A 576716-nucleotide genomic window follows, 5' to 3' on the forward strand; every position below is an offset into this window, starting at 1 on the left:
TTTGTTTCTTGTACCCTACCTACTCCCTTTGTTAGTTTCCTCAGCCTCAGGAGAAATGGTTATCATTTGCATATTCTTTCTTTTGCATGTGGTCCCTGTTGGTGTAACATACTCTTCCATTTTACCCTTATCATCCTCCCATTTGGTGATGTTCCTCGCCTCCCCAGAAAAAGAGCGGATTCCACTTGTGCCCTCCTAACCCTCCTTTCTGTAACTTCCATCAAAAATGCCCTTTTTGGCCAGGCGCGGTGGCTCACGCCTGTAATCCCAGCACTTTGGGAGGCCGAGGCGGGTGGATCACGAGGTCAGAGATCGAGACCATCCTGGCTATCATGGTGAAACCCCGTCTCTACTAAAAATACAAAAAATTAGCCGGGCGTGATAGTGGGCACCTGTAGTCTCAGCTACTCGGGAGGCTGAGGCGGGAGGATGGCGTGAACCCGGGAGGCGGAGCTTGCAGTGAGCCGAGATCGTGCCACTGCACTCCAGCCTGGGCGACAGAGCCAGACACGGTCAAAAAAAAAAAAAAAAATGCCCCTTTTCCGGGCGCGATGGCTCACGCCTGTAATCCCAACACTTTGGGAGACCGAGGGGTGCCGATCACTTGAGGCCAGGAATTCCAGACAAACCTGGGCAACATGGTGAAACCCTGCTTCTACTAAAAAAAAAAAAAAAAAATTAGCCAGGCGTCGTGGTGCGTGCCTGAAATTTCAGATGCTCTAGAGGCTGAGGTATGAGAATTGCTTGGACTTGGGAGGCAGAAGTTGCAGTGAGCCAAGATTGCACCACTGCACTCCAGCCTGGACAGAGCAAGACTGTCTCAAAAAAAAAAAAAAAAAAAAGTCCCTTTTCCCTTCCCTAGTAGCTCAGGGGCACAGTCACTCTTTTGCACAGCCTGGGGGGCAGGGGATGGGGTGGGGGTGGCTGGGCTGGGGTTGCCATGGGAAGAGGCTATCAGAACAATAATGCTTGACTGCCCTACCAACCTAACCACCTCATAGCCACTCAGGACTCCAGTCCAGTGAGGGACACTGTTAAGGGCTGAAATGTGTTCAAAATTTATATGCGAGTCAAAACTGCGAGTACCTCAGAATGTGACTGTATTTGAAGAAAGGGCCTTTATAAAGAGGTAATTGAGGTCACATGGGTGGGCCTTAATCCAATCTGCTTAGTGTCCTTTGAAGAAAAGGAAATTTAGACACACAGAGGATTTGTGCATGCAGAGAAATGACATGGCGAGAGGGAGGCCATCCGCAAGCCAACCAGAGAAGCCTCGAGAGAAATGGAACCTGCTGGCACCTTAGCCACCCAGCCCATGATATTTTATTATGACACACGAATACAGGTACTAAGGAGGTCTGTCCAGAAGTCAGTCCTGGAGTCCTCCCTGCTCCTCCATGACCTGGGAACTCTCCCTCAGGATGGCACTGGCCTGGCACAACTTTTTGTTATATTCCATGTGATCTTGTTCTTTGAGACGGTTATACCCAGTGAAATTTCCCTGTTGCTGAGCCTTTATTTCTACTCCTATTTGCTTTTTCAGTTTTGTCCTGTGTAAGATTCCCAGATAAAATAGAAAACACCCATTTAAATTTGAATTTCAGATAATAGTAAATAGTTTTTTTTTAGTATGAGTACAACCCAAATATTGCACGGGACATACATTTAAAAATTTCTTTATCTGAAATTCAAATCCAAGTAGACGTCCTGTATCTTTTGTCTGATAAGTCTGCCAACATTACTTTAGAGGTGTGTCCTTAATATCTTTACACAGTGGTTCTCACCTTAGAATCACCTAGAAAACTTTTTTTTTTTGAGATGGAGTTTCACTCTTGTTGCCCAGGTTGGAGTGCAGTGGTGTGATCTCAGCTCACTGCAATCTCCACCTCCTGGGTTCAAGTGATTCTCCTGCTTCAGCCTCCCAAGTAGCTGGGATTACAGGCATGTGCCACCACACCTGGCTAATTTTGTATTTTTAGTAGAGCTGGGGTTTCTCCATGTTGGTCAGGCTGGTCTCGAACGCCTGACCTCAGGTGATCCGCTCACCTTGGCCTCCCAAAATGCTGGGATTACAGGCATGAGCCACCGCGCCTGGCCAAAACATTCAAAAGATACTGATGATTGGGTCCCTCCCTGGGGGATTCTGATTTAATTGGTCTGAGATCTGACCTGGTAGACAGGGTTTTATTTAATGCTCCCAGGTGATGTTGACGAGCTACAGAAGCACTGCAGGAAGGGACAGGTATTAACTAAACGTTCACAGCTATTTCATTGTTAGATTTAAGCTCCCTTAAGCTTAAATTCTTTGGGTTTTGTTCCTTTGTTCTGCTAAAAATGTCATTTTATCACTCTTCTTATTGCTGAGCCCAGAGGCAAAGGTCAAACAGATCATCGAAAAATGCCCTGTTAGTATGTGAAATGGCCATTTTATTTCAGGTCAACTGAGCCCACAGAGAGAGATGTCAAGAGCTGTAATATTGATACCACTACAGCAAATGACTTTCCATCCAGACACTTTGGGTTTTATAACAAATAGTGCAACTGGGCAGCCTGGTAAAAGATTTACCTTTTACCATTACTTCTATTACAGACCACTGATCAAGAATGTAGGATCTGTTTTAAGCATACTTCTAGTTCAAGAGGATTTGAACATAATTTTTTGTCAATTCTTCCAGACCCTGACTATCTGTTCTTTTTGACTATTAGTTGGCATTTATAAAGAGCCAAATCTTACCTGCTCCTCACTATTTACTGAAAAGTTAGAAGATTCAGGTACTATGGTTAAAACCCGTGGGGTAACACACCATTCATTCTGCTTGTGTAAGGGCCTTATAATGGGGTCTGGTACTCCATGTCACCATGAAGACAAGCCTTGCCAACATACACCTTCATAGTGCATGCTAAGGAGCTGTTGGCAGAGCTACAGCTGAGCAAGAGTCAAAACTAGATGAGAGGAAAATAAGATGCCTGTGACAAAAACACATTTTACAGAAAAAGGTGCTGGTGGGTCAGCAGATGACATTGATTAGTTAGTATGTCTCAGTGCAAAGTTCCCGGATGGGGATTCGATGTGAAAGGGCTTTGTTAAAAATGCCATCCAAATAAGGGTGTACACACTGGAGGTTTTGCGACTACCCCTTCTTATCTAATGAGAAGTTACAGAAAACTGGAGTGGTAATTGGCAGTTGGGTGTTGACTACATATAAGCTTTGGATTTGAAATCTTGGCTTTGGTGATGCTTGGCACTGTGTCCATGGGCAACTGCTTTACCTACCTGAACTTTTATCTTTTTCATCTGGAAAAGGGCTTTCAGAATGGCAGAATAAAAACCTCTTGAAATCTACTCCTCCATACAGAGAAAATTCTGGCAAAAATTGCCAGAACCAACTTTTTCAGACCTCTGGAAATTAACCAAAGGACTGCAACAATCTGAGGAATGTGTATTCAAGAAAAATGGCTGAATCTCGTAAAAATAGGGAGCTTTGTGACATTTTATTTTAAAGAGACAAGGTCTCTGTCACCCAGGCTGGAGTGCAGTGGTGCAGTCATAGCTCACTGCAGCCTCAAACGGGATCCCCCCACCTCAGTCTTCTGAGTAGGTGGGACTACAGGTGCGTGCCACCATGCCCAGCTAATTTTTATTTTTACTTTTAGAAGCAGTCTTGCTATGTTGCTCAGGCTGGTCTCAAACTCCTGGGCTCAAGCGATCCTCTCACCTCAGCATCTTGAGTAGTTGGAATTATAGGCACGTGACACCTCACCTGTATGTAACATTTTTACTTGACCAGTCTCCTTACCCCTCTTTCCAGATCTGTGGTAGGCTTGAACACTAACAGCTTCTCAACCATGACAGCTCTGAGTACCAGCAGACTAGCAGCCAACAGTGAGGCAGAATAGGTTTGCAGCCCTAGCAGATCTGTTTACAAGAAATGCTTTTTTTTTTGAGACAGAGTCTCACTCTGCTGCCCAGGCTGGAGCACAGTGGTGTGATCATGGCTCACTGCAGCCTCAAACTCTTGGGTTTAGTGAGCCTCCTACTTCACCCTCCCAAGCAGCCAGGACTACAGGTGCACACCCGGTGTATTTTTAAACTTTTCTTTTTTTTTTTTTTTTTGAGACAGGGTCTCATTCTATCACACCGGCTGAAGTGCAGGCACGATCTCTGCTCACTGCAACCTCCGTCTCCCTGGCTCAAGCAATCCTCCCATCTCAGCCTCCCAAGTACCTGGGACTAGTAGTGCATGACACCACATCTGGCTAATTTTTGTATTTTTTGGTAGAGATGGGGTTTTGATATGTTGCCCAGGCTGGTCTTGAACTCCGGAGCTCAAGTGATCCACCCACCTCGGCCTCCCCAAGTGCTGGGATTACAGGCGTGAGCCACCACACTGGCTAAGTTTTTTGTACAGATGGGGTTTCACTATGTTGACCAGGTTGGTCTTGAACTCCTGGCCTCAAGTGATCCTCCCACCTTGGCCTCCCAAAATGTTGGGATTACAGGCATGAGCCACATACCTGGCCTACAAGAAATACTAAGGGGAGTCCTTCAGGCTAAAATGAAGGGACACTAGGGAGTAACTTGAATCCATATGAAGAAATAAAGAACGCTTCTAGGGGTAAATACACAGAAACCATAAAAGGCAGTAGAAATGTATTTTGTTTGTAATTCTTTTCTTCTCCCACATAATTTAACTACATAAAACAACAATTACTAAACTTATTAGTAATAAGTACAGGCTTATACTGTAGAGAGATGTAGTTTGTATGACAAATAGCACAGAAGAGAGGGAAGGAAATGGAAGTGTATATTGCAGCTAAGTTTTTATTTACTATTGAAATTAAGTTTGTATTAATCCAAACTATATTGTTTTAAGACGTTACTGTAATCTTCAGGACAACCATTAAGAAAATAACTGTCAGGAGAGCAGTGGGGTCCTCGGTAACGGTTCCTTTAGGCAGCTCTGCTGACCCCACCCTTTCCTGAAGTGCCCTTCTGTCCCAGAGGAGTCACCCTGACCACGCCCATCTTGCTGCTGGGCTTTGGACCCCAGTCCGGAAAAGGCCCAGCCATGCTGGCTCTGCCCCTCAAAGAGGCTGTGAGCAAGGTAGGAGGGAGCTGGTCTCCTTTCTTGGGGCCCCACCCAGGACCCGGGCACCACCTCCCCCTGTGAAGGCTCCAGGCCTTAAGTCCCTGGCGAGGGCAATGGGTTTGTGACACCAGCAGAACAGGGGAACAAGGCACTAGAAGTGAGCTCAGCATGTGATTCCGTGACGGACCAGGTTTGGAAGGGCCAATGTAGTTTTCGATGTTGTCGTTGGTTTGTTGTTGCACATTCCAGGATATCAGTATTTTAACAGGTTCTAAGTGCCTTTCTATTGTAACTTATGTTTTTCCTCCTATTGGCTCCACTGCTGTTAGCATAGAATTTTTAAAAAAGAGATAAGCTAATCACTATAACAATATATTCCTCCATGGGAGAGAAAGTTTATAAAGAAACAATAAAAGTGAGTTGCAAAAAAAAAAAAAAGAAAAGAAACAAGAGGAAGTGGTATACTAGAAATTATTTCACACAGAAGAAGGCAGTAATGGAAAAATAAAGGAGTAAACAGACAGACACATAGAAAACAAATAGCAAAATGGCAGATGTAGTTCCTATTTTATCGTTAATCACGTTAAGTGTATATGGACTGAGATTTCAATCAAAAGGCAGAGATTGGAGGCCGGGCGCGGTGGCTCACGCCTGTAATCCCAGCACTTTGGGAGGCCGAGGCGGGCGGATGATGAGGTCAGGAGATCGAGACCATCCTGGCTAACACGGTGAAACCCCGTCTCTACTAAAAATGCAAAAAATTAGCTGGCAGTGATGGCGGGCGCCTGTAGTCCCAGCTACTCGGGAAACTGAGGTAGGAGAACAGCGTGAACCCGGGAGACGGAGCTTGCAGTAAGCCGAGATCGCGCCATTGCGCTCCAGCCTGGGCGCAGAGCAAGACTCCCTCTCAAAAAAAAAAAAAAAAAAAAGGTAGAGATTGGCATAATGAATTTAAAAAAATGACCCAACTATATTTCTTTATAAAATGCATTTTAGATTCAAAAATGCAAATAGATTGAGTGTGAAAGGATTGGAAAAGATGTACTGTGCAAAAAGTAACCAAATAAGGGTAGGAGTGGCCGTACAAATATGTAACAAAATAAACTTTAAGACAAAAATTGCTGCCAGAGACAAAGGATACTTTATAAAAAGGCCAATCCATCAGGAAAACATAAACACAGATGCCCTAACAACAGAGCCCCCACTCTAAAATACATGAAGCAAAGACAGAATTGAAGAAACAGCCAACTCAACAGTAACAGTTGGAGACTTTCATACCCTACTTTCAGTAATTGATAGAAAAATTAGGTAGAAGATCACTAAGAAAACAGAAGACTTGGACAGTATGATGAACTAACTAGGTCTAACACGCATCTACAGAACAGCCAACAACAGCAGAATACACGTTCTTCTCATGTGCACATGGCACCTTCTCCAGAATGGATTCTATGTTAAGCCACAAAACAAACTTCATACGTTAAAAGGATTGAAATCATACAAAGCATGTTCTCGGATCACAATTTATTTCCTCATCTGCAAAAAATGATAACATCTACCTGAGCAGGGGATAAAAGAATTAATCCCAAGTAGCCAGCATGGGGCATAATAAACTTTTTTATTATGAGATACTTTTATTATTGTAAGAACAGAGTACATGTATGCTTTCCTTTGCCTCATGACTAGAGTGTGGCAAATGATGGGTTAACTTCCTCCTTTTAAATTAGAAAAAAATATTAACCATTTTCAATTTGTGGCAGATTATAAAATTGATAGTGTTATAGTTTTGAGAAAATACAGTATCACAACCCCGATGCATCTACCACCAATATGACTAAAAGCTGAATGTAGGACTACCTTAGAATACAAACTGGCAAATTTATAAATTGCCCTCTGTTTATAAAACAAGATAAATGATTATGGATCTACCTGAATTTTCCTTAGCAATAGGCCGTGAATGTTCATTCATGTGTTTGACTCTCTTCATTTCACACCAGAAAGGCAAGATCAGGCCACATTCTTATGAGTTAATTCTTCTAGTCAAGTAATAAAGCTTGACCTTATACTGTCTTAAAACAGATCTTAGTTCAGATTATCTATGGCTGCATTCGTGCAACAATAGCTGGTTTGAGTAGCTGTAACAGAGTCCAAATGGCTCATAAAGCCTAAAATATTTACAATTGGGATCTTTACAGAAAAAGTTTGCAGAACCATAACCTAAGAACTAAATAAATAATCCTTGGGTGGCACTGGCAGATGATATTCCAGGAAAGGCACTGAAAAAAAACATGCAGTCATCCTTTTATTTCCAAGTTTGCACAACTTTCTTCAACATGGCCAATCTTGTTTCATCTGTAAACCCGTCCACTCCCTTCCCTTTATTACTTTGAAGCAAATCCAAGACATACATTGGTAATATTTCATCTACAAATATTTGAGTCTATTTGCATTGCATTTTAAGGCATGTAATACTTATGATACCATTTATCTTTTTTGCAAATATGAGAACAACCACACTGTTAATTTTCCTCCAAAGTCTATGGTGCAATTGGTAGATTGGCCAAATATTCTCTGACTTGTATTTAAAAATTACAAGAATGAGCTAGGTGCGGTGGCTTATACCTATAACCCCAGCACTTTGGAAGGCTGAGGTGGAAGCCCAGGAGTTTGAGGCCAGCCTGGGCAACATAGCGTGACCCTGTCTCTACAGGCATGGTGGCACATGCTTGTAGTCCCAGCTACTTAGGAAGCTGAGGCAGGAGGATCGCTTGAGTCTAGGAATTTGTGGTTGCAGTGAGCCATGTTTGCACTGCTGTACTCCAGCCTGGGCCACAGATCAAGACTCTTTCTCAAAAAAAAAAAAAAAAAAAAAAAAAAAATTCCCAAAATAAGAAATTTAATGTTTTCACCTAAGACAGTAATAGTGGAGACTTCACAGTTCTCCAGAACTCTTTTTTTTCACTGACCAAACTCAATAGGGAGGTAATATCTAATTCAGAACTGCTAAGACCACCATTTTCAGGTTTTACAGTTATTTACTTTAAATCAAAGATGTTTTTTCACTAAGCCTACACTTCCTGCAGTGTTTAAAGGATGTGAGGTGGCTCAGCTTGGGACATTTTGCTGCTGTAACTTCACATTTCTCTCACTTTCATGTCAACCATTCCTACACCCCCACCCACAATTCTGAATGAGCTCACCTACTTTTACTTTATAGTGACTAAATTTGCAAATATCAAATTTTAAAAAGAGGATTAAAGAAAAAAGCTCAGATTTGTATGCCCCTTTCAGGGAAGAGCTGTCCTTTAGGTCTGCGTTCAGACCTTCCAAAGCCCTGTCCACGGCCCCACTTGCACAAACAAACTGATCCGACCCAGTCCCTGGAAGACAACCGAGGTGCACCCTGCCCCCACCTTGTGCTCAGTCATACTTGGAACGTCTCTCAGGCAGCCTAATTGGAATCAATAAAGCAAAAAGGGCTAGCTAGCTGGAGGATCTTGTCAGAAGTGAAAGACAAGAGACTGAAAATGTAGGGAATGTACTGAGTGAGCAGCAGTCTTTTCAGGGTTCTAATGATAGAGAACACAGTTAAAAAGGCAGACCAATTGCTAGGAAATGTAATTCATTCTTTGGCTTGTCATTTAAAGGAAACAACTGGGGTGGCAACAAGTGTGAAGTATTTTGTAGATAGGGATTTTTTTTTGAGACAGGATCTTGCTCTCTCGCCCAGATTGGAGTGCAGTGATGCGATCGTGGCTCATTGCAGGCTTGATGTCTCGGGTTCAAATGATCCTTCCACCTCAGTCTCCTGAGTAGCTGGGACTACAGGTGTGCACCACCAGGTTTGGCTAAGTTTTGTATTTTTTTGTAGGGTCTGGGTTTCATCATGTTGCCCAGGCTGGTCTCAAACTCCTGAGCTCAAGTGATCTGCCCACCTCGCCCTCACAGAGGTTGGGGTTACAGGCATGAGCCACCATGTCCAGCTGAGATTTTTATTTTTTTTATTTTTTTGAGACAGAGTCTGGCTCTGTCACCCAGGCTGGAGTGCAGTGGCCGCATCTCAGCTCACTGCAAGCTCCGCCTCCCAGGTTCCCGCCATTCTCCTGCCTCAGCCTCCCGAGTAGCTGGGGCTACAGGCGCCCGTCACCTCGCCCGGCTAGTTTTTTTTTTGTATTTTTAGTAGAGACGGGGTTTCACCGTGTTAGCCAGGATGGTCTCGATCTCCTGACCTCGTGATCCGCCCGTCTCGGCCTCCCAAAGTGCTGGGATTACAGGCTTGAGCCACCGCGCCCGGCCCAGCTGAGATTTTTAAACGAGAATTTTTAAATATACACACACAATTTTAAAATGGTCTGATTTTCCCTAACACTGTTAAGTTCTTTGGAATCAAAGAACCACTTGACTGTACCAAAGGTCATAAGTAGTATAACATGGGATGGTCTTATCATAAATGTGTGGTTAAATTAGTGTTCTCCCCTTCTAGGCTCATAGCCTCCAAATGGCCATCATTTTCCTGGCTTAGTAAGGCTCATTATCAGCTGCAAGCAGCAGCAAAAGCATACACGTGAATGCAGGGATTATGTTCGTCTCTGCATGATTGCTAAAAAACTGGTTTTCCCATTTCAGTCACCCTACCACATTCCATATGGAAGGTTATTTCCCACGTCAGAAGTGTATTTTCTCAATGCCATTTTCTCTTTAAACATTTTACATTTTTAACCATTTTACTCCCAAACCCCGAGAGCCAGGTTCTCTGTACCTTATTATTTGTTCATGGGTCTGTGGGCCAGGAATTTAAGCAGGGCTAAGTGGGGATGGTTCTCTGCTCTATAATGTTTGTGACTTCAAGCGGAATGACCCAAATAGCTGAGAGCTGGCTAGGCCTCTCTCCCCTCATGTTATCACCTGGAGGGACTCATTTGGGGCACCACTCCCAATGTCTGGGCACTGTGGTTCTCTCCCACGTGGCCTCTACTCACTCACTAATCTAGTCTGACATTCACAGGGTGACTGGCTTCCAAGAGTGAAAGCAGGTACTAGGAGACCTCCAGAGATCTCAGCTTGGAAGTCTCAGAATGTCACTTCCACATTCTATTAAAGCAAGTCACAAGCCAGACCAGACTCAAGGAGTGGGGAAACAAACTCCACCTCTTGATGGGAAAAGGAAACTTGCACACAGACCTAGGAAGCATTGTTGGCAGCCATTTTGGGAGACAACTGCCACACCTTTCAAGAGCTAATCATGACAGGATGTTAAAAACTCCTCCATCTTCCATGGAGAAGAAACATCCCAATCTCCTGGTATCTAATCCAAGCATTGATTTTTTCCATTGTTTTCCACTACTGAGTGGGGGAGAAGGAGGCAGCATCAGCATTAGGGTGCAAGTGAAGGTGAACAGAGCTGGGATGTTTCACAATAATCGCATTCTAATATGACTTGTCTTCCATTCTCTCCTTCCCAAGCTTCCACTTTTAGCTTGCTTTTGTGAATCAAGACCATGGATCATTCAAAATAGTTTTTTCTTTTTTTTTCTTGAGACAGCATCTCCCTCTGTCCCCCAGGCTGGAGTGTAGTGGCACAATCACAGCTCACCGCAGCCCCAGCCTGGGTGCAAGTGATCCTTCCACTTCAGCCTCCTGAGTAGCTGGGACTATAGGCAGAGCTCCAGTCACCACCACACCTGACTAATTTTTATAGAGATGGGGTCTTGGTATGTTGCCCATGCTGGTCTTGAACTCTTGGGATCAAACAATCCTCCCCACTTGACCTCCCAAAGTGCTGGGATTACAGGCATGAGCCACCCTGCCTGGTCATTTAAAATATTTTGTTGGTATTTTATAGATTACTTTTAACTTCCTGGATTTTAGAACTAAGCAGAATTAGCATACTCTGATGCCTTATCCCACCTGTTATGGTAACTTTTCTCTATAAGATGGTACATTTTACTGACCCTTTGTCGTACTTAAAATGCTTAAGCAATGAAGGGAAGTCTTGATTCTTACTGTCTTTAGCAAGATGAGGCTCTAGGCCTCTCACTTAAGAATACCTCTTGGGAGTAATTCTTTTTTTTTTTTTTTTTTTTTGAGACGGAGTCTCGCTCTGTCGCCCAGGCTGGAGTGCAGTGGCCGGATCTCAGCTCACTGCAAGCTCCGCCTCCCGGGTTTACGCCATTCTCCTGCCTCAGCCTCCCGAGTAGCTGGGACTACAGGCGCCCGCCACCTTGCCCGGCTAGTTTTTTGTATTTTTAGTAGAGACGGGGTTTCACCGTGTTAGCCAGGATGGTCTCGATCTCCTGACCTCGTGATCCACCCGTCTCGGCCTCCCAAAGTGCTGGGATTACAGGCTTGAGCCACCGCGCCTGGCCGGGAGTAATTCTTTTCTCTGAATTCTTCATGTGTTTACTGATGGTATCCATGGTAGTTCCTCTAGAGGCATAGTTGAAATGTATTAGTCTTTACTGTTATTCCTGTGAAGGCTTACAGTGTTGGCATCCATTCCCTTTGGATTTCGAGTCTGTGTTCACAGTTGATAACCTCACATTGAGCCATGATACTCTTTGTATCATTATCATTACCTGATATAAAGAAACCAGACCATTACCTGACCATGACCTGATATAAAGAAACTTCACATTGAATTCATACAAAAGACAGAAAAAAGTTTTGCTGAATATGTCCTATATACATATATATAATATTTTATTTTAAAATGTCATTGAACATATACATTTCTTTAGCTTTTTCCAGGGGACATTGCACCTAAGTTTCAAAACACACAAAATAGATCCCCTTTACTAAACAGTTTTCATTTTTGGGTTACAAAAAAGTCAATGTTTCACAATCACAAAGCATAAAGGTACATGGTTCTGAAACCATTTCCAGGCAGATTTCTCTCATTCACTGTACGTAGGGTAGTTTCGGAAACCCAGACCATGATCCATTCCTTACAAATGATCTCCACCATGGGCCTCCCTGGGTCTCCAGAAAAAACAAACAAACAAACAAAGAAAACTGGGGGCAAAACAGGAGTGAAATAATAACCTCAGGACTCAGGAAACAAACACAAAATACTTGAGGGAGATCAGAAAAGTAGAGGACACAGGTTCTCCTTCAAGTACATCACAGTAGAAAACTACAGCACATTTACAGCCTTATTTGGTCACTCTACCTGATTGCTACATGAACAAAACTTCACACCTAAGACACAGAGGAAAAATCAAAGCTATTTACACAGATAACACTGTGGATTCGAAAGAGCAGTCCTCTGCAGAGTGGCACTCCATCTGATAAAGGCCACAGTCCTCACAGAAGAGGCAGGTCAGGCTGCTCGCATAGCATCATTTGAAAAATCCCAGTGTACAAACATGCGCCACATCACCACACAGAACCAAAGTCTGCTCAGAGAGGTGGGCTACGGTGTGCAGGCTGCAACCTTTCTCTGCAATTATAAGTCCTCAAAAATCTGAGTTCCTCACATAAAATTCTGTGCTGTGGCCAGACCTTGTTTTACCATTTTCTTAGATTGGATAACTTTTAGGATCAGCCTGGTTGTTCTTTGCATAGACAATGACTCTCACAGCTTTCTCCAAGTGTCCCAGAAGCACTGACTTACTGAAAATAGAATCTCATCAAAGCTTAGCATATTCACTCTGACAACAGCGGAGCTGCTGGGTCACTTAAGGAAAGCTGAGAACCTCAAACCTGTGGAAGGGAAACCAGTGACCACTTGTGGCCTGATAAAGTTGATTGGCAGGTGAGGAAGGGGATATCAAGAGAAGAATCAGAATTTTAAAGACATGGGAGATTTGTCCCTAACATTTTCATACGAGTGGTCTTGTTAAATGGAAAACCCTGCCTGCATGGGGAAGATCTGAGGCTAAATCTGGATCCTGGGACTGTCATTCTTCCCCACCACCGTCTCCCTGTGGCTGTCATTCTTCCCTGGAAGTGAATGAATACTGAGAACACAGTAAGAGGAGGGTGGTCACCGCTGACTTCACAAAGCCTCATGGAAGTTAAGTTGTTTAAGAATTTAAAAAGTAAACACCCCAAATCCTCCAAAATGGAATACTGTGGAAAATAACTGAAATTTCCACTGCTTAAGGCTTTGTCCTATTAAGACAGCTGAGTACTTGGCCTAGTCCGATTTTCACCTTTCTTTTCCACCTCAAGAACAGTTGATAGGCATGCGCAACCGCAGCAGAACACACCCTCTACCTCTCTGACTGCTGACACTGGCTACAGGAACAAGGCTTTGGTTATCATCTAGCAAAATGCCACAGAGTCTGGACGGACTGAGTTTGTTCTAAGGAAAGGAGTTTCACCAGATAGTCTGAAGAGGCCCAGCCCAGCAAAGAGATTTAGAGCAGAAAAGCCTTTCATTAAAGTAGCCACACACCCCTCAAGACAACCATAAAGACTTGACTAGGACATCAAAAGCTTTTTATGAAACAAGACTTCCTCTGAGGCTATTCGAGCAAGCAAATTTGGCTATAAGTCAGATACGCAAGATTTCAGAACCGTGTATAAATACATTCTGCAGAGTGTCGAAGTGTGCGTCCTTTGACTTTTCCAGGAACACACCAAGGGCCAACCCATTATGTAGACACAGTTACTGTTTCAGGACTGGGTGACATGGGGCCTGGGTAAAAAATAAGGCCAAAATTGAGTAAGCTCAATTTATAGAGCGATATCAGTGCTGGGCAGATCTGCCATGCTTCATTGACATCATGTTTCCCACTTTTGATTTCTTCACCTCATTTATAGTCTTCCTCCCATCCCCCAAACACAAATATGACTTTATCTTGTAACTAAGATCTTTCCACCCTAGGGGGCTTATGGAAACACTTCCGGATGCCTTTCTAACTAAAACCAGCAGGACTAAATGCTCAAGATTTTATAGAGGATTTAGAGACGTAGAGGTTTCTAGAGTTTTTCCTGAGATGTGCCATAGCAGTAAATGAATTGGTGAATTGAGTAGAAGGTAGTTGTGACATCTACACCCAAATTCTTACTCTGGTGGCTTGAATAAAACTGGAGAAGCTCAAGGTAGGGCCCAGATAGAGGCCCAGGAAAGCAAGTAAATGAAAGGCAGTGGGGACACAGGAAGAATCCCAAAGACGGCAGCTCAGGGTCCTCTATGGAAGACTTGCTCAGGTTTCCTCTTACACATGACTCTGAGCACCAGGACAGAACAGGGAGTGGACCACACTGCTGTCGCATGCCTGAAGGTTTTCCCACAGCATCAGACTGCCAGGAAGCAAAGCATTTTCCACAAACTTCTCTCCACAGAGATATCTGGGGTAGCTAAGATCTACTGCACGGGGAGGAAACGTGCCGTCAGATGAAGACAACTCCTGACAAGGCGGAAGTCCCATTCTTCCCAGGCCAACACTTCCACAAACACCGGGTGGCGTGAATTCCCACAGGGCTTCACCTGCCAGACAGGGCGCGGTCTCCACACCGTGGAATGAGTTCATGCCTGAGTAGGAGGGGCTCCAGGCCTTTTCAAATACGATATCGACAACTCCAGAAATGCAGGTGATTTACTGCCCTGGAGGAGAAGTTTCTCTCCTCTCCTCTGGGGAAGAAATTCAAACAAATGTGAGAACTGGAATTAGCTGTCTAGCATTCTGGGGGGGTCACATCAGTGACCTTTTTCCTTCTTGGGTCAGAAGAGTGTTTTAATTACTCAAAGTTGTCAAAATGGTGGCAATACCTCAGGAGCTCAGCAGGAAGACTAGGTAATTTTGTGGCTGTACAAGTCTGCCTAAGAGCCAGAAGTTTTACAGTCTACTTGGCCATTCCTCCCAGCGGAGAAGTAGCAGGTAGATACGGTGCGCGCTGTGCCTGCGGCTGCTGCTCTTGTGGTGAACACTCAGATGTGGGACCTGGAAGAGCTGGGACATGATTCTCTAGAGAAAAGGAGCACAGCATGGGAATGGCCAGTCAACCCATTTCAAATGCTTTTATTAAAGTGCCCTCCATCCCCTGCCCCGAGGGGCCTTGCACAACGATGATGGGGAGAACAGAACTGCTGCTCCTTGACAGAACTCTGATCCTTACACTTTGTTTGGAGTGGGCTTGGGGACAGTCACAAGCCATGAAACCTGAATCCAAAATGGTCCCCAGACGAGCTATGGTGAACCAACAGATGCAAAGAACTTCTTAAACTGCTCTATTAAACACTGCTTTATATGTGTCCCCATGACACAGAAAAGTGGGATGGGGCCAGCCATTCCAGAAATGAAAATCCATACTCTCACAGAGAACCCTTGAGACACACAGGGAGACCACTGAAGACAACAGAGGAACTGCTGGTCCACAGAAACACTCATAGTTTCATGAAAACACACTGATTTGGTGAGAAAATGCAACTTGGGAACAAACGTTACACAACAAAGATCCTCTGTCATGCAGGGCACCGGCCCAGATGCTGCCTGGGTTGTGTGGGCTGGAGGATGTGGGGACAACCCAGCCTGGCTGGGACTTTGACGCAGAACTTCCTCAGCAGGGTGTTGGAAAGTCCCAGGCCTGTTCTATGGAAGGGGAAAAAAAAAAAAACAGATTCAAGGAATGTCAAAAACTGAAAAAATATAAAGTAAAACAAATCCCTGGCTCACTCCACCACTGCCACAAAAGAATAGAAACAGAGAAGAAAAAGAATAGGAAAGAGAAGAACAGAAGAATAGAAAAGAGAAGGGGGCAGGGGTCAGACAGCAATCCCTGAAATAAATCTCAGGCTTCCTAGAAGGTGGGCACTTACATTTTGAGGCATGACCCCTACTTTCCAATGCAGCACTTTTTAACCCGTAGAGAAGTTGGCAGCTTGACAGGCTGAAGAGTCCTCTGCCATTTACACCTGAAAATGGCTGCCCCAGCTACTCAAGATATAATAAATATGACATATATACCCCAAATAGGCAATGGCCACCTCGGAGGCCTACGAAAGGAACTGAAATACAACACTTGGTAGCAGCCTTTGTGTTTTGCTCTTGTTGAGTTGACCTGTTACTAAAGAAGAAATGGAAACCAAAGGGTCATCTTGAAGCATAGCCTTTTGGCCGCGAACTCCAAACCTGGGCTGGGAAGAGACTGCGTCACTTGGAACTCAGCTGGGGCACTTCCCAGTTCTGTCCTGCCAAGAGGCATCCCAGCTTTCTTCCCCTCTGTCCTCCCAATCCCCTGGGCCTTTTTCATGACAGCTTGTTTCCATGTATTAAAGGAATGACATATACAGAAATGTCATCTCCTGAGCCCAGTCGGTCATTAGATATCCGCCATCCTCTGTCCTTCAGCACACCCCGGGCACGCATCACCAGGTCCTGAGCTGCCAGTGTGTACCTGTGCAGGAGAGGCAGGAACGAGACAGTCAGTAGAGCATCAGGCAGAAGCCAGGGTTAAGTGAGGCTGGGAAAGGGGAAGCATCACTATAGTTGTATAAATAAGTTTCAAATACACTTACAATAAGAAAAAGTCAAGGTCTTCTTTTCCCAAAATGTAGGACACCTAATGTGATATTATTGTTTACATGGTAGTGGGATAAGGCACTAAATATAAATACATTAGATAATGTCTTACATTATTCACCTGCTCAGTCCTCTTTTGATGTTTTGATTATATTGAGGGCAGTCTCAGTTTGCTGCTAGTGTATCTCAAAGAGCTGCTCAAGCTCAGAGCTTTCCATGATAAATGGTATCTAGCTAAAAAAGTACATGGGAAAAATAAGAACTTTTGTTTTCAATATATTTAGTTTTAGAGTTATATTGCTTTTGTGACAAAGAATAGTCATTTTCTATTGTAAAAATCATTTAAATTTTTTAAAATGAGTTAAAGAAAAATATTAAAAATAATACAACATGGCAGAAGCATATAGCAAGAATGTGAAGAGTTTTTTTGGTAAATGATAAGTCTTGGTGTGAGTGAGCTGCTTACTTGTCAATGTCACCTTCTCCTCTTGAACAATGTAAGTTCAGCAAGGGATCTCTTAAGAATTTGAAAATAAGATTGCTGAGATTTAAACTGTAAGCTTAAGGAGAAAGAATGACACTATAAGCTGATGGGAAGTATTAACATCTAGGAGAAAGACTAACTTGGGAGGTGATTTGGGTGGGTATGGGCCTGGGTTAGCCTTGAGGCATAAAAAAATGAGACAAAACATTGGCAGGTGTCTATCCAAACACTGACCAGAGCAGACGGAGTCATAGTTGACAGCCTTCAAAGGAACTTAGTTCTACTGGCAGGGTCATATTTGGTGTGGGATGGACTACTCTCTTAGCCTATACCATTAAGCATATGATTCAGCTTTATTCTGATTTCGTGTTCACCAAAGAACCTCCTGATTATGATCTGCTTCCCTGCATAGGCCTGCCTACAGGAAAGAATGAGCTAGTCATTTGTACTTTAAGAATATCCATCAGTTATATTTCTCTGTGTAAATGTCAAGTGGCATTTTGGTTTACAGATCAATCTTGTGAGCTTGGTTAAGGTGAGACCAACTCTGATAATGAATCTCTTTTTTGTATCTTGATTAAATCAGTTTCTGAACCTGAAAAGCTAAGAGCCGGACTGGTAAATCATCAAGATAATAAATGTCACCGTGTAAGTCCTCTTGGAAGCCAGCCTGTAGGCCTTTTACAAGGGACCACCCTGATATTGCTAGTGACCTTTCTCTACTTGAAATGTCTCAGTAGTCTCGCCTTCAGAACTGTGAGTTATGGAATTCAGAAAACCAGAAGCCTCTCCATTTCTTTTGCTAAAATTCACAGACTTTCATGTTGAGAACTGCATCATCATTACATTATTTAGGAACAAGTGCTCTAGCAAATGATCCCAGGACTGTGAAGATTCCAAGTTGTACAGTATTTGAAGATCAAGTCTATTTGTACAGCCCAGATAGCAGACAGAAGTGTAACATACACCACAGCAGAAAGGATACTATAGTCAATAGAAATAAATACCTTTCCTTCTAGAGGATGGGGTAGTAGGTGAATAATTTTTTCTATCTGTATTGAGAGAATTATCTTTGAAGCAGAAATCTTTAAGTTGTTCTTGAGGGAAGATGCAACCAGTTTGTCCTGAGGTTTTCCTCCTCTTGAGATCAGGAAATAAAGGCCTCCAAAGAGGTCTTTGGCTGAAGAGCCAAGTAAATATCTCAAAATCAACATATTGCAGTTCATACACTATAGTCAGAAGAGCCTCTCAGCTGCTCACCTCATGTATTAGTTCGTTCTCACACTGCAATAAAGAACTACCTGACACTGGGTAATTTATAAGCAAAAGAGGTTTAATTGTCTCACAGTTCTGCATGGCTGGGGAAGTCTTAGGAAACTTACAATCATGCTGGATGGCGAAGGTGAAGCAAGGCATGTCTTACTTACATGGCAGCAGGAGACAGCAAGTGAAGGGGGGAAATGCCACACTTTTAAACCGTCAGATCTCATGAGAACTCACTCTCACAAAAACGGCATGGGGGAACTCTGTCTCCATGATCCAATCACCTCCCACTAGGTCCCTCTCCTGACATGCGGGGATTACAATTTGACGTGAGATTTGGGTGGGGACACAGAGCCAAACCATATCACCCCAGCTTACTCTTAGTTTTATATTAAATTGTATATGAGACATAAACACATGGGGAAAGGCCACCAGCCACCAGAGTGACGTTTATTATCCTGGTGATTGACCAGTCTGCACCTGAGCTTTTTAGGTTCAGAAACCTGGCTAAGTTTATTTGCCTATCAGGCCTGAACTTACCTTAACCCAGCTATGAGCTGACTAGACATAGAAAATTATGGTATGCTATGAGAAAATATGCCTGACAATAAAAGATACTCAATCCTTTTGTAGTTCATAAGCGTGTTTGAGTTTTCACACGTGTGAGAGATGCCTCCCTCAAACCTTGTTACTACATTAGCACATTAACCATGAGACGTGGAAAAAAAGATAGACACTCAAAAATGTCAAAAAACAGATACAAGAACTCAAAACACAACTCTGTATGGTTATTTTAAGCTCCAGACAGGCCTCAACAAGTCCTGCAGTCATGGAGAAATGACTGGCTTTATTAGATTCATGAAAGATGAACAAGAGACCACCCTGATGCTGCTAGTACTAGTGACTCTGCATATTTTTTAAATGGTCAAAATTAGGTTGGTATTTTTAAAAAGCAAGCATTAGGTCACCTAGAAAAGATGGCTACCCAGGAAACTCATTTCCCTGAGGGCTGTAGATAATTAAGGTTTCATTCTTCTATATGGTTATTGCCTATTCCAAGATAACTTCCTTTGAGATTGCTTCTCTCTTCACCATCCACTGTTTTCCCTTAGGTGCTGAACTTCCTGAGGGAAAATACACTCTTGCTTTCCCAATTTATTACTTCCCATTGTCTTCCTTTGTCTCTTACCAGTAGGCCCAATACCCTGCTACTCTGTCCTCTTAAAGCTTGATCCAAGGGCGGCTTCTCAATACTTATTCTGGTTAACCCCTTGTGTTCAGCAGAAATACTGCTGACTATTTTATCCTTAAAAATCTCTGTTCTTCTTGAATTCTCCTTTCTTTCTGGGGCTCCCGTGCTATAACCCACTCCAAGTTCTCCTGTGACTGGGCTTCCATGACACACAGCACAAGTCCTTCTCTCTGATGCTCCTTCTTAATTTCCTTTGTAGGCCCTAACTAAGACATAGGAAGAACTCAATGAACACTAATTTCTTTTTACTTCCAAAGTGGAACATCCCCAGCTATCATCCTTAGTTAATGATATCCTAGTCTCTTAGGCAAGAAATCAGTGTTTTTCAATGCCACTTTCACACCCTGATATTGTTCAATTATGAAATCCACAGGGCAGGGTGGGGCTTCTAAACTTTGCATTATTATTATTATTATTTAGAGACAGGGCCTTGCTCTGTCATCCAGACTGGAATGCAGTGGCATACTCATAGCCCACTGTAACTTCGAATTCTTGGGGCCAAATGATCCTCTCGCCTCAGCCTCCCAAGTAGTGAGGACTAACGCATATTCCACCATGCCCAGCTAACAAACTTTGCATTATTTTTAGTGTATTTTATTAGTAGCACATGGCTAATTAAAACAATCTATATAGTCACTAAGATAATTTTGTTTATTGCAAAAACTGGTAGATCTGAACCTATATTTTGCAGTCATATATACATATACACACATATGAAAACTTATTTTGTGTTTTTAATTTATTATGTGCTTCTTTCTTTCTTGTTTTCTGTCAGGTTGATAGCTTTAATATTCCCCTCCCCCAGCTGGTTTGGAAGTGTTATTTCTATTATCGGTTATGCTTAAGTTTTTAATATACAAGTTAATCATATTTCTGTCCTCCTCCTGAAAATAAAAGGACCTTAGAATGTGTTCTTTCATCTTCCATGTTACTGCCTATTATTTTAATTCACCTTTTTTTGAGCCTGCCTTAATCATTATCATTTACAATCTACACTTACATAAATAAACCAACATACTCACTTCTTTGCTTTTTTTCTAACTATTCCTTGCTTCTGGATTTAATTTCCTTCTATTGAAGTACATTTTTAGTGATTTTTTTTAACAATGGTCTGTGAGTGATAAGCTCACCTAGTCTTTAGATTAAGAAAATCTTTATTTTTACATTTGATTTTGGCTATAGATTTATTGTTATGCAATTCTAGATTGTCTGCTATTTTCCCTCAGCAGTTTGGAGACATTATTCTGCCTACTTCTGACTTCTACTTTTTTTGAGAAGTCTGTCTTTTATCATTCCTTTATAGGTAAATGACTTTTGTCATTGATAGCTTTCCAAGTTTTTGGTTTTTTGTTGCTGATATGAAGTATCACTAAGACATAACAAAAAGGAGCTTTTTATTTATCACGGTAAGAAATTAGTTTTGCTTCTTCAAACCGAAAACTCCTGAAAAATTCTCAGCCATCAATTTTTTGGATATTGCCTCTCCTCTATTTTGTAGATATTCTCCATAAACTCTTAATAGATTTTATTTTACCTTGCAAATTTCAACTTCTCTGTGGTATCTTTTTTTTGTTTTGTTTTTTTTGAGACGGAGTCTCACTCTGTCGCCCTGGCTGGAGTACAGTGGCGCGATCTCAGCTCACTGCAATCTCCACCCTCCGAGTTCAAGCAGTTCTCCAGCCTCAGTTTCCCGAGTAGCTGGGATTACAGGCACATGCCATCGCGCCCAGCTTATTTTCAGTAGAGATGGGGTTTCACCATCTTGGCCAGGCTGGCCTTGAACTCCTGACCTTGTGATCCACCCACATCGGCCTCCCAAAGTGCTGGGATTACAGGCGTGAGCCACCACACCCAGCCTTATGATATCTTTCAATTCACTAACTCCCTTTAGCAGTTTACTATGCATTTAGTGAATTACTTTATTTCAATGACAGTGTTTCACCATTGTGAATTTCTATTTGGTTCTTGTCCAGATTGACCTCTTCTTACCTTATAGGTTCTATTTGCACACGTTTAACTCTCTTCTAAATTTGTTCTGTTACACCCAGGTTTTCTTCGAGGGCCTGGAGGGAAGGCTCTATTGTATTTGGTTATTCTTTCTCATGGTGGGTGTAAAGGGAAGACATAAGCGCCTCTTCAGAAGGGGTTGTTCACTATGTGCCCTGGGTTATCCACAGAGATTTAAAATTTGCCTTTACTGAGGGGCGGTATGAGTTTCTGTAGTGCTAGAACATGTTCATTTTAGCTTTTTGTCTTAGGATCCCCATACCACAGGAGTAGTATTGTTAGAGTAGGCAGTTAGGTAGACATGAGCAGGACAGGGGAGGGCCCTGCCACAGGAATGTCTGGCGACCATCAGGTGATGGTCAGGCAGTTGTTAAACCCTCTAAAATAACAACTGGTCACAGCCGGCACCAGGGAAATGCAGTCTCCCAATAGAAAACACCTGGCCAGGTGCAGTGGCTTAGGCTTGTAATCCTAGCACTCTGGGAGGTCAAGGCAGGCGGATTAACTTGGGCCCAGGAGTTAGACACCAGCCTAGGCAATGTGGTGAATCCCGTGTCTATAAAAAAACCACAAAAATTAGCTGGGCATGTGCCTGTCATCCCAGCTACTCGGGAGGCTGAGGTGGGAAGATCTCTAGAGCCTGGAAAGTGAGGCTGTGCCACTGCACTCCAATCTGGGTGACAGAGAGACTCTTTCTCAAAAAAAAAAAAAAAAAAAAAAAAAAAAAAAAAAAAAAGGCACCTGAGGCAGGTGATCAGCAGCTTCCTGGTAAGATCTCAGGAGACAGGAGAGTGTGCTCAAGCACATGCACCAGGAGGCAAAATGGCGGAGTTTAACTGTCATATGACCTTCCTCCAGAAACATTCAACAGATAAGGGAAAAACGAATGAGCATGCGTACTTCAATAAGCACACTGTGTATGCAGCCCCTCCCAAGTGTTGGCAGGCCACTGTGCATGCAGACAGCCCACCCCGAGGGAAGAATCAGGGGAGAAGAAACGCAAACCATGCCAATGTATAAAACCCCAAGTCAAAGGCGGATGAGGTACTTGGATCTCTCAAGTTGGCCGCTTGGTCCTCTTCCAAGTGTACTTTACTTCCCTTCGTTCCTCCTCTAAAACTTGCCTCAGTCTCTCACTCTGCCTTTTGTCCCTGGGCTGAATTCTTTCCTCCAAGGCAGCAAGAACTGAGTTGCTGCAGACCTGTGTGGGTTCGCCGCTGCTAACCACATGAGGTCTAACGTCACATTTTTCCTGTGTGGTAAACCTACCCAGACATTTCCTCCTCCTCATAAAACCTCAATCTTGTGAGGCAGCTGCCCTCATCCATGTACCCGTGTGCTTCAGAAGGGTAAGGACAGCCCCGCCTGAGGGAGAAGTTTAGGGAAGATTCCCAGGATGACTTCTTCCTACCCTGTTCCCAGGAGCTCAGATTCCTTCACATGGCTTCCCTCCGCCGGCTTCACCAGTGCATGTCTATCCCTCCTTGTCCAAGAGCAGTGTGCGTGGACAACTGAGCCGTTAGATGCTGCACTCCATAGGTGACAGTGCAAATGCTCTAGGACCAGCTTCCTGACATTCCCTTCATGCCACAGGAGACCCGGCATTGCAATGAAACTCAGCAACAGCATTCGGGGAAGATGAAGTCACTTGCAGGAGCTTTCATAGATTCATCAACTCAACACAAGCCCGGGGACCCAGCTCTTGGGAGAAAGCTTTTCGTGTCACCCCCATATTGGGCCAGGCTGGTGGCCATTTCAGAGCTCATTTGCATCCATCTTCAGAGCCACCCTGCCATATGAAATGCATGAAATCCTTTGCAAGGCTGCTTTAGGTCACGACTGGGGCAAGAACAAACAACTTTCTCGGAAGAGAAAGAACTGCTTCTCCTGCCCCCATTGTATTCTCCAATTTCTACCCTATGGCAGGGCTCCCTGAGTTGGTGACAGTGAAAGTGCTTAAGGTGGTACTAAAACAGAGGAGGGCTTTATTGGTTTTGTTACTGAGGCTGAACACAAGGGCATTTATGTGCCATCAAAGGAGAATTGTAGAAAGTGGTAGGAGAAAATTTGAGTCAAAACATACTGTATAACCAAAAAAATATCCAGAGCAGCCAAGAAGAATATGGTACAGCTGAAGACAGTGAATGGGAGGTGGATTCTGTTACACACCAACTGGGACTATGTGGCAGCCGGAGCCTAGCACTTCTGGAAGCTGAGTGTGGAGCAGCCCTAGTACCATCACTGAATGCTGGGCCAGGCTGCATTAGACAACTGTGGAGGAGTTTGAAATGCCCACTCCTAATGAAGCGTCTCCCCAGGAGACATGTTTTGAATTTGGGGAACATTTTTCTTCTCTAGCTGAAGCTTTCAATATTGATCAGCAAAGCTCTGCTGAAAGCAATGGCTGCTGGGCAGGGATCAGACTTGGCAAACTTCACAGGGCTCGGGCTCCGAGGAGGAGGGAGCCGAGAAAGGACAGCAGGGGAGGCATGGAAAACAAAAAGGAAGAGGGGCTGAAGAGCGATGGGAAGGCCAAAGCTCTTTTCATAACCACTGACTCTTAAAGTCAGGCGGAAGGAGGCCATAAATCCTCGATTGTCCCCTTGTCCTTGCAGATTCTGTTGCAGTCCTTAGTTCTTTTCCCTCCTAGTGGATCAGAAAAGGGCTCTGGGTGTCAGCGTGACTTGCCCAGGTTCCAATCCTGGCTTTCCCACCATCCAGATGGGTGGCTCTGGAAAAAGTCCTTAGCCTCTTGGAGCCCCTCTTTCCTTACTTAATAATAGTGCAGACCTCCAAGGCTCCTGTAACAGCTAAATGTGATCTTTCCATAAACATTCAGCATGGTGCCTGGCACACAATCAGAGGTCAATAAATGTTAGTTACGTTCCTCATTAGATATTAAATGCCTTTCTCCTCCCCAGGATTTTGTCTTCAGTCATCTACGTCTTATAGTCTGTTTTTTGAATCTTTAGTGTCTGAATCAGCACAAGAATGTCAAAAATAAGTCAATTTCAGGCTGCAGGCTATCACCATACCCTAAAGTTCTTAATAGTTCTTGTTGGGTGGGAACTTCAATTTGCCATTTGGATGGTACAGACAGGGTCTTATAAGAGGGTGAGTAGTGGCAGGAACTGGGGAATTAATAGCTTCCAAATATTTGCATATAAAAGGCAGCCTCCATCTGCTGACACCCGCAGTAATACAGTGTGATGGGAACAGGAGGAGGAATCCCCTTTGCATTCTGAGCAGGCCTTAGAAATTTAAGAGGTAGAAAAAGCTCTCCCAGCTTTGGAATGTTGGCAGGGGTCTATGGCAGTGGCGTCTTGGTGGGTGGAGGGTCAGGGGTGACTTGGAAATGGTCTTTGTTGTGCCCAGAACTAGCCAATTCATCCCAGGAGGAGGCACACCTCTTAGATTCACTGCTGGGAGCTGGTCCACAGATGCCCCTTGTGTAGCTCTGGAACCAAGTTCTGAAGCAGGTGAAGCTGCTCATGCCAGCTTCTATCCCCCATCAGGTTATGGCGATGCCATTCAGGCAGAATACCCTGAGACACCAGAATAATGATGACTGTTGTCTGCAGTGCTGTCACTGGGCTCACTGGGAGTTTGTGTGCTGCCAGCAGACACAAAGCTGCAGACTGGAGGGAGTTTCCCACCCCCGTGAGAGAGGGTGAGAAGCCCTGCCAGGCCTCATCCACCTCTATGCACCCTGGCACCGGTTCCCTGGTTTCTTAGGTGATAGGTTTTTAGTTCCAATTCCAAATAGTGACATTTCAATACGAGTGGGCATAATAGACTATTTCCTTCTCAATCCTCCCTGGCAAGCCCTGTGAAATATCCTGATGTGGCCACACAGCTCTGCCACATAAACACCCTAAACAGGATGGGATGGTGGCTGTTTGTGTGCTGTTAGAGGCTGCCACAGCCAGGACCTCAGGCTGACTTCTGAATTCCCACAGATCTGAGTGTGCTAAACATTGCAAAAGAAAGAAAATTGCGGATTTTATCTAGTCTTCAAACACCAGATCAAACACTCATGAAACTGAGATGGTGAAAAGTGGAGGAAACCCTTCCTTTTTGCATTTAAGGCATAGTTTTTGAAAACCTTATGGCATGCTAGAAATTAGTTCCGCTAACTCATGGAAAGCTTTCATAAAAAGAATCTTTGTATTTTCCCAAAATAAATTTCATATTATCAGGGTAATGCAAACTAGCATTTAATACTTGCATTCATGCCTGTTGTCAGTGTTGGAGTTTTACTATTAACCTTTCACGGATTAATCTCTTCCTTCCAAGGCACACAGCCATCTGAGCCAAGGAGAGTGTGGATGTGAAGACTGACAAGTGTGGACATCAGGAAGGCGTTTTTCATTAGAGACATTCTCCGTAGGGTTTATGGTATACTGGTACTTACAGATTTAATACCGCATAAAAAGTCCCTCAAGGGTCATAACAGGGAGACGGAGGGTCATTAAGTCCAGGATAAAAAAAAAAAAAAAAATGAGGTGGGGCCAGGCATGATGGCTCACACCCGCAATCCCAGCACTTTGGAAGGCCAAGGCAGAGGCAGGAGGATTGCTTGAGACCAGCCTGGGTAACACAGTGAATTTCTTTCTCTTCTCTTTTTTTTAAATAAAAAAGAAGTTTCCACAGACAGGTTTGGGGAAATGAAAAACTAGAGCAAAGCCTGCACAGTTTTGCCTGGGCACTAGGAATGTGAAACCACGTGCATTTCCAAGTTTGGTTAGCTATTCCCTGGCCCATTACTCTTGATTTTGCCCACTCCCTTCCCCTTCAGTAATATTAACAATTTATTCCTTTCTGACAAAATGGTAAGCGTCGTTGTCTTTGAGCGTTTACATATTTGCCTCCGTTTTGAATATTCTTCCCAGGAGACCCCCTCCACTGAACCTCCAGCCTTACAGAGGGGACGGTCAGTTGCAGATATTTTGCGTCAGAAAACACTTTCCAGGTTTGAGTGCCTTCTCCAAATCATGTAGGATCTTTAGGGCTTAAAAGAGAACCTTATTGGAATTATAAGGAACCAGAGGGCTGTGCAGCCCAACCGCCATGACCTGCAGCAACCCCACTCCAGAACGTTAGCGCAATGCATTTCCTAGAACAGTTTATTTCATGACCCCACAAGAGTAAAAGAACTCCAGTACCCTAGAACTTAAAGTATAATAATAAAAAAAAATTTTTTTAAAAAGGCAAATTTGAAAAATATGAAGTTACTTAAAATGATAAATAATGTTATTTTTTAAATATTAAAATATCTTGAATAAATATGTCACAAAAAAAAAAAGAAGAACTCCCAGCTTCCCTACAGTTCAGGGCAAACTCTAATAAAAAGAAAAAGAGGTGCCATCTCCTTCTTGGCATCATGGCCACCCTCAGACCTCTTGTAGAGCCCAAGATTGTCAAAAAAAGAACCAAGAATTTTATCAGCACCGTGTGACCAATATGTCAAAATTAAGCGTAACTGGTGGAAACCCAGAGGTATTGACAACAGGGCTTGTAGAAGGTTCAAAGGCCAGATCTTGATGCCCAACACTGGTTATGGGAGCAACAGAAAAACAGCACATGCTGCCAGCTTCCAGAAGTTCCTGATCCACAGCGTCAAGGAGCTGGAAGTGCTGCTGACATGCAACAAATCTTACTGTGCTGAGATCACTCACAATGTTTCCTCCAAGAACTGCAAAGCCGTTATGGAAAGAGCTGCCCAGCTAGCCATCAGAGTCACCAACCCCAAAGCCAGGCTGCGCAGCAAAGAAAATGGGTAGACAGCTCATGTGCACGTTTTGTGTTCTAAAATACTGTAAAAACTGCAAAAAAAAAAAAAAAAAGAGAGAGAGAGAGAGAGAAACTTACTGCACTCATATTCTGGCTCGTCCATAAAGCTGCCATTTAATTTTCTGCTTCCTTTGTTGAGACAGTTCAAAAGAGCAAAAGGACTTCAGATACACCAGGATCAGAAAGATCATACAGCTCATTTTTACTCCCATGTCTGCCTGAGAGGATGGTGTGAGGGTCAGAACACATCTTTATGCTAATCACCTCTTCCCTCACAGCACATTCTGGAGGGGGAGATGCTATTTTAAATTCCTTGCTGGGAAGGATGTCAACAGAGGAAGACAATGCTGGCAATTTGTTTAGAATGGCTGTCACTAGGAGGCAAAAGAAAAATAAAAAGAAAAGGAACCTACAGGCAACATAAACAAAAGCCTAACAATCAAACAGCAAAAGCCCCTAGTCTTGCCTGTCTCAGGCTTCATTCCCTGCCTCTTTTTGTCCTGCTTCCTTTCTAGACAAAACTGGGAGATCCTGGTAAGACTCAAAGTAAAACAGGCCCACTCAAAACCTCAGATGCAGAAGCACCTTGCCCTTTTCACTGGCTCTGTTCCATTCCCCTTCCCTCAGCCTTCCCACCCTGGGGAGAACTTTTCCCTTCTATTTTGTGTCCACAAATAGGCTGACCTCCTTTGGTCAGTTCCCTCAGGCTTGAACCCAGCAACTCTCCACTGAAAATTAAATAGGCAAACTTGTAGTCCCAGGCTACATATGGAGAGATAGGAACTCTCTGGCCAATGAAGGGCTAATAGAGCCTCTGGAATTATAGTGGGCCTTTTCTTATCACAGAAATTATGACTTGGCAACTTCCACTCATTTCCATTTGGCATGACAAGATTCGAACAGCTCCCAGCTGGGAGGGCACTGGCTCTTGGGACTGAGCTCTCTTTGTCCATGGGCCTCCCAAGGAGACATCCTAAACTGGTGTGTGAGTGTGGTACCCTCCTACCAAACTACACACAGATATGTACAAAGATGTCAGACACATGAAAGAGAACACCATTTCACATATTCCTAAATTATGAGTTTGACAACAGAAATAGAAAAAACAACCCTAAAAGTTGTATGAAACTACAAAAGACCCAGAATAGCCAAAGCAAACCTGAACAGAAAGAACAAAGCTGGAGACATATTTCCTGACTTTAAAATACACTACAAAGCTATATTAACTCAAATAGCATGGTACTGGCATAAAAACAGACACATAGACCAATGGGACAGAATAGAGAACCCAGAAGTAAATCCATGCATTTACAGCCAAATCATGTTCAACAGAGGTGCCAAGAACATACACTGGGGAAAGGACAGTCTCTTCAATAAATGGTGCTGGGAATATTGGATATCCACACGCAGAAAAGAGAAACTAGACCCCTATCTCTCATCATATACAAAAATCAAATAAAAACTAATTGAAGAGTTAAATATAAGACCTGAAACTACGAAACTACTAGAAGAAAACATTGGAGAAATGCGTTAGGACATTGGTCTGAGCAAAGGTTTCTTGGCTAAGACCTAAATTGTCAGTCTGAAACAAATTAAGTTTCTCTGAAGTCCCAATATGGTGTAATTACTAAGGAACACACAGGGGTAGGAAAACAATCCTCATCTTGTTTCTCACCATCAGATTTTGCAGAATACTTCCTGGTTGTCAATCATAATGAACAAATTACATAAATTCCATATCGTTACCACAGACTTCCTTTAACACAAATAATTTTCACATTCATGATCTCATGAGATCATGGGCCCCTGCTGACCCCTCACACCTCATCTGTTGGCATTCTGCTCCCCACCTCCAAGGCCAGCAGCCACACTGACTGTTGGGTTCCAGAATGTGCCATATTTTTTCTCCCCAACTCCTGACCCCTGCCTCGCTCCTGTTTGTTTATTCTTCAGGTTTAAGTGTAGACATCCTTTGCTTTAGGTTGATGCTGCTGTAATCCCTCCAGACTTTAAACTCAAAAAGCAGAGCTGAGGTCTGTGTTCTTCACAAGTGTCTAGCAGGCCTTGGCTCACAAAATAGGTCCTTAGTGGTATTTCCCAAATGAATGAATCAGAATGGGAGTTATTCGTTAAGAAGAAAACCTTGACTCTTCCGTTCCTTTTCTATTTTTTGAGACGGTCTCACTCTGTCGCCCAGGCTGGAATGCAGTGGCGCCATCTCGGCTCACTGCAACCCCTACTTCCCAGCTTCAAGGGATTCTCGTGCCTCAGTGTCCCGAATAGCTGGGATTACAGGAGCCACCATGCCCAGCTAATTTTTGTACTTTTAGTATAGATGGGGTTTTACCATATTGGCCAGGCTGGTCTTGAACTCTTGGCATCAAGTGATCTGCCTGCCTTGGTCTCCCAAAGTGCTGGGATTACAGGTGTGAGGCACTGCGCTCAGGCCAGTTCTGTCTTTTAAAACACCTTTTTTTTTCCTTATTTTTAGAGAGGAAGTCTAGCTGTGTTGTCCAGGCTGGTCTTGAACTCAAGCTTAAGCCATCTTCCTGCCTCAGCCTCCAGAGTCACTCAGATTACAGGCACGCACCATTGCACCTGTCTTTACAACCATAATTGTCTAGTCTGCAGTCTGAGAGTTTATTTCTTGCTGATAAACTGTGCTCCCCTCACAATTTTCCATTTTATTCATTCATCTATCCGATACAGGATTCTTTCTATTGCTTAGGTTTGCCATCTTCCCCGAAAGACATACTGAAAACATTTTTCTTTCCCATCCTGTTTGTTCCAAAGAGATCCTTGTGAACCCTGCCTCCCTAGGCAACAGTTCTTGTGGACCCCAGGAGTCTGCTCTGACCTGGCATGTGCACACTGCCCACAGTTTACCACTCCTTGGCATACAGATTTATCACCCTGGAAAAAGACGGGCTGGTAAGAAAGACCAAGCCAGCTTAGACACAGAAAAAAAGTGCTGAGTGCCTTTTAATGCACAACTGGCAGCTGGCTGTGCAAAGCTTTATAAAAATAATCATAGTAGAGAAAAATCAACATGAGAATGTTGCTAACAAGTGGGATACATAACTTGAAACTTGAAAGGCGAAAAACACATTCATATTCAAATAAAAGAATATTTAATTATAGTGCCATCAATTCCTCTGCACCTGAGCTAAATTATATCAAACAATTCTAGGAGGAGACAGATGGTCTACCTTCACATTTCCTGAATTTCTGTTGTGAAATATATGAGACATAATGACAACAAACATGTCTGTAAGTGCTTATTATCTATTAGGCCCTTCACCTAATAATATATACGTATGAGGTTAATACTACTGGAATCTCCATTTTACACATGAAGAATCAAAGTCATAGAAGAGTTAAGAAATTTTCCCAAGGTCCTAAGTCTAGAAGGGGAAGAGCCAAAATTCAACTCGGGAAGTAATTATAGATTACAGGCTCTTAACCACTAGACTACCCTGCCTCTCATATTTTACATACAAACAGATGTATATAACATTTATAGTTTAAAAATAACACAACAATAACCTGCCATCTACTTGAAGGAACAGAATATTATCAAGTAAATATCATAGAAACCCAACAGGCCTCAAGCATATATTCCCCTTGGTACCTGCCTCTTCTCTTCTCAAAGTAACCATTATCTTGAATTTTGGGCCAATTCTCTTGGTTTTTATTATAGTTTTAATGTCTATATCCCTAAATAATATATTGGTAGTTTTCACTTCATGTAAATAGAATCCTAATGTATGTATTCCTCTATGGCTTATTAAACTCAACATTATGTTTTTGAGATTCTTCCCTGTTAATGAGCACAGCTTTGGCTCATCTTGGGGGTAGGGGAGGTTCCATAAAGTATCCCATTTTTTGTTTACCCATCCCACCACTGGACATGCAAATTACTTCCAGTTTCTGTATTAAAAACAATTCTGTGAATATCTTTTTGCATGAATGACAATGCAAGAGTTTTTCCAGGGGTGTAGGTTCTCGAATGTTAGTGGCATCAGAATCACCTGGATGGTTTGTTAAAACACAAATGGTTGGTCCTGCCATTGGAGTTTTGATTTCAGGTGGGCCCTGAAAATCTGCAATTCTCTCTTTTAAAAAAAATTTTTATAAAATATATATATAAGTAGAGACAGGGTCTCACTATGTTGCCCAGGCTGGTCTTGAACTCCCAGGTTCAGGTGATCCTCCTGCTTCAGCCTCCCAAAGTGTTAGGATTACAGGCATGACCCACCATGCCCAGCCAAAATTTGCATTTCTAACAAGTTCTCAGGTGCTGCAGATGCCACGTAGCTCAAAGGACCATGCTTTTCAGAACCACCGCTCCAGGGTACAGACCTAAGAATGGAACTGCTGGGCTCCATAAAAACACTATTGATATTTTGGTTATAATTGTACTGATTCTGTGGATCAACTTAGGTAGACAGCTTCACTCCTTTGGCTCCTTAGAGCCTTTAAGTTATAAGAATTCTTGCCGGGCATGGTGGCTCATGCCTGTAATCCCAGCACTTTGGGAGGCCAAGGCGGGTGGATCACCTGAGGTCGGGAGTTTGAGACCAGACTGACCAACATGGAGAAACCCCGTCTCTACTAAAAATACAAAATTAGCCGGGCATGGTGGCTCATGCCTGTAATCCCAGCTACTAAGGAGGCTGAGACAGAAGATTCGCTTGAACCTGGGAGGTGGAGGTGGAGGTTGCGGTGAGCCGAGATCATGCCATTGCACTCCAGCCTGGGCAACAAGAGCGAAACTACGTCTCAAAAAAAAAAAAAAAAAAAAAAAGAATTCTTTTGTGTACATTTATGCAAAGAATATAGACTAAACTAGCCAAGTAACACAAGTCAGCCCTTAGGGCCTCACTCTGAGAAATATCTTTCTCTGTGGTTAAGGGTTTCTTTCTTTTCTTCTCTGTTTTCAGAAATCAGGATCTTGTGGCCAGAGGTTCCCGGTGACACAGGGGGATGCTTTGGATAAAGTTAGCTCATGGCATAGAGGGATAATAGTCAATTCTGGCAGGTCAGAGGTGAGTGGGGTCTTTATCTATGCTTAGTTTATTAAATTAGAAAAAAAAGCTAAAAAATTCAGCCTTTACAGTTTTGATATATATTATTATTCAGGCCCAGGTACTTCTTAATTTTCATTATAATTTTTTCCTTTGATTCATAAGTTATTTAGAAGTTTGGTTTTTACTCCATGTGAGTTTCTTCTCCTTTACTAGTTTAGAAGTTACCCTTTCTATTATTTTAACAGTTTTCTTAGCTATTTAAACTTGTTTACTTAAAGCCTAAAGTTAAACACCATTAACTTCTCAAAAGAAGCACAGCATGTGAGCTGAGTAACACCCCCTCGTTGACAATTTGTACACTATTTTTATGCAATATTTTAGTTCTATCATTTTTAACCCCACACATTAGACATTCTTATTACTGTTTTACATAGTCAATGTATATTTAAATATACCCACGTTTACTAATATTTTAGCTTAATAATCCATTTTATTTCTCAGATATTTCCTCTGGGATCATTTCCTTTTCTTATCTGAGCACACCCTGTAGAAGTTTCTTCAGAAGAGGTTAGTTGGCAGTAATATGTATCAGTTTAAGTTTTGCCTGAAAATTTGTTTACTTCATCCTTATTATTGATAGTTTTACTACATCTAAAATTTCTAGATTAACAGTTATTTTTTTCTTAGCCAGCTGAAGATATAATCCCATCATTGGCACCGTTTGCTTTTGAAAGTTGGCTGTCAGTCCAAATGTCTTTTTTTTTTTTTCCTGGCTGCTTTTAGTATCTTTTTGGGAGGCAAAGAGGTTAAAGTTCTTCAGTTTTCTCTTTTTTTTTTTTTTTTTTTTTGAGAGAGAGTCTCTCTGTCACCCAGCCTGTAGTGCAGTGGCGTGATCTCAACTCACTGCAACTTCCACCTCCTGGGTTCAAGCAATTCTCATGCCTCAGCCTCTTGAGTAGCTGGAATTACACCAATGCACCACCATGCCTGGCTAATTTTTGTATTTTTAGTAGAGATGGGAGTTTCACCATGTTGGCTAGGCTGGTCTTGAACTCCTGACCCCGGGTGATCTGCCCACCTCCACCTCCCAAAGTGCTGGGATTACATGGATGAGCCACTGCACTCAGCTGTTCTTCAGTTTCACTATTTTATTTCTCCTTCCAGAGATTTGTCAGGCTTTCTGAATCTTACGTTTAGTATTGTCAAAAAATTCCAGAACTTCTTCCCATCTTCTATAGTTTATCCTTTTGGAATTCTTTTAGAGCACCTTAGGCCATCTTTTTAGTCTCTTAGTCTCATTTCACATTTTCTTTTCTCTTTGTCTAAGCCATAGACTGGATTATTAAGATCAATTTTTTAGTTCACCAGTGTTCTCTTCAACTAGCTCTAATCTGTTTAATTCAGTGAATTTTTAATCCCTGTTTTTATATTTTTCATCTCTAGAATTCCATTTTCTTAAAAATTGTTTAGTCATTTTTTTAGTCTCTTTTAAGGCTCATATTTTAAATGCTTTAAATTTTTTTGTTTGTTTTGAGACAGAGTCTTGCTCTGCTGCCTAGGCTGGAGTGCAGTGGTGCGATTTATCTTGGCTCACTGCAACCTCTGCCTCTTGGGCTCAAGCAGTCCCACCTCAGCCTCCCGCAGTTGGAACTACAGGCATTGCACCACCATGCTCAGCTAATTTTTGTAAAGATGGGGTTTCACCATGTTTCCCAGGCTTGTCTTAAACTCCTGTGGCTCAAGTGATCCTCCTGCATCATCTCCCAAAGTGTTGGGATTACGGGTGCGAGCCACCATGCTTGGCTAAAAAAAATCTGCTGAAGCATGTTAAAATATTTATATTTTTGTTGGCTTACTTTTGTTTGTGTTTTGAGACTAAGCCTTGCTCTGTCACCGAGGGTGGAGTGCAGTGGCGCGATCTTGGCTCACTGCAACCTCTGCCTCCCAGGTTCAAGCAATTCTCGTGCCTCAGCCTCCCAAGTAGCTGAGACTACAGGCGTGTGTCACCTTTCTCACCTAAAAATATTTATATTTTTGACTGCTAAATCCAATAAAGAAGTATTTACGGGTCCAATTCTGATTTCTCTGTTATTCCTGCTGGCTTTTACTCATGGTGACTTGTGTTCTAGTTAAAGCTGCCTTTCTCGAGAGGTAGTTTCTGTTTATTTCTGAGAGTCTTCTGAGGATGTTTAGGTAATTTACACTGCCGCTAGACTGTAAGAAGTACTTAACTTGGATCTTTCTCTCGTTACCAAATATTTCTCAAAAGAAACAATTCTCCAATGGATGACCATCAATGCTGGGATGCATTTGCCATCACTCTCATCAACAGGATCAAAAATGGGATTATTTCTACTTTAGAGGATAGTTTAGAGGAAATAAAAATGTGAGAAAGGTATGTTGCTGAAATGCCTAAATACTCAAATTCTTTACCACCTGTATCTAGGTTCAACTTAAGGAGAATTTTTATTTGGCAGAGAAAGTACCTCTTTTTTTTGTTTTGTTTTGTTTTGAGACACAGGGTCACCCTGTCGCCTAGGCTAGAGTGCAGTGGCGCGGTCTCAGCTCACTGCAACCTCTACCTCCCAGGTTCAAGCAATTCTCCTGCCTTAGCCTCCCAAGTAACTGGGATTACAGGTGCCCACCACCATGCCCAGCTAATTTTTGTATTTTTAGTAGACACAGAGTTTCACCATGTTGGCCAGGCTGGTCTAGAACTCCTGACCTCGTGATTCACCCGCCTGGGCCTCCCAAAGTGCTGGGATTATAGGCATGAGCTGTCATGCCCGGTCAGAAAGTACCTCTTACAAGAAAGATAATCCCTTCTGCAGTTTGGTTACTGTACCATCCATATCAGCCTCTAAGTCATGAATTATGAAAACTGCATGATTATTATTTATTTCAGGCATGTCATGGAAGAATGCTTGAGGAAAAACCCTACAATTGTAGAAATGCACAAACCTGTGAGGATCATCTGGATCACAGTTAGGAAGAAACTGAGTGATTGCTTCTGCTACTTCTTCATTTGATAAAACATCCCAGAGTCCATCAGTGGCCAAGATCAGCACATCATCTGCTCCATGATCATATTTTGAAAGATCGTAGATTCTTACCTGAAAAAACCAGGAATGCCACCACTTAAGAAATTGGAAGCGTATTATTCTCCCTAACAAATTGACTTGTGATTCCCCTTCCCTTTTCCTGCCAGCCTAGTGGTTTTCATTGTAGGGTACTTCATTATACAGCAAGCTTTGTGGCCAGGGATAGTCTCCCTTGGAGACTTGCTATATAGACACATGGAGCCTAATACACATTTGTGAATGAGCCTAAGAGGTGGGCTTAGTACTTGTGGGCTAGGCCACAATTCTATGTTCATCCTACTTCAATGTGGGTGGGGAGGGATAAGAATGTGTGGAGAGGGGTTTGGGGTTTCACTGCTCCTCGCTCCTAGTTTGGCAGAATCAACCCCTGCCTACACCATCTCATGAACTGAGAACAAAAGCAAGTCAATTTAGTCAATCTCCTTCGGCCTCCCTCATTACTCTATTTTCTTTCTTTCTTTCTTAAATTGAGATGGAGTCTCTCACTCTGTCACCTAGGCTAGAGTACAATGGCATGATCTCAGCTCACTGCAACCTCCACCTCCAGGGTTCAAGTGATTCTCCCGCCTCAGCCTCCCAAGTAGCTGGGATTACAGGCGTGTGCCACTACACCCAGCTAATTTTTGTATTTTTAGTAGAGACGGGCTTTTACTATGTTGGCCAGGCTGGTCTGGAACCCCTGGCTTCAAGTGATCCGCCTGCCTCAGCCTCCCAAAGTGCTGGGGTTACAGGTGTGAGCCACCACGCCCAGCCCATTCCTGTATTTTCTAAATGCAAGTCTGAGTGAAAGCGACGGGTCAGGGCACGTGTCTCACGGCACAGCCATTGTTATGTCATCTGAGATCTAGAGACAATCATATCACCTCAGCCTAGAGACTGAATGTGTTGAGGTCTTTGAAAGCCAAGCCTCCTATGTTTTAGAAAGGTTTGTCCAGGCTAGTGATGCCCTGCCGTGGGGCTGGTCCTGTGGGCTGACAGCCTGTTCCCAGCAGCAGAACACAACAAAATGTCTATCCACAGGGCCCTGGGTGAATGAGTTCAAATGAAAAGCAGCCGCCAGGCGCCAGGCCTCTGTGGACTGTGAACAAGAAGGTAACAATTAGCTAATGGCCCGGCACATGAGCCATGCTCAAGGGAAGAACACTCAGGAGTACACTGCACTGGCGTTTAACATCTTCTTTTCAAAAGGCATGCTCACTTAAGGCTAAACTTATGTTCCGCAGAAGGCACTAGCCTTTTAAGCCAAATTAAAGAAAACAGGAAAGCTTCAGTTTCCAGCAGACCAGAAAGTCCCAAATGTCAGAATTCTGTCCTCAGGTCACTGACGAATGTGGTCCAATTTTCACTCTGTCAGAAACAAGCAACCCTCCTATGCTTTATTTTCTATGATTCTTGGGTGTGTCAGAGTTTAACTTCTCAAATATTAATGTGCACAGAAATCAGTTAGGGATCCTGCTAAAATCCAGATTACAATTCAGCTCTGGGTGGGCTTGAGAGCTGTGGTTCAGCTTCCTCCCAGGTGATGCCAATGCTGCAGGTTCACAGACTGAGCCCTGAGTAGCAAGGTCAGAGAGGATTCCTACTGGGCCAGATTTGTACACAAGGGAATCAATGGCTCAGTGGACTTTATGACGACTGTGGAGACTGTTCCTTAGAGTGGGCTCTAGACAGACTGTAAATGTCACCTCCGGGCTCCTAGCTTCAAGTACTGGTTCACTGTGTTGTTACTTTCAGTATACAATAACTTTGCTTGAGAGACACTGATAGGAGGCCAAGGCAGGGGGATAACTTGAGGCCAGGAGTTCGTGACCAGCCTCGGCAACATAGTGAGACCCTGTCTCTACAAAAATTAAAACAGTGAGACCCTGGGCATGGTGGTGCATGCCTGTGGTCCCAGCTACTTGGGAGGCTGAGGCAGGAGAATTGCTTGAACCCAGGAGTTTGAGGCTGTGGTGAGCCATAACTGTGCCATTGCACTCCAGCCTGGGTGACAGAGTGAGACCCAGTCTTTTAAAAACAAAAATAGTGTTTGGGGGATTGATTCCTAGCTTCTTATTGGGTTATATCTACAATAAATTTTTGGGATAATTTGAACTCCATCTGATAGACAATATTGAGTCATAAGAGGTGGTGAGATGTGGATGTCCCAGTCTTATGTTGGTAGTAAACAGGAGATTCCATCTGCCTTGCAGCTTCTTCTAAAAGAGAGGGTTCAGGTCTACAGATAACATCCATTTAATTTCAGAGTCTGCTCTATGAGTAGGGTGCCAAACCTTCTTTAAAGTGTTTCCTGCTGACCCAAGAAATGTGACAGGTTGTGTTATTCAAGCTGAAGTTGTCTTGTCCACACTCAAATGGAAATCTGGCCAACAGAATGGATGTGGGTTGATACATACACACGTTATAAAATGCTACTCTTCAATTCCATCAATAAATGTAATCTTTCCCTAATTCTACCGTTTCCATTTCTATGCTCGGCTCCCTAATGTAGTTTATTTAGCTAACAAGAAAATCCTTGTCAAGACCATTCTTCATGTAATTTTTATGAAAATAATAAAAAGCTGATCACAACCCTGGTCCATGAAGCACTCCCCAATTAACATCTTTTGAGGTTTTTACAACCACCCTGTTTCCTGCCCTTTAGCCAATTTCCAAAAATCTTTGCTAACTTTCCACTTACAACTCGTGTCTTATACAATAACCTGTGATGCAGAACATTTTGCAAAAATGTTTTCAGAAGAATTGGACTGCCGTGCAAGTCATCCCACTGTGTGCTCATCCTCCCCAGCAGCAAAGGCTTCAAAGGATTCCACTGGGCTCTGGAGTCCTGACCTTCCCTCCCTGAAGCTGTTGTTGGCCTTACTCAATCGGACCATACTCACATCCTCAAAGTTCCCCTGTTCAATTCCTTAAATAGCTTCTTAACGTTCCTGGAAGCCTCACATCAAACTAATGGGCTCTGAAGCTCCCCAGGACTCAGACATCTGGAAGAGTCTTTGCAGCCCTGGAGGGGACAGGTGTGCTACAGAAAAGCCTTTGAAGTGGGACTGGGGAACATGGTCAGACCTTCTAATGGCTCCTTCCTGGGTTCCCATCTGCCAAGAAAGGGAGAGAAAAGCCAGACGAATCCTTGAGATTCTTGCAGTTTTTCGGAGCAATATAATCTGAGCAGCTGAAAAATGGGACCTGTGTGGACCTGCCTTTCTGCTGCCTTCAGTACACTTTTATTGCATACTTGCTGTGTGCCAACTTGTTTTCCAGGCACTGGGGACACAGTGAACAAAACTGACAAAGCCTCTCACAACTTCTAAACTAGTAGACAAGATAGACACACAAATAAATTACAATGTCAGAAGATGACAGATGCTCTGAAGAAAAATCCAGCATGGTAAGGAGAACAACCGTGTCATTTTAGAAGATGAGGTCATGGTGGGCCTCTCTGAGAAGATACCATCTGAGCAAGTCAATTTCCCATGGGTCCCTTCTTGCACCTCCCCAACCTTCCTTTGAGTTTCTGTTACTCAGTGTTAGACTGGTGGTGAACAAGGGGGGCTGAGAAAGGTGGCTGCCACTCTCTCCTGCCAAAGCAATCCTGAGGAGGACCAAAGAGAGGCCATCTTTCTTTTCCCTGGTCCTCTGCAGGCACAATCCTTTCACACCCACTAATGTAACATTTACCTATGTGTTTCACTGTGGGTAAACCTTTGTCTATCAGTTTTGTATGAAACTGTAATCATCGATTTATGGCCCTGTCCTGACACTAGGCTGTAAACACCATGAGGGTTGGGACTGTTTTTTCCTCTTTGTATCTTCAATGCCCAACTTGACACCTGGTTCACTGAATGAATAGTAGTTGAAACTGATTGTCCCACAGAGATGAAGCTCTGTGCCTTGTCCTTTAGGTACAGAGAGAGGTACATAGCATCTGATCTACCCTGGAAGACTGACAAGGCTGATCCTATCTCAGCAGAATCTGAATCTGGAATATGGCAGAATATTATTGCTTTTGCCAGAGCAACCAGGTGAAGAACAAAAAGTGAATGTGCTCCATCCCCTCATGAGGCTTCTGAAGCTTTCCTTATGATCTGATCACAACAAAGGAGACAGGCAACTGACAAATAGCACGCTGGTCCTGAAACACCGCTGGCATCTTTGTTATCAGCCTTTCAGGGCCCACTTTTCTGTCTCTTCTAAAAGATTAGATATTCTCAAACCTAAATGTGTTTAGAATCACCTGGAGTGCTACCTTAACCAAATTAAGATTCAGAGATCCTACCTTTAAGAGTCTGATTGTACAGATCTGAGCTGCATACTTCAACAAGGACCCAGGGAATTCTGATGCAAGTGGTGGGGGGAATCTCACCTTGAAAAACTGTAACAGATGAGAAACTCATTTAGGGGTAAGGTCCATTTTATCCTATCTGTTTTTGTGCCCAGAACAGAGCATTGTGCCTAGCACTCAATTCACAACCAAGGAAAGCATTTCCTTATTGGGTATTTACCCCTGTCCAGCTTACAATGAACACCCAGGGAGTTAGTCATCTTACTGTCCCACCAAAATTCAACTTCTGAAGGCCCAGAAATCCCAATTTGTATTTCCTCTGTGGGTCTAGCAGTATCTTCTATAGTGTAAACCACAGTAGGTCTTCAGGACATACTTGCTGAGACAAAGCATAAACAGGGGAAGGAGAGAGGAAGAAACAAATTAAACATACAAGATACTTTCAGAAGACCCCCTCATTTCATGGTGATCCAACAGATTTAGTTTGTTAATTGTGACACTTCCAAATCATCAAGAAAACGTAATGTGCTGATATATAACAGAAGTGGCAAACTCTTTCCTTTTCTTCCTTTGTTTTCAGGGGAGCTGCCAATAAACATTCAGTGTGGGGGAGCAGGAATAAGTCTGGGGGCAAACAAGAACATTGACTAATGTGCTCTGAATAAGCCAAATGCTGACTGCTCTCACAGAGCCCTCGGTTTCAGAGCACTTAGAGATGTCCTTAATGTCAACATTGGGCACTTATTTTACACAGGAGCCTGTGACAAGCAACTCTTTAATACAGCACCTCCACTTAGTGCTCGGCTGCAGGCTGCTGTTTCAGCGTTTGTGTAATACTTGCTCCCATCTTTGCCTTATTATTGATAATATTTCAGTGGCATGTTAGGAGGGCTCATACCACTATAAGCTGACGCTGGCTTCTTAAAGCTACTTTTAAAAAGAATCCATCAATTCTTCCATTTGCCAAATCTCTGCTGCTTACGGTTTTTACATCTTGATCAGTTCAGCAGATTCTCCAAACTGGTTTTTCCCTTTTAAGTACTCAATGTAGGACAATGAGCTCCTGCAGCTCAGGACTGGCTTTGTGGAAGAGAAGGAGGCTTGCCCTTCTTATCAGAAGCCTTGCTTCAGGTCTCTGCTTCTAACAAGCCTTGTGACTTGAGAAGATCCACCTTTCTTATTTTTTTTTTTTTTTTGAGACAGGGTCTTGCTGTGTCGCCCAGGCTAGAGTACAGTGGCACAATTCTGGCTCACTGCAGCCTCAGCCTCCCACACTCAAGCAACCCTCCCAGCCTCCTAAGTAGCTGGGACTATAGGTGCACACCACCTATACTTTTTTACTTTTTGTAGAAACAAATTTCCTGTTTCTCAGACTGGCCTCAAACTCCTGAGCTCAAGAGATCTGCCCACCTTGGCCTCCCAAAGTGCTGGAATTACACATACGCACCACCACACCTGGCCTAGTGCTCAATTTTCCTATCTCTGAAATCATTTTTTAAAAACTGAAAAACACAAGAAAAAGGAAATATTATAACAACTGCTCTACTTCTCTCACAAAGCTGTAATTAAGATCAAATAATGTGGAAGGGAACTGCCAATTTTAATTCTTTTATGGTGCTGACCTCAGGGCAACCACATCTGAATATCGTCTAGTTGGTAGAAGGAAAGGATTAAGAGTGGGCTCAGGGGAACAGGGATTCAATTCCCAAAGTCTCATTTAAAATAGCAGTGATTGGAGCTCTCAATAGTGTTTCCTGGCAGAAATAGCCAAAGGTGGTTCCCAAGGTAAAGGTTGCCAATAGTTGGTGGGAAACAAAGAGATGAAATCTTATCCCTTCTACTTCATATGTCCAACCCAACAGCTGAACCTATAGATCCTTGAAAATGACACTTATAACAAGAAGAAAATAAAACACCAACATACTTCCTGCAGTCCTATAAAACAAGTTGATCATTTCAAGACTGGCATTCCAGCAGGCTACCAAGACTACACCCTAATTCTCTGTAGTATTCTATATACGCTACTTGATGTCATGAAACAAACACTGAATCTGGTGGCAGAAGACTTGGGTTTGAAACCCACCTCTGCTTATTAGGCAAAATCACTTTATTCATTCAGTTTCAAAGCTTACAGACCATTTGCTGGGAATACCAAAGGTAAGGGGAGTACCAATTCCTTGGATGGACGAGCTGGACATTGTATGCCTTACGTGAAGAGGAAGCTGCAGGGGCCAAAGCCTGGGGATGTGAGAAAGGGCTGGTGTGTTTGGGCAGCCTTACCTTGCTTGGTTTGGCCACAGTACTGGATGTCCCCTGGGGAGTGGGGAGGGTGAGGCTAGACTTCTCAAATCTGCCCTCTGTTTGTGAAATGAGAAGTTAGACCTAGGTGGCCACTGCTCATGGCTCCAACATCCTCCGACTCTCATCACAGCATCAGGCTTTGATGTGACTGACCACAGGACTTTAGAACATTGGGCTGCAAGTGAATCCAGTGACACCGAAGTGTTACAAATATATTGGCTGCTCATACTATGCAAAAGGAGCTGTTTTGGCTGCAGGTATACGTTTATACTTGCAATATGCCATAGATATTCTTGAGAGTTTGTTTTTTGGAGTCTACAGACCAAACATTTGAATTTGGAGGGTAGATACAATATAATAGCTCAAAAAGTTTCTTTCTAAACCAGCTAAAATATGAGATATTGTGCAGAGAGCCTGAAGATATAACCAATGCCTGGCTGCTATTGCATAAAGTTTCCACTTTCTATACACAAGGCCTGGCACGTTACAAGTCTCTGGGTTTCCAATGGTTTGTTCACCAGTAAATCCAAAGGACCATTGAATGAATTAGTGAATGAATGGGTTTCAATATAGCTCAATAATTATTTGAGGAATAAGTCTATCTTCACAAAAATGCCCATTTGCAAAGATAAGCATCAGAAGAAATCCTAACCTGTGAATGCAAACATGAGGGTGCAGAACAGATGAACCGAGTTGCCTCAAGTCCATCCAGGAGGTAGGTGAGGCAGAGAGTGACCACATATCCCTGTTTGCTCCAATAGTTTTGGTTTGCACCTGTTTTCCCAGCATAATTATTAATAATGTCCCCTTTGATTCTTGAAAATTCCTGGTTGAGGGGTTAAGTAAGATGGTCACCTGACATATAAATAATAAAATGACTGCTGCTTCTGGCCATTGGGACTGAAAGAATCAGTGTCACTACTTTACAGGACTCTTCACCACAGAAGGTTTTCAGAGATCTCAAGAGCCAGTGAGCAAGGTATTATGCATGCTGCCTTAGAAGGGGAGATATAATCACCACAGGTGAACTGTGGGATACCTGCTGTGTGACAAAGTCAATCCCACTGATTGCAGTTGTTCTGGTAGCAAGAAGCCCAAGACATAGCTTGTTCAAGTGCAGAATGAGGTATATCATATCCTTAACCCACCAGCCTGGCATGAGCCACATGCATTGTAGGAGTGAATCACACAATCTGGGACTACAATATGGATGCATCACAAACCCATTTTAGGATTGTAAAGCAAGTTCCTGCAGCACAGTGAAGAACAGCTTACTGATGGCAGTAGCAGTCTGTCTGGAGCAGCCGCTGCAAAGATGCTGGCTGTAGCAGGGGTGGCACAACTGGGTTGTGTGCTCCATGGAGCTGGTGGGAGCCCCCAAGTTGGTGGGGCAGGAGCCCTCTCCTTCCAGGTGCAGGTGCAGCCACCCAACCATGGCTACAGACCCAGGCATCCCTATGCTCTTGGGTGCCTTGGAAGTACCCCTGCCCCTGCAGGCTCAGAAGTGCCTGCTCCTGCTGCCTGGCCTCTCTCAGCTCCCAGTGCCCACTCCAGTGTGGAGCAAAGTTGTGACTGAGCCTGGGCACTGTCATGACCTGGCTGGGTGTGTGGGGGCTTGGGGCAGCACTGATGTGCCAGCCCCCTGCCACCTCAGCCACCTCTGGGCTTTGGTCACCACCAAGCATGAGAGGGAGGCCAAGGGGAAGGGCTGAGGGTGGCTCAAGGTGGGCCTGCAGGCACCTCTTGATGCAGACAGCCAGGGTGTCATGGATGACATGTTGATGGCAGCAGGAGGCAGACATGTTACTGGGTAGAAAGGGGCAGGTCCCTGGTGAAGCAGCACCTTCAAGCCAGGGATAGCTTGAAGCATGGGAGTCAGGCTGTCAGTTCCAGGTGGGGCTCACGACCTGGAGTGAGAACTTATGGTGCTTTTTCTGGCCCACTCATGGCCACCCATGAACCAATCAGCATGCACTTCCTCCCTTCTGAAGCCTGTAAAAACCCTGGACTCAGCCAGACTCACAGAAACAATGGCACAACCTGCCTGCAGATAGGAGCTACTCACTCTGGGTCTCCTCTCCACTGAGGGCTGCACTCATCAAGACGACCTGCCTGTGGAAAGAAGCTACCCACTTCAGGTCTCCTGGGTGAGCAATAGCTCAATAAAGCACCTCTTGGCCTTGCTCATCCTCCAGTTGCCCATGTACCTCATTCTTCCTGGACGTGGGACAAGAACTCAGGACCCACTGTTGTAACATAAACAGGGCTGAAACGCCTCACTCTTGCCACACTGCAGGCAATGAGGAGGAGAGAAAAGAGGAGGAAAGAGCCATGGCCCTTTGGGGAACCTAGACTTAGGAGCTCCCTGAGCCAGGGCTGTAACACCCTCTTTGGGGCTCTACAGTTCCTGGTACCTCCAAGCTTTCAGGTACCACCGCATTCCCTGGTGCCCACAATGGAAGCTGCTTGTGGTATGCCTGGTTCAGCCACGGCAGGGAACTGGCACCTGTGCTGGTGCCACAGGTGGTATGTCTGGATGTGTGTAGTGGCCGAACCCCATACTTGCTTACTCGCTCACACACCCCTCACTGCTCTGTGCCTGGCTCGCTCTTGGCAGGCATGGGCTCTGAGCTGGTAGCAAAAGCTGAGTGCAGCCTGCCAGGCTGAGTGGGCAGAACTGGCCCAGTGGGCCTGAGCAAAACTTGGGCAAAGACACCACCAGCCATAGAGGTTTCCGGCTGGTGAAGCAACACCCTAAGGATCCTGTGACATTATCTGTTTCTCAAAGAGTGGTCTTTAGATCACTTACTACAGAATTATCCAAAATGTAAAAATGTTTAGAACTCATCCTAGATCAATGATTCAGATTTTCAGGAAGTGGATTCCAGGGATTTGCATTTTTTTCTTTTTCAAAGACAGGGTCTTCCCCTGTGGCCCAGGCTGTAGTGCACTGGTGCAATGTCTCGCCACAGCCTTCACCTCCTGGGCTCAAGCGATGAATCCTCCCACCTCAGCCTCCCAAGTAGCTGGTACTATAGGTGCACATACCATGCCTGGCTAAGTTTTGTGTTGTTTTCAGAGACAGGGTCTCACTGTGTTGCCTAGGCTGGCTTGAAATCCTGAGCTGAAGCCAACCTCCTACCTTGGTCTCCTAAAGTGCTAGAATTACAAGCATGAGTCACCAGGCCCGGGATTTGCTTTTTTTAAACCAACTTCTAAACATTCTTATATGCATTAATGCAATAAATATAAAAAAGATACAGCATATTTAACTGAAACATCCAAATGAAATTATTATTTTTCAGGAGGGGATCAGAGGGCAACAATCTCCAATGACAGGAAATGTTTGACACATACAGGTTGGTTTCTGTTGTGTGACCATGAATTTTGTGAGTTGCTAAGTTAGTTTTTTGGTGTGTGTCAGAGTAAATCTCAAGTTTTATTCCGACAGCTGGTTGGCAAATCTCAAGTCATTGGCCAAATGAGAACCAGCCATGTAAATGACACACAGATGCACACAACTGATTTTTATAGCCAGACCTGAGATTAGAGATGGAGATGCACAGGCCACATCATGAAGTCTCTCCCATGTAAGATGAGAAGTAGCTTCTGCATACTTTTTTTTTTTTTTTTTTTTCTTTCTGAGACAGAGTCTTACTCCATTGCTCAGGCTGGAGTGCAATGGCGTAATCTCAGCTCACTACAGCCTCTGCCTCCTGGGTTCAAGCGATTCTTGCGCCTCAGCCTTCTAAGCAGCTGGGATTACAGGCATGCATCACCATGCTTAGTTTTTGTATTTTTAGTAGAGACAGGGTTTCACCATGTTGGCCAGGCTACCCTTGATCTCCTGGCCTCATGTGATTCACCTGCCTCAGCCTCCCAAAGTTCTGTGATTACAGGCAGGAGCTACCACACCCAGCCTGTATACTCTTTGTTTTTTGAGACAGAGTCTTGCTCTGTTGCCAGGCTGGAGTGCAGTGGTGAGATCTCGGCTCACTGCAACCTCCGCCTCCTGGGTTCAAGTGATTCTCCTGCCTCAGCCTCCCAAATAACTGGGACTACAGGCACCCGCCACCATGCTCAGCTAATTCTTGTATTTTTAATAGAGACGGGGTTTCACCATATTGGCCAGTATGGTCTCGATCTCTTGACCTCGGGACCTACCTGCCGCAGCCTCCCAAAGTGCTGGGATTACAGGTGTGAGTCACCACGCCTGGCCACCTGTACACTTAATGTGATTTTATCCCCCAAAATATTCAAAGTGGTGGCGGTGGTGGGAGGGGGCAAATTGCTCCCAAGGGTGTGCCATGCTAATTGAGAACACAGAAGTATGAGATATTACAGATATGCAGGGCTGGAGAGTGGCTCAAGAAAGCTGTCAAATATGAATGCTTAAGACTAACAAAGTATCCTTAGAACTCCTCATTTTCCCTTTTTGCAGGGGGATACATGTTTTGTGAGGTCTGAGGTTTATGAAATTTTGGGGGCTCTGTTTAAGAATACAAAAGTAATTATGAATACAAATTTAGATACTAATGTGAATGTTTATTAAGAATGAGAAAAAAAAAATCACAACATGTTACTGGAACCCTGGAAGCTGAGGTCCCTTTCCTTTGAGAAATGTTTACATAAATGTTTCCTGATTGCAACCTGGCTCCTCCTCATCTGGAACAGCCTGTCTACAGTTTCCGGCAACAATCAGAACTCACAGGGGCTGATCTGAGCGAAGGTCCCCAATACTTAAGTTTAATTAGCTTCTTTGTAAATCTGCCTTTACACTGCTAGATTTCCTTTCTTAATTAGCTAAACAGCTAACTCATCAACTTATATTACTTAGTCCTGGAAAGACAGATGATTATTACTTTTCACCCTCAAGATTTCACAGTGGGGAGGGCATTTCTGCAGGAAGGCTGTGACAGAGTGTCTGTCTCCAGGATGACTGCCATCAGTTCCTTCCCTTCCTGTACAAGCATGTTATTCCTCACATTAAGAGGTGGATCCAATTCCCCTATCCTCAAACATGGACTAGCCTTAGTGATGTCCTGGACCAACAGAATGTGGCAGTGCTGATGTTCTGGGATTTCTTAGGCTAGGTTTTAAGAAGCCTTGCTGATTCTGCCTCGGACTATTTTCTTTTCTCCCTTTCTCCCTTTCTCTTTTCCCTTTCTCCCTTTCTCTCTCTGTCTCTCTCTCTCCCCCCTCCCCTCCCTCCCTACCCCTCCCTCCCTTTCTCTCTCTCTCTCTTTCTTTCAAGATGGGTTATCACTATGTTGCTCAGGCTGACCTTGAGCTCCTGGGCTCAGGCAATCTTCCTACCTCAGCCTCCGAGTAGCTGAGACTATAGCTACATGCCACCACGCCTATCTGGGATTCTTGAACCACCCACTCTTAGATATTTCCTCTCAGAATCCAGCTGCCATGCTCTGGGAAGTCAAAACCACATGGAGAGGCCATGTACTGCTGCCTCAGCTAAACTCCCAGTTGACAGCCAACAATTAATATGTGAGAAAGCCATCTTGGACTTCTAGCCGCAACAAGTCTTCAGAACAACCCCAGCCCCAACTCACATCTGACTGTGGCTATGTGAGAGGTCCTAAGGGAGAGCCACCTAGCTGAGCCTAGTCAACCAATGGAACTATGAAAGAGAAACAGAAATTGTTCTGCAAAACCTTTAAGTTTTGGAGGAGGTTTGTTTTATAGTCAAAAAGGGCACAGAGGAATTGTGTTGGGATATAACTCTTCCATGCCCTCTATCCCAATAAGACTGGAAAGACGAAACATGGGACATTGAACTCCCTGGATTATTTCTGTGGTCTCTATTTGTCTGTAAGTGGTGCCTGTTCCCTCTGCTCCTGTCCTCCAGCAGGTAAATACTAGGAAGACCTTCCCGCTCTGGGATTGGGAGATGAGAGCCCACAGCTGTTCCATGGGTTTGATTTGGGGGCTAGAGGAGACGAATGAGAACTCCATTTTGGTCTCAAATCCAAACCATTTTAACCAAACCAATCTAACTTTACACTAGTTATTAAAGTTATTTTGACCCCAGACTCCAGTGTCTATTTTTTTAATTGGTTCAGAAAACTTACAACAAAAAAAGGCATATTTTTTCCTCTTCAGACCCCAACAAGTACTACCATTCTTCCTTTCATGTAGGCTGGAAAGCGAAGTCTTGTTTTTTAAATTTTACTCGGCTTCATCCTCTAAATCCAGTCTGCCTCACTGTGCCACCTTTTAGTTTCCACGGTCCCTTCACCAGTTCAGCTCCTCACTGCCACAGTCTCAGTCCTGCAATGACTGCCCTGTCTGCAGCTCCCCCATCTCCCACAGTTACAGCCAAGATACTCCTCTTGCTGAAGACCTTATCTACCGCCTTAGGTCCGGTTCAAGGATCTCTGTGGTAATTAGCTTTATTAGAGCTAACAGCCCTTAGAGCTAATCTTTCAAACTCAAACGGCCCCATAAGGCAAATTTTATTTCACACTAGACTATTTCTTCCTTTCTTTTAAAACAAATTGTCCTATTCTCTTCTTCTTTAGATTATATAGTTCTCCTTCCTATATCCAAATCCTCTAGTCCCTTAGAAAGCAAGAAACACATGCTTTATGGCTCATTATTCCTTGGCTAGTCTAACCATCTAACTAGCCACAAATTTGAATTCCTTGAAGATATGTTCCCCAGCGCTTTACTCAGTAAACACCACCGGACTCATGATATCTAAGGAAAGAACCAGTGAAATTTTGTTGTTGTAATGGATTAGGAAGAGGCGCTAGGAAGTAATATTTATTATGCTAGGAATTAATATTTATTTGTGCGGAGTACTTTATATGTCATTTAGTTTTTTTCCTTGGATTCCTTAGTATAACAACTCTATTGGCCTCTTTTTCACCAAACAGGAAGTTGAGATCCAGGGAAGTAACTTTTTCAAGGTCACTTAGTAAGTGCGGCAATAGAGCTTGAAGCCAAGATTGATTACCAGTCTAAGTTTTTTAACCACCATATCATATGGCCTCCAGGCTTTTTTGAGGCGCCCAGGGAATTCTTTAAAACAAATTTGTCTTCCTCTTCCAAATAGAATTACTGTTACCATTTATTAAAACTTCAAGACTTTCAGCTATGCATATATGCTTTTCTCTGTATATCATCACACTCTTTGTATGAACAATCATGTTCTGCTTCACTTCAGATGGCACAGCCATTTTCCCATGTCAATATGCACCAATATTGTTTCTCATGAATGGGCCAGACTGCGGAAAGCACAAAATATAACAAAATATGATCTTTTCCCAAATGGGATTTTGGCTTGGGCACAAAATGTCACCCAGAATCGGAAGACTATAAATGTTAAGATGTAAACATGTTAAATATTATTCATGTTTTCATGGGAGAAAATGGGGAAACCCAAACAAAGCAGGAATTCTGAGAGTCAAGGTCTCACTCTATCACCAAGGCTTGAGAGCAGTGGTGCGATCATAGCCCAAGGCAGCCTCGAACTCCTGGACTCAAGTGATTCTCTAGCCTCAGTCTCCCGAGTAGCTGAGACTACAGGTGTGCACCACTATGCCCTGATAATTTTTAAACTTTCTGTAGAGACAGGGTTTCGTTATATTGTCCAAGCTGGTCTTGAACTTCTAGGCTCAGGTGATCCTCCCACTTCAGCCTCCCAAAGCATTGAGATTATAGGCGTGAGTCGCTGTGCCTGGCCTTCATTCTCTCTCTTTTTTGTGGGGAGGGGTGGTGGGAAACAGGGTCTTTCTCTGTCGCCCAGGCTGGGGTGCAGTGGCACAATCATGGCTCACTGCAGCCTCAACCTTCCAAGGCTCAAGTGATCCTCCCACCTCAGCATCCCCTGTAGCTGAGACTACAGGCACGTACCTGTAGTCTAATTTATTATTTATAAATTCATTATTTATAAATAATATGTTTGGGAGGATTTATTATTTATTTATTTATTTTTTGTAGAGACAAGGTTTTCCTTATGTTGCCCAGGCTGGTTTTGAACTCCTGGGTTCAAATGATTCTCTTGCCTTGGCCTCCCAAAGCGTTGGGATTACAGGTGTGATCCACTGTGCCTGGCCCATTCTCTATTAATACGAAAGTGAATACAAGGAATCTTTAAGTGTGAAGCCTTCCAGAAGCCGGTGGGGAAGGAAGACTAATATTTACCATCTCTGACCACGTACCACATCTTGCGCCATGCAATTGCACTGATGTTCTCATTTGCTTTTCCTAACAACATGTCAACATAGGGATTTTTACCCCACCTTAAGGAAGAGAAAAGACAGGCTGTGATTGCTTGTGCAGTCCTCTGGTAACACTGGTGCTGGGTTGGAATTCAGATACTACAGTCTAAGGTCTTTGTTCTTTTAAAGAAGGCTGTTTCAGATAAAAGAAAAAAAAACCTAGATTTTAGAAAATTGAGAGTGAGCTAAATAAGTGATCTGGAGTTATAAAAAATAGCTGACAGGAATCTTGATAAACAAAGAAAGGAAAAATGAAGCAGAAATAAAATTGGGACCCTGTGGTTCAGTCTAGCAGGGGCGGGAAGGGGGCTTGCTGAGCTGAGGAGGGAGCTGGCTCCACAAACTGGCCCCAAATAGAGGAAGGCCTTGTTTCTCCAAGAGCCCAAAATGGGGTAAAGGCAACAGCACGGTCTTTGAGTGGAGGCTGGAAAGAAGGGTGAAATTAAGAAGAATCCTAGCTCTATGGAGGGCCTGTCACTGGCCAAAAAGGGGCGTGGCACAGAGAACATCTGGAGGTTTGGGCTGCCGGCCTGTGCTGGGCTGTTCTGAGTTACAGGACATGAGATGTGTGCTGGACTGGGAGTGGGAGAATTTCTGGGAAAGAAGAATGTGGGGAGAGCCTGGGCTCAAGTGCCTTTGAGTTAACAAATCCTTCCTTGTCCACTGAACTCTTTCAGGGCAGTATTAAAAAGTTTAAAGGCGAACTTCACTAAGCAAGAGGATGGGGGACCTGGCTGGGGACATTTTCCTTATGCTGGGGGAGAGGCTGCACCCTATGCTGTTAGGCAGGAAAAACCAGGTACCGCAGGCTAGAGGGGAGTCAAAACATCCCCTACACTCAACCCACACCTCCAGAGAACAGGCCTGCGCTCGACTGGTGGTGAGGGCCTCTCTTGGAATTCAGTTCTTGGCCAGAAATCCCTGCCTTAGACTGGGGAAGGTTTGAGGGAAGCTCAGCAAACCTGGCGGCTGCTCTTTGGGTTTGGCAAACTCGAGATTTTTCCAGCGCCTTGTGTTCAGCGAAACTGAAAACGTGTTTGGCTAGAAACCCTTCACTAATTTTTAAACCCCTGTGAGTTTTTTTTTTTCCAACATAAATTTGATCCACATGTTTTTGATTTATTTATATTTAACTCATCAAATCGAATTAGGAGCCACAATGATGAATGGGAACAATGCTGATTTCCAAGAAGATTTTTGAGCCCTTTTTCTTAGAATTCAAACACATTCCACCCCCAGCCCCCCACAACTGTTAAAACTACCAGACTGAGCTGGGTTTGAAATTTAGAACCCAAATGTGAAATAAAGATCCATGCCTGGCAAAGACAGAGGACAGCAGGGGAATGTTCTTAGGGAGTCACAGAAAGAAGGTGGGCTCGGGATGGGGGAATAAGAGAGGAAGTGGGTCGGTTATTCTCCCTTAGGTGGTTTCAATACGTTAATCAAGCTTTGGAGGCCCCCAACAGAGGTCAATTCTCTTGGGAATGATTTTATCACTACCACCCAGGGAAAAGGGGTTCCTGCTCCAAAAATTGGGAACAGGGGGTTCCTTGTACCTATTTTTTTTTCTTGTGTTCTCCGTAGTAGCCAATTCAAGCTGCTCTTCCGCTTCCCTTCTAACAGTTCCACCCCCTGCCACCCCTTCCTGGCTCTGGTGAAGGCCTCTCCATCTGGAAACATTTAACATGTACAACAATTTTAATCTTGTGCAAGAGAATCTTAGATGCACTACATACCCATTAAGTTAAATTATAGGTGTACAGTGTTACTTTGCACAATTCTGTCTGGTCTGGGTTTGCACACACAACAAAGGCCATTACTGTCTTTCCCAATTACCCTTTCTACTATACCATCATTTTCCACAACTTCAATCTGAGGCCAGTAGTATTTCTCTGGGAAACTCTGGCCCCCAAGGTCCCCAAAGTTGCTGTCTTAGGTTTAAGACAAAGGCACCCTCTTCAGAGCGCCTTGAATCACTACTTGGTAGGTCCCTAAACACTGACCAAATACATTTCCTTGAATTTGGCTTCTCTCCCCTACAGACTCTGATCTAATTACATAGGCCTGGGTACAAGTATCAGCTTGCTACTTAATAACTGTGTAACTTCGGGGGTTATTTTACTCTCCTTGGTTCCAATTTCCCAATCTGTAAATTGGGTATAATAACTTGACTTACCTCACAGCGTTATTGTAAAGAGTAAATGAGATGTGTCCTGTAAAAACCTTCATTTGTTGCATGGAGATAGGGAGGTGTTAGTCGAGGGATACCAAGGTTCAGTTAGACAGGAGGAATAAGTTTTAGAGATCTACTGCATGGCATCATGACCACAGTTAATAATAATGTGTATTTTTTCATTATTAAGAGTAGATTTTAAAAGTTCTTACCACAAAAAAATGATAAGTATATGAAGTGATGAATATGTTAATTAGCTTAATTTAGTCATTCCATAATGTAAACATATATCAAAACGTTACACTATATCCCATCAATATACATAATTATTTATCAATTAAAAATAAACTTGGTAGGTTGTCTCACCCAGACTAAGTAGTAAATAACAATTAGTTTTATTATTATTGAAACTGCCACACTTTATTCAACTCTAGAACTTTTCTAAGAGCATTTACATTTTTGCAGAGGTTGACAGTTTCCTTCTAAATCCTCTCCTCTCCCATCAATGCTGAAGTGACCAACTCAGTGCCCTACAAACGAGTACCATTCAGCGAGGTGACACAAGGTTTCTCACCAACTGCCTGGGATTCTTACTCAGTTCTCAGGGAGTCTTCCATGCAGGCCCAAGTTTTAAGCCTACAGTCCCTTCCTGAGATCCGCAGTAGCAGAGAGATTGGAAGATCTAAAATCTAATGCATAGCGAGCACTCTGCTTCAAGCCAAGTGGAGCTGCTGCTTCTCATTTTATATAAAAAGTATATGTGAGAAAGGGAGGTGGAGAAGGAGGTTTTTACTTTGCTTTAAGGAGCAAAATCGAGACCTTTACGGATGCTTTTTGGAAAGTAGAAAGGTGAAGGCAACATTTAAGTTATCTGACAAACGCCTCTCTCGTAAGGGGGAAAATAGAAAAGTCTATGAGTCCAGTTATAAGCCCTGTGCTCAATGGCATTCAAAGAAAAGAGAGTTGAAGGTCCGACATTTATTGCTCTTCTCTGGAGAGAAGTAGTTTTAACGTTAATTCATGGATCCTGATGTTGGCCAGGAATTCACCAGCTTCTAGGGGGCACTTTGGACACCTAATGTAGTCATGGTCTTCATTATGCAGAATCGCTATGAGGACTCATGAGAGAACACTTGCAGAATCTTGAAAAATGGTAATTATTATTTCTACCGAGCTGACCTCACTTGAAATCCTGGGTGATACCAGGAAATGTGTGTATCTTCCACGCCCAACATTTACTAGACATTTCTCTTTCAGTGGCTTCTTAGTCCCTTTTATCTACATGTACTATGGATGCCAGCCCAGCTCTAAAAAACCCTCAGGAAACCACTCCCTGCTCACAACTCGGCCAAACTGGTGGGTCTAGGTGACCGTTTGTGCCCATAGAGGGTGAAGTGGACATACAATCAGAAGGGACAAACACACAGGCTGGGAAATCACTTTGGTCTAATATAAAAGGTGAACTGGCCCAACCAGACTCCTCTCTAGAAATGTGGAATTGGGAGAATGAGAAACTGGGTTGATTGGTAGCAGAGCCATAAAGAATGTGGTTGGCCACCTCAATGGCAGAACTCCATGTGAGGGCTGAGAGCTTTCTGCTGTGGAGGCTTTGCAGGGCTGCCCTGATTTCAAAACCACTCTCCCATAAAGCCTGGCTGTTCAATCGTTCTGCTCATGGACACCATAAATATCTCTTCTAATATTATTACTATTGTTTTTTTTGAGTCAGTGTCTCACTCTGTTGCCCAGGCTGGAGTGTCATGGCACAATTACGGCTCACTGCAACTTTGAGCTCCTGGGCTCAAGCAATCCTCTCACTTCAGCCTTCTGAGTAGCTGGGACAGGCATGTGCCACCACATCCAACTAATTTTTTACTTTTTGTAGGAACGAGGGTCCTGCTACGTTGCCCATGCTGGTCTCAAGCGATCCTCCTGCCTCAGCCTCCCAAAGTGCTGGGATTACAGGTATGAGTGACCACACCCAGCTGGCCTTCTTGCAGTATTATTAAACATATCCTTTTTTTTTTTTTTTTTTTTTTTTTTGAGTTAGCTTGAGTAAGTTTCTGTTTCCTCTGACCAAAATAGTATTTGTTAAAACAGCACCTGCTCTTGGGAAGTACATGCAAATAGAGTTATGTCTAAATGTTCTGAGCATTTCCAGTCCAAGGAATTATTTTAATACTTAATTACAGGCAAGGTGCAGTGGCTCATGCCTGTAATCCCAGCACTTTGGGAGACTGAGGCAAATGGATCACTTGAGCTCAGGAGTTCAAGACCAGCCTGGCCAATATGGTGAAACCCCATCTCCACTAAAAATACAAAACTTAGCCAGGCATGGTGGTGCGTACCTGTAATACCAGCTACTTGGGAGGCTGAGGCAGGAGGATCACTTGAATCTGGGAGGTGGAGGGTGCAGTGAGCCAATGTTGCACCACTGCACTCCAGCCTAGGCAACAGAGTGAGACTCCAACTCAAAAACAACAACAACAACAACAACAACAACAACAAAAAAACAAGAAACAAAAAGCAAAAAACCTTAATTACACATTGTAGTATATGCTATTGGTTCCTGACTTCTGCCTTCCTGATTTCCTTCTACTGTAGAAATTGGGAGAGTTAAAGCTCTTGCTCTCTCAACCTCCCTTGCAGCTAGAAGGTCATGTGACACAGTTCTGGCCAATGAGACGCAAGTGAATATCTGTTGGGACAGAGGCTGTCCCTCCTTTCCATCTTTGCATAGAAATGTGTCAGGCTTGGACCTGCCGCCACCACCTTGTAACCATGAAGGGAAAGTCAAAGAAATGCAGAGATGCTACAGCCCTGACACAATGGAGGTGCTGAACCAATGCCAGCAGCCATCAGATTTCAGCCTTCTTACTGTGTGAGAAAAATTTACCTTTATACTATTAGGTTGTTGAAAAAGTAATTAAAAAATGGCAAAAACTGCAATTACTTTTGCACCAACCTAATACTACCAGTTAGACTTTTCCATAACTTGGAAGAAAAAAATTTCTAAATGCTACATCCTGGAAGTCAACATAGAAATTGATACTGTTTCCTATATGTTAAGACATGTGATTTTTTTAAACCAAATACATGACCAACTTGTTTGTAAATTAACTTCTCTAAACATCAGCTGAATGACAGAAGCTCTCCAGGAAATTAGTCTAACGAGGGGAAAAGGTATACATGAATAACTATGATCAGGCTGAGTGCTCATGCCTATAATCTCAGCACTTAGGGAGGCTGAGACGGGTGGATCACTTGAGGTCAGGAGTTCAACAGTAGCCTAACCAACATGGAGAAACCCTGTCTCTACTGAAAATATAAAAATTAGCTGGGTATGGTGGTGCGCACCTGTAGTCCCAGCTACTAGGGAGGCTGAGACAGGAGAATCACTTGAGCCCAGGAGACAGAAGTTGCAGTTAGCTGAGATCATGCCACTGCACTCTAGCCTGGGAGACAGAGTGAGACTCTGTCTCAAAATACAAAACAAAACAACTGTGACAGAAGGCAGACAGTGAAAACACCCTAAGTGGAAGGTGCTCTATGTATATCCCAAGTAGGGAGACACATTACTTCTGTTTGGGCAAGGAGGAGATCAGGGAAATCTCCATAAAAAAGCATCTAGGCTAAACTCTAGAGAAAAAAAGAATTTGGATGTTTGGAGTTGGGGAGAAAGGACATTCTTGGCAAAAGTAATAGTTTAAGCAAATATGGGAAACTGAAGGTCATGTAAGGGAAACAGCAAGTTCATTTTGGCTGGTGCAGAAGAACAAAGATCAGAGAAGTCCAGACCAAATTATAATAAGCCTTGAACACCAAGTGAATGGGAGTCTGAGCTTTACTCTCCATGCCTAGGCTGCCATTGAAAGTTTCTGAGCAATTAGGAGTCAGTAGTTTTTAAGGAAAATTCACCTGATTGCAATATGTAGCATAGATTGGCAGACTTAGAAAATGTCAGGAGGAGGCCGTGCAGCCATCTGGGTAGGAGGTGATGAGGGTGTGAACCAGAAGAGTCAAAGTGAGGATGGAGTGGGAAAAAGACACAGACGCGAGAGATACAGTGGAAGTACATACAACACAAGTTGGCCACTGTCTGGATATGGGGTTCAGTGACAGGAGGAATAATGCTGAAAATGTTTTATTGTACAAAATAGAAACAAAAACCTCATGTGGTACCTCTGGAGCTGAAGACAGGAATGGTTTAATGTAGATGTTGGAGTCATGCACCTTCAGGTCATGGTCCCCAAGTCCCCTGGTCACTCCAATAGTTGCCATTACCCGGGCCTAGGAGTATAAGCAGAGAGTCATCAGAAACACGCACACAGTGAAAGCATCCTATCCCAGTGCAGCTGCCTGGCCTAGGAACAACCAAAGAATTTTTCAGTTCCTCCTGCCTGTCTTTCCAGGCCGCTTGCTGCTAACGTATGTGGATAGCTCTTACCAAGAAAGGGCTCACCAAAATCACTTCTGTATTTGAGGAGTGTTTTTTCTACCCATTATCTTAAGCTTGACAGGTTGCTGCTGTTTCTTTTCAGCTGTCTTTTTTGGAGACTGGAAGGAAGGATGTCCAATAAACTAACTCCAATGCATGCACGATGTCTACAGCTATGGAAATCAGTTCATATCAAATTCAATAGGATCAATTCATCCATCCATCCATCCGTTCATCCATCCATCCGTTCATCCATCCATCCACCCACCCACCCACCCATCTTTCTGTTACCTATCCACCACACAAGTATTTGCTCTACACCAGCTATGTCCTTAGTCCTGTGATAGGCACTAGTAAAAGATGTAAAAAATGAGAAGTAGCTCTTGCCCTCCCAGAGTTCACCTATTATGTTTTATGGCTGGAAAAAGGAACTTAGCAACTCTATAACCTATCCTGCTAACATCTCCACAAATTCCCTCTGGGTGGAAAGGAACAAAATGTCACCAGTGCTGTGACATAGCTACACAGAGACCTCAGGGCTGAGACCTCATCCTAAACTGTTTTTTGAATGGTGTAAGGAAGCAACACTATTACACAAATGCCTACACAGTCAGCTTAAATATCTCCTGTTATGCTGAAGATTTGATTTACCCAAACATTTATTGGATGCCTACTATGTACTTACATCATGTGGTGGGGGCACAAATATCTAAGGCCTCGTCCTTACTATAAAAAAACTTGGGGCCACGTGTGGTGGCTCATGCCTGTAATCCCAGCACTTTGGGAGGCTGAGGCAGGTGGATCACGTGAGGTCAGGAGTTTGAGACCAGCCTGGCCAATATGGTGAAACCCCATCTCTACGAAAAATACAAAATTTACCTGGGCATGGTGGTGGGCACCTGTAATCCCAGCCGCACGGAGGCTAAGGCATGAGAATTGCTTAAACCTGGGAGGTGGAGGTTGCAGTGAATTGAGATCATGCCACTGCAGTCTAGCCTGGGTGACACAGCGAGACTCAGTTTCAAAAACCAACCAACCAACCAATAAAAACAAAAAGAAATTTGGTAAGGGAGATAAGAGAGATATGTCTAATTAATAACACATAAAATATGGTTAAGTACCAAAAAACAAATAGACAATGTGTTATGCAAGTTTAGAGGAGGTAAAAATTCTACCGAGAAGGCTCCATGGAGGTGGCACTTAGCACAGAAAGGTGGATTGCATCGAACAAGCGACACGGAGGGATGGAGAGAAAGTCATCCTGGGTGGAAGAAAGCAGTGTCCTAACCCTTAATCATAAAAAATATATCCAACACAGTGTCATGGTTCAAAGACCTGAGCGTGAATCCTCACTCTATTACCTGGGTGATAAGAGTAATTACCTCCTTTGAGTGGGGATGAAGTAAATAAACGCTAAGAAACACTGCACTCTAATATATTGTCTTCATCTTCATCCTAGTCTGTCAACAGGGCTGTGAATTTTGAAGCTAGCCTTGGTTCACAAGGTAGGCAGAGCTCACATTAAGCAAGAAATGAAACCATGACACTTTTTTGAGGGCAAGGGTCACAGGGGATAGACACGAGACACAGCCGGACACAGTAGCTCACATGTGTAATCCCAGCACCTTGGGAGGCCAAGGCAGGAGGATCACTTGAGCCCAGGAGTTGGAAACCAGCCAGGACAATGTGGCAAAACCCTCTGTCTACAAAAAATATAAAAATTAGCCAATGTAGTGGCATGCATCTGTAGTCCCAGCTACTCAGGAGGCTGAAGTGGGAGGATCACCTGAACCTGGAAGGTTGAGCCTGCAGTGAGCCGAGATTGTGCCACTGTACTCCAGCCTGATGACATGTCTTAAAAAAAAAAAAAAAAGTGATGCAAAGCAAAGTCTGGGGCTCTCTGCCCCTGCTGGGAGGCTGGACTGGCTCCCTTCTAGCCAAGAAGTGCTCAACTCTAAATGTGAAAAATTCTGAGTCCCTTGTGGCTCTCCTGTTCTCCCCCTAGAAATGGCAGCTTCTCTGTTGCTTTTCCAGTCAAAGAAAGGTGATGTTTCTGCTAGTGACCGACCTTGTTTACAAAGTATCCAGGTGTTACCCACACCAGTCTTTAAAAGCATCTGAAGAAAGGAAATGAGAAGTAATGGCCACAGAAGTACTCTGAAACTTCTGGGTAGGTGTACTCAGAGAAGAAAGAGAAAATCCCGGTCCAGGATCTAGACGGAGCTCCAAGAACTCACGGAGTCCTCAGACAGGGGTGGTGTCTACCAACAAAAGCAAAATGGAGACATGGTGCCTTTTAAATAGGCCAACAGGTACACGGACAGAACTTGCCACCTGCCCATCACAAGACCATCAAGCTTAAATTACCTGAAATGCTTGAGGAACATGATGTTTTGGTGAATTGAACTTTACACTAAAATTAGAAAAGCCTTGCTCCTTCAAATCTTATTGCTGTAAACTTCTAAGAATACATCATTCTACTTTCCTGTTGTACTAAGGAAAGTATACTGAACATAACTAAACAGCTTATTTAATACTTACGCATTTATGTCAGGTACCAGGCTAGACGGGAACTAGAGATACAGGGATAACAGGATGTGCTCCTGAGTTTACTGGAACTCACTGGATATTAAAGGGTAATACAGAGAATCTCAGCCCCACAAAGAAATGGAGCTGCAGGCATAGGTCATTAGGCTGAGTAATACTCATTAATGGTGCCCATTGTACCGAAAGGCACAAATATTTATATCAGAACAGTGCCTATTAGCCCTGACATAATTCTTAACCAGACACGGTGATTTGAAGGGTGTTCATTTTCATGAATGGGGTGTGTTTGTTTAAAAACGATTCCTACATGGATCAGATATTTGTGTTTGGTATTCATCCTTCTGTTGAAATGTATTTTTCCATTGAAATCACTGCTGGCCTACACTGAGCCCAAAACCTAATCATGTTTGTTTTCATGCTTTTGCTCTGACACACACACACACTCACTCTCTCTCTCTCTCTGCCCATGGTAGGCATCCTTGGTTTTCTTGAGAGTCATTTCTTCTTGATAAAACTATCGAATGCTGGAAAAAATATCAGTTGAAGACTCTTCTCAGTGTGACCACATTTTTCACTTGGAACGCTTTACACCGAGCTGAAATGTATTAGCGTTCCGAGGAAGAATGCAATGATTCAGATGTTTGTTCTTACTGGGAAATAGATTCCAAGCTTCTCTCCACTCCAGGATTTCAACCTCCTCCAGGCCTTTGCTCAGAGACCACTTTAGGATCTACAGCCTTTCTTTGGTTCAACAATGTGCTGTTCAGTGCTGGATTCTGACTGGAACCCTGGGAGCTCATGATGGTCTTTGTTACCTTACTCTGGGCTCTGGTTGCTGTGACCCTATAGTCTAATTACCGTGAAGCTTTGGACTCTCTTCCATGGCGCAAGTGGCGAACAGACTTGCAAAGGCTGAACTTCCGTGGTGGAGTCTGAGACCGCGCGAAGCAGATAGAAGCCACGGCGCCACACCCGCGGCTGCCCCTCGCTTGGCTGCGTGATCTGCCTGAGCTGTTTTAACCGCATGGTCCCAGCTGCCTCATCTGCCAGATGGATATAACACAGCCAGCTTGACCTGCCTCCTTGCTTGTTGTCAGATATAAATGAGCTGATGTGTGTGAAAGTGGTCATGTTTAAACACTGTAAAAAGTTATTCAAATGGATTGGGAAGGGGGACATTATTTTCACAAAATTGGCTTAAGTCCGTTGTGCTCACTGCCCACCTCCCACCCCCACCACTCCTTGGACCCTGAAGACCGGAGGCCTGAAGGATGATGGATGGGATATGCTTTCAAGCTGTCAAGGCTATAAAATCACAAGCTGCTGAGTGGAACACACGGACTGCCACGGGCTATGTGGAGCCTCGCGGGCTATGTGGAGCGAAGGCGGGACAGAGCCCTGTCCTCTCCACCCAGGGGAAGCACACATGCCTACCTTCTTGCCTTCTCCATATATAAGGGGGAACTTCAAGTCCTCATCCTCAATGGTTTTGTATGCCCTGTAGGGGGATAAACAACATTTTAAAAAAGGTTTGCACTCAATTAGTGACCTGCTGCCCTGACACCGACTGCTAGGGATTTCATTTTCCCTGAGACCCCAACCACTCACCACACTGACTACCTCTTTCTTTATAGGGAGTTGTTCTCCCTACATAATTGTGTGTGTGTCTTTTACCAAACCAGAAAATACTGTCTTCATATGCTTGAAGAGGGAGGAAATAAGTTGGCATATGCATAATTAGCGAAAAGGGGAGATGGGTTTCTGGCCTTAGGGTCTGTGTAATAATGAAGTGACCCAGCAACAGTATTCTCATCATGAATCCAAAACTGTGAGACACAGCGGTGCTCAGAGATGAATGGAGTGTGAACCGGCTTCAAGAGCCAGCTCTCACCTTCAGGGGTTGTTTATACCAAAACAGCCTTGTACTGCCATGGCTGGGGAAGAAATCTTTAGAGCCTGGTTGTTCTCTATATAATATGCAAGGTTGGTAAAACATTCTTTGTTTCACAATAGCTTTTAAACAGCCACTCAATACACAGAAAGAACCTTCAGCTTATGCCTCAATGGTTTATTCCAGATAGGGTCCTCCAGATGCCACGGCCTACACAACGGAGGTGGGTAAGATGAAAGGGACAGAGCTGATGAAGACCATGTCTTGCAATTTTGCTTATAACCAAGTTAAAAAACAAACAAGTGAACAAACAATTATTAGCCCAGTTACAGCTGTTTATCACCGTGAGCATGTAGCTTGATCTTTTTCAGTCTCAGTTTCCTCATCTGTACAATGAGGCTAATACACAGAATACGAAGAGCTCAGTACAGAACCTGCACTTAGTAAGAGCCCACTTAGTGGCAGTTATTACTAATACTTAGTAGATAATTAACACTTGGCATACCAGTTCCCCTTTTTGCAAAATGGGGATAGCACTGTTCATAACTTCAAATATGTTATTTAAAAGACTAAGTAAAAGATGGTGTAGGTTCTGCTGAGTTAGGTGCTATAAGTAGATGCTTTTCTACAATAACGTCTCCTGAGTGCATTAAAAATCCTGATTTATTAAATGGCCTGCCATTCCTGGATATACCTAGGCTGCCTGGGAGTGAATCTGAAATCAAATTTATGGAAGCTCTTGAGGTACAAAAGAAGGTAACTAAATTTCAAAAGCATGGAACCCCAAAGTTAAAGCAGGTCCATCCTCAGGAAGTTACTTGGATAAGATGTCCTTCCCCTGGGGTGGAGAATCAGTGAGGTTTTGGCACCAGATGCGCCTGGGCTGGAGTTCGGCATTGACTTTGGTACAATCCTGTGCAAGTGGATGTGCTCTCAGGCCCTCAGGATCCTTGTTAATCAATTAGGGCAAAATCTGGGGCTCATTTGTGAGATTATGGCAAAGACTAAAATGGGGAAATGAATGTAGAGAGCTTAGGAGGTACTTAGCGCTGTGCCTGGCACAACAAATGCTGCTGCTGCTGAGTGAGCACAGAGGTATTCTAGGAATTGCATTTTAAAACAAGGAAATATACTGTTTCCTTCCCCCAAATCTACCAAATTAACACAAAGTGCAAATAACCACTTTGATGTTTTTACATACTCACATGAGCTATTTTAAACACTGTGGTATATGAGTTTTGGGGGGAACAAATAAAGCTATTATTAGAAGAATGAGGATTTTTAAAACTTTCCAGGTGATTCCAATGTGCAGCCAAGGTTGAGATCCACTACTGTAGACCAAGCATCAACTAGCTAACATTCAAAATGATTCATTAATTAGCCCCTTATCAGCCTGACCCTTAAGACCACAGACTCTGTGGCTCAAGGGAGAGGAGGAAAATGGCCCAAGAAAGGCCTTGAGATGAGCATGAACAGGGACTGGGGATCCCATGTGGAGAGGGACATGTGGACAGTGAAGAGACAGGCCTGCACAGAGAGGGGGCAGCAGTGGAGACCAGATGTAGAAAGGGGCTGGGCCTCAAGATCCAGGCACAGGAGGAGCCTGGATCTGGTGTAGAAGAGTTGGGTCTATGGCTAGACAGTCACAGGAATTAAACAGAGGCAGAAGGCTGCAGCTCTAGAACCAATGACTGGGTATTACCTACAGCTTAATAGAGACAGGCGAAGAGCACTCTTAACAGGCTTAGAAAAGTAGTAAGAAAACTGCTCTATCACAAGCCAGGTCATTGATTTCTCACATGGCAGAGTGTTGCAGGAGCACGAAGTCCATGTCTCACAACTCTGAAAGACACACACTTAGAGTTGTTACCCACAGGACCAAACCAACTGCAAATTTTAATATTATATGTTAGCTTCTGTTTATCTTCAGGAACAGCAAAACATTATAAATAGAAACAATGGTGGAAAAGGAAGGTTTATTCTGCCCTGCCAGTGTTGGTTTTCAATCAACTATGAGCACTCCCTCTCCCCCAGCAACTAAAGACAAGGGGGAAGAACACCAATGAGGAGGAAAAGTACAACCCCCTTTCCCCCTCCATCTTTCGGAATCCTAAGCGCAGATCATCATATAAAGTTAAGTGGACTTCCATCCATAGTTACAAAGCCTTGAGTAATAAAGTATAAAACATAGTACTCAAGAGTTAAAACTGGCAACTTGATTAGAGTCTGTATAAATTAATAATAGCTAATAGTAATCACAGCAGCTATGATTTACTGAGCATCTTCTACATGCCAGACACCAGGCTCTGCGCTGACTTATAGGATCTAAAATCTCTCAATGGCCTTGCAATGTCCTGTCTTAGAGGAGAGAACTGAGCCCAGAGTGGTTCAGCTACTCCTCCCAGATCAAAAAGGTGGAGTAGCCTTAAAACTAGACTTGGACTTTTCCAGAAAACATGACAAAGAAATGTGATATCAGGACTTAGCTTTGGGAATTTCTCATTGTAGTCCAAGAGTCTGAAACAAGACCATTATTGTCCACTTTCTTTGGGTGACCAGCTGATATCTGATGAAGAAAAGGAGACTTTTGGCAAAAGAGGAAGGGGAATTTTCTGTGTGAGTGGCAAAAGAACAAAAGGGGATCATGTTTGTACAAAACCAGTGGCTACTACAGTACTGGGTCTACAGGAAAGAAGAGAGGAAAGTCAGCAGAAGTGATGGTCCATGCTCTTTTTCTTTCTTTCTTTTTTTTTTTTGAGATGGAGTCTCGCTCTATTGACCAGGCTGGCGTGCAATGGTACAATCTTGGCTTACTGCAACTTCTGCCTCCCAGGTCCAAGCGATTCTCCTGCCTTAGCCTCCCAAGTAGCTGGGATTACAGGCAAGCACCACCATGCCCGGCTAATTTTTGTATTTTTGTAGCGATGGGGTTTCACCATGTTGACCAGGCTGGTCCTGAACTCCTGACCTCAGGTGATCTGCCCATCTCAGCCTCCCAAAATGCTGGGATTGATCCATGTTCTTAGACCTGCAGCTGCTTTTCTGGCCATCTCACCAGAAATGAGTGACCACAGAGTCAACCAAGCCCTCTCCCACAGAGAACAGACCTTCCTCAAACTGCTGTCAGTTTAAGGAGGCCATCCAAGTTCTGGCCCACTTGGAAGGCCTGTCTATTTTATATTCTAGTCCATGTCAAGGCTATCGGCCTGAATTTATGCTTCCAGCTTGTCCTTGGCTTCCTTCTTTCTCATTTGGGGGAAGACAGGAGAATGAAGCTTGAGAGCTCCAAGACATGGAGGTACTTTGAATTTGAGATGAAAAGAGTGTGCCCAGTCATAGAACCAATTCTTCCACACCAGATCCTAAGATTTTTGAAATCCTAATTAAATTTTTAAGAACTAGCCCCCCAAACAAATCACTTACTAGTTTTACAGTAATACGACTGACCAGAGATTATATTATTTGTTACAATATAGCAATACTGAAAGGCTTAGGAAAGATTTTCTAGACAAACTCTTATTAATATTTTGGGCCAATTCCTTAGTGAGTATTTATGAGGCCAACTGAATCATTTTTTTAGATGAGAAAAAAAAATGCAAGGCTTAAAAGGGTTGCTAAATTCTTGGCTTTCCCTAACTGAGAGGCATTATTCTCAGAAGTTTCCATTAAATTCTTTTTTAAAGTAATAGTTTCCTTTGTAATGTTGATTGTGCAAAGCTGTAAAAACAAGCCACTGTTGGTTTGGACCTACTGGAAGGAGTAGTTCAGCATTAAGACTGAAATGCCACCAAGTCAGCTGTACCCCAAGTATAGGAATCCCTTCTACAATACACCTAACCTTGGTTCCTGGCCTCTCCTGAATGGACTGTCACAGATGTCACTGTCCTAGGAGTTTAACGGGACTTAATGTCAGCCCATTCCATTGGAGAACAGCTCTGGGAAATTCTTTCTTAAACTGACCCAAACCCACTGGCCCATCTGGAAAAACATGAAATAAATCCAGACTATTTTCTGCTTGAGAGCTCTTCAATTGTTTAAAGAGAGCTATCTCAAGGTTTCCTTTTCCTTAGTTCTTTCAACTGTTCTTCACAGGACCTGGGGGATCCTAACCACTGTAGTCCCCATGCATCCAACAAACATTAACTGAGCACTGAATACTGGTATGGTAGTGGCCCCTAGGGTCTTTCTGGTTTGCCAGTGTCCTCAACAAACGGTACCTGTAACTGAAAACACTTAAGATGTGGTCCAAATAAAAAAAAAAATTAGTACTTTTTTTTGATTTGCACCTTGCATTTTTTAAAATTAATGAAGCTATTTCCATTATGTGTATTTGTTTTAGGGTTACATATGGAGACTCTGAATGAAAACAAATGAAAAACCCTAGTCCACAAGAAAAAAGACCTGAGAATGTTTTTTTTGGCTCATGGTCTCCTCTAGTTTATAATGACATACACAATAGATATCTTACCCTGAAGGAAGGACTCCATTGCCCTTATTAATTTTATCTTGTTAGTTTCAGTCCATTGGTCCAACCCACTGACAACTTCCTGAATTCAGATCCTTCCATCGAAAATATCAGCTGTCTATGCTATATCATGTTAAATTTGATAAGCAACCCTGACACCTTCATCCAGATCACTGAAAAAATTGCTAAGTGGAATCATTAGAGACCTTCCTCCAGGCCAAGCTAACCACACAAGGGGGGTGGCAACATTTCAGGCATGTGAAGGAAAGCTTGTGCAATTCAAAAAAATCATATTCAGCAGTATTCTTTTTCATGAAATGAAGAACCTATCAATTTCCTTTTTTATTTTTTATTTATATTTATATTTATTTATTTATGTGAGATGGAGTTTCACTCTTGCTGCCCAAGCTTAGGTGCAATGGTGTGATCTCGGCTCACTGCAACCTCCACCTCCCGGGTTCTTGGGATTCTCCTGCCTCAGCCTCCCAAGTAGCTGAGATTATAGGCACATGCCACCACGCCCGGCTTATTTTTTGTATTTTTAGTAGAAATGGGATTTCACCATGTTAGCCAGGCTGGTATCGAACTCCTGACCTCAGGTCATATGCCCGCCTTGGCCTCCCAAAGTGCTGGGATTACAGGCGTAAGCCACCACACCCGGCAATTTCCTTTTTAATACAAACAACAGATGATATAAAGCTCGGCAGAATCTTGTCTGGTGGAGAAGCACAGAAGACAGACTCAACAGTAGAGGGTGGACAATGAGATATTAATATTTAAAGAGGAGGTGTTTAGGATTTAAAAAGCTGTCAACACTGATCCAGATAGACACTGTCCTCATGGATTTCAACTCTCCTGGAATAGCTCTTGGGCTATGAAGCAACTTAACCGAACCATTATCCACTCAGTATTTCTCCATCTTGTCCAAAAGGCTAAGAGAAGAAACAATCAGATTTCTTACAAACTCAGAATGTATCTATGTATACAGTATTCGACCAACCTAGAAACCTTACCCAAAAAGAACAGATTACTAATTGAGCCTGCCTTGTTGACCTAAGCTGGTTCTCCTGCTTATATCACCTCCAGTGGACGCCGTTCCTTCAAATTCCTCTTGCTCCTAAGGCACGTGAGTGATGCTCATAGTTCCAACATCAACCCCACCCTTCTAGGCTGAGGCTCTCTCAATGCCCTTCTGTCAGCCCCTCCATCTGCCTCATATCCCTCTTGCTTACCCACAAGCCTTTCACAACATTCTCCCACCTGCCCCGATGACTTCAGCCTAGGTTCGGATTGCTTTTCCACTCTTTCCAGGATGTCATTCCCAGCATTTTCTTAGAATTTGGTGGTGCTTTTGGATTCCTGACTTTACAACTCCTAGCCTACTTCCTGCTGACCTTTTTCTCTGTTCCCCATCATCACCCTGGTCACGTGGCCTGCAGCAAGAACACCCCACACCTCTGAGATTCCAATTCCAATTCTGAATCATTTTCCCTCTCTCACTCCTTTGTTGAGGCTCTCAGGCCAGTTTCCCTCCTTGGTCCTGCTATTCTTACTACCTTCTGGCTAAACACGTTCCTGATCCTGTCTCCATCTGTGGCAAAGCTTTTTGATACTTTTCTTTGCTAGAACTTGTCACCTTCTCAATTTTCCAGTAACAAAACAAGGATTGAGTATTTTGCCTATTAACATTATGCCAAATACTGTCATCTTTACCTTTCAAACAAATCCAGAATCCTCAGATTTCAACACTTCCCCTGCTGTCAGAGCCCTAGCATCATATTTCTTGCTTACATTATTGGGACAGAACCATCAGGCCTTTGTGCAATGATCTAGACAAGAGGCAATGGTGCTAGGATGATGTTATCAGGCGGATGGCAGTGAGGGTGTTGAAAACTGTTCTGATTTGTCCCTTACTCCTGTTCTCAGAGCAACTGGAATAATTATTTTAGAATGTCAGGTCACATCATTACCCTACTCAAACCCATCAAAGGTTTTCCATTGCACTCTAAATAAAAGCCAAGTAACCAGATGGTCTTCTTTAACATTGTTCCTGTCCCCCAAATGTCCTAGTCCCCTTTCCTGCTTTATTTTTTTCCATAGCATCCACCACCACCAAACATTTAAAGAATTTTACTTCCTTACTATGGTTATTTCTTCTGTTGCTTCTTCATGCTCTTTAAGTTCTATGGGGATAGCTACCTGTGGCATCTCCTATACCTAGAAGAGTCCTCAACATATAATGGGTACCCAATAAATATTTGGTTAAGTGAGCAAATTAATACTACCTTCCCTATGCAGAGGCTTTATTCGTATTTTCTTGTTCCATAATATATTTGCAAAACAAAAGCAAAGAGCCTCCTTGTTCAGCTGCTTTCTAAGTCTGGCTATGCTGTTCCTACTGATGCTCACTCACAAGCACCCCCTTCCCACCTCTGCCCTAGCAGGCTAGGTGCTGTCCTTACAGGCTCAGACATTCTCTATGAATATCTGAACTCAAGATCCCCATGCAGCCACACCCAATGCCCTTTTACTCTAACGAGTGGCAGTTCTCCACCATTAACATACTTTGTCTTTGTGGCAATTTTACACGTCCCTTCAACAAAGCTTTGCTCACACTGTCCCCACGGCTGGGAGGCCTGCTGGCAAATCTCCCACATTTCTCTTTTAATCCACAAGCATCACTCTCCAGCTTAAAGTTCTCCATTGAATTCCCCTCATCTTAAAATAGAATCCAATGATGAGGCCCTCCATGATCTGGCCTTTGCACTCTGACATCTTCGATCACTCCGATGCGCTCTCGTAACACTGGCTTTCTTGTTTTTTATGACATGCCAGGGGGCCTGGTCATTCCTTCTGTCTGGGCCATTCTTCCCTTTGATCCTGCCATGCTGGCTCCTGGGTATCACTCGGAAAGGCCTCACCTGACCACTCATCTAGAAGTCCAGTGTTCTCTGCTCCTGCTCATCCTGCTTCAGTGCTTCAAACACAATCTGAAATGCTCTTAATTTGTTTACCTTCTGTCCCCACATCCTGCACATCAGCTCCATAAAGGCATAGACTTTCTTCCTATGTACCTCTCTATCTGTGTATCTACAATTGTGCAGGCACATGGTAGACACTAGCCAAATGGATGAATGAATGAACGAGGCCTGGCATGTCTCCCTTAGCATGTCAGTTTCTCTCTAAAGATATCCCCCATTCACCCTGCCTTAATAGCTAGCTTTTCTATGGCTAAAATTCATGGCTGCATTCCCATTGGTGATACCTCTGACATATGCTCACCTATTTATATTAAAATTTCAAGTTCCCTTTATTAGTATATATACAAATAGTTATAAAATCATAAAAAATAATATTTATGATTCTCTTGTCTATTCCTTTCTCAGTTCCTTAGTACCACATCAGAATGGCAGTTTTTTTTTGTCACAGATATTCACCAGTGTGTATGGTGTTACCAAGACAATTTTCTAACTTGGTTTAAAGGCAAGTTCCTCACTTAAAGTTCTTCCTAGTATTTGCTGGATTCCTCCATTTCCAGGAAGAGCCCCTACTCTGATTGCTTAACCCACGGGCCAGGAACTTAGAGTTCACACTTGGCATCATCTACATAAATCACTTCCCACGCTCTCCTTTCTAAGTCATGACCTTGAACTACAGAGAGAGAGAGAGAGAGAGAGAGGGAGAGAGAGAGAGATACCACTCTAAGTCTTAATTCCCTTAGCAAGACTTCAAAGTCATTTAAGAGGAACATGATCCCCTCTGGGGGGCATAACAGGACCTTCTCCCTTCGGGGACAGTATAATCTCAACGATTCACTCGTGCAGCTCCAATGACACACACCAGCAAGTCACATTCTTCCACTAACCTCTAGACATTGCCTTGGCTGCCTCTCCTCCCCTGGGGATCTTCCTTCCTGGAGTCTCTCTTCCCTCCTGGCAGAGCCCACTGTGGTATTAAAGCACACCAGGCTTGGAGTCAGAGGTTCTGAAGTCACATCTCAATCCTCATGTGAACTGGCTATATGAACCTGGGAAAATCCCTCAGACCTCACTGAATCTGCCTCTTCAGCTGGATACTTCATAGGACGGTTGCAAGGATTAAGTGCAAACATGTCTGGGAACGTCTTTTGTGAAGGATAAGGTGCTATTTAGCCATCAGTTGTGGCTATTAAGATCTTTGGAGCCTCATTCTTTCTTCAATGCAGAGGTGGAGCTAACAGGCAACTGTAAGCAGGAAGACACAGCACATTCCCATAGGAAAACCACTTCCTGCTGAGCAATCAAGCCACCTAATTCATACTTTTTCTACGGCAAGCATGAAGGAACATACCCGTGCAACTTTATCCAGAACAGTCCATTGTTCTCCTTTAACATGAGGACCCAGATACTCAGACGGATGCCTCAGAGATAACAATCTAAAGAAGGTAGAGTTGGGTTACATTGAAATAGTCATAAAAGGAGGCTTTTTTTTTTCCCCCCCCCTTAGCTGAGAGCTCAGTGCCCCTCCAGGAGGGAGGAAAAAGCCACAGGCAGCCTTGTTTTCTTCTCATTAGAAACCAAGTCCTAGCCCAGCAGAGGTACATTCCATAGGGGCTGGTTGGGTTTGAGTGGAGGCTGGAGCGCAGAAACATTTTGGGTCCCCCTTCTTGCCTTCCTATAACAAAATCTCAGCAGTTGCTTAAATCTCAGGAGGCCTGGGATGAAACACCACCCAGGCCTGGCTGGACAGGAACAGACACATGCCTGGAGCCCAAATGCGACTCCAGGCTTTTAAGAGCTTGGCATGACCCCAGTTAAGCAATTCTGGAATCCACAGAGACTCTCCCTTGACTCCCCTCTCCCCACACCCACTCTCCCGAGACCTTCCTGGAAAAAGCATTGCAGGATTGGCAACCACCTCGTGCTTCCTTTTTTCTGCCAGCCGTCTGTATTTCCAAAGGAATCAGGCCCTAAGCCTAACCACAGTGCTCAGTAAATGGAGGCTGCTTTCTGATTCTTTAAGCGACCTTACAGCAGGCAGCCAGCTCTTCCCCCCTCACTACATGAAAGAGAAAGAAAGAGAGAGAGAGAGTGCGCGCGCGCGTGTGTGTGTGTGTGTGTGTGTGTGTGTTTCCTTTAAGGCAACACAAGAAGAGTTTGATGTTTGGTTAGATCTTACTATTATATTTTAAATGTCATCTTTTAAGAGTCTTTTTTTTTTTTCCTGGTTTCTAAGATTCACTTTGCCTTTGGATGGAAACTGTCTGCTGGAAAGACAGAGCTGCGCTGTGAAGGAGAGTGAAGCTAAGGCACGCTTAACAACGGCAGGCTCAAGTCAGAGTTATGGAGCAAGATCAGTCCCTGGGGTGAGTCTGAAGAGGCTGCGAAACATGCTCTATCCAGCTGGGAGTTTTGGGGCTTAGAATGTTTGGGGATGGACCCAACATCTCGCCCCAGGCTCACCACTGTATAACAGGCTTTAGGTATGCATTAATCTAGTTTTGGGGGTCATATTTTGGCTCATGGGGTTCCCGAATTTCTGTGTTGGAAGGTATTTTCAGTGGGTATCTGAATGATATGATCCCTGGGAAAGTGACCCTGTAGGATGGAGGCTCTCTGAACAAATGCTACCTTGTTTTCTTTCTTTGGTTCTTGGAGTGTCCTTTAAATTAGTTGAAGCCTATAGGCCTTAAGCTGTGAAAGACTTGATAGACTTCTGCTAAGACAGTGCAAGTTAGATTCAGGCACAAATAGTACCTTTCAATTGTGAGTGTGATTAATATTTGGCGATAAACAGAAGAGGGCTGGTAGCAGCCTAGCTTGTGCATACCTGGTTCCCTGTAATGAGAGAAACCACCTACTCATCTCCTTAGCCACATGAAAGGCTGCTGGCTTTTCTTCTCCAGGAAAACGCTCCATAATGGGGCCCAAGCTCTGGTCCCCGACAATGCAAGTGCCCTGGAGGAAGTTGCCTGATTGGTAGGGTTAATCCACAGTCCCTGGGAAAATGCCTACCTCCCCACTACTCCCCATCAGCACGCCTGAGCCAGACCCTGCCTAGAGTTCTGAGAGTGGTAACCATTCCTCTTTTCTGGCCTAAAGACTCTTCTCACCAGGACTATGGAGAATACCAAGAGGCAACGGAGATTGATCTCATTTTACTGGTCAATGTTCTTTGGGAGAGTCTGTTGGGTTACCGCAGAGGTTTCACCAGTGGTAAGAAATATATCAATCCTGTTGACCCAATGTATGCACAAACAGATTGCAAAAAACAATATTTACCCTGAGTATGTGATATACACTGATATTTTCTTTCTATCCTGTGCTATTCAATTGTTTAAAATGCTGCTCTCCATATATTAAACTGATTTCACAATCCTGTGAATGGGTTCCTACCCACAGCTCAAAGTTTGGTAGAAGAACAGAACCTGCTCTAAGTAGCTTCCGAGTTAGGAGCTCAGGCTTTGACCAGATAAAAACAATGGGTTCTATTGGATTCATTTGCAAATATTTCCTGAGCACCTAGTAGGTCCCAGGCACTGGCACAAGTGCTGGGTATATGGAGTAGAATAAAGAAAACAAAGTGAAAGTCACCTTTTGATTCATAGGCAGAGTTCCGCAGCAGAAAAGGATTCACTTGAAAAAAAATTATTCAATCAGTATTTTTTTAAAAAAGGAATCACGTGTATGTATAAAACAGAACTAATAATATTTCAGGATAAAACATTATGAACGACTCTTAAGGAAATTCTGGATTTGGAAATTATTTCTGATTCAGTATCCACTTGATGTGCATTTACACTTGGCCATAACAGCTTCATATTCTAATCAATAACATTTAGCTCTCTCCACGGATATGAATCAGAGACCCTTACTCCATGAACACACAAATGTGGAGTGATTTCAGCTTTCTCAGGGACCATTTATTCTGCAATAAACATGAATTTCATTGACATTCCCTTTATCCTGTATGAGATCAAGTCAATATATACAAATCAGGATATGAACAAAATTGACCCCATAGCTACAAACGGTGGGATGAAAATAGCAAACAGATTATTAATTACAAAGAGGGTTTCTGCTGCACAGGCAGTTCCTCTGTGTCGGCCCTTGCAGCTTTCCCTCACAAAGCTTCTCCCACTCTGGTCAGGCGGATATTTGTATCATGGAGCAGAGTCCTGCAGTGTCCCCTGGGAGAAGCCACATGCAAGGACTTTACCCTATGCTACATCATTTCAAGGCTTTCCACCCAAGTGCCTTTGAACTGATAACATTACACAGTGCAGAGCTCAAGCATCAGTGCTTTGAGTCTTCTGTTTTATCTTTAAAAACCATGAGAGTTTTGCACAAGTCTACACATGAAGTCCTTCTACCTCACTCCCAGAGTTTTCAGGTGAAATACAGGCTTATCTTGTAGCTTCCCATACTCTTCTGAAATCTTCCGCTAACCCCCACATTATTCAGGCCCCCAAGGGAAGAAGCGCAGGCCTGAGTAACAGCTGTCGATATTTACCAATGGGAGGAACACCACACTCTTAGCTCCTGCATCAAGGTGGCCCTGTTGTTTCAGAGGATGGAGAGCAAAGGCAGCTGTTGTTAAATTTTCTGCTCTCACCTCACACCCAGCAGTTAACGGATTTTCACATACCCCAATGTTTATTATACAATCTTTTTGTTCCAGGCACTAAGGATTTATATTTTTTAAAACTTACATAATCCTCACTGTAACACTGTAAGGTAGATAGAAACATTATCCTCATTACACAAATAAGAAAATGGAGGCATAAGAGAGGTCGTACATCTGGGGGGAAATAGGGGTCAAGCTCACTTCAGGTCTGTCCCAACTGGGTTACACTCTTAACCATGCTTCTCTGTCCCTTTGTGAAGAGCTAGGAATCTGCATAAATACCACAAAATGACATGATATGCAAAAGAATGTTTAATTACTAATTCTCTTCCTAAAATTAAATTGTAAAAAAAAATTTTAAAGCTCATCCTCACCTTCTAGGTTTTTATAATGGTAAGTCTCATAGAAGTTAAAACATATCAATACTCCTAGGGTTGAAAACTAGGGTTGTCTCTTAACAATATGGCAATGTACAAGGTCACTATAGAATTAGATTTAACCTGAGCTTTGGCATTCAAAGTGTTCGGGTGCAATAAACTCAGACTCCAAATTTTCATACCTAGGTGCCCAGCTTTCCACAGCGTGATCCAATGGGACCCCTTCGGGATGGGGTGTGTAGCATTTACTGAGGATGAGCAGGAATGAGAAACCAATAAGTTAAATGCCCTGGGCAGCACGGTCTCCTGGCCTATCCCATGTATTTATACTATGCGTGAAGGCTGGAGTATCCAGGTTATGGGCACAAAAAAGGAAAAAGAGGAGGCCTAATCTGACCCTGACCCACTGCTGTACCTGAAGGCTTTGCCATTCCTTATCAGCCACTGCCAGTCCAGTGTACTGGCACCTTATGAACAGTCACTGGCTCACTGCAGGTGGACAAAGACATTCCCAAGCAATAGCCAGGGGGTAACCGGGGCGAAGACCACCAGCAGCCCAGGAGTCCCAATATTTTTACAGCCCAGGCTGCACAGTGCTCTTTAACCAATCACTTCTGCAAACTGTTGTTCATATCCATTGTAACAAAGTCTAGGGCTGCCCAAAGCCAGTGTTTAAGGATATACAGCAATCGCCTGGGGCGCTGATTAAAAAATGCAAAATCCATAGGGATTCTAATGCAGCAGATAAGGTAGACCCTGGAATGTTTTCAGTAATTGCCCCAGATGACAAAGCTTCACTCTAGGTAAACCTTTGTCTATCAGTTTTGTATGAAACTAATCATCCATATATGGCCCTGTCCTGACACTAGACTGTAAACACCATGAGGGTTGGAACTGTTTTTTTCTTCTTTGTATCTTCAATGCCCAACTTGACACCTGGTTCACTGAATGAATAGTAGTTGAAACTGATTGTCTCACAGAGATGAAGCCCTGTGCCTTGTCCTTTAGGTACAGAGAGAGGTACATAGCATCTGATCTACCCTGGAAGACTGACAAGGCTGATCCCATCTCAGCAGAATCTAAATCGAGAATATGGCAGAATATCATTGCTTTTGCCAGAACAACCAGATGAAGAACAAAAAGTGAATGTGCTCCATTCCCTCATGAGGCTTCTGAAGCTTTCCTTATGATCTGATCACAGCAAAGGAGACAGGCAACTGACAAATAGCACGCTGGTCCTGAAACACTGCTGGCATCTTTGTCATCAGCCTTCCTGGCCCTTACAGAGAGATCTGCATTCAGCGCTCCAGCAAGGAACAGACACACAAAACTTCAGCCTCTCTCTTAATAAGTCCTTGATTTACTTGTCTCAAGGTAAGAGGACAGTGGTGGTAGGTTGAGATTTTTCAGAGGTTGGAGTGGTGGCTTTCCAGCTCTTGTGTGTGGATTACTAGGGTAAGCCCAGAAGCAAGGAGTTTTAAACCAGCACCTCAGATGATTTAGATGAAGATGCCCCCAGGCCACCGCAGGTGAGCATCTTCATAGGATTATCAGCTTGAAACCAGCTGTGCCAATTTCCTGCTGGGAAACCTGGGGAGCTGGGAAAAGCAGAAAACTTATCAAGCTCTGGTAAGAGTGAACTAACTATAACTGCTAAAGTGTTGGTTGGACGCAGGAAAATGTTTCCTTGGTGGGCTTGTGAGTACCTGGAAAATTTCACGAGTGGCAGTGTACCTACTTCTCTGGAATTTCCTGAAAAATGGGATCCTAAAAATAGGCTGAGAATTGGTCCATGCGTCCTTTTCTTTTCTTCAATCACCTTTTAAGTCACTGATAAAAATTTTATTTTTATTCATTTATTATGTATTTTGGATTCAGGAGGTACATGTGCAGGCTTGTTACACTGGTATACTGTGTAATGCTAAGGTTTGACGTACAGATGGTCCCATCACCCAAGTGTCAGCATAGTACCCGATAGGTAGTTTTTCAGCTCACGCCCCCTCCCTCTTCTCCTAGGAGTCCCCTATATGTCCTTCATATACATATTGTCAGCTCTGTATTTCTGCCCTGTGTGTAATTTTCATACTTCACATTCCACCCTAAGGTGTGGAGCTCTTAAGGGTGGGAAAATTCTGTTCATTATTGGCATCCTTAGCCTGGTTCCCCATGAGCTGACTCCAATGTACTTACCTAGTTTCATAGTCTGCTTCGCTGCCCACCGCTGCTCTCCACCCTCTCGCTCCCTCCTACATGACACTTATGTGAGCCTCCCAGGACCGTTATCTAGCTATACACCAACATAACTGCACACGAAGGGCTAAAACACTGAAACACTCCATGCTAGTCGGCAAACAATGGCTGTCTCAATCTCCATGAATGCCCCATCTGCTGCTCTGGACTCTCCCCTAGAATCCCCAAGATGTAACAGTAAATAAAGGGTTAATACCTGGCACAGCAGGGAGGCTTCTAGGACCCTGCTGCAGCCCAGCTGGGGTCTACTCGTCCATTTTGATTGTCCAAATATTTTGAATATTATCTCTGGCTTCCAAATTCCCAAAACACACATCACATTTTCACCCCTCTGGGCTTCTGCTGGCACAGTGCCCTTTGCTCAGAATGGCCTTCTCTCCAGCCTTCTTGAAACCCCTCTCATAATCCAGATCTTTGGTTCAAACAATCTTCTCCAAGAAGTCCTCCCCAATCCCAGTCTCCCCTCTCAAAACGACTACTCCCTCCACCACAGCCACGGGCATTTTCTTCAAACCTTTTTGTATAACTCTTATCTTTTGTGTTCCTGTAGTTATTTATACATACATTCTAACAGATCTACTTCCCCCACTGCTGAAATTTGAAGAATAGGTTTCAAGGTGAAATGACATTGTTCAATTAATTTCCAGAAAGGCCGGGCGCAGTGGCTCACAACTGTAATCCCAGCACTTTGGGAGGCTGAGGCGGGCAGATCATCTGAGGTCGGGAGTTCACAACCAGCTTGACCAACATGGAGAAACCCCATCTCTACTAAAAATACAGAATTAGCCAGGCGTGGTGGCACATGCCTGTAATCCCAGCTACTTGGGAGGCTGAGGCAGGAGAATCGCTTAAACCCAGGAAGCGGAGGTTGCAGTGAGCCGGATCACGCCATTGCACTCCAGCCTGGGCAACAAGAGTGAAACTCCATCTCAAAAAAAAAAAAAAAAAAAAAATTCCAGAAAGTCAGTCTTGGGCCACATGGCAATTTCTTTGAAGCTAACATAGTCCTATCTGATGAGATCCTTCCGGTGCAAGGACATGCTTTAACCACAGACAGGTTTGACCCTCCCAGTTTCTTGGGTATGGTTTGGAAGGCCACAGGAGTACATTAAAAGGTCCAGCATCAGCTGGGTGCAGTGTGGCTCACACCTGTAATCCCAGCACTTTGGGAGGCCAAGGTGGTCAGATCACTTGAGCTCAGGAGTTCCAGACCAGCCAGGCCAACATGGTGAAACCCTGTCTCTACTAAAAATACAAAAATTAGCCCGGCATGTTGGTGCACGCCTATAGTCCCAGCTACTCAGGAGGCTGAGGCATCAAAATCATTTGAACCTGAGAGGTGGAGGTTGCAGTGGGCTGAGATCATACCACTGCACTCCAGCCTGGGCGACAGAGTGGAGTGAGACTGTCTCTTTAAAAAAAAAAAAAAAAAAAAAAAAGTCCAGCATCTAGAAGCCAGAGGCAAATATAAGCAAGTCCCCAAACCAAAAAACATCCTATCAAATATAGTGCCTGGGACAGAGGGGCTGGCAACGGGCTTCCTGACTGTACTGATGGTGCCTCTTCTGACAGACAAGAGCTCTACCTTCTCTGTGCCAAACCCATCTTCATCTGCCACGCTGCAGGACAGACCTGCTAGGCAGAGGCAGCCAGCAGACCTGATGTGACTTTAGTTTCTTCTCAAAACTGCCTTCCTTTGTCTTTTTGTTTTCTAGCTTCTCATTACCTTGCAGAGGCAGCATTTCAGCAAATAATAGATTGTAAACATCCTGAGGCCAGCAGCAGCTCTTGCTGACCATTTCACTCTCCATAACAGCTAATGATTATAGTATTAGACGCTCATCGTGCACTATTATATGCCAGGCTTTGTTCAATGCACTCAACCTTACTAACCCATGATATCCCAACTATTATCATGTACTGTTTTGTTTGTTTGTCTGAGATAGGATCTTGTTCTTTTGCCCAGGCTGGAGTGCAGCGGTATGATCACAGCTCCCTGCAGCCTTGACTTCCTGGGCTCAAGTGATCTGCCCACCTCAGCCCCCCAGATAGCTGGGACTATAGGCACATGCCACCACCCCCAGAAAATTTTTGTATTTTTTGTAGAGACAGGGTCTCCCCATGTTGCCCAGGCTGGTCTTGAACTCATGGCCACAAAGGATCCACCCGCTTCAGCCTCCCAAAGTGTTGGGATTACAGGCGTGAGCCACTACACCTGGCCTCAAGTACCATTGTTAGCTTCATTTTACAAATGGGGAAGCCAAGTTGAGAGTGGCAAAATGATCTGAGGTGGGGATTGGCCCAGCTAGGCAGTCTGGCTCCAGCGTCCTTGCTCTTAACTGCTACTCAACATCTACTGTGTAGTAGGTGTACAATACAAGTCTGTCAAATATATGAGAAGTGTCTACAGGGCCTTCTTGGTTAAAAGGACACTACTTTAAGAGATTTTTATAAGCACTTGACATCCCCAAACTTCCCCAGATGACTTGTAGCTATGTTCTCATCATATACATACTGTACAACCCCAAACACCAGTCACAGGGGACGCGCGGTACACACACTCTGCTTAAACGTATGTGGATAATAGAGATAAATGCTGTGAGTATTCGAAGGGTCTGAGTGGGGAAGAAAGGCTTGGAAGTAGTTTGGCCACTTTAGGACAATAAACTTTTACTCATTGAAGCAGAGAGACGTGTGTGAGTGCATTCATGCGTGCATGCGTGTGCAGGGTGAGTGATGATCAATAGGGAGCGAGCTGGTGGGGGCATCTCTTTTCTTTCTCCTCCCTGTGGTCTGACAAAGCCTGTCTGTCTTGGCTTGCAACCATTCGTAAAGACCCCATAGCTTCCACTGGCCTCCTGCGCAGGAGGGCAGGGAGCAGGGAGTCATTCATCACTGTCAGGAGATGTGCTGCACGCAGCAGGGCCCGCTTTCTTCCCTGCTGCTCCTGCAGCTAGAGCTGCAAATCTTGAAAAGATGCAGAACATGCACATAGCAAATAACCATTCATCATCTCAGCTCTGGAAGCCCCGGGAGAGGCCCCTCCCCGTGTGGGGCTGACCCATTCTGACTTGGACTCCAGCCCCACTGGAATTTGGAACACAGGGACTTTTCAGGTGCCTAATCCCTGCCCCAGCCTATCCGCATCCTGGATAATCTATTGAGGTTTGGGGTTAAAATTCTCTGAAATGATCCCCCCTGCCCCTTTCTCTACAAGGTCAGATTTTCAGAGTGCTTTCAGCAATCAGACTGCTGCCAAGGTGGCCCGTAATCATTAAATTATGAAAATACAAGTTGCTGAGAGGAAATGAATACCAGGTTTCACTAGGGAAAGGCCTGCTTTCTTGTGAAGTAATTATAAAATTAAAATATCATATTTCTCTGGTGAGTATAAAAAGTCTCCTCATAAGGTAGGTCTGTGGCATGACAGCAACATCAGGATTTACACTGGGGTGGGACTGAGAGAGCCTTCTGTGCCCCCCAAATGCCAGAGACATCTGTAGGTAAATTTCCAAAGACTGGGTTAAGAGTGATTAAAAGCAGAAAGAGGGAAAAGTACCGAGTTTGAATTTTTCAATTACTCTGTAAAACTCAAGAGTCAAGCTGTTCAAAAATGCAGGGTTTCCAAGGAAGGCTAATAATGCCGAGCTAATTAGACCCACAGGCATGGCCAACATATCAATTTGGGCCCAAAAGAGGGACACTGTCCCTTTAAAAACTGCCTTGGGATCTGTGGAAAAGCTAATGAGGAGTGTCAGTTGGGGCTGCTTTATTAGGTGGTCCTCAAGAGGATAAAGCCTGGGGTTTCTGTAACCGGGCTTCTGTGCTTGATTCAATAAATCAATTTATATTAAATGCGGGTGCAGCTCTGGAGTTGGCTTCATAAAGCATTCTGTGGCGTTTCTCAATCTGCTCATCCACTTCCTTGTCAGCCTGCTTGAATGCACTGTCAGAGGGCATTGAAGACAGCAATAAAGAATAAGATAGTAGCTGTATCTATATTTGTAAAACCCAACCTGGCAGCTCCAGACCATGCGTGGAACTATCTCCAGTGAGTTTCTCTCTCCAGAAAGCATCTGGATTGTTGGTAAGAAGCCTGATGCTGTGGGGCTGCGCCTCCCCTCCCCAAGTCAAGCTCCAGGCTATAGATGGAGAATAAAGGTCACCCCAAACACAATGGAAAGGGTTGGAAACCAAGCTGCTTTTAAATCATATTCTCAGGGCCTGAGATACTCCCCAAGAAATCAAAGGAAAAGCAAGAGGGACAACAGTGCCAACAGCTGGTCCTCATCCAGGAGACAGCTGAGAGAGCTGAAAGAAGGCTGCTGGGCTGCTTGGGGAGGGGAGGTGCACTACTGACTAGGGCCGATGAAACGGGTCTCTCTTTAGTCTGGCCAGCTGGATGCAGCTTCTTGGTGGCCCAAAAGTGACCACTGGCTATGAGGTGAGTTGTTCCTAAGCACAATGACTGATGCCCCCGGGGATCAGAAAAGGGGTGTGAAGCCCACCCGTCTGCAGACTCAAGAGTCCGGCAGCAGAGGCACCAGAGGCTGGTGTGGCTACACCATTCGCTGTCCACACTTATCAGTACCCAGCTTTTAAAAAACTCTTTGCTGCCAGGTTCGGTGGCTCATGCCTGTAATCTCAGCACTTTGGAAGGCTGAGGCAGGAGGACTGCTTGAACCCAGGAGTTCGAGACCAGTCTGGGTAACATGGCAAAACCCTGTCTCTATAAAATACACAAAAATTAGCAGGGTGTGGTGTCACACACCTATAGTACCAGCTACTCAAGAGGCTCGACTCAAGTTTTACAGAGTAATTGAAAAATTCAAACTTGGTACTTTTCCCTCTTTCTCACCTGAGCCTGGGAGGTGGAGGCTGCAGTGAGCTGTGGTCATGCGATCGCCTTCCAGCCTGGGTGGCAGAGTGAGACCCTGTCTTTAAAAAAAAAAAAAAAAAAAAAACTCTTTGCTGTTGGGATGTTGAGTTACAGAGAGCTCCTTGCACCACCCCATTCCCAACTACACCCACGCTCTTCTACAATGTAGACCACAGCACCATCCTGTAGAACTTTCCGTGATGATGGAAACGTTCTATATCCGCATGGTCCAGTTCAGCAGCCACTAGCCACATGTGGTTCCTGAGCAACTGAGATTCGGCTGGGGCAACTTGGGAAATACATTTTTAATTTATGTAATTTTAACTAATTGAAATGGCCACATGTAGCTAGTGGCTACCGTGCTCGAGAGCACAGAGAACGGAAAAGGTTTTCTTTGCCTCAATAAAAGCAGAAAGTGCTGAAAGGAGAAAACGAGCTGACTCCACTCTGCTCCCAGTGGAAAATCCCCTATTTGCTCATAGTTTTAAGGAAAAGAGAGGAGGGAAAATTATCGTGATGTATTATCAAGTTAGAATTATAAAAATTAGGGGCTCTACGGGACAAAATAAAACATTGCCATCTCTGGAATCTTTCTAATGGGATCTGTCTTTTCCAGCAGCTCTAAAAGCAGAGCGAAGCCCACCCCTGCCCCCACCACACTTACAGGTTGGCAGCAATGGTCAGAGGAAGTATTTTACAAGTGGGAGACCTAGGCCAGGATTTACCCAAGGCCCCAGAAGCTTGGCAGAGCAAAGTACGCAAGGTGCCTATCACCAAAACAGGACTCTCTTTACCAAATCAAGCATGTGATCTCAAGTTACCAGTCCAGCCTGCCCCTGAAATAAGACCATCATAGCGTTAGAAAGGCTTTGCTTAAAGGAAGAATTCTGGTATACTTTGCTCATGACCAGAACCATCTGGAAGCAATCTAGCATTCACAAGATGGACTTTTCTTCTTTGGCCCTTGCTCTCTCTACAAATCCCATCAGCCCAGGAACAGCTGCCGGAGAATCTGGCCTGGCGCCATGGGTGAAGTTTCAGCCCCCTCCCACACACATGTCCTTCTGGGTCCCTGGCTTGCTTGCCACCCCATGTGGCTGGACATGGCACAAAGTACGCTGGTCCTACTTGAGAAAGCGAAATAGCTAGCGGTCACAGGAGCAGAGACTTGGTGCCACAAAGCCAGCTGTGAGAAACTGCTGTTTCAACTCGGTAACACAGACACTCGCCAGTAAATTACAGCCTGAGACATCTCAGAGGGCTGCGGGTCGGGATACACTGCTCTCAAGGCAACACAATGCCAGCTACAGTGTGCATCCTGCAACAGCAGCTCAACACAAAGGGATGGGGAGGATGGGCCCCAGTGTGAGGATTCTGGCACCGGGACCAATGACACCATGCACAGGAGGTGAGAGCCAAGGGGGTGATAGGGAGAGCAAGGGAAGACTCCATCAGGAATGAACTCAGCGCTGGGGGCACTGCGAAGAGAGCGGCTTTGTAAATCAAGCCACTGTGCAAACTATCTGAGGAGAGGGGGAAGGGGAGGTGGGGGAGCCAGGGAAGAGGCCAACTGCATTATGAAGGTCCTGGTGACAATAACCTTTTGTCCTCAAAACAATTTGGGCCTGCCAAGCTGCTCCACAGTCTCTGAGAAAGCACGAGGGTGGGAAAAAAAGGATCCCCATAAAGAGGCAACAGACTCATTCTTAATTATGAGACAAGGCTTCCCAGAGCTGACATCCTCTCCCACACTTCCTCCTGCGGCAGACACACCACTGAGTGCCGGCGCGATGCTCCTCTAATTTGAGCAGGCAAGTTTTCTAAGAACTGGTTCTTTTGGGATCTTCCCCCAGAACCCCCACCCCCAAATGACACAGGCTCTTAATGAGAAGTGTGAAGCATCAGTTTAATTTGACCAATGGTCTACAGGGTCAGACTGGGGACTAGAAAAGTGACGGCCTCAGCAGCTCCTAATATGCTTCATTCCATCCTCTTGACCCTATAGGATCGTCAAGACACCGGTCCTGGTCCTGGTGGATAGACAGCCCTTGCTTAAATGTACACCGAAGCTCGAAACGGAATTATCATGTCTAATTATCCTGAAGAAAAGCTGACTGGCACCTTGTGTAAGAACCCCAACAAAGAGTCAGAAACCTGGATTCTAGTCCTTATTCTGACACGTTTGCGTCAGGAGAGACTGCGCAAACCGCCTAATACCTCTAGGCCTCAATGTGCTCACCTGCAAAATGGGAGTCAGGGGCAGTCATTCCACATCTGGCAGTTCAGCACCTTAGTCAGCACCACACACTCTGAAGTTACACTGCCTGGATCCATATCCCACATTCTCCTTTTACGAGTTCTATAACCTTGAGCAACTTAGCTCTGTGCCTCAGTTTCCTCATCTGTAAAATGTACCTAGTTCCTAGGACTGTTTTAAGAGTTAGGTATGAGGAATCAGGTAAAGCTCTCATCATAGTGTCTGGCCCTTAGCTCTTCCAGTAATTGTCGACCCCATTATCATGATGATTAGTGGGGGATGAAGAAGAAAAAAAATTCCACAACTAGGCATTTACTACAAGGATTAAACAGCTTTGCAGTAGTAATCCTTTATTACAAGGATTCTCACAGCTTTTACCTGTGAGAAGGTTTCAGAAAAATGGGTTCCAGGCCCAAGTAATCCTTCCACCTCAGCCTCCTGAGGAGCTGAGACCATAGGCATGTGCCACCATGCCTGGCTAATTTAAAAAATTTGTTATAGAGATGGGGTCTCCTTATGTTGCCCAGGCTGGTCTTGAACTCCTGGGCTCAAGTGATCCTCCCATCTCGGCCTCTCAAAGTGCCAGGATTATAGGCATCTGCCACCATGCCCAGCCTCCCATCTTTAAGTCCTAAAAAATAACTGCTAGATCTAAGGCTTTCTGTTAGAGGGTAAAAACATTTTAAAAAGGAATTCATTAAAGTTGGGTGGGGGTGCTTTATGTAGGCAGTAGTCTAAATTGAATGGATGATTGATTTATTGATTCATTTACTTATTTAGAGATGCGGTTTTGCTCTGTTGCCCAGACTGGAGTGCAGTGGCGTGATTCTGACTCACTGCACCCTCAAATTCCTGGACTCAACTGATCCTACCACCTATGCCTCCCCAAATGCTGGGATTATAGGTGTGAGCCACTGTGCTTGGCCTAAACTGGTTTTCAATTTCTTAGGTTCTTCTAACAAAGATGTAAAGGGCTTTTCTTCACCTTAAGTCCTATTTTCAAATCAAAAGTCAGAACAGGTAGGAAATGCACAAAGATGCACATAAATCTGCTTGTAGCCAAGGTTGCGAGCCAATAGCCGTGTGGGGAATTAGGCTGAAAACAAATCAGCAAATCACGTCTGACTAAAGCCATTCTCAGTTGTGGCTCCTTCATTATTCAGTACCTTCTGTGAAGTTCCATACAATTAAAAACAGCCCATTTGTGGACTGTTTATCTGCTTAGGACCATGCTAATGCAGAGAGAGAGAGAGAGAGAGAAAATGAGAAAGAGAACAAGAGGAAGTGTGCACGCAAGACTGAAAGAAAGTAACTGTGTGCATATAAAGTTGGATATAATCTAGTCCCTGAACTTAGCTACATTTTTTTAAAAAAAATTATAAAACCGGGACAATCTTTAGACATTTGCTAAATATTAAAATGTACAAGCCACTAAAACCAAACCAAACCAAACCAAAACAAGACAAACAAACAAACAAAAAACAGAGCTTCCAGGGTTTGGAGAAAGAAACATAAAAAAACTAACCCCATCACACATTCTACTTACAAAGAGACGTTTGAGTGGAACCTTTACAGCCTTTGAAAGCATCTTGCCTATTAAAGTGAGGATGCCTATTATCTCATTAGGAGTGCTTTTCAAAGTTAGTAACAATAAGCTGTTCTTCTCCCCCTTTGAATCAATACTAAGCATCTGCAACAAAGATACTTTTCCTTATTACAAAATCCTAGGCAGATATTTACCATTTGTTTTGACTACTTTAGATCTAATTTGCCTTTCTGGCATAGAAAGAACATAGGTACAGCCTTGCCTCAAGCTCAATCTGTTTTAAATGTGCACATCGACTGTCTGCAACATTGACCTCCCCACTTGTGTCAATTATACTTCTTTTCTTCCTTTCAGCCAATACGTAATTGCTACCTGTCTACTATGTGTCAGGCACAGGACTAGGCACTGGTGTCCCCCTCAAGGAGACTACAGACTTGTTGAAGAGACACATTTAAATAGGCAACTGGTGTTGTCAAAGACTTACCTTTATCCCTTGGCCTAAATCATTTAGTTTCTTACTCATTTTCGTTCCTTCTGTGTTTTCTGCTTCTATCCCTCTATTTAGTCCTTGAGACCTCACATAAATGTTGCTATGATAGTTTTTCTCTGGGTACCTGAATCTGCTTTCTCTCCTAGTCAATTTCATTCCAACTTCTCTTAGAATGGCCTTCCATAAACATTGCTTTCATTTAATTCTCTTTCTTAGGAATATATAAGAGCACCCCATAGCTTCCCAGTAAATCTAAATTTGTCTGGCATCCCATTTTCCCTATCATGTTCCCTCAGTACCAGCCCCGTCTGTCTCTCACAGTCTCTCCTCTTCTATTTGGTCATATTCCTCGATATCTTTTAGATCTACTCTTTTCATGTGTTTACAACCATGTGGGTTCCTAACCTTCCATCTTTCCAAATTCTACAATTCCCAGACTAAACCCCATGATGCTTTGCTGAATTACACTAGCTCTCACCTTAAACTTTTCCTGTACAAGTGCTGATTTTGCTAACTAAATAAAAATGGATTTACAAGAAAACCTAGTCAGGGTTGGTATGATGACCCTGGGGCATCAAAACCCCAGAACTCAGAGCTGCAAAGGTGAACCCTTTCTGATAAATCCATTCATATTTTAGAGCAGGGGTAAATTCTTAGGCTTGAGAACCAGTCTCTGATGCAACTACTTAACTGCCCTGTTGCAGTGTGAATGAAGGCAGTCACAGATCAAACAAACAAATGGGAATAGCTATATTTTAAAAAATTATTTATAGAAGTAGGTGGGGTAGGCAGAATCTGACTCTTAGGTCATAGTTTGCTAACCTTGTTGTAGAGGAAGAAGAGTGGATACAGGTGAGGAACTTCTATTGGTTTGCAAAGGACAACCAGAAGTCCCTTAGATTGGCCTCTTATCTTCCCTGGGTAGCTCAACTTGTTCCCTGAAGACAGTATATAGCCTGGCAGTAGATCCCTGGCCAAGTCATCACCATGGGAATTTGGGCTGTGACCATCTGCTATTGCTATTTTGGTCAATGGGGAAGAGATAAGAAAATCTACTTCGACTGTGTTGGAGATATGGGGAAGAAAGGGTCCATTGTCTCATTCTCATATGTTCTTCCAGACTGGCAGGAGGCTCGCTTGTTAGGACGCCAGGGCACAAGAGCAAATCTCCACCCACACAGTGCCAGGCACTGCACTCTCATTTAATCCTTATATCAACCATAGAGTGTAAGTACTTATCAACATATCTGTTAGTCAGATAAAAGAAACGATGAGGTCTTAGTCAACTTTAGCCACTGCTCCATTCTAGAAATGGTCTTGATGCTTACACAGTTGTGTTTTTGGAATAAGAGAACCCCCCAGACAAGAGTTCTTATTTCAACTTGAATGTGATATTAATGAGAATAGCTCATTAACTTTAGCCTTGATAATGAACCTTCAAAGGATATATCTTTTTATCACTTTATCCATGGAAAAATGGGCTCTAGAGGTTAAGCAATTTGGCCAACTTTGCTCATTTAGAAAAATCAGAGTCAGGATTTGAACCCAAGTCAGTCTGGCCAATAAACCTTTGGCCATTCTACCTCTTTAATAACCCTGACCTAAACAGATAAAGCTTCATGTGTTTTTAAAGCCCTCAAATGTTTGCTGCATGTGAAGTGAGAAATCAGGTCAGTTTCACGGGGTCCAGTGTCCCCAAGGAGAGCCTCGAAGAAGCAGAGGGGCAAACCAAGGCTTGTGATTTGGTCCTAAGCAAAAATAGCAGAGGCAGGTGTAGCCCCTTGTCCTTCACCACAAACCCAGGTCTCTGGCTGTGCTTCCTGATCCAAACTGTGTAAGTGGCTTTTTATGGTGGTGATGCTTCCTTCACACACACTGTGTGGTGCCGAGGCGGAGGAAGGCATGTTCTTACCAGCCTGTCATGTTAAAGTCCCTGTAGAGCATCTTCTTTCCAAGCTCCTTTCTCTGTACTCTCCTTGGAAACTCCAAATGTGTGAACTCATTTCCCAGCAAGTGAGGCTGCATGAATGCCTAATAGCAAAAAGAAAAAGAAAAAACACATACAGACACATATTTAGAGAAACAAAATAAGAATCAAGGATGCTTTGCAAATTGAGACAGGCCATATTTTAAAAACAAGAAAATTGCCTCATATTTTAAGTAAATAGATTTCAGAGTCTAACCACTAATAGAAGATGAGCACATAAAAATGAACTTACAAAGGAATGCAACTTTTTCATTTGATCTGATACATTGATTGTAACCAAATGCATAGCTGAAGGCATCAGGAAAAAAGACGGAGCTTCTCTCTAAAGCCTGGCTTTTTAGTTTTCCAAATGGTATATTGGTGAGATACGGGGTGAGAAAGCTCCCCTGACATGGCCTTTTCCACACTCATCTCACTTACATTCCTGGTTATCACGGCCTTGCCTTTGAAACCTGCGTGTGAGCTTTCACATAAACACAATAGCTCGAGTGCTGGTTGGGGCTGGATGCAGCAGACGGGAACTTTCTGTTGGACTCCCTCCAGTTTGCTCTGCAGTCATTTGATCGTGTCATTCGAAGACTATTCTGGAGCAGATGGCTTCTCCCCCTCCCCCAAATCTCTGTTCACACTACAAAAGTCTTGAGCAAACAGCCACTTAGGGAATTGCTTTGAAACAACAGTCTCATTGTCACATTCAAAATTCAAATCTAGCATATGCAATGCTCACATATTAACTTCTCTACTCAGAGGCCACACACCGCAAGCAGGCCTGCACTAGAACTTCCCTGCATGAAGCTGTCCACCTGCTTCTGAGCAGCGTGGTGGAATGGATCTTCTCTCTTTTCTGGCAGGGAAAAGAGTGGGCAGAGCAAATCACAGCCTGGCACTGTAGGAAAGCAAGGGATCCCTGCCACCAGGCAGATGGTCAGGTCCTCAGTGTATGGGTCGTAGGCATCTCCTACAGCTACTTTGCCAGGACGCAATGCCAGTGGATCTCCCACTGATTCTCATGAAGGTCTGGAGGTATTAGTTAGATATGAGTCATCCGATGCTAAGTTTTTCAGGAACCAAAGGAAGCAAGCTATATTGTCACCGGGCTGGTCATATATGCCCAGATATGGAACTCTGAGCAAGTAATTCTAGGCAGGCTTGGGGACAGGACAGGACAGGATGGGATGAGACAGGGTGACTAAGGGTGAGCAGGAGAACTGTGCTTCCCGTTTGCTGTAGCCTCAACAGTTTCCAGGTGTGGCAGACATTCTGGATCACTCTGAGGGGTTCTGAAAATCCTGCTGGGAGTAACGCTTGCGGTACCGATGGGTATCAAGTAAGCTTAAATACAAGGTTTTACAGAGAGGTTCTCCTGGGAAGGAATGAAGGCAACTAACACTTAATAGGTCAACAGTGGTGCTTTGGGTGAGACGAATTTGGGTGTGAATCCAAGCTCTGCCTTCATAAGCAATGTGGTTTTAGCAGGTTATTTAATTTCTTGGGCCTCAGTTTATCTGTAAATGAGATTAATTATATACCTCACACTGCTGTTTTCATGTAATGTCTATTAATATACTTATCTTAGTTGTTTCTGCTTACAAAAAATTATTATAGTCACCTAATGATTATTGAGTCCTATTATATCCTGAGTACTACACTCAGTGCTTTGTGAGTTCTCATTTCACTCTAAGATTGCCTTAACAATCTTACAGGCAACACTGGCTACATCATTTGTGGGGCCCAGTGAAAAACAGAAAGAGGAAGCCTGTGTTCAAAATTAAGAATTTCAAGACAGGAACAGCAGAGCATTAAACTAAGCATAGCACCCTGTGCGACCACACAAGTCACAGGCCCATGAAGCTAGTCATGCCTACTGGGTACATACTATTTTATTCCTCTTTTATCTTGGTCCACCCGTGAAAATTAAAGAACAAAGGCATAAGTGATCAATGGACAGCAGCATCTGTTATAAGCCCTTTATGATGTTTCAGAACTTTGAGATTGTATCAGCATGAATACGAACCACTACCCAAGCTGGACTAACATGGGCTTAGGGGTTACCATGTGCCAGCCCCATACCAGACACTTGATACACCTGATCTTACTCCCCAACAATTTCACAAAGCATCAGTCATAGACTTGATTGACGAATAAGAAAACTACATCCTGGAGAGGTTAAGACCCAGCCCAAGGTCATTCACCCAAGACTGGGTGGATCTTGAGCCTGAGCTTAATATCATGGTTATAACCCTCATCCTAACCATATGTTGGACCTTTAACCTACACACACATTTTAACAAAAGATAGTAAAGGGGCCATAAGAGGCCTGTGATCCTTTGCACTTAGACCATGCAGAGGCTGAATCAGTAAACCTTGTTAAAAGAACTCACACACACAGAGCCACACACGGTATGGGCACAAGGATATCTCTGACATTTATAACATTAAATAACTAGAAGAAATCATTGAACGAATAACTCATTAAATAAACTAGCCTAAACCCAAACAAGAGAATTCTATGGTGTCACTTACAATGACACTATAGAGAATATGCAACGACACAGAGTTGCGTTAAGTGTAAAAAAGTAGGTCTTCAAACAATATGTGTGTGTGCATGAACTTGTGAGTGCTGGGTCATATATGCACAGATCTTTGTAGAAGACATACATATGTATACAGATGCTCCTCTGCTTACAGTGGGGTTACATCCCAATAAACCCATCAGAACCTGAAAATATTGTAAGTCAAAATGCATTTCATACAACTAGCCTACTGACCAGAGCTTAGCCTGGCCTACCTTAAATGTGCTCAGAACACTTACATTAGTGTACAGTTGGGCAAAATCATCTGGCAACACAGTCCACTGTAGAGTGGAGGTTGTTTACCCTCATGATTGTGTGGTTGACTAGGAGCTGCTGGCTCACTGCAACTGCGCAGCATCACAAGGGAGTATCATACCACATATCCCTAGCCTGGGAAAATATCAAAATTCAAAATCAATTTGAAGTATGATTTCTACTGAATGCATATTGCTTTCACAACATCAGAAAGACAATAGCAAAGACTTGGAATCAACCCAAATGTCCATCAGTGACAGATTGGATTAAGAAAATGTGGCACATATACACCATGGAATACTATGCAGCCATAAAAAAGGATGAGTTTGCGTCCTTTGTAGGGACATGGATGCAGCTGGAAACCATCATTCTTAGCAAACTATCACAAGAACAGAAAACCAAACACCGCATGTTCTCACTCATAGGTGGGAACTGAACAATGAGATCACTTGGACTCAGGAAGGGGAACATCACACACCGGGGCCTATCATGGGGAGGGGGGAGGGGGGAGGGATTGCATTGGGAGTTATACCTGATGTAAATGACGAGTTGATGGGTGCAGCAGACCAACATGGCACAAGTATACATATGTAACAAACCTGCACGTTATGCACATGTACCCTACAACTTAAAGTATAATAATAATAAATAAATTTAAAAAAAAAAAAAAAGAATAGCTACAAAAAAAAAAAAAAAAAAAAGGTAGCGTCACTTTCATTCTGTTTTGTAAAATGAAGGCTGCCCTGATTTCAAAAAAAAAAAAGTCAGTTGGGAACCATCTGTATACAAATGGACATGTTATGGTCTGAATGTGTCTCCTAAAATTCATGTGTTGGCAATTTAACCCCTAATGCAATAATGTTGGGAGGCAGGCCTTTTGGGAGGTGTTTAGGCCATGAAGGTAGAGCCCTTGTGAATTAATGCTGCTATGAAAAAGGGCTGGTGAGAGGGAGTTCACTCTCTTGCCCTTCCCCCTTCTGCCATGTGAAAACAGAGCAACAAAGCCCTTACCAGATACTGGTGTCTTGATCCTGGGGGCTTCCTAGACCCCAGGACTGTGATAAATTTTGTTCTTTATAAATTACTCAGCCTGTAGTATTGTTATAGCAGCACCAAACAGACTAAGGCTCTCTGTGTGTGTAAATACAGATATGTGGCATTACATATGTATTATTAACAAATAGGTAAGAATCCAAAGGACATTCCTGAGCACATTTCTTAACAAACCCTGTGTCTAAGAAGGTGATGCGTGTTCAGGACACACTACCTCAAATAGTGGTACCTGGGCATTTGAGGAAACTAGAAGCAGGCCATAGAAACTAGGAAGAATTCCCCTTACTCCTCCTCTAAAGCAAGCCATGAGACCTAGCTGACCTTCCCCTGAAAACAGATCATTAAGACCCGATTCCAGAGGGGCACTGCACCATACCCAGAGGAAAGAAATACCACACAGGGATGCCAAGATGACGCTGAACAAACAGGCCTTGATAAATACCCCTACTCTTGAGTTTATTACCATTAGATCACACTCTTTTGTCCTTTGATCAAACTTCTGTATGACTGTCCCTAAAAATACAGTTTACCCTGTCTCCTTGGGGCTTTATTTCTGAAGACATCTGTGTGACATAAGCTTATATTAAATCAATTTGTTTGCTTTTCTCTTGTTAATCTGTCTTTTGTTATAGGGGCATCAGCCATGAATGGGTAAGAAATCTCTTCTCCCCAAACAAGGGTAAGTGTGGAGATTTCAGGCTCTTTGCCTCCTAACAGGAGGATGAGTGGGCCCTTTGATGGTGCTTTAAACCAGGGACACTTGGGCTGTTTTTGGCTGGTATCCATTTGCCTGGGCGGCTGTATCAGAAGATCTGTTGAAGCAGATGTCTGCGGGTTAGTTGGGAACTCCTCAACAGCTTTGATAACTGCAGGGGCCACCTAACCTCTCCCTCTGAGGATGTGCAGGTTTGAAAGGGTCTTAAACATTGTGTCGCTCTGAGGCACCTTCACACACAGAGCCTTTCATGATTTCCACAAACTGCTTGCTTTCTCCCAGGATAACAACAGGCTATGATATTTCATCAAACATATATGCCATGAGGTGCACCATCATTTTATTACTTCTAGGAAACAAAAAAAAGATGCCAATTAAAATATATATAATTCTTTCTTCACATTTCAAATTTTAATTTTATCCTTTTCGTAACAACTGAGACCTAGACACATTTTTATTATCTATTGGACATATTTAATCAGGGATATAGAAGTGAAGTATGTTGGCTAAGGTTTCAAAAACTTTTACATTTAGAATCCAGCTGCTCTCATCATTTTTCAACTCTGAATCATGAATTTTCATAATTTTCCACACAGAAGTGTTGTGTGTTTCATGAGAGCACAGTGATGCAGCATTTTTTAAATAATCCACACAGCACTGGAAGCCTCAAAGCCAGGGGTGCGGAAGTTCTTAAGCCTGCTTTGCAATGATCTAGAGCCAGCTTACTTCTGACTCCCACTTCAGGAATGTGGCTAAACAAGTCTGATTCACACCTCCTCAAACTCCTCCGCACAATTAGTTGGATCCAGTGATGCTTAACAAGCCCTTCACTTTTCTCTGCAGGATTTTCTTCCAAGCTGCTGGACACCCATCCCACAAAAGTTTGGTGTGATGGTACTCAGGTCATTCTACCCCAAAATATGGCACCTTGGCATTTGAGGAAACAGCAGAAACAGGAAAGTCTCTCAACTTCCCCTTGTCCCTCTCCCCTGAAGCAGGTCACAGGATTCTCATTCCAGAGGTGCCCTCCCCATATCCAGAGGAAAGAAACATCTCTAACTCTGAAGACACAGGGATACAGAAGAATCTGAACAAAGAGCCTTGCTAAATTCTCCCCAGTTTGTTCCCATTAGATCATACCCATTTTATCCAACTATATTTCTCCATGACTGTCCAGTCTTCCTCAAACTTAAGCATAAAAATATACAAGTTTACCTATTTCTTTAGGTCTTCAATTTCTCATAAAGTCTCCTGTGTCATGTAAAACTTAAAGAGATTTGTAAGGTTTTCTCTTGTTTATCTTGTCTTTTGTTATGGGGGACCTTGTGATGGGTGAGGAAATCTTTTCCACCCCTGCAGGTGTCTGCCCTTTTGATGTTCACGTATGTCCAGGAGATGACATGTCATGTCTGTCCCCTGGCTGGCAGCAAAAATCAAATATAAAATTCAGATATGTTAAAAAGCAAACAGGTGACTTAGTTCTGAGGAAATACTGTCATACTTGCTCCCCAACTGATACTGATGCCACACTCTTAGATTTCTCCATCCTTCTAATTTTTCTTCCCTCTTGCTAACTGACACAGCACAGGTGGCATGATTCATTTTCTGTCATAATCATGCTTACCATATAATTTATAAGTACACCATGTGTACCTGTGATGTATTTTTGCCACTCTCTCTTTTTTAAAAAATCACCGCCCACCTCCTTACCAGCACATTCAATACTTACTGCTGTTGCATATGTCAAACCCTATGGAGTTAATGGTGTTAAAAGAACTCATCTCAAGAACTTGGTACAAACAGAGCAAACATATGGTTGCTTAATGAAAAATGAGATGCTAAAATACATGGCTGCACACAATTTGTAAAAACCTGTTGATTTTCAGAGGAAAACATTTATGCTTGTTAGTCTATCTTTTTGTGCAATCATAAAAGTCTATATAGTCTTATATGCACACATGTTTACACATGTACAGTCACCAAAATATTAAAAAAGGTTATCTGAGGGTTTTCTTTTTAATGTACCCATAATCATGGATATTTTGACCATTGGACACAGATTACTTTCATTTGAAAAGAAAACCCTCTAAAACTTAGTTTTTTGAGAACCCAGTGTTTAAAGCAAGTTTTAAAAGATTGTTGAGAAAAGCGTTACTGCTTCTTGTTCTAATAATTTTAGGGAAAGTCAAAATCCTGGAGAAGAGGCAACCAGGGCAGGGACCTGGCTCCAACGTGGGGATGTGGAAGCTGCAGATTCCCATCAGGCCAGCACAGATATGTTTTGTCGGCAAAAGCAGAGTGGCCAAACAACTTGGGGATTTGGAAACTTCTTAGGGCCTGCCCAGAATTCAGGTGACCATGACTGGCTAGAATTACTTCATTTGTACTGGTCTGTGCCTCTGGAAGCATTGCTCAAGTCAGCATTCTGGAGACCTGAGTCTTTAAAATGATTTCACTTTGAATTTATCATAAGCAATAAGCCCAAAGTCTGTAAAGTGTTGGGGCAGGAATTTGACAGTTTGCTAATAATTTCCTGACTTTTTTCTTTGAGACAGAGTTTCACTCTTGTCACTCAGGCTGGAGTGCAAGGGCACAATCTTGGCTCACTGAAACCTCTGCCTCCTGGGTTCAAGCGATTCTCCTGCCTCAGCCTCCCGAGTAGTTAGGGTTACAGGTGCACACCACCATGCCCAGCAAATTTTTGTATTTTTAGTAGAGACAGGGTTTCACTATGTTGACCAGGCTGGTCTAGAACTCCCAACCTCAGGTGATTCACCTGCCTCGGCCTCCCAAAGTGCTGGGATTACAGGTGTGAGCCACCATGCCCGGTCGATTTCCTAACTTTAAACTTACAAGATGCATGGACAATTTTGGTATTGTTACTCCCCATTGTCCATAACTGAGCAGTTCATAAATATATATACATGATTAATGCCCCTTCCTAAGCCACATTTCAAAGGGATGTTGGTCTATTAAAATTGTGGACCAAATCCAAGAGGGGCAAACTCACATTAACATCCCACTTCTGTCTGCAAAATAAAAATTCTGGATAGTCTCCTAAACATTCCTTATTTATCTGATATGCTGGATACATTCTGACCTTTTCTCTTTGGTGATGTTATTTGGATTTATTTATGTTAGAAACACCTGCATAGTGACGCAAGTTAGTCATATAAGCCATTGGGTATATGAGAATACCAGCTACACTTAAATGTGTTCATCATTTTAATTTTTTTATTTTTATTTTTTGAGACAGTCTTGCTCTGTTGCCCAGGCTAGAGTGCAGTGGTGTGATCTCAGCTCACCGCAACCTCCGCCTCCTGGGTTCAAGCAATTCTCCTGCCTCAGCCTCCTGAGTAGCTGGGATTACAGGTGCACACCACCATGTCCGGCTGATTTTTGTATTTTAGTAGAGACAGGATTTTGCCGTGTTGACCAGGCTGGTCTCGATCTCCTGGTCTCAGGTGATCTGCCTGCCTCAGCCTCCCAAAGTGCTGGGATTAGAGGCATGAGCCACCATGCCCGGCCATGTGTTCATCATTATTAAAACCTTAGCTACACTCCAGTGCCTAGCATAGCACCCAACATAGTAAAGGTGCTAAGTAAGTATTTGCTAGAAGAATGAATGCAGAACATTCTGACCTGCTCTACACAATCACAACTTAGTGATTATTTAAACTATAAAATAACACAGCCTTCAATCTTTTGAAAAAGTTAAAACTGCGGCCCATATTGTATAAAAACCATCCTGGACCCACGTAGTTTGGATTTAGTTAGCTTCTTATAAATTGATAGATGTCTTCCCATAAAAACACATATGTATGGCTGCATGTGGTTTTTAAAACCCCGTAATGTTATTTTACAAATCCTAAGAATATCTAAATAATAATGCTATGTCTCTTCTTTACTTAATAAGCCTGCAGATGAGAAACCTATAAATTAGCAGTTGATATTAAAATGCAATTATTATTATTATTATTATTTTTTGAGATGGATTCTCACTCTGTTGCCCAGGCTGGAGTGCAGTGATGCAATCCTGGCTTACTGCAATGTCAGCCTCCTGGGTTCAAGTGATTCTCCCACCTCAGCCTCCTGAGTAGCTGGGACTACAGGCATGTGCCACCATGCCTGGCTAATTTTGGTATCTTTAGTAAAGATGGGGTTTCACCATGTTGGCCGGGCTGGTCTTAACCTCCTGACCTCAGGTGATCCACCCGCCTTGGTCTCCCAAAGTGCTGGAATTACAGGCATGAGCCACCACGCCCAACCTTAAAATGCAATTTAAAGTGTACCAGCCCACCCTGCGATAAAAAAGAAAAAAAGGATCTCTTCTTGTACCTCCATTTTAACCCTAAATTTTGAGGTTTTCCTTCAAGGAAACAAAACAGAATGCTACTAAATGAGGGGAGAGGGTGGAGGTATACCCCAAATTCATGTGTGTGCCACAAATATCACCTGGGGGAGAAAGCTTGATAACCTCTGCCCTAGCAAGACCAAAGGCAGGTAACCAAGACTCTTAGGGACTCCAAAGAGCACAGGTTTGTTAAAAAGAGAATAGGACATATCCTTGTCACTTAGTGATCTGAGCAGCTAAAAAAAGGAAACTTACAAACATGGTTATATCTGGCCAGGAACAAGAACACCTCTCAGGAAAGGATGCTGGAATAACCGACTGTGTCAGGGCAGGACACCAGAGTTGGAATAGGGGAATTGGATATCTTTTTATGGCCACTCTCCTCTCTAGTCCTGAGCAGAAACTGGTTTCAAAGGAAGAGAAGGGAGATGAGTTTGCACTGTGGAAAAATACAACAACTCCACCCCAAAGAAAGTCTCTGAGTACCTGACGGATGGAGGCATAACAGCAGGGAACAAGCCTGAAGAAAAGGCACCTTCCAGAACCTTCCAGTAAGCCTCTCACTAGGGAAGATGGAGGCCAGAAGTCTAGAGTAGGTGAGCAACCTGAACCCAAGGCTGTCTCACTCTAGAGCACATGGCCCCCAGCTCCACCTTCCTGGGCTCAGGGAGAGTTTTGAGCACCTCAGCAGGGCAAGGAGAAAAGAGTAGCCGGAAGCAGGGAACTCAGACCCCAGGGAGGGAAACTAGACCTGGTTATGGGAGGAGTCTAAGGTGACCGGGGCTCCAGCGGAGGGCGGAGCACCAGCCTTGCAGTGGACACAAAGATGGGACTTTGAGGTTACTCCAAATTGCAAGCTAGGGAATACAAAATGCTTCCTCATTTTCTTCCTCCTTTTGACCATTTTCATTTTCCTGTTGCTTTGTGGTCAGCTGGCCAGTGAGTAGCGTCAGCCAAGGAGACTGTCCCAGGGCTTTGGGTATCCAGACAAATGGAATTCATGCAACTAACATTTCAGCCCTTACATAGGCTAAGTATCAGGGGCTAAGGGTTTGGGGCTCAAAGAACACAAAAAGAGGCCCCTCTGCTCAGAGCTCACACACACCAGTGAGGGAGGCTGAGGACGGCTTACAGGCAGAAATGGAGCCATTCGCAGGGACTAAGGAACGGAGTGGGTCACACACTGAAGAGGATCAGAGAGAATCTGCAAAAGAGCTTAAGAGTTGGTCAGGCAAGAGCTCTGGGGGCAAGTGTGGCCACAGCAAAGGCAGAGAAGTGGGAGACAGCACGGCACTTGAAGGTACTCCTAGGAGAGAAGAGAGTGGGGCAGAGAGGAGGCAGGAGTGCAGACATCGGCACCAAAGATGGCCCCTCCTGCAAAGGGTAATGTGCAGTTAAAGAAAGGATACATAGAGTTAAATAAAGCGAAACTACTGAAACTTTTCAGTGAATTATGTGTGGTAAAGTGCTCTTCTCATATGCATACAAGCTGATGAAGTTTCACAAATTGAACACACCTGTGTAGCTGGCATCCAGATCAAGAAACAGAACATTACCAGCATCCTGGGACCAGCACCCCATCATCAGGACCCCATCCAATCACTACCACTGCCCCAAAGGGGCACTATTCCGACTTCAAGACTGGTCCTGTCTGTTTCTGTGCTTCATCTGAAATCCCACAGAATGCCCTCTTTGCTAGGTATTAAGTCTGCGAAATTACACATGTTGTGTGTAATTGCAACTTGCTCATTCTCCGTGCTGTACGTTAATTCCATCCTGTGACTATTTCATTATTTATTTACCCATTCTAGTCTCCAAGGGCATTCAGATAGTTTCCCATTTAAGCTATTACAAACAGTGCTGCTATGCACGCTCTGGTCTTTTGGTGAACATTCGTACACATTTCTGTTAGGTACACACTTAGGAGTAACACTGCTGGACCACAGCACTTTCAACTTTAGGGAGACTGCCAAACTCTTTTTCAAAGGAGTTGTTCCAATTTCCACCCCATCAGCAGAATGTGGAAAATAAGAATACTCCTGTTAAATAAGATAAATGAGATGGCAGATTCCATGATAGAAAATAGTTTGTAAAGTTCTCTAAAAACTAGAATCCTCTGCCTAAAACTTATACATTAATTAATTTTTTAAATGTTCAGACTTCACAGCAGTTGAGAGAAAGCAATCGAAATGAGAATTTTCTGTGTATAATACAAATCTTTTTTTTTTTAATTGAGTAATCTCTCCTTTTTCTTGCCCTTAGAGGGGGAAAATCTCATCAGATTATATGAGAAGCAGATTGGAAGCCTTGCAATTCAAGATGATTTATCAAGATAGAAAGTCTAAGGTCAAGAATGAAATGAAATGAATAATGTCAGCCAAGCCACTGGTGATCACTAACGGTCACGCTAACAGTCAAATGAGACAGCTTTTCCAGAGCCAAGGCTGGCTGCCTGATTTACAGTGCAGGAATAGAATAGCTTGGTTTGGGTTTAAAAAAATGAAGAAAAAATGTGAAATGGCTGAGATCCAAATATGTATAGGTTGGATTCTTTCATAAAGAACTCCGGGTCTTAATTTGTTGTCAAAAATCTCAAAGTAACAAGAACCGAGCTTGTATGTATAAACTATTACAGAACTGAATATGAATAAAATTCTGCCTCGTTTATGAAGATTTTAAGAGAAGTTCACATTTAAATTTCTATATGATCCAGGGAACCTACTGTACATAGAAAAAAATGCCACAATAGCTTTTAGTTTGCCATTTTATAATGAGAAAATTTGAACCTCATATGCCGTTTTACTAAAAGGGGTTAAATGAGGAAGGAGGTGGGACTGGAGTGGATTTTTTAAATGACTCAGACATTCTCCTAAGGAGCAAAGCCGAGAGATGGTGAAACTGTCTCTTTTTGAATAAAGCCAGGCTTGCCGGGTTTAGCCACCTGCTCTCAAGGTTAGGTGGGATGACAAGGTGGTGTACCTGTCATTTTGACCCACCAGCACACTTGAACCTCCCCAGTTATAGCCTCCTGTCTTCAGAGCAGGTTCAGGCTTAAGGAATACTTCTCTGGAGATAATTCTTGAGCAGGAAAAATCCCAGAGAGCCAAGCAGCACCAGGGAAACAGTAGACAAACAGAACCCGGCTCGGCGTTGAGAGCTGGGGGTAGTTCCAAGGACATCGCAAGAAATCACCTCGGATAATGTTGCACTTGTGTTCATCAAATGTGTACTTGAAACCCATGTTCATCTCTTCTATACATTGCCCTTGATGAGACACAGCTGCAAACTTGGATTATTCTGCAAGGACAGAAGGACGTTATTTGAAGATATGATGACACCGGCACATCTTAATGTAATCAAATCAGCGTTTATAAATATGTCTCGGCAGAATGGAGGGAAAACTATCACTCTCAAACCTCAGGGCTTTGGAGGTCTCCTGAGGGAAATCCATTTCTGGCTGTGACCTGAAGCAAAGGTAGGGGTGATTTCCTTGGGGTCACAGCATCAGAGCAGTACAATCTGTTGTGAAATGTCCATCACCCAGAGCCTTGACTCTACCAAAACATTCTGTCCTGCTTGGTGAAGCCCCTTAAATATTTTATTTCAACCACCCTGGAAACATTAGAAACAAAACCCAGCAACAGAAGAGAAAAGGTTAGTCACGACTGAGGATCATCAGCTCTCCCTGGCACTGGGGCAGGCGTGCCCATCCCTTGAACTCCTCATCACACACCTGCCACATTCCGTGTGAACACGTCAAACCCTCAAGCCTGCTCAATTAATCACCCTGCCTGGGAATCTATGAAACAAAGTTCACATTACCCAGAGAGCCGCATGAAGGGCCCTCTGAGGTCAGAATGCAAGACCAAACAAAATTAATGTGCCTGCCACATCCATCATCTTGTAATCTGCTTCCAGTTCTATAATCCCCGAATGTCCAGACTGTGCATACCAAGAACACTGAACATTCCTCTTCGATGTGGATCAAAATGCTTCGTGTAGAAAGGACTCTGATCACCTTCTCCACTAGCAAGAAAAGCATTAACCATTTCTACAAGTCAAACAGACCCGGACAGCAGACATCTGCTCAATGCAAGTGGCTAGGGACCCGGAAGTTTAAATGACTCGATCATAGATGTTTCTTCATACACCCTAAAAATAAAATTTGATTTGGCCTAAGAAGAAGGAATACACTGTTTATTTTTCAGTGACTACTAACTGGTGAGGCCCCATAAAGAAGATGATACAACTATCATTGTACTGAACTATTTTGTAATCAGTCAAAGGAATGAATGTTTAAAATAATGAATCAGTAGGATTACATGCATTTAAAATTATAACACAGTATACTGTATTTTATATTACCATGCAATTACTTTTCATTTTAATTTCTGAGCATGCTATGAGTACCTGAAAGGAAGTATTGCTACCCATTTCATTCAGGAAGAAAGGAGATTCAGAGACATAGTGTGAGGGGAAGCTAGAGGTCACATGACTCATGACTGGGCTGGGCTGGGAGAAATCCACATCACACTCCTATTTTCCACTCAAAGTTGATACTATTTTCTCCATCCCTCTCCCCACCAAGGTAGAGTCTTGCTCTGTTGCCCAGGCTGGAGTTGCAGTGGCACGATCTTGGCTTACTGCAACCTCCGCCTCCTGGGTTCAAGCAATTCTCCTGCCTCAGCCTCTTGAGTAGCGGGGATTACAGGTGCATGCCACCACACCCAGCTAAATTTTTTTGGTATTTTTAGTAGAGACGGGGTTTCACCATGTTGGCCAGGCTGGTCTCGAACTCCTGACCTTGTGATCTGCCCACCTTGGCCTCTCAAAGTGCTAGGATTACAGGTGTGAGCCACTGTGCCTGGCCAATACTATTTTCAAGATTTTACACTGTTAATCTCTAATTCCCTCAAATATTTTACCATAAAGATTTCACCATTAGATTATTTTATGCTATGAGTATTCTAACTCAGGGTATTTTATGTTCTGATCATTTAAACTCCTGATGTCTGAGGAGAAATGTTTTTAGTTATAAACTGGAGCAACCCATTTGATTTAGGAGTAAGGATTAAAAAGGATATGGACAGCATTCTCACCTTTTAAAAATTCAGACATTAGATTCGGTTCTGTGAATTAATAGTGTCCACACTGAGTGTTCAAGAGCGACACCAAATTATGCATTAATCTTAGCAATGTTAGAAATGGCTCTTAAATAAAAACAAGAAAAAAATTATCCTGGTTTGCAGGCCAGTGGGATTTTTGCTACAGACTGAATGTATCTCCCTAAAACTCACATGTTGAAGCCAGATCCCCAGTGTGATGGTATTTAGATGTGGGGCCTTTGGGAAGTGATTAGGTCATGAGGGTAGAGCCCTCATAAATGGGATTGGTGCCCTTATAAAATAGGCTCCAAGGCTGGGCATGGTGGCTCACGCCTATAATCCCAGCACTTCGGGAGGCCGAGGTGGGCAGATCAGGAGGTCAGGAGATCGAGATCATCCTGGCTAACGTGGTGAAGCCCCATCTCTACTAAAAATACAAAAAATTAGCCGGGCGTGGTGGTGGGTGCCTGTAGTCCCAGCTACTCGGGAGGCTGACGCAGGAGAATGGCGTGAACCCAGGAGGCAGAGCTTGCAGTGAGCTGAGATCTGGCCACTGCACTCCAGCCTGGGAGACAGAGCGAGACTCCGTCTCAAAAAAAAAAAAAAAGAAAGAGGCTCCAGGGATCATTCTTGTTCCTTCTGCCACGTGAAGTTTTTTGTTTTTTGTTTTTTTTTAAAAAAAAGATGGTCGTCTACAAACCAGGAAGTAGAGCCCTCACCAGACCTTGACTCTACCAGCACCTTGATGTTAGACTTCCCAGCCTCCAAATCTGTGAGAAATTAATTCTGTTGTTTATCAACTACCCAGTGTATGGTACTTTGCTACAGCAGCCCAAACAGATGAAGACAGGTTTGTAGTGGTAAGACTTTAATTCCTCAAACAATAGCTCAATGAGTAGTACTGTGTGTCACAAAACAGTACGGCATGTGTTAGTCCTTACACGGCCTTCTGAAGTTTTCTATCCCATTACTGATGAAGAAATAGGGAGTCATTGAAGTTCCCTGTGGAAATTACATACACTTACGTGACAAAGCTGAGATCTGAAGCCACATGCATCTTATTTCAGCTATCCCAAAATATACTACTGACATTTGGGAATCTGAAAATGTCAGCATTCCTATACTTCCCCCAACCAAGTTAACCTCCCAGGTCCATTCTTGTAACATGAAAAGATGAAATCATTTTAAAACAGAAAGTGCAAAAAGTTAACTTATTATTCATTGCCTGTCATAGGAAAACAGCAACCTGAATAGGGAATGGGTTTCAGTAAAGAGCAGGAGGTGGGCTGTGCATGGTGGCTCACGCTTATAACCCCCAGCAATTTGGGAGGCTGAGGTGAGAGGACTGTTGCAGCCCAGGAGTTTAAGAGCAGCCCTGGCAACATGGTGAGACCCCCATCTCTACAAAAGAAAAAACTAATTAGCCAGGCATGGTGGCGCACCTGTAGTCCTAGCTAAACGGAGGCTGAGGTATGAGGATTGCTTGGGCCTAGAACGTTGAGGCCACAGTAAGCCATGGTTGTGCTACTACAATCTAGACTGAACGACAGAGTGAGACCCTGTCTCAAAACAAGAAACAAAAACACAATGGGAGGTGATGAAGATAGGGGATCATAGAGGCAAGGGAGGCAAAGACTTCATACCCAGCTGTGAAATGTTTGGGTGGAGCACAGAAGAGAAAGGACTGTTTGGTAATAATCTAGAAGGCAATATGAATATTGTTTTTAATATATATATATTTTTTAAAGAGACAAGGTCTCACTCTGTCACCCCGGCTGCCCCAGGAGTGCAGTGGTGCAGTCTCGGTTCACTGCAACCTCTGCCTCCTGGGCTCAAGAGATCCTCCCACTTCAGCCTCCTGAGTAGCTGGGACTACAGGCACACACCACCACGCCTGGCTAATTTTTTTTTTTTTTTGATTTGTTTTGTAGAGACAGCATTTTGCCATGTTGCTCAGACTGGTCTTGAACTCCTGGTCTCAAGCAATCCTCCCACTTCAGCCTTCCAAAGTGCTACAGGCGCGAGCCACTGTGCTCCGCCTGTTTTTAATCTTCTATTCAGTAAACAGATACTGATTCCATATCTCCTCTGTGCCAGGGGCTGTGTTGAATACTGGCAATATGAGGTGACGAAGGTAGGTGGCTTGCCCTCTAGAACTCAGTCTGAAGACAGGGAGAGACCTGAACAAGCAACACCATACACTGAGAGCCACACCACAGGGATGTGCATGCTGTGGTACAAGCACTGGGGACTGACTCCCTAGGAGGATTAGGGGACACTTTGCAGAAGTGACATTTGTGCTGGGGTCTCAAAGAATGAAAAGGAGTTTTCCTGACAGAAAAGAAAGACAAGGCCATCCAGGCAGACCACACTTCCAAAGGCATGGGGGTGAGAGATCAGAGAAATCATGATATGTCCTGGAAATGGAAGGTAGTTCTCTGTGGCTAGAGCATGGGATGCCTGGTGGCAGTGGTGCTGGTAGCAAGATTGAGATAGGACTGGAGATGTGGGCAGAGGCCAGGATTTCAGGACGGCCAAGAAGGGCAGTCTGCATCCTGTAAATTGTGGGGAGCCAAAGGCTTTTAGACAGGGGAGTGACAAGGTGCATAATAAGGTCACTTGGATAGCCTTGTGGAATAGAGTGGACAAAGTCAGACAGGTGGCAGAAAGGCCAGCTGTAATTAATTCTACTTGGAGGGACCCTTGCAGCTCAAAGGCCCTTGGTGACCCTATCATCTAGCTCTCCATTTCACAAGTGATAAACCGAGGTCAGGAAAGGTTAAGAAACTTGTGCAAAACTATCCAGCTGGTAACACAGCTGGGGCCAGAATGAAGATCTGTTGGCTGCGGTGGGGTCCCTTCCACCGGCCTAGACCACCAAAGAAAACAATGAGGTCTGAAGCTTGGATTCCCTAGTAGTGGTTGCAAGTTTATCAGCTTAAGACACCACCACAAAGGTTAGAAAGCAACAGTAGGTGAAAGACTGAAGTACTGTGTTTACAATAATTTTGGATTCCTGCTATCTTATACACCAAATAGGTAGTTAAAGCGACACAGTTCATAGAATAAAACGATCGAAAACACAGACATGGAATGGAGGGAAAGTGCAGAGTTACCTTCTAAATCAACCAAATTAATTAAATCCTGACCACACATACTGAAATGCAGAGACGCGAACAAAGTCCTTTTTGAGTAGCCTGGATCAATTCTTTCCTAAGAGCAGATGGGCACTACTTTAGCTGTGTTGTCTACAAAGAAATCCAGTTGGCAAGAAAATATTTCATCCACAGAACTACGATTCACAGGGTTAGTCCCTAGAGGTATCTGCCCCAAAGTCACCTGGGATGATTACCAGAGTCACTTTAAACCGAGATTCTAAGCCTAATACCCTTGGCCCCTGGAATTTGAAGACAAGGAAGTGAGTCTCTTCTGTTTCCCAGAAAACTGAGTCTGCTCATAATTTCATTCCAAAGAGAATAATCTACATAGAGAACTTACTTTCAGGATAGAAACAGATTTTCTGACACCTGCACCTTTCCCAAAGGGCCTGTAAGACTTCATATCTGAGCATGAAGTAGTGGCGTGTCTGCAGAGACCTTAGAGCTGCCATGTCGGCAGATTCTTCCTCATGATGGGAATCAGACCAAATTCCCTGTTTGAGTTAAAGTGAGTAGCAGGCCATGGAAGAAGGTATCTGTGTTTTTTGAAACTACATCTCACATTGTACATAAGAAGCCATTAGAAAAAAAAACAAACCAGAGCACACCATGTTTTCAATTGGTCACAGATGGGAGAAAATCAGCCACAATAATAAATTCACGGAGGTGGAGTGTGTCGTCACACACGAAGCCAGGATGTGTGATCCAGAAGGTGTGTGGGGGGGAGTTAATACCATATGTCATTTGAATGCGGTGAGCCTGCTCCCATGTCAGTAGCAACGTGTTCCTCCAGAACAGCTCCGATGCCATCCCTGATGCCACTGCCCTCTGCCAAGCCTAGATGACTCTTACCAGGTACTGAAGTCGCTGGCGCTCCGTCTCGGGGGTAAATTCTGAAGACATGGGGATAATTTCTCCATTTCTGACGATTATGGCCCTGAAATGGTGAAAATGCATTGTCAGTAGCCAATCTCATAAATGCTCCGATTCTGTCACAACCATTGCTTGGTTCAGATCACACATGAAATGCCAAGAGATGTTTCTGTTCTCCCACTTGCATGGCAGGGTTCACCGTTCCCAGCTCTGGATCCCTCACCACATGAGAGGCATCTCTCTTTTAAGTGCATTGCATTCTAGTCAGCTTATGTTTACGTTTTCTGCTAGTTGGAAGTGTGCCTCAATGCTTCAGCACCAAGCATACTTCTTGGCACATAACAAATGCTCAGTGAATAAATGGATGGATGGATGAATGAATGAATGATGCAACAGAGTCCTTCTCTAGCCCAGGGTTATCCAACAGCACCTTCTGTGATCATGTTTTTGTCTGTGCAGTCCAATATGGCAGGCACTAGCCACATGTGGGTACTAAGCACTTAAATTGTGGTTAGTGCAGGCAAGGAACTGAATTTTTCATTTTATTGAAGTTTAATGAACGTAGCTTTAAGTTTAAGCAGTGACACATGGCTAGTGTTGAATGTATTTGACAGTGCAGCTCCAGATCCCTGTTACTCAAATGATCCTGTGGGCCAGCAGCATTGACTTCACCTGGGAGCTTGTGAGAAATGCAGAATCTCAGGTTCCACCCAACTTACTGTATCAGAATCTGCATTGTAATAAGATCCCCTGGTGATTCATAAGCACGTCAAAATCTGAGAATGTGTGGCCTAAACTGTTGAGTTTCTAGGGTGATATCCTGGGTCCAGGAAAAAACAACAACAACAACAACAACAAAAAACCACTCATCTCAAGGCTCAGGAAACTCATACACTCCAAAAAAAATGTATCTAAGAGCTATTGCCCAGTCAAGGACTTTTGAGGGAACAGCATTCCCCGAAGCAGATGTCTACAGGAGAGGCTGCAGGATCGATAACCATGAGCAACCTTTCCTGGGCTTATTCCCAGCGGTGCCTCCTGTTCTCAGACCTTCTGATTCCAAAGTGGTTCCTGACAGCCACTTTTCAGCTATCGATCGGTTGTGGCAGAATGTTGTCATTTCTACAACAAATGGAAGTGGCTTGGGGAATTGCATTCTATATGAACCCAACTGCTCCCAGGCATCAGGGAGCTAGAGACCTGAGAGCTGACATGCTTCTCGGTGAGGAGCCACCAACATGGGAAATGCCTTCGATCAGCTCAGCTCTGAGTGGATGCCTTCTTCATTCTAGGGAGGCTGCATTATTTGTGCCAAGAGGCCTCTGGGCATCCCTCCCTCCCAATGCAGAGGCAGTCCCTGACTTGGAAACAATCCCTATAAATGGCTGCAGCTGTCATGACCCCACCCCCAACCCCTCACCACCTGTGCCCTAGTTGCTGCTGTCATAGAAACAGGAAAGGGTAGGGGGTACATCCAGGAAGGGAAAGAATGATGACAAAAATCTTAGGGGCTTTAGAGAACTTATGACTCCAGGCAAAAAAAACAAAAAAAACAAAAAACAAAAAAAACACAACAGTGGAAGCTGTGAGAAAATGGAAAAGTTTAGGGGAACTGACTGTGAGAAGATGAGGCCTCTTCGAATACTCCTTATCACTTTTATTATGCTGTCTGAAATATGACAAGTTTAAAGATCCCTTCTTATAAACAGGAGCCACTTGGAAAATGCGATCACTATTACCCCACCCCCACTAAGGTGTTATCCACCATTCGCGAATCAGCGTGAATTAATTCCAATGGTCTTTGTTCTAATTACCAGGTGAGTATGACTATAATAAGGGAGTAGGAGTTTTGACAGGATGGAGAAACACAGGAGAATTTGAAAGGGGGCGGGGTCAGGAAATTCTAGGTTTGGGCCTAATCTTACAGGATCTAGAGGGCCCCTGAGAATCCGGGGAGCTGGAGTGAAAGTTATTATGTGATAAATTCCAAAGGTAATCTCCTCTTTCAAGATTTTGCCTAAAGCTACTCTTAACTTTTTCCTCTTTTTCTGCACGGCCCCTGAATTGCAGTTGAATTCCCAGGCGTGGACTAGGAAGAGCCAGCATGCCCAATCAGGCCATGAAAGCAGCTCCTCTAGGAACTGAGTGTCAGGAGCTCAGGGGCCTGGTGACTCCAAAGACTTAGGTCATGCCTGTCACAGAGCAGGGGCCCACTGAATGTTTGCTGACTAAAAGAGCAGATGAAAGAACTTAGAAGAAATGTTCCTTGAATTTGAGGCAGGAAGAGAAAAGAACTAAAAGGCAGCAGATGTTCATTTAACCAAGTCACATGGGGTGATTTTACAGAGGAAAGAGGGGCCTTCAGCAAGACATTCACTGCTCCTCAGCTATCTTTTCACCTTCTCTTCCTGACCAGAGTTTGTCTGTCTGTCACTTCCCACACGGGGTTCTCCCAATGTCAGTTCCTCCCACTCCTGTATTTCTGACCTCTCTTTCCACTGGATCTCTGCCCATAGAACAAAACCATGCTAAAGCATTCTGTTTAAAATCAAAGCAAAACCAAAACCAAACAGATGATACTCTCCTAATCCAAACTCCACCTTTGAAAAGTCCATTTTTCTTTCCTAAGAACCTAAGCCTCATAAATTGATAATAATCTACATTCAGGGTCTATCTACTTCCTCACCTCACATGGATCCCTCAAACAGAAGTAAATTAACTTCTTGCCTTCCTCTACACCCAGCTACTGTCACCTGAGTCAACAAACGGCCCTTTTGTTGCTATATCCCTTTGGCATGTCATCGTTCTGATCTCCCAGACAGCATCTGACTGTCTCCTAACCTTGGCACCAAGGATAGAACTTCTCCTGGTTTCCCTCCTAACTCCCAGGACATTCTCTCTTCGACTTCTCCATCCCTTCTTTGGTGTTGTGGACTAGGATTCTGTCTCACTATACTCCCTGGGTGGTCTCATTCCCTAACTCCTCAGCCACCAAGGTTAGGTTAGGTTGGGTTAGATCACTATCCCTCCATAAGTGTTCCCTTAGCCTGGTCCCTCTCTTAATACAGAACTCATCATATTTTATAATTGATTACTTAACTCTCTGCTTTCCATGCTAGCCTGTAAGCTGGACAAGAACCATGCCTGTCTTGATCAACACTGCAGCCCTACTATTGCAACCAGTGCCAGGCCATTGTAGGCAGGGCTATGTAATTTCAGGGTCCAGTGCAAAATAAAAACAAGGGCCCCCCGATAAAAAATGGATAATTTCAAGACAGCCACAGCAGAGCATTACATCAAATGTGAGGTCCTTCTGAGAGCAGGGCCTTGTGTGGTGCGCAGGTTGCATGCTCACAGATAGCCCTGAATGTATACTCTTAATATTTACTGAATGGATAAATAGCTTCAACAACAACATACGCTGGTGAGTCCAGACAACCTATCTAGCCCACGCATCTCTGTTGTGCTCGGCCTGGAACAGCCAACTGCCAACAGATATATCCACTTCAATATATTCACTGGCATTTCATACTTAATAAGATACAAAATTAATGATCCCGTCCCCAGCCCCCTCCCAAATCTGTCTTCTAGTATTCTCTGTCTCCGGGAACAACACAATCTTCCACCCAGTTGCTCATGCCAGAAGACAGACAGCCATTCTAGACTCCTCCCTTTTCTCACCTCACATGTCCAAATAGGCACCCAGGCTTGTAGATTTCACCTCCTCAGCAGCACAAGAATCCCTCTCTTTCTTTGATTCCTGGTAGTGCCTTGGTTCTGGTTTCCATCAGAGCTTATCTACGTGACTCAGGAGCTCTCCACTGCTTCCTCAGCCCCTGTTCTGCCCTCCTCTGCCCCGTGCTTCATAGGGTCACAAAGGTGATGTTAAAGCACTGCTCTCATCGTGCCACATCGCCTACCTAAAGCCCTGTGATGGCTTCCCAGCTTTTCCAGTTTCCTTTGTTATCTGGTTCTTGCTTGTATTTCTCGCTTTAACCTCACTCTTGCTACTCCCTTCACATCTGCTTCTCCCTTCTCATGGCCAGCCCATTTCTCTGAGTCAGCTCAGAATGCCTTCTGTTGTCCTCCTGGCCTACCCTCCATGCCCCTTCTCTGTGACTCTGTGGTGTCATATGCCTAGCTGTACCCTTACCAGTCCTTGCTATGACAGTTGGCTTCCATGGCTGTCTTGAACTACCCGGCGGATATTTTCCAAGCAGAGTCTATGTCGTTGTCTCTGAACCTCCAGTGCTCAGTGCCTAGCACGTGGCAGATGTGCAACAACTGCTTGCTGATGGATAAGTGGCTAAATAGATGAAAAGGGAGCTAGACTTGGGAGGAACAGAAGAATCCAGAAACGATGGCCCTAAGTAAGACTTTCTTTAGTAGCAACATTATATAACTTATAGTCTGAGCCCTTAAAAATCCATACACCTTTTTGTTGGTTTTGCAAAAAGACAGCAGACCTAAGAGGACAATGTTCTGGCTGAGTCACCACCGAGAAGTGCCTTGAAATAGAAGGGGGAACAAGGCAGCGCCTCTCCTTTGTGGGCAAGGGACGGGGAGAGGGCAGCAATGGTAGCAGTCCACCATGTTTACTTTGCTTTTTAATTTCAAATTCACACACAGTGAGGTATCTGCATTCTATTACAATATGACTACCAGGGCAAGCCTAGTTTATTACTTTCTTAAATAGATAATTATATCCAAATCCATCTATGTACAGAACATTTTTTCACTTCCGTTTGAACTACCAAGCTCTTCCTTTAAGAGGCATCCATGGATTAAAGATGACAGCATGTTTGACTGCCAGCCTTCCTAGTGCCTACATCGCGATGCCTCTTCCTATGTGATCCTTGCTTCCTTTTGATCTTTCTCTCTTTCATCCCTCTGATCTTGGGATCAATTTGTCACAGTGCTGGTCTCCAATCTGGAGGAGGGCAATGAGAGGAAAGGGGTTTCAAAGGGAACGAAGTGCATGTGAAAGCTGACAAATCTCATACTAAACAATCAATAAAGTAGAGAAATGCCTTTAAAGCTGCAGTCTCTCATCACAGGACCCCTGTACTTCCTAGCTTCTATTTCATTATTTTACGAGATGTTTTTCCTAAGGAAAATTAAGAAAAAACAAAAACCAAAAGCTGTGGAAGCGAGGGTGCAGGAGAGCTACGTACACACGCTGACCTTCCTTCTGGGGCTTCGGACCTAGACTTGTGGATACCACCATGACCAGAATTTGAGTAACATTCCAGAGGTTAAATGAGAAAGTTGCTGGGGTTGAGGTGGTCTAATCCACTGGCAAACACCTCCCATCTAATACCCCTTCCCATACAGAGGGGATGGTTTTAAACATATTATCCAATGTTAAGATTAGCCTCTCCTTTAAAGACTACAGTTGAAATTTATGTGACATCAATTCCAGTAAAATTGATGGGACGTTATTTGTGATACAATAAACAGTAAGGTTTAGGGTGTTCTTATGAGTCAACTGCAAGAATGGGAGAAAAGGAGGTAAAGCAAGACATTAATACTTTAAAAAACTCAGGCTGGGTGTAGTGTCTCACGTCTGTAATTCCATCACTTTGGGAGGTCAAGAGGAACGGATCACTTGAGATCAGGAGTTTGAGACCAGCTTGGCCAATATGGTGAAACCCCATCTCTACTAAAAATACAAAAATTAGCTGGGTGTGGTGGCAGGCACCTGTAAGCCCAGCTACTTGGGAGTCTGAGGCAGGAGAATTGCTTGAACCTGGGAGGGGGAGGTTGCAGTGAGCCGAGACTGTACCACTGCACTCCAGCCTAGGAAACAGAGTGAGACCCTGTCTCAAAAACAAAAACTCCCTTTGGTTCCTGCCCCAAATATTATCTACATGAGAAGATAAAGGTAATTTATTCCTAACCAATGAGAATTCTGAGTTAGAGACTAATTCCTAGAAAATCCCGCTACTTCTCTCCTCTAATGTGATATTTTGGAGTTAAAAACACATACCTTTATTCCCCTAGTCTAAATATTAAGTGATTAAGAGAAACGGAGGGTAAAACAGGATGCTCACTTCAAATATTAACTTGATTTTACAATTTTTCTTAAAGGGATCATATTAACTCTTGTTAAATCTCAACTCAGTGTGATGTTCTCAGAGCAGGACTGACATGTGCCAACAGGCATTTAACAAACAAGCAGAAGAAAAAAAGCTGATAAAAAATATGATTAGGCAACTGACAGAGGAAAAATACAAATGTTTAATAAAGATATGAAAAGATGCTCAGTCTCACCAGTCCATGAAAATGCACGCTAAAGTAAAAACAATATATAATTTTGCTCATTAGGTTGGGAAACATTGAAAAAATCAACAATATATAGTTTCCATAGAGTAAAACTCACTTTCATAATGGGAATGGGGATTGTTACACCTTTTACATTGATTACAATTATAATTACATATCCAATGGTTCAGTCATTCCACTTTTGGGAATACATTCTAAAGTAATAAAAGACTCAGTACATAGGCTATACATACAATTCAGACTTTTGACGTTATTCATTGGGGCAAAGACTGGAAATAGCCCGAATGTCTGTCAAAAGGGGAACTGTTGAATGGATTGGTTTGTATTCTATAAGCCATTATACAGCCATTAAAAAAAAAAAAAAAAAAAAAAAAGAGGCCAGGAGCTGTGACTCACACCTGTAATCCCAGCACTTTGGGAGGCCAAGGTGAGTGGATCACTAGAGGTCAGGAGTTCGAGACCAGTCTGGCCAACATGGTGAAAACCTGTCTCTACTCAAAGTACAAAAATTAGCTGGACGTGGTGGTGGGTGCCTATAATCCCAGCTACTTGGGAGGCTGGGGCAGGAGAATTGCTTGAACCTGCGAGGCGGAGGTTGTGGTCAGCCGAGATTGCACCACTGCACTCCAGCCTGGGCAACAGAGTGAGACTCTGTCGCGAAAAAAAGAAAAAAAAGTGAAATTCTATTTTGTGACCTGGAGTTATCCATGATATAGTAAGTGAGAAAAGTAAACTGCCGAGTAATGAGTGGTACAATCCCATTTTTGTAAAAACAAAAACTATATATAGATATCCCATCTACGTGAGGAATCTGATTCCATGCCCAAATCCTGTGTGCTATGTTTCAGGCCTGACCACAGGCCATTACAAAGGCTCTGCCCAGCAGGCCTCACGGGGGAAGCTGCCCTCTCCACACCAGATGTGGTGCACAGTCCCTGCACTGCAGCCGCTGAGAGGACTACAGCCCAGGACTCATACCCCCCTAGCCTAAGAGTCTCCACTGAGAAACTTCTCTGCTCTGACTCAGTCTACTCATAGTCCTTCCCCTTCTCTCCCTGGCCCTCCATCCCTCGGTCCACAAAATGGCAAAGCCTTTAGTTCAGAGCTCTGGGCACTGAGGCTCCCTCCTGCTAGCGCTGCATGTCATCTGCCAGACCTTCACATGTTGCCATCCTATGGGGAAAAATGGAACCCTGGGGAGTCAGCACTTCCCTCTTTGCCTCTTGCCAGGACTATTGCAGTAAGAGAAGAAACGATTGGTACTTTCAGTTTGGTTCATTGTCCTAACTGACCACCTCGACACCTGGCAGCTTGATAACATATAATTATGTTTGAATGAGTGGCAAGGAAGTTATGGAAGTGGGAGAGAAAGTTAATTTTTCTTTTTAAAACTTTTTATTATTTTTAATTTTTTAAATTATTATTTTTTTCTTTGTAGAGACGAGGCCTCACTATGTTGCCTAGGCTCGTCGTGAATGCCTGGGTTCAAGCGATCCTCCCACCTCAGTCCCCCAAAGTGCTGGGATTACAGGCATGAGCCACCTCGCCTGGTTAACTTTTCTTTATATATTTTTGTATTATTTGACTGTTACAAGAAATGTGTGCTCCTTTTGTAAATCTGAAGAGGAACTGATTTGCCCAGATTTGGCTATGCAGTCACAGAAGACCTAGAGTCTTCCTGAATGCTGATTCATCTTTGTAATGTTACCACCCTTCATGAACCCCACATGCCTCAAGCACCTCTCCATGAAGTTCTACTAGGTGGCCCAACCACATCTCAGAGGCCGTTATTTGGAGCTCAGGCACAGCAACAAAACTATCCTGCATCTGTTTCAGGAGCCACTAACTGAGAAGCCAGTGACTGAATCTTCTCATAAAAATAAGAACTGGTTAAGCCTAAAGATGCCTGTACTTTTCTACATCACTTGTGCTTTAAGGAAAGGACCCAGAAAAATAGGTTTAGAACTGCCAATCACATTCAAAATAAAAGTATAAGAAGAGGTTCCAAGTGAGGGATTAAATGCATGACTAAAGAATTCATCAGCTCTTCAATTGAAGGTTAGAGCTTGTTAATCTTAGCCATATAAAGAAGTTTAGACCAGGTGTGATGGCTCACATCTATAATCCCAGCACTTGGGGAAGCCAAGGCAGGAAGATCACTTGAACTCACGAGTTGAGACCAGTCTAGGCAACATACTGAGACCCTCATCTCTACAAAAAATAGAAAAAATTAGCCAGGTGTTGTGGTGCATGCCCATAGTCCCAGCTACTCAGAAAGCTGAGATGGGAGGATCACTTGAGCCCAGAAAGTTGAGGCTGTGATGAGCTATGATCATGCCACTGCACTCCAGCCTGGGCAACAGAGCAAGATCCTGTCTCAAAAAAAAAAAAAAAAAGGTTTAAACGGGTGCGATCTCCCCCCGTAGCCTGGGCATTCTGTATCAGTCACATACATATATTTCACTAGGCACCCAAGAACTGACTTGAAACTATGCCCACAGGCTCTACAGTATACATCCAGGTGTGATTTATTCAGTGGTCATAGGGAAATTTTCAATGTGTTCAATCAGTAACACTGATAAAGCAAAACCAAACCAAACCAAACCACCACTCCCAACTCAATTACCGTATTCATTGCCTATGGGCTACCTACCACCATGGACTGCCAGAGTTCCAGGCCCAGACAGCCACCCAGAGGTCTGGAGGTAGCAGTAGGATGGGGAAGCCACCTCCCCTTCATACATCACTACTAGGAGAAGGGGACGTCTTCGTTGTGAGGCACCAAACAGCCAATCACACTTTCTATTGCTTGGGTGATATCTCCCTTGTTCCGTAGCAAGCAAAACTCAACCTATACTGTTGTGTGCTGTGGTTTCATCCTGCAGAATGAGGAACTTTCCTTCTAGATGGTCTCAGAAATGTTCTCCCTCCACAGAGCCCCAACACACAGGTTGCTACTGGGTTTGAAAAGTAGAAGCTCATTTACACCCCCTCACTTCTAAATTTCCTAAAATGAAACGACATTGCCTTAGTACACTGCAGAGCTACTGTGTCATTGGCTACGGCTATAGAGAAAGCTTCAGATTCATGCAAACGAGTAACAAATTATTTCTTTCCTTTTTTCTTTTTTTGAGACAAGGTCTCGTTCTGTTGCCCAGGCTGGAGTGCAGTGGCATAATCGTGGCTCACTGCAGCCCTGGCCTTCTGGGCTCGAGTGATCCTCTCACCTCAGCCTCTTGAGTAGCTGGGACCACAGGCATGTGCCACCATGCCTGGTTAATTAAAAAAAAAAAAATTTTTTTTGAGACAGAGTTTCACTCTTGTTGCCCAGGCGCGAGTACAATGGTACGAGCTCGACTCACCGCAACCTTCACCTCCCAGATTCAAGCGATTCCCCTGCCTCAGCCTCCCAAGTAGCTGGGATTACAGGCACGCACCACCAGGCCTGGCTAATTTTGTATTTTTAGTAGAGACAAGGTTTCTCCATGTTGGTCAGGCTGGTTTCAAACTCCCGACCTCAGGTGATCCGCCCGCCTCGGCCTCACAAAGTACTGAGATTACAGGCATGAGCCACTGTGCCTGGCAATTTTAAAAAATTTTTTAGTACTGGGTTTAAGTGATCCTCACACCTAAGCCTCCCAAAGTGTTGGGATGGCAGGCATGAGCCACCATGCCCAGCATAAATTAAGTTTTAAGGGGAAGACGAAGTTTGGAGAATCAAGTAGTCCAAACACAGGAACACACTGTCAGCACCTTCTTCGTGTCACCCTCAGAAAGCCTAAAAGCCCATGTTCTGGCAGGGTACATTCCAGAGCACACTTCAGCCCTTCTGCCCTCTCAAGGTAAAAACCTTTTGTCTTAAAACCAGACAAAATCCCCAAATTCACAGTCAAATAATAAATAGGTGCCATGTAAACATGGCATGGAGACAATTAATAGGCATAGAGCTTTTCAGCCTCAGTAGAAAGCTTTGCCCATGTGGCAGAACCTCCCAAGCACTCCCTCTGCTCTAGACACACAACAATGACCTATAACATGAGGTGGGAAAGAGAAAGGGAAAAAAATTATACATGCGCACATACACAAATATACAGCCCAACTAAAAAATAAAGGTAGCATCTCTCTGTAGAGTAGAAATGGAAAAGAAATCCAAAATCCCCAAGCTGCTGGACTTGAGAAGCAGGTAATGGTGTTCAGGAGTCCAATTTCTATGGAGCAAAAGGCATTAAAAGTCCTGCAAGTGGCCGGCGCAGTGGCACACGCCTGTAATCCCAGCACTTTGGGAGGCCGAGGCGGGCGGATCATGAGGTCAGGAGATTGAGACCACGGTGAAACCCCGTCTCTACTAAAACTACAAAAAATTAGCCGGGTGCGGTGGCGGGCGCCTGTAGTCCCAGCTACTCAGGAGGCTGAGGCAGGAGAATGGCGTGAACCCAGGAGAAGGAGCTTGCAGTGAGCCGAGATCCGGCCACGCACTCCAGCCTGGGTGACAGAGTGAGACTCCATCTCAAAAAAATAAAATAAATAAAATAAAAATAAATAAAAATAAAATAGTCCTCTAAGTAAGACAAAGGGCAGCGATCAAACTCACATCTGAAGTCCAATTCCAAACCAAGTCATTTTACTTTGTTATATACCCTGGTTTCTTCTCTCCGCAGCAAGAGAACTTGCTGAATGGCAAAGCAAAATGCTTTGAGGCTCTAGTTTAAAAAAGTCCTGGGAGTGCAGAACTTCGTTCCCATCTTTAATTCCTAAGCAATCGGCCAGCCCTGTAGCATGGAATCCACCCACTCATGTAGTTAAATGTGTGCCAACGTAGAACACACACGCGCGCATGAGGAAGGGCCTGCCATCATCTACCCTTTCTGGGTTGTTAGGTTCTGACAGTTAACCTGGAAGGCTATCCTGTGACAGCCAAAGCACGAAATGATGAAGACTGTGGGACAAAGGCTAATTGTCAAGCCCTCCTCCAGCTCAGAAGGTTCATGGCTTTGGAGGAAATTCACACATATGTGAGTAATTGGTGGTAGGAGCCTGTGTGTTGTGGCAGAAACAGCACCGGCCCGGGAAGCACCGGCCCGGGAATCTGAAATTATAGGTGCCAGCTCCACAGTGGGCTACTGTTAATAGTCTTTAACTCTGGGCCCTGGCATCCTTGCTAATAACAAAAAGGGGCACAATCAGGTGATTTCAAGGCAACTTTCAGCATTAGAGTGAAATGCTTCTGAAAAGAAGTCTGATACACACTGGGGTAGGAAAATACTGACAAGGACTCCAGTTACTACTTTTCTTCTCAGGAGGTGATAATCACCACAATTTAGATTCTAAGAAATATAAACCAAACACAGAAGCAACAGGATAGGAGAAGCTGCCCTTACTATTTCTCTTAAATCATCACAGACAAGGAACCTGTTACTGAGCAAGGCCCCCAATGTAATTTCATTGTTGTCATCAGTCCCCTTGGAACACAGAGCTACAAACAAAAAGGCATCTCTGACACTGTTAAGAGTATTCATGGATGCCCTGATTCCATTACACACTCTTTCAGCTGAAAGTGATTCGAAACGCAACATTAAACTGCACATTTCCAGAATGGAGGAGAAAATCTGGTACAAGGTGACAAAGAGAAACCATTCGGAAAACCCTTTTTGACAGTGTATATCAATTTCAAGGCACAGGGAGGAAACATCCATTTTGTTCAAAAGCATCAGACCTTGTGGATTCTGTTTGGATGCAGCAGAAGTGTTGTTCTCTTTCAAAAGTATTAGAAACGCATTGTTGGGAAAGAAAGCAGGACAGCTGAGGGACAAGTCAGGGTTACCTTACCATCGTCAGAGGATGGCTACTCTGCAGATGCTAATTAATGGTATTAAAAAATAGCTGAAGGGAAAAAAGTAAACCTAATAGCCTGGAATCAGTTTGGGTGTATTTCTTGTCATTCAATTTTCAGAATGGAAACTACTAAATAAGTCTGCAAATATGATGATTCATTTAACAAGACCCCAACTATGCAATTAAGCTCCTAGGCAAAAATATTCACAAATGACAGTCAAGGGAAAAATATTTCAGATCTTTAAGTAGCAGCAAAAATAAGTGACCACTCATAGAGCCATAGCTGAGTCCAACGTTCCTTGCTTTCTTCACAACCAGCCCAGTCTGTATTCATACCACCCAGAATAATTTCTCAGTGTCATATTCAGCCACTTTCTGTAGAAACATCTTAGTCTACCATCTTGGCTACCAGCAACACTCATGAAACCCAGCACACCAACACAACATTTTCCAGATCAGGTAAATGCCTTAGTCATTAATGAAAGGTTTTCAAGGTGCATATCATTTCTCAAAAAAAGAGGTCTATGTGTTTGCTTTCTGGTTTTGAATTACAGTCTGCATACCATAAAATTCACCCTCTTAAAGTGATACAAGTCAGTGTTTTTTGGTACATTCTCAGGGTTGTGCGACCATCACCATTATCCAATTCCAGGACATTTTCTCTTTTTCTATTTTTTTTTTTCTATTTTTTTTTTTGAAGACGGAGTCTTGCTCTGTCACCTAGGCTGGAGTGCAGTGGCGCGATCTCGGCTCACTGCAAGCTCTGCCTCCCAGGTTCATGCCATTCTCCTGCCTCAGCCTCCCAAGTAGCTGGGACTACAGGCTACCACGCCTGGCTAGTTTTTTCGTATTTTTTTGAGACGGAGTCTCGCTCTGTCGCCTGGGCTGGAGTGCAGTGGCCGGATCTCAGCTCACTGCAAGCTCCGCCTCCTGGGTTCACGCCATTCTCCTGCCTCAGCCTCCCGAGTAGCTGGGACTACTCGCCACCTCGCCCGGCTAGTTTTTCGTATTTTTAGTAGAGACGGGGTTTCACCGTGTTAGCCAGGATGGTCTCGATCTCCCGACCTCATGATCAGCCTGTCTCAGCCTCCCAAAGTGTTGGGATTAAAGGCGTGAGCCACTGCAACCGGCCCAATTCCAGGATTTTCGAAATCTGAAAAAGGACTCCCTAGCCCCTGTACATTTTAGTAGCCACTCCCCATCTCTCCTTCCTTCTAAGCCCTGGCAAATACTAATGTACTTTGTCTCTATGGATTAATCTATTCTGGACATTTAATATGAATGGCATTATACAATACATGGTCTTTATGACTGGTTTCATTTGCTAAACATATGTTTTCATATGTTCATCCATGTTACAGCATGCATCAGTACTTCATTCCTTCTTGTGACTAAATAATATTCCATCACATGAACACATTTTGTTTATCCATTCATTAGTTGGCAGACATTTGTTTCCATTTTTAAAAAAATAGTGAACAATGCTGCAATGAACATTTGTGTACAACTTTTTGTGTAAATATATGTTTTCAGTTCTCTTGGGCATATACCCAGGAGTGAAATTATTGAGCCATATGGTAACCTTAACTTTCTGAAGAACCACCAGTTAGCTTTCCAAAGTGACTGTACAATTTTACATTCCTAATTGGTGGGTTTTAGAACTTTCTCTTAAAGGACTCGAGTTCAAACTAGATTCAGATCTGAAAATCTCAGTGATTTCTTATTCAGCACCCTTTTAAAGGCATCTTGCTGAAAAAGTTTTGCCTGCATGTTTAGATTTCAATGTGTATATCACACAATGCTTTATTTTTCATTTGCATCAGAGGATATGCATTCTGCTTCTCTCTAGTGCAGGGTCAATATCTAAAATTCACAATATCGCACGGTTCCCTAGCACAAATGTGTACAACCATTTGTTAAGTGCCAAATCAAGCACATTTTCTTCCTCACAGCAAGTAGCCAGAACAGGTGAAGCCACCAAAGGCATTTATTTTTCTCTCTACTGCAGACTATTTATGAGTAGGATGAACTTTTCTCTTCTTTTTAAAGGTGACTGTTGACTACAATGGCTCACTATTTGTGTGCCAAGACAGGTAGGACTTGCAGAGCCCAGGAAATAATTTCTTCACTAATACCCTGGATTGGTCACACCCTTGTTTGATTTGTGTCCGATTCAGGCCTCTTTACTTGAAAAATAGCAATGTGACGGAACAACTGAGCAGGGTCCCAAGAAGAGGAGTAAACACAATTCAAGGGGTGGAAAATAGAAGCTTTGAAGAGGCTAAAGCAAAAGTGGTATTTTAGCCTGAGGGAAAGAATGAGGAACAATCTCATCACACTTGCCTTCATGCATTTAAAATGGGTTTATTCAGAGAACAGTGGGTGACCAGTTCTTCATGCTCAGAGTGAAACAAACAGGAGGAAATCACATCAAATCAGTAAAATTCTATGGTTGGAAAAGGGAAAACAATTTCTTGATCTTCACTTTATACATCTGACCAAAGCTCATGGATCTCCATCCTTGGAATTCTTAAAAAAGATGTAAAGGAGTTTTGTCTGTATTTGCCTGCCAAGAATCTTGAGGCATCCTTCACTGTAGTTTCTTTAGGGTGCTATAAATCAGGAACTACGTCTGCTGCATGAGGGCAAAACCAGACCCATAAACAATGAGATCTAGACTGCATAATGTACTGAGAATGTCTTGCAGTGTGCACTGTGGAAGTAAACAGGACCTCTTCTTTGCCACATGCTCCTGTTCAAAATAAGTTACATTACTTCATCTGGCGAGGCAGGGAGGCTCATCTGTGGTTCATGGTTGGGTTACACAGGCTAGATGCTGCACACCGGCCCTACTTGTAAGGCCTCTCTGGCTCTGCCTGGTTACAGTTACCCAGTGCCAGTTCCTTACACAGCAAAGGCCTGGGAAGCCCATCTCTCATTCATTGAACATAACCCATTAAGTTGGGTTTGGGAGCCGGCTACGGTGAAATGAAAAGTGATCAAAGTTTGCAGTCCAAAGTCAATTTCAAGCTATGAATTAAGTATACTGGGAAAGTGAGTTAGCCACTCTGAGAATCAATTTTCCCCACTTGATAAATACCACTTTCTTCAGACTAAATGAGTGTATGTATGAAGGGACTTTATAGATTATTAGTGATGCTGAATGAATAAATTAAACTCACAAAGAGTCAGTAGGATAGTAGTTTACTTGGAACTTCGTTATTTTTGGGTGATTATAAGTGTCTACAAATGGGATCTTAAGGAATTGTACAAAAGAAAAAAAAATTTTTTGTGACCTCGCTTAGGCTTTAAGAATAAAATGGTTGTCTCACATTTTATTGTTAAATAAAAATTTAACATTTTGAAGATTTCTCATTGTCATTTCCATTCACGTGTTCAGATCCCCCCAACATTCCACAGAAAAGAAGGAAGATTGACAGGGGAGTTGGGGGTATTCTTGAATCCCTTGCTCAATAGCTTTGAAACCTCACTCTGTTCATTAATATTAATGTTAGAGTCTCCTTAACATTTTCCCAAGCATATCCATAATTTTTAATTTTATTGTGACAAAGAGATGTATATAAAGGATTCCCACACCAAATCCCCTTTTCCTGCAAAAATTCTACTCAACCCATAATTTATCCAAGGCTCTTAAACTGTCCAAGTAAAAAATGAGTCTGAACTATGTCTGTGGAAACAGAAAATTCTTAGAGAAAATACATAATTTTAAAAAATTATGTGAGAATTAAAGGAGAAGAAAATGCCTGCAAATCTGCTGAGGTTCCCGGCTTGGGCAATGAAGGACGATGATGCTATTAACACAGGAGAGACAAGCAGAAGAGGTGGTCTGGAGAAGACATTGCATTTTGGGCATCTGAATTTGGGGCATATGCCTGATGTCAGGTGGAGGGGCTAGTGAAGACACAGTTGGAAATGTGGGAGTGGTGCTCAGGAATGAGGTCAGGGCTAAAAAAGATTTGTGAATAGTCATATCTATATGGTAGCTAAATTATAAAACTGAAACAAGTGTTCTAGGGGATGCATATAGAAAAAGGGGAGAAAAACAAAGCCGAGAACTGAACTAACATATTAAGTGAAAACACAGAAAAACAGGTCCGTTCTCTCATCTACCTTCTAACCTCAGCTACCTGTCAAACTCCTCCTCACAGAATAAATCAGTTAATTTAGGTTGGCCTCTACAGCATTTCCCGTGGAATCCGGTGTGAATGAAAACAGGGGACCCCCAAACGAAGACTCCTCGTGCTTGAAAGAGTTCAGGAAACATTCTTCTTTGTCACGGGACTTTTCTGAGTCTTTAATATACTCGTGTGGATTGTTGTTTTCCAAAACCAGGTTCCTTTATAACAATGCCCAAATCTAACTATGGGACGAACATCTAACATCTTTCCACCTTTCTACCATGTGTGGGTAAGATTCAGGGATGGAAGCACTTGACTGACCTATAGCTTAGGGATATGGTGGGCTTCACTCCTGGAGCCTCACCCCCTACTCTTGAAGTCCTGTTGGATGTAAAATCAGAACTGTTCTGTTCCCTCTTGGAAAAAGGCCACAGCAGGCCATCTCTCTCTGCTTCCGTGTTTTTTTTTTTGTTTTTTTGTTTTTTTTGAGAGCACAGGCAGAGGTAAAGAGGCTGAGACTGTGGTGGGGGCTTGTCTGTGAGAACGCCAGGTTCCAGGTTCTCTCCCCCTCTCTCTGGCTTTTTCCATTCTGGTTCTTCTCTTAAATAGTTTTCCAGATAAGGGGGATCAGGGTGGGCTCCCACTAACCTCATTTCCACTAGTTCTGACTTGAAGCTTGGGCTTTCTTGTTCTGATTCTTACTTGATTTTTGTATTTGCTGCTTCTCTGGAATGACCTTCCCTCATCACCAGGATTAGAAGTATTATCTTCCCTCTCACATTGAGAAGGTGGAGAAAAACCACAAGGAAAACTAAGGCTCCAAAACAGATAAAAATATTACAGAGGAGAATCTTGCTGCAATAAAAGGGATCAAATCCTCTGGTTTCAATGGATTATATCTTAGGGTCCCAAAAGTCCTCAAAAATGAGGCTGTCGCAGTACTGTTAGGGATCTAGAACGAAGGGCAGTGAAGAAGAGATGTGGCTGTGAACAAAGATTAGAGATAGGCAAGTCAGGTGTAATTTTTAACATGGGAGACTATGGATTCTGCAATGTGGGAAGGGGAGAGCTGTCTTATCCAGTCTTGATAAGATTCTAGAGTAGGCTGGGGACAGTGGCTCACACCTGTAATCCCAGCACTTTAGGAGGCTGAGATGGGAGGATCACTTGAGTTCAGGAGTTCATGACCAACCTGGACAACATCATGAGACCCCGTCTCTAGCAAAAATACAAAATATTAGCCAGGCTTGGTGGCACATGCCTGTAGTCCCACTTACTCGGGAGGCTGAGGTGGGAGAATGGTTTGAACCTGGGAGGTAGAGGTTGCAGCGAGCCAAGATCAAGCTACCACTGCACTCCAGCCTGGGTGACAGAGACAGACCCTGTCCAAAAACAGATTCTAGAGTAGATTATGAAAGAAAGGCTTGTGAGGGCTAGTGAAAGAAAGCAGCAGTCACTGGTGGTCTACCTGGGTTCCATAAGAGAGTAAGTCAACTCATTCCCAATGCTTCTCTCCCAAACCCCTTCCTCGTCCAGCTAAAAGAAATGGTAAGCCATAGTCTTTACTTGAACTTTAGAAATCAATAGTCTTTCAGGATCTTTTGGTTGACAGTGAAGAGGAAGGGTTAGTACAATTAAAAATAAGCAAGTTAAAAACAGTTGAAATGTAACAAAATGGAAGAGCTTCCATCTATGAGACACTTGTTGTGATTCAGCTCTTTGGCATGGCTGTCAGGAGAGTGAGGGTAGGTTTTAAGGATGTTACAAGGTGGATGGCCTTCAGCTCTCTACCATGCAGGCCAATTCAGCTCTGAGAGGTGCCACATGTGAACAGGGAAATCACACAAGAACAGGACAAGGAGAGACCTGGATGACGAGAGGTACAAGTCAGTCATCATCTTTGGATGGTAAGAATATCATGTCTTTCTTTTCTTAATCTTGTTTATTTGCATATTTAAATTGTACATAAGTAGCTCTCTGCTCCTCCCATTTGACAGACAGCCGCATCTTCTCTGTCATTGCCAGCCGCATCTCTGAGACACTATGGTGAAGGTGAAGGTCAGAGTCAACGGATTTGGTTGTATTGGGTGCCTGGTCACCAGGGCTGCTTTTAACTCTGATAAAGTGGATATTGTTGCCATCAATGACCCCTTCATTAACCTCAACTACATGGTCTGTGTGTTCTAGTATGATTCCACCCATGGCAAATTTCATGGCACCATCAAGGCTGACAATGGGAAGCTTGTTATCAACGAAAATTCCATCACCATCTTCCAGGAGCGAGATCCCTCCAAAATCAAATGGGGCAATGCTGGTGCTGAGTATATAGTGGAATCCACCGGTGTCTTCACCACCATGGAGAAGGCTGGGGCTCACTTGCAGCGGGGAGCCAAAAGGATCATCATCTCTGCTCCCTCTGCTGACGCCCCCATGTTCGTGATGGGCGTGAACCATGAGAAGTAATGACAACAGCCTCAAGATCATCCGCAATGCCTCCTGTATCACCAACTGCTTAGTGCCTCTGGCCAAGGTCATCCATGACAACTTTGGTATCGTGGAAGGACTCATGACCACAGTCCACGCCATCACCCAGAAGACTGTGAATGGCCCCTCCAGGAAACTGTGGTGTGACAGCCACGGCGCTCTCCAGAACATCATCCGGGCCTCTACTGGTGCTGCTGAGGTTGTGGGCAAGGTCATCCCTGAGCTAAACAGGAAGTTCACTGGCATAGCCTTCCGTGTCCCCACTGCCAATGTGTCAGTCGTGGACCTGAACTGCTGTCCGGAAAAACCTGCCAAATATGATGACATCATATTTGAAGCAGGCATCCAAGGCCCTCTCAAGGGCATCCTGGGCTATACTACTGACCACCAGGTTGTCTCCTCTGACTTCAACAGTGACATCCACTTTTCAACCTTCAATGCTGGGGCTGGCATTGGCTTCAACGACCACGTGTCATTGAAGCTCATTTCCTGGTATGACAATGAATTTGTCTACAGCAACAGGGTGGTGGATCTCATGGCCCACATGACCACCAAGGAGTAAGACCCCTGGACCACCAACCCTAGCGAGAGCGAGAGAGGAAGAGAGAGGCCCTCACTGCTGGGGAGTTACTGCCACACTCAGTCCCCAACAACACTGAGAATTTCCCTTTCTCAAGTTCCCATGCAGACCCCCTGAAAAGGGAGGGGTCTAGAGAGCCCCACCTTGTCATGTGCCATTAATAAAGTCCCCTGTGCTCAGCCGGAAAAAAAAAAAATGTACATAAGTAACATACTGCATATGTAATCAGTTTTTTAAAACAAATGTTTCATGAAGGAAACATGTACATGAACACATTTTGTGTATTTATAAATATACAAAATAAATTTCTGATGGAGGAGAGTCATCATCCACAAAGAGGTGGCCCAGGCCAGGGAATACTGAGACGCAGGTGAGCTGGTGACATTTGGGAATGTGGTCCTGAAAAGATGAAGAGTACTTACTGAGAAATACAAGGAAAAAGTAGGGGAGGGGAAAAGAAGGAGGGCGCTGAATCTCGGAGGAGCCAATTGAATGGACAAAGATGGCGGCACATGAAAGGCTAAAGAACTGTGGGAGCAGCCTCTACAGCAAGCTGCAGAGATGAGAAAGAGAGAAAGGAGGATATCTAAGCAGGAACCAGCTGGACCTACGTAAGCTGACTTGAGAGGCACCTGTGATGTCAGCAAAGATTTAACCAGAGCCAAAGACAGCACCTCCACAGGCTCAAAGGGGAAAACTCTCCTTCCAGAGTTCACAAGGGACATTCAATGCTATGACTGGTCCAGTTGGAAAATGAGGCTGGGGAAAGGGTGGATGACCAGAAAATGGCACCCCCAATGGTGAGACTCTGTAGACAGAGACCCATGGCCAAAGAGGCACTGAGAGGCACTGTTTGGTCCTTGTGAGAAGCCTCAGTGGGGTGGCTTTTATCCCCATACTCCCTCATGCTCTCATAGGGCTGGGTTATGAATCTGAATTATTTAAGTGTAGACAGTAGGGAACAAGAAAGGAGGAAGAACATCATGGACAAAATCAGGAGTGTGATTTTTGATAGATAAACTGTTTCCTGTTTTTGCTGGGATTAGTTATGCCAAAAGTGGAAACTCAGCTTCCTGAAAGAAAAGAGATACCTCCCATTTCAACACAAGAAATAGGAGAAATATTTATACCATGGCCTAGTAAGGCTGAAAAAAAATCTTCAGGTGCATAAAAAATATCTTAAGTTCTAGAGAAACTATTATAGTTACTTAGGGTTTAACTTCTTTCTCAAACTATAAAATGAAAGAGACCAGTTCACCCTTAGATATTTCATAGGAATGAATAAAATCAGTGAAGAGATAAATTCACTGGAAGAAAACACACTCTAGTGAATTCACCAGAAATTTGTCATCCTCGATCTACTATTTTCAAGTGTTTTTTCTGGGGGCAAGTTTCAAGTTGTAAGGTTGTCTTTACAACAGCATTACTGAGAGGCACTTCCTACCATAACACCACTCCAGAAAACACTCGGAAGAAGCACCATCCTTTAAGACCCACGTTTCTGTGTCCCAATTTCTATGGACTTATTCAAATTTACAATTTCAAATGTTTAGCATCAGTCAGTAAGTCACACACTCCACAGAACAAGAGGCTCTTAGAACACAATTATTATCTTATTCCCATTGGCTGGTATCATTCACAACCACCTCTCAAAGGAGAAAAGCAGATGGAGGCTTCCCACATGCAACCCTTTATGGCTCCAGTCTGGTGCAATTTAGGAGTGAGGTTTAGAAGGAATTAGAAAGCGCATTAATAGAGACATTCATTGTAATTTGAAACATGAATTTGCTGTTCAAAAGGCTAAACTGGAGTGCTTAAAGCTAAGTGCTTAAAACTACCCCAGAATCCTAAAGTAATGTACCATAATTACAATTACATTCCTTCAATAATAGATTTAAAAAGTTAACACTTTCTTGTGTTTGGCTGGAATCACTCAGTCATCCACTGTAGTTGTGAGGTCTCTTTCTTGGAAATCAACATCTTCATTTGGTTTCCACATGAATAATTCTTGGAAGCTACAAAGTCTTTGAAGGGTATTTATTTTTGTCTTGAGGGCTGGTGGCCTCGAAGTTCACATGAACCTCACAGATGCAAACTATCTCAGCATGATTCATCTGTGCCTATAGCGTTCTCACCAAAGGGAGGTCCCTGCCTGTGTGGGGTTTCTGTATTTATACTGCTTGTGTGTTTATTTGTAGTTAAAATTGTTTTCACAAGTCAAATAAATTCAAAGATGACCTACAATGCACATGCATGAGAAATTAAGCCAAAACTCAGATTCTTGACTGAGTCACTGTTTGTTTTATCTTGGTGATGGGACATGTGCTTCACCTGAACTTCAAACTTCTTATCTTTCTGCCTCCATAATTGCAATCATCCCACTCTCTACACTGGCTACGTTTTATTTAAACCTTCAAATTGTGGAGGAAAAAAAAGAAGCATCTAACCCAAGAGAGGTGTCACCTAGACAGGAATTATCTGACAGCTAAGAGAATTTCTTTTCTCCATGAAATGCTGTGGTGGTTACGCCAATTCCCAGAATGACTAAAGAAAAATAACTTTTCCTATAAAAGATGAGAAAATGACCAAATGACGTAGACTAGCTCTGAAGGGTAAGCACGGAGTCCCAGGTTGAAGACTACATTCTAACCACACACCAGTCATACTCTGCTCTAGGAAAAACCTTAAGTACTTGTGACCTTCTGTCCCTAACTTAGATGTTGTTTACTTTCAGTTTATGTATAGTGCAAACACCAGGGCCTACATGATTTTCAAGTCAAAAAAGATAAGGACTAATCCAGAAAGGAGAAGGAATTCTGTTTCATGCAGACTCATTGACAGCAGCAAGAGATAACAAACCCACAACACAGGAAGCTTTAGAAAAAAACTAAATAAAAAACCGTAATCTCAAAGAAGACTACAGCCAACAATAAATATTAATACTATAAAGTAAGGTCCTAAGGACACCACAGTTTTGGAGGAACAAGGGATTGGAAGTTCATATCCATTATTTGGAAGCATTAAGAAATGTTTAGATTATTTTCCATTACTCTGTGTTTGAGGAGGAAGGGGAAAATCTGTTTTAAACCTGTATGCAGAGTGTAATTTCCCTAGGGGGAAAGTGAGATTATGTATGAAAAAAGGCTGGAAAGATGTACCCGTAATTGGTAACAGTGGTTGGGGAGGGGAGGAGATTACAGGCAATTTTTCCTTTTTGCCTGTTTGTATTTTCTACAAGAAACATGACATATATCTACAGCAAAAACCGCGTAACACATCCTTGAATTTTCCTGCTAAAATTGGTCTATGTGTTTTACTAAGGTAGAGATCTCCACCACAAAACACCAGGCAGACACAGGCCTGTTCAGTGCTTACCATTGCCCCAGCCTTACAGCCCCTCATTTCCCCATAAAAAAGGGCTGGAGAAGGGTACTGAGAATCTCTATACAAGGTACCCACTTATAGGAGCATTTTGCGAGAGTTTAGGGAGTCCACACAGTGGAGCAGGCTGGCTTAGTGGAATAAATAGGCTGCGGTGAGAGTCATTCTAGGCCACAGCACTCATGGGCATGATCCGCCTTCATTTTACCCATGGGGAATGACACAGCAAGGAGCTGGAAGGCTTAGACATGAAGACTGACCTCTGCAGACTGGTGCGAGGGAAATGGACGTGGCTCCCAGCAGCGGCTCTTCCCACTCTCAGGACCTATTGTCTGTGGCCTGAGACCAGAGACCCACAGCCAGGCAGAAGGTCTCCCAGCACAGGCCCAGTTAGCGCCCCGTCTGCAGTTCCTCTCTTGGTAGCATCACCCTGCTATATGCCAACAACTTGGGAGTCACTGTTTTAGAGAATCTGCCAAGCCCCAAGTTTGCCTTCGGGTTAACCCCTAACTATGTGTGGCCCATCTTAGGAGTTCCTTAGCGAGGTTTCTGTCTTGCACAGGTAGTCAGGTGAGTGTGCACAAAGCTCTGTGATCAGACCCTGTGGTGACCACACCTGATGTGTGCTTGTCCAGAGGGGGCTCACTGCCATGGAGTCTGCAGCAGTGCCTGGCCAGATGAGCATCAGAGGCCTCAGCAAAGGCCTTCCTGACCTTCCCCTGGGAACTCCGGATAGCCAAGGAGCAGCACCGTGCTCAGAAAGCCACAGAGCAGGACAGGAAACTTCACAAGCTCACCTTCTTCCAAGGCTTGGATTTTCATTCAATTGCAGACTCTGTTGGAGGCTCAGAAGAGGCATGGTAGATGCACCTGACAGCAGTAACTTACCCATACCCCGAGAATAAGCCTCATAGCAGACACACCTGACAGCAGTTATCTCAAGAAATGAGGGTTGCCACGTGGAGGGTGCTAGGGGGAGGATGCTAAGTGAAGATGCTATACAAACTGCATCCTTTTTTTTTTTGAGATGGAGTCTGGCTCTGTCACCCAGGCTGGAGTGCAGTGGCCAGATCTCAGCTCACTGCAACCTCCGCCTCCCGGGTTCACGCCATTCTCCTGCCTCAGCCTCCCAAGTAGCTGGGACTACAGGTGCCCACCACCACGCCAGGCTAATTTTTTGCATTTTCAGTAGAGACGGGGTTTCACCGTGTTAGCCAGAATGGTCTCGATCTCCTGACCTCGTGATCCACCCGCCTCGGCCTCCCAAAGTGCTGGGATTACAAGCGTGAGCCACTGCACCCAGCCTCAAACTGTGTCCTTTTTACAAGCAGGTGCAGTTCTGTCCAGACTGCCACCCCTGGGCCGTTCCTGTGTGTAAGTTCCCCATAATAAAATCTTGTGTCTTGCTTGTTGGCTTTGGGCCTCTTCTTCAGCTTCTTGAACCTGGTGCCATCCCTACTGAAATTAATAGGGATCTAGCATGGCAAAGGAACATGTGATGAAACACGCTCAAAACAGGGGCCATATCGGTTAAGAACTAAAGAACACCACATTGAGGACCAAGAAGGGAGGGGCTGGCAGAGAAACCTGGAGGAGGCTGAAATGCCTTTGGACCTGAAGAACTCTGCATGATTCAATCCTTCCTCTAATTGAAGGGAAAGAAACTTTTTTTTTTTTTCAAAGCACCTGCCAAGTAGCAGGTACTGTGTCTACGTTCTCTTCAACAACCCAAGGAGGCAGATATTACTCTCACTTTGCAAGAAGGGTTTCTAAGTGATGGTCTTGAAGTCCCCAAGCAGGGACTGGGAAGCAGATTTACCTGGTTCCCAATATGTGCTGCCGCCCAGATCAACCAAATGGTCTTTTCAGGTCTGTGAGTCCATCCAAGGTCATCTCCTGCCTGCCCACATTGGGATGTTTGGGTGGAATCAGGCAGTCCAGGGTTGAGTGCTGGCCTTCCCACTTGTCCCCTGCAACCCTGGACTGGCTGTTAGGCCTCTCCAAGCCTCGGCTTCCTCCCCTCTATAAACCACAGCCGTCTACCACACACCATGCCATGAAGATCATCAGCCAGCACCTGTCAGGGCTGAGCACCAAATCCAGATAGGGTAAATGTGCACGAGTGGGAATGGGCATCAGGAGCAGTGGTCCTGACTTCAGATCACCTGCTTTGCATGCAGCAGTGGTTTTTCAGCTGTGAGACTAATTGTTCACAACTTGACAAAGCAGGTCCAAGTACAACACAAATTGCTACAACCTCTCACCAGTCCTCAGCTCATTGCTTCCTCAGCTCTTCCTCACTTGGTGGGTAATTAGAACACTTGTCAAATACAGAAAGTTGAAATCACTAATGTGACTCTCAAACTTATTGCAGATCATTAAACATTTACTAGAGGTGCATAATGCAGAGATATGGTAAATGACATTTCTTCACAGAAATTGTTGAGCTTAGAAATCTTCAATCATTTCATTTTAGGGGTGAAGCAACCAAAATCTTGAGAGGCTGGTGGTTTGGCCAGATCTAAACCCGAGGGGTTTGTTAATCCATTTGCTGTGCTTGCTACCACTCATGGTGGACTATTAATTCTCACCTCCACTCCTGGTTGCTTTTGAACATGTGGGGTGAGCTTGGAGAGAGCCAACGTCCTAAGATAGAGGAACACTCCCGATGCATTTTGCCCCCTCCAGTGAAGGTCAGGGTGCTTCTCAGTCCTGGATTCCTGCCTTGATCCAGCTGCTGCCTTTTCTTTGTCTGCACTGGTTTCTGCTTCATGCTGGGGGGACCATCCTTTAGCTCCTCTCCTTTGTCAGATCCAATAATACTAAAAATGTTGAACTCTGGTGAATTTCCGTCCAGACAATTGCCAGGGACAAAAATAGTGAAATGAGAACAAATGGGAGTGACCCAGAAGACAGACTGCACCCAGAGAGACCACAGACTCTGGAGCCAGGATGTGGAGGCACCGTCTAGGGACACCAACGTCCCCTGGCTTATGTCCTACATTGCCGGGAGGGAGAAATGTGCGCTGGAAATCTAGGTATGCCCTAAATTAGCGAGTGGAGATCATGGCTGCAAACGCTAGACAGAGCCAAACCACCAGGCTGAAGCAAATCTGTCTCAAATGTTGGGTAACAGCTACACTGAATAAAAACATTCTGTGCATATGGAAGGCTCAGCCTCCAAAGGAGCTTGACATTTTTAACTATAAAAAGGTCTCAAATTAAATCCATGTGACCTTGAGTGTAACAGGAACCCCAGTAACACCACACTTTTACCAATCAAATGAGAACTTCCAAGACCTTTCTTCCTCTCCCCTTCTGTTTTTCTTCTTTCAGCATTTACTCCTCGAGCACCTCCTGCCTTGTGCCAGGCACTGTGCTAGGCACTGGGATCAGATGGGGAAGCAGAAAGGGCAGTTTCTGCTGCACAGAACTCACAATACAGGGAGGACCGTGATCCATCTGTGAAGGTGGGAGATGCCTCAGGGAGGTCCCGCAGGGGACAGCGAGACTGAGGCTGAAAGGACTGGCACGGGGAGGTCATGGAGAAGGATGGAGGGAGAGCAGTTCAGGTAGAAGCAACTGCGTGTGTGAAGGCCGCATGGTGGCAGATGCTCAGCCTGTGTGAGCAGCTAGACAAAGCCATGCGTGCCGCTCAGTGAGGAAAACGACAGGCTCAGGGGAGGCTCGAGGGATGGGCTGGGGCCAGTCAGAAGGACTCTGCAGGTCATCAAAAAAGTTCAGATGAGCTCAACAGTCATCTCTGAAGGGCTTTGAGAGGAGGGCTTATCTTTTACAAAGGTTATCCCTGTTGTGTGTGGAAACTGGACTGGTACAGGACAGAGCTGAGAGGGAACCAGAGCTTGTTGCTGAAGTTCAGTGAGGTGTGTGACAGTACCTGAACAGCAGCAGTGAATGGCGAAAAAGAGAAATGATGCCCACCAGATGTCATCTGGAATCAGAACTGATGTGTGAGGATGGACTGGGAGCCGGGCACAATGGGGTGGAGGCCATGCTTGCTAGGTGCCTGTATGTGCTGGGCATTAGGAGAGTGTTTCCTAAAAGAAGCCATCTCTGTCATTTATATGCCAGGTCCCTGTGCACCTACTGTTAATGGTGTCCTCCCTCGACTGACTGTACCTACTTGTCTTCAAAGAATATGGAAAAGCCTACAATGGTATCAACACTGTCATGGTTTTTTCAAACAACAATACTATATATAATCAATTTTTGAAGTGCCTAAGCAGAGTTGAGCCTCCTTCTAGAAGAGCTTTGAGAGAATACAAAGCTAAGATTTTATTCCTACCATAAATGAGCTCTGGCCTATTAGGGAAGAGAGAGGGACACCCAGTTATACTACAGTGTGAAAAGTGAAGCAAAAGGAATAGAGGGGAGACCCTTGGGCCCCTGGCACACAGAGAGGCATCAGTGAACAGGTGTCTGCCTGGGATGGGATGGAGGAGTCAGGAAAAACCTCAAGGAAGAAGTGATGCTGAAGCTGAAGCTTCTAGAAGACATCCCAGGGCTGTTCTTGACAGAGAAGGAGGGAAGCGTGTTATCAAGGCAAGGGGCAGGAACAACTTAGTTCTGGGAGATGTGAGTACCTGGTCTGGCATTGCCAGAGCTCAGGGTGTGAGGATAAGAAGTGACAGGTGAAGGTAGAAAGAGGGTAGAATCTGGACTTCAGTCTGAAGATATGTCACTGAAGGGCTTTCAACAGGGAAGTGGTGTGGCCACCCCACATTGTAGTAATCTTGGGGACTGCCAGATGGGTGCCAATGCAGTGGCCAGCCCTTGTTAAGGGGCCCAGGTGAGGTTCCTATATGGAGTCTAAAAAAGATGCAGCTGGTGATTAACAGGGATTGATGACAGAAGCGGTGGGGAGGGGGAATGCAGGTCAGGGTAAATTATCCTAGGTTTTTGGTTTAAGTTTAGGCACTTAGTGGCCTAAGAACACAGGAGAGAGGGCTCTATTGGGGAAAAGAAAACTATGCTAGTTCTGGGCATCTTAAGTATGAGATTTGCAGGACATCTTATTTATCCATACTTTACCTTTACCCTTAATTAAAAGGGTGATTACATAAACACACACAAAGTAAAATAAAAATATATGTGGAAGATAAAACTAGAAAGATCAGAGGAAGGTAGGCATTAAGTTAATACAAAGAACATGTACTGTAAGGCCCTTGTGCTTATTAGAAGCGGGTCACAGATGCTTCCGAACAGGCTACACAGACACAAACCAGGATTGGTTTACACAACTCAGGGCCCAAAACGAATTTTAAAAAGCCACAGAAACAAACAAAAAAAAATTACCCTGCTCTCAGTCCCCAGTCTTTTCCTAAATTGCATACGAGAGAAACGTCCTCTGTGGTCCTGAAAAGAGAGGAGGCTGTGTGATAGAATGAGCAAGCTCTTCAGCACGGTCCTTCAGTGAATGCCACAGCACATTTCACACAGCTGTTTCTCACAACCTTCTCCAACGGAGGCACGTGGCCTAAGCAAGCCATTCAGGAAACCATTGAGAAGGGCCACAAGTGTGAGCTTCAGGCTTCATCCAGGGATAGATTTGAGAATTTCTAGAAGGGTGCGAGGAATAGAAATCCTCCCTAAATACTGTTCCTCTCAACAGAATCTTTCAGAAATACCAAAAGGCAGCAAGTTCAAGTTCATGGCCACCCTGCCCAATAAATACCTGAAAAGCAGTTACTCCACCAGCCAGGCAATAGGCTTGCTAAGTTGGTTAGAGTTGTGGGGGAAGCAGAATGATCAAGTGTGAGGGAAGTTCAAGTTCAGCCCTGCCACGTGCCTCATGGAAAGCCCCTGATGCTCTGCAGAAAGGTGGGAGGCTGACAAGAGGGGAGAGATGACTGGAGGAAGGGAGGTCATGGGGCCTGGTGTGTGGGAGGGAAGTGCGGCTTGGGCTTCTGTACTTGGGCAACATTGGGATGTAAGTGGATGCTGAAGGTGCGTAAGATGGCTCAGGTGGGATGTGGAGAAGCTGGCTGAAGACAAACCCTGGGGCAGCCTGCATGTCAGTGGCAGGTGTGAAGAGGTTCCACCAGTGAAGGGGAGGACGGGGGAGAGGAAATCCTGGAAGCTGAGCAGAGAGATTGTTTCAAGAAGAGTTGGTGTGTACTTATAGTAGCTGCCTTTAACCCCTCTGTAAGTGGGTGTTTTTGATAGGGTAATATTAGCTGCTATAACAGATAATCCTAAATATCTCATGGCTTCATACAGTGTGTGTTCATTTCGCACATGAAATACAAGGTCTGATTGGCTTGGGCGTAGTCGCAGGGGTATTCTGCCGGCTTCAGCATGCACTTCCAAAGCCATCCTGGTTTGTCAACTTCTGGTCTGGAGAATAGTGAGGATGGTGTGTATGGCAGTCTCCTAGGATTCGTGTAATATGAGTCACAACAAAGTTGGCAGTTTAAAACAATAGAAAATAACTTCTCTCACAGTTCTGGAGTCTGAAAGCCTGAAATCAAAATTGTAGGGCCATGCTCCTTCTGAAGGCTCTGCAGACTCCTTCCTGGCCTCTTCTCAGCTCCTGGTGATTCCAGGAAAACCTTGGTGTTCCTTAACTTGTGTCTTCTTAACCCCAGTCTCTACCTCCATTTCCTCCATTTTCACTGGTCATCTTCCCTGTGTCTGTCTACACATGCCCTTAAGTCCAGTCGCTGGATTTAGGGTCTGCCCTCCTCCAGTTTGGCCTCATCTTAATGATAACTACAAAGGTCCCATTTCCAAGTGAGGTCCCTTTCACAGGTGCTGGGGGTTAGGACTTCAACATAACTTTTTCCTGGAACATAACAGTTCAAGACAACAGTATGTACGAGGTTTTCGAGGGTCATGTATCACTCTGCCCACACCCCCGTGGTTGAAACTGAGCCATGTAGCTATGCCTACAACACACTGAAGGCTGAGGAAGGTTGTTCCCCGTGCCCAGGAGAAAGGAAAAGGTAGCAGGAGGGCAGCTAGTCAGCTCCACCATACCGCAGGGCAGGGAGTGGGGGGAGCACACTGGGACAGAATCAAGGCTGTCACAAGGGGGAAATGCAGCCAGGGAATGCATGCTCTGAGGGACGATCCTGGATGTGAAGAGAACCAAGTTAAGAGGAAGACACGCCTGTAATCCTAGCACTTTGGGAGACCGAGGCGGGCGGATCACGAGGTCAGGAGTTCAAGACCAATCTGGCCAACATAGTGAAACCCTGTCTCTACTAAAAATACAAAAAATTAGCCAGGCTTGGTGGCGGGCGCCTGTAATCCCCGCAACTCAGGAGGCCGAGGCAGGAGAATCACTTGAACCTGGGAGGCGGAGGTTGCAGTGAGCCAAGATTAGGCCATTGCACTCTAGACTGGGCAACAGAGCGAGACTGTCTCGAAGGAAAAAAAAAAAAGGAGGAAGACGCAGGGGTAAGGGGAAGCTTTTTGTGCAAAATGAGAGAACTTTGAGTATGTTTGCAGGCAGGTAAGAAGCCGGGGGAAGGGAGCAAATCCAGATATGTGGGGTCAGAGAGGACGGGTGGAGACTTTTTAGAGGGGGTGGAACAAAGAACACTGGTGGAAGAAATCAGCACATCCCTGAAGCTAAGTATGGACAGGCACAAATCCTGTGAAATACCAAATGATAAAAGACAAGACAGCTGCGGTTTGCCTGGCTTTTTAAGCCCTTTACCTGATTTCTTCTAGGCCTAACCTGAGACATGTTTGTTTTGCACAGCTTATTGTATATATTCAGTCACCTATACTACACACATTATACACAGATACGTTAGGAACGTCTCTCTTCCAAGCACATTCCCAATGTGCTAATCCTGAAAGCGCTTGCAGAAATGTTGGGTCAACCAGAAGACTGCTTGCTGGCAATGTACTAAAACAGTAATGAATACTTCAGCATCATGTAATTATGTATCTGCTGCAGAAAGAACAGGGGGCTAGTCTAGCTCTTCCTGGTGTGGTACCACTAGCCCTGAGAGGCTCTGATCCACAAACCTGCACCACTTGGGGTAAGGAAGTTGTCTGCGGAGTCCACCCTTAAAAGGGTAAAGCAGAATACTGCTTTACCCTTTTAAGTGGCAGAATCCTGATGGCTGTGACATGTATAGGTGGCCTGTGTGTGAGCAACTGGTCCTCACGCAGAGGGAGAAAGGGCACAATTGCCCAATCACCAACAAAACCAGCCTCGTGGCCTGAACAAAATTAGCCTGTTTGAGAGCCTGCTCATAAGCTAAATAATTAAGTATCCATTCCAGAAAACAATACGAAGATTGGTTTGTTGGTCTTCTGACATTCATTCAATGTCCTCTATGGGCAAAGGCAACTTGTGAAAAGCATGGCATTGAAAGTACCATACTGAACAGCTGTTTTTAACAGCTCCATGGGAAACCCTGGGGGACTGTTGATGAGTGTAAACCAAAAAGTATCCAAGACACGTCTCAATTGATTTAAAAGTTCATTTTGCCAACGTTAAGGAATGCCTGGGAGAGAAAAACATGGAATCACAGAAACAGTCTGCGGTCAGTGCCTTTCTCCAAAGATGAATTAGAGGGCTTCAACATTTAAAGGGGAAAAGTGGGCTGGAGGGGAAAGAGGGAGGGTATGGTAACCCACATGTTACAAGGGAAAAGCAACAGGTAGGGAAATAGTCAATTATCTGTTCATCTGGGGCTCAGTAAATTAGTACTTTCCATAAGATAAGGAGAACCCAGAGTAGCTACCAGTGGAGATATTTAACCTTTTATCTGCAGCTATTTGCTTAGGAACAAAAGGAAAGGCAGTTTCTTGCATGACTCAACTTTCAGCTTTTTTTTTTTTCCTTTTTGGCTTAATAAATTGGGGACCCTAGTTTTTATTTTTTTTTCCACCTGGGGATAATATTACTAATGATAATTATTGTGGTTATTGGTACAGTAATAAAACACTTTTTGAGCATTTATTATATGCCAGAAACTTGTGCTTAACATTTTATACACTTTAAATCATTTAATCCTTCTACTAACCTTATCACAGATAAGGCCTCTTATTATCCCCATTTCCCCATTTTACTGATAAGGAAGGCACAGAAAGGTTGGGTATTTTGTTCAAGGTCCCACAGCGCTATGATAAGTCACAGAAGCCAGGACCCGAATCCAGCTTATGTTTCTCCAGAATCTGCGCCACTAATCAGTATGTAACCTGCTCTACATCACAAGTGTTCCTATCTGTTTTACATACTGGGCCTCTGTTGTAAGGTGTCATTTAAATAAAGGGTCTGGAAAGTATATAATACAGCTTTTTTAAAAAAATTTTTTTAGATGATCTATTAACATTGAGAAATTGGTGCAGTCCATTTGGAAGGACCATGTGTCCTTGAAATGCTGGTGGCAATGATGACCTGCCAGTTCTGAATCACAAAGAACATGACAAGGGTGTGGTGGGGGAACAACTATACAAAAACTTTGACACAGAAAAGCAGCAAAACAGGAGCGAAAAGTGAGCAAAGAGATGAATCAGTGTAAAAATGGATTGCATGAATCCGATTTTTGCAGGCAGGCCTGGTGGCCCACAGTAGGGAAAGAGTTCCCACTCTGTGATTTCAAAAGCCTCTTTATTATTGCCTGGGATACCACTGGAAAAGAAAAGCAAGGGTCCAGGAGCCGGGTGGGGGGAAGCACAGGCCAGCACAGAGGGTCAGGGCAGGCTCCAGGCCCAGCAATGCAGCTCTAGGCTTCTTGTGCAGCTGAGTTCCCTGGGAAGCAGTGACCTTGACTTCACGGCTAAGTCTTGCAAGAAAAAGAAAAAGAAAAAAAACAAAACAAAACAGAACAACAACAACAACAAAAACCCTGCACAACTGTGTTTTTCGGATGCCTGAGAGCCGGGAGGCTTTTTTAAAGGCTTTGTTGAAAAAGGACTTTTTCTGTGTTACTTAGAGACAACCATTGCTTGCCAAAACACTAGGTAAAAAAAAAAAATCGCAAAATTCAAGAGCTGGAGGGAATATTACAGGCTGCCCAGTGTGTCCCAAAGCAACTAAATTATCATTATAAACTTTGTGGAGACACAGACACACACACACACACACACACACACACACACACACACACACACACACACACACACGGGCCTTTGGAGTGTGCTGACTTGAATTCAGCATATTGTCCACATCTAATCTAGAAAGAATACAGTTCTAGGGTCCAGAGCTAATATCTGGCAGCAATATTGGCTAAGATGAATTCTATTACACAGTGGAGTCCTAAAGCAGCTCAGGAACGTTATCAGAAGAGTTCACAACACACGCTTTTACATCAGCCCAAAAGTTCATGTAGCCCTTTCATATGCAAGCCATCTACACTGTAATGCAAATTATATTTTACCGTGCATCATGTATTTATTATAAACTTAAATATATTTACTATCTGCAGTAGTAGCAGCAGCAGGAATAATATATTGATAATCACTGTTGATAACTAGCATTTATTAGGTGCTTTCCATAAGGCAGGCAAATACTTGTATAAACATTTCAAATGCACTCAATTCGCACATAAAGTTTAATGCTTTTGCATGAATTATGTTTTACTTATTTTGCCACCATTCCTCCCCATACCCCATTACAATGTGAGTTCCATAATGGCAGAGGTTCAGGGGTTTTTGTCTTCATTATTAACTAAGCCTTCAGTTCCCAGAACACAGGAGGCATGCAAATATTTTCTGAGTAGAATTAATTCATTTAATCCTCACAATGACTGTAAGGGATAGGGATTGTTAGAATTCCTAACTTACAGATGGGGTAACTGGGGCACAGAATGGTTAAGTAACTGGCTGGAGGTTGCACAGTAAGTGACAGAATTAGGATTCAATCCTGGGCCATCTGACTCCAAACCCTGTACTTTTGGCGAATCCATAGCATTTCTATTTTAATAATGACAATAGCTAACATGTACCAAGTGCTTCCTGTGTGCCAGGTACCACACTGAATGCCTTCTGTGCACCCTCTCATTAATATAACAGTTCTACAAAGGAGGCTATTATTATTTTATTCACACATTTTAGAAGGATCCTCTACCTCGACCAAAGTCATTCTGTTAAGTTGTGTGGCTAGAATTCAAACTCAGGCCCGCGTGAGTTCCAAGCACATGCTCATAACCATTGCCCCGTTCTGTGTCCTGAGCCATCCTTCACGGAGAGAGATACTGTGCACTCTAGCTATGGGTCTCCCTTCGCTACTCTTTAAAAATTTTATTTTAGATTTGTATCTAATTTAAAAATGTTCATACTATTTTTTTTCATAACCCATATAAAGTTTGGGTTACTAAAAAGGACTATCATTAAGTGAAAGAGCAGCACCGCTAGTCTGAGGGGTGAAGGTGAACTGAACCAGGGCCAGCAAAACCGTATCGGGCCATGACAGGAGGAAGTGGTGCCAGTGGCAACTCCAGATCTGTGATGCACTAAAACCCTTAGGAAGGGATTCTGGAAAACCACTTTCCTTTGGGAAGGTACCAGAGGGATGACTCAAAGGGAACCTGCAGGGCTAGGGAGGGTTAGAGACAGGAAACTGATCCCAGTCAGGTTGGTTGGCTCTGCCAGCTGACAGGCAGGCAGTAGTAGTGGGAGGTGCCAAGGGTGGGCAGTATTTAAAACAAAGTCATAGGCTGGGCACGGTGGCTCACGCCTGTAATCCTAGCACTTTGGGAGGCGGAGGTGGGTGAATCACGAGGTCAAGAGATCGAGACCATCCTGGCCAACACGATGAAACCTTGTCTCTACCAAAAATACAAAAATTAGCTGGGCATGGTGGCGCGTGCTTGTAGTTCCAGCTACTCGGGAGGCTGAGGCAGGAGAATCACTTGAACCAGGGAGTTGGAGGTTGCAGTGAGCCGAGATGGTGCCACTGCACCCTGGGCTGGTGACAGAGGGAGACTCTGTCTCAAAAAAACAAAACAAAACAAAACACAAAGGCATGAAGCCTGGGTGCTGAGGCTTACGCCTGTAATCCCAGCACTTTGGAAGGCCGAGGTGGGAGGATTGCTTGAATCCAGCAGCTCAAGAGCAGCCTAAGTGACATAGGGAGACCCATCTCTGTAAAAAATAAAAATAAATTAGCCAGGTGTGGTGGCACATGCCTGTGATCCCAACTACTTGGGAGGCTGAGGTGGAAGGATCACTTGAACTTGGGAGGTCAAGGCTGCAGTGAGCCATGATCATGCCAGTGCACTCCAGCCTGGGTGACAGACTCAAACCCTGTCTCTAAAAAATAAAATAAAAGGATGAAAGAATCCACTTCTCACATTGAAGGGCAGGATGTAATACCAAGGGAAAGGTGGTGGTCACCACTCAGGCCCACACACAGCCACTAAACCATGAGCTGTTAGTTCAACTCATTTCTTGATGGGTTGGGCTTTGAAAAGTGATAGAAGCAATCTTAACACCCAAGTGGCAGACACTGTCTGCAGCCTGCTGACTGGGACCTCTGAGAGCCAGAAGAACTCAAAGGTCAATGCCGTACAGTTCTTCTGAAGCTACAGAGAAGAACATCAGGAGCAGGGTGGGGACTTCCTGGGAAGCTGAGATCTGAGGAAACTGCTGAAGCACAGCTCTCAGGGGGAACCAAGTCTCAATGGAGCTGGCAACTGAAAATTTTCTTTATGCTTTAGGTTTGGAGCATCTTATCTGTCTTCTGCCATCTATGCCTAACCTAACAAGATTGAAGGGAAGAAAATGGAGGAGTCAGGAAGCTGAGCTGACCAGGTCAGTCTTTGGCTGGATACTAATTGAGTGGTTCCCAAATTTCAGAGCTAGAAAACACCATTGAAATCAATTAGTAAGATCTTGTTAACCTCATCTGTTCTTTAAAGCAGGAAACCAGCTCAGCAGGGGAAGTGGGTTTCTAACTGTTATGCAGTTTGCTACAGGACAAGATTGTGATTTATCTCTGGACTCCCAACCCAGTGTTTTTTCCATTGCTGTCTCAATGGGGCAGCTAAGAGCAAAGACACACACCTGTACTCTGGAAAAACTTTCTTTCTTTCTTTCTTTCTCTCTCTCTCTCTCTTTCATTTTATTTTTTTGGAGGTATTTTTGTCAGGCAGGAGTGCAGTGGCATGATCAAGGCTCACTGCAGCCTCAACCTCCTGGGCTCAAACGATCCTTCCACCTTAGCCTCCCGAGTAGCTGGGACTACGTGTGTGTGCCACCACATCTGGCTAGTTTCTAAATTTTTTGTAGACATGGGATTTCATCATATTGCCCAGGCTGGTTTCAAACTCCTGAACTCAAATTACTCTCCTGCTTCAGCCTCCCAAAGTGGTGGGAGTATGGGTGTAAGCCACCATGTCCGGCCAGGAAACATTTGTTTTTATAGTTATACTCCTTTTTTCCCCAATAATGGTTGAAAGTTTTGACCAAGGAGAAAATACATTCTTAGTAATCCCCCAAGATAGCAGAGGCTCAGCAAACTGTTCATGGATAAAGAGTAGGGCCAGAGTATGATTTGATCTTAGAAAGAACTGATGTTGCTACCAGATACCAAGCGAAATCTCGGAAAGGGAGGAGATGGGTCCTCCAAAAACAGGCGATGACCAAGGTTCTGGTACGAGTCCTGCCGCTGGCTATCTCTGGGAACTTGAGACAGACTATTTCTGTGAGCTTCACTTTCCATCAGTAAAAAACGGAATCTGGACTAGATGAGTGGTTCCCACAGTGGCCCCAAGCTCAAGGATTCTGATTCAGTAAGCCTGAGAATAGGGGCCCTGCAATTTTTATTATTATTTTTTTAAAATCCCACAGGTGAATACATGAATGTCTGCCCTGGACTGATAGAGGGATGGGAGGATGGACAGATATATTTGATGAAAATTGCAAATTGCAGGATCTAGGTAGTAGGTATACAAGAATGACTCAACTATTATATACGTTGGCAAAAGTCCCCCAGGTGATTCTGATGTACAGACCAGTCTGGCATCCTCTGGACCAGATGCCAGCCTCAGACTGAGTTCAGGGGGCTTCACTGTCCCTCAGGGCAGCCCCAGGTGCCACCTTGGGAAAAGGGAGCTGGTGTGAACCTCAGCCTTGTTCTAGAGTTTAGTCTGGGCAGCTCCACCTTACTTGTTTATACACAGGAGAATTTGTGTAAGATTCTACTGGAAAGTGTACCAACAATGGACCCACTGCTTAACGTATATAAACCACTTTACAAGTTGGTTGTTAAGGCCTTACATAGATCCAACTGTTTATGAATTTAATTACTTAAGGTTTGGTGTGCAAGATGGAATGAAGGCTTTAAAAATGAATATTATATATAAATATGTGTGCATGTGCACACACACACACACCCACCCCCTCTTGGTTATTATAAGAGTCAAGCAAGAGAGGAGAGTTCAAGCTCAGACCTCACGGCCATTGCCATGGTCACTGCAGCACTAGCTGCCACTGAGCATGCCTGGGCCCTGTTTGCACCTCTTTTGCCTCACCCACCACCCCCTCTTTCTTTGGTCCATTTCTGTCTGGTCCTCAACTATAAAAGGTACATTCCTGGTTCAAGGCTGTATTAGTCTGTTCTCATTCTGCTAAAAGGACATAGCCAAGACTGGGTAATTTATAAAGAATAAGAGGTTTAATTGACTCACAGTTCCACACAGCTGGGGAGGCTTCACAATCATGGCAGAAGGTGAAGGAGGCGCAAAGGCACGTCTTACATGATGGCAGGCAAGAGAACATGTGAAGGAAACTGCCCTTTATAAAACCATCAGACCTCACGAGACTTACTCACTATCACGAGAACAGCATGGGAAAAATACTCCCCCATGATTCAGTTACCTCTCACCTGGTCCCCTCCCATGACACGTGGGATTACGTTATAGGAACTACAATTCAAGATGAGATTTGGGTGAGGACACAGCCAAATCATATCAAAGGCCTTGGCTGTTTCATTTGCCAGAACATCTTGACTCACCTCCTTCAGACCTTACTCTAAGACTCTCTCCCCCATGACACTTTCTGTTGCTACCACATCTGAAACTGCCACCCACCCCTGACTACTAAGTCCCTTCCCTTGTCCTGTGTTTCTCTTTAGAAATTATTACCAATAGCATACTCAACATTTTACTTATGTGCCTTGCTTATTATCTGTCTTTCCAGACTGGTTTGCAAGCTCCTTGAAGGCAGGGTTGTTTTTGTTCATGGCTGTGTTCCTAGTGCATTTGACAGTGCCTGGCATGAGACATATTTGGTGACAGAATGAAGGGCTGAACCACGCCCCCTGCATGGCAATCTAGAAGAGTAGGAACCAGTCCCTTCCACAAATGGGAAAGCAAGGTATTTTCTAGAGGGATGAGGGCCAGCTTTTCCAAACCCTAGTGCCTGGGATCATTCTATTTCACCACTCTACCTCATACGACCCCGGCTCACTTCTGAGGGCTGACATGTTTCTCCCTCCCTTCCTGTACTAACAGCTAAACCATATTTGGGCCTGGAGAGTTTATTACCCTGCTTAAACAAGACAGGACAGAGTTGAAGGTGAAATGCCCATATTGTTCAGTTAACTCCTTGAAGCAAACAAATCATTTGATAACTGTACACCACACACCAGTAAGGACTGCTCAGTGAACATCAACATCCCATCAGGAAACAAGACCTTCATAAACCATTGTCTGTTGATGGTGGCTCAATGCGGGTTATATTTCACAAAAACGAGTATGATCCCGTCCAACATGTATATCACAAAATGACCCCAAGTGCCATACATTGAAGCACTATTCACAACCACAATGACACTGTGAAATAAGAAAGCAAAGGGCTTAGCCTGTAGAATCCTGCTGCAATGGATTCTGACCTGTGAGGCAATTCTGTTGATGCAGTGTACCAGCATTGCTATTTCTGCAGCCAAAGAACACGATTACAAATGTGTGCCTTTAACCCAAGGCAGCCCTGACTCAGTAAAGCCCAGAGCTTCATGTGTCTCCTGAAACACCTGCCTTGTCTGTCACACTGCTTTGTATATGGATGCCTGACTACCTGCCTACCTGGGCTGACTACAAGTACAAGAGGACAGAGACCTTGTCTGCCTACTTCACGGTGGCTTCCCCAGCACAGTGCCCAGCAGATGCCTGGCTCGTGGAAGGCATATAAATATTTGTTGAATCCTGCTCCTACCATGACATTTTACTCTGCTTACCCTTTATCTTCTAACTATGTAATACATGCACGATGAACTGTAAAAGTTTATCATATGCAAACTGAGGATGGATTGAGGTGTATATATAAGTAATCCATTCATAATAGTTATTTCAAATCTTATATTAAGGATGACATCAATGGGAGGAAATGAACTCAAAAAACATACCGAAGAACTGCAGTTTGAGAGCAGATAAGAAACTAAACTATTAAACTGAACTGGTATATCATTTAAAAATCTTTACAATGTAACTATGACAATTTAAAAATAACCGCCAAAGAACAGAAGTTTTTAAAACATCAGTATAGTCACACCCTACCTGATTAATGTAATCTTTCTCCTTTAGCAATGAAATAATCCTTGCTTTCTATGATGAACTTTCCAAAGACAAATATTTGGTATGCTGTTTACCTGTAGGCTTTTTCATTATTTAAATGTGTTCTTCTCCAAGATGAAAGTGGATCTTGGTGAGTCAGCTCTTTCTTCACTATCTTTGATAGCTAAAGCTGAACTTACTGCATCTCTCCTAAAACTAACAGTGACAACATTCAGGTAACAAAAGAGGTAATTGGTCTTTGGGCTTAAAAATGATAGTGATATCCAAGTTGTAACTTCATCAGAACAAAAGGGAAAATGTATCAAAAACTGAATAAAGACACTATTACTAATTGAACCTAGTAAGAATTCCCTTTTCAATGCCACTGGTGGCCAAAACTGCTAACTGTCCACCAAAATCAATTCCCTTGGGCCTGGGTACATGACTTAGACTACATTTCCCAGCAGCCTTATTTGCTTCTCAGTAAAGCCGCATAACTGGATTCTAGCCAATGGAATGCACCCAGAAATGCTGTGTGTCTCTAACAGGCCTTGCCCCTAACCCCCTTCCTTGAGTGCTCCTCCACACTCTGTCCCCTTCTGTCTCACTGGATGGAGATGCCTCAAGAGCTCTTGGAAGCCAAGAGTTAAAAATGTCAGAGCCTCCTTCAGCCTAGGTCCACGAGTGCCTGCAAGGGACAAAGGCACTGCTTCATTAAACTCTTTTTGTTTTTTTTTTTTTGAGACGGAGTCTTGCTCAGTTGCCCCAGGCTGGAGTGCAGTGGCATGATCTCAACTCACTGCAAGCTCCGCCTCCCGGGCTCACACCATTCTCCTGCCTCAGCCTCCCGAATAGCTGGGACTACAGGTGCCCCCCACCATGCCCGGCTTTTTTTTTTTTTTTTTTTTTTTTGTATTTTTTGTAGAGACGGGGTTTCACCATGTTAGCCAGGATGGTCTCGATCTCCCGACCTCATGAGCCACCCGCCTCGGCCTCCCAAAGTGCTGCTTCATTAAACTCTTAAAAGAAAGAGGCAAAAATGAAAATAGTCATGTTATTTCTTTAAGATCCTCAAAGTCACAGAAACATAATGCTTTGCTGGGTGTGATGGTTCATGCCTATAATCCTAGCACTTTGGGAGGCGAGGCAAGAGGACGGCTTGAGCACAGGTCCAGCATAGTGAGACCCCATCTCTGCAAAAAATAAAAATTAGCCTGGCATGGTGGCATGCACCTGTAATCCTAGCTACTCAGGAGGCTGACATGGGAGGATGGCTTAAGTTAAGGAGTTTGAGGCTGCAGTGAGCTATGATCATGCTACTGCAATCTAGCCTGGGTGACAGAGTAAGACCCTGTCTCGAAAGGAAAGGAAAGAAAAGAAAAGAAAGGAAGAATGGGAAGGAAAGGAAGGAAGAAAGAAAAAGAAAGAAAGACATAATATTTCTTTCTGTTTGTTGTTTTTTGGGTTTTTTTTGAGACGAGGTCTTGCTCTGCACCAGGCTGGAGTGCAGTGGCACAATCTCTGCTCACTGCAACTTCTGCTTCCCAAGTTTAAGCAATTCTCCTGCCTCAGCCTTCTGAGTAGCTGGGATTACAGGCCCACACCACCATGCCTGGCTAATTTTTGTATTTTTTTTTTTTTTTTTTTAGTAGAGATGGGGTTTCAGCATGTTGGCCCAGCTAGTCTCGAACTCCTGACCTTGTGATCTGCCCGCCTCGGCCTCCCAAGGTGCTGGGATTACAGGCGTGAGCCACTGCACAGGGCCTCAAACATAATATTTCATGGGCACCTTGAAAAACTTAGCACAACATCCTTGCTAAGTGGAATGCAGTTGATGTACAACTATTTTTATTAAGAAGAACCCACTACTTCCTTCAGCAGCTTATTGCATCTATAAACAGTTCTCCTGATCAGTATGATAACAGTAATAGTAGCTAACGATGACTGAGCAGTTGACATACACCTGGCTCTGTGCTAAGGGCCTTCCAGGCATCTGCTCATCTAATCCTCACCTGAGGAGTGAGTACTATCATTATCTCCGTTTACAGTTGACAACACTCAGTACAGAAAACATGAGATTAGCCCAAGGTCACACATACTAGTGGCAGAGCCAGGATTCAGCTCAGGCCATCTGAGTCCAAATTCCCTGCTCTTAACCACCATCCTGCCTGCCTGTGGCTGTCACTTCTATCCCAGACTCCTGGACAGCTAACCTTACCACCTTACCCCATATTTCACAAATACCTGATCTTTTACATTAACAAAAGTTATCTTTTCATGTGGCTAAAAAACTGTAGCTCTTTTGAATTTTCCTCATCTTTTCAAACAGTTCCAATCTCTTCACCACTCCAGTCTCTCTTTTGAAGGTTCCTGTTCATCTATACACATGCTGAATTATGTCACCTAGAAAGGGACTTCATAGGTAAAATGACATTAATAATAGTACTTCCCCAAATGGGTTGATGTTAGGATTACTGAGGTTATTTATGTAAAATTCATGTAAAGCCCTAGACACTAGTAACAGTACTTACTACGGACAAAGTAAGCCAGCCAGTAAGAAACATTAGCTATTATTTACCTTGTATCTCAAATACTGCAGCCTATGATTAGATTAGGTTCTGGTGTCTGTAGCACACTACTGACCAGATTAAATTTACTGTCTACTTAAATACATTAAAAAAAAAAAAGTGAGCCATTGATAAGCTGTCTCCCCTATCCTGCTAGTTTTCTTTTTTTTTTTTTGGTGACAGGGTCTCACTCTGTCACCCAGGCTGGAATGCATTGGTGCAATCATGGCACACTGCAGCCCAACCTCCCAAGCTCAAGTGATCCTCCTGCCTCAGCCTCCTGCGTAGCTGGGACCACAGGCGTGTGCCAATGTGCCCAACTAATTGAAACACATTTTTAAAAATAGAGACAAGGTCTCACTTTGTTGCACGGGTTGGTCTTTAAGTCCTGGGCTCAAACGATCTCCCACCATAGCCTCCTAAAGTGCTGGGATTACAGACGTGAGCAACCGTACCCCGGTGCCAGGCTGGTTTTTGTCTTTTCAACAGGTGTGATACTTTACCTTTACTGTGGTTAAGCTTCACCTGGTATTTACCCACTTTCCCAGGCACTAAAGGACTTTTTGAGTCTTGCTAGTTCATTTTACTTGGTTTCATATCACCTACAAATTAGATGATTAGGTCCTGGAAATCTATACAGTTGTGGGCTTGAGTGGGCAAACATAGGGCCTTGGGTTCTCTACTAGGAAGTTCCCTCCTGACATTGATCCGCTGTTCTACCCTAGCTCAGCAGCCAGGCATAGAAAAGGTGACTATCTTGATCACAATAATCTCATGCCAGCATTTCTAAGTGCACATATTCTAATTCTGCGAACTTCATGAGACTTCCTAGCTCAGCCTTTCAGTGGGCTAAGAGAAACGGGACGTGTTTAAAGGCATAGCTTGGTTGGAATGGGGAACTGCAACAACTACACTTTCCCAGGGGCCCAACAATGAAAAGTCCGCACGGGGGCATGTCTGACCCATTCCAGACAAGGGAATGGAGGGCCGGTATAGGGTGGGATGCTTCACAGCTACTCAGGCTTCAGAACGACCCAGCAGGAAGAGGAGGCTGACATGTGGAGCTGGATAGTGTTAGAAATTCTCACCCCAATTCCACTCTTCAGAGGAACAGGGCCTCAGTTCTAGAATGTCAGGCTGTCAGAAAGGAATCTGCAGCCAGCCGGCCCAGGCACAGGCAGCTCCCCGCCGCCGCCGCCGCCCCCCCTCCCCCCTCCCCCCCCCCCCCCCCCCCGCCGCCGCCGCCCCCCTCCCCCCACCCCCGCCCGCCACTGCATGTAGCAGGCTGCAGCGTGGAAGGGGAAACACGGGTTCCCGGAGCTTGCCCTGCATGTGGTGTCTGGCTGCAGCAGGACTTGCTGAGACTGCCTTATAGTGCGCCTGCAGTAGAATGCTTTGACCCTCAGGCCAGGAACAGCTAAAATATTTCACTCCTTCCTAGCTCTCTCAGATGCCCACGGGTAGACTTTAGAGTGGTGATTCTTAAACTGGAGCATACATCGGAGTCACCTGTAGGACTTGCTAAACACAGACTGCTGGGTCCACCCACGGCGTTTCAGTGAGCAGTGATCTGCTCTCCTAACAAGTTCCCAGGTGATGCTGCCGCCAGTCTGGGGATCACACTTTGAAGACCACTAATTCAGAGCAAGAGGTGTCAGGAAGAGCTTCAAAAATCCCCGAGAGAGGAAGTTCAGAGAGAGAAGGGCCTCTTGGGTGCCCTCTGTGTGGACAGCAAGTGGCCTGATGGGAAAAGTAGAGACTGTCTCAAGCCATTACTTGGTTTCTCTGCCTGTATTTGTGATCATTTGGTAGCATTATTTTCTTTCTGCTCATCCCTTCTACAGGTTGTGGGTATAGCTAAGGGATTACATGAAATACACACTAAAAAGATGGGGAGGGGGCTCTGCAGATAAAAGGGAGAAGCAGCAATTCACCTTTCACAATGGAGAAGAGTTGTTGATTTTGGTTTTTCTCTGTTATTTTTCAAATACATGTCAAAGAAAGTGAGAAGAATAGTGTATTTAATATAGTTAATGGCTTAAGGTCAAATATATTTCCAAACTCAGAGGAAGGCTAATATCAGAGCAGGAGCTCACTGGCATGTATGGATAGATGAACCACTTTTTAGCAAAAAAGAGCTTCAGAAAGGATTTGTACTGGCTGTTGGTGAAATCCATGGACATAAGAAGAAATGAATAGTTCTTTGCATGCCCTTGGCTTGGAGGCAGTTACCTAATATTTCATTAAGGAAGAAACCTGGAGAGAAGATGCCACAGATGTGTAATTGATTTTGAATTTAGAAACGTTAAGTCCTGTTTAATACCTAACTCCTGTCCTCAGGAACATTCAGACTTGTCAAAGGAACTCACCTTTGAACTAATAGAGAAAGCTTTCACTCTAATGGGGGGTAATTGTGGGAAACTAAAAAGGAGTGAAAGATACACGAAAGAAAACCATCCTGGCTGGACTTTGCTGGCTTCGTTCAGGGACAATTCATGGAACGCCGTTCACTCCTGTCCTACCGAGCTAATGAATGAACACATTCGACTTTCCCTACCCTTTCCTAGGAGACTCTCAAGCACGAGAAGATGACCCTCTATTCCCAGAAGTCTGTGGGCTCAATTCGAAAACGTCAGTGAGACACTTGCTTCCAAAGAAGTTATAAGCACAACACAATGGAAGTCTGAATTTATGGTAGCATTCATTTATAGAATCAGAAAATGCTTATATTATTTTCAATAGATTACGATCAAAATGAAAACATTTATTTTTAATTTTAATTTTTTGAGACAGGGTCTCACTCTGTCACCCAGGCTGGAGTGCAGTGGCATGATCACAGCTCACTGCAGCCTTGACATCTCTGGGCTCAGGTGATCTGCTCACCTCAGCCTCCTCAGTAGCTGGGATTACGGGTGTGAGCCACCACACCCAGCTAATGTATATATATATTTTTGTAAAGATGGGTTTTTTCCATGTTGCCCAGACTGGTCTGTAACTCCTAGGCTCAAGTAATCCTCCTACTGCTCAGCGTCCCAAAGTGCTAGGATTGCAGGCATGAGCCACCGCACTCGGCCAAAAACACAACATTTAAAATAGTCTCAGAACTTTGGGACTCTTGGAATGAGATGGGAGATCTCATGTTGAGAAAAAATCCTTTTCTACATTATAAATGGATGAATTGGACCATCCAAAGCTTATCTTGTCGACAACTGCAGTGCATTTAAAATAGCCTCTAAGGCATCCTTCCACTCACTCCATAATCCATTTTAGGTGAAAACTAAGATGCCATTGATTATAAGGTGTGTCACTATTTCACATAAAAACAGGAAGAAAAAAATGTTAATGAGAACTTCTTTATTTAGAGATGCTAAAATGAGAAAAACAAAACCCTGTGAGTCTCAGCATGGATGGGAAATCCCAGGGTACGGTGCAGAGACTGGGGATCAGATCCAACTCCCAGTCTTGGGCGGGGGGGTGGCCCTGCTCCTCCGTAGCTGCCCAAGCCTGGGGAAACCACTTCCCCTCACTCTGCCTCAGTTTATTAATTGGTAAACTGTATTTAACTGGTATTAACAGTGCCTACTTCTCACTATATTATTGAGATAATTAAATGTGATCCTCTGTTATAGTATTTAATACGTGCCTTGTGCTTATTAGCTGTTTTAGTGTCACTGTTACTACAAGTCTGGCAAGAGTAGAATTAAGAATTTAATGAATCTTAAACGCTTTTTAAAACTCTGAGTGACTTCACCCAGTCTCAGTTGCTAAACCTTTACACATTGTTTAAAATACGTGGTAATGGCTTCGCTTCCTCGGTACCTTAGTTCTCTAGAGATGAAATGAAATTATCTCTAAAATGGAGTCAAAGCACCTTCTAAACTGAAGAATCAGTCAGAGCCCTAAGGAGCTGATGACTCAAACACAATGGGTGATAGTTTGCATATTGCTTTGCATGACATTTGCATGCTACTGGTTCATTTTTTGCCTGAAGTGAAAATCCACCCACCATCTGCTTCTTTCCTGGTCCCTTATGATCCCCTAGGTGTTGAGTTGGCTGCCTTTGCCCAGGAAAAATAAAGCAACTGGCATGCATCAAGCAGTTACTGCATGTGCCTCTGTGGCTGGTTAGCTTGGCAGAGTAGAAGGGCAAGTTCTATCAGGGCATGGAACAGACCACATGGATCAGGTACCCGCGTCACTGTGGAGCATCCTACATGAATGGTCCTACATCCTCTGAGTGGCATGGTCGTTGACTCAAAAACCCAGAAAGCCACAAATAGCATCAGGCAACATTTCCTGAATACAACTCCTAAGTGTGCAGATGTCTGATGGTAAATCAGATGATACACAGCTTAGTTCCTGACCATTGGCAGCTTCCCAAATCAAACCAGGGCAAAGCTTCTCTTTTCTTGTGTGTGAATAATTATGGGGGCAGTGAACATATAACAAAGATTTTTTACTCTCAAAACTGTCAAGATGTAAAAAAAAAAAAAAAAGGCACATGACAGCTAATATCTAGCAATAAAGAAGAAAATTTAGCACTTCATTAATCAGGACCCTGTTGCCAGAACCTTCTGCGGCTCTAAGCATTTGTTTTAAACTGAGCCCTGGGATTCCTGACTGCTCGTCAATCAGTGATAATGGACCTACATTTCTATAGATATGATCAAAGCTCACTTAGCTGTTGTTTCTTGGGAATAATTGAATATTTCTGTAAGCTCAAACACCTATATTATTAGTATGGCAAACTAGACAATGATCCTATAAGATGGTATCAGTATCTATTGTTTATAAAAGAGCTGCGAATGGCACGCTAGTAAGCATCATATAAATGATCCTTCAGATGGCGCATAAAAATACCAACTCACATTGTTCTCAGGTTTCCTGAAGTATGACCCAGATGTGAAAAGCACACCAAATAATCAACTACAAAACCCCAAATTTATATCTGGATACTGGGGCTAGAATACTGTAAGCATAATTAAGTTTATTAGGTTTTAGAGGTAGTATTTTATCATTAAGCTTATTAGGTTTTAGAGATACTGCTTTTTTGATTTTTTGTGTGTGTGTGTGTTATGGCTTTATTAAGTATAAAAGTATCTGTTAGGCTTTTCAAATGATTGGATATAACATGTAAAACATCATATTTTTTTTTTTTTTTTTGGAGACAGAGTCTCACTGTGTCGCCCAGGCTGGAATGCAGTGGCACAATCTTGGCTCACTGCAACCTCTGCCTCCCATGTTCAAGTGATTCTCCTGCCTCAGCCTCCCGGGTAGCTGGGACTACAAGTGCGCACCGCCACACCTGGCTCATTTTTTTTGTATTTTTAGTGGTGATGGGGTTTTACCATATTGTCCAGGATGGTCTCAATCTCCTGACCTCGTGATCTGCCTGCCTTGGCCTCCCAAAGTGCTGGGATTATAGGTGTGAGCCACCGCGCCCGGCCAAAACATCATATTTTTATGAACACTTAGAAACACCAAGAACTTCAGTTATATTAACATTCCCAAAACAAATTCTAAGAAATATAAAATAACCAAAAGATAAACGTTTACAACTTTACTTTCTAAAAGTGCCACTCCTCGTGGGATAATTTTTAGAGATTATCTAGTTCAATGCCACTGCCTTTATAGATGAAATCGAAGTCTGGTCTGGAAATGGGCACCTAAGTACAACAGAAGGCAAGAACCCAGAAGATGAACACTTGGGACTGGCAGGTCCCTGGACAGAGGACTGGAGCTTCTGAGATACAGGCTTAGAAGCCCCGGCTAGGTAGTTGGCTCTGTTAAGGAGCCTGGAACTTTGAAGGAAACTATGTTTAAAAATGAGAAAAAGGCATTGGGGAGGAGTTGAGTCTTGAAGAATAGTCGAACATAAAGGTATTCCAGCCAGGAAGTTGAGGTAACTTCTGACTCAGGTCATCTGGTGAAAGGCGCTTCCCTGGGAGGTAGGGGTGGGCCTGTTTCCAGGAGCAAGGCACTCAGTCACTTCCTTAGTCCCCAAGTGAGCCAGGAAGCAAACTCATTTTAAAGGACAGGAAACCAGACATAAACGCAAAAGGTGAACGTGAGTGCAACAGCTGAATCATCCACTTGGTCTTACTCAATTGGAGCAGACAAAGAGGAATTGCCTCCTTTGCTGCTCTCCTCTGTCTCCCAACCAGCTCAAGATCAGGAACTGAACAAGAGGCCAGGGGCTGGCCCCTCAGTGTGTTTTAAAAGCCCCTGAAGACCGAAGATTCCTGTCTTTGAAGCTGCTCAAACGCTGGGGTGGGAGAGGAGTAGCAGATGTGCTGGTTCTTTTCCATCTGTCCCCATCCTGGAGGTACTGTCCTGGCCTATGTCTGTGTCCTGGCAGGCTGACCTCCCTGGGCCACTCGTCAGCTGGCTTCCTGCTGGCGTCAGCTGATGGGAAGATCGGGCAAGAGATGGGAGGGCGGGCAGAGAGAAGTCAGCGTCTCTCCTCCCATTTCTTCCAATAGCTCCTGCCCAGTGGTCCCTCATTAGTGACTCCCACTATCCTTGGCTCTGCTACAGTGTTTCCTTCCCTGGTTCCTCAGGGTGGTCAACTCCTTCCTGGGGACCTCAACACTCCTGGCTGGTTCTCTCTACCTCCTTCATTCGCAGTTGACCCATCTGAGTTGGAGTCTGTCTCCTGTCAGAACCCTGACCTGACACAGGGGAACAGCAGCCACAGGGTAAGCATAGCATTTTACACATACTTCCATTTACTGGGCAGAATTTTACAAGGAAACGTAAATATATATGTTTTTACAACATGTATTACACATTTCTCCACCTCTTCCATGTTAGAACATGTAATTACATTTCATGTAATACATGTTAGAATATTTGTTGTAAAACATATATATATGTTTATATCACCACATATATACTTTTGAAATCAACAGATCTTCACAAACACCAATGTTCAAGCCCCCAAAACCGCTGCCAGGTCAGTTCGCCCCTTGTTGTCCAGGATCTTTCCTGGGAAAGGATGCTTTACTAGGAGGAATGGAGGCTGCCTCAGCCTAAGTTTGCTTTGTAAATGGAAGTAAAATTAAGGTGAATTTCTTGATTGCCTCAAGGGAGTTGGTGTTCTGGGCTGCAGAGGCAATAGCAACTTAAGCTGGAGACAGGGAAGGGGAAAGGGAAGGGGTGGGATCAGACCTCAAAAAGGGTGGAGCAAGCAGGAGAGCCCACAAAAGCCATGTGACCTAGAGGAAGGGGAAAGAAGAATGAGAGTCTTCACAGCCCTTCAGCGGGGGGAAAAGTCCTGTACTTTTACTACTTTCAGAATAAAGAGTCAGTTCTTTGGTAGAGGTCCCACTCTCAGGCCAGCATATTTTGTTATGAAAGTGGTGGAGAAGTGTGTAATACATGTTAGAATATTTGTTGTAAAATCTGTAATTTAAAAATTCCCCACACCAAAAGTGAAGAAGCTTCAGTTATTGAAAAGAAAATCACAACTGCCAGGTGTGGTGGTGCAACCTGTAATCCCAGCTACTCAGGCTGCTGAGGTGGCAGGATTGTTTGAGCCCAGGAATTTGAGTCTAGCTTGGGCAACATAGTGAGACCCTGTCTCTAATTTTTAAAAAATAAATGAAATAAAAACATAAATGTATCTCATTCCCTGGCAATGCTGGATAAAGGAAGGGTTAACAACGATCTCTTGGCCAAAATTTCCTTTAGTTGAACCCGGACATGAGGTGACTGCAGTTTCTATAGGAATGTGCATAAAAGGAGAAGCTTCTGGGAGAGAACAGTGCAAAGTCACTAAGTAAAAATGGAGTCAACTGGGGAGTCATCCCAGGCTCCCTTCCAAACACCCAAGGCACTCAAATCCCTTTCCTTCCTCCTCATCAGTCTCACATCATATGCTCCTGCTAAGTTTTCATTGAGAAGCAGGTTCTGAAGTCAAAAAAACATTTGAATACTACTGGTTTAGATTTATCACAGACATGTACATGAACTGCTACATGCATAAGTAAGAGACTGCCTTTACCTTGTAATATCAACCTGATTGCTCTTAAATGCATTTTCATTCTGATGTAGAAGGCCTGTCTTTAATTATTTCTAATCATTTAATTTTTTGAGACAAAATAAAAACATCAGAAGGCATTAGAAATTAGCAAGAATCAGACAGCTCATTTGCTTACCTGCTATCCCCAGCATTTGCAACATACAGCTTCCCCAAAAGGCAAATCACAATGAGGGCCGTGCAGCCACCAGATATATTATATGAATTCCTCTCTCGTTCTATCTGTAGGTCCTGGAGAATAAAACAGAGTTAGTGTTGGATCGTGTAGGATGTATAGCAAAAGCTTTCTCACCTTCACTCTCTTTACAGTCATCAGACTCTGAATGTGCTTCAAGAAGGGACTAGAAAAATCTTTAGTGCTTGCTTTCCTACCACCTAATGAGCATTTCTGGAGAGGACACTGGCATAAAACTGCCACATATTAGACCATCTGTGAACCAGAGACAGGAAACAATAGACAGCAAACAGAAACAATCAGACAAAAATGCAAATGAAATGTAAGTTGTATTCAGTAAATATCACAGCTTATGGAAAATTTAGTCTCTGTGGATTGCATGAGCTGCCATGTGAAACATACACCAGAGAGGCTGAGAATGCCAAGTACTTGGACCTGATCAACGTTTTGTTTTGTTTGTTTTTCTGAAGACAGGGTCTGGCTCTGTCACCCAGGCTGGAGTGCAGTGGCCCAATCTCAGCTCACTGCAACCTCTGCTTCCCAGGCTCAAGTGATCCTCCCACCGCAGCCTTCCGAGTACCTGGGACCACAGGTGTGTGCCACTACGCCCGGATAATTTTTGTATTTTTTGTAGAGATGGGGTCCTCCCACATTGTCCAGGCTGGTCTTGAACTCCTGTGCTCAAGCAATCTGCCTGCCTCGGCCTCCCAAAGTGCTGGGATTATAGGCACGAGCCACTGCGCCCAGCCTTGCCTTTTTAAAGAGAAGGTTTGCTCTGTCACCCAGGCTGGAGTGCAGTGGTATGATCATAGCTCACTGCAGCCTTGACCTCCTGGGCTCAAGCCTCCTGCCTTAGCCTCCTGGGTAGCTGAGACTACAGGTCTATGCAGCCACCACACCCAGCTAACTTTTCTATTTTTTGTGGGGACAAGGTCTCACTATGTTGCCCAGGCTGGTCTCAAACTCTTGGTTTCAAACAATCATGTCTCAGCCTTCCAAAGCGCTAGGCCGCCATACCCAGCCCAGACTTGATCAATGTTTTAAACTCCAAAATCTTGGATAAATAGTCTCTTTTACAGATAAATTACAGAAAGATGTCTTCTGTTCAACACAGGCAGGAGTCAACCGATGACTTATAGGGCAAAGACTTATAATGACTTATAAATGACTTAAAATGACTTAAATTATAAATGACTTATAATGACTCAAATGACTTAAAATGACTTATAGGGCTTCTGAACTCAGACCTGACTTTTCCCACAGCCACCAATTTACAGTGGTAACACATTCATAATAATTAGAAACATTCATTGAGAACTTTCTCTACGTCAGGCAGTGTGCTGAGCACTTTATACTCAAACTCTCATATCGTCCTCACGACCATCACTAGGAACCTCATTGTTTAGTTGCAGAGAAGTGGGGGTAGCCTGCCCATATTTACCTGGCTAGAGTCTAGATTCCAACCTGGCTGTCTTCCAAAGCTTGTGTTGTTACCTGCCACCTAATGAGGCCTCCCCAAGAAATTAATATTAAAAATAGACCAACACTGACATCATCAAGACAGATATCTGTGAAATTCTGTTAGCAACAGAAGCAAAGGTTCTGTTACCTCAGAAAAATCGGAGTTAGTAAGATACACTGAATGCCTGGCTAAAATAATGCCAAATCTTCCAGTGGTAATCTACTACTTTTGTGCAGAGGGAAGGAAAATGAGGGCTGGCTAAAAATTACAAGAAGAGGAAGAAATGGTGACGCTGATGGTGGTGTTGGCAGGTGTAGGGTCAGGCCACTATTGTAATCCTGAGAATCCCACAGAGTTAGAGCTCAGCTGCTTCAACCAGCCTCCTCATGGAAAAGGGGGAGAGAAGTCAAGACTCCAGCATTTACCAGCAACTGCTTTGCTCTAGGGGCCAGAGATGGTAACATAAAAAGGATAAATCACCAATGGGAAACTGGAAACAGAAGAGGTTGACCTTAGGCATATCATACTGGTTAAAGAGTAAGTGGAAGCCAGTCACAGTGGCTAATGCCTGTAATTCCAATACTGTGGGAGAGAGAGACAGGAGGATCACTTGAGGCCAGGAGTTCAAGACCAGCCTGGGCAACATAGTGATACCCCCATCTCTACAAAAAATAATTAGCTGGATGTGGTGGCACATGACTGTAGTCTTCGCTACTTGGAGGCTGAGGATAGAGGATCTCTTGAGCCCAGGAATTTGAGGCTACAGTAAGCCATGGTCATGCCACTGCACTTCAACTGGGGTTACAGAGCAAGATCCTGTCTCAAAAACAAAAAACAACAACAAAAACCAGTAAATAGAGAAAAAACACAAAGCCAGGACTTGGGAGAGACCCACACACTGGGAGTGAGCTGGGTAAGAGGTTGGGGGAGGGGAGCTGAGGAGTCACAGGGAAGAGGTAGGAATACGTGTTGGGGGATATAGGGGTTTATAAACAACTGAGGAAACACTTCGATATGGGAGTGAACAGCAGCAGCAAAAGCTGCAGAAGCATCAAGCATGGGGCGAACTTCAAAGGACTATGTGGGATTTTTAACATTTACTTCAACTATGTATCAATTAGCTTTCTTAAAGGACTGTCATGAGTCTAAATTAGCTGGCATGTGTGAGGGGCTTAGCAGGATATCTAGACCCTTCCCGCAGCCCAGAAGCTTCAACATTGAGAGCGGTGGCCTTTCTCGCTCACCTTAGGCCCTCAACACCCAGGTTAGGCCAGGTAAATGGTAGTTTAATAAATGTCTGTTCAATGGACAAATGAAGAAATAAATTTTAAATTTTTTATCTCCCTATCCCCTTACCTCTGCCTTATGGATTCCACAATTCACAAATGAAAAGCTTACAATGCTAACGCTCGCTGAGATAATAATTAAGCAGAAACCCATGCTTCAATTAAAATGCTCGATTGACAAAAGTGGTTGTCAGAACCTACACAAGAGTGGTAGGAGGCTGTAGGATGAAAAGGAGGGGCATGGGTGTCGGGTGGGAAGAATTAGTTCAAGGAAATACAAGAGAGGAGAAGGAAAACATCAAGATGCCTGTTTAACCTCCAAGAAAACCCATAAAAACAGAACCCCGAACCCTACTGACAAAGGAGTTTGTGGATGGAACTGCTATTTCTTTTTTTTTTTTTTTTTTGCATTTAAAGAACTCATATAAAGTTGATACTATGATAGATACATATTTTACTAAATTAATATATAAATTGATAAAGAGTCTACATCCATATATCAAAAGGAACTACTCAGCTACCGAGATTATTTTTTCACTGTCAGAATCAATATTTGCTTGAATACCCAAAAGGCTGAAAGACAATATTTATTAAAAATTATCTGAACACGCCGGGCGTGGTGGCTCACGCCTGTAATCCCAGCACTTTGGGAAGCTGAGGCAGGTGGATCACCTGAGGTCAGGATTTTGAGACCAGCCTGACCAACATGACGAAACCCTGTCTCTGCTAAAAATACAAAAAAAAAGTTAGCTGGGCTTGGTGGTGTGCGCCTATAGTCCAAGCTACTCGGGAGGCTGAGATAGGAGAATTGCTTGAACCCAGGAGCCAGAGGTTGCAGTGAGCCAAGATCGTGCCACCCCACTGCACTCTAGCCTGGGCAACAGAGCGAGACTCCATCTCAAAAAGTTATTTGAACACCTACTGCTTGTATATTGTATATAGACTAGAATGTGAATGGTGTTTGTTTGATAGACTTGATCAAACCACTAGTACGATCGAAAAGGTAGAATCGTTATGGTGCAAAAAGTCCACGTAACAGGGCCGTCCAAGGCAAGATTCCTCTGGGACTCAGTTAAGCAAGTTCAGGCTACACCACAGGTAGGTACATTATTTATCATGGTTTCTATCACAAGAAATTCTGCTTAGAAAATTATGTAATCCTTAAGAAAAAAAATCAAGGTAAAGAGCTCAACACTAAAACTTTTCTGCTTTAACTTTGGGGGAAACATTCCAGTTAGCTTACCCATTTAACCCCTCGCTATTATATTAATAGTGTGACTCAATATTTTTTTCTAATTGATTTCATTATTTCTTTCACCTTTTTCTACGTTCAGCTATACTCCCTCGGTAGCTCCCCCAAATAAGGAATGCTAAATTTGGCAGCACTTTCTCATAAAGAGTGAACTTAACTACTTTTTAATCCAAGAAACTTTGCTAACATGGGCATGCGTTTGCCACTTCCCTCCCCCACATTCGTGTGGGGACATAAGTGTGCATACATGCACATGTGCACACACACTCTTTGATTACAAGGGTCCTCTCTGGGATCATGGTGGGAAGGATTTGAAAGACGTGTTTCCATAGACTTCATCTCCCCTGAAGGATTCACTGTGGTTAAAACACACTCTTCTATTTCTTCTAAAACCGTGTGCAACTAGAACATATTCTAAAAATAATTGCTTCCCTCCCCCTCCTCCCTAGAAGCCAAAATAGCACATTTATTTTTTCCCCACATACACCACCTACTCCTCTTTAAAAGATGTTTCACAAAATCTTAGTACTGAAAGGAACACTAAAGGACCATCTGGCTGGTTCTTTTACTATCAGAGCAAACATGATAAGTTAAGTCAATAAGGATACATTTACCATTGCATTAACTACATTTTTTCTTCAAATCCTCGCCTTTCAGATTAGATTACGTTTTTAATATTCTAGATAATAAATAAAAACATGGAACTACTTTTTTAAAAACCTCAAGTTTTTGGTATTTTTACAAAAATCAGTGAAATCATGGAAAAAAACCGCTTACTGCTTTGTACTAAGCAAAGACTGATTTAGAATATCTCCCCATTTTAGCTGTCAATGAACCCTGAGCCATGTGTCTAGAATAAACTGACTAGCAAAACACATGCATATACTGTCATTCAAGTATGGTCTAAAAGGATCACTTAAATGACTCATAAGATTCAATTAACAAGATAATTGATTTATCTGCTTAATCAATAGTCCTGAAGACCTTCCATGGCAACTTTCTAGGTAGCAGGACTGAGTTATCTTCTGTTGTGTCTGCTTAAATACTACATTTAAGCGAGGTTAATCTTTAAATCAAACAATAGATCCAGTTTTTAAGATGTGGGATTTTATTTTGCTCCTTGTTGCAAGGAGAAACGGGAGCCGAGAAAGCAAATAGAGGGCCAGGGGCGGTGGCTCACGCCTGTAATCCCAGCACTTTGGGAGGCTGAGGCAAGCGGATCACCTGAGGTCGGGTGGTGGAGACCAGCCTGACCAACACGTAGAAACCCCGTCTCTACTGAAAATACAAAATTAGTCTGGTGTGGTGGCGCATGCTTGTAATCCCAGCTACTCAGGAGGCTGAGGCAGGAGAATCACTTGAACCCGGGAGGCAGAGGTTGTAGTGAGTCCAGATCGCGCCAAGCAGAGATCGCCCCATTGCACTCCAGCCTGGGCAACAAGAGAGAAACTCCGTTTCAAAAAAAGAAAAGAAAAAAAAAAAAAAAGAAAGAAAGAAAAGCAAACAGAGATGTGTGTGCAATGAGACTAATTCAGCAGGAAAGAAGTGTAAGCGAAAAATATTGCCCGGGATGGTAATAATTTGATTTGAAAGTCCCATAGATGATGCAACTCCAAGGTCATTCTTTGTTTTCTACCAATTTCAAGTTGCAAAAGGAAAGCAATATCCGGTTGCAGAAAGGAGCAAGTGTTGGGTAGTTCCAATAGGACCTGGCAGCTCCCCCTAGCTGAGTTAAAACACGGCTCTGAGCACATTGCTAATAGTGTCAGTCACAAATAATCAGATTCTGCATGGTTTTAGTATCCAAATCTGATCCCGGTTTATTCTGAGAACAAGGCCATCTGCCAGCCAGGCAATGGGGAAGAAAAACCAGCACTCTACTGCCTACTATTTCCACCTGCTGGCTGCTGGTGGAATCACAGGCTCATTCCTTCCTAGAGGAACTTCCTGTTCTAACAAAAACAAAGAAAACAAAACCAACTTAAATAAAGACAGCTATGTGGGTTCCCAATTTACCATTAATACGCTAATTTTGGAAAACACTAATTTATTATAATTAATCTAGAAACACTAATTTATAGATTTCTAAACTATAACCTTTGCCCCCTTTTCGTCACAATGTCACCATGTATTTATACAGTTTTTACCAACAAAGCCTAGCTGCCTGGTATTTCCATTTACCCAGTGATAGAATTACATCTAGTAGTTCCATAAGTTAAAATATTGCCATTTTCTTCCCTTCTGAAGAACCGACTGTGACGGGGAATCTAGACCCACTCTTAAAAGGAGATAGAACTCTGAGATCCTCCCGGCTATGTCCAGAACTCAAATCCCATAGTTAACAGGTTAAAAGGGTAATCACTGCTAACTTGGTTCTGATCTCTGGGAGGGCAAAGGCTTCCTGGAAGTAACCCTGCAGTGGAATTGACTTCCTCCATGGGTCTGAAATGTTGAATATTCAACCATGTTTTTGGGAGGGTGGAGAAGTAGGGAGAAGGTTTGAAATCAGGACTTAGAAGACACTTGTCTTATTTATACCTATTGTCCTGGGCTAAGTGACAATATAAATCTAATAGGTGACAAAACAGAGCTAAGCCAGGCCTTGCTGGGAAGCAGAATTGAAGTCAGTCAGAAAATTCCTGAGATTTTGGTCCTTTAGGAAAAAGCCAAGGCTCACTTTTCATAGTGGACACAGGAGGGATTTGCTACATAGCCTTCGCAGTATGAAGGAAGATCTGAGATACAATCAGGGGGTCGTAGGGGCACACCTACCTCTGACAGCGTGCGCAGTAAGTATTAAAAACCAGTGGTCAGGGGTCACCTTCACCACAAGCCCCACGCCGTGCCAGGCAACCCGAGGACCAAAGATGAAAAGCGCTGCTCTCAAAGAAGCCTAGAGTATTTGATGAAACTGTTACCATCTATCCTCATTGGAAGCATTTTTTTCTTCTTCTGTTCATCTGTATTTTGTGACTAGTGCCTACTTTTTCCCCAGAAATAGGTACTATTTATTCTGACTTGAGTGTTTCTGAACATTTTTAACAGTGTTTCCCTTTGGGAAAGGTATCAACATTTCACTACCTCCTTTTGTTATTTAGAATATCAAAATAAATCAGATATTGCATATTTCTATATTCATATAACGTGGGACTACAAATGTCCCCACATAAAAGATCCTTTGTTTTGTTTTTGAGACAGAGTTTCACTCTGTTGCCCAGGCTAGGGTGCAGTGGTGTGATCTCGGCTTACCACAACCTCTGTCTCCAGAGTTCAAATGATTCTCATGCCTCAGCCTCCCAAGTAGCTGGGATTACAGGCATGCACCACCACGCCTGGCTAAATTTTTTGTAATTTTATAGAGACAGGGTTTCGCCATGTTGGCTAGGCTGATCTCAAACTCCTGGCCTCAGGTGATCTGCCCACCTGGGCCTCCCAAAGTGCTGGGATTATAGACGTGAACCAAAGTGCCTGACCATAAGATCTTATCTTTTACTGCCTCAGTGGTGTCTAAAAGAATACTGATTTTAAGATGTAAGCTCAATAAATACTAGTGACTGAGAGGAACAGTTCTTAGTGGAAAAAACACAAACTGTTTTTCCTCTGTTCTTACCCCACAACAACCAATACAGAAGATTTCTGTGACTAAATGTGTGAGAATTTTCCTCCACATACCCAGCAAGCAATCAGTTCTGCAGAAGACACCAGCTGGGCGTCCTCCAATTCAATTCCACACTATTATGTACTTGAAGATAGCATCAGATTTCACAGGTTGAGGGCTCAGTCCCCAAACTGACCCCCCACTTCTGATGCCAGTCGCAAGCCCCAGGTTGGTTTACCTGTGCTTCTGACCGACCAGCTATAAATCTGGGTTCCCAAAAGCCCTCTTCTCCTAGGGTTTGATTAATTTGCTAGAGTGGCTCACAGAAATCAGGAAAAAATTACATACATTCGCTAGTTCATTCTAAAGGATATTACAAAGGATACAGATGAGGAGATGCATAGGGTGCGGAGCTTCCATGCCCTCGTGACCCTCCAGGAACCTCCACGTGTTCAGCTACCCAGAAGCTTGCTGAGCCCTATCCTCTCGGGTCTTTATGGAGACCTCATGACATAGGCACGGGTGATTAAATCATCAGCTGTTAGTGATCAACTCAACCTTCAGCCCTTCTACCCTCCCATGAGGTTGAGGATACATGTGCGCGTGCGTGCACACACACACACACACCCAAGTTATTTGGGCCCATCTAAATTAGGCTATTCTTTCATTTTATTCACTGTAATACACCTGATATCTACATTATCCACGGCAGCTTACTGTGTGATTCTACTTAGTTGCGCAGCCCTCTAATCTTGCCTTGGTCTTTTTGATGTACAGACCCCATCCTGAATCTATCCAGAGGCTGCCAGCCACCAGTCATCTCATTAGGATACAAAAAGATACTTATCACTTTGAAGATTTCAAGGATTTTAGGAGCTGTATGTCAGGACATGGTGTTGAAGACAGAATATCATAATATCACAGCATTCCATTGAGGGAAAAGACAAAACAGATGGTGACAGCAAGTAGGTAGACAGAAACAAAGAGAGAGTCCAAAGAATTCTGATTCCACATTGTTGAGCTATTATAAACAAAGCAAAAACTCCCAGTGAAGGAGAAGCTGTGTTTTTAAGGATATTGTGACACTTGGAATCTCCAGAGGGACAGCTGCATAGATGTCATCAGTGAGGTAAATTAGAGACTTAGGTGCAAGGCTTGGGGAACTTTACTTTTAGGGATTAAAAATGGAAGAGAAGGCAAGAGAGCCACAAAGCCGAAATGCCCTATGACAAAACTCGCTTAATATTGAATTTCCTATTATATAAAATCAGAGTGGCACAAAACCTGCAATACCTAAAGAACATCTAGAAACAGGAAAATTAGACAGTGGGTGGCTATTGTGGTGGAAAAAAAAAAGTTTAGGATACACGGTGAGGCAATGACTCTCAAAAACCTACTATTGAGAGGGGGAGGAAAGAAAAAGGAGTTGGCAGTGGCCTTCCAGCTATTATTTTGAAGCTGGTATAATTTCTGTGCTGTGGATTCTGAAGCTCACCTTAAGCAATTTAATAAGGATAAGGCATTGTTTCTATGAAACTGGAGTATAGTTTTTCTGAAATCTCTGATGAAGCAAAGAAAGACAAGAGCATCTGTGATTAAAAAGACTTATCATCCAAAGAGGGTCACATTTGAGAGTGAAAGGGGAGAGTATTAACAATTACCCTGAGACAGCAGGTACCCACTGGCCCAGTCCCCAGCAAAGCACAAGGTATGACCACCCTTCCAGGTGCCATGAGGACCAAAGAATGGGTGAGCTTCTCACATAATAAGGCCAACCAAGTAAGGTGCTGTAAACCAAAAAGTATCTGAGACAGGTCTCAATCCATTCAGTTTATTTGGCCAAGGGTAAGGACACGCCTGGAAGGAAAAAAAACACAGATCACAGAGACAGTCTGTGGTCTGTACCTTTCTCCAAAGATGAATTTGAGGGCTTCAGTATTTAAAGGGGAAAAGTGGGCCAGAGTGGAAAGAGGGAGGGTATGGTCATCCACATATTCCAAGAGAAAAGGAGCAGGTAGGGGATAGTCTGGGGCTCCAGAAATCAGTAAATCAGTAAATCTTACGTTCCGTAAGATAAGGTGAACACAGAGTAGCTACCTGTGGAGATATTCAACAATTCATATGTAGTATCTGCTTAGGAATAAAAGGAAACGCAGTTTCTTGCATGACTCAGCTTTCAGCTTAATTTTTTTTCCTAATAATTTCCAATTTCCATAGTGGATCGGAGGCCCAGTTTTTATTTTCCTTTCACAGTGCAAAGCCCCGGTAGGCATTAGGCAGGTTGGGGACGTAGATGGACCATCTGGGGAAAAAAAGTGTGAAGAGGAAGCTAGGGCATGGGGGTAAACCTGAGAGGAACACAAAGGGAAAAGACATGGCTTAAAGCTAAAAGTTCATGATATGGCACACCTGGGCCTGGGTCTCCACGGGGGCTCCACCCTTCCTCCTCATTCACCTGACATTGCTACATTTAAGATCTATCTTCCACCACAGCAACATTGGCTTGCTCCCTTTGGCCCACCTGGGTTTTTTCTCAGGCTGGGTTTGTTACCCAGGTTGCCTGAGCCCAGGGCATTCATTCTCCCCACCCTGCCCTGCACATGTCTGCTCTACTTCTGTACCCCTGCACGCCGGCATCACCTCCCCAGAGAAACTTTCCCTTCATCTCTTCACCAGACTCCTGCGTCACCCTGTATTTCCCCTCTCAAGGCTCCTCCCATTTATATTTTACTTGTTTAACACCCATCTTTGCCTAACTGGCTCAATGTTCTTTTCCCAGTCAAGCCTGGCTTCTAGTTGGTTCTCAACAAATATTATTGATCAAATGAATTACACATGAAAATGAAGCAAACAATCTTTGTTTTTGCTGGGGACTAAGTTTCCAAGAAAAATGTGAGGTGATGAATTGGTTCATTAAAAGTAGAAATATTTTTAAAATGAGCCTCTTAAGTATTTTTCTGAATGAACCTTTCTTTGCCAGCACAGTTGTTAAGAGCAACCCTGAGCCATCAACGGGCAGCAACAGCCTGAGGCCCCTGTGGAGCCCTGAGTCAGTGTGACATTGGCCTCTAGTGGACAAAGTTGAGAATGCAGCCGCTCCAGGCAAAAGATGTCCTCTGGCACTAGTCACAAGGGAAGGAAATTAAAATCCCAACATTTCCTTTATTTTTCACTTCTGCCGTGCAAACTGAATTTCCTCCCATTACCAGGAGAGCCCATTGTCAAATTTTTGCCTAAATAATTTAAAAAAATAAATTCAATGCTTGGCATTCTGAGTATTAGTGTCTAGAAACATTTATTGACATCAGAGCTTCTAGAGAGGCAGAAACTGAGATTTTACACCACGACTGAGTAGGAGTCAATTTTCCTACCTTAATTCCTTTTTTCCTAAATAATCTTTTTCAGCCTCCTGGTATTTTATTGGGATTGCAGGGTTGCAGGCTATCAGACAGTCTTGAGATGGAAGTGCATTTTAAATTTTTATTCTTTATTTTTTAAGAGATGGGGTTTCGCTGTGTTGCACAAGCTGGAATACAGTGGCCATTTACTGGCACAACAAAGCACTGGAGTTATAACCTGCTGTGTATCTGACCTGGGCCGGGTCACCCCTCCTGAGGCATCCCGGTGGTGCTCTGCACCAAGGAGATCACCACATTGACACTGAACCCACATGACAGCTCAGAACTCCTGGGCTCAAACAATCCTCTGGCCTCAGCCTCCCAAGTAGCTGGAATGACAGGCAATGCACCACTACCACACCCAGCAAGGTGCATTTTAAACCACCTGCTAGTCAAAGGGTAAATGTTATCTCTGTAACAAGGAGAGAAAAAGCTGAGACCAAAGAAGGGATACATTTAAATAAAAAGAGGATGGAAATTTGAGGGGTGAATATATGAACTATTTTTGCCTTATAAACAAATCAGATGACAATACGTATTGTCATTATTTATGTCATTATTTATACGTATTGTCCTTCTTAGCACACTACCTGATGCCGTGAGATCCTGGAACATGCACTGTGTGCCTACTTGGTTCTGGCGAGATGCTTCTTGCTGCTTTGACTTCATTTAACAGCTTCTCATCACTTTGTAATCTCCAGGTTTTAAGGCTATGACCGCCCACTTGCCTAACTCAAGCCCTTATAAATATCCTTAAATATCTCTTATTCTTTATCTGTATGCAGGTTGCCCAGCAAGAAAGAAAATCTTCAAAACCAAAATAATTGGCTCAGGATAAAGTAAGCTCAGAGAGGGAAAGAGCTGGCATAGAACAAAGCACAGGCGGCTTCTATGTGCACTCCTGCCAGGCAGAGGGGCAGCAAGGGACAGTGAGAGCTGTGGCACTCTCCCGAGGACGTGCTCAGGAGTGAGGCCAACAGGGAAGGATGATAAACTCCCGATCAGACCCATTCAGATGGAAACGAACAGACAAATCCACATGCCTGGGTAAAACTAAGACTTCTTGGATATTGGCCCCTGGTTCTGTTCTCCTCCAGCACTTTGCCTGCAGTATGAACCACATTCCCAGTTGTGGTAAAACAGCCATTCTTAGATCACATCTATATAGGATGGGGACATTTGAGCACTTTCCTAAACCCTGTTTCCCCCAACACTGGACTTTATACACATCCGTAAAACAGATGGTGATCATGCTCACATCCAAGTGCAATCCTACCAGCTGGCATCAATATGAATATAGGAAATAAAAGCGATAAGGCCTTTATTTAATAAGCCTATGACCTCATGCACTGTCTCTTTCATCTTCTTTTACTTTTTTTTTTGAGACGCAGTCTCGCTCTGTTGCTCAGGCTGCAGCGCAATGGTGCAATCTCGGCTCACTGCAACCTCTGTCTCCCGGGATCAAACAATTCTCCCGCCTCAGCCTCCCGAGTAGCTGGGATTACAGGCAACCGCCATTATGCCCTGCTAATTTTTGTATTTTTGTAGAGATGGGGTTTCACCATGTTGGCCAGGCTGGTCTTGAACTCCTGACCTCCCACCTCGGCTTCCCAAAATGCTGGGATTTCAAGCGTGAGCCACTGCACCCAGCCTTCTACATTTTTGCCAGCAACTGGTGCCAGGAACTCTGTCTGCTGCCAATTTCTATTGGGAATGGAAGCCCCATTATCACAGGCGGCCATCCGGGAGGAGCCGGGCAGCAAAACCGTACGCTTTCTGGGAGCCCTCCAGGAAGGACGGACAGACCTGGCGCAGGCGCCCGACTGGCCCTGCTGCCCCAGGAATACCTCCCAGGAATACCTACCATTTCCTTGAATGCACTTTCAAGCGCCCCGATGACCAGGCACTCGTGGGGAATCTTCTTCTCGGTAAAGAAGCGCGTGGGGGGCGTGCTGGGGGAGCCCGGAGCCCCCACCCCTCCGCGCAGGGAGGCTGCCCGGGTCAGAGTCCGGCTGTTGGCAGGCGTGTTCTCAGGCTCCTCCCCTAGGCAGGTGGGGGGCAGGACGGCGGAGTTCTTCAGGATGTCCACGATGTCCTGCAGCTGCTCCGTGACGTGGTGCTGCAGCAGGCGCGACGCCACCACCGCTGCCCCGGAACCCGCGTGTCCGTCAAACAGCGACCAATAGTGGCAGGAAACACCCTCAGATTCCTGTGAGAGAGGACGACAAGGAGGAGTGAGAACGGCTGTGGCCTTTGCCCCAGGATCATACAGGTTGTGCAACACCTGTGGGACTGAGCGTCCACTTGGTTGCCTGTCTGTCGTCTGCAAACAATGCAGTCAAAACATAGCAACCAAAACAAAATCAAACGCTCAGGGAAGGGTCCCCAGATGAGTCACTATTGTTACCAGCACCAGAAGGATGAAGTGGTCCCTGCCTCCCCACCTAGCAAGCGAGCCCAAATGATCACATACTAAGCTACTACTTGGAGGGTGAGATCTACTTTAATTTGAGGTGTAAATGTTTGCGTAAAACTCTCCTACAAACAGACAAGTCTGTATGAGTCCAGCTTGAACATCTAACTCCTTACCTCCCGTCTTTTTTTTTTTTTTTTTTTTTTGAGATTGTCTCACTCTGTCGCCCAGGTTGGAGTTCAGTGGAACGATCTAGACTCACTGCAAACTCCACCCAGGTTCAAGCAATTCTCATGCCTCAGTCTCTGGAGTAGCTGGGACTACAGGCGCGTGCCACCACACCAAGCTAATTTTTCTTTTTTTGTATTTTTAGTAGAGATGAGGTTTCACCATGTTGGCCAGGCTGGTCTCAAACTCCTGGCCTCAAGTGATCTGCCCACCTTGGCTTCCTAAAGTGCTGAGATTATCCCAAAGCGCTGGGATTATAGGCGTGAGCCACCGTGCCTGGAACCTCCTATTTCATTCCCAGAGTAGGTTTGGTCTGGGGCCTTGGAAAAAGGCCATTTCTCAGGTTTTACAATGGGAAATAAGTAGACCCATTTTCCCCTTTCAGAGCCCTTAAATGCTGGGATAATTGTTCCATCTTTCTTGGTCTACATCCTGAATTTTTAGAACATGTTTTCACCCTAGACACCTAGTCTAGTCCAGGCCTCACAAGATGCAGCCAATTCAAGTCTCCTCTTTGTACTTTCCACCTCCCTTAGTTCTCCAGCTGATGTGGAGAACTAGTCTCCAGCTGATGTGGACTCTCAGTCTCTCCATTCCCTCTTCCTGACTTATGGCTACATGCAACCCGTGGTTCCCTCACCTACGTTGGGTTTAGTGGCTGCCGGTGGATTTCTAGACTATGTCAAGATGAGCACTTTTGAACCCATGTTTGAATTACATATGCATTAGATCTTAGAGAAAAGGAGCTCAATTATGATATAGCTGATAGAATAGAGAGCTCAGAAATAAACCCACACATATGTTGTCAACTAATCTTTGACAAGGGTACCAAGAATACACATTAGGGAAAGAAGAGTCTCTTCAATAAATGGTATTAGGAAAAGTGACTATCCCCATGCAAAAGAATGAAATTGGGCCCTCTTCTTACATCATATACAGAAACCAACTCAAAATAGCCTAAAGTCTTAGATGTAAGACCCGAAATCATAAAACTCCTAGAAAAAAACATGGGGGAAAAAAACTCCTTGATATTGGTCTTGGCAATGATTATTTAGATATGATACCCAAAGCACAGGCAACAAAGCAAAAACAAATAAGTGGGACTACTAAAATGTTTCTGCACAGCAAAGGAAGTAATCAACAAAACCAAAAGGTAGGTAGCCTATGGCATGAGAAGAAACACTTGCAAAGCATGTGTGTGATAAGGGGTTAATTTTCAAAATATACAAGAAAGTCCTACAATTCTATTGCAAACAAACAAAACAAGCAAGCCAATGAAAAAATGGGCAAAGGGCTTGAAGAGACATTTCATCAAAGATGACAAATGGCCAGCAGGCTTGTGAAAAGATGCTCACCATCGATACCTTTCATAAAACTCAGTGAACTGAAATTAAGGACCTTCCCCAACCAGATAAGGGGCATCTAAGGAAAATCTATAGCTCATATCATATTTCATGGTGAAATACTGAATGCTTTCCCATAACACTGGGCAAAATTAAAAAAAAATGTATGCTCTCACTACTTCTATTCAACATCATACTGGAGAGTTCTAGATAGCCAAGAAAAAAGAAAAGGCCTAAAGATTGTATAAGAAAATAGCTGGGCGCAGTGGCTCATGCCTGTAATCCCAGATACTCAGAAAGCTGAAATGGGAGAATCCCTTGAATCCAGGAGGAGGAGGTTGCAAGAGGCCAAGATCTTGCCACTATATTCCAGCCTAGGGCGACAGAGTGACCCTGTCTCAAAAAAAAAAAGAAAAAGAAAAAGAAAAAAGGTTGTTTAAGAAAATACAGTTGCATTTATCCTGGCTTTGAGCAATTTGAGCATGATGTACCTTAATGTTATTTTCTTGTTTCATGTGCTTGGAATTTGTCTTTCTAGATCTGTGGACTTACAGTTATTTCATATCATTTAGAAAAATTTCACCCATTATTTCTTAAAAAAAATTTTGTTTGGTATCCTTCTCTCTTTTCTCCTTGGAAGAATCTAATTACACCTGTAGTAGTCCCTAGAGGTTGTCCCATAGCTCATTAAGGATGCTTTCATTTTGTCAATGGTTCATTTTGGTTAATTTCTACTGCAATATATTAAACTCACTGTTTTCTTAATTTTTTTCTTCTTTATTAAAAAACGGACAAAGGATCTGAATAGACATTTCTCAAATTAAGACATGCAAGTGGCTAACAGGTATATGAAAAAGTGCTCAAAATCAATAATCATCAGGAAAATGCAAATCAAAACCACAATGAGATAGCACCTCACACCTGTTAGAATCGCTAGTATAAAAAAAAAAAAAAAAACGACACAAGTGTTAGGATGTGGAGAAAAAGGAACCTTCTGTTCTGTTAGTGGGAATGTAAATGAGTACAGCCATTACAGAAAACAGCATGGAGGTTCCTCAAAACATTAAAAATAGAACCATCATATGAAGCAATTTTACTGCTGGTTATATAACAAAAGGAAATGAAATTAGTATCTATAGCCCAATGTTCATTGCAGCATTATTCACAACAGTCAAGACACTGAAACAACCTTAGCATCCATCAATGAATGGTAAAGAAAATGTGGTGTATACTACTTACTTACAATAAGATATTATTCAGCCACAAAAAGAAGGAAATTCTGCCATTTGCAACAACATGAATGAACCTGGAGGGCATTATGCTAAGTGAAATAAGACAGACACAGAAAGACAAATACCGCTTGATCTCATATGTGGAATCTAAAAAAGAGTCAAACTCGTAGAAGCAGAGAGTAGAATGGTGGTTGCCAGGTGCTGGGGTTGAGGAAAATGGGGAGATAATGGTCAAAGGGTACAAAGTTTCAGTTATAAAATGAGTAAATTCTGTGGATCTAATGTACAGTATAGTGACTATAATTAGTAACACTGTACTGTATATTGAAATTACCTAAGAGAGTAGATTTTAAGTGTCCTCACCACAAACACACAAAAACTGGTAACTATGTAAGGGAATGGATGTATTAACTTGATTGTGGCAGTCATTTCACAATGTACCCATATATCAGATCATGCACACCTAAATACATGATTTCTGGCAATCACACTGCAATAAAACTGGGAAAAATAAAACATTACATTTGAAAAAATGTAACTAGAGGGGTAGGATATAAAACACTAAGAAAAATAAATATTTGGGATCTCTATTTTCAGAAAATTGATGGACAAAGAGATAAAGTATGCATATAACATCTACTTCTGACTAGTTGGCTTGTCTACCCTACAGCAATAAATACTGAAGGCTTTTTTTTTTTTTTTTTTTTTTTTAACTGAAGCCATTAAATAAAATTCTTAGTATAATGCCAGTAGATACTGAGTAGGTATGGTGACATGAGCCATTACTCTGTGCTCTTTAAAACTTGATTTCCATTCAATTCTGTGCTAGGTGCTAAGAAATAAAATAGTTGATTTTTCATTCTACCAATATGTGATTTGAGCACTTTCTATGCAACAGGCTCTAGAGTAGGCAGTAGAGATAAAAGATTGGCTGAAAGAGATATCAGACATGGCTTGACCTTACTAGTTCAATGGGGAAGATAAACACTGATTGATATGGTTTGGATTTGTGTCCCCTGCCAAACCTCAGGTTGAATTGTGATCCCCAGTGTTGGAGGAGGGCCCTGGTGGGAGGTGACTGCATCATGGGGATGGATTTCCCCTTGTTGTTCTTGCCACAGTGAGTGAATTCTCACGAGATCTGGTTGTTTAAAAGTGTGTAGCACCTCCCCCTTCACTATCTTCCTTCTCTGGCCATGTAAGACGTGCCTGCTTCGCCTTCACCTTCCACCATGACTGAACATTTCCCTAAGGCCTCCCCAGTCATGCTTCCTGTACAGCCTGTGGACCAGTGAGCCAATTAAACCTCTTTTCTTTATAAATTACCCAGTTTCAGGTATTTCTTTAGAGAAGTGAGAGAACATACTAACACACTGATCAAATAATCACACATATAAACATAAGATCACAAATCTGATCAAAGAGAGGACAAGGAGAAATTCTTAGCACTATAAGGCCAGCCTACAGAGGGACAGGACACATTGGAGAAGGCTTCCTGAGGACATCAGGACTAAGCCAAGGACGCATGGAAGTTCATGAGATAAGGAGGGGAGGGGAGAGAATGCCAAGCAGAGCAACAGCAGGTGCAAGGCCCCTGCGGTAGAAGGGGCATAGACTAAACCATGGCCGTGTGGCTGAGCGGGAGAGTAAGGAGCAAGATGAGGGTGGAGAGAGGGGTAGCAGCTAGAACACTCATTTTTTACAGGACACGTGAAGGATCCTGGCTTAGCTTAAGTGTAACAACAACAGAAAAAATCATTGACTGAAGTGAGAATGACAAAATCAATTTATGTTTTTAAACGATCACTCAAGCTATTCTATGAGATTAGAAGGGAAGTAAGGGTGAAAGTGATGATACTAAGGTAGGAGGTAAACGCTGCCCTAAAAAACATTCAGTCACATTCCAGCCATAAGAAACACATATGAACAATGAAAAGCATCATAAAACAGAGGTATAAACAGTAAGAGCTCTAACTCATAGGAAAGTGGAAAGAACAATGATTACGGATGAGAAGATTTGAATTCTAATCCCCTATTCAACACCAATCATCAGCTGAATGGAGGCAGGACAGGTGTTGGGCCACTAGCTGGTTGTCCCTTTTGCTTAACATTTCTATGCCATGGTTCATTGTTGTTGTTTTTTAATCCCTTGAACTAGATAAAAACAAGTTCATAATGAGATTTAAAAATCTTCAGTGTCCTCCTATGCTAGGGGGATGTAAAGTGAGGGACATACTATTCGGGGAAATACAACCACAGTGTGTGCTTAGAGTTCAGCTCAGCTGTTAAAAGTGTAAGAGACCCTAAGGTCAGAGAAACACATCCAGTTACAGGTCCAGAAAAACCTTCCCATCATTTATTTAGTTTTTGAGACAGGATCTTGCTGTCACCCAGGCTGGAGTGCACTGGCACAACCATGACTTACTGAAGCCTCAACCTCCCAGGCTCAAGTGATCCTCCAGCATCCGCCTCTCAAGCAGCTGGGACTTCAGGCATGCACCACCACATCCAGCTCATTTTTGTATTTTTCAGAGATGAGGTTTTGCTATGCTGCCCAGGCTAGTGAAGCCCTGGGCTCAAGCAGTCCTCCTGCCTTAGCCTCCAAAAGTGCTGGGATTACAGGTATGAGGCACTGTGTTTGGCCACCCATCCCATCATTTAATGAACCTTATATAGCAGGCAATACTCTAAATGCTTTACAAATACGAACTCATTTAATCCTTACTCCAGTCCTCTGTGAGAGGTGTGGTAATTATCTGCATTTTATATTGTAGGAAAATGAGAGGCAGAGAATAGAACCACTCTAGGTCACCATCTATTAAGTTATGCAGCAGAGACCAGAGTTCATGCTTTCAGCCATCAACCTCTTTGCTAAGGTGACCACCCCTACCCTATCCCCAGAGGGAAAACTTGCCTTAATTTGTACATAGTGCCAGAGTCCATTTTTCTACTCTACAACCTGAGTTGCAACCAGAGTGATTTTTCCTAAAATACACATTTGGTCATTTTCTTTTATGAGTCTAACAGCCTGCTCTATGGGCTGGCTCCTGTCTGTGAGCCTCTAGTTTGCAGTCTCTGATAATCTCTCCCCACATTCTAGACCTTACTCAATTCCCACCCACACCAAACTACCAAACTTGCAGCTCATCACAAACCACTAACCATCACCACCTCCTTTACATAACTTCCACCTGGCTTTCAGTACGCGCTTAAATATCATCTCCTTCCAGAAGCTCCCACTGCACCCTGAGCACCATCTGGACAGTGACCTTGAGGGCTAGGGTGAGATTCCAGTCTGGCACAAGGCAGACTGAGAAGCCTCTATTTACCACCTTGGGGGTACTAGTGAGATGTAATTCCTCTGTACCTAGTAGTGCTATGAAAGCTGCATGGCAAGAAAGAAGCACTAGAATTTAAAAGGCTCATGTAGGACTGCAAGACGTGTTTCAAAGAACAATATGAGGCCAGAGAGGGCTACATGTGTTTGAAACGTGATCAAAATATTACAGATAATAAAAATCTATTTTCAAAGGTGGAATGATCAAACAGGTTTTGCTGTACCCTTATTTTATTTTTTTTCTGAGACAGAGTCTGTCACCCAGTCTGTAGTGCAGTGGTGCGATCTTGGCTCACTGCAGCCTCTGCCTCCCAGGCCCAAGTGATTATCCCGCTTCAGCCTCTCAAGTAGCTGGTACTAAGGCATGTGCTACCATGCCAGGCTAATTTTTTACTTTTAGTAGAGACAGCGTTTCACCATGTTGGCCAAGCTGGTCTCAAACTCCTGGCTTCAAGTCATCCACCCACCTCAGCCTCCCAAAGTGCTGAGATCACAGGGGTGAGCTACCAGGCCCAGACTGTACACTTATTTTAAGAAGGATATGAGGATTCTCCCTTCTTTCCTACCTGGTTCTTCTCAAAATGATGCCATCAACTGCTGTAAGGTAAGCAAGATGGTTTGATGCATAAAGTCAGACCTGGGAACATGAAGGAATGAATGTCTCCTCAGTATCACACGAGCAGTGAGGGGCCTTCATCAAGGTTAGGAGTCTAAGCCAGAGATAAGGTAGCCTGGGCAATGCAACTATGAATCTAAGAGATTGGCCTGGGGAATCACAAATGGTATGAACATGATGCTTTTAAAGCATCTGAAACCTGCGATTTCACTGCAAATACACATGTATTGCTTCACTGCTTAGAATCTTTGGTTACTCCCTACTGCCCTTAAAATGCCATTTTTTTTCTCTTAGATGCTGACATGTCTTACAGACACTGAATGATCTAGTTACTATTCCCTCTTCAGCACATCTCTTGCTTCTTCGAGTGGTCCTGAACGTCTCTCATTTCCTCTCTTCTAACTCTCAGTGACCTCTGGAACTATGACCATCATGTTTTTCTTCTGCCTGAAACACTGATCCCTATCTCTCTGCTTGGAAAACTATCCTTCAGTTTTTGGTGGAAGTGTGACCTATTCCATCAAGCCTGCTTGGATCACCTCAGCCCCTGTGCATCCCATTTTCTGTACCAGTATGCATCAGCCCTGCTCACAGAGAGTTTCGTGTGTCTCATTCACTCTGGTATTCCCAATGAGTGCCTCGTACAGAATAGATGTTCGCTACTTATTAAATATACTAAGAAAGAAAAGGAGAGAATGGTTTTTATTTTTTCAAAGCAATACAGTAGCTTGGCAAATAGGGATTTTATATAACACACTTCACATTGGTAAAACAAACAGAATATCATAACCCTAACCTACTCCAGGATTGGGGATGACTTGATCTTGCTTTATTTACCCAGGACTATGTCCTCTCAGCTCCCTGAGGCCAAGTGTGCCAAGCAAATAAGGAGCCTGCATCTAGGACCCTGGGAATCTGAGAGGGGCTCCAAGGAAAGCAAAGAGACATTGCCATCTCTGGCTGTACTTGATTGCTGAGCCTCATGGCCCCACATAACCAATATGAAACTCACTCTCCCTCTCTCTCTCAATCCAATCTCTTCTGAGCTAGGGCACATCCATCCCTCATACTGTTGGCAAGGGAGAAACATCTCCTCAGTTTGGTATTCACTCTGAGTATAAGATTTTGTGTTTATATGGTAAATAAACAAGTTTTAAGCATTTACATTATTTAACAGTCCAAGGACAATTTTAGTTATTTAAAATGCTGGGTATTTACTTACACATTTTCAAATGAGTTAAAACAAACATATTCTATCTACTATATGTCTTAACATAGAAAGGCCACAGGCTTTAGATCAAGACAAATCTGGGTTCTGAAATTTACTACTATGTGACCTTGGGGAACTTACTTAACTTCTCTCAACTCCATTTCCTTATTTGAAGAAGAAGATAAAGGACAGGGCAAAATGGTGGTATGAACAGTAGGATTGCTTCATGTAATGATACATGTCTTGGAGCCTCCTTTCCTATGTGCCAGGCTCCATGCTGGGCACTAGGGATACAGCAGAGAATGAAAATGTCATGGTTCCCAAGCTCTTGAACCAACAATCTAGAATATGATCAGGTAATTACAAGTGTGATGAGTGTTAGAAAAACAAAATGCAAATTACATGAGTGGATAACATGTATTAAATGTGCAGCTAACCATGGGGTATGGGGGGCACACAGGAAGGGGTATGGCCATGAAGGGATAGCAAGAAGGAGTTCTCTGTCATGATGAAACTGCTCTGAATCCTGGTTGCAGCAGTGATGATATGTATCTATGCATATGTTAAAATTCCCAAAACTGTATACCAAAAGGAAAAAGTTAATTGTACTGTATATTTTAAAAATAATAAAACATATAGCACTGTGTTTAGCATATAGGAGTAGCAAAAACACTAGAAGTAATGGTAATTACTTATATTATTAAATAGCCTGGGGGGACACTGAGCAGGTGGAGAGACCAGGCTGCACATCTGAGCTCCTGACTTCCAATTCTGCCAAATGGGGCACTCATCTCGCTCTACTGTGTAACTCCTGTTGCTTCTGTTCACCTTTCTTATTTCCCCTAAAGGAAGACTTAGTTCAAAGGACATCTGATATGGTTTGACTGTGTCTCCACCCAAATCTCATCTTGAACTGTAGATCTCATAATCCCCGCATGTCATGGGAGGGACCCTGTTGGAGGTAATTGAATCATGGGGGAGGTCACCTCCATGCTGTTCTCGTGACAGTGAGTTCTCACGAGATCTCATGGTTTTATAAGGGGCTTTCCCTCCCCTTTGCTCTGCACTTCTCCTTTCTGCCACCATGTGAAGAAGGATGTGTTTGCTTCCCCTTCCACCATGATTGTAAGTTTCCTGAGGCCTCCCCAGCCATGCTGAACTGTGAGTCAATTAAACCTCTTTCCTTTATAAATTACCCAATCTCTGGTATGTCTTTATTAGCAGCATGAGAATAAACTAATACAAATCTATCAAGCACCTATGTTTAATCCCCCTAACATCACAATAAAATGGGTATCACTCCATTTTGCCAACAGTGAAACTGGGGTACAGATAGTTTCAGTAACTCTACTGGTATGTGGCAGAGATAGGATTTGAACCTAGTTCTTCAGACTCCAAGTTAAGGGATCTTTCCATCTTCCCAGTGGCACACAACTTTGTGTAATTAATCTCCTTGGCTTCTGTTACTCTGTGGTCTTTGCACTTCAGTGTTGCTTGCGTTATTTTAATTTGGTCATTGCTTACCAGTAATTGCATACGTGTCTGATTGCTAAAATGTTTCGGCAATGGCTCTGCATTACTCTTCTGGAAACTTCAGAAAATGTTGATAGGGCACCAGCACAGGATGCAAATCAGACCCTTCATAATTAGAGTAACCTAGCTCTTGACATAATACACTTTAAAATTACTCATACTCATTTTAACAAATGTTTAACCTTATTTTTGCTCCAGATAAACATGAGTTGAACGTGTACTCCACTTGAAGAAAAACAGTATCAAGCCCCTTCCTGACTTAACCATATAATTCAATTTGGCAGAAATCACTTCTGACTCACAAAACAATAACTTTGAGGCAGTTTTCCTCAAAATTGCACTCTAAATTATTTCATTTACAAAGAATCAGTCTTACACGCAATTTATAACACACATATGCCTACCTACCTCTGTTCAGGAATACATCTGCAGCCTGATGAAGGAAGATTCCAGAAGGTGAATAATTGAGAACTTAAAAATTCTGTTTCTCTTTTAGGCTTTCTCTATAGTAGGCTCACTATTACATTCTCTTCTTGCAAAGGAAACTGCTTTTTAATGATTTTATTTTCCTTTTCCCATTTTTCAAAAAATCTAGTATGCCAGAACTTAATGAGTTCTAACTGGAAAAGACTCCTTGGGCCTTTCAACAAATATAAGATTGTTCCAAACAGAAATCTATCTATTAAACAAGGAGCTGAAGTCATTTCAGAAACAAGCAGGTGGTGTCCATTCAGCTTCGGGTATACTGATTGCAGGGCCAACCAAGGATGTCAAGAATGACCAGCTTAAATTTTAGCCCTACTCAAACAAGAGCCACATCACACGCACCTGAACTCCGGGGAATCCATAGACTAAAAAAGCCAGCGTTAGCCATCTGGGTGGTTGTGAGGTACCCACCCCCTCTTATGGAGTGCCAGCTAAGAAGGAGAGGTTCTATACATAACCTCAGACGTTTCCTGTGGAGACCAACAGAAATACCCAGATGTAGGGGAGGAAATACACAAAGCCAAGGAGTGGGGTTTGAGGTATTTGTTCCAGCTTAAGGAAACCACGGTTTGCCTTCCTTTACTCACTGCACAGAGCTCTAGAGGTTTGCAAACCTCTTCATCCCTCTTCCCCTGAGACTAGTGCTCTCCACACGAAGCACATGACTGTGAGGGGGAATTGAAAAACAGTCGGTTGGCGTGTAAGAGACACGTTAGAAATGCTTTCCTAGTTTTCATTCGGGATGACACTGGCGCCCTCGCGTGGCAGGTAAGTCAATCCTCCGCGTGCATGGGATGCTGGTGCTCTTCCATGCCTGTTAGTTTTGGTACATGGCAACCCATTGCAGGGGACCTGTGCCCCTAAGTGGTGATTATACTACTAAATTTTAAACTAAAATTATTCCTCACATAGTAGACAACAGGTCAAAAAAATGTCTGCAAAGAAACTACAGATAGAAAACATGAGCAAACAAGAACATGTCAGAGCTGGCACTTGATATTCCCAGGAATGACAATCCAGTCATATCTGACAATCATCATCATCATATCTAGCCAAACACTCTGAAACCCTCAAGGGGACAGTTGAAATATGGAATTATACTCGCTATTGTTAATGATGAATTTTGCCTTGATATATTAGCTAATGATAGCACGAAGTCTTTGCTCTCAGCAAGACGGTAAATGAGTTACTGTATGAAAAACACTTAAATCAATGCCTGGCATACAATTAACACTGTATCACTGTTCGCTGTTATTTTAAAACATTGCCTTTTTACCTTTATTGCCCTTCAATTATTAAAACATTTAAAAAATGTTTAATGTATCTTTATAATTTTAAAATAATTATATACTTTACGGATATACAGTAGTAGGTTATATATCAATAAATGATCAATAAATGAACAAACACTTTGGGGTGCATTTTTTTTTTAAGAGACAAAGTCTTGCTCTGTCACCCAAGCTGGAGTTCAGTGGCATGATCATAGTTCACTGTAGCCTCAATCTCCTGTTTTCAAGCCATCCTCCCACCTCAGCCTCCTGAGTAGCTAGGATGATGGGTGCACCACCACACTAGGCTAATTTATTTTTTATTTTTATTTTTGTAGAGATGAGGTCTCCCTATTTTGCCCAGGCTAGTCTTGAACTCCTGGCCTCAAGCTGTCCTCCCGCCTTGGCCCCAAGAAGCTAGGACTACAGGCATGTGCCACCACATCTGGCTAATTTTTAAATCTTTTGTAGAGAGGGTCTTGCTATGTTGCCCAGGCTGGGTCTCAAACTCCTGGCTTCAAGTGACCCTCCTGCCTTGATCTCCCAACGCTTTGAAATTACAGGCATGAGTCACCACACCCTGCCAAAAAAATTGTTTTTAACTTATGATTTGGAGACTGTTAATTTAGAAATAGTTGTCCGAAGGGAAAAAGTGGTATCCTCCTAGTGACATTCACAAGTCCTTGGCTTATTTAATATTCTTCTTCCCTTTGCTACCCTCACTATTCAGGTGTTTATACAACCAGTGGAGGGGCCATATCAACAGTACGAAAGGCCTATCACAGATGTAGAAATCCCACTTTGAGTGACATCTCATGGTTGATTTTTACAAAATGTCCTATATGAGTACAGAATGCACTTTCCAACCCTTCTCTCCCACTGCCAAAGAAAAGGGACTGATCACTTCCCCTTGGGGAAACAGAGTTGCCATATTCTTCTGTTTCCCCACTATATATGTGATTATATGGTTTGATTTCCATAAAGTTTCTGGCCAGTTTTCCAGGAATCACAGTGAAGATGATAATGCACAGTCCAGAGTACCTGCTATAGGCATTCCATCCACAGGGCTTTCAATGTCCAGTTTTTCATTTGATCCTCACAGTACCACAGTGAAAGGGAGAAGAATAAGCCAATGAGGAGGTAGAGATGAGAGAACATTTGAGTGACTTCATGAAAGCCCTTCCTAGGGCCCATGTTCTATTGCTGTCCACATGGAGCCATGACCCTACAGTGTAGTTCACTTTTTACCATACCTCTTTTTTTGACTAAATTGTTCAGATACTCTGCTCTGCAATGGAGGAAAAAAGTCCCTTAATTTCATATACCTTAATGAATATGCTGCTTCCTTCTCAGGATATGACAATATGAATTGCAGGTTTCTTTGGCTGAATTCCTCCAACATAATGAGACAGTAACGTGCAGGATAGGTTTAGTAAGTTTGGCTTTTGTTTTTAAATGGCAGTTTAGACCTGTCTTAAAATATTAATTTATAAAAGAAAGTACAAAGTTTGTAACAGTTTTTGCTAAACTGCATTGTGACTTATTCTAGAATCAACTTGGGAATATTCTTAAACTATTAGTTATACATCAACAACTTCTCCCTAAATTAGTTTATGGAAAACACATAAGTACTGTGAAATAATACTGAAGTGCAGTTGCCAATCCACTATTAGAAACAACAACAACAATAGATAATATTTATTGAGCACTTACCCCATGCACTATTCTAAGCACTTTTCATATTTTAACTCACTTTGCTCTAATAAGCCTATGAAATAGCACCTATTATCAACAATTTACAGACGGGAAAATTGAGGTATGGAGAAGCCAACTGACTTGCACATGATAACACATCTAGTAAGGGGCAGAGACAGGATTCAAACTCAGGTATTCATGCTTATCCAATCAGAAGGCTTTTTTTTTCTTCCCACGGTTTATGCAAATGATGGTCTTTCTATAATTTAGCAAGAAAATGGACTATAAAGAGAAGATGATCATTTCATTTTAGCTCTGTTTTTCACCTTAGTAAGAGCTATTACAGTTTCTGAGTTGACAGGGGACACTGCTAACTAACTCCCATATCAAAAGAGAAACCATAATGGAAATGAAAAAATATTTAGCATCAAATTTTATTGAAATTATACATATCAACATTAGGAGTTATTCTTCCTTGATGTCTGACTTTCCCCAAGAGATTTTCCTGCTCTATGTCTCAACTGCTAATGGATACAGAGGCAGCATGGTGTAAGTCTAGATGCCGAGGCCAGACTGCCTGGGTTCAATCAACATCTACACTTTCTAGCTCCGTGCCTCAGCTTCCTCATCAGTCAAAAAAAGGCAATAATAATACATATTTAGGCACATATTACAGTTTGGGCACTCCTAATCCAAAAGTCTGGAAAATGCTCTGAAATCCAAAACTTTTGAGCACGGATATGACATCACAAGTGGAGAATTCTACACCTGATCTCCGTGGGTCATGGTAGAAGCACAGGCACACTACATCTCATTTATTTAGCAACCCCAAGGAAAAGAAAACTACCTTCAGGTTATGTGTATAAGGTGCACACAAAATACGAATGAATTTTGTGTTTAAACTTGGGTCTCATTCCCAAGATATCTCATTATGTATATGTAAATAGTCCAAAATCTGAAAAAATCTGAAATCCAAAACACTTCTGGTTTCAGGCATTTTGGATAAGGGATACTCAGCCTATATGAGGTTAAATGAATTAATACTGGCAAGGCACTAAAATCAGTGTCTGGTACATGAGTGCTGAGTATTATTTATGTTTTTGTTTTTGTTTTTTTTAAAGAAGAAATGAAAGAAGAAAATAAAGTTTATTGCCCCTGACAATGTTCTTCCCACTTAAAGCTGTGGGAAGTCAGATTATAAGTGAAGCAAGAAGAAATTTCCATCTCAACATAATTTACTTTCCTTGCACCTTACATTTTGCCACAGTGGGAAACTATAGTAAAACCATGTTGTGTTCTCAGCTACTATGTACATCTTGGTCAAACCTGGTCTTCAGAGTCATCCAACACCCACCAAGAAGGGATCTTTAAAGGGACTCCAGTTGACATCAGTCTCCTCAATTCCTAGGTATAAAATAATCCATCTTAATCACTGGCAAGAGTTCTATGTCCCTAGAACTAAAAGAGTTTTGAAAGAAACCACTGCATTACTGACAAAACAAACAAACAAACAAACAAACAAAACTGGCCAGGTGCAGTGGTTCATGCCTATAATCCCAGCACTTTGGGAGGCCGTGGTGGGCAGATCACAAGGTCAGGAGATCCAGACCATCCTGGCTAACACGGTGAAACCCCATCTCTACTAAAAATACAAAAACTTAGCCAGGCGTGGTGGCGGGTGCCTATAGTCCCAGCTACCCAGGAGGCTGAGGCAGGAGAATGGCATGAACCCAGGAGGCGGAGCTTGCAGTGAGCCAAGATCGCACCACTGCACTACAGCCTGGGCAACAGAGAGAGACCTTGCCTCAAAGAAAAAAAATTAAAAAATCTAAGAAGAAAAGAAAATTCTTATTTTCTTCATATGAGCAGAACAAGGAACAAAATGTTAGCATAATAAAATGAGATGACTAAAAGGCTGTTCCTATTACATTTTTATAGCTGACATCCTTGCAGGGAGCCAACTGCCCGATGAGGGCCAAACATTCCAAAGGGCCGCTGTTGTAGAACCAGAAGCAATCTTCATTTCACGTTTTGGGGGTGAAAGAGTACTTCTTACAAAAACAGATAAAAAGAATGGCAAAACCTCAGTTCAGAAAGTTGAAATAGTCCCTTTCTCATGTTCCTTTTGCCTCTCCCTGCCCCATTTTGATTCTATTTGCCTGGAGTTCCCACAGTGCTGCCCCGTCCTCTGCTGAGAAAGATAATCAGCTTTCCTCTCCCCTGCTGATGGTCTTGGCTGAGATGCTGACACAGCCCTCTCCTGTTATTGTAATTAGACACTGAACTAGCAGATACTGAAACCACACACTTTGATGTGTTTTGGCTAAATTAAACAACACAAGGGTGCTCCTAAGGAAGTAGACTTAAAATGCATGTGTTCAGAAGTCTAGTCTCAAGTCAAAAACAATCTGTTCCAAATAGGGAGTCAGATGTGGGCAAAAAAGTGCCCTGGTTATGGCCACAATACCCTAAATATTTCCCACCTATGCATCTTATGTAAGTACATGCACTTCTTATCTTAATGCTAGGTTATGACATGCCTTTCACAGTGATCTCTTTCTCCTTCCACAGAGAAGGCACCTGGTACCGTCCTCCTCTTATCTCATTCCTGGAATGACTAAATATTTGGAAACTAAAAAGCAAAATCTCTTGGAAAAGCTGTGTTTTCACCTGAGGATGGCAATCAGTGTGATAAATAAAGACTCTTTATAACCTTCCAAGTCAAAGGAAAGAAAACCTAGCAATGGTGATTCATGTCCACAAATCTCGAGCTGGTTAATTTAAAAGCCTTCTGTGGGAATCAGGAGGCCGTTGGGAATAAGGTGTTCTCCTCAACAAGCTTACAGCAGCTTTCCTAAGAGACAGTGTCATGAAAGTGTCTTTTGGAAGTGCTAGAATTGTAGACATCCTTCTTTCCTGCCCACCCATCCTATATTCCCAAATCAGTACCCAGAGGTATAGGCATGTTAAGAGGCTTGCACATTGCCACAGAGTATCTATTTGCTATCTGCCAGACTGTGGGCTTACAGCTCTTCACATTAAGCTACCCAAATATGATCCAGGCACAAGAAAAGTTCCACCTTCATTTGTCACTGAGAACATCCTTCTCTACTACACTACATACCCGCTTCATCAAATATCTCAAAGTGTTGCTCTCTTATTTTTTTTGGGACAGAGTCTCGCTCTGTCACCCAGGCTGGAGTGCAGTGGCGTGATCTCGGCTCACTGCAAGCTCCGCCTCCCGGGTTCGCACCATTCTCCTGCCTCAGCCTCCCAAGAAGCTGGGAATACAGGCGCATGCTGCCAAGCCCAGCTAATTTTCTGTATTTCAGAAGAGACGGGGTTTCACTGTGTTGCCCAGGCTAGTTGCGAACTCCAGAGCTCAGGCAATCCACCCGCCTTGGCTTCCAAAGTGCTGGGATTACAGGCGTGAGCCACTGCGCCCGGCCAAAATGTTGCTTTCTTAACCCCAAAGGAGAAATGCTTATTGTTTCTGTATTATAAGTTATATCACTAAACTCTTAATTAAAAAAAAACAAAAACAAAACAAAACCTAGATCTATTAGAGAGTGTTGGAGATGGAGACTAGAAAAATTCAACCACATTCGCTTGCATTTCTTCAGGCTAAAATACTACAGGGCAGAACACCTTAAAACATTTAAATTTGCGTGCCTTTTGTTTGTTGTTGTTGTTGTTTTACTTCTTTCAGACATTGCTTCTTTAGCTCCTGATCCAGATGGAACCTGAAATTAATTTGTATTTTTTTTCCTTGTAAGTCAGGTGCCACTGTCAACAGCTCAAACACGAGTCCGTTCCTGGATGGCCTAACGGAAACAGCTCCAGTCTGCAGCTCCCAGCATGATAGACGCAGAAGACTGTGATTTCTGCATTTCAAACTGAGGTACCTGTTTCATCTCATTAGGACTGGTTGGACAGTGGGTGCAGCCCACAGAGGGCGAACAGAAGCAGGGCAGGGCATTACCTCACCCGGGAAGTGCAAGGGGTCAGGGAATTCCCTTTCCTAGCTAAGGGAAGCCATGACAGACTGTACCTGGAAAATCAGGACACTTCTGCCCAAATACCGCTCTTTTCCAATGACCTTAACAAATGGCACGCCAGGAGATTATATCCTGTGCCTGGCTCAGCGGGTCCCATGCTCACGGAGTCTTGCTCACTGCTAGCACAGCAGTCTGAGATCCACTGGTGAGGCAGCAGCCTAGCAGGGGGAGGGGCGTCCACCATTGCTGAGGCTTGAGTAGGTAAACAAAGCAGCTGGGGAAGCTCAAACTGGGCAGAGCCCACCACAGCTCTGCAAGGCCTGCTGCCTCTGTAGACCCCACCTCTGGGGGCAGGGCATAGCTGAACAAAAGGCAAAAGAAACTTCTGCAGACTTAAACATCCCTGTCTGACAGCTCTGAAGAGAGCAGTGGTTCTCCCAGCACAGTGTTTGAGCTCTGAGAACAGACAGACTGCCTCCTCAAGTGGGTCCCTGACCCCCATGTAGCATAACTGGGAGACATCTCCCAGTAGGGGCCGACTGACACTTCATACAGGTGGGTGCCCCTCTGGGACTAAGCTTCCAGAGGAAGGACCAGGCAGCAATATTTGCTGTTCTGCAGCCTCCGCTGGTGATACCCAGGCAAACAGGGTCTGGAGTGGAACTCCAGGAAACTCCAGCAGACCTGCAGCTGAGGGACCTGACTCTTAGAAGGAAAACTAACAAACAGAAAGGAATAGCATCAACATCAACAAAAAGGACATCCACACCAAAACCCCATCTGTAGGTCACTAGCATCAAAGACCAAAGGTAGAGAAAACCACAAAGATGGGCAGAAACCAGAGCAGAAAAGCTGAAAATTCTAAAAACCAGAGCTCCTCTTCTCCTCAAAGGATCGCAGCTCCTCTCCAGCAATGGAACAAAGTTGGATGGAGAATGACTTTGACGAGCTGACAGAAGTAGGCTTCAGAAGGTCGGTAATAACAAACTTCTCTGAGATAAAAGAGGATGTTTGAACCCATCGCAAAGAAGCTAAAAACCTTGAGAAAAGATTAGATGAATGGCTAACTAGAATAAACAGTGTAGAGAAGACGCTAAATGACCTGATGGAGCTGAAAACTATGGCACAAGAACTACGTGACACATTCACAAGCTTCAGTAGCCAATTCGATCAACTGGAAGAAAGGGTATCAGTGACTGAAGATCAAATTAATGAAATAAAGCGAGAAGCAAAGTTTAGAGAAAACAAAGTAAAAAGAAATGAACAAAGCCTCCAAGAAATATGAGACTATGTGAAAAGACCAAATCTACATTTGATTGGTGTACCTGAAAGTGATGGGGAGAATGGAATCAAGTTGGAAAACACTCTGCAGAGTAAGATCCAGGAGAAGTTCCCCAGCCTAGCAAGGCAGGCCAACATTCCAATTCAGGAAACACAGAGAACACCACAAAGATACTCCTCGAGAAGAGCAACCCCAAGACACATAATTGTCAGATTCACCAAGGTTGAAATGAAGGAAAAAATGTTAAGGGCAGCCAGAAAGAAAGGTTACCCACAAAGGGAAGCCAATCAGACCAACAGCAGATCTCTCAGCAGAAACCCTACAAGTCAGCAGAGAATGAGGGCCAATATTCAACATTCTTAAATAAAAGAATTTTCAACCCAGAATTTCATATCCAGACAAACTAAGCTTCATAAGTGAAGGAGAAATAAAATCCTTTACAGACAAGCAAATGCTGAAAGATTTTGTCACCACCAGGCCTGCCTTACAAGAGCTCCTGAAGGAAGCACTAAACATGGAAAGGAACAACTGGTATCAGCCACTGCAAAAACATATGCCAGGAAGAAACTGCATCAACTAATGGGCAAAATAACCAGCTAACATCATAATGACAGGATCAAATTCACACATAACAATATTAACTTTGAATGTGAATGGGCTAAATGCTCCAATTAAAAGACACAGACTGGCAAATTGGATAGAGTCAAGACCCATCAGTGTGCTGTATTCAGGAGACCCATCTCATGTGCAGAGACACACATAGACTCAAAATAAAGGGGTGGAGGAAGATCTACCAAGCAAATGCAAAGAAAAAAAAAAAAAAAGCAGGGTTGCAATCCTAGTCTCTGATAAAACAGACTTTAAATCCACAAAGATCAAGAGAGACAAAGAAGGCCATTACATAATGGTAAAGGGATTAATTCAACAAGAAGAGCTAACTATCCTAAATATGTATGCACCCAATACAGGAGCACCCAGATTCATAAAGCAAGTCCTTACGGACCTACAAAGAGACTTAGACTCCCACACAATAATAACGGGAGACTTTAACACCCCACCGTCAATATTAGATCAATGAGACAGAAGGTTAACAAGGATATCCAGGACTCGAACTCAGCTCTGCACTAAGCAGACCTAAGAGACATCTACAGAACTCTCCACCCCAAATCAACAGACCATAACATTCTTCTCAGCACATCACACTTATTCCAAAATAGTTGGAAGTGGCCGGGCGCGGTGGCTCAAGCCTGTAATCCCAGCACTTTGGGAGGCCGAGACGGGCGGATCACGAGGTCAGGAGATCGAGACCATCCTGGCTAACACGGTGAAACCCCGTCTCTACTAAAAAAATACAAAAAACTAGCCGGGCGAGGTGGCGGGCGCCTGTAGTCCCAGCTACTCGGGAGGCTGAGGCAGGAGAATGGCGGGAACCCGGGAGGCGGAGCTTGCAGTGAGCTGGGACCCGCCACAGCACTCCAGCTTGGGGAGACAGCGAGACTCCATCTCAAAAAAAAAAAAAAAAAAAAAGTTGGAAGTAAAGCACTCCTCAGCAAATGTAAAAGAACAGAAATCACAACAAACTGTCTCTCAGACCACAGTGCAATCAAATTAGAACTCAGGATTAAGAAACTCACTCAAAATCGCACAACTACATGGAAACTGAATAACCTGCTCCTGACTGACTATTGGGTAAATAACAAAATGAAGGCAGAAATAAAGATGTTCTTTGAAACCAATGAGAACAAAGACACAACATACCAGAATCTCCAGGACACATTTAAAGTGGTGTGTAGAGGGAAATTTATAGCGCTAAATGCCCACAAGAGAAAGCAGGAAAGATCTAAAATTGACATCCTAACATCACAATTAAAAGAACTAGAGAAGCCAGAGCAAACAAATTCAAAAGCTAGCAGAAGGCAAGAAATAACTAAGATCAGAACAAAACTGAAGGAGATAGAGACACAAAGAACTCTTCAAAAAATCAATGAATTCAGGAGCTGGTGTTTTGAAAAGATCAACAGAATTGTTAGACTGCTAGCAAGACTAATAGAGAAGAAAAGAGAGAAGAATCAAGTAGATGTAATAAAAAATGATAAACGGGATATCACCACCAATCCCATAGAAATACAAACTACTATTAGAGAATATTATAAACACCTCTACGCAAATAAACTAGAAAATCTAGAAGAAATGGATAAATTCCTGGACACGTACACCCTCCCAAGACTAAACCAGGAAGAAGTTGACTCTCTGAATAGACCAATAACAGGCTCTGAAATTGAGGAAATAATTAATAGCCTACCAACCAAAAACAGTCCAGGACCAGAGGGATTCACAGCTGAATTCTACCAGAGGTACAAAAAGGAGCTAGTACCATTCCTTCTGAAACTTCCAATCAATAGAAAAAGAGGACACCCTCCCTAACTCATTCTATGAGGCCAGCATCATCCTGATACCAAAGCCCGGCAGAGACACAACAAAAAAAGAGCATTTTAGACCAATATCCCTGATGAACATCAATGGGAAAATCCTCAGTAAAATACTGGCAAACCAAATCCAGCAGCTCATCAAAAAGCTTATCCATCACGGTCAAGTTGGCTTCATCTCTGGGATGCAAGGCTGGTTCAACGTAAGCAATCAATAAATGTAATCCATCACATAAACAGAACCAATGACAAAAACCACATGATTACCTCAATAGATGCAGATGAGGAAAATAGATTACCTCAAAAGATGCCTTTGACAAAATCCAACAACTCTTCATGCTAAAAACTCTCAATAAACTAGGTATTGATGGAACGTATCTCAAAATAATAAAAGCTATTTATGACAAACCCACGATCAATGTCATACTCAATGGGCAAAAACTGGAAGCATTCCCTTTGAAAACTGGCACAAGACAGGCATGCCCTCTCTCACCACTCCTATTCAACGTAGTGTTGGAAGTTCTGGTGAGGGCAATCAGGCAAGAAAAAGAAATAAAGTGTATTCAATTAGGAAATGAGGAAGTCAAATTGTCCCTGTTTGCAGATGACATGATTGTATATTTAGAAAACCCCACCATCTCAGCCCAAAATCTCCTTAAGCTGATAAGCAACTTCAGCAAAGTCTCAGGATACAAAATCAATGTGCAAAAAACATAAGCATTCCTATATACCAATAACAGACAAAGAGCTAAATCATGAGTGAATTTCCATTCACAATTGCTACAAAGAGAATAAAATACCTAGGAATCCAACTTACAAAGGATGTGAAGGACCTCTTCAAGGAGAACTACAAGCCACTGCTCAATGAAATAAAAGAGGACACAAACAAATGGAAGAACATTCCATGCTCATGGATAGGAAGAATCAATATCGTGACAATGGCCATACTGCCCAAAGTAATTTATAGATTCAATGCCATCCCCATCAAGCTTCCAATGACTTTCTTCACAGAATTGATAAAAACTACTTTAAAGTTCATATGGAACCAAAAAGGAGCCCACATTGCCAAGACAATCCTAAGCCAAAAGAACAAAGCTGGAGGCATCATGCTACCTGACTTCAAACTACACTACAAGGCTAGAGTAACTAAAACAGCATGGTATTGGTACCAAAAGAGAGAGAGAGACCAATGCAACAGAACAGAGGCCTCAGAAATAACACCACACATCTACAACCATCTGATCTTTGACAAACCTGACAAAAACAAGACATGGGGAAAGGATTCTCTATGTAATAAATGGTGCTGGGAAAACTGGCTAGCCATATGTAGAAAGCTGAAACTGGATCCCTTCTGTACACCTTATACAAAAATTAATTCAAGATGGATTAAAGACTTAAATGTTAGACCTAAAATCATAAAAAGCCTAGAAGAAAACCTAGGCAATACCATTCAGGACATAGGCATGGGCAAGGACTTCATGACTAAAACACCAAAAGCAATGGCACCAAAAGCAATGGCAACAAAAGCCAAAATAGACAAATGGGATCTAATTAAACTGAAGAGCTTCTGCACAGCAAAAGAAACTACCATCAGAGTGAAAAGGCAACCAACAGAATGGGAGAACATTTTTGCAGTCTACCCATCTGACAAAGGGCTAATATCCAGAATCTACAAAGAAGCAAATTGACAAGAAAACAAAAAAAATAAAAAAGCGGGCAAAAGATATGAACAGACACTTCTTAAAAGAAGACATCTATGCAGCCAACACACACATGAAAAAAATGCTCATCATCACTGATCATCAGAGAAATGCAAATCAAAACCACAATGAGATACCATCTCACACCAGTTAAGAGTGGCGATTAAAAAGTCAGGAAACAACAGGTGCTGGAGAGGATGTGGAGAAATAGGAACACTTTTACACTGTTGGTGGGACTGTAAACTAGTTCAACCATTGTGGAAGAGAGTGTGGCGATTCCTCAAGGATCTAGAACTAGAAATACCATTTGAGCCACCCATCCCATTACTGGGTATATACCCAAAGGATTATAAATCATGCTACTATAAAGACACATGCACACGTATGTTTACTGTAGTACTATTCACAATAGCAAAAACTTGGAACCAACCTGAATGTCCATCAGCGATAGACTGGATTAAGAAAATGTGGCACATATACACCATGGAATACTATGCAGCCATAAAAAAGGATGAGTTCATGTCCTTTGTAGGGACAAGGATGAAGCTGGAAACCATCATTCTCAGCAAACTATCACAAGGCTAGAAAACCAAATACCACATGTTCTCACTCATAGGTGGGAAATGAATAATGAGAACACTTGGACAGAGGGTGGGGAACATCATACACCGGGGCCTGTCATGGGGTGGGGGGAGGGAGAGGGATAGCATTAGGAGAAATACCTAATGAAAATGATGAGTTAATGGGTGCAGCACACCAACATGGCACATGTATACCTATGTAACAAACCTGCACGTTGTGCACATGTACCCTAGAACTTAAAGTATAATTAAAAAAAAAATAAAATAAAATACCAAATTACCACCAATTACATTACAATCAAAAAAAAAAGGGGGAGCTCAAACACAGGAAATGACATTCCTTCAGTCAATGCCTCATGGAAGCCAAGAGAGGCAGAAAACAGTTACATTATTTTCTCTACCAAAAAAAAAAAAAAACGTTTTTAAGATTTGCTTTAAAATGGGAGGCTGAAAGATTATGTGTATAACAGGATAAAATAATTCTTTATGAATTGGCATTTGGGATGGCTAAGGGTTGCCTTAAAATCTTTACACCAATTCATAATAACCTGTAGTAGAAAAGGCCATCTCACTGGGTGCAGTGGCTCACGTCTGTACTCCCAACACTTCAGGAGCCTGAGGTGAGCAGATCACCTGAGGTCAGAAGTTCAAGACCAGCCTGGCCAACATAGCGAAACCCCGTCTCTACTAAAAATACAAAAATTAGCTGGGCATGGTGGTGCTTGCCTGTAATCCCAGCTACTCAGGAGGCTAAGGCAAGAGAAGAGCTTGAACCTGGGAGGCAAAGGTTGCAGTGAGCTGGGATTATGCCATTGCACTCCAGCCTGGGCGACAGAGTGAGACTTCATCTCAAAAAAAGAAAAGGTCATCTCCTTGCTACCCAGCTACCATATGGCCACTCAATATAATAAAGGTCATCAAATATAAAGTCACACTTCTATTGAAATCCTCTGTACATCACTGATGTTTCTAACAAATAAGAAATCCCTATAATAATGTTTTCCATGGTAAATTTCATGTTACTTTATTAAAAATTTTAGGTTTTCTTTAATCTCCAAGGAAGGTGAAGGTATATTATACATGAAATAAGTCTTTTGAAAACATATATTTTGACTTTACTAAATTTACAGGGGACAAAAGAGGTCAAGAAAGGAAGGAGAAATAAACCATATGTATTCCAGAGGGACTCCATGCCTCTTCGGTTTGCCAGCCTTCATGCCTGTCAACTCTGTTTGCAGATATTATTTATCCTGTTGTTCCATTTTTTGCTTATAACATTATATGTCCACTTTTCCCATCCTTATCTTTCTTATCACTGTGTGGCCCACGCCATAGATACCTTCCCTCTTCATAGTACCCCTCTGTTCTTGGAGCTTCTAGAACCCCACTGTGATCATGTTTCTATTACACACTTTTATACCTTCTGTGTCACCTAAGCCACTTCTATGGCTTCAACTATAATTTTCAATCTTGTAACTCCTTAAATCTAAGCCTCCCTAGGCTTGTGCATGAGCTCCAAACCCTTATTTCTAATTTCCTACAAAACATTTTCACCTGGAAAGGTAGAATCAGAATCAGTACACTCAAAACTCAGGTCATCATCTCTGCCCATCCCCTTACCATCCAATGGTCCATTTTTCAATGACCAGCACCTAGTGGCTGAGCCTGGTATCTTCATCTTCCCCCTGTTCCAGGCAGTTGGTCATCTGATCACCTCAACTGTATATCTCACTTAATCTCTTCTGAGCCTGTCCCTTGCACTGATCAGTGCCTTATTTTAAGCTGTTATCATCTCTCACCCACATTTCTGCATGAGCCTCCTAACTAGCCTCCCAGCCTCTAGGTTTGGACTCCTGGCCTTCCCAAGTCAGCCTTCCCACTGCCATCACTGTCTTGAGTCATCTTGCCCTTGTCCAAAATAATTTGGTAAAAATCCCAGCTTATTATGGTATATGATGACCCTTGTGATGCCTGCTTACTCTTCCTGTCTTGCCAACCCTCCAAGAGACCACATATTTTCCAAAACACTGGAAGACATACGTCATGTGCTCTCATGCCAATCTGTCTTTGCCTATACATGTTCCTTCTACAAGAAACCCCCGTTTCTCTTGTTTGTTTGCTTCACTCCTATTCACTTTCCAAGATCCCAGGTCAAATGTCACTTTCTCAAAGAAGAGTTTCCTAACCTTACCCATCCCCTTCTCCTTGGTTATTCCCCAAATCATCATGACCAATCTGAGTCAGATTTTCCTACAACCTGGGCTTTTCGTCTGTCTCTGAAAACTCACTCCATTGTAGTACCACTGCCAATGACTCTCCCCACTTGACTTAGCACTAGGAAGATGGGAACTATGTTGTGTTTTGTCTCCTTATCCCAAATCTCAGCATGCAGACTCAGGGTTCAATATGTTCACTGGGTGAAGGAACAAGAAGGGTGGGTACAATCCGCTTTGTCTCTGCAGATGTTTTCTTGCCGTAAGCCCTGTATGCTCACCATCCTTTCCTAAGTGCTACTATATTTGAGTTTTACCACTAAGGGGATGTCTTCTAGATGGGAAAAATCACTGGCCACTTTCAACTAGTGTGTCCAGGGTCCTCTGCTAGTAAATTATAGAAGTGGAAGCCAAAGTCTTGACAGTGACCTTCAATGTCCTTCCCGACTGGCTCACTCCACTCCTATGACTTTTCTGACAACATTTCCTGCAATCCAGGCTTTACAATATTTCTGCTCCAGCCACACAGACCTCCTTCCTAAACCTTGAGAACATAGGGCCGGCTCCCGCCTTGGGGTCTTTCAATTGTCCAGAATGATAAATGCTCTTCCTTCAAATAGCTGCAATTTCAGATCTTTGCCCAAATGTCACCTTCTCAGTGATGCCTTCTTTACCCCAGCCCCCTCAGACTTCCTATTTTCTGTGTTCCCCACTTTGTTTTGTATCTTCATAGTGTCTATCATCTGGCACACTATATTTTGTCTCCCGCTACGAATGGAAGCTCCCTCTAAGTAGGGATTTTGTCTATTTCATTCCCTGTCAAATCTCCAGCATCCAGTTCTCAGTACACAGCAGTTGCTCAGTGATTTATCTTCCACACTAGGTAATGGTTTTCAAGTTTTTAAAAAGCAGAACAAAAGCAACAACAAAACAGACAACCCAATTTTTAAAATGGGCAAAGGACTTGAATAGACATTTCTCTGAAGAACATATACAAAGGCCAATACACAATGAAAAAATGCTCAACATCACTAATCATCAGGGAAATGCAAACCAAAACTGCAGTTAAATACCACCTCACACCCATTAGAATGATTACAATTAAAAAAAAAAAACACAACAGAAAACAAGTGCTGGTGAAGACAAGGAGAAATAGGAACCCTTCTCCATTGTTGGTAGGAATGTAAAATGGAGCAGCCACCGTGAAAACCTGTGGTAGTCCCTCAAAAAATTAAACAGAATTATCACATGATTCATCAAATCCTCCTCTAGATATATAGCCAAAAGAATTGAAAGCAGGGACTCAAAGAGATATTTGTTCACCTATGTTCACGACAGCATTATTCAGAATAGCTGAAAGGTAAAAAATTCTGGTTCACATTACAACATGGGTAAAACCTTGAGAACATTATGCTAAGTGAAATAAGCCAGGCACAAAAGGACAAATATTGTATGATTCTACTTATGTGAGGTACCTGCAGTGGTCAACTCACAGAGACAGGAAATAGACTGGTGGGCACCAAGGAGGAAAGAATGGAGAGTTAGTGTTTAATGAATACTGAGTATCAGTTTGAGAACCTGAAAAAGTTCTGGAGATGATGATGGGGATGGTTGTACAAACACGTGAATATACATAATGCCACTGAACTATATGCCTAAAGTTGGTAAATTTTATGTTATGTATATTTTACCAATTAAAAATTTAACAATTTAAAAAAAGAAAAAGCAGCTCAACTCGTCTTAAACTCAGTAAGAAGCCTAATAGGTACAGCAGATAGAAGTGAAGGGGGCCGCGGTCGGAGCCGGAAATGGAGCACCAGGGTGTCTCCACTCTGCTGGCCCCTGGCTCTTGGAGGATGGACCCCACAAAGATTGGGAACCACCACGGGGGAGGGTTACAGCTCCATCCTAGAGTGCTTATGCACTGGTTTCACTGTTCTTAAGGACAAGAAGTTAAAAAGTCACCCCGGCTCCATTTCTAGAAGGAACTTAGTAAAAAGGAAAAATACCATCACCAACTGGCCTTGGGCCAAATGTCAACACTGACTGATTTTTACAGAGATTACTTTATATCCCAGGGACAGGGGGAAAATACCAGCAGAAAGAGCAACACTAAGTCACTGGTGCCCATATTGAATGATCATGAACACCTTCCTTACACTTTCCGAGCCCTTTCCCATAATAACAATCCTCAAAACAATCCTGTCAAGCAGATATGAAAGGAATTATGTAATCTCCAATTCACAAGTGAAGAAACATAGAAAGTTCAGTCATAGAGAATAACCGAAGTGGGACTGACCTCAGGATAATCACTGACACTTATTACAGATTTATTAAGACACTTGCTCAACGTTTTTCACGGACTACTGGAGTTCACATTTCCAATCAGCCTCCTTCTACCATTTGGTTGTTACTGCTGTTATTCCTTTTTATTTTATTTATTTATTTAATTTTTTTGAGACGGAGTCTCGCTCTGTCGCCCAGGCTGGAGTGCAGTGGCGCCATCTCGGCTCACTGCAACCTCCGCCTCTGGGTTCAGGCCATTCTCCCACCTCAGCCTCCTGAGTAGCTGGGACTACAGGCGCCCGCCACCACGCCCGGCTAATTTTTTGTATTTTTAGTAGAGACGGGGTTTCACCGTGTTAGCCAGGATGGTCTTGATCTCCTGACCTTGTGATCTGCCCGCCTTGGCCTCCCAAAGTGCTGGGATTACAGGCGTGAGCCACCGCGCCTGGCCTGTTATTCCTTTTGAGCGTAGACAAAACTAAGGCTCAAAGAATAACCATCCCAAAATTAAGTAGCTAAAGTGGTAGACTGCACAGTCATCTCACTCCAGGGCCTGTGCACTTAACCATCACTATTCTATACTGCCCATCTGGGTCCTCAGCTCTGGTTTGGAAAAGGCCTTCCTTCAACCTAGAAAATATGTACAGTTGATAAATCCCCATAAGTCAACTTTAAATTAAACTAGTACTAACAAAATAAATCAATACTTATTATTCCCTAAGCATAGATGTAATGAGACGCTATTACTTTTTTTTTTTTTTTTTTTTTAGACAAAGTCTCCCTTTGTCACCCAGGCCGGAGTGCAGTGGCCCGATCTTGGCTTACTGCAAGCTCCACCTCCTGGGTTCAGGCCATTCTTCCACCTCAGCCTCCAGAGTAGCTGGGACTACAGGCGCCCGCCACCTCACCTGGTTAATTTTTTGTAGTTTTAGTAGAGAAGGGGTTTCACTGTGTTAGCCAGGGTGGTCTCAATCTCCTGACCTCATGATCCGCCTGCCTCGGCCTCCCAAAGTGCTGGGATTAGAGGTGTGAGCCACCACGCTCAGCTGCAATGAGATACTATTTCTAAAACTAAGAAAAGATTCCTAGATCTTTTAAAATCCTATGAAAATTTTTACACAAAAATATCCTCAAGACAATCAGAATGAATAGTTACGTTTAGGTCAGTCCATTCTGTGTCTCCTGATTTTCCCAGGAAACATCTCTCTATAAAGCACATCATCTGCTGACAGAGTGTCAATGACTCCCCGTCCTTTGCTGAGAGCTTCTTCAGAGCTTTCTGAGGATATGTCTGCTTTATTCTCCAGAAACTGGAGACAGGAGAAATATTTTGTGGTTTTTCAACATTGTTCAGTCTGCAAGGCCACCCCAAGGGCTGCAAGAGTTTTGGGCCAATTGAAATAGATATTTATTTGGAAGAACATCAGCCACGGGCTGCAAATGGACAACTATCATGGGCAAGCAAGGAGGAGAAAGGGGCAGAGTCATGGCAGGGCTCGAAGCAACAGCCAGAGTTACTTCCATCTCTCATGAGAGGCTTTCGGACTATTTCCTTACAAAGACCTAGAAGTGGCTCCTCTGAAACCATCAAACATTATATTTACATATAAATTTATATATAAATTACATATATTATATCAATATATGAATTTATATATAAATTATATATGTTATATTAATACATAAATTTATATATAAATTATATAATTTATATATAATTATATATTTATAATATAATATGTAATTATATTATAATATATGTAATATAATTATATAATTATATATTTTATATATAATTATATATTTATATATATAAATTGTATATACAAATTATATATATAAATTATTACAACAAGAGCTAGATACATATGGTGTGGGTGTTTCATTTACTTTGTGTTAAAAACCTAACCACAAGCTGGTCATACATGTGTCGCCTTCCGCTTGGTATGTGTGATGCTGTGACCACAGGCCCGCCACCCCACTAACTCTGGGGACACTGCTTTCTCACTTCCATTCCAGACTTAGGTGAAGCCCTAATGTTTTCCAGCGGGACCAAAGTGTGTGCCATTCCTCTCACCTGAAAATCAAGGATCAAGAAGGGGCTTACCGAGTTCTCCTTCAGCTGCAGCCCTTCCCCATTGGGAAGGGAGGACCGTCTCTTGGATGAGTTCCTGTTTGGGGTTGAGGTCATAGCCCCTGCCTTCTTCTTCACAGTGAGCACCTCACAGCTGGCTTGGTCTTCATTGTGTGTGCTCTTCCCGGCATTGATAACCCTGGAGAAGAAGCCGGAAAAGCTGGTCAGACGGATAAAGCTGAGGGCACAGTCCCTTGTCAAGGGTCAGCCAAGACAGTCTCTACAACTGGCCCAGAACTACAGCCCTGCTTAATGCAAAGAACATTATGGTCTTGGTATTTTATGTTCCTAAAGAAATGAAATGTTTTTTAATGGCATTATGTTAGCACTCATTAAAATATTTACTAAAGAAGTTGTTTTGAGACCTGTTCACCGGCAGGTGTCTGATAGATGTGATCAACCACACTAATCCATTTTAGTCAAAACACATGAGGCAATCACTCTTTCAGGTTAGGGAGCCCAAATGTTTCGGCAATTACAATGAAGACAGATAATCTGGCTCAGGGAATTCTGTTTCACTTCTCCAGGTGATAAACAGCAAAACCACCATCAATCTTATCAAGGTACATGGCAGTAATTTACAGCATGTCGTAAAAATCCAAGAAAACAGAGAACCATATTTCACTACTGCCATACCCATTTTTGTTTTACACAAAGGCAAGCAAAGGAATCAAGGTTTACTCTTTTAAAACTATTTTTAACTCTTTGTCTTTTTTCATGTAGAATAATATTCATCACACTGGGCTATAGGCACTCTGATTTGGACACCAAGACACATAATAATAAGGCACGTTGACACTGCTTTGCTCGAATTACTAAATGTTTTAAGCATAGAAATGCTTCAGGAAAACATGCTGCATCATTCATGCACCTTTTTCTCTATCAGGTGACTATAGACTCAATTCTTGGGTTTCCACACCGCTTTCTTCTTAAGTAATTAAGCAGCAGCTAAAACAGATTTCCTTAAAGACTGCTCCTTGATCTGCCACAAGCTTCAACAGTGTCACAGTCCTGACAGAGTGCGTGTGGAGTTTATGGAACTCAGTAGCAAGGAAAGAAAAGGTGTTTGTTTTTTCTTTTTAAGGTAAGCTAAATAAAAATTCACTCTATAAGTGTGGTGTGTACACTGCTCTATTAATTGAGTTGCACAGCCTCCTAACAGTTAAAATCATTATTTTCAAAAAAACCTTTTAATTCTACAATAATTATAGGCTCAGAGTAAATTGCAAAAATGTAGAGTCCCATGTATCTTTTGACAAATTCCCCAAACGGTAACATCTTATATAAAACAGTGCAACATCAAAACTGAGAAAATGACATTGATACAATACTCTCTCCCAGACTCCTGACCTTATTCAAATTTCAACAGTTCTTACATCAAATAGCTTTTAAAAACGGTATCAATTTCCATAACCCAACACACACATGCCACAACCAAACAGGAAATGGAAAGCAAATTGAGATTTGAGTGCCACAAGATCTAAGCGAGCGTGTTTCAAGCACGCTTCTGCCAAACTCTGGAACTCTATGAAGGTGTTTCAGACATTTTAACATTTTCTTTGTTTTTAAAATGTATACACATTTTTAAAAAATGCAATAATTTAAAAGTTCATTCCCATCTGTACATGTGATCAAATAAATGCAAGTTGACATTTTCTGGGCGGCTTTAGCATATTAAGCCATCTCTCTTTTCAATTGACCATATCATTGATTGGAAGGAGAATTATTTTTTTAATTACTGTTTGCAATTACTCATCCGAAAGTTCTAACAAAAATATCTTATCGGTCATCTATTTCCTCAATTGCAAATTTCTGTATTAATCAAAATTGCTTCACTGGTCCTATCAGGTTTACTATGAATTTCAACTTAATAATATTTTTATAAACAAAAGCCTATGTTTACTCATCTCACATATTACAGTATTTCCCGAGATTTGTCTTTAAGTAGACTGTTGCTTACAAAGTTTGACAATTGTTGTCCTGGGGCTTGTGTAAGGAGGTGGGCATCCTTGCTGATCTGAGGTCAAATTGGCCTCGGGTGTTTATCACACACTCTCAGGGGCTGAGCAGTGGGGAAAGGGAGGATTCAATGTCTATTTTCTTGCCCCACCTTCACTGTCTCTCCTCTAAGGAAAGACATTTTCATATGGCTTAAGGATAAAATGTAAATATTTAAGGACACAATGAGGCTACCTGTGTGATGATGTTAATTCTACCTTTACTGTCTGAGCTAAGTAACTTAACCCAAGTCCCACAGCCAGGAAGTGGCACAGATGGTGTTCAGAATGAGCCTATCTTGACCCCTAACCCAACCTCTTCCTATTGTGCCCTGGGGACATCAGTCTGTGATGGGCTGAGCTGGACTGTGGGGAAGCATAGAGTAAACAAATCAGGCAAGGTCTGGTCCAGGCCTGAGAGGAAGGGGAATTCTTTCCCAGCATCTCTGGCTATTGGAGGAGTCTGGGAAAAAGGCCCAGGAAAGAGGAAAGAACAGGTGGCTCAGATCTGCCTGTCCCTAGAGAAGCTAATGCTATCCAGGCTAAGTCACTAGGGGGCCTGCTGCTGAAGCTCATAGTACAGAACATGCATTCATCTGGAACATCCCTTTTATATCTCTCCTCAGAGAACCAAACCAGGCAGAGGAAGGAGGTCCGAAATACCACCTGCCTCCTCTCAGTCACTGGTGGTGACTTCCCAAGCAACATGCATGTTTGGGGTGGATTGTTTACTGGGTGATGTTATACCACCGTGGTGTCCCAAATGAGCACCTTCCCTGGGGAAAGCTCAAGTGGAGGTTCAGCTGGGAAAACTTGTTCATGACAACCATCCCTCCATACTGTCGTCCATATAAGATCCTGGCTGCTATTTCCAGAACTTGGCATCACTCTGACCACTGGCACCTAATCTTGGGCTGTAGAAAGGTGTTTTTTCCTTTTGGTTCTGTTTTTTGAACCAAAAAAGCATTGCTGATCTCCAATAGCTACATGCCAGGCTGACTCATCCACCACTGCCGTTTCCAGCAGACAACAAAGCTACTATAATTACATAAATCACGAATTCCTGTCCTCTTAACGTGCTTCGTCTCTCATCTTTCTCTCAGTGGTTACTAAACTCCAAAGTTGACCTAACTTCAGCAAAAAGTCTTAGAAACTTCATTGCATGCATATGAGAAATCAGTGACCTGGAAGACTGTGAATGGCACAAGGTCACACAGCTAAATGTGAACACACTTTTGAGTTCTGAGAGCTTTCTGCATCAGCTCTCGGGTTTTATTTTCCTATTGTGCATCTATTCTTGTTGGTGCTTGGTTCAGAGGTCTGTCCTGCAATGACTCAAACCCAGAGAACTGTGAAAGAACAATTACTGGTGCCCTTACTTTGCCATTTCATGTTGAACGTAGCTTATGAATAGCACTAGTGAAGTATCAGTCAGAAATGTCAATCTAATGGGAAGATGGCAGTCCCAGCTCTGTAAGCCTGTTTTGTCAGAAACCTGATTACCATTCAGATGATAAAATACTAACTTAAATATTAAATTTTAAATATCAATTTAAAGTTACTGTTTTTTTGTTGTTCAAAAAAACAAAAAACACACAAACAAAACCCCATGACTCTTATTCCCTATTTTATATTAGTTCAACTTTCCTACTTCACACAGCTTTAGTAGAAAGGCCTAATTCTTCTCAATCTCATTTGGCTCTAACAAGTTTGACCAGTATCAACTTAAATATTTTATTTTGCACTTCAAAGGTAAATGCTTTGTTTACTAAATGTAAACAAAATCTTTAATTTTATAAAAAGTAATTGAGAAAAACTTTGTTTCACAAGCTGAGGAGCACCATGCTGTTAACAGATTCAACAGTTTCCTTAAAGGCAAGCAGGTGGACCGGGGCATCACTCCCTTGCTGTGTGCTCCGGCACAAAGTCTGTGCCACTTTGAGGTCAACAGGAAAGACGACTATACTATCTACATTGTTGGCCTAAACAATACTTGCCCATGATGCTCATTTTGAAGGCTTTAAAAAAATGCTGGTGGACCATGAATCATCATACCTTCGGTCACATTATTTTCCAGTTTACAAAGAGGGAAAGTATTTTTCTGGAAATTAAACTGGAGGTAATAAGTCATGGTGGTTAACAAAAACTATCTCCCTAGAATACAGCACAAAGCAGGTACCCAACACATGTTTACTGAATGAATGAATCCGACAGAAATCAACTCTGCTACTTCCTAGATGTGGATAACAGTATCTCATATTTGTTGAGAACTATGTATGAGCCAGAGACTGCTGTTAGTATTTTGTAGAAAGTAATTAGCTCATTTCATCCTCTTGTCAACTCTATAAGGTATCTGCCACTGTTACTCCCTTTTTAAACGAAGTTACAGCTAGTGACTGGCAGAGTAGTTTGGTCAAGTTACTTAACTTTTGCAAATCTCACTTCCTTAGCTGTACTTCATGAATTAAATTCTATGAGTTACTAAGATTTTGTGTGTGTGTGCGTGTGTATGTGTGTGATCACAATTAAAGACGTGGTTAATTTTGAAGTTAGGTTTAAATTCAAGTAGGAAAAATGCTATAAGTTGAAAGGGGAAGCAGAGCTACTGTCTCCTCAATATGGAAATTTTATACCCAGTTTATTCAATTCTTAGAACAACAACAAGACACATCTGCTCTGGGAGAGACACGTGGCAAAGTTAAATTTATTTAGGTACTGCTTTAACCTACCAGCCTACCTTCAATTGAACCAAAACCCCTAAAATTTTTCCCTTTGTGAAAATAGGTAAACACAGACCTTTACAAACTTGAAAGTAAAAAATCCTGTATGTGTATCAGATACATCTTGAAATTATAACCTAAATCTCAGGCATGAACATGCACTGAGATCGTAACAATAGCAGAATCTACTTAAAAAGAGCAAACAATTCATTCTGTGTTACCATGACACACTTGGAAAACTCATTTTTCTTCTATTTGTGAAATACTCTAGTCAATTTATTTTGTAATCATCACCACCTCAATTTCAGCAGAAAAGTCTTGCTTTTACATGCGACTGTTATAAACCTGACTTCAAGGACACTCATCTGATGACATGACACTTAGAAAGCATCCCTATCACTAAACACAGACAAAGTAAGTACCTCAAGTATTCACATGTAGTGAGTCCTGTCACAAAGGCCACTGGCCCCATAACTGTTTTCAACAGATTTACAGAAGATAGCCAACCAACAAAAGACAGATTAGACATTTTTGGAAGGTTTCCCATGCGGCACGTATGGTGCTAAATACTTCACAGGTGGCAAAGTCATTCAACACCGACCCCCTGTCTCTCCCCACCACGAGTCACTCAGCACAGTGCAGAAGGCAGACACAGGGACTATGGTCGGAGAGACCTAATTCAAACTTGGTCTCTGTTAATTACTAGTTCTAGCTATGTATGTGTTCTTGGGCAAGGTACATTTTTCCCCTAAAATAAGAATAGTCACTTCCCATCAGAAAAGAGTTGTGAGAATTAAATGCTCTAGCGTGAAAAATATTTGATGAGTGCCTGGTATATAGTAAGCACTCAAAGTATGTTATTTAATAATAATACACCAAATGCAAAGCTAGCTGCCTCTTCTGTCAGGACCCAGGGATGTTATCCAGCCATGTGAGTTAGAGGAGTATCTCCTCCTTCCTCCCCCTTTCCATCAGCATCCTTCTGCCTCCCTCAGGAACACATGGCCAGACGTCCAGAGCCTACGGGGACAAGGAATGAGACTTCCCAGAACAGGGACCTCCTCTGAGTCCTCTTCTCAAGCCACGTGCTCTGTACACAGGCGAGTACCCACATGGTTCTGAACACGCTGCTTCCAGATTCCCGCCCAGGTCTGCCCACGCATATCAGCTCTGGGCCCCCAGGCTCCTGGACTCAGAAGCACAGGTCTCAGGACCACAGAAAAAGGCCAAATAGAGAGTCCTGTTTGGTGGTTATTGTCTTGCTTTGCTTTCAAAGAAATATCAAGGCCTTGACAGTTTAGGCTAAAAAGTTTACATTAAGTGTTCATACTGGTTAGCAGACAGTATTGACAAATGTTTAAGGAGAGGTGTCTCATGATGGCCCGCAGGTGAAGTGAGATATATATATATAACTAGGAGGTAGACAGTAAAATACAGTGTGTATGTGTGTGTGTGTGTGTGGAGGGGAGGATGAATAACTTACGGAAGACCAAATAAAGCTATCAATTATGAAAAGTCTCTTTTCCAGGTTACCTCTTGGGCAACGTCTCACTCATGTGGTCCTCTCAAGTGGTTACTGGCCACGCAGATGGGCTGGAAAATAAGGACAACTTAATTTCTAGCTGCAGTAATAACCTCTCATTCTTGGGGTACTGAGAAACCACAGCTCTGACCAGGAACCTAAGCATTTGATAACAGCCATCAGCAAATCCAGCTGGATGGCCGGTCAGAACACCCATCAAGAATAACAACTTCTCCCAGAGGGTTTCACCTGGCCCAGGGGGCAGGGGGACAGGAGATCATCTCAGCCTGTTCACAGTCCGTGCCCAGGGAGGAGAAAGGATGGTATACAATGAATTTGCTGTGAGGTTTGGCTTTCACATTTTTGAAGGTGGCTAAGTAACATGTCATGACTTGTGTGGTAGCGTGGCCGGGCAGTCTAAGTGCCATCTTGTGGAGGAAGCCGCATGTAAAGGCAGAATAAACACAGGCTAGGAAGAGGTCCTTCTGTCTTAGACCTTCTGGCTCCCAGGCTCTGTCTGTGGCTAAGAGCAGTGACCAATGAGGGGTTGCAAACTGGGGTCTCAAGAGCCACATTCAGCCCCCAGTCAGATTGGTATTTTAAAATTTTTGTCCACAAAGTGTTCATTAAAACATAAATTAGTTGCCAATGTTTTAAAATTGGGATATTTACATTAAAATCTTAATTTTCCAATTTCTTTTGAAAATTAATACATCCAGCTACAGATGTCACATTCTTGAGTGACTATAATCAGCTGGACCTGAGGAGAGGCCACCCCCTCCACGACATAGGACATGTCCTTGCTAGTTTACCCCAGATCTTACTCTGTCCACTTTTGTCATTGAAGTGACCAGCCTGGCCTCATGGGCATTTGAATCTGTAACCTTGCAATTAGATCTCTGTGACTTTATGAGTAAATAAAAAAAAAAAAATAGATACATAGTATATGTTGATTAAAATAATTTTAAAAATATTTATCGTATAATAATAGGGATAAGTCAAGATGGCAAGGAGATGGTCTCTACTCTCAAAAAGCCTATAGTCATTTATGTTAGTTTTAGTCCTTCTGGGTTTCTGACACAAAATACCACTCATGATTGTAATCCCAGCACTTTGGGAGGCCAAAGCAGGAGGATCATTTGAGGCCAGGAGTTCGAGACCAGTCTGGTCAACATGGTGAGATCCTGTTTCTACAAAAACAAACAAACAAACACACCCAATGTGGTGGCATGTGCCTGTAGTCCCAGCTACTTGAGAGGCTGAGGCAAAAGGATTGCTTGAGCCCAGGAGAAATTGGAGGCTGCAGTGAACTATGATTGTACCACTGTACTCTAGTCTGGATGACAGAATGAGACCCTGTCTCTCTCTCTCTCTCTCTCTCTCTCTATATATATATATATATATAGACACACACGCACACACAATAAACTGGGTGGGTTATAAATTTCTCACAGTTTTGGAGGCTGAGAAATCCAAGTTCAAGATATCAGCAAGTTTTTGTGTCTGGTGAGGACCCCCTTTCTGGTTCATAGGTGGTTGTGTTCTCACTGTGACCTCACATGGCAGAAGAGACAAGGCAGCTCTCTGGGGCCTCTTTTCTAAAAGCACTAATTCCATTTGTGAGGGCTCCATCCTCATGACATAATCAATTTAAAAAGGCCCCACCTCCAAAAACCATCACACTGGGGGTGAGGATTTCAACATATGCATTGGGGATGGGGGATGCAAACATTTAGTCCATTGGTCCTTCTCACAAAAACTACAATTTGCTTGAATTGATGCCATACTCAAGGCCTATGTCACACGGGATCTGAGAACACAGAGGAGACAAGTCAACAAAAGAAGAGTCGGGGAAAGTATCACAGATGAAGAGGCATCTGAACTCAGTGTTATGGAATGAAGGAAATCAACACTCAGAGAAAAGGTAAGGAAAGGCTCTCCTAGCAGAGAAACAGCCTGTGAAAACAGAAGGTGTTGTGAAATTTATAAAGAGGTGTAGGGTGTGACCTAACTAAGTATTGGCTTGGTGAGGGAGCTACATCAGAACTAGACCACAAAATTCTATAGGAGCTTTATTCTATTCAGCTTATAACCAATGGAAGAAATCTAAGATTGTTTAAACGAGGGACTGATGTGATCACAGTTACTCTAGAAAAATAACACTTGTGGCTTAGTAGAAGATGGGCTCTAGAAGACAAATGACAAAGGAAGAACTCAGGGTCTCTTACAATAGTCCTAGTGACAAAGAGGTTGTGAACCAAACAATGGGTCTCGGTGGACGGGAAGAGAGGAGGCGAATGAACCGAGAAGTCCCATAAAACCTGTTGGACATGGGTTATGGAGAAGAGAGAAAAGAGGATGAATCCCGTGTTTCCAAAATGGCAGAATGAGGTGCCACTGATAAATGAAGGGAGGTGAGAAGGTGAAACAAGTCTTGGTGGTGGGGAGTTCTGAGGGGTGAGATAATGCAACTGGTTTTAGGTCAATGAACAGAGAGTTCAAGGTACCAGAAATTTCAAAGTCAGTAGCTGCCAAGTTCAACTTAAACAGTGACTGGCAAACTATCGCCCATGGGCCAAAGCTGGACACTGTTTTTACACAGCCTGCAAGTTAAGAATGATCTTTATATTTTAAGTAGTTGGGAGGGAAAAAAAAGAATATTTCATGTCAACATTACGTAAAATTCAAATTTCAGTGTCCATAAAGTTTTGCTGGAACACAGCCACATTCATTCATTTACATATTGTCTCTTGTGGTTTTCATACTATAATGGCAGAGTTATTAGTAGTTGCAACAGGGACTATCTGGCTCACAAAACCTAAATTATTTACTCTTTGGGTCTTTACAGAAAATGTGTGCTGACCCTTGAACTTATTAGGTTGAATTATCTGAAATTGTTTTTGCAGATCAAAAACAGATGAATGCTGACGATTTCACGTGGTTACACGTAATACATAGGTGAAGCAAAAGAGAGAGATACAGGGTAGGGGTAGAACTTAACATGCATTTTGGCATTATTAGTAACATTAGCTGTGGATACACTTTGCTCTACCATTTGGAGGCCATCAGTAACTTCTGTCCCCCTCACCAATATGATTAAATGAGAATGAAAAAACAAACATAAAGATCAAAAGATATAATGTTGCCTCATAGATTTCCCCACAAAAATATCAGCGTTTTCTTCTTCACAGTGGTTGTTTAGAAATGAACATTTAACATAGTAAAAATGAAAATCGGAAAGTCATCTTTGTGTATTTCCTTTCAGTAATTCTCTGGGTCCCCTTGGCAAAACCATTAATACCACCAATGTCCAACTTCCTTATTTAAATAAGGAAGTCTGTGCTCTGTCAGATGCTGGAACAATTCCCATACAAGTGCTGCTCTGTTGGAGCCAAGTGAAATCAAAATAAAGGCCAATCCAAATAAGATTGAAGTGTTGAAGTTTTGCATAAAATAAAGCAGAAAAATGCTTTTTGCAGGTTTAGAACAATATCATTTGTATATAGCTATTTGCATCTGTTGGTGATTAAGGAAAAAAAAGCAAAGTACTGCTTTTCTAAAGATCAGATTTTGTTTTATTTACCAGCTATATCAGTACTATCAGCAATGTGAGAAATTTTTTTAAACAAAAAATTTTTTTGAAAGTCAGTTTCAAATGTGTAATTTAAACAAAAAAAAAATTTTTTTTGAAAGTCAGTTTCAAATGTGTAATTTAAAAACCCAAACTTTAAAAAGCCTGAAACTAATAAAATATGAAACCAAAAGACAGAAGTATTCTAATCTCAACAACTTCAGATAAAACATATACATTTTTAATTGACAGATCCTCAAAAATCCCAGACACCACCTAGGCTTTCTCCTTATTGCTGGATAAAGAAAGTATTGGACTATCTAGGCCTCTGGTATTTTCCTTTTAAACCTTAAAGTAACACAAGAGAAATAAAGTTATACAGAAGGGGACTGTTATGTAGTAAGGAGGGTTTTAAACCCTAACTTGGGAGTTATCTTTAGAAAGGTGCTATCCACCTTCACATAAGAGGCCACTCCACCTAAACATACAGTAGAGCAGGAAACATGAGAGGGGCAGGTAGACAGGTTTTTCTCTGCTAGAAATTCGAGACGAAGTCTCATATAGCTTTTAAGAGCAGAGAGACTCTGGAACCAGACTCCCTTGGTTTGAATCCTGGATCTGCAAGTAGGTAGCTGCACGACTTTTGGCAAGTTATTTCCCTGTGCCTCCGTTTCTCATAAGATGGGGATAATGAACAGTATTTTTCTCATATGGTAGCTGTCTGTTGTAAAAAAAGAAATGTTAAAAGTGTTTCATAGGCTGGGCACGGTGGCTCATGCTTGTAATTTCAGCACTTTGGGAGACTGAGGCAGGTGGATCGCTTGAGGTCAGGAGTTTGAGACTAGTCTGACCAACATGGCGAAACCCTGTTTCTATTAAAAATACTAAAATTAACCAGGCATGGCGGTGCATGCCTGTAGTCCCAGTTACTTGGGAGGCTGAGGTACGAGAATTGCTTGAACCTGGGAGGCGGAGGTTGCAGTGAGATGGCGCCACTGCACTCCAGCCTGGGCAACAGAGAGAGAATCTGTCTCAAAAAAAAACCAAAAAACAAAACAAAAAAAACCCAGAAGTGTTTTATACTTAACAACTTAATGCTTTTAACTGTAAACATGAGAAAGGTGTTGTTTTTATCCTCGTTTTATTGGCCCCATCAATGTCATATGCATGGTGATTTATGTAGGTAAAAGTCCTAGGCGAGACATTCTGATATTTTCTTATAGCAACTGAGGTTTTACATTATGTACTGTGCTCACACATATGATAAACTGCAATTAGTTGCACAACAGACTATAAATAAAACACAGGTAACACAAGAAGGAATTGTGACATGTCACATGGTTTCAGCACTTCAATATATTTTTTTCAAGGCAAGCACAGTATTACTGCAAATGTACATTAAAAGTGATAATTAATTTTCCCCTTGCTATTTCAGTCTTTATTTTTTTTTGAAGTACTTTAAGTGAAAACAATCTGCTTTGAAAAATCTCTACCCTTGTGTTAATTAACCTGCAGAGAACGTTTGTTTCCAGATTAAAGACTGAACAATACATCACGTAGCCCTTTGAAAACCAGTTGTTATCTGATCAAATATTTTTACCTTTGTCCCCAGACCCAGGGCAAAGCTCAGTCAACAATCCAAGTCTCCCTAATTTACAAGCGAAAGAACATGCTAATTTAGCCCTTGAGATCTCAGAATAACCAATCTGAGTTTCATTTTAGGCAAACTGATTTCTCTACCCTAAGAAAGCTAGAAAGTACAATAGGACTTTGCTATGGCCTTTGTCAACCTTAAAGAATGAGATTCAGAAATTATGATTAAGCATCTAGTTTATTCCAGTGCAGGGCAAAGCTTAAGGATAGCCACCTGGGCAGCACACACTCCAAATGGATGGGGTTGGTGTTCCAAAGTGGGGAAGCTAAGGTTTCACTTATATAGGCAGAAACAGTTTTAGCGGGGTTCAGCACTTTCTGTACAAAGCCAGTATGTAACATTACAGTGATTTGCTTAGTATGGATTGCTACATTCCAAGGAAGATTGCTTAACATTCCTGAGAAGGAATAATGTTCTGAGGGGCAAGGGGGGTGTCTTATCTCTGATGCTGCTTCTTCATTGCTAATCATTTACAGGAAAAAGCAGAAATTGCAACTGCATGCTACATGACTCAGGCTACATAGCCACATTCCTCTCAAGGCTCAGGATAACTTAAAGTTCCAACAGCTTTAAGTTTGGATTATTTAATTTCACATTTGAAGGAGACAAATGTACTGAATGTAAGCTATTTTAAATTAGACACTTAATATCATCCTTAAATAAAAAAGACAAGGTAGACTACCAATATATTTCAATTAGTCAAGGGTAGATGTGTTCCAAAATGTATGTTTATTTCAGTTGTGTTCTTTCTATCTCAAATCACACAGCAGGGAGTAGGCACTCAATAAATGTTACTTGAATGAATAAACAAATGAACTCATTTTGCCATAACACCCCATGGGAGAGAGACTAGAATAATGAAGGTGTTTTAAGCCTGCCTACATATTTCTTTAAGCTTACAATATTTGGAGTTTCTCCTCATTTGATTTTTGCATTCAATAGAAAAAAATTAATTATAAGCACCTCTACTAGGAAATGAGCTTGGGAGCAGGATATGTTAAAGTGACCCCTAAACATTCTCCAGCAAAGAAGTGGCTGATAGATGTCAGAGCCTAGGGTACCTCTTCCTCCAAATCCCACTTCTGGCTTCTGCCTTGTAAGTTCTCACCCTATTAACAGTTATAGCCGACCAAGAAGGCCCTGGAGGGCCAGGATGGCTCTTTTTCAACATCAAACGACTATTGCAAAGGAGCGGAAATTCCAAAGGTCTAAGCAGGACCTGGAAGTAGCAGACAGGCAATTCTCACACTATCAGTTTGAAGCTACCCAGCCATGCAATGAGTTACCTCAAAAAGTAGGAATTCCCTTCACTAGAAATGTCCAAAAGCTGGCTTGTGACCTCCCAGGGATACTCTGAGGGTCTCTGCATGGAATGAGAATTTCCTAAGGCTTCTTTTCCAACTGTTGAGTCTATACCTCCATCCTCTTCTTGCCTCCATCTGTAGTTAATATAAAATCTATACTTCTTTCAGAGCTAAAATTAATTTACATGGAACATAGCTTTAGAAAAGCGGAATGGCACTTCCTGCTGAGGTAATTCTCTGACACCTGGTAAACCACATTTGAGGTATGGCAAGTCTCCGTAAAAATGGAAATTTCATTGACTTGGCTTCCTATCCCCAGCTAGACCTTTAATATTGGGGTGTACAAGGGAACTTCAAGTGCTGCTGTTCCTTGGGGCTGCAAATGTGGCTTGCTGTTCTTCCTCCCCAGGCAACTTTCCCTGGGAGATCCTCTCTATTCCCAAGGCTTCATTTAAGATCCAAACACTAAGCACTGCCGAAATCATATCTACAGTACAGATCTCTGGGGTGCCTGGGCTGGGTTTCCAAATACCTTTAGAATATCTGCATCTGCATGTTGCACACATGCAAGCTGACCAACCCTATACTCATTTCTCCTTCCTTCTGCCGTCTCCTTCCTGTCTCAAATACGATGCTCCTTGTGGTGTTCTATGTCTTAGTGGACCAAGAATTCCAAGGAGCATCCTTGTCCTCCCAACTTACTACTCTCCCTACATCTAGCTTCTCAGTTTGTGGGGCTAAGTCATAACTACGACTTACATCCCCAATTCCCTGCCTTGTTCAGGCCCTCGTCACATCCAGCAGGCACCAATATTTAAACTTCCTAACCTGTCGTGTCTTCTTAGTAAATCCTGCACAGCATGGCCGGACTGACCTTTCTCAACTGTGAACGTGGCTGTGTCTCCCCGACACTCAAATATCTCCAAATGGGTTCTGAAGATTTCAGGATAAAATTTAAACTTTTGGGCCAGGCACGGTGGCTTATGCCTGTAATCCCAGCACTTTGGGAGGCCGAGGCAGGCAGATCATCTGAGGTCAGGAGTTCGAGACCAGTCTGACCAACATGGCAAAACCCTGTCTCTACTAAACAAAAATTAACTGGGCATGGTGGCAGGCACCTGTAGTCCCAGCTACTAAGGAGGCTGAGACAGGAGAATCTCTTGAACCCAGGAGGCGGAGGTTGCAGTGAGCCAAGATTGCTCCACTACACTCCAGCCTGGGCAACAGAGCAAGATTCCGCCTCAAAAACAATTTTTTAAAAACTTTTTAGTTTACCACATCAGTGTCTTCCTGATGGGCCCTCTGCATATCCTCAGCTTCCCCCATCTGGTCTCCTCACATCCCCTCATCCTTAGCCATAACAAACAGCGTGTGGTTTACAAAAAGCACCCAGTTGCTACATACCACGATTCCTTCTCACATGCCTTTTCCACCCTCTGCAATGACCTAACCTCCTCTTGTCTGACAAACATCCCTTGTCCTTCAGCATTCAATTTGTTAAGGCTGTTTTGCACGCACTTTATTGTTCTTTTTTTTTTTTTTTTTTTTTGAGACGGAATCTCACTCTGTGCAGTAGCGCGATCTCCGCTCACTGCAAGCTCCGCCTCCCAGGTTCACGCCATTCTCCTGCCTTAGCCTCCCAGGTAGCTGGGACTACAGGCACCCGCCACCACGCCTGGCTGATTTTTTGTATTTTTAGTAGAGATGGGGTTTCACCGTGTTAGCCAGGATGGTCTCGATCTCCTGACTTCGTGATCCGCCCACCTTGGCCTCCTGAAGTGCTGGAATTACAGGCGTGAGCCACCGCACTGGGCCTATTGTTCTTAAAGACTGCAGTGTAACCAGTAAGTAGCACAGTGCTGTTAGTATGGAAATCACCAGAAACTTGGATTGGTATACTAGCTCTGCCACCGGCTAGTTATGTGTCTTGGGGAGGTTAATGGGCTACTGTGTGGACTAAGAGAATGCATAAATGTAAAGTGCATACACCTGGCAGAGACATATTTTTATCTGCCCAGACTCCCTTTCTCCTAGACATCATCTTCCCTTCCCACCCTCCTCCGTCCCATTCGTGTGGTTTTTCCATGGCCAGAGTTGACTGTTGGTCTAGGGATGGACACCTGATCTCTGAGTTGAGCCAATTAGGGACCTTCTATGGAAAATGAAAGAAAGAAAAAGCCAGCAGAAGGCAAGAGGGGGAAGAGAGGGAGAGACAAAGAGGAGAAGAGTACATATTTGTGAGAAGAGTACATATTGGAAATAGAATCTCAACAGAGTCCCTAGTTCTAGGTGTTCCCAAGATCCATTTGTCTTTGGAATATCTGGGTAACCCCATATCCACTAGCAAATTCTCCTTGAATGGCTGTCAATTGCAAGCTAGATTCTAACAACACCCAACTCGCAATACGCTCTCACTATACTATTATTATTAAACTGTAAGTGCCTTGAAGGTAGCGGTAGAATCTTATTTAATTTTGTATTCTCAGAGATTAGCATAGTGCCTGATATACTGCAGGCAGTCAAATACCTACTAGATGAAAGGTTTGTTGACTTCAGGGGAGAAATTATAATTCGGAGTTAAAATTTATATCACAAGCTCAAGGATCTCTACCTAACATCCTGTGCTAAGAGGTAAAAGACAACAAGAAGTAGCAAATTTTTCCCAGTTATGACCAGAGCAAGCCAGTGAGGTAAACATCTGACAGCCACTGGTCAGGCATATTTAATCCTCTGAGTATCTTTGATTTATTATCAATTGAGTAAATCAAGGTTTATTTTAAGAATTCAAAAAAACCTGTTAAACTTACATAGATAACTATTACTGAAGCTTACCAAGAGTAGACACTGAGCTGTTCAGAAATCTAGCAACTGAAAAAAAACAAATCATCACTCCCATGGCCGGGGATACGGAAGGACTCAGAAATTGTTGGAAATTCCACAGACTCAAAATGAGGTAACTGTTTACCTTCCTTATTGCATTTTAATCTAGAGATTAAAATAGATCTCATTGTTCCAGAATCCTGCCTATGGTAAGAAATGGGTTCTCAATGGCTGAGAATAAATTTTAATAGCGGAACCAGAAGCATAACAGGAAATCAGGAGGAAGAATTTTTCTTCATAAAAAGGACCATGAGGTTAATTTTCATTTCATTACATTTCTAAATTGTGTATATTTTTGTATGCTGGTTGCAACATATCCTTTCTGTATTGACATGAAGTATAAATTAATCAGTAAATACATAAAATTCTTACATCCTACATTTTCAAAATAGTTCCTAATTCATTAATTTATTCCTAAAATAACTAAGGTGCAAAGATTCAAGAATAAGATGACTGATAAATTTGATACATGAATTAATCAAAACCAACACCAAATCATGGTTAGATTCAGGCTTACCTGAAAATTTTATGAAACCACAACCTAATAAAACACAATACTAAATGACTACAAATGCAATCTAGGACATTTTCCATGGCAAGCTATATTTAGAATTCCAGGCTCTGTTGTGTAGAATGGTTCTCAGATTTTCATGTGCCTATGAGTCATCTGGAGGACTTCTTAAAACATCAGTTTTTGGGCCCCACTCTCAGAGATTCAAACTCAGTAGATCTAAGGTAGGATCTGAGAAAAGCTCCCAAGTGGCGGTGATACTTTGGGTTTACTGATGAGGACTGAGTTGCACTGGCCTAGATGAATCATGGTCGCTTTGATTTCAGCAAACACTGGAATTCCCCTGCATCCTCAGCCTCATTCCACTGAGCTAGAGAATTGTACGTGATATACCCTTAGTTTATAATCCACTGGTGGTGGCTGGAACTACCAGAGTCAGAAGCTCAAGAGACTCCTAGAGATGGAAAGGGGATCCTAGTGAGGCACTGAATTATGGTAATAGGAACATAAACCTGGTGGGGTTGGGGGGCAGTCACTGGGAGTGGGGAAAGGGGGACTGGGGACTAGGATAATGGGGAATCCTAAAAGGTTGGGAAGAAAAATACTGGCAGGTCACTAGCTGCAGGGGAAGGGAGTGGGAATAGTGGTGAATGAGAGACTACCTCACATGGAATTCCTGTTAGGAAATGGTTGGGAATAGAAAAGAAATGGTAACAGAGGGTGGGAGAGGGCAGGGGACACACAGGAAGCTTGTTTCCCAAGGTGGAAGTGGCTGCCATACGAAGGGGTACAGGGCATCCGGATTGCTCAGCACATCCAACCTGGAAGGTGAATAACCATCTGGGACAACTCTTTTTATATCAAAGATAATGATACACTATCTAAATTATCAATTACAACACACTTTTACTAGGAAGAAAAAGGATGGAAATAACACTTGTAAATACTTGTGATTTAATTGTATATTGTCTCAGCTGAGCATCCCAACAACAAGATAGATAGGGAAAGTATTATCTGTCCCATTCTATAAAAATTGAATCCAGAAAGCTGACTAACCTGGGGTCAGATAGCTATTGGGTGGTAAAATCAGACTCATATCCCACCTGATTTGAAAACCTATTCACCCACTACCCTATGCAGCAGAGAAAGGAAGCTGAGCAGCTCTCAGATCTAGAAGGAAAACCAAAGGTCCACTGGTATCATACAAGCCAAGTGTGAGGTTTCAAGAGGGAAAGGTGCCAGGTGCTAAGAAAAGTTCAAGTGCCCACTAGATAGGCAAAGAGGTTATCAGTGGCCACTGGTAAGGACTATAAAATTCGAAGTACTAAAATACTCTCCCCTCCCAGAGAAAGAAAAGTTTTAAGGTGATAAAATGCACTAAGTCTGAGATGGAGTGCATTCATTTCCAGGGAAGTATTTCACTTGTCTGCTTCCTTTCTATGAATAAGTTAAAAACTTGAAACAGCATCCATGCCTCTACACAAATTTTAGCTCTAATCCAAAGAGGACACTGTTAAACAACTGCTCTAAAATGCTGTCACAAGTTTCTAGAAATTATAAATAGCAATTTACAGAGTAATTAAATAACGATTTTTTACTTTATTTTTATTTTTTTGAGATAGGGTCTCAGTCTGCCACCCAGGCTAGAGTGCAGTGGTGTGATCATGGCTCACTGCAGCCTAAACCTCCCAGGCTCAATTAATCCTCTTCCATCAGCCTCCAAGTAGCTGGGACTACCGATGTGCGCCACGACGCCTGGCTAATTTTTTTTGTGTACTTTTTGTAGATACAGGGTTTCACTGTGTTGTTCAGGCTGGTCTCAAACTCCTGGGCTCAAGCAATCCACCTGCCTCAGCCTCCCAAAGTGCTGAGACTGCAGGTGTGAGCCACTGTGCCTGGGCAACAATTTTTTAAGTTAGCTCCAAATTCCATGGACATTTCAAAACTTTATATGTTTTTGTAGTTAAAGATTTACTGATAATTTAGTTTTGAACTTTCAAATTATTTTTTAAAAATAATTTTGACTCCTGAAAGTAAAAAATTTTAAAAGCACACCCAATAATTAAAAACTTAACTGCATAGCAAATTGCTAATCTAACAATACAAACTAGTAACCAAAAAATGCAAGTGCCTTTTAAACAACTACAGCACAAAAATCTAAAGAGGAAAAATGTTAAAAAAAAAAAAAAAAATCCCAAAATGTCCTCAGCAGTTTTACTGTTAGTAGAAATATTGGTATTGACTTTTTGGAAACTATTTATATATGGATATATGAAGATATTTAAAAATATAATATATATTATATAAAATATATATTCCAGTAACATATATATGTAAAATATATATATTTAATTATTTATTTTAGGGGAAAGCATGAAGAATGCAGTCCCCCACTACCACAAATTACGTAGTCGAGTTTCCCACTTTCGGGGATATCATGGGTCAGCACATCCAGAGTGCAATGGATGAACCTCACCCTCGGAAAACCACCTTCGTGATCATGTTATCTTCCCTGCCAGGTAAGAATGGGATACAGAATAAATGTTATCTATTAAGAGCTGGCAATAAATATAAATTAAATTGAAGAAAAAGCTAGTAAAGTTAAATTTGAATTGGAGATATCAGTATGAAGTCAACTGTTGAAATACATGTATTTTTTAATGCTGTCTACTCAGAGGGCCTGGAAACAAGGACAGCCTAGGACTGTCAGAATTCTAAACACCCAGACTTTGGTTTCCAAATACTACTACCCACTGAAAGATACCAGCATTTCTTGGCAAAATGGCTGGTTCCAGATATGAGACAGTAAAAGTATAAGGTGAGGCAGAGGCAGCTTGTAGGGCCAGAAAGCATAAAAGCATTCAAAGATAATATGGCATTTCAGAAGGACCCAGGAGTATGTTTGAAGGGGTTATAACTGGTTAATTATGAGTTAATTAACATCAAAAGCAAACAAATGTTAAAACAGAGAAAAAAGTCCCTAAATCTACAGTGGTAGTTAAAAGGAGAAATAAAACTAAATTTCTAGGGCTGGGTGCAGTGGCTCATGCCTGTAATCCCAACACTTTGGGAGGCCAAGATGGGTGGATCACCTGAGGTCAGGAGTTCAAGACAAGCCTGGCCAACATGGGGAAACCCTGTCTCTATTAAAAATACAAAAATTAGCCAGGCGTGGTGGCAGGCACTTGTAATCCCAGTTACTTGGGAGGCTGAGGCAGGAGAATTGCTTGAACCCGGGAGGCAAAGGCTGCAGTGAGCTGAGATCATGCCATTGCCCTCCAGCCTGGACAACAAGAGTGAAACTCCATCTCAAAAAACAAACAAAAAAAAACTAAATTGCTACAACTGGAGGTGACTATTATACTAGTTTCTTATTCTGAAAATTGATAATTAAAGGTGTGAAATTAAACATTGGCCTATCTTGTTGAGAAAAAAACTAGTTTTTTCCCAGTTAATAAAGTACTGTGGACTGAATGTGTGTGTCTCTGCCAAAATTCATACATTGAAATCCTAACCCCTAATAGGATGCTGTTAAGAGATGGGGCTTTGGGGAGGTGACTGGGTCATGAAGGCAGAGCCCTCGTGAATGGGATTGGTGCCTTTGCAAGAGAAACCCCTGGGAGCTCTCTGGCTTTCTTTCCTACATGTGAGGCTACAAGAAGGTGGCAGTCTATAACCAGGAAAAGGGCCCTCACTAGAACCTGACCATGCTGGCACCCTGATCTCAGACTTCCAGCCCCCGGAACTGAAAAGTAAATTTGTTGTTTATAAACCACTCAGTCTGTGATACTTTGTTACAGGAGCCCAGACTAAGAAATAACAAAGACGCCATCAGAGAAATGAAAATCAAAACCACAATGAGATACCATCTCATACCAGTTAGAATGGCAATCATTAAAAAGTCAGGAAACAACAGGTGCTGGAGAGGATGTGGAGAAATAGGAACACTTTTACACTGTTGGTGGGAGTGAAAATTAGTTCAACCATTGTGGAAGACAGTGTGGTGATTCCTCAAGGATCTAGAACTAGAAATACCATTTGACCCAGCCATCCCATTACTGGGGATATACCCAAAGGATTATAAATCATGCTGCTATAAAGACACATGCACACACATGTTTATTGCGGCACTATTCATAATAGCAAAGACTTGGAATCAACTGAAATGTCCATCAGTGACAGACTGGATTAAGAAAATGTGGCACATATACACCATGGAATACTAGGCAGCCATAAAAAAGGATGAGTTCATGTCCTTTGTAGGGACATGGATGCAGCTGGAAACCATCATTCTCAGCAAACTATCACAAGAACAGAAAACCAAATACCTCATGTTCTCACTCATAGGTGGGAATTGAACAATGAGATCACTTGGATACAGGAAGGGGAGCATCACACACTGGGTCCTATTGTGGGGAGGGGGGAAGGGGGAGGGATAGCATTAGGAGATATACCTAATGTAAATGACGTGTTAATGGGTGCAGCACCAACATGGCACATATATACATATGTAACAAACCCGCACGTTGTGCACATGTACCCTAGAACTTAAAGTATAAAAAAAAAAAAACAAAGAAATGTTATTTTTTACAGAAAAATGCCATAATGTACATAGAGGAATTGATAATTGGAGAATAATCGTTCTGCAATCCGCAATGACATAATTGGTTTGGGCAAAGATCATCCGCAGATGCTAAATCTCCTAGATGAAAGATTATTGTCAAAAGAGTGGCTACATGGTGCCACCTCACAGATTGCTTGCTAATTTCATGGAGACAAACATACCTTTAAAAGGAAAGACATGGTGAAAGCAAGTGATCAAACATGCATCCTGTGAGTGGGAAGACCCGGCACTCCATGAGCAGGATACACCTCCTGATGTGTTGCACCTTGAAATGCACAGCATCAGCTAGAAAGTATTCTTCCCAATCTAACTAAGACTTAAGGCATAAATCCCAGTGTATGGGAAACAAAGGAGATAGAGAACTGGGCTAAACATCACAAGGAAACAACTAGAAAAAACTAAAACATTATGATAGTCTGTAGAAAACTAGTTTGGTTTCTTCAAAAGGTCAACCTTATTATTATAAAGGCCATAAAAAGACATTTCTGGGATTGGGCCGGAGGGGGAATGCGAATATGGACCAGATGTCATGAATCAATGAGAAGTTTCTTGGGGGCAATAATGGTTTGTCCTTCTGTAGGAGAAATGTGCTTGTTCTTAGGTGATTCAGAGTGAAATGTTTAAGGGTTAGATAATGTAAAAGGATTCAAAGAAAAAAATGTATTTAGGGAGATAAAGCAAACTAGCAAAATGTTAATAACACGAATCTAGGTGAAAGGTACACATTAAGTTATTTTTTCAACACTTCTACATGTTGGAAATGTTTAATAAAAGGTTGAGAGAAAAATCTACATCTTGCTTTAATCCTATGAGGAAATGAAAGTTTTTACAAATGCATACAATAAAATGTTAAAACATATGTAAAATTCAAAATTATGGAAAAAAGGAATAAAAGAAAATATCAAGAATAGGAGGAGTTTCAATGCACACGTACTAATCACAGTTCAGATACTTATTAAAAATTAAGCCTCAAATGTAGTTCTCGGTTTCCTGGCTGCCATAGCAGAACTGTGGCCACTGTCGCAGATTTCCATCATCCAAAGGCCAACGCTGCTAGTTCTGTAGGGAAACTAGAGCTGGTTCAGAGGAAATGCTTCTTCCCATGGGTTTCCTAAGGGAAAAACTCATTGATAAAGGGAGCAACATCCTCATCATCACCCCCACAATATACACAAGGGAAAGGGAGCCTTTTCCTTTCTATTGTCTGTCTTGCTATAGAAGATAAGGGGGTAGTTCCAAAGTCAAGTTCACTTAAAGCCCTGTTGGGAAGAGACGTAGGTAGGGATGAAGAATAAAGACAAAATTCACGGAGTACTACAGAGGTGGCCAAGCTGCACATCATTCAAAATAACTTCCATAGATGCCATCTGCTCCAAAACAATCTTTTGATAAAAAGCTGGGCAGCAGACCAAAAAAAGAGAAAAAAACGACAAAAACCATCATTTTCTGTTTGTTGCTCACATAAGGAAATAAGATTGATTTCTGTATTGTTGAAAAGAGATCACCTTTTTCTTTAAAGCTGAGCAGCACATTTACTGTTGAACTGTGACAAGTATAAACAGTGTAGAACTTCTGGAAAAACTAGATAACTCAGGCAACTCTCACCGCAATGGATGGCCACCCCACCTGCACATAGCCAGAGTTTTTCTTAAAAGTTACTCTGGTCTGCTGCAACTCAGGAATGATCTACAGTCTAGAAAATCTTAGATAACTTCTAATTATTTGGGGTAGTCACAGGGGTGGGGGTGGGCAGGAGTGACCTTGGCAAGTTACTCATAGCTCAGTTTTTCCACCTAAAAATGAGGATAATTTAGTGTTTAACCTCTCAGGGTTATGAAGATCAAATGAGTTTTATAACAACCTGTGAAAGCCTGGTATACTGTAAAGCCTCAAAAATGTTATAGCACACTTATTTTTTAGGTAGATTCATATTCCTAAGTAATAGCCATGAAATCATGAGTATCACATCAAAGCTTTACTTTTCTCTAACAGACATTGAGAGAATGTGCCTCCTAAATCATTTTATAGCCCTCAGAAATAGGTAAATATTTGTTACTCTCTTCTGGAAGGCAGAATAACACAAAAGCATAAAAATAAAAAATTTAGAAGTATGTTTGTTTCGGGAAAAAAGAGGGAGGATAGACCAAAATTTTCTTCTAATGGTCAAGAGATATTTCCTTCGACCCTGACCTTCACCCATGGTATAGGCTCAGCATAAGCTTCAGGGATTAGACATCTGTTAACTTACATCGTTTCCTCTAAACCAGTCACTTTCCAGAGTCAAACGTAGAAGGAGGGTCAGCAAAAACCACTGTGTTAGAATGCTCTTGAAAAATTTCCCCATGTGATAAAGAATATACTGATCCCAGTCAATAGTAGAATAATACGCCAAAAGCTAGGGTGACTAGCAATCCCAGTTTACCGGACACTATTCTGGTTTTAGTGCTGAAAGTTCTCCCACCCTCTTGGTTCCCGGCAAACCACAATGTTGGTAACCTTCCTCAAAGCTCACTTGCTCTTCGTGTAAAACACTGCTCCAAGCAACACAGACTAGAGACTTTTTAAGTTGGAAACTGACATAGGTATTAGACGGCACGTCCAACAAACTACTGAATCTAAAGTTGAGGAAAGCAGAAAGGGGCAAACTATACTTCAGACACACCCAGAACCCAGAGAGGATTATCTCTGAGGCAATGAGCAGAAACAGGTTGTCATGGCATAAAGCCCAAGAGTCAGAACAGATTTTGAACATTGTGGTGCCAAAAGTGCTAAGGTTTCAATTAGCAGTGAGAAAAGATGACTTCTTAGGACCCAACACCACTGGGCTAATGTGTTACATTTGGGGCCGATTCCTTGGATCCCTGGGATTTCGAGCTATATGAATCCAGTCTTCCAGTTATCAGTAGAAAGTTCAAGACTTTTCCATCTAAAGCACCCATGTTATTCCAGGTCTCTGGGCCTGTGAATGAACTGTCAAGTGAAAAGTCAACAACTGAGTCTGATTTTCGTGCTTCTTTGCATGTCTGGCAATTTTTAATTGGATTCCTGACACTGATTTTGAGCTTATTTGGTAGTGGATATTTTTGTATACCCACAAATATTATTGAGCTGTGTTCTCAAACAAAGGGACATAGTTACTTTGAAAGAGTTTGATCCTTGCAGATTTTCCTTTTAAGATGTGTTATGTGGGATGGGACTGTGTTAAGTCTACAGCTGATTATCCCCTACTATTTAAGGCAAGACCCCTCCTAATGCACTGTGAATGAGGTTTTCCCATTTGGTTGATGGAAGAGGCACTATTCTTGGCTCTGTGCAAGCACCGGGTACTGTTCCCCCTAATGCATTTGGATGGCTTCTTCTCCAGCTGGTTTCCTATGAATGTGCTGATCAGAACCTTGGTGAATACTTGAGGTAGACTCTCTCTGCAGATCTCCAGAACTCTCCCTCTGTACAACTATGTCTTCTCTAGGACACTGTTCTGTGAAATCTAGCCTTCTTGGTCTCCTCAGACTCTCAACTCTTCTTCAACTCAGAGGGTTTGCTTGGTTCTGCCTGGGTGGGGAACCTCTCAAATGAGCATAAGTTAAAAAGGGGGCAATCTCTCAAAGTGGGGACAATCACAGGGCTCACCCCATTTGCTTCCCATCTTTCAGAGATTACTGTCTTTTGTTGCCTGATGCCCAGTGTCCCACAAACCATTATTTCATGTATTTAGTTTGTTGTCTCTTTTTTTATTGTGTCAGACGAGATGGTACATCCAATGTATTACTGTTACTTCATCTTGGTTGGATGCAGAAATATCCCAGGCTAATTTTCAAGCTAGATGAAGGATATTGAATGTTCCCAGTACAATGAAATGATAAATGTTTGAGATAATATGGTAATTACCCTGATCTGATCTGATATATTATATGTATTGCAACATCATTATGTATCCCATAAATATGTATAACTATGTGTCAATTTTAAAAATTAAAAATTAAATGAGGGAATCTTTGTCAACATTTTAAAAATGAACTGATGCCAAACAGGATCTGACACTGTATCTAGTACCGCAAAGAAAATTTTACTTTAGAGAGTGAAGCAGTATTTATAACAATGGATGGGATCTTGTGACCTTGTGGGTGATCACAAGAGCACGAAAGAGCCCTACAGCTTAACAGGGTACCACGCACTTGGCATTTTGTCACAATAATCTATTTCACCTCCTAGCTATGCTAGGATATTAATTTACCTAAGAATTGTCTTTTCTTAAATTGGGTAATACCTAGGTCTAATGTGTATATGTGATCATTATAGCAGTTTATGAATCAGACTCAAAGGTGTGGAAGGATCTTCAGGAATCATATAATTCCCTGCTGTCTTCACCTTCAGTGAAGACCAGATTTCAGTGTGTGCGCGTGGTGGAGAAAGGCGGGATGTACCTTATTTACCACAGCATCCCTAGCACCCAGCAAAGGGCTGGCACAAAGACAGCCCTCAAATATTTTAACCAACAAATAAAGGGAGGAAGGAAGGATTGCTACTGTTTTGGCCAGTTAAATATGTAACATGAACTCCTTTCAGTGGTTCCAAGGCATCTTGAGTGAAACACATATACCCTCCTTTGTCCTCCTGGTTTGGTGAGAAGCAAAGGGAAGAAGAATGGTGGTTGTGATCAATGAGAACACAGATAACTCATTTTTGTAGCTGTTACCCAACTAATCCTAGTTTTAAAAAATTTTTATTTTACTTATTCACCTAATAGATAAGATTATAAATCACTCCAAAGACATAACATCTTCTTATAAAACAGCCTCACATGCTCTTTATAAGTCCAAATTGAAAGCTCTCTTTTAGTCTTCATGATGATGCCTCAGGAAAAGATCCAGCTGTTTTGGGTCTGGATTCAAGTCCACTGCATGTCAAGTTTTTAAATTTTATTTAAGCCCTTCATGCTGAAGCTCAGATTCATGTTATCACATTGCTGTCACCGAAGGTCCTACTCAACCTTCTCCTCTCCAAATTAGACCATCGTTGCTTGCTCTTTATACTAGTCCCTCATACCTCTGAACTTTATATTAAACATTTATTTATATTGTGCACATGATATTTTATTGTACTTATTTGAAGGCACAATTAGTTTTCTTTGTGAGGGTTTCATGAGGGCAGTCATGCACCCAGGTCAGCACCCTGCATATATTTTTATATAATAATTATTTAATGTATATACCCTTATCTATTTGTCATGAGCCTTCAGACTTTTTATGGCTTCCCTTTGACCCATCTTTCAAAAATAAGTCCTAGTACACATTTGCAATGGATCCCCAAATGGACCATTACCACCACCACCACCACCAACCCACCAACCCCCTACCACCCCACCACCCCCCTACCTCTCCCCGGATAATCTCTCCATTGCTTTCACTTCCATTTGATTTCACATCTCTTTCAGTAGCTGCCACAGAGAGCCTTGTATTAAATTACATAATCAGGTATCTTTCTACCCTATTAAATTGACAAGAATCCAGAATCAGAACTCAGTAGAATTCATCTTTGTGCTGCTTGCAGGATGTGGCCCAGAGATTGGGGTACAAATAATTATATTATGCTATTATTGATTACAGGCACCGATTGAGATTGGCTAAGCCTTTTCCTAGGGTTTCTAGCCAGTTTAATAGGCTAATTTAGGCTCACTTTTTAGCCCTGGTAAGTGTAAGTGCAAAGAGGAAATGCTCTTTTTCGTTGTTGTTGTTGTTGTTGTTTTCATAAATAACTCTACAAGTTTCCTAAAAGTTTGCTTTTCAGAAACCACTTGTAAGTATGCAATCTCTCTCCCCGACTGTCCACACCTCCACAGGGCAGAAATGTGTGTGTAAACTGCCATTCCTAGTGTCCCAGCAGGTCTCCCCAAGCTTTCAAAACGGTCCTTAAACTTTTGTAGTCAAATTTTACACTGTGTCTAATGCTCAGTTGAAGGGAAAAGTGAAAGGCTTGTCATCAAAATCTTCTTAAGGCTTTAAGCAAATAAGGAGATATGGGTAAACATGACTATTATTCAATGTCAGTTTTATTCCTCAGCTGTAACACCTTTATAATTTCATTGCTTTGGTAAAATACAGGAGCTTTAAATACCTCTCACTCTGCCAGATAAGGAAGATGAACAGTCACGGGGGACAAAATTTTTTAATTCATAGAATTTCAAGAGAATGTAATCTAAAATGCATTTTAAAGATATTATTTCTTCCTTTATTCTAATTGTCACACATTAATTTCTCATTATTTGCCTCATACTATGTACAAACAAAATGAGCTAAAAAATCTGTAAAAATCAGAAGCTAAGTTAGTAGCAACAGGCTGACAATTACCATAATGGATATATATGAATTCCATAACCATATACATTGATCCAGCTTCAGTAACAGCAGCAAATGCTATCCCTGGAAAAGACAGGGGAGGGGTAGCTTAAGGAAGTGGCTGTATTAGGAAACAAGCCACTAGGAAGCACGCGATCTTCAATTCTAGTTCCTCATTAACATTCATCCAAAAAACAAGGGGGAAATAGTGTGTAAAAAGCAAGGTCAGATCTCAAAATAGGTGGATGTTACATTTTCACAACTAGCTCTGGAATCAGTAATTTGTTCATTTTTGTGCCTTTTCCAGCTCCACAGGTAAAGCAAGATGCTCAAATGTCTGTTTTCAAAATGAACCCTGCAGTGACTTGCATTTTAAACAGCATGGTGCATTATCTTTAATAATAGCACTGGCCACATTTTGGAGGAAGTTAACTGTCTCAGCAAATGACAGAAAATGATCCTTTCACATCTGCAGCTAGTAATCTAAGCTCTGAATAGTGATTCATTCACATCAGTCAGTCAAATAATGGCCTAATTCCTCTTCCAAATTTATACTGCTTATTGTCTTATGGAACAATCACAAAATCTGAGGTTAGGAAGTAGATCACCTGAATGAGAAGAAACAAAGCTATCATCTGACACCAATGCTTGCCACCAGGCCCTTCACATCCCAAGGGACAAAGCCCCTGCATGGAAATAACCCAAGGAGGGGGCACATCCATTGTTGCTGTGGGGGCCACCTTCTGCCTAGCATTTCCTCAGAAGGCTTCTCTTTCACTTCTTAAGTGACACTCAAGAGTTAGAAGCACAGAATTAAAAAGGAATATAGCACGTGCTAACAGAGAACATCATAAACCCAAGAGGCTGAAAGAAAAAGTATGCATGTGTCCTTGTCTTCTGGGGAGATTCTCATGCTGCTATGAAGAAATACCCGAGACTGGGTAATTTATTTAAAAAACAGGTTTAATTGACTCACAGTTCTGCATGGCTGGGAAGGCCTCAGGAAGCTTACAATCGAGGAAGAAGGAGAAGCAAACACATCCATCTTCATATGGCAGTGGGAAGAAGTGCAAAGCAAAGGGGGGAAGTCCCTTGTAAAACCATTAGATCTCATGAGAACTCACTATCATGAAAACAGCATGGGGGTAACCACCCCCTCGATTCAATTACCCTACCGGGTCCCTCTCATGACACATGGGGATTATAGGAACTACAATTCAAGATGAGATTTGGGTGGGGACACAAGCAAACCACGTTAGAGGGGATGTTGAAAAGAATCAACAATCGAAACCTCTGAAAGTATACCTTTCAAGCCTAAAGATCTTAATATATATCCATTAAAAAAATCAAGAAACAAAACAGGCAGAAAGCTCTATGTCACCTAAACTGATAATTATGGGAAAAGCAGAACTCAGACTTTGAAAATGATTTATATAAACTGTTTCATCTTGCAGATGAAGAAAATGAACTGTAGAAAATTCTCCAAGATCTCCAAGGTCATATGGTGACGACCCTGATTATGACGTACTGAATCCCTGACGCATCTCCTTCAACTCATGTTGAAAGGCTCAGCATGCCTTGGTGCTCCTCCTTCCAAGCGTAAAGATTAAATTTACGACATCACTATAACCTCTGCCTTCTAAAGAATCATATTCCAATATCCCCTGCTCCAATTTACAGCAGTTTGAATTGTTGCTGTTAAGTTTCCTGGCCACAGAAATGATGGGGCTGTTGGATGAACATGGCTTAACACTGACTGACTGGGTGTGGGAAAATGAAACTGCACCCTCTCTTATTTTGTGTTTTATCATTTACCCATCTCTTCCACATATATCATCTTCCTTAACACTCCAACAATCCTGTGTGGCAGGAAGAGCAGGCATTATACCTCCCTTCTTCTAGATAAGAAAACTGAGTCTCGGACCTGCCTAATTGCAACAAAATATAATACGAGTAAGATGATATTGGAAACTAAGACAGACAGTGAGATTCATTGAGACTAGCATCAACTTAAAAATTGAACTAGACTAGGTTAAAATCCCACTTGCTTCCTTACTAGCAAAATAAGCTATGGGCCTCATTTCTCTCCTCTGAATCGGAGCTACTATAACCATCTTCCTTCCAGGCATTTTTGAGGATTAGACGGAGATTCTGCAAAACGCCTGGCACAGCAGCAGTCTCTCAGCAAACGCCGGCTAGCATTAGGAAGCACTAAAATTAAACATTCCAACAAATCACAAGTTTCAAGTCCTGGAAACTGTAAGTAGATAATACTAACAGTTTCATTTAAATTACAGAATCTTCAGACATGGAGTTGACAACAGTTGATTAGCTTCAGTTGACTAGCTTCAGTTGACATTCATAGCCATCCCCTTTTCTATTTGTTCAAGTATTTCTGGCTCTATTGACTTTCTATGACTTTTTGCAGGTTGCTTTCTCCTTGTCAGACACATTGCACACTTTGTATATTCAAATACATGTCTTATTCTCCATTTTATTCCCAGTAATAGATCGTTTAATTCCAGAAGAGAAACCATATGGTTATAGAGAAAGAGGCAGGTGAGGAAATGAACCCTCACCGCTAAGACTTCCTGGAAGGAATCAGTGAGTCTCATTCCCTTCAGCAGGGCACAGACCCAAACACTTCCTGGGCCAGAATGCCGTATCTAGGGCACCGTGGTGCTTGCAGCAAGCTGGAGAGCATGTGTCCCTTCTAAAGGGGCAGCTTGTACACAGCTCCAGCTGCCTGGGAATATGGCTCAGTGTTACCAAGTCTCCCAGCATTTCAATGAAAGCCAAGAATCTATATTATGAAAAATTTCTAGATTTTTGAAAATACGATGTGGGCCAAACCAAATAATGCTTATGTGCAAATCTGGTCCATGGGTCACCAACATTTCCTGTGTTACCCTAAAGCCTTCTGAGATCTAATATACCAAATTGCAGAGAAACTCTGCTCTGGAGTTTTCTACCTGGAAAGTTGTGCAGAGAGCAAAGAACATGAGAGACCCAGAGAGTGGGCTGCTGACATCAAAAGGATGAAATCTTAAACAGAATCCATTGGAAAGTAGGAAGATGGAGAAGTCAGGGGTTAGGATATAAGATGGCTGCTGGCCCCAGGAGAGGCAAGAGTTCTTATGGTCAGAAGATGACAGCGAGAGTGATTAGCTGGAAAACAAGGCCATTGAGAGAGGTTTTTGCACGAAAAAACAGATATAAGGGCTTTTCACTACATATAAGGCTGTGATCTAAATAAACTTGAATGTCTGAGAGAGGCAAACTGACTTGAATACTTTTGAGCATCTATTGAGTCTTCAAGGCTTTCAGATGCATGAATGATATATGATCCTTAGGCCTCTTTCAAAGACTTTGTTTTGATGACATCACCCATGACTCTTTGAATGTCATTTCTAGAGGGGTAAATGGAAGGAAACTTGGAATAAAAACAAATGTAAAAGAATCTTTGTGAATTTGGTATATAGCTTTTACAGATATGTACAGACATCTATCTTCTCTGATGAAACAAACCTAGAAGTAGTAAAGAGTCAGCACTTTAATATCGTATTTAGAAATATATGACTCATGGCATAATCAACTTTAAAAAGTGTGCTGAGAAAATCCATTAGAGATTCCAATCATTCTTTTATACACGAAAGGCAGAGATATAGTAAAACACCAATTTATCCTTTATCATTTAATTTAACAGACATCATTTCAATCTTTTTAAAATGCTTTGTGAAAATTCAATACGTTTTTAAATGATGATTTTTGCTCTCCAAGGTAGAATAATATCAAACAACCCTAAGAACCACTCAAGTTTTAAATTCACAGAAATTACATTATACAACACTGATTCCCCTTACACAGCTGTTTTTGTTTGTTTTTGTTTTTAGACAGAGGCTCACTCTGTCACCCAGGCTGCAATGCAGTGGCATGATCTCAGTTCACTGCAACCTCCGCCTCCTGGGGTCAAGTGATCCTTCCACCTCAGCCTCCAGTGGAGCTGGGACTGCAGGTGCATGCCACTACACCTGGCTAATTTTTCTGATTTATTTATTTATTTTTTATTTTTGTAGAGATAGGGGTCTCACCATGTTGCCAAGGCTGGTCTCAAACTCCTGGGCTCAAGCAATCCTCCTGCTCTCACCCCCCAGTGTTGGGATTACATGCGTGAGCCACTGTGCCTGGCCCAGAGCTGTTTAAGTAAAAATGATTATAACTTTAACCACACCCCATTATTGACAAATGTAGACTTTATAGTCCAAATATTCCTATTCAGAGATACTCATTCAAAATGCAAAAGGGTGTCTAATACTATGGCTACATTGTTGATCACCTGTATTCCATTTCCCACAAGTGAATTTTCAACAGACTCACTTTCACACTTAAGGTAATGTACCATTAATGTTCCCCAAAAGAAAGCAAACGTGTAGAAGCAATGCTACCATTCTCTGTAAACCTAAGTTTGGAAAATTTTAAATTTGCTTGTTAAGTAAGAGTTAATCTGACTCTTACTATAGGCACTATAGGGTTGCTATTGTCTTAAGCTGTAGCATCAAGGTGGATGAAAAGGGAGAACTGAGATTTCAGGAAAAAAGTGGGTTTAATTTTAAAGCTGGAAAAGGGTTCAGGGATATTCTCTCATTTGACAGACATAGGAAACACAGTCACTAAACATGACTAAGACTGCTGCCCAATTTGTCGGTAGAATTCAGGTATCCTAATTTCATTCCCAATGCTTTTTCCATTGAGGCTCTTGATAAAAACTGGCAAAGCAATAAATCTAACCATGAGACATAGGATCTTTTCTAACTCCATTCATCCACATCATTGTTATTATCTCATTTTGCACATTCATCTGCAAGCACCAACACTTTAACTTTAGAGCAGTTGTTCTACTGCAGGGGACATCTGGCAATGTCTGAAGACAGTTTGGTTGCAGCAGCCAGGTGAGGGTGCTACTGGCATCTAATGGGCAGAGCCCAGGGATGCTGGCAAACATCCTGTAATGTGCAAGACAACCCTCGACAACAAAAATTAGCCCACCCAAAATGTCCTTACTGCCAAGGATATAAAAGCCTGGTCTACAGGTAATGTAAGAAGGTGGGCATTTCTTCTACAAAGCAAGTTTGCAGTAATAAAGTTGAGTATGGCATTACTGTTGAAGCATGGTACATAACTGGTAAGGTAAGAACTAATACTAGTTTAAAAAAATCAGAAACAGGCATTATATTTAAAGAAGTAAGATAACACGAACCTAGAGTGACTGGCCACTTAGCTGACATTCTCATGCCACCAGAATTTGTGAACTGTGCAACGAGCACTTGCTAGTTTTGTCTGCTAGGTAGAATTTTAGCTTTGCAGGATTGCAGGATATTTAGCATTGCTGTCAGTTTAGAACAACCAAATTACTTTTATGTTGCAAGAGCAAAATACACATAGACATATGAAAACTTTTTAATATTGAAATTCATGCAGGAAAATTAGATTTGGAAATCCAAACCTCTCTTTAACCCTTAACTGCTTTATCTTCCCACTGAGAACGTCTCAAATCAAAGTAGTCTTTCTTAAAACTAGAATTATCACATAATAATAGTGGAACAGATTTATACACACAGGTACAATATGGGTAAAATGTTTTTATGAGAAACATTCTTTCAATGTGCAACTCAAATAAGCTAAGCCTACAAGAAATGGCACAAATTTGAGTAAACTGTTTCCCTTGTATAATGTTTGAAAATAATTTTGAAGTCTAAAAGGCCTCAATAGACTATTTCAGGACTATTATTTTTTAAAGGTGAAGCTTTAAGATGATAATTTGAGCACTCACAATGAGAAAAATGCCCACTCCTCATTAGGGCCAAATGAATGCTCTCTGGGCAGAGGGAAAGAGCACTTGGCTGGCTGGCCAAACCCTGTGGATGATTATTTTTCCTTTTGTTCATTCTCTCCAATTAAGAGTGAAGACTACGTCTGTCACTAGGGAGGGATTCCAAAGAAGCCCCTCCTGAGAAGGTGCCCTTCCATTTTATGTAGTAGCCTGACAAGGATCTGGTCCAAGCTTTTCAAAAAGATGTCAGCAGATCTCCTCAGCTCCCCAGAATAACTGCTCTGTCCAAGCAGCTGGCTTCCAACCATCCCACAAACTGCCATCCAGAGACACATTTATTCATGTGGTTCCTTCCCTCCACCCCATCACCGTCGCTGTCTGTAATGCCCTCCCCTCCTCTGTCTCTCTAGTCTCCACATGCCCTTCAGGGTTTAGCTCCTAGTTTTGACCTCCCTACTCTCAAACCTTCCCACCATGAACTTCACCCTCGCTTGAATTCCAACTGCATTCTCTCTGGATCATTTTTTCTAGCCCTTTATCATTTTAAAAAATCTCTTCTAGATTATTAAAGGCCTCACTTAACCTCTGTCTCCTGGGCTCAAGCTATTCTCACGCCTCAGCTTCCTGAGTAGCTGGGACTACAGGCATGCGCCACCATGTCCTGCTGATTTTTTATATTTCTAGTAGAGACAGGGTTTTGCCATGTTGCCCAGGCTGGTCTTGAACCCTGGGATCAAATGATCCACCTGCCTTGGCCTCCCACAGTGCTGGAATTACAGGTATGAGCCACCATGCCTGTCCTAAAGGTCTCACTTCTAATAGGTTTCTCTTTCTAGGTAGAGAGAATATTAAAAATATATTTTTCAGACTCCCTATAAGACCCAATTGAACCCCCAAATTGTTCTTGACCAGTAGTAACCACTTATTGCACAAGTAGCCACAATGACTATTGGGTCCCGGCTTAGTTTATAAATTCCCTAAACTTTCAGCACAAGAGCTTTTTCTCAGCATGCATTTATACAAGCCAACGTCTGTGGTGAACTCCAAGCGTCCTCTTCCAAGCAGTCTAGTTATGTCAGATGGGGGGGAGGTGTCATTGGAGTATGGAACTGCTAATGGGGAAAGCCAAGAGACTTGTGTCAAGCTGTTTTTTAACTCTCTTCTTCCTGTGTCCTTTGATCTCAGCAGGGCTCCCCAACCCTGTCCTTCTGATGTCTTGCTATCCCACTGGGATGTAAACAGCCTGCCCAATTCCTCCAGCACTAAGGTTTGGAGCACTGACTTTGGTACTTCCTGACATCTACACTTAGCCCCTCTGGTGGTTTTAAAGCTTGTTCAGAAATTCCTTGACACCCATCCCTTCAAAAGTGAAGCCTGATTCCCTCCCTCCTAAGTGTGGGCAAGACTTAATGACTTGCATCTAGTTTATAAAATATGGTGGCAGTAACAGTGTGTAAACAGGTAATAAAAGACATTAAGGCTTCCTCTTTGCTCTTTCTTTTAGATCATTTACCATGGGGAAGTCAGCTACTATGTCATGAGGGCACACGGCAAAGGACTGAGGTTTCCTACCGAAAACTAGCACTAACTGGCCAGCCACAGGAGTGAGCCACTTCAGATAGGATCCTCCATCACCAGCCAAGCCTTCCCATGCCTATGACTCCCGCTAATATCAGGATGGCAACCTCATGAGAGGCTGAGCCAGAAATACCCAGATAAGCCGCTCCCAGATTCTGACCCACAGAAACAGAGTGACATCATAAATATTTGTTTTAGGCCACTGAGACTGGGATAACCTGTACGGCAATAGATAACTAGTACAGCACTCTTCCCCTTCTCCATTCTGTCACTTAGAACTAAGTCTATGATGCTCATCCCTAGGGATGAGTTCCTTCAAGGCCAGTCTGAATCAGTATTTCTCTACCCTGCTCCCTTCCACCCTACACCCCATGCTTTCCCCCTCCTGCCTCGAGGTTTCACATACAGCAGGCATTCCACAAATGTTGATTCAAGAAATACCTCCAGTTCCAGCCTTTCCTGTGGCTCATTCACAACCCAGAAAAATGTACCAAAAAGCTGACTTGATCCTCGAATGCTTATAGAACTTAAGACAGTGCATGGTAATTTGTAAATTGCCTCCTGATTATGAAGAGTTTATTATTAATACAGGATCTGGATTAAATTTGGCTGACACTTTCATCTGTCTGTGCTAATCTAATGCTAAGTCATAGCTTCAATGCCTTTATCTCCACGGTCCTCACTTCAGATAATCAGTCATTTACTTTATCAGTCATTTACTGCACATTAGAAGTGGTGAAAATTCTATTTTACACCAGAGCAATGGTCCTTCAAATTTCTTTTTTTTTTTTTTTTTAAATTTATTTATTATTATTATACTGTAAGTTGTAGGGTACATGTGCATAACGTGCAGGTTTGTTACATATGTATACTTGTGCCTTGTTGGTGTGCTGCACCCATCAACTCGTCATTTACATCAGGTATAACTCCCAATGCAATCCCTCCCCACTCCCCCCTCCCCATTAAACTTTCCCCTTTGATTGTTTTGCCCTCTTGCCTACTTTCCTTCTGAATTCATCTTCCTGCCTCCTCCCATAGACCCATATTAGTGCTAAATATAACAGCAGGGAAACAAAACAGGCTAGGATCTCATCACAGCTGATACAATTACTTTAAAGTAGCTTCCTCTCCCGGAAACGTCTTATGAGCACTTTTTTTTTTTTTTTTTTTTTTTTGAGACAGAGTCTCACTCTGCCACCCAGGCTGGAGTGCAGTGGCAGGATTTCGGCTCACTGCAAGCTCCGCCTCCTGGGTTCACGCCATTCTCCTGCCTCAGTCTCCCAAATAGCTGGGACTACAGGTGCCCACCACCGCGCCTGGCTAATTTTTTTTTGTATTGTTAGTAGAAGCGGGGCTTCACTGTGTTAGCCAGGATGGTCTTGACTGATGAGTACACCTATCCAGCAAAGAAAGCAAATGTTCTTTCGGAATGTGCTTATGATACCCAGAAAACAGTGTTAGGAGCAAAACGCATTGCCTTTAATGGGCATCACACCAGCTGGTATAAATGCCCTATTACCTTCTGGGGGCTTCCAGAGGGGTGGTTATGTTTTTCACTTTGTCACTATGGTCTCAGTGTCTCACCGCATTTAACAAGGTGTAATAGGACTGTGGGACTTCGACAAGGTTGAGAGCAGTGTAGGTTACCAAAAGGCTGCCAAATGCATGACGACTGCCCTCCTGCCCTGGCTTGTCCTAAACCTACCATGTGCTACCAAGGATTGAAAGCAGTTTTCTTAATACCAAGAACAGCTCAAGGCCAGTCAGACTTCTTATAAGCCAGGTGTATAAAACCATGGTCTGTTCTGCTCAATCTACATCCCCCTTAATAGAATCTGGAAATTAAGGGTTTGTTCTAGATTCCCTCTAAAGACCATGTAACATCTGAGCCTGCACAACGCGTAGGTCATAAGCTGGAGCCCGCTTCCTGCTAGGGCCATCCACAAAGCCTTCCCTGCCTCAGCGACTCAGGCCAAATTCGCTCTGCTCTGGCAATGGAGAAGAACCTGTGTTAAAGAGCAGCAGATCCCATGCTTGCCCCTCCCCCACATAAACCCATAGCTGGATTTTAAAAACTAGGTTGGCATCCACTAAATACCATCTTATTGACCACCACTGAAACATTCACTGTTTCTGTAGCAACTAATTCTCAGCAGGAAATGAGCTTGAATTTTCATTTTTACTTTTAAGAGCTATTTACACTTACATCAAGAACATTACAATATCCTGTACAAATATGCACAGGAGAAGATGCATAACTTGAGCTACGGAAGTGCCAATGGGGAAAAGAACTGCTCCAGAGATGATAAAAAATCACGGCAGCAGCCACTGCCACACACGTGGGTGCGCACGATGGTGCAAACACTACACACAGGGCTGTTTGCGCATTGTCCACTAACACCCTCAATCTCCAATGAGTTCCTCAGGATACCCAATTTCTCACTTAAGGAAGCTGAGGTTCCCTGAGCCTGTAAAACTTGTCCAGAGTTACACAGCCCAAACTAGAAGAACCTAGATAAAAACCAGGTGTGAATGACTCCCAGGCCTGGTCTGAACCACTCACTGTACCCACTGTGTGCTGTACCCGCTACATGCTACAAAGTACACACAGTCACACAGGTAACAACGTGACTGGTGCCTCTGGAGGTACACCTTGCTGTACATGATGTCATACACCGATTCACCAGTACCCTATATGTGGCTTTAGATATTAAGGACAAGGGTGTAAAGGTACATTGCAATGAAAACAACCATCTTCCTGGAGTTTGTCTTATGGATTTGTTTTCACAGTATTTTCATTTTATCATTTATTCATGTATTACAAATAATGTTTTAGTACTCTTACTAAAGTCATTTGAAATCTTTTACTTTCAAATATTTTTATATTTGACCATTCATGCCAAGATTTGTTCTAAATTCTTTATACATATTAATTCACTTAATCCTCAGAATTCAAAGGGGCATGTAATATTAATGGTACCACTTTATAGATGTGCAATCTGAGGCACCTGACCAAGATCCTAGAGTAACAGAGGTGGGATTTGGATGCAGGCATTGTGACTCCAGAACCTACATCTTACCCACTAGACGCACTGCCTCTATGCTACATTCTCAGCTGGTTCCCTACATCCAAGTCTTGCTGTCCTTCAGAACCACTACCACATAAAAGATCTCTCTGTGGATATTCTAACTTAAAACAGGAGCATGACAACATCTCATCTCCTGCTCAAAGTCCTTGCAATGACTTCTCAATGCACTTGGGATAAAATTCAAAGTTCTGTAACTTGGCCTGAAACCCTGTATGAGCTAACCCCTGCCTCCATCACAGCCTCAAGAATGCTTCCTCTGAATCTACTCTCTGGTCTTTTTCTTCAAACACATCATAATATTTTTAACTTCAAGGCCTTCAACCATGCTGTACCATGTGAGTCACTCTTACCCCCAACTCTTCTCTCAGCTAACTTCTGTTCACTCTTTACAGGTTGCCTTACAGTGCCTCAGAAAGAGGCCTTCCCAATCCTTCATCTAGGAGCAGGACCATGTTTAGATGCCCCCAGTAATTCCTATCAAGAGACAGAAGTACTGCAGGGTTGACAGCAGCGTGAGAGTACAACAGTGGTATTGTGAGGAAAGTAAGAAGTGCCCATGATTCTAGATGCTACATTACAGCCTGTGATGCTCAAGCAACCAAGATATAACACTAACCAGAAGAACAAGATAGGATGTGTTCTTGATTCTAATGTCTACTTCTAATATTTCAATTCTCCTAAAATCACAATGAATTGTACAAATGTCATAGATGGAATGTGATGGCATTTTTTTTCACTAAGATACTACCTTCTGGTATAGCTTAAAATCAATTGATGTCAGTAGGTGGTAGTCTACTCAGATGGTGTTAGGCACGTTTTCTAGCTCGATCCCTCTGTAATGGATTTTATATTCTAAATGCATGATTTCTCTGTGTTGAAAGAATAATTACATTTGCATATGTTTTAGCAGTCACCATGCAAACATGGTAAGAGTGGCTCTTGTACTAGCAAATGTTGATCAAAATATACTACCCTTAGACCAATCAGGATGTATGGAAATTCTTTTCCCAAAAGATTTTACAAATTGACATATAATATTTACTGCATAAGTACTCTAACTGCAAATGAAATTATTCAACTAAAATGCATTTCCAGGAAATTTATGTATAAAGTATGTGCAAAGAAGGTACATTAGACAGTTAGATGCGTTCTTCCGCAATTTTGAATTTAAACACTACTTTCTACATAGAAACCTTAGACGTTTTGAAAGCATGTTTATATATTTCATTATAATTTTCATTCAATACTTCCCCATAACAACCCTTTAAGATTGGCAAGAAAAATACTACTGTTTATTTCTATTTTATAATAAGGAAGCAAAAAACAAAAACAAAAACAAAAACAAAAACCAGAGGTTCAATGTGTTTCTAAGGCCACAGACCTGGTTAGTGGCAGGGTTAGGACTCTATTTTGATATAACTTACCTGAGTTGGGTGTCTTCCTACTCTGTCATGTGGCCTCCACATGGAAATGGTAAAATAATTGGTAAGACTAAGCATTAGTACCTGTCTCACATCCCAAATGGGACCTTGGCACAGGTTACTGCCTGGGATAACCCCACAGCTCTGTACATCCTCAACTACACACATGCGCACCTTTTGTGCTGGCACCTGCTCTGTCCCCAAGCCTCTGTGCTGGCCTACTTCCAGATCCTTCAGTTCCTGTTATCTTCTGCTAGTCATGATCTGGAATATCACAGGGCAAAGCAATGACATTAAGGACAAGAAGGCACTCTACTACGCGGCCCCTAGAATGTTCACCTACAAAATGACTCATTTAATCTTTACAACGTCTCTCCGAAGGCAAGTCAAGATAATTATCCCCCACTGAAGCAAAAGGCAACTAAAACACAGGGAGGTGAAAGTTACAAAGTTGCTGAATGGCAGGACAGAGCCCAGATCCATGTCACTACTGCAATGCCAGAGCAGGTTCCATTTTACCACATTTGGTGAGAGGACTCGTACTAACCCATTCACCTATATAGTCATTCAGCAAATATTTAATTATATATGATGCATCAGGCTGTGTAAAAGTTTGTGGGGGCTGGAATACGTAAACATGGTCTTTAGCCCTATAAATTTGACAGTTCATGAGGACAAAGTTTAAGGAGATAATTACAAATTATGATAATTGCCTAAGTGAAAATAACAACTATTAAAGAATAACAAGGAGCCCTAACTTAGATGAGAATGTTAGATAGAACTTCTCTGAGGAGGTTACATTTAGGCTTAGGCATGCAGTCAACCAAGTGAGGAAGCAGAGGAGGGTCCTTGCAGGGGGAAATATATGCCAAGACCCTGAGGCAAAAAATCGCTTGGCAGAGGGACAGTGTGCTAGGAGATGCAGCTAAAGAGATATTCCATAGGCAGATCATGAGTCCCACCCTATACTGTAAAGAATGATTTTATCCCAAAATGCAAGAAGGCACTGAAGAGTTTTCACAAGGGAATGTTATAATCTGACTTACATTCTTAAAAGTGCATTTCAGTCACTGTCTAGTCCAGAATATAAATTGGAGGGAGATAAGAGTTACAAGTGAATGACCCTTAGACCATGACAGTGTCCCAGGCAAGGCTGGCACAGAAGAGTGGAAATATAAATGGATAGGAGTGACTTTCAAAGGAGAACAAAGCTTGGTTGTTAAATCCAAAGGATCCAGAGACTGTATTACGATCTGAGAGGCCCAGGATACACCTTTAACATCTTACCCTCAAACAAAATTTAAGAACAGGGCATACATCTAAAGTCAAGAGATGGTAAGTTTCTCCAGCTTGTTGTGGCAGCCAGCTACCTTTTTTTTTTTTTTAATGGTTAGCTGTCTCCGTATTACTTTGAGCCAAATACAGAAGGCACTCCCCAAAGACCACCGCAACGTTTCCAAGCTATTACCAAGAATTGGGACCTAAGAAACTAGGACACAGCTGAATCAAGACGCTGAGAACTATTTCCTAAGGTCAGAGACTATTCTCTGTTTAGGAAAGTCCAAGACCCAAAGTGATAAACATTCTCATCCACATAGGCACGATTTCAAATGTCTTTTTCTTTCAAAGGAAATTCAGATGACATTATCTTAAGAACAGCCCAGACACGTTTATATAGCTTCTGTGCTTTATGTTAATGTAAGAATGAAAAATAAACTGTCTTGCCATTTTCAGTCTCAATACCAAATTGTGTAACACTGAGCACTCACCCTTGGGTTTCTATAACATGAGAACTGAGGAGTGGAAGGGACATGTAGGAGTAGGAGAGAGTCACAAAACTCATCGCCAAATTGCAACTATTCTGATGCCTGTCTTCTCCCTAAGGGCAAGTGTTCTCTTGGCCAAAGCTGAGTTCCAACAGGCACTGCCTCCAGGGCAGCAGATGGCCACTCAGTACCCAAGCATTGGTGGGACTCTCTTTGATATTTACACATGGATTCAAGACTGGGAGAAGTCTTATTGTTCCTTGCTTAGAGGGAACCATCTTGGGTCACACAACCAATGAGTGGTATAGCTTAGGTTAGAAGTTCTCAGGCAACAGGGACATGGTTCTGGGATATGAAATTCTAAAGCAGGAATGTTCATGAAGCTTAGAAGCTCTTACTAGGCAATCCCCCCAAAAATCCTAATCAGAAGAAAAGTGAGTGTTGCTATGGAAACCAGTGAGCTTGCTCTGATCTTAAAAGGTCACACTAAACCTTAGGAAGGCAAATCGAAGGAAAAGTGTTTCAGGTGAATGTAAGAAAGAGGATGGCGAGGAAAGGTACAGTCAGTCAGAAACCCAAAGGCAAGAATGAACTGAGGATTACAGAAATCATTCAGACAACAAAATTAGGCTTTAGGAATGGGCTTGTTAGTTAAAATACCATGAACATTTTTCTATATAGCAAATCAAGGATGGAGTATTTCTGGTGTTTGGGGTTAAGAAAACTTACATTCAGCTTCTTTAAAGAAAATTTTCTTTAGATAGAAAGGAAGAAATGAACATTGGTAGGGCAGAATGAAAGTCCAAAATGAATCAAAAGATTGTAAAAGAGCACTGGGCTGGTTGAAAATGGGTTCATGTCACCTGGCATGGTTTTATGCTTCTTTTCAACAACTTGGAAATTTTATTACTGATCCATTGTTGGTGAAATTTAAGGAAAGAATCAGGGAGAACTGGGCATCACTAAGGCCTCTGAAGGTTATTGTGATATTCTTGTTGACTAGATGGGATATTGGGATTGAACAACTTGGAGAATTGTTCTAATAATGAGCATGTCCACAGCATACTAATGAAGAGGGGGGCTGGCTCAAGCCTTGCCAAAGACCCCTTCACTCAGCTCTTGCCTGGCAGGCACAAGCTGCAACTTGAATGGTAACACGGAAGGCAAGATCTTCACATCTCCAGTTAGAAGGAAGCCGGGCGCGGTGGCTCAAGCCTGTAATCCCAGCACTTTGGGAGGCCGAGACGGGCGGATCACGAGGTCAGGAGATCGAGACCATCCTGGCGAACACGGTGAAACCCCGTCTCTACTAAAAAATACAAAAAACTAGCCGGGCGAGGTGGCGGGCGCCTGTGGTCCCAGCTACTCGGGAGGCTGAGGCAGGAGAATGGCGTAAGCCCGGGAGGCGGAGCTTGCAGTGAGCCGAGATCGCGCCACTGCACTCCAGCCTGGGCCACAGAGCGAGACTCCGTCTCAAAAAAAAAAAAAAAAAAAAAAGAAGGAAGCCCAGGGTGGTAGTGAACTTCCTGTCCAACCAAATCAGGATCTGACAATCCGCACATGCTGAAAAATTAAAATAAGGAGCAATAAAAGGCATGGATTTGAGATCTAAAAACAAAGTATACAAATACACGAAGGAGAGCAGAAACTTAGGAGATGCTAGTTAAACTATCAGAAAAACAAAATAAAACCACCTCTACAGGTGTCAGCAGACAAGTACGCTTAGTATGCTGTCACCCAAAGCTCTAGCAAACCTTAGGCTCCATTGACAGAAGCCTGATTTAGGAAGACGAAGGTGGAGATCCATAATTTTGCTCTATTCAAAGCAAATCAGGCCATTTGTTAATGATGCATTCAGTGCTTTATGCTACCCATGAAAGGAGTAGAGAAAAACTAACCTATGGAGGCAAGTAATCAAGATGGTAAAAAGACTTAAAACCATGACACACGAGGATGTTCAACTTAGGAAAAGAAAACACAAGTGGGCAGGAGAGCTGTTTTGAAATTGTGTACAGTCAGATGGGAGAGGGTGTGTACAGTATCGCACCTGTATGTCCCCAGGAGGTAGAACTGGCCCCAAAAGTGGAAACCAGCTGAGCAAGGTGAAACGGGGTTGCCCCAAAGTCTGAGTTCACCATCATTTGAGGCTTCCATTGGGGGCTGAGTGCCACTTCACAGAAATAATGTGGAAAAGACTGGCTGAATTTAGCCATTTTAGTAGTCCCTTACAAACCCGACATCCCGTTCAGTGATCAGTTTTCTCCATTGTACCCAGTTGCTGAAGGTGTTGAATCCAATGATGTAGCTGCCACGTACTATTTTTTAAGCACACACCCACGTTATGGCTTTCCTTCAGCAAGCATTGGAACAGGCTCCAGTCGGTACTTATGCCCATCTTACGTACACGTTTCAGTTCTTTCTGCCCCTACAAACACCCAGTTGCCCAATTTATTTCTTGCAGTCTCTAATCTCAGGAGAAAAAAAAAAAAGTTATTATGTTCCCTGACCTAGGGTATGCATATTTTGCTCTAATTAGAAATACAGTCTATGCTCAGTCTGAGATAGCCACTCTGGAGGCGTATTCTTGGCCAGATCTTTAAAAATCTTGGCAGTATCCTCCTCCCAGGACTTATACTGTGTGAGCAGCCTGCTATTATAGGCTGTTTTCATGGCTGTTGTGTCCGCAGATGCACTAGGCCCATCTGCAAAGGCTTCCTGGTATTGAACACAGACCAGGAGATACTATGAAGGCATGCTCCTGCAGTGAGGCACTAAGCACTTTCTGCAGAGACTGGGGGCCCCTCGCCTACAGAGTAGTCAGCTCTCAACTGAGCGCTCAACATCTGCTTCTAGTATCACTGCCCGAGCTCCTTCAAAAGCATTTTATTCCAAGGTACCAGACGATAAGGTAATAGTAATTAGCATCAGTTGAGCTTACCAACTCTGCTAAACACTAGATGGACTCTCTCTCTCTTTATTCTCTGAACTCCTCTTGAAATATATATGATTTTCCCCATTTTGAGATGAAGCAAACCAAAAAAGTCATATGGCTGTTAAGTGGCCCAGCAGAAGTCCCCTCTCAGACGCCGGACTGCCTGCAATCTTAAAGCATTCTGTTCCACCTGGCACAGCAACACTGGGTGAATGAATGATTCACATCCACATTTGCAGAGTGAAACCAGCAGAACACACAGGAATGATTCAGAGGTTTGCTATATTAGACATTCAACTCCCAGTCAATTACTATTATTTGGTATTTGCAGGAAAGCTTGCCCAGACATTTTAAATAAAGAAGAAAGAGGAAGGCAGAAGCCCTCTTTTTTATTTATTTTTTTGTTTGTTTGTTTTTTTTTTTGAGATGGAGTCTTGCTCTGTCATCCAGCCTGGAGTGCAGTGGCGCCATCTCGGCTCACTGCAAGCTCCGCCTCCCCAGTTCATGCCATTCTCCTGCCTCAGCCTCCTGAGTAGCTGATACTACAGGTATCCGCCACCACGCCCGGCTAATATTTTGTATTTTTAGTAAAGACGGGGTTTCACCGTGTTAGCCACGATGGTCTCAATCTCCTGACCTCGTGATCCGCCCGCGTTGGCCTCCCAAAGTGCTGGGATTACAGGCGTGAGCCACCGCGCCCAGCCTGAAGCCCTCTATTTTAATGTCTAATACTAAATTTTACTTCTTCTCAATACCTGTTTCTATTTTTAAAATGTTATCTATACTGAAAAGGAAACATGTTCTTCATCCCTGCTTTGATCCCCATCAGGGTGTGGCACACGATGGAGATGGAAAGAATCTACCCAGGGCACTCTCTCTCTACCTGAGAAGCAAACCGCAGGAGGAAATAATGCACCATGGTTTGATTCCTCTTATAGAACAGCTGGTTTCAATTTGATACTATTTTTTGCTAATTTTAGTTTTTACTCAAGACAGAAGTAGCTTTAACACTTGATGGTTTGGTTTTTAAACTGTGTTTTAAGGAACCCTACCAGTCCTAAAAAGGGTCCCAGGGGAGGATGGTGGCTGGAGGGTGGGGGTTGGAGTTCTAAGATTTGGTTTGAAACAGTGGTTATGCTTAAAACAAACAGAAAAAAGAGGCCAGGCACGGTGGCTCACGCCTGTAATCCCAGTACTCTGGGAGGCCGAGGCAGGTGGATCACCTGAGGTCAGGAGTTTGAGACCAGCCTAGCCAACATGGTGAAACCCCATCTCTACTAAAAATACAAAAATTGGCCAGATGTGGTGGGACGTGCCTATAGTCCCAGCTACTTGGGAGGCTAAGGCAGGAGAATCGTTTGAACCCATGAGGCGGAGGTTGCAGTGAGCCAAGATCGCGCCATTGCACTCCAGCCTAGATGATAGAGCAAGACTCCGTCTCAAAAAAAAAAAAAAAAAAAGAAAAAGAAAAAAGAAAAAGAAAAAGAAAAAAGCAAGAAAACCACTGCTTGACGGTATCTGTGAGACAAAAATATTTTCCCTTGTCCAGAGCACCTGCAAGTGGATTCTATTCTGTTGGAAGCTGATTTTGATGTTTAGAACAGAAGTCCATTTTCACCATATAGGCTTGGTCTAGTCAATTTGTACTAATGTCTTGCCGTCTAGGTGGGGGCGGGGGCAGGAGGTCCCAGTGAGTCACCATTTAACAGGAAGTATTTCTTTTGCTATTTTCTTTCTCTATCCTCCTCTGGAGGCTGTGGTGGATCTTCTCTCCTCCTCAAAATAGATATAAATGATATGAAATAAACCTGGTTGCACATTAGAATATTCAGTAGTGCTTCATGTATGTTTATTGCAGCACTATTCACAATAGCAAAGACTTGGAACCAACCCAAATATCCATCAAAAATAGACTGGATAAAGAAAATGTGGCACATATACACCATGGAATACTAGGCAGTCATAAAAAAGGACGAGTTCATGTCCTTTTTAGGGACATGGATGAAGCTAGAAACCATAATTCTCAGCAAAATAAGGACAGAAAACCAAACACCGCATGTTCTCAGTCATAAGTGGGAGTTGAACAATGAGAACACATGGACATAGGGATGGGAATATCATACACTGGGGCCTGTTTGGGGATGGGAGGTTCGGGGAGGGATAGCGTTAGGAGAAATACCTAATGCAAATGACAAGTTAATGGGTGCAGCAAACCAACACAGCACATGTATAACTATGTAACAAACTTGCATGTTGTGCACATGTACCCTAGAACTTAAAGTATAATAATAAAAATTTTTTTTAATTTAAAAAGGAATATTCTGTAGTGCTTAAAACTGGTATTGCTGGCCAGGCGCCACTGCACACTAATTAAATTGGAATCTCTGGGAAGTTGGGTTAGCTTTGGCATTTCTGAAATATGCCTCAGGTGATTGTGCTGGGCAGCTAGGATAGACAGCCTGGATTAGACACTCTATTCTAAAGTCATTTATGCCACAGGCAAATGTCTACCGGTCTGCCAAACTTTTATTATTGAAGATCTTTATTTTTCAAAACCTACAAACTTTAAAAGTTGACCTCTGGAAAATGAATTTTACTCTGACTTAAGCATGCTCATTGAAAGGAGAGAGAAAAAAGTTGTTAAAATAGGACAATTATACATGCATACACATGCATATGCACACAAACACATAAAATACCTCTGTGATATAATTTAGATGTAATTTAGTAGAAAACAGACACCTTCCCAATCGAGAGCAGACTGGGCTGTGAAATACTGCTCTAACGAAGTCAAGGAATGAATTTGCAAAGATCAAGTTTGGCCAGGATGATTGCGGGGGCAGGATATTAGGTCCCCTCTTCATTTGGCCAATTCCTACACAACTCAGAGATTGTAACTTCCATTATTTCTTTGTGAAACCTTTGCTGAGCCCCAAGACTAGATCGGGGGGCTTCCCCTGCCTGCCAGAACCCAGCAGGCACTTGAGTTTGCAACCCCCAGCCTGGAAGCTGCACCATAAAGGCATGCACACGTATACACTTGAGAGGAGGCAATCCGATTTCCCCCAGTGCATGCCGTGATCACCCTCCATCAGCACTCCTGATTCCATTCTCCTTGTGTCTTCCTCTGACTGGGAATCAGCTATAAAGTTGGCCTCATTTGCTTCTCCCCAGGACGGGAAGAGAAAATTGTGCCATTCAGCAGACTTACGCCACCACTATTCTTTCACTTGTCCCGTGCTCAGCTCCACCTCAAAACATTTCTAAGTAGCTCAGCCTGTTTTTCTCTCTTCCTTCCTCAACCCCTTATGTGTGAACATTCCCTTCTCCAGGTGCTTGCCCTGCTACCCCACATGAACCACCGAGTGGAGTCACCTGATTCTAACTACCATGCATATGTTGAGGAACCATTCTATGTGTCTGCAGCCCAAACTCCTAATGAGCTCTTGGACCCACATTCGTGAGCAAGATACATGATGGTCCACAGGCACTTTAGAACTTCAGCAAGCCACAGAACTCATCATCAACTTCTCTCCTCCACCCTCGAATGGTGTAACTCCAATCTCAGTGAATCTAACATGAGAAGGCGTAAAGTTGCCCTAGTAAGAAAACTGGGAGTCATCTGTGATGGCTTTGTGGTGTCAATCTGGCCAGGCTAAACAATATCCCCAGAATTCCCTTCCTAGTATGTTTCTGGTTAGGGCAGGCAACAAGGAAGACCTTCTCCTGAAAGTTAGCAGATGGAAGGGAGGCATGGCCATCTGCAGCACCCACACTCACTCACTCAAATATACAATCCAACACAAATCTAGGTGCTGCTGTGAAGGGATTTTGCAGATGTAACTAAAGTCCCTAATCAGGTGACTTTAAAGGAGATTATCCTAAATGAGCTGATAATCAGTGGAAGGCAGAGAGGAGAGAGAGATAAAAAGAGAAAAGGGAAAGAAGAGAGGAAGTGAGGGGGAGGGGGGGAGAAAAAGAAAGAGAAAGAATGTTGCAGGAGAAAGGGAGGAAAAAGAATTGCTTCCTATCTGTGGGCAACAAGATTCAGTCTATGGGATTCCAAGTTGCCTAGCCAGTTCTCAGTTGCATAAGCCAGTTCTTTGCAGTGCATCCCTTTAATTCATACATATTTAGATACCCACCTACTTGCTTTGCAGCTACTTGTTCTGTTTCTCTGGTTGCACCCTGACAAACCCTGACATCAATGTTGCCTTTTCCCTCCTCACCTCAGCTCAAATCAAGTTGATTCCATCTCTTCAATAGTTCTCTGATTCAATCCCTCCTCTCCATAAACACGGTCAATGCCTTAGTTCCAGCTGCCATCGCTTGCTTGGCATAATGCAAAACCCACCTACACTGGTCTCCCTACCTCTGGTTTCCCTCTTCACCAATCCACCCTCCAGATCAGCCTTGTTCAATAGAAGCTTCTATGATGGACATACTCTAGATCTGTCCTGTCCAATATAGTAGCCACCAGCTACATATTTAACAGCACAATTCTAGATTATCGGGTTTTGTCCTAAAAAATCCAAGAAACATGCCAAATAATTCAGACATTTCTCCAAAACAAAGCATGTCAAACACTGGAAAATGTCCAACAATACTAATAAATAAAATGAAAGTAAATCTATACATATGCAAAAGATGGGGGAATATATTAAGCTATGGTGATTAACTCTGTGTATTGGAACTCTTCAACTCATCCAATAAACGATTGCTAAACACCTACACACTATGTGCCAGGCGCCCTGCTAGAGTCTGGAGATTGTAGACTGGACAGTCTCTGTTTTGCTACCCTACAGAGGCTTTACATACCAGATTAAGTAGCGACGCAAAGTCTATCCTGTGTGGTGAGAGGTATAACAGGTGCTAGAGCTGGGGCAGGCAGCCAAGGCTTTGCCCCAGGGCACTGACCTTAGGAGAACCCCAAAGTCAGATAACATGTAACAACCACAATATTTAATTGTAACAACCACATATTTAAAGCCCCTCCAGTCTCAGATGCACCTCTAGCAGCTTCTAGGAATGGACAGAGCTAGAGACTTGGATCAGAGGCAGCCCAACAGTCCTTGGAAATAGGGGCAGAGTGGGGCTGTCCCAGTTGTATCCCTTTCGTTGCAAGGACAAGGCACCATTCTCCTTGCTAACCACATTCCAAAATGGTAAGCTAGGTCCTTCAGGGTCCTAAGAGAGCCAATAGAAGGGTAAACAGAAACCCATGTCAAGTATTTATTCTTTGTTGTTTTCTGTGCTTTCTGGTATTTTCATAATAGAAACATTGCTTTATTTCAGAAATGCAAGTCTGATGTCACTTCTGTTTAAAAATTCCTTAGAAATACTGTGCAGTTTTCTGAACTGTCTCACATATACCCCCAGTGCGGTTTCACGCCTCAGTGCCTTTGCATGTGCAGCTGCTTCTGCTTGGCATGGCCACCCTCCACCCCCCACCACCACTCCCCAGCCCCATCTGTTTGGCAAAGGCCTGTTCATCCTCTGAAACTCAGCCTAAATAGCTCTCCTGTGAAATTTTTCACTCCTCAGAAAGAATCACTGTAGTATATTTATTTATTTCTGTGAGTAACCTCCACTAAAATGTATAATTCTTGAGGTCAGAAACAGTTTTTACTAGCCTAGCACCTAGCCCTGAATCTGGTATTACAGAAGAAAGGAACTTCTCATACCACCCCTCTCCATCCTGCTCACTTCTGCCCACCTGGAGCCCTCCTCATCCAAGGGATGGGGAGAAGTTGCTAATCTGCTCCTCTGAACACAGGACGATGACAGGCCACCATAACCAGCCATGGAGTAATGGGGTCTCATGAAGCAGGAACTCGGGACTCCCAACTGAACCAGTACTGCCCCCATCCATTACCCCTGGGCTCCATGGGTGGGTCAATGGACTCGGTGGCCTTTAATCTGAGTTAGGGTGCAGTGCTAGATGCTTTTGAAGCTTTTCATGAAGTAGACTCTCAGTCCCAAGTTAGAAACCTCCCAGAATCTCAAAGCAGGGCATGTAGTACTGGCAGGACACAATATAAACATTCCTGGCCTTTGGATAAAGTATATCAACATAGCACCCAAACCTGACCATTGATCTCTAACATGAACAATATGGCAAACCATGTTTGAAAAGACTAACCTGCTTATAGTAAGAACATACTAGAAGCAAGAAAGAGTAGATTCTAATCGTGGAAAACTTGTGCACCATTAACAGTCTCTACTTTGTCACTTGTAAAATGAATGCACTGAGGATAGAGTCAACTATCCTGATTATATGGCGTTTGAGTTTTCTAAAATACCTTGCCAGGACCCAAACCAACAATTCAAAGCTCAGGAATTAGCGCCAGCAGGAGGCATTTCCTCACATAATTGCATCCTTCTCAGACAGCTGGATTCTGTGTCATTAGAAGAAGAAAAAAGACAACAGGGTCTGAGGCCTATTTCTTAGATTCTCAGTATTCTGCTGCAGCTTCACATGCATGTGACAAGTCACCTGGAGAGGCCCCTCTGACGGAGATGAGACCAGACAAAAGAACACCGAGTCCCAGAGGGAATCACACCAGATGCTATTAATGTGACCAAACTTGAACTCAAATGTTCAGATTACACTGCCTGGTGACCCCATCCCTGGCAAATCAGTGAGATGAAATCTCTTACAGATACTGAATTTGTACTAGTTGATTACTTATCATGAAATACCAAGTATAGGCTGGGCACGGTGACTCACGCCTGTAATCCCAGCACTTGGGAGGCTGAGGCGGACAGATCACCTGAGGTTAGGAGTTCGAGACCAACATGGTGAAACCCTGTCTCTACAAAAGTACAAAAAAAAAAAAAAAAATAGCCAGGCGTAGTGGTGGGCACCTGTAATCCCAGCTATTTGGGAGGCTGAGACAGGAGAATCACTTGAACCTGGGAGGCAGAGGCTGCAGTGAGCTGAGATCATGCCACTGCACTCCAGCCTGGGCAACAAGAACAAAACTCTGCTGAAAGAAAGAAAAAGCGGGGGGGGGGGGGGAGGAATATCAGGTGTAATTTTGCCTTGATTTATTAAAAATAAGAGACCTATTAGGAATGGGTGGATCCTGGAACAGAAGACAAGACAGTGGAAAATCTGGTTCTGAACAAAGCTCGTACTTCAGTTAATAGTAGTAATATGGTATTGTGTATTGGTTTTCTACTGCTAGGTAACAATTTACCACAAACTTACAACACATGTTTATTATCTTGTAGTTTCTGTAGGTCAGAAACCTGGCCACGGTAGAGTTGAATCTCACAAAACTAAAATTAAGGTGTCGGCACGTCAAGGTTCTCATTTGGAGATTGAGATCCACTTTCAAGATCATCCTGGCTGCTGGCAGAACTCAGTTCCTTGCAGCTGCAGGATTGAGGGTGTATTAATCTATTTTCATGCTGCTGATAAAGACATACCCGAGACTGAGAAGAAAAAGAGGTTTAATTGGACTTACAGTTCCCCATGGCTGGGGAGGCCTCAGAATCATGGCAGAAGGCAAAAGGCACTTCTTACGTGGCGGCGGCAAAAGAAAATGGAGAAGAAGCAAAAGCGGAAACCCCTGATAAACCCATCAGATCTCATGAGACTTATTCACTATCACGAGAATAGCACAGGCAAGACCAGCTCCCATGGTTCAGTGATCTCCCCCTGGGTCCCTCCCACAACACATGGGAATTCTAGGAGATATAATTCAAGTTGAGATTTGGGTAAGGACACAGCTAAACCATATCAGAGGGCCCTGTTTTCTTGTTGGCTATTGATCTCAGCTCCTAGAGGACACCTGGTTCCTTCCTTAGGCAGTTCACAACAGGGCTCTTCCCTGTTGCTAGGACAGCAAAAGAGGGTCGGCTGCTGCTTCTTGTCTCTCATAAGGGCTCATCTGATTAGCAGGCCCACCTGGGATAACCTCCCTTTTGAAAACTCAGTCTACTGATGAGAAACCTTAGTTACACCTGCAAAATCCCTTCTACCATGTAATGTACCACAATCACAGTGTGCTATTCCCCATCATATTCACAAGTCCTGCTCACACTCAAGGGGATTACACAGGGTATATACAATGCGGGGCTGGAATCTTGGGGGTCAGCTTATAATTCTGCCTACCATTGGTACTAATTTCAATTTCTTAGTTTTGATCATTATACTATGTTTATGTAAGATGTTAACAACTGTGGAAATAGAAAAATAATGATTTTTGTCATTTTTCTGTATCTCAAACTGAAAAATTTTAAAACATGGAATACTTATATGCTGTGAAATAACACAATAATTTGCATATCTGTGCCACCTTATCTTCTGGCTTATGTTGCTATGTTGAATTTGCCACTTCATGAAATATCAGGTATAATTTCATCTGCTTATAGTAACATCAGGGCTATAAAACTTCTCTACAGTCACACATCAAATCAAATTAGTGAGATAAGACTTAAGACTTACAGAACACCACAGTGCTATTGCTTTACCTTAAATAAAGGTGAATAGTCCAGAATTTAAGATAACTCTTACAAAAAGGCTATGTGAAAGGCTGTTATACATCTACAGTCAATATTAGTTTCAAGTATAAAGTTTCTCACCAGTGAACTGCCTTTGGTTAGCCCAGTTGCTTTTTAAACATTTCATCACTATTGTCTTTGGGCCTTTATATCTCATATGGCTTCTGACACTCTACACCATGAGTATCTTTAGTAAGCAAGCATCACATCATATACACGTGCACACAGAGTCTCTGTATAACTTCTGACTACCAAATCTCTGTTAATTGGAGATAACCTCTGTTATAGGTAATTTACAAAACTCTATGTACTATGCTCTCAAAGAATAAGGTGTTAATCCAAGTTATTTTGTGTATTTTGGATGTGTACAATCTCATATAACTCGATTATCTGATTAAAGTTCTATGGTTGGGAAAAGTGCTGTATTTTTTTTCAACAATAATAGCAGAAACTGAACAGTAGCACTGAAAGCATCTAGTCACTCTATCGGGAATGTCTACACCTCCTCAGAGGAATATCTATGAACGCATAAGACCTTATTTTGTAACCTTGCTGGCTGCAAGATATTACCAGAAATGTCAATCAATCAGAAGAAATTTAATTCACAAAACTTCTAAAATTTCACTCCAAAGTGTTTCATTATCAGAAGTGACAAATCAGATTAAGCAGCTCAACGCAATTATTTCATCATAGGAATGTATTTAAATAGTTGTCACATACAGAATATTTGGGATTTTTCAAATCTTTAAAAACTCCATTTATGCACACAGAGAGGCATGAGAAAGCCTGGTGAGGGCCGGAACTGCTGAAACAAACAAAGGGTTTGCCATGGTGGTTTTAATTCAGTAAGGGATGGAATCATGTTGGCATTTCAAAAGCAAAAGGTTAACCCGGTGGTAGGTAGGCTGGAGGGGAAAGTGATGGGAAGACCAGCCTGACTACCTAAAAGTGGCTATCTAAGCCAGAAATGAGGCAGCACTGCTGTACAGGAAGATAGGAAGTAAGACAGAGAACTGGCCTAACAATGAATGGGGACTCCATTAAGAAGCTGTATACAAGGACCCTGGCCAGTGGACTGGATGTGGAGAATGAGGGAGGTGCCCTGTTTCTCACCCAACTGACACAGAGGGACAGTGGACATTTCCACAGACAGGCCAAGTGAGACGAAGGCAGAAAATATACTGGTAGCACAGTATTAGATTGTGTCCAGTTAACAAAAGTGCAGCTTCCAAAAGTTCATGTATGAAACAAATCTTTATTAAACATCTACCATGTGTCAGTTACAGTATTAGACTTTGGAATACAAAGATATCTAAGATGTGAACCTTGCTGCTCCTTAGGAATCTAGCCAGGCTAATGATGGACATGTAAAACATGTTTTCATGTTCAAGTGACAATTGTCAATGTTTATTGAGCAGTCATTAATGTACCGGGCATGATGTTAGGAACCTTAACTGCATGTATTTATTCACTTGACAAATATTTATTGAGCACCTATACTAAGTGCTAGGCTGTTTTAGATTCTAAGAATATTATACTGAATCAGACAGCCAAGGACCCTGCTCTCATGGTGCTTATTTTGTGGGAAACCAGACAATAAATAAGTAAATAATGAGCAAGGTGATTTCAAATAGTGGTATGCACAGGGAAGACAAGGAGGACTGCATTGGGGGGAAGGGTATACTTGTATTAAATAGAGGTGGTGGTGATGGAGGGCCATGAAGAGCACATATGAACTCAGACTTGTAAGACAAGGAGGTACCCACTGGCAAAGGCAATGGCAGTGTTCCAGGCTGAGAGGAGAGCAACAGCAAAGGTCTGAAGTGGAGGCAAGTTTGCATGGTCAGAGAACAGAAACGAAGCCAGGGTGACTGGAACCTATCTATGAGCAGGGTGGCAATGCTCCTCAAGGTGGTCAGGGACCTAGAAGCCACAGAAGGGCATTCACGCGTGAGCGACATGATCTGACATTTTTAAAGATCATTCTGGGAGCTGAATGAAGAAAAGGTGGTATGAATGGATGCAGGAAAACCAGTTAGGAGTCCAGAAGAGGCTGTAGTGAAGATGGAGAGAAGAGGATGATTACTGGATATATTTCAGAGGTGGAGACAAAATAACACGCTGATGGGGCAAAGAACAGAGCCTGAGTATTCACTTCATCAACTAGGTGGATGGTGGCGCCATTTACTGAAATTTATAAAATGGAGGGAGAGGCAGAAGTTACAGGAAAGGGAACAAAGGCATTGAAAATTCAGAACTCTGCCCATGCGGAAGAAGCCAAGGGGAATCATCCAGTAGTTGTTTCAGTCAAGAGTGTGGAGCTCGGGGCTGGGGACACACATTTGGTCACCATCTACCTATGAATGGTATTTAGAGACCCTGGAATAGAAAAGACTGGAACCGAGAAACAAGACCTGGTTGTTCAGACAAAGGAAGAGCCAGCAAAGGAAACTTCAGACACAGCATCCCAGGAAGGCAGAAGAAAACCAAGAAACTATCATCAGAGATGCCAACGTAAGAAAAGGGTGTTTCAAGGAGAAAGTGGGCCACAGAGCTATAATACTGCTAAATAAAGAATTGTGCAAGGAATCCCTGTATTTTGTAACATGGAAGTCGTTGGTGACATTGTAGAAAGCAGTTTCAAGGGCAAGTTAGGGAGGAAGTCTGGATAAGGGTGGGGAGAGGAGAGAATGTAATATAAACTAAAACTAGGATATGCAAACAACTTTACAGGCATTTACCCAGATTATCCCATTTGATTCCTACAATTAAGTCCATTTTACAATCGAGAGGATACTTGGCTAAAATCTTGTGAGTGATGCAAGGTGATGAAGTCAGAATTAGGAACCTCCAGAGAGATTCCAGAGCTCGCATTCTTTAACGCTAATGTGGAACTTCAAAAAGTTGGGTATGACATAAAGGAGGGTTTGTGGTAAACTATGCCCACGGTTGTCAATCTAAACTACCTAGGATCCCTAGCAATGACTCTTTAGAAACCATGGCCAAACTGTTTAGAAACCAGGCCCAAGAGTTAGCTGCCTGCTCACCTGCAGTCTTAACCCACTTTCATTCCATAGTCAGAATTTCAAAATCCAAATCCAAAGGTTCTTGGAAGACCCAATATTGTCACAATATCAGATATTCCCAACTTGATCTACATACTTAATGCAATTCCAATCAAAGTTGTTCTGTGGATACTGACAAACTGATCCTAAAGTTTAAATGGGAAGGCAAAAGACCCAGAATAGCCAATACAATACTGAAGGAAGAAGAGCAAAGAGGGCTGACACTACCTGACTTCAAGACTTACAGCTGGGCACTGGGGTGTGTGCTTGCTATAGTCCTACCTACTCATGAGGCTGAGGTGAGAGATTACTTGAGCCCAGGAGTTCAAGTCCAGCCTGGGTAACATAGCAAGACCCTGTCTCTAAAAAAATTTTATATGTATATATATATATCTATTATTATATATATTATATATATTATATAATATATAATATAATATATATGTTATATTATACATATATAATAATAGATATATATATATATATAAAAGCAATGTAATGTTACATTTATCAAGACGGTGTAGTGCTGGCAAATGAACAAATACCAGCAGACCAACAGACCAGAAGAGAGAGCCCAGAAATAGACCCACATAAATACAGTCAACTGATCTTTGACAAAGGAGCAAGAGCAATACAATGGATCAAAGATAATCTTTTCAACAAACCATGCTGGAACAACTAGAAATCCACATGTAATAAAATGACTCTAGACACAGATTTTACACATTTCACAAAAATTAATTTGAAATGAATTGCAAATGTAAATGTAAAACACAAAGCTATAAAACTTCTAGAAAATTATGTAGTAGAAAATCTATGTGGCCTCGAGTTTGGCAATGAGTTTTAAAATACAATGTCAAAGGTACGATCTCTGAAAGAAATGACTGATAAGCTAGACTTCATTAAAATTAAGATTTCTGCTCTGCAACAGACACTGTCAAGAAAATGGAAAGACAAACCACAGACTGGCAGAAAACATTTGACAAAGACATATCTGGTAAAGGATTTTTATCCAAAACATACTAAGAACTCTTAAAACTCAACAATAAAAAAAAACAGCCTGATTAGCAGATGGGCCAAAGACCTTATCAGGCATCTCACCAAAGATAAACAGAAGGCAAATAAGCGTATTAACAAGTGTTCCAGGTTGGACATGCCAGTGGCTCATACCTGTAATCCCAGCACTTTGGGAGGCTGAGGTGGAAGAAGCGCTTGAGCCCAGGTATTCGAGACCAGCCTGGGAAACACAGGTGCAATCCCATCTTACAAACAAAAAATTAGCCAGGTATGATTGTGCACACCTGTAGTCTCAACTACTCAGGAGGCTGAAGTGGGAGGAATGCTTGAGCCTGGAAGGTCAAGACTGCAGTGAGCCATGATCGTGCCAATTATGTGTGTGGGTTGAGTGAACACGGGAAATCTCTGTACTTTCTGCTCAATTTTGTTGTAAACCTAAATCTGTTATAAAAAATAAAGTCTACTTGAAAAATAAAAGTGTTCTTGAACATTTACCATCTGTAGACATCGTTATGAAAGCAATAAGGATAAGTTTTAGCAGCCCCTGAAAGGTAAACAGCTATTAACAACTGAAAATATCACCTTATTTTGAAATCTTACAGTAAGTGATTAATGGAGTCAACACTTATTGATTGGGAATACATATAATATCATCTCGTGTACACACACATATATACACATATACATATATATGTATATATATGAGAAACAGCAAGAAAACATGTCTGACACTTAACTCCTTTAAGACTTGGCTTGTGTGAAGGCCGGGCGAGGTGACTCATGCCTGTAATCCCAGCACTTAGGGAGGCCAAGGCGGGCAGCTCACCTGAGGCAGGAGTTCAGGACCAGCCTGACTAACATGGTGAAATTCCGTCTCTACTCAAAATACCAAAATTAGCCGGGCATGGTGGCGGGCGCGTGTAATCCCAGCTACTTGGGAGGTTGAGACAGGGGAATTGCTTGAACCTGAGAGGTAGAGGTTGCAGTGAGCCAAGATCGGGCCATTGCACTCCAGTCTGGGTGACAGAGCAAAACTTTCAAAAAAAAAAAAGACTTGGCTGTTTGAATTCTAGAGCATATTTTTCCGTAAAAGTGATGTATCTTCATAATCTTGTTACACACTCTCTCTGGGAAAATACATTCCATATATGAATGGAAATACTCATATCATACCTATATGGGAAACTCCATAAAAGTGGCAACCTAAGGCTCAGTGCCTGGTGCATTTATCCAGTCTAACATCAACCAATAAGATGAACCATTAGTTTACAGACTGTTTAGAAAGCCAAGTAAACTGATACAATGCTTCCTTTTCATTTATAATTATTGAAGAAGCTTTTAGGTAATTAGATTTTTCCATGTATCAACCATGTACCTACATGAAAATTAAAATAAGTTGGCCAAGATTTTGCTAACACATCTTCACATGCCCAGTTTGACTCTTCTCAGTCATTTTAACTCAGATGCTAATGTCCATTTCTTCTATCATATGTTCCACTATTGTCTCTGGGACATTTTTCTAGCTGTCCTATACTCAATATACCAGTTTTGGGGCTGGCGCTTTTTTGTTCTTACCTAGTATCACAGCAGAGGGCCTTTGGGATAACTAAGACTCATATCTTTGGTGACTAAAATTGCCACAAAGTTAGCAGTTGTCGAATCTTGTCAACAGAATTACAAGTGGGTCATCACACTCTTCATTGAATATATTCTTTACTGTTCAGATACACATCTGTGAAAGCGATCAAGAACCTATATACTGGGGGAGTTATATGGAGGCTCTGGGACATCTTTTCCAGACTACTGAGTCATTTCTTCTTCAGTTTGGCTGAAGTGTGTGTGTGTGTGTGTGTGTGTGTGTGTGTGCGCGCGCGCGCGCAGGCGTGTGGATACATGATAACATCTTTGGGTAAGAACTCTTAGGAATTGTTTGACAGTTTATGATTAACTTATGGCTACAACTTTCAGCCACCACCAATTGTGTAAAGTATCACAGATGCTTTCACAGCCTCTGCTCATGCTTTTGATCTCTGTAGTAACTTTAACATTTCAAAAAAAATTTACAGCCTTTTAAAGAACACTGAGTTTTTATCAGCATTTCCTATCTGTCTAAATTCAGCTTTTTTCCCCCAGTTAAATCACTAGAAAATAAGTAGCTACAGTTCAAAGTCAGCAGGAAGTTTGATAAATGGATCTTCTACGCTTCAACAACAGACCTGTGCAACCTATGAATTGGACATGCCAGTCTCTTACTGCTTTGAAATTCCTTTCATCTCTTTGAAGAGATCTACCAATTTTTCCTGCTTTCAGTTGCATAATTTGTCACCTAGGAGGCAATACTTTTGCCATAACTCTGTAACACAGCTTCAGCCACTTGTCTTCTGCCTCAGGCCCTCACAGTTCCTGGTTGCTTCTTTGCAAAAATAGCAACTGAGGTCATTCTTGTACAAAAATTTGCTTCACTAGTTCCAAATTTACATCCTGTTGCTCTACTTCTATAACTTTCTACACATATAAATCCTTTTTTAAAATTTTGAGTCACAATTTAAAATTTTTGAAGATCTTTTATATGCAACTAAACTCAATATGTGCTTACCAACAGTATACATCAACACAATTGTTACATCCAAATTTGCACAAGTTCACGTAATGACAATGACTTATCATTGCCATCTAGTCAATGGTGATAAGATGCTATCAGCAGTAAATACATCCTGATTTCAGAGAAATTAAAATGTGGGGGCAAATGTACATTTCAAAAGTAAGGCATAGGTGGATAGTCCTTTAATTTATGTTAAAAAACCATTTCCAAAGATGGACATCAGAAATTCCTCCCATCTCTGTATAGACTTGCCATTCCTCCTATCAAGAAACAAAGTCCAGGTCCTTCACTTGTGACTTGATTTCACCAACAGAATGTGGCAGAAGTGAGATTCTGAGAATTTAAGCTAAAGTATTAAGAAGCTTGGGCTACAGTCTAGAGAAGGGGTTGGTGAACTACGGTCCAGTGGGTCAAATCTGGTCTGCTTTTATACTACCTCTGAGCTAAGGATAGCTTTCATATTTTAAAAGAGTTTTAAAACAAGAAAATATGTGACAGAGATCGTTTGGGTCCCAAAGCTATGAAGCCTAACTGGCTGTATTCATTTGCTAGGGTTGCCTTAAGAAAATACCACAGACTCAGTGGCTTCAACAACATAAATTTGTACCTTCACACTTCTGGAGGCTAAAAGTCCAACATCAAGATGTCAGCAGAGCTTATTTCTCCTGAGGCCTCTCTCCTTGAAGATGGTCTTCCCTGTCTGCATGTCTATGTACTAATCTCCTTTTCTTATAAGGATATCAGTCATATTGAGTCATATTGAATTAGGGCCCACTTGACCTCATTTAACCTTTTTTTTTCTGAGATAGGACTTCACTCTGTTGCCCCAGCTGAAGTGCAACGACAAGATCATGGCTCACTGTAGCCTCTATTTCCTGGGCTCAAGCAATCCTGCCACTTCAGCCTCCCAGGTAGCTGGGACTATAGATGCATGCCACCATGCCTGGCTAATATGTGTGTGTGTGTGTGGAGGGGAAGGCGGTTTCTTTTTGGGGGAAAGACAAGGTTTACCATGTTGCCCAGGTTGGTCTTGAACTTCTGGCCTCAAGTGATCCACCGGCCTCAGCCTCCCAAAGTGCTAGGATTACAGGCATGAACCACTATGCCTGGCATTAACTTAATCTTAATTACCTCTTTAAAGGCCCTATCTCCAAATATACTCACATTCTGAGGTACTAGGGGTTAGGACTTCAACATATGAATTTTGGGGGAACACAATTCAGCCTTTAACACTGGTCTTTTTCAGAAAATGTTCCCAATCTCTGGGTCACGCTATTGAATGAGAAGAGACCAGGTAGAGAGAGAAGCTCAGCCAGACATCAGCCATTCCAGCTCTGTGCTAGCTAGACATGTGAATAAAGCCCCCTTGGATGGTCCAGCCACAGCCAAGCTCCCAGCTAAATTCAGATACCTAAGTGACTCCTGACAATACAATGTAGAGCAGAGACAAGCCATCTCATTGAACCCCACCAAAACTGCAGGCTCATGATCAAATAAATGGTTGTGTTTAAGTCACTAAGTTGGGGGTGTTTTAAACTCTGCAATAAATGATGGGAATAGCTTCTATGGCAGAGGCCCCAGGATAGGAGCTCTCATGCATGGAACCAAAAGGGAGAAAGGCTTTTTGTAGGGGTGACAGCAAAGGAAGAGTTGGGATAAAAGGTAAAGGCAAGAATATATAGTAGCCAAGACCCAATAAGGTATTTAGATGATAACGTTGCTCCTTGTGTTAACGAGAAAATCTCTTAGTACGTATATTGAAAGTAGGATTGTATCAGAGAGTAGGTGGCTGCAATGAAAAGGACAAAAGCCCCAAAACAAATCCCAGGAAACACACAGGTTCTGCCTCAAATTAGCTTTGGTAAGATACTTAGACTCTTAGATGTTCTGTGTCCTCATCTATAAAACAGGGACAATACAACCTCCCAGATTTAAAAGTATTAGACATAAAAGTATGAAGTCCTTAGCATAGCACTGGACAAATGGTAGGCATACCATCTTGTCTGTGTTTCAGTCTTTCCAAAAGATGTAATGCCTACCCTATCTGAAAGGCTTATTCATAAGCTCAAATTTGCTAGGCACTATGGCTCACGCCTTTAATTTCCACGTTAGGAGGCCAAAGAGGAAGGATCAATTGAGCCCAGAAGTCCAAATTCTATAAAACACACAAAAATTCTTTGAAAGGTATTAAGCCCTACCAAATAATATGATTGCAATATATAAAAATTCGATTTTTATTGTTGGGGGCTGCATAGCAACTTTGTGAAACTTAAGTATATCTGCATAATTGTTTTTATATTGTTACTGTTAAAGTTATCAGCATTAGTTACTTATTCCAGTTACTCATCTCCATCTTCAGAAGGGAAGGTCAGCACAGTATCTAAAGAAGGAAAATGAAGATAGGAGGAATCCATAACTCCATTCTTTTTTTTCTGTGTTACAGCAACACCCCCATCTATTTAGCGGGGCATCCCCAGTGCAGTTCCACTATGCGTCCTCTTTATCACCAGCAGGACTTAGCACTGGGCTTGGTATGCAAGAGACACTGAATATTTACCGAATATAGAAGAGAAGACAAGCCAATAGTCTCAGAGAGAATTAAGGAGATATCCCCTTTAATGTGATTTTTACATGCAACTCATAGAGGTAGTGGTTCATTTTGGAAAGATGACTCTAAATGGACACGTTCAATGACAATCACTGCCCAAACTTATAAGTCCCTATGTTTGAAGCCCGGGGCACAGGGTAGTGGTTCTCAAAGCGTAGTGTTCAGAACAACAGCAGCAGCAGCAGCACCTGTGACTCATTAGAAAGCAAATTCTAGTGCCCTACTGCTATGGTTTGGATACGGTTTATTTGCTTGACCCCACCAAGTCTCATATTGAAATCTGATCCCCAGTGTTGAAGGTGGGGCATGGTGGGAGGTGTTTGGGCCATGGGAGCAGATCCCTCACAAATAGATTGGTGGAATTCTCAAGGGAGTGAGTGACTTCTCTTCATTCCTGCAATAACTGGTTGTTGAAAAGAGCCTGGGGCCTCCTCTGCACTTGCACTCACTCACTGTCTCCCTCTCATGCCATCTGATCTGTGCACATGCAGGCTCCCCTCTGCCTTCCACCATGCGTGGAAGCAACCTGAGGCCCTCACCAGAAGTGGAGCGGGTGCTGGAGCCATGCTTCTTGTACAGCCTGCAGAACCATGAGACAACTAAACTTCCTTTCTTTATAAATTACCCAGCCTCAGGTATTCCTTTACAGCAACATAAATAGACTAAGAGACCCACCCAGAACTACCAAGCAAATAATAGTTTAATAAGCCCTATAGGTGATTCTGACACACATTAGACAATCAGTAGCCTAGGGAAATGCACTTCTATTATCAGCTACATTTGATAACAAAATGTCTATTCCCTTTGTGTTTCACAAACCAGCTCATTCAGATGATGTGAATACTGGCTAATTACTGCAAAGATGTTTGCTTCCAAGCATTAAAAAAATTGCCAGTGGTATGGGCAAAGGCTTCATGACTAAAACACCAAAAGCAATGGCAACAAAAGCCAACATAGACAAATGGGATCTAATTAAACTAAAGAGCTTCTGCACAGCAAAAGAAACTACCATCAGAGTGAATAGGCAACCTACAGAATGGGAGAAAATTTTTACAATCTACCCTTCTGACAAAGGGCTAATATTCAGAACCTACAAAGAACTTAAATTTACAAGAAAAAATTAAACAACCCCATCAAAAAGTGGGTGAAGGATATGAACAGACACTTCTCAAAAGAAGACATTTATGCAGCCAATAGACACATGAAAAAATGCTCACCACCAGCCATCAGAGAAATGCAAATCCAAACCACAATGAGATACCATCTCACACCAGTTAGAATGGGGATCATTAAAAAGTCAGGAAACAACAGGTGCTGGAGAGGACGTGGAGAAACAGGAACGTTTTTACACTGTTGATGGGACTGTAAACTAGTTCAACCATTGAGGAAGAGAGTGTGGCGATTCCTCAAGGATCTAGAACTAGAAATACCATTTGACCCAGCCATCCCACTACTGGGTATATACCCAAAGGATTATAAATCATGTTGCTATAAAGACACATGCACATGTATGTTTATTGCGGTACTATTCACAATAGCAAAGACTTGGAACCAACCCAAATGTCCACCAATGATAGACTGGATTAAGAAAATGTGGCACACATACACCATGGAATACTATGCAGCCATAAAAAAGGATGAGTTCGTGTCCTTTGTAGGGGCATGGATGAAGCTGGAAACCATCATTCTGAGCAAACTATCACAAGGACAGAAAACCAAACACCACATGTTCTCACTCATACGTGGGAAATGAATAATGAGAACACTTGGACACAGGGTGGGGAACACCCACACGGGACCTGTCGTAGGGTGGGGGGAGGGGGGAGGGATAGCATTAGGAGAAATACCTAAGGTAAATGACGAGTTCATGGGTGCAGCACACCTACATGGCCCATGTATACATATGTAACAAACCTGCACATTGTGCACATGTACCCTAGAACTTAAAGTATAATAATAAAAAAATTACCAGTGTTTTTTCCTACTCCCTTGTGCCCTCACCCATTATAAAAATCAGATAAAATAAAACAACAGCCCTTTGCAACTCACGCCACATACACTAATAACAGCCTCAGGCAAGCAGTATCTGTGGGACTCATTTAAATTTTATTTTTATGGAAGAATAAATGAAAATTCAATACCAAATCTTTAAGACACACCACTTAATGATTTTGGTGGACAGTCTGACATAGACAGTTACTGGAGCTTTGGATTAAGACAATACAATGTCTAAAATGACCTATCAAGCAGGTGTCCATACCCTGTAAGAACCTTGCCCAGACTTCAGCCCCTGATGAAGCATGTATGGGTATACCTTGTGTGTGCCAGCCACAATAACTGGAATGGTGTGGGATCCCAATGAAGGACACCCAGCCTTGGCATGGCAATCTACCTACGACTTTGTGGCTTGGCTGAAGGATTTCAGCTGGGTCAAGCAGATGATCTCTTTCAAGACTCTAAACCAAGAAATACAGGAAGGTCTTGCCAACTAGCTGTGGGAACTAAACCAAGAGAGCAGTGAATTCTCAGGGAGCACCATGAGAAACCATGATGGGCTACTGCCAAACTGAAGTGATGTGGGGATCAGAAGGTGTAATGGAGTGGGGAAAAGCCAGTCCATCACAAGTGGACAATAGTGCAGAGATGCAGAAAGAAACAGAGCCTATTACCAGTAGGAAGGACTGGACAAAGAAACTGACCCTCAGCCTAAAGTAGCCAGGGTACCAGCTGTATAGTCCAGCCCAGCCCAGCCCAGCCTGGGGAACGCAGTCACTATAGATCCTCTCCTTCTGCTGCCACCCACACCTCATAAAGGAGTTAAACTATAGTGCATAATCATCCTTAAATGGTAGCAATAAACACTTCTGCATTTCCTTGTCAATGGATGCATAATAGATGCAAAATACTTCCAAGGTTAATTATATGAATTACTGCAGATTTCTAAAGTGAGGGTGAACTCTGCTTTTTCTTTTAAAATGATCCAACTGTTTACCAAAGCAATATTTTTTAAGTTAATTAAGTACGGAGCAGAAAGTCCTCCAAGCAGACAGTTTTAATTAATTCTTAATTATGAATGCCCACGTATGTCCTCCAAGTGGCCAAAAATGTTCAGTGTGGGGAGACAAAGGAAAAAAGGCACCGAAAAGAAAACAGATACCACTCCTGGTTTTGATACTTTTTAGGTTAAATTTACCAAATGTTATAAACAGCTTTAGAAATACTTACCTTTAGGGTGGTTTTCAAAACAGTGCAAACATACACAAATCACAACACACTTCTTAATTTGTTCCTCTTTGTTGTTACGTGTTGCTAAGAGACAGGCTTCTTCAGGGCTCAAATACGCAGATTTTTTCCAAATTTAGAAAATAGGCATACTTGCAAAGAAGCCTCAAAAAGGCAGCCCGTTAGAGGTAGAAATTTATTTGGTAATTACCAACCCACATTTCTCCAAACAACTTCCTGAAACATATTACTGAATGCCTGCGTGACTCATGGAAACTTCAAAATTGATCATCTCTGGCTCTGTGGCAATCTGCTTTCTTAATTTACACACATTAAAGTTTGTGTACCCCTCTACTCCTTACTGAAGGGAAACAGGAAAGTCAACCTTCCATTGAAAGACACTTGAGAAGGCCACTGAAAGGCTCGTGTACATCAAGATTTCTCATGAGTGGTTAGGGAATGTTGATCACCCTTAGGAATAAACTGGAATCAAAGATCAGTATGTGAAGCCAGGAACAATAGCATATATTAACAGTAATATATGCTATTATAGTCATATTCTTGTTCCTTAATTTAGAAATTAGGGTATACAGTATGTTATTAAACAGATATATCATAGCATAATGGTATTACAAAAGACTACCTTTTCCTTTAAAACTTCTAGGTGCACTTATGTATGTATTTTTTTATTAGCTATCTGACAGCTTGGGGAAAGAAACAAAAAGGCAATAGGTACCCGTGACAACTGGTGATCAAAAAGCCCAACACAAGCTGGTCGTGGTGGCTCACACCTGTAATACCAGATACTTGGGAGGCCAAGGCGGGAGGATCACTTGAGGCCAGGAGTTTGAGATCAGCCTAGGCAACATAGAGAGACTCCCATCCCTAAAAACATAAAATATTTTTAAAAATTTAAACTCAATATAACCGAAACTAGATTGTAAATCAATGAGGAAATGGCTAAGTTTACAAAAGTCTGACTGACAAACCTCAGAGACACACCCGTCTTTAAAAAGGACACACTTTGACATTTTAAAACATCCATGTGCATAGTTATTAAAGAGCTTTTATACGGGCCCCATAACTGACAGTAGAGAACCACAGGGACAGGCCAGCCTTGCTGAGACAGATGCACAGCCTTTATTTGTTTGCAAAGAAACACAACTGAACTCAACTATAAAGACAACAAAGCTCAAACAGCCTCAGTCTTCACTAGGGTTTCATGCCAGCCCAACCCCATACATTTGGAAGGCATTACAGTAACTTTGGAGAGTAGGACTCAAGTGGTCTAGGCTTGCAACAGACAATGTTTATGTTCACTCCAAATTTATATGCTGAAATTCTAACCTCCAATGCAATGGTATTACGAAGGTGAGGTGAGGGTGGTGCCCTCACAAATGGGATTAGTGCCCTCATAAAAGAGACCCTAGAGAGCTCCCTCACCCTCTTTCAGGCATGTAGGACACAATGGGAAGTCTGCAGTTTACAACCTAGGAGAAGGCCCATGCCAGCACCCTGATCACAGACTGCCAGCCTCCAATACTGTGAGAAATTTCTGTTGTTTATAAGCACCCAGTCTGTGGTATTTTGTTATACCAGCTCAACTGGACTAACACAGAGCTGTAGTCTCAGTTCTGCCACTCAGGTAAGCCATTTGGTTTCTCTGAATACTGACTTCCTCATCTGGATAAGAAGGAAAGGACTACGTGGAAAGGAATGGGGGTAGAGGCGGTACTAACATCTTCTGAGCATCTCCTACAGGCCAACACTGTCCTTATATCATCTCACCTGATCCTCATACTAGTTCCTGATTTTACAAAAAGGGAACCCAGGCCAGGGGAGGAACTTCTCAGTGTCACAGGGGACATAGTACAGATAGGGCTTAAGCCCTGGTCTCTGGTTTCAAGGCACCACTACCCAATTGCTACGCTGACCTTATACATTCTGTTTCTAGAGTTCAAGGACTAATTTGAGCATGCCTTTCTCAATGGCCCTACATATTTCTATTTCCATGTGCTGTGATATAATTTCCAAGTCACATCTGAGATCTCACCCTCTCTAAACTCTCTGGCCTTTCTCCCTTACTGCCATCACCACTTAAACCCAGACAAGCTCTGGGAGCAGAGAACTTGGAGAGTCATCTGCCTCTATTTCCATGTAACCAGATACATTTTTGCATCATGTAGTTTGCTCAGAACACAGCAGAGATTCTAGTCCTGCAAGTTTGGTGCCTTCTAATCACAGCAAAGAGCATTCTGTTGCACAATGAATATTAGTATTCACTGATACCATATGTTCCCAGTGGGCAGCACCCAATCTCCACTGTTTCAAAACCCTTGGGAGGTGAACTTACAATTACAATGAAGAAATGACAATTATCAGCAACCAAATCCAATTAATTCTCGTATTTCTAAGTTTCTTGAATTGGAGGAAAAGATCGAATATCATTAATAATGGAACTTACTGTCTAGTTTCATAAAAAGTTTGCCACTTCACAGATGAAATCTGAGGCAAGCCAAAGAGAAATGTTGGCAGTTTGTGCCTTCAGGCAACAGAGGCCTTTTGGGTAAAATTATGTTTTTGCGCTGAGGGGGACTGCCAATAGTACTTGCTCTAAAATTATATACATCTTTATAGAAATTGCCTCTACAAAAGTGCAACCATATTAATACATATACACTTGCTGTTAAGGCTATCAAGTTAAATTTAAGACGCAGAGCTATTCTCTAAGTGGGACACATTCTTAACATTCCTGACAGGTAAAGAAAATCCTTCCTATACATCATAGCCTATTAATGACTATTAAAATGCTTTTAGGTGCCATGGTAGGAAGTCCCTGACAGGTAGCTTTGAGCAGAAAGAGCCTCTGCTCCAGGCATCCCTGGGGCTCTTGAATGACATTTGTCCTTGAACCTGCAGGAGGCAAGTGCGAGAAGGACTTGGTTTCCAATGAAGGCAAGGAGGGCAAGTTCTACCAGCTACTAATTCTGACATTAGCTTCTAAGATTAGAATAAAATGGGATAATAAAACAGAAAACAAATATGAAATAATCTATCAGTAACATGGTTTGCCTACTTTAAAGGGTTCCTCTAAAACCGATTCAGAGGGATAACTAACCAATATATGAAACACTGTAAAATAAAAGCTTTTTGGCCAGGCGCGGTGGCCCATGCCTGTAATCCCAGCACTTTGGGATGCTGAGGAGGGCAGATCATGAGGTCAGGAGTTCGAGACCAGCCTGGCCAACATGGCGAAACCCTGTCTCTACTAAAAATACAAAAATTAGCTGGGCGTGGTGGTGGGCACCTGTCATCCCAGCTACTTGGGAAGCTGAGGCAGGAGAATCATTTGAACCCAGGAGGCAGAAGTTGCAGTGAGCCGAGATTGCACCATTGTACTCCAGCCTGGGTGACAGAGCAAGGCTCTGACTCAAAAAAAAAAAAAAAAAAAAAAAAAAAATTAAATTAAAATAAAAATAAAAGCTTTTAAAAAAGATTTAGGATTTTTAAAACAGTTTACAAAGTTGAGATACTTTAGCACTGTTTGTGACTGCCCAACACCAGAACATTTTCCAGACAAAGCTCTGGACCCCAGGACTCAGCCCTCTTCAGCACAGCCTGATAGGGCTCTCATGGAGTCCCCCTGCCCCTGGGGGTAGCCTACTTGGGTCAAAATCCTGACTCTTCCCCTTGTTGGCTAAGGCCTTGGACAAGTCATTTAACCTCTAAGGGTCCATTCTTCTTCTACATGGTAACAATCCTGACTTTGAATTACTTTAAGGATTAAAATAATATATGCATAACCCTTAGCCCAATGCCTGGCACAGGGCTCAATAACAGGTTGAGGCTCTCATGACTGTAATAATTATGAGTAGTACTAAGAATGATAGTGGAAATAGTTGCAGTGAGGCCCTACTCTAGATGGAGGGCCCACTTGTGATTTGAAACATCCAGCCACAGTTTAGACAATCATACAGGCCTATCTCCTATGGCAAATGGAATACTGCCCCATCAAATGGGTTGAACTAACATCACTAGACTAAGTATTTGATGACTGCTTTTTTTACGAGGTACTTAGGTAATACCCAAATTGCTGGTTTTCAGAGGACACGATTATATTGCCCAACATGGACAACTCACCATGTAAGATGAGTTGTAGCCCCCTCCTGAGACACATGGACAGAAAAGATAATACACTAACAAGAGTCCAGCTTTATGGCCATTGCATTCAGACATTACCAGATTCCAAGTTTTTCCCATTTGAAGTAGCTGGTGCAGTTCATTTCTTTAGACATGCCTCCATCCACATCAAGTCTGAAAGCTTCTTTAATGCTTTTAAGATTAAGATAAAACAGCTGGTGAAGGGGTGGAAGCGTGTCAGTGGCAAAAACTCTAAAAGGAGAACACAGAGCTTGGCTAAAGACAAAGCAACAGGAAGTCAAGCACATGCATGGTCCAGAAATACCCTGAAATGTTATTTCAAGACTTCCACCCTTGATGAATCTCATCCTCCATATTTTAATGCTTTTGTGATATTTGAAGGAAGGGACAGGAAAATAACAATGATGAATAAACTTAATTCTGGTTAAGTAACAACTAGGCCTGAGGGCCAGGTGTCCCTTAACCACTGAGCACAAGAACTCTGTGATTTTAGATACAGACAGAAAATGATGGAAAATATCCACCCACTCCCAAAGTTTCTACCATTGAAATTCCTTCAATGGTAGAAAACATAAGACACAAATAATCAACTTTACTTAAGACTTGCAAACCTTATATGTACTAAGTAACCAGTACTATGTCTAGTTGTCATGGGGCAGGGGAGTGGGGTGTGGGGTCTAAAAGAATTAAACATTTCAATGTTATTCAATAACTAGGTTATACATGAACATTCAGTCAAAATATATTTGTAAGGGAGTCTTCAGTTTCTAGAAGAGAACTAAGAAATAGAAAGGCAGTTGTAAAATTTGGTATACACTGATGTTCATATTTAATTAATGGGTAATACATTTCTGAAAGGGTCTATTTATTTTTTTGGAGTCATCCTGTAGTAGCAAATCTTAGTGATTGATGAAACCTCATACCATAAAAAGAACAGGATAGAGAAATGTAATACAAAGTTGAAATGGTTAAGGCTGTTCATATTGCCTTCACTTCAAAGAAATTACATTCACTGTTGGTATTTCTTGTAGAGAACTGAGATACCATTGCAAAAGCCTTCAAAAAGGCTACATTTACATTAAGTATTAAAACAAAAAAGTGATCTAGTAACAAAAAGGCCCACAAACAGAGCTGTGGGGTACAAAATTAGTTCTTTGTAAATATTTTTCTTTATTTTTTTTTTTCTTTGAGAAAGAGTCTTACTCTGTTGCCCAGGCTGGAGTGCAGTGGCATGATCTTGGCTCACTGCAATCTCCACCTCCCAGGCTCAAGCAATCCTCCCACCTCGGCCTCTGAGTAGCAGGGACCATAGGCACGCATCACGATGCTCGGCTAATTTTCTTTTATTTTGTGTAGAGATGGGCTTTCTCCATATTGCCCAGGCTGACCTCGAACTCCCTGTAAATATTTCTTATAGATCAATGAACACAATCCCATATTTTCTTACAATGCTGCACCCGACAGCTTCATGGGCCCTTCTAAGGAAGGAGTTGACCAGTAGACAGAACTGTGCCATATGTTTTGTCATGAGATATGGGCAAAAGGATTGCTGTCAGATGCCAGGCAACGAAAGTAAAGGCAGGAGGAATTTCCACTCTTGAAGCGAAATAAAGACATTTTAAAGCTACAGAGGTTGGTGTGAGCTATTCAGGGGTCACCAGGACCAGCAGCATGTGGACTGTGTCTCAGTTAAGTCTGCAATGTCTTCCCCTCGTCCTTAATAGTATGTAAAATAGTAACATGCCCAAAATCAATCTTAGTATATTAAATATTAATTTCTTAGAAAAAAATCAATGCAAACCTATAAGCTTTAAAGGCTATTTTTTTTTTCAGCTCTGACCTAGATGTAGCCTAACAGCCATGGCAGCCTTTTCCGAGGCCAGCAGCACTCACTCCTAATAACAGCGTTAGTGCTAAGAGGGGGCTTGAGAGCCAGTCCCTCTAGGTTCAAATTCCAGCTCTGCCACTTACTCTGTGACAATGATAACAGTACCCATCTCATAGGGTTGTTACAACAATTAAACGAGACAGTATTGGCAGAGAGCTCAGAGCAGTATCTCACACAGTGAGCATCATGTCAGTACTTGTTAAATAAAACTAGCACCTAGACTTTGGTGTCAAACTGTTCTCCAGAGAAAGAAGCCAGGGATTCTTAGAGGGTAATTCCGTATCTTGGGGCAGGGAAGGTTAAGGATCGACAAGGCTGAACATGTGGCTAGCAGAAAGGTAGAAGATGTTCATGGAGCTCAGGGGTAGTGATGAAAAGACAAATCACTGGCCAAGATGGGACAATGTGGGCATCAAAAGTACTAAGGCAATCTAAATGTGAAAGACATGATTTCATGATATCCCACACATGAAAAAGTTAATATAAAGCACATGAGGTGTTATCATGCAAAAGAAAGGAGGAGAGTATCCATTCCACTTTATTTTAATAAATGGAAGAGTGCTAGGTGTTTTGTTTCTTCTATTAAATATTTACCTATTTAAGTAGAGAAGAGTGAACACTGGGAACTTAGTAATACTAGTTCTCGGTAAGACAGACAGTAGACCAATAACAGGAAGGCTTTAACATACTTAAAAACCAGGGGGAAAGAAAATCGAAATGTGTCAAGATGACGAATTCTCTAAACGTTTTAAGAGGTGCATTAACTGCAGACTTCATCCCTCATATCCTAGGAGATAATACCCCTTACATGTCTTCCTAATGGAGATAGTAATAGATCATACGGTAGCTTCTAATGATGCAAAGAACCAAGCAAAGATTAGGAGGGCAGGGCAATGGACTATGAGATGCCAGCCAAGCAAAACTTGGAAAAGAAAACATTCTGGGAGAAGCACCATGCTGCAAAAAATCTAGAACTTGTGTGGAAAGTGTAACTCCAAAATCTTATTGATGTAACAAATGGTGGACAAATATAAAATGGAGCCTAGCCAGATGCCCAGTGGCTTGGATTTGATGAAGCCAGAGATGGCAAAAAATAACTAGATCAGTGGTCAGCTGGTCAGACTATCTTTCTGGCTCTAATAAAGTTTCTGTAATTGTGGAAATGTACTAGTACTAAATTACTGTAGAAAAGTCTCAAAATGCACATTGCTCTAACACTGGACACTACCAAAATATATGTCGCTACAAATTTAGGAAAGTAAACAGACAAATTTAAAACTTAGGAAAGTAAACAACAAATGAACCATGACGGCATTGGTATTTTACAACAGCTTTAAGTATGTTATATGTTTCATAATCACTGGATCTTTGTGTGCTGTTTCCAGTGTCAGGGGCCTTAAAAGAATCTTCATTGCAGTTTAACTTGTTAAAAGAGTTCAGTCAGTAATCCGTGTTCAAATAGATTTCAGAAGCTGATTTTCAAAGCTTGGTTTTACATACAAATTTAATAGTTTGAGCACTAAATTACATATAGTAGCAGGTGCTTCTCTACATGAACAAAAACCCCTAGAACATTAAAGAATACATAAAGTGGGTCACCAACAGGATGTCCAGAGAAGTAAACTGTATTTCTTCACATGAAAGACTATTCAGAAGCGCGGTTATCCACTTCTTCCATCACAATGACCCCAAGGGAAACAAAAGGTAGAGGCAACAATAGAAGAAGATATGAGATAGAAATGCTACACAGTTGATAAGAGTTCTTCCATATTAAAAGCAAGACAGGGGGATAATGGGAAATGAACTACAGTAGAACCTGGCTCAGTTTGTTGTATAAATGCAATCAGACATGTATAGCATAACAACACGTTCCTTCTGTTATAGCTTTGAAATAAAATGAATCGGCCGGGCGCGGTGGCTCAAGCCTGTAATCCCAGCACTTTGGGAGGCCGAGATGGGCAGATCACGAGGTCAGGAGATCGAGACCAGCCTGGCTAAAACGGCGAAACCCCGTCTCTACCAAAAAAATACAAAAAAAAAACTAGCCGGACGAGGTGGCGGGCACCTGTAGTCCCAGCTACTCGGGAGGCTGAGGCAGGAGAATGGCGTAATCCTGGGAGGCGGAGCTTGCAGTGAGCTGAGATCCGGCCACTGCACTCCAGCCTGGGCGACAGAGCAAGACTCCGTCTCAAAAAAAAAAAAAAAAGAAAGAAATAAAATGAATCTGAAATGACGAAGAATACAAATTTGTCTAGAACAATTAAATACAATGGTGAAGTTTCAGACGTGGAGAGGGGTGAAAGTGGAACTGAGAAATGCTCTCAAGAGTCCACTGACCCATTTCCTCTAGAGGAGCTAAACCAAACAAGATTGATCACCTCCAAATCTTTGGGTTTATCCCTGGCAACTACTCTCCTTGCAAATTTAATGTTTTTCTTTTTGAAAGGCTGATATTATTCTTTCTACAATTCTTTCTCCCTGTTCTTCCCACCCTCCATCTAAGACATGCAATCTAAATGCTCACTTATGGGAGAAAGGCAACAAAGCAAATGGCATTCATTGAGCACCAGCATGTGACAGGCACTGCAGAGGGAGATTTCCATGATCATTACATTTCATCATCATGAATCTTGGGAGCTGGATATTATTACCCTAGTTTTAGTAATGGAGAAACTGGAGTTCTGCAGAAATGAGCAAATTGTGCAAGGACATCAGAGCAGTTTGAGTGTTCACACCTGTGTTCACGTCTGCCACCAAATCCAGTATGCTCTTCCGCTGTCCCGTGCTGCCTTTGGGTTCTCTGCCCCACTCTTTTTACTGGGACTGCCTGTCAGCAGTTCTTTCTCAAATGAATTGCCAAGTCAAAAACCTCAACTCTGAAACTCAGTTCCCAAAAAAGCAACATAAAAATGTTCTAAGTCTCCTTTGTTTATCCAGTAAGTACTTGTTACACAGAGAGCTGTATCATTCCAGCCTGAATCTCAATAGTGCTCTGTATGACCTGGAGAATTTAAATGTGTACCTGTACCAAAAAGAGGAACTCATCCTAAGTTTTCTACCAGTCACACACATGTGACAAGTTCTCCATACCAGCCTGCACTTCGGTTTCAGGTCTGGAAAAAGGTGCCTAACAACCAATGCAGCTCCCAGAGGCTGACAGAGTACCCCCTCTCCCCTTCATGGCTGTCCTTATAATGCTCTCTCTACATTCAGAACAGAGTGTAAAGGCTTTAAAACCAGCCTCTTAAGCTATCAGGGCAACATCAATTAAGATCATTTTTAAAAGCTCAAGGCAGAAAAGAAATTAACATTCCATTTATTTTAAAATGTAGTACACAAGATTAAAAAGTATTAAGGACGAGTAGAGGACAACCTCTTTATTGACTTTTACAATCAAAATCGTGCATGCATGACAAGTCATTAGAAGTTGAGTTTTGCTTATTTTTATTTTATTTTTAAAATCCTACCCAAGAAAAGCATACTTTTACTAACCAAAAGTTATTTACTATCTGTACTCTGAATATTATGCAAGTGGAGAAAACCAACCAAGAATGCCACATACGGTTGGGTAGAAGTCCATGGCACAAATATGCTGGCTGAGGGGCCAAAGCATGGTTTGTATCATAGCTGGGGCTGCAACCACCTGAAAGAATGGACTCCTCTTAAGTGCCAAGTCTATGCTAGGGCAGGGTATAGATGGGTAAACAAAAGAGACGCAGACCATACCCCGAAGGAGCCTCCGGTAGAGTGGGTAGACATTAAACAAATAATTACAAATAACTATGGACCATGTTTTCTCAACTCTAAGAAAAACATTTTCCCTTATCTATTTAATCCTCACATGCACCTAATCAGTTATGACTAATCCCTGGCTTACAGATGAGAAAACTGGCATTAACTATCTGCTTGAAGGGGTGGATTTGGGATTGGAACCTGGGCCAATGGACTCCGGAGACCATTCCTTTAAGGACAACACTACACCACTTCCCACCAGTTCCCCACCCCACCCTATCCCCTGGGCTTCTTACCTATTAGAAAATGGAACCACTATTCACCCAGTTTCTCAGGCTGAAAATCCAGAATTATCTTTGGCTCCTCTTTTACTCACTCAGTTCACCAGTTAATCCTGTCATCTTTCCTTTCAAACTATATCCAGAATCCCACTGCATTTTATTCCTTCCAGTACTATCATCCTGGCCCAAACTGACATCATCTTGTACCCGGAGTAATGTAAAAGTTTTCAACTGCTTTTCCTGCTTTTGCCCCTGCTAGCTACAATTTACCTCCCACATGGTGGCCAAAGCCATCCTTCTAAAACAATTTCCCATGTTCCTCTGCTCAAAACCTCCCATTGACCTTCCATCTCGGCAGTCACTGGCCTCAGCCATCTGACCTCCTCTGGACCCTCATTTCCCATCTCCCTCTCCTTTGCTCCCTTCTCTGCAGCCACCCTCACCTCCCTGCTGGTCCTCAAACACAACAAGCATATCCCAATCTTGGCATCTTTGCACATCTGATTTCTGCTGCCAGCGCACTCTTAAGCCCCCATCTGTTGATGTGTGTCACTCTCTGATTTCACTCAGGTCAACAACTAACCTCTCTAGAGGGCTCTTCTCTGACACTCCCTGTGAAGGAGCATGGCCCTCTTTTTTGTCTGTCTCCTTCTTCAGACTCTTCTCTGCACTTACAGGTAGCTGTCATCACACTACATATTTATTTGCAAATTATCTGCTTCACACACTAGAATAGAGGCTCTCTGTGGGCAGAGACTGCTTTGCTCACCGTTTCCCAGCACTTAAAACACCACCTTCGCATGTGGCAGTGAACAAAAGAATGAGTCTTAAAAGTATTATTAAAGCAAGTCAGTAGTGTGTATTATAATAGATACCATTGTGGAACTGAAGAATGACATAATTATAATACTAACTATTGTGATGAAGATTATGGAGGTTTTAATAACATTAATTGCAGAGAGGTGGTAATGTATCCTGGGGTTCAGAAATGGCCTCCTCAAGGAAGGGCTGTTGAAGTTGAAACCTGAGGCTAAGCAGGAGTTAACCAGGTATAGTGGTGGGGAGGCCATTCTCCACAGATGAACCAGTATGCACAAAAAGCCTGGAGTGGAGAAGAAACATGACAACAGATTGGAGAAAATGCAGAAGAATGAGTGTGGATGGAGCACAGGAGAGAGGGGAGGATGGAAGGGAATTGGAAAGAGACAAGACCATATACTAGGTGCTATGGGTCACATTCTCAAATTGTGATTAAGTGAATACAATGGGATGCTTATGTCTATTTATATTAATCAGTTTAAGATGTGCCTATTCGTATTCTTTTGTAGTTCAGGAAAAGTTTGAATAACCTGAAGATTATCAGTCCCTCAAGAGAACTTTTCAGTCAGGGGCAGGTATTGGCAGGAGGGCATTCAAAGAGAGAAAGATACTAATTCTTTGGACATTTTCTCTATTTCTTTTTTTCTACGAAGCAATATATTTAGGTCATTTATATAAAAATAATTCAGCATATTGGATTCAGAAATCTGATGCCTGTGATAACAATTTTTAGAGAAAATTCCTTTCAAGTCTATATCCTTTTGACTTATGGCACTTTATCCAGGCTAACACACCATGATTGAGAGGATTATCTGATGAAGGAAGGGCTTAGCAGTTGCTTAGAGATATCTCTTGATAAGAAAACTGGTCACCACCTCCTGCCTCTCCCATGCATTAGCAACTGTCATCTCCCTCCCTTGTTTTATCTGAAGAATCAGACCAAGTCATTGGAGCACCAGCCAGCAAATCTGAGGTGTACAAAGCAGCTGCTGGCAAAGAAGCTTACTCTAGTTCAGAATACAAAGTACTCACAGGTGAAATGTTAAATAATAATGAAAGGTTTAAATAAAGATTCATGATAAAAACTAAAAAAAATTATGTAAATATTTGAGTACCTACAATGTGGTAGGCTCCCCAAACTGGGGACAAAAACAAGAGAATGTGGGACAGGAAATCTCCAGTGGCCATGAAATCTCACCACCACTACCTACTTCCCAAGGACTAGAAAGCAGATCAGCTAAAAACCTGAAAAGCTGGAAGTAATACAAATTGCTGGTATTCTTCAGGGGGTCTAATGATATCTATATCAGATATGTGGTCCCTACACGGCACTCCAAAGTCTGAGTAGGGCTAGTAAAAACTGAGCAGAGTGGCACTGTGATCATCAGAAAGATATTTCCCCCAACAATATGACAAGATCTGAAATTGCACGAGTTTGTCAAAATTTTAAACCCTACGATGTAAAAGTCCTCCTTAACATCCCAGAAGGCAATTTTTACTTTAACAAATTTTTAAATTACAGGTAGTGCTCAAAACTGTTAATTGTTTTTTCTTGCATATCAGATTTCCAAGAAATGTGTTTATCTTGTACAGTTCATTTACTGACCTTAGTTACCTAAATGTACGAGTCGGCATTACCTGACGAGTCCGTTTGGAGATCTTACAGTGTGTGAGGGCACCCATGCTCCAGTATCCAGCTCTTCTTGAGCCTCATCTTTCAACCCCAGCATTTACTTATTTCTGAGCCTTTGCACATCAGTTTCTACTTTCAGAGAATAGGTTGGCTGATTCCTGCTAATCACTCATCCTTCAGGTCTTAGCTTTGCTTGTGCATTCTGCAAGGACAGGCACCACACTTTCCCTCTACTGCATCTCCAGCATCAGCCCCATCACTTGTCACAAAATAGGTTAGATGTCTAACAAATCTTGTTTGAAGAAATGAACCACTGTCATCTCCCCGGGACAACTTCCCCCAAACCAGAACTCAGGTTAGGTAGCCCTCTCATCTTGTCCCTCACACATGTGTACTCCAATGTACACATTACATTGTGTGTACCTTATTGCCTGATCCTTAGGTTGCTTATCTCCTTTGCTAGATTTAATTCTCAAAGCCTCAGGTCTTGTCTTGGTTCTTGTTAAATCCGAGAGTCTTCCACAACAGTTGGCAACATTTGCTGATATTCCTTATTAAATCTTTGAGGAACTCACCTGTTTCCCCCTTTCAATTAAAAGAGAAAAAGATAGCGTCCATTTCACAATTCTCTCAACAGCCTACAACGCAACAAAGTGGTGATTATATGAAAGGACTCTAATTAGAAATTCAGATAACATAGTGCAAAACTACTTATGAAACTAACAACATTCATTTAGCAGAAAAAATTATTTCTTCACAGTCCCAACTTACTGCCTAGGACAGTAAAATCTAGAACCACCCTCATTCCCCAAACGACCATTAACTTTACTTTTCTAAGTACTGATAAAACTTGCAGCCTACATTATGGTGGCAGTAACAGAAGTTTATTTCTCATTCACTCTATGTGTCCATTTCAGGTTGGCTCCTCTCAGGGAGGACAGGGCTTCCACACTCTGGAGGGTCACCCCTTGCTGAGGCAGAAGGAATAGGAGGAGAAGAGCAGTGCACCCAGGAGGAGGAGACTTGAAACTGAGAATTGGTGAGCAGCATCTTAATGGCCATCACACAAGATTTGGCAGAAATGTACACAAAGTGCAAGAGTACTTAACTTTCTACTATGATATCCCAGAAGGTAACTCTGAATCAATATACAGACTCATACTTTTTTATGCTTTTGCAAAGCTAATGAGACAAACTCAGGTAGTAACTCACTACAGGGCAATTAACCAAAAAAAGAATCCACCACAATGTAATTGGACAAATGAACATGTCCATACCCCCAGAGTACCTACAAGAGAATTCTATAAGAGAATTTTATTAACAGACTGACGTAGCTCTAGAAACTGAAAGCAGATTTGTTCCCCAGCTGTTCCTACGTATTGACACAGTGAAGCCTCAGCATTATCCAACTGCTTCCACCTGGCACTGTCAAAAACCATTAGTTTGTAGATGATACATGGGCACAGAGTATCCACCACGTCCTTTACAGCTACTCTAATTTATACTCACATTTTGAACAAATACAAATGCAGGCTCATGCAAAACATATGGTATGGGCAGGCAGAGTGAAGGAATGATCACAGCAGAGGGGACCCCGTGGAGAGCTTAAGGGAGAGGCAAGGCTATAGGTAAATTCAAGTTCCAAAGAAAGTGATATGGATAAAATTGTTAATGAAGATGAGGAAGAAAGGGAGGAAAAGTTCTGGAAAGCTTGGGGAACATTAGTATTTAAGGGAGATTTGAGAAGAAAAGGGAATGTAGTGAGAAAACTAGAAAAAGAACCTGAAGCAGTCTCCAGAAGTTACAAGATAAAAGACTTCATGGACTAGAGAGTGAGCAGCGACAATTACCCTTGCAGTGAGGATGTGGAAGATGCGCACATTTTCAAACTGACTATCTGCACCTAGAAAGTCACTGCCAGTGAGCGTTTTCCTAAGTAGCACTGAAGTGGAAGCAAAGCATGGAGAGCACCCCGCAGCTTCCCAGGCGCATCCTACTCTGCCCTTCCATGTACCCACACTCGCTTTCCTCTCCAGCCTTCCACTGTCTGGCTGGCTGCTTTATGGTTCAGCTCCTGGCTCATGTCCTGGGGAAGCCTTCCTACAGTGGCTTGTTCGGCTGGATGGGACTCCTGCTAGACAACTTCAGGAAAAGAGGTTTGTCTTGTCTTTGTGTACTTGGCACCCAGACAAGTTTTTGACAAAGTAAGCATTCAATATACTGGTTTTTGTTGTTTTTGTTTTGGTGAGACAGAGCTTTACTCAGTTGTCCAGGCTGGCGTGCAGTGGTGCAATCTCGGCTCACTGCAACCTCCGCCTCCCAGGTTCAAGCGATTCTCCTGCTGCCTCAGCCTCCTGAGTAGCTGGGATTATATGCATGCACAACCATGCTGGCTAATTTTATATTTTTAGGAGAGATGGGATTTAACCATGTTGGCCAGGCTGGTCTTGAACTTCTGACCTCAAGTGACCCACTGGCCTCAGCCTCCCAAAGTGCTGGGATTACAGGCATGAGCCACCATGCCTGGCCCAATATACATTTCTATAAGGGAGGAAATAAAGGAGTGCTGTCGTTTGGTTTGTCCCCACCAAGTCTCATGTTGAAATCTGATCCCCAGTGTTGAAATTGGAGACTAGTGGGAGGTATTTTGGTCATGGGGTCAAATCTCTCAAGAATGGCTTGGTGCATCTTCATGGCAATGAGTGAGTTCTGGCTCTATTCCTGAGAGCTGGTTGTTAAAAGGAACTTGGCACCTCCTTTCCTCTCTTGCCATGTGACCTCTGCACATGCTGGCTGTCCTTTGCCTTCCGCCATGAGTGGAAGCAGCCTGAGACTTTCACCAGATGCCCAATCTTCCAGCCAGGAGAATCATGGGCCAAATAAATTTTTTTTCTTTATAAATTACCTAGCCCTTGGTATTCCTTTACAGCAACGTAAACTAAGACAAGGAGGGGAAGATTTTCTTAAAAAGGGAGCAATAGTACACCCAGTAACTTGAAGGGGTGATGCAGCCTGGAAGAGGAAGTGTGTTGTTTTACCCAATAGCAATGACTTAGCACATCTGTGGGAGAGGGAAAGTGATGGAGGGGAAAAGGCACAGGACGCTACGACAACAAATGAAAGAAATGGAAGACACAATGTGCTGTGTGGAGTGTTAACATTTAGCCTTCTCCATTATCATTCAAGAGGAAGAAAATACTGGAAGGTCTTCCAATGACAATTATAGGCATCAGCCTAGAAGTGACACTTCATTTATGCTCAAAATGTACTGGCCAGAACTAGTCACATGGACTCATCTACCTACAAAGGGAGCAGAGAGGTGTAAGCCTCCCATGTGCCCACACAGAGAAAGAAGGGTATGCACTAGATGTCGCTAACATATCTCTTCATTATTCCCAGTCCTGCAATCTATTAGATTTACATCTGGAAAGCCTCCAACAATGCCTCTTCTCCATCTCACCATTGTACCTCACCCTTCATCTGTTTCACTCCCATATCTGCTACTTTTCCCAAACATAAACTTCATGTCATTCCCAATAATTGCTTCCTAAAAAAAATTCTTTGTGGCTGCTCACTGCTTATGATGTAAATAAAGTTCCTTATGATGAGATACAAGGGCCTTCACAATCTCATGCAAACCTATCTTTTCAGCCCTGTCCCTGCCTCTATGCAGTTTTTGTTTTTTGTTGGTGTTAAGAGTTGGTGCCTTCTGGACTCTTACTTTGATGACTTTTAACTGCAATGAGTTAGAAATCTCAGGACAAAAGAAACTTGGCTTAGGGTTTCAGTGGCTCTTTATTTCTTGGCATATGTGGTGAGTGCCTGCAGCCCTCTGCCTCACGCGGGACCTTCAGGAGTTCTGCTGTCTGCTCCAGCACTGGCTCTGCTCCCTGCATGGTTCAATCAGGAATGGTTGGAGGGCTCTGGGCACAGCTGTAGCAGAGTTTTTGCAGGAAATCTCCAGGTGATCAAACCAGCAAGTGAGGGATTAGTACCTTTTCTGTAGCAAAAATTATGGTCGTTAGTGAATTCACCTGGGACCCCCATCCATGACAAATCCCAGCAGGTTTTTTACCTGAGAAGGAAAGTCCCTCCCACTTCCCCTTCGATCCTGGATACATAGCATACAGGTGTACCCAAGAGCAGCCCAGCAAGAGTCCTAAATACAGAGGCAACATTCAGACGTGATTCCATCTACCATCTTGAAGGGAAGCACCAGTCCCACAGAGAGGTTCCAGAGGACATGCCTGGCAGACCTAAAGAGCAGTCAAATGTTACCAGCACCCACTCTTTCTGTAAGAAGGGAGAATCATTGTATGTCTAGTGTCAGATGGTTCAGGCTCCACAAATACCCTGTCAGGGATTTTGACAGGCCTACAAACAGTCACAAAAGATTTTTATAATTCCCAGAAATTGCCGCTTTCATACCGCCATGACCTTCCTCATGCTGCTGTCTACCTCATGTGCCTCCTCTACACAACATCTGTTCCTCCAGGGTTCGAACAGTCAGCTTTGCTCACCTCTTCCCATTTCCTCCAGACTTAGAATTAACCAGCCTGTGCCCATTTGCTGGGTTCCCATCACATTTGATCAACTCCTTCATCACAGTAGCTTATTATATTACAGTTATACACACTATATCTCCCCTGCTAACTTGTGAACCCCTTGAAAATAGAAAATATATTTTTTAACCTTCAGAGCCTTCCTTACACTCCATGAGGAGGTTTAATAAATGTTAGCTGACTGAAAACTGAGTTAATTTAATGGTTTTCTGTCAACTTAGCTGAAAGAGTCTTAAGTTTTACTTGTAACTAATATGGCTTGCTAAATATGGGCATTGTTGATCATACATTATTTTCTTTAATAAACAATTTTAACTATCAAAACATTTAATAACATAACACAATCTAAACATCTTCTGTTTTGGTATCTGTCTCATAATACAGTCTGAAAAGTGTGAATGTTAAGTAGAGATGGTTCATCTTTAAGTCTATAAGTACCTAACCAATGATATTTACTGAATAGAATAAACTGTTTAGATTCCTAACAGAGCTGCAAAACTGGCTTTAGTGATGAGGTAAATCACTGCTTTGAGATATAGTAAAAATAAATATATCTCAGGAAAAGATATGTTTTTAAGTGCAAACACCAAGAGTATTTTTTCTGTGTGTGAGAAAAAAATTATTTGAGCATACTGTTTTAAATGAATTGTACTTAAATCAGAAGAACTCTATTATATAAATGAATGCTGAAGCAGTTCTGGTATAAATGGAGTTACTGAAAAGTAATAAATCAATCCTTGAAGAATATTCAAAAGCACATTAGGGAGGAAGCTGATGTAGGCAGAGTCCCAGTCATTCATCCTTAGCCACTTAACCCTGATGACCTTCAAGGAGCTATTGATGCTAGCTGTCAGTCGCTTAACATCTGAAATGAACAGACCACTAGTTACCCTCTACTTTAAAAAAAAAAAAAAAAAAAAAAAAAGCATGTGAAAGTTCAACTTCCAAAGAACCAATACTGATTAACAGTACCATTCTGAACATTATGAAAATGTCTTGCACTGACATAGGTCACAAAGCAAGCTTCCTGGTGCTTTTAAAATATAATTTGACTTATGCGAATTTTCAAAACCAAACCTCAAGCAAACCTCTGCGTCCTTTACTCAGGTCAGAGATGCTGAGAGCAGTACAGTGACACGTGGCTGCAGGGCCATGTACAAGTACAAGGTATTGATTAAAATTACATCAAGTGCAGCTGCTTTCTGCGGCAATTTAACTGCCAAAGTGGGAGAACATTAGCTCTGTGCCAAGTGGCAGCACAATCCTGACAGCCACATAGATGTCCTCAGGTCACCCACCTACAGACAACTTGAGGCTAAATTGAAAGACTGAATTCAGATCTAGTTGTGATCTTCATTCTTTTTTTTCCTGGAAGGATCAGTAAGAGCTTTCAATTTTACATTTTTTTCAACTTTTAGTAGACCCTAATTCGATATCCACATACCTTACAAATTATAATTTGGCTGTAACAGAACCATGTCTCAAAATAGACATTCCAAAGTGGAAGGAAAAGCTTGTCATCACCACCATGATTTTGTTTGCTTCACTGATAAGATTTTGAAGCACATCCCCCTTCCAGGCAAATACTTTAAGTCATCCTTTCTGGACAATAGAGTAACATATCACATCACTTTAAAAGAATTATGGGGGGAAAGCCTAAAAATTTAGTCTCTTTTTATTCAGGATAGGCTACTGAAGTTTATTTTTATTTTTTGATTTTTTTTTCTAGAGACAATATTATAACCTGTGCTTGGTGCTCACTCTACATGCTGTAAAGGGTGGGGAGAGCAGGATACTATCCTCTAAGCAAGGGGATTAGTTTCCACTATACCATACTTGGTTTTTCATGCTGTTAGATTTAGACATTTGTTTCATAGAAACAAATGTAACTAGATTTTCAATTCACTTCCACTTTTTGTTAAAATGCATATTCAGAGATTTTATTTAAGATAAAGCAGACAAGGCAGAAGAAAAAGTGTTAATTTTTAGTGAAGTATATACAAGTATCCCACTTAAAAGTCATTAGAAATTAAGAAGAACCCAACTTTTGTGATGACACTTACTCCGACAGCACTGTACAGCTGGGAAGGGCTAAGTCAATGACCTAACATTATGAATATGCAAACTGAGGATTAAAATAGTGAGGCTGCTTGCTGAAGTCACAGACTGGCTAGGGAAAGAGCCAAGACTACCACAAGCTGCCCCTTCAAGTTATTGATCATGGTGCCACCCCAGCAGCATGCTACTCCTCTGTCATGCTATGCATGGGTTCTCAACTTTTCATTAATTTATTTTCCCAAGAAGAGTGTGAGCCTCCCAAGGTTAAAACCTCTGTATCTTTTGCCTCTTAAGGCATGTGAAGCACACAGTGAATGCATGATGATACCAAAAAAGGGGCAATTTAAACCTAAATATTAAAGTGAAGCCATAATGCTTTTTAATCAGTATGTCCAGCTCACCAAAACACTACTTTGGTAAAGTACATTAAAGTATATAGCTAACGCTTCCCCAAACAATTTCCAATCTAAACACTGATCTTTTCTAACTATTAAATAATGTCACAAGAAATATTGGGAAAGTCCCTTTTGAGTATTTTTCCCAGAAAAATGTCACTTTTCAAATTATAGCTTAGCAAAGATTTGTCTACAAGGAGGTTCATCCCAGGACTGTTTTCAATAGTAAAAACTTGGCTAACATCAAGGAGAAAAATGTGTGTTACAACCACAAATAGAATACAATGCAGCCATTAAAAATGAGAGAGTAAAATACTTGTTTACATGGGAAGATAGTGACTCCATTTGAAGTGAAAAAACTAATCAGTATATAGAATTATCCCAGTTTGAAAGTAGATATGTACTAACAGACGCACACAAATTATCAATTGAAGCTAATTACAGGTGATAGAATATATGGATAGTTTATGTTCTAAGTTCCTGACTAACCAATGCCTTCCTCCACTTTGACAGATTAGTAAACATCTCAAGATAATTTTAAGTTCTTCTCATCCACAGTCAGTGGAGATAGAAATTTGTGCAACAGAAACTTTTGCCGAAGGGTCAAACTCTGCTAGAAAAATAATATTCTCAGCACGAGTTTAATTAAACTTGCAGCTGACATGCATTGTGCCTCTCGGGCAACTTGTAGCACTTTGGAAGGCAACAAAATAAAACTATTAAAAGACAGTTTTTCAACAAGAAACAGAACATCAGGGACGTTAAAATAATGTTCCTGAGGAAGGTGCTACACATCTGAAACCCAAACAGAATGATCTTGACACTCATCTGAGCATAGCTTGCTGGTAACTCAGGTGATACAAAATCCAAACCTGTGGGCAGAGAGTCCCATTTGTGGTCTAGGCTCTTTGAAGACCTGGGAAGGTAGCAATAGGAGATCTAACCTGTTTTAAATATTGGGGGGTGGGAGGTGGGGGAGAAGCTAATGACAAACATTGTGGGCAAGAAGTACTCAAGATTCACAAAGGTTAATTCCTTTGCTTTTGGCTGAAATGTTATCAGTTTCTATATGATTTTTCACTACACCTTCGTGCTGATTAGGAGACACGATGTATCCGGTTAATTTTTTTTAATAGGAGTAACTTAATGCTTATTTAATACAGCTTGTTGGACAAAATTTTTCACAAGGAATTCATCCAAGAAAAAAATAATAATAAAAGGGCTCGTGATGTTGAGAAGGTTGGGAACCAGGACTTGAGGAATTTACAGCACAAGTCCTCATGGAGCCCAGAACCAGAGACGAATCACATCGGGTGGTCCCTCTGAGGATGGCAAGGCAGGTGGCAGGGCTTCAGGTGGTGTGCAAGGGGCAAAAGGGCAGCGTGGCCAGGTAGTCTCTGTCAGCACTAAACTGATGACAGGGAAATGGGGAGAAGAGGACAGGCAGGACTTCAAGTATGGACCCATGTGATTCCCAGCTGAACACCAAGATTAAAAAAAAAAAATACATAAATAAACACCAGCTGCTATAGTCAGAGCTGCCAATTCTTCTCTTCTTCCCATTTGCTGCTGCACTGAGTCACCAGCCCAGTTCTGGACACCTGGTTCTAACAACAGAGCAGCATGGTCCTCTGTGGCATAGCCTCATTGTTGATAATCACAGGGAGAGATGCCAAGAGGGCATCTAATCTCACTCTTTGGCTCCACTCCAAACCATACCTTATGGGCAAACACTGTCCTAAAAGGCCAATAAAATTATTGTTTGTCCCAAACGTATCTTTTAGAGTCCATTGTCATACGTTACTTATTTACAACAAAATACTATAGCTATTTCCTCTTTTATATTACAAAAAATCCTCTTTTTAAAATTGCTTTTTGTTGAGACAGGGTCTCACTCTGTCACCGAAGCTGGAGTGTGGTAGCAAGATCACAGCTCACTGCCGCCTTGACCTGCCTGGTTCAGGTGATCCTCCCACCTCAGCCTCCCAAGTAGCTGGGACCACAGGTGCACACCACCATATCTGACTGTTTGTTTGTTTTGGTGGAGACTGGGTCTTGCTATGTTGTTCAGGCTGGTCTTGAACTCCTAATCTCAAGCAATCCACCTGCATTGGCCTCCCGAAATGCTGGGATTATAGGCATGAGTCATGGCACCCGGCATCAGAAAAAAAAAAAAAGAAGTAAAAACTCTTAATAGTCCCTTCTTTATTAATATCAGTTTGGTTTTCCATTCCTGCTTTCACTGACACCCTGTTATGGGCTGTTCACAGTCACTGTACCTTACAATTTGCTTCCTACTGAACATTTACACTCCATCTTTTATTTTTACCGGCTGTGTGTAACATATTTTGTCAACAATCACCTTTTCAAAAAGGCATATAGTGACTATTAGTACACCACAGCAGATCACTTAAATATAGAAACTCAATAATCTATAGCATTTTTATTTTATTTATTTATGTATTTATTTTTTGAGACAGAGTCTCACTCTATTGCCCAGGCTGGGGTGAAGTAGAGTGATCCCAGCTCACTGCAGCCTCTACCTCCCGGGTTCAAGTAATTCTCCTGCCTCAGCCTCCCGAGTAGTTGGAATTACAGGCACCTGCTACTACACTCGGCTAGTTTTTGTATTTTTGGTAGAGATGGGGTTTTGCCATGTTGGCCAGGCTGGTCTCAAACTCCTGACCTCAGGTGATCCACCTGCTTCAGCATCCCAAAGTGCTAGGATTACGGGCGTGAGTCACCACGCCCGTTCATATTTTTATTTAAAAAAAAAATCAGGCCGGGCGCGGTGGCTCAAGCCTGTAATCCCAGCACTTTGGGAGGCCGAGATGGGCGGATCACGAGGTCAGGAGATCGAGACCATCCTGGCGAACACAGTGAAACCCCGTCTCTACTAAGAAATACAAAAAATAGCCGGGCGAGATGGCGGGCGCCTGTAGTCCCAGCTACTCGGGAGGCTGAGGCCGGAGAATGGCGTGAACCCGGGAGGCGGAGCTTGCAGTGAGCTGAGATCCGGCCACTGCACTCCGGCCTGGGCGACAGAGCGAGACTCCGTCTCAAAAAAAAAAAAAAAAAAAAAAAAAAAAAAAAAAAAAATCAGTTTATCACAAGATTTTTTTCCTTCCTATACTTATATGAAAAAGATCACAGGTAAAGATGTACCATTTTTTAATAGCTTAAATGTGTATTTATCAACTTCCTGAAAGTACAGTAAAGCACACAAGCCACTTTGGTCCTCCCAGCTGGGCAAGTAATTGGTCTGCCCAGAACCCTGGGATGATTAATTACACCATGCATTCAGCAAGGCTCCATTAGGCCTGGCTTCTGCAAGCCAGCAATGTAGATGCACACACTCAAGACGGCTACCCCAAGAGACCACACTGCCGAAGACGAAGATATGAATGCTAACTGAATGCTGTCACACTTGTTGGCCCCTAAGTTCACTAACTTGAAAAATTTCCATTAAAACTTGACTCTGAAGCAAACTTGGCCACTCACAATCCCAGCTACCTGGAGGCTCAGGTGGGAAGATCACTTGAGCCCATAGGGTGATATGATTGTGCCTGTGAACAGCTACTGCACTCCAGCCAGGGTAACACAGTGAGACGCCATCTCTAAAACAAACAAGCAAACAAAAACCTGACTCTGCTTAAGTAAAACTTAGGTAACAAACCTCCCAAATTAAATTTTAAAGGGGACTCACATAAAACCTCACTTACGATTTGAGTCCCATTACTCAGAATTCCTAAGTACATTTCCTTACTTCTAAGTAGCTACTGATGTTAAAACACATGGGGTATTTATTAACTTTAGAAAAAAGAAACATCACTACATAAAATGTACAGATTGGTTTTTAAGACATACAGGCTTTCCAAAAACATTAAAATATTTTAAAATAGCAGTGTAGTCCAAAAATATAGTAATTTTGACAAGGTTTTGACTATTATACTTAGGAATGCACATATAGTAAGGAAGTATAATTTTAAGAGACTACTATATTCAATATAACTATTTTAAAGTACTGTTAAATGTATCCTTTTATGCAAAACTTGATGTGCCAACATGCCTTTATTCAATATAAAGCCTCTTGAAAATTAGTTTCCTTTGAGTAATAAAACACATTTAATTCACTTATGTGGCATTTTGTTTATGGGGATAGGATTTTTTTTTTTTTTTTTAATAATTTCACACAATGAATGGTCAGGTTTAATGATTCAGTGATGGTCACCAGGGTCATGGGACAGCCTGCGATTCTAAAGTAACTTGATTTCTCTCTGGGGTTCATTTTCTTCTTTTACTGAACATAGACAACAGATGCTTACCTTTAAGCATTACAGACCAGGGCCTTAATAATCATCCAGAGCTACAGAGATGCAAGTTGGTGTTCCCTTATTCTTTCTCCTAAATATGAGAGCATAAAGTCCACAGAAAGAAAATACAGCTAGGCAGTTAAATTTCACAGCCGTTTAGAGAAAACTAAGTCAGAAATAGTATAACAAAGGAAGCACTATGGATTCATGTTTCAGAGGACCCAGCTGATCTGATCACACCAGAAAAAGAGCAGCTGAGCAGGTACTCTGCTTTCCCTAGGTTGTCTAGTGGACAATCTCTACTTCAGACGTATGGAAAACACAGTGATGTCCTGATTCATCATGAGCACTTTTCAGGTAACACATTCTGAAGTCTTTGTTGAAGAGTACTCTTCAGGGAGCATTCCTGCCTGGCCACCAGCTGAAAAGAGGAGTGATTCAAGTTTTTGGCAGATTTCCTAATTTAATTAAATGGGAGCATAGCAAAGAGATACTTTTAAATTTGACCCCATGTGAAGCTCAGCTATGTGGATGCTAAGTTATGGGAAGGTTATCAATTGAGCAAGCAATTGCAGGGGCCACTGTTATAAAACTGAAGTCTGAGGTGGTCCCTTCCATGCACAAGGACCCAATTGCTGCTATTTTTCTCAACTGAGGATGTCAAAGTCACTCAAACTTATTTTTTTATTTTCTATGGAAAAGAACTTAAAAGCATAAATTAAGGCCACTGCACTAAAAAAAAAAAAAAAAAAAAAAAACCAGCTTAGAGATAACTCAAGACTGGACTGATGGACAGATAAATGGGTACACAGACAGGTAAATGATAAAGCAAATCTAACAAAATGTGAATTACAGAAGCTAGATGGCGGGTATATACGTGTTAAGTCTACAATGGTTTCGACTTTTCTGCATGTTTGAAAATTTTCTTTTTTTCTTTTTCTTTTTTTTTTTTTTTTTTGAGACGGAGTCTTGCTCTGTCACCCAGGCTGGAGTGCAGTGGCCGGATCTCGGCTCACTGCAAGCTCCGCCTCCCGGGTTCACGCCATTCTCCTGCCTCAGCCTCCCGAGTAGCTGGGACTACAGGCACCCGCCACCTCGCCCAGCTAGTTTTTTTGTAATTTTTAGTAGAGACGGGGTTTCACCGTGTTAGCCAGGATGGTCTCGATCTCCTGACCTCGTGATCCGCCCGTCTCGGCCTCCCAAAGTGCTGGGATTACAGGCTTGAGCCACCGCGCCCGGCCATTCTTTTTTTTTCTTTAACAAGACGGAGTCTCACTCTTGTTCCCCAGGCTGGGGTACAATGGCGCGATTTCGGCTCACAGCAACTTCCGCCTCCCGGGTTCAAGCGATTCTCCTGCCTCAGCCTCCCGAGTAGCTGGGATTACAGGTGTATACCACCAAGTCTGGCTGATTTTTGTATTTTAAGTAGTGACGAGGTTTCACCACGTTGGCCAGGCTGGTCTCGAGCTCCTGACCTCAGCTGATTCGCCCACCTCGGCCTCCCAAAGTGCTGGTATTACAGGTGTGAGTCACTGCGCCTGGCTGAAAATTTTCATAGTAAAATGCTGGGGGAAAAAATAATTCCGAGTTATAATCACAATAAAGGAGGCAGCAGGCCCCACTGTGAAAAACCTCAGCCCTGAGGGCAAACACTTGGTTCCTGGCCTAACTCCAGGAACTCACAGAGTTTAGAACTGGAAAGGGCATTGGCAATCCTCTAGGGCAGGTAAAATACATGATTTTATGAGTCCATGAAAATTTAGAAAAACAGAAACAATATCATACCTTTTTCATAAAACTAAAAGTATTTTATTTAAAAACTGTTGTTTTGCTGAGGTTATCTGCCTCTATGATTCTGGTTTTAAAACTCCTTTATTTCATGAAACACTGGTGATGGTAGATGACAGATTTGATTATGTCCACGCTTGGCAAAATAAAAAGTTAATAACCTCATGTCAGTTTTCTCAACATTTTTGAAATGATAAAAGGTTACAAAATAAAAATTCTGAGAACTACCAATGCAGTTCAATGACCCCATTTTGTAAGAAGAAACTGAGGCCCAGAGTGGGATTAAGTGGGGCAGTAACCAGCTCGACAACTGTAGGCAGTCACCAACTCAAAGGGTCAAAAAGGTGACTCACTTAATCACAGCTGGGATGCCTATCCAAGGAATAAATCCCAGGTTACACATACAGGGATGGAAGCCCCTTGTAAGAATCACCCACATGGCTGACTTTTCAGTGCTGCCATTGGTCTTCTGAACATAATCTCTGTCAGCTCAGCATTTAGAGTGAATTTCTTACAGAAATCAGTTTCTGAATTTTGATGTTAGTCCTTCAATCATGCTTGCACAAACATAGGTAAATAGTGACATAATACAAGCACATAAGGAGATGTGAATTTACTACATTCGAGACTATCATCCACTGGTCTTATTTTTTCTAAGCTTTTCTCATAGCCAAATTGCCGGCACAGAATTTTATGTAGAATATTCTGAAAAAACAGAATACATTTTCTTTGTAAGCTAATATTCAGGGAAACCCGAGATGACATTTGATAACAATACAAGCAGCAGACTACAAAACGTGAGATTTCAACTGGTTCAAGAAATGCAATTAGCTGGGTGTGGTGGCTCACGCCTGTACTCCCAGTGCTTTGGGAGGCAAAGGCAGGTGGATCGCTTGAACCCAGGAGTTCAAGACCAGCCTAGCCAACATGTCAAAACCCCATCTCTACCATACAAAAAATTAGCCAGGTGTGGTGGTGCGTGCCTGTGGCCACAGCTACTAGGGAGGCAGAGGCACAGGAATTGCTTGAACCCAGGAGGCAGAGGCTGCATTGAACCTGGATCACACCACTGTACTCCAGTCTGGGTGACAGAGCAACATTCAGACTCTGTCTCAAAGGAAATGCACTCAATAAACCTGCATTTAAACTACAAAAATAATATAAGTAGATGAATATCAGATTAAAACCATGTCTAATAAAGGGAAAAAGGTAAATATCTTAGACTAATTAAAAAAGGGGAAACTATAGAAGTTGAACTTTTGTTTTATAAAATAAACATCCATTCACCAAATATGTCTGTCATTACCCTACCTGCTTAGACAAATGAGATGAGGAAAAGAAATAAAAATAACAGCGAGCAGGTGGGGTGCAGTGACTCACGCCTGCAATCCCAGCATTTTGGGAGGCCAAGGTGGTCTCTTGAGGCCAGGAGTTCAAGACCAGTCTGGGCAACATGAGGAAACTCATCCCTACTAAAAATACAAAAATTAGCCAAGTGTGGTGGGACATGCCTGTAGTCACAGCTACTCGGAAGGCTGAGGCATGAGAATTGCTGGAACTGGGGAGGCAGGTATTGTAGTGAGCCAAGATCGGGCCACTGCCCTCCAACCTGGGTGACAGAGCGAGACTATCTCAAAAAACAAACAAAAATGAGCAGAGCTCTGGTGTATCATACTAGCCAGGTTTATACCCCTGTGACCAAAGAGCTACATCATCTTATATTAATATGTAATACTTATTTATTGGTACAAATCTTCAAGCCATATTTAGTTCCAAAGCTGGCCTGAGTCTTTATCCCTTCTATGGCATTTTTGGGACAGTTTTGAATTCCTAGCCTAGACAGCTCCCCAAGGGCTGCAAGGCAGGGCAGCAGGCATATTCAGACACAATCACTATTTGCCTGTTGACACATTTGTCTATTTGGTCATTTCATCTGTCTTCTAATATGTGCCTGAAACAAAGAAGGTACTCAAATATCTGTTGACTAAGTTACCTATAGTAGTAGAATCTTCTAAACTATCTGCCCAGCCCTAACTACCACCACCTCCCTGTTTAAAGAACTGCCCATTCTCAGGGGTAGGTCCTGGCAGCCATATTTAAGATTACCTATGTCAAAGGTGGACATCTGAGACAAACTGAACCAATTGGAGTCTCTCTCCCAAAAATTCAAAATTGGAATTGAGGCCACAGTTGATGTGGTCTGGTTGCTTGTTGGTGGCATGGAGAAGTCACCTGTGCCCTGGTGAAAGACTGAAAGAATGGCCACTTTGTTGCTGGCTAGCTTTCCAGTTCAGGGTTCCAGTCCCTTGTAAAATCCAAGTTGTTCCTATACTTGGGTTCTATAAGACAGTTGGTATCTAATTACCATTTCTTTCCCCACCCCCCATGCCCCGAAGTTAGCTCAAAGGCATTTCTATGACTTGCAACTAAGGACTGTAAGTAGCTAAAAGGAGTAGGATGGTTATTCTAGTACTTTACATGTTCTAAGCCTGATATGAAATAGAAGCCATAGAGGAGAAATTAGGTATGACCACCCAAATATTAAATTTTGCATTGCAAAGAAAAAAAAATGAAGTTAAAAAATGAACATGTTAGAAAATATATTACAACATGATAGGCCAAGGGTGAATAGCCTTAAAATATAAAAAGCACTTATAAATATGAAACATTATTTCAACAGAAAAATGAATATAAACAGGAAAATCATAAAAAGATCTCTAAATAGGTTGGGTGCAGTGACTCATTCCTGTAATCCCAGCACTTTGAGAGGCCGAGGTGTGCAGATCATCTGAGGTCAGGAGTTGGAGACCAGCCTGACCAACATGGAGAAACCCCATCTCTACTAAAAATACAAAATTAGCTGGGCATGGTGGCGCATGCCTGTAATCCCAGCTACTCAGGAGGCAGAGGCAGGAATTGCTTGAACCCAGGAGGCAGAGGTTGCAGTGAGCCAGTGAGCCAAGATGACGCCATTGCACTCCAGCCTGGGGGACAGAGCAAGACTCTGTCTCAAAAAAAAAAAAAAAAAAAAAAAGATATTTACATGGCTAATATCTGTGACATATAAGTATATACATCTGTTTATTCATTTTCTTCAATAATCAAACACAGATTACAATGAAGTATATATCATCTATCAGATCACTGGCAAATATTAAAAGGCTTAATACTAAAGTGGTAGATACTGCTGGCTGCAGTGTGAATTGATACAACGAATCTGATAGGTATCACAGTTGTGAATGTGCATAGCTTCTACCCAAGCTTTCCATGTCTAGAAGTTAATCATAAGGAAACAACTGGATGAGCTGAAAAAAACACATGAAGATATTCACTAAAAGCCTAAAAGTAAATCTAAATGTTCAATGGGAGATTCATGAATGAGAAGCCCTTCAGTGGAATATTACGCAGTGGACATAATAAGAATATATGGGCCGGGTGCGGTGGCTCAAGCCTGTAATCCCAGCACTTTGGGAGGCCGAGACGGGCGGATCACGAGGTCAGGAGATCAAGACCATCCTGGCTAACACGGTGAAACCCCATCTCTACTGAAAAATACAAAAAACTAGCCAGGCGAGGTGGCGGGCGCCTGTAGTCCCAGCTACTCAGGAGGCTGAGGCAGGAGAATGGCGTAAACCTGGGAGGCGGAGCTTGCAGTGAGCTGAGATCCGGCCACTGCACCCCAGCCTGGGCGACAGAGCAAGACTCCGTCTCAATAAATAAATAAATAAATAAATAAAGAATATATGTTGGAGGCCGGGTGTGGTAGCTCACACCTGTCATCCTGCACTTTGGGAGGCTGAGGCAAGAGGATGACCTGAAGTCAGGAGTTTGAGACCGGTGTGGCCAACATGATGAAACCCCATCTCTACCAAAAATACAAAAAATTACCTGGGTGTGGTCATGGGCACCTGTAATCCTAGCTTCTCCGGAGGCTGAAGCAGGAGAATCACTTGAACCCAGGAGGCGGAGGTTGCAGTAAGCCAAGATCGCACCACTGCACTCCAGCCTGGGCAACAAGAGTGAAACTCCGTCTCAAAAAAAAAAAAAAAAAAGAAAAGAAAAGAAAAGAAAAAAGAATGTATGTTGGAGAGGGGTCCATTATATATTCTTAAGTGAAGGAGACATGTTAAAAGACATGTAAACATATGATCAGCTTTTATTTTTTAAAAAACATCTATATAAGAAATCAGAGAGACCTAATCTAAAATATAAATAGTGGCTAATGAATTATCAAACATTTTTCATACCTTTTACTAGGTTATGTTTGATAATTTACTAATTATCAAACATTTTCATACCTTTCATGTTCTTCATACCTTTTACTAGTCTATATTATCTGAATTTCCTATAATGAGTATCTTATGGTTAAAAATGTTTTAAGTATTTCATTAGACACAGTGAGAACCCACCAAAGGTGGGAGTTTCACAGAACTGGACATGAATCCAGGATCTGCCACTTAAAAAGCTTTGTTACTTTGAGCAACTTACTTACCTACATTGCATTCATCTCATTAAATCCTTACACGTAAAGTGCTTAGTACAGAACCTACACACAGGACTAGCTCAACAAATGACTATTGCATTTAGCAATTTTCAATGCCTCTAATAAAGTATAAATAGGAATGATCCCATTACTATGTGGTATATGGGAGATGGGCCAAACAAATCAAATGCTATAGCATTCTTAAGCTAATAATTTGCAAAGTATCTACTGTAGTACCAAACTGGAAAGCTAGGGAAAACCACTTATCTGAAAAACAGCATGGGAAAGGCTCCTCAACTCTTTGCCATAACATTATGTTGTATAATTAGGTTCAATCCTGCTTCTTTTGCACCATAATTAAGGGCATCTGCTCTCCTTACATGGTTAGTAGGAAACACAGTCAATTATGGAAGGTCACAGAAGTAATGCAGATAAATCAGAATGAAAATCATAGTTAAATAACTGCAGTACCATCTACTCTCTTCCCCTTCTCCTCCATCTGCAAGGATGACAAAGATTCTGTCCTCCACCAAACTTTACTCAGGCCTCTCTTCTCTGCTAGGCCACAACATTGGCCCCAGTCCTGTTCCTTAAGCAAGAATCCTGTTAAGTCAGGCTAGTAAGAATCCCCCAAACTTGATGTCTGCTCAAGTTCCTCATTCCCCACCTTTGATGTATAAGTCTTTGGTCTGCTTTCAGCAAGAATCCTGCTAGGTCAGTTTAGTTTGGTTTAATGTCCCTGCTGAGTAACTTTCCATTCCACTGACCCCTCACACTCTGCTCTTTGCCTACAAGTACCAGCTGTCAATGCTGTATTGAGCTGGGTTGTTTTCCTATATTGCAACAGACTTGAGTAAAGTCTTCCCTAGCACTGTAACAAGTGTCAGAATAATTTTTTTTCTCTAACAGCAGCTGAGGTCTTGGGCCTTCAGGTACAAAGCTAATCACAAGCTGGTTGGAAAAAACAAGTTTGCTTCCCTAATGTGACTTAAAGCCTCCAAATACTGAGATTCAAAATTACCCAGAAGCATTAAGACATTAAAATCAAAACAAAACCCCTGGTGCTGGTCCCTTTGAACCTTAATAGTCAATTTCATTTTAATTTAATTTCAAAGGAAGTACAAAAGGAGGAAGGTTATGCTATAACATTTTCTTGAGGATTATGACTATGTCTCATTACATTATGAACCCAGCATGGGACCAGTGCTAGACACATAGTAGGACTGCAATGATTTCATCAATTGAGAGAAATAATGGAAGCAGATGAATGATTATTTCCTGAAAAATGATAGCATAAATTCAAGGGGGCAAGCTAATTAATCCTCCCTTTAAATTAGGCAAATCACAGAACTATAAATGCACCAGAGTTTATTTCTACCAAACACTGAGAATTAAAAACAACTTTTGTGAACATTAATGTATTTTTAGAAAACAATTCCAGTATGCAGTTTTAAAATTTCAACTAGTACTGCTGTAACCTTAATTAAAAGCACTGTATAGTGGGCTCATATCAGAGATGTGGATGTCTACCTAAACTGGGACTGAAACATATAGTAAACACCCCCCTGCATGGTTAAACCCTTTGCCTGAAGCATCACCAGTCCTTGAAAGAAGCCAATGCATTTCCCTAAGAAAAGAGACATCCCCAGGACTTCACCTAAGGGGGATGATTTCTTTATAATGTTATATCTGAAATATGAAGGAACGCTTAGCTGTCTGCTTTAAAATAGGAAATTAATACCTTTTGTAAGTCACCAGAATGGTAGCTGAAATAGCTCAGGCTACTCTGGACTTCTAACTCATCTGCAAATACCCTCACCCACTTCTTTTTATCCTTACACAAGAGTAGAGAACCTCGAGTTTCTTCAGTTGCAAAAGTCAAACAGGAAGTTTCCAAGCAGGAGTTCTGCAAAGAGGTATCAGTAAGAGGGGCAGGTAAGCCAGGAAGGGTTAGAAGGGAAAAAGAAAGGCCAGGGGATTTCCGAGCTTTGGGGCAAGAAAGAAATAGTGAGTTTTGTGTCATCACCACCACCCAGCCAACTAATGCCATTTATTGGTAATAAGCAATTAGTGCCAATGACCCGAGGAGACAGACAGCCTGCAGAGTCCAAAACAAATCCAAATACTTGTAGGCTGTTGGCTGGATTTAAATAAGGTTATTTCATCAAAAATTTCATAATTTTCAACTCTGTGAGACATACACTTGTATGATATACATTTAACAGATGCTCTCAAAGTGGCTTTTTGTTTGTACTTATGTCCAGGGGTACTTTTATAAGAAATAGGAAAAAAGTAATAATTATAGTTATAGCTATAACCTAAGTAAAATTAGCTATACTTATGTATTCTTTCTGTACAAGTAAAGAAATGTATCACTGATAAAAACCTGAATATGATGCATTAACATACAGAATACTCTTGCTCAAAACCACAGCACATTCTTTGGCATTCCCTACGGCTGTAGTTTCAGGCACAAATTCCATGTCTGCTGGCATCTCTAAAACCAACTGTTCATCAACAGGATAAAAATTGGGCAAACAGGTAAAAAAAGAAAAAAAGCCAAAATGGGTTCCTAACCCATTACAAAAATGAACCAACCTCCACGTGGGTGGTATTTAAGAGAAAGGAAGTAGGCCGGGCGCGGTGGCTCAAGCTTGTAATCCCAGCACTTTGGGAGGCCGAGACGGGCGGATCACGAGGTCGGGAGATCGAGACCATCCTGGCTAACACGGTGAAACCCCGTCTCTACTAAAAAATACAAAAAACTAGCCGGGCGAGGTGGCGGGCTCCTGTAGTCTCAGCTACTCCGGAGGCTGAGGCAGGAGAACGGCGTAAACCCGGGAGGCGGAGCTTGCAGTGAGCTGAGATCCGGCCACAGCACTCCAGCCTGGGCGACAGAGCCAGACTCCGTCTCAAAAAAAAAAAAAAAAAAAGAGAAAGGAAGTAGCTGCCCCATGGTCTCTGGGTCAGACTGTTGCTCCCCAAGGGCTTTATCAAATGAGCAGACCAAACAGGCTCAGTCACTGATTTCAAAGCCAAACTTAAAACTTGCTAATGCATGTTTTTAGAAAGATTTTAGCTTAGTAGATGTTATCTATAACTACAATGCTTTACAGAGCTTTACAACCTTGCAAATACCCCTTAGCCAAGTGGCTAAACTTTTCAGCTATAATGGGAAGCTTTTCAAGAGCTGGGAAATTCCATCTAGGACAATGCCAATGAATACTGAAATGAACAAGCATCTTCAGTTTCTGCAACCTCAAGTCTAGCAGGGATTGCTTACGGCTAATTCTCTAGTTCTATAACCTATAGAGTCTCTCTTCTTGAAAGGGTTTAACAGTAAGTGGCAAAAGATTAGACCATTTCTTCTTAATTTTTCTACCATCTCAAAGGGTCAGTCATCAACATTAACTCATTGACCAAAAGATGTCAATTTTTCCTCCCAAGGAAGGCTTGGAACCTGACTCACCTTCTAGAGAGATAAACAGATCACTTCTGATTCAGGCATTAGCTCCTTAGCGCAGTTCTTATCACCACAATTTGAGCAATATTCCTACCTATTCAACCCCTCTCAGGTACCTTCTAGAACAAAGAGAAGACAATTTTCTTCTGCCAGTAAATCCTGTAGGAAAGGGCAGCATTACTGGTGGCAGCTTCTGATCACAGCCACAGTCCCTACTTGTCTTTCTCTTTCCTTCCCTATTTCAGCCATTTTGATCATTCAGGATGCATTTTTGCAGGAAGATAAACAGTTCAAGATATAAGGAAGTGGTGCAGTATAACATCTGACAGGGATAAAGGTGAGGAGAGATGGCCAAGACTTTAGTGGCTATTCCTAGGTACAGATGAATACATCATAACTTAATCCACTGTAGAGAATGAGTTTAGTGTTGTGAGTTCTGGAGTCAGACTGCCTGGGTTCACACACAGGCTTGACCCTGGGCAAGTTGCTTAATCACTCAGTGCCTCTGTGTTCTCAACTATAATATGGAAACGATAGTGCCTACTTCATTGGGCTTTTGTGAAAATCAGATAATATAAAACAGTATTAGCACTAAAGAGTAAGCATTAACTATGTTAGCTATTACTAATAGTATATATTTAAGAAGAATGAGGTAATTCTGTGTTTACTTGTGAATACTGTCAATGACACAGTGTTTTGTGAAAATGCTACAGACTAATATGCTTAGTATGAGTCTATTTTGAGAAAAAAAAACAAAACGCATGATATGTATTTATGAGGGCATCCAAAGAAGTCTGAAAGCCAAATATCACCCAAACACTGAACCCTCATTACTCCTAGGGAGTAAGCCAGGGCTGGGGAAGAGGGGCTGACTTTTTTTTTTTTTTTAATAGGTCTTTGCTTGAATTATCACACATGTAATTGCTTTTGCCACTAACTTTAAAATTTGTAACATTTTACGGTGGCCTTCCTAGCCGTCAAGTTGAATATCTCTCATGATTTATTCTAGGAAAAAGATAAACTCTTTAGGGATAAGGAAATGGAGGTCCAGAGAGGATGGGGGGAGCCCTCTAAGCACTCTCTCTTGCGTGTCTCATTGCATCCGGTGCCTACCATAGGCATGCAAACATTCTGCAATTCGTTCTTTCCTTTCCCTCATGCTTATCTGAGGCTTTCCGTTTACTGTCAAAACGGCTTCCACCTTCAGTGTTTCAGTATCTTCTTTCCTATCTCTCACAACTTTCTCACCATTGCCTGTTTTTCCTTCTCGCCTTGACAGGCGCCCTCGCCCTGGGAAACTCACGGGAGTGGGGACAGATCTCGGGCGTTTGGCAGGCACAAAGACCCCCACCTACACAATTACAGGACGGTGTATGCCTCCAAGTTGCTTTCTGTCTCGTAAAGGGTCCAAATGTGCTTTTTCTTTTTTCTTTTTGAGACTGGGTTTTGCTCTTGTTGCCCAGGCTGGAGTGCAATGACGTGATCTTGGCTCACTGCCATCTCTGCCTCAGGGGTTCAAGCGATTCTCCCGTCTCAGCCTCCCGAGTAGCTGGGATTAGGGCATGCGCCACCACGCCCAGCTAATTTTTGTAGTTTGAGACAGGGTTTCTCCATGTTATTCAAGCTGGTCTCGAACTCCCGACCTTAGGTGATCCGCCCGCCTCGGCCTCCCAAAGTGCTGGGATTACAGGCGTGAACCACCGCGCCCGGCCCAAATGGGCTTTTAAATAACGTTTTTATTTCAGTTAAGAAACAGTGTTTGGTATGTTTGGCAGGCACTTTTTTCTCCTTTAGGTCTTTCCTTACACAGGTGTTTAATTTTTGCTTTGGCTTTCTCTTGGAAATTACAATGCTATTTTGTACCTTCGCCACCCACAACGTTCTTTTCCACGCTCATCTTTTATGAAGTGTTAATTTTTACTGTCTGAGCTCCCATCAAGCGCATTTCTGCCTCCTCACTTTCACACTCCAATCGTCTAGCCCCATTTATACGTTTTCCATTTCAGCCCATGGAGAAACGCGTTTATAGGATGATGAGAGAAGGAAAGGAAAATTAGAGATAATAAGTGGAGTAGATTCCAAGCAGTCTCTCCCACCGGAATCCTCAGCGTCAGGAACCAAGCCTGCTCGGGGGTATCCAGGCCACCAGAACAGGGTCAGCGTCAAGGCGCCCAGGCGTTGGAAGAGCTGATTGGTTCCCGGACGAACCAATCAAGCAGCGAGGCCGTGCACGGATAGGGGTGGGCTAAAATTACCGAGGGGATGGGGTTAAAGGAAAAGGCGCAGGTGTGCCAGGCACCAGGTTTTGCGTGCACGTTTGCACCCCCTGGTTCATTAATAACCCCGAATTCTATTCTAAATGTGTCCTAGTTTTCCCGTTTCCTACAACTGAGGTAGTAGACAGAAGGGAAAACGTTACTTATCTTACCATTCATAAGATGGTTATTAATAGTTAATGGAAAAGTGGCCATGGAGCTGGGGGAAGGGCAATAAAATCCTCCACCTCTCCTTTCCCGGTTCCACTCCAGATCGTCAACCTGACTCAGTCGGTTCCTGAAATAGCTGATCAGTCAAACGCAAGCTTAATCACCAAAGCGGATTACGAACATGTTATATTAGACAGTTGGAATAAATTTCCCTCTCCCCAAGGACTGAGGGAAATAGTACTGGCATTTACCGAACGCGCAGCATTTTACTACCTGCTAAAGGAGAAGCGAAGGAACTCGCGGGCTGAAAGTGAGAAACTGAGACCTTCGGAAATGTACAACCACGCACTCAGACACGGCCACCTCCCGGAATCGGACACAAGCTCCCAGGCGCAGTGACATCTCCTCTAAGCCTCCACCCCACAAACTCTGCATCACGCGGGGACGCCAACTATATTTTGGGAGGGTGGGAATAGAGATAGCAGATTTTCCTAATGTGTTTCAAACTTCAGCAGAGCTTTTCTGCCCTTTTTTTCCCCCAAGTGACAGAGACCCCGGATTCACAGACCTGTCTCACCTTAGCTTTCCCACGGTCCAGCGCTGCCACCCACCCCTCCACCACCCATACCGGGGCTGGAGACGCCGCGTCCTTGGGTTGGGGGAAGAGGGAGTGGGGAGAAGAGGGAAATAGCCAGTGTAAGTAAAGAGCTCCCCGCCGAGGCCTGGACGCCGGCAGCTAGTGGAGAGCCCTGAGGCCGAGAAGCAGGGAGAGAAGAGGGCTGGAACCGTGCGGGGAAGGGCCGCGAGGAGAGCAGGGGCGCCGCCGGTGTCGCTGCACTCACTCTGCGTAGCCAGTGGCCCAGGGCAGCCTCCGAGTCTCCTTGAGGATGAGGATGGGGCGGGCGATGTGATCGGCGCTGCACTCCACCTCGTCCTGAGACAGCCCCAGGAACTCTGGCCGCCCGTAGGGGAAACGCAGGGGCAGGTCCGAGCCTCCGCAGCCGCCGCCGCCGTGCTCGGAGCCTGAGCTGCCAGCCATGATGCCGCCCATGAAATTGGCCACGGCAGATTTCACTCGAGTGAGCATATTACTCCGGCGCCCGACTGCAGCGGTGCGAGCAGGAGGCGGCGGGGGCCGGGCGAGGCGCAGCGCGGGGCATGCAGGCTGCGGTGGGCGCCTGGCGCACGGGGAGCCGGGCCGCTGGGACGCGCCGCGCGCGGCTCCCAGAGCCTAGTGCTGCAGGGGGCCGGGCCCCGGCCTCTCGTGCTCCGTGCCGCGGCGGCAGCCGCCTCCCCACGCTACACTTCCGCAACGGAGCGGCATGGAGCGGGCCGGCGGGGGGAGTCACCGCGCGCTCCAGTAGCGACCAGGCAGCTGCAGTTGCAGCAGGTCCCTTCCCCGCCCCCTGCACTCGGCTCCAGCGTGCGCGGAACTGAGCCCACCCGGCGAGCCCGCGGAGCCGCCGCGGCTGCTGCCACGGCTACCGCTGCCGAGTCATGTGATAATCAGGCTGCAAGGGCTCAGGCTGCTGCGGTGACCGTTGGTTAGCCCCTCCCCTGCCGGCCCGAGCGAGACTCGCACCGGGATCGTGACCTCCTGGGGGAGGGGGAGACCGACTGGGTCTGTACCTGCCGGAGGGAATGGGGGCGCTGTGAGCTGGAGGCGGTACAGGTGTTAGGGGCTGTCACGTGGAGCCGGGCAGCCGGGAAAAGCGTTGAAGAATCCACTCCTGAGGAATGCTGCCTTCACCCTCCAGAAAGGAAACTTTGGGAGCAGGAGGGGAAAGGGGAGACAGGTGCAATCAGGGTGGGACGCTTCTAAGTCCTGCCGTGGAAACCAGCAGTCACTGGGTGTAAGAGATTTTCAGGGCTTAAAAATAAACAAGCCTACACGGATTGCATGAGGATTATTAAAAGTTTTTCCCTAAGTATTTGTCGATTTACTTTTCTTTTTATTACCACTGTATGCATCACTATCTATGAAGCAAATCTTATTTTGAACCCAGAATAAGCTTAATATACAAGAAAAAAGATCTCTTGAGAAATCAGACGCTGGTCTGAGGGCAGTGGTATTTACAACTAATTGATCACAGCCAGTTACAGATTTCTTTGTTCCTTCTCCACTCCCGCTGCTTCACTTGACTAGCCTAAAAGAAAAAGAAACAGGGACTGTTAGTACTTAATTGTTAAATAAATTTATACAAGCATTTTCCTCCAACGTAGCAACAAAGGTATCTTTTCAAAGTTACCTTGTTTACTATCTAGACAAATAAATGCATTTTCCTCCAACATAGAAACAGAAGTATCTTTTCAAAGCTTACCTTGTTTACTATCTAGACACTTAAATGCAGTCCTATTTTAATTTTCTTAATTCAGGACATTGTTGCAAAATTATCTATGGGCACTTACAAAACGAAAGAAGCTTAAGTAGAACACAGCAACTCAAATGCTAAAGTAAAAATGAATAAATACAATGATGAAACATTTTTGGCGATCGTATGTTAAAACAGAAAACGCGTCTTAAAAACTGAATACTTCATCAAGGCTAACATTTCTTAAATACTGGCTTTTTGCGGGAAGGGAAACTTTGCAATAGGACATGTATCCTGTGTTACTTATGCAGTTATGCACCCAACAGCTTGCTCTGAGTTCAACAGGGAATGCAGGCCCTCGTTCTTCCCAGCCAGTGTTTGGGAAGGAGAGTGGCCCAGGTGTTGAAGGAGAAACCAATTCTTTGAAGAGGAATTGTGAATCAAGGAGTACTTGCTGTTAGGTGAGGCCTGGATAAGCCTCACAGATATCTTTTCTTCAGTATGTATAATATTCTTTTTAAAAGACATTTTCCCGTTTGACTTTTTCATGTCTAGATATTCTAATTTACTAGATACCAAATAATTATGTAAAAGATGGCAGTGTTTTAAACTTTCAGTGAAATGCCACTCCTATCAATGAAGTTTTAAAATCATTTTTTACACAACATAAATGCAATTTTATCTTAGCCCCTTTTCTTCTTATTATTTGGTGCAGTCTTTTAAATGATGCAAGATATGTCTTCTTAACCTTTGCTTGGTTAAACTGCAAACTCCTGAATGGGAAATCTCTGATTATATGGGTGGTGGTGAAACACTGAACATACCACTTTCTCTGGTATCCATTGAGTCTAATATAAGCTTATAATCGTCTTTTTAAGAAAACTTTTGTTGTAGAACAACTACCTTTATCATTGTCTCTCAGATATTACAGTAAGTAAACTTTTTTTAGTTTTTTTTTTTCTTCTTTTTTTTGAGATGAAGTTTCTCTCTTATCACCCAGGCTGGAGTGCAGTGGCGGGATCTTGGCTTACTGCAACCTCTGCCTCCCGAGTTCAAGCGATTCTCCTGCCTCAGCCTCCCTAGTAGCTGGAATTATAGGAGTCAGCCACCAGGCGCAGCTAATTTTTTGTATTTTTAGTAGAGATGGGGTTTCTCCATGTTGGCCAGGCTGGTCTTGTACTGCTGACCTCGTGATCCGCCCACCTCAGCCTCCCAAAGTGCAGGGATTACAGGCGTGAGCCACCTGCGCCCGGCCATTTTGGTTGCATTTAACATGGTTTTCCGTTCATTTCACTTTACGGGAAAGCTTTAGTATTTATTTGAAATAGGAATTTAAAATTTTTCTTGTCTGATTTATTTTCAATTTAAACATGGTAACAGTTCCTGGTAAATAATTAATATATAAAATTCAAATATACAGAACTGTAAATAAAAACATAAAAGACTCCAAAAGAGGCCGGGCGCGGTGGCTCAAGCCTGTAATCCCAGCACTATGGGAGGCCGAGATGGGCGGATCACGAGGTCAGGAGATCGAGACCATCCTGGCTAACACGGTGAAACCCCATCTCTACTAAGAAATACAAAAAAAAAATAGCCGGGCGAGGTGGCAGCGCCTGTAGTCCCAGCTACTCGGGAGGCTGAGGCCGGAGAATGGCGTGAACCCGGGAGGCGGAGCTTGCAGTGAGCTGAGATCCGGCCACTGCACTCCAGCCTGGGCTACAGAGCGAGACTCCGTCTCAAAAAAAATAAAAAAAAAAAAAAAAAAAGACTCCAAAAGAATTCCCCAGGGGATAACTACTGTTAGTATTTTTGGTAGGCTTCTAAAATTTTTCTCAAATAGGATATTTAGCAAGATTAAATTTGGTAACATTAGCAAGATTTGTAAACTAGTGTTCTGTAAGAAGTTATTCTACTGTTTTTCCACAACCTAATTATTACCTGTAATGAGAAAGTGTTGGTACGTCATTAGCTTTGCTAGCAAACTTTGCCCTGCAAACGGTAGAAAAACAGAAATTCTATACCTGTTCTGTTTCAAATATTTCTATAGTAAAAGATGGAAATGAAATTTCTGATTGTCATCCCTCTTGGAGGGACCCCTAAAAATACATGCTTTTCACACCTATTGTACTCATAGGTTCTGAGAGTATCTGTGTTACTAAATTCAAATGGGGAATTGATCAGGTACTGAGAGACCCTCAGTGTGTTTGTTAGACATCAATAGATATCCTTCAGTTTCTCTTGCGTTTTTTTTTTTTTCTCTTGGAAAATGTGGGTCTGAAGACTTATTCATTTAGGAGATAGACACATAGACCTTATATTTAGATGCTCTGTATACCAACATAATCTCATTTCTAGGTCTATAATACTATAGTTTTGACTATTAAATAACACTATGCCATTAGTAAGACTTATAAAAGGTGGGCCAGGCGTGGTGGCTCACACCTGTAATCCCAGCACTTTGGGAGGCCGAGATGGGCGGATCACGAGGTCAGGAGATCAAGACTATCCTGGCTAACAGGGTGAAACCCCATCTCTACTAAAAATACAAACAATTAGCCAGGCGTGGTGGCGGGCACCTGTAGTCCCAGCTGCTTGGGAGGCTGAGGCAGGAGAATGGCGTGACCCCGGGAGGCGAAGCTTGCAGTGAGTCGAAATCGCGCCAGTGCACTCCGGCCTGGGTGACACAGCAAGACTCCATCTCAAAAAAAAAGAGGAGCCACGGGGTTGGAGGAGGGGGGGCGGCGGTGACGGGACGCGGTGACTCACGCCTGTAATCCCAGCACTTTGGGAGGCCGAGGTGGGCGGATCATTTGAGGTCAGGAGTTCGACCAGCCTAACCAACATGGGTGAAACCCCCTCTATACTAAAAATACAAAAAAATTAGCCAGGTGTGGTGGTGGGCACCTGTAGTCCCAGCTACTCGGGAGGCTGAGGCAGGAGAATCACTTGAACCCGGGAGGAGGAGCTTGCAGTGAGCCGAGATCGCACCACTGCACTCCAGCCTGGGCGACAGACTATGTCTCAAAAAAAAAAAAAAAAAAAAAAAGGAAGCAGCAGCTCTGGATAATTTCTTCAGTCAAAATATCCGGTATCCTCTCAAAATGTTTATTAATTATAAAAGGTGAAACAATAAATTACAGTGAAAAAACTTGGCAGAAATCACCTTAATCGAATGACCAAGATTAACATCACTAGTCATTAAGTACCTCCTGGCATGGGTCTTCTTCCCCCAAATCCTAGACCTCTGTATGATCATGGGAAAATCTGGGTGACACCCAAACTGAAGATGTTCTAGAAAGTGCCTGACCAGATACCAGATATGGTCAGAAGTGTCAAGGTCCTGAAAGGCAAAAAAGACTGAGGAACTGTCACAGATTGAAGACAATGGAGCTACAACAACTGCAATGTAATACCAATGTTATTTTCTTAGTTTTGATGTTAACATTAGGAAAGCTGGGTAAAGGGTATACAGGAACAAAAAATTAAAATACACATACACACCAGAGGAATTTGGGGTTTAAGTAGGGAGCAAATGCTCCTTTGGAAGTCAGTCCAGAAGAAAGACAAATGATGCTTTTCCAGGACTCATCCCTCCCACAGCTAGAGATTCATGCCTCCATTTTGGTGCTAGTTTCCTTGTATTCTAATTAGTACTTTACATTTATCTTCCCATTAGACAGTGAAATCCTGCAGGGAAAGAACATTCTTATTCATCTTTGTATTTCCAGCACTTTGCCTAATCCTTAACAAGTAACAGGGTTCAGTGGGCAATTAATTCTTCTTAAAAATCCCATTCAGGGAAGAAAGACTATTCTATTTGAATCACCAAATCTGCTGTTTTTATTCCCTCTGTTTTCTTTAAGCTCTTTCTCACTTAATGCCTTAAAATCTGTGTTGTCTATATGCAGAACTTTCTTTTTTTTTTCTTTCTTTCTTTTTTTTTTTTTTTGAGACGGAGTCTCGCTCTGTGGCCCAGGCTGGAGTGCAGTGGTGACATCTCGGCTCACTGCAAGCTCTGCCTCCCGGGTTCACGCCATTCTCCCGCCTCAGCCTCCGGAGTAGCTGGGACTGCAGGCGCCCGCCACCACGCCCGGCTAATTTTTTGTATTTGTAGTACAGACGGGGTTTCACCGTGTTAGCCAGGATGGTCTCGATCTCCTGACCTCGTGATCTGCCAGCCTCGGCCTCCCAAAGTGCTGGGATTACAGGCGTGAGTTACCGCGCCGGGCCAACTTTCTTAACCTATGGTATCTGACAAGGCTTAGCTAACTTCAGTCAATATCCAGATTGGTAACAATATGGATACCAAGTCACGTGGGTCTCTCCTTCACACAAAACTGATAGCCTGATATATATATCATAACCAGGATATGAAGTTACAACAGTTAACACTAACTTGTTTTGCTTCAGAGATAGTTTGGATTCCAGTTTTGTATGCAGGAATGTACTGATTGGAAATTCCTGATTTATTGGGGATCGGGGGATACATGTATTTCTCTTCAGCAAACAAAACCATTTACTTGTAAGTGACGGTTTCTTATGAACCAAGAAATTTATACCAAATTCTTGAGCACAGAGATATAGAGTATTTGCAAGTGTTACATCCATGAAATGCAGTCATTCCCTAGATTATAAACACCTCATTTAGAAACAAGTGGAAATGCCCTACACTGTCCACATTGTCCTACACTGAAACTACTGTTTTGTAACTGATGTGAGAATTGTAGAAAAAAAAAATAGCTATCCTTATCTCACAGAATAGCTGCAAGGATCAGTGAGATAATACATTATAACTAATGTTGGGCTGGGGTTATCACTCTTCTCTAGTTAAATCTGTTTTTTCCTTAGAGATCAATTTTTAATATTAAAAACTTAAACCATTTCTTTTCTCTGTTCTTTGCTTATAACAACCAGGATAACAATACCTACCTCATTGGATTATCTTGATAATTAATGAAATAACATGTAAATTCCTAGTATTCTTCTTGGTACAGAATAGATGATCAATAAACAGGTAATAAGCACCATGACAGCACTCTGCACTGTAGGTGGTGAGTGAATTTACATACATTGTTTCCAGGGCTCTACCAACACCAAGGTAAACATTGCTTTTATTGCTCTTAAACAACACTACCGCTTTACTATTGAAGACTGTTGGGAGGTTTATAAATGACTTGCCCAAGACAACACAGCAGTAACAAAGCAATGCAGTCCCATTAGGTACTTTCTTTAACATTACAACATATAGAAAGTTTACATCACAAAATATTTTTTCCCTACCTTTTTCAAGCAAAGATCTGGTAATTTCAGTTATGGTGGTTTTTAAAGGCTTCTGTGAGTCTGAAATTAAAACAATCCCTTGGCAACCTTAGATGGATTGTTTTAAGTACAATTCTGTGATTTGGAAATCATTCCAAATTCTAAAGCAATTACTTTTCAGTGAGGTTATTAGCTGTAACTTATTTCTAAGTTGGGAGCTGTCTGGGTCATGCTAAAGTTGTATAGAAATACTAAATTCTGTTCAACTGGAAAGTATCTTTTAAAAAAAGATTATAATATTACTAACCTATTTCCAAGCCTTGTCATATTAACTTCTCTTTTAATATGATGTATTCCCTTGCTCTTCTGCCATGATAAATCACTACTATCATGAATTTTTTTCCAGGTAATAGTGGCTTTAGGAAAATATCCAATGACACTTGTTTATTGAATGGAAAAATCATCATTTGCTTAGAGTAGTGCATGTGGTTTGAACAAGTTCAGAAATAAAGCAACTGAAGACAGCTTCTTAGCTAAGAACTATAAACTCAAATTGCTTTTTATTCTCTCAAAGGATCAGTGTTGCTCTATGCCAGTAGATATGGCAGCTGTCTAGAATATGTTGAAATGCAGAATTAGTTGCTTTGTCCTTTTTGTCATCAACTGCATTTTGAATCAAATTAGAGAGGCTTTTTATGCTTGCCTGTAAATATTTTTAGGTTTATCTTTCCAAAACCAAAACACAGTGGAGTGTCATGGCAAATAGCCTCATATTTTATTCAAAAACAATACCCCCTCCCCAGTCATGCATTTATAATTAAAATACCCTATTTTAATACATTCTCCTTATCTCTACTTTAGTGAATTAAAAAAAAAATCTCTTGACATAACTGGGTAATTGTAACAATTCTCTTGTAATTGCTTTGACTGTGGAAAATAGGCATATCCGATTGTGGTCCCTCACATCACAGCCACCAGCAAGATAACAAAAGACAGATTGACAAGAGAACAGCATAAAATTTCATTTAATGTAAGTTTTGTCATATTAAATAATATATTATGTATTTATTAAAACTCATTTTTATATAATACATATTTAAACTTATTTTTATATAATGAAATTTATTACATATGAATAAAACTTATATAAAAATTAGTTTTAAATGATTGGACAAAAAGATATGGTCTAATGGTAATAAACTGGGGGAACTTGGCAAACTTGTTAGTAAACTTGTTGGAAAAGTAAACTATCTGGCCCCATCGCAAACCTGTTGATTCAGAATCCCTGGGATGGGACCCAACGATCTAGCTTACAAGTCCTCCAGGCGATTCTGATGTAAACTATTTGAGAAACCCTGGCACATGGGAAACCTGTACTATTTATCTAAAGGACAGGCACGCATGGAAATGCAGGGAATATGTCAAGTAAGAAAATAACCAGTGACGCATGTGCTCTGACTTTCAATGTACGTAGAACAACAATAGTTGTTGTTCAACAGTCTCAAATTGAATGAGACTATTCAACTGGATCTATTCAGAAACATATGAACTGTCCCTTTCTGTTTGATTTCCGTGGGCTTATGTTAGTGTAGAAGCCTGAGTACATTTGCTGTGGGCAGATATGTAAATTCTTTAGCATATGGGAAGCTGTAGAGAAGAAAGGAGGATTGACTACTGCCTCCTGATCATCTCCCAGGACTGGATTACCAACAGCCAGTCTGTCTATGCCTGTGTTCTGTCATGTGCCAAGCAGGGGCAGAAAAAAAATAAACATAAATATATATTTCTATAAATTCACATAATATAAACATATAAACTTTATATATATACATATATTTTAAACTACATGTTTGGTAATGTATTTTAAAAGTAACAAAGTGGTCACTATTAGGAAAACCAAAATGTTCTTGGCCTTTGTAGGGGAGAAAAAACTTTTTCTTCCACCAACTTTTGTTATTTCAAAGGGAGCCTGCAAAGGAAACTGAAAAAATACATTAGTAAAAGAGTTTATTTATGCGGGCAATGTTCGCACATGTGGGAGTGTTCTGTGATGAGTAACTGAAAAGTGTGATTAGAATTTGGGGCTTATATACCTAACTTAGTAGGGGAAAGGAGTGGGGGAGAAAGACATCTATGGGAAGGACAAATTGGTTTGTTTAGGAAAGGCAAATGGGTTTTCAGGAGAACAAACAGAAGATAAGAAAGTTTGTGGTAATACTTATGCAGGTATGAGTGGTCTTTCTGTCTTCTTCATGGCCATGAAACTGCACCTGAGATGGGTGATGACGTTTAAGACGTGCTACTTCAAAATACGGCATCTTGACATTTGAGAAAACATCAGAAGCGGGAAAGTCTCACTCACTTTCCTCCTGCACTTCTTCCCAGAAACAGGTCATAAAACCTAGGAAGGATTCTCTGACCTTCCCTGGAAGCAGGTCGTAAGACCCTCATTCTAGAGATACCCTCTCTATACCTGGAGAAAAAGGACATCCTTATCTCTGGAGACACAGAGAAGAATCTGAACAAATGACTTGCTGTGTTTCTTCCAGTTTCTTACCATTAGATCATACTTTTTTATTCCATCATAGCTCTCCATGAATATCCACTTCTTCACCAAACCTAGCCAAAAAAGTACACAGGTTCACCCATTTCTTCATGTCTTTATTTCCTTATGAAGGCTTCTATGTTGTTTAAAATTTTAAGTACATTTTTATGCTTTTCTCTTTTTGATGTCTTGTGTTATAGAGATCTCAGTCACAAATGTAATGATGGATGAAAAAAGACATGTTTTCTTCCCTATAGGGGATTTATTGTAGTGGAGGGGAGAAGATAATTTTTTCCTCACCGCTTGCTAGGTTCATGGCTGAGACTCCTATAAACAAAAGACAGACTGACAAGAGAACAGCATAAAATCTTATTTAATATAATTTTATTATATTAAAGAATACAGTATTATAATGTATTTATATATAATATATATTAAAACTTACATATATAATTAAACTTATATATTTAAAACATATAACAAAACTTACATAAAATATAAACTTATATATTAAAAACTTATATATTAAGTTTTATGACATATAAATAATTTTAAATGATTGGACACAAGGGGTATGGTCTAATGATAATAAACTGGGGGGAACTTAGCAAAGCCTGTTTCTTCAGATTTTTCTCTGTAGCCTTGTGTCCTCAGAGATAAGGACATTCCTTTCCTCGGCATATAGGGAGGTCACCTCTAGAATGAGGATCAAAAACCTACTTCAGGGGAAGGTCAGCTCTTTTATGACCTGCTTCTGAAAAGAAAGCTAAGAGAAGATCCGAGAGTGACCTTCCTGCTTCTATTGTCTTCTCAAATACCAAATTGCCATATTTTGGAACATCATGTCCTGAACCCCATCGTTAGCCTTATTTCCCAGAAGTTCCCTGCTTTTACTCAGATAAGGGAAGCTTTGAAAAGGCTCCTTTCTGCATCTGCTGAATCTCAAGTGTCTTCATCTTAAAATAATATTTTACCAACTCTGGGGTCCCTACATCTTCCTTTGTTGTATGGCTTATTATTGTTTTTAGTATAATTGCTGGGACTAGAGCACTGGATATAATCTTTCAGTCCCTGGAGTTTTAATCTGGCTCCAAATTCTCCACTTGTATATCCCACAGGCACCTCAGATTCAACATGTCATAAATAGAACTCATTATCTTTCCATGATGCTTCTCCTTTTCCTCCTGAGACTATAGTCTCAGGTAATGACGTGAGAATCCACTTGTCCAACCTAGACATGTGGGAGACATCATCTACTCCTACCCCTTTCTCATATTCCTGTTTCCAGTCTGTCGTCAGGTTTGGTTGATTGTACCTTCCGGGTACCTTCCAAGTCTGTCTCCTCCAGTCTGTTTCACAGCTACTAATTTTGCTCAGATCTTCATTTTCTCAGACGTCTTTGGCAGACTCTTGCTGGGATACAGGTGGAGCTATCTTCCACACAACAGCTAAAAGGAGCTTTCAGAATAGAGCACATAGTGATCTTACCTCCTTTCCAGTTTTAAACTCTTCAACTAGCCAATGGGTTAAAATCCTTAACATGAGCCTTCATAGTCCCGCCCCTGATTGCATTTTGAATCTCAGGTTCCCCTTTCCTCCAATCCGGCAACTCTGTGCTTCAGGCTTGCCAATTACGTACTTGCCATTCTCAGAAGTGGATATTATTGCCCTCTACCTCTATATTTGAACACGCCATTTTCCTTTGCCTGAAATGCTGCAAGCCCTTCCTGTTGTCCTTCTCTGCACATCCAGTGGCAGAATCCGATTATTTTCATATCCTCCACATTCTTTCTTCAGTGAAGAGTTTCTTTATTTGTATTCCCCAAGCACTTTTACATAACTCTATCCATAATTATAGCAATCACATTGTGTTATAATTATCTCATTCCTGAAATGTGTGATAACTGAAAACAGGGGCTCTTTATTTTTCTCTTTGAATCTACAATACTTTTCATACATTATATGAATTAAATAAAGGTTGAATGAATAAATGAGTAAATAAATTACTATGGCAAAGAGAGAAAGGCAGTAGTAAGTGTCTCACTGAAAGGCCAAATTGGAGGAATTTTAGTAGTGCTTCCAAAAAAAAAAAATAGGTAAAACGTTCATAAACCTAGCCTGGTATCCATAGCATCCTAATTTTGGTGTCCAGGAGATTTAATGTAAAGGTCCTCAGCATACAAGTTAGGTGTTTCTCTATGTTGAAAAGTGCTCAATTTGATATATCTGAACAATAAAACTGTGTCCAAAATTTAAATATTATGTTTTTTTGAATGCCTATAATGAATGCCTTTGGCCTTCCTATTGAAGGACAAATAAATAGGTGGAAAATATCTGTTCCTGAATTATCAATTTGTAATTCAGAATCAATTTTTATAAATTTTGTTTTTGCTTTTGTTTGTTTTTGTTGAGACAGAGTCTCGCTCTGTCACCCAGGCTGGAGTGCACCGGTACAATCTTGGCTTACTGCAAATTCTACCTCCTGGGTTCAAGTGATTCTCCCGATTCAGCCTCCTGAGTAGCTGGGATAACAGGCACCCCGCACCACCCCTGGGTAATTTTTGTATTTTTAGTAGAGATGGGGTTTCACCCCATCAGTGGTTTCTACCTGAAAATAACTGTTACATCCACCAATCTTTTCTTTCCTAGTAAAGTTTTTATTGTCTCTATTATTCATGAAAACAATAGAAAAAATATTTTTAGAAATTACTGAAGGTTGTAAATCAAAACTGGTAAAATCAACTTTGTTTGTTTGTTTGTTTGTTTTAAAAAAAGCTAATTTGGTGTGTTGTAAAATGGAGTAGGGCAAGAAGTCTGAAGAAATTTCCTAGCATTTGTGATTTCATGTGCCGGAGCACATCTATTACTGTGCTTTTTCAGCAAATGAAGCTCATCATTATTAGGCACTCAAGATTTGTAGAGTAATTCAGATGTGTTTAATCCATTGATATATTCTAAAATGGCATAAAGTACCTACAGTGTGTCTAGCACATAGTGGAGTTTTAATGTAGTATGGTTATCATTTTTACTGAGAGGCCCATGTGTCAAAGACAATTTGAGAGCTTGTTTCTAGCCTCTAAGTCCACCAAGAACCAAAAAGAAAGAAGAAGAAAAAGAAAGTAGATACAATACATCTTAATTATGTAAATAAAAATGGATACTTATTATTTCAGCCAGAAATAGCATTTATAATCAGATCTCCACAAGAACACACACACACACACAAATCATCATTTTGAGATTTATTTTTTCCATAGAGGAAATGTCCAACCTCTTGTGATGTTCTCACTATCTTTCTTGTTTTTGTGTGTGTTTTTTAAAAATTCTGAATACAGGCCGGGCGCGGTGGCTCAAGCCTGTAATCCCAGCACTTTGGGAGGCCGAGGCGGGTGGATCACGAGGTCAGGAGATCGAGACCATCCTGGCTAACACGGTGAAACCCCGTCTCTACTAAAAATACAAAAAAATAGCCGGGCGAGGTGGCGGGCGCCTGTAGTCCCAGCTACTCGGAGGCTGAGGCAGGAGAATGGCGTGAACCTGGGAGGCGGAGCTTGCAGTGAGCCAAGATCGCGCCACTGCACTCCAGCCTGGGTGACACAGCGTGAGACTCCGTCTCAAAAAAAAAAAAAAAAAAAAAAAAAAAAAAAAAAAAAAAATTCTGAATACATTCTGTATCCCAAGATGCAGAAGCTAAACATTAACGATTTGAAAGTCAAGGTATTCTTTTACTATGTCCCTATTTAGTCCATTTTGTGTTGCTATGACAAAATACCAGAGACTGGGGAATTTATAATGAACAAAAATTTATTTCTTGGTTCTAGAGACTGTGAAGTCCAAGATCACAGGACTGGCATCTGTGAGGGCCTTCTTCCTGTGTCATAACAGGGCAGAAGGAATCAGATGGGAGGGAAACAGAGAAAAGTGGGGTCCTTTTATAAGAAACACACTCCCTCGTGATAACATAAAGGTTGAGGAACACATTTAAATCATAGCCATGCCAGTTCCACATTTCATTTCAGCAACTTGCATTACATTTTCTTCCTATCCCTGTCTCAATTATCTGGGAAAGCCTTTTAAACAAACCAGTCATCCTCCCCATATTTCTTTTTCATTACACACCATGGAAGATGTTTTCTAGAAAGGAAGCTTAGAGAGAGAAGCTAAGCTGTTTGTCTAAGTGGTTTGTGTGGAAACTTGAGTCCTTATGTTTTTCTTCCGAGGATGGATTTGGACAATGGGAAAAGTGAACCACAGTTCCCTTGTGAAGGCTTCAGCATAACTTCACTTGTTTATTTGAGCGACTATAATCCGCTGATTGATCTGAGTGATTTAAATAGAAGTAAAAATCCATTCATTCCAAATACATAATATGGGTAACTTCAGTTATAGGTATCTTTGTATCTTTGTATGTCTGATATCATCTGTTGGTATAAGGTGGGATTTTTTTTGTAATTTTTTTATTTTTAATTTCTGGGTACATAGTAAGTAAATATACTTATGGGGTACATGATACTTTTTTTTTTTTTTTGAGACGGAGTCTCGCTCTGTCGCCCAGACTGGAGTGCAGTGGCGCGATGTAGGCTCACTGCAAGCTCCAACTCCCAGGTTCACGCCATTCTCCTGCCTCAGCCTCCCAGGTAGCTGGGACTACAGGTGCCCGCCACCACACCCGGCTAATTTTTTGTATTTTTAGTAGAGATGGGGTTTCACCGTGTTAGCCAGGATGGTCTCGATCTCCTGACCTCGTGATCCGCCCACCTCGGCCTCCCAAAGTGCTGGGATTACAGGCGTGAGCACCCGGCTGGTACATGATACTTTAATACAGGCACACAATAAGTGATAATCACATAGTGTAAAATGGTGTATTCATTCCCTCAAGTATTTGTCCTTTGTGTTACAATCAATCCAATTATATTCTTTTAGTTATTTTCAAATGTACAATTAAATTTTTATTGACAATAATCCCCCTTTGTGCCATCAAATACTAGGTCTTATTCATTCTTTTTAAACTACTTTTCATTCCTGCTAACCATCCCCACTTCCCCATTACCATCCCCACTACCCTTCCCAGCCTCTGGTAACCATCCTTCTACACTCTATCTCTATGAGTTAATTGTTTTGATTTTTAGCACCCACAAGTAAGTTAGAACATGTGAAGTCTGTCTTTCTGTGCCTGACTAATTTCATTATTAACATGATGACCTCCATTTCCATCCATGTTGTTGCAAAAAACTGAATCTCATTCTTTTATGTGGCTGAATAGTATTCCATTGTGTATATGTGCCACATTTTCTTTATCCAATCATCTACTGGTGAATATTAAAGTTGGTTCCAAATCTTTGCTATTTGGAAGTGCCACAATAAACACAGGAGTGCAGATATCTCTTCAATATACTGATTTCTTTTATTTTTGAATATATACCCAGCAGTGGAGTTGCTGGATCTAGTTTTAGTTTTTCAAGGAAACTCCAAACTGTTCTTCATAGGGATCGTTCTAATTTACATTCCCACTAACAGTGTAGAGGGTTCCCTTTTCTTCACATCCTCTCCAGCATTTGTTATCGCCTGTCTTTCAGATAAAAGCCATTTTAACTGGTGTGAAATTATGTCTCATTGTAGTTTTGATTTGCATTTACCTGATGATCAGTGATGTTGAGCACATTTTCATATGTCTGTTTGCCACTTGTATGTCCTCTTCTGAGAAATGTCTATTCAAATATTTTGCTCATTTTAAAATTGGAGTATTAGATTTTTTTCCCATAGAGTTGTTTGAGCTCCTTATGTATTCTGGTCATTGAGCCTTTGTCAGATGGGTAGTTTGCAAACATTTTCTCCCATTCTGTTTGTTATCTCTTCACTTTGTTGATAGTTTTATTTGGTATATGGAAACTTTTTAACTTGACATGATCCCATTTGTGCATTTTTCCTTTGGTTGCCTGTGCTTGTGTGGTGTTACTCAAGAAATCCTTAACTAGACAAATGCCCCGGAGAATTTCCCCAATGTTTTCTTGTAGTACTTTCATAGATTGAGGTATTAGATTTAATTCTTTAATCCATGTTGATTTTTCTATATAGCAAGATACAGGGATCAAGTTTCATTTTTCTGCATATGGATATCCAGTTTTCCCAGCACCATTTATTAAAGAGAGTGACTTTCTCCAATGTATGTTCTTGCCACCTTTGTCAAAAATGAGTTCACCATAGTGTATGGATTTGTTTCTGGGCTCTCTATTCTGTTCCATTGGTCTATATGTCTATTTTTATGCTAGTACCACACTGTATTGGTTACTACGGCTTTGTAGTATAACGTGAAGTCAAGTAATGTGATTCTTCCAGTTTTGCTCTTTTTGCTCCGGATAGCTTCAGCTATTCTGGGTCTCTTGTGGTTCTATATAAATTCTGGGATTGTTTTTCTATTTTTGTGAAGGAGGTCATTGATATTTTGATAGGAATAGCATTGGATCTGTGGATTGCTTTGTGTAGTATGAACATTTTAACACTATTGAATCTTCCAATCCATTAACCTGAAGTATCTTTATTGTGTGTGTGTGTGTCCTCTTCAATTTCTTTCATCAGTGTTTTACAGTATTCATTACAGAGATCTTTCACATCTTAGGTTAACTCCTAGCTATTTAATTTTATCTGTGGCTATGGTAAATGGGATTACTTTTTAAATTTATTTTTCAGATTATTAACTGTTGGCATATATAAAAATACTATGGAATTTTAGTATGTTGATTTTGTATCCTGCAACTTTACTCAATTTAACAGTTCTAATAGTTTTTTGATGGAGCCTTTAGGTTTTTCCAAGTATAACATCATATCATCTGCAAAGAAGGATAATTTGACTTCTTCATTTCCAATTTGATGCCCTTTATTTCTTCCTCTTATTTAATTGCTTTACCTAGGACTCTCAGAATTATGTTGAATGACAGAGGTGAAAGTAGACATCCTTGCCATGTTCTAGATCTTAGAGGAAAGGCTTTCAGTTGTTCCCCATTCAGTATATTAGCTCTGGGTTTGTTATGTATGGCTTTTATTATGTTGACATATGTTTCTCCTATACCCAGTTTTTTCAGGGTTTTTATCATGAAGGGATGTTGAATTTTATCAAATGTTTTTCAGCATCAATTGAAATGATCATATGATTTTTCTCCTTCATTCTGTTGATATGATGTATCACATTGATTTGCATATTTTGAACCATCTTGTGTCTCTGGGATAAACCCCACCTGGTCATGATGAATGGGCTTTTTAATGTATTGTTGAATTTGGTTTACTAGTATCTTGCTGAGGATTTTTGCATCAATATTCATCAGAGAGATTGATCTGTAGTAGCCACCTTCTTCTTCTTCCTCCTTCTTCTTCTTCCTTCTTCTCCTCCTTCTTCTTCTTCCTCTTCCTCTTCTTCTTCTTCCCCTTCCTCTTCCTCTTCTACTTTTTCTTCGTCCTCCCCATCCTTTTCTTCTTTTGATGTGTCTTTGTCTGGTTTTGTTATCATAGTAATACTGGCCTCATAGAATGAGTGTAGAAATGTTCCCTCCTCCTCTATTTTTCAGAATAATTTGAGTAGGATTAGTATTCATTCTTCTTTAAATGTTTAGTAGAATTCTACAGTAAAGCCATTGGGTCCAGCGCTTTTCTTTATTGGGAGACTTTTTATTATTACTTTTTTTTTTTTTTTTTTTTTTTTTTTTTTTTTTTGAGGCGGAGTCTCGCTCTGTCGCCCAGGCTGGAGTGCAGTGGCCAGATCTCAGCTCACTGCAAGCTCCGCCTCCTGGGTTTACGCCATTCTCCTGCCTCAGCCTCCCGAGTAGCTGGGACTACCAGCGCCCGCCACCTCGCCCGGCTAGTTTTTTGTATTTTTAGTAGAGACGGGGTTTCACCGTGTTAGCCAGGATGGTCTTGATCTCCTGACCTCGTGATCCGCCCGTCTCGGCCTCCCAAAGTGCTGGGATTACAGGCTTGAGCCACCGCGCCCGGCTTTATTATTACTTTGATCTCATTACTTGTTATTGGTGTGTTCAAGTTTTGGTTTCCTGATTCAGTCTTGGTAGGCTGCATGTGTCTAGGAATTTATTCATTTCCTCTAGATGCTCTAATTTTTTGGAATATACTTGCTCATAGTAGTCATTAATAATCCTTTGAATTTCTCCAGTATCAGGTGTAATGTACCCTTTTTAGCTCTGATTTTTTTTTTTTTTTTTTTTTGGGTCTTATCTCTGTTTTTCTTTGTGTGTCTGGCTAAAGGTTTGTGAATTTTATTTATGTTTTCAAAAAAACAACTTTTCATTTCATTGATCATATTCTTTTCTTCATTTCAAAATCATTTATTTTATTTATTTATTATATTTCTGCTCTGATCTTTATTATTTCTTTTTTTTTTTTTTTTTTTTTTTTTTTTTGAGACTGAGTCTGGCTCTGTCGCCCAGGCTGGAGTGCAGTGGCCGGATCTCAGCTCACTGCAAGCTCCGCCTCCCGGGTTTACGCCATTCTCCTGCCTCAGCCTCCGGAGTAGCTGGGACCACAGGCGCCCGCCACCTCGCCCGGCTAGTTTTTTGTATTTTTTAGTAGAGACGGGGTTTCACCGTGTTAGCCAGGATGGTCTCGATCTCCTGACCTTGTGATCCGCCCGTCTCAGCCTCCCAAAGTGCTGGGATTACAGGCTTGAGCCACCGCGCCCGGCTAATGATCTTTATTATTTCTTTTCCTCTACTAACTTTGGGTTGGTTTGCTCTTGTTTTTCTAGTTCTTTAAGATGCATCATTAGGTTACTTATTCAAAGTTTTTCGTCTTTTTTTATGTAGGCACTTATAGCTATAAGTTTCTCTCTTAGTACTGCTTTTGCTGTATCCTATAGGTTTTGGCATGCTATGTTTCTATTATCATTTGTTTTAAGAAATTTTTCATTTTTTTCTTTCTTTTTTTTGTTGATTCACTGGTCATTCAGAAGCATATTGTTTAATTTCCATGTGTTTTTATAGTCCCCAAAATTCTTCGTGTTGTTGACTTCTAGTTTTATTCCACTGTGGTCAGAGAAGATGCTTTATATTATTTCCATGTTTTTGAATGTTTTAAGACATGTTTTGTTTCTTAACATATAGTCTATCTTTGAGAATAATCCATGTGCTGAGGACAAGGATGTGTATTCTGCAGCAGTTGGATGAAATGTTCTGTAAATATCTGTTAGCTCCTTTTGTTGTTTTGTACAGGTTAGGTCTGATATTTCTTTGCTGATTTTCTGTCTAGAAATCTGTCCAATGCTGAAAGTGGGGTGTTGAAGTCTCCAGCTATTATTGTATTGGCGTCTATCCCTCTCTTTAGCTCTAATAGTATTTGCTTTACATATCTGGGTGCTCCAGTGTTTGGTACACATATGTTTACAATTGTTACATCCTCTTGCTGAATTGACCCGTTTCCCATTATATAATGACCTTCTTTGTCTCTTTTTACAGTTTTTGTCTTGACATCTATTTTGTCTGATATAGTGTAAGTACTCTTGCCCTTTTTGGTTTCCATTGGCATGGCATATCTTTTCCCATCCTGTATTTTCAATGTATTTGTGTCTTTATGCATAAACTGTGTTTCCTGTAAGCATCAGATTATTGGGTCCATTTAGCCACTCTGTCTTTTGACTGGAGAGCTTAGTCAATTTATATTCAATGTTATTATTGATAAGTAAGGACTAATCCTGCCATTTTGTCATTTATCTTCTAGATGTTTTGTGATATTTTCTTCCTTCTTTCCTTTCTTCTTGTCTTCCTTTTAGTGAAGGTGATTTTCTCTGCTGGTATGATTTAATTTCCTGCTCTTTATTTTTTGTGTATCTGTTGTATGTTCTTTGATTTGAGGTTACCAAGAGGCTTGTGATACTATCTTCTAACCCATTATTTTAAGAGGATAGCAGTGTAACATGGATTGCGTAAACAAATACATAAACAAACACACAAAAAGAAAACTAATGAGAAATCTACACTTTAACCTGCTCTCCCCAGTTTTTAACATGTTGTTGTTTCTCTTTATGGCTTATTGTACTGTCTATGTCTTGAACAGTTGTTGTAATTACTATTTTCAATTAGTTCATCATTTATCCTTTCTACTTACGGGTATTTTATACATTCTTCTGACTGTGTTTTTCAAATAGCCAGTCTTCCAGCTCACTAATTCTTTTTTCTGCTTGACCAATTGTGCTATTAAGAGACTCTGATGCCTTCTTCAGTATGACAATTGCATTTTTCAACTCTAGAATTTCTCTTTGATTCTTTTAAATAATTTTAACCCCTTTGCTAAAATTATCTGATAGGATTCTGAATTTCTTCTCTATGTTGTTGTGAATTTCCTTGAGTTTGTTCAACACAGCTATTTTGAATTCTCCATGTGCAAGGTCACATATCTGTTTCTGTAGGATTGGTGCCTGGTGCCTCGTGCCTTATTTAGTTTGGTGAATTCATGTTTTCTTGGATAGTCTTAAAGCTTGTAGATGTTCACTGGTGTCTGGACATTGAAGAGTTAGATATTAATTGTAGTTATTACAGTTTGGGCTTGTTTGTGCCCATCCTTCTTGGGAAGGCTTTCTAGGTATTCAAATGCACCTGGGCCCCAAACCCAATAATTCTGTGGTTCTTGCAGGCTCATAGAGGTACTACCTTGGTGGTTGTATAGGAAAAACTCTCCTTGAATCATGTTTTGTCCTTTAGTCTCACACTACAACAATCGTCAACACAAAAGAAGATTTCTGTGACCAAATGTGTGGAGTTTTCTCCCATACATCAAGCAATAGGCACCAGCTATGTATTCTCCAATTCAGTTTCAATACTCTCTACCCAAAGATACTGTGACATCCCACAGGTTGAGGGCTCAGTCCCCAAGACTGTCCCCTCATACACACATGCACCAGTCACAAGTCTGGGCCCCCAGAACTTCTGACTGACCAACTTCAAGTCAGGGTTCCCATGACCCCTTCTTCGCATTCAATTACTTTGCTGTGAGCAAATTAGATTCAGGTTCACATAACTTGGGAAAACACTTACTACATTTATTGGTTTATATAAAGAACATTGCAAAGGATACAGATGAAAAGACACATAGGGTGAGTTATGAGGAAGGGGCACAGAGCTTCCATGTCCTCCCTGGGCGTACCACCCTTCAGAGTCCTCCATGTGTTCGGCTATTTGGAAGCTCACTGAAGCCTGTCCTCTTGGGTTTTTATAGATGCTTCATGATATCAGTATTCCTTTCCCCAAGGTATAGGGGTGGGACCCTCTCATGGGAGGATCTTAAGACCCACAATTAGAAAGGTGGGGGAATTTTACAGTGGAAGGAGGGAAGGAGACGGTCAGAAGCCTGACCCTGAGGCCTAACACACCCAACATTATAACAAAAGACTGTAACGAGGGCCATGGGAGTTATGAGCCAGGAACTATGGATGAAAATCAATATATATCATAACACCACAGTAGTCCTGGTAAGAACCACAAGAATTCTCTGAATTACCAGGCAGAGACTCTTATTCTTTTCCCTTACTTTCTTCCAAACAAATGAAGTCTGTATCTCTGTGCTGGGTGTACCGGAACTAGAGGTGGTGGGACACTAGCACCCCTGTGGCCACCTCCTCTGGGAAGGTACTGGTTCAGACCTGAAGCCAACACAGGACTGCATCATGCCCAAGGCTTGCTGTAACCACTACCTGGGTACCACCTAAGTTCACTCAAGCCCTAGGGCTTTACAATCAGCAGGCAGCAAAGCCAACTAGGTTTGTGTCCCTCCTTTCAGGGCAGTGAGTTTCCATAGGCTCTGGGTGGGTCCAGAGATTCTGTCTGGGAGCCAAGGATTAAAGTAAAAAAAATTAGAAATTGACCTGGTGTTGTATGCTACTGTCTGTGGCCAAATCGGTACTCGAACCACCAGACAAATCTCTCCCACTCTTCCCACCTATTTCCGCAGGCAGAGGATCCTTTCTCCGTGGCCACCACCACTGGCCCATGGGGGCTTCTGCCAGGCCACCACTAATGTTCACTGAAAGCCCAAAGGCTCTTCAGTCAGCCTGTGGTGAATGCTGCCAGGCCTGGGACTCACCCTTCAGAGCAGTGGGCTCTCCTCTGGCCAAGGGCAGGTCCAGAAATGCTGACCAAGAGCCTAGGCCCGGATTCAGGGAGGCCACAAGCCTGCTTGTTACTCTACCCCACTGTGGCCAAACTGCTGTCTAAGATGCAGACAGAGTCCCCTTTTCTTTCCCCCTCGATTTTCTCAAACAATAGGAGTCTTTCACCATAGTCACCCGCATTGGGAATGTGTTGGGTCATAACTGAAGCTAGCACATCTCAGAGCCCAAAACCCTCAGCATATTACCTGGGTATTGCTGTTGGTTACTCAGGGCCCAGGAGCTCTTTATTTAGCAAGTGATCAATCCTGCCAGGTCTCCGCTGTGGCAAGGCAGCACTGAGTCCAATGTAAAGTCCCTTAGTCACTGCGCTCTACATCTCCCATACACACATGTATTTTTAGTAGAGGCAGGGTTTTATCATGTTGGCCAGGCTGGTCTCAAACTCTTGACCTCAGGTGATCCGCCTGCCTCGGCCTCCCAAAGTGCTAGGATTACAGGCATGAGCCACCGCACTCTACCATAAATGATGTAGATTTCTATTTAGCCATCTTGCTCTGCCTCATCTGTTAGTATATGTAATTGGGATTAAAACATTTGTTTTTGTTTTAACCTTTTTAAAATTTAATATTCTCATCTTAGTGCAAGATCAATACCTGGCAAATATAAAAGAGTAAGGCTATTATTCACCAAATCAATTATCTGGTAATAAAATGTTGGAGCTCCTATATGGCTGCTGCCAGGGGATGGGGAAGAGATGGTGCAAGAACTCCCTTAGCCACCTGCCTCGTGTCTTAGTAGGTCATGTGCCTCCCCAGTCCGCTGGCTCTGAGCCCAGTTCAGCACTAGGACTTGCAGATCATGTGGCCTAGACTGCCTCTCAAGTTCACTTAGGACCCCAGAGCACTTCAGCCTGTGATGGCAAAGCTTGCTGGAACTCAAGCTCCAACCATAGAGGGAGCATCTGGACTGACCCTAGCCTGCGGGACCTGCTGGAGTGGGCGATTTCTGTTTGGCTACGGCCAGTCCAAATGTTCCCTCTATACGTGGATGTCAGCTCAATATAGCCTGGTTCTGCTTTCCGCTACAACAGGGCAGTACTGAGTTCAGTGCAAAGGCTCACAAGCTCTGTGTTCTCCCTCTACCAAACCCAGAGACCCTCCATGCTGCATGGCTGCTGCAGGGGTTGGGGGAATGGTGGCATCAGCAATTCAAGACTGTCTTTCCTGTCCTCTTCAATGTCTCTTTTAGCAATATGAAGTTAAAACTAGACACTGTGATTGCTCACCTGATTTTTTATTCTTGTGTTGGTGCTTTTGATGTGTAGTTAGCTGCTAAAATTTGGTGTTCCTGCAGAGGGTACAAATGGTGTAGGCTTGTTTTGTTTTTGTTTTTGTTTTTTGAGATCAGGTGTGGTTCTGTTGCCCAGGTTGGAGTACAGTGAGGATGATCTCGGCTCATCGCAACCCCTGCCTCCCAGGTTCATGTGATTCTTGTGCCTCAGTCTCCCAAGCAGCTGGGATTACAGGTGCCTGCCACCACGCCTGGCTAATTTTTGTATTTTTAGTAGAGAGGGTTTCACCATGTTGGCCAGGCTGGTCTCAAACTATTGGCCTCAAGTGATCTGCCCGCCTTGGCCTCCCAGAGTGCTAGGATTACAGGCGTGAACCACTGCACCAGACCATAAATGGTGTAGGTTTCTATTCAAAATCTTGCTCTGCCTCATGTGTTAGTATAGGTAATTGGGATCAAAGCATTTGTTTTTGTTTTTAACCTTTTAAAAATTTAATGTTCTCATCTTAGTGCAAGATCAATATCTGGCAAATATGAAAGACTAAGGTTATTATTCACCAAATCAATTCTCTGATAATAAAATATTGGAGCAAATATTAACTTTAAGACTTGATATACTATACTTAAAAGTTACTAATTCTCACAATATACACGGTGGAAAGATGAAGGGATTTTGAAAAAAACAAACAAATTTTTGCTAATATTTACTGATTTTTTAAAACAAACACGAATTAATGCTAAATTTTTAAAAGACCTTTTTATAATTTTAAGGAATTTCCTTTTCAAGACTACATGTAATGTTATGTCCATTGTTCTTCCTTTCAGAAATTCTTTTACATTTTCCATTTATCGAATAAGACCGTTTCCTTTTTTATGATTTTTGAGACAAAAGGAAGAAGATTTTTTTTAAAAAATTATGTTTTGATTATTCTCTGTGTTAAAAAAAATCATTACTCTAAGATTATTTCCTACCCTACTCTTTTCTGGAGCAAATCACCTACCCGTTTTTTTGTGTGTTTTTTTCATTTGTTTTGTTTTGTTTTTTGTTTTGTGGGATAGTGTTGGGTTTCTCCTTCCTTTCAATTTTCTGTTATTCTAGTTGCTGTCACACAATTTTGTAAGTAGAAGCACTTTTCTTTGGAAACAAATATCTGCTTCTTTGTTTGCTTAGCTTGGGGGTCAGTAAGAAGGACTCCACTGCTTAGTCAGCAGCCCAATTCCAGGGTTAGATTACAGAGGAGGCAGAACATAACAGGAACAGTTAACTCTTTATGACCATGTTTAAGAAAAGAACATGAACTGGGAGAGCCTAGCTAAAACACTGCAAGGTGACCCCGTTTTTCTACAGAAACAAAACAAAGGTGCTTCCGGCTCTGGGATACCATTTGCATGTGAGAAGAAAAAAATACTATGTTTGACAAAGGGAGATAGTATCAGCCTCTTAAACAACCACTATGTTCCTTTGAATTGGATATCACAACAATTTACATAATGTCAGAATACCGTGTAGAGGAAATACTGGAATGGGTAGTCTATTGGTGATGAAAAACAAAACATAATTTTGAATTGTTGCAGAACACTCGGTTATCTTAATAACAAAGAACAATGATTGCAACACACTGGTTTGTTTTGTTAAAATTTTCTGACAATGACCAGATTAAGCTAAACTTCACAATGACCAGATTAAACTTGTTTTGATCAAGTAGACAGTGTGCCTACTTTTCTTTTTAAGTTCTTAGGTTACTTGGAAAAATACAGAAACTTAATATCCAGTACAGTTGAAAACAAGCAAATCCTATCTTTGCTTTGAAGAATGGTAGAAACAAAAAGCTGTACAATGGGTCAAGTTTGCCCTTCATGCCAACTCTCCAATTGTACCCACTTCCAGCCCCAGAGGCCATCCCTAAATGCCATTCTGGAGATGATCCTTTTCTGGATTCTTGTCCTCAGGTTGTTCCCTGGTTATCCTTACTTTGTCTCAATGTTTTCTTTTTCTTTCTCCAAGTTTAATTATTAGCTGTGTGTCTTGCACCTTGACATTAAATTGGATCATTAAATCTTCATGATGCTGGTCAGAAGAAAAAGTCATGAGTGACCTTCTCAGACCTGAAAATGCGTGTGCAGTAGGTTAAACATATCTTATAGATCATGGTCAAAATTGCAATCTTATAATGGGCCTTTAAAACTGATGAGGGGCAGAGGAGGTCTAATTTCCCCCTGTTTCTTGTTACGAAAATTACTGAAAACTTGTAACTAAAGCAAGAGAATGGCTCTGTGTTCTTTTTTGTGTCTTCCTGGAGCATTGTCTCACAGGCTTACCCAAAGTTTACTTAGTTTTCCAGGGGAATATGTCATTGTTAATTATTTTAATTAGAACTCACTCTGTGATATTGCTTGATACCTTTCAGTGTCTGTCTATTGGAGATGCAAATGATTTCTGTCTGATAGAAAAAAGAAAAACACAGAGGTTATGGTTTTATTACCCTCTAGGACTTCAGCCAACTTAGTTTCTAATCTCTCAATCTTCCAACATCCAATCCTGTCTAACTTCAGTCCTTATAAATATCTAGTTTCTCAAATGCTTGCTTCTGGATCTTTCATCAAGTTAAAAAAATTTTGACACATGCTTATCCTGTGCTTATGTGAGAGTCATGTTTTTTCTTCTGAAAGTTACACCTTGCTGTCCTGAATGAAGACTCAGGCAGGCGTATGTTTTCTGGTCACTCTCTACACTGGAAAGAAAATAAAGAGCCCTCTAGTCACTTTTCATACACACAGTTTCAATGTAGTAACTATCTAAATGATATGTAGTCCAATATCACTTAATTTTCAAAATTCTGCATTCTCCTCTTCCAGTGGAGGCCTGCCTCAGGATGGAAGTCTGCACTGGGAACAGGGAGTGTGGTTCTGCTCAACTGCCCTTACACTCACCAGATGAGTTGTGATTTTGGATCCACTGAGGCTTGCTTGCCTCAGTGGATTTGTACGCTCTACACAGGGCTGACAGTTAATGCTGACAGCATCTCTGCTAGGCCTTTCTCTCATGTAGGTTCCTCGATCTGCACAGATAAAAATTTGTTGAATTTCTTCATCAGTCCCTGGGCAACCAGGTGGTTCCTCTAAGCTTTTTCTTGAAAACGATCTCAGCTCACTCTAGATGACCCTACTGGGCAAGAGCTAAAATGTCAACCTGAGCCACTGGTCCTTGGAAATGCCTAACTTTTGCCCCACAAAATTCTTGGAATGTGGGCTGATCCTACATGAAGAGCCTCTCAGTAGCCCCTCAGTAAGTGCTTAGCCCTTTCTTTCACTGTCTAGATTTCCTAGCTGGGAGTCAGACCTCTGTCCAGTACCGCTTTAAGCTTTCTATATGTGAGTCAGACAAGGGTACTCTGTATCTTCAAATTTGGGAGCACAATTATTTGAATGGTCATGTCTATTTATTTATTTTTTTTTGGAGACGGAGTCTCGCTCTGTCGCCCAGGCTGGAGTGCAGTGGCCGGATCTCAGCTCACTGCAAGCTCCGCCTCCTGGGTTTACGCCATTCTCCTGCCTCAGCCTCCCGAGTAGCTGGGACTATAGGCGCCCGCCACCTCGCCCGGCTAGTTTTTTGTATTTTTTAGTAGAGATGGGGTTTCACCGTGTTAGCCAGGATGGTCTCGATCTCCTGACCTCGTGACCCGCCCCTCTCGGCCTCCCAAAGTGCTGGGATTACAGGCTTGAGCCACCGCGCCCGGCCTCGAATGGTCATGTCTAAAAGCTTGTGGATAGAAGTTTGCATCTGTCATCCAAGATGGAAGGGTCAGTCAGACCTTTCCAAAGTAATCTCTTCATTAATTCGACTCATGTCCACACTCTAAACCCTTTGGATGATTTCATTCAGTAAAGGAGATCAAGGGTTGTGGAACATTTCTCCATTCTATTTCTTTGTAAATCTACATATGGTTGCAAGGATGTAGGGAGACATCACTCTCCTGCTTTGGTACTATTGTAGCAGGACAAGCTGCAGACAAAACCCTTCAGACACCGAGTTAAAGAAAGAAGGGCTTTATTCAGCCTGGAGCTTTGGCAAGACTCACGTCTCCAATAACCAAGCTTCCTGGGTGAGCAATTTCTGTCCCTTTTAAGAACTCACAACTCTAAGGGGGTCCGCGTGAGAGGGTCGTGATCGATTGAGCAAGCAGGGGTATGTGACTGGGGGCTGCATGCACAGGTAATTAGAACGGAACAGAACAGGACAGGGATCTTCACAGTGCTTTTCTTATGCAAATAACTGATTAGGTCAGGGGTTGATTTTTAACTACCAGGCCCAGGGTGTGGTGCCAGACTGTCTGCTTGTGGATTTCATTTCTGCCTTTTAGTTTTTACTTCATCTTTCTTTGGAGGCAGAAATTGGGCATAAGACAATATGAGGGGTGCTCACCTCCCTTATTCCCCCTCTTTGAGAATCTCACTCAGTAGTGGGAGTTCTCACTTTCATTCTTGCTACCCATGTCTTCTTGCAAGACAGATCGATAGTATTTCATATAGTACACTTGTGCTGAAGCATTTTGGTGAACTAAGGTAGTGATGAAGCTTTTTATCATTTGAAGAAGTACAGGTAGAAAACAAGGGAGCAGTAAGCAGGTTCCTATTACTATTATAACTCCTATTATAAGAGTTTTAAATCCTCCTACCCCTGGGAACCATTTTCCAAACACGGCCCTAGGATCAAATCCATGCCACACTTGCACGGGCACATGTGCCACTTTTGTCATATCTCTAACTATGTCTTCAACTACTTGCCCTTGATCATCTATGTGTAGACAGCAATTAGTAAGGTTAAATTTCCCACAGACCCCTCCTTCAGCTGCTAGCAAGTAGTCAAGAGCCAATCTATTATGATAGATAGCATTTCTCATCTGAGTTTCTTGCTGGACCAGAATAGTCAAGGCTCTGCCAGTTTTATTAGTGATTATTTCTAAGACAGCTTGTAACCATATGATTCGGTTGATCATGTAAATGGGGGTCTGGTATCCCCATGAGCCGTCTTGTGCCCAAGTAGCAGGCCCATAATATTGTATGATTCTCTCAGGGAGCCATTCATCATCTTTCCAATTTTCTATAGCTATACTTCTCTTTTTGTGGGAAGCACAGACAGGGAAACCCTGGAGTTCGCCTGTCTTTATGGGTAGTAGGAAGAAAGATGGTTTAATAGTGCCAATAACACAACTACCTGCCCACTCGTAATTTGGTGTAAGCTCTATGCCCACATATCCAGTATAATCCAGTGGGGGCTATCCAGTCCTGGTGAGACTGTGGGTGGGTCCACATGGTTTGTAACTTTGGGAATTTACTAAATGGATTTTTCTTAGTGTGGTTTGAACTCCACTAAGTGGCTGTTTTTGTGGTATTATCATACAGTTTTTGCCCAAAGCAGCTGACTCTTCCCACAGGAAGGGTGAAGTCCTTCTTCACTCTTGTTATACAGTATTGTCTAATGATTGAGGCTTTTAGGACCCAGAAGTTATCAGGGTGATTCTTCTGAGCCAGGAATTCATCAGGAACTGGGTCTGTAGGTACTAATTCTCAGGCTTCCCATGGCCATTGATCTCCCATTACAGTTCCTCCACGTACATAACATGAAGTGACATTGAGAGACTGGGCTACGTGCTCAGCTAATTGCAAAAACAAATTTCTTGTCTTTCCTGGAATTTCTGGTACTGGCACATTTAGTTTATCATAGAAAGTTTGAAGTACTGGCTCATGAGAGCGTTTATAAACTTCTCCTCAAACCACGATATTCACTGGAGGATCCAGTCCAGGCCCCTTGATTCCTAGGGTTACATGCTCCCCTTTTTTCCAGTGAGGATTAAAGGGGTTGGTTATTACTAGTCCTAAAGGGTTACACTGACCACTGGTACAGGAAGAGCCACTTTTCTTTTTCTGAAGGTGGACAGGATCCTTTTTATTTTTTATCCAAGTAGCCTAAATGACACAAGACCAGTATCCACATTCATTTCCACACAGTCCTAATTCATGACAAATGTACTTATTTTCTGCCATATAGCCTCCTTCCTAATTAAGAGAACCACATCCTACTACTAACTTATTACTATTAATGACAGCACAGGCATCAAACTTCAAGGTGACTTGTTTGGGCACCCCTTTTTCTTTTGTTTTGGCTAACACTTTACTCATATCATTTACGAGCCTCTTCCAGTCCTCAGTCCTTAATCTTATTTCAAAAACTGTGGTCATAGGAGGCTCAGATGGGTCGTAACACATCAGATTGGTCATTTCCTGGGTTACATACCTTGCATAGAACAGCATTATATAAACCAGTTTTTTTGTTTTTTTAGAGTCTTGGTACACTTATAATAATCATAAAACAACAGGACTATAGCAACTTTTTGTCCTACCTCAGTGACTTGATGTATACACTGGGAACAGTCCTCAGTCTGAGGAAGGTCAGTGAAAGTCCTTACTGTACAAGTCCAAATTTTAAGGAAAATTAGTCCCATGATGAGTTTTCTCATGCTTTGGCCGTGTGTGGACCAGTCAGCCTCTGGGTGTGCAGGGCTTGTTGTCTTCTTCAGAGTCACTTGCAGTGATTGGTGAAGCTGCTCCCGTCCACATACTACTCACAGTCTACTGATGTTCAAGGATGGTCTTGGAGGTTGGGCCCACTAGAATAAACTGAGTCCAACACCTCTACACAGTTATGTTCAACTGGGCTCTCTGATACCAGGAGCAAGGCGGCAGGGTGTAAGGTGTTGCAAGCTTCAAAGGTTATGCGGGGATTTTCACATAGCAAGCTTTGGTACTTGGTTAATCTAGCATTTGTTAACCAATGATGTCCTTTGTTAGTCATGGGTAAATTACCCCACAGCACGGGGAGGGGGCCTTTATATTCAGGTTTTGCCCAAGGGTTAGTTTATCTGCTTCTGGTGCTAACAGGGCCATTGCTGCCAGGGCCCTTAGACATGGGGGCCAGGCTTTGGAAACCCTGTCTAGTTGTTTTGAGAGATAGGCCACTGGCCTTGGCCAGGGCCCCACAGTCTGGGGTAAAACTCCAACTGACATTTTTTCTGTTTCTGACACATAGGGTGTAAAGGGTTTTGTCTGGTCAGAAAACCCCAGGGCTGGGGCTGACGTGAGTTTTTTCTTTTAATTCATGAAAAGCTTGTTGCTGTTGGTAGTAATACATGTAGTTTATCCAATTTACATTTTTATTAACTGTCACCCACCAAAATATTGACTGAAATTCTGCAGTTATTTGATTTCAAGCTTTAAATTGATCTGGTATTCCCCATGGGACTCCGATTGTGTCTAAATGGATGTGAGAGTCGAAAGACCCATCAGGGGCTTCTCTCACTTTATGAGGTCTTATTTTTCCTCCCTCTGGCTGATGAAATGCCAGGGTGAAAGGGATAGCCAATTGGACTAAAGTACAAGTGCCACTACAGTTATTCGGCAGAGTGCCTAGTAAAGGTCCACAACAATACCACCACACATCTGCTCAGGGATGAACAAGGGCTGACTGATTGATAAGCTCTTGAAATGTTTTAAGCTCACTGCATCCCTTCAGGTCTCCAAGGAATGCTAAGTTTCCTCCCTGTCATGAGAGACACAAAGTGAACTTAGTGTCGGGAGACAAAGGCTGGATGGCCCTTGGGGGCTGACCTGCAGGGTGCTGGACTTTGGGATATAGCAGAGAGAGCTTGGCATGACTTATTACCCCAGGCTGTAGAATCCTGGAAAAGAGCTACCATGCAGCCTATGCCTGGTCGACTGGAGGATCACCTTAGTGGAAAGGGGACAATCTGGGCCTCTGGCCTGCCATGTGCACAAACATAACTATTGCTTTTGTTTAATGTGTGGATGGAATATTTGATCCATTCTAACCAGGCATTTGCATCTTGGTATCCTGTCTTAATTGCCAAAGTTTGTTTTAAGTCTTTAACTTCTATGATCCTCTAGTAAAATGAATGCATGATTTTGGGAAATTACAAAAACCAGTTGGGGTAGTCCATCTTTGCTCTTTAGTGGTCCACAGAATGTTAGATCAACTACAGCATAAAAGCTCTACATTGGGGAGCAAGACTCCTGGTTGACACGGGAGTCTTTATCAAAATTTCCCTGGATTAAATGGTCTTAATTTACTAATAACCAGTCTGAGGAGAGTCAGTGGGGACAGAGGTACTTTTCTGAAGTAGAGAGTTGTCTTTGACTTGGCAAGTCCCCATAGGGTATAACAAGGCAAGCATTAAATGCAATAGTTTGAGGCAAAATTGACTTGGTTATATTAATAACCAGATGGTCAGCAATAGAGTGAGGAAAGAAGAAAGAGTAATAGAATAGATGAAAGAGTTAATTTTTTCTTAGCTTCAGTTTGGTAGGGTTTTCCCCTGGGACTGTGGCCAATGACTCTGGAGGGGGTGGCGCTTTGACTTGGGTGTGATGAGTCCATCCCTTTTCCGCTGTACAAACAGCAGTCTCGGGGTTAGCAGCACAAGGTAGGGTCCCTCCTAGGCTGGCTCGAGTTTTTCTTCTTTCCACCCTTTGGTTAGAATGTGATCCTCAGGCTGGTGCTGGTTTACTGGAAATTCTAGGGGTGGTACCTGTTTTAAAAGACTTTTAGTTTTGAGGAAAAGGAAAGTGGAAGATAAACAAAATATATAATTTATAAGAAATCGAGTTTTTGTTTTAAATGTGGGGACATCAACAGTGGACTTTATAGTCTTTGATGCCTTTTTACTGAGAAATTTCCTTTAGCACCTATTTTTATTAATTTTTAGACCAAAGAAAGCCAAACACCATTTTATATTTTATAATGCTTCTTGTATGATTTTTATACCAGATAAGCTAAATTTCACCTTTATATTAGTGTGCTATTAATGCTAAACTTAGTTTTAATAAAAGTTTGTGTACATATTTATTCAATTTTTAATGTCTGACCATAAGGTAAGATTTTTATAGACTCTTTTTAAACTTTTACAATCTTTGTTAAAGAGAAAGTTAGTGCTTTAAGAAAAACCTGTTGTGTTTTTACTTTAATGTCCAGTTCACAGAAAAACTGGATGATACCCCTTTATAACTTTAGCTAATATGTTTACACACATAATTTTTTTATAATTAATGTTATAAAACTTGCTTAAACCTTCAAAACAATTTTTTAACCTTTTATTGTAGTTAAAAATTTACATTCTTATGACTCTTTATAATCTTTCTAGTAAAGGTATATTTTACTTTCTTTATACACCTTGCACATAAATTGTTTTTTCTTTTTCAATAGTTTCACATTCAGGAGGCCTAGTTACTTTTAAATTTTACAACATTTCTTGCATAAATTCTTTTTTTATAACACTTTTCTCTTTAACAACTTTCTTTTTTTTTAAATTATACTTTAAGTTGGAGGGTACATGTGCACAACGTGCAACTTTGTTACATATGTATGCATGTGCCATGTTGATGTGCTGCACCCATTAACTCGTCATTTACATTAGGTATATCTCCTAATGCTATCCCTCCCTCCTGCCCCCTCCCCTCAATAGACCCAAATGTGTGATGATCCCCTTCCTCTGTCCAAGTGATCTCATTGTTCAATTCCCACCTATGAGTGAGAACATGCGGTGTTTGGTTTTCTGTTCTTGCAATAGTTTGCTGAGAATGATGGTTTCCAGCTGCATCCATGTCCCTACAAAGGACACGAACTCATCCTTTTTTATGGCTGCATAGTATTCCATGGTGTATATGTGCCACATTTTCTTAATCCAGTCTGTCATTGATGGACATTTGGGTTGATTCCAAGTCTTTACTATGATGAATAGTGCCACAATAAACATACGTGTGCATGGGTCTTTATAGTAGCATGATTTATAATCCTTTGGGTATATACCCAGTAGTGGGATGGCTGGGTCAAATGGTATTTCTAGTTCTAGATCCTTGAGGAATCGCCACACTCTCTTCCACAATGGTTGAACTAGTTTACAGTCCCACCAACGGTGTAAAAGAGTTCCTATTTCTCCACATCCTCTCCAGCACCTGTTGTTTCCTGACTTTTTAATGATTGCCATTCTAACTGGTGTGAGATGGTATCTCATTGTGGTTTTGATTTGCATTTCTCTGATGGCAAGTGATGATAAGCATTGTTTCATGTGTCTGTTGGCTGTATGAATGTCTTCTTTTGAGAAGTGTCTGTTCATATCCTTTGCCCACTTTTTGATGGGGTTGTTTGTTTTTTTCTTGTAAATTTGTTTGAGTTCTTTGTAGGTTCTTCGCCCTTTGTCAGATGAGTAGATTGCAAAAATTTTCTCCCATTCTGTAGGTTGCCTGTTCACTCTGATGGTAGTTTCTTTTGCTGTACAGAAGCTCTTTAGTTTAATTAGATCCCATTTGTCAATTTTGGCTTTTGTTGCCATTGCTTTTGGTGTTTTAGACATGAAATCCTTGCACGTGCCTATGTCCTGAATGGTATTACCTAGGTTTTGTTCTAGGGTTTTTATGGTTTTAGGTCTAACATTTAAGCCTCTAATCCATCTTGAATTAATTTTCTTTTTTTTTTTTTTTTTTTTTTTTTGAGACGGAGTCTCGCTGTGTCGCCCAGGCTGGAGTGCAGTGGCGCGATCTCGGCTCACTGCAAGCTCCGCCTCCCGGGTTCACGCCATTCTCCCGCCTCAGCCTCCAAGTAGCTGGGACTACAGGCGCCCACCACCACGCCCGGCTAGTTTTTTGTATTTTTAGTAGAGACGGGGTTTCACCATGTTAGCCAGGATGGTCTCGATCTCCTGACCTCGTGATCCACCCGCCTCGGCCTCCCAAAGTGCTGGGATTAGAGGCTTGAGCCACCGCGCCCGGCCGAATTAATTTTCATGTAAGGAGTAAGGAAAGGATCCAGTTTCAGCTTTCTACTTATGACTAGCTAATTTTCCCAGCACCATTTATTAAATAGGGAATCCTTTCCACATTTCTTGTTTTTGTCAGTTTTGTCAAAGATCAGATGGCTGTAGATGTGTGGTATTATTTCTGAGGGCTCTCTTCTGTTCCATTGGTCTATATCTCTGTTTTGGTACCAGTACCATGCTGTTTTGGTTACTGTAGCCTTGTAGTATAGTTTGAAGTCAGGTAGCCTGATGCCTCCAGCTTTGTTCTTTTGGCTTAGGATTGTCTTGGCAATGTGAGCTCTTTTTTGGTTCCATATGAACTTTAAAGCAGGTTTTTCCAATTCTGTGAAGAAACTCATTGGTAGCTTAATGGGGATGGCATTGAATCTATAAATTACCTTGGGCAGTATGGCCATTTTCACGATACTGATTCTTTCTATCCATGAGCATGGTATGTTCTTCCATTTGTTTGTGTCCTCTTTTATTTCACTGAGCAGTGGTTTGTAGTTCTCCTTGAAGAGGTCCTTCACATCCCTTGTAAGTTGGGTTCCTAGGTATTTTATTCTCTTTAAAGCAATTGTGAATGGGAGTTCATTCATGATTTGGCTCTCTGTTTGTCTGTTATTGGTGTATAAGAATGCTTGTGATTTTTGCACATTGATTTTGTATCCTGAGATTTTGGTGAAGTTACTTATCAGCTTAAGGAAATTTTGGACTGAGACGATGGGGTTTTCTAAATATACCATCATGTCATCTGCAAACAGGGACAATTTGACTTCTTCTTTTCCTGATTGAATACCCTTTATTTCTTTCTGTTGCCTGATTGCCCTAGCCAGAACTTCCAACATATGTTGAATAGGAGTGGTGAGAGAGGGCATGCCTGTCTTGTGCCAGTTTTCAAAGGGAATGCTTCCAGTTTTTGCCCATTCAGTATGATATTGTCTGTAGGTTTGTCATAAATAGCTTTTATTATTTTGAGATATGTTCCATCAATACCGAATTTATTGAGAGATTTTAGCATGAAGGGCTGTTGAATTTTGTCAAAGGCCTTTTCTGTGTCTATTGAGATAATCATGTGGTTTTTGTCTTTGGTTCTGTTTATATGCTGGATTACATTTATTGATTTGCGTATGTTGAACCAGCCTTGCATCCCAGGGATGAAGCCCACTTGATCATGGTGGATAAGCTTTTTGATGTGCTGCTGGATTCGGTTTGCCACTGTTTTATTGAGGATTTTTGCATCGATGTTCATCAGGGATATTGGTCTAAAATTCTCTTTTTTTTGTTGTGTCTCTGCCAGACTTTGGTATCAGGATGATGTTGGCCTTATAAAATAAGTTAGGGAGGATTCCCTCTTTTTCTATTGATTGGAATAGTTTCAGAAGGAATGGTACCAGCTCCTCTTTTTATCTCTGGTAGAATTCGGTTGTGAATCCGTGTGGTCCTGGACTTTCTTTGGTTGGTAAGTTATTAATTGTTGCCTCAATTTCAGAGCCTACTATTGGTCTATTCAGGGATTCAACTTCTTCCTGGTTTAGTCCCGGGAGAGTGTATGTATCCAGGAATTTATCCATTTCTTTTAAGCTTTCTAATTTATTTGCATAGAGGTGTTTATAGTATTCTCTGATAGTAGTTTGTATATCTGTGGGGTTGATGGTGATATTCCCTTTATCATTTTTATTGTGTCTATTTGATTCTTCACTGTTTTCTTCTTTTTTTTTTTTTTTTTTTTTTTTTTTTTTTTTTTTTTTTTTTTTTTTGAGGCGGAGTCTTCACTCTGTCGCCCAGGCTGGAGTGCAGTGGCACCATCTCGGCTCACTGCAAGCTCCGCCTCCCGGGTTCGCGCCATTCTCCTGCCTCAGCCTCCCGAGTAGCTGGGACTACAGGCGCCCGCCACCTCGCCCGGCTTTTTTTTTTTTGTATTTTAGTAGAGACGGGGTTTCACCGTGTTAGCCAGGATGGTCTCGATCTCCTGACCTCGTGATCCGCCCGCCTCGGCCTCCCAAAGTGCAGGGATTACAGGCGTGAGCCACCGCGCCCGGCCTGTTTTCTTCTTTATTAGTCTTGCTAGCAGTCTATCAATTTTGTTATCTTTTCAAAAAACCAGCTCCTGGATTCATTGATTTTTTGAAGGGATTTCGTGTCTCTATCTCCTTCAGTTCTGCTCTGATCTTAGTTCTTTCTTGCCTTCTGCTAGCTTTTGAATGTGTTTGCTCTTGCTTCTCTAGTTCTTTTAATTGTGATGTTAGGGTGTCAATTTTAGATCTTTCCTGCTTTCTCTTGTGGGCATTTAGTGCTATAAATTTCCCTCTACACACTGCTTTAAATGTGTCCCAGAGATTCTGGTATGTTGTATCTTTGTTCTCATTGGTTTCAAAGAACATCTTTGTTTCTGCCTTCATTTTGTTATGTACCCAGTAGTCATTCGGGAGTAGGTTGTTCAGTTTCCATGTAGTTGAGAGGTTTTGATTGAGTTTCTTAGTCCTGAGTTCTAGTTTGATTGCACTGTGGTCTGAGAGACAGTTTGTTATAATTTCTGTTCTTGTACATTTGCTGAGGAGTGCTTTACTTCCAATTATGTGGTCAATTTTGGAATAAGTGCAATGTGGTGCTGAGAAGAATGTATATTCTGTTGATTTGGGGTGGAGAGTTCTGTAGATGTCTATTAGTTCCGCTTGGTGCAGAACTGAGTTCAATTCCTGGATATCCTTGTTAACTTTCTGTGTCATTGATCTGTCTAATGTTGATAGTGGGGTGTTAAGTCTCTGATTACTATTGTATGGGAGTCTAAGTCTCTCTGTTAGTCTCTAAGGACTTGCTTTATGAATCTGGGTGCTCCTGTATTGGGTGCATATATATTTAGCATAGTTAGCTCTTGTTGAATTGATCCCTTTACCATTATGTAATGGTCTTCTTTGCTTCTTTTGATCTTTGTTGGTTTAAACTCTGTTTTATCAGAGACTAGGATTGCAACCCCTGCCTTTTTTTGTTTTCCATTTGCTTGGTAGATCTTCTTCCATCCCTTTATTTTGAACCTATGTATGTCTCTGCATGTGAGATGGGTCTCCTAAATACAGCAAACTGATGGGTCTTGACTCTTTATCCAATTTGCCAGTCTGTGTCTTTTAATTGGACCCTGTAGTCCATTTATATTTAAGGTTAATATTGTTATGTGTGAAGTTGATCCTGTCATTATGATGTTAGCTGGTTATTTTGCTCATTAGTTGATGCAGTTTCTTCCTAGCCTAAATGGTCTTTACATTTTGGCATGTTTTTGCAATGGCTGGTACCGGTTGTTCCTTTCCATGTTTAGTGCTTCCTTCAGGATCTCTTGTAGGGCAGGCCTGGTGGTGACAAAATCTCTAAGCATTTGCTTGTCTGTAAAGGATTTTATTTCTCCTTCACTTATGAAACTTAGTTTGACTGGATATGAAATTCAGGGTTTAAAATTCTTTTTTTTTTTTTTGATGAATATTGTTTTTTTTTTTTTTTTTTGAGACGGAGTCTCGCTCTGTCGCCCAGGCTGGAGTACAGTGGCCGGATCTCAGCTCACTGCAAGCTCTGCCTCCCGGGTTTATGCCATTCTCCTGCCTCAGCCTCCCGAGTAGCTGGGACTACAGGCGCCCGCCACCTCGCCCGGCTAGTTTTTTGTATTTTTTAGTAGAGACGGGGTTTCACCGTGTTAGCCAGGATGGTCTCGATCTCCTGAACTCGTGATCCGTCCGTCTCGGCCTCCCAAAGTGCTGGGATTACAGGCTTGAGCCACCGCACCCGGCCCTAAAATTCTTTTCTTTAAGAATGTTGGGGCTGGGCGCGGTGGCTCACGCCTGTAATCCCAGCACTTTGGGAGGCCGAGGCGGGCGGATCACCTGAGGTTGGGAGTTCAAGACCAGCCTGACCAACATGGAGAAACTCCGGCTCTACTAAAAATACAAAATTAGCCGGGCGTGGTGGCACATGTCTGTAATCCCAGCTACTCGGAAGGCTGAGGCAGGAGAATCACTTGAACCCGGGAGGCGGAGGTTACAGTGACCCGAGATCTCGCCATTGCACTCCAGCCTGAGCAACAAGAGTGAAACTCTGCCTCAAAAAAAAAAAAAAAAAAAAAAGAATGTTGAATATTGGCCCCCACTCTCTTCCAGCTTGGAGAGTTTCTGCCAAGAGATCTGCTGTGAGTCTGATGGGCTTCCCTTTATGGGTAACCCGACCTTTCTCTCTGGCTGCCCTTAACATTTTTTCCTTCATTTCAACTTTGGTGAATCTGACAGTTATGTGTCTTGGAGTTGCTCTTCTCAAGGAGTATCTTTGTGGTGTCCTCTGTATTTCCGGAATTTGAATGTTGGCCTGCCTTGCTAGGTTGGGGAAGTTCTCCTGGATAATATTCTGCAGAGTGTTTTCCAACTTGGTTCCATTCTCCCTGTCAGTTTCACGCACACCAATCACACGTAGATTTGGTCTTTTCACATAATCCCATATTTCTTGGAGGCTTTGTTCATTTCTTTTTACTCTTTTTTCTTTAAACTTCTCTTCTTGCTTCATTTCATTCATTTGATCTTCAATCACTGATAATCTTTCTTCCAGTTGATCGAGTCAGTTACTGATGCTTGTGCATTTGTCATGTAGTTGTCATATCATGGTTTTCATCTCTATCAGTTCGTTTATGGACTTCTCCGCATTGATTATTCTAGTTATCCATTCTTCCATTATTTTTTCAAGGTTTTTAGTTTCTTTTTGCTGGGTATGTAATTACTCCTTTAGCTCTGAGTCTTCTCTCAACTCATCAAAGTCATTCTCTGACCAGCTTTGTTCCGTTGCTGGCAATGAGTTGCGTTCCTTTGGAGAAGGAGATGCTCTGTGATTTTTTGAATTTCCAGCTTTTCTGCACTGCTTTTTCCCCATCTTTGTGGTTTTATCTGCCTTTGGTGTTTGATGATGGTGACATACTGATGAGGTTTTGATGTGGGTGTCCTTTCTGTTTGTTAGTTTTCCTTCTGACAGTCAGGACCCTCAGCTGCAGGTCTGTTGGAGTTTGCTTGAGGTCCACTCCAGACCCTCTTTGCCTGGGTATCAGCGGCAGAGGCTGCAGAAGATAGAATATTGCTGAACAGCAAGTGTTGCTGTCTGATTCTTGCTCTGGAAGCTTTGTCTCAGAGGTGTACCCAGCTTTGCGAGGTGCAAGGTGTCTGTCTGCACCTAGTGGGGGATGTCTCCCAGTTAGGCTACTCAGGGCTCAGGGACCCACTTGAGCAGGCAGTCTGTCCATTCTCAGATCTCAACTTCTGTGCTAGGAGAACCACTGCTCTCTTCAAAGCTGTCAGACAGGGACATTTACATCTGCAGAGTTTTCTGCTGCTTTTTGTTTAGCTATGCCCTGTCTTCAGAGGTGGAGTCTACAGAGGCAGGCAGGCCTCCTTGTGCTGCGGTGGGCTCCACCTAGTTGGAGCTTCCTGTCAGCTTTGTTTACCTACTTAAGCCTCAGCAATGGTGGGCGCCCCTCCCCCAGCCTCACTGCTGCCTTGCAGTTACATCTCAGACTGCTGTGCTAGCAATGAGGGAGGCTCCGTGGGTGTGGGACCCTCCAGGCCAGGCGTGGGATTTAATCTCCAGGTGTGCTGTTTGCTAAGACCTTTGGTAAGCACAGTATTAGGGTGGGAGTTACCCGGTTTTCTAGGTGTTGTGTGTTTCAGTTTTCCTTGGCTAGGAAAAGGAATTCCCTTTCCCTTTGCACTTCCCAGGTGAGGCAATGCCTCACCCTGCTTCAGCTCTCACTGGTTGGGCTGCACTCACCGACCAGCACCAACTGTCCAACATGCCCCAGTGAGGTGAACCTAGTACCTCAGTTGAAAATGCAGAAATCACCCATCTTCTATGTCTTTCACAACTTTCACAGACAATCCTTTGACATGACTCAACTTTCTGACTTACTACAAACATTTCTTTCTTTAAACAACCAGTTAATTTATTTCAGGACAAGAATTTACCATATAACACTCTGTTTACATAAATTCTGCCCCCCCCCCCTTTTTTTTCCTTAGGATACTTCTGAACTGGTGAGGTGTGCTCACAGTGAGGTTTCCTCTAAAAGTTACTTTTTTACTTTTTTTCTGTTAGCAAAGCAGTTGCCGCTATAGACTGAATGCATTTGGGCCATCAGCTGGTTAGTGGGTTAAGGATTTCTGATAGGAAGGCCTCAGTGCTTTTGGGATACCCCTGTGTTTACAATGACAACAAAGTGGTACTGGAGTGTTATAGGTTTATGGAGAATACCTTCAATTATCAATTATAGGTTTTAAATTTACCTTGGCTTTTAAAGCAATAGGGTACACTGCTTTTTTTTTTTTTTTTTTTTAATATTTGTATATCTCTTTCTTTTTTTCTTTCTTTGATTTTCTGTCTCTTTTTCTCTTTGACTCTCCTTTTGCCTCTGTCTCTTTCTCTCTCTCTGCCTGTCTCTCTCTCTTTCCTTGACTCCCTCTTTGTCTCTCTGTGTCTTCCTCTTTCTCTCTCTGCTGATCTTTCCTTGCCTCTGCCAGCCACTTATGCTGCTGTTCTTTCAACCACTGTGGGGGGCGGTGTCTAAAACCAGCTGTAACCAAGTGTCTATGTACAGGAACTGGTCTCGGTGCCCTGGCTTGCAGGTTATCTTGTTCCATACCTTTGAAACAAGGAACCTGTCTAGGCTTCCTTCTGATGGCCAACCTACTTCTAATGCTGGTCAGTCTATCTTACACAAAGTTTTTAGTTTTCCTGGTGTCATAGTATTACACAGTCTCCTTTGAATCCTTTCTTGAAAATTTTCAACATGGTTCCTAGTGGAGTGGGCTCACTTTGTGCCTGATCCATGCTTCTTTGAGACAAAATACCACGCTCACATCACACGCACACCACAAAACAAAGAATGGTTAAAAAGGGCACACACACACTTTTAAAGTTTACACCAAACCAGAATCAAAACCAAAATCAGCGTATCAAGAAATCCAAGCCAAGTCAAAACAAAAACCAAAGTATCAAGCAATTCAAATCAAGTCAAAAACAAAAACCAAAGTGCTGGTACAGGCACACTGTGGGTGATCAGGCCATGTTTCCACTCCAATAGAGTGGGCAAGTTCCAAAGACCAGTCTTACCAAGTTTCAGATGTCTGGACTCCAAGTGCCAGTTCCTTCCTGGTGTTCAGCCACTGTGTTGATCCTCCATGGGGCCCTGCCACACGCTGCTCTGGAGAGGCGTTCCACCAGGGCAATTGCCTACCCAGGAGTGCTCTCAGGATCCGTGTCACTCAAGCTGGCCAGAGTCCCCCGCAGGGATGCTCCACAGGGCAGGCCTAAGCTGCCTAAGGGGCTCTCTTGACCATCTGTTAATCACCTCGCTTCCCAGTCAGGGAACCAAGAAATGTAGCAGGACAAGCCACAGACAAAACCCCTCAGACACCGAGTTAAAGAAGGAAGGGCTTTATTCAGCCGGGAGCTTCGGCAAGACTCACGTCTCCAACAACCAAGCCCCCTAAGTGAGTAATTTTTGTCCCTTTTTAGGGCTCACAACTCTAAGGGTGTCTGCATGAGAGGGCCTTGATCAATTGAGCAAGCAGGGATACGTGACTAGGGGCTGCATGCACCGGTAATTAGAACAGAACAGAAAAGGACAGGGATCTTCACAGTGTTTTTCTTATGCAAATAACCAATTAGGTCAGGGGTCCATCTTTAACTACCAGGCCCAGGGTGTGGCACCAGGCTATCTGCTTGTGGATTTCATTTCTGCCTTTTAGTTTTTACTTCTTCTTTCTTTGGAGGCAGAAATTGGGCATAAAACAATATGAGGGGTGATCTCTTTCCTTACTACGACTATTGCCTCATTCAAAACTGAGTTAAAAATAATCTCTCCTGGGCATGGTGGCTCACGTCTGTAATCCTAGCACTTTAGGAGGCCAAGGCGGGAGCTGAGATTGTGCTACTGCACTCCAGTCTGGTGCCAGAGCAAGACGCCATCTTAAAAAAAAACCAAAAAAACAAAAAAAACCCTCAATCTGGCCAGGCGTAGTGGCTCACGCCTACAATCCTAGCACTTCAGGAGGCCAAGGTGGGTGGATCACTTGAGGTCAGGAGTTCAAGACCAGCCTGGCCAACATGGCAAAACCCCTGTCTGTACTAAAAATAGAAAAATCAGCCAGGTGTGGTGGCAGGTGCCAATAATCTCAGCTACTTGGGAAGGCAGAGGCAGGAGAATCACTTGAACCCGTGAGGTGGAGGCTACATTGAACTGATATCGTGCCACTGTACTCCAGCCTGGGCAACAAGAGCAAAACTCCATCTCAAAATAAATAAAATAAAATAATCTCATTCTAATTTCCTGTTACAATTATATTTAAATTCACTGGAAAGAAGCAATTATCATGATGGGTGTTTTAGATTTTGTAGGAGGAGAGCCTTTACTGCATCAGGAGACACACTGGGATAGAAGCAATCCCCACAGGGATTGCCTACTCAGTCCACGAGTAAACCTGGCTCCGGAATGAAAGCAGAGCTTTATGAATATGGCCATTATTCAGCAAAAGGCATACATTTTTCCTTCATATGCATATGATGGGTATATGTGTACTTTAAAATCCCATTTCAATGAACTTGTAGTGGTATATGCAACTGTATCTCCATCTCTTCAAGTTTCATCTGATATTTGATATTTGTTGATTGAACTTTATGCTAGGTGCTGGGGTATGCAGTGGTGAACATGTGTTTTCTTTTCTTTTTTTTTTTTCGAAACAGAGTCTCACTGTGTCACCCAGGCTGGAGTTCACTGGCACGATCTTGGCTCACTGCAACTTCTGCCTCCTGGGTTCAAGCAATTCTCCTGCCTCAGCCTCCTGAGTAGCTGGGATTACAGGTGTGCACCACCACGCCTGGCTAATTTTTGTATTTTTAGTAGAGACGGGGTTTCGCCATGTTGGTCAGGCTGGTCTAAAACTCCTGATCTTGTAATCCACCTGCCTCGGCCTCCCAAAGTGCTGGGATTACAGGCATGAGCCACCGTGCCCAGCCTGAACATGTTTTCTTGTGACTTATGACTCTCACACACAGAGCTAATCCTGAAAATGATTATATTTTTAATGCTCTATCACATTTCTAGGATATACTGGAAATCACTTTCTTTGGAATTAGACCCAGGTTTGAAGACCAATTCTGTCATCTGTGATTATCTTTATGACTTGGGAAATTTACTTAATCTCTCTAAGACTCAGTTTCTTCATCTACAAATAAGACTAACACTGACCAGCTTAAGTTGTTTTATTAAGTGAGATGATGCCTTTAAAGTGCTGACATGAAGTAGGTATTTTCCAAGCGAACTTCCCAGGAGTTTTTCTTCATTCTGCTTTTGAGGCACCTCTCCCAGTTTGGGTATAGTGCTGAGGTTCATTATGAAAGCAACTTTGCCTCCTGTGTTCTTAAAACTAAAAGTCATTCCTTGTATTTACCATTTGGAGCATGAGGTTGTTCACTTTTATTTTAATCAATGGGATTATGACTATGCTTTTATACTCAGATTCTGAATAACCACTTAAATAACTGCCACTTTATAGACACAAACCAGAGTGTTACATGTTTTTTTTTTTTTTTTTTTTTTTTGAGACAGAGTCTTGCTCTGTTGCCCAGGCTGGAGTGTAGTGGCCAGTCTCAGCTCACTGCAAGCTCCATCTCCCGGGTTTATGCCATTCTCCTGCCTCAGCCTCCCGAGTAGCCAGGACTACAGGCGCCTGCCACCTCGCCTGGCTAGTTTTTATTGTATTTTTTAGTAGAGATGGGGTTTCACCGTGTTAGCCAGGACGGTCTCGATCTCCTGACCTCGTGATCCGCCTGTCTTGGCCTCCCAAATGCTGGGATTACAGGCTTGAGCCACCGCGCCCAGCCACTGGGATTACATGTTTTCTTATCCATTATCTTAACTACACCTTTTTTTTTTTTTTTTTTTTTTTTTTTTTTTTTTTGGAGACAGAGTCTCACTCTGTTGGCCAGGCTGGAGTGCAGTGACACAATCTCGGCTCACTGCAACATCCATTCCATTTCCTGGGCTCAAGCAATTCTCCTACCTCAGCCTCCCAAGTAGCTGGGATTACAAGTGTGTGCCACCATGTGTGGCTAACTTGTATTTTTAGTAGAGACAGGGTTTCACCATGTTGGCCAGGCTGGTCTGAAACTCCTGACCTCAAGTAATCTGCCCACCTTGGCCTCCCAAAGTGCTGGGATTATGGGCTTGAGCCACTGCACCCAGCCCTGCACCTCTTTTTTTGATTATTACTTTAGAATTCTTACAAAGACTCATGGATATTTAGAGGTCAGTAACTTGCTTCTTATAATGGAGGAAATAATATACTTAGCCATTAATCACAAAGCTAGCTTAAGATTTGCTCAACAAGCACCACAAGTGTGTCACCCTGTAACCAATCATTGACTAAGTGGTATTTCTGAAGAGGAGATAGAAAGTACTATGACATTCATGAGGCATCATTTTATAGGTATGAAATTTGATTGCATTAGTGCTTTTTGGTTTCAACTCCAAAGTGTCAACAGACTCACAGATTGTTAACTCCCATTGCACCCCTAGATTAACATCAAATTGATCTAGTTTTTCTGCCCGTGTATTAGTTCATTTTCGTGCTGATATAAAGAACTGCTTGAGACTGGGTAATCTATAAAGAAAGAGGCTTAACTGACTCACCGTTCCGCAGGGCTGGGGAGATCTCAGGGAACTTACAATCATGGTGGAAGGGGAAGCAAACACGTCCTTCTCTGCATGGCAGCAGGAAGGAGAAGTACCAAGCAAAGGGGGAAAAGCCCCTTATAAAACCATCAAATCTCATGAGAACTCACTATCACAAGAATAGCAGGGGGTAACCGCCCCCATGATTCCATTACATCCCACCAAGTCCCTCCCCTGATATGTGGGGATTATGGGAACTAAAATTCAAGATGAGATTTGAGTGGGGACACAGCCAAGCCATATCAGTCTGCCTATCCTTTCTTGTTCTCCACCCAACTCACCAAGGCTCATTCAGCACTTCATGTGAGGAGCTGCGTCGGGTACTCAATCACAGGACTTAAAAGAGTTCAATGCCCTTGGAGACCTCTCAGTTTGTACTACCAATCATTTAAACTATAGTTATAACTGTCCTCACTGGCCCTTGGCAGAAACCAGGTTTGTCATAAAAAGACAAAAGGACAAAGGTATTAGAGATCATTGCAGATCAACTCGATGGTTGATTTTTCAAACTGATGAGTTTTTTTTTTCTTTTGAGATGAGGGTCTCACTCTGTTGCCCAGGCTAGAGTACAGTGATAGGATCTCAGCTCACTGCAGCCTCAACCTCGTGGGCTTACATAATCCTCCCTCTTCAGCATCCCAAGTAGTTGGGACTACAGCTGCACATCACCATATCTGGCTAATTTTTATTTTTATTTTTTGTAGAGGCAGGGTCTTGCCATGTTGCCCAGGCTGGGCTGAGGTGATCTGCCCATCTTAGCCTCCCAAAGTGCTGGGATTATAGGTGGGAGCCACTGCACCTGGCCCAAACTGATGTTTAAAAAAATAATTGAAACTTTTTTTCTTAAACACATAATCATCATTGTAAAAGATTAACCAATAAATAGTAGGTAGCTTGGTTAAAGGAAGGGTGGGGGATCTTGAGATCTACCCACTCAGCCCCTCCTTATCTGAGCTTTCTCTGAAGACTCAAAATGCTATGCAGGTCACAGTCTGAAAAGCACTCATCTAAATTAAGCCCTTCATTTTGCAGATGAGGAAACTGAAGCCCAGAGGAATGGAAACTCAAGATGACCTACGGAATGGGAGGTTTTATTCAGGCCCTATTCTGAAATTTTTGATTTGTTGTTGTTTCTACAATCCTGCTACTTTGGATGGCAGCTAAATAGGACTAGGGGGAGGCCATGAGGTGCCCATGCAAGATTTAAGGAAGCACTCCCTTTCAGGTGTGGGCAAGTGCCAGCTCTATACTTGCAAGGACTAGATAGTGAGTGCTTCTTTAAATTTTGCAACTAATCGCAGTCCTGCCTCTATTCATATTTAAAATACTATCATCTCCAAACATGCTTATCTTCTACTTCATGTTGTTTCTTGCCTTCTTATCTTTGTCTTCCCATTAGATTGTGAATTTTGGAGGTCAAGAGCAATGTCTTTCATCCTTATTTTCCTAGGGTTTGGTATAGCATATGGAAAATCATGGGTCTTCAGTAAGTATCTACTGAATGAACTGATGGGTGAGGGGATCTAAATTCTGTTTTTGATGAAGGCTTTCCTGACCCCTCAAATCCACTCTGATCTATCCATCCTCTGAACTCCTAACATATTATCCACATTCTCTGAATAACTCAATTCATTTAATTATATATGCTGACATAACTTTTATGTTTATGTAACTCTAGTGCAGCAACTTAATTTTCCAATTTTCCCTTTCTTTATGCACAATTAGATTTTAGTTAGTTAAGAGCAAATGCCAATTTGTGTTCTTTGAATTTTCTCAGCAGCTAGTAGAAGATTTTGCACATTGGAGGTACATAGCAAATGTTTCTTTAATATATGATGAAGAACAAATAAGTAAGTAGATGAATGGTATTTTTTTAGCTGAAAATAGAATCTATGGCAACTGTTTTCAAGTCCTAGCTTGCCTCCTAACTACCTGGGTGCAGAAATCCTTTCACCTCATTTGCTTCGGTTTCTTTTTCCCTTTTTTGAGATGAAGTCTTACTCTGTTGCCCAAGCTGGAGTGCAGTGGTGAGATCTTGGCTTATCACAACCTCCACCTCCTGGGTTCAAGCGATTCTTCTGCCTCAGTCTCTCTAGTAGCTGGGACTACAGGCATGCATCACCATGCCCCGCTAATTTTTCTATTTTTAATAGAGACGGGGTTTCACTGTGTTGGCCAGGCTGGTCTCGGACTCCTGACCTTGTGATCTACCCACCTTGGCCTCCCAAAGTGCTGGGATTACAGGCATGATGAGCCACTGTGCCCAGCCTGGCCTCAGTTTCTTTATATGTAAAATGAGGAGGTGGTTTGAGTGATTCTGAAGATACTTCAGCTCTGGCATCCTGTGAATGTATGAATTTAGAAATCAGTCATGCAAGAGGAGTTCAGATGTAAATTTTGTTACTGTGAATCCTTGCTCATCTAACAGGAATTGTTGCATGTAGTTGATGGTCCAATTTTTAAATGTTCAGAGTCTTAAAATTATGAACAGATCGTATGTCAAAAATTAATTTGTAATATACAAGGTAAATTGTGGCTGAACTAGTTTTTGTGCTCTTAAACTGGAAATTAAACACCTAGTATATAGAACCAATAATATTTCAAGTATACATATTCATTATAGCATTATTTCTGTGGGAAAATGCACCCAGAATTCTAACTAGGATCTTCAAAGAACAGTTCTCCCCAGGTCAGTGCATGGAGCAGAAAGAGAAGGGAAAGGGGTAGAATGTCTTCATGACTTTAATCCTAGTACTTGAAAAAAAAATCAAGCCTTGCACCTACAAATTTCTATCTTGATCCAGAAAGTCATTAGCATAAAAAAGATCATAGTGAGTATTTTATTATTTCAGGAAGGTAAAACAGATCTTTTAAAATGGTTCATTGTATCATTATGTTCTCATTTAGCTATTTTCAGTATTTACTTTTTCTTTGTAAAATAAATGTGAAAGTGACTTGTTAAAAATTTTTTAGAGAAAGCTGAGTAATCTTGCCAGAGACTCCTGAAGAAAGATTTAACTTTTTTTTCACCTGATTTTCATCTAATGTATTCAATTCTACAAGTTCCATTGCTAAAATGCCATACTGTGTGAGTGATGTCCATGTTTGGTGACTAAATTAACTATGTGACAAAACGGATACTTTCTTAAGGAAAAGTCTAATTTCATGAGGAAGTATTTAGTGGTTCATGGGTGATGTTAGATATGAGTTCTAAATTTCTTTACAAAGAATCAATATGTCAGTATGTTTAATTCTTTGCCTTCTGCTTTTAAACTTAACTTCCTCATAAAGCAACCTTTTTCGATCACCTGCTCCACCCTGACTCATTCCGATTACCAGCTACCTGCTTCACCCTGACTCATTCTTTTCCCTGCATAACCATTTTTTCCCACCAAACCACTCACCCCGTCACTCTCTTTAAATTAGCAATCGGAATTAATTTAGCTTGTGCGGTCTAACCCTGGCCAATGGGTTAGAACGACACAGCAGCAGGGGCCACGTGAGTCAGGGATAAAAACCCCTTTCCCTCCATTGTCCAGGTGTGTGCTGACCGTTGCTCCCTCTGTAAGGGTGCACCTTTCTACAGAAGTACCTTGCCTTGCTGAGAATTAAAAAAGAAAATTTTATATTCAAGTGCTATTTCTTTTGCAGCATCGAAATGCTATTTATAACAGTGGGCTGCATGCCATCTTGAGAATTCATCTCTCAGAATTGTGGCCTGTGCATTTCAGTTCATGCCAACTAGCCAACTTTGAATATAACATTGTACTTTCCCTTCTAACTCTCCATTTATTTAGGCCTTTGTTGACTTAAAAAATTATCGTTAGTGCAGCAAAGAGTGAAAGGCTCTGTGTTAGACCTGACAACTATATGACTTTACTTGGCTGTCACTTACTGGTCTCTTAGGCTCTAGTTCACTCCACCTAGTTCCGTTGATCATGGTTGGCAAGGTAATCTTTTTTGAAAACAATTTCTTTCACATTGGTCTTTAGTTTTATCCATTGTCTTTCCATCAAATCTGAACATTTTTAGCTCATATTTCAAGTTCTCTCCACCCCATCATCAGGCTTCTCCACGCCTGTTCAACATAATTCACTTCATCTGGCTGCCCTTTGGCTTCTCTCTGTAAGTAGTTAGTGTGACCCAGGAGATCTTTTCAAACCTCTTCCATCTTCATTTGTACTGGGGCTTTGTGAAAGACAGGTGAGGTGATGGGCCACGTCCTCTGGTGCCTGACTTCCTTCCACCTTTTCTCAACAATCTGTATTATACATGTACTTACTCCAGTAACAACAGTCATAGTAATGATATCTTTTATTACTGAGTTCCTACCATGTAAAGCACTAAATTATTTTATATGTATCATCTCTGCTAAAACAATAGCATGATTTAGGTAAATATGGGTATTATTATCTCCATTTTACAAACAAAATATTGAGACCCAAAGGATTAAGAAATGTACCCAGAGTCATACAGTTAGTCGATGTCAGAGCCAGGATTTAACCAGTTGGTACGACTCTAGAGTTTTTTATCTTAACCATTATACTTTTCTGGCAAATGACGGTGTGCTGTGATTACAAGGATGTAAAAGATCCAGTGCCTGTACCACAAAGTTGACTGTTTAATTTGGTAGATTAGACATGCACACAAATAACTTTTTTATAGGTCAGTGTGTGACAAGTACTGGAAAAATGGGCGTAAGTTGCAACATGGATCTAGAGTTGGGAGAAGGCTTCCCAGAAGCTCTGATACTTTAGTCTTGGAAAGATAGGTACCATTTTCATGGGTATCTAAACTATTCAAACTTACATGTTAGTTTATTCTGGCTTTCATTGTTTATTTCATTTTCTTTTTATTGGCTTTCTTCTCAATTAGAGAAGTTCTTTTAAACCAAGGTTCATGTCTTATACCTCTGTATTTCCCATATATTACTAGCACAGTATTATGTACATGGTAAATTATAAATAGTTTGTGATTAACCACCTAAAGATAAAATTTACTTATGGAAAACAATTAAATCAACCTTTTTCAAAGTACATCTTATTAAGCTCTATTCTCTTAATTGTTCTTATGGCAGATATATTTTCCCTTTCATTATATTCATCAACTTTCAAGTAGGAGTTTAATGTGTGTGTTTTCCACTAGACTGTTAAGACCCATGAGGACAGGAACTGTGCGTGTCCTGTATACCACTGAATCCTGGGTGCTTGCAATGTGTGCACATAGCAGTTGTTCAAAAAATGTTCTCTCAAGGAACCCTTTTACAAAAGCCTTCCTTGACCTAGGGAGTTTACGAAAAGCTGCATGGATATTATGTCATCTTCTTGAATATTCACAGTTGTACATCGGCCGATGAAATCTCCAAAAACCTTGCGGCAAAGAAATCTGTTTAAAGTGGGTTATACAGTTTATTAAATTAAACTGAACTGATGAACTACCCTCCTCCTTTATTTCCCTTGGGATAATCTGTTAATTTTCTGTGAAATCGCCGATGAGCAGACACTCTCAGGAAAGCCATTTTTGGGGGAATTTGATTGTAGCATTTGTCATACAATGTTGTTACAACTATAGATCCCAAGAAATGTGCCCTCTTCTCAATCCTTTTCCAGCCAAAGGGACAGAGGATTCCAAAAGATAGAAACCAGGACCACACCTTCCTAAGGTAACCTTGTCATCTACGCAAAGGGGACTGCTCTATGCTCTTATTCATATTCTTTGTCAGTGTGTGACAAAGGCTTTTGTTCGCAATAGCCTGCCTAGTCGAGGAGAATTATTTTTATTGGGTCGTTTCCAATATTTATCTATAAGCTTCACATTTATTTACAAGGACTGTGAGAGAACTACACAGGGCTCAAAGAGGAATAATAAGGGCAAAAGATTAAAGGCTGTGTCTTTTAAGAAAAGTTAAATAAGTTGAAGTAATTTTATTTAAAGGAAAAATACAGATAATAAGGAAGGACAGGCTTAATGAAATAAAATTGAGCATGCTACCTGAAGTCAGTCTGTGTGCAGGCTGCATGGCTTTTTGTCACTGAATGCCTATTAGCCGAGATGCTGGTCCTGTTTAATGCCTGCCTTTAGGTCCAGCATAAGTTATCTCTGATTCTATAACATATGCCAGCAGTCATTCCTAGTATCAATATCATAACTATACTCCCCATTTTTTTTTGAGACTAACATTAAGTGCTTACTATATATTAATTTGCGAAGTGTATTTTATGCATCATTGATTCATTCAGTAAACATTTTTAAAGTGCCTTCTGTGTGCCTTTGTATTTAGAATATATCAATGAATAAAACAGACCCAAAATCTTGCCTTGTGGAAATTATATACTTGTGGGTGCAAGAAGACAGTAAACAATAAACATAATAAATACGTAAATTACATAGCATGTAGGAAGGTAATAAATGTTATGAAAAAAGAGACCAGGGAATGTAGGAAGATTGCGTGCCTATAAGAAGAGAGGGGCTGAAACCTTAATTTGGACAGTGTGGACCTCACTGAGAAGGTGATATTTGAGCAAAGAGATAAAGTCCTTGAGCAAGTAAACCGTGTGAATACCTGGAGGAAGAACAGGTTGACCAGTAGAAGCAATCAACATAACATAAAGGCCCTGAGTCAAGAATGTTTGTTGACTTGAGGAACAGTAAAGAGGTCAGTGTGGCTGAGTGTGGCTGGGTACGAGGGCGCGGGGAGAGGACCCTATAGGGCCTTTGACCATTATAAGGACTTTGGCTTTTACTCAGAGTGAAATGGAAAGCCATTGCAGGATTTTGAGCAGAGCAGTGTTATTGCTGACGTTTTTTAAAAAAGGGATCACTAGCGCCCGACGCGGTGGCTCACGCCTGTAATCCCAGCACTTTGGGAGGCCGAGATGGGCGGATCACGAGGTCAGGAGATCGAGACCATCCTGGCTAACACGGTGAAACCCCGTCTCTACTAAAAATACAAAAAAATTAGCTGAGTGTGGTGGCACGCTTCTATAATCCCAGCTACTCGGGAGGCTGAGGCAGGAGAATGGCGTGAACCCGGAAGGCGGAGCTTGCAGTGAGCCAAGATCACTCCACTGCACTCCAGCCTGGGCGACAGAGCGAGACTCCGTCTCAAAAAAATAAAATAAAATAAAAATTAAAATTGAAAAACAGGATCACTAGCTAGGAGGACAAGTGGAAGCAAGATAATAATTTAGGTGCTACTATATAGCACCTAAATGTAGCACCATTAGGTGCTGTTATATAATAATGCAGGTGAGTGAAAATCAGGGTTCAGACCAAATAGTAACCAACAGTGGAGTTGGTGAGAACTGGTCAGTTACTGGATAGATCTTGTATCCTCTTATATCACCCTTTGCAGTGTCCAGCAGACTTAAAATGAGCTAACAGAGCAATAGGGTTAGCTAGAAGTGTTTGTGAGAGAGTAGTCAAAAATAAGTCTAACAGTTTCTTGTTTCTTTTGAGAGGGAGTCTCTTTCTGTCGCCAGGCTGGAGTGCAGTGGCACTTCCTCAGCTCACTGCAACCTCTGCCTCCCGGGTTCAAGTGATTCTCCTGCTTCAGCCTCCCGAGTAGCTGGGACTACAGGCCCATGACACCACGCCCAGCTAATTTTTGTATTTTTAATAGAGACGGGGTTTCATCATGTTGGCCGGGATGGTCTTGATCTCGACCTCTTCATCCGCCTGCCTCAGCCACCCAAAGTGCTGGGATTACAGGTGTGAGCCACCGCGTCCAGCCGACTTTAACACTTTTTAACCTCAACTAATCCTTACAGCCAGGTAGGTTATATTATCACCTCCCTTTTTCAGCTACAGAAACTGAGTCTTAGAGAGATATTAACTCTAGGTTATTTAGCTAGTAAGCAGAAGATCCGGGATTTGAATCCAGTGTTGTCTGACTCCAAATGCTGGTTTTTGTTTTGTTTTGTTTTGTTTTTGAGATGGAGTCTCGCTCTGTCGCCCAGGCTGGAGTGTAGTGGCACAATCTCGGCTCACGCAAGCTCCGCCACCCGGGTTCACACCATTCTCCTGCCTCAGCCTCCCGCGTAGCTGGGACTACAAGCGCCCGCCACCACGCCCGGCTAATATTTTGTATTTTCAGTAGAGACGAGGTTTCACCGTGTTAGCCAGGATGGTCTCGATCTCCTGACCTCGTGATCTGCCTGCCTCAGCCTCCCAAAGTGCTGGGATTACAGGCATGAGCCACTGCGCCCGGCCAACACTCGGTTTCTTAATTATACTACTGTGTGGCCCAGGAAGACATTGAGCTATTACTGTGAAATCTGACCTGAGATCTCCAAGAAGCTGATTCCAGATGTGTTTTTTGGTTATTCAGTACCTACCTTGAACACCAGTTTCCATTAACATGTTTCTATTTCTTAACATTAGTTCATTAGTGATATTTCTCTCCCTCAATCTTTTCATTTCTCAGAGTCTCCTACTTCTGAAGCCTGTTTTCCAACTGTTTAACTCTCTGACCACCTAGACATCCACAATGGGCTTGATTTTTTCCCCAGGCCTTGGACTCAGTTTGGACTTCCACCAAAAGCTTTCCTTTTCTCTTTGGCAAGCTTTCACATTCCAGAGCTATTTTCTAATATTTGTCCTCCAAGACCTACTTTAGATTAATTGACCCCTGACCACTTTGAAAAGTTAAAATCTTATGCTTTTCCATGAGGAGCAAGGGAGTGTGTGACATGGACAGCTGCACTGGCAGTGACAGTTCTGAGTTCTCTATCCTTCACCCAGCTCATGTGGGGAGATAGGGGTGTGGCAATAGCAAGCTTGGAGGCCTGTAGGCAGGACAGGTGATCCTATTGGTTAGAGACAACTGGCTTCAAGCAAATATTGTTTACACTTTACCGTCTTCATCCTGAACCAATTTAGTGTCCTCTTAGATCACCTTTTGCAGCACCAAGCAAACTTATAATGAGCTAACAGTATTATCTTAACAACCAGCACTAACATTCTTCCTACACAGGAAAATGTCAATATTGGGGGAGATGTTTCAATATGTGTTTAGGGCAAAAAGTGGGTTCCCCAATGGCTTGGGTGTCAGCTGGCATCCAGGTCTCAGAGGATTGGGAAGCTGCCAAGCACAATGCAGAGAAAATGACACTCCTGGTTCAATAGGGGGTAGGGAGCAGAAGGGAACAGCAGAGATGGACAGAGATGAACACAAGGGAGGTAAGATAAAGCCATCAGGTTGGAGGAAGGCTATTCAGGGAACTGTGTGACCCTCTCCACACTTCATCACCCAATTTATAGGAAAATTTGCTTATCCCCAAAAGATGTGGTATGAATGAGGGTTGTCGTGGAGCTAAAGGAGAGGCTCCGTTCTAAGTTAGGTTCTTCCTAGCATAGGACAGAGGCATTGTGCAGAGACAAGGCCCAAGAGACATAAGAGGCAGGAGAGGGCTTTGGGTGCTATTGGGCATAAAATAAAAAGGGATTCATGGTCATTTTACCCAGATTTCATAGTCAGGGAGTTCTCAGCTATAGTACTGTGAATGACTTTAACCTTTTCCCATCTATATTCTTACATTAATTCCGGTCTTCTCCTGCAGAAGACTCTGGTTCCACAATCTCTACATATTGAAATCTTGCTAAACTCAAATCCCATTCCTCTGGAAATTCTGAACATTCAGCATAAAGTGAACTTTTTCACATAGCAGGCATGTTAAGTCTTCCATATATACCCTATTGTTTTAGTTAGATTTTAAGCTTCTAGAAAACAGACACTTAATGAATTTTTGAAGTAAATAACTTATATTAGTCTTCCCTAGGAGACATTGTTATTTACAAAAATGTATAATTGAAATCAAATTTTATAAAGGGAAAAATTGAATCTGTAGAAATAACACACATATATATATGTGTAGTTTTACCACCAGTATCCAAATACCTCTCTATCCCATTTCTTTTTTTTTTTTTTTTTTTGAGACGGAGTCTGGCTCTGTCGCCCAGGCTGGAGTGCTGTGGCCGGATCTCAGCTCACTGCAAGCTCCGCCTCCCGGGTTTACGCCATTCTCCTGCCTCAGCCTCCGGAGTAGCTGGGACTACAGGAGCCCGCCACCTCGCCCGGCTAGTTTTTTGTATTTTTTTAGTAGAGACGGGGTTTCACCGTGTTAGCCAGGATGGTCTCGATCTCCCGACCTCGTGATCCGCCCGTCTCGGCCTCCCAAAGGGCTGGGATTACAAGCTTGAGCCACCGCGCCCGGCCCTCTCTATCCCATTTCTTTAAGGTTTCTGATCAAATATCAGGCCTGACCTCCCTCTTCTCCATTCATCCAATACCATCTATCATTTTTTTTCCAGTAGTTATCAGCACCTGGATGTATAATTCATATATCTGTTTATGTATTTGTGGACAGTGTCTCCTGCCACTAGAACATATGTTACATGAAGGCAGAGACTGTGTTCTATTCCCTGCTGTATCTTCAGTGCCTAGAACAATGCCTGACTAGACTATAGTCTGGCCCTCAATAATATTACATGAAGAAATCCACAGCCATGGTTAGAACTGTATCTTTCTTTCTGCTTTGACATTCAGAGTTGATAAACATATGTTAGACATTTATATTTGCATAACCAGGTAAATCACTCAGAACTCAGTATGTAGCTTCATTACCTATGATTAGAAATAAACAGCTAAGAAGAGAAAAGCAGAAAATAACTCTTTCTTGTAAAGTGAAGTGTGATGTCTAGGTTGAAACTTCACAAAGCAAATTTGTGCAATCATTTCTTTCCTGATGAATTTCGGGGACACATTTGACCTCTACATAACTTTATCTATAACTCAAAACTGTACAGCAGGTTTAAAAAAATCTGATTCCAGATATATTAAAGAAATTGATTAAGTGTGTCAATTTCCTGTAAATACACCAAACGTTAATATACGTAGAAATCTGGGTGTGGAGGAGACATTGAAATTTCTCTTTCAAGATGGTCATTTTATTTTATAAATGAAGCAACCAAAGAATACAAAATACTCAAGTGACCTACTGGAGCGCATATGTGTGTGAATTTAAAAGTAAAACTCGGCCTACAACTCAGCACCATGCCTGCCCCACTACACTGCACAACTTCTCTGTATTGCTGGAAACACGACAGTTCTGCCCAATTTCAAGTGGCTTTTCAAGTTACAGGTCCCGACTTCAGAGTTTATCTCACATTTCGTTTGTATCTATTTTTACTTTCTTTCCATCGTTTATTCCAGCTTATCACTATTTCTGGTGACTTCTAGGCCGAGGGATAAGCTTTAATTTATAAAAAATAATAATCTCTTCCCTCCCGTTTTCCATTATTGTTTTTTCCTTTCCTTTATATGAATGTTTACTGTCTTTTTTCTCCTCTTCCCATGATGACTTCCTACACTCTAAAATGTGTTTGACTCAACCTCCTTAATGATCACTCATAATTAGTTTATGTGTTCCCATATATTTGTGTTAATGACAAGTTTTTATCTGATCATCAAAATTTAAGCTCCTTGAAATAAAAATTAAAATCAAAATGAGATATAACTATATATCAGAATTAAAAAGAGTAACCATACCAAGTATTGAGGAGGATATAGAAGAACTGGAGCTCTCATACACTGCTTCTGGGAATGCAAAATTGTACAACCAGTTTGGAAAAACTGTTTGGTGGCTTCTTTAAAAGTTAAATAACACCTATCTTATGATCCAGCTGTTCTACTCCTAGGTATTCACTCAAGCTAAATGAAAGCATATATCCATATAAAGAGTGGTACAGGATAGAGGGATTATAAAGGGACAGGAGGAAAAACTTTTGGTGGTAAATCATATGACGTTTCTTGACGTTAGAGATGGTTTCATAGGTGTATATATGTGTCAAAACTTATGAAATTGTGCATTTTAAATACGTTCAAGTTACAGTATGACAATTATATCTCAAAAAGGCAGTTAAAAGAATTTTAAGCCCCTTGGATGCTGAAACCATAACTTTTCTTTAATAGCTCTCAGAAATGCCTGGCAAAATGCCACACAACCTCTGAGAACTAGGTATATATTTATTGCTAAATTGTTTAACTCAACAATAGTTTAGCGATTTCCCTAGGACCGTGAATTTTAGGTATTATCCTGACATTGAGAATAGTTCAATTAAGATCAACTAACAGTTACTAAGCTTCTCTTATGAAGCAATAAAATATGAGATATGTTTTTGATGCATTTATAAATCAGGCTGATTTCAACATAATCAGGTTGATTTTAACATAGAAACTTTCTATTCAAAGCCAAAACAAAATCCATTGAATTCTATAAAAATTAAGCAATTTAGTAAAAAATGTAGTCAGCCTAATTTTGCATCACACAAACTAAACATTTGACTGATTTTTGTTTTCCAGTAATTGTAATATTATATGGCATTCATAAGAAATTGTAACCTCTGCTTATTTTCACTAATAACAAAAGTATCTTCCATTTATTTTTATTTTTTATTTATCTATCTTATTTATTTACTTTGAGACAGAGTCTCACTCCTTTGGAGTACAGTGGCACGATTTTGGTTAACTGCCACCTCTGCCTCCTGGGTTCAAACGATTCTCCTGCCTCAGCCTCCAGGGTAGCTGGGAGTACAGGCGCCTGCCACCACGCCTGGCTAATTTTTTGTATTTTTAGTAGAGATGGAGTTTCACCCTGTTAGCCAGCCTGACCTTGTGATCCGCCCACCTCAGCCTCCCAAAGTGCTGGGATTACAAGCGTGAGCCACCGCGCCCGGCCTAGAATTCTTTAACATTTAAATCATACCTATTTCCTTCGCAGCCTTTTATATTTCAGTTCTTCTTATCTCTCTTTAATATACTTTTTATGCCCAGGTTACAAAATAAAGTATGTTATATTGGTGAAGCTTGGCCTGGTTCTTATCTTAGGTTCAGTAGGTTTGGATGTTCTCAGTGTGACCTGGAAATTTCCCTAGAGGCAAATTTGTGGTATCTGACCTAATTCTATAGAAAGTTCCTCTTATGTAGTTTCTCAGATATTTGCATTCCTTGACTTCTGCCCTCTCTTTTCATCCTACTTTAAATGTTCTTCCGCTGTGACTAATTTTCAGTTTTATAACCACGTGAAAAACAAACCAACAAAAAAGATCAGTTACTTAAGGCACCAACAGGACAAATCATTGCCCAGAGCTTGCAATAACAGTTTCCCTTGTTATTGCAACAGGTCTTAAAGATTGGAAGAATGGGTAGGACAAAAATGAGGTGGGAGCCTTACAGCCTTACTCATAATTTTTTTTTTCTTTTTGGTAGATGGGGTCTCACTCTGTAACCTGGACAGGAGGGCAATGGTATAATCACAGCTGACTGCAGCCTCAACCTCCTGGGCTCAAGTGATTCTCCCACCTTAGCACCCTGAGAAGTTGGGACTACAGGCAAGTGCCACCATGCCCAGCTACTTTTATTTAAAACTTTTTTTGTGTGGAGACTGCATCTCACAGTGTCACTCAGGGTATTCTCAAACTCCTGGGCTCAAGCGATTCTCCTGCCTAAGCCTTCCAAAATGTTGGAATTACAGGCATAAACCACTGTGCCTGGCCTAAGACAATTTTTATTTCAAATATTTTACTTTGATCTTAGTATTGCTCCATTTTGAGAACTTCCTAGCTTTAAGGACAGTTGCGTTATGTAGAAAATCTGGTGAAAATGCCTTTAAATGATAGAAATATCGACAAGAGTTAGTTCGGTTTAACCAACTTTTGATAAGACATTTAGGTCAGTGCCATTTTGGTTTAATCATTATTATTTTACTTCTTTGGCAACTTAGCATGGCTTCTCAACAAATGTGGCTGTGAAGTTGTGGCAGACAGCCACGTTTACTACTTGAGACCTTCACTATGACAGTTACTACTGTTACTACTTGAGACCATCATTACGAGACTGAATGAAGGGGGATGTACATAGAAATGAAAACTTAAGACAAAAGAAACTGTTTTAAAGGAAGGGGCCAGGGGAAGAAGAAAAGATCTCGCTGCTCCTAGTGAGCAAATCAGTCCCTGCGCTTCCACAGCCCATTGTATTTATTGGGTAGCAAGAACAGGAAGGAGGAGGTAATGATTGGTCAGCTGCTTAATTGTTCACAGGTTCGTATTATTACTAACAGGCTTCAGATGGACCTAATCACAAGAAACACCGCGCTTGGGGCCTGACTACCCTCAGCAGTCCTTCTGGGTGGCAGACATAGTTTGACAGTTTGCCAACATTCTGCATTTATGAGAAACCGTTTGCTACTTACTCATATAGCCTCCAGTGATATACTGAGTTGATCACGACCCTCATTCTTTCCGCCTGCAACATGAAGTCATTCATTTGGATATGCTGCATGGACCATTTAGAAATAGCGACATCACAGGCACTCCTCTATAAAAAGAAGGGCTCTTTGGATGAAGAGTGTTCCTGTGGAGGGAGTATAGAAATATGAAATATGATCTTGTCCTAGAGAAGCATTTATATTGAGTAGGGGAGAGCCAGCACACACGAACCCATAAAATAATAATAAAGGGCTGCCTATGATTGACTGCCATAAAATAAATACTACAGATTTTCAGAGTGGAAAAAAATCCACCATGGCCTGACATGAAGAGGTTGGTAGTCATTTAGGTCTTACTATGTGTAAGCCGTTTTGAAAGGTGCTGTTTAAGATAAGAATAAAATGACAGGGCTGCTGCTATTTGTGGGTGTGTACCCTGAAAATGATGTAATAAGGAAAGAAAGAAATCCAAAGCAAAATCCTCAGTGAATCATAGTAAGTGAGAGTGCTTCTCATGGAAAGATGAGAAGGAGTTCAGGGAGGTGATATCTGAGTTTAGACTTAAAAGATGGGAAGAATTTAGACATAAGGAAATTGGAGAAAGTGGAAGGGTATTTACAGTTAGGAAAAACAGCCCAAGGAAAGACACAGAGGCATTAAATCATAGGATATTCAGAAAAAAGTGTGTTATGTGAAGGAAAAAAAAAGCTGAAGAGAGGTGGAGGTGAATGTGGTGGGTATTAAATAACTTATGGTGGACAACAGGGAAACATTATAAGTTTGATATAAGAAGAAATATGATCATAATTATTGAGGAAGAAGAGACGAAAACCCAGGACAGAATGTAGAGGAGCTCCAAGTTTGAATGGCGGATAGAAGAGATTGAGATAAAAAGGGAGAGATGCAGCAGCCAGAAGAGTAGGAAGAAAATCAGGAGGCAACAGGACCTCGAAAACAAGAGGCAGAACATTGCAAGAGTGGGTGGTCAGCAGAGATGTCAGGCAAAATGAAGACTAGAAAATATGTATTGTCTTTATGATACGGAGGTCATTGGTGTTTTTGGCAAGTTGCATGATAAGAAGTAAATTGGAATAGATTGACTTGTGATTGGTGGATGTGGAAAATAAGACAAAACATGGATGGGTTTTTATTTTCTTTTGTTTCTGTTTGACTGTAATAAGTCAGGATAGAATAGCACCTGGAGAGAAACATGAGGTTAAAAGAGGTTATTATTATATTTAAATGGGAGAGACCTTCTTCACAGAGGTAAAAGGCAGTTGGAAAGGTCTAGTGGGGGTGGGGATTGACTGTAAAAGAGGAGTGAGATATTTGATCGTTTTGTGAGAAGAGTTTTGGGTGTGGGGTGAGGTGGACAGGATGAAGTCGAAAGCAAGGATAAAAGGAAGAGTGGGAAGGCCTCTGTTATTACAGAATAACAATAGAGGAAAGAGACACAGAATGGGTTAAGGTGTAGGTAGGTTTATATCTTGGTTGTTGGAAGAAGAGGACATTTATATTAATTTGCTAGGGTTACTGTGACAAATACCACTGAATGTGTGGCTTAAACAATAGAAACTTATTTTCTCACAATTCTGGAGGCTAAAAGATTAATGTGTTGGCAGGGTTATTTTCTCCAGAGGCCCCTCTCCCTGGCTTGCAGATGACTGTCCTCCTGTCTTCACAAGGTCTTTCCCCTATGTGTCTGTATGCTAATTTCCTCTTTAAAAGACATGAGTCATATTGGATTAGGGGCCACCCATACCTTCCTATTTTATCTTGGTTATCTCCTTAAAGGCTCTATTTCCAAATACAGTCACATTCTGAAACAATGAGGGTTAGGACTTCAACATAAGAATTTGAGGGTGGGGGACACAATTCAGCCCTAGCAGCATCACTTCCTGAGATTTTTGTCTGTTAAGTAGAAAGAAAGGTCATTTTCTGGGAAAGAGGAAGGGAGAGGAAGGACAAAGATTTAAGAGCAGAAGCATTTTGAAAATTTTATTGTAGGGGTGGTTAGGTTGACCAGAGAAATGTAATCGTATTATTCAGCGTGGATGGCCCATTAAAATTGGCAATTATGAGTTCACAGTGTGACTTTCTCCAGCAGAAATATGTGCCTAGGTGCAGGCAGGGAAGGAGCGGATGGCTTTGTTGATCATTTTGAGAGTGATGCTACTAAAAGACAGAGAGAAAGGAGAGTAAACAGAATGGATAAAAGGCAAGTAAAGAAAAAAGATGCTAATTGTTTTGATGAAAGTTGAAGAGGCAGTAGATTTGGGGATTCTAATAAGGCCAAAGAACGGTTGAACAACAGTAATTGCTAATCGTAACTGATGGAGGGTGATTATGGTTTGGCTCTGTGTCTCCACCCAAATTTCACCTAGAATTGTAATAATCCCCATGGGTCAAGGGCAGGACCAGGTGGAGATAATTGAACCATGGGGGCAGTTTCCCCATATTGTTATCACGATAGTGAGTGAGTTCTCATGAGATCTGACGGTTTTATAAGGGGCTTTCCCCTTTGCTCAGCCTGCCGCCCTGTGAAGAGGTACCTTCCACCATGATTCTAAGTTTCCTGAGGCCTCCCCAGCCATGTGGAACTGTAAGTCAATTAAACCTCTTTTCTTTTTTTAATACATTACCCAGTCTCAGGTATTTCTTCACAGCACTGGGAGAACGGACTAATACAGAGGGAGAGGGCTCATCACATGGGAAGAATGTTTAAATTGGATGGATCACATAGAGGTAACAGCACAGGCTAAAGCCTGACTTTAAAAGTGGATAGTTTTGGAGACGTGATGGTCAAGGAATAAAGACAGATCTTGAGTAGGAAACAACACTGAACTGTCAGTCTTCAGTGGATGAAGGAGCTTGGACAGGCTGACAGTAGATGGCAACAAAGAGGAGAGGGAGGGTTGGTATAGCCAAGTGGCTTGGACCCCAGAGAGGTAGTTTTTAATAAGAGGGAGCAGAACAAATTGTCTGGAATGATAATGGGGAGCAGGTAGGACACCAACCCCACCTCCCAACTTTGTGATGCATGATTAGAGGATAATAAATAGTCACCCCTCGAGAAGGCTAAAAGGAAAGTCATGAGTTTAGAGAAGAGCTTGGAGGCAAGGAAGTATAGGAAACACCCAGAGAAGAGATTGAATTTAGAGACATCTTCTGGTCTCCAGGATATAGAGAAATAGAAGTTGGCCAAGAGATAGAAGATCAGGCCCAGACAAGAATAAATAAAGCATTATGAAAATAATGTTTTATGAAGAATGAATGTTTTGGAGTGCTTAAACTTGGGCACTGTTTCTTACAAACTAGGATGAGAGAGCTGGTGAATAGCATTTAACAATTTCTCTCTAAGGGTGAGCAATAAGCCTGATGGGGAGATGGGAGATGCAGAAACTGCGGATCTCACACTGATGCTAATGCCTCTTTTCCATTAATTCTTTGAACAAGTAATGTGTAGGATCTAATGATGCCAGGTCCAGTGCCAGAGACTGGGGATGTAAAGATGAATGGTGTGGAATTTGCCCTTGAAAAGGTCTCTAATAAGGAGACACCTAACTACAACACTGTAATAAATGACAACTTAGAAGTATTTGTAAGGTGAAATGCGGGCACAGAGACAGACAGGGGTCTGATGAGACATGGGCTACAAGTTGTACATTCACTCATCTTCTGAAAGGTCCCTGACATCCACATAGAAGGGGACTCCACTTTCTTTTCCAGGAAGATTCACCCAGAATGTTAACTGCTGTCCTTAGTCATCATGGCATTGACATAACAGCGGTGGCTAACTCATAGTGTCTGCTAATCAGACTAAAATATTTCAGCTTCCAAAACTTTCTCTCTCGACCAGGAAATTTACAACTGAAAATGAATTCCATTCCTTCCCATCTTGACTTCTTCTCTTCATCTTACTGTAACCCCATGTGTCTCAAACTCTAGATGCCTCAGAATCACCTGAAGGGCTCTTGTTGACCACAGTTGGCAGGGTCTTACCACCAGAGGTTCTGATTTGTAGGTCTGGATGGCACCTGAGATCTTTCCATTTCTCGCAAATTTCTAGATGTATTAGGCCACTCTGATGTATAAAGAAATACCTGAGACTGGGAAATTTACAAAGAAAAGAGGTTTCATTGGCTTGTGGTTCTGCAGGGTATAAAGGAAGCATGGTGCCAGCATCTCCATCTGGTGAGGGTCTCAGAAAGCTTATAATCATGATGGAAGGCAGAAGAGCAGCAGGTGAGTCACAGGTGAGAGTGGGAGCAAGAGAGAGCAGGGAGGTGCCATGCAGTTTTAGACAACCAGATCTCAGGTGAACTTGCAGCGAGAACTCACTTATCATGAAGGGGATGGTGCTAAGCCAGTCATGGGGGCTCTACCCCCATGACCCAAACACTTCACACTATGTCCCAGCCCTAATACTGGGGATTATATTTCCACATGAGATTTTTAGGGGACAAATATCCAAACCGTATCACCAGATGATGCTAAGGCTCCTGGCCCAGAGTCCACACTTTGAGAATGACTGCTATGAACAGATTGGTAATGCTTTTTCACAGTAGACCTGACTTTTCAACTTCAAACGTCCTATAAATGTGTCAGCTATTAGAACTAGTTAAGGGAGTCTCTGAGGAAGAAAACAATTCCTGAGCTTTTATTTTGCTTTCACTGCCCTAGTGGTTATAACCTGGTCTATTTAACCATTCCACATAGTCTTCTAGCAATGACCAGTTTGAGGAGAATGTGGCCTTTGAAATGAGTCTTGAAGGATAAATAGAAGTTCAGCAAAACAACAAGAGACATGGAAGGGGCAGGAAGAAGCTTGAGTAAAGGGCTTGGTTGGGTGAGCTGGAAGGGCATGGGCTTCAGAGGACAGCTACCAGTTCTCCATGAACCGAGAGCAGCGGGTAGGGTAGGTGGAGGAAATGCCTTGGATAGCTTTATGCAGGGAACATAGGCCTGTGTTTTAAAGAATTTCGAATGTTATATGACAGATAATTTTTTAAAATGGAAGTAGCTTTTTAAAATAATATGTCTTTTATTTATATATATATTTTTTGAGACCGAGTTTTGCTCTTGTTGCCCAGGCTGGAGTGTAACGGTACAATCTCGGCTCACTGCAACCTCCACCTCCTGGATTCAAGCAATTCTCCTGCCTCAGCCTCCCAAGTAGCTGGGATTACAGGCATGTGCCACCACGCCTGGCTAATTTTTTGTATTTAGTAGAAACAGGGTTTCACCATGTTAGTCAGGCTGGTCTTGAACTCCTGAGCTGAGGTGATCCACCTGCCTCAGCCTTCCAAAGTGCTGGGATTACAGGTATGCGCCACCATGCCTGGTCACTAAATTTTTTTTAAACAGGGTAAAAGTAAAAGGGCCCTGATAAAGAGCATTCCCAGCCCCCACTCTTTTAGTGAATTAAAATCAAGTGAAAAATAAACACAGGAGTTAGATAAAGTGAGTTAGAAATATCAGCTTTATTACTGCTGAAACCTAGATTAGAGTAAGAGGTTTTTCTAGCTGGGCAGCCAGGTGGCCTTTCTAATGCTATACCCCAGGCTTAAATTTACCCTTTAGTCATGGCTCATGCTGGACAACTCCAGCTTCCCCTACAGGGAAGAGTTAGACCCCCTTTCACTAGCACGGGACCAGGGTGAGGCAAGCCAGGCACTAGGACAAGAATTTAAGGAGGGCTGAGTAAGTGCAGGGCTGGCCTATAGCTGTTTGATTTGCACATTAGAAGCAAGAGGAAGGCACTGAACCAAGATTTCTAATTCTTTCTCCCAACCTCACTGTGACAAAGGGAAGAGGAGTGAGTGTGGATAGGAGAAGAGTCTTAGTGTTCACATGGCAGAAGTCCTCTCCCCAGAAACATTAGAATGAGAAAATGTTTCTAATAATAACTGCTGTTAGTATTTGCTATTCATACTTTATTAGGTATGTTTTTACCTACATAGTATAGACACTGGTCTATAGCGCTTCTCTTTTGTTTAGTTTATGGCGTCCCTTAACTCACTATAGTACATAATGACTGTCTTAGCTTGGGTTGCTAAAACAAAGGACCATAGACTGAGTGACTTTATGATCAACAAGAATTTATTTCTGACAGTTCTGGAGGCTGGAAGTCCGAGATCAGGGTGCCAGCAAGGTTGGATTCTGGCGAGGACTCTTTTGGGTGGCAGACTGCCACCTTCTGGTGTCCTCACATGGTGGAAAGAAGGTGACAGAGCTTTCTGGGGTCCCTTTTTTTTTTGAGATGGAGTCTCACTCTGTCGGAGTGTAGTGGCATGATCTCGACTCACTGCAACCTCAGCCTCACGTGTTCAAGTCATTCTCCTGCCTCAGCCTCCTGAGTAGCTGGGACTACAAGCACGTGCCACCACGCCCAGCTAATTTTTTGTATTTTTAGTAGAGCTGGGGTTTCACTGTGTTAGCTTGGATGGTCTCGATCTCCTGATTTCGTGATCCACCCTCCTCGGCCTTCCAAAGTACTGGGATTACAGGCGTGAGCCACTGCGCCGGCTCACTGCAAGCTCCGCCTCCTGGGTTCATGCCATTCTCCTGCCTCAGCCTCCCGAGTAGCTGGGACTACAGGCACCCGCCACCGCGCCTGGCTAATTTTTTTTTTTTTTTTTTTTTTTTTTTTTGGTAGAGACGGAGTTTCACCGCGGTCTCAATTTCCTGACCTTGTGATCCACCCGCCTCGGCCTCCCAAAGTGCTGGGATTACAGGCGTGAGCCACCGCGGCCAGCCCTGGGGTCCCTTTTATAATGGCAATAATCCCACTCATTTAGGGCACCATCTTCATGACTTATTACCTCCCAAAGGCCTGGCCTCCTAGGGGCATCAGATTGGGGGTATTTTAATATGCAAATTTAGGGGAGACACAAACATTCAGTTAATTCAGACCCACCTTTTTAATGGTTACAGGGTAGTTTATTGTATGGTTTTATCGTAATTTATTTAATTAAATGTATTGGTGGGTAATTTTTTCCATTGTTTAATCAATATAAGTAAAAAGTGAAGAACAACCTTTTGGTTAGGAGTGTGAATTATGGAACCCTACTGCATTGAATGAACCCTGGACTCTGCTACTTAGGAGCTTACATTTTTGTGCCTTAGTTTTTTCATCTTTATTATGAAAATATTATTACATATCTTACAGGGTTTCTGTGAAGATTAAAAGAGTTAATAATATGTACAAAGTTTAGAAATGCCTGGCCCAGATCAAGCATTCAATCAATGTTAGCAGCCCACAACAACAATTGAAATGAATAGGCCAAAGAGTGAGCATATTTTTAAGGCCCTTGTTATATATTATGAAAAACTCATGAAGAAGAGTTTTATTTAATATACACAGTAGGACACCACTTTTCAAACATTTTCACCAAAGTTTCCAGATGATGGAAAAGACTAAACGTACACTTCCAAAGAAGATGGAGAGACAGTGATCCTTAAGCCTGCCATAAAATTTTTTTCAAGTCTCAACTTTTATAAAAATTAATGAGAATATGCATTCTGTTCCTTAGGAATTTGTGTCTATTTTGATTTTTAAAAATTTCAAATGAATCACAGAGAAAAGAAATTGCAAGCTGTTCTCTAAAATTTTCCATTAAAACTGACCCTCTAGAAAGATGTACTACATTTAACGATGGTTCCAAGTCCCTCTTGACCCACTACTGTGTACCCCAGTGTGTTGCACTAGAAACTGTGGTTTTTGAACCTTGGAGCAACTTAAATAGATGTTTATAAATTTTAATCTGGTGTATAAGATGGACTTCAGAGTACAGACTTTACAAATGGGTACCTCACCTCTAGCTTTGTAGGGCTGGAAACTCAGTACATGTGTAGGCATGCATATGTGTGTATTTGCTTAAATTGTCAGTTTAGTAATTCTATCTCATTTACTCCTCACTCCATACACTTGGAAATTCACCCATTCTTGCTTAATTTCTCATAGTTAAATCCTGAATTAAATAACTTTTTGTAAATAACATGTGGTAATATACAAATTTGGGGCTGAGGGGATCCAATGAGCAGTTGTCATCAAGAGTCTGCTGGATTAGGTAAGCAGCCTCCCTACAGAACGGTAGTTAAGCTATTTATTACACGTATCCAACTCACAGTTGAATTCCACTAAGATTATGTCCAAAGTGAAGACATGTTTGTATACTGGGTGTGTCCAAGAAAAGCTGAAACATTCAGAAATTCAGGCTGATGGGCGCAAATAGAACAAAAGAGATAAAATGTCAGAGAAAAAAAGATAATATACTACAGATAGAAGCCAGAGAAAAGATTTTGGCAAGACTTGCATCAATATGGATTACCCTAGTGCAGATTCAGCATCAAGTTAGCAGAGAGGGGTAGGATTAGTGATCCAGGGATGTTTATGGTGATAACATGATCTAAATCTTTATTGGTATACTACATTCATTTATAATTTTTAAGTTTACTGTATTTGAAATGGCAAAAAGCCAGATTTGAGTTATTTTCTGCCTTTATTTTGCTTTTTTTGCCACCTACCTTCAAATTATAAGATTCACAAATTTATATTTATAGTTCTCTTTAAAAATTTATGAGCAGACATTGCAGCTGTTGGCTTCTCTTTGAAGCCATCTAAACTAGGGCCTGATATAAGGATTTCTTATATCCCTGTGAACTGATAAATTAATTCTTACCTACCAGTGAGTGCTCCAAGGGAACTAGTATATAATAGGTACTGACGAAACATTTTCTAAAATAAATAAATGAGTGTTTCATTTTATATTAGAGAAAAATAAAATTCCATTATAAGATTTTCTACTTCCATGATGAGTCTATGTTTATATTAATGCTTTTTTTGGCTGAATTTTAACCCTAAGTAATTTAAAATAATTCAAGTTTAGTCATTAATGCAATAGCCATTACAATTATATCTAGAAATAAAAATTTACAAAATGTGTGTATTTCTAGAGGCTAAGCCTGAAGTATCTCCTTTTAGTTCCTCAGCACCTTTTAGAACTACTTCCCATTTTCTTATTTAATCTGTTTCTATTAATACCATATTCTTGGTAAATTAAGTTCACCTAGAATGATCAAAGCTTGATCACTAGTTGGTCTATTTTATAATATGTCTTTGAGTGATTATTGAATAATTACTTCCATAGAAACACAAAATAAATAATTAAATGCATCTGTGTTCTATTAAAAGTCCACAAGTTGTAGGCCCTTCTTCCTGATATTAGTAAATAATATGATCAATAAGAATGTCTCTTCAGCTGGGCGCGGTGGCTCACGCCTGTAATCCCAGCTCTTTGGGAGGCCGAGATGGGCGGATCACTAGGTCAGGAGATTGAGACCATCCTGGCTAACCGGTGAAAACCCGTCTCTACTAAAAATACAGAAAAATTAGCCGGGTGTGGTGGCAGGCGCCTGTACTCCCAGCTACTTGGGAGGCTGAGGCAGGAGAATGGCGTGAACCCAGGAGGCGGAGCTTGTAGTGAGCCGAGATTGCGCCACTGCACTCCAGCCTGGGGGACAGAGCAAGACTCCGTCTCAAAAAAAAAAAAAAAGAATGTCTCTTGAACAGGAAAAAACACTTTAGACTCTAAATGACTAATAAATTAAGTTTAAACAGCTTTGGTAGCACTGGGATTTCAGGTCAAAAAACCAGAAAAACTTAATAGTGATTTCATTAAGAAAATAATTTTTAATTAATTTTAGCACCAACAGTAAGGATCAAAGAAAATACAGATTTCAAAATATAATGGATTACTGAGATTAAATAAATATTTACTTAGTACCATGTGACATACTTTCTTTTTTTTTTTTTTTTTTTTTTTGAGACGGAGTCTCGCTCTGTCGCCCAGGCGGGAGTGCAGTGGCCGGATCTCAGCTCACTGCAAGCTCCGCCTCCCGGCTTTACGCCATTCTCCTGCCTCAGCCTCCCGAGTAGCTGGGAGTACAGGCGCCCGCCACCTCGCCCGGCTAGTTTTTTGTATTTTTTAGTAGAGACGGGGTTTCACCGGGTTAGCCAGGATGGTCTCGATCTCCTGACCTTGTGATCCACCCGTCTCGGCCTCCCAAAGTGCTAGGATTACAGGCTTGAGCCACCGCGCCCGGCCCATACTTTCTTATAAATGGACTTATTTTAGCTATAAAACAACTCTCTATGACTAAATATTGGTTTAGGTAAAAGTGCGCCTCTACAACAGCCAGCTATTTGGTTGTTTTCAAAACTTGATTTTTTTGCAAGCCTTGGTTCCAGTCATGACTGTAATTATGTTTTTACCTAGAACACTGAAAGATGCAATTTAAGGAATTGTTATTTAGGACCTCATGCAAACCACAAATTCTAAAGGGTTTAGATTTAATGAAACTAAGAGTGTTAGTACCATGGGAAGATTAAAGAGACAGTCCAGGCCGGGCGCGGTGGCTCAAGCCTGTAATCCCAGCACTTTGGGAGGCCGAGGCGGGTGGATTACGAGGTCAGGAGATCGAGACTATCCTGGCTAACATGGTGAAACCCCGTCTCTACTAAAAATACAAAAAAAACTAGCCGGGCGTGGTGGCGGGCGCCTGTAGTCTCAGCTACTTGGGAGGCTGAGGCGGGAGAATGGCGTGAACCCGGGAGGCGGAGCTTGCAGTGAGCCGAGATCACGCCACTGCACTCCAGCCTGGGAGACACAGCGAGACTCTGTCTCAAAAAAAAAAAAAAAAAAAAAAAAAAAAAAAAAAAAAAAAAAAAAAAGAGACAGTCCAGGGCCAGTCTGTGGGATGTGTTGAGCCAAATAGTTGGATCTTTAAATTGACAGTACTCCACTGAAGATATTTTAAACAGAGAATACCATAACAGTCTTATGACAGTGTTTCCCACAATGTGTTCCATTGCAAGCTAGTACACATTACTTTGTAAAATAGTTACATGATCAGTGATGTTTTGGAAATTGTGTTAAATAAGTTGTTTTTTTGTTTCTTTAATGCAGAAATTCTGTATTCTTATAATCTAGCATTGTAACTGTCTAAGAATGGGCTATAGTATGAGACTTTTGCCAAGCTTACTTGTCCATGAAACATGTTTTTCTTGAATTTGCCACTTGCATCCAGGAACACATTTTGGCAAACACTGTATTATTGAGATTAATTTGGTGGTGTTACATAGGAAGGATGAATGAGTTGACCAGGGTTGAAAGAATGGAGACTGGGAGGGGTGAGATCAATGAGATGCCTGCTCTAATAGTCCAGGACAAGAGAATGAGAGTTAGCAATGGGAATGGAAAGGAAGTTGGTAATAGGAATGGAAAGGAAGAAGACATGATTAGACTTGTCATCTAACTGCATGGAATGGAGAAAGTTAAACAGGCAGATAGATAGGATTAAGAAGAAGACAAGTTGGATACAAAAAATGAATTGATTGGAGGAAATTTGGGCTTGTGGCAGCAGAGAAGAGATGTTTATTTAGCTATTGGAAATAGGAGTCTGGAGATTTGGAAGTCACCTGCATAGCAGTGATAATTGAAAGTAGTGGAGTATATGAGATGATTTGGTTAAAAAGGAGAGAAGAGCTTTGAAAACTCACCCAGATCTATAATATATGTGGAACATCTATGCATGGAGAGAAATTCTCATAAATTTGGTGCCGAGTTTCATGCCCAGTGTCTTAATCCTAAAAATGGATTAAGGAAACTATGTTTCAACATTGAAATTCTACTTAAACAGCTGATCAATCAAATCATAATTTACATAAATCAAATTATTTAAACATTTAAATGTTCATTTAACTTTCCTAAACATTTCAGTTATCACCAATCTAACATATCAGCTTCTTTCACACGCTTCAAGCATTTAAAAACTGGTAAATGTTAATACTACTGATTTCTATGAATATAAAACTTATTTTATACATTCAAAAACATTGATTCTGTGGATTTAATTCATTTCTTCATAATTGTATTTTTTCCCTAGGGTTATAGTAATACTTATTTTATGTTTTCCTGGGGCTACAGTCTATTGCCAGACACTAAATTAAAAAAATATTGCCTCAAGCTAGCCATGGTTTCAGCTTATTGATTAGACCAATTGATTCTTTTTTCCCTTTTTTTTTTTTTTGTTGTGAACAATTTTTTTTAACATAAGCAAAAGTAGAGAGAATAATATAGTAACTCCCATTACCTATCATTCAGTGTCTATAATTATCAGTAGATTGCTAATCTGATTTAATCTATACCTCCTCACCTATCCACTGGCTGTGTTTTGTTTTGTTTGTTCTGTTTTTTTTTACAGCTTTATTGGGATATAGTTTTCATACCACAAAACTTATCCACTGAATTTTCATGTAATTCAAACCTTTTTGGGAAGTGTATAGAGTTGTGGAACCATTACTATAATCCAGTTTTAAAATATTTCAGCACCCCAAAAGATTCAACCAATAAACAGTGTGAGACAAATAAGAACATTTGACCCATATGTATGAAATAAGCATTCAGTGGAAATTGTCTCTGAGTGGACATTGAAGACAAAGACTTTAATATACCCATTGTCCATATTTTCAAAGAATTAAAGGAAATTGTATTTCTAGAATTGAGGGAAAGTATGACAATGATGCAATAAATTGAGAATCTCAATAAAGATAAATAATAATAATAAAAAAAAAAACAAATCAAAAGTTTGGAATTAAAAAATACAATAACTGGCCGGGCGCAGTGGCTCACGCCTGTAATCCCAGCACTTTGGGAGGCCGAGGCAGGCGGATCATGAGGTCAGGAGATAGATCGAGTCCATCCTGGCTAACACGGTGAAACCCTGTCTCTACTAAAAGTACAGAAAATTAGCTGGACGTGGTGGTGGGCGCCTGTAGTCCCAGCTACTTGGGAGGCTGAAGCAGGAGAATGGTGTGAACCAGGGAGGCGGAGCTTGCAGTGAGCCGAGATGGCGCCACTGCACTCCAGCCTAGGGCACAGAGCGAGAATCCATTTAAAGAATAAAATAAAATAAAATAACAATAACTAAAATGAAAAGTTCCCTTGAGGGCCTCAATAGCAGATTTCAGATGGCAGGAAAAAAGAATCAGTCAATTTTAAGTTAGATCAATAGAAATTATTTAATATGAACAGAGAAAAAAAAAAAACAAGAATGAAGAGAAATAAACAGACCCTTGAGAACCTATGGAAAAACAATTGAAGTAATAGCTGAAAATATTCAGCACTCTGAATATATCACTTCAGGGATTTTGAGACATATATTTCACTTCCTTCTGACCTCCATTGTTTACGATGATAAATTAGCTGCTAATTGTATTTCTTTCCCCCTTTTTTCCCCTTTATGAATAGATTTGTTGCTTTTCTCTTTATTATTCTCTTTGAATAATTTGACTAGGGTGTTGTCTAGGTGTGTATCTCTTTGTCTTTATTTTGTTTATATTTAGCTTCTTGGATATATAGACTAATCTTAAAAAATAAAATAAAATTTGGAATGAATAGGTATTAGATTTTGTCAAATGCTTTTTTTGATTTATCATGTAATTTTTCTCCTTTAACCTGTTGATGTGGTGTATTATGTTAATTGATCTTTGAATGTTGAACCAGCCTCACCAACCTGGAATAAATTCTACTTGGTCATGGTGTATATTTCTCATTATACATTGTTGGATTCAATTTGCTAGTATTTTGTTGAGGATTTTTGCATCTTATGTTCCTGAGAAATGTTGGTCTATAGTTTTCTTTTCTTGTAATGTCTTTGTCTGCTTTTGGTATTTGGGTAATGATGGCCTCATAGAATAAATTATGAAGTATTCACTCTGCTTCTATCTTCTAAAAGAGATTGTAGAGAATTGGTATAGTTTCGTCCTTAAATGTTTGGTGGAATTCACCAGTGAACCTATGTGAGTCTAGTGCTTTTTGTGCCTAGTGCTTTTTGTTTTGGAAGGTTATTAATTATTGATTCAATTTCTTTAACAGATATAGACCTATTCACATGGTCTATTTCTTCTTTTGTGAGTTTTTGGAGATTGTGTCTTTTGAAGTATTAGTATTAATACACTTTATCTAGGTTTTCAAATTTATGGGCTTGTTTGTAGTAATTCTTTATTTTTTTTTAATGTCCATGGGATCTATAGTGATGTTTCCTCTTTTACTTATGATATGAGTAATTCGTGGCCTCTCTTTTCTTAGTTGACCTGTCTAGAGACTTATTGATTGTACTCATCCCCTCAAAGAACCAACTTTTGGTTTCAGTAATTTTCTCTTGACTTCCTGTTTTTAATTTTATTGATTTCTGATCTAATTTTTATTATTTCCTTCTGTTTACTGTGGATTTAATTTGCTCTTCTTTGCTAGTTTCCAAAGTAGAAGTTTATATTATTGATTTTAGAGTGTACCTTTTTCTAACCACACATTTAATACCATAAATTTCCCATTAAGCATTGCTTTTGCTGCATCCCACAAATTTTGATAAATTGTGTTTTCATTTTCATTTAGTTCAAAATACTTTTAATTTCTCTTGAGATTTCTTCTTTGATCCATGTGCTATGTAGATGTTTGTTGTTCAATTGCCATGTGTTTCTTAATTTTCCAGTTACCTTTCTGTTACCGATTTTTAGTTCAATTCTATTGTGGCCTAAACTTTGACATTGTATGATTTCTCTTCTTTTAAATTTGTTGAGGCATATTGTATGACACAGAATGTGGTCCACCTTTGTGAGTATTCTATGTGAGCTTGAGAAAAATGTGTATTTTGCGGTTGATGGAATGAGTCTATAGATATCAACTGTATTTTGTTGATGATGTTTCGAGTTCAACTATGTCCTTACTGAATTTCTGCCTGCTGGTTCTGTCCATTTCTGATAGAGGAGTATTAAAGTCTTTAACTGTAATAGCAGATTCACCTATTTATCCATGCAGTTCTACAAGTTTTTGCTTTACATATTTTGATGCTCTGTTGTTAGGCATATACCTGTTGAGGATTGTTAGGTCTTCCTGAAGAATTGACCACTTTATTATTATGTAATGCCTCTCTTTCTCCCTGATAACTTTCCTTGCTCTGAAGTCAGCTTTGTCTGAAATACAGCTACTCTCTCTATTGATTGTTAGTACTGTATATATTTCTCCATCCATTTATTTCTAATCTACATGCATCTTTATATTTAAAGCGAGATTCTTGTATTATTTTATTATTTTATTTAATTTTTCTATTTATTCTGACAATCTTTGTCTTTTAACTGGTATATTTAGATCATTGATATTTAAAGTGATTGCTCATATCGTTGGATTGATCTCTACCATACCCGTTACTGCTTTCTGTTTGCTGCCCTTGTTCTTTGTTCCTATTTCTGCCTTTCACTTTTTTCTGCCTTTTGTGAGCATTTTATATTATTTCATTTTCTCTTCCCTTTTAGCATATCAGTTAAACTTCTTCTTAAACAATTTTTGATAGTTATCCTGGATATTGCAATATGTATTTACAATTGATCGATGCCCACTTTCAAATGATACTATAACACTTCATGGGTAGTCAGAGTACCTTATAATAACCATTCTAATTTCCTCCTCCTGTTCATCATATCTCTGCTGCGTTTATTTCACTCATAAGGAAGCATATACACACATACATAATTGAATATATTGTTGCTATGATTATTTTGAACAAACTGCTCCTACATCAATTAAGAAGGAGAAAAATAAAAGTTTTTATTTAACTTTCATTTATTTCTTCACAGATACTCTTCTTTATGTAGATCTGAGTGTCTGACCTACATCATTTTCTTTCTTTCTAAATAACTTTTTATCATTTCTTGCAAGGCAAATATACTGGCAACAGATTCTTTCAATTTCTGTTTGCCTGAGAGAGTCTTTATTTTTTTCTTCATTTTGAAGGATAATTTCACAGTGTACAAAATGTTAGGAAGATGGCTTCTTTTCTTCTCAACACTTTATTTCATTCTACTCTGTTCTTGCTCACATGGTTTCTGAAGAGAAGTCAGAGGTAATTGTTATTTTTACTCCTATATAGGTAAGCTATATTTTTCCTCTAGGCATAGGGTTTTTTTCTGTTTTATTTTTGTTGTCATTTATCTTGCTTGGTGCTCTCTGAGCTTCTTGGATGTGCAGTTTGGTGCCTGACACTGGTTTATGGAAAATATTGTCATTATTGCTTCAAATATTTTTTCTTTCTTTCCAGTTTTCTGCTCCTTTTGGTATTCCCATTATAAGTATGTTATGCTTTTTGTAGTTGTTCCTCTGTTCTTGGGTGTTCTGTTCTGCTGTTGGTTTTTTTTTTTTTTTTCCAATCTTTTTTCTCTCTGCTTTTCAGTTTTTGAAGTTTCTATTGAGATATATTCAAGATCAGAGATTCTTTTCTCAGCTGTGTCCATTCTGCTAATGAGCTCATCAAAGGAATTCTTCTTTTCTGATATAGTGTTTTTTATGTATAAGATTTCTTTTTGATTCTTTCTTGGAAATTACGTTGTTTATCTGTTCTTGCATGCTGTCTACTTTAACCATTATCATGTTTAGCATATTAATCATAGTTTGTTAAATTCCCTGTCTGGTAATTCCAAAATCCCTGCCATATCTGAGGCTAGTTCTGATGCTTACTGTGCTTCCTCAAATTTTATTTTGTTACCCTTTAGTATACCTTGTATTTTTTTTTTTCATAGCTGGATATAACATACTAGGTAAAAAGTACTGCTGTAAATTGCCCTTTAGTAATGTGGTGGTAAGGTGTGGGGGAGGGAATGTGTTCTAGAGTCTTTGATTAGGTCTCAATCTTTTAATGAGCCTGTGTCTCTGCACTGTAAACTTCACAAGTGCATCACAGTTTTGTTTTTTCTTTTTACTGTTTTTCTTTATTTTTACCCTCTCAGATGGTATAGAATTGCTATAGTGGGCTAGAGCTTGATATTTTTCTCCCTCCAGGTAAGTTAGGTTCTGAGAAAAGCCTAGTAGATTAGATTCTAGTTAAGTAGTTTCTCTAATAATAGGGTCTGAGGGCAGACCTTATGGAACAGAATTATATGACGTATTTCAAATATGGCTACTTTCTGCTCACCTTGCTGGAAGCATGAGAGCTTTGTCTCCATTATTCTCTGTGACAACCCAGTAGAGCTACTATAGGTAAAACTCACAAAAGTGTGCCCCCACCTCCGAGACTGGGTGCCCCTGGAGTTTTTAACTCTCAGGCTTTTCCACATTCATCTCCAGCAATTTGTCAATTACAGTTTAGGTTTTTCTACCTTGGAAATGGTAGCTGCAGAGGTTTGTGTTCATGGGTTTCTTCTTTGGTAGGTTGTGATTCTCTGTATTTGCCTATTTTTCCAATTTTAGGGGCAGTGGTTTGCCCTGTGGCCCTACTTTTCTTATGGGTCTAAGAGGAATTGCTGATTTTTCAGTTTGTACAGCTTTTTACTTGTTAGGATGGAGTGGTGATTTCCAAGCTGTTTATATGCTGGACTGGAAACTGGAAGTCCATTTTTCCAATTTTAAATAAACACTTCCTTAGTTTTGTGCTTAATCTGTTTTTGATTCAAGATATGAGTGATGTTTTAACAATAACTGAAAATGGAAATGATTTTCAAGTTGCTTTTTACTCTGAAAAATTTAGATATACAGAAAAGTAGAGAGAAGACCACAACTAACACCCATGTCTATTGCCTAGAAATGGCATTTATCAAGCTTTTACCATATTATTTTAGTTTTCCTTTTTTTGTTATTGTTTTTCTTGTTGAGGTATTTTATTTTATTTTATTTTATTATTTTATTTTATTTTATTTTTTTTTTTGAGACGGAGTCTTGCTCTGTCACCCAGGCTGGACTGCAGTGGCCGGATCTCAGCTCACTGCAAGCTCCGCCTCCCGGGTTCACGCCATTCTCCGGCCTCAGCCTCCCGAGTAGCTGGGACTACAGGCGCCCGCCACCTCGCCCGGCTAGTTTTTTGTATTTCTTAATAGAGACGGGGTTTCACCGTGTTAGCCAGGATGGTCTCGATCTCCTGACCTCGTGATCCGCCCGTCTCGGCCTCCCAAAGTGCTGGGATTACAGGCTTGAGCCACCGCGCCCGGCCTTGTTGAGGTATTTTAAATAAATCCCTTGGTACTTCACCTGTCATACCTTAGTACAAGTGAGTATCTCTAATCCAAAATACTTAGGACCAGACGTGTTTTGTATTTCAGATTTTTTTTATTTTGGAATATTTGTATATCATAATGAACTATCTCAGGAATGGGACCGAAGCCTAAACATGAAATTCATTTATGTTTCATATATATATCTTATACACATAACCTGAAGGTAATTTTATACAATATTTTAAATAATTGTGTTCTGTTCGTATATATTGAATCATCAGAAAACAAAGGTTTCACTGTCTCATTTCAGTGCCCCAAAAGTTTTGGATTTTGGAGCATTTGGGGTTTCAGATGTTCAGATTAGTGACACTCAACCTATATGCATCTCCAGAAAACATGGACATTTTCCTGTAACTACCATGCCATTATCAAATCCAACAATATTAACATTTCTTTGATTTTTATCTAATAACCAGTCCTTATTCAATTTTCCTCAGGTGCTTCAAAATATGTGGTTCTCTTTTTTCAGTTGATTTGTTCAAATCAGAGTCTAAACAAAGCCAGTAACTGATTTTGGGAAAAATCTTGTTCTATGGAAAAAGCATTTTGAGAAATACATGTTTGAAAACGTTTACACTGTTTTTTTTTTTTTTTTTTTTTTTTTTTGAGATGGAGTCTCGCTCTGTCGCCCAGGCTGGAGTGCAGTGGCGCGATCTCGGCTCACTGCAAGCTCCGCCTCCTGGGTTCACGCCATTCTCCTGCCTCAGCCTCCTGAGTAGCTGGGACTACAGGCGCCCACCACTGCGCCCGGCTAATTTTTTGTATTTTTAGTAGAGACGGGGTTTCACTGTGGTCTCGATCTCCTGACCTTGTGATCCGCCCGCCTCGGCCTCCCAAAGTGCTGGGATTACAGGCGTGAGCCACCGCGCCCGGCCACGTTTACACTGTTATATGATTTTGTGCCGAAAATAATGTAAGCATTCCACACTTTTAAAATCTCACATCTCTCTCCACTCTTAACACGCTGGAGGTGCATTTGACTCTCTCTATTGTTCTACCATAGATATCTTTGACAGCCTTCTGGGAATGCCTGCTGTGGCCAGATGCAGAGGATTTGCTCTTCTTCCCGTCTTTAAGTGGGAAAAGCTTGCCTTCTGGGCTGAGTTCTTTTCCTTATTATCACCTGTCATATTACATGTTTATTCACATATTTTGTCTCTTATTACTTAGAAGCCATTTCCTTATAGTTATTTTTAGTTCTTACTGTCTAGTATCACATGGTACCTGAGGTTCTAAGCTACCACTTGGGACAAAATGCTGCTTTTTGAAGACTGAAGAAAAAACTCAACTGCTTCATATCTTTTGGGTGAATTATAACTCAAAATTTACAGAACACCACTCTATTCAATAATTTGTAAGTAATTATCTCATTTGATTCTCACCGTCTTCTGTGTTCCCAAAGCATAGCAGTGTAATGCCAGTGGGAAGACACAGAACAGAAGAAAGCTAACAGAGGAGGAGAATATTTGATTGGGGTAATTAATGTCTCAGTCAATTCAGGTTTCTGATGTGGTTTCTATCTGAAAGTGTTATTTGGAAAATATCTGACATGAGAGTACGTGACTTCTAAAATTATACCTAATGTAGACTAAACACCATCAAACTTACTAGATGGGGATTTGACTTCTTAATGTAGGTACAACCTTAGATAAACTCATTTTAATACTCTTAGTGTTATACACAACCCACTTTAGAGAACCCTAGTTCCATTATAATTAATTATTTATTGAAACCCATCTGTGTACTTACCTCTGAATAGCTATAAATGAAAACCTAGTCCTTCCCTAGAGCCCTTCTGAGCTAAATTCTGTTGGTTAATGTTCTGGTATTATTGGACAATGGATTGATCCGCAGCTCAGAAAAATTCTCTGAAGTTTACATTAATTATGAAGACCATGAAAAGTGATCTTTTATATTTGCTCTAAGCAAAAGTTAGAATCAATTGTTTTTTAAGTACCAAATATGGTTGATGGTAAATCTCTTAGGTATCACTTCAGAGTATTAGTACATGGGTAAACTCAGTTGGTGTATTGATTAATGATTAGATTAAGGATTAAATCTGTCACTTGCCTTCACAAAGGACAATCCCCACTAATATCAGTGCTGATGCTTTCAGTGTTCACAACAGGCAGGGCCACCAACGAAGTTTTAAGCAGTGTTGTCACTGCTATAAAGTAAATCACTCAATGCTCATGTTTTGCTAACTTTGAGTGTTCTCATTGCCTGCAAGCCACAGCTAATGCTCTGGGGCTTTGCTACTGGAACTCAGGTCTGGCAGCAACTTTGGCATCACCTAGTTGCTCATGGAGGCCACCGAGACCTGTTGAATCAGAATTTGAATCTGTATTTTTAACAAGATCCCTAGGTGATTCATAGACACATCTAAGTCTGAGAGACATTGTACCTAGTCCATTAGAGAATTGTTGGAGCTATGAGAGCCAAGAGGTTCTTCTCTCTATATAGATAGAAAACAAGGTCCCAGAGGGCTCAAGAGATCTGCCCAGTTATAATCAAGCAAGTTACTGACAGAGATAGAGTCAGGTCAGGTCCTGTCCCACATGTTGGTGACATCTGTTGTCTCTCAGCAGACCATCCCCAACCTGTCTGTAGCAACCTTGGCATTCTCTCTCTCTTGGGGATGTCCAATCTGCACTGCCAGTCCAAAGCAGGTTTCTTGCACCTCTCTACCTTGCCTCCACTTACAGGGAATGTGACTCAAGACGAGTCAATTAGCTTCTCACCCTAGGTCATGCAATCTTGAGTGAAGACACACAGGGATGCAAGGTACCTGGAGCTGAATCATCTCATGGCAGCACTACAGAGGAAGACCCATGGGCTCTTTCCTGTTGCTGCCCCAGGAGAAGAGCTGCTTCCTGTGGTAGCAGAGTTGTCCAGCACTTCCTTCTATTCCATTCCTTAGAAATAACCACTATCAATTCTTTATAAAAAATCCCTACTCCTTTCAGAATTTCCAGGCATAAACCAGTGTATGTGCCTTTATAAATTTTGTAAATTTCCTCATCCAACAGACACTTTTCTGCATCTTGTTTGTTCCCTTAGTGTAGGTCGTAGTTCCTTATGGAGAGTTCAGAATCTTGGATTTTAGAGCTGTAATACAGTGCACACAGCAAATGTCATACAATACTACTAGTGAGGTCTAGGGTAGCACCTTATAATTAAACAAATTAATTCTTTTTTTTTTTTTTTTTTAAATTTATTATTATTATACTGTAAGTTGTAGGGTACATGTGCATAACGTGCAGGTTTGTTACATATGTATACTTGTGCCTTGTTGGTGTGCTGCACCCATCAACTCGTCATTTACATCAGGTATAACTCCCAATGCAATCCCTCCCTCCGCCCCCCTCCCCATGATAGGCCCCGGTGTGTGATGTTCCCCTTCCCGAGTCCAAGTGATCTCATTGTTCAGTTCCCACCTATGAGTGAGAACATGCGGTGTTTGGTTTTCTGTTCTTGTGATAGTTTGCTAAGAATGATGGATTCCAGCTGCATCCATGTCCCTACAAAGGACACAAACTCATCCTTTTTTATGGCTGCATAGTATTCCATGGTGTATATATGCCACATTTTCTTAATCCAATCTGTCACTGATGGACATTTGGGTTGATTCCAAGTCTTTGCTATTGTGAATAGTGCTGCAATAAACATACGTGTGCATGTGTCTTTATAGCAGCATAATTTATAATCCTTTGGGTATATACCCAGTAATGGGATGGCTGGGTCATATGGTACATCTAGTTCTAGATCCTTGAGGAATCGCCATACTGTTTTCCATAATGGTTGAACTAGTTTACAATCCCACCAACAGTGTAAAAGTGTTCCTATTTCTCCACATCCTCTCCAGCACCTGTTGTTTCCTGACTTTTGAATGATCGCCATTCTAACTGGTGTGAGATGGTATCTCATTGTGGTTTTGATTTGCATTTCTCTGATGGCCAGTGATGATGAGCATTTTTTCATGTATTTGTTGGCTGTATGAATGTCTTCTTTTGAGAAATGTCTATTCATATCCTTTGCCCACTTTTTGATGGGGTTGTTTGTTTTTTTCTTGTAAATTTGTTGGAGTTCTTTGTAGGTTCTGGATATTAGCCCTTTGTCAGATGAGTAGATTGCAAAAATTTTCTCCCATTCTGTAGGTTGCCTGTTCACTCTGATGGTAGTTTCTTTTGCTGTGCAGAAGCTCTTTAGTTTAATGAGATCCCATTTGTCAATTTTGGCTTTTGCTGCCGTTGCTTTTGGTGTTTTAGACATGAAGTCTTTGCCCATGCCTATGTCCTGAATGGTACTACCTAGGTTTTCCTCTAGGATTTTTATGGTATTAGGTCTAACATTTAAGTCTCTAATCCATCTTGAATTAATTTTCGTATAAGGAGTAAGGAAAGGATCCAGTTTCAGCTTTCTACTTATGGCTAGCCAATTTTCCCAGCACCATTTATTAAATAGGGAATCCTTTCCCCATTTCTTGTTTCTCTCAGGTTTGTCAAAGATCAGATGGCTGTAGATGTGTGGTATTATTTCTGAGGACTCTGTTCTGTTCCATTGGTCTATATCTCTGTTTTGGTACCAGTACCATGCTGTTTTGGTTACTGTAGCCTTGTAGTATAGTTTGAAGTCAGGTAGCGTGATGCCTCCAGCTTTGTTCTTTTGACTTAGGATTGTCTTGGAGATGCGGGCTCTTTTTTGGTTCCATATGAACTTTAAAGCAGTTTTTTCCAATTCTGTGAAGAAACTCATTGGTAGCTTGATGGGGATGGCATTGAATCTATAAATTACCTTGGGCAGTATGGCCATTTTCACGATATTGATTCTTCCTATCCATGAGCATGGTATGTTCTTCCATTTGTTTGTGTCCTCTTTTATTTCACTGAGCAGTGGTTTGTAGTTCTCCTTGAAGAGGTCCTTTACATCCCTTGTAAGTTGGATTCCTAGGTATTTGATTCTCTTTGAAGCAATTGTGAATGGAAGTTCATTCATGATTTGGCTCTCTGTTTGTCTGTTACTAGTGTATAAGAATGCTTGTGATTTTTGCACATTAATTTTGTATCCTGAGACTTTGCTGAAGTTGCTTATCAGCTTAAGGAGATTTTGGGCTGAGACAATGGGGTTTTCTAAATATACAATCATGTCATCTGCAAAGAGGGACAATTTGACTTCTTCTTTTCCTAACTGAATACCCTTGATTTCTTTCTCTTGCCTGATTGCCCTAGCCAGAACTTCCAACACTATGTTGAATAGGAGTGGTGAGAGAGGGCATCCCTGTCTTGTGCCAGTTTTCAAAGGGAATTTTTCCAGTTTTTGCCCATTCAGTATGATATTGGCTGTGGGTTTGTCATAAATAGCTCTTATTATTTTGAGGTACGTTCCATCAATACCGAATTTATTGAGCGTTTTTAGCATGAAGGGCTGTTGAATTTTGTCAAAAGCCTTTTCTGCATCTATTGAAATAATCATGTGGTTCTTGTCTTTGGTTCTGTTTATATGCTGGATTATGTTTATTGATTTGCGAATGTTGAACCAGCCTTGCATCCCAGGGATGAAGCCCACTTGATCATGGTGGATAAGCTTTTTGATGTGTTGCTGAATCCAGTTTGCCAGTATTTTATTGAGGATTTTTGCATCGATGTTCATCAGGGATATTGGTCTAAAATTCTCTTTTTTTGTTGTATCTCTGCCAGGCTTTGGTATCAGGATGATGTTGGCCTCATAAAATGAGTTAGGGAGGATTCCCTCTTTTTCTATTGATTGGAATAGTTTCAGAAGGAATGGTACCAACTCCTCCTTGTACCTCTGGTAGAATTCAGCTGTGAATCCATCTGGTCCTGGACTTTTTTTGGTTGGTAGGCTATTAATTGTTGCCTCAATTTCAGAGCCTGCTATTGGTCTATTCAGGGATTCAACTTCTTCCTGGTTTAGTCTTGGAAGAGTGTAAGTGTCCAGGAAATTATCCATTTCTTCTAGATTTTCCAGTTTATTTGCGTAGAGGTGTTTATAGTATTCTCTGATGGTAGTTTGTATTTCTGTGGGGTCGGTGGTGATATCCCCTTTTTCATTTTTAATTGCGTCGATTTGATTCTTCTCTCTTTTCTTCTTTATTAGTCTTGCTAGTGGTCTGTCAATTTTGTTGATCTTTTCAAAAAACCAACTCCTGGATTCATTGATTTTTTGGAGGGTTTTTTGTGTCTCTATCTCCTTCAGTTCTGCTCTGATCTTAGTTATTTCTAGCCTTCTGCTAGCTTTCGAATGTGTTTGCTCTTGCTTCTCTAGTTCTTTTAATTGCGATGTTAGAGTGTCAATTTTAGATCTTTCCTGCTTTCTCTTGTGGGCATTTAGTGCTATAAATTTCCCTCTACACACTGCTTTAAATGTGTCCCAGAGATTCTGGTATGTTGTATCTTTGTTCTCATTGGTTTCAAAGAACATCTTTATTTCTGCCTTCATTTCGTTATGTACCCAGTAGTCATTCAGGAGCAGGTTGTTCAGTTTCCATGTAGTTGAGCGGTTTTGATTGAGTTTCTTAGTCCTGAGTTCTAGTTTGATTGCACTGTGGTCTGAGAGACAGTTTGTTATAATTTCTGTTCTTGTACATTTGCTGAGGAGTGCTTTACTTCCAATTACGTGGTCAATTTTGGAATAAGTACGATGTGGTGCTAAGAAGAATGTATATTCTGTTGATTTGGGGTGGAGAGTTCTATAGATGTCTATTAGGTCTGCTTGCTGCAGAGATGAGTTCAATTCCTGGATATCCTTGTTAACTTTCTGTCTCGTTGATCTGTCTAATGTTGACAATGGAGTGTTGAAGTCTCCCATTATTATTGTATGGGAGTCTAAGTCTCTTTGTAAGTCTCTAAGGACTTGCTTTATGAATCTGGGTGCTCCTGTATTGGGTGCATATATATTTAGGATAGTTAGCTCTTCCTGTTGAATTGATCCCTTTACCATTATGTAATGGCCTTCTTTGTCTCTTTTGATCTTTGATGGTTTAAAGTCTGTTTTATCAGAGACTAGTATTGCAACCCCCGCTTTTTTTTGTTCTCCATTTGCTTGGTAAATCTTCCTCCATCCCTTTATTTTGAGCCTATGTATGTCTCTGCGTGTGAGATGGGTCTCCTGAATACAGCAGACTGATGGGTCTTGACTCTTTATCCAGTTTGCCAGTCTGTGTCTCTTAATTGGAGCATTTAGTCCATTTACATTTAAGGTTAAGATTGTTATGTGTGAACTTGATCCTGCCATTATGATATTAACTGGTTATTTTGCTCATTAGTTGATGCAGTTTCTTCCTAGCCTCGATGGTCTTTACATTTTGGCATGTTTTTGAGATGGCTGGTACCGGTTGTTCCTTTCCATGTTGAGTGCTTCCTTCAGGGTCTCTTGTAAGGCAGGCCTAGTGGTGACAAAATCTCTAAGCATTTGCTTATCTGTAAAGGATTTTATTTCTCCTTCACTTATGAAACTTAGTTTGGCTGGATATGAAATTCTGGGTTTAAAATTCTTTTCTTTAAGAATGTTGAATATTGGCCCCCACTCTCTTCTGGCTTGGAGAGTTTCTGCCGAGAGATCTGCTGTGAGTCTGATGGGCTTCCCTTTGTGGGTAACCCGACCTTTCTCTCTGGCTGCCCTTAAGATTTTTTCCTTCATTTCAACTTTGGTGAATCTGGCAATTATGTGTCTTGGAGTTGCTCTTCTCGAGGAGTATCTTTGTGGCATTCTCTGTATTTCCTGGATTTGAATGTTGGCCTGCCCTACTAGGTTGGGGAAGTTCTCCTGGATGATATCCTGAAGAGTGTTTTCCAACTTGGTTCCATTTTCCCCCTCACTTTCAGGCACCCCAATCAGACGTAGATTTGGTCTTTTTACATAATCCCATACTTCTTGCAGGCTTTGTTCATTTCTTTTTCTTCTTTTTTCTTTTGGTTTCTCTTCTCGCTTCATTTCATTCATTTGATCCTCAATTGCTGATACTCTTTCTTCCAGTTGATCGAGTCGGTTACTGAAGCTTGTGCATTTGTCACGTATTTCTCGTGTCATGGTTTTCATCTCTTTCATTTCGTTTATGACCTTCTCTGCATTAATTAGTCTAGCCGTCAATTCTTCCACTTTTTTTTCAAGATTTTTAGTTTCTTTGCGCTGGGTACGTAATTCCTCCTTTAGCTCTGAGAAATTTGATGGACTGAAGCCTTCTTCTCTCCTCTCGTCAAAGTCATTCTCCGTCCAGCTTTGATCCGTTGCTGGCGATGAGCTGCGCTCCTTTGCCGGGGGAGATGCGCTCTTGTTTTTTGAATTTCCAGCTTTTCTGCCCTGCTTTTTCCCCATCTTTGTGGTTTTATCTGCCTCTGGTCTTTGATGATGGTGATGTACTGATGGGGTTTTGGTGTAGGTGTCCTTCCTGTTTGATAGTTTTCCTTCTAACAGTCAGGACCCTCAGCTGTAGGTCTGTTGGAGATTGCTTGAGGTCCACTCCAGACCCTGTTTGCCTGGGTATCAGCAGCAGAGGCTCAGTTGAAAATGCCGAAATCACCGGTCTTCTGTGTCGCTGGCGCTGGGAGTTGAAGACTGGAGCTGCTCCTATTCGGCCATCTTGCTCCGCCTCACTTTAATCTCTTCGGGCCATCTCTTTAATCTACATAGGCCACCATTCACTTCAGCCTTTAATTAGCCACGGACCTAATCTCTGCAGACAGCGGGCTGCGGCCAGGCAGAGGGCGAAGAGTCCTAGGGAGATGCCTCGGGTCTTCCTCCTCCCGCTCGGCAGAGGCCTCATGGGCGAGCCAAATTAATTCTTTTGGAACTAGAAGATATAAGTATTCTATTCACACCAAGTTAGATAAATTAATACTTTACATATTCTCGTGTCAGGTCAGTATTTGATGCCAAGTGAGTGTAGGATTGGCCATGTTTTGCCACTAATTAAGTTTCTTAAAAAAAAAAAAGTAATTTCTAGAGTATTTTGGATTTGGGAATTGTGTATAAGAAATTATGGAACATATAATACATCCTGAAGATATGATTTTCAAATCAGTACTTACAGATCTACCTGAATATTTTTCACTTCTGCAGATATATTCTATTATATGGATGCAACATAATTCATTTAACCAGTCTTCTATTGATAGACATTTAGAATTTTCCAATGTCTGGTCTTACATATAATGTTGTACTGATTGTCCTTGTGTGTCTATTTTAATGTACTTGTACAAATATAAAACAACAATTTAAATGTATGAATAGGGCCAATTTGAGGAAAAATGTTTCTCATTTGCTGGTTGCGATTGATTTCTCCCATAGTGAAAGACATTTATGTAGAAAATTCTAAATCCAATGGTGGAAAATATCCTGGTATCGTGGAAAGAACTCATTGCTGAGAGTCAGAACCCATGTTCTAGTTCAGTCTACACCATTTAACATGAGCAATTCCAGTTTTTTGTGTATCACTTTCTCAGTCCATAAAATAAAGAATTGTAATATATCAATCAATATGATTTCCACTGAACAGGTACTGTTTTAGGTGCTAAAAAAATAGCTGTGACCCCAAATACACAATAATCCCTACTCACATGGAACCTACATTTTAATGAAAAAGAACAACAATAAACATGATAACTAAGTAAACATTTAGTAGGTTAGATAGTAATAAGTGTTAAGGAAGAAAAGAGGAAACAAGGCAGGAAAAAGTAATAGGATAGGTCAGGAAGGAGAATTAAAATTTAGACATTAGGGTCAGGGAAAACTTCACTCAAAATATCTGCACAGAGCCTGAACGAAGTAGAGAAACTATCCACGCAGATATGTGGGGATAAACAGTCCAGGCAGCAGAACCAGCAAGCGCCAAGATGCTAAGGCAAGATCATTCCAGGAATGTTCAAGAAGTTCCAAAGGCCAGTGTGGCTAACAATATGGGGTGGGGAAGAAGAAGGAGGTGAACTTAGAGAGACAGCAGGGAGCCGATGAAAGCGCTTTATAGGTTTCAGTAAGGAATTTGGCCTGTAGTCTGTGTGAGATATGAAGTCCTTGGAGGATTGCAGACACAAGAGGAATGTGATCTGGTTAACAGTTTCAAAGGGCCTCTGTGTTTTCAAACTATACTAAAAGGGGGCAAGGGCAAAGTAGGGACACTAGGTTGGAAGCTATTGAGCCAATCCAGACAAATGATAATGGTGGAAAGTGCTGAGTGGTGAGAAATGGCTAAATTCTGGATATAATCTGAAGATAAACTTAATAGGAGTCATTGATGGATTTGATACACGATGTGAGAGTAAAAGGATTTAACGATGACTCTGGAGTTTGTTGTCTAAGCAACTGAAAGAATGGAGTTGTATCAAGTAAGATGGGAAGCAGACTGCTTGGCTTTGGATGTATCGAGTTTGAGATGTCTACTAGATATTCTAGTAAAAATGTCCTATCCAAGTTGACACTTGGATAGAGATGAGTATGGAGTTTAAGGGGGAGTGGTCTAGGTTGGAGACATAAATTCGGCAGCCATCAATGTGTAGATGGAATTTAAAGCTTTGAGACTGGATGGGATCACGCAGGGAGTGAGTACAGTCAGAATGAGAGGTCTGGACTGAATCTGGAGGAATTTCAACAATTAGGAGTCAAAGAGATAAGGAGGAGGGAGCAAGATTCAGTGGGAATGGACAGAGAGGGAGGAGTAAGTCAGGAGAGCATGGTATACTGGAAGCCAAGTGAAGACAATGTTTTCAGGAGGAGAGTGGAAACGCTGTTGCCAGGTCAGGTTAGGAGAGGAATTTGGCATCAGAGGGTCACTGTGAACCTAAGAACAATTCAGTGGAGTGGTGGAGATGACAGACTGACTGTGGTGGGTTCGAAAGAGATGGGAGGAGAGAAATGGAGGATGGTGAATGTTGCAACTCTCCTAGGTAGTTTTTGTGAACATGTGTAACAGAAAGAAAAGCAATGGAACCTGATGGGGGCAGGTGGCACCAAGGCAAACCTTTGTTTTTTTTAAATTGGAGAATTAATGTCATGTTTATATGCTAATGCAAGTGATTCAATCGAGAGGGAAAACAGGGATGCTACAAGAGAGAGGGAAGGCTTTTTGGAGCACATCAACTGAGCAAATGGAAGGGGATGGGATCTGGTGCAGAAATGGGGATCTGGCCTCATCTAAGCTCTTCTATAGTAATGGGAGAGACTCTAGTAGGCAGGAAATGTGGTGGGAACTTGTGGAAGTTCTGTTTTTAGGCTTCAAAAATGGGAGGTTAGGACATTACGGAGAGTAAAGTAGAACTCTGGGGAGGAAAGGAATGAGGCAGAGGGCTGCTGTTTTTTATTATTATTTTATTTTATTTTACTTTTTTTGAGACAGAGTCTTGCTCTGGTCGCCCAGGCTGGAATGCCGTGGTGCAATCTCAGCTCACTGAAACCTCCGCCTCCTGGCTTCAAATAATTCTCCTGCCTCAGCCACCTGAGTAGCTGGGATTACAGGTGCATGCCACCACGCCCGGCTAATTTTTGTATTTTTAGTAGAGACGGGGTTTCACCATGTTGGTCAGGCTGGTCTCAAACTCCTGACCTCGCGATCCACCTGCCTTGGCCTCCCAAAGTGCTGGGATTACAGGCGTGAGCCACCACACCTGGCCTGTTTATTATTATTAAATAATATTATTTAATAACTCTGTGCTACTACTTGATAATTAAAACTATGTACATATATTAATTTGATAAAACGAACACTTTTTAAAAATAAGAGAGGAGAATGTCTGAACTACCTCTCTGGGTGAATTTCAGGCAACTCTTGAGATGAATGGAGGAACACAACAACCAGCTGTGGAGTCATGGTTCTAGAATGGAATGGCCAATGTCAGAATGAACCATCGGGGTATGAAAGATTTTCTTTGGGTTTTAAAACACGAAGAATATTAAAAGTAGCAAAACAATATTATTGCATTTCACCAGGACTTCTATCAGGAGAGATCCTGCCTCTTACAATTGCAAATATATTTCAGTGATTAAGCTATGTTAATCACTGCTATTTCTGCCTTTCAAAGTCTCAAACAAATAGTTTTTCAGCTCTATGATGTTGGGAGCTCTTTGTAACTTGAAGACTGAGACTGGAGGATCTCCCTCTCTGTCTTTCCCTCCCCTCCCTCTCTCTTTGTTCCACCTCTTTCTCTGTCTTTTCCCTTCATCCTGTTGCAAGACATGGGCCTCCACAAGTCACATTCTCAGTCAGGAACTATTTTTTTTTGAGATGGAGTCTTGCTTTGTTGCCCAGGCTAGAGTGCAGTGGCATGATCTGCAGCCTCTGCCTTCCAGGCTCAAGCAATCCTCCCACCTCAGCCTCCCAAGTAGCTGGGACTACAAGTACATGCCCACTACATCCAGCTAATTTTTGTATTTTTTGTAGAGACGGGGTTTCACCATGTTACCCAGCCTGGTTTTGACTTCCTGAGCTCCCACTTCAGCCTCTCAAGGTGCTGGGATTACAGGTATGAGCCACTGTGCCCAACTCAGTGAGGAACTTCTTTATTTTTCTGAGAATCTCCTTTTTTCTTCCGTCTATCTAGATTGAACTTATTTTTCAAAATTCAGATCAAATTTTGCTTTCACACTGAAGCTTCTTGTGACCAATCCAGTTCTCACTTATCTTTTCCTCTTTTTCTTTACTTCTCTTTATACTTGGAGAGATAAAAAGCCCAAGTATATTGTTGGAAATAGTGAAAGGGTGTTAAGGTGTTATATGTTTGGAAGAATTTGTCTGCGTAAGGCTCTCTGTGAATTTTTAATAGAGCAGCTTAGAAGGGAAAAGGAAGTTTTCAATAGAAATATCAGGGCATTTGTATTTTTAGAATACAATACTAAAAATTGGGCTTTTATAAAAGGTGGACTTTAAAAGGAAGTTTTCAATAGAAAACTTGGTCTAAATATCAGGACATTTGTATTTTAGTCCTGACTCTGCCACTAGCAGTTTGGCTTCAATCAAGTCATGTAACTTATTTGTCCCTCAATAACCTCATCTTTAAAATTAATGTCTTCGACTATATAATCCAAGTCTAGACACGATGGCTAAAATACAAACATTCAGCTGCAATTTAAAGATAGGAAGAGTTAGTTGGGGGCAGATTTTGCCTTTGAGAGTGTGTGGGATTATGGGTTGGCACTGGACTTTCTGTGCCCCAGACAATGTCTGTTGTCAGACCTCTCATCATCCTGTGGAGCTGTCATCCCATCCCCAGACCTCTTACCCTGCCCCAAACCACAGAGGCACTGCACTAGCTCTTGCTCGTCTGGGTCTCAGTCTTTGTTCTGAGCTGCTTACCCTGGCCCACCCCTCCTTCATGGTTATCTCAATCTGCATCCTCTCAGCTTACACTGAATTGCTCTTTTTTTTTTTTTTTAAGTTTATTGAGACTTTTATTATGGTCCAATGTACGAGCTATCTTGATAAATGTTTCATGTACACTTGAATATGTTTTCAATATGTTTTCTACTTTTTTTAAAAAAATTATACTTTAAGTTCTGGGATACAAGTGCAGAATGTGCAGCTTTGTTACGTAGGTATACACGTGCCATGGTGGTTTGCTGCACCCATCAACATGTCGTCTACATGAGGTATTTCTCCTAATGCTATCCCTCCCTTTGCCTCTCACCCCACAACAGGCCCCGGTGTGTGATAATCCCCTCCCTGTGTCCCTGTGTTCTCATTGTTTAACTCCCACTTATGAGTGAGAACATGTGGTGTTTGGTTTTCTGTTTCTGTGTTAGTTTGCCGAGAATGATGGTTTCCAGCTTCAACCATGTCTCTGCAAAGGACATGAACTCATCCTTTTTCATGGCTGCATAGTATTCCATGGTGCATATGTGGCACATTTTCTTTATTCAGTCTATCACTGATGGGCATTTGGGTTGGTTCCAAGTCTTTTCTATTGTGAATAGTGCTACAATAAACATACTATCCAGAATCTACAAAGAACTTGAACAAATTTACAAGAAAAAAACAACCCTATCAAAAAGTGGGCAAAGGATATGAACAGACACTTCTCAAAATAAGACAGTAGAGGCAACCTAAACACGGAGACAGTGGGTTCTGGGATTGGGCAGCCAGCCTCTCTGCTGGAGGCTCTGGGGTCCACGGATGACTGTCTTTTCCTGGTTAAAGGTGGAATTTTCCTTGGTACTGTTGATGTAGCAGGAATGCTAGCTGGATTTATTACAACATTATCACTGGCTAAAAAGAAAAGCCCTGCATAGTTCAATAAGGGAAGCATGGCCACGGCTGCATTACCAGAAAGCAAGTCTTCCCTTGTCTTGCGAGCTCTGGGCTGGGGCTCACTATATGTGTGGTGTGGGGTTGGTGTGATTAGCTGCTCAGTCTGGAAAGCTTTAGGAGTTCACAGTGACATGTAAGAGATATCCTCATTTTAATTGAAGGCTACATCACCAACTTTCTACCCGAGAAGTCGTTTTTCTTCGGGACCCACAATCAAAGGCTTTCCTCTGGCATGAGAAAGGAGTAGCATTCTCGTCTGGTGAGTTTTTAGTGCTGAAGTGACTCCCAGTTGTCCCTGACCCCGCTCAAGCTCCTGCTGACTGTCCCAGTGTGGGTCTGGCCACGACTGGCACCAAGGCAGTGGGATCCTTTATAAATAGGCCTCCAGCGCCATACACTAGAAAGCAGGAGCCCACTTCTGGGATAGTGGGAGATGGTGCAGGCAGCCACCGGTACTAAAGCACAGCGCCCTATCCTTCCCGGCAGGGCCACAGTTCAGAAGATGTAACCTGATTTTCATCTGTAGTCACTAGAAGCATTTTTCCTTGACATTCATACTAAAAATAGAAAACTAGTAATTTCAGGGATCTGGGTTAGCCTCTTAAACATGTCAACTATTGATGAGAATCCTCTTTGTAAAACTGACTCCAGAAATCACTTGCTAGAGAAGCAGCCCTTCACTGCCTTAGTCTGAGCAGCCACGGAAAGCACGTGTTGGAGGCGCTGGCAAGGCCCGCGCAGCCGCAGTAGAGGGCCGGGGGCAGGTCGTGCGCACCCGCCATAGAGGGCTTGAAGGTGCTGCCAACGGCTCTCTCGGCATCTCGACGTTCTGGTCAGCAGCTTTTTCCCATTCTCTCCCTCCACTTTTTGAGTGAGCAGCCCCGAGTTGGACTGTGCCTGTTGTGTGGGTCAGCCAGAGAGTGAGCTCGGCGGGAGCGAATTTTCTGTGCCTGGGGATGGCCCTGTGTCCCCGTCAGGCGGCGTGCATGCTGCTCAAGGGCGCCTGGCTCTTCACCCCCGTGAGCAAGATGGCGACTGTGAAGAGTGAGCTTATTGAGCGCCTCACTTCGAGGAGCCCTGTCATCACAGTAAGGTCTCCATCATAGGAACTGCATCAGTGGGCATGGCCTGCGCTAGCAGCATCTTATTAAAAGGCTTGAGTGATGAACTTGCCTTTGTGGATCTTGATGAAGGCAAACTGAAAGGTGAGACAATGGATCTTCAATATTCAGCCTTTTCATGAAACTGCCAAACATTGTTTGTAGCAAAGATTACCTTGTCATGACGAACCCCATCCTAGTGATTATTACAGCAGGTGCACGCCAAGTAAAGGGAGAAATGCGCCTTCATTTAGTCTAGCGAAATGTGACCATCTTAAAGTTAATGATTTCCAGTATTGTCCAGCACAGCCTCCTCTGCAAACTGATTATTGTTTCCAATCCAGTGGATATCTTAACTTACGAAGCCTGGAAGTTGAGTGCATTTCCCAAAAACCGTGTTGTTGGAAGCGGCTGTAATCTGGATACTGCTCGTTTTCTATTCTTGATTGGACAAAAACTTCGTATCCACTCTGAAAGCTGCCATGGATGGATCCTCGGAGAGCATGAAGACTCAAGTGTTCCTGTGTGAAGTGGAGTGAACATAGCTAGTGTCCTTTTGAGGGATTAATCTCTGATATAGGAACTGATAAAAAATCCTGAGCAGTAGAAAAATGTCCACGAAGAAGTGATTGCTAGTGCCTATGAGATTATTAAAGTGAAAAGTTCTACTTCTTGGGCCATTGGCCTATCTGTAGCTGATTTAACAGAAAGTATTTTGAAGAATATTAGAAGAACACATCCAGTTTCCACCATAATTAAGGGCCTCTGTGGAATAAATGAAAAAATATTCTTCAGTATTCCTTCCTTGGAGAGAAGGGTATTACCAGCCTTATAAAGATAAAGCTGACCCCTGAAGAGGAGGCCCATATGAAAAAGAGCGCAAAAACACATTGGGAAATTCAGAAGGAGCTTGAGCCTTAAAGTTGTCTAAAACTACTATTCCGAAATTATTGAAGAGATCATAGGTACAGGATTATATATCAAAATTTTGAATAAACTTGAATTCCTAAAAGATGGAAACAGGAAAGTGGATAGAGTGACTTTCCTATTTATTTAGTCTTCCAGCTCTTTTATTTAGCATCCAGGTGCTGGATGATACTTATTTACAATTCCCAAAGAAAGTGATTTTGGTACCACTGATGTAGCAGCACTTACCTTGTTATATATATGTAGTTGCCATTTGGTTCCCAGAAAGTAGGATGTAAGTATTTATTCTGTTCTAGAAATTCTGATTCTTTTCTTTAGATATATGCTATTTCTTCTTGCTGGTTTATATCTATGTTCATTTGTATGCTATAAAAAATGGGTAATTTCCTCTACAATGTAAAAAATATGTACATACAAGAAAAAAAAAAAAGAAGACATTTATGCAGCCAACAAACATGTGAAAAAAAGCTCAATCATCACTGGTCATTACAGAAATGCAAATCAAAACCACAATGAGATACCATCTCACACCAGTTAGAATGGCAATCATTAAAAGGTCAGGAAACAACAAATGCTGGAGAGAATATGGAGAAAGAGGAACACTTTTATAATGTTGGTGGGAGTGTAAATTAGTTCAACCGTTGTGGAAGACAGTGTGGTGATTCCTCAAGGATCTAGAACCAGAAATATCATTTGACCCAGCAATCCCATTACTGGGTATATACCCAAAGGATTATAAATCATTGTACTATAAAGACACATGCTTTCTCTTTTTTCTGACTTGCTCTTCAGACTTAATGCTCCGTATTACCTTCCTCACTATGAGTTTGTCTCCCCCTAGAAGATAGTCTATGTTTTCCAGTTGGCTGTGGACCTGATTCTGCTTGGGGCATGTATTTCTCTTGAATACTTGAATACCATGGGACCCACCCATGTTTTCTGGGACTCAGGCATAAGGCAATCACCCCAATTTTCTATGTCCATGTAATGACTCTGGTGCTGGTGTTATCCTGTTAACTAGATTGTAGTTGTGGTTCTCTGCATGTAAGGATCAATGATTTTTTCCTGCTGATTCCCCCAACAACCTTATATAATGTTGCATTCCTATAAGATGCTTAGAAACTAGTTGCTAATTTGTACATTCCCACTTTTCAATCCTCACCCAGCTTATCTTTTGTTGGAGGATTTTGTAAAAACAAAAAGGGGAAGAGTAGACACTGCTGAAGGAAAGAACTTAAAAGTCAGGAGCTGCCTTGGTTTCCCCTTTTATTTTCTTCCTCTTGCTTTTGTTATCTCCTCTTTCTAATATAGCAATAGGAGTGTATGACTACCACATATATTTGTTTAAATTTAACTTAAAATATCCATTCTAGGTAATCTGCCTTTAGCCCTTTTCTATCAGGGTACTATATTTTATTATTAATTAATTCCTTATAATTAACTTCATTTATTAATTTCTTATTAAATAATCTCATAATGGAAAAGGAGCACCAATTCCTAGTTGAATAAAGAGGGGAATAACTTCGTTGTCAGGACAGAAACTCATTCAAGCCAGCTTAGGTCAGAAACAAAACAGTGGGGAATGTGTTGAATGTCTGAAGGTATCTCTAATAACCATAGAGTAATAATTATAGAGATATGTCATTTAGTACTGGATCCAGGACCCAGAAAATTTGAATCCAAGGTTACTTGCTTTGTTTTTTTCAGAAGATAGGCTCTGCTCCTATCGCTACATCAACTTTATTTTTCCTGGGTCTTCCTGTAGATTATCTTACTGTGCTCCGGCCTGTGCATGTTGTTCCCAGCCTCTGCATTTCCAGGTTTCCTAACTCAAACACTTACCAGAAACTAAGTTCAGTCTAGTTTCTGTGTTCCAATTCTAAATTCCAAGAAGAGATTCTGATTGTCCAGCTTTGGTCAGATACAGACCCCCCATCCTGTCAGCAGGGGTTAGGGAGTAGAAGAGTCATGTCCTACAAACATGGGTACAAATATGGGCATCAGCACGGGGGAGGTGCTTACCCCTGAAAGTCCCTAAGTGTTGGTGTAGAACAGTTTCTCAATATATACTGGTTGATTTTACTATGTCAGGCTCACAAAGTTTATACAGAATAGACCTTTCCAATCTCCTTAATTTCTTTGTTTTGGAATGTGGCTGATGTCTGAATATAGTATCCAACAAAATAATTAAAGCGCTGTTTGGAGATGTAGCTTGAAGGGCAATCACTTTTTAACTTAATATGTGTCTTAGATCTTGATTTAACTGTCTTTTTTGTGGGGTGAAAATTTGTTTGATCTTGTCTTATCATTAGAAAAGACACAGCATGGGAATTCTATGCATGCCTGTAAAGTTCAAACACATTTCCTTTTGTTGACAGGTAGTAATTTGTATGAGGCAGGCAAAGGAAGAATGGGTTCAAACAAATGATTCAAGTTCACAAATATGCAAATTAATGGATTTTCCAATTTTTTTTTTTTGGAAACTTTTACCTTAAGCCTGTTGATTAGTTGTGATTGCTTTGTAACAAGAATCTGGAGGCCATCTGGGACATCATCACTGATCTGGGGAAACAGGACCTGCTTTGGGGAATTGATCTTACAAGATGGAGGCAGCACTTTCCAACATAAATGTAATGTGAGCCACATATGAAACTTGAAATTTTCTGGTAGCCACGTAAAAAGTTGGTAAAATAAATCAGTAATTAATTTTAATAATTTTACTGAAACTGATATATTCAAAGTATTATTTCAGCATGTAATCAATATAAAAATCATTAGTGAGATATTTCACATTCTTTTTATATTAAGTCTTTGAAATCTGGTGTGTGTTATATGCTTAGAGCACAACTCAATTCAGATGTTAATTTTTCAATGATTAAAGTGAAATGCAGACCTACCAAAACATGACATTTGTGTTTAATAGAAAAATATTTTAGGTTGCTTCAGTTTATTTTAATGCATTTAAATAAAATAAATTCAATTTGTCAATCTGCAGTAACTTTATTGCAAATGATCAGTAGCATTTACTGATTTCCTATTAAATAATCTCATAGTGGGCAGTGGCTTGTGGCCATTGTATTGGACAGCACAGTTTTAGAGAATGGGATTCATGAAATTTGAGACCAGAGTTTGTCTTTCACCAGTGAAGCTTAACCTAAGAGCGAATTTTGTTGTGAATCGGTGTCCACTGTGTCGCTGCTCGAGTATCACTCAGAATTCCGTCTCTGGCCCCTCACTGTTGACAGTGGCTTTGCTGATCTCATCCTCACCACTGCGGCTGGCTCTAGTCATCACTCTGCTGCATCTGTCCTAGCCCAACCCAGTAGTGGTGGCCCTGCCCACCACTTTGCAGCCCTGAAACTTGTCTGTCTCTTGCTCCAGGGCAGACTTTCTTGTAGTCTTGTTCTGCTGGCAATAGTCTTAATGCCCTAATGCTTTAATGACATTACATGAGTTTGGCACAAGTTGCAAATTTGGAGATTATTGTGTTAAAAACTGAAAACTACTGTAGCAAAAGGACTTGCTTTATTTTGGTTAACCCTGTGTTTTCCAAGCTTAGTTGACCACAAGTCTCTTTTAAAAGAATAACATTAAGTTACTGCAGGAGACCAAAAATATGTCAAAAATATGCATGAAGATACTGTAGGAGACCAAAATATGCCACCCCAAAATATTTCTGTTTGGCATGAAGGTTATTTTGAGCTGATTAATTTGAGACACTGCAGACACAGGGGAAGCTCTGAAAACAGAGAAGTTGCCCTTTCGTAAGGGAAATTTATATTTGTAAAGGAAATCTCTATCAGTAAGGATGTCGCTTTATCTCTACCAAGAAAAGAAGGATGATTAAACCACTGGAGACTCACGAATGAAGAAGGCACTGACTTAAATCTGCATAACTACCCTTGCCTTTTGATATGGTTTGACTGTGACCCCACCCAAATCTCATCTTAAATTGTAGCTCCCACAATTCCCATGTGTTATGGGAAGGACCCCATGGGAGGTAATTTCATCATGGGGGCAGATCTTTCCCGTGCTGTTCTCATGGTAGTGAATAAGTCTCACGAGATCTGATAGGTTTATAAATGGGAGTTCCCCTGCACAAGTTCTCTTGTAAGAGAACTTGTAACTTATAACTGCTATGTAAGAAGTCCCTTTGTGCTTCATCTTCCGCCATGATTGTGAGGTCTCTCCAGCCATGTGGAACTGTGAGTCCCTTAAACTTCTTTGCTTTATAAATTACCCAGTCTCAGGTATGTCTGTATTAGCAGCATAAGAACAGACTAGTACACCCTTGTTTACTGTGCTTTTCCTGGGCATCTCTCCATAACTACCCTTTCCCCACACCCTCCTTTCTTTGTTTCAGCAGATGATGGTATTTAAGCCTGAACTCAAAACCATGCCTTTGAGATTTACTTATTTCTTTGGGTTATCTCCTAGTATATATGAGGCATACATGCTATTAAGCTTCTGTTTATTTTTCTAATTTGCCCATCTTTTGTTACAGGGATCCATCCCAACTAACAACTATGAAGGGTGGAGATAAAATTACTTTTCCTCCCCTATATTACATACTACTGAAGTGTTCTGAAACACACACTCTCAGAAATACTGCTCTGGTTGGCTACAGAGTGCTTGATTCTGAGACCTGCTCTTTTGACCATGTTTGACTTCAACAGGTCCTTGAATGTACCATTCTGTACGTGTCTGTAGAGGACATCTGTTATTTTTGCCTGAACATCATCTGTTCCCTGTTTTCTGGTATCAGAATCCTCCTTTCCATGGGGAATTCATTCTACATTGGTTGGATGTGACATTTGTCACCTCTTCCTAGCCACAGAGTTGGGTACATGGTGTGGAGACTGTTATTGTTCATACTCCCTTTTTTTACCTGGGCACATAGTTAGACTATATTTTCCTAATTCCCTTGCATTTAGCATTGGCCATGTGACTAAGGTTGGAGCAATGGACAGTGAGCAAAAGTAATGTATACAAATTCTAGGCTGAGGCCTGAAGACAACAGGAATGCTTTGTCAGTGCTCTATTTTCTTTCCCAGAAGCTGGAGCAAGGATTTGCTTTCCTCCAGGTTCAACCACACACACACTAGGGGCTGATAGGAAAACAAAGTGGAAGAAATCTAGATTTCTGAATGACTCCATGGCGCAGAGCCCTTACTATTATGGAATATCACCTCAGGTTATGAGAGAGAAGTATACCTCTATTTTCTTGAAGCCATTGAATTATTATCTTTTAAAGTCTCTTTGCTATTGAAGCATAGCCTTATTCTGGAAAATATAGTACATGGACTCAGTTATAATCCCACTTCTGCTGGCCATGATGAATGTTCCAGGAATTGGACCTAACCCAGATCAAAGTTATGCTTTGGATGTTTATGCTAAAGCTAGCTGAATTCTTCCTTTTTGTAGTTAACTTGTAAAATATATACCCACACCATCTTTCTTTCTCTTTTTTTTTTTTTTTAAAGCCACTGGGAGATGGCTGGCTTGAGAATGAAGCCACTTCTCTTAGAGAAACAATTTCAGGAAATGGTGAGAAACAGGACCTCCAGATCCAGCTGTGCTTCAAATGGGATTCATCATTGAACTTGATAATCGAATGAAACAGTTACCAGTTTTGCTTAACTTAGCCTTAATTGGATTAATGTTACTTTCCATAAGTCTGGAAAAATACACTATATATTTCCTTCTTATTCTAACACTATCCTTTGCCATTAGGCCACTTGCTGGTGCCATGCTCTTTCTTGCTTGCCAGAGCAAATTAAGGCAAAGTTTGCTCATCCTGCACTGAAGATTCAACCCAGTTGCTCTTTGGGAGGGTAAAGGAGGACCCTTTACCCAAAGAATGTAGGACCCTTTACCCAAATAAATGTAGGACATGCTATCCTGAGAGCTCTGTGCATACTATAGGAAGAGCCAGAAACTATCTACCTCATTGGCTTAGGGAATTAAGCTTCTTTTCAGCCTTCTTCATTTCTCTTCCTCTCTATGGATATAGGAGGAATGCTAAGATAGACAAGGGAGCTTCCTGGACCAAAGGAGAAATCACTACTTTCTAGATGAACAAGGTCCCATTTAGAGTAGAGATGACTTTATTAGTCGAGGAGGCACAATTACCATGAGTATATGGAATAAAAGACCTTACACAATTGTGGGAAGAGCTGGGGAAGCAAGGGTTCAGGAGTTGGAGATCAGAATTAAAGGAATAATCAATCTTCCTGAAACCCTGGTGCAGGTGGACAAGACAGGATGTACAGAGCAATCAAGGACATCCTCTTCCTGAAGTGGGAACAGAAAGGGAAAGTTCATGGGGAAGTCTATGAGAAGGTGTTGATTTTATGTAGCTACCTCCTTTGTGGGTCTGTAGCTGGGCTTCTGGTGGTAGGCATGGGGCCTCTGTTAAGCAGTAGCGCCAGTGGTCAGGAAAAAGAGTTGGAAAGGGAGGAGAGGAGAGTGTGAGCAAACTGGATCCTCTGATGCAGATGGGAACCTCTGCATCAATCTGTCATGCTATGTGACTGCAAAGACCTTTGGGAAATAATAGCTGCCACTTTATTTATTTATAGCTGCAAGTATCCCAAATCCTAAGTTCTTTTAGTCAATGGTAACCTGGAAGCATACAGGACAGGAAATGTGGAAAATGTAGTTTGTAGCTTGATCAAATTGACTTTAGAAAAACCCAGCACAAGGTCCATCCCTGGGTGGTGATACCAAGGCAAATCACGAGTGATCTGTCAACATGGTGCAATTGGCACAACTTATCCTTGGAAAGTGATTCAGGCTGCTATGTCAGGTCAGTGCTTTCTCTGTAGCATCTGACTCTTTCGTTCTTTACATATATCATCTGTTTAAACTATTCCCACCACAGAGGGGTTCCTGACCCTACCCATCACCCTGTTTCTTCCCTGCCATTGGATTGTCAAGGCTTCATATCTGGTTGCTTCCTGTTATTCCTACCAAATTGTTCAGTGGTGATACTTGCCCAAGCCCTAACATACTCCTGTTGCTTGTAATTATTCAGTGTGAACCTAGGCAGGCTTGGAAGGCCCAAGACTCTTTCCAGGCTGGGTTTCTGGCTCAGCCCCACCCACTTCCGCAGCCACCTCTGGTTCAATTGCCTTAACTTCTGTGGAGGCCAGTCTTGGTCTTCCTTTGGTGACATCGAAACCCTGATACTATTAGTGATTTTTTGTAGTTAACGGACTTCTTCTCACTTGACTAAAGGGTTTTCTCTGTGTTTTAATATGAACTAAATGGATTTGGGGGAATATTTGGAGCTGAGGAAAGCATATGGATTTAGTGCCAACAGACTTGCTTTCATAAGTGTATTGTGGTAAACACAAACAAATGAAAAACGAGCAAAAAGGTTGCAACAATACTGGGTCTGGCCCTAGACACACCTGAAGGGTAACTACACTTGATAGCAATAATTTAAGCATGCCATTACAATTACTCTGTATGGCAGATGCAACTGAAAGTATTTTCTAAGCTAGGGAATTTGGGAGTGGCCAACCCGGAGAATCATCCCTTATCTATGATAAACATCTGAGCTCCATCTCATCCCATGGAACATGAGCCATACAGGAGATTGAAGTCCTGAGTTTTCACTTAAATGAAGAATGCCAGGTGGAGGTCGTTGGGGAGAGGTGTTAAGTGAAAATGCTATAAACTGCATGATATTTACAGGCAGTTGCAGTTTTCCTGACCAGCCTGTTGCCACTGGATGCTCTCCCTTGTATGTTAGCCCCTGATAAAACTCCATGTCTTGTTTACTAGCTCTGGGTCTCTTCTTTGGCCTCTTGAAACTGGTGGCTTCCCTATTGAGGTTAGGGGTTCGATACAATATCACCCTTCAGGTTAGAATATGAATGAGAATTCAGAGGTGAGATTAGCTTTCTGACAGCAGAGGTCCAGCTGGGAAGGCAAGGAGTGACATACTGCTAGTGTCCCTAGAAGTTTGTACCTTCCCCACGCACAGTTTACTCAACCTACACAATGACTGGATTTGAATCATAATCCTAGGTTTTATTTGCATTGTCATTTTGGACACCTCATTTAATGTTTCTGAGTCTCAGTTTCTTCACTTATTTAAAAAATGGGATGAAGATTTCCTGCCTTACAATGTTATTGTAAACATTAGATAAAGCATCTAAAGTGCAGGACACAGTAGTTTGTGATGAATAAATGGTAACTCCTACTGCACTATTAAATTCTAAATCCTAAACCCTAGCATGGTCACTACTGAAGCTTTATTACTAAATTTAAGCCAACTTCCGAAGAGCTGCAGCAAGAGGAGTCTGTCAACGATTGTCCTGGCAGGCCTCTTGATTATACAAGCTTGTTCTTATTGAATATGCAGGGTCTATATAGGAAGAAACTGTGCTAGTGGAACAAACCTAGGAGAGATTTAAAGCTCCATTTTGACATGAACTCTTGAAACCTCACCTAAGTAAATAAACCAAAATTTAAGGACTGAGGGTGGTTGAATCTGGGGCCTGGGGTCTTCTCATCAACAGATCTCAACCACAATCAGAGTGTTTCTCTCTACCTTTGAAATGGCTGAACAGATTAACCCCTTCTGACTTAATGACACTCCAGTACCAGCCCTGGATGGTTAGCTTTTGAACTTCTTACCAGTAATTTGCCTTAGCCAGTTCTCTGAACCTCTATTAATAGCGGCTAAACACAAATCCCACCTACAAGATGCATACAGCGGGGATCCTATTCTTAATTCTCCGTAAAAGTTTCTGGAGCCGAATTCTCCCATGTGTTAGAAATGTCTTTGCAATTGAGGCAACATTTGGATCCTGGAGGCTCAGAAGGAACCAGATGCTTGTAGTTGTCTGTCCATACCTATGTGAAAACTTTGAGCATCTCTACTCTGTGTGCAAATGCGAGGGTGAGCTGATGCTGCCTTTAGAATACAAAAACCAGTGCCACTGACAAAAGCAGACTTCTTACCATGGGCTGGAGAAGCTCAGTCAGCTTTTTTGGGGATTGTCTAACTCAGAACCATGTGCCTACAGACATTTGACAATTTCTATAAAAGGGTGATGGCAGCACAGCTTTTATTAATGCCTTTTATTATCTCTTGGTCTCATTGTCGTTGAATTTTAAACTGTTAACATTTGTGATTCATATTTAATGAATCTTTATTACTATGAACTTGGTGGTTTCACATATTTCTCTTGTGTTTTTGTAACAATCCTGGGAGGTAGGTCGTAATTACCATAATAGCTAACACACATACACACACACACACACACACACACACACACACACACACACACAATATTTACTATGTGCCAGGCATAGTTCTAAGCATTTTATAAATTAATATACTCCATATAACATTTCTGTGATGTAGTGCTTAATAATATCTTCGTCATCATTCACATTTTTTAGGTAAGGAAATTAAAGTATGGAGGTAAGTAGCTTGTCTAAGGTCACACAGCCAGTAAGTGGTAGTACGTGAGTTCAGAACCAGGCAGGCTGGCTCCAGAGTTCCTAGTCTAATTATTATACATACTGCCTGCAAGTTTTAAATGAAAAGCCAAGATGCAGTGAATCATCCAAGTTTCCACTGCTGTTAATGAGAAGAACCATATTTCAACTCAGGTTTTTGGTAAGGCTCATATCCTTTCTCACTATTCCATGTTTTTTCCATTGGCTACAGGGTATGACCTTGGACAAGTCACTTGGTTTGTTGAGCTTCATTTTTCACCTATAAAATGGAGGGTAATAATGCTTACTTCATTTAGTTGTTCTACAGATTAAATATAACTTGATAAAGCCATGTTTAACTCAGTCCCTGGCACATCATAAATGCTTAATAAATACTGACTTATTAACAGATAGATTCCCTAGAAGGGCTGTTTATTCTCAGTACTTGATAAGACTAGACTTACTAAGAACATGTTATCCTTGGTAAGTAGAATGTATATAAAGCAAAGTTGATGGTTTTACATCATTTCTTCCCTAAACCTTGTTAATTGTGTTTATATTTGATCAGCTGTAGAAAGAACCAGGTGTTGTGTCCATTGAAATGCTTCTTTTTGGGGCAAAGAAGTTATCGTGTAGATCCTTAAAAACCCATTCTTTTAAAAAATTTTTAGATATTCATGATCTATGTCTAATTACTGTCTTAAAATAGCATGCTTTTATTTCCATATCAAAATTTTAAGGCAAGTGAATGCGAGAACATTGCTTTCTCACTCTTTTTTTTCTCTTTTTCTTTTGAGATGGAGTCTCACTCTGTCACCCAGGCTGGAGTGCAGTGGCACGATCTCAGCTCACTGCAAGCTCTGCCTCCTGGGTTCATGCCATTCTCCTGCTTCAGCCTCCTGAGTAGCTGGGACTATAGGTGCCCACCACCACACCTGGCTAATTTATTTTATTTTTTTATTTTTAGTAGAGATGGGGTTTCACCGTGGTCTCGATCTCCTTACCTCGTGATCTGCCTGCCTCAGCCTCCCAAAGTGCTGGGATTACATATTTTCTCATTCTAAAATAAGGTCTGACGACCTGATTTGATCTGTTTTCCTATTGTTTGTTGATGCTTTTGTTGACAGAATCAGTGAAAATTATAAGGTTAAGTCATAAGGTTCTTTTTTCCTCTGAATAAAATTGTGATGTACTTGTCAGACATTTTAAAGATATGATGGAACATAGTGTAAATATACCCTAGATAATGGTACTCTGGAAAGGAAAAAGTCTAGATGGTGAAAGGTAAGAGCCAAGATTATTATGTACTCAACATGGATAAGATATTTTTGTAATGTAGGTAATTGGAAATGAATCAATAGAGCAAGAATGTTAGTGGTTTTTGGAGCATGGTGTCCATTACAATGTGTATCTGGGATTACATGCAATATCTTTTGCATATCTAGGCCCATTTCTGTCCACTCCCACTACCATTTTCACATCCCAACTCCTACCTGTGCTAGGACATTAACATGTCAAACTTCATCATTTAGATAACATTAGGCCCCCACTCAAATATATTAATTGATTATCCATTGCCTTCAAGATGACAACCAGGCTACTTTGACATCAAGGTGTGCCATCTTTGTAAGCATTATACAAGATAATATAAATTGAGATCATAAAGATCTCCTTGATGGAGATCATGGTTCTTGCCCTCAAAACAGAGTTTACCTTTTGGAGGGGGAGACAGATAAGCAAAACATCATTCACAGTACAATGTGGTGAAGGTATAATAGAAGTGAGCTGAGATGCTGGGGAAGTTCAGAGAAAGGTACCAACTTTTCCAGCTTACCTCCCACTACTTCTTTATTCAAGCCGTCTGTGCTAGACTGATTTATTTTTAATTCTCCTAAATATCATGCATATTCCCATCTCTCTAACTTAGATCATATTGGTTTTTTCATGCTTAATCTCCTCATTTTCTGTTTATTCATTCAACCAACATGTATTGAAAGTACACTGCATGCCAGAAAATGAGCTATTCACTCTGGTAAGTGAAGGCGAGAGGCACAGTCCTACCCTTACGAAGCTGACAGTGTTGCCTTCTCAGTCTCTCCTGCTGCCTCCAATCCATCTTCTCTGACTCCTCAGCCTGCGATTTCTTTCTTCTTACTTTTTAAAAATTCTTTCTGCTTATTCTTTTTTTTTGAGACGGGGGTCTCGTTCTGAAGCTTAGGCTGGAGTACAGTGGCATAATCATGGCTCACTGCAGTCTAGACCTCCCCAGGCTCAGCTCAGGTAATCTTCCCACCTCAGCCTCCCGAGCAGCAGGGACTACAAGCATATGCCACAAAGCCTGGCTGATTTTTTTTTTTTTTTGGTATTTTTTGTAGAGATATGGTTTTGCCATATTGCCCAGGCTGGTCTTGAACTCTTGGGCTCAAGTGAGCCACCCACCTTGGCCTCCTAAAGTACTAAGATTACAGGTATAAGCCACTGCACCCAAACAATCTTCTTCTTGAGCTCCAGCAAACTTACATCTGTCACATGTAGGGAACTTATATAATTATCAGAGGATCAATCAGCACTAAGTGGTTGGTTAATTTATCACATTGATGCAAATATCATGGAAAAATAATCATTTTAGATTACTTTAAAACTTCTGCTGTTATTCCTTTAGTTGAATAATGGTTGGTAATGCCTGAGACTCAGTCTTCTCATCTGTTAAATGAGCAGAATAAATGAGAAATTTAAGTTCTCTTCCAAGTATGCAATTATAGGGTATTTTTTGCAATCCAAAACTTTGGTATGAAATTAATATACTAGGTTGGATGTGTTTACATTTTATTTCTAATGCTCATGGGTATCTAGAGGAAAAAAAGGAGTCCAAGGTGGAAAAACAAGAGGGAAGCAGATGAAGGAGAAAAGAAAAGAAGCAGCAAGAGGAAGCAACCAGGAAGAGGGCTGGGGATGTTCTGAAATATGGGCAAAGATCTTTCTTTGCAGAAAATATTCCCCCTTCAGGGTTTCTTTCTTCCCACCCCCCAGTCAAATCTTGTGAACGATTTCTATTTGTTATTAACACTTTGTGTAAAATTCTATATTGAAAAGCAATGGCTGGACTGTGGTGCCGAGACCAGCTTGGTTGGAGAGACCCTAACCCTGTGGCGCTAGAGGAATTAAAGACACATACACAGAAATATACAGGTGTGAAGTGGGAAATCAGGGTCTCACAGCCTTCAGAGCTGAGAGCCCCGAATAGAGATTTACCCACATATATATTAACAGCAAGTCAGTCATTAGCATTGTTTCTATAGATATTAAATTAACTAAAAGTATCTCTTATGGGAAACAAAGGGATGGACTGAATTAAAGGAATAGGTTGGGCTAGTTAACTGCAGCAGGAGCATGTCCTTAAGGCACATATCGCTCATGCTATTGTTTGTGGTTTAAGAATGGCTTTAAGCAGTTTTCTGCCCTGGGCGGGCCAGGTGTTCCTTGCCCTCATTCCCATAAACCCACAACCTTCCAGCATGTTATGGCCATCATGAACATGTCACAGTGCTGCAGAGATTTTGTTTATGGCCAGTTTTGGGGACAGTTTATGGCCAGATGTTGGGGGGCTTGTTCCCAACACTGTGGAGTGAAAATTGTATAACTGACCGCCTAATCCTCTCAATATATTTCTTACATAGTTGAGTAAAAGAAGTTTTTAAAAAAGGCCCACACTATATCTTTATAAATATATTTTAATAAAGTTCAATGTTAGAACCTCCAAAATCAAAAATATACCCTGGGTTCTCATGTATTTCTGATACCATAGTCAAAGGGTCATGAATGAATTCCATTTTTTTCCTTAGATATATTGCTTTAGACTGGGTGTATTGGGTAACTCACTTTATTGTAACAACTACTTTATTGAGCACCTACTGTATGCTGGGCAAAATGTTTATAATAGATCAATGGAAGGTAGTTCCCATTGTCAAAGAGTTTACAATTATTGGGGGCGCCTGTTGGTAGTGAGAAAATTTATAAGACATGCATTTCTACATTTATTTTAAATATATTCATGTTTATATCTGTATGTAGATGCATGTACCTGCCTAGACATATACAGTTACTCAGACATTTATACCATTCTAGTATGCATATACATACATATACAAGCATGGTAAAAATTTACTTCTCTATGCCTATAAAAAAGAAAACTTTAAACATATAAGAGATTACTTCTCTGAGAAAAGTTCCAAAAGTTATACATTATATTATCTGTGATTCTACATTATTTTGGGTCATGACGCCAGCTGAAAGTCTAAGGAAAGCTGTGGAAGCTCTTCTAAGAAAATACCCAATGATGTGAAATTTTAGAAACCTCAGGCATAAGAAAAAGCAGACTTTCCTATAGAAAAAATTGAAATTTCAGGATATTGTTCCATCCAACAACTTGATGCCAGCTTTTAAAAATCAAAATGCCTACAAATGCCAATTAAAGTTCAAATGGAAAAACCTATATTCTGCACAGTTCAAAACTCTCTGTAGTGAATTCAAGTGAATGTAAACAGCCAGTGAATTAATCATTCACAGGCTTATTTGAATATCATATCTTTTAAAATTATTAGTACGTTCTTTTTCCATATAGCAAATCAGGCGAGCAGTCATAGGTAGACTCTTACAGTTATTGTTGAAAAGGTTTTTCTTTAGGGGACAGATAACATCCCTTGATGGTGTTTTGGGAAGCTGACCTGCTGGCTCTTTTGCTGCCTTCCTTTCCATAAATTTTCCTCTATGAGGTCTAAGCCCTGGAAGTCCGATTCTTAGTCCTTTTTTTTTTCTAGCAGCAATTGCTTCCTTGAACTGTCATTTCAGTACCAGCAGTATAATTTTGATCTTTGATGTTATGCAAAACATATCAGCCTTTTAAATTGCCTGATCCAAATCTCATTTGCTGTGCATTTTCTACCCTTTGATCCCTCCCTGCATTGCTATTTATCAATATCAAAAAGGCAGCTGAAAAGTGGGCAAATTCAAAGGTGCCCAGCATTGCTTTTGGCCTGGAATCTATAAAATCAAGTCTTTCACAGGTCTGTGTTTTCTGTAACTAGACAACATGCACCAAAAGAGCACCACTCTATACTTTGTTTACTGAGTCATGTAAAGGATTGAATGAAGTTTGCTTTGAAAATAATGAGTAACTTTCCCCCCTACCCATAGCACACAGCAACTTAGTCATCCACATGAGATCCTTTTCAAAATATCTCTGCATCACTTTCCTTCTTAACAATGATGCCAGTTTCAATTTTACATTATATTTTGTGACTATTTAATAGCTGTCTTCCCTGCTGTATTGTAAGCACAAGTCAGGAATACATCTAGCTGGCTTGTCTTTCTATTCCTAGTGCCTAACACAGTACCTGACATATAGTCAGTGATAATTCGTATATTTTGGATGAATTTAACCTCACCCAAATATTTTGGGAGTCTGTCCTCTAGAATTGTCTTTGGAGCCAGTTTCCCAGCAACGAAGAGAAAATGGCTCAGTTTGCTTTGAAGATCATGAAAGCATTGTCTCTTGGTCCGCCTGCTGTGTTCCTTTCTCCCTCTCCTTTCTGCTTGTTCCATGTAGCTCCTCTCAGCTGGCCTGCTTTCCGTCTCCTCTCAGAACAGTTGAAGCCACCACCGGAAGTTACCTGGCACAGCTGTGCTGATTCTGACCTGAACCCCAGAAGGGGACCTCTGGGCAGGCTGATGGCTGAAGATAAATAAGCTTTGGTGAAATGCTCATCACACAGGCTGCATTTATCTGGGGTTGCCTACCTGCTGTCATTGCTGGAAAAGCTTTAAGTGGATACAATTAGCTGAGAACTGTAAATATGCATTGCTGAAAGTTTAGGACTCAAGTTTTAAGTGAGTTAATTATAACTGAGATGGTTTAAAGTGAGTTGATGTTAATGGTAATTATGGTGGTGGAAGCGAGCTAAATTTACAAAGAACTGTAACGTTCTGTTTTACGTACTTATGTAATGTTTTAGTTTCTTTTTTACACCAGAGTTATTATTTACTTTCATGACTGAAAAAATGTATACAACAAATATTTTAAGTATCATAAGGGAAATGATTTCCCTGTCAAGAATTATCAATTAAAAAATGTCAAGAATATAGTGTAGAATGGAATGAATTTATAATAACATAGATACTGATACTTAAAATGATTGAGCTAATATAATCAGCTAGAATTACTTTCTTTTGAAAGTAATACATAAAATTATATAGTTCAGAGAGGACTCAGAGTCAGGATGCTTTCAGATATTACTGCTTAACAGCTGTATAACTCTGTGAAAGTTACTGAAATTTATATGCCTCAGTTTCCTCATCTGTAAAACAAAGATAGTCATAGTTCTTTCCTCATAGAATGCAAAGGACACAAATGGGGCCTAACACACTGTAATGCTACATCATTTTTATTGTTGTTATTTTATATAATGACAATCTACATATACATTGTGAGAGATTTCAAAATGTTAATGTCTTATCTATCAGAGCTTGTGGCTCATATAAACAATTTATAGTTCAGAAAATAATGACATTTTGCGCTATATTTACAAAGTTTCTCCTTCCCTTCGATAACATTCACCTTTATTAAGCAGCACTTAAATGTATTTGTTTAATTGTGGTGTCTGCAAACACTGGGCAAATGGATGGTATAGGGGTTGGTCACATGCTCAGAGGAAAACATGATGTTCTGGCGTGAAGATGATGACAGTAATGATGACAATGATGATGTTGGAGGTTGTGTGCCAGCTCTACTACTTGCGTACTAGCTGTGCGACCTTGGGCAGATATTCAATCTCTCTGAATCCTCTTTCTCATCTCTGAGATCAAGATATTCTGTACTTCATCTAATAACTGTGAAATGATATCTGTGAAAGTGCTTTATGAACTTTTTTGAATTAGACATAGTGCTGTAGTTCCATCTCAGGAGCCATGTGCCACTCACTCGCATTTCCCTATGCCCTTCACCCACGTTTCCTTCCCTTTTCCTCCGCTAGCCTTTTCCTCCCTCTCTGTATTCTCTTTGAAGTTGTTTATGTATTTCAGCACTTAAGGGAAAGGCATGCAGTCATCCATTAGTGCAGTTTGTCCCCAGATTTCTTCCCCACTGGGCCTGTCACTAGTTTAAGGCATTAAAAGCCAGGGAAGAGAGAAATGGTTTAAAAATTCATTGAAACACAGCTTAAAGCAAGACAACCTATCTGACTCTAACTGTGAAACAATCATGGCAAAGAGAGTAACTTCTTTATCTGCATGAAGGAATAGTGTTCTCTCTAAGTGAAAGCAATATGCAAAAGCAGATCTCCTAGAGTGCCACACACCTGCAATGCTGGCTTTAGTTTCAGCAGTCAGTAAACATTTAGCCAACAGTAACACTGGTGCCAGGCAGGAAGATCTAAAAGATGAAACTGAGTCATTTGTGCCTTTCAGGATCCTATGTTCAGGTATAAAATTTAGAGAAACAAATGCATGTTTAGTAGGAAGATACGTTATTTGCATATCAACATACACATACACCCCAGTAATTATATAAATCTATTATGTTTGAAAAACAAACCAATGGGATCCTTTGGAGAGTCCTCTGTGTGCTGTAAACATTGTTTGACTTCTTAAAGTGCTGGTTTCTTTTTTTTTTTTTTTTTTTTTTTTTTTTTTTTTTTTTTTTTTTTTTTGAGACGGAGTCTCGCTCTGCCGCCCAGGCTGGAGTGCAGTGGCCGGATCTCTGCTCACTGCAAGCTCCGCCTCCCGGGTTCACGCCATTCTCCTGCCTCAGCCTTCCGAGTAGCTGGGACTACAGGCGCCCGCCACCGCGCCCGGCTAGGTTTTTGTATTTTTTAGTAGAGACGGGGTTTCACCATGTTAGCCAGGATGGTCTCGATCTCCTGACCTCGTGATCCGCCCGTCTCGGCCTCCCAAAGTGCTGGGATTACAGGCTTGAGCCACCGCGCCCGGCCTAAGTGCTGGTTTCTTTAGCATGCAGATACATATTACAGTCATTGAAGTTAAATGCAGAAGAATATTTAAAAATAGGAAATACAAACTTTGAAAACTTATGTAGTTTAAATCGGCACAACTGAGTCATTAGGATTGCTCAGACTGTATTCCCCAAATAGCTCCCTTCACATGTTCTTTTTTTTTTTTTTTTTTTTTGAGATGGAGTCTCGCTCTGTCACCCAGGCTGGAGTGCAGTGGCCGGATCTCAGCTCACTGCAAGCTCCGCCTCCCAGGTTCACGCCATTCTCCTGCCTCAGCCTCCCGAGTAGCTGGGACTACAGGCGCCTGCCACCTCGCCCGGCTAAGTTTTTTTTGTATTTTTTAGTAGAGACGGGGTTTCACCGTGTTAGCCAGGATGGTCTCGATCTCCTGACCTCGTGATCCACCCGTCTCGGCCTCCCAAAGTGCTGGGATTACAGGCTTGAGCCACCGCGCCCGGCCCACATGTTCTTAAAAAAAAAGTTATATAAAATAATGGCCTTTCCTTTTTTAAGCCTCTAGCTGCACTTACTGTTCAAACATAAAGGCCCTGCATTTTTGAATAAGTCACATCACAAATGAGACACGTATCGCTTAACGTCACACACACACTTGCCAAACGCTTTCAGAATTCTAAAATCCACAAAACACCTAGAAGCAATGTCTCATCAGATGTTTCCAACTTAAAGGGCCTGTGAGGTTCTTTCCATTGTAAAGCATGAGCCATATTACATGGATCACTAGTTCTGCTTTTTAGTTTATCACATGGACCATATTTCTCTCTGCATCTTATGCATCAGCCTTAGCGACTGAAATGACCTGGGGCCCAAGAAAACTCACGATGTCACTTGTGACTTGTCCCGTGGTTTTGTGAGTTCCCTTTAAGACTATCTTCCTCTTTTCAGTGAATATTTTGGAAATGTTTCATTTAGTAAATTGAAAATCCTTGTCAGAATCAGTACAGATGAAAATCCAGGCTAAGAGGGGATAAAGAAATGCTTTCTGGTCAGGGAAACTGGCTATATAAGAGGCTGTGTTCGCGAAATGAAGAAATGGTAGAAAACTTCCCTCAAATGATAATGGGAAGTGGGTCAAGTCCTACAGGTATTGGTTTAATTCACTGCTCAGTGAGAACCACTAACAGCTGGTTAAAGATTGAGCCCATCGACACTGTTAGAAAAGCAACTGTGGTTGGATTTTCTTTCCAGCTCAATTGGGCTATTATCTTGAAAAATAAGGAGAACCATTAATGCAAAGTTTAGCTACCAAGAAACCCTCAGGAGGAGGGAGGGAGGGAGGGAGGGAAGTAGGGAGCAAGGGAGGGAGAGGATGAGAGGGGGAGAGGGGGAGAGGGGGAGGGGGGAGGGAGGGAGAGGATGAGGGGGAGAGAGGGAGAGGATGAGAGGGGGAGAGGGGAAGAGGGGGAGAGGGGAAGAGGGAGAGAGGGGAAGAGAGAGGGGGAGAGGGAGAGAGAGAGGGAGAGGGAGAGAGAGAGCGAGAGTAAGCAAGCGCGCTACATGGACCAAAATATAAAGGACACAGTAAAAACAGTTGTTCCCTAAAATTTTAGCATCACTGAGCTTCTAGTACCATGTTCTCTTTTCTTGGTGAGTGAATGACATGTTGCTATCATTGCCAGTGTTGCCTTTTTCTGGGTCTAGGAATCTAGTCTGGCTCCTCATGTTTTCTGCTTCTTGCCTCTTATTCTCTTTTAGTGTGTATCTGTTTTATTGCTTGTGAACATTTTCATCAGAGGAGAAAAGGAGATGGAGGTAAAAGTCAAAATTTGTCATTTTTTTTCCTTGTTAGTAGCACTTACAAATGTTTGAAGGGAAGGAGGTAATAACAAACAACTAAAATGAGACTTTTTTCAATTATATCTGAGTATTATTTGGCAAACTATTTCCCAGTTAGCATGGATAATTGCAAACTAGTGTATCACTATTAAATAATACATTTAGGTTTAATATTTGAACACATTTGTCTAAAATCTTATTGACGCCAGCTTTCTTATAACAAAGCTACTGACATTTGTTGTGGAGCCAAGCAGTGCTTGGAGGTGGGATGCCAAGCTGTGAGTGCATATCAGGCAATGCTTGTTCAACACGTTGGACCAGTATTCCTTGCCATTCACCGAGAACAGCTTCCTTATATGAGATTGGCGGGTCCCAGCCATGGTTTTGTGACATCTGAGAGTACTTATTACTTCAAGGGATTATGCAATCCTGAAAATAGTTTCAAAAAATTTAATTTAACCTTATTTTTGTAAATATGACCTGTGTCTTATAATACTCTCCCACTTCCTATTTGACAAGGAGAGAAAGAAGACTGTCCTGATGTGAACTCAATTTTATTTTTTCTTTCACAGAAACCATTTATTGAAGACTTACCATGTACCCTGCATTACAAGTATATGAGAGATACAGTAACAATCCTAGATACAATCCTAGGAGGAAGTTCGGAACCACAAATTGACAGATTGTTTTTCTGCATAATAGAAGCAAAGTAAATGGAAATAATATTGTATTTCTTATACCTGGGCCCACATTCTCTTTTACTCGCTACAAATATTTCAACATGACCCCTGAACAGCGCCAGTGGATAGTAAGCTAGACAATATCTGATTCCATTGGTTCCAATCAAATATAAATAAAAGTAGATATATGTCATACTTTTTACACAAAGATGAGGTGGTTAATTTATCATTAAAAGTGGCTTGGAGTTAGTAGGGGTCCTGGTTCCTGGGAGAAATACCCTTAATGGCTTAAGATCCACCAAACAGAAACCATTCTATAATGCTGCTTGCCTTACTTTTGTTATTAGATTGCTCTCCAAATTAGTTAAAACTTTTAAGCCTATTTCCAAAGCTGTCTGATGCAATCCAATTATGACACAACTTGAATTTAAGTGCCAATTACATGTTTGGGATAAAAAGATGAGATTGGCTTTTAGCTATATATTTTTAAAAGATGGGTGTGTGATTTGTACCTGGGAATCCAAGACCTTAAATACCTAACTGGTTTTGATGACAGTCAGGGAAATACTAGCTACCCCATAATAGAGGTCTTCCCAGGGCAGCCGGGAGCAATAGAGCACAGATTCTGAACCTACGACTACTGTTGTACCTGCTCAGACTTGCTGAAAGAAGAACTACTCATCACACTGACAAAATGAGGACTGATGGGGTCTTCTGAGTTTCCTTGGAGACCCACAGGGTACTAGAACAACTCCTTCTCCCCTTCCACCATGTGTGGGTACTGCTATTGTACTATTAGTCTGGGGGTGATAAACCTAACCCTTTACCCCCAACTGCTAATTTTTTTCTTCTTCCTAAGTCCAGAGAGGACAAGAGGCAGCCCCAAAGCTTACATTTGTTTTGCCTGCACCTTGGGGATCCACACTCTTTCTAAGGCCCAAGTTTCCACAGAAAGAGGGACATGCTTCTGGTCTCACTCTAGAACTCAGATCTACACACGTAGACTTTGAATTGTTTCTCCAGTAGTCGCCATAGGCTATATCCATATTATTACTGTTTAAATGTGTCACCTGCAGTTCATGTGTTGGAAACTTAATTCCTAACTCAACAGTGTTGAGAGGCAGGACATTTAAGAGGTGATTAAGTCATGAGGGCTCCACTCTCATGAATGGATGAATGCTGTTATCTTGGGAATGGGTTAGTCATCACGGGAATCGGTTCCTGATAAAATAATGAGTTTGACCTGCATCTGTTTTGCTCTGTCTCATGCTCTTTCACCATGTGAAGCCTTCCATCATGTTATGACTCAATAAGAAGGCCCTTGCAAGATGCAGGTGCTTTGACCTTGAACTTCCCAGCCTCCAGAACTGTGAGGAATAAATTACTTTTCTTTATAAATTACTCAGTCTATGGTATTCTATTATAGCAACACAGAATGGACTAAAGCACATTCACATATACATTTATTTACTTATTTTCCATGTGAGCCATAGATTGTATTTACAAGATTGTTGGCTTAGGTTGAGACTTCAATCTTTTGCCAGTGAACAAAACAAAGCTACCTGGAATATGGTTTATAAGGATGAGTACAGGATTTGGAGCCATGCCAACATAAACTTGAGCTCACACTCTACCATTTTCCAGATCTGTGACCCTTGATAGATTTCTTAATTCAGATCTTGGTTTCTCCATAAGTAAAATGGACATACTACTACTCATATTATTATAAATATATTTAGAGTACTTAACACAGCACCTAGCATATAGCAAGTGCTTAATAAATACCAGCTCTAATAAACAAATATGCCCAGAAGGTTAGAGGTGCCAAACTGTAATAAACACTCCATGTCTAGGGACATGGTAAGAAAAAGAAAGACTCTAAGGTGGAGAAATATCATTTTTTTGGTGTTATTTCTAACTAGAATAGTATGAGGCAGCCCTGGAGAGAGGGCAGAATGGGGAACTGTGGCTGATTAGTCGAGAGTTAGGGGTAAGCAAGTTAAGCTCTTACATAGGGCCTGTCATATAAGGCTTACCCCTTTTTTGAAAATCTGGAAGGACTAAGAAAATCTAAGAATGTTTAAATGGATTGGGCTGGAATGTGTGTGTGTACATGCATGCATGTATGTGAAGCTAAAATGAATTGTCTAATATTCTGATTGCTTTACATATTTTAATACATCCAACTTTAATTTAAAGAAGAAGAAGAACAACAAAAAGACCTTCTCAACATTAACATCCTCAGAGAGAGGGAGCTGGGATACAAATCCATAAAAGGTAGGGACTTGAGCTCACAGAAGCCCTGTGTTATGCGGCTTCTTGCCCCAGTCTTTTGCCTTAGTAACTTGGAAGCTTCCAAACTTTGTCAGCTGGGCCCTACTTACCCAGCAAAATGAATACCAAGCTGAGAATTTGGCCTGCACCTCAGTTATGCAAATTCAGAGGACACAAATGACCCATCCATGCCATGCAACTCTACCAGGGCCCTTGGTTGCTTTTGCTCTGAAAGCCAATGACATCATCTGCTAGACATACTGCATAACATGGGAAGACCTCAAATACAAAGCAGGTTACAGACCTATTTTCTGCCTGGAAGATGCACAGGGGCCTCTCCTCCCTTGCTCATATTTTTATCAGCTGGTGGAAGCTGCATTCATTTTCTCCAAAGAAGAATAAAAGCTATTGAATCTCATCTCCTGTGTCTTTTATATGGAAATGACTGAGGTACTCTGCTTTCTTTGAAAAGTTTCTGGTTGCAGTATCTACGGTCTCTTCTCTTTCAATTACTGAACAGCCTATGTCTGACCTGTATTTTTTTCTCAAAACCGAGCTCTGTTTGCCAGCTTCCATTTATGCACAAAATGCGCCAGTACTCCAATTTCAGTTGGGGAAGAAAAGGTAGATGGGCACAGCTATTCTTGAAACAAACATTTTTATTTCATTTTTAGCATGCACCTTGGTGCTACAGTGTTAGTAACAAGAAGTCTCGGGCCGGGCGCGGTGGCTCAAGCCTGTAATCCCAGCACTTTGGGAGGCCGAGGCGGGTGGATCACGAGGTCAGGAGATCGAGACCATCCTGGCTAACATGGTGAAACCCCGTCTCTACTAAAAAAATACAAAAAAAAAAAAAAAAACTAGCCGGGCGTGGTGGCGGGCGCCTGTAGTCCCAGCTACTCGGAGGCTGAGGCGGGAGAATGGCGTGAACCTGGGAGGTGGAGATTGCAGTGAGCCGAGATCGCGCCACTGCACTCCAGCCTGGGCGACAGAGCGAGACTCCGTCTCAAAAAAAAAAAAAAAAAAAAAAGAAGTCTCACTGTGAAAATAATGATCTTATGTGAAGGAAAATGTTATTAGTTGACCACGTTGCAGCTAAATTCCTTTGGTGAATTTTTGAGAGAAGGCTCTGAAGTCGAACCCTGGCCCACTATGTACCAGTACATGACTTTGGGTGTGTAGGGGCAGAAAGGTATGATACCTTTTCTCACCCATCGTAAGGGTCCACAGCTGACACTCTGATAACAAAAGACTGGTTAGCAAGAGAAGAACACAACAGATTTATTTATTTATTTTATTTTATTTTATTTTTTTTTTTTTTTGAGACGGAGTCTCGCTGTGTCTCCCAGGCTGGAGTGCAGTGGCGTGATCTCGGCTCACTGCAAGCTCCGCCTCCCGGGTTCACGCCATTCTCCCGCCTCAGCCTCCCAAGTAGCTGAGACTACAGGCGCCCGCCACCACGCCCGGCTAGTTTTTTGTATTTTTAGTAGAGACGGGGTTTCACCATGTTAGCCAGGATAGTCTCGATCTCCTGACCTCGTGATCCACCCGCCTCGGCCTCCCAAAGTGCTGGGATTACAGGCTTGAGCCACCGCGCCCGGCACAACAGATTTATTTAATCAAAGTTTTATGTAACACAGGAGGCTTCAGAAATAAAGACCTAAAGACTCAGAGGAAAAGTTATTTATTTTTATGTTTTGGTTTGATGAAGAATGGGCAGCCATGTAGAAATGTGATTGGACAAAAAGGTATGATCTAATAGATCATAGCTGAAGGAGGAAACCCAGCAAGGCCTGCCTGTTCAGATTCTTCTGGGCCTCTGTATAACATTCCTCCCTCCCAGGTATGGGACAGGACCCCCATGGAAGAAGGGTCTTCAAAAGAGAAGAGATAAGGGAGAGAGTGACCTTTCTGGGTTTTATGGCTTGTTTTGGGGGAGAGGGGTTCCAGTTTCTATGATACGCCATGTGGAAGAGGAATTCTGGATTCTGTGACTCACATCAGGGGAGAAAAAGGAGTGGGTGATAGGAGGGCAAGAGAAACTGCTTCTGAGGTCCTTCTAATGTCCTTCAGTTCAAAGTACTCCGCATGCCAAGGTGCCATGCTTTGGGATATTGTTTGCTGAGTCCCAACAGGTGAGATTCAACTATTCCCCATTTGTGAAATGGAGTCTTAATGTAAAATGGAGTATTAATGTAAAATGGAAGTGTTCTTCATGCATAAAATTCAAGTGAGGATTTAACGAGATCCTCCATGTACATGAGTTAACATGATTTCGGGCATACGTAGGTACTTGAGAGACTTTTACTATTGTGATTAATCTTTTGAGAAAAATTACAAAAAAATTATGGCTATATCTCTTTCTCAATTATATCTACTATAGGTGCTTTGGGAGGCTTAGTTTGTTTCCCTCTTCAGACATCTCTTTTGTTGATAAGGTGTTCTGACTCCAAATTATAGCCCCATTCATTTTTGAAAATGTGGTTTCTCTGTGGGCTCTGTACCATAATTACTAAAAAGGACCCTTGGTGACTGTAATAACATGATGAGTTAAATTTTCTGATTATCAGGAAAGAATTTCTTTTGTGCATAGCCATGTAGCTTAAAACTTTTCTGAGATATATCAGTTTCTTTTTATTTTTTAACATGTATGGTTTACCTAAGTGGTTGCAGAGAACACAAGTTTGAGTCACACAGACTTTAATTTAAATCCTGTGCCCACAATTTACCAGTCATGTGACTTCAGGTGGGCAGCTGCTCTGATCCTTAGTCTCTTTACAAAATAGGAAATAAAAATCAATTACCCAGTTTTGAAATTGAACCTTTAGGAGATTTTTAGTATTCTGTAGTACCTAATTTTGAACATCGGCCCTCACTGCAAAATATTTTTTTTTTTTTTTTTTTTTTTTGAGACTGAGTCTGGCTCTGTCGCCCAGGCTGGAGTGCGGTGGCCGGATCTCAGCTCACTGCAAGCTCCGCCTCCCGGGTTCACGCCATTCTCCTGCCTCAGCCTCCCGAGTAGCTGGGACCACAGGCGCCCGCCACTTCGCCCGGCTAGTTTTTTGTATTTTTTAGTAGAGACGGGGTTTCACCGTGTTAGCCAGGATGGTCTCGATCTCCTGACCTCGTGATCCGCCCGTCTCGGCCTCCCAAAGTGCTGGGATTACAGGCTTGAGCCACCGCGCCCGGCGTCACTGCAAAATATTAAGAAATAAACTTAGAAGGTTTTGGAGATGATATGCATGCCTGAAATTTTTGCATTTCAAAATAACTGTTGTCTTTGCAGGTATTTTTCATAGTAATTCCCAGAAGCCAGAGGTTTTTATTATGAAATGAGAATAACAGAGAAAAGAGTGGAATGGCTGAATTCAGTGGTGGTATATGTGTAATTTTTTAAGAAATTGCCAAACTTTTCCAAGTGACTGTTCAATTTGCATTACTGCACTGATATAATTTGGCATATTTTAATTGTATAGATCCACTCTTTATTGCCATCACCAAAATTCTGTATCTTAAGCTTTGTTCTGCATTTTGCAATTGTTCTAAGAGTCTGTTTCTCAGACACACACACACACACACACACACACACAGGCAAGCAATACCTCTTGAGTATGTCTGCCCTTGATTGTTTTAGAGTCAGGCTGAGCAGCAGGGAAATCAACAATGTATTGGATTTAGCCAATGAGTGTAGCTGACTATTTTTGCTTATGTGATTAGCTTCCATTTCAAAGTCAGCCTTAGAGCAGATAACAAAATCTCTTTCTGGACAAACAAACAAAACTGCCAATAAATCTGCATGAAAGTGGAAGATGACCTGAAGCAGCTTGGTCTTAAGTGACCCTTACAGACTACCAGAGAAGGAGCTATCTTTTCAAGGAGAAAAAAACCCAAAACAACAAAAGGATCATCCCTTTCTTCAAGGAGAAAATACATATTAAAAATACACTTCACCATTTTAGAAATGCCTGCGTAACTTTGATTGTCAGCCCCTCAGGAAAAAAACCTTGTTTGTAGGCTCTTCAGGGAGACTGGAAAAAAGAATGCTGTACTGGCAAGCAATCTGTCCGAAACATTAATCAGAGAATGCAACCCTTATGTTTTCAGAAATGCTTGTTGGTTTAGATAATAATAATAAATATACTAGTTTTACCCATAGTTCTTCATATTACTGCTGCCCCTTATGATAAGAAGGCTTTCAGCTGGAGAAAAAAAGTTAAACGGGAAGATATAAATCAAACATCTGAAAATATATAAGAATCTTTTCGAAGCTTGCTTTCTTTTAAATCAATCTGCCGGGTAGATTTGTTACAACATAGAGAACCATAGGGAAATAACAGAGAAGGAGGCCGGGCGCCGTGGCTCAAGCCTGTAATCCCAGCACTTTGGGAGGCCCAGACGGGCGGATCACGAGGTCAGGAGATCGAGACCATCCTGGCTAACACAGTGAAACCCCGTATCTACTAAAAAATACAAAAAACTAGCCGGGCGAGGTGGCAGGCGCCTGTAGTCCCAGCTACTTGGGAGGCTGAGGCAGGAGAATGGCGTAAACTCGGGCGGCGGAGCTTGCAGTGAGCTGAGATCCGGCCACTGCACTCCAGCTTGGGCGACAGAGCGAGACTCCGTCTCAAAAAAAAAAAAAAACAGAGAAGGAAAAAAATTTTTTAAAGGATTAGCAAACCTGATATTCTTATTTTCTCACTTTACCCTTAACCTGATCTTTATCCCTAGTTATGTTGAAAAGGATTATTGTTTTGTATCACTTTTAAAAGCCACAATTTTCCCTAAGCCAACAGTAATATATGCTAATAAAAATTACTTTGTTAATAAGGGGATTTAGAATTACCAGAAATTTTCTGTTCTTATCCAGAAACAAAAAGATGCCCAGTTTTTTTAATTTAGCATCTTTTAAAAAGTGGTTTATTATAGAAACAATATGTAATGATACAGTGGTACAATTGCATGAGATCTGTCCACAATATAAACTACCTTTAAAAATGTCCTTGTTGTATATTTTGGGGATGGTGGCTAATTATTCGTCTCACCTGTTGTAGGCCATTTGCTCTTCATCATCAGGGATAACAGAATGCCCATCAGTTGAACATGTGATTTGTGTTGTCTATGAGTAGGATAAGTTTGACCTGCCTTGGTGTATTAGTCCATTCTCAAACTGCTAATAAAGACATACCTGAGACTGGGTAATTAATAAAGGAAAGATTTAATTGACTCACAGGTCAGCATGGCTGGGGAAGCATACGCGTCCTTCTTCACATGGCAGCAGCAAGGAGAAGTGCCCAGGAAAAGGGGGAAAAGCCCCTTATAAAACTATCAGATCTTGTGAGAACTCACTCACTCTCACAAGAAGAGCATGAGGGTAAACATCCCCATGATTCAATTATCAATGCCTCCCACGGAGTCCCTTCTATGACATGTGGTGATTATGGGAACTACAATTCAAGATGAGATTTGTGTGGAGACAGAGTCAAACCATATCATTCTGCCCCTGGCCCCTCCCAAATCTCATGTCCTCACATTTCAAAACACAATCGTGCCTTTCCAACAGCCCCCCCAAGGTTTGTTTTGTTTTTGTTTTTGATTTTTGGTGGCAGGGTGTCCCTCTGTTGCCGAGGCTGGAGTGCAGTGGTGTGATGTTGGCTCACTGCAACCTTCACCTCCCAGATTCAAATGATTCTCCTGCCTCAGTCTCTGGGAGTTGCACACCAACACACCTGGCTAATTTTTATATTTTTGGTGGAGACGGGGTTTCACCATGTTGGCCAGGCTGGTCTCAAACTTCTGACCTCAGGTGGTCCTCCTGCCTCGGCCTCCCAAAGTGCTGGGATTACAAGTGTGAGCCACCATGCCCAGCCCCAAAGTCTTAACTCATTCCAGCATTAACTCATAAGTCCAAGTCCAAAGCCTCATCTGAGACAAGGCAAGTTCCTTCCTCCTATGAGCCGGAAACATCAAAAGCAAATTAGTTACTTCCTACATACAATGGGGGTACAAGGATTTTATAAATACATCTGTTCCAAATGGGAGAAATTGGGCTACAGGTCCCATGCAAGTCTGAATTTCAATAGGGCAGTCATTAAATGCTAAAGTTCCCAAATGACCTCCTTTGACTCCACGTCTCATGTCCAGGGTGCACTGATGCACAAGGTGGGCTCCCATGGTCTTGGATAGCTCTGCTCTTGTGGTTTTGCAGGGTACAGACCCCCTCCTGGCTGGTCCTCAGCTTTTGCAATGAGTTCTTTGATTATGAATTTAATCTTTTTCCTTGTTATAGGTCTATTCATATTTTTTATTTCTTCTTGAGTGAGTTGTAGTAGTTCATGTCTTTCTGGAAATACTTTTAATTAGGTTATTTAAATTTAGGGTATATGGTTTATAAATTTTTTTATTTAGACACAATCTTTAATAAAGAGATCATTTTATAAAATGAAGCAAAACTATAACAAAGTCTATGTTAATGTACCTGTGGTGTCATCTTCAAATAAATACTATCTTGGGTAGACAGAAATAAAAATTTAAGTTATCATAGTTGATCTTTTCTTCAAGGATCATGAGGTTATCAGAAACCCACTAACATATTCATATCACCAGGTTTTGATGAATAACCTTAATGTTATCCATGGTCTGGAAATCTAGACATAAAATATAACCAAACCTTATGCAAACCGGAAAGGAGAGTTGCAAAATCAGGACTAGATAAATTCACTGGCTCAAGTGAAAAGGTAAGTGATTATATGATAGCATGTTAAAGTGGAAATTCTAGGAAGACAGGTAGAGATTTATTAAAGGATACAAAATTATAGCTGGACAGGAGGAACAAGTCTCATACCATCATAGTGTTCCATACCATTATAGGATGTATATAGTTCCATACCATTTAGTGTTCCATACCATCATAGGATGAATATAGTTAATAATATATATCAGGAGAACCCGCTCCCGATGTTTAACGTGGATTCTTTTCTATTTCCTAAGTGTCTCAGCTGGGTTGAGAAATAAAGGGAAAGAGCACAAGAGAGAGAAATTTAAAGCTGGGTGTCCCGGGGAGACATCACATGTCGGCAGGATCCATGATGTTCCCAGAGCCGTAAAACCAGCAAGTTTTTATTAGCGATTTTCAAAAGAGGGAGTGCACAAATAGGGTGTGGGTCACAGAGATCACATACTTCACAAGGTAATACAATATCACAAAGCAAATGGAGGCAGGGCGAGATCACAGGACCACCCACGAGGTGAAATTAAAATTGCTAATGAAGTTTCAGCCGGCATTGTCATTGATAACATCTTATCAGGAAACAGGATTTGAGAGCAGATAACCTGTCTGACCAAAATTTATTAGGTGGGAATTTTCCTTATCCTAATAAGCCTGGGAACGCTATAGGAGACCGGGCCTTATTTCATCTTTGGCTTTGACCATAAAAGACAGCACGCTTTGAGACAGCGGTTCATAGGCCTACCCTCAGGGCGCATTCTCTTTCTCAGGGATGTTCCTTGCTGAGAAAAAGAATTCAGCGATATTTCTCCTATTTGCTTACGAAAGAGGAGAAATATAGCTCTGTTCCGTCCAGCTCACTGGCGGCCAGTTCAGAGTTACCTCTCTTGTTCCCTGAACATTGCTGTTATCCTGTTCTTTTTTTAAGATGTCCAGATTTCATGTTCAAACCCACATGTTCTACAATTAATTTGTGCAGTTGATACAATCACAGAGTCCTGAGGTGATATTCATCCTCCTCAGTTTACAAAGAAGATGACGGGATTAAGAGATTAAAGTAAAGACAGGCATAGGAAATCACAAGGATATTCATTGGGGAAGTGATAAGTGTCCATGAAATCTTCACAATTTATGTTCTTCTGCCGCAGCTTCAGCTGGTCCCCGACCTCTGTTCGGGGTCCCTGACTTCCCGCAACAAATATATAGTTCCAAATAGCTAGAAGAATATTGAATGTTCCCAACATAAAAAAATGACAAATGTTTGAGATGATAGATATGCTAATTACCCGATCTGATCACTATACATTATATGTATGAAAACATCACTATGTACCCCATATATATATACAATTATTATATGTAAATTTTAAAAAGAAAAAAAAAACAGAAAAAAAGGAAATTACAAAACCCAGTACTTATAAAGGGGTAAGAAATCAAAATTTTTGAAAAGTGTTTCTTAGAGCATTGCTGTGTGCTTTTTCCCTCCTTTCCTTCCCTCAAAGGGTAGAGGTAGGTGGTGTCTGATCTTTTTCTTAAGCCTAGGAAAGGGAGTTTCAACAGGATTACCTGAGAGAGCAGATGGAGGACACTCAGCATTGGAGTCCGACTCCTGCAGGAGCAGAATGAGAGGAGTTTGTTTTGGGCTTAGGCTGCGTGCCTCAGATTTGCCACAGCAAAGATGTGCAAGTGGTTCCTGAGGATCAGACATAGACCATATACACGAGATCGGCAGTGTGAAGTTGAATTAGGCTCCGTTCAGCAGGGCCCTCAGAATGGGAGATAGGGATGCAGCAGATGGAGGCTAAAGATGAACCACAGGATTCTTATGGGCCGTGAAAGAAAAAATGGTGCCATTCTGTTGAGAGATGCATTCATCAGAATTAGGGGAACTTTCAGGAAGAGATGTCTAGCAACAGGTTCTTTAAAGGGCCTGCAAAAGTAATTCAACCATATGTCAGTCTCCCAGAGAGGGACAGACCAACTTTTGACAGTGTTAGGTGAAAATATTCTTTTCCTTTACTTCTCCATCTTCCCACTGCCCATTCCCCTAAGCCTTTAGGACCTGGAGAGTAGCCAATGGAAGAAAGTAGCCAATGAATAAAAGAGGACATAGAACTGGTAAAAAGGCCACTGTTATTTCTTTTCCTAGGCAGAAGCTCTTTCCCAGGGAAAAATGTGTCAAGAACTATGAAGGGTCTGAGATTTTACCCTGTTTGCAAGTTAGCCTTCTATAGTTTCATGGATATTGGTAGGAAACAAGATTCCCAAGCCAGAGACAAAGGACAGTTTATTACTCACAGCAATAGTAGAGAACAGAGCATTAGCATTTTTATGCTGGTTTCCTGAACCTTAATTTCCACTGGGCAATGCAAAGAGGGCCACATTACACCTGTACATGCAGTGGATTGTGCAATGGGAGAGGAACTCTATGTTTAGGGAAACCAAATATTTTTTATGCATAATAAACATGCCTGCCCTTTTCTCCAGAGGGAGACATTATCTTTTTTTTTTTTTTTTTTTTTTTTTTGAGGCGGAGTCTCGCTCTGTCGCCCAGGCTGGAGTGCAGTGGCGCGATCTCGGCTCACTGCAAGCTCCGCCTCCCGGGTTTACGCCATTCTCCTGCCTCAGCCTCCCGAGTAGCTGGGACTACAGGCGCCGCCACCACGCCCGGCTAATTTTTTGTATTTTTAGTAGAGACGGGGTTTCACTGTGTTAGCCAGGATGGTCTCGATCTCCTGACCTCGTGATCCGCCCGTCTCGGCCTCCCAAAGTGCTGGGATTACAGGCTTGAGCCACCGCGCCCGGCCGACATTATCTTTATTATACTGGACAGTTAGGAGTCTGCTCTTTATTCCTGAGCGAGACACTATCTTTGTCTTCTAAGGCTGTTCACTACACACATATTCTTGAAAAGATGTTGCAGAACCAAGGAAAGTCAGTGCTCTCCAGTGAAATATGCAGAAACATGGGAGACCCATGATGAACTGTCCCCTTCATAGGAAGCAGCAATAACTTTGAATGAAGTTGAAAGCTTTGTATATAACATGAGACTGGACCTTCTAAGTAGCAAGATTTGAGACTCTTCTTTGCCATTTAAATTGAGCAGAGGATGTTCCGTTAAATGAAAATGATCAGGAAAGAAATTTCAAACAGAGGCAGGGGAAGAACTTTCCTACCTTGAATAAAATGTAAAAAAAAAATAAACCCTAAATGGCTTTTGGATGAATTCCTAACAATTGCATTTGATTAGCATACCCATATCAGGTTTTGATGAATAATCCTAAAGTCAACTATGACCTGAAAATTGGGACATAAAGTAGAGCCGAGCCTTACGCAAACTGGAAGGGAGAATTGCAAAGTTAGAACTGAGCAACAACTATATGATTCCCCCTCTGGATAATTTGATCCAAATGGCAAATATACCCTTGCTATATAGTATAGCAATCTAAAATCTAGGTATTTACCCAAGAAAAGTGGAAGCATGTATTCATATAAAGACATATAAAGCATACACAAATGCTCACAGCAGCTTTATTCACAATAGCCAGAAACTAGAAACATCCCAAATATTCATCAACAGGTGAGTTGTGGTGTATTCATATAATAGAATACTACTTGGCAATAAAAAGAAACAAATTACTAATATGCACAATGTTATAGATAAATCTCATAAACATGATGTTAGGTAAAAAAGCTAGACACAAAAGAGGACTTTATCTGTTTACATGAAATTGCTGGAAAGACCAATCTACAGTGACTGAAAGCAAATCAGTAGTTGCCTGGAGTGGGGATGAGGGGTGGGAATTGAATGGAAAGGGCATAGGGGATAATGGGCATGTTTTATATTTTGGGGTAATAGACATGTTTCATATTTTGATTTTGGGGTTGTTATATGAGTGTATATACTTGTGACACTCCACTGAACTGTAGACTGAAAATGATTGCATTTTATATAAATTATACTACACTAAACTTGGTATTTTTAAAACATGAGAAACTATACATCCACTCAAATGCCTAAAACAAAAGACCAACAACATCAAGTGTCTCTGAGGATGTAATGTGTGACAGTTATTAATGTGGAGGATACATTGCCAGTGGAAGTGTAAAACATGGCTGACTAATTGAGAAAACTGTTGTCAGTTTCTTATAAAGTTAAATATACACCTATGCTATGACCTAGGAATTCCACCTCTAAATATATTCTCAAGAGAAATAAATACATATGCCCACACAAAGAGTTGCACATCAATATGCATAGCAGCTTTAAGCATAATAGCAATAAACTGAAACAACCCAAATGTTATGCAAAATGTGAATAAACAAATTATGGTATATCCATGCAATGGAATACTACTCAGTAATACAAATGGACAAATTGATCAATGTAGCAAAACAGGTGAATTGCCACATGAAACAAAAAAAAAAAAAGAAAAGGTTTACACAGAAAAAAATACATACAATTTCACTTATATGAAGTTCAAGAACAAGTACCACTAAAACTATAGTGCTGAAAATCAGAACAATAGTAACCTTTGTTGTGGGGATTCATTCGAAGACTCACAAGGGAAGCTTCTGGGGTGATGGTAATATTCTATATCTTAATAGGGATGTATACACTTGTCCAAAGACATCTAATTGTGTATTTAAGATCTGTCCATTTCATAATAAGTACAATATAACTTAATTTAAAAAGAAAAAAAAAGCTCAGCTGTGAACCTATTTTTTCTAGTTTCTTCTATAATTTCAATCTTGAGGAAGCTCATAAAACTATACCTTAACAAAAGAAAAGGTACATGTTCTTGGTTGGGAAGACAGTAACATAGGAATATCACCTTTCCTACAAACAATATTAAATTTAATACATTTTCAATGAAAATGTCAACAAGGAGTTTTGTTGTGGCTATTTGACTTTGATTTTGAAATTTGATAAAATGTATTCAAACTTTAGAAGGAAAATGTAAAAAGAAAACCAGTAAGGGGGACTTTAAGAAATATTAAAACATACCATCAAACCAATATGACACTAGCATAGAAACTGACAAACAGATCGGTGACACCAATTTGAATATATTTCCCATCCTCCCTTGTCATTGAGTGGCCACGCATCTGAGCTCTGGCTTATGAAACAAGCACAGGAACATTGTATACCACCTTCAGACTTGTCCCATAAAAGTCCTACATACCTGATTCTCCATGCACTTTTCCACTTCTGGCTAACTAGTTGGAATGGTGATGACTACCAGGGCCATCCTAGAAGCCTTGTATTGAAGATGGAGAGCCCACAGATGAAAGAAACCAGGTCCCCAAATCACTGTTTGGAAGAAGCAAGCCAGAAGACCTGCCCGCCCAGAAATACCTACACTAGTTTAGCAAATAATCTTTTATTATGTTAGGCCACCGAGATTTGGAGGGACTTATATGTAACAGTGGTTATTGATAAAGATCCAAATTTGAAGAAATAAGATTATAAAATTATTTCAGCTAGGTAACTGTCTAATCATTAAGAACAAATAAAATTAGGATCTTTGTCGTAAATAACAGTGAGTTGCAGATAAAGTGGTTTTTTTTAAGAAATAAAACAAATCTTGGTAAAGCTGTTTGTGAATACATATATGAACAAGCAGTTACCTTTTAATCAAGATTAAAAACTCTGAAGTTATTAGATTGGTGCAAGAGTAATTACAGTGTTTGCCATTAAAAGTAATTACTGTTGCATCAACCTATATTTTATTTAAAATATAATATAGCCATTTAAATATAGCCATTTAAAATATTAATATAAACATATTTAAAGCTACAGTGTTACAAAGCATGATATTTTGGAGACTAAGTCATAAAAGGCCTGGCAATCTACTCTCCTCTCTCAGATCACTCGCTCTGGGAGAAGTTAGCTGCCATGTGGTGAGCAGCCCTACAGAGACCCAAGTGGTAAGGAACTAAAGCCTCCTACCTACAGTTAGTGGTATACATGCATACGAGCAAGTAAGCATTCTTCTAAGAGCTTGTCATATATTAGTTCATTCAATTCTCGTAACTCTTTAAGGTAGGTTATATGATCTTCATTTTACAAATGAGGAAACTGAGTCACAGAAAATTTACAAAACCTTTTTAAAGTCACACAGGTTATAAGTGATGGTACTGGGATGAGAAGAATATTGCCTCTTATGTCCATGCTCTTAATTAGACACATTAGTAGGTTATTAACATGAGTTGGAGATAGGGGTAAAAGCCTGGAGAGCTGAAAGACTGGTCGAACAAAGAAAACAGTATTATATCATCATCACAGTTATGTGCTTGTAAAATTATTATATACATATAAAGCCATTTGTAATAAGAAAGTGACATTCTACAAGTGAATATACATGAAATTTTTTAATTGGCTTAGCTTATACAAAGCATAAATTGTCTTAGTTATAATGAGCTCACTATAGTTTCTATTTTTATTCATATTTTACTCATTCAACAAGTATTTAGTCAGCACCTACTATATGTCAGGACAAATAGTGTGCATATTTGTATTACATGCCGAGGAAAACGGCAGGAAGGCATAGCTTCTCAACTCAAGACGCTGTCAGTAGAAGATCGAAATCAGCAAATTTGCCATATAATTAAATTATGTGACCCTCCTCACACCTGTAATTCCAACAGGACAGACATAATTAGTTTTCAGGTAGCACTTAAAAATAATAATTAAGTGTATGCTGATATCTGCAAATCAACTATGCCAACCAACCACTTATGCTAACCAAACAATTATGCTAACCATTCTCAATTCCTCCTAGCCAACTATTTCATGTTCTAGGCTAAAATAATATAGATGTACCTAGCATTACCCCATAGGCTCAAGTGATCATAAAACCTGAACCAAAAAGGAATAAAAATGAGAAGTAAATAATATTTGATTTGTAGGCCTTTTTATTTCAAAAATTCAGTGTATAATCAAGGCTTTGGACATAGCAAAAGAAAGGCATATATATCTTTTGATCTAGGATTTGTTAGAGTAGTTTAGATTTATATGCTGATACTGAGTCCATAAATGCATAAATCCCTGCTGATTCCATCTGGATGAGACCTTTGGCAGTGTCATCTGTCAGCGTTCACACAGAGATTGGCTGGGCTTCTTTTCAGAACCAGTCTTCAAATTACTTTATATATTGAGGCCTGTTATACTAACAAAGTATTTGCCAAATCAGTGTCACAGAATGCTAAATGCTGATTTTGCAAAACTCCTCTCAATTAGAATCCCTGTGTGGAAGCCAGGCTACACCAAGCAAGGAAGCATTTGATTATTAGAAACTCACTGGAACAAACTGTGCCTATAGTATTCATTCCTATTTCATAAGCTACCTTAAAATTAGCCATGGAATAATGTGTTTGGTTTTTTTTTTTTTTTTTTTCCTGTGAAAGTACATTAAGGCAAAATAAGGTCATTAAGTGCCTCACTGCAGAACAGGCATAAAAGAAACAGGAGAGAGACTGCAGCCCACTGAGCAGGGCATTTTCTCTCCTCCATTTTATATGAAATAACCCTGGAGAATTTTGTACAAGAGCCAACCAAAGAAGGAAGACATAGACCCTTCCTCTGAAGCAGCACCTCATGCAGTATCTGGCTTATAATTCTCAGTTTTCATGAATGAATGACTGGCTCTCCAACTGCATCTTCTACCACTCACTCTCTTTCTCCTTATGATTCTGCCACACGGTTTCTTCCTGCTTTTCTTGTTCCTACCTCAGGGCCTTTGCACTTGCAGAACTCCCCACCAGGAATCTGTCTCTGATTTTCCTCCAGGTCTCTACTCTTATTTCCCTTTTTAAAGATCCTTTCCTGATCACCCTAACCAAAGGAACTTCACACCCCCGACTCACCATCTTTCCTTTACCTTGTTCTGTTTCCCTTAGCAGCAGGCATCATTCTCTGATATTCTCTTTGTCATTTATTTTTTACTTGTTGATTGCCCGATTCCCTTTCTGCAGAAGGACAGCTTGGTGAGGGCAGAAGAGCCTTGGCTGGTTGAGTCATTGCTATATTCCTAGTGTTTAGAGCTATGCCTGGCAAATATTAGGCACTCAACTAATATTTGTTGAATGAACAAACGAGAGAGAGACAGAAAAAGCTAGAGACAGAGTGCCAATGCAGAAAGACTGTAAATGTCCATTCTAGCTTAAGTTCTTAAGTTGCATACTCCCAATAGAGTTTCATTAACATCCACAGAAATATCTAGTACACTTTCAAAAGTCTTCCTTTCCAGCAGATTATTTCATGACCGAATCGTGCTGGGTCTTTCTACTTGAGTCACAACATTGCGAGGCCAACAGTGGCTTTTGGCTCCAGTGCCTGATCTTTAATTTCCTGTACAATCTCTGTCAAGGTTTAAAAACCAAAAGATGAGAGAGAGCCACTCATCAAATTAATAGTGCCAGTTTTATTTCCCTGATGTCTCTAGTGCATTCATGCTGGGGACAAGCCACTTAGACATCTCATTACTTTAATTTCCTCTTCTTTCAACTGTGGGATTAACTAATATGGCTATTAAGAGGATTAACGAGATGATGTTTTTATAATGCTGAAGGTGCTATATAAATTTTTTAAAAACATAATTAAAATGCTATTTCCTTCTCATCTCTTTCTCTCTCTCTCTCTTTTTTTTTCTGTTTCCAACGCAGAGCCCAGGGTTTCATCTCCTTCCACCCACAAATTACAGAAAATCACTGCCGTTGTGTAATTGCAGTTTAAACAGGCTTTGGAGGTATACGTCTGTTTTGCAAAGCACAACTCTTCCCGCTTCTGGCACCAAATCTGATGACTATGATGAGATGTTGATAAACATGATCATGATAATGGCTCTGACAGCTTTATTCCTGAAGATGTCATTATCTGTGGGAACCATCAGACACCTAGGCCATACCTTAGTCATGGAAGCTGAGTGGACTGTAACCATTAAAGCTGCAATTATACAAACACTCCTGATGACTTTGCCCTCCTCATTATTTTTATCATTTGGGGAATCATCCAAGTCTTACATAAAAATATTTTTAACTCTGTCTGCCGAAGCACGCCTCTATGGATCTTACACTTGATGACCTCTGCTGCCTTCGCATCATGTTGCTTACTTATCAGGACAAGGAAAGTTATGTGCCAAAGAGTTTACTGTTTGCTAAAAATTCTGATAATCTTTGTGTTACTACTCAGAGTAGCTACATGCAGGCAAGGCATCCACTTTCTACGAGTGGGATTGTCAACAAAAATGTGAAGATAACATTTGCTGCCAGTGAGCTGTGGGGAGGCTGATAGGTACCCTGAGTGCTGGAGTCTGAACTTTCCTGGACACATTATAGAGAAGCAGTAAGCTTATCATCAACCTCCAGGAGGACAAGGGTGGAGTTGTCTGTCTGCTGCTGTATCCTAGAACCCGATATACAGAATGCTGAACATCCGCTCTGGTTCCCCAGCACGTACACCTCTGAATCTTAGCTTCTCGAACACATCAAGTACCTTCCTGATCCAGGGGCTTCAAATATGTTTATTCTGTCTGCCTAGAACTCTATTCTCCCCAATTTTTGAAAATGTAACTTCTGCTTATTGTTCTGGTGTATATACAACCTCCTCAGGGCAAGCCTCTCTGATCACCCAAACTAGATCAATGTATTCGTAAGTCTTGACCGCAAACAACAGAATACTCAAAGCTGTCTTTAACACCGAGGACTTACGTTTCAGAACCTAACAAGAAGTCCACACACAGACAGCTCTGGATTGACTCAGAGGTTCAAAGTTCTGTTAGAGCCCTGGGTCTGCTTTCTGCCATTTTCATGGCTTTCTTTCATAGTCACAAGAAGGCTACCACTGCTCCAGACATCAGGTCCTCATGTAACAACAGCTAAAGTAGAAAAGAAGGGAAGGATTTTCTCTTCATGTTTATCAGGGAGGAAAACTTTTCCAAAAGTGTCCCTGTATCCAGCAGACTTAACCTCAAATAACACCGGACAGGATTTAGCCACATGCCCATACCCCATACCTGCTGGGAAAGTCAGGATCTGGCAGTTTTAGTCTCTAAATAAGGTAAATTTTGTTGGCAAGGGAGAAGAGCTGTTGAGTAGGCAATCAGCAACACCGAGCAAAATAGGTTCTTTCATTTATGTGTTCTCATAGCATCCTGTACCTTCCTTTTGTACTTCTTATAGCAATGGTTCTTATGTAATTATCTGTGCTCAAATGTAAACTCCATGAGGACAGAGTCTGTGTCCTACTTGTTCATCACTGTCCCCATTTCCCAACACAATGCCTGGCCCCATGTCCACCTACATAATTCACGGGACCCACACAAAACAACAATGAAGAGCTCCTTGCTTCAAAAAGCAGGAAAGTGTATTACAGTATAAAGTGGTTGCTTTTCCACATTCTCTCTCTTGACCTACTATGGTGCATTTGCTACTTAATGTTGTCCTAAGAAAAGTTTAAATTGTAAACTTTTAGTGTAAGTTTTTGTCATGTATCTCTATGTTGTATATTGCCAGATCTAAATGTAAATATAAGTGCATTTAACTTGTGTGGAATCATCAAAATTATGGTTTGGATTTTGTAGCTCACACTTACATGTGTATATTCTTAACAGAATAGTACAAATGCTGCACAAAACCAACTCAACTGTTTTAGTTCATTTATATATATATATTCAGTCTATCAATGCTATCTAATGAGTATGGAATGATTGAAAGGAAAAGAAACTCTCCCTTTCTATATCATTATTTGTGGTGCAACAAAACTAAGAAAGAATATTGATAGGGTTCCTTGATTGTCTACTTCTTAGAATACCAATGCCTCCTTTTTGTATTTGAAGCAAATTCTGGATTGAATGGAAAGTGCTGTCCCTTGGGGCCATCAGCACCACCACATACTCCGTCCTAGACATAACACACTTACCTTGTACTCATTTTGAGTCTCACGGAATTCCTACATATCATGGGTGTACTGGAATTTGAATACTCATGGGCATCACAAATTGCCGAGACCAGCTCGGTAGGGGAGACCCTAACCCAGGGGCGCTAGAGGAATTAAAGACACACACACAGAAATATAGAGTTGTGAAGTGGGAAATCAGGGGTCTCACAGCCTTCAGAGCTGAGAGCCCCAACGGAGATTTACCCACATATTTACTAACAGCAAACCAGTCATTAGCATTGTTTCTATAGATATTAAATTAACTAAAAGTATCCCTTATGGGAAACGAAGGGATGGGCTGAATTAAAGGAATAGGTTGGGCTAGTTAACTGCTGCAGGAACATGCTCTTAAGGCATAAATCACTCATGCTATTGTTTGTGGTTTAAGAATGCCTTTAAGTGATTTTCCACCCTGGGCAGGCCAGGTATTACTTGCCCTCATTCCCGTAAACCCACAACCTTCCAGCTTCGACGTCAGGGCCATTATGGACATGTCACAGTGCTGTAGAGATTTTATTTATGGCCAGTCTTGGGGCCAGTTTATGGCCGGATTTTGGGGGGTTTACTCCAACAACAAATGCTATAGGAAAATGGAGAAGCAAGAAATGAGGTAGACACACATGTTGTGTATGTCCCCTCTGCTCAGTCATATGCTCCGTTGTCCCATCAGACTTCACTTATACAACATATGTTCAACCATAAAATTATAAGAAATTCAAGATGGTGACAACACCATGTTCAACCAACCACAGGGTCCTTCTGAGCATGGGACCCTCTATGACTACACACATTGCACGTCCATGAAGCTGGACTTGTTTGACCTATCCCTACATACTCAATAGTATTTGATGGGTGAATAAGTGAATGAATGATTACATTTCTTTGCTGTGTTTTCTAATGAATTTCATATGTTTCTGACATGTCCTCTGAATGAACTGCTCAGGTTCTTAAATCCTTTTCCTAATCATTGCACAAAGTTCAGGTGGAAGGCACACTAGGCTCTTGGTAGTTCAGGAATGAAGGAAGGGTAAAATGCTGAAAGAATGGGCCAGAGAGGAGTCCTCTGGTCCTTAAAGATGAAGTCAGTAGTCCATGATATAGGGTCCAAAGGATGATGTGAAACTTGAAGTATTATATAGGGTTCCCCAGAAAAACAGAACCAATAGGTATATTTATAATAGGAGATTTATTATGGGTGTTAACTCATGCAACTTTGGAAGTTGGAAAGTCCTACAATCTGCCATCTGGAAGCTAGAGAACCAGGAAAACCAGAGATGTAATTCAGTCTGAGTCTGAAGTCCTGGAAACTAGGGAAGCCAATGGTGTAACTCTAAGTTGAGAAGACCTGAGAACTGGGGAAACAGAGAGAAGCTGGGGAGACCACTGGTGTAACTCCCAGAGCCTGAACACCCCTGACCCAGGAGCTCCGATGTCCAAGAGCAGGAGAAGATAGATATTTCAGCTCAAGAAGAGTCAGTGAATTCATCCTGCCCCTGTCTTTTTGTTCTATCTTGAGCCTGCAATGAATGGCATGATACTCACATTGGTGAAGGTGATCTTCTTTACTCAATCACCAATTCAAATGCTAATGTCTTCTGGAAGCACACTCATAGACACACCCACCAATAATATTTTACCAGCTATCTGGACATCCCTTAGCCCAGCCACGTTGACACATAAATTAATCATCACACTTGGGTTGGGCCATCTGGGCCTCAATGTCTGTAGGGGTTTAATTTCAGCTCAATAGGAGAGCTGAAGCAGGGCCAATCAACTGCACAACTAGTGCCAACTGTGTCAACCGTAGTGTGAATGATGCTCCTGGTGGTGTGAAGCAGTGGCCTGGGCTGGGCACGGTGGTTCTCTGTTATCAGAACCACAGAATTAACAGAGAACAAGAAAAGATCTATACAAGACTGGACTCCAGCCAAGTGGCCTAATGTTTTAAGTAGAACTCCACTCCATACAGAAACTGCCATCTTAAACTTCACATTGATACCAAAATCCAAGTATAAGAGCCTGGATTCATTGCACAGTTATAATTTAGTAAGAACACAGGTAATCCATACAAAGTTACATACAAATAAAAAAATAGTAAGTATGGGAGTTATAAACATTTCATACAGAGAGATTTTATCTCCCCAACAAGAGTATAAAATTCTCAAGAGCAAGAAATATTTGGTTCTGGCTTCTTAGACAGAGTCAGCTAAATTTTCATACTGGTTTATTTATGCAGCTTTAAGCAAGCTGTAACACCTCACTAGCCTTTCTTCTTATCTATAAAATGAGAACAATAACACCTACCTCACAGGATTAATGTGATTGCTAACTGTAAGCCACCCAGCACAGTGTCTGCCATATGATAATTCTCAAAAAAAAAAAAAAAGGGGGACACGGTCATTATTATTGTTTTAGTTTTCATATTCTTTTTTTTTTTGAGACGGAGTCTCGCTCTGTCGCCCAGGCTGGAGTGCAGTGGCAGTGATCTCAGCTCACTGCAAGCTCCGCCTCCTGGGTTGACGCGATTCTACTGCCTCAGCCTCCCGAGTAGCTGGGACTACAGGCGCCTGCCACCTCGTCCAGCTAATTTTTTGTATCTTTTAGTAGAGACGGGGTTTCACCGTGTTAGCCAGGATGGTCTCGATCTCCTGACCTCGTGATCCGCCCGTCTCGGCCTCCCAAAGTGCTGGGATTACAGGCTTGAGCCACCGCGCCCGGCAGTTTTCATATTCTTTAAGACACTTGTTGGCCTGACCACTTCAAAGCCTCATATTATGAAATCCTTAGAGAACGTCTAGGCCAGAATATTTATTTTAATATCAAAAGGAAACACTAAAGGCCATTATTCTGTTCAAAAACTTCCAACTGTACCACATTTTTGCAAAATTAATTCCTTGCCTCAACATTCAAACCATATAGAATATTGCCCCAATAATCCTCATATTCTTACCTCCTCATAGTCCCTGTCCCAGTCAGTCTTGACTATCTTCTGCTCTCCCATGTATTACTCATCTCTTCCTGCCTTTGGTAACGCTACCAAGATGTTTGAACTTCCCTATTCACCACTCCCCAAGTGCTTCATGAAATTGGTCTTCATCCTCTAGACCTGCCTGTAATCTCTACTTCTGTAGTGACTCACTTTTGCCTTTCCTATTTGATCCAGACAACTAACATACATGTTCATTTTTTAAAATAAATAAATTGAATTTGTGTCTTTTCCTAAGGTTTGAATTAGATACTTCCCTAACTCTCTGCTTATGAAAATAGTATTTCTTTTCAAACTGTCTACAATTCTGCATTCATTACTTTCAGAAGTACTAGAACCTTTTCCTCTTTCTGCTTTGTGTAAAAAAACTACTTCAGACTGGACGTCTACGTCGCCCCTGAAGTACAATATTCACAATGTATTCTTTGGCTTCAACATGTTTGAGAATTAACAAACTTTCCACATTTGAAAAGGAGGAATTTCTTTCCACAAAAATATTAATCCACTAAGAGGGATCAAGTGGTGTTTTAAATTTCTAAGTATTTCTACAAAAGTTATATTTCACTATGTTATCCAAATACCGAACTTTATTTCACACAGTCATGAGTGTACAAACATAATCCTAATCTCCTAATTTTTTTTTTTTAAAAAAAACAACCTACCTTGACTATAAACTTATTGGAAGAGTTATTTCTAGTTAAGATCTCTACCTCCATATACCTAACCTACTCCAAATATGCTTCAATCCACACCGTACCTCAAAGATTGTTCTGCTAAGATCTTCATGCTGCTAAATCTATAGGTCACTTCTTTCTCCTCTTTCAGCAAGAATCAACACATTGTCTGCTCCATCCTTCTTGGAATGTCTCCCTTTTTTGGCTTTCATGACATCAGATTTTTTTTTTTTGGTTCTCTTTTTACCTCACTGAGCTGATAATTCCTCTTCTCCTAAAGTCTAAATGTTGAGGTGAACTAGGGCTATGTCCAAAACCCACTTAGATCTCATCTATATGACGATAAGAGACAAATCAAATCTTGGTTGTGAAATTTAAGTCCTTGAACCTGTACATCCAATGGCCAATTTGACATCTTCAATTAGATGTTGCAGAAATAACATGGTCAAAACAACTCCTGACTCACAGCTCTCCCTGGTCTTATTTTCCACCAGCCTTTCCATCCCAGCAAAAGGTACCACCATCCACCTAATTCCTCAAACCAAAAATGTATAACTTAACTTAAACCTTTATCTACTTTACTCCCCATCTCCACTCCATCTATTGGTCCTGTTCTCTCTATCACCTATAATTGTTCATTTCTCCACTTGTCCTTTTCACCACATCCCTAGTATAAGCCACCATCCCTTCGCACCTGCTCTTATACCAACATCTCCCTGACGGGGATTCCTTCTTCCTTTCTTGTACCTTGCTCTCCTACAGAATATTCTTCACAATATTTTCTTTTAAAAATGTGTGATCTTTTAAAATGTACGTCACTGTGTGACCTTATAAAAATGTATCTAAGATTGAGTCACCCCCAATTCTTATCCTACCTGAAAACCTCTGGGTGGCTTTTAATCACATTTAAAATAAAACCTGAACTCTTACAATAGTTGGCAAAACCCTCCATAATTCAGCTCTGCTTATGTCTCTGATCTTATCTCTTACCACTCTTCCCTTGCCCACTCCACTCCAGCCACAGAATTAGTCTTCAAACACACTGAGATTATTCCAACTCAAAGGCCTTTGCACTAGCATTTTCCTCTGCTGAAATATTCTTCCAATTGTTCTTTGTATAATGGTATACTGCTTCTCATTTAATTCTCAACTCGAGTTTCATCTCTTCCTAGAGACCCTTGGTGACCACTCAATCTACAGGAGCTCATGCTCACTAATATCTTTCCATCCCATCACCCTAATAGTTATCATATCCAACACTTCTTTCTTTCTTTTCCTTCCTACATTCTTTCCTTTCTTTCTCTTTCTCTACCCAATGTTTATACTCTTGCTCAAATCCTGTCTCAGAATGTGCTATGAATGTGCTATGGTTTGAATATGTCCCTCAAAGTTCATGTGTTAGAAACTTCATCCTCAATGCAGTGTTGAGAGGTGGGTCCTCCAAGAGGTGATTAGGTCATGAGGGCTCTGCCCTCATGAATGGGTTAAGGCTGATGGGTTTCTGACAAAAGGGTGAGTTTGACTCCATTTCTCTCATATGCATGTGCTTGCTTGCTTTTCTGCTTCCTGCTATGGCATGATGCAGCAAGAAGGCCCTCATCACATGTGGGCTCCTCAACCTTGGATCTAGACTTAAGAATTAAATCTCTGTTAATGATGAATTACTCAGTCTCAGGTCAATAGCAGCACAAAATAGACTAAGAAAGTCCTGTGTGAGCAAGGGTCCTTGTATGTCTTGATCACTACTACATATATGGCCCATAAACTTTCCCTGACACATAGAAGGTCAGTATTACTATGTTTATGATCCTATGCGCTCACACACACACCCCCCTTACTGGACTATCAGGGTATCCAGGACTTGTGATTCTGCTATTATGGTGCAGGAACAGACAAGTGAAGATAAGAATTCAGAACTCAGACCTGTAGTTACCAGCCTGATGGGCAGTGGCTCTGAGCCATGTTAAGTTTATGAAGAATCCAGCAAGGGAAAGGAATACATGATCACAATCTTCAGGAATGTAATGGAATGATTTTTTCCCCCCTCCAAACAGCCCTAGGGGCTGCCCTCCAAAGAAAGCAGGAAATCATGATACTAGGGACATTCCACTCTCTGGGTGGTGAGGCAAGTGTCTGAATCTGTCTTTCACCCACTCACCCCCACCTGAGGCCTAGGTTATTTCTATATTAAAGTCAGCAGCTCTGACCATTACCAACCTGCTTTGCATTTTTCATTCTCCTCATGATTGTTTTTTCAACAAAACTTCAATAAAGTAGTATAAAAGAAAAGGAATGTATTCCCAGTCAAGCAATGACTGGAAAGAATTCAGAAATACCAATAGACAAGCAGGCAGGCAATTTCAGAACACACAAAACCAGGAAAAATGAAGAAAAATATATCCACTTGAATGCAGATTAAAAAAAAAGAACTCTTCAAATCCCATTAAACCTTAGATCTTTAAAAATGTTCCCTTAGACTTGACCAGTATTTGAGGATAGCAATCAAATCTCCTCTTTAGCTCCTGAAGCAGAGAAACACATCACTTCTCTTAAAAGAAGCTTTCTGGGTATGGATTGATACCTTTCAGAAAATATACGGGTAAGGCTCAGATCTGCTCTTTGATTTTCACTCACTCAAGGGAAATTTTCTGAAATGTTTTATTTATACGGGGAGCATTTACCAAATGCTCCCGTGGGGTGGGAGACTAGTTTTAAAAAATATTAAATACTTGGAAACGAATTAAGGCAAGGTTGCCAGTTTCCCAGTCTTTTTTTTTTTTTTTTAGGCAGAATCTCACTCTGTCACCTAGACTGGAGTACAGTGCTGTGATCACAACTCACTGCATCCTTGACCTCCCACCACAGCCTTCCGAGTAGCTAAGACCACAGGTGCACACCACCACTCCTGAGTAATTTTTGTATTTTGCCATGCTGCCTAGGCTGGTCTCAAACTCCTGGGCTCAAGTGATCCACCCGTCTAGACCTCCCAAAGTGCTGGGACAGCAGGCGTGAGCCACTATGCCCAGCCTCTGTTTTTTTTTTTTTTTTTTTTTTGAGACGGAGCCTCGCTCTGTCGCCCAGGCTGGAGTGCAGTGGCGCGATCGCGGCTCACTGCAACCTCCGCCTCCCGAGTTTAACCAATTCTCCTGCCTCAGCTTCCTGAGTAGCTGGGACTACAGGCGCCCACCGCCACGCCCGGCTAATTCTTCTTGTGTTTTAGCAGAGACGGGGTTTCACTCCAATATTTTTAAGCTGATAAATAGTAAATAAGAGAAACTGATTAATACATACAATTTTACTTCCTATAGTTTCTTTTTTACAAAATGCAAATGCTCTGACATTTTACCTGTATGTTTTCCCATAAATTAATTTACTTAAAATATGCTTCTAGAAAAAGGCAGTATTTTACCAAAATGAGGAATAAAACAACATATTTATGACTATACTTGTACATTTTCATCCTCTATAATTTGAGTCGTTAAAATAAACACTGTAAATATAAGAAATGATATTCAATTGTTTAATAAAACACACAAAGGGATCTCAATATATGGTATTGAACAGCTAGTTTGACAAAATTGAGATTTTTTCAGTATCTGTTCATTGTGTTTTATGGATATTCCTCTTCCACTATTTACTTATATTTATATATTATATTTTATAAGTAATATTACTTATATTACTTATATTTCTATCACCTCTAATTGATAATTGTATATATTCTGAAAAATAAGACCAACTGTTTAAGTACTAATATTAAGTTATTATTTTGTTCAGAATGCTCAATATTCAAAATGTTATTTAGCATATTTACATCCACCAAGGGGAAGAAATGAATATTTGATTTGGATAGTCTTTTATTTATTTTGCTTGTTTGCTTTTTCTCTTATGACAGATGGTTTTAACACAGAGGGAATAAAAACAGGATTCTTGTTTATCAAGGGATCGTCTGTTCCTGGTGTGTAGTCCTCACCTGTAAAGCACAATTCACTGTTGCAGCACAACAGCTTGTTATCGTAAAAATACGAGTTCTGTTGTGGTCTCCTGACACCATGTACAACTACACTTTGAGCTGCACTGGGTCATATTTTTAGTCACTATGTCAAGACCCACTCATGTGTGCCCTATTGAGTCATCTCACCAGGTGGATAGCCAACAGTGTTAAGAGTAGATACCAGAAAGCAAAGCTCACTCCTAAAATACCCGACAAGTATTTTTTCAAAATTATTTAGCTTATGTGTTTATCATTGGCCAACACCAGTCAATTGCCTTACCTCTGTTTGAGTCAAAGCCAAAGGAACATATTCAAAGATTTCCCCACAAGAGCAATGATAACATAATGATCAAGCCCAAAGTTAGAAAGGAAAACCAAGACTGGGCATGGTGGCTCACGCCCATAATCCCAGCACTTTGGGAGGCCAAGGCGAGCGGGTCACCTGAGGTCAGGAGTTTGAGACCAGTCTGGCCAACATGGCGAAACCCCATCTCTACTAAAAATACAAAAATTAGCCGGGTGTGGTGGTGGGTGCCTGTAATCCCAGCTACTCGGGAGGCCGAGGCATGAGAATTGCTTGAACCTGGGAGGCGGAGGTTGCAGTGAGCTGAGATTGTGCCACTGCACTCCAGCCTGGGTGACAGAGTAAGACAAGTGGTTTTTGCAGTTTTTAAATAAAATTTTAATTTTGGAATGTTTTAGATTTTCGGAAAAGTTACAAACATAGCACAGAGAGGTTTTGTGTAACCTGTCTCCAGTTTCCTCTATTGTTAACATCCTTCATTAATATGGCACATTTGTCACAACTAATAAACCAGTGTTACTACATTGCTATTAAGTCCATATTTTATTTAGATTTCTTTTGTTTTATCCTAATGCCCTTTTTCTTTTTTAAGATCCTATCTGGGATATCACACTGACATTACGTTGTTGTGTCTCCTTAAACTCTTGTTTGTTTTTTTTTTGAGATGGAATTTCACTCTTACTGCCCAGGCTGGAGTGCAATGGCATGAAATTGACTCACTGCAACCTCCGTCTCCTGGGTTCAAGCTCTTCTCCTGCCTCAGCCTCCCAAGTAGCTGGGATTACGGGCATCCACCACCACACCCAGCTTTTTTTTTTTTTTTTTTTTTTGTATTTTTGGTAGAGACAGGGTTTCAGCACGTTGGCCACACTGGTCTTGAGCTCCTGACCTCAGGTGATTTGCCCATCTTGGGTCCTCAAAGTGCTGGGATTACAGGCATGAGCCACTGAGCTTGGCCATTAAACTCCTCTTGACTGTGACATTTTCTCAAACTTTCCATGTTTTTGATGGCCTTGACAGTTTGAGGAGTACTGGTCAGGTATTTTGGAGACTGTTCTTCCATTTGGATTTGTCTTAAGGTTTTCTCATGATTAAACATGGTTTACGGGTTTGGGGGGAGAAAGACCATAGAGTTAAAGTGCCACTTTTATCACATCATCCCGTCATCATGACTTGCCTCTGTAGATGTCAACCTTGATGCACTGGTTGAGGTAGTGTTTTACAGACTTCTCCACTGTAGTTACTTTTTTCCCTCCTTTACACAGTTGGCTTTGGAAGGAAGTTACCATGTGCAGGCCATACTTAAAGAGGGAGGAGTTGTGCTCTACATCTTTGAGAAAGGGATATCAATAAGTTATCTGGCATTCTTTTGCACCAGAGATTTGTTTTCCTCATATTTATTCTGTATTCAATTATTTATTCATATGATTATGGACTCATGGATATGTATAGTATGCTTTGGGTTATAACCTAATAAAATGGTATCCATTTTGTTGTCAAATTATTCCAACTGGGCCTTTAGAAACTCTTCCTGTTGGCTCCTGTGTCCTTTTGACATGTAATCCTTGTTTTGCTTTTTGAGCAATTCCTTAATTTCTGGTGCTACAAGATGCTCTAGATTCATACTTTATACTTCTTGTCCCAGCCCTAGAATCAGTCATTTATCCAAGGGAGAGCTGGTTCCTTTTATGGAGAATTATAACAGAATGTTTTATATTTTAAATCAGGCCTAAACCTTGATTTTTTCTAACTAACTTTGGGCAGAGAAATTCCATTTGATTTACATGGCTTATTAAGATTCACAAAACTTTGGGCCAAATGCCAAAGGTTTAGACCTAGCTAAAACCATAAAGTAAGGTCAAGCGTGTGTTCAGCCCCCAAGCTTCATTCCTCTTCTCCCAATATGGTGCCTCAGTCCTCCCCACATCTTGTCTTTAAGTCCTTTTCCTAAGAAATCTCTCATTCCACTTACATAATCAAGACTCTCTCCCAAGCATAACATTCTGCCCCCTTTCTCATTCCTACTCACACAAAAGCCCTGAGACTCTATCTACCTTCCCATCTGCTATCCCTCAGAGCACTGGAAGCCCTTATGTGTATGCCCAAGAAACACACTGCACAGCTAAGTTTAGACAGTGAGGCTGATAAGGAGAAAAAATGATTTGAGAGTCAAGGAATCTTAAAACATAATATACAGTAGGCTGGGCGTGGTGGCTCATGCCTGTAATCCCAGCACTTTGGGAGGCCGAGATGGGTGGATCACAAGGTCAGGAGATCGAGACCATCCTGGCTAACGCGGTGAAACCCCATCTCTACTAAAAATACAAAAAATTAGCCGGGCGTGGTGGTGGGCACCTGTAGTCCCAGCTACTCTGGAGGCTGAGGCAGGAGAATGGCATGAACCCAGGAGGCAGAGCTTGCAGTGAGCTGAGATTGCACCACTGCACTCCAGCCTGGGCAACAGAGCGAGACTTGGTCTCAAAACAAACAAACAAACAAAACCACAATGTACAGTAGTCACTTTCTATCCACTGGGCCAGTCCTGGCTTCTGGTGAGGGTAGCCCTCAGTGCCCCATCACCTTGAGAATTCAGAACTAGTTTTCAGGGAAATAAGGTATTCCCAGGTTTCACATACAGTTCTGGAATTTTTACCATTCTGATTATGTGTTTGTACCATTAACAGTGTCAGCAACCATTTATTTGTTTACTAAGTACCAGCCACTGAACTGGGTGCCGTACTGGAACAAATTATGAACTTCCCCAAATTCTCTTTGCCCAGCTTTCTTCCTATTTGGTTGCTCACTCAAAAGAGGGCCCAGCCTCATCTTGACACAGCCAGGTGTCAATCTCCCCTGAGGTAAGGCTGATTTCTGATGTAGCTGTGGAAGCCCCAGTGGCAAGACCCAACCTCATCAGATCCACGGAGGTGCTGGTTTCTCACACCACTTTCAGGTTCAGAAGGTTCATGACAGGATATGGGATCTGCCTTCCCCAGTAACAGCCTAGAAGGACCTGGTGACACAACTAAAAGTGCACAGGAGTTAATGTGGATTGAAGATTTACTAATGAGAGGTAGAAAACCACAGAGAGCCAGTAGATAAATCCCTCTTCCTTCCTTCCCTTGATGAACAGTTCTGCCCACCTGCAGGTGCCCTGTACAACCAGCGGTTTTCTCTTGAAGCTATGGCTACATTGATTACAAACCATCTATATTTTCTTTCCCTTCTTCTTTTCCCTATTTATCCTTTTTCTTTACTTTCTCTGTCCTGGGATTATATCCTCCAAAAAAATGTTAGTATATAAGCTTGTCTCAGGCTCTAATTCATAGGGAATCTGGGCTAAGTACCCTGTATATTATTCTTTCTCACTGTCATGTCCACCCTGGAAAGATAATATTATTATCTCCCTTCTACAATGAGGAAACAGCCTCAGAGAGGTGTGCTTGCCCAAATTCACACAACTCACAAGCAAAGAGTTGGAATGTGAATCTAGGTCTTTTTGACTCTAAAGACTCTACTCCTAACCACCACGGTATATACTGTCTCTTGCCATGTGTTTTGGAAACAGGCTTTTACCCTTGTAAAGTGTTCACAGAAGGCTGGTACCCAAGGAGTTAAATGGCCTTATAGTAGATAAAATTTCTAAGACTTACAATGTACCAGGAATTCTTTAAAAACCTCTGTGCATATTAACTCACTGAATCTTCACACTAATCTTATGAAGGAGCTATTATTATACGTGCTTTACATGTGAGGCACAGAAAAGTTTTATAACTTGCCAAGGGTCTTTCAGCTACTGTGTGGTGTGACCATGGCTGGGCTTAGTCAGTCAGTCTGTGGAGGTCATGCTCTCATGTGCTTCTCCAGAGAGAGTGAATTGAATCATCATGGCACAAGAACAGCAACCCACCAGCAGCACCATCGTTTGTATCTCTGGGCATTCCAGGGAGTAAGACAAATAGCACTGACACAGTGCCCTGTACATCAGCCCCTGGGTGGATTAGTACAAGCTGCACCTGGTAGTAAATGTTTCTGGTGTGTCTGCCATAGATAAAAGAAGGTTTAGGGTAAAAAAGGAATTTTGGAAGAAGAGGCATTATATTTTTTTAAAGGGTGGAGGTAAATTCATGGTACACGTAAGCTTGGCTTGTGTAAGTCATTCGAAGACAGTAAACTGTGCTAAAAGGAACTATGGAATAACAGGACAAACATGTAAGAGCAGCATTAAGGGTGAACTGTGGAGAGTTATCCTAACTGTGGGGGATTCTGAACTTCAATTTGATTTTTAAAAATAATTACAGGGAAACACTTCTATAAGGGAAGTTAGGGAATCTGAAAGATTCTACATGAGAAAGTCTGCAGTTATACAGGGTCATAGACTGTAGAGCTGGAAGAGACCATGGAACTGTCTTATAGAAGTCTGTATACACAGTAAGTAGTTAAGGGTTCATGCTTTGGAATGGAGTCAGAGAGCCTGCATTTGATTCATGATCCCACAATTTTAGCTCTATGAACCTGCCCAAATAATTCATCTCCCTCAGTCTTTTATTCTTTTTCTATATACATGATTTAATTATAGCTATTACATAGGTATAGGGTGACTTGACAGTTAATTAAGCTAATGTATATGATGTGCTTAACAATGTCTACCATAAAGTAGTCCATAAATGTTAACTATTATTATCTAGCCATCAGTGAAGTATATGAGGCCTGTAGAGGTCATGTGATTTCTCCAAGCAACTGGTTAAAATTCAGGACCTTGACTCTGGGTTTCTATTTCTAGACTGTGTGATATACAAAGATTTGTTAAAACAAAGTCCCTAAACTTAAGGAGCTAGAGAATGAGTATGGTATACAAGAAAGAGTAAAGACTTTTGTGATAGAAACTAGGTTAAAACTCTGGACTTGTTCCCTGTTGCTATCTTATCTGGGCCAGGTATTTGGATTTCTTGTAGTTTCAGCTTCTTCCTTGATAAAATCCATTTATGATGTTACTGTATATCTCATGTACCTATTTAACAATAAATTCCAGGGGCTTTATGTAGTAAGGTCTAAAGCAGAGGATGAAAGAGAAAGGAGAAGCAATAAATTATCAATATCTTGCAGGTATTAATAGGATGAAAGAGAAAGGGGAAGCAATAAATGATCAGTATCTTGCAGGTATCAATGAGACATTCATTATTCCATCATTATTCTTGCATTGATCTATGCTGGCAGAGCCTTCCTAAATAATGCATATGGCCTGGTTCAACTCATCCGTTGTGGGCCAGTCATGCCCAAGGTCATTGCAGTTGGAAAGAGACTAAATTGCTATTGTCTTCTAAGACCTTTGGGATAGTATTAAAGACAGAAAATTTATAATTAAAGTTTTTTTTTAATTATGAAAAACTTTACACATATGCCAAAATAGAGAGCCTTGAATTCATCATTCAGACACAATAATCATAAATTTTTGTTTCACCTGTATTCCCACTATACTAGATTAAATCCCGGGTCATATATAATAACACTGAATTTTAGTGATGTTCAGAAAACAGGGTTGTTATGGTTTGGCTGTGTCTCCACCCAAATCTCACCTTGAATTATAATAATCCCCACATATCAAGAATGGGTTCAGGTGGAAGATAATTGAATCATGGGGTGGTTTCCCCCATACTGTTCTCATGGTAGTGAGTAAGTCTCATGAGATCTAATGGTTTTATAAATGGGAGTTCCCCTGTACAAGCTTTTTTGCCTGCCACCATGTAAGACGTGACTTTGCTCCTCCTTTGCCTTCCACCATGATTGTGAGGCCTCCCTAGCCATCTGAAACTGTGAGTAAATTAAACCTCTTTCCTTTGTAAACTACCCAGTCTCAGGTATGTCTTTATTAGCAGTGTGAGAATAGACTAACACAAGGGTTCAGGTGCAGCATTCCATACCTCCCTCCTGGTACCAGGCCAGGGAGTTTCCCCAGTTGTACAACCCAAGGGATGGTAATGGTTACATTGTTGATCACTTCTGAGAAGCTCCTTCTTCTCTGGTCCCTTCAGAACCAAAGTCTACCTCTTCTTCAGTGCTGTAATTGAGGTTTTCATGACACTCTGAGGCACAGTAATTTTTCTGAAACTCTCTAAGATCCATGTCTACTTCCGTATATACCCAAAGCATTCACTCTCTCCAACTCAAACCTGGGAACTGGGATATAGGTTTCCTCTCTCGGATAGCCATCTAGGTCACTGCTTTCCCTGCTTCTCTCCTGGCCTTCCTTCTTCCACCTTTCCCTTTTAAAGAGTCGGTGAGTGGAAAGAGGGGTTGTTAATGAAGGGAAGACCTGCTGTATTTCATGAAGCCTGTCCCAAATATCCTATCAATCCTGGAGTTCACAGAATTTCCAGTCTACCAGAAGAGTCTCCTCAGCTATGTTCTATTTTTGGATCTATCATATCTTTCCCCTGTGGCAACGAGTTCAGGACCTGTTATCTCTGCAAATGGAGTGGAAAATGAGGAGAAGGGAAAAAATTAATATTTCAAAAATGTTGTCCTGCTGAAGATGGGTTTAAAATTCTGTGACAGAAAGAAAGCCAGTGTAGCAATGTTCAGAGCCCTGCAAGATGCAGGTGGTAATACAGGTGCCTGTAGTCTGAAGCAGATAGACCTAGATTGTAATGCTTTTTTACAATTCAAGGTATTTTGTATCACTCCCTTAGTTTCCTCATCTGTATAATAGGGATGCTAACACCTACTTAAATGTGCGATTTTTTTTTTTTTACCTGCAAATAATGAACAGATGTTCTACTCATAAAGTCTACTTTCCAAAAACAGTTAGAAGCTTTTTAAAAGAAAGCCACACAATACATTTTAAAAGGCACTGGGATTCCTCTGCTTCTCAGTCATTGCTAGGCTAGAAAAATAAAACCTGTTCTACCAGGAATCACAAGTTAGAACTGAGTATTCTCCAAAGTGGAAATTATAGGGTATAGTGCCATTTCAGGCAGAGATTATTCAGTTCTCATTTACAACATCCACAATTACCTATCAGAATGGCTAAACCAGGTAACCAGGTCAAAACAGTCCAGTATAATTAGGCCCCATCAAACGATGTCATTATGCTGTTCTAAGATGCTAATAAACCAAAACAGGAAATACTGAAGTCAAAATAAAAGATATTCAACCCTGTCATACAAATTGTTTGTTCCTTGCTGTATCCCCCTGATTCTATAACATTAATAAATGAAATATTTTACTGCAAAGATTTTATTTTATATCTCACTAGCCATGAATTTTTGTCATTAGTTACTGTATAAATGCTGCCTTGTGACATTATCCAAATGGCATGACCATTTTATGCCCACAATTCACTTCTATAGTTATAAACAGAATTTTCATGATTTATGTAACTACATCTCTCAATGAAGATTTAACATTGAGATGCAATCTAACATTTATAATAACTGATGTTTTGTAGACAGTAATGTAGGAAATACATATTTTATCACTTTTCATCTAAGTGACCTTATGTAAAAAAAGAAAAACCAATAATTTAGCAGTTCCAAATCTCCAAAGGACATTTTCAAGTGTACATATAGAAATAGTTACAGTGAGATTTTTAGGAAGCATCTTCCATGTCCTCATCTTGTTGTAATGGCTGTACCATTTTCTCTTCCAGCTGCTTTCTTTGCCTGCCAGAGGGGCTCCGATGAGATGGATGTTTTGCTTGACTTCTTTAATATATCCTGAACTTTCTGTAGCTCTGTTTTTCTTCAATCTGTTCATTGTAAAGTTAGCTTGGCGTTTCTGTTTGATCTCTTCAACTGTCTTCATTGCATCAATAGTTTTATTCCATAGCTCTCACTGGTATTTGATAGATTCCTTTCTATATTTTCCATATTTAAATGAATTATCCACTGTAAGCTTTTCACCAGCTGCTTTCTGGAATGCTTTAGTCCACATGACCTTGCAAGAATTGCGCTTCTTTTTAAAGTTTTAATGACATTTAGATTTACAAAATCTGAACACCTTGAAGTTCTTGTGGATGAACATCATGCCATGGTCAGGGTGGATCGGCCCCAAATAGAAATAACACTTCTCCATACACATGTTGAACCTGTGTGGATCCCCACTGACCAAACACCAAGCTTGAGAGGTGGTAAATATGTGATTTTTTAGCAGACAAAATAATGTGCTAATCTTAGTGCTTGTTACAGTGCTTGTTACACCTAAATAACATTAGGTATTATTACTATTGCTATCACTACAGGTGCTTTGAAAATGAGAATGAGTTCTCACTAATGTCATAAGGGAATATTTCTTAGTTTCAGAAAGTGGGCTCAAATTGGGTCTTGAAAGGTGCGTACATCTTCTGTAGGTAAATATGGGGGCATATGGCAGCAAGAGCATTCTGCGTAAAAGAAAAACATGTTCCACAGGGACAATAACCAAATATCTTTCTTTTATCACACAAAGCTATCAGCTACTAAAAATATCAACTAAAGAAAGAATGAGTTTTTTTTCATATAAGTAGATCCCCCACTTATTACAAACAAAATACATGGTTTCCAGAAAATATTTAGAAAACTTAGACAAACTTAGGCAAATTAAATGAAGAAAATTCAAACTACTGAAAATGTCAAGATATAATTGTTATTAAAATTTAAAACATTTTAATTGTGGCAAAACATACATAAAATTTACCACCTTAACCATTTTAAGGGTGCAGTTTAGCAGCGTTAAGTACATTTGTATTGTTCTGCACACAGTCTCTAAAAACCCTTTTCATCTTGCAAAATCGAAACTCTGTACCCATTGAACAACTCTCCACTCCGCAGTCCCTCCAGCCCCTGGCAATCACCATTCTACTTCCTGTATCTGTGATTTTGATGATTCTAGGTACTTCGTATAAGTGGCCTCATATGGTACTTGTGTTTTTGTGACTGGCATATTTCACTTATAATTGATTTCTTACTAGTTTTGTTACCTGTTTTTGTATGGAAATGTTTAGATCTGCCATTGTTTATTTAATCATTTCCCCACAGTGGGACAGTTAGGGGCTTACATTAAAAAATATTATAAATAACCTTGCAACTATTATCCTTATTGTAAATCTTTAGGCGCCTTCATTGTCAGCTCTTTGGGATAAGTTTCCAGACATCCATTTGCTGGGTTATAGGGTATGCTCACTTAGTCTCTTGATAAATACTGCCACCTTTTCCTTAAGAGATGTAGTAGCAATCTTGATTCCTACCAGTGTTGTGAGTGCTGATTTCCATGTCTCTTTTACTTTTCTTTTTTTTACCACTCAAATTGGAACTATTTTTGATCCTTCATCAGTCATTGCTTAAAGCCCGGTGAAGTGCAGACTTCACAAGGGATATACCATAGACCTACTATAGCCCAAAGGGCTAGAAATCAAACTGAGAACTTCATGCTTCAAGAAGTTCAGGGCAGCTAACTTAATCCTGCTTAACCACGAAATCCTAGGTTCTTGGCTTAGGATTCCCTCAGTCTTTGAACGTACAGAAAATCCTGTTATTTAGTGGTCTAAGGATATTGCTTGCATTGACTGAATCCACCCTGTCATTGTTCCTCAAATTAATTCCTAGCAATACTGTTGTTAGAAAAACTCAGCAAAGAATTTAATTCAAGTTAAAATGCCAACATGAGAGAAAATCACATCTAACCCAACATATCACAGCAACCAAAAAGAACCAGTCTACAAGTAACTTTCTCAAAGTTTGATCTGGGAAGGTACTTCATTAAGAAAAGCAGTATATATGCACACTAATAACCTATGGTTAGATTTTTTTTTTACTGTGTCATGGTACAATAATATATCTAAACACACATACAGACACTGAATTTTCTTGGTTAAATGTCAAGTACAAATTTATCACATAAGGAGGGTTTGCTCATTATGGCATTTCCTAAATAATCAGTTTTAGGAGATTTAGCAAGTAATAAGAAATTAGTAAGCTTGAAGAGCAACAAAAACATGGCATCTGGAGATTAGATTGAATGGAGCACATTGTTGAGTAAGCTGAATAATGTAGAAGATACTGTAAGTGTCCAAAAACTTGTTAGAGGGAAATATCAACTAATATCTAATTTACACTTGTTTTATAATGCACACACATGGGCACAAGCACATTAAAAAGAAAAGACGTCAGGAAAACATTGGAACAGTATTGGTCAAGATACCATTTCCTTTCCAATCTGTACCATGAGTTTCTGTAAGGGTAGGCATGAATTAAGTTTTGGGGTTTGATAGTTCTGAGCAGTGATTCGGTCTTGTCATAACTGGTGATTTCATTCCCTTTGGCTTGTGTCTGTCTGTAAAACCTTATTTATAAAATTCCACTTGACTTTTCTCCTATCTTCCTCTTTTTATTGTTTGTCACGTGAAGACAGATTCACTGGTGTCAGCACCCCTGACTTATAGTGAAAGCTGAATGTAGGCATATCCTGGCTTGGGGCATGATGGTGAAAGCAGGGGTGATTGGGGACTGGAGAAGAAACTTTGAGCGTGTATTCTCAACTAGGGCAATCTTGCCCCCAGTGGGGCGAAACTTGGTTGATGAAACTGGGAGGCAAAAATACCTTATTCTTTGTGCATAGGCACAGATATACAGCGTATCTACTGCATTCAAACATTATGAGAGTGATGATTAGTAAAAAATGTCTAAAAGGCTGGTGGGAGGTGGAGGCCGTAATGAAGAAAGGTTAAGAGGTAGTGAATGAGAGGAAAAGTAGTTCTTTACAAGGCACTCAGCTGCCTAGAAATGACCCAATTTAAGAACCTCTGTTCTTAAAAAGGGAAATATTCATTTTTAAAGGATATTTCCAATGATAGTCCTTTGGAGTGGAGGTTATAGAATAAGTTTCTCTCATTTTCTTTTCTACCTCTACCTTTCTAGGATTTCCAGCACAGAGTACAGCACAGGATAAAGGTCTGAATCAGAAATGAAAGCCTGCTTGTATTTGTGAAAAGTTAAATGGCCTCAAAATGATGACCAGCATCATTGTTGATGAGATGACAATGTAGATTCATTGGCATCTACTACATGTTAGGTACTTTGTCTATGGTTACTACCTAGTTAACATAAAAACCCTGCAGAATAGGTATATTATCCCCATTTGACAGATGAGGAAGTAAAGCAGCAATTATGTGCCAAACAGGAATGTGAACCCAGGTCTGTGTGACTCTCAAGGAGATACCCTTTCCACTGGGCCATACCACTCCTCATGAAGCAAACAGTTCAGATGAAGGGTCCCTGGAAAGCCCACTTGTTCCTTACAGAAGGTTTTTGTTTCTCTGGAGTTTTGACCTTGGATGCTCCTTTAGGTGCTGTATCACTCATATAACTCACACTCATCTTGCCCTTCAGGTTGTAATTTTAGCCTGTCCTAAAATGGCTCAAATGTAAATGTCTTCACTTTTTTCATTATCACTTATCTTTAATGAGATGCACTTAAGTTCCTAAATGAGCATCCTTCCATTCTACTTGAATGAACTGTATCACAGAAAAACCAGCATTACCACCCAATCCAAAAGCCCGCTTTCCCAGAAGCCTGTCACTGTAGATGGGCAGCCGTTATGGTTGATAAGCTGTATCTTTCCTTTTAAGCCCCCAGATGCTGTTTGGAAATATGCAGTTATGTTCTCCTCTATCATATTGGTTTTCCAAGGATCCTTCTTCCTATTTCTTTCTCACTCATAAAAACATTTGGGCCAGGCACGGTGGCTTACACCTGTAATCCCAGCACTTTGGGAGGATGAGGTGGGCAGATCACGAGATCAGGAGTTTGAGACCAGTCTGGCCGACATGGTGAAAACCCATCTCTACTAAAGATACAAAAAAATTAGCTGGGCATGGTGGTGCGCACCTGTAATCCCAGCTACTTGGGAGGCTGAGGCAGGAGAATTGCTTGAACTCAGGAGGCAGATGTTGCAGTGAGCCGAGATCACGCCACTGTACTCCAGCCTGGTGACACAGCAAGACTCCATCTCAAAAAATAAAAATAAAAAATAAAAATAGTATATTTTTTGGTCATATATCTGGTTATATTGATTAACCACAGACCAAACATAAATATTCTCATTCAACAAGAAAAGTTTTTGACTTGCAGCTTGATGTAATGACTGTGCAGGGGAATTTAACACATTCTTTATACCATGAGGCCCTTTAAATCTTATTATTTTAAGAACTGTTCCTTTAAAATGATGCTGTATTTGGCTTTTTTATTCTGTTACTTTCTGCCCAATAAATACTCCACAGTTTTCATTTTTCTCCGTGTCATTACTACTCTGTTAGCTGAGCCTTGCACTTGTGGCATAAATTTTATTTTTCCAAAATGAAATGTCAGAAGGTTAAGAGATCAAGCTATCAGCTGCTACATCTTTTTATAACATGTATTCTTCTATTTAAGAGGCAATATTCTAGCCATCGTAAGATGCAAGCAGACTATATTTTCCATCTCCTTCAACCCTGCTTTCCATTATTTTTTAGATAGGGTAGCCTCACAGCTATCAAGGTTTAAGTGGCAGCTCTGACAGTGGAGGTAGCTAGAGGCTGTTCTGAGAGAACATTTATGTACAATGGGAGACTCTTACTCTCCCCTTCCATCCTTTTTTATGTGATGGGAAGATAGTTTTCCTGGATATCACAACATTTTGTTATTTTCGAGATAAATAGGAATTTCATAAATATAGATTTTCTTTAAAGCATGTAGATTTGATTCACAAACTGTATAATAAAATAATTATGAACTGTGTAAAAGTATGCTGCTTAAAATTTACTTGCCCATAGCTGTAGAAGGAAAAGGTGGTTTAATTAAATGACAATGCCAGAGCTTTTTTTTCCAAAATGTGTTTAACAACATGGGATATCATGGATCACCAGATTAAAAAGGCTGGATCTGAGTCCAGAATTCAAGTTTACCTTCTTCCAGAACAAGTGTTCTTTCTTTGACGCAAAATAACAACAAAAACAACCCTCCCACCATCCACCAAACAAAAACAAGAGTAGTAACAACCGATGTAGTGCAGTAGTTTCCTTATAGATACATTGCATATTTTTCAGTTCTATATTACAAATTTCATCTTATTTCACATTGACCTTATGTATTTACAGATGACCCTGCAATAGATTATATTCAGTGAGTTTGTGATTTTCTTAGCATAGAAGAAAATGCTAAGAAAAAATGCTGTCATTTACAAACTACTGATGTGGTTATCCTGTTTCCTTTTGTCTAATGGATGCTGTGTCTTCTTCCTTCTTGCACACAGACTTGCAGAGTTTTAAAGCTGAATTGGATCTAATTTGGTAGATGAGCAAATCAAGGCTCAGTGAATTAAAGTTACACACTTAGTCTAGCAAAAGAACTGGTAGATGGGGAGCCTGAGCCAGAAAATGTGGAGGTCAGCAGAAGAAGACATTTTCTGTGCTGAGAGAGAAACATCCAAGCAAGAATTCAGGATGTTTAAGATGTGTTTAGAAGATGATTGAAACTCAACATGCATGATTTGGTTTCTGTTTTCTGAGAGAAATGAATATTTATGTCCAATATTATTGTACAAAACCGGTATCTGCCCAGGAGTCCGACCCAGATTAAAATCCTAGCTCTGTCTCTTCTTGTGTACCTGCAAGCAAATGGATACATCTAATTTTCAGCTTTCTCATCAGTAAAATGAGGTTAAGTTATATTCCATAGGATTACAGTGAGAATGCAATATAATGTGTGAAGTACTTTGCATTATGAATGGCCCATAGTACATGCCTAACGAGTGACTTTTCATTATCCTTTCTTCTCTGGTTTTGGCTGTACATAGGAAGACTGTGTGGAATTATGCCCAATCCTATAGCATTATCATGGTAAAAATAAGTGACCCACATATGTAAGCTGAAGAGTTAGGTCAGAGAATAAAAGAATAAAGAGGGAGCGTCTTGAACCTAGAGAAAGTGAAGTGCTCTGCAACGTTCCCGTGATTAGACTTTGATGTAATTTAATTTAATTAGGGTAGATTTCCAATAAAGGACAGAAGTATTAGATAAACAGGAAAAGAAGAAATCTTTCTGATCATCATGGTTTTATATATTTAAAGAAGTTAAAGCAACATTATTTTAATTGGAAGGATATATGTTAATAGAAACAGAAGGGAGAACATTCATTTAAAAAAATAATTATAACAACCCCAATTCGATAACTTATAATAACATAGTTGTGGTTAAGATTAAGGACTTGGAATCAGACACCCCAGGTTCCCCACATGCTGTGCAACCTGGGCAGGTAAGCAACCTCTAAAACTTGGTATCTGTATAATGGTAACATGTATGAGGTTGAATCACATGAAATTATCACTTTCATAAGTCAAAACCAGTCAAATACTGGATAATTCATACGATTCAACCCAGTAGTGAGAATAAAAAGATAATGTAACTAAAGTTACTACCACAATCACAGGCACTAAGTGCTCCACAAGTGATAGTTACTATGTTAATGAATCCAACAACTGGAGAAAAAAATTACATCACAATTCCTCCATACAATGGAGTAAGATAAAAACAGTTAAAATCATGACTGTTGGCCGGGCGCGGTGGCTCAAGCCTGTAATCCCAGCACTTTGGGAGGCTGAGACGGGCGGATCACGAGGTCAGGAGATCGAGACCATCCTGGCTAACACGGTGAAACCCCGTCTCTACTAAAAAATACAAAAAACTAGCCGGGTGCGGTGGCGGGCGCCTGTAGTCCCAGCTACTCGGGAGGCTGAGGCAGGAGAATGGCGTGAACCCGGGAGGCGGAGCTTGCAGTGAGCCGAGATCCGGCCATTGCACTCCAGCCTGGGCGGCAGAGTGAGACTCCGTCTCAAAAAAAAAAAAAAAAAAAAAAAAAAAAAAAAAATCATGACTGTGAAGAATAATTAAGGGTATAAAACTATAATCATAATAAAAACTCTAAGTTAAAAACAAGAAGATCTAATATTTATATACAATTTCATCCAAATTTTAAAGCATATATGCAAGTCTATTTGTCTGTTTATATAGAAAGCTGTCTGGAAGAAAATATATTAAAAAGTTAAACACAACCCTTGATAAATGATATTAATAAAAATTATATAATAATTATGTTATCTTCTTTCCATAGTTTCTTCCCATTTTCTATAAACTCAGACTACTTTTATAATCAGTAAAAGTATGTACTTTTTCCTTCTACCCCTCAAAGTACAAAAAGCTAACAAGAGTTCTTCTATATACAAGAACACCCTATTTGATAAATGCCATTTTGTTATCCACTTTAAAATTTAACAATAAAAACCTTAGGTATTGATTTCGTTTGAGTTCTAATTTCCTTCTGCATAGCGTTTTTGCGTATGGCGCAGGGTTAACGAAAAAACTAAAACATGAGATATCAAGGCAGAGTTATAGAAACAATAATTTAGGCTGTTAAGACTAGGGGAAAAGGTGTAGAGTTTAAGAGTGTGTCGTAGTCCAGCCAGACTGCTATAACAAATTACTGTAGACTGGGTGGTTTTCAAACAAACACAATTCACTTCTCACAGTTCTGGAGGCTGGGAAGTTTAAGATCAAGGTGCTGGCTGGTAAGGGCCTGTTTTCTGGTTCACAAATGTCCGTCTCCCACTGTGTCCTCACAGAGCGAAAGTGGTGAGACAGTTCTCTTGGGTTTCATTTCTAAGGGCACTAATCCCATTCATGAGGGCTCTACCCTCATGACCTAATCACCTCCCAAAGGCCTCACCTACTGACGCCGTCACCTTGGGGTGAGGATTTCAACATATGAATTTTGGTGGGGACAAACATTCAGTCCAATGCAGAGTAGTAATTTTAGGTATGGAACTAGCAGGCATCAAAAAAGACTTTTTGACTATTTGTATATTCTTCAAGAATTTTCCTTTCCCAGTTTTGTGTGCCTCTCTACAATTCTGTCTTTGGGGGAACTTTATAGGTGAGACCTAGCATAGCTCCTGAAGGAGACAATTTTAGGAAACTCCTTTGGATGTAGCTTCCAATGGATGTGTCTTAAACCAAAACCTGCCCTCTCACAAGTATATCATGAAAAAGCATAGATGATGCTTCTACAATGCTTGTGTTTATAAAATACTTTGACAAATCTCACCTCACTGTGATCTCGTAAGATGAACAGGGCATGAATTATCTTATCCATCTTGCAGAATAGACAAGAAGATGGGGGGAGGGTAAGTGAATTAATAGTTTGTCTCCCACCACTAGAGCACAGTAAGGATTAGAATGAAGACTACTTCCCAAACCTAGGCTTATGTGCCTCTGCTGTGCAGGGCTTTTTAAAGATATGTTTTAGGGTATCTTGTAATACAAATAAGAAATCTTGTAATATAAAATAAGAACACAGGCCAGGCGCGGTGGCTTATGCCTGTAATCCCAGCACTTTGGGAGGCCCAGGTGGGCAGATCACCTGAGGTCGGGAGTTCAAGACCAGCTTGACCAACATGGAGAAACCCCATCTCTACTAAAAATACAAAATTAGCTGGGCGTAGTGGCACATGCCTGTAATGCCAGCTACTCGGGAGGCTGAGGCAGGAGAGTTGTTTGAACCCAGGAGGCAGAGGTTGCGATGAGCCGAGATCGCGCCATTGCACTCCAGCCTGGGCAACAAGAGCGAAACTCCATCTCAAAACGAAACAAAACGACGACAACAAAAAAGAACACAGAGAAAAGGGAAAGTAAAAAATGAAAAAAAAAAAAAAAAAAAAAAAAGAGCAAAGAATAAATGAAAATTGTAATGCCTGATTGCTTTTTATGTTACTTCCTGTCTCTGAGCACATAGCAGTTTGAGGCTATAAAATTAATATAAATAGCCAGATCCTGATCAGTGGCTGATGTATAAGCATGGAATGTTTCGTTCTTAAAACCACTTGAGGAAAGAGCTTATTGTGTAATTATAGCTGTGCTTCCTGTCTAACACTGTTATAGGCAGAGATGTGGAAGCTTTTTCCTTCAGACACTGAGTACAAACTGAGTTTTAGGAAAGAACATGTACCCATATTGTGAAAACACTTTACTCTCAGAGTGAGTATTCTCAGCACTAACCCTTTCCAAGCAACTTCAGCCTTCTGAAGAAACTGTTAAATATTAGAGATAACACTGGACAGCTGGTCAGAAAACCTAAGTTCTTGCCAACTAGAATCCATGAGACAAATAAAAAGACAAGTGATGGAAACTCATGTGGCCCATTTCCTTTTCCGTAAAGTAAGAGGTTTGAATTAGACTAGTAGTTCTTGACTCTGGTGCATGACGTATAGCACAGCATTTTACGAATGCTGGTGTCTGATCCAACCTCCAGAAATCCTGATTTTATTGGTCTGAGTAAATTTCTCCAAGTAATGGCGATGCCAGGCAGGTTTAAGAACCACTGGGTTAGGTGACCTCTGAAATGACTCTAGCTCTGAGATTCTATGTTATTTTGGTTCTGTTTTTCCTTCCAAGAGCAAACCAGCGAGGTGATACAATATTCCACCTCCTGCTTTCCTCCTCTTAGTATAACTTGCTGACTTGTAATCCGGGTAGTGATTTTCAAATTTTAGTGAATAGTAAATAGTTAAAATGCAGATTACTAGGCTTCACTCCATGAAATTCTGATGTGGTAGACCTGGGGCATTGCCCAGAAATCTGTATTTTTCACAAGCATCCACATGATTCTGAGGCCATTGATTGAGAACCAAATTTTGAAAAACACTGTCAAAGGCATGATTTGTGACCTCATGGATAAGATTTTGCCTGGGGAATCTTGGGATCCTGATTCACTCTGGAACACGACTTTGGCTAAATTGAGAAGTGACTCGAAGACCCAAACCTCATAGCTCCGACCCCCCTCTTCATTTAGGTTTCAATCAGGTAGCTAGGGTGCCGGCTTTCATCAAAAGTTGCTCTGAATATTCAAGTAACAATAAGAGGATTAGAATCCAGAGTAGACAACACCTCTTATAAACAAATAGAGGCATAAAAAATGATAATGAAAAACTGGGCAAAAGATATGAACATGCAACTCAGAAGAACAAACCCAATGATGAATATGCATTCACCATATCAGGGAAATAAAAATCAATTAAAAAAAAAAAACATGGTATCATTTTTCACCAATCAAGTTGGCAGGCATTTCAAAAGTTTGGTAGTGTCAAGTAATTACTAGGGAAACTAGTGCTGATACAGTCATGGTGTAATACAAACTGGATGAGCCAGTTTAGAAGGTAATTGGGCAGTGCTCTTAACTAAATATGCTCTTTTTCTTGATGCTAAAAATATAATTTTACTTCTTAGTATTAACCTGAGAAATACTGGAACATAAACAAAAATAAGTATGTTCAAGAATGATTTTAAAACAGAAAAATGATAACCATATGTATCTCCATAAAGGAGCAAGTGTCCAAATAAATTGTGGAAAAGTCTTACTAAATATTACACAAGAATGAGAAGAAATGAGGTAGATCCATATGTACTAGCTTGGCAGATCACCTAGACCTATTGCTGAGTGTAAAACCTAGTTACAGAATGGTATTCATCGTGATAACTTGTCTCCAGAGTGGCACCATTAATCGTTTCCCTTGCCATTTCCCCCATCAAGAGGCTGCATCTATTTCTATCCTTCCTTTGAATCTGGGCTGGTTTCAATGAATTCCTGGACCAGAAAAGTGTGGCAGAAGTCATTCTGGGTCTTAAGCTTTGCAGGTTCCACCTGGGTCTCTTGGAACACATTATTGTAACTCTGGCTCCAGGGGGAAGTCATCTGCTCTGTAAGAAGTTCTGTTGTCCTGAGAATGTCACGTGGAGAGGAGATCACAGCCAACCTTGGCTATTCCAGCCATTGATGTCACCCCAGCCCAGGCAATAGACATGTGAGTGAGGCTGCATCCTGGACATTATGGTCCCAGCAGATGCCATGTAGAGGATAGCCACGGTCCTGGACATATGGCCCCAGTCAAACAACTGCAGCCATCCTTATCCTTCTGAGTCACCCAGCTGAAGTTCCAGACATTGTGGAGCAGCCATACTGTTCCTGCTGTGCCTTGCCCTAATTTTTGACTCACAGAATTGTGAGCATAAGAAATGTCAGTCTTTTTACAACAGTAAGTTTTTGTGTGGTTTGTTATGCACCAATAGATAAACAGAACACTCACAATAAGACCATTGTGTTTTAGAAAAAATACTAAAAAATATAAGATACCATCGTATTTGTGTCGACACATGTATATATACAATCTAAAAGGACAGACACTAAAATGATGATGGTATTTACTTCTGGGTCAGAGAGGAAGTCAAGCAGGAATGAACATGGCGGTCCTTCAAAGGGACTTTAACCTTACATAGAGTCATGATTCTGCCAGGAAGAGAGACACTACTGGATTGATTTGAGCAGGAGGGGTTTGATTTCAGGTAGGTGTTTACAAAAAGGACAGGAGGAGCGAAGGTCAGAGAAAGCTGACACTAGTGTTCAGGTGTGCCACTGATTCAGTGAGTTGCAGGAAAAAACCTGGGATGGCCCCCCTGCTTGGAGGGGGAATGTCTGGAGGCTGTGGCAGAGCCTCCTAGCTGTGGGAACCTGGACACCTGCCCTCACTACCGAGGAGCAAGGATCTGAGTTCCTTCTCCCTTCTGCTTTCAAGCCTGGGCTGAGTGCCACCTATTGATGAAATTTAACCCACCAGTTGTGGAGGTTTAGGGGTTTTCTTTAGAGCCTAGTGGAAGTCCACAGGGAGGAGGGCTCACAGTAGCTGCTTTACTCCTTCTTTCCTTCATTTGTAGTGTTTCGTGACATGTGACAGATGACATGTTCCCAGTACAGTGGATGTATGCATTATTTTACCTACTTTAACAAAAATCATCTTTTCCAATGGATCAGTGGCTTAAAAGAACTCCTACAAAGCAACTATAATACTAATAGTGCAAGCATAGCTGATCTGTGAGAAAATGGTAGCACTGACACTTTTTTTACTCGAACTTTTTTACTAGAACTTTTCCTTCCACATTATGAAATTCAAAACAATGATAATAAAATCTTATATTAAAAAATTTAAAACTGTTAAACACACTATTTGAAATATAGGGGGATGCACATATTACAACATCTTTCTCTGGAGTTACTTTTTCTAACTATTATACCCATTAAAACCAAGAGTCCAAGCGTCCAAGTAAATTCAACAAAGATTTAGACCTTTAAATTACAGTAAGCCAAGAAAAAATAATAGGAAAACAAGAAAGGTGGTTTTGTAGCATTAAAAGAAGATGTTCAATTATTTAAAATATTTTTATCACATCTTTAGCTCTTTTAAAACTCTATTCTTGTATATTTCAAAATGTTCCTAAATACTTACTTATAAATAAGTTATGAACAGCGACATAAATGTTCAATCATATTGAAATCACAAATTATAATATAGCAATCAAAAATGTTTCTGTGCCATTATAAAGGAAATAAAATATATATTTAAATACATTTAAATTTTATCTTCATTTCATAATATCCATTTTTTATTTTCAGTCAATATTAATACATATACATATTTGTAGTTATAAAAAGTATCTGTATATTAGGGATGAGTGCCTATATGTTTCTTTTGCTGGAGTACAAAATCAACTTGTTTGAAGATCTATTCTAGTCCATGAAAATGCCTGCTTGTGGCCTAGAATATAATAGGTGGATTTCTTTGATGTTGTTTAGGCTTCATTTAAATGCAAGTAGGCGCTTCTCCAGGTTGGAGTGGATGCCCACCATTGCACTCGTGCGTGTGTGTGTGTGTGTGTGTGTGTGTGTTCGTGTTCTACAGAGTGTACAAGAAAACAAACAAAAACAAATTCAATTTAGTTATTTGGTTAGCAAATTCAATTTTCTGATTAACTGTACTCAAGTTATGGTGAGGGGATAGAGAAGTAAGACACTGGATTCCTGCCTCAAAGGAGGTTACAATGTCACTGTCATTAGGCAGAAAGTCATAAACAAGCACATGTGTGGTATAATAAAGATATTTTACATCTTTATTTTAAGTATGTGTTTAGTCTAGAGAGGGTAAATATATTGAAAGCTATGGGTTAGAAACTAGACTCAGGCTAGTTACATAGTGTTGCATGTTGCTTTCCTCTATAAACATAATAACACCTCCCTATACACCTCATAGATCACTGCAAAGTTAAAATAAAAGTTGAGAACCTAATGTAACATATACAAATAACAGGAATTATATTTTAGCTTAGAAATCTACTTTCTTTTAAAGGTTTTAGTTTGATCTTTTTTCTTTCTTCCTGCACATGGAAATGATGATGGTTGGATCCCTGTTTTAAATCCAGGCTTAGTCTATTGGAGCTTTTGGAGACCTTAAATTTTAAGCTATTTCTATGTAAGATGGGGTGGCAGTGTGGGATATCTTCTGCTCATGAGCTGAGCACACTTTAGGTTTCTTTTGAGAATTGTTATTTTTTTACTTCTCTAAAGATTGAGGGAAAACTCTCCTAATAATGCATGTTAATTAATTTATAACTCTTCTTGTTTTAGAAAAAGTTTTCAAAAGGAAAATATTGAATAAGCTGGGGTTTACTGACCTCTGATGGCTGGACTTAAAATTGCTACTTTTATCATGCTACTTAAGATGACGATGTAAAGTTCTTTCTGGAAACTGCCCAAGTCTAGGTTGTAAGGCAGTCAAGAATCACCATACAAGAAGAGGGAGACCACAGGATGTCAATTAGTTAACCTTTCTTTTCTCAGGCAGGATTTATTTAGTTAATTTTAGGCTGAGGCTTTGTTAAATCAATGGTAATTTATTGAAAAACACTTCAGTGTGTAAGTCAGAGTATTTCTGATCAGAAATCCAAACTCCGTAAGTGGTTAATTAGCATTTAAAAGACTATCCAGAAATGCACACTAGAGAAATGGCTGACTATAGCATTTCAAATATTGCTATCTAAATCTGCAATAGAGTTTGTTAATTAGCATGGTGATATTTAGAACAGTATTTCTTTGGAGATCTGAAAGCTTCGGAGAAATGTAGTTGGCTGGAAATATTGTATAGGCATCTTAGCTCTTGCATGAACAGGGTGTAAAAATCTGACAATAAATGTACATGGAGCAGAATTAAGTCTAAGCCTTGCTTTCATCATAGTGTACCTGGTAGCAAAGATATAAGGGAGCAGATAATAGCTCTCACCTACTTCTAATATTTGGAGGCATCCAGAGTCACCAAAGAGAAACTGACTATTGTGAAGTGGCTAGATTGGCTTAGGTCAATTGTAACAAGCCATCCATCATATTCCTAAAACTTTATAGAAGAAATGATTACAAAAGCTGATTTGTACCATTTCCCTATGTTTTATACCATATTTCATCAGGATATTCCTCCTAATTTTCACCCCAAATCACATGTGTTGTAATTTAAGCATAGTCCCATTGAATACAGATAAGGAGAGAAATGAACTATCCCCAGCCAATATTATATTTTTCCAGTAGAATTAGCTTAAAAAATATATCCATGGCCAAAGACACTTAATTTGAATAGTAGTTAAGAAGATGATATTGCTTTTTGCATGGCTAAATATAGCTGGGAAGTTGTTCAGATGTCCTAGGGGACACTACTGATAGCCTAAAATGCAGTCATCATTTTGGTACACAAGAAGCTTGTATTATGTCAGTGTCACTGTTCTGTCAATTTACTGGAAGGGAAATAGCAATAATAAACTTGACATATTTTATAAAAACTTTGTTTCATATAAATAAGTATATACTTAAAACTGGATTTATATCATATTTTTTTAAAAAATGGACTCACACTGCTTTGAAACTGGGATCCAGTACTAACAAGTTGACCTTGAAGGCCAAGATTAGGTCTCAAGGGATCTCGTGACCTTGTCTCCACTCCTTTCCCCTGATTTTGTCTTCTCTGCCGTAGCCTCCCTAATTTAACTTAGTAAAGTCACATGAGGTTCTTACAATGTCTTCAAGCAAGGCAGGAGTAACCACAGCAAAGACAGGAGAGACCACTTCTGCTGCCATGCTAAGCTGCTTTTGAGGCAGCCCCCAATAATCCCCACCTCCTGGTATTTACACCCTCTCCTTGTGTGTGGGCTGGGCCTAGTGACTCACTTATAATCAATAAAATATGGAAAAAGTGATGGAATGTCATTTCTGAGATTAGGTTAAAAAGAGATTGTGACTTCTGTCTTGGACAACCTCTCTGGCTCTTTTGCTCACTTGTTCTAGGGGAAGCCAGCTGCCATGTTGTGAGTTTCCCTTTGGAGAGATCCATGTAGCAAGAAACTGATCTCTCTGGCTAACAGACAGTGAAGACCCAAGGCCTGCCAATAGCCTTGTGAGTGAGCTGGGAAGTGAATCCTTCACCAGCTGAAACTTGAGCTAACTATAGCCCCAGCTACAGCTTGATGGCCACCTTGCAAGAGACCCTGAGTCAGAAGCACCCAGCTATGCTGGGCCCAGATTCCCGACCCTCAGAAACCACGCCATAATGAGTGCTTGTTGTTTTAAGCTAGAAAGTTTAGGGGTTTTTTGTTATGCATCAGTAAATAACTAATGTAACTGCTAAAGGAGACTTAGGAAGTTTGGGGAATTCCAAGTGCTCAGAGTCATCTAAACCCAGCCAGCGATCCTATTCCAGTTCTTAAGCTTTAGTTTTCCCAGTCAATCTCTTTATATTTCACGGAAAGAGCCTGATGAGTCTCCAAATTAAACTGAAATTCTAATTCTGTACTCTTCAGGATCATATTCTGATTGATTTTTGTGTACATAGCCCATGGTTATGAGAGATTTGTTGAGACCAGTCAAAGGAGGAGATTCTGGTTTTCTGATCATGTTTTAAAATGAAAATTAAAAACCTTAGCTTGTTGTCTTCTAAGCTCTTTAGGATGGTTGTTGTATTCCCCATTCCCACTTTAATTGCTAGATAATCTGGTAAAGCCATGCTGGCAATAGGCACTCCATCCTAGCAAACCACAGGTGATATAATTTAAGCAATCATCTTGCAAACACATGGACTACAGATGTCTCATTTTTCATGGTGTCCAGACAATCCCTGTCTTCCAATCCAATCAGATCTGACAATTAATTCCACATTTCTATCCTTGAGAATCTAGTCCTTGCAACTGCTTCTGGTAAAGCCTGTCTGTGTTTAGTGCAGGCATCAGTAATCACCCTAGGTATTTATAGCAGAAAGAGATTAAGACAGGGTATAAGGTGCTTAAAAATTATTGGAAAGTCTGAGGAAATGGAAGCCAGGAGGCACTGCTGGGACTATTGAGTTCAAGAACAGACTGAGCTATGTATTGCTTAACTTAGTCATTCATATATGCAACACATATTGATTGAATATCTGTTAAGAGCCAGGTACCCAGGTACTCTAGGCCCTAGGTGAATACAACTGAAAAGTCCTGTAATCTCATGGAGCATATGTTATAAATAGAGATATAGCTGCTTTATAGGTTGATGTGAAATTAAAGAGCAGAGGTTTGGAGGGGTTCCTTAAGATTGGGTATTCAGAGAGATTGCTTTTGAGAGGGTGACATTTGATAAAATTTCTGATCAATGAGAAAGAGTCAGCCATGTGAAGATTTACTAGAAGGGCATTCCGGGCAAACAGAGCACTTTATGCAAAAGCTATAATGTAGGAATGAGCTTGCCACATTCCAGAACAGAAAGGAGGTGATACTGTCTCAGTAGGCAAGGGGCTGGGAAAATGGCAGGGAGGAAAGTCAAGGGTTTGGCAAGGAATACAACATGTTGAGCTTTGAAGGCCATTATAAAGTGTTTCAGTTTTGTTCTAAATGTAGAGGGACATGCTGGAGGTCTTTAACAAGGGGAATAACATGATCTGATTAACCCTTAGAGACCATTCTGGCTCACTTGAGCTCTTATGTCATTTTTAAAGTACCCACATTTGTACTTGTTCTCGCTTCCTAAAGAGTGTTACTTTAGCTACCGTAGTTTAAATAGTGATATGTTAATATGTTATTTTCTTCTATGAGAACAACTCTGATATGCTTCCTGTTTTTAGACTCATATGTGTTCTGTTTGGTCAATTTGCTTATAACATTTCCAAAATTGTGTTGTTTCTACTGTTCGCTTTGTGCAAGTATTTTATAATGGCTATTGGCAAAAAGTAATGTCTTTTGTTGATATATGGTGTTTGAATTTAGGACTGGAGACTGTAGTAGTTAGTTGCCTAAGATCTCTAGCAAATGCTCAATACAAATTTCAATGAAACTGAAATGATGTGGGATTTCTATGTAGCATCTGTTATTAAAATCTAAAGTGAGCTAAGAAAATCTTTGAAGTGACTTTACAATAAATTTTACTAAATGACTTCAGAATTTGATAATTCATCATCAATAATCATCAATAGTTAATTGATTATATTTGAAAATCAGTTTCTTAATTATTGCCTTCCCTTCCAATTACACTTGTACATACAATTTTGACAATTTTAATTGATTTAACTCACTACTTCAATACCAATTCTTTAGTTATTTCAAATGTCTTATCATAATGTAATTTGGGTACTTGACAAATATTTTTCAGTATGTACTGCTATATTCCAGGCACTTTGCAAAAAACAAGACAAAATCTCTCATGAAGTTTACAGTCTAATGGGAAGAATAGTTACTCAAGAATATTAGCTTGCTGCAAAAGTAATTGCGGTTTTTGCCATTTTTTAAAGTAATGGCAATTACTTTTTTTTAACCAACCTAGCAATTAACTATAATTGTTGAGCATTGTATTGGGGAACCTGACGTGGTCCTGGGGCTCCTCTGAGGAAGAGATATTTACCCTGAGATCTGAACAAGACTCACTGGCGTCATGAAGAGGAGTGTGGAGAGTGTCCACGCAGTAGGGACCAGATGGTGAGAACTCAGAAACCCAAAAGCATTAAGCTTTTGAAGGACTGAAAGAAGACTGTGTAGTGGTGCAAGGCAGTGTGATTTATTTGATGTCCTTTAGAGCAGAAAAACTTTTTTTGGCATTTATTTTAAAATTGGTATGCACCTGGGTGTGGCAGCTCACACCTGTAATCCCAGCACTTTGGGAGGCCGAGGCAGGTGGATCATTTGAGGTCAGGAGTTCGAGACCAGCCTGGCCAACATAGCAAAACCCAGTCTCTACTAAAAATACAAAAATTAGCCAGGCATGGTGGTGGGCACCTCTAGTCCCAGCTATTTGGAGGCTGAGGCAGGAGAATTGCTTGAACCCAGGAGGCAGAGGTTGAAGTGAGCCAAGATTGCACCACTGCACTCCAGCCTGGGCAGCAGAGCGAGACGCCATCTAAAAGAAAGAAAAAAAAAATTGTATGCAATTTGCTAAATTTAGCGTTTGAAAATCAGTTTTTCCGTTAATTTTATGATCAATTTAAAAATTGACATATGAATGTAATTAATTTAAACTACTACTTTAGAGAGGCTTTTACATACTTTAAGTAAATACCATCAATTTATGTTTATTTTTTAAGTTCAGGGGTAACAGTGCAGGTTTGTTACATAGGTGAATTTGTGTCACGGGGATTTGTTGTATGGATTTTTTCATCACCTAGGTATTAATTCTAGTATCCATTAGTTATTTTTCCTGATCCTCTCCCTCCTCCCACCCTCCATCCTCCAAAAGGCCCCAGTGTGGTGTTCCCCTCTATGTGTCCATGAATTCTCATCATTTAGCTCCCACTTATAAGTAAGAACTTGTAGTATTTGGTTTTCTGTCCCTGTGTTAGTTTGCTAAGGATAATGGCCTCTAGCTCCATCCACGTTCCTGCAAAATACATGATCTCATTTTGTATGGCTGCATAGTATTCCACAGTATATATCCAGTCTATCATGGATGGGTATTTAGGTTAATTCCATGTCTTTGCTATTGTGAATAGTGCTGCAATGAAGAATACATTGTGCATATGTGTTTATAATACAATGATTTATATTCCTTTGGGTATATACCCAGTAATGGAATTGAGAGGGTAGAATGGTACTTAAATTTACAAGAAAATAACAAACAACTCCATTAAAAAGTGGGCAAAGGCCATGAACAGAAACTTTTCAAAAGAAGACATACATGCAGCTAACAATCATATGAAGAAAAGCTCAACATCACTGATCGTTAGAGAAATGCAAATCAAAACCACAATGAGATACCATCTCACACCAGTCAGAATGGTTATTATTAAAAAGCTAAAAAATAACTGATGCTGGTGAGGTTGTGGAGAAAAAGGAACGCTTGTTCACTGTTGGTGGGAGTGTAAATTAGTTCAGCCATTGTGGAAGACTGTGTGGCGATTCCTCAAAGGTCTAAAGACTGAAATGCCCTAAATTATTGAACTGCAGTTATAAATTTCATTTATTCCATGTTGCCCTGTAAGTAACTATTTACTCTTTAAGATCACTGTTTAAGATAACTGTTTATCTCCACAGTGTAAACCTCCTTAGGATTTTAACTATTTCTTTACAAATTAAGCTCTCAGATAAAGGTGAATCTCAAATTCATCTTAAATTTCTAAAACTGTCTAAAACTTAGCCTAATGGTCATTGTTCAACCAAAATTATAAATCTAAAATTAATGATTCAACCATAGATTTTATACAGAAATTCCAAGTTGTGTTGGTCAATAGTTGGCCCATTTTCTTCCTTGCTCTGTGCCTGAGGAAGTTGCCTGGCATGGTCTACAGCATCAGGTGGCCACATCCTCTGGCTTCTGGTAGGTTTGACTAATGGAACATACCTGTTGGAGAGCAGCTCTAGAGAGAAGAATAAAGTCTGAGTACATATTTCCCCAGATAGCTCTCTCTCTACAGAGTAACTTCTAGCTGATTTCCTCAACTTAAGTTCCCTCAACTTAGAGTCTCAGATCATATCAGAGGAACTCTCCACAAAGCCTTCTCTGTCCCTTGGCTGCTTTTGCAGGCTCAAAGGTTACAGGACTCCTCTATTATTAGCCTTACAGTATTACACAAATCCTTGTGAGTTTCATACACCACAGCCACACCATTCTAAATAGTCTCTTTATCAAGCTGTCAAATTATTCTATTCTGCCCTTTGTTTCCTGCCAGGACTTTGACTAACACAGCAATTGCTACAAAGAGTGACCCTCAGGAAACAGACCTTCAAATACGATTGTGGGGTTAGGTTGCTCATATATTTAAGGATTTCCTTATTGGAGTGAAATGAAACAGAACATGTGATGGCACATGCTTATTTAAATGAACACGAGTGAGATGAAATGCAGGCAGAAGCTGATGTGCTGAAAGATCAAGTGGCTGTTACATTAGGTCACTATGAGGCATCTGTTGGCTTCTTCTGGTAACCTAACAAGTGAACCAAGTTGTAAAAGGAGAAATGGAAAACTGACTATCTAGTTGAAAGCAAGCATGGAAAATCAGAAAGCCTCATGGACCTTGGAAGAAGTCCCTCAACTCCTATAATTGCAGGGTAGATATGGCTGAGGACTAAGAACCAGACCTGATTATAAAGGTTGCAGAATTGCAATGCCAACACATGCTCAGCTCTGACAGGCCTCTTACATAAAGGGAAGGGAAGGGAAGGGAAGGGAAGGGAAGGGAAGAAAAGAGATTTAAATTTATGTAGATGAAACTGAGAACTTCACACCCTTGGATGGCCCTGAATCTCCCTTACTAGCAGAGGCAGCCTCCCCAACTCCCATCTGAGGGAACTAGCCTTCCCCTGTATAATTATAGTCTACAAATAATTGCCTAGCAAGCTGATGCCGATTCACCTCTATCACTCTCTAGCCCACGATGAGAGTTAGATTTCACTATATCCCAAATGGTGAAACATAGGCCTATTCTGGGAGGAAGGAGACTATGTACTGAAAAAGTTACAAGTACTTATGAATCTGTATCAGCAAGAGTCTGGGAAGCATATTTGGGAGTGGATTTCAAGGGCATTAGACCAAAGAGAATAAAACTTAAAGCTTGATGAGACAGAATATATTAACATGGGAACACTCACCTGGGATTTGGGATTTAATGTGAAAATTAAGCAGCCAGGAATGGTGATAATTGTCTCCTAAGCTGACTAATTGAAGCCTGCACTCAAATGGACCTGGAGATAATGGACAAAGCTGCTGAAATGGAATTGGGTTCCCTGAGCTCAGTGGGAACAATGGGACCCCAGAATGGTGGAGACCAGGTAGTGCCACTTAAACTTCGAGGAAAAGATGAACACAACCACCCTAAAAGCTACAAGAACAGAGTGATGAAGTATTCTTACCTGAAAGGATCACTGGAAAATAAGTAACAATCATGGGATTTCTAGAAGCAAAATGGGCAGCTACTCAAATGCTCTTTAACATAACAGATTTAAAAAACTCTATCTGGTGGACAGAAATCTAACTCAAGTTGCAATAATGGTGATCCATGGAACATTTGCCAGTTTCTAGTCCTAAAGTAGTTAAGATACAAAACCTCCGGACTGAGGGGAAGGTCAGTCTCCTCGGAGGCAAAACCCTGCACTGTGGTCATAGGTGCATACCTGAATCTTCCTTTAAGATGTTACCAGAGGTGAGGCTGGGTGCGGTGGCTCATGCCTGTAATCCCAGCACTTTGGGAGGCCGAGGCGGGCGGATCACGAGGTCAGGAGATCAAGACCATCCTGGCTCACATAGTGAAACTCCCTCTCTACTTAAAATACAAAAAATTAGCCAGGCGTGGTGGCAGGCGCCCATAGTCCCAGCTACTTGGGAAACTGAGGCAGGAGAATGGCATGAACCTGGGAGGCAGAGCCTGCAGTGAGCCGAGATCGCGCCACTGCACTCCAGCCTGGGAGACAGAGAGAGACTCTGTCTCAAAAAAAAAAAAAAAAAAGATGTTACCAGAGGCATCTGCAGCCATTTACTATGGGGACTGTGCCCTGGAGAAAAGGAGACACCTGGATTCTAGGGGATGTTTTGTACTGGCTTCAAATTGATGATAATCCTTGGAGGCCCCAAAAGCCTCTGAGAGTCTTCTTATCGGTGTAGGTTCTTGTGGAGGTCTGGCAATAAATGCAGTTGTGACTGGAGTCTGTTTCGCAGTGGTGCCAGTGGGACTATGAATCTGTCTTGTAGTTATTAAACTAGTCTTGGGATCTATAGAGGAATAGCTATGGTTAGCATCTGGCAGAATCCCAGCAGACCAATGAAGTGACAGTTAACAGAAGGGCCAAGTAGTCATCCTGGAACTGCCCCCATGCCCCCTAGAATAGGAATTCAAAACCATATCACATCCTTGGGGGAATTAGAGTGCCACCCTCAAAACACTGAAAGACACAGGGATGATGATTCCTACCACGTCCCCATTTAACTCACCTGTTTGGCTAGTGCAAAAGCCAAGCAGATTATGGAGAATGGCAGCAGACTATCTCACACTTATTCAGAAGGTGAAGCCTATCAAAGCTATGCTTTTGGATGGGATAGCTTCATCCCAAATAAATACAGCCTTTGGCATCTGAACCTAGAAAATGCTTTTCATTCTCCAAATGTATCAGTCAAAACAATCAGAAGCAATTTGCTTTGATGTGGTAGTGGCAACAGTCTAGCTATATGGTTTTACTTAGGAATGTGTCAACTCTCTAGTCCATATTAAATGATCTAGAGGAACACTGATTGTTCTAGGAGCCCATACCCTATTATTTTGGCCCATTACATTGATGACATGTTAATTGGACCTTGTGAACAAGCAGTAGCAAGCACCCTTTATAAGACACGTTTGTACCATAGGGTGGAAGATAAACCTTGCAAAAGTTCAGGGGTCACTATATCAGTGAATTTTCTAGGGGTCTGGTACACACTGGGATATCCCCTCTAAAATGAAGTATGTCTGTACTATTCATTGCCCACCACAAATAAGAGTCGAACATCTTTGGATTTCAGAGGCTGATTTACCACACTTTGAACATGGTCTGACGTATTTGCCTGTTAAGTCTGATATTTTGATTGGAGTCAGAGAAAAGAAAAGGCTCTATTGCAGGCCTAGGCTGCGTTAGAACTTACTTTTCTGTTAAAGCCTGATGAGTCAACCCATTGGTATTAGAAATGTATTCTTCATCAGAGATGCTGTATACAGCCTCTGGCAAGTCCCAATAGAATAATCCCATCAGGAAACCCTAGGACTTTTAAGCAAAGCCTGTTCTTTGCTACAGACAACTGCTCTCCATGTGAAAGGCAGCTTCTAACTTTCTATGGACTTTGATAGAGACTGAATATCTGACTAAGGGCCGCGAAATCTTATGAACTTGAGCTGCTCCTCAGAAACTACTTGTCATCTATTCAACAAAATGAAAAGGTAAATTGTGCTGTATCATTTCATTATTAAAAGGAAACAGTGGCCAGGCATGGTGACTCATGCCGGTAATCCTAGCACTTTAGGAGACTGAGGCAGGCGGATCACTTGAGATCAGGAGTTTGAGACCAGCCTGGCCAACATGGTGAGACCTCATCTCTACTAAAAATACAAAAATTAGCCAGGCATGGTGGTGTAACGCCTGTAATCGAAGCTACTTAGGAGGTTGAGGCAAGAGAATCACTTGAACCTAGGAAGTGGAGGTTGCAGTAAGCCAAGATTACACCACTGCATTTTAGCCTGGGCAACAGGGTGAGACTCTGTCTCAATAAATAAATAACAAATAAAATTAAATAAATGAAAATAGCAGCTATGTGATGCTAAGTCAGAAAATACAAGATACTCAGATTTTTATGATATCTCCTACTGTTTTATCATATTTTTTAAAATGCAGACTGTGATAGTTAATTTTATACATCAATCTGACTGGTTCAAAGAACATCCAGATGTCTGGTTAAGCATTATTTCTGGGGGTGTCTGTGAGGGTGTTTCTAGAGGAGATTAGCATTTGAATCTGTGGACTCAGTAGACTGCCCTCCCTAATGTGGGTACGCATCATTTAATCTGTTGAGGACCTGAACGGAACAGAAGGGGGAATTCCTGCCCCCACCCTGCCCCTTTTTCTGGTTAAATGCTTGAGCTGGGACATCTCATCTCATTTTCTCCTGCCCTTAGACCAGGATTTGATACCATTGGCTCCCCTGAGCCATACATACATACACGTGTGCATGTGTGTGCGCACGCGTGTGTATATATCCACATCCTCTTAATTCTGTTTCTCTGGAAAACCCAGACTAATACATTTACCTGTTATCTCAAGGGGAGTTCCCAGTAGCTCATTCACAGCCAAAGAAAAGTGTGTTGCCATTCATGTGTCTTAGCACCAGCCAGAAATGGATGACCACTGCTTCTCAGTGCTCCCGACAGACAGAGGTGAGGGCAAGACTTCTTGTGCGGACTTTTGAGCAGAATGTCTAGTTGTCCAATTTGTTTGGAAAGAAAAAATGACCTGTTCTGTATTGATCCATGAGCAGTGGCTAGTGGATTGGCTAGCTGTTCAAAGACTTGGCAAGAAGGGGCCATTTACCTCCTTGTATCCAATTACCAGAAGGGCACCGTGTTACTGTTTTATCATGGGGAGAAAGAGTGCCAGGGAATGCATAGTATTGGACTACCTCGTAGGCCTCCTTTGCCCGATAGTTCTGGTCAATGAAAATACGGTGCCAACCCAATAGAAAGACCACCAAAGATGCAAATCCCGCAGGCAAATGACTCTGTGTAGGGAAGGTGTTAGCGAAGAGTAGGGTAAACATGAAATGGGTCACAGAAGGCAGCTGTGATCACCACCTTGGGTCTGTGAGCAGCTGCATAAGCAGGGACTGTACTAGCTACTGTTTATGTTCATTCATTCTCCCCTCCCCTTTCTCTCCCTGCTGACTAATATGAAGCATACTGATAGTGGCAAATGTTTTAGATTCCATGTGGGGGCACACATGAGTTAACACCACCATATGCTGATATTTCACATGTTTTCTATTTGGAGGTACAAATTTTTTACAAGATGGAGGACAAGAGTCAATCCTGAGGCACCAAATAGGTTGGCTGCTTTCTGTTTGCCTGTTCACATTCCCTTTCTACCCCTTTCCACCATATACTTTGTCTTGATATGCATCAATTACACCAGGAAGAACTCTTTGTCCTCTGGTGTCAGGTTCCTGTTCAGTCAATGAGGACAGGCAAAACATTTGAGAGAGTGAGGTCTGGGTCTTTATTTCCTGGCTTCCCTCTTCAGGATCACTTCTGGCTGAGTGCAACCTTTAAAAGTTGCAGTTTTGCTCAGGGGGCCCTCCAGACAGTCCTCTCTGCTTCTGGATTTCAGCAATGACCCCTTCTTCATACACTTCAAGCCTGAAAAGGCACTTGCTACTGTTACTAGCTTCAGAATACTGTTAACCCCCTTACCATGACCCCTTCACTAACCTTCCTCAGACTTTTCCAGTGTAAGTCAGCTAGGTGCTTCCTACGGATTTACAAGTCTAATTTTTTAGTTATTCTAATATGCCAAATTCTCTTCAATATTACAAATGCTTCAAGTAGTAAATATATCAAGATTAAACCATTGACAATAAATATTTATTCTTGATCTTAACACAAAAGTATTAATATTCTTCCTGGAGAAAAAGGTACTTATTCATGAAGTTGGCTATATATGGCTGCATAGATGGTTTCCTAAACAACTCTGGGGACAACATTCATATTAACTAGTATGAAAGAGGCACATCCTGTAGTTGGGTGCCACACAGCTCCCCCACAATTGCATGTGGTGGCCCTGGGTCTATCAAGGATATGTTTTCGTTATTCCAAGAATTACAAGGTTACTCTTTCTTGCAAATTGAGGTAACTATCCCAGCACACTGAGGGTGCTCATTGGCCACATAATTTTGGATTGGTCTTAGGTATGATTCTCTCCTTGTCACTGACCTATATGAGCCATTTATTTTTTATTCTGTGACTTTCAAATGGTGTGAGCTTCCAATACACATGTCCCGGATTCACACTGAGCATTATCTAATTTTTCTGTCTGATTTTGAGTCTGCAAGTCTCAACCCAGGTGACTTCACCACTTGATTGAATTAAACGAATCTCTTTATTGTCTGCATCATCTCAGCTCTTCCTGGCCAAGCCACAAGCCTTAAGGCTATCTAAATGTCCTTAGTTTGAATCCTGAATATCTGTCTGTGTCTGTGAATATAGCACAGTAGTGGTCATGGATGAAGGTACAGTGACATAAAAAGAGGCTGAACAGGGTCCCGGCACTGAGAAAGGTGGGTAAGGTTTTGAAAGGCTTGAAACAGGAGGCCAACTTGATCTACTGTGAGTTCTAAAAAGATCTTCCTGGCTGAGGTGTGAAGAATGAATTGGAATGGGGCAGGTGGGAATGCAGAGAGATGAGTTAAAAGCCTATTGTCAGGTCCAAACAGAGAAAGAGTGGCTTGGATTACTGACAATGGAAACAGAGAAAAGTGGATGGATTTGAGAAAGATTTTGGAAATAAAATTCATGGAACTTGGTGGTGACTGGATCTAGGGAGTAAGGAAGGGGAGATGTAAGGAAAAATGGCTGAATAGCTGGTGGATTGTGGTGATGATGGCTGTGCACATTGGTGAATGTGCACATTCCTCAATGTCCTAGCAATGTCCTCAACATTGCTACAATGATGAGGCAGGGGAGGGAGAGAATAGAAGCAAGAAAGGACCACGAATTCAATTTGAAGTGCCTGTAAGAAAGAATCCAAGTGATGAGATTGAATAAGCATCAGATGTTTGGTTGGAGAAATGCTAATGGTAATTAGAGCAAACATAGAGTACTTAATTTTTTTAATGCAGTCCCTAATAAGGGAGGGTGGAGTGGAAGAAAACAAGGTAAAATAAAGGCAAAAAATCATTTGTTCATCTCTCAATGCCTATGTTCATTCAAATAGATATCATTCAATTATCCAGAGTCTTGTGTATGCAGATACTATTCTAGATTCTGAGTAAAGTGGTGAACTAGAGAAAGCTCCTACCCTTAAATTTCCTATTCTCAGTGGAAATAAATTCACAATGTTGAGATTAAATGGTTAACACTAACTTTAGGAAAAATATACAAAATAGGAAATAGGAAAAAAATACTTTAGAAAAAATATACAGATCACATTTGGTTTTATTTTATTTTACTGTTTTAGACATGTCACATTTATTTTGATTTTCCTGTTATTTTGTAGGACTTTTCTAAGTGCTCTATTGGCTAATAGTTCATAAGTTCATAATTTTGCTAGTTTCTGTAAGATGTTTATATTTGTGTATCTAGAAATGTTGATTGGTATGGTATTTCTCTTATAATTCTTGTTTTTTCTTTTTTTTGAGATGGAGTCTTGCTCTGTTGCCCAGGCTGGAGTGCAGTGGTACAATCTCAGTTCACTACAACATCCGCCTCCCAAGTTCAAGAGATTATCCTGTCTCAGCCTCCCGAGTAGCTGGGATTACAGGCACCCACCATCATGCCCAGCTAATTTTTGTATTTTTGTAGAGATGGGGTTTTACCATGTTGGCCAGGCTGGTCTTGAACTCCTGACCTCAGGTGATCTGGCCACCTCGGCCTCCCAAAGTGCTGGGATTACAGGTGTGAGCCACCACACCCGGCCTATATTCTTTCTTGAACTTTAATAGCAGCAAAAATCCTCCTAGATATTATCTACTAGATGAAGAAATATGTCACCAGGAGAGGCTTTTTGTGTGTAAAATAACTTTAGTACCCAAAATATGCCACTGAATTTTTCATATAGCGGTCTTATAAATATAATTTAAAAATAGTCAATATAACTTTAAGATGGGAGTACTAGAAGATTACATAAAACTAAATTTTATAAAAAAAGTATGCCTCCCTGATACATCTACTTAGTTTGAAATCACAATATATCATGTTTAAAACAAAAATAATCTTGACAGTAGAAAGAGGATGTTCTTGTTCCAAAATACCTTCACATACATTTTGGTAAACAAGTTGTAACTGAATGTATCTAAGTTTTAAAATTCTCGTTTAGAAATGTGCACACTTGCACATAGGAAGTGGAAGTTGAACTGCTTTACACTGCACAAGATACAGGTGTGAGCCACCATACCCGGCCTTTCTTGAACTTTAATAGCAGCAAATATCTTCCTAGATATTATCTACTAGATGAAGAAATATGTCACCAGGAGAAGTGATAAACACATTTGTGACCCAGCCTGAAGCTCTTTGTGAGACAGGTAGACTTTGAGACTTTTAGTGTGATAATGATACATTGTTGATTATTGTTGATAATATTAACTAGTGACTATTAAGTTGTTAATAGTAACTGGACAGGGAGGGATTCATCCTGCCCAGGCAAATCCAAATGCTAAATAAACATTTATTGAGCATTCAGGTGTGCCAGGCATTAGGACAAGAACTTGGTCTACAAGAAAACCCAAAAGTTCGTAATTCAGACAGAATTTCTTTCCTCAGTATCTGTCCACTAAACATATAGGAATGAATCCTATTATGTGATTTATAGTGCACATGGCTGGAAGCACTCGCTCATATCCACTCACTCCTACTTGGTTTAGGAGCATCACTTACTTTTCATGTCTATATGATCCTTTTGCTTCACATTGTTCAGAAGTGAGCGTCTCATATTAACAAGTTTCCTAATTGTTTGGGTAACTGATGCTTAGTCATATATCAGTCAGTGTTCATTCAGGCAAATGGAAGTTGTTCTTTGTATTTCAATACGGGGTTTAAAGGTTTCATCGCTATCAAATGGGCTAGGGAAAGAGCAGGTCAAGAAGCCCAGTACCTACAATCTCAGCCAGCAGCACTGAAGTGGGTTGTCCTCAAGACCTTGCCAGACACAGACACTGCTGTGTGCCTCGTACCCACCATCTGGTCAGCATCTGCCTGCAACTGCCACTCAAGAATAATGGCCTGTCCTTCCCTTTAGAATCTCCCCAAGTGCCCTGTTCCAATTTTCATGTCCCCATTCTTTTCCAGGCAACACTTTAACTTTTACGAAAGAAGCTTGATGAGGCTCACTGTGAGTTCAGCTTTCATTGTTATTCAGTCACCCATAGGATCCAATTTTAGATTTGGCTCTCAGAAATCTTAGCTCTGCAGCTACAAGAAATAAAACATTCTTTCAGAACATAGAAGCTTTTTTAGTTTCTTGCTTGCGAATTTCTAGATCTTCCTTCTGTAAGCTTCAGTCTTAGATATCCAGCCAGTTCCATTATTGTTGTCAAACTTTCTGCTCGAACGTTCTCTTGAAGAAGTCATACGGTCTTTCGACACTTAGCTTTCTTCTAGGCTCATAATTCCAGGAAACTAAAAGTGGAAATTAAAAAATTATTTAGCCTCTGCCCATTGTGTACCAACAAAGTCTCTCTTTTTTTCTTTTTTTTTTTTTTTTTTTTTTTTTTTTTTTTTTTTTTTTTTTTTTTGAGACGGAGTCTCGCTCTGTCGCCCAGGCTGGAGTGCAGTGGCGCGATCTCGGCTCACTGCAAGCTCCGCCTCCCGGGTTCACGCCATTCTCCCGCCTCAGCCTCCGAGTAGCTGGGACTACAGGCGCCCGCCACCTCGCCCGGCTAGTTTTTTGTATTTTTAGTAGAGACGGGGTTTCACCATGTTAGCCAGGATGGTCTCGATCTCCTGACCTCGTGATCCACCCGCCTCGGCCTCCCAAAGTGCTGGGATTACAGGCTTGAGCCACCGCGCCCGGCCTCTTTTTTTCTTTTGCTAGCAATGAGGACATTACATTCTTTAACTGTATTCAGATCAGAGAACTCATCCCGGATTCTCTTCTTTGAGGTTCTGTTTTCCTGAAACTGCTGCCAGTAGCAAAAATTATAAGAGTCAGACTTCAGTCATTAAATCAGAAGTCACTCTGTATAGATGTAACTCATGTGGCTGACCTTATTTACTCGGTTTCCAGCTCCTCCAGAGGTCAAACTGATATTGCATGGCCCAAGGTTTCCACCAAAAATACGACCATTAGCATAAACTATCTGGATGACCTAAGGTCCAAGGTAGATGAAAAAACTCTTATCAAGCAGGATATTCCAGGTTCTCAGAGGTTATCTCCCAGGAGTCAGTCAAAGGGCAAACTTTTCTTTGAAACACGCAGGGTTTGTGCAACTCAGGTCTACTGAGTTAATCCTTTATTGCAAACACAGAATCACTGAAATTTGTATCTTAAGGAACCTCAGAGATTATCTGGTTTAAACCTCTTTTTTGTAGGTAAGAAAATCAGATGGATGTGGATTTAAATTCCAATTTTACTACTTACAAACTGTGAGGCATTGGAGAAATTACTTAACCTCTCGGAGCCCAATTTTTTGCACAGATTCTTAGTTAACAAGAGTTATAGTCAACATGAAGTGAGAACTTATCCAAATGCTTACGCTAAATTAGTGATTAAAATATAGGACTAAAAACAATATTTTTTTTCTTATTCAATAAGTTTATCAAGAGTATATTATTATATCGATGCAGGTAGGAGAAAAAGTTGCTGTTCTATTAAAAATAAGCATTTTGATAACTAGCACTGTAGAAAAATTTATGTAAGAAGAGATGTCACTTTGTTTTGGAAAATGCCTTGAAGGTCCCTTTGAGAGTCAAGAGTGAGGCTCTCCAGGAGTTAGAAAGAAATGAACTGTTTTGCAAAATAATTGGATGAAAGACAGCAAGGTAGGAGGGAAAAAGGAGTGAGAAAGACTGGAGTGAAAGGTAAAAATGAGGAGTCGAAAATATTTTTTGAAGAAGTTGGTCAGTGCTAGGTTGTTAAAAGCCTTCAAATCTACATAAATTAGTTTCCCAGAGTCTCAGAGCTCGTTAATGAAAGAGCTGAGATGAAAGATCTTTTTAGAAAACCACATTGCCTCTTTAAGAACCAGTTTTTTTAAAAAACCACTTTTAATATTTAATAATACCTTGGGGTATTAAACAGAGTATACAACTCTTTTGCTAATATTTGAGATTCTCAGAAGCTGCCCACCAAATATCTGGGTTAATACTGTATTTCACATAGTTAATTAAATATTTACTCACTAAAAAAGAAATAGTTTTCAGCTAAGTTTCAGAGGCGGCTTATGGGAAAACAGTCAGGAACCACTGTTTCATTACAAACATTGCAAGAGAAAACAAAATAGTGCCTTATGCCTGACTACTTTTGGTGATTATAATAAAAAAATTAAGTTTCCTGAGCTTATTGTTATTGCTCTGCATTGATAAATGCCCGTGGTTTTGTTCAGCTGACATTTTTATGTAGTAACAGGGAAATGTACAACTCTTAGTTTTTGGAAACCAACAAAGCCTGGATTTGCAAGTGTGGAGCCGTAATATGCTACACTTCAGCTGAGCCTCACTTTAGTCACACATTTAGAGAGAGAATCCAAACACAGAGGACACAAACGATGAAGAAATGGAGACATTTGAAAAACTTTTTTTTTCTTCTAATTTTCTGTTTGGGACAATGAGCATTTTCAGCCCCTGCTTGCTGTGTCTGGAATTGCCGCGAGGGCCAGGCTTTTGAGCTTATATATTAGAAGCAAATCCTCGTTTTGGACCTCCAGAGTAAAATGCAGGGCCAGCCCAGTATGAACAGTTGTTTTCCTTCTAACTGGCTTCCCTTGGGATTTCTCACTCCATCTTTTTCAGCACTCCAATCCCTTGCTACTACAGACCTTCTTCCGCTTCTTTGTTTGTCTGAGGTATGGTGGGTATGTAGCTTAAACTACTGGTCATAATTCTTTACATCTGTTAGTATCCTACATCACTTGCTGTGCTTCATGGTGGATTGACTCTACTTCCCTGCTTGAAGTTGGATTTGGCTATCAGACTTGTTTTGGCCAACGGGATATCAGCACATGTGACATGAGCAGAGGCTGAAATATGCTTGTGTGATTAGGCTTGTTTTCTACCACTCTTGTCAATGCCATGAAAAGATCACATGCCCCTGGTCTTCTGGTGCGGGGTGACCTGGGCCATCCTGAGCTTGGAGTGAAGGCTAGCCAAACCTAGCTTGGGTCAGCCAAGCCCAGCTGACCTGCACATGTGTGCACAAGAATACATGATTGTTGTTTTAAGTTACTGAGCTGTGGGGTGTTTTTTGTTGTTGTTGTTGTTGTTGTTTGACTGTTATGGTAGACAATATCAGAAAATGTAGGAGGAAGGGAAAAGAAGGCAACAAGAAAGAGAGAAAGAGCAAACTGTCCTCAACATCTACTCTGTTCTTTCTTTGGCATGTTGGTTTTACTTTCTAGTCAGCCAGCTGCCACTGGTTGCTGACAGACAACACAGCATTTGATCACAATCATAAGACTTGTGATTCTATTTATTGGCCTTAGACTAGAATTTTGTATCTGAAAAGTGAAGACAATAGAAGTACCTACTAGGAGCTCATATGAGCATACAAATAATATAAAGCATCTGGGTTCAATAAATGGGAATAGTATTACTAGCAGCAGCAGCATCACCACCACTAGTAGTTGTAGTAGCAGCAGCAGAAGTAACAGTAACCTTGAACTCATCTTCTAACATCATCCCACACTTACCCCTGCCAGAGAACTGTGTGGCATTTTCTTACAGGGTTCTTGTAACATCTAACGAAGAAACACTGTGGTAAAGGAAGATATCCATAGAGTGGTTGTGTGAAAATTTCTTTGAAGTACATGACAAGTTTTCCTTTATCTCAGTCCCATCCTATATTTCTATTTACCCTGAATCTAGGCAGCATAAAGACAGAAGCCGTGTTCGAGGAGACCCTCTTTATCCAACAGAGAGAGACTCAGGACCATGTATCCCAGAATAATGAAGGTCTGGGGGAGGTAAACGTCAGAAAATTAATAAAAACAAGGTTGTGTAATGGGAGAAAGATCCAGACTTGTGTTCGCAACTCTCCCGGAATGCCTATGGCAAGTTGTACTGTGAATCTTTAATAAGATACTGAACCTTTACCACTTTCCTTGTTTTCTCCAATATTAGTAACAGTGAAAACTCATGGAAGGGTGGTGATCATGGTTCACGCCTGTAATCCCAACACTGGGAGGCCAAGGCAGGAGGATCACTTGAGCCCAGGAGTTTGAGACCAGCTTGAACAACATGGAGAGACCCCTGTCTCCATGAAAAAATTAAAAAAAAAAATTACCCGGGTGTGGAGTACAACTGTAGTCCCAGCTATCTGGGAGGTTGAGATAGGAAGATTACTTGGGCCTGGGAGGTTGAGGCTGCAGGAGCTGAGAGCATGCCACTGTACTCCAGCCTGGGTGACAGAGTGAGACCCTGTCTCTAGAAAAACAAAAACCAAAAATCCTTATGGGAAACCTGAAAGGAAGCTGTACATTTTTAGAGGCAGAGGAGGGGAGATACTGAGAGTGTGTGTGGGTTCTCAGTGAGCTGGGGGAAGTGGGCTGAGTCAGAGCTATGGCGATAACAACAGAAGGGAAGTAAGACACCCAGGGTTGGGTTTTTTCCTGGAATAAATACCTACTGGATAGGTAGCCTGACCTCTTACTCTTTTCTTACTCTCTTCCTTCTCTTGCTCTTCTGTTTCCCTTTCGCACTAAAAATCCAACCTCAGACCATAAAAGCATTCGCCATGGACTCAGAATATAAGAAACCGTAATCTCCTTTCTCAGCACCATTGCTAGAAAAACAAGTTTGATTTTCAAAGTGCCAACTGATAAGTATTCTTTTCATCTTTACTGTAATTCTTGAAAATCAAGATCTGCAAAATACTTTGGATGGCATTTGGCCTGGAATGACCAAGAAAGAGCTCCAGGCTGTCCTTGTATCAAGGGGTAGCAACCCCTCTTTAGGGAAGCTTATTCACCGGCAGTTGGGTTCTGACTTATAAAGAATGTCCTTAAAATTAGGCCCCAGATGCCCACTTTGTTGAGTGACTCAAGGATCTCCTGGGAATGAGTGTACCTCTTGGTACCTCTAGCATGACCTAGAAAGGCAGAAGGGAGGGGTCATTCTGGGCACCTTGTGTTGCTGGTTCCCCAGCTGTCAGCCCAGAAGAAGCAAACTGTACATAAAGAGCATTTAACCTTAGTTTCTCCAGCTCTCACAAATACGAGAGTATACATGAAGGAATGACTGAAGGAGAGGGCTCTGGAATCAGATTGCTCGAGTTGTAATCCTGGATCCTGCACTTGCTGTCAAGTGACCTTGAATGATTTAATTCAATTACATCTGCCTCAAAAGTCTATGGACTAAGTAGGATTCATTGCATGGAACTGTGATGGCAGTATATCACCAGTAAAACCTAAAAGACTATTTTATGAGAAATTCTGTAAGACCTTAAGAGCCAGCATCAACGTCTTGATATTTCCTACCACACTTCCCCAAGGATTGGGTGGCAATGCCTGGGAGCTACCATAGCATTGATGTCTTGGGGGAGACTGTGGTGTCTGGAGGACACTGTGAAGTGAATGGGTAAGTTGTAGAGGAACTGGAACAGAAGGAAGAAGCCAGGGCAGCTTCACAGCCAATTCACTTCACTTGTTTGCAGCAGGTAGTGGAATTCTTTAGAGAGCTGGAGGCCCACATAGGAAGACAGGAAAAAGAACATGTAAAAAGGTAATATTTTTGAAAGTAAAGTCCTTCATTTAATCCATACAACAACCTTATGGATTACATATTGATATGGTTTGGCTGTGTCCCCACCCAAATCTCATCTTGAATTGTAACTCTCACAATTCCCAAGTGTTGTGGGAGGAACCTGGTGGGAGGTGACTGAATTATGGGGATGGGTCTATCCTGTGATGTTTTTGTGATAGTGAATGAGTCTCATGAGATCTGACGGTTTTAAAAAGGGGAGTTTCCCTACACAAGCTCTCTCGTCTACTGCCATGTGAGATGTGCCTTTCACCTTTCGCCATGATTCTGAGGCCTCCCCAGCCATGTGGAAGTATGAGTCCAATAAATCTTTTTCTTGTTTTTTTTAAATAAATTTCCCAGTCTTAGGTATGTCTTTATCAGCAGTATGAAAATAGACTAATATACATACTACTCTTATCCTCATTTTCCAGAAAAGATGTTTGAGGCAGATGCAATTGAATTAATTCAAGGTCACTTGACAGCAAGTGTAGGATCCAGGATTACAACTCAAGCAATCTGATTCCAGAGCCCTCTCTTTCAGTCATTCCTTCATGTATACCCTCATATTTGTGAGAGCTGGAGAAACTAAGGTTAAACACTCTTTAGGTACAGTTTTCTCTAATAAAGTTCACAGAGTTGGAAATATCTAGTTTCACAATGGATCTCTGCAACAGAATTAACAATATCCCCAGAAAAGTACATACACATGTTAACAGTAATCACTACCCAGGGTATTATAATATCTTGTGGCCAGTTGATCGTTTTTAAAGACATGCTCTTTGGGGAATAAGCATTACACCAAGGGATGCATTAACACAAAAACAAAAAACAAGTTTAGCAGCTGCATTTTTTTTTTTTTTTTTTTTTACTATGGAAGTCTTAGAAAAATAAGCGCAACTTTCCCATCCTCAAATTTTTCCATATGGTATGATATCTGTGGATTAGGGAATAGATAGGCAGAGAATTGAATGACCTCTTAATATGATGAGATGTAGAAGAAAAATAAATGAGGGGACTGTCCTATTTTTGTGAGGTGGCACTTCCTACCTAGAAGGCCAAATCAAAAATAAGTCCCAATAAAACTGAATTTATACATTGTCTTTCTCCTGAATAATTAAAAATGGCTTCATAATTAGGTTATGCATCACGTAGTCCTTTAAATCTATTCATTAGCTTTTTCAGGCAGTGGATATTTTTGAGCACATGTTCTGTGTGGTTAGAATCACCGTGTTAGGTGTTAATGAAAAGACACTATCACTGTCTACTGGCTTATAGAATTCCCATCTAGTGGAAGAAAGAGGCAAAAAAGCAGCTAAATACGCTAGGAACAATATTATTGATTTGCATAGGGTATTATCGAGTTATTTAACTTCACCCTGAGGGCTGCAGACAGGAATATTGGAGGAGTAAGAAAAAAGCTTTCCATCCACTTGAGGACGGAACTCCTTTTCTGAGTGCTACAGCATGCGTGAAGTTAAGTCAGCCAAGCAAAGGACTGGCATGTGGTGGGAGGCAGCAGTCCCTTCATGTGCACTGCATGGAGACAGCTGGAGCCAAGCGGGAGGTGAGAAGCATGTCAGTGTCTCAGTGTGTGGGTGAACTCGGAGCCACATAGAGTCTCTGGAGCTCAGGCTGGGAGGGATCCTGCTAGAATGGCAGCAGCCAGGAGCTCGCTCGTGGGAGGTCTTGTGTACCATGCTAGACGCTGCAGACTGAAGCCAGTGGGAGGCAACATTTTCACTGCTTTGCGGATGTGTAGACTATTTTTTTCGCAAAGTTCGATTTATTCAATGGAAGAAACTGGCCATTTTTTTTCCTGAGATTACAGTACTGTATATTGTGTGTATGTATGGTTTAAAATGATCTTTTCTGAAAGGATTGTGATAGAAGATGACATTTTAAAAAGTAGTCCTTCCTTGGCAAAATGTAAATTTGGCATCTTCCTGTAAGTTTCCAATATTAAAAAAAAAAATTATCCTGGTCTGTGAATTGAAGAGACTGAGAACTACTGCTGTAGGGAAGGGAGTAATTGAAGAGATTTAGCAATAGAATAGCATAGCTGGATCTATACTTTAGTTTTTTCAGCTATGTGGAGAGGAACTTGAGGGAGACCAGACCGGAGGTAGGGAGATCATTGATGAAGTCAATGATCTGTCCTAGGAGAGACATGATGAAGGTCTAATCTAGCGCTGAGCAGTAGGAAAGATGGGGATTGGGGGACAAATTAAAAATATATTTATAAGATAAAAGCAGGGCTTGGGGACTGGATATAGGAGGAAGGGAGAGGAATGAATGTCACCATTCCCTTTTGCACCATATCAAGTCGTGAGTGAGATTGTTCATGTTCACGGAGTGGCTGAGGCTACTTGGGGGCAAACATAGTTGTTTGCTCCCATTTCTCTGTCCAGCACAATCGGCAGAAAGACGGAGGAAGGCAGCAAAGTGACCTTCAATGCAAGACCAGATACCTTCAGGGTCAAAACACTTTGGCAAAAAATCTCCATAGATACCAGCTTTAAGTTTGGTGGAAACAGAAGCTTTTGATTGTGAGAGGGACTTGGTATAAAATCCAGTGGCATGGTGTGGGGACTGAAGGGATAGCCACATAGAAAAGACATTATAAAAGCCCAGCAATGGACCAGGACAGATGTGAGTCATGTGTATGATGCTTGCCTTGCTTCTTTACATAATCAATGCAAGTGCTAATGCCTTATCCCTTCTTCTCACTTCTAATTCCTACAAGGAATTGAAAGTGGCAGTCAGCTCCGGCCAATGGTCATAGCTCAGATGAATCTTGGTCATAAGGGCAACCATAAACCTTTTGCCATCTTACAGAAAACAGATTTAACTGTGTATTTTATTTCCATTCAATCACAAATTGTGTATTGATTCGCAACTCATGAAACTACGCTGCTTTCACTGTTGAGGCACAAACCACACCTTAAAAGGTAGTTGAGTACTCTCTGGAAAAAGAAATTTCCTGTATTTATGGATGGAGAATTGGTTAAGAAACTAAAACTCAAATTGCAGGTCTTCTGACCATGGATTGTGATCAACAGAACTTAATATTACAAGTTAAAATGCTGAAGCCTCCTAAGGAGCTGGTAAAATACACAACGCAGTCTTCAGAAGACTGCTGGGAAAAGACTTGCTGAATGATAATAAAAACTCAGGAGACAAGGCCATGTCTCTTGAGTTTTGATTCTACTTGACTCTGGGAAGAAAGTATGTTTGAAATGTGGAAAACAGTCAGGACTGGAATTTCAGAAGGCTGCATCACAGCATATTACAGCAGGAAATTCACTCTGAAGGAATTACAACGTGGAAATAAAATTAAGAGAGAGGCACTGAAGATGAGGCTGCTGAAATGATCTTGAATTCAGGGAATGGCATGCCTTTCAATTCAACAACCAGTAGTCACACTGAAATATTAACAATCATTCTTCACAGTGTGCACTTATGGGGCAGGATGTAGAATTGCATTATTTTCTCTGAAATGACTCTACCCCATTCTCTTGAAGTATTAATACTGTTATGAGGTAATGGGAGCTAAGTGACTTTCAGTTACATTTACTTTCAGAAAGTAAATAGTGGACTTATAGGAAATTAGCTGATAAAAGTTCGTGAAACAACACATTCATCAGGGACATGCTGAGCATTGATACTCTGTGGGCAATCCCCAGCTGTGGGTGCAGTTGACCCGTTACCTATGCAACATCAATTTTATTTTTTCTTCCACCTTCTAACAGTACCCAAATGTCTCTTTGGGGCATCACTGTTCTCCCTACTGTGTAGTAGCCCTAGAATTCTGCTGCATTGACCCACTTCCAGCTGCTTACCCCAGAAAGATACTCTCATCTTCCAGGACACAAAAATTGGTTGAGGGAACCCAGGTCTAGGTCAATCAGTGCATGATATGACCGTGACCACATGGGTGGTTCAATCTATTTGAAGTTCTAGGGCTTCGTGGATGTGAAAAAGGAAGCTTGCAGTTCTGGTTGCTATTGGCAGCCATCTTTTGATCATGAGAGCAGCTAGTTTGAAGACTAGGCCCATATAAGGAGAGAGAGCCAAGAGAGCTGCAGACAAATGGAGCCAGCGTCCTGATCAAACCGGATTCACTGCCTGCCTTTCCTGGGAACTTTCCAACTACATGATACAGTAGATCCCCTTTATAGTTTGCTAGTAGGTTTGTTTGTTAGGTCATTGGTTGGTTGCTTGTTTGCTTCGCTGAGGTAGGGGGGTGAACAAGTGTAAAGCTTGGTTCTATGTCTTTACATTTATGCAAGTATTAACTTTGGTTCTCTATCCTTAAGTTTAATTGTGGACTGACTGGGTTTTTTCCCTATCCCTTTCCAGCAGGCAATACTATCAAGCTAATTTGTTCTTTTCCTTCTTAATTTGTAGATATTTCATGCTGAAAAATCTGACATTCTTTTTCAGGGTCTATTGAGGGGAAAACAAGGCGCTTAATGCCTGAGAGAGCAGGGAGAAAGACCTTTAGACTGTGGGGAGGGCCAGAGCTTCCTCTGATTCGTTCCCCAACCACAATCCTGTCCCAAGGCTTCCCTGGATGTCAAGACATCATTTTATGTACATTATTAAGAGATTGGTCCTTGAGCTTAAGACTTGTCCATCAGTGTGATTCAGACCAGTATAAAGATACCTGAGGGTGATGAAGTGGGTCTGCCATGAACTTACATACACAGAGGGCTGAGAGTCTTCTAGGGGAGATCTCATTCTCTGGGAAGTCCAGGAAATAAGCTTGATATAGTGAAGAAAACCGTAATTTTTAGAGCAGAGACATGATTCAGAGCATAGCTCCATGTGGACTCACACGTGGTTCCTGAGATGGGAAAGAAAGGGCTGTGGGTAAGAAATGAAGGAAGCTAAACAGGAAGAAAGGGGGAGGTGTGAGGAAGGAAGGAAAGGAGAAAGAATGTGGCTGGGTGTGAGTGATCTTCAAGGGCTGAGATTCTGCTGCTTTTCCAGATATAGCTGTGTCTCTAGCCTGGTCAGGGTAATGGTGAACCCGGAAGTGCAGCCAATTAGTTTTAAAAAAAAAAAAAAAAAGCAAACACCCCCAAACTCCATGATAATAAAAAGAAATCAGATAACAGCAGAAAATATTGCTCGAGACTACAGCAGAAAATATAGCTAGAAACTATCACCTAGAAGAAAGTTTGCAATTTCATATAAAATTACTGGTTCTTCAAACATTTACCAGGTATCAAAACTGCTCTTGGCCAGGCGCAGTGGCTCACGCCTGTAATCCCAGCACTTCCGGAGGCCGAGGCGGGTGGATCACGAGGTCAGAAGATCCAGACCATCCTGGCTTACACGGTGAAACTCCATATGTACTAAAAATACAAAAAATTAGCCGGGCATGGTGGTAGGTGCCTGTAGTCCCAGCTACTTGGGAGGCCGAGACAGGAGAATGGCGTGAACCCAGGAGGCGGAGGTTTCAGTGAGCCGAGATCGTGCCACTGCACTCCAGCCTGGGCGACAGAGCGAGACTCCGTCTCAGAAAACAAACAAACTAACTAACTAACAAAACCACAACTGTTCTCAATGGAAAAAATGTGGGAAAAAACGTTGTTCCCTTCTAGCGCAAAATGCTTACAATGTAATGTTTTTGTAGAAGAATACCAACTGTAGGTGATTTCTTTTTCTTTTGTTTCTTTCTTTTTTTGAGATGGATCTCATTCTGTTGCACAGGCTAGAGTGCAGTGGCGCAATCTCAGCTCACTGTAACCTCTGCCTCCCATGTTCAAGTGATTCTTCTGCCTCAGCCTCCCAAGTAGCTGGGATTACAGGCGCCCACCACCACACCTGCCTAATTTTTCTATTTTTAGTAGAGATGGGGTTTTACCATGTTGGCCAGGCTGGTTTCGAATTCCTGGCCTCAGGTGATCTGCCCACCTTGGGCTTCCAAAGTGCTGGGATTACAGGCATGAGCCTTCACACCCAGCCCATGATTTTTCTTCAAAAGCAGTTCTGGTGCCAAGGAAAAATAGATCCCCGGGGAAATTATGTTGGTGTGATGGTAGCTTCCAACTTTACTCCAGTCAAGCTATCCTAGATGTCACAGGACAGAAAGCCTCAAGGACTAAATTTCGATGCTCAAATTGCATGGCGGATTGGATCTATCTAGAACATTCATCAAGGTGTAAGGAAAAAGAGATAAGAGGTGAGTGATTACAGGGTAGGGTGGAAGCACCATGGGAGGACCGATACTAAATCCTGTATTATACAATTGCTCACATATCCCCCTTTTTTTTTTTGCCCTCCAACTCTACCTTTTCTTCTCCTCTCCCTCTAACTCCCCCCTTCATGTCAGGTTTTGCTGATGGAGTTGTGGTTACAAGGATCAGAACTTCAACAGGGGACATAGAAAGCCGAAAATGTCTGGAGTCAATGCATGTTTGTTCCATTGGAGAGACAGGAGCAAGAACACTTGGCTACAGCCGGACTCACCAATTAGTTTGCTGGGGAGCTGTTAACTTTGTCTTTTTTATTTTGTTTTGTTTTGTTTGAGACAGATCCCACTCTGTCACCCAGGCTGGAGTGCAGTGATGCAATCTCCCAGGTTCAAAGGTTCAAGTGATTCTCCTGCCTCTGACTCCTGAGTAGTTGGGATTACAGGCACCCCCCACCACGCCCGGCAAAATTTTTTATTTTTAGTAGGGATGGTTTCACCATGTTGCTCAGGCTGGTCCTGAACTCCTGACCTCAAGTGATCCACCCACCTTGGCCTCCCAAAGTGCTGGGATTATAGGCATGAGCCACCATGCCCAGCCTGAACTTTGTCTTTTGGGCAGAGCACATGCTAGCCCAGAATAGGGCCCCAGTGGCTGGCCAGTTTAGAGATGACAAAACTGTCACTCTGGAAGTGGCTTGATTTATACCTTATGATTTAATCCTTCCACCTTTTCTCTTTATAATACTCTTGAGTGTTCCATCTTTTTAAAAAATCACATAATCCATTCTACTTTAACATGTCTTACTGGTTGTTGGCTATCTGTAGTGAACAAATCTTGTGAATTCTGCTCATGTCTCATATACCTGCTCACTCACTGTCTTTGTCCAGCACATGGTCTAAATTTTATCCATCCTACTTTGCTTTTGTTTGTGAAAACAGAACTGAATATTTACAATTAATAGTGAGCACACATTACAGAATAAGCTTTGCCTGCCTCACACAGAAAGCCAATTCCCATTTTCACCATCACCTACAGTTCAGTGAAAGAACTGAGTGAAATGAACTAAAAACATGGCGTCTCTCCTGTAGCCTCTTAGGAATCAAGAATGACCATGACTACTGCTGCTATCATGTTTCATCGAGTACTTACTCTTGGAAAAAAATGTTTGACATGCATTATCTTACCCAGTCCTCATAATGAAGCATTAGGTAGGTATTATAATATTGAGTGTACAGGCAACACAACAGAGGCTCAGAAGAAAGATGACTTGTCAAAGTCAAGTAGCATGTGGAGAGCAGAGCAAGAAATGGAACCCCAAACTCTTTTACCCCAAAATCCCTCTTCTGGTCACTGGGCTAGGGTCTTCCATTCCCAGAGCCCTATCAGGGGTCCCAGGTATTCTCCTCCGTGCCCTGCTGTCATCTCCTCATCTTTACTTCTGTGAATGATGTACATCTCTGAGCTCTTACAGGAACCTCCAGGATGGCTTATTCCTCATGTGCTCATTTAAATAATGATGTGACATTAAAATCCAGGTCACATATAGAGCAAATTAATAAGGATTACTTATTTAAAATGAAGTCAAAGATCCACACAGTATATTTCATCAGATAGTGGATGTAAATAGTTTGTGAACACTATATGTGAGAAGGAATGACCACATTGTTTAGTCAGACAGAAAAAAAATACAGCTAGAGAGGCAGCATGACATTCACAGAGGACAGTGCTCATGTGATAAGAGACACACACGAGTGTTATGAGCCAGATGCTGTACGTGTATTATTTCAAATCCTCACAACCACTCTGAACGATGGGTATTACAGACAGGAAAACGAGGCACAGCCTGGTTAATAACATGCTCCAAGTCACTCAGCTAAGAAGCCGTGGGGCTGGGTTTTGATTCCAGTTTGTGGCTGTTCTTTCTGCCATATCAACATGTACCGTACGGCAACATGGAAGAGAGAATGTGGAGGCTAGAAGGGAAACTAGAGGCCTGTAGAATACTTTTCTTGTAAAGGAGGAAATGGAAGTCTTTGAAAATGGAAAATATAAAATCAGAATTGTAAGTCTCCAACAAAAAAGGAAATTATATTTGGATAAACGAAAAGAAAGTGACCTCTGTTTACCCAAGTTTAACCCAGTTCAGTCCAGTATGTTTTTGCATGTCCTGAAATGTTAAAAATACCTCGGTGCATTAGAAAGATCATTAGCTGGATTTATTAAGCTAAAGACAAAGGCCTCAAGTCAGATTGCTATTTGCTGAATGTTCTGTGCTTTCCCACCCATAGTCTAAAAAGAACTCTCAAGTTTATTTGGCATATACTCACATGTTTACAAGTACAAATCTTAATTTCTTTGCATCCATGGACATCAAGTTTTGTAAAACAAAGCTTAATTGTAAAATGCCATAGAACATGACTAGGTTAGAAAACAGTAATATTTTATCAGCTGTATCTACTATAAATCATTTCTAATCTCTTAACCGCCAAAGTTGAATTTTCTACTGGGATTCTTATTTTTTCCTTTCTTGCCTTGTATTACATTCCCTGCCCCCTGCTGAGTATAATATTGTAGTTTAACTTCTGATGGTTGCAGTAGTTGTTGTAAGTGATATCTCCAGACTGCAGCTGTTTTTGACGAGCTTAAATGAAAGAAAAACCTATCCGACAGCTTCTAAATCTGAACACATTATGAAGTTGCATTCATCTACAGGTTACAAAGTGAGTTAGTGGCAGAATGGGACCGAAACTGACGCAGGGGATGTGTAGGAGAGCTGCCATAAATTTGTCTCCACAGGTAATTGGTCTTGCGTCTAATTTCTGACAAAGAGAATGATCTAATATAGCACTCTAAAGCAAAAATAATCATTTTTGTTAGCAGCCTTTAATTGGCTTATGTAACTGGTCAGTATATTTAGTTACCTGGGAGTACATTTTTTTCTGTTAAATTATATTAAAAGACTCATCATAAAGTTTCATTGTTTAAAATTTGACATTTCAAGCATTTATGAAGTTTTAATGGCTGTGGTGGGAAATTGTTAACTGGTACTTTTAGAAATTTCAGGCTAAAGGAATATCTTGAGCTTTCATTGTGTAATTGTGAATGGGACAAGCACCAGAACTATTTTCTGAGGAAAGCTGGACCCAGCCCATGGGGACTCTCTCAGCCTATTTCCGTGCAAAGGTAAGGTAGGTCTCCATAAAGAACATGAGCCCTGGCTTGACATCTTGATTTTTACAAGATAACATGCTTGTGTTATCTTCTCCTTAGCTGCTCAATCAATCTTTTTTTTTCTTCTTTTAGATGAGGGTCTCACACTATGTTGCCCAGGCTGGAGTGCAGCCATGATTCGCAAGGATGAGCATAGCACACTGTAGCCTCGAACTCCTGGGTTCAAGTGATCCTCCCACTTCAGCCTCCCAAGTAGCTGGTACTACAGGCATGCACCACCGTGCCTCGCTTTGATAAATCTTACTGAACTATTTTTGCCAGGAAGCATAACTCCAAATTCCTGATGACCAACTCTCAAAGGAGTGCCATGACGACAGGAGCCACCGATTCCCCTTGTGTTTCAAATTCTATCCCAGAAGCAAAGCCATATCATGAGGACCAACATACTGTGGGTCTTCACCTAGTGCATTTTCTAAATTGATCTCAGATGCCCTGGCTCTTATATCTTGCTGGGCTAACTAAATAGCTGTGAGATGATCACTGCTGAATTTATACCCACTGGCAAGGCTTCTCCTTTCTGTCTTGTATAAAGCTGATTTTGCCACTCTGCTTGGTGGGTAACAGTGGCAGTGGCAGAAACCAGGGGAGTTTGCCTTATGTTCTCTGGTCTTGGTGGCCACCTGCTGGTGGGTTATTCCCTCTGATTGGTCATTTGCCATTAAGTGGGTTGGTGACAATGGATATTTGTGGAACGGTTGTCCACCACTTTCTGAACACCTACACAAAGATCTGTTACTGAACACCAGGGGTTTGGTCTAGGTCCCATAGCTTGCCCCACAAAAAGAAACAACATGTATTGCCAAGGAACAAGGCTTTATTATTTTATGGGTGATGTCAACCAGGGAGATGGGAGCCAAGTCTCAAATCCATCCCTCCTTCTCAACTAAGGTCAGGGGTTTACATAGCTGGGAAGGAAAACAAGGGGCAAGGAGGAGGAGTTGGTCAACAGGCAGCAAGTGGTTGAATGAAGGGTCTAGTGTCTCATTGTGACCGCATGTAAGAAAATAGGAATTAGGGAGGGGTAAGAAGGGGAATTGGTCAACAGTCAACAGATGCATCTCATTGTCTGGGTACAGTGATCTAGAAAGCCTCAGCTCCCCGATGGCATCTGACAGTCCGGGCAATCGGTTTCCTGAGAAAAGATGGAAGTGTAAAATTGGGTTGTCTTCGGATCTTTTCTTCTGATTGTTGCCTTGTTTCCTAAATATCTCCTCCCACGGTCCTCCTTGTGGTTTCCTTCCACAGTCCTCATTGCTCAGTACTGCCTCTTTTTCTTTTCTTTGAGACACAGTCTCGCTCTGTCACCCAGGCTGGAATGCAGTGGGACGATCTCGGTTCACTGCAACCTCTGCCTCCCAGGTTCAAGGGATTCTCCTGCTTCAGCCTCACGAGCAGCTGGGACTACAGGCACGCGCCACCATGCGCGGGTAATTTTTCTATTTTTAGTAGAGATGAGGTTTCACCATGTTGGCCAGGCTGGTCTTGAACTCCTGACCTCAAGTGATCTGCCTGCCTCGGCCTCCCAAAGTGCTGGGATTACAGGTGCGAGCCACCAAAGTGCTGGGATTACAGGCATGAGCCACTGCATCTAGCCCAGCACTACCCATTTCTTCCACAGAACATCATTCATGAAGGATAAAAGCATTCTGGTCCCAGGCCCTTCTGCTTTCTCAGGCTTCTCTCTCCCAGCTCTTACCAGTCTCTGTATCCACTCCCACTTCTACTAACTTCTCAGGAGGAAAAGCTGAACGCTAGTCTCAGTTTAGGTGAGGAGGAGGCAGGGGTGGAGCTTTAGCTCTATTTGAAGTATCTAAAGCCAAGCATGTCTCCTTATTAGGCTTAACTACCCATTATGTAGAAACGGGACTTCAAAACACATATCAAGTACAGCCAAACCAAACCTAGTTCAATCTAGGCTCAATTCCAGTTGGAAGTGAGGATTCTACTTTCATACGCTTCTTCCTGTCTCAAATCTCAGCTCTAGATCTCCTGAAACCAGTTGTTCAAATGGCTTGGGGCATTTTTTTCAAGATGATTTCCACAGGAAAAATTATACAATTTTGATAAGAGATTTAAAAAGAGAACCTGAGTTAATGGAGATGTATCATGTTTATGGAAAGGAAGAAAATATAATAAAGATACCAATTGTTCCCAACTTGAATTATAGATTCAATGCAATTGAAATCAAAACCATAAAACTTTCTATGCTTATTTCACCACTTATGTGGAAGGGTAAAGGGTCAAAAGTAGTCAGAATGCTTCTGAAGTATCAGGTGTCAGAACTTAATAGGAAGTTGTTGAAGGAAACTAAAATATTTCACTCCCAAATATATTTTTTTGACCTATTTTGAAAAGGCTGCTGCAGGGCCAGCAGATTGAGTTGGGAGAATTTTGTGTCTGTAGAGAATCCTCATTAACGTAGCCAGACCTTCCCTTTCTAGGCATTTCCCAGACCTCGGTGAGGTTAACTGAGTCTGGCACCTTTAAAGGTCTGAAAACAGACATTTACCATCTATTCTCTGAGGACTTCTATCTATGAGGCTTCAACTACTGTATAACAAGGCCACCTTTGCTAGCCAGGCCACCTCCTTTTAAGCCTCTCATTAAACCTGATTTACCAACATAACCTGTTCTTGGCCATGTTCTGAGTCCTCATTCTTTCTATAACCTCAAGATGGTATATAAGCTTCTGTGCCTTATTGTCGGGTTGGGTCTTCCTTCTGAAGACTCCCGTGTATTCTGCCTTTTGCAAGTTGATTTTTCAGTGAAACTTAAGAGGGTCAAGATTCCCCCTTGGCTCCCACATTGTAGTCATCAAGATAGTGAGATAACAGCAGAGGGATAGATATGGGGTAGATGTATACATCATATCAAAGTACTCCCCAAGTGCTTATTGATTAGATATTAATAAGTTCAAAATTCTTATTATATAAATGTATAGTAGAGAAGTTTGGCATACAACAAATTAACCAGGTATTAAAAGTTCACTGCACCAGTAATGGGACAAATCAACGTCATGTGCCTCCTCATACACCGCACTGAGAAGGACACAGTATCACTTCAGTGGTGTTCTGGGGCCAAAAATGCAAAACCTCAAGTTACTTATGAGTAAACCCCAGACAAAGTCAAAACAATGGACATTCTACAAAGCAGTTGGCCTGTACTTTACACAGGCATTGAGGTCATGAAAGACAAGACAGAAGAGCTGCTCCAGAGTGAAGAAGACTGAGGAGAGCAAAGACCATGGGGTGGCCATCAAGCAGACTATCCAGAGGCAAAACTCCTTTTCTGAGGAATTCAGGAGTAATTAGACTTCCCTATTATCTAAAGCTGACATATGGTAGCAGACTTCTTTCACCACAAATGTATAAGTAATTAGAACTTCTGTACATCTCTGGAATGCATGCATGTTGAAACTGACTGTGTGACCCTTGATGACATCAAGGCACCCAGATGTCTACAAATGTAATCATTTATCATGACCTATGTGGCTAATATGGTTTAAATTACCCTTAACTCCCACTTTAAGGTCCATAAATACCCCTAAGGAAAATTCCACCATGGTGTGCTCAGTCCTCTTGCTGAGATGCCTGACTGTACTCTTCTGTAGCATTCTATCTATCAAAACTTTCCTTTTCAAAACTATGCTGTTGTGGATAAATTATTCTTACTACCTATGAGTCAGTCACTTTCCATTGCTGAGGCTCTGACACCTTGCCTGGCAGAGTCATGGAACTCTTTGCAGAGTTCAATCCTAGACTACACCCCGGACCATGAGGGAAACAATTGGCAAAATCTAAATGGAGCATGTGGATTTGATAGTAGTATTATATCAATGTTATTTTCTTGATTTTGATGGTTGTATTTGCCTGTGTAGAAGACCATCTCTATTTTTAGGATATACATACTAAAGTATTTATGAATAATACTGCCTCATATTTGAAACTTACTCTGAAATAGTTCAGAGAAAAAATGCATACACAGGAAGAGAAAAGGATGAGACAGAGAAAGGGGGGTGAGAGAGAATAAGAATTATAAGGTAAATGTGATAAGATATTAACGGCTATGGAATTTGGGTAAAGGGAAGAGAGAGAAATGCTTTGTATTTTTCTCTCAACTTTTCTGAAAGTTTGTTATTTTAAAATAAAAGGTTAAAAGAATATATTGAGAACTCTTACAAATAAGAAAAACATGAATGATACAACATAAAAATGGAGGTGAGACATGAACAAACATTCTGCACGAGAGGATATACGCGTGGCCAATAAAGCCACAATGACATTTTTGACATCATTGGCAATCCCAGTTAAGACCATAGTGAGGTACTACGTACCATTTTGCATTTGTTTAACTGTCAAATGTTTTAAAATCTGAAAATACCAAGTGTTTGAAAGGCTTTGGTTTCAAATTATTTGTTATAAATTTCTGAAAAGAGTGTAATTTGTTGCTGTCATTCTAAATGACATTTTGTCACTCTCTCAGAGTTGAACATTTGCATACTGGGTGTGACGTAGTAATTCCACCCCTAAGTACATATCTAGGAAAACCTCTCATATACACCTACACCTGGGGATATGTACAGCATACTCACAGCAGTGACACTTATAATAGGGAAAACCTAAATGCCCATTGGCGGAAGAGTGCGTAAAAGAACTGTGGTACATTCACACCACAGAACATTATAGAGCAGCTAAAACAAAAGAACTCTAAGATGGAAGAATTTTAACAATATAATAGAAAATGAAAAAGGAAGCCATTCCCCAATTACCTACAGTATGACACCAGTTTTGAAAAGTGAAAACTATAATACAAAAAATTATGCATTTATAGAGATTCATAAAACTGTATAAAAAGAATGCAAGCAGAGAGTGGCCACATGGAATGTGTGATTTTATTGCCACAGAGAACATTAGGCCCTGAAGGTGAATTGATGTTCCTAACTTTAGAAACTGAAAGATTTTGATAACTTAATTAACAAGTGTTTTCCTCAGCTTTTATTTATCAAGTTTCTAATGTCTTAGAGTTCACTCTTATCCAGGATACCTGTTACACAGATTTGGCCTGTAGTTTTTCTATAGTGAGCAAAATATGAAATTTTATACTTATACACTAAAATATACGCTCCATGAAAACAAATATTTTTTGAGTTTCATGTTTACTATTGTATCTCCAAAATCTAGCACAATACCTAGTATACGGAAGACAATCAATACATAATATCTACTAATCAATAATAATGAATGCAGGTCTGTATTTGTCAATGTTAAAGGGTAACATTGCAGTAACATAAAATGTCCAGTGGGTGGAGCCCATGTTGCATTTTATAAAGTGAAAATTTTTGATGAATGCTTTCTTGTCTTTGGGAGAATTTTAGGTGGTTCAGCGGGACCTCTGTAATAAGTTTGGATTTTCTTTGAAGTGTACTAATTGTCACAGAACTGCAGCCTTTTAAGTGTGGCATATTTGTGTTTAATGAACAACTTTCTGATATTTAAACCATTTCGTTCTTGAGTTAATATCAAGTAAACTCTTTTTCCTCTCCACACACTTCAATTAGATTGCTAAGTTTATTGTACTTATTTCTAGGTAAAAAACTAAAAATGTTAAAGAATGAGAAAAATCTGTTTAAAATAGAATGAGTGATAAAAAGGTGGTAAACAATGTAACATGAATGCCAACTATGATGATAATGTCTAAGGAAAAAAAGAATCAAAGCAATTTTCCATATTATTTCTATACCCAAAGGCCTGACATTGTTATAAGCTCAGGGCATTTGTCTTACCTTATTTAATTTAGCTTCCTTTCTTGAATCACTTGCAGAAAATCATCAGTTACATAGGGGATCATTCCCACATGGCTCTGTGCATCTGCTCACCTGGCCCATCTCTCTCTCCTCCCTACTTTGGAAAATTTCCACCATGCCCTCCGGAATTCAAAATCTATCATCTGCAAAATCCCTAGATCCTTTATTTCTTCTCTGAACACTGTTGGTTTTTTGGCTCAATGGAAACCTGGCTCTAGTGTGAAGAGCCTGCTGTCTTGCACGTAGCTGTTGTTCCCACACCCCTCTGACTATGAGGCCTTGGGGGCCAGTAGATGCCGGCCAGTCCCTCATCGCTGTCTTCAATCATTCTCCTCTCCACCTCTCTAACCCCCAGCTTTGAAGTCTTTGTCGTCTGACGATTGCACAACCCCTTCCTGTACTGCAGTCATTTACTTCTAGTCCCTCCTCTTCATTTCTATACTATTTTTAGATCCTGGCTCACTGTCAATTTCCCCCTAAAACTCCTGTGACAAGTATTGGTTATTTCAGTATCCAGATAGATGATCATTTCAAAACATGGGTTCTAGGTTTCTTAACCTCCTCTCCTTTAGGGATATTCCCCTCTTCCTTACCTCAGTCATTCTTTCCCTTGGTCACAACCCTTGCCTTTGTGTTTACCAACTACTACATCCCTACCTTAGTCTCGGTTTCTAGCATATACTTCCTTACCATTGCATTCTATCAAAATACTCTCTCGGATGCCCTGTCTTCACTTTCCCAATTCCACTGGACCTTCAGTCCATTGCTGTGATCACCTTTTCTCCTTCTCTCACTCTTCCTCATCACCTCACTTTATAGCCTTATGTGGAAGGGATTCCATGCTTTCATATTGTTATAACTTTCTTGCATACTTCTGTATGGCCTTGCTTTGTCCTTTATTACAGTGCCTGGAAAACCCCAACCCAGTTACATCTAACTCTCTGCCTATTCCATGCCTGCCTCCTTGCAGCTGGATATGACTGGATAAAAACCTATAGCCATGACTACCAGGCCCATGTTAAATTTATATTATGCTAACTCAAGTGGAATCTTTGGGCTACCCGGCAATTCTGCTTCATCATACTGTCCATTCATTCTCCCATTTTCTAATTGTGCATTTAAAAACTTAAAGCTGAATAGAATTTAATAGGGTACATAAAATAAGGATAAACACTATTTCATGAAATGCTTGTTTCATTCATATGTGTATGCACATTTATATACACATGTGTGTGCCAGTTTGGGATATAAAATGTGCGAATTAAAAAAAAAGTTCTAGGCAACTTTTTCACATTTTCTTCCTTCTCCTTGAACTTCCACAACCTTTTTCATCTCTTCACTCTCATCTGATGATTCTGCTTCCTATTTTACTAAGAAAACAGGAGGACTCAGAAGAGAGCTTCTGCACCTATCAGCCTACGCATGCCCATATTCTTCTCTCCTTCTTGTTACTCTCTGCATCTCTAAGCCCAGCCCTTCCACATGTCTCCTAGATCCATTCCGTCATTTCTCAACTTCTAACTGAACCGTCTAGTTACTAGTAATTACAAACCTCATGCATGTTCTTTCTAATGCATCATCGATTTCACCGTCTCTTACTGTACCATTCTTCTTAATATCAGGCATTCTGCAGTAGCTCCCGTGTTAAAGACCAAATCCAAACAAAGCCTTTGGTGATTCCCCTCTAGCTACTGTGCCATTTCTGTTTCTCTTTACAGGAATAGTCCTCCAAAGAGTTGTCCACACTTTCTGTTTCTGAGGATTCTCCTCTCACTTTCCTCTGCCCTTACTTCAACGGGGTTTTTATCCCCGCTATTCTACCAAACTATTCTACCAAAACCTTTTAATCAAAGTTATCAGTGACCGCCACTGTTCTCTAATTTCCTAAATTCAATGGGCTTTCCTCAAAGACATCTCTCTCTCCTCCTTGCAATACTTCCCCCGCTTGACTTTCAGGCCACCAGGCTCTGCTTTCCTGGTTTTGTTCCTACTTTCCTACTTCACAGGTCATTTCTTGTAAATGTTGGAGTGCTCATGTTAGACTTGGAGTGTCCAAGGTCTCCCTCTTGAAGCTCTTGTCTTGTTTATTTATACTTATCCCTTGATGCTTTCATCTAGTCTTCTTGGGTTAAGTTCTATTTATATGACAATGATTCCAAAATGTATAGAGCCCAGGCCTTTCTCCTGAAACCTTTTTGGCATCATGGACCAGTGTCTATGGAAGACAGTTTTTCCACAGACTGGGGGTGGGGGAATGGTTTCAGGATGAAACTGTTCCACCTCAGATCATCAGGTATTAGATTCTCATAAGGAACATGCAACCTAGATCCCTCACGTGCACAGTTCAAAACAGGGTTCACGCTCCTACGAGAATCTAATGCTGCCACTGATCTGACAGTTGGCGGAGCTCAGGCGGTCATGCTCGCTCACCTAACCACCTCTCACCTCCTGCCATGCGGCCCGGTTCCCAACAGGACATGGACCAGTACTGGGTGTTGGGGACCCCTGTTGTAAGGGTTAAAAAGAGTCAATGTTTATGTTCTTAAGGGGCTTAAATATCTTTTAAGGAGTAATATGATAATAAAATCGACCAGAAGGCCAGAAAAAATATATTTTACCTTCCTGAAAATGTTCATTTTTAAGAAGCATTGAAACCGTAAATAAAACACTAACGCATCATAATTAGCAGATTCATAAATACTCACATTCGCTAGACCAAAAAATTAATTTATCAATGTGAGAGAGCTCTGGCAAGGAAACCCATTTTCCCTCCCACCTGACCTTTCCGGAAGTGTCTTTCTTCTTGCTGAAGGTGAGATCTGTCACCCTAGTCCCTTGATCACTTTCTGCAGTTTCCTCCACTGTGTTGCTTCATCATTTATTCACTCATGTATCCATTTAGCAGACATTTATTGGATACCTAGGTGTCGGGTAAGTCATTAAGACTAGGGGAGAAGAAAAGAAAAAGATACAATCCAAGGCAGCAAGGAGGTCATGGTCTAGTGAGATTCCTTTATCTTGCATCTTGTAGTGGTGAGTGGCTTCTTCTCTGCAGGTTCCAACCTGTTCACAGATCCTCTTTCTTGATTTTTCCTCTGGCCATGGAACTACCAGTTCTCCTCCCTGCCCACTTGCAGCATTGCCCTGCTTTTCTTCCCTTCTCATTCCGGCCCCTTTCAGGGTCCTCGTACTCTCACTGTGTCCCCCTCCTCACCTGCTTTCACTTACCAACTCTCGATTTGGCTTCGGTCCTATCGTTCCACTAAATCCTCTGCCAAGGTCAGCATCCACGGCATTCATCTTGCCAAACCCATTGGTTATTTTCCTGCCTTTATCTTTTTGGTCTGCTCTGCTGCATTCTCTTTCTTCTTCACACTCTGTGCCTTTGGCATTTATGAACCTTTCCTCTCAGCCCCCTTCCTGGCTGTTGTTGAGTAAATTCTTCCTGCTTCTTTGGTCGTCTTCCTGAGCTGTTACTCCCTTGCCTCTCCTCTGTCTCTCTGAGCTTCTTCCTCAGTACATGCTCTCCTTAACAAATCCCATTTGCTCTTATAGTCTTAGATTCCCATCCTGATTAATAGAGCTGGCTATTAATCAGGTTGTATATCAGACTTCCTGTTGTTTATATCTACTTCTATATCAACCTGTCTACTGGTTATATTGACTTGATGTCTCCCAGGTATCTAAACTCCACATGTTGAAACTAGAACTCATTGTCTTCCCCATCCTATTACAAACCTTCTCCTTCTCCATGATTTCATTACCTTCCTCTTTCTCCGTCTTCCACAGATTCCATCAGTCACCAAGCCACACTGATCCTCTGTGTATTTATTTCTTGAATTGAGCCCTCCACCTCCATCGCTAGTACCATTGCTGTGATTCAGGCCACCGTCATCCCTTGTTTACATCACTTAGAGCTTTTCAGTCAATGCCATACTGTGTCACACCTCCACACCTTTAGCTGTATTCTTCGCCTAAGTGTCCTTTCTTAAACTGGTAGGTTTCTTCGTCCTTCAAGATTTGCTAGGTAGTCGTTCCTGAACTGTGCAAACTTTTTTAGAAGATAAAAAAAAAATCTATGTGTCTTAAAAAAATCCCAGTAGATAGTAAATTCTGTGAGAACAGGGACCATGCTTTATTGGTTTTTGTTCTCCTGGTCCTTAACTCAGTGCCCGGCTATAGTACGCTTTGAACCTAAATGCAATTAAGATTTTTGCATTTGGTTGCAATCTACAGGCTTTAGTACAGCACAAGATGCTTAGCCTTTTTCACTTATAAACAAACTGAGAGCTTCCTGCACATGGGCACTGTGCAAGAATGAGCCTACTGTGTGCTGGGAACTGTGAGTGAATTACTGTGGCCATAGTGTGGTGTGGGAAGACGGAAGTGGGAGGAAAAAACTGGAGAAGTAATCCAGGCCAGATCACAAAGGGCTGTGAACACAACAGCATTGTCAGAAGGAATATTTGGTAGCAGAGTGAAAAAGGATGATGGGAGCAAGATTGGAAGCACAGGAGTCTTTTGTAAAAATAAATTTGTTGTGTAGATCACATTTCACTATGATGTGTCCATTTGGGTTGTACTAACTTTTCAATAGTTTTTAATTGTTGCTTTAAAGTATTTACTGAATTGTATTGATTCATGTATTCAGTCTACAACCCTTGGTGACTATTAGTGCCACATATTATATATACAATATTTTGGGGGTCTCAGAATAATAGATACTGTCCTTGGCCTCAAAGAACTCATTGTCTAGTAGTAGCACTGGACACAACAATGGAAAAATGTGATTCAGTGTCAGTTCTATGGGAGGGGTGAGCACAGGTTATGGAACATTAAAGGGAAATGACCTCTTAGATGGGAGCCCAGGGAGTCTGGGGAGGCCATCCAGAGCAGTGGTTCTGAGCTCAATTTTGAGAGGTAAGCAAGAATGAACCTCTTGAATAATCCAGAGATCTGCCAGACTACTCCGGGCATGGGGAGCAGCTTGTGCAAAGGCCCAAATGAGACAACTGAGTTTCTAGTGGCTGTAATTTATTGTGCTCATGGAAGTAGGACCAGGGATGAGGTAAAGAGGTGAATAGGCACCTTATGTTAAAGCTTTTTTTTTTTTTTTTTTTTTTTTTGAGAGGATCTCACTCTGTTGCTCAGGTTGGAGTGCAGTGGTGCAAACATGCACAGCTCACTCCAGCTTTGACCTCATGAGCTCAAGTGATTTTCCTACCTCAGCCGCCCTAGTAGCTGGGACTAGAGGTGTACACCACCACACTTGGCTAATTTTTGTATTTTTTGTAGAGATGGGGTTTTGCCATTTTGCCCAGGCTGGTCTCAAACTCCTGGGCTCAAGTGATCCACCCACCTTGGCTCCACAAAGTGCTGGAATTGCAAGCATGAGTCACCGTGCCTAGGCAAAGCTTAAATTTTATCTTGCAGATGATGTCATAGAAGAAAAATTCTGACCCACTTTCATTAATGGATTAGATAGAACAAGGTAATAGCTGTGCTACACATTTAAGAGACTGAAGTATAAACAGAAAACAAGACAATGACAAAATCACCACAGCTTTTTGGGAGAAATATTCTTAGAGAAGAAAAGTTAGTGGATATTTTTCTGGTCACCAATCCATATTTCTTAGTTTGGATCTGTTTCTGGCTGATACTCAAAAATGGAATCCAAGAAATCCTATCATTCCCCAGAGGGCCAATAGTTCCTGTAATAACTACTCTCATGACATTTCCTGGATATGATAAACTCTCTAGTCCCATATTTACAGATTTATAAGTCGAAGGCTTTCTTTAGAGATTTTCTTGCATCCTCATTACAACGTGCAATATGCCTCAGAGCAAGGTAACAACTAGCCTAGTGGAGAAAGCAAGGGAGTCTCTAATGGGAACATTTCCTAGCTGACGCAGTATCTTCACTCATTACAACAGATTTGGTCAAAGCTTATTTTTTGTTCCCGAACAACTGGAGTTCCTCAGAATACTGTATAATGTACTTCTAAACAAAATAATTACTCACCTAGCGAAAGTGGCCAGGATGTCTCTACTGGTGACATACTTCCACGGGGCTGAGAGACGTAGCCCTATCAGAGAAGGAAGAGGAAAGAATATATTTTAGAATTGAACACCCTCAATATGATTTTATTTTCTGTACTAAGATTGTTATGAATTAGATCACACTCTTTTCAGATGGAAAGAACATCGCTTCCTGAGTCGTTAGTGGATGTTTCCTGTAACTGACCTTTGGGACCATAGAAAAAGCCAAACACCTTCCTTTGCCATACGATAAAACATTGTATGTTTAGATTCTCTGAGTGGATTTTCTATATATTTCTGTCTGGATGACATTTTTTAGACATACATTAATCTATCTTTATTGAGTACTATTACCTTGTGCACATGCAGTTACAAGCAGCCCAAAATGTAGAACATATGCTATTTAAAGAACATATTTTTTTTTTTATTAGACTTTAAGTTCTGGTATACCTGTGCAGAACATGCAGCTTTGTTACATGGGTATACACATGCCATGGTGGTTTGCTGCACCCATCAGCTCTTCATCTACATTAGGTATTTCTCCTATTGCTATCCCTCCCCTAGACCCTCACCCCCTGACAGGCCCCATATGTGATGTTCCCCTCGCTGTGTCCATGTGTTCTCATTGTTCAGCTCCCACTTATGAATGAGAACATGCTGTGTTTGGTTTTTTGTTCCTGTGTTACTTTGCTGAGAATGATGATTTCCAGCTTCATCCATGTCCCTGCAAAGGACATGAACTCATCCTTTTTTATGGCTGCATAGTATTCCATGGTATATAGGTGCCACATTTTCTTCATCCAGTCTGTCATTGATAGGCATTTGGGTTGGTTCCAAGTCTTTGCTATTGTGAACAGTGCTGCAGTTAACATATGTGTGCATGTGTCTTTATAGTAGAATGATTCATAATCCTTTGGGTAAATACCCTATAATGGGATTGCTGGGTCAAATGGTATTTCTGGTTCTAGATCCTTGAGGAATCGCCACACTGTCTTCCACAATGGTTGAACTAATTTGTACTCCTACCAACAGTGTAAAAGAAGGAAGATAATTCTTTTTTATTCAAGTTTTAAAAATATTATTACAGCTACACACAAGCTGTCACATTTTCCTTAGCATGTTCATTATACTTTGGCCAGTGGAAACCAATCAGTAAATGAATAATAGATAATTGAAAGCATTTTTAAAAGTCATCTTTATATCTCAGAACAGCTGTAGATTTACAGAAAAAAATTGTGATGATAGAATAGAGTCCCCAGATTTCCCCCTCATTCAGTTTTCTCTATTAACATCTTAGTATAGTACATTTGTTATAATTAATCAGTGCTGGCACATTATAATTAATTAAAGTCCATAGTTTATTCAGATTTCCTTAGTTTTTACCTAACAACCATGTTAGTTATTTATTTTTACATTGACATGTAACAGATGTACATAGTCCTCAGGGTATATGTGATAATTTTAGGATGTTCATAAAATGTGTAAATATTAAATCAATGTACTTTAAATAACTATCATCTTAAATATTTTTCTTTTGTTTAGAACCATTTGAATTATTCTAACTCTTTTGAAATAGTAGCTAGATTATTGTAAGCCATAGGCACTTTACTGAACTGATACTAGGTCTTACTTCTTCTATCAAACCATATATTTGTACCAATTCATCAACTTTTCTTCATACCACTCTTTCCCCTACCCTTCCCAGAATAATGTCCATTTTCTATTCTAGGATCCCTTCCTAGATACCTCATTACATTTAGTTGTCATGTCTCCTTAGACTCCTGGCAGTGACAGTTTCTCAGTCCTGTCTTATTTTGGATGACCTTAATGTTTTGAAGTGTTTCCGTCAAGCATTTTGTAGGATGCCCCTCTATTGGAATTTGTCTGATGTTTCTCTCATGGTTAGAATGGGGTTATGGGTTTTGAAAGAAAAAACACAGAGGTAAAGTACCATTCTCATCACATCATATTCAAGGGTACATACTCTCAAGATGTCTTATCAGTGTTGTTGTTCACCTTAATCCCCCAGCTCAGGCTGTGTTTGCTAGCTTTCTCCACTGTAAAGTTACATTTCCACGTGCGCTCTTTGGAAGCGAGTCACTCCGCACAGCCCACACTAAAGAGGTAGGGATTTATGCTCTCTATCCTTAGGGAAGATTTGTTTCTTCTCCCCCATCTATTTATTTATTAGTTTGTTTATTTTTGTATTGACTTATGGAAATTTAATTTCTACTTGGGCTTAATTTATTGCTAAAGTTGTTTCAGCATTGGCCATAGTGAACTCTCTCAGCTGGCTCCTATGTCCCTTTGATTCCTAAACCTGTATGTTCCTGCCTATGCAGGGTTGTTTTTTTTTTCTTTCTTTCTTTCTGTTAAGTACTTCCTAAGTTTCTAGCCCTATAAGAGGCTCCAAGCTCATTTTATATATTTCCCACCCAAGTTCTAGAATGAGACATTTCTTCAGGGCACCCTGATTTCTTTCACTGGAGAACAGTACTAGAAAACAAGACCTACATGTTCATTTTGCTTATTGTTACCTTGGTATTATTGCTTTCAGACCCTCTCAACTGAAAGAGCAAGGAGATACATGTTTGTATACTAATCCATGTACATATAGGTATCTATACACATTTCCATATGTAAACGTTTATATTAAGTTAAACATGAGCTCATACAGATGTCTCTAACTGTTCAATTACCTCATAGATAACTGTAGCCTTCTGACAGTGCTTATCTGTAAATTCCCACTCCAACAGTGAGAAATCTGTTACCTACCCTCCATTTACCTAACTGTTCAATTTTAGTATAAACATATAGGGGTGTCCAAATTGTTAGCCCATACCTTATGGGAAATGCTTTCATCAACTAGTGTACAGCGCACATGTGCAGTTGTAAAAACAACGGCCTCCAACTCAGTCAGCACCCTTTCTGGTTACCTTCTTCATGGAGGTTGTTTCATACATTTCTGATATAGTTAGATTCTCTTGTTACAGTCTGTATTCCTTCCTGGGTCCTCCAACTTGCTAAATGATTATTTTTAATTTGCATGCATTAAAGCTCAGTCTTTCTGCTGTAAAGTTCTATAGGTTTTGATAAGTGAATAATGTCATAGACTCACCATGAAAAATCCCATGCTTTACCTATTTAGATGTCCTATTGAACATTCCACCACAAAACTGCAGAATATATACTTTTTTTATTTGCACATGGAAAATTCTCCAAAATCAACCATATGCTTGTTCATGGTAAGTCTCAATCAATTAAAAAAAATCAAAATCATATCAAGTATTTGCTTGGACCACAGTGGAATAAAATTAGGAACTCTCAAAACCACACATGCACAAGGGAAGTAAGCAAATTGCTCCTGAATGACTTTTGGGTAAATAACGAAGTTAAGACAGAAACGAAAAAGTTTTTTTTTTAATGAATGAAAATAGAGATGCAATAAATTACTGAAAACACAACTGTGCAAGATTGAACCAAGAAGAAATTCTGAACACACAAATAACAAGAAATGAAATCAAATCAGTAATAAAAAATCTACAAGAAAAAAACAGCCCAAGACCAGACAGATTCACAGCCAAATTGTGTCAGACGTACCAAGAAGAACTGTTATCAGTCTGACTAAAATTGTTCCAAAAACTTGAGGAGGAGGGATTCCTCCCTAACTCATTCCACAAAATCAGTATCATCCTCATATCAGAATCTAGCAAGGACATAACAAAAAAAGAGAAATTAGAGAGTGATATCTCAGATAAACATGGATGTAAAAATCTCCAAGAAAATATTAGCAAACTGAATTCAACAGCACATCAAAAAGACAATCCCTTTGGGAGGCCAAGGTGGGTGGATCACCTGAGGTTGGGAGTTCAAGACCAACCTGACCAACATGGAGAAACCCCCTCTCTACTAAAAATACAAAATTAGCAGGGCTATGCCTATAATCCGAGCTACTCGGGAGGCTGAGGCAGGAGAATCGCTTGAACCCAGGAGGCGGAGGTTGCAGTTAGCTGAGATTATGCCATTGCACTCCAGCCTGGGCAACAAGAGTGAAACTCTGTCTCAAATCATCATCATCATCATCATCATCATCCACCATGATCAAGTCAGTTTTATTCTGGGGATGCAAGAATGATTCAACATATGCAATAAATGCAAATCACCACATAAGCAATTAACAAAAACGTAATTGTCTCAATAGATGCAGAAAAAGCACTTGATAAAGTTAAACATCCCTTCATGATAACAGAACCATCAAACATCGAAGGAATATAATTCAAAATAATAAGAGTCTTGTATGACAAATCCATAGCCAACATCATACTGAATTGGGAAAAATTGAAAGTATTCCTCCTAAGAACTGGAAGAAGACCAGGTTATCCACTCTCATCCCTTCTATTCAAGATGCTACTGGAAGTCCTAGCCAGAGCAATCAGGAAAGAAAAAGAAACAAAAAGCATCCAAATTAAACCAAATTATCTCTGCTGACGACATGATCTTGTACTTGGAAAACCCTAAAGATTACTCCAAAAAGCTCCTAGACTTGATAAATGATTTAAGTTTTAGAATACAAAATTAATGTACAAAAATTGGTTGCATTTCTATGCATCAACAACATTCAAGATGAAAACCAAATCAAGAACTCAATCTCATTTACAATAGCCACAAATAAAAATAAAGGAATACATTTAACCTAGGAATACATTTAACCAAGGAGGTGAAAGACCTCTACAAGGAGAATTACAAAACACTAATGAAAAAAGTCAGAGATGAAACCAAGAAATGGAAAAATATCCCGTGCATATAGATTGGAAGAATCAATATCATTAAAATGGCCATACTGCACAAAGCAATCTACATATTCAATGCAATTCCTATCAAATTACCAATGCCATTTTTCATAGAATTAGAAAAACCCTAAGCAACGAATAAAAAATCTGAATAGTCAAAAACAATTCTAAGCAAACAGAACAAAGCCAGAGGCATCACATTACCTGCCTTTAAACTATACTACAAAGCTATAGTAACCAAAACAGCATGGCACTGGTACAAAAAGAGACACACAGTTCAATGAAATAGAATAGAGAACCCAGAAACAAAGTCATGTGCCTGCAACCAACTGATCTTCAACAGAGTTGAAAAAAATAAATAATGGAGAAAGGACAACCTATTCAATAAATGGTTCTGGAAAAATTGGGTAGCCACATGCAAAATAATGAAACTGGACCCCTGCGTAGGGTAAAACTCTCTCAAACCATGTTTTTTTCTCTGCTCTCATGCAATCAACACAGAAGATTTCTGTGACCAAATGTGTGGGAGTTTTCACACACACCCAAGCAGTGGACACCAGCTGGTTGTCCTCTAATTTGATTCCAACACTATCTACCTGGAGATAGTGTCAGATCCCAAAGGTTGAGGGGTCAGTCCCCAAGAATGTCTCCCCAACCTCCAGACACAAGTCACAGGTCTGGGCCTCTGGAACTTCTGACTGACTGGCGTCAAGCTGGGACTTCTATGACCCCCTCCTTGGGATCGGTTAATTTGCTGGAGTGGCTCACAGAACTCAAGGAAACACTTAACATTTGTTGATTTGTTATAAAGGCTATTGCAAGAGATACATATGAAGAGATGTGGATGTGTAGGTCTAGCTATGGAAGGAGAATGGAGCTTCCATGCTGTCCCTGGGCTCCACCCTCCAGAACCCTCTATGTGTTCAGCTATGTGGAAGCTCTCTGAATCCGATACTCTTAGGTTTTTATGGAAGCTTTATGACATCTGCATGTGTTCTCCTCAGAGTATAGGCCGGGATCCTCTCTGGGGAGTGTCTTAAGACCCACAATCAGAGAGGTGGGGGAAGAGTAAAGTCCTGCCTTGGGGCAAGTGAAAGGAGGGCAGGAGAAGGTCAGAGGCCTGCCCCAAGGTGTTTTAGTCTAACGCACCCAGCGTTATAACAAAAGACTGTAATACTGGCTGTGGGAGCTATGAGTCAGGAACCACGGCTAAAACCAATATATATCATAACACCACAACCCCTATGTTTTGCCATATACAAAAATTAACTTGAGATGGATTAAAGACTTAAATATAAGACCTCAAGCTATAAAAATTCTAGAAAAAAACCTAGGTAAACTCTTCTGAACATTGGCCTAGGGAAATGATTTATGATTAAGACCTCAAAAGCAAATGCAACAAACCAAAACTAGACAAATGGGACCTAAACTAAAGAGCTTCTGCACAGCAAAAGAAACAACCAACTGTGTAAATAACCTGCAGAATAAGAGAAATATTTGCAAACTATGAATCTGACAGAGGACTAATATCGAGAATCTATAAGAAACTCAAGTCAAAAAGAAAAAAAAAACATTAAAACGTGAGCAAAGGACATGAATAGGTATTTCTCAAAGGAAGACATACAAGTGACCAATAAATATGAAAAAATGCTCTATGAAATGCTATATGAAAACATCACTAATTGTCAGAGAAATGCAAATCAAAACTACTATATCATCTCACACAACTCAGAAGCGCTATTATTAAAAAGTCAAAAAATAACAGATGTTGGTGAAGATGTGGAGAAAAGGGAACAGTGATACTCTTGGTGAGAATGCAAATTAGTACAACCCCTATGAAAAACAGTATGGATATCTCTCAAAGAACTAAAAACAGAACTACCATTCTACCCTGCAGTTCCATTGGTGGTTATCTATTCAAAGAAAAGCAAATTTTTCTATCAAAAAGACACCTGCACTTGTACATTTATCACAGCACTATACACAATAGTAAAGTCTTAGAATCAACCTAACTGCTCATCAATGGTGGATTGTATAAAGAAAATGTGGTATATACACACCATGGAAAACTATGCAGCCATAGAAAATGAAATCACATCTTTTGCAGCAACATGTTGGAGCTTGAGGCCATTATCTTAAGTGAAATAACCCAAAAACAAAATCAAATGCTGCATGTTCTCACAAGTAAGAGCTAAAGAAAGGCTACACATGGACATAAAGATGGAGAAACTAGACTCTGGGGACTTTAAAACGGGGAAATTGAGAGAGAAATGAGGGTTAAAAAATTACCTACTGGATACAATGTTTACTATTCAGATGATGGGCATACTAGATGCCCAAACCTCATCATTACACAACATATCCAAGTAACAAACCTGTACATACACTCTCTGGACTTATAAAAATAAATAAAAGCACAAAGTTGTTGTACCATTTTGTAGCAATGAATAGTCCCTGTTGCTGTGCATTTTTGCTGGCATTTATTATCAGTTTTGTTTTATTATTATTTACGTTTAGAGACAGGATCTTGCTCTGTCACCCAGGCTGGAGTGCAGTGGCGTTATCATAGCTCACTGCAACATCCAATTCCTGGACTCAAGTGATCCTGCCATCTTAGCCTCCCAAGTAGCTATTGTAGTCATTTAAATACATGTAGCCATATATCATCGTTAATTTGAAATTCTCTAAATTTCAAGATAAATGACAAGTGGCTATCTTGACGAATGATGTTGGCCATCTTTTTATATGCATATTTGCCATTTGTATGTCTTTTTTGGTGAGGTGTCTGTTCAAGTGTTTTGCTCCCCCTCCCTTTAACTGTTGAGTTTTAAGGGTTCTTTATATAGTTTGGATATAAATATATCCAAACTTTTGTCAGATAGGTAATTTGCAAATATTTTCTCTCAGTCTGTGGCTTGTGTTTCCATCTTAAGTGTCTCACACAGCAGATATTTTCAGTTTTAATAAAGTACAACTTATCAATTTTGTCTTTCATGGATTGTACTTATGGTGTTGTATCCAGGAACTCATTAAACTCATGCTCACCTGGAGTGACTCAGGTATTCTGAGTCAGCCCAGTGTTCTATCTATGATACCATTTTTGTCTGGGCTATAAGTGCCATTTTGCCTATCTGTAGGCCAGCATCTTCTTGGAGCCTCTCTGTTCTGAAATCAGCAGAGATGTATGAGGAAAAAATCTGGAAACGTGGATGGAAATGTGGCTGCATTTGCCAAGAACTGAGTCTTGAGACTGCCTATTTTGGGAGAAGGGTAGCAATGACCATATCTACCACCATCTTCTGAACTGTGCATGAGGAATCCCCACACTTTCTGCCCCTTTTTCTACTCCTGCCTGGCACCATACCTACGGGTGTACCTACCCAGCTCAGTAGCACCTGCTGAAGTTCTCCATCTAACCTTTGTGTCTTCACCTCTTGAGAGAAAATCTCACTAGAGAGACCTTGCTTCTGCAGAACTTTTAAACTTTTGCCAGTTTGTTCTCTGGCTAGGAGGATTAGGTAGTACAGTCTGCAGTAATAAGCATTTTGGGACCAGTTTTTCACCAGGTGCTAAAGAAACACAGATTGGTAAGACTGTCCTTATCCTAAAATGGGTTTAGAAGAGAGAAGAGGGGGAGAGTGAGAGTGTTAATGATAGTGACAACTATGATTTTTCTGTCGCTATCATTTGAGTGTTAGCTTCTTTATGACAAACTTGTTTTTCATTATCCTTGTATCACTGGAGCTTAGAAAATATCAGCACATAATCAAGCAACAAATAATAAGTACTTGTTGAATGAATCTAAAAAAGTGATTTATAAAATTAAAGGCATTTTAAAACAAACCAAAAAAGCATTAAGAATTTAAAAATCTCAGAATAAAAATTTTGCATTGTCTTTCTTGTTTTCTCATTGCCATGAACCAGAGAAAATGTTTTTGGAAACCACTGAAATTACTTGGAATCCTGAAGACAGTTAAATTATATGCATGAAATTAAATAGACTGTTTCTTTAAATTAAAAAGAGACAGTACTTTTTCTTTATATCAATTTTTATATGAATTATCTGTATTAATATGTATTTAAGTATTAGCGTATGTGTTTAAATGATTTAAACAATATTTATTTTATTCTCACTAAATCAAAGAGGGAATTAGTAATCAGGATATTCCAGAGGAAGAGCATGACCTTACATCTATTAAAAATTGCAACTAACAGTAACCACAACAACATCCCAAAACAAACACACTTCAATGCAAAAACAAAAGTTGCATCTGTCAGAAAAGCTAATCAGAATAAATAGATTTAAATTTCCAAAGACTATTTCATACTTAAAGCGCTGAGCATGCTGTTGAAAAATGCAGATATAAAAGTTTCTAAGAAATAATAAGTTTTTTATGACTATGTAATTCTCATTTTTTTTCAGGTGCCATGTCAAAATATATTTGTTCCTCTTCTAGTTTTATGGATAATGAGACTGCTATGTGATATAACTACTTGGATGAATATTATCAGAAATCTAGATTTAGCAGTAAGAGTCTATTGAGATATAAAATTTAACAAAATCTCTCAAATGTTTCACATTTTAAAATGTGAAATATAACCTATCTCTTTTATTCATATTAGGTTGGTGCAAAAGTAATTGTGGTTTTTGCCAAAAAAGGAATGACCAAACCGCAATTGCTTTTGCACCAACCTATAAACCCTTAGATTTAATAAAAATGTCAGGTCAATTAGTTCATGCCAAGTATCTCCAAGTAGCTGCTACTTTGTTAATCTCAAATTTAGCATGTTCCAAGTGAAACCAATTTACTTTTTTTTTTTCTTAGTTTCTCCCTCTTCTTTGACAAAGGCATTAACATTTTTCCAACTTGCCAAGGAAGGGCATACAATAATTAGAGATGTGTATGGCGTTTCTGATGGGCAGAACTGGGTTGGATTACTAGCTTTAAGACCCTTGCAAGTTGCTTAACTTCTTCAAGTCTCAGTTTCCTTACCTTTGAAGACGGAACAATAATTCCAATCTCACAACATTATCATGAAGATTAAAACTCTCAGATGTAAAACAAACAATTAAGAGTAGTAAATATCACTGGGCACAGTGGCTCACGCCTGTAATCCCAGCACTTTGGGAGGCCGAGGAGGGAGGATCAGGAGGTCAGGAGTTCGAGACCAACCTGGCCAGCATGGTGAAACCCCATCTCTACTAAAAGTATAAAAATTAGCTGGGCATGATGGTATGCACCTGTTGTCCCAGTTACTTGGGAGGCTGAGGCAGGAGAGTTGTTTGAACCTGGGAGGTGGAGGTTGCAGTGAGCCAAGATCGCACCACTGCGCTCCAGCCTGGGTGACAAGGCGAGATTCTGTCTCAAAAAAAGAAAAAATAGTAAATATTATGAGACATTCTGGTATAATCTACTCTCCATTCTTTTTCTTCCCAATATCCAGTCTTTGACAAAGTCCTGTAATTTTTTTTGTAAATATCTCCGATATCTTGCTCTATATTCTTATACTATTAGCTTATTATATTGTACTTGGATTACTGCAAATATCTCTGGGCTGATATCTGTCTCTTCTCTTCCCTTCTACAAATCATTTTTCCCCCTTGATATTGAAAGGTAATTCTGAGATTCTAGAACACTAATTTCCATATGCCATTTCCTTGCTTTAGATATTTGACCTAATTTTTTCAGAATCATGTTTAATCACCAGTTTGGTTTTCAGGACCCTCTCTAGAGGTGGTCGTGTTATCGTGGAAAGTGCAGATTTTGGATTCAAACAAATGCAGATTCAAACCTTGGGTATACCATCTAAGATGTTGAAAAATAACCCGACCTTGCAGTCTGTTTACTCAACTATCACATAATGTCTACTCGTGTGGTAAAGGGTTAATCCAGCAGGTCCGCACAGCCTAAACCCTGCACACTCCAAAGAAAGGTTTAGTCCTTACCCTACTGCTGGGAGACAACCTCTAAGCTTCTATAATATCCTGCCTCTTAAGAATTTTTATCTAAGCCCTTGGGCTACACCAAATAGTTTAAGCTATAAAAGTGGGAAATGTGTGATTAAATCTGAGAGTGGTCTTGGTGACTCCAAAACTTCTCAGAATTTTCATAAGAATTAAATGAGATAGTTTATGTAAAGCATTAGGACAGTGCATAGGGTGTTTCTCTCCTTTACAGGCTTTGTAATCACTCCCCCATCTATCCAGACTTATACTGTACCTGCCTGCTTTCCTGCTTTTACCTTTTGTGTCATTGAGGCTGTATTTCACTCAATACTCATGTGTTCTTGCCCATGCTGTCCTGATTGCCTGGACCACCATTTTTTTCTTCTGCCCAAACAAAGCCTATGGGTTGAAGTCCTCTTTTCTGTGGATCCTCCACTGATTACTGCAGTCGTTGCTAATTTCTTTCTTTCCCAATTTTTAGTTGTACTTTTAGCTGGTAATAGGAGCTGGGTGATACCTTATGCATTTATTGGGTCTTTAACTTGGAGGGAATGGAGTATGTTTTATTCTTCTTGGCCTCCCCATTGGTAGATGCTCAGTAGTTGACTTACAGATTTACTCTAAGCTTCCCATTTTGAGCTCAGACACCATCAGGAGTATGCAATTTAGGTTGATGATAGTTGCCCTTGTTCTGAATTATCTAGGTACTTTTAATGTCCTAGTCCTTTTGCCGCTACATGCTCTTTGCCCCTTCTGCTGTGGGCCACACGAGTGTTGGCAGCAACAAAGATCACCTTGTCTCCTCTTCTTCACTCATTGGGTCTAGAAGGCCCTGAGGTTGCACATGCCTCACCTGTGCAGGAGTGTGCATACTGTGTGAGTCCAGCTGGGCCACTGTGATAAGTACATGTTGCCAATTTATTGAAACATCTCACTCCTTAGGGCACAACCACGAAATGCCTTTTGTTCCCCAATAATTGCTTTCTAACTGGGCGATGTTTAACCTATTTTCCATTGCGAAGCAGTTCCTTTCATTACAAGTTAGCCAGATTTTGTAACTTGCAGTGATTTTTTATAAATTTTAATCCTCTGCAGTTTAAAATTTCAATCTCAGCTTCACTCAGAGCTCTCCTCCCCTTCCACTAACAAAGACCAAACCTGTCACTAGCTTTAACTGGTGGTGAGGCAGTTGTCTCATTACACACTTATCCCTCCTCCCTTTTTGAGGGCTAGCTCTTCCAGTTCTTGGGGCAGGGAGAAGAGAGCGCAAAAAGAGGAAACATCTGTTACTCCTCTGGACAGGGTTTCAGTCTTCTCCCCGATTGGTAAACAGTTTTCCTGCTTACTACTGATTTGCTATTGATCACATTTCTGAAGCGCCTGTCCAAATGCTAATGCGCTCATGGCAGGCATCTCTAAGTACTGTGAAGGGCCCCAAAAGGCTTCCTGCTGTGAAGTTCCTTGACGTGAGAAAGGGCTGGCTTCATTGGTATGGGAACTGTGGGAACCTAGGGACACAGGGCCTCGAGTTCAGAATTCTTTCCATCCCTCTTGAAATTTAATGGTCTGCAGTTGCCATCTTAAAATTCTTAATAATTTCACCTCTAAGTTCATGTTTTGTAAGTGAAGTCCAGCAAGACAACAGAGCATGTGTGGGTAGCTTGGGGCCTCAGCTCATGTGTGGCTCTATTTGTAATCTCCCTGCCTCCCTGGGCAAGGTCACCTTGCTTCCCATTCCCTATTTCCTAGGGCTCTGCCTTCCCTCACCCTCTTGGCACCTGCCTGGCTACTGCTCTGAACATTTGCCCAAGGCCATGAGGGAATGGCATGGTCATGGTGAGGGGGAAGACCAAAGCTCCACCATTTCCTGGCCTCAGGCACAGGGAGGGTCTGGGTGGAATGAGTCAAAGAGGTGCCTTGTGCCTTTTGCGGGTGATTCAGCAGGGGCCTCTTGGATCCCAATACCCGCTCCTATCCAGGCATCCAGTGCATCTCTGTATAGAGCTCACAGTACTTTGGTGGTTGTTCCTCAGGTTTGGGTTGGAGCCAAGAAAGCACATGGGAAGGGGACACTGACATTTCCCACCCCTGCATTTTCTTTTTGTGCCAGGCTGCAAGTCATGTAGCTGGCCCTGTAGCAGATCTGGCTCCATCTCTGCCACCCCTACAGCCTTACTTCAGTCTCTACTAAAGGAGATTGCTTCCCTACTGGCTGGGAGGCTAATAAGGGATACTTAGAAGTCATATCAAGTCCATCAACTGTCTTTGGGTGTCTACTCAATCCCAGGAAAACTCAAGTACACTTGTTATGCTAATTGAGAGAAGTGCAGAACTTCCCAGAAGGCTACCACCCATACCTCTGCTCTTTTTATATAGCTGTGGTGGTGATGAGGGGTAGCTGGTGATAGGGCACTGCTCAGTGATCCCTGAGGGAAGGTGATTAGCTGTCTCCAAGATTTGGTGACTACCGGAATCTCTCTGAACCTCGATTATGGTGCAACATCTTGGGCCTTAGTTGCAATTTTGGGCAAAAGGAAAAATCCCTCGTCACCCTGTTTACAAAGAATGGAAGATAGACACTGAATATTACCAACTTTATTATCAAAGATATCTTATGAAATTCATCAGGGAACTCACAAATGTAAATAGTCTTTGAAGGGCAAATCCTACATAAGCTAATGTTAACATTAATAACTTCCATTTATTGCATGCTTACTACATGTAAAATATATTATGCACTCCACTTTTCTCTCTCCACACACACACACACACACACACACACACGTTCACACTTATAAGAATGTGAGGCTTAAGCACTTTGCTGTAAGTCTCATGGGTAAGTGAGCCAGCCAGGAATCATGTCCCAGACCCTCTAATTCTAAAGCTCTACCCTAACCCCTACATAATGCTACCAAAGACAGAGCTTGAACGCTTACAATTAGAAGCATTTGCTCACATAAAGACAGACAATGGTAGCCAATTAAGGATGTACTTTTTTGAAGGCAGGACTAAAAATATCACTCACATAGCTACTAAACTAGTTACATTCAATGCATATAACCTTTATGGAATATTTTTCTTCTTAACCAAAGGATTTTGTCCATAAAAAACAACAAATTTCAGAGAAAGCTTTAGATTTTTCTTCTTTGAAGGACATACACTTCAGGAATTGCCTGAAGAAAACATCAACATGAAATTAGCATAGTAATAATTTCTCTAGGAAAAAAAATAATCTAGAGTTTCCCTGTAGCAAGAGTGCTTCGTCTTTTAGAGCAGATACTTTACTGGGGATAGAGACAAGGTGGGTGAGCAATGTATTACAAAATCTAAGTGGGCAAATGAGTATCTGGTAAACCATGTCTATTTACTAAGGGCTTCATTAACAATAGCTTTTTGGCATATTTCTAAAGTTGCTTCTTGAGTTCTGCAAGAATTATTTACAACATTTGTTTTCTCAACCAGGGAGTACAAGTGACTGTTTTAAATTAGCCTGTGTAGATTGATATTATCATCTATTGTTTCTATTAATATGAACAATTGATTACTCTCTACTTGAGACCTTTTTTCTTAAGAATTCTGATTTGTACAGAACGTGTTCATCACAGCTTGGCCACTAGTTCCTATGTATGCCCTTTGGGAAGCAGTATAGCATGGTGGCTTTGGCATCAAATAGACCCAGAGTCAAGCACTGGCTCCTTTAATTGTGTGAGAAAAACCTGAGATTTCAATGTCCCCCCAAACAAAAAGGGGCTGATAGTCCAAAGAATGACTCAGACAAGTCCAGCTTGAAGAGTGGATGAGCTCATTCACTTGCAGGGCATTCCTGGGCGGCAGCGAGACAGCTCCAGACTTCTTCCCCACCTCACATCTCTAAGTTGCTCTGAAGCTAATTTTTCTGGCTCTTTGATTACTGCATGAGTGCAATGAGACTGTTTTCCTAGGAACGTTCCAAGCTATGCTCCAGGATGTTGAGGTTCTCAGGGACACTTGCTCTGCTGCTGGACACCATGGCCTTGGCTCACCACCCGGCCTTCAGGGTTCAAGCAGTGGATATACACCCTTAAGTAACCTGGTGGGGGATCCATCATTGACTTGAACCTGTGTGACCTTGGGCAAGTTGCTTCTGCATTCTCAGTCTCATTTTTAGCCTCTATAAAATGGGGTTAATAGCTCTTACATAGGATTGCTAGAACTAGATAAAACAAAGCCTATAAAGTGCTAGCACTGTACTTAGCACAGAGTAAAAACAATCTAGTTCTCACATTCTTATTTCACTAAGGAAAAAAAGTGTGTTTGGCATGTTTTGCCCTGTATTAACTTATTTGCTCTGATTCACTTTAAAGTTATCTTTATACTAGTGCTGAGTTTTATGAGGCTAAAGCTGGCATCAGACTGGTGAAGCCCTTTGAATGGGTTTTCATGGAGAAAATGTGCTAAGTAGGTTCAATTTGAAGAGTATTGATGCAATGCACAAATAAAACGAAGTTGTGGAGTTTTGGTATTTTTTTCTCATGGTGTATGCAACAGAAAGGTCCTTCAAGTTTTATCCAAGTTAAAAGACATGGGAATTTTTTCTTACATTCTTTAAAAGAAATCACCTTTGGTTCCAAGAATGACACTCCCGTATGAAGACAACAACGAGAAGTGTTAACTATATAATTTTTTTTTTTTAACAAAACCAATAAATCCATGTACACTAAATGGCAGTGGAAGAGAGGAAATGTAGCATCCAATTTGAGTAAACTAGAAGATTCATGATGTGGAGTGGCTGGGTCCGTCTCTACTTTGTGGAGATGCCCATCCAGAGCCTGCTATAATGTGGTTTTCCACAGTGCCCTAGTCCTGTCCACTTTAATTGGCTTCTTTATCAGACACATTGTGCCCCTCAGTATTCTTGTTTATATCTCCTTCACCTGTCCAGTATCTACACGGTAGCCAAGGCACAATTCAAGTACTACTTTTGGCACAATGCCATTGATTACTGCAGCTCATATTTGTCTGAATTTGTAAATTGGCTGTTTATACAGAGTTATCAAACAACGGAGAGGTCCATTACCTGGCGAACTTCCCAATCAGTCACAGTTGTAACTACAGTTGACCACTGAACAATATAGGTTTGAATTGTGCATTTCCACTTGCACAATTTTTTTTTGAAACAGGATCTCCCTCTGTCACCCAGGCTGGAGTGCAGTGGTGCAATCATGGCTCACTGCGGCCTTGACTTCCTGGGCTTAAGCAATCCTCACTCCTCAACCTCCCAAGTAGCTGGACTATAGGCACACACCACCATGCCAAGGTAAGTTTTTGTATCTTTTTTAGAGTAGAGATAGGGGTCTCCCTATGTTGCCCAGGCTGGATTATACATGAATTTTTAAAAATGAAAGTTACGCTGAATTTGTCTGCCTCCCCTTTTGCCTCCTTCACCTCTTCCACCCCTGCCACCCCTCAGACAGTAAGATCAACTCCTCTTCTGCCTCTTCCTCCTCAGTCTACTCAACCTGAAGATGAGGATGAAGACCTTTATGATTATCCATTTACACTTAATAGAAAGCACTTTCTCTTATTTTTAAATAACATTCTTTTCTCTAGCTTACTTTATTGTAAGAATACAGTATATCATATATAATTCGCAAAATATGTGTTAATTGATGGTTCACGTTATTGGTAAGGCTTCCTGTCAACAGTAGGCTATTAGTAGTTAAGTTTGGGGGGAGCCAAAATTTATACACAGATTTTTGAGTGTATGGGGGTCAGTGTCCCTAACCCTTGTGTGGTTCAAAGGTCAACTGTATATCATCCTCTATGGCCTTTCCATTTCAACTTCTGTAGTTTGCTTGGGTATCCAGCAGCATAATGATAGGGTGACAATTGGCATTTGAGCACCTACTGTGTGCTAGGCACCATGCCAGGCTTTTTCTATACATTATCTTAATCTCTTTAACAGTCATATGAGGTGTCTGTCAGTATATTATCTCATTGTACAGATGAGAAAAACAGTGCTTAGAGACTTTCAGTGATCTCACACTTGCCCAAGTTCACCTAGAGAGTCAATGACAGATTCTGTATTTGAAAACGAGTCAGCCTTGTAGGTCGCCAGGACCAGGCTTTATCACTCTTGGCTTCTCTTGAGATTTTGGGAAAGTAAAAATCTTCTATGTGAAAAGTAACTGGGGTTTCCTGGCTTGTACCAATCCTTTATTTATCCCCGTGCTGCCTTAGATAATTAACTTTTCAAGACATATTTTCAATTTATGACAAAATTCTGTGGGGAAAGACCCATTTTAGTACCTCATATTCTCTACAATGACTAGCAAAGTAGTCATTGACTATTTTCAATAACTTGAAAATAACCAAAAAACCATTTGCTACTTTCTGCCTTATATTGATTTGTTTAACCAAATTGATTTTGAAGATACCTGTTTACCCACCTGAGGTTTTGGGCTGACCCTAGTATGAGTTTAGTGAAGTCCTCTGTATGACTCAGTACTTGAAAAGTTATCCCTGACTACTGCCATGGAAGTTCTAGATGGTACAATGCCAGTTAATAGATATATCTAAACAACATTTGTTTTTTTAATGGGCTAAGATATTCTCTAGAAATCTTTTGTGTGAGAATTGAAAAAAATCCCAAGAATTAGGCACACTTCTGAGGCTTGCTATGAGAAGTGACTTTTTATTTTAACAATCACCATAGGATTCAAATCACACACTTTATGATACCATGAGTGTTTGCAATTTTTAAACAGAAAGTTACTGTGCAGAACGGAAAAACTGCCTTCTATAAAATATCTAGCTGCACAGTGTATAGTCAGTTGGGTGGTTCTCTTCTACTTCCGACCACCAAATTTAGAAAGCCAGCGATAGGCTGGGTGCGGTGGCTCACGCCTGTAATCCCAGCACTTTGGGAGGCCAGAGCGGGTGGATCACGAGGTCAGGACATCCAGACCATCCTGGCTAACATGGTGAAACCCCGTCTCTACTAAAAATACAAAAAAAAATTAGCCGGGCATGGTGGAGGGCGCCTGTAAGTCCCAGCTACTCAGGAGGCTGAGGCAGGAGAACGGCATGAACCCAGGAGGCGGAGCTTGCAGTGAGCTGAGATCCGGCCACTGCACTCCAGCCTGGGCAACAGAGCAAGACTCCGTCTCAAAAAAGAAAAAAAAAAAAAAAAAAGCAAGCCAGTGATAAAGATGAAGCCAGCTGTACATAGAGATATGCCTGATGCACTATCGAGATGGTAAGTACAAGAATAACAAAAAGTTTTCCTCTGATAGTAATTGAGAAGAATTCTGAGGCTTTGCCTAGGCTCAGAAAACAAAAGCCATAATTGATTAGTGATTCCTAACATACATGGAGGAAGGAGAGTGGCAGCTTTTACGCTAAATTATTGTTATACTAGACCAGTGTTTTGTATTTCTTAGTCGAAATAGCTTTTCCCTGATTCATGTCTTTCCTAGTTTTCCTCTTTTGGTAACTGATGGATATGCCTACAAGATGGCTCAACAAGTACAGTTATCAAAGGAAGCAAAGGTAACAATTATAACCAGGGGACCAACTCCTGACCTTAGTTTCCTTTTGACTGAACTTTAATCACCTAAATTCAACAGTCAAAGATGAGCAAAGGCAATTATTCAAGAAGTAGAAGAGAGGAGTTGGATCACGAAATAGCACCTTAAAATAACATTCAATTATACTCCATGTGGCTTGCAAGTTAGCTTTAATGCTAATAAAAACATATTTTGATGGTAAAAACCACTGCACAATCCGCATGTTGTGATAAAAACTGGGGCAAGAATAATCTGTGCATTTTTCTTTATTGTGTGTTTTGATTCAAAAGAAATTGTCGTCCAAATCCAATTTCAGAATCATTATTTTTGTTGAAAGAATACTAAATATGAAAGGGAGGGGTCACAGCTTGAGTTTCTGATATAGTGCCACACTTCTCTGGCAGAGTGAAAAACTGAAATTTGGAAATGTTCTTGTTTACCTGTCCATCTAGAAAACATTAGAAATCACTGCCAAGAAACCCTAGAAATCACTGCCAAAGGGACCTTACAGTCCTCATTTTTTGGTGCAGTATTTATGGTCACAATAAGGATTCATTCCTAAGATTCCAAAGTAAGTAGAGCTCTGTAGGACTAGGAAATATTCATTTATCTACTTACAATTTTATTTAAAAATATTTTTCCACCTCATTAACATTTAATCTTTACATTTCTGATTTTATGGTAATTTAAGACAATTACTATCAGTGAAAGCATTTTACAGACTAATTTTATATATTTTTTATACTTTCAAACTCTACTTTTGAAATGTATAATGATACTACATTGGTTCTCTAAAGAGAGAATATACTTCTGATATTACTTAAATATTTTTATTTATTTTTATGTGCTCCTAATCTTTTCTTACCCTCTCTATCCTATTCTATTTTAATTAAGTCTTGTTTACTGTTAACTTACTGATGACACATTTCTTCCATTTGGAGTTATTTTCTGGTATCCTATTGTTTCAGGTATTTATTGCTGCTCAACAAACTTCTCTAAAAGCTCGGGGCCATAATTTCTCCTAGTTCTATAGATGAACTGGGTTGAGTGACAGTAGTTTTTGCTTGGGGTCTTCTATGCAGTTGCAGTCAGATAGCTGAGGCTGCAGTCATCTGAAGACTCTTCTGGGCTAGTAGCCTAAAATGACTCACAGAGTTGGGTTGATGCCGGCTATTATCTGGGAACCCCGCTGGGGTTGTGGGCCGTGGTTTCTACACAGTCTCTCCGAGGTATCTTGAGTTTCTATCTGCGTGGCAGCTGGGATCTGAGAGGGAGTGTCTCAAGTACGAGGGTTCCTCAGATAACTGGTAGCATGGATTATTTGTCCTTCTGTGTCTGCGTTAATATTTCATGTGAGCTTGAGAAAATGTGTATTGTGCTTGTTGTTGAGTGAAATATTTTATAAATGTCAATTAAATCCAGTAATTTTAAAAAGAGAAAACAAGTATTCAACGAGGCCCAAGCAGAAGCCGCGACTTTTTATGAACTGGACTTGCAAGTCCAAGAATGTTATTTCCACCATAGTCTACCGGTCAAACAAATCACCAAATCCAGCCCAGATTCCAGGGGGTGGGGGGCAGTAATTATAATACATCTTTTGATGGGGGAGAGACAAGGTCACATAGAAAAACATGTGGGGTAGGAGGTTTAATTTACTTACAGGTCCACATGGCTGGGGAGGCCTCATAATCACGGCTGAAGGCGAATAAGGAGCAGAGTCATGTAGTGGCAGGCAAGAGAGAGCTTGTGTAGGGAGGAACTCTTTATAAAACCATCAGATCTCATTAGACTTATTGACTACCACGAGAAGAGCATGGAAAAGACCCACCCCCATGATTCAATTACCTCCCACTGGGTCCCTCCCATGACACGTGGGAATTATGGGAGCTACAATTCAAGACACATTAGAATCACCTGCCAATGTATTTGTTCAAACTCTGATTTAGTTTGCCTGAGGTTGGGCGCAGGTATTGGTGTTTGCAAAAAGCTCCCCAGATTATTTCAATATGAAGTTAGGGTTGATAACTCAAGCCTCAGAAAACATGGTTTTTAAATTTTAGTGTGCACCAGAATAATTTGAAGGGCTTGTTAAAACACAGATTGCTGGGCCCACCCCCCAAATTTTTTATTCAATATATCTGAAATAGGCCTGGAAATATGAATTTCTAATGAGTTCCTAGGTGATGCTGATGTTGCTGGTTTGGAGACCACATTTTGGGAAACACTGTTTTAGAGAATTGCTATAGTGTTGAGTTATATTAGTATGAGTTGGTTGAGGAAACATCTCAGGGGTGTCGAAGGGAAAACTCACTAGAACACTGCACTTCTAACCTGAATGTGCACTACCTGAGGATCTTGTTAAAATGAAGATTTTGCATTTCTAACAGGTGTCTAAGTGGTGCCCATGCTGCCCACAGAGAATACTGCATAGCAATGCACTCGCGTAAGTATCTGTAAAGATCATTTTAAGCCTGAAATGGACCATCATGGGGATTACGGTAAAAAGACCAGTTAGAAAGCCACTTGTGAGTTAGCAATGCAAACAAGGTTGAGAAATGGCAGGAGGCACTGGAATAAACTGAAGTCCAGATGTAGAAGCTGTATGATAAAGATCCTGTTATTTTCCACACCAATTGAGTCTTTAATGGGCTTTTTTTGGCAAGCATCTTGCTTTTTAAGGTATTATGTTTCTTGTTATGAAATCTATTGTGTATAATGTATGTGACAGACATAGAAAGCATACAGAAGAAAACAACAAATGTGGCCCCATTTGAAAAATTACTTTCACCTAGAATTTAAAAGGTCTTAAAAACAGGTGACAATAGCAATCATTTTTGAGTAGTTGAGAGGCTTCACTAGCAGAAAACTATTCCTAACACGCTCAAAACTTGCTCTGATGCCCAGGATACCATTAAAGATCCAATTCTTTGGATTGAGAAATGTTAACACCAAGATCCTCTGGAAAGATCATTGCTATACTTGATTTGTGCTCTGAAGCAGAGGGCAGGCCAGAAGAAGATTTTTGGAAAATATACGTGTCTTGGCCCTATCCTTAGTGATTCAGATATAATCGATTTGATAGGCCTTTAATTTAAATTTGAAAATCTCCCAGTGACTCTCATGTATACCCTCAGTTGAGATCCATTGCCTGGTGGGACTTAGGTGATCAGGTTCTTTCTACTGAGAATAGCACAAAACTGAATGAGGGCCAGGTGGAGCAGGAGGCAGAGGAAAGCAAGTGACATGCAGTATTAAAAGGTTTTGGATTGAGCCTTGGTTTTGCTCCTAATGTACGATCTAGGGCTGTCTCTACTTCTATAAAATGGGTATGATAAATAAATGCCTTATAATGTTATTCTCAGGGTTGAGCTATCATGTGAAAACATCTTGTAAATTTCTAAAGCATTACACAAGTATCATTATTGTATAACTGAACTGTACAAAAATTAGGTACTAATGGGGGAGAGAGGGCAGATATGCTGTTAGTTTTTTTTTAATGAGCTATTTAAACATATATTTAAGAACAGATTTGAAGAAAATAGGTATTAGCCTCTAGAAACAGGGTTTCTTAACCTCAGCACTACTGACATTTTGTGCTGGCTAATTCTTTCTCATGGGAGAGAGGAGGTACTGTCTGGTGCGTTGTAGGATATTTTGCAGCATCCTTAGCCACTACGCCCTAGATGCCAGAAGAACCCTCTCCCACTCCCTGGTTATGATAACCAAAAATGTTTCCGGAATTACTAGAAGTCTCTTGGGAGGTATAAAACTGCACCTCCCCGTTGAAAATCACTGCTGTAAAAGCTGTTAACAGTCTTCAATTATATGATTGAAAAAACAAATTATTAACATCACGAATACCTGTTTTTCAACTCTACTCCATGAAACAATAGAAAATGCTATTCAGGGTATTAGGAAGGAGATAACAGCCACATATTGAATACTTGGGATAGTTTATCAAATGTAGCCCTTTGAACAATGTGTCATGGTTTGCCAGGATGTTAGCACTGAAAGTTTTACAACCTGAAAAACCCCTTACTACTCTTTATTCTCGTTCTCTGTGGAACTCAGAGGAGGGGAATCATTCCATATTTGCTGGCAATGAAGGCAACTAACACTGGTTGAGGGCCTGTTATGTATCAGATGTCTTACCTGTTTGCATCACTTCATCCTCACAGTAACCATCTAGGTAGGTGGTTCCATATTACAAATGAAGAAGCTAAAACTCTAATGCAGAACCTTGCCCCGTGCACATAGCTGGCAAGGGGTAGAGCAAGGTTCAGCTCCAAGTGTTTCTCAATCTTAAGTCTGCGTTCTTTCTGCCACATCACTCCACTAGTAGGCTTGATAATTTATGAAACCTTAAGTCACTATTTGATTTTCTAGGGTCTTTGAAAAGTGTTTTTAAAAAAGAGATGTGGGAAAGTAACTTCTAGTCCAACAGTCTTTTGCATTTGAGCTATGGTTAGTGAGTGTCCAAGATTAGAGTCATTTGGAGTAAACTCTCTTTACCCTCTTGCTTGTCTCCCAGTACAGGATGAGAACCTACAAACACTAGAGCATCTTATCCTGTAACTAGAATCAAACTCAGTGCTACTGTGAGAATCTGTGTTCGCTAGGAACCCAAGGACTACAGTTGGAATGCCATTAGATTCCATTAAATTCAAATAGCCTCCTGCAATTCCATCTAACTCTCCAGGTAAGATAGTAATATTTATGCTTTTCAATGTGTCTTGGTTAATTATATTGCACAGTGGTCCATCTGTTGTAAAAGATACATTGATTAACAGCAAAATTATATTAGGCATGTCTCATTAGGTTAAGAATGCTATTATCTGTCTCAGTTCACTGTAATAGAACAGAATACAGTCGCTTAAAATTGTTCTTCAGTCATAGGAGAACCTCAGGGGAGAGAAGTTCAGAAGAATAACATAAATCGGGAAGTAAATCACTGAATGTAGCTATAGGGTCTGGAATGCTACTAAAAATAGGCTGAATGTTTCCAAAGACTATATCTGAAATCAAGGCAATCACAGAGTTATATAATGCTTTTTCAGAAATGGCATTTGTACATATAAATGCCAATGAGAAAATGAAAGGTAACCTAAATTTGCTGGTTGTCCCTTATTAATAGAACAAAGAAACAAATTTCCTTAATAAACAAACTTGTTAAAGTAACACATTTGCTTTAACAAATTTAGTTATTGGCCGGGCATGGTGGCTCACACCTGTAATCCCAGCACTTTGGGAGGCTGAGGCAGGCGGATCACCTGAGGTTGGGAGTTCGAGACCAGCCTGACCAACATGGAGAAACCCATCTCTACTAAAAATACAAAAATCAGCCAGGTGTTGTGGCATATGCCTGTAATCCCACCTAGTCAGGAGCCTGAGGCAGGAGAATCACTTGAACCCACGAGGCAGAGTGGGCAGTAAGCCGAGATGGCACCACTGTACTCCAGCCTGGGCAACAAGAGTGAAACTCCATCTCAAAAATAAATAAATAAATAAAAATTTAGTTATTTGAGAATAACTATATCTCTCCAAAGTTTAGCAAGACCTATCCAGTATAAAATAATAAAAGTGAGATGAATAGAACTCAATAATGTGTGGCGTACTCTTCATGTAATAAGAATACTTTTCGGCATGTGGAAATCATTTCATTTACTGGCCATTTAAAGAAGAATAATTCTCAATGTTGCCATATGTGTTCCAATGACAAAGTAGCGTGTTGGCAGATTCGTGCTGCACTGACCTTTTGTTCCTAATCTCATAGCTAGGTTTTTAAAAACAAACAAGGGATCTGTGGGTTATTAATCTTCAGCAGAGGCCATTGATGTTCTAAGGAACTCAAAAACCACATAATGGGAAGGAGAGTTACAAGACACTCTTTAGCAGATTCAGTCTAGAGGGATGATTCTCATGTTCCCCAAGAATGTCAAGGAATTGGCAATTGAGGGAACTTGAGAATTATCTTCACATACTTGAAGAAATTGCAAGTGGAAGACAGATTCGATTTTTATAAGTAGCGAAGAAGTACATAACTGAGATCTTGGATGGAAATTACAGGAAGACACATTTCAACTTCTATAAGGCACAATATTTTATTAGACTGTTCCAAAATGTAATGGGCTCCATGATGCGATAGTAAGTTTTCAGACACAGTAAGTTTATATGTGTTCATTCATTTGTCATTCATTCACTCAATAAATAATTACCAGTGCCTACTGTGTGCCAGGCATTGTTCTAAATTCTGGGAAGATAGCTATAGATAAGAAAGACAAGGTCCCTGATCTTATATCACTTATATTCTAGAGTAGGGGTTGATAAACTATCTGTAAAGGACCAGATAGTAAATATTTCAGGCTTTGCGGGCCATGTGGCCTCTGTTGTGACTGCTGAACTCTGTCATTGTAGTGCAAAAGCAGCCATGACCAAGGGCTGGCAAACTATGGCCTGCAGGTCAAACCCTGCCTACCATCTTCTTTTCTAAATCAAACTCTGTTGGAACATACTCACAATCAATTGGTTCCCTATTGCCTATGGCTAACTTTGTGCTTTACAAGCAGAGCTGAATAGCTGTGACAGAGGTGGTATGTCCTGTAAAGCCTAAACTATTTACTTTCTTACTCTTTACAGAAAAAAAGTTTGCTGATCCTTCCCATAGTAAGTACATAAACAAAGAATTGTGACTGTTTTCCAATACAACTTTAATTACAGACACTGAAATCAGAATTTTATATAATTTTCATGTGTCAGAAATATTCCTTTTTGATTTTTTTCAATTATTTAAAAATGTAAAAACTATTCTTAGCTCATAGGACAAACTAAAACATGGATGAGGTAGATTTGGCTTGTGCATCATAGTTTGCCAATTCCTGTTCTAAAGTATGTTAATGAATACACATATCTTGAATATTACTGTTTTTCATTATAGGTGAGAGCCTATTTTTAACTCCCATTATGCTGATAAATAAGCTACTGATTTCACCATTATGTTAATTAACAAAATGTCTATTGTCAATTAGAGGAAGAGGTCACCAATATTCTTACAGTAGTCATCTCTGGTGAGTGGGGCTTTTTGATAAAATTCTAGCTGCTTCCCCATTCCCTTCTACCACTCCAGTGTGAAGTCCTAATTAGAACACTGAAATGCACCAGGCTTGTATTTTAGCCTAACTTATACTTAATATCACACTATCTATGTGGACATATTATGGATTACAGACATCATAACACTTTAATATGCAGAGACATTCAACTCTTCTTTGCTCAGCAATCCCTTCTTACCCTTTGAGGCATACTTCACATAATTAGAAGGGCCTATGAACTTCCCAAACAAAAAAGCCATCCATCTGGGATACTATATTTAGAGGCTGGCTGTAATTCCCGACCCCACATAGCAATTTTTCCTTCATAGCGCGCATCAAAACAAACTACTCATGGTCAAATAGAAAAAAAAGTAAAAGTATTCAACTAGGCTTTTGTCTGAGTGATTAAGAAGTTTAATTTTAAATAATCAGTCTAATAACTACTTCTACATACCATCTGAATTTTTTTGTGAAATAATTTATTTTCTTAGCATAAATTTTTGTTTTAGGCAAATGTGCTCCCTCTATATAAAATTTTATCAGTTAAAGTTTATTTGTATAGTTACACACATAGAGACACACAAGTTCAGAGCTCAATGCTAACACTAATAATTCTTCTTTTCCACTTCCTACCTAAAAGGGTATTTAATTTTGAAAGTAGAAGGTTGAACTCTGTTTAGAGGTTGTAGACATAAATCTGACATTGGTTGATTCTGGGGCATGGACAAATGCAAGGTCAGTGATGTCATAATTTGTAAATAATGATTATAGTTATTACATTCATTATAATCTGCTTTGTACATTCCCTTGACCCACTAATGCAAGGCTATATATTTGGGCAATATCCACCCTGTTAAATCCAACTCTCTTCTAACTCTGCCTGGCCCCAAGCAGTGGAATGTGGGTAGGAAAAAGCATGTAACCATGAGAATTGGCATTACTTTATTTCACTGCACTAGCTTCAAGTCAGCCCTTAATACTGTCAGGCAGTGATACTGCGCTTCTCTGTTTTGCTCACTATTCTTCTCCTTTTAAACTATTTTCTTACACCCAGGGGGGCACTAAGAAATGTTTATAAGTGTGCTGGGGGCAGGCTGGAATGGGTGGGAGAGGATGAGTACGAATTAACAGGACTGGTTTACAAGAGGTCGGTTCTGGAAATCAAATCCAGTGTCAAGAGTTTTAGTCAGTCAGCCATCTCTACTCTTTAAAAAAGATCTCAGATACCAAAAGACGATGGTACATAGAGATTGGCTCAGAAAAAAACAGTAACAAAGAGATTATAGAGAATTTATGTGATGGTCCTTTTGAGTAGCATTAAAAAAAACCAGTTCCAATATTTAGTAAATAATTTAAATATAGAATATTTACAACATAATATTCTTAGTATTGTGTTATAAAATTTAAAAATTTATAGTATTACTATTGATATGATTTGGATGTTTGTCCCCTCCACATCTTATGTTGAAATGTGGTTTCCAATGTTGGAGGTGGAGCCTGGTGGGAGGTGATTGGATCATGGGGGTGGATCCCTCATGGTTTAGCACCATCCATTGGTGACAAGTGAGTTGTCACTCACTTCCCAAGAGGGCTGGTTGTTTAAAGGAGGTTGGTTCCTCCTCCTCCCTCTCTTGCTCTTGCTTTCACCATGTGATGTACCTGCTCCCGCTTTGCCTTCTGCCGTGACTGTAAGATTCCTGAGGCTCTCACCAGAAGCAGAGCGGATGTTGATACCATACTTATACAGCTGGTAGAATCATAAGCCAGTTGAATTTCTTTTCTTTATAAGTTACTCAGTCTCTAGTATTCCTTTATAGTAACACGATGAATTGATTAATACAACAACAAAGTGAAGTATTTTAAAAATAATATTACTAAAATTACAGAAGATCTCTGCATTTTAAATGTTTTTAGCAATATGACATGTTAGATATTTGTAAATGGTGTCATCACCTTTGTGGTAGTGACACTAAATATGAAGTATGAAATGCTAAAATAAGTATTTCAGCCTTTTTCAATAAAAAGTATATACACAAAAGTTGACAAAAGTTTTCGAAGTCCTTTTTGAAGAAATTAATGACTCATAGGGGTGTGAGCCCACAAATAACTTTAAATCTAATTGCTTATAAAATGGCACCTAAATAAGAGTAACATTTTCAAATAAATATCTTTAAGCCTGTTTCCTCCCAACTGTTGCAGAGGAAGAACCAAAAATAATCAGAGATCAAGATTATTTTTAAGCAATGTATTTGGTGATACATTTCCAACAGTAGTGGCTTAGATTTAATGTTTAATTTTTATTCCTTTGAACCAAAAAGTTCTATGGTAGTATCTAATAATAAAGAAAATTGTATTAAACAATTTCCTATGTAGAGCCATTTTAATTCCATGTATAGGATAATAATAATAAAAAATCTTCTTTGTTGTCAATGTTCAGTTTACAAAATAATCTATTATTCAACCTATCACTCGTAATAATATTTATAATAACTTTATTTTATTTATGAAGACTTCCACAAGAATTCTTTCCAACTAAGCCGTGTTGATGAATATGAAATTAAATGCTAAAACACCTGGTACTACTTTTCGTAAAGGTTAAAATCCACATTGCCAACCAGCTATATTTGTGTATCTTTTTGCACAAGCAATGAATTTAGAAAAAGGAATTTTATTCCATAAAACAATTTTAAATGTTGTAATATCAACAATCCCTCCGTAGTTAATGACCATAATTTTGAAAATGGCATTTTCTCTGACTTTTTATTTCAATAACACTTAATGTGTGCAAACGTTATTCTATTTTATCCATATGTAAATCAAATTTGCGCAATTGCTATTTATTACACAGCTGTTTTATTTTATTTCAATAGTTTTTGGGGAACAGGTGGTTTTTGTTACGTGGATAAGTTCTTTCTTGGTGATCTTTTGAGATATTGGTGCATCTGTTACCCAAGCAGCGTACACTGTATCCGGTTACACAGCTAATTTTTGACATTGTTTGCATCTCATTGATTCTTCTCAAAACAATATTATCCCTAAATAAAATAGAAGAAATGATTTTGTAACCTTTTTGTTAAACTATAACCTCTTATGTAGCTGTGTATTAGTCTGTTCTCACACTGCTATAAAGAAATACCTGAGAGTGGGTAATTTATAAAGAAAAGAAGTTTAATTGGCTCACAGTTCTGCAGGCTGCACCAGAAGCATAGTGACCTCTGCTTTAGGGGAGACCTAAGGAAACTCACAATCATGGCACAAGGTAAAGAGGAAGCAGGTATGTTTTAGATGGTGGGAGCAGGAAGAAGAGACGTGGGGGAGGCGCCATACACTTTAAACAACCAGATCTCACGAGCACTCACTACTATCATGAGAGCACTAAAGCGCGATGGTGTGAAATCATGAGAAACCACCCCATGATCCAATCACCTTCCACCTGGCCTCACCTCCAGCATTGAGGATTACATTTCAACATGAGATTTGGGAGGGGACATGGATCCAAACCATAAGCTGGTAAGATAGTTTTACTCTAATATTATTTGGTTTACTGTGTTTCATGATCATTTGTGTTATTCTAGAAGAAACAAGATCTTTAGTTTTATAAGATTTTTAAGAAGTACTTCACTTAACCTTGATTGATCCATTTCTTCATTAGAAAAATGTGTTGGTAGAGTAGACATATTGACTGGAGTACCTGACTAAGGTAGTGCTTGCTGGGGTTCTTTTTGGAGGGAAGTCTCTATTGCAGCCCACACTTAAGGAGTGGGGATTTACTCTCCCACTCCTTGAGAGCGAACGTTTAATATATATACATAAATTATTTGGAACTGTTTATAGGAGATTTATTTCTTCTCCCTCTTATTCAATCTTTAAATTAGTATGGACTTGAGGATATTATTTGATACTTTGGATTATAATACATTACTACTTTATTTTGTTGCTCTCCTGTATCCCTTTAACACATCTTCATCCATATAGGTTGGAGTTTATTTTTTCATGTTTTTGGCCAGCCTTCCTTCCTTCCTTCCTTCCTTCCTTCCTTCCTTCCTTCCTTCCTCTTTCTCTCTTCCTTCTTTCTTTTCTTTCTTTTTTGCTGGCACTACAAGATGCTCAAGGATCAAATTCTATATTCTTGTGCCCCAATCTTTGGAATCAGACATTTCTCCAAGGTGCCTTAGTTAATTTTGTTTTGTGTTAAAGAGAACGGTCTGGATTCCAGGTGTGCTTGTCGCCTCTGAGGTGTCATTGCTTCTAGGCTCTCTCAACTGACAGACCAAGAAAATATTATACATATATGTATACCAGCACATGTATACCCACATATCTAGAAACATTTCCATATGTAAACATCTCTATCTATATTATACTAGACATGAGTTCATACTGATGTCTCTAACTCGAATCCATTGCCACACAGATCATCCTAACCACCTTTACTTGCTTTTCTGTAAATTCCAACTCCAATAGTGAAATACTTGGCTCCCAACATCCATTTACTTAGCTGTTCAGTCTCAGAATACATGTATAGCAGTATTGGAATTGTTAAACCTTACTCCTATGGTAAATAGTTTTATGAACTGAAGCACACTGCTTCTGTGTACTTTCTTTTGCTTTTAGTATTATAGACTTCATTAATCTCTAAAGTTACTTAGGTCAGCCGCTTTTCCCCCAACCCCCTTCAGGGAAGTTGTTTCATACATTTATAATATGATTAGATTGCTTTGCCACATTCTGCATTCCATCTTGGGATTCCTGGATGGAATCGTGCTAAATAATTTTTTTAAGTTGAGAACTAGGTTCAATTTTTATGTTATTGTTCTATGGGTTTTGACAAATGTATAATTTCACGCATCCAACCTTACAATATTATATAGAATAGTTTACTCCCCTTAAAAAAATCCTGTGTGTTTCACCTAGCCATCCTTCTCCTTTCCCCGAAATCTCTGGTAACTCCTGATCTTTTTACCATTGCTACAGTTTCGCCTTTTCTGGAATGTCATATAATTTGAATTATACAGTATGTCCTCTTTCCAACTGGCTTTTTTCACATTGCAATGTGCATTTCAGATTCATCCCTACCTTTCTGATACTTGTGGGTTTGTTAATTAGTGTTGAAAGATTGTAAATAATTTTCCATTGATTAAATGAGTGCTCTACAAAATATGTGGTTGTCTAGAAAACGTCTATGCATTCCCCCCTCACCCTTTACCTCATGAGCCTGTATAAGCAGAGGACCGGGAAAAGGAGAAGAGAATATAATAACTTTTTAGCCTTATAGAAGGAACACTTCATTAGGATTTTATCAGTTGTGTTCATTATTGTATTCACAGTGTTTAGAACGATACCTACCATACAGTCGAACTCAATATTTGTGTGTTGAATGAATGAGTATTAAAACCCCACTGACCTGAGATGTTAGAAGAATAAATAAGTGTAACATTATATTTATTGGTTCCTGTTTCTTTTCATTCCAATCAAATGTTGGACTGAGAGAGTAGAGTGTGAATTTGTAGGATATTCACCCATTGGATAGACTTGATAAATATTCTTTATAATATTGAGCTCTCTATGGCCATGCACAGCTTTAAACATTTTTTCTCTGATACTGTCTTCCACCCTCATTACTAAACTATGTCAACATTCTCTGAAAAAATTAGGTTTCTCAATCATATAAAGAGAAGTGCTATGTAGCTGAATAATGTTTGGAAGTGCGTATTAATTTATGTTTGTTGTTCTTCCTATCTTTCTCCCTTCCCCTGTTTCTTCCACAAACTTAAGCAATAGACTGTGCTATGCTTCACTGGCTTGGGTGGAGAAGGGGGCATGTGGCAGGACAGAAAATAGAGAATCTATATATCTTTTAAGTATTTGACCAGGAGCTGAAAGAGGTTGGAGTAAAGGGAAAGTACAGTGGGATTCAGACAAATGTTTAGCTACTGGCTTTTCAGGGAGGGAGGGGAATGGGAAGCCATGATTGTAGTAATTGTTGATTCCCATTGTATAAATACTTGTGTTGTGGCCAATATCAAGCTACTGAGGTAAAAGTAAAACTGCTTATAAAATTCTTAAATGTTTAACAATTAGCTGTCTTGAGCTGGTCTGATTCCAGGATACCACTCATCATAGGTCTCCCACTCCTTTCATCCCCATTCCTTCCCCTCCAGAGCTGTTAAGAAAGAGATTCACTTAAGCGGGACTGACAAGAAGGAAAGGCAATAGAAAGAATCAAGAAATTATTTTTTGGCATATGTAGGCTGAAGAGACCTTGGGGAGCTTCATGAAATATTTCCGGGTCTCAACGGAGTTTTTAAGCATCCTTTAAGGAGCAAGATGAGAGCAACTTACAATTCAGTATTGATTGGTGTGTATTGATGGACCAGGACTTGCTGCATTCATTATCCTTCACCCATACCCGCCTCACGCTAATGCCTTTACACTGCTTGAGATTCCAAAACTAGATTCCAGCTCCAGGGAATAGGAAGAAATCCCAGGAAAAACTGAGAGGAGTATGGTTTTCCTGTTAGATTGGTAGAATGAAAGCTTGATATAAGACACTAAGTTGTATCCGAGACAATTTCTTGTAATGGAAACTGGAGTTATTTCACTACAACTACATATTTTATTAGGCACATCTTACAATCATATTGTTACAGATTGAAGCAGTCCTGCAGTGAAGAAACTTATTTAACTTTTTAAAAATATGAGCATTTCAAGAATTGATTTTCCATGAAACAAATTTTCAGAAACACTGTTGTGTATTTTTCCTGTCTCTTGCCCAGTTGGTATGGTTGTGTGTGTGTGTATGTGTGTGTGTGTGTATGCATGTGTGTAAGTACAGAAGTATAAACAACAGAAAATAGGGATTGTAATGTTCATACTATTTCACAACTTTCTTCTTTACTTAATATTTTGTGACTGCATCCTTTTGCTTTTCAATGGAATGTTTTCTTACCTTTACAATTTTTTCTGAGAATAATTTGGAGGCAAACTGAAGAATTAAAGGAATGATGAATGCTTTCTCTTAGCATTCATGAAACGTGGCACAGATTTGGAAACAGCTGCTTAGCTACCCCAACAGGGCATCAAAAAATAACTGAGCAAGTCAGCAAGTCCTCATCTAAGTAGAAGGAGTTGCTCATTTCTGGAGAAGCAAAGGAGGAAAGTTTCTAGTTGATATATTGATACTTACTGGTAGATGTTAAAGACCTTAAAAAGATCTCTAAGCCAATTGCTTTTGTCATTTCTCCCATTCCTTCTTGTTTCTTGAGATTTCAGAAAAGGGAGAATGGCTAGCCATGATTTCACCCCTCGGCAATGTAGACATGTAAGTACTCTCTCTATCTCTTTTCTTTCTCTCATACACTCACACACACCAACACCTGTACAACATACACACACACTATTTGGTGTCCTAACATTCTGTATCCTTCGCATACCTCAAAAAGTCAATACTATTATTCCTGGACAAGTAATCTGCTATACTTTTGGTATTTGTCTCCCTAAGCCTAATGTTGAAATTTGATCCCAGTATTGGAAGTGGGGACCCTAATGTTTGGGTCATGGGGGCAGATCTCTCATGAATAGATTAATGCACACCAAAGGGGTGGTAGTGAGTGAGTTCTTGTTCCATTAGTTCCGTAGAGCTAATTGTGTTGTTAAAAAGAGCCTGGTACTTCCCTTCTCTCTGTCGTTTCTTTTCTTGCTATGTGGTCTCTGCTCATGCTGGCTTCCCTTTCCCTTCTGTCATGAATGGAAGCAACCTGAGGCCCTCCAAAAGCAGATGCCAGAGCCATGTTTCTTGTACAGCCTGCAGAACTGTGAACCAAATACAACTCTTAATAAATTACCCAGCGTCTGGTATTCCTTAATAGCAACACGAACAGACTAAGACACAATCTCAAATTGTCATGGCTTCAAGAATATTAACATGTAGTGCCCCTTCCATCCCTAGGAAATATACTTTTTATAGATAAATCGCTAGACAAAGGGAATTTGCAATTTTGTAAGAGGAAAGCAACAATATGAACTCAATGCAGATGAGACTAAGCTGAAGGATCTGTCATCAACAGGGGGGTTAAAAGTAGCAAGACGCAGCCTATGCCCCTCTCAGAACTCTAGCAGGATCTAGCAGGTAGATCAGAATTGAAAACTCTGCTGCAGGCAGGGGCCCAAAGGTATTTGCTCAGTGGATTAAATACTTAAGTTGTTGGGACACTGGTACTCAATGTCAAGTTCTGGTTGTACAGAGAAGAAGTATGTATGTTGGTGGTAGAAAGCTCGTTAAAATTATATTGATTAGTTGTTCCAATCTTATTGTTATCATAATTTAACAACAGTGTTATACGTCTATGCCTTATTTTATTAATAAAGCATATGTTTAATTTCTGTTAAGTTAAAGTGAACATTCTAACTCTCCATTCTATTTACATGATGAGATACAGACTTCTGGCTTAACCAAGAAAGAAAGTAAAAAAGTGTTTAAGGTAGATATTCAAAAGGAAGGCACCATAGAGAGCTACTCCAAATTTTCCAGGGTTGTGGCTAAGTAATTTAAACACAAGTGACACATCATCACCTCCATCTCAGGCCACATTGAAATAATTGTACTACCTTCCTTTGAGAATTAGGGACTGGAAGAAAGTTAAACTTTTATTAAATTTACAGACATTAAACCATTTTAACAATTTGTGGCTGAAAAACAAACAAATTTAATTAAGGGGGGTTACATATTAGTCCATTAGGCAGCAAAAAATATGTCTTATTAGCTTTTCTTTATGAGCTGTTGAACATAGTACCAAACACTTCCTGTCATTCTGTTTATAACTATGTAAATTGTAGATGCAGGTATAATTTTAAAATATGATTACAAAATCATAGGCCTGGAAGGGATGTAACAACAACAAAAAAAGCAAACAAAATAAAACCAACCAAAATACTAATCTGTTTTCTTGGGTTTACCTGAAGGCAAAATGCATTCTGAAATTGTCCAAGGAGAAGGAATTGCAGAACTCAATAACCATCTGTAATGAGGTGAGAACTACACAGGCTGAGTCAGTGATGTGAAGATTGTCTTCAAAAATGCTAATTTATTTATGTAAATAGCCTTGGATTTGTCTCCTTCCTTGTACTACCATAAAACTACAACCCCAACTAATTTTTTTAACCTGCATTTAGATAAGGATAAAATTATTATTTTTTGCTTTCATCAAGACTCTGACAGTAGTTCCTATAATATAGTTCAAAATGGGTAATTTTTCCTCTCTCTTTTTAAATTATACTTTGTTATGATGAATTATATATTAAGTTATTCATCCCTTTATTCATTCACTTAGTTATTCATTTATCCACTCATTCATAAATAGATATTAACAAACCATCCTGTATGTGCTGGGCATGGCTCTAAACCAGGGATGGGAAAATACAAACATAAATTAGAATATATAGTGTCAAACACAATAATCTATGTCACTATGCTATGAAGACACATATAAGGAAGCAAGTAATAATGAATCCTATGATTTAAGATATGAATAAGAAATTAGAGATCACTTAGTCCAGTCTCCTCATTTTACAGCAGGAAACTAAAACCCAGAGACTCAGCTTGCTAAAGAGTGCATGACTAGTTAGTGGTAGTGATAGCATTGATGTCAATTGCTAGTTGAATGCTTAATTATCAGAATAACACCAAGAGACAGTAAATACCATCCCCATTTTACCAATGAAGAAACCAAACTCATGTGAAATAACTTATCCAAATCACAGCTCAGTGGCAGACCTGTGATTTAAACCTAGCTCTGTTTTAAAGCATTTGATCTGAAATATATCTTTGTCTACTAGAATAATATATGCTAACATCCAGTTCAGTGATTTTTTTTCCTCTGTAAGTCATAATGTAGAATATCCGAATCTCAACTAAATGTACTCCCCCCAAATATGAGTGTACCAGCACAGCTGTACCAGTTAGGATACTTTCAGGCACAAGAACAAAATGCCCAATGCAAGTAAGTAAAAGAGAGCCAATGTGTAGTTGCTTAAATAAGAGGGAGAGAAGTTTATTTTTCTCAGATCACATAATATGACTAAAATTTTACCCTTTATGTAAACAATCCTCCAAAATTCCTTATCAGAATTATGTTAAAATTAGTGAAATGATTTACGACGTCAAATTTCTGATAGATATTTGATACTGGATATGACTTTCTTTGAAAGTAGAATATCCATAAAGAAAGCATTATGACATTCAAAAATATAATCTTTTCTTCCTCAGTTTTTGGATGTGCTCTTCAATTTATGGAAGGCTGTGAAAGAATTTTCTTGATTTTCTCATTGTCAGGACAAGCTATTCTCTAGAATAGGTGGTTTGGTGTTGGCTTCTGAACACTGTGAATCTTGTAACTGATTGCATCTCTCCTTTGCCAGGAAGCTGCAAATGTGAGGCCCACCTCCTTCAGGCATGCAGGATGGCGTGGCATGTATTTCCATGACTGATCATATCCCGGTCTTATTTTATTCATGAAATAATGTAAAAAATTATTTAGAGGTATATGAATTTGTCTGAGGAGTATTAAGTTCTTTATAAAATGAAGTATGAATAAATAAATATTTTATTTTTTATTCGCAACTGTACTTTGTAGATTTCTTTCTTTCTTTTTTTTTTTTTTTTTGAGACGGAGTCTCGCTCTGTCACCCAGGCTGGATTGCAGTGGCCGGATCTCGGCTCACTGCAAGCTCCGCCTCCCGGGTTCACGCCATTCTCCTGCCTCAGCCTCCGGAGTAGCTGGGACTACAGGTGCCCGCCACCACGCCCGGCTAGTTTTTTGTATCTTTTAGTAGAGACGGGGTTTCATCGTGTTAGCCAGGATGGTCTCGATCGCCTGACCTCGTGATCCGCCCGTCTCGGCCTCCCAAAGTGCTGGGATTACAGGCTTGAGCCACCGCGCCCGGCCTGTAGATTTATTTCTAAGACTTGGCAAAATCTTAATGTATAAAAGGAAAATATCACAATGAATAAAGAGTCACGTGAGCAAGCAGTTTCATTCCTGGAAGGCAAACCTGTGAATCTTTTGGTACTGATTCCATCAACAGAATAATTGGTATAGACTGGGGGAAATTTCTCAGTCTTCTATCTAAGATAGAGGCTGCATTGCACACTGGGTAAGAGAATGAACCTGGTGTAAGGCTGAACTGCATTTCTTTCCCTGCTATTCTACTAACTGTGAGACTTCAGAAAAGTTCTTTATCTTTCTTAATCCTTACTTTTTCCTCAGCAAAGTTGGGAAATAAGTAGTACCTACTTTATATGCTTGCTGAGGGAATTAAATGAGATAATGTATGTAAGATGCTTAATACATGGTCAATTTCAGTACACATCAGTGTTATTTCTATTATTATTATGGCATACCTGTCTGGTATAGGTCACAAAGGTCAGGGATAAAGTTGTTGGCTGGTACCCCATATGCTGTTTGGAATGGAAGCCCCAGGAGTGTCTTATAGTAGAAGCGTATCATAGATTTCTAAGGGGCAAAATGAGGGTAGGGAGGAGTAGTATAGCAGGCAAAAGGTGATTAAAAATACCATCCATCATTTATTTCACAGTTTTGTCTAGGTCAGACCCTACATTTGATCATGTATACATATTCACACTTGTGAATATTTCTGTATGAATGTAAATGGTAAAAATTATTTTCTCAAAGAAGTCTGATTTGGCCCTAAGTGATATAGTACACAGATGCACCAGTTAGGACAGCTTTAGGCACAAGTATAAAATGCCCAGTGCATTTTAAGTCAAGACACCCAGTGCATAGTTGCTTAAATAAGACAGCAAGAAGTTAATTTTTCTCATACTACATGATGTCCAGAGATAGACAGCTCCAGAGACGGTTTGAGAGCTCAGTGGTGTCAGGGCTCCAGACTGGTGCCTCTGCATTCTCTTGGACCCAACAGACTAATGGTCCAAAGGTGGTTAGGGCAGCTTCAAGCACCATGCTATTAAACAACTGAATGGAAAGTAGGAAGCAGGAGACAGCATAGGGCAGAGAGTTTCTGCTCCTTCCTCTCCCTTATCAGTTCCAGAAACCCACAGATACATCCGTTATATCTGTGTCTCAGACTGGTCACATCCCCCATTCTCTGACTAAAAGGAAATCTCATCTTTCCCGAGATCAATGAACTCTGTCTGGTGATACCTATATTAAATTATATTCTGTTGCTCTGTAAAGATGATAGATGTGAACTACTGATCTCTTGAGTCTAGCCCTGATGTATAAGCCATTTGTTTAAGGAGTGGAAATTGGATTTTTTTTTTTTTTTTTTTGAGATGCAGTCTCGCTCTGTTGCCCGGACTGGAGTGCAGTGGCACCATCTCGGCTCACTGAAAGCTCCGCCTCCCAGGTTCACGCCATTCTCCTGCCTCAGCCTCCCCAGTAGCTGAGACTACAGGCACCCGCCACCACGCCCGGCTAATTTTTTGTATTTTTAGTAGAGATGGGGTTTCACCGTGTTAGCCAGGATGGTCTCGATCTCCTGACCTCGTGATCCGCCCGCCTCAGCCTCCCAAAGTGCTGGGATTAGAGGCGTGAGCCACTGCGCCCGGCCCGATTGGATTCTTTGTGTAGATTCTTTGTCTTACAATCAATAGGCAGCTGGTGCATGTCCAGTCTGCCCTAGATGTAGTGATTTAAGAGGAATCCCAAAGAGTCCCTGCTTTATAATTAGATAAATATATGTCATTTTTTAGGTTTTTATTAAGTGGTAGCTTTCTTTAGGCCCAGAATTTTTGGTTCTATAAGACTACCTAATTAGCTAGTGAATGGACCTCCAGACAGCGAAGGTGGGAAGAAGGGACTGCCAACGCAAATGGGAGTTGTTCTGAACAGTAAACCCATTTAGTTTTATTCCAAGAATAAATTCCTCTGCTTTATTAGCCAATCATAGAAGAGTCCTTATAAGGCTTTTTTTTTTTTTAAATAAATAGAATACTCTTGATTTATTTTTTGAATTCCAGCTTTTATTTTAGATACGTGACACGTGCAGATTTGTTACATGGGAGTATTCCGTAATGCCGAGGTTTGAAATATGGATTCTGTCACTCTAGTAGTGAGCGTAGTAACTGATAAGTACTTTTTATAGCCTGCCCCCTTCTCTCTACCCTCCAGTAGTCCACAGTTTCTATTGTTCCCATATTTATGTCCATGTGTGCTCAATGCTTAGCTCCAACTTATAAGTGAGAACATGCAGTATTTGGTTTTCTGTTCCTGCACCAATTTACTTAAGATGATGGCTTCCAGTTCCATCCATGTTGCTGCCAAAAATATTATTTCATTTATTTTTATGGCTATGTTGTGTTCCATAGTGTATTGTATCACATTTTCTTTATTCAGTCTACCATTGATGAGCATCTGATTGAGTCCATGTCTTTGTTATTGTGAATAGTGCAGCAATGAACATACAAGTGCATGTGTCTTTTTGATAGAATGATTTATTTTTGGGGGGCATATACCTGGTAATGTATTGCTGAGTGGAACGGTAGCTCTGTTTTAAACTGTTTAAGAAATCTCCAGATAGCTTTCCATGGCAGCTGGACTAATTTACATTCTCACTTAACAGTGTTTAAGTGTTCCCTTTTCTCCACAGCCTTGTCAGCATCTGGTTTTTTTTCACCTTTTAATAATGGCCATTTTGACTGCTGTGAGATGGTATCTCATGGTTGTTTCAATTTGGGTTTCTCTGACAATTAGTTATGTTGAGCATTTTTAAAATATGTTTTTAGCTGTTTGTTTGTCTTCTTTTGAGAAGTGTCTGTTCATGCCCTTTGCCCATTTTTTAATTTTTTTTATTTTTTTGAGATGGAGTCTTGCTCTGTCACCCAGGCTGGAGTGCAGTGGTGCAATCTCGGCTCACTGCAAGCTGCACCTCCCGGGTTGATGCCATTCTCCTTCCTCAGCCTCCCGAGTAGCTGGGACTACAGGTGCCCACCACCACGCCTGGCTAATTTTTGTATTTTTAGTAGAGACGGGGCTTCACCATATTAGCCAGGATGCTCTCCATCTCCTGACCTCGTGATCTGCCCGCCTTAGCCTCCCAAAGTCCTGGGATTACAGGCGTGAGCCACAGCACCCGGACCTGCCCATTTTTTAAATGGGGTTATTTGTTTTTTACTTGTTGATTTGTTTAAGTTCCTTATAGATCCTGATATTAGGCCTTTGTCAGATGCATAGTTTGCAGGTATCTTCTCCCATTCTGTAGGTTGTCTTTTTGTTCTGTTGATAGTTTCTTTTGCTATGCAGGAGCTCTTTAGTTTAATTAGGTCCCACTGTTTTCATTTTTGTTGCAGTGCTTTTGGGGACTTAGCCAAAAATTCTTTGGCCAGCCAATGCTGAGAATAGTATTTCCTAGTTTGCCTTCCAGGATTTTCATAGTTTGAGGTCTTCCATTCAAATCTTTCATTTATTTTGGTTAATGTTTTTATATGGCGAAAGGTAGGGGTCCAGTTTTGATCTTCTGCTATCCAGTTATTCCAGCACTATTTATTGAATAAGGAGTCCTTCCCCCATTGCTCATTTTTGTCGACCTTGTCGAAGATTAAATAAGTATATGACTTTATTTCTGAGTTTTTATTCTGTCCCATTGTTCTATGTGTCTGTTTTTCTAGCAGTACCAAGCTCTTTTGGTTACTGTGGCTTTATAGTATAGTTTGAAGTCAGTAATGTGATGACTCCAGCTTTGTTCTTTTTGCTTAGGATTGTTTTGGCCATTTAGGCTGTTTTTTGATTCCGCATGAATTTTGGAGTAGTTGTTTCTAATTCTGTGAAGAATGATGTTGGTAGTTTGATAAGAATAGCATAAATCTGTATGTTGCTTTGGGCAGTATGGCCATTTTTTTTAATATTTATTCTTCCAATACATGGGCATGGAATGTTTTTCCATTTATTTGTGTTATCTCTGATTTAGTTCAACAGTGTTTTGTAGTTCTTTTTTTAAAGATCTTTCATTTCCTTGGTTAGCTGTATTCCTAGGTATTTCGTTTTCTTTGTGGCAATCTTACAAGAATTTTTATTTAAAAAATTTAAAAAGACCTTTAGCAACAGGTGGACTTCTAAAATTTAATGTTATCTCTTATCAAATGTAACTTTTAATTACCAAATATTACATGCTAATTGGTTGTTATAGGTAACAGTATTTAAATTAGTGTTTAAAATTTTCAAAGTTGCGTTAAATCTTCCTCTTTTCCTCACCCTCTTCATTATAATAATTTCCAGAGAGCTACAAATGCATCCCTTACATCTCAATGGCCTCCTCCTCCTTCTTTTCATTCTTAAAAGAACCTCAATAACTTGTCTTTTTTGTTCATCTGGTCAAATGAACATTTAATAAATCGATGACTTATCTAAGACAATGCATTAAAAAAGACTTATGTTATAATTTGAAACAACTGGAAAGCTAGTTCGCGCCTATGTAGAAGCACAGCTAAGAGTCTATGAACATCCTCTAAACCTCAGCACTGATGATAATCTGAATAAATGAAAGGCCAAGACAAAGAGGGCTTAGCCTAGGAAAACATTAGTGTGGTGATGCTTGGGCTTTAATGAATAAGCCGTGAAATTTAAATAGGAAAGAACATTAGCTAGAGTATTTTAAGAATGTAGGAAGTAATCAGGGAATATTTTCTCATATTGAGAATTAGAACTAAGTTTGAATAGACTGTGACTAGTTGGACATCCATCCTTCTCAACCTTTTTTTATTTGTTAATTCTTGCTCATCCTTCAAAACTCAATTCAGTCCATCTGACCTACTGAATTCTTTATTTGACTTTATGCACACTTGTTGGGCTTCCTAGGCTCCCTCCATAGACTTTTCTCCTGTAATTTATCATATTACATGGTTATCACTGTACCTGATTGAATGTCTATGTATTCCATGGTTTTTAAGTCTACAGCCAATGTATTACTCACACATGATAATTCAACTTTACTGATTTGAACGGCTTTGTATGCCATGGAGATAATTTGAACTTAGCTTGAGAATCAAAGGGAGTCACTGTAAATTTTTGAGCCAAAAAGCAGTGATTACAGGAGTATTTTTTGAATATTCATTTTTTAAGTAGTGGACGGTCAGATTAGGAAAGAAAGATAGTAGAAGCAGGAAGTCAAGAAAAGAAGCTAACACAATAATAACACATAGATGTTATTGTTGTTGTTTTGTTTTAATTTCATTTAGTTCTGCTCTGATCTTGGTTATTTCCTTTCTCCTGCTGGATTTGGATTTGGTTTGTTCTTGTTTCTCTAGTTCCTTGAGGTGTGACCTTAGATTGTCTGTTTGTTCTCTTTCGGACTTTTTTTTTTTTTTTTTAGTTGCTGTCCATAAGTTTACTAGTTTATTGTCTTTATCTGAAAAATCCTCATAGAAAATTGTTTGATTTAGCTCTCAGCAGCCTGCTCCTGGGCTCTGAGGAAGCTTGCCTTCTTTTGAGCTACCCGATCTTTCTTCTGAGCAAGGGACATTTTGGGACGGTTCTACCTCTTCTTTTTAACTTCTCTCTTGGGCTTCTTTTCATAGACAGAATTCTCTCATATAGCAGCATGAGCTTTCTTATACATCTCCTCCATGTCTGGAGTTACGCTGCTATTTATGTATTGAGAGAACTCTTTCTTGTAAGCATCTTCATCTTCTTCCATTAAGTAGCACATGTACTACAACATTCTGGCCCATTATGTGCTTTCAGTGTACTTCTGCATTAAATTCCTTGCTTTCAGAATCATAACCAGGGAATCATTTGGTACTGTGAGGGATAGACAAGCCTCTATCCACAGCTCCCTTCAGAGCACCAAAAACTTTATTGCCAGTGGTAGTTCTGACAAGGCCTGCATCCAAATAGCAGGTAAAGGCACGTGACTGACCATCAATTCTTTCCAAATTGTATTCATTGCCAGTCACCTCAACTGGGCCTTCAGAGATCTTGTCCATGCCAAACCTATTGAGAAGCCTGTGAGCAAGCAGCAGGCCAGCACAATATGCTGCAGCATAATTTGTCAGGCCAATCTTCATACCATATTTTGGCATATTTCAGCATATTTCGTAGGCATATGCTGCACAGACTATCATATCCCCCTCTGTATGTGCCTAAGCAATCTGACAAATGATATCTCTGTTTGTTACACAAACTATCATCCTGTATTTGGGTGTGTTGTATTTATTTTTATCCTGTACTACCAAGCATTTCCAAGCATAATAATCAGTTTTACCCTCCCGTCGTCTTCAAAATTTCACTTGGTATCTCTTAAAGTAGGCCTTATACTTAACAACTTTAACAAACCCCATCCTGCGGAACAGAGACCTGTGTCTGCAGCTCGACAGAGACCTATGGGCCCAGTAGCACTAGGCGGGGAAAACTCTCTTTAGGACTTTTCGCTGTAGGTGTTTAGGTTTATAAACTTTCCTCTTAGCACCACCTTTGCTGTATGCCAGAGATTTTGATAGGTTGTGTTGTTATTGTAATTCGGTTCAAATAATTTTTTAATTTCCATCTTGATTTCACTTTTGACCCAACAATCATTCAGGAGCAGGTTATTTAATTTCCATGTATTTGCATGGTTTTGAAGGTTCCTTTTGGAGTTGACTTCCAGTTTTATTCCACTATGGTCTGAGAGAGTGCTTGATATAATTTCAATTTTCTTAAATTTATTGAGGCTCGTTTTATGGCCTATCATATGGTCTATCTTGGAGAAAGTTCCATGCACTGTTGAATAGAATGGGTATACTGCGGTTGTTGGATGAAATGTTCTGTATATATCCGTCAAGTCCATTTGTTCCAAGGTACAATTTAAATCCATTGTTTCTTTATTGCCTTTCTGTCTTGGTGACCTGTCTAGTGCTGTCAGTGGAGTATTGAAGTCCCCACTATTATTGTGTTGCTGTCTACCTCATTGCTGAGGTCTGTTACTAATTGTTGATTACATTTGAGAGCGCCAGTGTTAGGTGCACACATGTTTAGAATTGTGATATTTTCCTGTTGAGCAAGGCCTTTTGCCATTATATAATGTCCTTCTTTGTCTCTTTTAACCACTGTTGCTTTAAAGTTTCTTTTGTCTGATATAAAAATGACTACTCCTGCTCACTTTTGGTGTCCATTTGCATGAAATGCCTTTCTCCACCCCTTTACTTTAAGTTTATGTGAGTCGTTATGTGTTAGGTGAGTCTCCTGAAGGCAGCAGATGGTTGGTGAGTTCTTATCCATTCTGCAGTTCTGTATCTTTTCAGTGGAGCATTTATGCCATTTACATTCAATATTGGTATTGAAATGTGAGGTATCATTTCATTAATCATGCTCTTTGCTGCCTGTGTACTTTGTTTTTTTTGTTTGTTTGTTTTTTGCTTTTGCTTTTTACCTTGTATTTTTGTTTTAAAGCCCCTGTATGATTTACGCTTTAATGGATAAATCATACAGCTAAAGGATTGTAAATGCACCAATCAGCACTCTGTAAAAACGTACCAATCAACATTCTGTGTCTAGCTAAAGGATGGTAAATGCACCAATCAGCACTCTGTAAAAACACAAAAATCAGCGCTCTGCGTGTAGCTAAAGAATTGTAAATGCACCAATCAGCACTCTGTAAAATGGACCAATCAGTGCTCTGTAAAATGGACCAATCAGCAGGACATGGGTGGGGCCAAATAAGGGAATAAAGGCTGGTCACCTGAGCCAGCAGCAGCAACCTTACCTCGGGTCCCCTTCCAGGGCTGTGGAATCTTTGTTCTTTCACTCTTCACAATAAATCTTGCCACTACTCTTTGGGTCTGCACCACCTTTAAGAGCTGTAACACTCCCCACAAAGGTCCGCGGGTTCATTCTTGAAGTCAGCAAGACCACGAAGGAAGAACCGCCAGACACATCCAAAGGAACAAACTCCGGACACACCATCTTTAAGAGCTGTAACACTCACAGCGAAGGTCTGTGGCTTCATTCTTGCAGTCAGCGAGATCAAGAACCCACCAGAAGGAACCATCTCCGGATACATATAGGTCTCTCAGCCGTGGGTACCAGCACCTTTTCTGGTGGAGGTGGTGGAGGGTGCAATAAACTCTGCCAGGGTCCTTAGCTTTGGTAGTTTAATGTTCTATTTTTGTGCTGGTTGGCCTCCTGCCAGGAGGTGACACTTTCCAGAATGCATCGGCTATAGTCTGGAGAGGGACTGGCAGTGGGCAGGGCCCTAGAACTCCCAAGATTATATGCACTTTGTCTTCCGCTACCAGGGTGGATAGGGAAGGATCATCACTTGGGGGTGGGGCTAGGCATGTCCGAGCTCAGTCTCTCTTTGGGCAGGTCTTGCTGTAGCTGCTATCAGGAATGGGGGTGAGAGTCCCAGGTCACTGCAGTTGTGTACCTAGGAGGGTTATGGCTGCCTCCGCTGAGTCATGCAGGTTGTCAGGGAAGTGGGAGAAAGCCAGCTGTCACAGTCCTCACCCAGGTCCCATGCAAACTGAAGGACCAGTCTCACCCTCACTGTGCCCCCACCATTGGCCCAAGTCTGTTTTCAGGTGGAGGGCCAGACCGGCTTGACAACTTGCTCAAGGCTTTCCGCCTCTCAGCTGCAAAAGAAAAGGTCTTTAGTTCTTCCCCGACCTGTGAAGTCTGCACACAGGATTTGCACCCTCATCCAAGTTCCGGCCAGGAGGCTTCTCGCCCTGTTCACACTTTTACCAAGTTCGACTAGGGAATTCCTTTTGCCTATGGAGTTTTACCCCCTGCTCTTCTGGCTACCCTCCTGATGGATCCTTGTGGTGCCAGGCAAAAATGGCTCCTTGGGAACCTAGCGAGCTCCCAGGCTTCCTCTACTGCTTCCTCTACCCCTGTATTTCACTCGGCTGTCTAACTTGACTCAGCTCCAGGTAAAGTCAGAAACTTCTCCCGTAAACAGACCTTCAGCTTCTCCTCTGGGGGTGTGTGTTCAGGAGAGGAGGATCTCCCTTTCCCACTTCGCAGTTGGGGCACTCACAGTATTTGGGGTGTCTCCCGGGTCTTGCAGGAGTAGTCCGCTTTCTTCAGAGGATCCGTGGGTCCTCCTGGGATTGCTGGTTTGTTCTTGCAGTTGATCCGGAGCTAAAATTCACAATGCAAGCCTCCAGATGCTACTCTTTCTGGAGATGCAATTTAGTCCTGCCTCCTGTCTGTCATGATCCCCTCAAACTTCCCCTACATTTTAAAGATTCTCTTTTAGCTAGCATTTTAGTTGCCCATTAGATTTTACCTGGAGATAAATGGCCAATAATTTAGAAGGCAGAGGGAGATGGATGCCAACTTCCTGATGCTTGGGCTGTTCCCATTGACAAGCACTGTGATGGGAACTGTTGAATTTTTCTGCAACAGCATTTCACTGTCTAATCCCAAGCTCACAGGTATTGACCAGCAGGATTTGAAGCTAATAAATAGGTGGAATGGATTTAGAATGCCAATTGCAGTGATTCCCATATTTCTGGATCACAACTGGTATGTTTCTCATATCACCAGCTCCAGAGATAGCCTCCCGATTCCTAATCTTCCTGAGTCTTCTGCTCTTAAATGCTTTCTGACCAACTTGTTCTGTTGTGTTGTCCTGGGAGTCATTCCCGAAGGCCAGTCCTAGAGCTCAATCCTTCTAAACCATCCTCTAATTTTCAAAAATCAACCTTACTGAGGTATATTTAAAAAAAAAAAAAAGAACTCATTTTAAATGTACAGTTCAACAAATTTTGATAGATTTATAAACCTGTCTAATACAATCAAGATCTCCCCAAAAGTTTCCTTGTGCTATTTTGCAATGTAGGCCTACAACCACATCCAAGGCAAGCATTGATTTACTTTCTTTCATTAGTTTTGCTTGTTTCAAAATTCTATGTAAATTGAATCATACAGTAGATAGTTTCTGAGTATAGCTCCTTTTACTTTTATTAGCACAATAATTTTGAAAGTCAACCATATTACTATTTGCATCAATAGCCCGTTCCTTTTTATTGCCGAGTAGTATTTATTGTATGGGTATACTATAATTTGTTTATCAATTTGGAGGTGTTTATCAATTTAGAGGTGAGGTGTTTCTAGTTCTTGGCTGTCATGAGTAGATGTACTATGTACATTCATGTGAAAGTTCTTGTGTGGGCTGGCATCAATTTTTATTTCTCTTGGGTAAATACTTAGGAGTTCATTTATTGAGGTCTATGGTAAACATATGTTTTATTTAACAAATTCTTTTCCAAAGTGGTTTTACTATTTTACATTTCTACCTGCGTGTTGCTCCATCTTTGCTAATACTTGATATTGTCCATATTTTTAATTTTGACCATTCTAATGGAAAAGCAATATGTCTCACTGTAGGTTTATTTCACAATCTCCTTACAATTAGTGAAGTTGAGCATATTTTCATGTGTTTATTGACAATTTGTATTTATTTCTTAGTGAAGAGTCTGTTCAATTTTTTTGGCCCATTTTAAAAAATGGAGATGTTTGTCTTCCTGCTACCGAGTTTGAAGAGTTTTTTGTACATTCCAGATGCAAGTCTTTTGTCAAATACATGTATTGTGAATATTTTCTCCAAGTCTGTGGCTCACTATGCCATTTTTCTTATGGTGTATTTACAAGAGAAGTTTTAAATCTTCATTAACACTAATTTATTTGTTTTTTATTTATGCCTCATGCATAATGTGCCTTTAAAACAACCTTTGTTTACCCAAAAGTCACAAAGATTTTTCTTATTTTTCTTCTAACACTTTCATAGTCTTAGTGTTTATATTTAGATTTACGACCAATTTACATATAGTGTTTGCATTTGGTATATAGTAAGTGTCAAGATCAGTTTTTCAACATAAATATCTACCATGCCAATATCATTTATTGAGCAGATTTTCTTCATTATATTGACTTGGAAGTGTTGTTAAAAATAAATTGGTCATTTAAGTATAGGTCTATTTTCAGACTTTCTATTTGATCCACTGACATACATATCTATAATTATGTCAACATTGTCTTGATTGCTATAGCTTTATAGTGAGTCTTGAAATCCTCAATTTTAGTTCTTTAAAACTGTTTTGGTTATTCTAGATTTTCACTTTCTAAATGATAGCCCACAAGCTATGTGTGATTGTTTACTTTTATATTAGTTAAAATTAAATACGATTAAAAATTTAGTTAATTGCATTAGCCACATTTAGTGCTCAATAGCTGCAGGTGGCTATTGGCTAATCCATCACATAGTACATTGTAGAACATTCCCATCATCACAGAAAGCTCTATTGGACAGCACTGATATAGCACATTTACACTTGCATACAAATTTTAGAATCAGCTTGTCAATTTCTACAAAAAAATCCTGCCAGAACTTTAATTGTGATGGTTTGACTTAATTTGGGTAGAATTATCATCTTAAAATATATTGAGCCTATTGATATAAACATAGTATATACACCTTTCTATTTATTTAGATCTTCTTTACTTTCTCTCAGCAATGCTTTCAGTTTTCAATGTACAGGTCTTGCACATAATCTTAAATTTATCTACAAGCATTTTATGTTATTTGGTGCTATTGTAACCTGTTATTTTAAAATGTAAATTTCCAATTGTTATTGTTATTATATAGAAAACATTAATATATAGAAAACATTAATTTTTGTATACAGGCCATGTATCTTGTGATTTTGTGAAACTCACTTATTAGTTCTAGTAGCGTTCTATAGTTTTCTTAAAATTTTCTATGTACATGATTATGTCATCTGCAAATAAAGACAATTTTGTTCCTTCCTTTCGATTGGTATGCTTTTATTTCTTTTTCTTACCTTGTTGCATTGATTCGGACCTCCAGTAATACGTTGAATGAAAGTGATTAAAAGAGACACCTTTTCCTTGTTCTTGATCTTGGAGAACATTTGGTCTTTTACTATTAAGTATGATGTTAGGTGCAGGTTTTTATTAAGTAGATGTCTTTGATCAGGTTGAGAAACTTTCCTTTTATTTCTAGTTTGCTGAGAGTTTTTATCATGCATCAGTGCTGAATTTTCTCAAATATGTTTTTGGCCTCTATTGGGATAACCATATGATTTAAAAAAGTATGTTAATATGGTGAATTATATTAATTTTTAAAAGTTTAACCTTGCATTCCTATAATAAATTTCACCTAGTCATTGTGTATTATACTTCATATATATGTATGTGTGTTTATATGCATAGATTTATATATTATGCTTCATACATATGTCTATATACATGAATACTTCATATATATGTATGTGTATATTTCTAGATTTTATTTGCTAATGTTTCATTACCCATTTTTATATCTCTATCCATGAAACTTATTGATCTGCATTTTTATTTTAATGTGTTTGTCAGCATTACATCATTATAATGTAGAAAATAAGACTACAAACTCAGCACTTAAAAAATAGTGGTAATTGTTTATAAAATTTCCACTGGAGAAGAAAAGAGGGGAGTGCTCATGAGACAGCATTTGGACAACCACAATTCTAGGCTCTGTAACACACATACATTTCAAGCTTGTTTTTCTTCCATGAGGACAACCTAAGGATCCTAAGACTCCCCTTCAAAAACATGCTTGTAGTCAACAGGGTTGGAGGAGCTTCAACTCATTCAGGAAGGGAAGAGGCCTCATACTCCTCAGTTTGGACCCTGTATTCAAAAGACCTCAAAGAGATGCTGAAAGCATATGTTTAAAGGAGATCACATCATTGGTCCAGTAAAATACGTAGACTATATAAAGGAGTCACAGTGCACATGCAGGGAAGTAAAACATTAATGATCTATTTGATGATTGAAAAATTAAACTGTTTTTCTCTAATTGTTGACAATACAACACTCATTATTTAAGAAAAGTCTATTATCTTTATGATATAAAATCTAGCCCTGGAGAAAAATTAAAAATAATCATTATTTATTGACCATTTTATAAATCCGATGGACACCGTCCCAAGTATTACTCTCATTGTTTCACCCTTAACACTTAGGAAAAGCTATTCTATAGATTGGGAAACTGAGTTTCAGACCTGCTTCCCAAAGATTAGAGAGGCACCAAACACAGAGCCAGAATTTAAAACCAGGCCTGCTTGACTTTTGTTTGATCTTCTCCTGAGAAGTCGGCCATTGGTGCCCCAGACTCCCCATTCCGTGTCGTTTTTCTTTCTTCTACCAAAATGTATTAAAGTAAATGGTCAGTCATACCTTAGGTTTACCTTTCCAGCAAAGTATTAACATCTAACTTTTATCCTCATGAATGAAAGGCAGGGCTTCCCCCACTGTTAAAAGTATCTAGAGCCTTAGTGAATTGAATAAAATGGTTTTATTTTTGTGGACATTTCTTAAATCATTCTACCTGTGCATGAATCCAATCCTTGAAGCAAACCTCTAAATAGAAATGAGACTTATTGAATAATTTCCCCAATTCCTAGAAGTTTTATAGAAACTCTTTAGCACAGGACTGGCACCCAGGAGATACATAATATTAGTGTTCATGTCTTTTCAGATCTCACGTTGTTAACTGAAAATGCATCATGTATCTTTGTTATTATAACGACAGTGTTCATTCACTTAACAAACATATACTGAATACTTACGAGGTCTCCTGAGTCCTAGACACTAGGGGTCTATTAGTGAACAATACAAAGTTCCTGATCTCATGGAATATCCTGGGGAAAATAGACAATAAGAAAACATATAAAATATGTGTCAGATGAAAATATACACTAAAGAAAGATGATAGAGATAAAAGAGAACGGCTAGGGTAGAATACAGGAACCATTTTCTATGGCATGATGGGTAAAAGCTCCTGGATCTGATGATGTTTTAAGCAGAGAGACCTGAAAGTGGTGAGGGGAGAGTCTTGTGGACATTTAAGTGATGCATGTTTCACATAGAGAAAACAACAAGAGCAAAGGCACTAAGACAGGAGTATGAAGGTCAGCCATGTGCAGGAGGGTGGAGTGGAAATCATGAGGCAGAGAATAGTGTGTGATGACATCAGAGATGGGTGTCATGTGAGGTGGAGGATCTGGGGGCATTATGAAAACTTTTTGTTTTATTCAGTTGTTTTATTTATTTATTTATTTATTTATTTATTTATTTATTTATTGAGATGCAGTTTCACTCTTATTGCCCAGGCTGCAGTGCAATGGTGTGATCTCGGCTCTCAGCAACCTCCGCCTCCCAGGTTCAAGCGATTCTCCTGCTTCAGCCTCCTGAGTAGCTAGGATTACAGGCATGCACCACCATGCCCAGCTAATTTTGTATTTTTAGTGGATATGGGGTTTCACCATGTTGGCCAGGATGGTCTCGATCTCTTGACCTTGGAATCCGCCCACCTCAGCCTCCCAAAGTGCTGGGATTACAGGCGTGAGCCACCATGTTCAGCCTATTCAGTTTAAGATGGAAGGCCAGTTAATTTTGGGGAGAGGAACAACAAGATCTAATATGCAATTTGGCAGCTGTGCTGAGAATAGACCATATATAGACAAAGACAGCAGCATGGAGAGCAGTTAGGAGACTTCTGCAAAAAATCCCCTGCAACAGATGATGATGGCTTGGGCCAGGATGGTAGTAGAGGAGGTTGTGTGAAGTGGTAGGATCCTCAATACATTTTGAATGCAAAATCGATTGATTTGCTAATGAATTGGATGAGGATTTGAGAGAAAGAGAGGAGTCATAAGTGACCCCAAGTTTCTAACATGAGCAAGTGAATGAGTTTCTATTTACCCTAATGGAAAAAACTAGGGAGTGACAGGTTCAGAGATCCTAAGTTTAGTTTTGGACATATTCAAACTGAGGTACTTATTAGACATTTCAATGTAACACTTCATACTTCATGCTAATCTGACTCTCAACAAGGACTTTTTATTTCACATCAATAGATATTATACTAAATGTTGTAGTATTAGAGACATTCTGGCTAACAACAGGAAGAAGAATATCAAGTAGGCAGTGAGATACAGGAATCCATGAATTTGGAGAGCGGGGTTGAAGTCAGGGCTTCATTTTGGAGTTATTAGTATATAAATGGCACTTACGTTTGGAGATTGGATGAAACCCTCAAGGGAATAAGAGTATCTATGCCAAAGAGAATATTTGTGAAGCTAGAGACTCAGACACTACAAAATCTCGTTGTCATGTCTTCCTCGAGCCCCGTGCCAATCCTATCTGTGCTGAGTAAGCACAGCCTATAAGACAGAAATAGACTATGGGAGCCACCTTTCTCAACTTCCAATTCCTTAAAAATAATAAAAGAGCAATGTTATTTTTGGACGAATGGTAAAGAGGCAGTGGAGGAATCACTTTAAGCAACAGGGCTTTGTAGCAGTTAGAACTACTGGAAATCCATATTTCACTTCCAGCAGCCTACATCTACAAAAATACAAATGGTACTAATTTACACAGACTCCAAAGAATAAACAATTATTCACTGGAAAATGTTGAAACAGAAAATACTGAGCTAATTTAATATATCTAAGCATGAAAAGGGAGAAAAAAGGAAAACACTGAAGTAGTATTACACTTCAGTAGTCGAGTGTTTTTAAACTAGTACATTGCTATTGTTCTGGATTATTAGTGCATACTGAAGGTGTCTAAAAGGCACTAATAAAATAAAACACTAATTCTGGCATCAATTCTGGCAGTTGTAGCATGCATTAGTGCATGTGGAAGACATCTAAAAAGCATTGATAAAACACTAATTCTGGCTTCAATTCTGGCAGTTCTGGTACCCATTAATGCATATTGAAGGTGTCTAAAAAGCACTGATGAAACACTAATTCTAGCTACTAAGGTGTCAAAACCCTCGTATGTGTTTATAAAATATCATTAATTCTCACAAAACCTATAAGAGGTAGAACCTCTTATTACCCTCATTATACAAACGAGGAAAGTGAGACTTAGAGAGTAGAAGAACAATACCTTCACTTGTACCACCAGGAAGATCACAGCCAGGATTTGAACTAAGCAATGAGGCTGCAGAGACTTCACTTCTAGCACTCTACTGTTCTTCCTCTCAACAAAGACTTTCAATTTCCTATTAAATGTTGCAATTAGAGACAGTCTGGTTATTATTAGGACTAATAAGAATGTATGTTATTACCATTGCTGTTTAATGTCGTTCTAAAAGTTTTCAAAAAGCAATAAAAAAATGTGAATTAGAAACAAAGTTACAAACATAGAGAATATCAAGTTGTCATAATGTGCCCACGATATGATCTTATAGTATAAAAACCCAATGTAGTTAAGTAAAAAGCTGTTAATAAAAGAAAATTAATACTGGGAAGAAACAGAATATTTATTTGCACCAGTTATCAGAGAGATAATATATTTTTAAAAAAGAAATTACAGCTCACGCCTGTAATCCCAGCACTTTGGGAGGTCGAGGCAGGTGGATCACAAGGTCAAGAAATCGAGACCATCCTGGCCAAAATTGTGAAACCCCGTCCCTACTAAAAATACAAAAATTAGCTGGGTGTGGTGGCACGTGCCTGTAGTCCCAGCTACGTGGGAGGCTGAGGCAGGAGAATCACTTGAACCCAGGAGGCGGAGGTTGCAGTGAGCCGAGATCGTGCCACTGCACTACAGCCTGGCGACAGAGCAAGACTCCATCTCAAAAAAAGAAAAAAGAAAAGAAAAAGAAATCCCTTCACAGTATTAACAAGAACAAAAACTATCTAAAAATCAACAATACGAAATGTTGGAACCTATATAAATAAAGTCATGAAGTTTTAATGAGATGTATATAATAAGGCTTAAGTAAATAGACTTTTTTTTTTTTTTTTTTTTTTTTGAGATGGAGTCTCACTCTGTGGCCCAGGCTGGAGTGCAGTGGCGCGATCTTGGCTCATTGCAAGCTCCGCTTCCTGGGTTCACGCCATTCTCCTGCCTTAGCCTCCCGAGTAGCTGGGGCTACGGGCGCCTGCCACCACATCCGGCTCATTTTTTTTGGTATTTTTAGTACAGATAGTCTTGATCTCCTGACTTCGTGATCTGCCCGCCTTGGCCTCCCAAAGTGCTGGGATTACAGGCATGAGCCACCGCACCAGCCCGTAATATGTTTTTAAATAAGAAGACAATATTTATAAGAAGCAAATTTGTCTTATTATGTAGTGTTAACACAATTCCAACAACAAAAATTATCACTGATAATATTTTTGAGCCTTACCAAATGTCTGAAAATTTACCTGGGCATACCAAAATGTTAACGGTGGTTACATTTGAGGAGAGGAGGAAGTGGAAAAGTGAGGGTGGGGAAGATCAGGGAATTTCACTTTTTCATTTCAGTAATGTTTTCATTTTTTTTGTCTTACCATAATTTAATAGATAACAAAGTGGAAATAAATAAAGATCATCTAAAAAGTAATTTGGCAAGAATGGATAGGATCCTTAAAAGGAAGGCATACCAGGTTTTTCCTATACTGACATGTATTTCAAGGCTTTTGGCACAGACAGAAATAGGCAAATAGATGAAATGGAAGAGATTGTTCATACTTAAATTCTATTTCATATTTCAGGTGAGTTTTGTATGATAAAGAGGTCTGAACAAACAATAAAGGAGAGAACCATTATTGGAATAAATGGTGCTGATACAATTGCTTATTAATTCAGAACAAAAAAGCTAATTTAGTTTCTCAGTGTATTCCATGCTCCTGTATTAACGTTGGAAAGACTGAAAAATTAAGAATAAAAGAAGACAAATTGGAGCCATTACCAAATTTTTGGAGTAAGGAGAATCTTCTAAGCCTAAATGTTTGATGGGAAAAGCCACAAAATAAAGATGAATAGAATTGACCACAAAGAAATTAAAAATTTCTCTTAGCACTCTTTAAAAAATACAGCAAAAGTTAAGGCTATGATCCCTAATTAGCTTTCCTGTCTGAAATTTTTCTGTATAGTCCTGAGATATGCTGTCAGGAAAGATGTAAGACTAAAGATTATTTGTAAGAAACAGAAAGGCAGTATCACATATATGGCCCATTGATCTACTCAGAACAAATATAAGGCTAAAATATATACAGATCTATAGATGTCTAAAATGTTTCATTAGGCTATATTTAAGTTGCAAAGGAGATGAAAAAGAAAAGGTAATCCATGTAAAAGGAAAAATACTTTATGCCAGATATTTAGTCAGCAAGTATACTTAACAAGATTCTTTGGGTATATTGGAATGCCAACATTTTTTTTCCTGTGACCTCATTGTTGTGTGGTTAAAAGGTGCAGATCATGTGGGTATCTGGAAAAACAGCTATTTTTCAAATAGAGTAAATAAATTTTCATTTTATGAAGCTTATAAAATTCTACTTTTCATTTTCTGCCTCCAAATTATAAAGTTAAAAGATAAATATATGCTGTTAAATTACATATCTACAATCATATTTAGCCATTTTTTATTTTTCTATTGCCTTCTTCCCAGATTTGATGAGCTATGAAGCTGAACCATACTCTGAATTACAGCATTTCATTAAAAGGTGTTTTGATAGTATGCATGGAATTAAAGGCACATGAGTCAGATCTCATCTAAAACTAAGATCTCATTTCCTTGACTAAAAACAGTTGTACTAGCAAAAAAGAAAAAAAAAAAAAAAGAACAAACCCGTTGCATTTGTATTTGTTTTCAATATGACTGCACATTTAGAAAATGTTTTTTATGATTTTGGTATTTCCTTAATAGGTTGATGATGATAATTAATGAAGTAAGAATGAAAAGTAATTTTTAAAATTTGAGGGTAATTGAATATAACATTCTAGGTATTTTAATGTAATGTTTTAAACCCATCTAACTTTTCTTTTGAATTCACAGTGATTTTTTCCCTTAAAAATTTGTGTCTAAATACAGTTTTGTAGATCTCCTTTGATATTCAGGAGGTATAAAAAATGTTCAAGGACACCTGTTCCTGAACCTCACCTGCCAAATCTGAATCAACCATGCATCCATCCAACCTAGACCAAGCACAAATTTGACCTATCCTTACTGAGACTATGATTTGGGTTATATCCCAACAGGAGTCTGACCTCCTCCATTTAGACTATTTGTGCTGGCCTCATGCTGGTCTACTTAATTCAGTTTTGGATTTTCATGACGTTGTTTTGAGATTTCTAAATTTGCATTTCTGTCTCAGCATTGGACCAGTGAATCTCAATACTATGTACCATTTAATCACCTGAGGAATTTATAAAAAGTACTATACTCCACCACAAACCAGAATCAAATGATATTTTCCAAAATGCTTCCCAGGCAATTCAAATATACCAGTTTTGAAAATAATCAAACCAGGTTATGAGATCCTTATAAATGTGAGTTCATAGAGTCCCCATGTATTAAGCCCTGCCAACTTAATGCATAATGTGGGGTGGGTACTTGCATACATGATCATATTGATTGCATATAACGAAACTCATAGAATAGGTATTAAAACCTCCATTTTGCAAATATGAAAAATAAAACTCAAACTATGCAATTTATTTTAGATTACACATCTTTTAGGTTTTAGAGACAGGATATTATTTCAGTACTTGGCAGACAGTAGATGTTCAATCAATGTTTGTTGACTGAATGAAAGTGTCAATTAATTAATGAAGACTCTAAAGCCCATGCTTCTGGCATTTCAGCATACTGCCTCTCCAGTCCTCATATTCTGGAAGTGTAGATGCTGGAGCCACAGGGGCCAGCCTGGTACTGAAGCAAGTGTGGAATCTGGGTGCCCAGGACTGGCTTAGAGCCTTATTCTGTAAGGGCCAGCATGGCACTAGGGTTATTCAGAAGCCCAGATTTGCTGGGGCCAATCTGGAGCTGGGGGTTGGCTTGATATTCAAGTGGATCCAGAGACTGAGTTTATTGAGTTGGCCTATAATAGCCCTAAAACCTAAGTTTGTAGCAGGCCTGGAGCCTTGGGTCATGGTAGCCTGCTCAGTGCTGAGTTTTACTGGGGCAGGCCTGGTGTTTGGGTACAAGGCAAAGTCCTGTGCGCATTTTCCTCTTCTTTTCCTATGCAGAAGTTATCTCTTTCCACACTGTGCTGCTTGGGGTTGGGAGATGGATGACTCAGGTATTGTGAAACTGTCCTTCTTACCCTCTTCAATGTCTTATTTCTGTGCTATATCCTGGTGCTATAATCTCATATCTGGGTTCCTTAGCACTTGTGAAGGTTTTTACTTGCATAGGTTTTTGTTCAAACTGATGCTTCCATGAGGGGATGAGCACTGGAAAGTCCTACCTCACCATCTTGCTGATGTCACTCCTGTTCCAAGTATTTTATAGTTACATTAAATGTAAATGAATCATACTTTCCAATCGAAAGACAGAGATTGTCATACTAGATAAAAAAATGACACAATTATATGCTGTATACAAGAAACACATATTAGATGTAAAAGTACAAATGCATTATAAAGATACAAATAGGTTAAAAGGAAGAAAAAAGATAAACAATGCAAAAATTAAGCAAAACACAGCTGACTATGTAAACATTACACAAAGTAGATTTTAGAACAAGGAATAGAACACTGATTATTACATTAGCTAAAATATTAGTATAACTGTTTTGGGAGGGTGAAAGAGGAAGGACGAAGGGAAGTATGCCAAATTTTTAATATAATAATAGGAAGTCAACAAATAATGACTTAAGTAAATCCAAAAGTTAAGAATATTTGTATCCCATATTATTTAGAAGTATGGGAGTAGTTACCTCTGGGAAACAAATTGTTTTTCATCATCTTAATACCTGCCATCTGATTTTCAAATTATATGCATGTATTACATTTTTAAAATAAGAAAAAAATAAAATGAAAAAGAATAAAAAGTAAAAACATAGTAAAGATAAAGATGTTCGGTTATCAGAACAAAGCATTTTCAATAGATTAGTGATACTACCATGAGAAGATAATGCCCAGATGCTATGGGAGCTTAATTATCTTTCCTGTGGGGAAGACATTTGAGTGTTTCTCTTAGAGACAAGATAATTGAAGAATTAGTCGTTATGATATAGGCTGTGACCATAGAGCAGTTAGGTAGGGAGGACAGTGTTTCCTTTGCTTTATCAAATCATAGACTGTTTTTACTGAAGTTACTTTTACTTTAAACTTTGAGTTTCCAGTCCATTCTCTTTTTCTGCATTCTAGGTCTGAGATCTGGTAACTACCAGATCTGGTAGTTACCAGATCTCAGATTGCAAATGGCAATTTGCAAAGACAAACAGATTTGTCTATTGCAAATGGCAGATTGCAAAGACGACAGAACCTTCAGAGACCACTTGTCAGGAAGTAACCATATTGTACAATTTGACTTTACCTTGCTATTTCAGAGGCTATACATCCTATATATGACACTGCTCTCGGATGAAACCTTGAAAACAGGTGATGCTTTTCGTCACCATATGGGAAAAGGCCCTAAGACTCTCTAAGGCCTTTCTACTAAAAGTGTGGTGCACAGGCCAGCAGTCTTGCCATCAGTTTGGGTTAGGTTGGTTGTTGGACATTCATAATCTCATTATCACTCCTATTTAATCAGAATCCATGGAATCAAAATTTGCATTTGAGCAAGATCCCTAGGTCATTTTCATATTAAAGTTTAAGGAGCACTACTTTAAAGGACCAGGATTTGAAGAAGAGAGAGCTGATAAGAGCTGTGTAAGCAATGCTAAAAGGACAAGGGGAAGGAGTTGATCTCCGGGTGTAAATGGACAGGAGCCAGGCTGGGGCAGAAGCTAATGAGCTTGGGAAAAGGGGTGCATTACTTGGCTAGATGGGCCAGCATAAAGTGGTGATTTACCAATGTTGGAAGCCAGTTCCTGGGAGGGAGAAAAATATATTCATGGTGGGAAGTTGAATATTCTAATTTACAGATCTGCATTTAGCTCTTGCACCCTTTCCCCAACACAACCCCAACTGGACAGTCAAATGGAAAAGCCATGTACAAGATGGCTGGAAATAGGGACCCTTTTCAAGGTTAAAGAAGTTAATAGCTGATGAGAAATTATTTTCCTCTCTTCCTGAAATGCTGTTCAGAGACACATTTTCTGCATTTAAGTAAGAGAAGAAAATAACACCTAATTAAGCCTGAAACATTCAGGAAAAAAATTAAAATTCATAAAATCTGATGAATGATAGGTGTCCCTTTAGCTCTCATTTACCAATAGCACTACCAAGCTGAAGCTGGTCACATACCTCTATTTTCTACAGATAAATTTAATTAAAAAGATTTGAAATGGTAAAGGCTAATTTTAAAGCTTCTCATCTTAATGAAGATATAAATCATATTAACATTTGGTTTTCCAAAGACCCTGAAGTTGCTTATCTCCCTGGAATGTCAATTGAAACACAAAGGCCTTGGAAAGCACAGACTTGAACAACTCCCATAACAGAAACAGAAAAAGCAGTGAGTGGTTTAGAACAAATGAACTCTGAAATTTTTAGCCCATGTTTGACATCAAAATAATACCTTATTCACCTACTCAAAGCATTCACTCCCATACTATGTGTATAATTGACTATAAATTAAAGATTTCTCTGAAAGTTGTCTTTACTGAACAATTTTAAGTATTTGCTTAAGGAAATTACCAGTTTTGCCTAGGCAGGGTAAGTCATTTAAAAAATCCCCTGAAAGCTAATTTTTATAATTGTCTAAACTAGAATCTTATTGAAGTTTCTCAAGAATTCTTCACCATATAACTGTAAATTAAAATAGACACAGGAAAAAAAAGACATTTATTCATATTTTCAAAGAACTTCCAAATGGCATATTTTCCTCTTCTGTGGTTGTCATTGGGATCCCTCTTCTCATCCTATGCAGCTTAGTCATTTATCTGCACTGCTTTGAGTCAGGGGTGGAGTAGATTATTTGATACAGTAGTAAATGCCATTTCTAAAATACCATTTGAAGCCATCGAAGGATAATTACCAGTTAAAATATCCCTCAAATTTTTGTAGTTTATGTTCCAGTTCTTTTGAAAAATTGGAGTTAGATAAGAATCTTATCCAAGTTCTTTGTTATATCTGAATACATTGGCTTTTTTGGGTTTTCAAAAGGCTTTCAATATTGATAGACTGTTCTTTTCCTTTCAAGAGCTCCTGAGGAGTAAACATTTCTTACATGTTCCGGGATGTGGATTAGGCCCTGTTTTTCTCAGAAACTACAGGACCCGAGGAGCAAGACACATTACTCATATTCAGATTGTGAAAGAGCCCTGTTCCTTTGCAACAAATTGGTTCTATTGCCTAAAAGCTGAGTCACAGCTGGGAAATGGAGTTGGTATAAAGAATATGGAGTGAAGAGGGATGTAAAATGTTTCTGGCAGAGGTTTTAGCTAGCATCTGACCCAGGTGAAAGACTAGTTATGGCAGGATTTTAAAAAACTATTTTGATTTGTTTTAAAATATCATAGAGATGTTGTTGAATCTATCTTATATGGCACTGAAATATAATAAAAATATAATTAGGCAAGCTGGAGCAAAGATCTGGACTAGGACATTAAGGACACAGTGGATATTATTAATATAATGTAACACATTCGCCTGTGCATTTGCTTGTGCTTGACTGTGTGGAAAAGAATGTTACAGAATTTGCATATCAACATGAAGAACATGTACAACAATCACGATAAATAGAAAAACCAGTCACCTGAGACTGGTTTCCATCTGAAGTACTGTGGGAGACCACCCCAACCCGAATTGATGACAAGACTGGTAGACCATCTTGAGATGATCTTGTTACTTGTGCCTATGGGAATGGAGGGCAGTTCAACATGGACAAATATCGACTGTATAAGATTTAAACAGATACATTAAAAGGGCAAAAATCTGAATTATTAGGTACCCTTATATGTTTCACAACTAGTATAAAATACAATTTTTAAAAAGGTTCTTTAAAAGCTCAATGTAGTTAGAACTCTTTGATCTAGGAAATAGACAACATTCATTTTGGGATGAGATGGCTCTTTTGCTTGGAAAAAACATCTTAAAGATAGTGCACTGTTTTGAAATACATAGTCTAAGTGAGAGTATTTTAGACAACAAAAAGCTAAATTGTTCTACATAAACATGTAGGAGAAATGTTCATTTCTGGCAGAAGGAAAACCAAGGGTTTGGGGTCTTGGTGGAGAGGGGAAACCTAGGCAAGATGACAGCCAGCAAAGTTATAAAGAGAAGGATGATCAGAGAGTAATCCCCCTTAGAAAGGATGTTCATGGACTTTAGCATAGTGAATATGAATCCCTGTCTCTCTGGAGGCATAATCTAAGCTCCCAAATGACCCTCTAACCTTCAGGAAAACCCCATTGCACAAGTCAGAAACGTGGTCAGGGAACTAGTGAAGAAAAAGTAGTCATGAGAAGTAGGCTAATGAGCTGGGGATTGACAGCAACAGAAGCGGGAATTCATAATAATCCTCAGGCTTCCTTTAAGATCTAAGGATAGGCACGGACTTTGCACACTGAATGAGATGAGGCTAAAACTAGTTTACTTGAAAATTAAAGGAAAGAGTGAGCACAGAGAGGTACAGTCAAGGGACATCCTTCCAGGCTGTAGCTACCTACGTGACACAAGCTTATGGGATGGGGTTGCAGTAGAAACATGGATGCTTTGGTGAACCATAAAAGCTGGACCTTTTGGCAGGGATTGGGGGTTATAGACATATACTATAAGTTCTGCTGAAGTCCCACTGTCACTGTGTTGTGCCAAAGGACAAGTGGCCATTACTCTGGTGGTGACAAAGCCTTTCTATTAGGATTAAGTTTGGGCTTGAATCTGTAAATCCTTTTTTTTTCCAACCAAGATGATTGCTTTTTTTTTTTTTTCTGAGATGGAGTCTTGCCGTGTCACCCAGGCTGGAGTGCAGTGGTACGATCTCAGATCACTGCAACCTCTGCCTCCTGGGTTCAAGCAATTCTCCTGCCTCAGCCTCCCGAGTAGCTGGGACTATAGGCGCCCGCCACCACACCCGGCTAATTTTGTGTTTTTAGTAGAGACAGTGTTTCATCATGTTGGCCAGGCTGGTCTCGAACTCCTGACCTCATGGTCTGCCCGCCTCAGCCTCCCAGATGCATTAAAGTGACTTTCCTAAGATCATTTGCCAATAGATGGTGGAAATACCAGACTTCCAGTACTTTTGTCACTGTACATTACTGCTTCTTGTAATTAAAGCTTTATATTGTAAACATTTATTATAAACATTTGCAATATTTTATAACACCACATATGGATTACTATATACATGTGTGTGTGTATATATATGGATCTAGAATAGCTACATTAATTCCATTAATTGAACATTTTTTATATGACTGGCATTAAAAATGTTTCTTTATGAATTTCTTTATGGGTCTCTTCTGGTGTACAATGAAACTATTATTTTAGTTTTACCTGATCCATAGGACTTTGTGAAAATGTGCTTTGGTAGAAATATTGTTTATTTTCAGGCACTTATAAATCTTTTGAAATAACAGTGGTATTTTAAAATAGATACTTCAAATTCTCTTTCTTCCATTCTGGGCATTCCCTGCTTCTATGGTTTAAGCCAAACCCAAAATAAACCTTTTAGTTTGTGCTATTAAGATTCAACTTGTAAAAGAAAAAAAAAAGTTAGACAATATAAGTTATAAAGTTAATATAATTTAAACTTATTAGTCTACTGGGAAAAAATTCTAATTTTGAAGACTATTAAATGGGAATATTTGTAATCTTTAGGCCCCAGAAGTCAGCCTTACCAACGTTAAGAAATAAATGCACGTAGATGATGTTTTTTAGGGCTGAATGACAAACATGACCTCTGCTAACCTCAATCACTTTGTTTGTCTAAATACAGACTATAACAAAATTGATTTGATTTCTTAATTATAATTTATTGAAAGGGCGGTTACAAATTTCACTTATTCTTGCTATGGTCACTAAAGCACAAACATTTTTGTGCTCAAATATCAACCTATCAATAGCTACCAACTGTAAAACCAGTCTTTAGTTTTTCAAAGTCAAAATAATTAACTTGAAATATATTTCACTGTCAAACTAAGTTGTAAAAGAATTATTTCAAACAAATGTAAAACTTATTTTTATTTATAGGAATAAGCCAACACACAGTAAAACTGAGGAAAAAATACAATAGTTTTTTCAATATAATACCACAAGCCATTTTTTCTGTCAAGGATCAAATATTAGATACTATCACAAAACATTTTAACACCCATTCAAAACAAGAATCACTCAATTGCCCAAGGAAAAAACACACTGAAATTATTTTACATAGCATAATAAGCTAGGAGATATAGAACATTTGAAAAACAGTTCCAAAAAATGGAATACTTAAGATGCAACATTAATTCTTAGTACATTTGTTATGGCAATGAATTAAAGCATTATAGAATATATTCAAGTCAGAAATCCTGTAGTATGAAGACAACTACCTTCATATGTGAAAATATTAATTATTTTGTATTAATAATAATCATTCTGGTTTTTATATCAGATTTATCCTCAGATTTTCTTTTCTGAATTTTTTATTAATAATTTGACCCTGGAACACAAAAAGATTTCATTAATTCTATAATACTTTGTTTTAATTATTATTTAGAACATAAATCAATGTAAAAATGTGGGTATATATATACACAAATACATAAAACTAAAAAAGAAACATTTAATGTTTAGCCATAATAATATATGACATACTACAGGTCACACATACATTTTCATTCATGATAACTTAGTACGCCTAATTATTATGTTAAAACAATATTCTTAAAATGCTTATGTATACATTGGAATCATAAAATTTGTGTGATTCAAACCATTTACACTGTCTTAGGCACTCAAAAGAAAGAAACTTTCTTCTGAATAGTTCTTAAATTTGGACTCAAATTGGCTGAGGTCCAATTCTAATCGAGAATCATTCTGTAATACTTACTGTCCTATGTTACTTATGATTCCAAATGTTGTCAATGATACTGAGTGGTACCAAAAGGGCTGGATGGAGGGGGTGGGCAGGGATACAGTGGCTGCTTCTGCGTTTCCAGAACTAGCATCCCAGACAGCCCTGTCCTGGGCTTACTCTGAATAAAGCTATTGCCTCCAATATGAATATCCATAAGGCCCCAATTAACATGGGTTTGTCTAACCTCTGATATTTGGGGTGAAGGATTAGGTTTAATTTCTCCCTAGTTGTCATCTAACTAAATTTTAGGTAGAGTCAAACTCTGAAGCCATAATTTAACACTCCAAAAGTCCAATTAAGTTACAAAAACAGGCTTTAGAGTCTGAAAACATCAAACTTTAACCTAATTGGGTTTCTTGTGTAATAACAGATGAAAGTTGGGTTTCTTAATTATTAGTGGTTGTCCATTCTAGAAACTGTAATAAGCTTGGCAGAGTCCTGTGTATTATTAAGACTGCTTAGTGTTTTTTCTCTAAAACCATACCCTTCCCTCAATCATGGCATAAGACTTCTTTGATGATGATGGAAATTCTGTATGTAAAACAAGTATATAAGTAACCCAAGAATTTCACTGATTTCCTTCACAATTGTGTTCCAAATGAAATAAAAGCCAAGTCATTTTACACTTTAAAATACATGCTCCAAAATTAACCCATTAAGCACTTAATAATGTACTCTAAATTGTTTCTTTACCATCATCAGTTAATACTCATCAAATGCCCAATTGACTAGTTTATCCCTATTGTTGGACATTTTTAATGTATCACATTCCTAATACGCACATAGAGGCATTAGAATTGTGCACCTGCAGGATCTTCCCACTGTTAACTGTGAAAAATAAAATAAGGTACTGCAACACATTTTTTTCTTGACTGTAAGCTGTCATTTGGCATCGTATCTCAGGTCTTCTCTTTGGTCAAGAAAAGGAAAACTTCCCTTCCTGTAATACTTTTTCAGTTTCTCTTGTTCTGAAACAGACAGGCAGGTAGGTTCCTTCCAATTTGAAATATTGTTTTGAGATATGTGAATTCCACTTCTGGGTATGTAACATTGAGAAAATTTAGCAACCAGACAGATGAAACTTCTCAGCCTAAACTGCAGAGAATAAGACCACATATTTGCCTAGTGCAGAACTAGCACCCAGATCTCATGTCTCCCCAGCCCATTTTCTACTATCTCATCTCCCAATACATTTAAAAGGAGAAAAAACAACTGGGTAGGGTGATATGCACTTTTTGTGAGAGTTGCTCTTAGAAATAACATTCATATTGAATTGTTTTGCTTGGGGGTACACATCAACATTTTGAAGTGAGATCTATAGGTTCTGAGGTTCTTACTTTGGAAATGGATTTAGAAAAAAATGGGTTCATCTTAGTTCCTAAGCAAAAGGCTTTAGTTTTTGAACTATCAAAGAGTTGTCAAAAGGACTGACAGTCTTAGAGTGCCAGTTTACCGAGATGCTACTCTAACTCAAATAATGAATTAATTAATTTAGTTATGGCTTATATTGGACAGTACCCTTTAAGAGACATAGTTATTATTTTTAGAAAGAATTTGAAAACCTAGGGCGCCCCTAGGTTTATAATCTCTATAAAGCATTTGGAAACATGATTTTAGGCATATCTGTATTAGGGAGCCTAAGGGCTGAGAATTTCGAAAGGCAGGAGAATGAAGAGGAGTAAAATTATTGCTTCCAGGTTCTCACAGTGCTATCCAGTTCTCATTTTCTTATCTACAAAGGTAAAAAAGAAACTCAATAATACTATTAAAACCATGCTGGCCAACATGGTGAAACCCTATCTCTACTAAAAATATAAAAATTAGCCGGGCATGGTGGCACCCTCATATAGTCCCAGCTACTCGAGAGGCTGAGGCAGGAGAATTGCTTGAACCGGGAGACGGAGGTTGCAGTGAGCCGAGATCATGCCACTGCACTCCAGCCTGGCAACACAGCAAGACTCTGTTTCAAAAAAAAAAAAAAAAAAAAGCAACTATAACTATTACTTCCTCTTAAGGATACAAAATATTTATGATGTATCCTCAAATCATTGCATGATCTCTAAGAAGAAGAAGCAGCCAGACAAAATAGCTAGGAAAAAAAATCACTGAGTTCCATTAGTGAAAAATGTAATAACAACAGCAAAGTAGTGTAATTGATCTCTGTTTAAAACTGGAGAAAACTGAGGCTCCTGGGTGGTTTTGATCTACCTGCATTCAAAGAAAAGCAAGTTCTGTCTTTAAATTGGAAAAATTTAATCAGGCAGGAGAAGTCAAGCTGAGTGGTCACTGAAAATATTGTCCAATGAATCAGCAGATCTATATTTAAATTTTAGGATTTTATATCCCAGCCACAAAACGAACCAATTCTAGTTAATAAAAAATAAACTAGAAAACATCTGTGCAATTTTGGAGATCCCAAGGCTATAATAAAAGCAACTGCTAGCATGTGTATAGTACTTTACTATTTCTGAAGCTCTTTTAACATATTTGATTTTATTTAGTCCTCTCAACAACCCTGTGAGGTAAGTGTTATCAACCCCATGGTAAGTCAAGGAAACAGAGGCTTTATATGTGTTTAAGAAACTTGCCTAAAGTCGTGGATTTAATAATGAACAAAGCCAGTCTGAGCACAGAGCAGTTCTCTTTCCATCTGTCACCCATGTCCCAACCCCGTCTCATCTCTGCTTTGCAATTGTTAGATGAGTGAGAGATTGGAAAGACAAACCTATTTTTAATTACACATGTTGGGACACTTTATATCCTGAGTCACTCTTTAGGATACTCATATTATGAATCTGAATTCCCCAAACATGAAGATAATGATCTTGTTAATATCCAGCATAGCACAGGATACCCTTGTAACACAGATCAAAATACGTTTACAATGTCCAAGAGAAAGTCCTTCTCTACTCTTTTAATAAAATTTCGTACCTTGAGCAATCCTTTTCTACTCTTTTAGTAAAATTTGGCTTTCCTCATACAAATCTGACTTTAAAACAACCTCGCAGTGGCGGAAAAAAGATATTTTTGGCTAATCAACATTTCCTCTCACCTTCAGCATCTCAGTTATCATGCTTTTCTTTACCAGTAATATGTGAGGAACCAAAAGGAGGCCACTCCCAGTTGTAAAGTTACCATTTTGAAATGCAAGATGATTGATAGCTTCTAATAGAACTCTGAACTGGTCATAATGAGCAGGAGCTCATTATGCTCCAGGCACTTCTACCCCTAGGAGGTGCCATCCCATCTCCAGGACACCGTTTAAGGCTGCATTTTCCAATGCACAAATTAATTTTATTGGATGAAAACATAATTTCTCTAAAGTTTTCTCTGAATACTAAGGCTGATGATGAGCTCTCTTTGTTCAGAAATAGTGCCATACATTATATGACTTTTAAACTAATCAAGTCTTACTTATATTAGAAATGAAAATAAAAGAAACCAACAACAAAATATAAAGCTAGGGTGGTTACGATTTTTCCTTTAAAAATATAACTTCTGTTATATTTCTGGGAATTAGACCTGCATATTTTAGTACAGCATGTTTTCATTAATATTCCATACAAAATAATGTCTAGTTTTTGGTAGCAATGTGAAAATGCAACTAGAAACACAGTCTTGTACCCAATGAATTGATTTATGGTTATATCAGTAAAGTGCATTCGTTCTTGTGATTTCTAGCTCAATTCAGCTAATGGGCCAAAAAGTCAATCACAAGAGTTAAGTTGCATGAACGCAAGGCTCAAGTTGAAACAGGAAGGAATTTGATGGACTTGGAAGATTTAGGCGAGTCCTTCCACATACCCGTACTGTTTGTTGGGCTTCGATTGTTAGAATAAAAAGTCTGTCTTCTGCTCATACTGTCAGTATCTTCTTTGTTGAATTTTTCCTTAATGTTTTGGCAGCATGGGAAGCTTTGAACACAGTCTTGAAGGAGATGGCCACTAAAAAACATGTATATCCAGGGATTACAGCAGCTATTCAAGGAACCCAGTAATGCCGTGATGGTGATGGTAGGGTTTTCCGATTCTGCATGAAAAGTATAAAGGGAAATTATGTAATGTAAGTAACTGAGCCCTAGATGAACTCATTTTTCTATTAACTAATTAAAAAGGAAAAACCGTCTGGATTAGCATAGAAAATGAACTATTTTGTTTATCAATCAGGGAAATGGGGAGTGTTTGAAAATTGCTTGACTATGAAATATTTTTGTAAGCAAGATGCCTTAAAATTAATTCAAGTATTTTAAAACACTATCAAAATATTTAAATAGAATGAGTGGGAATTTTATGAGGTTAAGACTATTAAATAATTCATTGAAAAAATCTCTATCTTCGATACTTGAACTAGAATGTGCTAATGACACAGCAGTTACAGAATGGCTACGATTTTAATGAAATTTTAAGGGTCCATAATAACCATGTATACCAAATTGTATTTATCCTAATAACTCAGGAAAAAATATTGCGTTAGGGATCCAGTTTAGTAGTTTTAAATATTCTTGTAATATGAAAACTGTACGGAAGAAGTCCCTGAATGATATAAGCTTTAGTTGTTTTTCTTTGGTTAGAAATTTGGTTTGATTTTAAAAGAAAACTGTCTGTGACTGGGGTTCAAACAAATTATGTAAGAAGAACAGCAGAATTAGGAAATTCCAACAGGATTCTAAAATATTTTATGATAATTAGCACTGGTAAACTGCATAAATATTATTACCTTTCACAGCGGAGCTACTGTGCTGATAACATACCTTTTCTAAAAATAAGAATAATCAATGAGCACTGACTTTTCCTTGATTATTAAATATAAAGTTGGATCTTCTCACTCTTGTTACGCCAGAAAACAATTACAGGTTATTATTTAATCATACTGAGTGCTAAGATGCTGCCATCAAAGGTGAGCAGGAGCCATCGTAAGATGGTGTTCACAAAGAATGAAAATCACCAACATATCTATGCACAAGTGAAGTTTTTATTACTTGCGTGTAAATCCTGCTAAAGCAATAATTAGACTGAATTTCTTTATTTAACAATATTAAGAGGCTTCTAAGATCAAGCAAGATAAGAAAGAGTAAACAAAAAATAGTGTTTATATTGTATTTTTCATTATCGCTGGTATTATAGTCTGTAAGAATATTTAAGTTAAATCCATACTGAAATGTTTTATTTGCAAATATAACTTCCAAACATATTACATACCTCCCCTACTCCAATTTCAAAAAGCAAAAGGAGACAGCTACTCCCAGATACCTATTTCCTGTTACCAGAAACATTCTGGTAACAACTGTACCATTGAATTTATTTGGTTTGAGTTCCAACAAGCATTGGAATTTATTTAGTTTGAGTTTTTGTCTTTACTAGAAGAAAATATTTTCAAGATGCAAAATTATATAATTTTTTTGCAAGTCACTGTGAAGTTAGTTTTTTTAGTTTGAGAAGGAATTAAAATCAAACACAATAGTAGGTGTAGAGAACATTTCCAGTAAACTACTGTAAGAGTTGTGTGAAGAGGTGTAGAGCTGCGTGGTCAAACTAGTGGTGAAAGACTAATGAATCAGTCTAACGAATTTAATTTATCAATAATCCTGTTTTGAAATACCAAGAAAAAAGTGTTAAGGTAATCATTGTTAGAAAAAAATAAACAGATTTTAAAGAGAAAGGAACATTATTAGCTAAATGCCAAATTGGAATTACTTTCTAAATAATTTTTCTCAAGCTTTCTTTAGAAATATATGTCTGCTTCTATCCTTGCCCCTGAGGCATTTCTACACATTTTAAAAATTAATTGTAATACTTTCCACAATCCAACGAAAAGCAGTTGTGATAGTAAAGTATTTTCCTGAATCCAACAGACTTGAAATGGTGTTAATACAGTAGCTAGTGATTTGGCAGAAAGTCATTATTCGGCTTTGTAGTTGCCTGGCTGACTCTGGGACACAGCTTCTGGAATTGTCTTAGGATCATTGTATACTACAAATGCAGAGTCCTGAGCCCCATTCCAGACGTTCTTAATTAGAACGTCTGCATGGGGAATCCAGGAATTTGTTTTTTTTTTTTTTTCTTAACAGCGTTCCACCAAGGTGCGACTCTTACATACACACAGAAGTTTAAAAACTACTGCCCTAGAAGATACTATGAAGAAAATTGCCAAATTCTCTCCCTCTCTCTCACTCTGACTCACACACACACACACACACGCACGCACAACACACTCCTATCCCTAAAATTTCCTCTATTTTCACGTCACGTACCGGTCCAGACGGACTTGGGATCCCAGACAGACCACATCTGGATGATGAAGAAAGGCGCCCAGCAGACGATGTAAGCCGTCACGATCACAAAAGTCATCTTCACCGTGCGGATCTTGGCCCGGGAAATGGACTTCACGCTGCTGACACAGGGTGCAAGCAGGAACCCCTTTTGGAAGGCGGCACCCGCTTGCTCTGCACCCTTGCTCTGGCGCGACGCCGTCTTCCCGCGGACGTTGCGCCAGATGTTGTAGCAGATGAAGCCGTAGCAGGTACCCAGGATGACCACAGGTGCCACGAAGATGCCGCCCGTCATCCAGGTCACGTAGGCACGAGAACCCCAGGGCTGGATGAAGGTGGCCCAGCAGTCGCGGGCCTTGGTGACATTGTTCACCTCGATCATGGAGAAGACGAAGTACTGCGGCGTGCTCAGCACGAAGCTCAGCACCCAGGCTGCCGCGATCATGAGGCGCGAGCGGCGCGCGGGCTGTTGCAGAGTCTTCAGCGGGTGGCACACGGCGATGTAGCGGTCGGCTGTCATGACTACTAGCATGTAGGCCGACGCGAACATGCCGAACACCTGCAGGTGCTTCACCACGCGGCACAGCCAGTCCGGGCCGCGGAAGCGGTAGGTGATGTCCCAGCACATTTGCGGCAGCACCTGGAAGAAGGCCACGGCCAGGTCGGCCAGGCTGAGGTGTCGGATGAAGAGGTGCATGCGGGACGTCTTGCGCGGCGTCCGGTGCAGAGCCAGCAGCACGCTGCTGTTGCCCAGCACGGCCACCGTGAAAGTCACCGCCAGCACGGCGATCTCCAGCTTGGCCAGCTCCTCGTTGCGCACGTCCCTCGGCGGACCGTTGCCTTCCCCGAGGGCTTCGGCCTCCCGGCTCGTGTTGCCAGCGCTGGTGGCCAGAGGCCACCATAAGCTGGAGTTGCCCGAGGACCCCGCGTCGGGACCGGCGGAGAAACGCATGCTGTCCATGCAGCGCCTACTTGGCCCTCTTCGGAGCCCCAGCCCTCGAGGGCCGCTCCCTCCCGCCTCGGAGGACTTGGGCTCCTCGTCCGAAGCGCACCGTCCTTGGCGCGCTCGCCGCTTGCCTGGCTCTGCGATCCCTCCAGTGGGCGTCTCCCGGAGCAGCGTCTGGCCTGCCCACTGAGCAGCTCTCAGCAGGGTGAGCCGGCCCCTCTCCCTGCTCTGCCTTTTTTCAACTTCGGCGAAGTCGGGAAGGTGAGCTCGAGCTTCCGGAAGCACTGGGTTCCCAACTCAAGTATTTATGCGGTGCTTGTTTCCTCGGGACGCGCTCCCTCTCGCCCTATTGACGGAAGACTGCTGGTTGCCTACTCCCCGCTCCCTGGAGTTTTTTATTTTTTTATTTTTTTCTTCTCCCTACGTCGGTGTTTGTCCTCTTTACATCACTGTTGAGGGGGTGGAGCTGGAAGACTCGCAGATTCCTCCGCATAGTGGGCGGGATGGTGGCGCTTTCCCGCCCTTCCCTTCGCAAAACTTGGACAACTGGACGCGTCATGCCTTTTGTGGGCTCGTAGCCTTTTCCACAAGCTTCTCTCACTAGCCTTCCTCGCTAGCCTCCTTAACCATGCATTTGACTTCAACAGGCACGCTAAGCGTGGTACCTGGAAACCTCCAGTCCATGTACCGGAGCTCTAGCTCCTGCACCTGAAGCTGGCTCTCCACCTCACCTCCTCCAGTCCGGGTTTCTTCCGTCTCACCGAGCTCACACGTGCAGCTAGTCTGGCAACTTTTATTCCCGAGGCAAATTTTCCCGGGGCAAACATTTCTCCCCACTCGTATTGATTACCCTGTGTTTGCTACGGGAAGAACGCATTCGTCACTTTGCAGCCCCCGTGGCTGCTGTGCCTGTATTCAACCGCGGGGTTTGGGGGAAGTGTCTCCTGGTTTTCTCTCTGGAGACTAGGGACTTAGGGAGTTTTCTCTAGATTCCTGGGGGTTTCTGCGGGAAAAGCCTGATTCCCACAGCGGGGATGGCGGAAATTTGGCCGCAGTAGTCCGCGGGCACCGTCCGGTTACTACTGAGTCGTGGGGACACCTTTTTGGGTGGACAAAGATCAGCTGCCGGACAGCGGCCACCGAGGCAGTGCTGTCCAGGGCAAGGGACAGAAAACCCGCTCGGCTCCTGCGCTCAGAAGTGAGAAAGAGGAAATCTCAAGAGAGGAAAGAGACCCTGGGAAGGAGGAGAAACCACCATCTACCTATTAATCCCTTACTCTGAACAGCTGGAGCCCCTCTGCAGGGCCGGGGGGAGGCAGAAAAGCTACCTCCCTCAGCTCTGTTTTAACGTTGGTGAATATATGCCTCGAAGGACAGCAAGGGGGAGCTGTTTTCAGGCCATTTTACAAGAAAGGAAGAAAGGAAGCCCTTTCTACCTACTGTGTAGATGTAGGAGCGTGACTTTGTTGGTCAGAACGTTTCTGTATTGTGGCCGTGGTATAAATTTGATTTTCTCAGAAAAATATCGCCCTCTGTGAAACGCAGGCAAAAAATGCAAAAGATTTTATTCATTCCAGTTCTCAGTAATAATTCCACTTTACTATCCCGTTCATTCATGCAGTTACCAAGGTTGTCACGTTAAGATGCTGGACTTGAAATCTGGAGTCCTGCTTCCTGTGGCTAGATAATCCTGGGTCTGTGCGTCTTATAAATGGGAATGAAAGGACCTGCCTTTCCTGTTGATGAGGTCATCGGGAAGATCAAGTAAGACAATGTTCTGTATGGGGGAAATGCTCTAAAAACTGAAATCTGTGTTGTATTGGTTCATTTTCTCCAAGATATCCA

At 41.1% G+C, this 576716-nt stretch overlaps 2 protein-coding genes, 1 non-coding gene and 6 pseudogenes across 4 annotated transcripts; 4 read left to right on the forward strand and 5 right to left on the reverse strand.

Annotated features, from left to right (window-relative positions):
* Window positions 1-11758: 11758 nt before the first annotated feature.
* PPM1H (protein phosphatase, Mg2+/Mn2+ dependent 1H) lies at window positions 11759-300535 on the reverse strand. Its single transcript, XM_025402759.1, has 10 exons — window positions 299842-300535; window positions 198212-198377; window positions 168122-168466; window positions 155205-155317; window positions 105279-105363; window positions 87139-87257; window positions 60901-60964; window positions 56664-56771; window positions 35346-35497; window positions 11759-16430 (listed from the first exon to the last, which is right to left on the reverse strand). Exons 1-10 carry the CDS (start codon window positions 300084-300086, stop codon window positions 16283-16285), a joined length of 1545 nt encoding a protein of 514 aa, XP_025258544.1. The 5' UTR covers window positions 300087-300535; the 3' UTR covers window positions 11759-16282.
* LOC112635721 lies at window positions 18924-19020 on the forward strand (annotated as a pseudogene).
* LOC112634164 lies at window positions 26945-27344 on the forward strand (annotated as a pseudogene).
* On the forward strand, window positions 123599-124601 carry LOC112634887 (annotated as a pseudogene).
* LOC112635733 lies at window positions 216760-216924 on the reverse strand. The gene has a single exon (XR_003122060.1). It is a non-coding gene; the product is annotated as a U1 spliceosomal RNA (small nuclear RNA).
* A 91093-nt stretch (window positions 300536-391628) lies between the features above and the next one.
* LOC112635376 lies at window positions 391629-393181 on the forward strand (annotated as a pseudogene).
* Window positions 393182-448187: 55006 nt separating this feature from the next.
* Window positions 448188-448678, reverse strand: LOC112635408 (annotated as a pseudogene).
* A 97475-nt stretch (window positions 448679-546153) lies between these two features.
* LOC112635268 lies at window positions 546154-547066 on the reverse strand (annotated as a pseudogene).
* A 22169-nt stretch (window positions 547067-569235) lies between these two features.
* On the reverse strand, window positions 569236-575376 carry AVPR1A (arginine vasopressin receptor 1A). Of its 2 annotated transcripts, XM_025402844.1 has the most exons (3): window positions 573908-575376; window positions 571462-571686; window positions 569236-569389 (listed from the first exon to the last, which is right to left on the reverse strand). In XM_025402844.1, the coding sequence occupies exons 1-3, from the start codon at window positions 574884-574886 to the stop codon at window positions 569367-569369; spliced, it is 1227 nt and encodes a 408-aa protein (XP_025258629.1). In that variant the 5' UTR covers window positions 574887-575376; the 3' UTR covers window positions 569236-569366. The 2 variants fall into 2 exon arrangements, with proteins under 2 accessions (XP_025258629.1, XP_025258628.1); XM_025402843.1 differs by lacking the exon at window positions 569236-569389 and having other exon boundaries at window positions 570943-571686.
* Window positions 575377-576716: the final 1340 nt, after the last annotated feature.

This window comes from Theropithecus gelada, chromosome 11 (genome assembly GCF_003255815.1).
Source record: "Theropithecus gelada isolate Dixy chromosome 11, Tgel_1.0, whole genome shotgun sequence".
Classification (NCBI taxonomy): domain Eukaryota; kingdom Metazoa; phylum Chordata; class Mammalia; order Primates; family Cercopithecidae; genus Theropithecus; species Theropithecus gelada.

What these genes read in the sequence shown, in the direction of transcription:
- AVPR1A (XM_025402843.1), bottom strand. Translation starts at nt 574,886, where the DNA reads ATGGACAGCATGCGTTTCTCCGCCGGTCCCGACGCGGGGTCCTCGGGC. An exon ending in TCCCAAGTCCGTCTGGACCG is followed by an intron (nt 571,687 to 573,907) that starts GTACGTGACGTG and finishes CTTTTCATGCAG; the next exon opens with AATCGGAAAACCCTACCATC.
- PPM1H (XM_025402759.1), bottom strand. Translation starts at nt 300,086, where the DNA reads ATGCTCACTCGAGTGAAATCTGCCGTGGCCAATTTCATGGGCGGCATC. An exon ending in GCCAGCGACTTCAGTACCTG is followed by an intron (nt 87,258 to 105,278) that starts GTAAGAGTCATC and finishes TTTTGCTATTAG; the next exon opens with GCATTCATGCAGCCTCACTT. An exon ending in GACTTTAACATGACAGGCTG is followed by an intron (nt 60,965 to 87,138) that starts GTAAGAACATGC and finishes ATCCCCCTACAG; the next exon opens with GGCATACAAAACCATTGAGG.